General features: G+C 41.8%; 5 protein-coding genes, 2 long non-coding RNA genes, 1 other non-coding gene and 5 pseudogenes across 13 annotated transcripts; 5 read left to right on the top strand and 8 right to left on the bottom strand.

Moving 5' to 3' along the window:
• Positions 1-38176: 38176 nt before the first annotated feature.
• On the bottom strand, positions 38177-46762 carry LOC124508720 (uncharacterized). Its single transcript, XR_006961305.1, has 3 exons — positions 46739-46762; positions 41020-41083; positions 38177-38298 (listed from the first exon to the last, which is right to left on the bottom strand). It is a non-coding gene; the product is annotated as an uncharacterized LOC124508720 (long non-coding RNA).
• Positions 46763-55498: 8736 nt separating this feature from the next.
• LOC124508719 (uncharacterized) lies at positions 55499-57867 on the bottom strand. 2 transcript variants are annotated; one of them, XR_006961304.1, is made up of 2 exons: positions 57406-57867; positions 55499-56082 (listed from the first exon to the last, which is right to left on the bottom strand). It is a non-coding gene; the product is annotated as an uncharacterized LOC124508719 (long non-coding RNA). The 2 variants fall into 2 exon arrangements; XR_006961303.1 differs by lacking the exon at positions 57406-57867 and adding an exon at positions 56666-56849.
• THBS1 (thrombospondin 1) lies at positions 57118-72873 on the top strand. Its single transcript, XM_047075337.1, has 22 exons — positions 57118-57306; positions 57900-57995; positions 58251-58810; positions 59736-59811; positions 60109-60308; positions 60421-60543; positions 61456-61549; positions 62974-63147; positions 63434-63610; positions 63908-64081; positions 64336-64463; positions 64575-64727; positions 65098-65316; positions 65771-65878; positions 66399-66558; positions 66672-66790; positions 68049-68283; positions 68465-68692; positions 68863-69134; positions 69568-69665; positions 69770-69909; positions 70748-72873. The coding sequence occupies exons 2-22, from the start codon at positions 57929-57931 to the stop codon at positions 70753-70755; spliced, it is 3513 nt and encodes a 1170-aa protein (XP_046931293.1). The 5' UTR covers positions 57118-57306; positions 57900-57928; the 3' UTR covers positions 70756-72873.
• Positions 72874-76973: 4100 nt separating this feature from the next.
• FSIP1 (fibrous sheath interacting protein 1) lies at positions 76974-270016 on the bottom strand. Its single transcript, XM_047074517.1, has 12 exons — positions 269772-270016; positions 264114-264246; positions 257149-257332; positions 252593-252747; positions 251147-251240; positions 228493-228591; positions 226046-226170; positions 222963-223073; positions 216261-216419; positions 199999-200139; positions 86179-86689; positions 76974-77020 (listed from the first exon to the last, which is right to left on the bottom strand). The coding sequence occupies exons 1-12, from the start codon at positions 270014-270016 to the stop codon at positions 76974-76976; spliced, it is 2004 nt and encodes a 667-aa protein (XP_046930473.1).
• Positions 78275-78724, top strand: LOC124508945 (60S ribosomal protein L28-like; annotated as a pseudogene).
• On the bottom strand, positions 152438-152570 carry LOC124509047 (uncharacterized; annotated as a pseudogene).
• LOC124508102 (cytochrome c-like) lies at positions 224314-224631 on the bottom strand (annotated as a pseudogene).
• A 12301-nt stretch (positions 270017-282317) lies between the features above and the next one.
• Positions 282318-410049, bottom strand: GPR176 (G protein-coupled receptor 176). Of its 2 annotated transcripts, XM_047074516.1 has the most exons (4): positions 409836-410049; positions 291808-291865; positions 291225-291416; positions 282318-285526 (listed from the first exon to the last, which is right to left on the bottom strand). In XM_047074516.1, exons 1-4 carry the CDS (start codon positions 410005-410007, stop codon positions 284404-284406), a joined length of 1545 nt encoding a protein of 514 aa, XP_046930472.1. In that variant the 5' UTR covers positions 410008-410049; the 3' UTR covers positions 282318-284403. The 2 variants fall into 2 exon arrangements, with proteins under 2 accessions (XP_046930472.1, XP_046930471.1); XM_047074515.1 differs by lacking the exon at positions 291808-291865 and having other exon boundaries at positions 291225-291477.
• Positions 383270-396308, top strand: LOC124508944 (40S ribosomal protein S25-like; annotated as a pseudogene).
• A 16462-nt stretch (positions 410050-426511) lies between the features above and the next one.
• Positions 426512-426618, top strand: LOC124508982 (U6 spliceosomal RNA). The gene has a single exon (XR_006961349.1). It is a non-coding gene; the product is annotated as a U6 spliceosomal RNA (small nuclear RNA).
• Positions 426619-433684: 7066 nt separating this feature from the next.
• EIF2AK4 (eukaryotic translation initiation factor 2 alpha kinase 4) lies at positions 433685-531284 on the top strand. 4 transcript variants are annotated; one of them, XM_047075334.1, is made up of 39 exons: positions 433685-433870; positions 444309-444421; positions 448642-448744; positions 454990-455142; positions 457819-457896; positions 459061-459209; positions 462083-462198; positions 465438-465595; positions 467328-467863; positions 473269-473375; positions 473957-474114; positions 477577-478028; positions 478786-478849; positions 480335-480418; positions 482328-482450; positions 484678-484782; positions 487189-487243; positions 488295-488374; positions 491538-491639; positions 493033-493086; positions 495823-496059; positions 498017-498092; positions 498591-498712; positions 501824-501873; positions 502822-502990; positions 504482-504598; positions 506017-506082; positions 508557-508727; positions 509074-509208; positions 513103-513210; positions 513816-513944; positions 515443-515529; positions 522127-522239; positions 524688-524746; positions 525639-525736; positions 526944-527012; positions 527540-527584; positions 530401-530519; positions 531012-531282. In XM_047075334.1, exons 1-39 carry the CDS (start codon positions 433727-433729, stop codon positions 531067-531069), a joined length of 4962 nt encoding a protein of 1653 aa, XP_046931290.1. In that variant the 5' UTR covers positions 433685-433726; the 3' UTR covers positions 531070-531282. The 4 variants fall into 4 exon arrangements, 3 of the variants coding, with proteins under 3 accessions (XP_046931290.1, XP_046931291.1, XP_046931292.1); XM_047075335.1 differs by lacking the exons at positions 522127-522239; positions 524688-524746; positions 525639-525736 and having other exon boundaries at positions 531012-531284; XR_006961302.1 differs by lacking the exons at positions 522127-522239; positions 524688-524746; positions 527540-527584; positions 530401-530519; positions 531012-531282.
• A 5700-nt stretch (positions 531285-536984) lies between these two features.
• SRP14 (signal recognition particle 14) lies at positions 536985-539994 on the bottom strand. Its single transcript, XM_047075333.1, has 5 exons — positions 539905-539994; positions 539692-539764; positions 539061-539173; positions 537901-537933; positions 536985-537372 (listed from the first exon to the last, which is right to left on the bottom strand). Exons 1-5 carry the CDS (start codon positions 539926-539928, stop codon positions 537283-537285), a joined length of 333 nt encoding a protein of 110 aa, XP_046931289.1. The 5' UTR covers positions 539929-539994; the 3' UTR covers positions 536985-537282.
• On the bottom strand, positions 537307-537502 carry LOC124509064 (uncharacterized; annotated as a pseudogene).
• Positions 539995-564224: the final 24230 nt, after the last annotated feature.

Genomic DNA, 564224 nt, shown 5'->3' with positions numbered 1-564224 from the left:
TAAACGTTAAAAAAAATTTTTTTTAACTTAAGCAGGTCATTTGGATCCTCTAATATGCTCACTATAGTTCAAATGTCCAAAAGGAAATAATTTTCAGCATTTGTTAAATGTACTTGTGTAGATTTGTGTTTTGGTTTGTTTAATGCTCACCAACTGTTCTGCACACTGAGATTGCATGGATATCCAACTGGGAGACATGATGCTCCAGAATATCAGATCTTTGACTTAGTCACTACTTGTAAGAAAATAATTTTAAAAACAAAAACAAAAGCAGAAACACTTTAACCTTAACCCAGTCCTAGTATTCAAGAGCTTTTGACCTTTTCTAAGAACCACTCACTAGATCTATGTAGACCATTGGACACAAAAGAGAATTCAGCATTGGCCTGGCGTGAGTCACACCCCAGAGGCTCAGGGAGGAGATGTGGGTATGTCTCAAGGTCGCATGGGTTCTCTATCAACCCACTTGTCATGTGCGATATGGTTTTTTTCCCTACCTCCCCAACCAGAGTGACATTTTGGTCATGAAGCCCACACGCACTGGCTCTCAACTGGGCCTCTCTGGGGCCCGCCTTGGGGTGGGAGCTGCTCCTCATGCTCCAGCAGCTGCAGGAAGCACTGAGTGACATCACCTCCCCCCTAAGCCAAGAAGCCTCCACAAGGTCAAGCCTGGAGCAGCCATCTTTAGACAGAAAACACACAAATAATCTACCTCTTTCCGCCCTGCGGAATGAGCTCACAACTCCAGGGATCCCAGCTCTATGTGTGTGCCAGGTGAGGTCAGAATTAGTGTCCTGGCACTTCTGACACTCTGCAGGTGTTTCATTCATGGGACACCACTCAGCCTGTACCAGATGGCGGCGTGGGAGATGGACGTCCAGCTCTAGACCTTCCCTCACTTCAAGTTATAAAAGGCCTTTGGGGGACAGACTCGCCCATTTTCTTGGACTGGGTTGTATGGATGTTGCGCCAATCAGAATGGAATAGATACTGGAATAGGGTGGGGATGGAGAAGAGCTCCTCTAGAGAGTTCCCTACCAATAAAAATTCCTGGCAATTGCCTCTCTCTTCTATCATCAACTGCTATTCTCTGGATCATGGAAAATCCTGCGCTGTCGGTCATATATGAGGACACAGTTGAAGAGCTCAAGGAAAGCTCATTGGCTCACTGTAACGTAAGCAGAATTCTGTTGAACAGGACAAAAGGCCCCGCAATGAGTTTGACCAGCTGGGCTCCCCGCTCCCTACCCTGCTTTTTTCCAAAGCCAAGAGACAAAGAGGGTTCAAAATCAGTGTGTATTTGAGTTCCAGTGTGTATATTGAGCTCCTTCAGGAGCTTTTCTGCTAGCATTGCTGTTCAATTGCTGATATAGTTGGACTGACTGTACCCCGCTTGCTCATCACAGATAGAAAGTGGGTGTGAATGAAACCCATGTGTCTCTTTGGACTCCTCAGAAGGTTCTAGTTCGATGCCCATGTTTCAATTCCCCAGACTTTCCTCATTTGAATCTTTTTAGGGTTGAGCTTTTTCTATGTCAAGAGCCGTGTGTTTATCTGCCTGATTCGGTGACTTCTCAGGGACACTCACGTGGGTACGATACGAAGATGTAAATGAAGGAATCCCATTACACACTGAATAGCAGCACCTCATCTGATGACTGAAGCTGAGGTGGCTTGTTCAGGAAAGGAAGAGATAGAGAAAGAAAGCCAAGTGGAAGAAAGGGAAGGAAGGAGGAAAGGAAAGGAGAAAGCCCAGGCTAGTCAGGAGTCCCTTGGATTTTACTAGTAAGTCTAAAGATATGAAACCTGGTTCCTCTGAAAATGAAAGAGAATGAAAAAAGCCTCCCTGCTTCCCCCGATTTGTGTCCTGATCCCGCCAGCCTCAAGACTGAGGAGAACCAGGCAGCCACCTGGTTCTCAGCCTACAGGCCTGAATGTCTGTGAGGCAGGAGCCTCACTCCCCGTGTGGCTGCTCAGAGGGGCCCTTGGAGGATCTGCTGTGGGCGTTCAGTCCATTCCTGCCTCTGGTCGGGACTGGCCCTCAGGAAGCTGGTTCACTCCAAGGTCATTCTCTTCCGAATTTGATGAGCAATCCTCAGAAAAATGGAGGGGGATCCAAAGTTTGAGTCCTGACTTCAAAAACATGCCAACAATTTATTTTCCTCTTGGGACTTAATATGTCCTTCAGGAAACTGCAAAGGAACATGAACTCGTGAAGATTCCTGCACATGTGAGACCCCGTCCCTTCATGGCACACAAAAGCCTATACCGGGGCAGAGGGAAATGCCTGGACCTGAACAAAAAACCTATCTCTAGCTGCTGTCAACAACAGTCGGCTCATGGCAAACTGGGAAGGGCCAGAGTGAGAGTCTGAATGCCTCACCCCCAGCCTACTTGGGGCCAGCATTGTCACATCTGTTCAGCACCCATCATATCCGGCCCTCCACCGGCCCATCCATGACGCAGATGTCCCTAAGCAAGTTCATGAAGCCTCCAGACTTCTCCTGAATTTTTCTCATCCCCAAACAGAACTAAACATGCCCATTCCCAGGAATTCACCTAGCTGCTAACTTGAGAGGGCACTTGAGCAACCGTTGTTGCAATGAAGCAAGTAGGGCATGGGCTTTGGAATCAGATGGCCAAGGTTCAAATCCTGGCTCTGCATTTAGTTGCTGGTAACCTTGGCAAAGTAACTTAATCTATCTGAGACTCAGCTTACCCGTGTTTGAAGTAGTGATAACAATAACAACATTGTTATGAGAATTAAATTGTGTTATCTCTTTGAGAGCAGAATCCGCTTCATCTGAGTACTCAGCCTGTAGTAAGCACTAAATAAATATTTACTGGAGGCATGCAAAATGCTTTGCCGGCGTTGAGCACATAGAAGGCTGCAGTAAGTGGAGAGCAGTATCTTCCTTATTATTTTCTGCCTCTCCTCACTCGGAGGAACTTAGTTTGGCCATTGAATCAATCAGGGTCCTGACAGGAAACAGATGGTGCATTCCAGTTGAGGAGAGCTTAATGAAGCAACCATTTGGAGGGGTAGGGGCAGGATTAAGGGACCCAGCCGGGAATGATCCAACATTTCAGAACTAGCAGCAACAGAAAGAATGCCACCTCCCCTAAACCTGAAGGGGAAATGCTACCAGAACCCTGAGAGAGAGCCATAGTTGAGGGGGCAGCTCCAGAGAAATTAAATGCTTCAGTGGAGGAATGGAGCCTAAAGGGAGATGGGAGAATGAAAACCCCACCCTCTGCTCTCCCGCTGATGCCTCCCAATGGCCAAACCCAGTGCTCCCTGATGACGTCCACACAGGTCACAGAGCTGAGTGGAGAAGGCAGGACTGCATCCAGTGGTGTAAAAGGAGAACATCCAGGACACCCATGAAATCTCCAATGGGTTTCGTTCACATCCATCTTTCCTAATCTACATAGGTTCTTGCGCAGATTTGTACTACAAAAGACAAGATCTTTTCCCCAAAAACAGGGGCCAACAGGAGAGTTTACAATTTCACCTTGTATCCCTTCCTGTTGGGGGAGTCTAGACATCTGGGGCCCACCTGTTCCGTGAAGTCGGCTCCACAGCTGTACCGTGCCTTTGCTGCCCTTCCTCATACTATAAATGTCTGCATGTAAAATCTAGCAATGGGCTCACTGTGCTTCAAAAAAAATGAGAGGTGAATCCAGGCATAAATAACCCACAGGTGAATTTATTTGTTAATGTTTGCAACACTTGGGTGATTCTTTAATAAAAATTACCTCCGCTAATATATGCAACGTTTTTAATCTACCCACATTTGCATGCCATCTGTTGTATTTGTAACCTTAAATACAGCGTCACTTTTGAGACGCTGATATATCTATGGAAGGGGATATACCATGTGAGCTATGTGAGCCACCAGAAGGTCTCTGCAGAGACCACCGGGTCTTTGAAGATTAGCCGCATCTACTCTCCCAAAACTGCAGAGTGAGGGGGGTGGAGGACATCTTGCTAACTGGCATCCAGCCCGTCCACCCAACATTGGCCAGGGGACCAAGGCCTTCCGACTGGACATGGAACACATTACTGGTATCCGGAAGACATGCTAGCCCACTTCAGGCTCACTTCATCTGTTAAGTATACGCAGAGATGCATCCAGTGAGGTGATAACCATGTTAAAATGAAAGCACACCCACGGTGAGATTGGGTTGGTTCTTCATGGGCCCTGCTTCAATCTGCTTACCTGGTCCTAAGAACGAGCAGAGTTTAGACACGAATGGTGGCAACGAAGGTAAGGATGGGGATAACCAAGAATTATGTGGCACTTATTGTGTTCTAGAGACTACAAGAAGTGCCTCACATTATCTCAAACCACCAAACAAGCATGTGTTGTAGATTTTATTTTATAGATGTGGGAAACAAAGCCAAGCGATATTAAGTTACTTGCCCAAGATAACAGAGCTAGTGAGTAGAGAAGTCGGGATTGGAATTTGAGTAATCTGACTCCAGATTGTATTTTGAACCACTGAGCAATTCTGCCTGATTCCGTCCCTTAAATATTCACAGAAGGGGGAAAAAGCTGGAAGAATATGCGCTTTTCAAGTTAAGAGTGGCTTTCCTCAGAGATTGAAATAATGAGTGGATTTTTCCCTCTACTTTCTACGTGTATGCTCTTTTCCTGATTTTATTTGGGAATCAATACTTTAATTTCATGCTGGTAAATAAAAACTTTTTGTCAAAAAGCCATTTTAAGGGTCTGGTACCCTTATGAAAGGCTGTCCCATAGAAGCCATTTTCCCCTCACTACTGCAAACCCTGTGCAGAAGAGAGGCCAAGAAAAAGCCCACATATACATGGTCAACGGGTTTTCAACACAAGTGCAAGTCGGTGAAGGAAGAGCAGCCTTTCCAACAAATGGTCCTGCCTCCAGCGGATAGCCGTGGAGGAAAAAGTGAAGACTGGCCCTTGGCTTTCACCGTATACCAATAGTACCTTGGGATGAGTCACAGGCTTTCATGTAAGACCAAAAATTATAAACCTTCCAAGAGATGATAAAGGAGAAAAACTTTGTGACCTTAGGGTAGGCAAAGTTTTCCTAGATGGACAACAAAAAGAATGGACCCTTCTTTAGAAATGTTTTTGGATCAATGCTACTTCATCACCGTTAAAAATTGGTATTCTTTTTTTAATGTTTATTTATTTATTTTGAAGGAGAGAGAGAGAGTGTGCAGGGCAGGGGCAGAGAGAGGGAGAGAGAATCCAAAGTAGGCTCCATGCTGCCAGCACAGAGCCCGACGTGGGGCTTGAACCCACAAACTGTGAGATCATGACCTCAGCCAAAATCACCTGGCTTAACCAGGTGAGCCACCCAGGCACCCCAAAATGGGTATTCTTAAGGCACCCGGATGGCTCAGTTAAACATGCGACTCTTGATTTCGGCTCAGGTCATGATCTCACGGCTGTGAGATCAAGCCCCAGGTGGAGCCCCGAGTTCTAGTCCACAATGGGTGTGGAGCCTGCTTAAGATTTTCTCTCCCTCTCTGTCTCAAAAAATTAAAATTAAAATTAAAAAAAAGGTTGTAAAAAAAAAAAAAAAACTTCTATTCTTTGAAAAACACCACTAAGAAACCATACTGGCAAGCCATGAGGCCAGAGAAAATTCTCAAAGCACTTGTACCCAGAATATATAAAGGACACTCAGAGCTCAATGAAAAGAAGACAATCTATTTTCTTTCATAGGGGAAAAAAAAATTGAACAGACACTTCAAAAAAGAGGAAACATGAAGGGCCGAAAACACTTAAAAATAATGCTTAGCATCTTTGATCAGCGGAGAATTCTGAATTAAAACCACAATGAGGGGTGCCTGGGTGATTCAGTTGGTTGAACATCCGACTTCGACTCAGGTCATGATGTCCTAGTTTGTGGGTTCGAGCCCCCCGTCAGGCTCTGTGCTGACAGCTCACAGTCTGGAGCCTGCTTCGGATTCTGTGTCTCCCTTTCTCTCTGCCCTGCCCTGGCTTGTGCTTCTGTCTCTCTCTCACAAATAAACAAACATTAAATAAATAAACAAAATAAAAGCTAATAAATAAATAAATAAATAAATACAACAAACCACAATGAGATGTCAGTACATATCCACTGGGATGGCTTACATGAAAAAGATCAACCATACCAAGTATTGGTGAGGATGCAGACTAACTGGAACTCAAACTACAGGTGGAAATATAAAATGACACAACGCTTTTCCGAAAACAATCGGGCTGTTTCTTCAAGGATTGAACGTGAAGCTACGACACAACCCAGCCTTTCCTCACCTAGGTATTTACCAAGGTAAATGAAAACACACGTCCACATGAAGACTTCTATGTGAATGTTCATAGCCGCTTTATGTGGAATGACCAAAACTGGAAATGTCCATCACCATGTGGCCTCTCTCTCCAATGAGATACTACTCGGCAATAAAACGGAGCAAAATACGTATACGCGCAAAACACGGACAAATCTCAAAATCGTTATGCGACATAAAAGATGACAAACCCCCCTCAAAGAAGAATACGTACCCTATTGTTCCATTTATATGAATTCTAGAAAACCCAAAAGCACATGCAGTGACACAAAGCAGAGCAGCGGTTGCTTGCGAACGAGGAAGGAGGGAGGGATGGCAGAGGGGCCTGAGAGAACTTTTGGGGCTGACGGAAATGTTGGTTGTCTTGTCTGTAGTGATGGTTTCATGAGCATATGCATTTGTCAGTTATTACCAAATTGTACACTAAACACATCTGCAAAGTTGCTTAAAAAAAAACCAAAAAACACCATTTTGCTGAGCTCCTGGTCTTGGGACCCATTCAGCAACGGCAGCCCCCGCAGCAGCCTGCTTTGCCCTTCCTCCACAGCGGCCCCCGACTTCACACAGCCGCCCTGGCCCACCCTGCCACACAGCCCCTTTTATCTTGCTCTTTGCCTTACAACAGGCCTTTCATCCCTAGAGCCCTTTGATTTTTCCAGAGGTTTTACTACAGTGAAGGCTACATGCGTGCGTTTAACCTATAAGAATTCCGCTCTAGACCTGAGGTAATAAAGAAAAGCAATTATAGGCTCAAGGGATGGGGGATGGGCCAAATGGGTGGTGGGCATTAAGGAGGGCACTGGGATGAGCACTGGGTGTTTTATGTTAGTGACGAATCACTGGTTTCTACTCCTGAAACCAATACTACTCTGTATGTTGACTAACTTTAACTTAAACAAGTTACAAAAAAGTAAAATAAAATAAAATAAAATTCCAAGAGAAAGAAAAAAATATGAAAAGCAATTACAGTTTTTACAAGTAGAGAAACGGTGCACACAGCGAGTGATTCCCTGCACCTTTCCAGCCCACGAGAGTCTGAGGGGGGTGAAGGGGCTGTACTCTTCCTCCAGATTGTCCACCTGTCTCTCATTCTAGGGGAGTCTCATCATTTGAAGCGGAATTCTCGGGTTTAAACCACATGTTTCCGTACGACACAGCCTCTAAGTGCAAACCAACCATTCTGGCTTACACTCAGATGAGGCAACATTGGCCTGTCCCAGAACTAGAATCAGAGAGAGTTCTATTTTTTTTATCTTTTTTTAAAAAAAAATTTAATGTTTATTTACTGAGAGAGAGAGAGAGAGAAAGCGCACAAGCAGGGGAGGGGCAGAGGGAGAGGGAGACACAGAATCCAAAGCAGGCTCCAGGCTCAGAGCTGTCAGCACAGAGCCCAACACGGGGCTGGAACTCACCAACTGCGAGATCTCGACCAAAGCCGAAGTCGGATGCTCAACCGACTGAGCCACCCAGGTGCCCCAAATCAGAGAGAATTGCAATTGAGCTGGAATCTCCCCAGTCACAAGGTTAATTGTGCTAGACTTGATTTGCATCACAGGTGCCAGCTTTTGAACCACACATAAGATGAAGCTTTTCTTTATCTTTTCCAATTTTCAGAACTACCCCAAGAAGTGCCTGGGGCGAGTGTTATTACCCACACATGACAGATGAGGAAGCAGAGCCTGAGTAAGATTATGACTCGCTACCTATACAGCTAATAAGGAACAGCCTCATTCCAAGAACCCACATCTTTAGACAGCAAGTAGAGGGCTCCTAACCCCTCCACAGGTTGCCATTTTTCTTATTAGGCAAGATCATCACTTAGGGCCTGGATTTGTCCTGAGTGTCAAGGAGAATCCTCCCAGTGACACTAAAGTTATTTTCACAAAGCAAACAGAAGCTCCTACTAGTAACAACTTCCACCTGTGAGTAGTGTCTTCTCTTTTAATTAAAAAGGAAATTCTGTGAATCCAAACATGGTAGCCTTTTGACTCTTAAACCTACCAGTCACGGTCAAAATTTAATTCACAACCAAGCTGTCAGTTATCCAATCTTTGGGAGGAAGTTCACAAACCCAGAGGAGCCATCATCCTGGGGGAGTCCCAAGTGTGCCCAGAGATCAAGAGATGGGTCTGAGCCCACTTACCACATGCCAGGCACTCCCAAATCTCCACTGACGGGGACCTGGCTCCAAACAAATCATATTTAATTCCCAGGTGTGACCCAGATGAGAAACTAAAAGAATGGTTCCCTGCTACAGGATGCATACGCTGGAGGGGAGAGACATATGCCGTGATAGTGCTACCTACATCAGGGACATGTTTCCTGCCGTAAATGAGTTTCCGTCCCATATGAAAACGCACGAGCTTAGTTAGCATGGCCAATTCACACACGTAGCTTCGCAGATTTGGTAGCAATCTCAATTATCCTGGTCTGAGGCTGGAGAGTTTCCATGAACTCCGATGTTTGGGCTGCATGGCTTATGCTCTTACCTTCTCTCACTAAACTCAGCCGTAGCATAGAGAGAGGCTCCAAGAATCAGGGGAAATCAGGGTGCCTGAGCTCTCCCAGCTCGTCGGGCAGAACCAGGAGGATATGTGATGGTTAAAAGAGATGCCAAGCACAGAACGCTAATTTCCCTTGTCTGCTGGTCCATGCCTCTCAGAGGGAGAGAGGAGCTCAGGAACCTTGGGGTGCAAGCAGTTTGGGTCCTCATTTACAGAGTCCTGCCCAATAGACACCGGGCCTGTGGCTTCGGCTGTGGATTCGGTTTGGCCACATTATTGTCTTTTTAGGTCAAGGCATCTTTCTGCCTATACCTCCAATTTCCTCCCTTCTGGCCCAGTAGCAAACCAGGACCATAACAAACAGGCCACTAATGCTCTGCAGATGAAGGAATGTCAGGAAAGTAAACAAATTTGCTTTCCCCTATTGCGTTCCTTCCCTTAAGGGAAGAAAGTAAGAGAGGCAGACTTAGAACTAAACTCAGAAATTTCCCAACAACACGTATCTCACCAGCTCCTGCCAAGGATCACCGGCTTTAAAAACGCTTTGCGGGCCGGAGTTCGGACAGCTGTACGCAACTCGGTCCGGAGCTGCCGTTGAATTTTTTCAGCTGTTTTCCAGCTGCCGGAGAGGGGCATGGAATAAAATACAGAGCCCTCACTCCTTGGCCAGGTGGGAGAAGCAGAGAAAAGGGCAGGAAAAGCACTGTGGTTTCTTTCTCAAATGTACTTAAAAAAACAAACAAACAAGGCTTTCCCTAGGACACACACTGCTGGATTTCTCACTGAGCCTTGGACACAGAAACTTCAGGGATGGTTCTCTGAATAGGGGGAATCAGCACCAGATATGAACTACTGAAGGCCCTGCATCACGAAGAACTCCAGCCACCGGTAGAGGCAGCTCAAGGTCAACTTCATTTTAACAAAGGCACTGCATTCTCCAAAGCCTAAAGTACTCAGTGCATGGAAGGAGAAAGTGAAGCACCTAACAGAGGTCGGTGGCTGCCCAGGGTGTTCCTTCTGGTGCACTCCTAGAACCAAGAACGAGACTCCATGCCTTTCGGACAGCCCAGCCAGGCCAACTCCTGGGCATCCTGCCCCAGAATCAGACTGACAGGGAAAATATTCTATATGGGACTTCTCAGTATTTGAGAGGTAAACTATTCACGATCCAGCTCCATGATCCATTTTTAGTCCTTCGTCATTTGCTAAGGCACACAGTCCCAGCCTGCTTGCTGCCTGGGGACACATCAAAACGGGCTCTAGGTAGACAGAGACGATCCCACCAACGGCAGCCCTACCTCAGCATTGCTTCATTAATCTCCATCCACCCTCACCTGGTAGATCGCCTTGGAGTCAAATGCTCTACCACTGAGCTATACTCCCTGTAGATCGCCTTGGAAATGAGGCTCATGAATGTTGAAGAGCTGCCGGGTCAAATACAGTCATTAGGTTTCATTACACGCTAGTTGGGAGTTCACATCTTCCTCAGGTCTGGGTCTGGACTAGACCACTTTGCCACTTAGAAGGTAGGAGAGCCCTCAGGTGTCTCTCTGTAGCACTTCCTACCAGCCCACAGGAGCGGTCGGAATTCCAATCCCGGCGTCTATCTATCACTAGTGGCAAGGGTGACGAGCAGGAGTGCCTCGTCCATGGTGGCATCGTTCTCTGTCTTTCGTCTGTCTGCAGTCTCATGATACTCATTTGAAATAAGGGATGCTGGGGCGCCTGGGTGGCTCAGTCGGTTGAGCGTCCGAATTCAGCTCAGGTCATGATCTCGCAGTTCGTGAATTCGAGACCCACATCGGGTTTGCTGCTGTCAGCGCTGAGCCTGCTTCACATCCTGTCTTTCTCTGCCTCTCCCCTACTCATGAGCACATGCTCGCTCACTCTCTCTCTTTTGATCTCTCTCTCAAAAATAAATTAAACAAATAATTTTTTTAAAAAATAGGGGGTAGCTGGGCGACATTACCGTGTGTGCATGCATGTGTGTGTTCAGTTTAATTTAGATCTCTAACATCTTGAGAAAAAAGATAAGATTTTGGTAATAGTAATCCATAATTTATAAAGTGTAAAGTTGCACTTGGATTGTGAAAGGGCTATGTATAGAAATTCATGCCATTAGTACATTTATATCTGAGTTCCTGAGCCCCAAATACCTGAAAAACTTGGCCTCCCTTGGCAAATTCACCACAGCACCAGGCTAAGTGCCTGGAGTTTGTCTCATAAGAAAATTCCTTGATATGATGAGATTATTTAAATGTGGCTATGGTACAAGCCCGGATGGCATCAGACTTTTAAATGTGACTATGGTCACCTTGGTAAAAACAAACAAACAAACAAACAAACAAACAAAACCACTTACAAATTCTCTTTGTGAAACAGACAAGTCTCCTGCCTTTGAAGGAATATCATTTCTTGCTGGATTAAAATACAGCTTTTTGGCAAAAGAGCCGCTGTTCCAAATTCTGTTAGACGGGCGCAATATTTGCCTGTATGTTTCCAATGCCTACATGAAAAGACATTTTGGTTCATGAGCCAGTGAACGTGATAACTTGAATGCTAAGTCAGGAAGGAAAAAAATGGTATTATTAGAGAGGTGGGGTTTCTGACATTTTCATGTCTTTAATTAATGCTTACACATGTTTGGAAGCAATAAATGGGCTCGCAGTCAGATTCCAGAGCCCACGCACAGTAGCCATTCCCCCTCGCACATTCTTGTCCCACATCAGGTTGCTCTCCAAAAGTTAGTGTTCATTCCTGTTTACTTGTTCTCATCAAAGGAGACTATTATTTCAGAACCTTTATCAACAATGATAAATAATGATTGTGTTTACAGGACCTGCGCTAGATTCTGGGATGCAGAGGGAAAAATACAGGCATGAGGGCATTATAGTCTTTAGAACAGCTGTCCAAATAGACAACATGCAGAAGTGCAAGGCAGCCTAAGCCCAGGGCACATGCGTGGTTCAGGCAGCGTTCCTCAAAAGAGGGCTGAGGCTTCTGGAAAGCTTGCTGGAGGAAGCCTGTGCCCTTAAAGCAGAGAGAGGTACCGCCAATGACAGCACAGCAGAAGAGACTTATGGCTGGGGTTGGTAGTTTGACGATTCACATAAAGCTGGTGGTTGGAAAGTGCACAATGGATGGCAGAACTAAAGCAGCCCCTCACATGTAGGAGGAAAGAATTTACAAAGGACAGACCTAGGAGGTGAAGGCAAGAGGGTAAGTGAAGTCCCAGACCACAGAAGTCTCGTAAGCCAGGCTTGTGTGCCTCAAGTATAAATCAGATGCCACTTTATGAAGCTTCCAGCAACCATCTATGAGAATTAATCCAGGAAATCTTAGTAGACTGTTTCACTTCTTTGTTTTTTGTTTTTTGGTTTTTTGTTTTTGTTTTTGTTTTTTTTTGCCTTGTTTTGTTTTTGGTGCTTTTTACTTCCCATAAACTTTACCTTCAGGTCCCTACAGTTTGAGTTTGATAGGGTTGTCAGAAAGGAAACATAGAAGAGATTACAGGTTGTGTAGTTGCTACTAAAGATTAGAATAGGAATTCCAAAGCCTTACTCACATGATAGAGCAACACCACCACTCCCAGAAACAAGCAAATTAAGGGGCAAAAATTGAATACTTTTCTTGACCACATGAGGCACCGATCCAACTCTGGTTCTATCTTTGGTCAGTGTTTTTCCTGAAAATCTGCTTTGTAATTGGTCCCTTTATTCTCATCCTGAGAGAAATATCTAGTGGATGAGGCAGCTTCATCTTTGATGTGAAAAGAGTGTACATATATTTCCAAAGAAGCTATAGTTCACAAAATGCTCAGGTGTATCCCGTTTGATCTGCACCACAGTCTCCGAGGGCAGTAAGGACAGGCATTATTATCATTCCCATTTTACAGGCGAAGCAACTGAGCTTCAGACAGAGCACTATGACTTGCCTTAGGTCACGTAGCTGGGGACAGGCTTGCGTCTCAGCCCCCTGGATCTACGGGGACTGTGCAGAAGTCTCGATCAAAATCCCACCCTCTTCTCTATGTAGCCTCTTGCTTAATATTTTGATATTAATTTCTTTTAACGTTGAGAACTCTGTGGTCTTCTCCAGACCACTTTTTAGACCATACCTATGCAAAAAGAAGAAAATTTTATGCCCGAGTCTGCAGCTACCATGGTCAGAACTCCTGTTTACTACTCTAAACGCTGTGTTTTTAATCTTCCACAACACCCGTAGAATATAGGGACGGGTATCCAGATTTGGCAGATGCGAAATCAGCTTGAACAAATGTTCAATGACCAAGCTCAAATGAGCTAGTAACTGGCAAGGTGGGAATTCCCAAGACGTCAATTACACAAGCAAAAAATACCCCAGTAGAGGTGGGGGATTATGAGGTAGTGATTGTTAAGGTGTGATTTCTGGCTCCCCTGCATCAGAATCACACAGGATTCCTATTAAAACTTCATATTCCTGATCCAGAATGTCTGAAGGCTGAGACGCAGGCCAGGGAATCTACGTCTTCACAGGCTTTCTGGAAAATCTTGGCTAATGCTCAAAGCTGGGAAATACCAGCAGGAGGCATGGTCGGAGCTGTGTCCCATGACTCAAAGAACCTGGGAGAATGGAATACATGGAGGAGGTGGAGGGGACTCTGAAAGAGGCAGGAAGGAGAGAAGGAGCCTCGAGGTTTTCACCTATCAGGAAAAAAGACTAGTTTGGGTACAGGAAAAAGATCGCAAAATTGAGAGGCTACTGAGCTTTCGATCAACAATCCCCATGCTTCATCTCATTTCTTCTGTCGAGGAAGGAGCCTCAGCTGGGGACGCAGATCTGCCTCTAACCCACTGTGTGGCTCTGGGCTATTCATTTGACACCTCATTTTGGCATCAGTAGAATTGAATGGTGGGGCCACATGATTGCTAATACATCGTCTACTGCCAAATTTGTTTTTCTAGAGTTCCATCCTCTCCCTCTTTCAAGTCTCAATCCGTGGTTTGGTTTTAGCATTACCTTCTTTCTCCTCCAGCAAGATTCGGCAGGAATATTTTGCAAGGCTCAAGGGCCACAGAAGTCCTGTGAAGGAAACTAGCTTAAGGCCAGGTCTTAGTAGAAGGAGCTGTGCTCCAGCAGAATAAGCACTACCATGGATGGAGAGATGCTGCCACACAGCTGTCACATCTGAGGGCACCCACTGTCCCGCAGCCACTCCTGGGAGAGTATTTCCAAAGTCCACATTTCAGTGATCCCCTGACTTTGATAAAGCCTGAACACTCATTATGATAGGGAGGCTGATGTGTATCACATTGTCACTTAGTACCCCTTTGGCCAGCTGCAGAAAGTTGGAGAAACACTGCTTCAGCCATGCAGGCAAGCTGAGACAGGGGGCCCGTGGTCCTGCCATCCTGGGAGAGGCCTGATCTGATCAAGCAGAACCTGGATTAAGTGTAATGCATTCTAAGCCAAAACAATGATAAATAGTTTTCATTTTCATGGAGGGGCCTGGAACCATACATCCTCCTTGAAATGGAAAGGGAAATTTCCTTCCTAATCCCTTTTAAATTACTTTGTTCAACACATATGAAAGACATCAATCCCAACCAGCAAAGTTTCCAAGGAGTTTTGTGATTCAGCATCCTCAGCACCCAGTACTGACAGGAGAGCTGACTACTAGAATTTGAAGAACGATTTTACTCACTCGGGGTTAAAAGAAGAAAAAGGGGCACCTGAGTGTCTCAGTCAGTTAAGCAGCTGACTCTTGATTTTGATTCAGGTCATGATCCCACAGTTCATAGGTTTGAGTCCCGCATCAGGCTCTGCACTGATAGTGCAGAGCCTGCTTGGGATTCTCTCTCTCTCCCTCTCTCTGTGTCCCTCCCCTGCTTGCTCTCTCTCTCTCTCTCTCTCTCTCTCTCTCTTAAAAAAAATAAACTAAAAAAAAACTTTTTTGAGGAAAAAGAAAAAAAGTCAATTCCCCTGTCTGAGTTCCCCAAGGCCATCATAACAAAGCACCACAAACTGGGTGGGTTGGACAACAGAAATGGATTTTCCCCAGTCTGGAAGCTTGGAGTCTGAGAACAAGATGTCAGTAGGTTGGCTCCTTCTGAGGGAGGGGCCATGAGGGAAATATCTGTCCCAGGCCCGTCTCCTTGACTTCCAGATGGCTGCCATGCCCTTTTAACTTCACACCATCTCCCCTCTAGATGTATCTCTGTTCAAATTTCCCACTTTTTTCCCCCTTTTCATCAGGACACCAGTCATGGACCATTAGGGTCCATCCGAATGACCTCATTTTAACTTGATTACCTCTAAGACCCAATCTCCAAATAAGGTCACATTCTGAGGTACTGGGGATTAGGACCCCAACATATCTTTTTTGGAGGTAGATACAACTAAACCCATAACACCTCTCTCCTCATAAAAGACAGCTCCATGGTTCCAAAGGAAGGAGAAGAGCAGCAGGATTGATGTGTTTTCATGGACACGGCACCCTGAGTTTGGGGTGCTGAAAGAAGGGAATAAGTCAGAGAGAATAGGATAAGCTCCAGAAAAAAATCCGGTCAGAGAAGAAAGTCCTATATAACCTACTGATGGAATAGAAGTTCTGGGTTCCAACAGAGCATGATTTAGGTTAGCAAATTGCCAGAGCAATGGACTTCATCAATGGGTGGCCCTAAAATTCTGGAAGAGTCAGCTGTGGTGCAGGCTGTGCACAAGGACCGGGGGGACCACACCCATCTACCACCTGGCTGCAGATGGCAGAGAGGACCCAGGGCTCAATGCAAGCCCACATGCAGCTGAGGCCTTCTCCTGACCCCTGGGAGGCCCCACAACCACCTTCCTGGAGAGGAGAAAAGATAGGAGTCGAAATCTGAAAGACTGAGTATTTACCCAAAAGCAATGTTTCCCTAAAGGTGACTATTTTAAACTAAGAGACACTTTTAAACCAGAAGAGTCTTAGATGCTTTAATTGGCAAGTTGAACTACCAAGAAAGTTTTTCTTTCCTACCCAGCTGGGTGAAGGTGCTGGATCAAGATTAGATCCATTACCAAAAAATTACAAACTATGTTTTCTTTGAACATCCAATTCATAATATGCAATTGCCAACTCCCATTGTTCCTCCAGAGGGGAAAGCAGTTACAGACTAAGCAAGGAAACTTTTTTTTAATATGACATGTATTGTCAAATTGGTTTCCATATGACACCCAGTGCTCACCCCAACAGGTGCCCTCCTCAATACCCATCACCTCCCCTCCCCTCCCTCCCTCCCACCCCCCATCAACCCTCAGTTTGTTCTCAGTTTTTAAGAGTCTCTTATGTTTTGGCTCCCTCCCTCGCTAACCTTTTTTTTTTTTCCTTCCCCTCCCCCATGGTCTTCTGTTAAGTTTCTCAGGATCCACATAAGAGTGAAAACATATGGTATCTGTCTTTCTCTGTATGACTTATTTCACTTAGCATAACACTCTCCAGTTCCATCTGAGGAAACTTTTGAGGTGCAGTTGAAAATCTAGTCCCTGAGCAGAGGCAAAGATGAAATCAAGAGTGAGAGGAGCACCCATGATAGGTGGGTGAGTGTTTAGAGCCTGGGAGCATCTGTGCAGATGTTACAAGACATTGTTTCAGTGCACATGAGACCACATCTTCACCCTGACCAGTTTCCTACATACTGTCTCAACTACTTGGCTGTGACAATACCAGCCAATTTCCCCCATCCCACCTCTCCTGTGAAATCCCAAGTCCACTGTGGTCTTCTTCCTGAACCTCTCCTCCTGCCTCCCAACCTGTCTCTGGATTTTTGTCATTCCCCATTAATCTGCATTCACTCTTTTAAGAGTTCAATCCTCATTCACTTAAAACAACTGCATATTGAAAGCTTTCTCCAAATGACTTCTTTGAACCAGTCCATTGCTCTGGAAGGGAGCTTTCTTTCAGCACAAAAGCTAAGCAGGCAATAGCTTTGGGGGAAACGATGATATCAGGATTTGATGATGGAGATCATGCCAAATTTCAGCAGAGAGCCCCAGGGGGCTGAAGCGACTATGTGTTTGCTTTGGCACTGGTGTCCTCAAGCCACAGAGCACCATTTATGGAAAAGCAAATGGAAGCCAGTGGGCGAGTGAGCAGGAGAACAAGGAGGCAGTTGTGGGTATCTGAGCTCAGTTCTGAAGACGGTGCCCAGGGGCACCCACCTCCATGGGCACTCACCTCCGTGAGCACTCACCTCCAAGGCAATGGAGCACAAATAAGCTCCAACTTTCTACCTTGTTCATGCCTGATGTTTTTTCCTCCCATTCTAACAGAGGACTTAAAATAACACTTAACTAATTCTGTGTCTGTGTTGGTTATACCTTGCATGTTTGGGCCTTCCCTACTTACAGATGTGGAACCTGTGGACTGGGAGGAGTATAGCCCCTGCCTGTCACTCCCACCTCTTCCAGAGCACATGAGCCTTCCCCCTTCAGACAGGGTTCCTCCTGCTGGGCCCCTTGTGGCAATGGCTGTGACAGCCTGCAGCTGCGGAGTCTTCTCTCCCTGCCAAAGCCCCAGTGGTCTCTCTGGTAAACAGCACTGGGGACTGAGGGGCAGGAGGACACTTCTGTGGAATCCACATATATCTGGCCCTGAGAGTCAATGTCTAATGCTTACCACCTCCCACTAGGCCTGAACACAGGGAACGAAAGGGGAGGAAACAAGAGCGACAGAGAGCCAGAGGACTAGAGGAGAGGAAACCAAGAAGGGGCCCCTTGACATTTGGCAGACTTCACTCTTGTGCCCACAGACAGCCTAGCCTCCAATGTTGTATCTCCATTTAAATGCTGTTGTATTCATCCATCTCCTCTCTAGCACAGAGGAGCAACTCAAAGGTGGAGAGGGGGATTTGTTCATCTCTGATCTCAGAGGCCTAGCATTGTGTGGTTCGCAGGTGTTCCTCACTGGCCTAGGCAGCTGACACATCACATAGCCTTCTATATGACAAATGTGCTCTGGGATCCAAACAGCCAGCTCAGATGCCTCTGCTACTATGTGACCCCTCTCTACCTCCCCTCCCCCACCACTACCACCTGTCATACATTTCACCTTGATTGGTGGGCTCTGTGGCAGAGACCACATAGTCTGAGGGACCCCAGTGTTCTCATCTGCAATGAAAGGATGGGGTTGAACCAGATCATCATCCCAGGGCCTTCCAACACCAAAGTCCTGAGGGTATAGTACTGCAGAAACAGATTTGTCCTCATCAATCAGCTTTCTTCAGGGTTTCTACTGAGTAAGCCAGACTGGTTACTGAGTAACCCAGACCTGAGCAGCAGCAGAGAAACTTCCTCTCTCCCTCTCTCTCTAGGGTTTGCCTTTCCTTCAGGGCTCAGCAGAGGGACTGAGTCCTTCCAGAAGCTATTATAGCTCTTTCCACCTCTGCTTCTCCTTTGTCACTTAGCAGTAAGCACCTCAGCTTATTGTTCAAGCCTTAGCACCTTGCTACTCAAGTTGTGGACCAGCAGCCTCAGTAAAACCTGGGAGTTTGTTAGAAATACGGGCTGTACCTCAGAACTGCTGAATCAGAATCTACATTTCAATAAGATCCCCACGCGATTGTTCCATACAGGAAAGTTTGAGAAGGACTAATTTATCAGATGATTGTCAAAGCAGGTGTGATTGGAATCACTGAGGGAGTTTTAACCAAAAATATGACCCCAGGTCCCACTTCTCAAAATTCTGACTTAATTGTTATGGGTGTGAGGTGGGCACTGAGGGTCTCAAAAGCTCCCCCAGATGACTCTAATAGAAAGCACAGCTTGAGAACCACTGCTTTAGCGTCTCTCCAATTGGGTCTTCTATTCCTTCATCCAATATCCAGCTATTGAACAAAACAATAATCCCCGTTTATAATTAAGTTATAAGTAGATTTTAAATCAATGTTTGGCACCGCTAATTCTAATGAGTCCCAAGTTTATATCTTACGTCTTCCCTGGGCATGGAGGGCTAGGGAAGGGGGCTCAGACACAAGTTCAGCCTGGTAACTGACAGCTTTCCAACCACAACCTGAAATTCTCTCAGAAGGCAGAGTAAGGACTTGTCCTTTCATATTTAGACAGAAACAGAATCCAGGGACGAATCAGGCAGATGACTAGCCTAATGGGCTCATTGTTGTTCCTGGTTAAGAATCTATAACTCTTGAAAGGAGGATCTGAGCTCTTTCCCTCCCTTTGGATCTAGGCCCAGTAGGTAATGCACTTTGGATGAACACCCTTACCACCAGGAAGCTCTAATCACATGAGCATAGTCCAACCTGGGGTCCTCGCCAAGAATGACAACACCAACTGGCAGGAGACAGAGATAGCCAGCCACCATCTATGAAGGAATAAGCCTGGGGAAGCTGGCCAAATGAACTCTGCTTACATCACAGAAAAGTGCAAGGAAGAAGACAGTAAGACCCAGCTCAAGGTTTTCTGATTCCGAGTCCATACTGGGCCAGAGGATTCCTCTCCTTTCTCAGGGAATGGGCTGCCTGACTAGGGCCTTCCCAGATTTTTGAAGCTTGGTAGGCTTAATCCTTTATATGGAAAACTGGCTTACATTGCAATCAGAGTAGTTCATTTATAAAAAGAATTTTATAGTCCTGAAATGGGTATCCAGAGGAAATGGTAGAAAGAAGAGATCTGTCCCCAGTAATCTTTTTTAAAAGTAGAGACATTCATTTGCCAGGTACAGTTGGGTGGAAGAAGAGAGGCAACTGTGTGACCCAGAGCAGCTGTGTGACCTTAGATAAGTCACCTCCCTGATTGGGGCCTCAATTTCCCCATATGTAAAAATAGGGCTCAATTTGGATGATCTCTAACTTCCTATGTAAATATTTTATGTCCTTCTAAAGGCTGAAGCTTTCATTCCAAAGCCTTGTATTAACTGCTACAATCTCAAAATTTGATGACATGGTTCCTGATGGCTGGAGCTTGGTCCGTATTCCCATCAACTAGGAATGTGTAGAAAATTCCCGATAAGATGTAAAAGGAGATAATATAGGCAGCATGAGTTACTATCTGCCCTGACCACATGTTTGTGAAGTTCTTGACTTATTCCATTTTATTAAGCAGCAAAGACGAATGAACTCTTTGAGCCCACTCCAATCAGGCTGTCACCTCTACCTCTCCACCAAAAATGCCCTTTCAGAGGTCACCAATAACTTCACATTGTAGACTGAGTGGTGGCACAGCTTATCTTTTTCTACACCTCCCAGTGGTATTCCTTGAAGTTGACCACTCCCTTATCCTTGAAATATATTCTTCCTGTGACTTCCAGGACAACCCCCAACACACATGCCTCATTTTACTCCTGCCTCTCTGGCTGCTCCTACTTGGTCTTCTCCACTTGTTCTCCCTGTCTCCCAACCACTTAATGTTACAGTGCCCCTGGTCTTTCAATCTCTTCTCTTTTCTTCTACATCCACTCCTCTGCTGATCTCACCAGTCTTGTGACTTTAATACTACTAATGATTCCCAACATTACGTCTCCAGCCCTGACCTCTCCCTGCTACAGGATGCCAAGTAAGCCTGAATGGCCAGAAATGCTCTAGATGCAGGGATTTGTTTTCCTAGTATAAGAGGGATAGAAACCATCTTGAGGCTAGCTGGGTTTTTTTAAGGCTTTCTTTGTAGAGAAAGATGGATATTTGCTACTTACTAAATAAGCAACATGTTTTTCAAAATTCATAGAAACTTATGAGGAACAAGACAATACTCTAGAGAAAACTGGTTTTTGTCTCAGGCACATTAACTCATTCATTCACTTGGTGCACAGGAAAAACATGCTCATGAACCTGAGGGAAACATCCTTTTGGGGAGAGGCCAGGAGACCTTGTCCTTGGGGTACCTCTGACTCAGCAATACAAGGAGGAAAGAGTAGGATGCCTACCAACAAATATTTCATGTTTGACAAATGAGTGAATGAATGAAACAAAGAGGGCATAGTTCTGTGCTGGCAAATGAACCAAAAAGCCCATTAAAAGGCAGATATTCAGTGATTATACTTTGAGCACCAAACAAATGTAAGAACCATGGTAGATTTGCAGGAGATGTAAGCTAAGGTCACATCCTTCCTCAGGCTGTGTCACAGAGGCCCTAAAATCCTTGCCCAACAGTCTAAGTTTCTAGGATCAATGAGCCAGGCTATCACACCCTGAGAGGCCAGATCCAGCCCTCGTTTTGTGCTACCTTCCCACCCTTTGAGCTCCTTCACCATCAGTAGCCATCCAACGTCACAGGCCTATTTGTCCCTTCTTGCCTGAATGTATATGATCTTTTTTTCTTTTTAATTTGCAGCCTTTGAAAAATGAGTACATGAGTGAGCACAGAGCAAAGATTCTGGGAACTCTTTCTCAGAAGCCCCTTTTGAGGAAAGACTTCTAGTTCTTCTCTGCTTTCACAAGACTGGATAAAGATAGGCAAAGAGTTATGAAGGAGGGACCACATTCTCAACAAGGTTAACCTTAGATTTGATGACACTCCAATAGATCCACAAAGCTCCACCTTTGGGTGGGTTTCTGAAACATGGAATTCTACCAGGATTTCAATCCTGGCCTTGGCTTGCCTGCCAAGCCACACTGTACACAAAGGTGAAGAACACCTTGTGCATTGAGCCATGTGTTCCCTCCAGTCAGTGCATGAACAATGTCTGCCCACACAGATTGCCTTATTACCAACAGGAACTCACAGAGGGATATGTTCTCCCTTCTCCAAGTAGACAGCACAGGGGAGCTTCCCACCTCTGACCTGGAGGCTGAGCCAGGTCTTCCTCACCTTCTGTTTCCTGTGCTGAGATCCCATCAGAATAAAACACTGTAAAGCCTCTTTTATAATGGGACTGGCAAGGCTTGCCTTTATTTTTTTATAATCACTATATTTTATGGTCCTTTTAAAATCACAAAACTGAGCAGGAAAAAGTTAGGAGATTTCTTGTTTAACTACTCTATTCAACAACTGGGCTGCTGCATCTCTAGTTTTCCCCACTCTTTATTAGGAAGTGGACACTAGACATTTTTCCCACTGTGACCAAAGCTGCAGAAAGCTCAACCTGTTTTCAATTACCCTGTTGAATGCTACATGGTTACCTCCCTTTTTGCATGGAAGGAAACAATAGCTAATGCTTTCCAATTCTAGTGTGGCTCTTAGTCCCTCTGAAAGCAGCTGACATACATTCCAGCATAGGGTGGGTCCCCCCAAAGGGTGATTGAGGATAGAGTGTGGGAGCAAACTAAATAGGCACCCACAGTGTTAGGATCCCTTCTTACAGGTGGGGATCAGGGGTGTCTGGCATATTATGATGAGGGCATTCCAACGCTGGGTCCTTAGTAGCTAAAGAACAAGATAAGCCTGTGGAGCAAAGACTTTGAGTCATACCAAAATGGCAGGGCTGAACAGGTGGTAATTCAAACTTTTAGTATCTACAAAAACCTACCTGGAGGCTATTAAAATCCATATTCCTGGACTCAACCCCTGTACTGCCTGCCTGGAAAAGGAAGTTAGTAGTTGACTATAATCCAGAGTACAAAGGGATCCAGTGAGGCCAAGAAGAAGCTCATAGAGCAGGCAGAGCATCAGGACTAAGTGATTTAATTACCTTTCCTGTTTGACTGCTACTTCCAGCAGGCCTGACCCTGTTTATGCAGTTGAACCTGTATGAAAATAGACCTCAGCTCCCTATTTTCCTTATCACATTAGCTATTGCACATTTTGGGACCCACACTTGGCTTCTTGCCCCGTTCCAACTCTTCTTAACATCTAACAATCCATCCTCCTTGTTAAGGTCTTGCCATGCTCTTGAATCTGACATTAGATACCACGCCAGTTTTGACTTTTGCTTCCCTTTCTTCCCATTCTCAATACAGTGATGAGTTGCAAATTCCCTCCAGCCACCCTGCCTTTTGCCAACCTGTACAGGTAAACATGCCTACCCTGGTCCAAGTCAGCTCCAGATCTTTGCATTCTTGTACCTTGGCATAAGCTACATGTGCAGAAGTCCCGTGGGATTTTTCCAGCTCCAGAGGAGAATCCACATACTTACAAAGGTAAAGAGTAAGTGGGGTGTGTTTAGAAGGAGAAAGGATAGATGGCAGATAAGGAGTAGTAGCCAGAGAGAAAAGTCCACATTTCAAGATCAGTGATAACATCCTCCTTCCAATCAGAACATTTCCAAATCCCAAATACTGTTGGGAAATGAGAGACTGATTTTTTCTGGGATCAAATAAAAGCTTTGGCATTAAGCAATAGCCAAGCATACTCTCTAACATCTTGATGGAACTACATGGGAAGGTGGAGTCTGCAGCATAACTGAAATGTAAAAGAAAGTCTTACAAAGTTGACCATTAGTGGAAGAACTTCATTTCCTTGGAGTGGGCCAGAAATGGGCTGTGGAGGTCGTACTATTGCTTAGCTTCACCTGTAGTTCGAAAGCTTTGGCATTTAGAACCAGTAGGAATTCTGAAGTCTATTCTCCACTAGGCTCCACATGATCCCCCAACTGGCTTTGTGATCAAAGAACAAATTATGTCCCATGCAAAAACCCATATACTAAATACCCCACTGCAATATGACTGATAGAAAACAAATTTGATACTCTAGGGAATTTATTTACTCTCATTCTCTCTCTCTCTCTCTCTCTCTCTCTCTCTCTCTCTCTCTCTCTCACAAACACACACACACACACACACACACACACACGCATGCACACACAACTTTGAAATGCCTAATATCAAGAACTGTTCCTTATTCAACATACTCTATGTTCCATAATTCCTGGGGAATACTTTGTACATAGTAGGCCTTTAAAAACCATGCTAATAAGCAGGATTCACTATATTAAAATAAGCAGTAATCTTGATAATCTGACCATGGGAGGATCCATGAAGGATGCAAACTACAATTATCTCCAGGGTCCCTCTCATAAGAATGTCATCCCACAGATGCCCATCTGTCCTCATAGGCCCAAATCAATCAAGCAAAAGGACTAAAAGAGACTTTTCAGGCCTTGTATCTCCTTAACCTCTTGCCAAGTTTACATGGTAGTGAGCATCTATGGCCAACCAGTAGTCCCTGTCCATAGTCCAACTGTTGAAGATTTAGGGATTTGTAGCCTAGACCTATAACTTGCTTGGAGAGAGTGGCAGTAATTAGGCAAGTAAGGATAGACAAGAATTATCAGTTTTACTCATTTTATCAAACTGTAGAAAAGCCATTATTTATCTCCCCCAAGAACGCCTTGCTGGTAAAGATTTGCAAGTGTAGGTTTGGGGTCCCTGCTGTTTTCTTCACTTTTCATAATGAGTCAACCATAGCAGGTTCCCCCTTCTTGGATATCAGCAAAGACTTTGGGAGAAGACTCATAGGTTTATGGGTCTGCCTCCTTTACATAAGGATGAGAGATCCCTGGAGACATTTTTCATCAGGGCTTGTCCAGGGTTTGGGCCAATCCCACTGCATTCCAGATTCCTAAGGTTTAGCTGAAAACCTTATGGGAACAGAAAGCCCTCTAAGTAGGAGAGAACCAACATCCTCACCCTAAAATATTATTGTCTTTCCTGGTAAATTTTTCTCTGATAGTTTGTCTTTTGTGAATACAGAAATAGATGACTTCCCCCAGAAAAACATTTATTCAAAATGTGTTGGGGTAAAAAAAAAAAAAAAAAAAAGGTTATAAAGCCAGTCTTCTGATTCCCTAGTTTTTTGTGTCCCATAAACAATTTGAGGAAACCAAATATCACATTTTCTCAAGGAGAAAAGCACCTGCCATTTTGGCAAATCAGGTGTGATACTATCTCAGAGAGCAGAGAAAGTTGCCTTGTCTTGGGTTAAAGGCCATAAGGTCAAACATAAAAGAAACAAAGATTCTGCATTGTTGAGCTGAATGGCCACCCAAAAATCCCCAAGAATGAACTTTTAACTTTCTCAATGGAAAGACAACCACAAGAAGTTTGGCAGCTCATGGAGAAAGTTCCTTCATGAATGTGTGACCTTTACAGCATTTTTATACTTCATCCTTATACAGAATTGACCCAGGGCCTGAAAGATGTGTGTCTTTTCCTGTTTTGTTTTAATTGCAGACTCAGAACACAGGGTACAGTTTTGCTTCTGTCTTTAGAGCTGTCCTTGCCTTGCCCTCCAAAGCCTGAAGCCAGCTGAGCATTTTTGGCCAGACAGAAACATTCTCCAATCCCAAGAATGCCCAGGAACCAACAGACCTAGGTGGTTCCTAAGCTTATTTCCTGTGTTCAGATTCTGGAGTGGAATCCCAGTTTGGCCTTGCTACAGAGGCTGGAAGGTAGGAAAGGTGAGAAATTCTCTAAAATGTTTCCAAGTTTTCTATTTACTGGATAGACAACAAACCAATAACTTAGGAGGAGCTAGACTGCTGGCAGCTATTTTCCAAGAATTTCCAAATAACTATGCATGGCCTAAGGGAGGGAGGTAGTAGAAATAGAGCAAGAAGGGAGGCAAAGTAAAATAAAATGATTTATTGGTGCCCTTGGCAATTTAAGGTCAGAGTGGACAGCACAGCTAAAATATATCTTGCTACTGCACTAGGGAAATGAGCTGAGGGAGGTATCAATGAGAGCTGCGAAGGATAGGAATTTCGCTAGAAAAGCCAACTCTAGGTAACAGTGGTGCTGAGAAACTACTCCAGCAACTTGCCAGGTTATATGCTGTTTGTTTTAACTAGGACTATGTGAGAGAGAGAGAGAGAGAATGAGAGAGAGAGAAAGAGAGAGAGAATGCATGTGTGTGTGTGACAGAGAGAGAGAGACATATGGAGATAGGCTATATGATTGGAGGAGAAGTTAAAGGATTGAGAAAGTCCTCCGTTCTCTATAATTTAATTAGAGGAGGAAGAATCACTATCTGCAGTGGATAAAATAATACATCAGGAACATGAGAAGTCAAACTTTTGAGAAATCAAGAGGGATTCAAAACCAGAGACAGGACAATGATCAATGAAAGAAACTGGCATAGAAGTGAAGTTCTTTCTTAGAGATACACAACAGACATGAGCCTCATTCCTGCTAAAGCTAATGTTCCTCCCTTACTTCAAGACAATGCAGGAGTCTCTGCCTGGCAAGATAACATGGTCTCTCTCAGGGTCTAGCTCATTTCTCCCGCTGGCCACCAGAGAGTCAAGTTACAACCTAACCTGGCCAGGAAAGTGCTAAATCTGCAATGAGAGGAAAGCCACCATACCCTAAAGGAGCTGCAGGTCCCAGACAACATGTACCAGCAGGAGTCACTAAACTTTAACTGGGACTGGATCCTGAGATAGTAACATCAAAGAGAGTGGAATGCAAATTTGAATAAGGGAGAGATCATTACTATGAAAGCACACCCTTTGACGTAGGATTTATCAACCCTGGTAAGCACCCAAGCTGGTGGTGTTAACATTTACTAGAATGGCACTTGCAAACTAGGTAAAAGCAATGGCTCACAGTAAGTAAAACAGAAAAGTCAGACTACCATGATACATTATGGAAGAAGAGATCTCAGATTCAAAGAAGTGGGCATGAGGTGGGGTATACAATGGAAGCTGGAAAACCTAGGAGGAGATTATGTTCTGCAGGTGGCCAGGAGGACACTGCCTTTACCAGAGTGATGAGAAATGTACTGTGGAGAGCAGAAGCAGTGGTGAGAAGCTTCGCAGTGACTGTCCTCTGTAGGTTGGGCTGACCAGAGCAGATGCAGATGCTGTTACAGAACTGGGCTCCCTGAAAGCAATGGAGACGAAAGGAAACAATAAACACAATACAAGCCAAATAACAGCACTTAACTGTCAGGAACAAGAAGAACTCGGTAATTGTCTTGAGCAGCAAAATTGGAGTGACAGCCAGGATGCCCAACACAGAGGGAGCTATGGAATAGTTAATAGAACGTGGAATCCCTAAGGGCAAGAAAGAGGAGTTGTCAATGCAAATATTTCTCAACCTGTATTGTCGAAAGAAACCAAGACTGGATGATCAGGAGGCTAAGGGCAAAAAGCTGTGATCTCTTGTCCAGTTTCCGGAGCTAAACCAGTTTTCAGATCTATTTTTTGACTGTAGGAGAGGCCAGGTACCCTAACAGAATGATCCTGCAATGCCACAGCAAGTGTGTGAGGTGCTGATTACCTCAGTCTTCTCTAAAGGGTCTTATGGCCATTTACTCAAGTAACCATAACCTGAGGAAAAGGGAATCTCCTAACACTTTGAAGACTGATTGATGCAGAGACATTCACCACTGTTACTATGGCGGCATGGGGGTCCTGGATGTATAGCTGATGGAGGAGAAAAAAAAAAAAACAAGCTTTGTTCACAGATGGGTCAGCCTTATGACAAATGCAAGCCAGAAATGGACTTTAGTGTTCTCAGCCCACCCGAGATTGACCCTGACAGATAGTAGTGAGAGGACATCCTCCCAATGGACTTCTGGAGATGCACTTGGTCACTCACTTTGTGAAACACATATAAACATACAAGCAATGGTAAGCAACTTGGCTGGTTGGTTAGTGACCTGAGAGGAGGAAAATTAAAAGATGAGGAACAAGTCAATCTGGGGAAGAGGAATATGGAACCAGGCATGAAGTGCAGAGATTTCTGTATCCCATGTTAATGCCCACCAAAAAGCACTCACCATGAGTGAGGCACTTTACAGTCAAGTAGACAGAATGACTTGGCTAGTTGATGTCAGACAGCCTCCTTCATTAGCCACCCCAGAGCTGATAAAACAGACATGTGAACAAGGTAGTTCATGGTGGCAAGGATACAGGCTATGCATAAATCCAGCTTACAATAAAAGCTGACATATCTACTGTTGCTGCTGAATGTCCAGACTATAGCAACAGAGATCATTGCCAAGTCCCTGGTATACAGAACCATTTTTCAAAGACACCAACCAGCTGCTCTGGGGTGCACTAATTACATTGAACCCTTTCCTACATGAGAGGGTCAGCAATCTAATTTGAATGAAATCAGAACATATTCAGGGTATAGGTTTGCCTTCCCTGCCCAAAGACCCTCATCCAGTATCACTATCTGAGGGCTTACCTCATGTTTAGTTCACTAACACAAGATCCCACACAATATCCCATCACACCAAGGAACTCACTTAAAACAAAGGAAGAATAGTAGTGAGCACACGATCATGGGGTCCACTGGTCTTGTCACATACACAGTAGCTTTTGATTTTACAGGATGAAGAAACAGTCTTCTTAGGGTGTTACTGAAGCATATTACACTTCATGCTTCAGGATGGGGCATCATCCTTTAGGATGCAGTGAGCCCTTTTAATCCATGAGTATTACATGGGACCATGTCTTCTCTATATAGAGTACATGGTTCCAGATAAAAGTATGGTAGTTCCACCTACCATACCACCCAATGATCTACCCAGGGAATTCCCTCCATAAATTCCTGGCTCTGAGGATATAGAAATTCTGGCTCCAAGAACATAAATACTTCCACCAGGGGCACTGCAAGAATCCCATTAAACTTAAAACTTGGGTTGCTACCCAGGCACTTTGGACTTCTTGTGCCAAGAAATCAACAGGCAAGGAAAGACATTATCAGCCTTGCAGAGGCAACTGACCATGGTCATCAGAAGGAAGTTGGACTGTTTTTGCACAATGAGAGTAGAGAAGACTATGTTTGGCAATGAGAAGGACCTCTGGGGCCTCTCTTGGTAATCCCCTAACCAACTTCAATGATAAATGGATAAAAGCAGGAGTCACGGCTTGAGAAGAGCTTGATGACCAGAGCTTGATGATCATCTCTTTCAAGGATGAAGGTTTGGGTCACCCACCAGGTAACCCTCTGGATCAGCCAAAGTTCTAGCTAAGGGGGGAGTAAATCTACAATGGGTTGTAGAGGAAGGATTTGATGAGTGTCAGGTACGCCTGAGAACAGATGCATCAATGAGCACTATAATTTCTTCCATTAAATTTCCTTTTGCACATCTCCCTAGGAAAAGAGATTGACCATAATTCTAGAGGATCTGTTCCCAGACAGAATGGATTTTTTATAAGAAACCAGCGACTTCAAGAGATGCAAGGGTTATCCACTTCAGTGGATGCTGTGATACATTACCTGATTCTCCTCTTCAGTTCTGAGCAATTATTCCCCCAGTTGCCAGGACCATTAGCTGCTGAATGTTAGTAGTTGAGTCCTTCTCTAGGAATTGCCCTTGGCTAAAAGGAGATACCTCATCTAAGGTTGTACCTGCTCCCTCTTTACAAGAGGCACCTGCAACCAATGAGTGGTCAGGCCTCAAAGGCTCACCCCTTTTGCCTCAGCTTGGGACAATTCTAAAGGGACCTCTAAACTCCAGATCTCCCCAGGATCAGCTGAAGTCATTATTATAATACACCATAGTTCAACTTCTTCCTCTACCCAACTTCTCCCCCTCACTGTCTCACAGATGTTGAAGGCACTCCCTAGTAAATTTCCTACACACAAATCTCTAGCTCAGAGTCTATTTATTTGGAGCATGATCCGAAACACAATACACACACAAATCCTTAAAAGCATTCACACAAGTTGACCCCATAGTCTCACATTCAAGATAGTTTAAGTAAATAATGAGAGGTGAAATCAGAGTTCTGAGTTTGCTATTGTGACATTATAAAAACTATAAAACACCTAAACGTTCAATAAGAGGGGATAACTAAAATAATGATAGAGAATCCTTTGTAGCCATTACAATTCATATTTTTGAAACACATGTAGTGATGTGGGAAAATGTTCACAATATAATTTAAGTGAAAACAGTGGAATGTAGAACTATAAAATTATAAATGGTTCATAAACATATCCCTTAAAGAACTATAAAGTGTAAGAGAAATTAGATGACCCCATGGTGCATGTATGAGGAAAATCCAAGAACACAGTCAAATTTTGTTTGGGTAAAATTCTATCTCACAGCCAGACTGACTTTTAGATAAAATAAAATACAGTGAGATCTCCAGCACTGGATATTTCAAGAATGGCATAAATGACTGCTTGGCAAGCTTGATGTAGAGTGGAATTTAGTATTAATTTAAAATTTGAAGGTACCTTGCAGCCATCTGGAATGCCATTCCACGGTGGGGAAGTATCTTGGAGATGGGTGGTTTTAGTGTGCTTTCCTTTGCTTTCCTTTGGTTTGCTTTGATTTGCTTGGTTTTTCTTAGTTAACAACTTAACTCTTGAAGATGTCTGGTTTCTTTGGCTTACTTCGACAATTCAGGGAGAAGGAATTTGCTTGATCATTCCCACCTCAAAACCTTATAATCCTCAGGCCTTTATCACAAGCATTAGAGGAAAAGAATTCCAGTAAAAGAAATTCACTTAGATGACAGCACCAAGAATTTCTAGGCAATAGGAAGGAGTGACCCAGCCCTAATACTAAGGGGGGAGGGAATGCTTTTTAAAAATACGATTTTAGGGGCGCCTGGGTGGCGCAGTCGGTTAAGCGTCCGACTTCAGCCAGGTCACGATCTCGCAGTCCGTGAGTTCGAGCCCCGCGTCGGGCTCTGGGCTGATGGCTCGGAGCCTGGAGCCTGTTTCCGATTCTGTGTCTCCCTCTCTCTCTGCCCCTCCCCCGTTCATGCTCTGTCTCTCTCTATCCCAAAAATAAATAAACGTTGAAAAAAAATTAAAAAAAATAAAAATAAAAATACGATTTTATATTTGGATCAACTAACAGTGATGGGAAGTTATGTTTCATGTTCAAATCATCCGCTGGGCATAGTGTCTCACTTTGTAGAGCCCATCCACAACAGGGCCGTTCAGAGAATCTGACCCCATTCCACTGCCAATCCCCTGACATTTTCTAGGTCTGAATAAAAATCAAACATTCTCATTTTCCCAGTTCTTTACCCCCACCCTCAAGATAGTTCAATTGAATGCACCTGAATGAATAATTTGCAAATTATTGCATTGCACCTGAATGCATAATTTGAAGGTTTTAAGGAGTGAGATTTAAGACCGACACATCATCCCTAACCACTACTCCAAACTCCCATGAAGACAGCCTATTCTGAGGAAGGAGGAGACTCCATTCGTGCTCCAAGGAGAGAAGAGCCCTTTGTGCGTCTTCTTTGTGCCCTCCCTTTGGTGAGAAGCATCAGGCCCTGTTGCTGCCCTCCTTGTCCTTTCTAACCAAGGAGGTCCTGGCCTGGCCGTGGATGAGGGGTCCCTCAAAGCAAACGGAGCCCACGATTTGGTATTCTCAGTAAGTGGCCAAGGTCGTGCTGACAGTCTTTCCTTCCCTCTTCACCAGGTTGTTCTCTGTAGTGTGATTAAAAGGCAGGACTATGCCCAGGGGAACTGGTTAGAGAACTAAAAGGGATGAAGGGATCCGAAAGTAACTGCATGACGAAACAAGCAAACCAACTGAAAAATAAGGGTAGTACAGAGGACTTCATTCCTCTCTATTCATAGACCTGGGGAAATCTCTTTGCTGCAGGGCCATCAATTAAAGAAAATTCCACGTGGAACAGGAGCACCTATGTTTATTCAACACCTATTTCTAAAGCTCTCACTCTAGGTCAGGCACTCTGCTAGGTGCTAAGGATATGGAGACCCAGACTCTGCCCTCACGGAAACTATATTCTAGCAGCTCAGAGATTTGTTAGGAGATTGCCCTCCAAACCTGGCATACAGAACGCCACCGCCAGACACAGCAGTCCTGTGGGCTCATCCATCCCTTAGATGTTCCCAGGAATCCCAAGAAAGGGAAATACCAGCCAAAAACATCCTGAGAAAAAGGATCATCTGAAACAACTCAAGAGTATCTTCAGAGCTGCACCTGTTTCCCTCTCCTGCTCCACAAGCAGGGAGACAAGACGGAACTGGCGAGAGCAGATGTTCCAGGTGCCAAAGGAAAGCTGAAAACTCAGCTTGAGTGGCAGCCCTGGGCAAACCTGCACAAGAAGCAAAGTTGTAACCATCCCAGCTTAACCTCATTATCAATTCCCCCAGACGCTACATCCACCTTAAGCTGCCTCAAATATGCCCCAAAGCCTCCAATGAGCCCCGACGTGCCGTAAGACACGAGTGTCTGATTAAAAATACAGATGAGGTTTAACCTCACCGGGGATGCCTCAACAGCCCCCGGCCAATCCTCCACCCAGACAGGCACAAGTGGTAGAATGGAAAAAGGAGAGGTGTGGGGCCAGAGAGACCTGGTTCTCCACCCTCGTTCCACCACTCACTATCCTGTGACTGTAGGCAAGCTGCTTAACCTCTTTTAAACTCGATGTTCTTGGCCATAAACTGTGGATAATAATGCTTGTCCGTATGCATTGGGGAAAAATTAAAATACAAACCTGCTCTTCGTTCCTTATCATATCCCTCCTCCTCTTGTAAGGGAAATCTATAAATCTCAGCAAAAATAAAATAAAATAGGCATTGGCAGCAACCCCACCCCGATAGGGAGGCCCACCTGTGTTTGCTGTTGTTGGTCACCTTGGCCAAGAGGTGGGAGAGGGGACCTGGGGCAGAGGTCCAGGGCATCACCCTAGCAGGAGCCAGGCCTCTGGACAAAATGTGTGGAGGAAGCTGTCAGTATTATAGCCCCCCCCCACAAGAAATAGCATACAAAGCAAAATGCATTCTCAGTTGCTTCAAAAAGTCCTGTGTTCTAATAGACTGTCTTGGCCATCATGAAGAGAAGAAAATAGGACTCGGCTTTATGTACACAGGTGATGTCACTGGGATTCAATGCCTGTTGCCTGGCAACGCCTCAGGGCTGGCCTACCCCCACTGCTCCCTGGTACTCTCTACCAGGCAGCCTGTGCTCCGTCCCAAGTCAGCCGGCTCTTCCCCCACCACTGCCGAGCTTCTGTTTCCCTGTCTCTGTGCCCATCATGCTGCTCTTCTCTCCACCTGGACAGCCCTCCTTTCTCGTTTGCCCCTCACTTTCCCCACATATACATGTTCCAGCTCAGACCGACCCTCCTCCAGTCAGAGTAAGGTAATAGAAGCCAGGGCCCAGGGTGAGTGTCTGTGGCCCAGAGCCCAGGGTTTAGCTGGAGCCAGCCAGAGTGCCGCTGTGCACACCGCCGACCTGGGACTTACTCTGGTATGTGGCTCTACACCAGGGTGCCCTTAGAACCAACTCAGGAGCTTTAAAAAACATAAAGACAGACAAAGCCCACCCCAAACCTACTAAATCAGAATACCTTGGGGGGAGGGGATGCCTGGGCATCTGTATTTTTAAATGATTCCCCCTTGGATTCTAATGTGCAGCGCTAGCTAAAAATCACTGCTCTCAGATAAAGACTGTTCTACATAAAAGAAATTGGATGCCATGGTATGACTTCAAAGACTCTACAAACAGAGCTGATGGAAAATAACACAAAAAGCAGGTGTTGGACACCCTGAACATTTACAAATCGAAGGAGCCAGGTAACAAATAGTTTGGGATGTCCAAAGACCCGGGTAAGAAATCCATGAAAGGTTTCATTATTTCTCAGGGTTTATTGGCTAGCAGAGGGGTGGAAAGAAGTGGAAACTGAAAATGCCTGGACATTTGTCCTGAAATTAACCAGCACCTGTAGGTCTGTACTTAGCAACAGTCATAAGTAAAGATATAATTTGTAAATATATCTAGGACAGCAGAAATCTCAGGCAAGAAGCAAAAAGGCTTGCTTAAGGACAAAGCATACAAGGACGTGAGAGCTTATTTTTTGTTTTTAGGGAGGGTAAGTATGATAGGAGGAAAGAAACACAGCAGACACTGCATTTTTGGACTTGAGTTGCGGCATTTTGCACAGCAACTCACGAAACTTCAATTGCTAATGTGGTTCAAATGGCCAGAGAGAGCAAGTCACATGGGTTGAATATTAACCAAAGATTATGAAGGAAAGGTGAGACTCTGGCAAGCCTCCTGCTAGAAGAGGTGCTCAGCAGGGTGTCCTGGGGTCAGTGCTTGCTCACTTTAGATTTAATTTTACGTTCTAGCTAACAACATGGAAAAGAGAACAAAAGACCCCTGAAAGAAATCTGAAGAAGACTTGTAAATGAAGATGTTGGCAAACCCCAGGGAGAGGAACAAATTCAGATGGATGAGGCTACAAGGTTTAAGCTACGGACAAAACAGCATAAAGCTGAGATTATTTATAAAAAGGCAAACTAGCTTGTTGGAGGGACATTAATCAGAACCCCTTATCCTGCGGAAACAAAAGTACCCAAACCACAAAAGTCTCTAAACCGACAGAGGTAAGAGTGGCCAGCACCCTGGTGAGGGAGGGTCAGGCTGTGCAGGAGTCAGCAAGCTGACCCCACCCCACCCCTCTGACCCATCCTTCAGATCAGCATCAGCCACATTATGGACAAAGGGAAAGCATGCTGACTGTATTGATTACCAGCCATAGGTGGCTTCTTGCTAGAAAAATAAAATGTTACAAGATATGTCTAATGACCAAAAATAACCCACCCCAAGATCTTTTTCCCAACCATTGCCATACTTGGAACAGCATGTGCAAATAGCCAAACTCTAGAAAGTTTCCATCCTTCTACAGCAGCCTGATCTAAGAAGGAAAAAGGGAGGCTGAGTTGGCTGGTCAAGGGGAGAAAGGGCTCTCAAAAACTGCCATGGACTGACAGCCTGCTGTGGCCATAGCCCGTATTAGACATGTAATTCACATCGCTCCATTTAATACAACAGCAGAGCTGTGAGGCAGCTGTTTATACTGCTGAAGAGGTTAAGCGGCTTGCGTGCGAATACACATACACGCTGATCTTGGGGTCTGTGCTCTTTCCCTCTGCTGCCCAGTCACCCACTGTTCTCTTTAAAAGGGCTCCTCCCCCGTTTTAGTCCTGACCTCAATTCCACCTCTCTGCCTCTGTCTCTAGAGCCTTTGGATTGTTGTTGGACACTAGCACACCAACCCTTTCACTGATGCTCAGCCAATGAGTAAGCTTTTCCTTTATGTATATATTGATGGTTCCCACCAATCTCATGGCCCCTGTGGCTCACTACCATGCCAGGGAGGAGGACAAAGATCCCCTTCTTCTGGGGGTGCCTCTACTCCTTGGAAATATTTCATGGAGAATTCTAGTGAGTCACCTTCTGGCCCAGTGGGTCAAGAATCAGGCAGAAGGAGGGGCGCCTGGGTAGCTCAGTCAGTTAAGTGTTCGACTCTTGATTTGGCTCAGGTCATGATCTTACGGTTCATGAGATTAAGCATCATGTAGAGCTCTGCGCTGATAGTGCAGAGCCTGCTTGGGATTCTGTCTCAAAATAAATAAATACACATGCAACAAAAAAGAATCAGGCAGAAGGTATTAAAAAGGAGCTATATGGTAGTTAGGCATTTAAAAGGACATGAAGGGAAATGCAGAATCCCTTAAGAAGGGTAGCTAGAGCTGTTTAGAGGGTAGACACTGGAGCTAGAGTGTCTGGGTGTATTTCCTGGCTCCAACATTTTCTATATGAGTTTGAGCAATTCTCCCTGCCTCACTTTCTCATCAGTAAAATGGGTTGTAGGGAACATTCATAGTGAAGTACTCAGAAATGCTCCTAGATGCTAGGAAAACAAAAATGGAGCAGAGGCAAAGATTCCAGAAGTCTCAAAATACATTCTAAACATCCCTCAATGAAGAATTTTCACATACCTACTTGCCTTGTTTACTTCTCCAGGGACTATTCCATGTTTCTCCTGTTTTGTGTAGACCAATATACCTCTCAAGTTGTTCTTATAACTATTTATCCCAAGTGAAATGGGAAATAACCAGCAAACAAAGGGTGCACTGAAGCTGGGTGGCTGTCGGCATTGGGTCCTTTTGGGCAAAAAGAAGAAAGGAGAAATGATCAGGAAGCGGGATCCCCAAATGCCCAATCAACATCTCCAGCAATAACAGATGCTTCTTGCTGACTTTATATAAGGCTTTTATATTTGGGACCACCTGAACAAACTGAGAAGCTGCTGAGATATTTAAATTTTCAATCTGAACACAGGGTGCCTGAACCCAAGCAGAAAGAAAGAAAGAAAGAAAGAAAGAAAGAAAGAAAGAAAGAAAGAAAACGGATGAAGAAGTCCAAACAAGCCTGCTGGTGCCTCTTCTTACTACACCATTCAAAAACCATCTGCTGTGACAGCTGGTCCTGTTTCTGCCACCAAGGTGAGAAGACTGGACGAGGCCCCCTGCTTACTCAGGGGCGTGGGTCTCCCATGAAAGAGTTTCCTAGCACACAGCCTCCAACATGAGCAATAGAAAACACAGGGAACAAGAAAATGATATTGTACACGGTTTTACTTCAGCAACTGGCCCCAAAGGCAGCTTTGGATGCCATCTTTGGATTTCTTGAGATTTTCCAATGTCTAGAACATAGAAGGTTCTAAAAACATATCTGCAGCATGAAAAAACTCAAAGAACGCCTGCAAGGGTGGCCAGGTCACTGTAATCCACTCCCAGAAATAGGGAAAAAAGCATTTTGCTAAACAGAGCACGCAATGATTAAGAGGCATCCCAGCATGGGACAGAGAGAACCAGACTTGGCATCCAGCCTCAAGAGTAGTGTGTGAAAGGATTTCCCAAGGCTCTTGTTAAAAAGGCAAATCCCAGAGGCGCCTGATTGGCTCAGTCCATTAAGCATCAAACTTCAGTTCAGGTCATGATCTCACGGTTTGTGGGCTTGAGTCCTGCATCTGCCTCTGTGCTGACAGCTCAGAGCCTGGAACCTGCTTCGGATTCTGTGTCTCCCTCTCTCCCTGCCCCTCCCCCACTTATGATCTGTCTCTCTCTCTCTCTCTCCTCCTCTCTCTCTCTCTCAAAAATAAATATTTAAAAAAAAATTTTTTTTAAGACAAATCCTAGAGTTCCACTCCCCAGGAACAGAGATTCTGGGACGAGACTCAGGAATTTGCCTTTTTTTAAAACAAGTTCCACAGGTGATGTCAAACCAGGTGGTCTGTGATTCATACTCTAAGGAACAACTGCTCTAGGTCCCCCTTTACTGGTAGCCTTACCTTGAGCTTCAAAGATGATCTGAATGCTAGCCACCTTTTCCCCATAGGAACTCCTTAGCATCTCAACAATGTGTGGATATCACAGCCTCCAAAACCTAAATGCAGATAGAAATGTTCCCGAGGAGGGGCGCCTGGGTGGCGCAGTCGGTTAAGCGTCCGACTTCAGCCAGGTCACGATCTCGCGGTCCGTGAGTTCGAGCCCCACGTCAGGCTCTGGGCTGATGGCTCAGAGCCTGGAGCCTGTTTCCCATTCTGTGTCTCCCTCTCTCTCTGGCCCTCCCCCGTTCATGCTCTGTCTCTCTCTCTGTCCCAAAAATAAATAAACGTTGAAAAAAAAAAAATTTAAAAAAAAAGAAATGTTCCCGAGGAGATGGCATGGAAGTCCATTCATCAGCAAACAAGTCTCAGGTTAGCCAGATGAGGAGTTTCTGGTGGGGAAGAGCAGTAAGAAAAGGGGAGTAACATTGTCCAAACCACAGCCCCTGCCCCACTAACATTCCTGTCACGTGAAGTAAGAGCCTTCTGCATGAAAGCATGTGTCCCCAGGAAAGAAAATTCCTGGAAAACATAGAGGTTTTTATTGCTTAGTTTTAGAAAGGGGACAGGGTCAATCCCTCCATTATGATAAAATGTGGGTAAATTGAGAGCTCAGTATCCTGCAAAACATTATAAAAGTTTAATTTTATGTTATTACTGGCTTAATTCTTAATGGCAGATTTTTAAGAGGAACAAAGTAATAATGAGCATTCCCCTGAGACCTCCGACAGAGACAGAGTGGGACTTCAGGGCTGAGGGATGTTCCACGGGAAAGCCAACTGGTCTTGGAGGGTGTTTGCTTGCAGCCTTGGGTCTCAGACACACAAAATTCAAGAGTTGAGGAAACAGCCCCTCCCGGGACCAGGAGTTCAATGCCTCACCAGGTGTGTGTGAGGGAGAGAAACCAAACAGGACTGAGAAAGAACTAGCAAGCTAAACTCCTAACCTTAATCCACCGAAATGAAATGCAATCTGCCCACTGATCCAGGCGAAGGGACCAGAAAGACAATGCCAGGCCCTCACCTGGAAACTGCTGGAATGCAGTCTGTCAGCATAGGGCTCTCCTCTCTGCAGCAACCTGATGCCCTACGTTCTTCTAGACCAAGAATCTTTTCTATTCTGTTCAACTGGCATTTGTTGAGTGCCTAATGGATACTCTGGGAAGTGGAGGAAACCGATCCCTTCAGCCCAGTGCACGTGAGTATACCTGGGCAGTGGCCAGCATCCTACTCGAGATAAGAAGACACCCGTAAAGTCCCCTGTGGAATTTTAAAGAACAGTGTATGATCAGAAATTCAAATAACAAGATCTGAAAGCACTAGCTACTTAAAAGGAATTGTATACCAAAGTTTTTGTTGTTGTCATTTTTTGTTTTTTAATTCATCGCTTACAGGTCCAACACATTCGTCCAAAGGGACAGTGTTACCAATCCTCAGCAGGTGTATAGGGTCCAAACCTAATGAAGTCAGAGTGCAGGCAAAATTATACCTGTGCAGTGAAAACAAGGAAAACATTTCTGCTACATGATTATCATTAACTTTATAATTAAAAATTATACTATAACTTTATAAAATAATTTTTAAAAACATTTAAAAGTTATCTTTAATGATGACAGCCTCAGGAAATAACATTTCATCAGAATTTGCTGAAAAAGAGGAGATTTTTATAAAAAGGAAGAAGAAACCTGGACTCAGAAGGACTTTAGATTCTTATCTCACATGCTTTTAAAAAAAATGACACTTCCTCTTGATAAAAAATCATGCATGTTGTGGAAATGTTGAAAATTTTGAAAAACACATTAAAAATCAAAAGTAAAAAATATAGATTATACACGGCCAGCAGGATGCAACTGCTGTTAACATTCCATGGTATTTCTGTCGAAGTTTTTTATTCTAAAAATATATGCATGTGGTTTTTAATTGGAAGACATAAGCATTTTTATTATCCGCTTTTTCATTTTTTACTATAAAGTTGCCCATTTTATCACCATGTCATCAACACTGTTTATTAGCTTTCTTCTTAATCCTCGCCAAGTTGATAAGCCAAAAGTCGTCTCGTCTTAATTTTTATTTGTCTGATCACTAGTGAGGTTGGCCTTTGCTTTCCTTTGATTTAATGACCACTCGTATTTTTTTATATATATAAATTATGTTTTGTGTCTCCTGCCTACTTTTCTGCTGGAGTATTCGTAGTTTTCTTGGCATTGAAAAGATTAGGGATATATATGAATATCTCCTTGGCCATATATATGTTACAAATATCTTCACTGTCATTTGATTTTGACTTGGTTCATGGTGCCATCTAACTCTCAGAATCTTTAGTTTGTGTATAGTCAAATCTACCCATATTTTCCTTTTCAGTTTCTTCCTGTTTTTAAGTATAGAAACAACTTCCCCACATGATCCACCATCCAGGTTCATTTTCTTCAAGTTTTTATGATTCGATTTTTATATTTTTAAAAAAATAATGCATTTGGGGCGCCTGGGTGGCTCAGTCGGTTAAGTGTCTGACTTCGGCTCAGGTCATGATCTCACGGTCCGTCAGTTCGAGCCCCACGTCGGGCTCTGTGCTGACAGCTCAGAGCCTGGAGCCTGTTCCGGATTCTGTGTCTCCCTCTCTCTGACCCTCCCCCGTTCATGCTCTGTCTCTCTCTGTCTCAAAAATAAATAAACTTTAAAAAATTTTAAAAAAAATAATGCATTTACATGATTACAAGGCCAAATTTATAGCTTTATATATACACTCAGAGGTCTTGACTCTACCCTTGCCTCCCTCAGCCCCTCACTCCCATTCTCTGGAGGTTATCATTTTTATTATTGCCTTGTTTACCCTTCCAGTGCCCCCTTTTTGCAAACTTTAAAACAATTATCTATTTGATCCTCTGGAATTAATAGACAGCATTGCATATTGAAAAGGATTGTGTTTTTCCACTAAATTTTCTAATTGGTTATGATTAATATCAGAATGTTGATTTCTGAACATTTATTTTTAATACATTCATCTTGTTGAATTTTGAATAAATTGTCAGTTTGTTGTCTTAGGTTTTTAGATAGACGATCATATCACTTTTTAAATTTATATTGATAATGTCATCTACCTCCACATAGTATATTCTTACTCTAACTCTTATTTTGTTATATTGAAATAAACCACCATGTTTCTTTGTGTAAGTTTATAAATATAACTTATAATACTACTTATGATTTTTAATCGTAAGAATCTTTTACAGCTCTCAAAGATAATGGCCAATGCCATTGGAGGTGCTGTTATCATTTATATTGGTTAGGATGGGCTAAGTTATGTTGCTTTAGTAAACAACCATGAAATCTTAAAAGCTTAGAACAATGAAGGTTTTTCTCTCACTTAGAGAAATCATGACCATGCATTGTGGGAAGCTCAGTTCTGTGTGAGCCAGACTCCAGGCCCCATTCCATTTCCAATCACATTTTATTGGCCAAATCATGCCATATAACCATGGCTGCTTGAAAAGAACATAGAAATTCTATCCTACAATTTGCCTAAAGGAAAACAACTTGGAAATATGAGTGGACAGCACTAACAAACTACTATGTCAGTCTAAAGCACACACATCTATATACACACCCACAAATGTACGTGAATAGATTCTTCACTGTTGATGATAGTTTTTAACATGTCTTGGGGTTTGGGTGGTGACAGAAGTAATCCATGTTAATTGTACTAACTAGATGATTTTCATATAGACTCTCTAATCTAATGATGCTCGCCTTCCAATTCAAAGATTGAATTTTTTAAATTGATGAACTGTTTGTTGGGGCTTTTACTTATTTCTTCCCTTTTCCTTAGAGAGTCTAAATTAATTAAATTTTACTATAATTTACTGGTGGCTGATTTCCAAATTTAGGTTCATAATCATGTACAGCATAGCTAGTAATTTAATTATAAATGCAAGTAATCCCTAAGAGGCTATAGTTTGCTTCCAAATATTACTCATTTCAGAAAATTTGAGTAACCCATGCTCTAGAAAGTTCATTGCTTTACAACACTGATCAACAGATGATCACGTATTCATAAACGTCCAGTAATTACTAAATAATTCAGCCTGATAAATCATTTCTAATTGTGCCTAAGTCAAAGATATTATTTAATCTTTCTTCATTTGAGGTTAATTGCATTTATTATATCAAGCAACTCTTTGCCATGAAGAAAGTGGAATCATTCAATCCTCACCATCCCAAACAGAACAGGATCTTCCACTTCCATGGCCTCCATCATGCCCACGGGGTTGGCATACCTAAGACATGAAATCACATAGACATTCTCTTAGGAATCCCCCAAAACACGTCTGTGAATCAAGAGCTGGCAAATATACAATTATAGTTTCAAATCACTGGTTAGTAACACAGAAAACCTGCGTATTTTTATAGCATGCACTCCTTAAGAGATTTATCTATTGACGTTAAAATCCCCAGTAAAAGTTCTTGGTATGGAGGGTACCAGCTGTGGTAATAACATTTGGTAAGAACTTACCATAGCCCATACATCATGCTACATACTGGCCCCACCTTCTCATTAAAGCTCTCATCTACCCTAAGCAGTAGGAACTACTTACTACTTTTATTTTACCAGAAGTGCACTGAGTCTAGAGAGAGCAAGGGTTTTAACCAAAGTCAGACAGCAGGAAGACCAGTTAGGAGGAATTGCAATGTCGTAAACTGTCAGGAGCTTGCAGGAGGTCACCAGAGTAGAACTAGAGAGGAGGTAATTTGAGATACACTTTACAGCAACAGCGTTGCTGATAGACTGAGTGTAACGGATAAAGAAGCAGCAGCAAACAGGAATGACTACCAGGAGTCTGGCTTCGGTACTATGATGATGGCACTTGTTTATATGAGGAAGATTGGAAGAGAAATAAGTTGGTATGTGCTCCACCCAAAAAAAAAAAAAAACCCTTTATAATCGTAATACATGTAATGCATATAATACACACATATGCATATATACATTCTTTAAACATGATCCTGGAGGAGAATGTTCTTTCACTTGCTGTTTTTCATATTGTCCTAGTACAGGAGACCCTCAATCATGAGGATTTTGTTTGTTTGTGGTTTAGTTAACGATTTGGTCTGTTAAAGTAAGGCACACAATGCTGAGGAGAAATCTAGCACCAAACCACCCTTGAATGGACCCACCCCTCGTCTGGTTTCTATTAGCCTTAGCACTCAGCTAAGTTAGCATTGTTTTAAAAAGGCTATTCTTTGTCTGTTCTCCCTTGGAGTACATGTCTCACTTGTAACCCAACTATTTTTTGCCAGCCCAGAATTTTATTAATGCTGAGGCAAGTGCCCCGTTTTGGAGGACAATTCTGAATGCATGTTCCTAACTGTCATAGGGTGTCTTCTATTGTTTTTACCTTCACTGTTTTCCTTCACTGGTGTTTTTGACCTGTGTCTGGAAATGTCTGGTTTGTACCATTTTAATTTTATAACTTTTTGTGTCATTTTATTTAAATTTTAGGAAATAATGGATATTTCAAAGAATAAGCATTTGAACTCAAACAATTAAAGGGTAGAATTAAACAGAGCATGGGATGACCATTTGAGTCATGACCAAAAGGGCCCAGAAAAGCCTTTCCAGTATGCTCTGCAGGGATGTCTGTCCAGGCTCCAAAACATCAAACATTTTGATACTCCCAAACAAGTTCTCGGCCACTCAAAATAAACCACCAAATCTGAGGAGATGATATACAATTAATTCTCAGTTTTTTGGTTCACTGTAGATGTAAAACCATGTCCGGCCTTAATTTGCCTGCATATGTGAATAGCCAAAGAGCTCTCTCTGTCATGTGAAGAAAAAGGGAGCAAATCTAATCATAGGTATAAATATCCTTCTAGAACCGCACTTTAGATAGCATGGTCCATGGAACAACAGTTCCTTGGGATACTAACAAGCGTCCTGAAAGAGAAAAAAGATCTGTGGTCATGTAGCTATGCTAAGTTAAATAAGTTTAAACTATGTTCTTTATATAGACTTCACTATATCTTTAACATGATGTTAATATGCATTCTGAATCTCCAATGCAATATTAAATATGCACTTAGCTGTTTCCCAAATGTATGTAATCACAGAACCCTATTTTTTGAGAAATCTTTTGTGACACATATTTTGGGACTCTCTAAGGGAAAGAAAAACATAAATCAGTGTTTAGTTGAAAAGACAACCTCATTTAAAATGAGCAGATGAGGGGAAGGCCACCATTTGGATCACGGGAAACTAACTCCTCATACCTAATATGGAGCCCATTTCTCCATTTGGTCGCTAATATTAAGATTTGTCCTTGTAAGGGATTCTCAGCACCTGTGAGTAAACACCTGTAGTAAATTGACCCTTAAGCATTATCATACTACCAACTGTAATGAAACCAAGTCTTGGACCAAATTCTGTTTCATACGCAGGCATTTATTAGATAAAAATTTATTAACAGCTCTTACAGCATGTTAGGTAATGCCAGAGAAGTCCTAATTTTCTGTCTTTTTAGATGCTGTCACTAGCACCTTGAGTGAAGTATTTCTTCAAGGCGCACCTGACAACATTCCAGAGGAAGGATTCCAAAAACCTCAGAGTCCATATCAGACATCCTTCAACTAGAAATCCTTCAACTAAGTGGCTGGAGGGGCACCTGGGTGGCTCAGTGGGTTAAGCGTCTGACTTCAGCTCAGGTCATGATCTCACCCCTCGTGAGTTCGAGCGCCGCATCTGGCTCTGTGCTGACAGCTCACAGCCTGGAGCTTGCTTCGGATTCTGTGTCTCCCTCTCTCTCTGCCCCTCCCCAACTCGGGCTCTATCTCTCTCTCTCTCTCAAAAGTAAATAAACATAAAAAAAAATTTAAAACAAAGTGGCTGGATACAGGACAATTGAGGAGTCAAGTCTCAGGCACTGTCCCTAAGGGAAAGACTACAGGCTTTGCTGGATTCTTATGTTCTCTTTATTACAGCTCATAGAATGGCTCTAATATTTTAGTCAATCTATGCAACTATATTAATTTTCTAGGGCTTCCATAAGAAAAAGTACTACAAACTGGCAGACTTAAATAGGAGAAACTTCTTTTCTCACAGTTCTGGAGGCTAGGAGTCCAAAATCAAGATGTCAGCAGGTTTGGTTTCTCCTGAATCCTCAGAAGGCCACCCTGCTTGCTGCGTCCTCACACGTTCTATCCTCTGTTCATGCACATCCCTGGTGTCCCACCGTGTGTCCAAATTCCCTCTTCTTATAAGGACACCAGTCATATTGGATCGGAGCCCACTCTAAAGGGCCTCAGTTTAACTTACTCATTTCTTTTTTTTTTTTTAATTTTTTTTAACGTTTTATTTATTTTTGAGACAGAGAAAGACAGAGCATGAACAGGGGAGGGGCAGAGAGAGTGGGAGACACAGAATCGGAAGCAGGCTCCAGGCTCTGAGCCATCAGCCCAGAGCCCGACGTGGGGCTCCAACTCACGGACCACGAGATCGTGACCTGAGCTGAAGTCGGCCGCTTAACCGACCGAGCCACCCAGGCGCCCCTAACTTACTCATTTCTTTAAGGGCCCTGTGCCCAAAGACAGCCACATTCTGAGACACTAAAGGTTAGAGATTCAACCCATGAATTTTGGGGAAACATGATTCAGTCCATAATAACATCCTAATTGCTGATTGCATCAAAGTGGCATCTCTAACGTCCATCTTGTTAATTCGTAAGTCACTAATTTTCACAGGAAGGACCCATTACTGATTTTTACGATGCTAATCAGTAGTTTTGCCACTTCTTTACACCACTGGCTTTGCCATCAGTCAGGTACGAGGGCACCAACTGACAGAAGCTACTAGCAAGGGAGGCTGGTGAAATAAGTTTCTGGCTTTTCCACTGGGAGGTGGGGACTTATATAACTGGGCTCTTTCTTTGCAGTATCTGTATTGCTCCCCATATTTCAGCATACGCAGTACGATATCACGGGTGTGCCAGCTTCAACTCTAGGGGCAGCCAATTACATCGGTAGAGAAGCCACACTCAGGGCTGGTTCTACAGCAACGTTCAGGGTGCAACACCAAACAAATGCTCCAGCTATTCCTAAACTCAGCAGCGTTCCTAAACTCAGCAGGTTTGGCTGTATTTTATTATTTTATTTTTTAAATTTACTTAATGTGTATTTATTTTTGAGAGAGAGAGAGAGAGAGAGAGAGAGAGACAGAGCATGAGCGGGGGAGGGGCAGAGAGAGAGGGAGACACAGAACCCGAAGCAGGCTCCAGACTCTGAGCTGTCAGCACAGAGCCTGATGCAGGGCTCGAACCCACGAACCGTGAGATCATGACCTGAACCGAAGTCGGATGCTTAACCGACGGAGCCACCCATGAGCCCATATATTTTATTATTTTAGGTGGTCGTCTGCCTCCCAGAGATTTGGTGCATTACCTCACAGATAATTCTTGAAATAATTCCCGTCTATGCTTAAAGTGGTCAGAATTGGTTGCTTTACAGTCAAGTCATCTACCAATTCTCGGATGTCCAGAAAGCACATACAGCGGAGTCGTCTCCTTTCTTACATAATCAATCACAGGTTGACCAGCTGGCCAGCCTACATTTAGGCATCTTGGACCCAAAGCAAGGAAGAGAGGAATTTGAGATTTATATTATATCATAACTGGAATGTACTGTAGCAATCATCTAATACAGATGAAGAAACAGAGTTCTAGAGAAAAAAGATTTCTCAAGATCACACTCATGTTCATCCTCACCACCAAATGGATGTTGTAAAGTAACCCCTGGGGCGCCTGCGTGGCTCAGTTGCTTAAGCATCTGACTTCAGCTCAGGTCATGATCTCGCCATTCCCAGGTTTGAGCCCCACGTTGGGCTCTGTGCTGACAGCTCAGAGCCTAGAGCCTGTTTCAGATTCTGTGTGTGTGTGTGTGTGTGTGTGTGTGTGTGTGTGTGTGTGTGTCTCTCTGACCCTCCCCCACTCACACTCTGTCTCTTTCTTTCAAAAATAAACATTAAAAAAATTTTTAAGTAACTCCTATAATTCATTCCATAATTTTCAGCGTAAGAATTCTTTTTCTTTAGATTGAATCTCTAAACCTATTAATGTCACACTGGAAGATGAATACAATACGTATTCCTAGTTGTTGGGGCTTTAAGTTAGGAGACAACAATTTTCTGTTTCACTCTAGACTCATAATCCATGGTGGTGGAGAGAGGTATCAAGAAAAGAAAACACAGCTGGGCCTTTACTAGAGACATGCCTGGGCCAAGTTGTGCTACCTGTGCAACCTTTCACCTTGGCAGGGATCCCCCAGCCTTGGCAGTGATTCATCAGAGGGTCATCTGGGCATGTCTTGCTCTGTCCATCTCCGTTTCACACAACAACTCAGCTAGGCTATTAAGATCAGCATCCTAATACAAGGCAGTGGAAACTTCCCTGGTTGGGGGACCAAGAGGGGAACAAGACGCTTGTGCCTGAACCTGGCCCACATGTCCTCCCCAACCAGGCCCAGCTAGCCAGGAGAGGCACTGTTGTTTTTTTATGGATGTCATCCGGGGTAATTCATTCCTCTGTGTTTGCCATTTAGCCATAACTGTGGTCGGAGAGTTTTTTTTTTTTCTTTGAGTTTTGTGTGTGTGTGTGTTTTAAACCTAAACTGTTCAAAGAAAATATGTGTTGTTCTTGGGCCTCTGCAAAGCATGTTTTCTGAATTAGATGCATTTTCACAGAGAATTAGTCTTAAAACCCCTGTGAGCTTAAAAATAGACCAAGAACTAACTGAATCCTCTCTCTTTGGAATTTAAAGTGTTTTTGTGAGTGGGTATTGATTTTTCTTTTGGGGGTGGGTGCAGAGGGAGTAGCATAATGAAGCAGATCAAGAAAAGAACAAAAATTTAACTATTTCCATACCGCCCATACTTTGAGACTTACTTATGTTGATAATAAAGCTTATCCTGGATATTCATTCATTTCTTCATCCACACCTTCATTCACGAAAGTTGACTGTGTACCTATCAAGTTCAAGACACTGTGCTAAGAGAAATGGAGCATTTAAGAGCAGGATATTGATGTACAAACAAATTGAAGGTACCCTGATTTGAGCTTCTGCGATTTTTGACTAATTAAAGCTCAGGAAAAGTGGTATCTATGTTGCCAGCAAAACTGCCAACAAAGGAGTTATCAGACAGAACAATCCACAGTAAGTTTCAGCAGCCAAGAAAGCTCATTTCATTATACCCGTCCAAGGAGAAAGTTAATTACTGGCTTTGGTTAATTGCTCACCTGGCTCTGTGGTATTATCTTAACACAGAAGGCAAGAGAAGGCAAGAAAGAGTTGAAAGAACAATCCTTCCGAAACACACTGGGGAGAATCAAAACTACCGATGTTCCTCTCTGGGACCCTTATGACTGGTCAGATTCGCTTGCCCAGATCCTAAAAGGGCTTAGTGGAAGCAAAAAGGCTAGGTGTGAATGTTAATATATTAGTTAGTCTTTCTTCTGTATGGAAATGTCCAAGCCTTTCTGAACAGAGTCCTTCAAGACTCAGCTTATACATCTCTGTGACCTCCGCACCCCCAAGCCTCCCCACACAACCAAGCCAGCCCAGACCCCTACTCAGCACTCCCACATATTCATGCTTACCCTTGCAGTAAGCATTGGGTATTTGTGGGTCCCTCTCCTTCACAGGCCTGGTGGATACATGGTGGGTCTTTGGCACATAGCAGGCACTCAAAAAATGATACATACTACATAGGTAATGAAATACATTTTCAGAGCATGTATGTACAGGAAAACATAAACAAACACTCTCTGTGCACACTGAAATAATAAACACTACGTTAAATGTGGTTTACATCCATAAATAGAAAAGATTTGGCAAACGGCAACAACAACAACAACAACAATGTATCTCACAGGGTGCACGTAACCTGCCACATCTTCCAAATTACCGAAAGAGAGGTAATTAGCCTAAAGGTAACTCTCAACTCTGATCACTAAGAGTATAGAGCCCATTTGTTTTTAATAGCAGGGAGCATTTAAGAACAGGATGTTGAGACACGTACACACATGCACATTGGAGGCACCATGATTTGAGATACTGAAATCTTGGATCAGCTAAAGCTCGTGTTGATGGAGCTCACTCCTCAAACTTTGCAAGACTATCACATGTAGAAAACCTGTGACGTTATAATGAAAACTTAGACAAGTTCATCTGCAACATTAGTTGGGTTACGTAATTATTATTCTGCTCTACAGTAATGAGGTATCGGCAGTAAGCAATTCATGTAGATTATTAGAATAACTAGCAAAGCCAGGTCATACTTTCCTTTCCCCCTTCTGGCTTCATTTTTTTTCTCCAATGTCTGTAGAAGTGTCAGTGTCTATGGTATTCCTGACATCGTGCACTTAGCAATGCCTACCACACATACACATAAGCACAGGCACCAAAAGACGGAGATCCTATGCCCACTGTCCTGATGATCTTTCACATGATTGCCTCTGTTATCCTGGGGAATGCTCCCCACTCTCCCTCCCTCCTCATTCCCTCTCAGATGCATCTCCTCCAGGGGAAGAGTCAAGTTAGGTGGGCCTAAAACGTATATAGTTTGGGAATTCCTACGTAGGAAAAGTATTACAAACTTATGAGTTCAAAATCAGGGGAAAATGGATGTTTGTTTGCAATGAGAAAAGTCACAGCAAACTAAAAAATACTTCACAAATACCACAAACATCATGAAATCCGGGAAAAATAATAGAGTATTTGTATTATACACTTCCGTAGTGCTTTTCCACAGACTACCTTGTGGCTCCATACATTTAAACCTTTGTTTCTGCCCCATTACACACATGTATCCCACGTCAGACACTATAGGACACACGCCACGAGGTCGCCTCTAACCCTGAACCTTCATTCTAGGACACCAGGTAGGCAATAGCAACGTTCATGGAAGCTCCTTCAATGCAAGGAGGGCTAGCAATTACTTCACTACACAAATATATCTCTCTACCACATCCCTTTCACCAGATCCAAAACCTGCCTGTGGCCACTGTAACTCTCCAACATGAGAAGTATGACAGAGGCAAGTTACGGTGAAAACGTCGGCGGCGCTGTGGTTAAAATCTTACTTCTGTTTTTTTGTTTTTTCTCAAATGTTTATTTATTTATTTTGAGAGAGAGCGCGCAGGGGAGGTGCAGAGAGAGGGGGAGAGAGAGAGAAACCCAAGCAGGCTCTGCAGTGACAGATGAGGGACTTGATCCCACCAACTGTGAGATCATGGCCTGAGCTGAAACCAAGAGCCAGACGCTTAACCAACTGAGCCACTCAAGCACCCCTAAAATCTTACTTTTGTGCATGTTAGTGAACGTACAACCGTGAGTCATTGCTAGAGCCTCTCCAGGGCCTTGGAAGGAGCCCAGGCACAGGAGGAGCCCTGAAACTAAAGTTCCATCAGCTTGTTGATAAATCCACCACCATCCCCCACCCACACCTCCTACCATGAATCCAACCCTTACCTCCCAGGTTTGACAAGACCATGAGGCTCAAGGTGCCAAGCCCCATGCCTTAAGGAAGGACGGACAGACTGACAAGGGAAACAGGAAGGGGAAGCCAGAAGGTGCCCTCTGCCTTGGGACACCTTGGGACAAAGAGGGATGGGGGCAGCGGGTTGAATTCTGATGGAAGTCAGGACTTCAAACTCAAGCAAGGGGACTCAAGGTCATTGGGTAATGAGCATCTAACTCATTAAGATGAGAAGGAGAAGAGGGGCACCTGGGTGGCTCAGTCGGTTAAGCGTCCGACTTCAGCTCAGGTCACGATCTCGCGGTGCGTGAGTTGGAGCCCCGCGTCGGGCTCTGGGCTGATGGCTCAGAGCCTGGAGCCTGCTTCCGATTCTGTGTCTCCCTCTCTCTCTGACCCTCCCCCATTCATGCCCTGTTTCTCTCTTGTCTCAAAAATAAATAAACTTTAAAAAAAATAGTTTAAAAAAAAGATGAGAAGGAGAAGAGAGGGGGAGGAGGCAGGGGAAAGAAGAAGAGAAAATGAAAGAGAAGAAGGGAAAGGGAAGGAAATAAAGAAGAAAGGGAGGAAGAGAAGAGAAAAAAGAAGACATTTCTTCCGTGTACACCTCTTCCCTGGGAAGCAGCAGTGTTTATCTGTGTGTCATAATAACATTTACAAGCTTTCTTCAGACTATACACTCATCCTCTTAAATTAGAAAGAGTGAGAGTTCTCTTGGCTCGGCTCTGCAAAATGCCAGTTGTCATGATCTCACCAATAAAAAAGGGGGAAAAGGGGGAAAAAACCACCTCCCAAGAGACTGATATCACTTAAAACAAATGCCCGGTGGCCCTGCCATTTGGTCAGTGTCCACATTCCCCAGTGGCATGTGAGTTTTTCATCCAGAGTGAAATTGGACACCAATCTCCATGTCATATGCAATCTTCAAATTTCTTCACACAATAGTTGGAGTTTTCTTTATGTTTGCTTGTCTTACTCTTTTAAGTGACTCTCATAATTTTCTTCCAGGAAAAAAAAAAATAACAGAAAACTTGGAAAGATCACTTAATCTGGACTGCACATGTGAAGACTGTTCAGAAAATTTGAAAAGTTATAATTTATAAATGGGTGGCTTGAAGTAGCATGTTGAACCTCAGAAAAGTTAAATTCTTTGGGAGGAATGTGTTTAATCAGCATCAGGAACAAACTCCCTCACGGAAGTCCTGGAAACTATCGTTTCATAGCTTTGCAGTGTCATAGACTTCCTTAGTGACAGGGACCCCTGGAAGCCACCTACTTCCAGATCAACTACCATCCATGCCATTGGTAAAGACATCCAGAAAACATTTCACAACCCATCCCAGGAACATTCCAAAGTGTCATAATCCTCACTTTTAGGAAATCGTTATTTCCAAAGATACTGCCATTACTCCACACACGTTGTAAAAATAAATAGACCAACACCTTTACACCCTCAATAAGGAAAAAAGGTACAGAATTAAAGCACATTCTATTCCACTGCAAGCTGACTTGTCTGTTCTTTTTCCAGGCTTTGAACCACCTGTGAGGCTCTCAGACATGACCCAGGTCCTCCCTGGGTCCTTCAGTTGTGAGCAGAACAACTAAACATCTCACTCTACAAAAGATTTGGTTGGTGATGGGCTGAAGGATTCTTTCATAGTTCCTGGAGAGCCTGCAGGTCAGAGTTCCTCTAGTTCCATAAGAATCAAAGTGATTCTTAGGGGCGCCCGGGTGGCTCAGTCGGTTAAGCATCCGACTTCAGCTCAGGTCATGATCTCATGGTCCATGAGTTTGAGCCCTGCGTCGGGCTCTGTGCTGACTGCTCAGAGCCTGGAGCCTGTTTCAGATTCTGTGTCTCCCTCTCTCTCTGCCCCTCCCCTGTTCATGCTCTGTCTGTCTCTGTCTCAAAAATAAATAAACATTAAAAAAAAAAATTTTTTTTTAAAAAACAAAGTGATTCTCCATCGTGTCCAAGGCTGGGTAAACCTGAAGTGATGGTGCATTTCTAAAGCACTTGGCAATCCCAGCATCGAACCAAAATGTAGCACCTCTCCCAGAAGCAGAAGTAAGTATTACAGAAAAGTCAAGGGAGAGAGTTAGGAAACCACAAGAGTCAGGGACTCTGAGGAAAACAGAAAGAAAAACAGAGGCAGTTTTGGTCAACAAGCTGTGTTCAGCATCTTCTGCTCTGCCCTTCCCTCCTCCCTCTTCCCTTCACCGCCTGGTCTCCCACCTCTCATACCCTGTTCGTAAAAGGCAAATTGGAAAGCTCTTCTGCTGATTTTAATACTGAAACATCTTTGAAACCATATGAAATGAATCTCGAACAGCAGAGTGCTATCAAGGGAAAGACTGAGCTGGAGGTCAGGGCCCCAGAGCTGTTTTCTGGATTTCCACCACCGACAGGCTCTGTGACCTTTCTCAAGTCACTTCACCTCTCTGAACCAACTTCCTCATCTATTAACTGAGTGGCTGGACTAGATGGCTCTTTTTTCTGACTTAAAAAGTTCCAGGATTTTATTTTATTATTTTTTTTTAATTTTTTTTTCAACGTTTATTCATTTTTGGGACAGAGAGAGACAGAGCATGAACGGGGGAGGGGCAGAGAGAGAGGGAGATACAGAATCGGAAACAGGCTCCAGGCTCTGAGCCATCAGCCTAGAGCCCGACGCGGGGCTCGAACTCACGGACCGCGAGATCGTGACCTGGCTGAAGTCAGACGCTTAACCGACTGCGCCACCCAGGCGCCCCAGGATTTTATTTTTGGAGGAATTTCAAGCGCTGGGAAAGAAAGAAGAGACTGGGAGGGAGGAGGTGTTCTTCAGATGCATTACACTTACATCGACCGGTGATTTCCCTTCCCCTTATCTGTAAGGCTGCCTTTGGAAGTGCACCCTTCTTGTGAGGTGGCAAACACAGAAAAGAAAAAGTTCCCACACTGAAACCCAAACCAGCCCATACTCATGAATGCTCCGAAAGGACACTGAGATGATAAAGCATAAAAGTTGCACAGGGTATAAGGTCTGAGGATCTGATGCATGACATGGTGACAACAGTTGATGCTACGATATTATATAATTGGCATTTGCTAGGAGAATAGAACGTAAGTATTCTCACACGCACCAGAAAGGTAACCATGGGGCGTGATGGATGTGTTCATTAACTCGATGGAGGGAACCCTTTTGCAATATGCACATATTTCAAGTCAGCACGTTGCACGTGTATTGCCAATATCTGACCATTTTACTTGTCAGTTTTACTTCAAGAAAGCGGAAAATAAAAGTTGGACAGAGAGAAGAGTGTGAAAGGGGAGCTGAAGAGGCTGCTACGAAACACAAGGCTTTTCACCGTCCACCCAAGTTAGCCCTGCACCCCCGCCCAGAGGACCGACGGGTCTTTTGTCAAAGATGGCATTGGAGGCCTGTCATTATTTCTGCTAAGAGGAGTTCCCTCACATCCCTTTCTTGCTAACCCTCCCCACTTCCATCTCTGGGCCCAGAGGCAGAGATCTCACCACCTCGTCTTTCCATCTTCTCACCTCATGTCCTCGATTTCCTAGCAGGTCCATTTGCTAACTCCTTCCCTCGGGGTGAGCTACTCCCCAATAGCCTTTCCTTTGTGTGTATCTCAGCAGTGCCGGGTATCTGCAATTAGTGGGCTGCTGGCAAAGGCACAGGAAAAGAGAGAATGGCACAACTTCTCCAGAAAGCATTTGAATAATGTCTGTGCAGAGTCCTTAAAATATTTTATCCTATGACCTATTCTCATTTCTCTTATCCTAAAGAAGCCAGAAGAGGTGCAAGCAAAGTATGAGTGAAAAGGCAATTCAGACAGATGGAAAAGAGCTGCACGCGTTGGGACGTTTGTGGCTCTCAGTAACAGGAACAAAGTGGCTTAAATAAGCAGCACATATCCAGAGAAATCTGGAGATATGACAGCCTTCAGGACTGGTAGCCTTAGAAGCTCAAAAATGTATTCTAACATACTACATTCTTTTTATGTCTCTGCTCTTTCTTCTCCAGCGTTGGTCTCTTGCTAAGTTTGGCTCCCCTAGTGGCCAACAGCGCTTATCGCATTCTTGTTCACGTCCAAATGGAACCAGAGAAAGCCTGATTTCACAGAGCTCTTTCTCAAAAATAAGAAAGCACTTTTCCCAGAAGCCTTCAACAAACTTTTCATTGGCCAGAATTGGATAACATGCAAATTCCAAAATCAATCACTGTCTGGGAAGGGGACGATGGTCGTGGAGAAGGCAGTTATCCTTATTGCTTCTCGGCCTTTTGGCTAAGATCAAGTGAAGGCAGTTATCCTGAAGCCAATAGTTCTACTCGTTCTTACTGAGATCAGTTCCCAGAGAGTACAGCCTCAGTCCTGTGGGGAGGGGTGCAATGTATGGGAGTTCCCTCATGCACCCCAAGAGCTACGGCATATCTACGTGAAATGGCACAAGTGGTTAGGGAGGTGGTGGGTAGTCCAGTCCTTTTGTGCCATAAATTCACGTGCGCACAAAGGGATTTGGCAATTCAACTATTACAGCCCTTCCCAAGCCCAAACCTTTGGGTACTTACAATAGAGTCCTTATATATAAGAAAATAAAAGTTATTCGGAAAAACTGAACACCAAAGAACGTAAGCAGATGAGTTACATGGCAGGCATAATGCATGTTTCAAAGTTTCACAGAAAGAAGAAACAGTGGAACATAAAGCCACTGGAGAACATCTCATGAAGGAGGGGGATGGGTGTTTGACTGAAGAATAAGAAAAATCCGCTGGAAACTTCCCTCTGGCCCTGACCATCAAGGCAGCTGAACTGAAACAACTTTGAGCTATGAGCTAGGGAAAATATTCAGAGGCGATGAATTTGTGATGTCTTCATTTTAGAGATGCTATGATTTTGGTCTATTCTAGAATTCCACGATTTTTGGGTGCTGCTCACTTCGAAGAAATGTATTTCTCGAATTGCTCACTTCCTGCAATGTATTTTTTTGAATCCCTGCACAAAATCACAGCCCACCTTGCTGTTCTTTGCTAGATAAGCAAAATTTTTTCTCAAGTATCTTGCTGTCCTTAATCGTATGTCATTTTTAAACTAGGTATTACTGACAGTCCTTTCCTCCTATTTACTGGCAGTGTTTTTAGGTCAATCCCACATCCAATTAGGGGAACTTGGAAAAAGGAAATCCTACAGCAAAATGCCATATGCCTTACAATTTAATTTTAAATACATAATCCTCAAGGATGGCAACTTGGCAAAGAGAGAACTGGACCGTCTCCCTGGAACACCCATCACTCAGGTCCATGTCAGATTATTGGCCTGAAATCCCAGCATTTGTAAATGTGGATATACACACACAAGAGGGACAATATCCCCCCAATTAAAGGTGTAGGCTTTCTTACTCTTTTTTTCATTCCTGCTTCTCTCAAAGCTTCCCAGAGGTTATTTAGGTTTCTAGGGAATATGTGCAGCACACACGGAGCAGCCGGAGTGTGTGTGAGTTTCTAACAGCTGCCCAAACACCCCTTCCACCGTGATGGGTCCCTTCCAACAGAAGGACCTTTGTGACCTGAGGAAGGCCTTTGTGTTTGAGATAAATAACCCCTACACCTCTGTCAGCTTTCTTTGACAAGACAGCTCTTCCCTGCCACCATACAGGTCACCTTCCTAGCTGTAAAGCATGTTGGAGGATGAAATTCTTCTCCTTGTTTTGTTGAAAGAAGTCAAGTTCCAAGAAAAATCCAGAGGGATTCCTAAGGTCCCTTAGTCACGGAAGCAGCTAGCCCTGAGGGGGCATTCCAGGGAGCTTTTACTCTATCCTTGTGGCTAAGCCCAGGGGAGATGATTGTTTTATAAAAGAAAAGATGTATCCTGCTTCTGTGGGTTTCTTGTAGACTTGAAGCCCCCAGCTGATCTGTATAAAAATAGCAAGTGGGCGAAAGGAATGGGGGAGGGGGGCATTAGCATGCCATCCCTCCAAACACTGTTCCTAAGTAGCTGATATTATGAAGAATTATTGGCAATTGTAAAGAAAAAAAAATGCCTCTCCAGGAGCAAACAGGATGCTAGCTAGCTAGGGAAGGAAAGGGACATATATGGCTGCTGCCTCTGGAATCTTCAGATCTATTTGCATGAGTCATTACCTATGACTTCCACAATAGGAATCTGATTCAACGAATCATCCGATAGAAACTTTTATTTCTGTCTCTCAACATGTGAAATCTATCTGTCAGGTTTAGTTATTATTTGAGCAACCAACAAACATGTGTCTTAGGAACATACTTGTCATCTTCCAGAAGCACTTGATGTATACTGAGTAACTAGAAAACACGGATGCCGCAATCCGCGCACACGTGCACGTTGTCACACAACACTCCCACACAAGAAAAGCGACAGGGCCCTTGTGATGAAGGCAAAGTCGTGGGCGGTTCCAGCAGTTAGGAGTCCTGCCAGGTGTGAGGACTGAGAAGGAAGGTGAACCAAAGGGCTTTCCCCAGCCTGTGGCACAGCTCCTTATTTGGTGAGGCTACTACCTGCGTCCTGTGTCTCAGGGCCAGCCTGACAGTGCAGGGCCACAGCAGGGGAAGTGTGGCTGCTGACATCCCGGCCCTTAGAGATGAATGGAATTCCAGGCAGCTGGAGTCATGCTGGCTTGAGACGGTGGTTTGGAGACCAGACTTCCAATGACAGAAGCATTAAGCAGCCGCGCTCATGGCAATTGGTGCACCCGCAGAAATGTAACCCACACCTCGGTTTCGGGAGCTGAAAAATGAAAAGAACGTTGAGGGAGGAAAAGGGGAAATAAAATGATAGGCAGAGGGTAACGTATTACTTTCTGGGTCTGTTCTGTAAATAGTTTAAGACCCCAGAGCCAGATGGTTCCGCAAATCCTCCAACCGGGAGTCACGTTAAGAAGCACGAGTGGGCATAAAAACTGTTTTTCAAGACACAATTTCAGTTTTGGCTTGGGGGAAGAGGACAGGAGTAAGTTTCCTTAACATTCCTGACTAGAAAGAAGCCGTCCTCGCGGGTGCCCTTCATCAGAATACGCATGCCGCCCCCAAGCGGCCAGCCGTGGAAACGCCGTAGCCGGGGCGAGAAGCGACCTTCTGCGCGCCAGGCAGCTGCAGAAAGTGTGCCCCGACGGGCAGCAGGAACGCGAGCTCCGCTCACCGCCCGGCTGGCCGACGCGTCCCGCACCCAGCGCCCGTAGGGGGGCGGGCGAAGGGCGGGCGAGGCCGAGCGCGTGGTCGCACACCCCGCCCCCCCGGTGGATGGAAGAGGGCCCCCAAATACCCCCAGAGGGAACTTCTTTAACGACTGGTTCTCTCTTGGCCGCATTTACCCCGTCGGACTCATCTGGCTTTGCAAAGACTCTAGGTGCACAAGTGTCAAACGTCGCCCAGGTATTCAAGGAGACGCGTTTGCCTGAAATCCCGCCCGACGACCCTCCCCCGCCCCCACCACCACTATGGGCCCAGGGGCGGCCAAAGCCCGGTCGCCGCTCGGGGCGCTCACACCGGACTCCTGAATCCAAAGTGCCGAGCGCGAGTGCGCCAAGGCTGCGTGGGCGGGCACCTATTTTTCTGAGAAGTTCCACCGCTTCTCCGCCCCGACCCCCGCCTCCCCCCTCCCTTCACTCTCTAGCTGGAAAGTTATGCGCCAGGCAGCGGGGGGCGGAGAGAGGAACCCAGACTGGCCCCCCTCCCGCTTCCTGCCCCGCCGCCTCCCATTGGCCAGAGGAATCCCCAGGAATGTGAGCGCGCCTTTAAAACCGCGCCGCTCCGCCGCCTCGCCAGCCACTGCCTTCGAGCCGGCCGCAGAGTCCCGGCTCCCGCGAGCCCTTCCGGCGCTGCCTCCGACTCCGGCGGCCGCCTCCTCCTCGGGCGCCCCGCTCGCCCCGCTCGCCCCGCGCCTCTCCGGGACTCGCCGCCTGTCGTTGCTCCCTAGCCGCCGCTCCGGGTCGCTGCACCCGTGTGCACACAGGTAAGGAGTCCCCAGGTGGCCGCCGAGGACCGGGTGCTGCCCTGGCCAGACACCTCGAGCTCCGAGGCTTCAGCCCCTCGCAGACCCTGGATCTCATACCTCTTCGCCTTTCCCCGCTGTCTCTCCCAGCTGATGGGAGACTTTTCTCGTGGAAGGGCTCCAGAGCTATTCTTTCCCGCTTGGGGTTCACAAACCAACTCGTCAGGACGCCCCTTCCACAAGATTTTCTTTGATTCTTCCATTGCTCCCTACACCTTTTTTGTCACTCGTCTAGACCTCTAGTTCCCTGTGCCTCCCTGCACCCCCGAAACTGCGGCTCCTTGTCCTACTGTTTACCCTCGACTTGCCAAGGGAAAGTCCCCAAGTTGTTGGTCTTTGCCCCAGTGCCACCCCCAAACTTTAAAACCGTTGTCTCCTCCCCTTGATTCTTTTTCTTTCTGATGTCCTGTCCAAAGTAAATACTGTTGTCCCTCATTCCAGCAAATGTGGGGCCAAGGGGGGATCCCCCAGGGCCCTGGCCCCAAGCCCAGCGCCCAGTTTTTGCCCACCCTCCCTGCTTGGCTGCCTCTGAGGATCTGTATTTCCTGTTACAGGCTCCCTGCTGGGCACAAACAGCTCCACTATGGGGCTGGCCTGGGGACTCAGTGTCCTCTTCCTGTTGCATGTATGTGGCTCCAACCGTATTCCAGGTGAGTCTGTATGATAGCTTTTGAGGGGGGGGGAAGATGAGAAGGTGCTGGTTACCCCACGTGTGCCTCCCTGTCATGCTCTCCACTGCTAGCTGTTTCTCCCCAGAGCCCTGATTGAACATCAGAACGCAGTTTTCCTCTGACCATGGCGTTTATTTAGTGCTTTCAGTGGTTGCCCAGAGTGTTCGCCCTGTCCCTTTGTCCCCATCCCTGGCCACAGCCTAGAAGGCTCATTGTATGTCCTCTGTTGAACAGAATCCGGGGGAGACAACAGCGTGTTCGACATCTTTGAACTCACGGGCGCTGCCCGGAAGGGCTCTGGGCGCCGGCTCGTGAAGGGTCCTGACTCTTCCAGCCCAGCTTTCCGCATCGAGGACGCCAACCTGATCCCCCCTGTGCCTGATGACAAGTTCCAAGACCTGGTGGATGCCGTGCGGGCAGAGAAAGGCTTCCTTCTCTTGGCCTCCCTGAGGCAGATGAAGAAGACCCGAGGCACGCTGCTGGCCATAGAACGGAAAGACCACTCTGGCCAGGTTTTCAGTGTGGTCTCCAATGGCAAGGCAGGCACCCTGGACCTGAGCCTAACCGTGCAGGGGATGCAGCATGTGGTGTCGGTGGAAGAAGCGCTCCTGGCGACCGGCCAATGGAAGAGCATCACCCTGTTTGTGCAGGAGGACAGGGCCCAGCTGTACATCGACTGTGAGAAGATGGAGAACGCCGAGCTGGATGTCCCCATCCAAAGCATCTTCACCAGGGACCTGGCCAATGTTGCCAGACTCCGCATCGCAAAAGGAGGTGTCAATGACAATTTCCAGGTGAGGCCTCTTCTCCAGTTCCTGGTCCTTGGGTTCGACTGCTAGGCAGCTGACTTGTCAGGAGCGCTATAGCAGGAGAGGCAGGGTTTCCAGTATAGAAAATACTGCCTGGGGACCAAGGCAATGGTTCCCAAACTTCAGGGCGCATCAGAAACACCTGGAGCGCTTGTTAAAACACATACTGCGGCACCCAGCACCCTACTCGCAGAGATTCAGATTCAGTGTGTCCGCGATGGGGCCTGATCATTTGCATTTCTAACAAGTTCAAAGTGAAGCTAATGTTGGCGTTCTGGGGACCACACTTCGTAAACCACTGACAGAAGCAAGCAATGGTTTTCCTAGAACTGCCCGTTCAAGCCTTAGATCCTTCATATGCTATTCGCAAGGAAAGGGCTTACTTTACATGCATTCTACCAACCGTAATGTAGCTCGTAATGGGTAGTGTGAGCATGGTATTTACCACTTGGCCATTTGATTCCTCATGGGAATGTAGCCAGTCCCAGGAGCCGCTCTCAAAAAGGTTAAAATAGTGCTTATTTGCTGCCACGGCTTCTTCCTTGCTTAAACGTCTCGATCTTTGCAACCCGGGCTTTGAAACTCCCACATCTAACTCTTTGACACTGGAGAGTGTCGTTATATCCTCTGTCCCTGGTGTCCGATTCCATTTCCTGTGTATCCAAGTGGGCTGAAAACTGATTTCCTTGTAAAATACTGAAGACTTGGCAGAAGGCCCAATTAAGATGGTGAAGTTGTTTGGCAGTTTATGTTGGCGTGTTATTTTGACATGGTGATCTTTAAAGCGCGCTCTTTCAAACTGTTAGAACCTCCTTTGTGTGCTTTTCCTGGCATAAACCCTCTCTCCCACCCATTTCCCCCGCCCCCACTCAACACTACTCGACAAGTAATGTGTGTCCTCTGCCCCCAGGGGGTGCTGCAGAATGTGAGGTTCGTCTTCGGAACCACACCAGAAGCCATCCTCAGGAACAAAGGCTGTTCGAGCTGTGAGTACCATTCTGTTTTGGGGGGGCATATGAAGAAATTGGGGGAGCGCCACCCAAACCAAGCTGAGAAACTTAAGTAATGGTGGTCATGCTTAAATTACCCCAGGTGACCTGGTTAAAAGATACGTGTAGATCACTCTTGAAGGTCCCTTTTATACATGTGCCTCCCCTCCACCTGTGTCCTTCGCCCCAGGTGTCCTGTCTTTACAAGTAGGAACTCCAGGGGCTGGCTGGTGAGAGCAGCCGTGTGAAGACCTTCCATTACTTTCCTCATTGTATTGCTTTCTTCCTTGGCAGCTACCAACGTCCTTCTCACCCTCGACAACAACGTGGTAAACGGCTCCAGCCCTGCCATCCGGACTAACTACATTGGCCACAAGACAAAGGATCTGCAAGCCATCTGTGGCATTTCCTGCGATGAGCTGTCCAGCATGGTCCTGGAGTTAAGGGGCCTGCGCACCATCGTGACCACGCTCCAGGACAGCATCCGCAAAGTGGTCAGTGCCCCTCCCCCCAGCCCTTTAGCATGAGCAGCTGAAGGTGTATCGCAGGTGACCCCAAGTGACTGAAAATGAAGTTGGGCACTAATGGCCTGTCTCTCCCTTCTAGACTGAAGAGAACAAGGAGTTGGCCAATGAGCTGAGGAGGCCTCCCCTCTGCTACCACAATGGAGTTCAGTACAGGAATAACGAGGAATGGACTGTTGATAGCTGCACGGAGTGTCGCTGTCAGGTGGGGATCGTTACAGACTGAAATACGGATTGATGGCATGTGTTTGGGGCCAGTCTCTAGGGAAATACCCAGATGGCCTGATACCAAAGTGGATTGTTCTCCAGACGCAGTTGTGACCTCTATAAAATCTTGAAACTCTCAGAATGTTTTTCAAAGTCTTAATTATACCCCAGGCCAAGTATCTGAAAGATAAGTCTGCTAAGACATCTGATCTAATTTGCCTGGTTCAGTTCAAAGGCTAAGTGTTGAATGTTAGGTAAATAAGACCTGGTTGGAACATTCCTTTTATTTTCCCAGCCCCTGACCTGTATTCAGCAATGACCCCAAGATTCCCATAGTACAGTACTGGTTGTTCAAATCACTTAGCCCGACACCGTTAGGACGTAACTGTCTACTTACCTCAGATAGCACTGTTGGCGGTGTCTGTCACTAGCTGTCCCGAGTGCCACCGGAAGCCGCTTGGAGGGTTTGCCTGACTCACCGAGCAAAGCCAAGCTTAAATACAAATCCAGATCTGTATGTGAAGCGGGAAAAATGCTCACTGATCTCTTCTCTGTAAAGAGAACATTTTAAAATTTAAAAGCCCTGGCTGAGTTTTGAGTTCATTTTCAGACACAGATGGAAAGACTTGACTCCTGGTGTTCAGTGGTTCCCTTCAGACGAATTCTTTGTGCTGTCACTTCTACCACTATGTAGCCATCAAGAAAGACCTCTCTAGGGCATGGAGTGACAAGTAGCTAGCACTAGAATGGTCTCCACAATATGGTGGCTACAAATAGGACAGACAGATGTACTAAAGTCCTTCCAGTAGAGCATTTATACCCAGGACCATGTTTCATCTTGAAATGTTACGGTATATAAACTTCTGCCTGCCACACACTTAGTAACCCATTTCTCCCTCTTGTCTTCCAGAACTCTGTTACCATCTGCAAAAAAGTGTCCTGCCCCATCATGCCCTGCTCCAATGCCACAGTTCCCGATGGAGAATGCTGCCCACGGTGCTGGCGTAAGTTCTTAAAACCTCATAACCATTCCTTAGTGTCTAGCTCAGTTCTCCATAAACCCTGGACCACTGAACAGGACACTAGAGCCCCACCCCCATTTCCATTGTGTGTTTTAATTCAGTTTCTTGCTGCAGCATCTGGTTAACTGATGGCTTGGCTGCCATAGAGGCGATAATGATCTTGGTATAGCTTATTAATTTTGACTTGATGCTCTGAAGAAAGGAGAGATGAATTTGTAGCAGCACTAGCTCTGAATTGGCTGCCTTTTAGAATTCAACACGATGGCCTAGAGTTAAGAAAAATCTCAGCAGAGAAATAGACGGTCTGTAGTGCAAGCTTTGGACTTAATTGGGTCTGAAAGTTGCATCTATCTTACCTGCAGGAATAGGAGAGAGGCCTACGAATGACAGCAGGTTCGGGGCCCTGGGAGCTTCTCCCAGATACCATACTGTTCCACGGCAGACACCCTATCCCCTGGTTTTTGTGGGCAGTATAAGTTAATCACTTTGCTGAGTCAATATTGAATGTAGTATGTACAGGTCATAAAAATGACCTCATCACAACTAAGAAATAAAGCAGGAAAGTAGCACTCCCCGTATACACACACACACACACCTATACCTACACACTCCACACTGGCCACAGCTCAGGACAAGCAGTCTCATCGAGGCTGTGTTAACGATACTGACACTGGGATGATGGCTTGGGTAACTGCTTCTGCTCAGCATACACTTCAGGTGTGGGCTCAAGGGAACAAAGCCAGCTGGAGACTAGTGGAGTCCTGGACTTCAGTCTGGGATTGCTAGGAAGACTTCCAGCTGATGGCAAGAGAAACAAATTCTCGGTCCTGTGTATGATATAGCTACATGCGATCCTAGTCCTGGTGCCTGGGGGGCTGGTAAACACACCCCTTGTCTTGTGAAAACCTGCGCAGAGCAGGCCCCACATGCTAGGGTAAGAGGAGCCTCGCACTGATTAACCTCATGACCGAGTTGGAGGCAGAGCCAAGAGCAGCTATGCTGCTTCCAGCTCACCTGCCAGACACATGGTCTGTGGCTCCCCCGATGTCCAAAGTGACTCGTATAAGCTGCCTGCAGATCTCCTGGTCTTGGAAGCCTGGGACTAGAAATGCCTACCAAGCTCTCTTCAGTTAGGAAAGGGAAAGCCACTGGAAATGCTGAGAAAGGAGACCCCATGAATAGGTGAACATATGCTACTGGGAGAAGGCTTCGCGGTGCTGACCCAGGCTGAGCCTTCATTGACCCCGGTGCTGTAACGCAATGGCAGGGTGTAAACCTTTTGGCTCTTGGCCTGAGAAACCCCTTGCCTTTCACCCTCTGGCAAAGGAAGGAGGTCCTGAGGAGCACAGTCTAAACAACAGCATATCTTGGTGATCGCACACTAAATGACCCCGCTTCCTCTGCAGCCAGCGACTCTGCGGATGATGGCTGGTCCCCGTGGTCTGAGTGGACCTCCTGCTCTGTGACCTGCGGCAACGGAATCCAGCAGCGCGGTCGCTCCTGCGACAGCCTCAACAACCGCTGCGAGGGCTCCTCCGTCCAGACGCGGACCTGCCACATTCAGGAGTGTGACAAGAGATGTGAGCATCGTGGCCCCTTAGGAGTGTGGAGAGCTGACTTGTCCTTGTCTGCTTCCAGAGCATAGAGGTTAAGGGGACAGTTTCTAGATGGTCTGAATCTGAACCCCAACTGTGCACCCCTGAACACAGCTTCCCCTCCCTGCGGCTCTTTCCTCAACTGCACATTGGGGATAATAGCTCTCGATAGGGTTATTTTAAGGATTTCACCTAGGTGATGCATTTCAAACGGTTAGCATAGAGCTTGACCCCTTGTAAACACCCTGTAACCATCAGCTTTGCATTTTAGTTAAACAGGATGGCGGCTGGAGCCACTGGTCCCCGTGGTCGTCTTGTTCTGTGACATGCGGTGACGGTGTGATCACAAGGATCCGACTCTGCAATTCCCCTAGCCCCCAGATGAACGGGAAGCCGTGTGAAGGCGAAGCTCGAGAGACCAAGGCCTGCAGGAGAGACGCGTGCCCCAGTGAGTGAGAGCGTGCCGCACCCCTGCAGACCGGGCACCCATGGCCTCCTGTTTGCCAGGCCATGAAGGGGGGAAAGGTTACTTCCTGGGGAACAAGTAGAAGCCAAGTCCTGCATGCTCAGCAGCTTCTTTTAAGAAAAAAACAGAAAACCATTTCAAACTGGCCCTCTTCACAAACGTGGTCCTCCTATGTCCGAGTAGGAGAGGTTTCTCGGACAAAGTGAGGAGAGTCTTCTAGGAGAGGTGAGGTGTCAGAAAATGGACCTTCACTTTGGCATGTGGTTCACTTTCTTGCAGTCAATGGAGGCTGGGGTCCCTGGTCACTGTGGGACATCTGTTCTGTCACCTGCGGAGGAGGGGTGCAGACACGTAGCCGGCTCTGCAACAACCCCACACCCCAGTTTGGAGGCAAGGACTGCGTTGGTGATGCGACAGAAAACCAGATCTGCAACAAGCAGGACTGTCCAATTGGTGAGTCATGCGGCCCTGGATAAAACCACCCTGGGTTTTTTGTGTAACTGAAACCCATGGTCAGCATTCAGGGGATGCTCCCGCTGTGAATGGCCCTGAGTGTTTTGACTACACTGTCCACCTGGCGTTTCGGACTCCCCTCAACAAGTGAACAGTTACATGTTCCCCACAGTGTTTCACACCGTATTGTTTTGTGAGGAGCGTGGCAGTAACACCCGCTTATACCCACCATCTGCCTGTCTCTCTCATCCCAGATGGATGCCTGTCCAATCCCTGCTTTGCTGGGGTCAAGTGTACCAGTTACCCTGACGGCAGCTGGAAATGTGGTGCTTGTCCCCCCGGCTACAGTGGAAATGGCATCCAGTGCAAAGACATCGATGAGGTGAGGAAGCGATGGCCGAGTGCCTAGATCTAAGAAAAACGGCTGAATTCGCAGTCTTCCCCTCGGGCGGCGTTCTCTGAACAGTAGGCAAACTGTCATTTTCTCCCATAGTGCAAAGAAGTACCTGACGCCTGCTTCAACCACAACGGGGAGCACAGGTGTGAGAACACGGACCCGGGCTACAACTGTCTGCCCTGCCCCCCACGCTTCACTGGCCCGCAGCCCTTCGGCCGGGGTGTGGAATATGCCACCGCCAACAAACAGGTAGACGAGACCACACGACCAGTGTGTGTGTGTGTGGGGGGGGGGGGGGGGTGTCCTTCACTGAAACCGCCAGGAAAGGTGGGCATGGCATTTCACAGCCTCCACAAAGAAATAGGGAAAAGGCTCAGTGTCCAGTCGAGGTTTTAGAAACAGGACAGGACAACCCCATTGTAAAGCCAGCAGGGGAAAAATCGTCCGTCGTGTTTGAAAATGCTGCTCTGGAACAAGTTGTGAGCTGATGGGCTAGGACACCCGCAGGGGCCAGGGAAGAGGGAGGGACAGAGTACCCCACACTCCTCCTCACTGAGGAGAGGGATCTGGGGACTCTCGAAGGCTCTGCATATGCACATCAGGATGTTGTTGCCCCCAGGTATGCAAGCCCCGCAACCCCTGCACAGATGGGACACACGACTGCAACAAGAACGCCAAGTGCAGCTACTTGGGCCATTACAGTGACCCCATGTACCGCTGTGAGTGCAAGCCCGGCTACGCAGGCAATGGCATCATCTGCGGTGAGGACACGGACCTGGACGGCTGGCCCAACGAGGACCTGGTGTGCGTGGCCAATGCCACCTACCACTGCAAAAAGGTACAGCCTGCCTCCTGAAAGAATCCACATTCCCCTGATCCACAGAAGAGGCCACGCAATTTTAAATGCCTGAAGTTTGCAAATGAAACCAACAGATGAAATTACACAAAGGCAGAACGGCACGAATCCTTAACATGAAGTCACTTAGTGCCAAGTACGTGCACAGGGCAGACCCTTTTGGCTGGTGTGCTCCAGAGTTGGTCATGTTTCTCCCAGATGCCAGTGGAGTGGGACTTGTGTTCCCAGCACGCATAAAGCGCACAGCATTTCTACAAATGATCTATGCCCCCAGGAAAATGCTTAATTTCTTGTCTTCCTGTTAAAAAATACACCCCATCAGGGAGCGCAGCATTCGACTCGCTCTCGGTGTGCTGTGTCTGGGGGCCCTGCCCCACGCGTGAGCCGAGAGCTGGGCACACGGTCGGTAGCTGTCATGTGGGTCCTCTCTTTCCAGGATAATTGCCCCAACCTTCCCAACTCCGGGCAGGAAGACTATGACAAGGATGGAATTGGTGACGCCTGTGATGACGACGATGACAATGATAAAATCCCAGATGACAGGGTAAGGATGCTTTCCAGTCGTCCTTCTCTTCTTCTACTTAGGATTCAATGGAACTACAGTACGTGTACTAGGAAAAACCAACCAAATGTGTATATAGAAGCTAATAGTCATTCACTGGTAGTTGTAATGCCTAGATGTTGCCAAGAGAATATTTACATGAGGGTTTTGGTTTTTCATCTCGACCTTCCATCCCCACCCCCACCAATTTGAACAAGAAATGACAATATATAAACAAGGACCCTCTGCTCCCCAGGTATGTTTCACATTCTTACCTGAGTTGCAGGACAATTTATTTCAGCCTACAAAGAACGGGGATGGTGTCCTTATATTTCCATTTCACTGACGCACAACAAACGAGAACCTGTTTTTCATTCATTATGCTCCGGTTTTTAACTTCTACAGTGATCATGAAGTAGAAAATGTTAGATTTTTGCAGTTGTATATAACACATACGGTTTGAGGCTGGAGCTGGCTGCATGGACAGTGTTGTAAAATACTCCCTTTTTTTTTTTTTTTTCAGGACAACTGTCCATTCCACTATAACCCAGCCCAGTATGACTATGACCGGGATGACGTGGGAGACCGCTGTGACAACTGCCCCTACAACCACAACCCAGATCAGGCTGACACAGACAACAACGGGGAAGGAGATGCCTGCGCCGCTGACATCGACGGGGATGGTAAGGCGCCAGGGGCCATCTTACTTCTCTGCAGCCCCGGATGTGGGGGGATGGCTTATCAAAACCTCAGAGGCTAGAGATTCCAGCCCTTACTGGTCACCTGTTCCCTGCAGGTATCCTCAATGAACGAGACAACTGCCAGTACGTCTACAACGTGGACCAGAGGGACACGGATATGGATGGGGTCGGCGATCAGTGTGACAACTGCCCCCTGGAACACAATCCAGATCAGGTAGGTGGACCCCTGGCACAGCCTCCCAGGAGAGTACTGGAATAGCTCCTGTTAGGCTTCTAAGAAAACAGCACTTAAAGAGTTCAAACTGTTTTGTGCCATGGCTCTTTGAGGTCTCCTAGCCCAGTTGCGGTATTTTCATATACACAGTTTGCCTGATGAGAGCTCCTTGCAGAGTCCCAGAGGTCTTCCCTGTGACCATCTTGTAACTTCACTCTGGTCTTCTGTAAGGTTCACGTGACTTACTTTGTGTGATCTACCAGGGTCAACATAAATTACACAAAGCAGAAACCTGACTACTCTGGTAATGTTAATCGTTTCTAAGACTGAGATGGAAGACAAGATTCTTAAAAAATTAATGACCATTTTCATGGCTAAGGATAGAATCTGGCTGTTAAAAAACCTCCAACTAAAAATACTTGCAAAAGCTCAAATTCCTGTTTGCAATGCCAGATAATTTTGAAGACTGACAAACAGATCGTTCTGTTCTCTACCTAATGTGAGAGAGTGCTACAAATATACATGAGCCAGAACAGATTCCATGTCTGAAAATATTTATTTTCATGTGTAATTGGCCATAATTTTCTAGCAATGTAAGTTAAGGCATTTCTTTTCTCAAATGCTATGTTGTAGAAACTTAGAAACCAGATTTTTTTTTTTAAGTTTATTTTGAGAGAGTGAGAGAGAGAGAAAGAGAGAGCACGAGCAGGGGAGGGACAGAGTGTGGGAGAGAGAGAATCCCAAGCAAGCTTTGTGCTGTCAGTGTAGAGTCCAACGTGGGGCCCTGTCCCAATGAACCATGAGATCATGACCTGAGCCAAAATGAAGAGCCAGGCACTCAGTGAACTGAGCCACCCATGCACCCCAGAATCCAGCTTTTTAAAAATGAAAATTGTGTAAGATTATAGAAATGATAGATTGAGCTTTTTCTTCATAGCACTTATTCTTATGAGGTCCTGGAAAACAAAAAGCAATAGGATAAATAGCTTTGGGGCCAGAACAATAAAGTTCTAGATCTTTGGGATAACGTTGCAGAGCAAATGGCACGGAGGGTCCACTGTTTGTGGAGTTTGGGTCTTACCATAAATTTTATTTCTTTAATATCATTTAATCTCCTGGAAGGGTTGGCTCTCTTCTGGCAGAAACTTACAGACCTGAAACCCCACTGGCCATATTAAACATGGGAGAATCTTCTGTAAGTCATCTTTAACAGTCATGACTTATACCTCAGTTTACCGTTGGCTTCTGTCTCTTTCAGCTCGACTCTGACTCAGACCGCATCGGAGACACCTGTGACAACAATCAGGATATTGATGAAGATGGCCACCAGAACAACCTGGACAATTGTCCCTATGTGCCCAATGCCAACCAGGCTGACCATGACAAGGATGGCAAGGGAGACGCCTGTGACCATGATGATGACAACGATGGCATTCCTGATGATAGGGACAACTGCAGACTCGTGCCCAATCCTGACCAGAAGGATTCTGACGGTGAGTTAGGGGAGCCACTTTAAGAGACTGACACCATGGCTCTCTCAGAGACCATAAAAGCAAAACCAAATGGATAATTGCAAGGATGAAAACACCATATGCCAACTTAGACAAGAGAGTGAATTTCTGACACCAGCAAGATTTCAAAATTCCACTGAACTCTTGCCTTTTTTGACCTTAGGTGACGGTCGAGGTGATGCTTGCAAAGATGATTTTGACCATGACAGTGTGCCAGACATCGATGACATCTGTCCCGAAAACATTGATATCAGTGAGACCGATTTCCGCCGATTCCAGATGATTCCTCTAGATCCCAAAGGGACATCCCAAAATGACCCTAACTGGGTGGTGCGCCATCAGGGTAAAGAACTCGTCCAGACTGTCAACTGCGATCCAGGACTTGCTGTAGGTAAGGAGTTCTCCAAACAAAAGACAAGTGCATACACGGGAAAGAAGCAAATGTAAAACGTGGCACTTAGGTGTCTCCCTGAAGTATTATGGATGTCTGGGAATGTAACCCAGGAGCTTCTGAAGGGCTGCAGCTGTTAACCCACATCTGGCCTCATTTTCATTTTCTAGGTTACGATGAGTTTAATGCAGTGGACTTCAGTGGCACCTTCTTCATCAACACTGAGAGGGATGATGACTATGCTGGATTTGTGTTTGGCTACCAGTCTAGCAGCCGCTTTTATGTGGTGATGTGGAAGCAAGTCACCCAGTCCTACTGGGACACCAACCCCACAAGGGCTCAGGGATACTCAGGCCTTTCTGTGAAAGTGGTGAACTCCACAACAGGGCCAGGCGAGCACCTACGGAACGCCCTGTGGCACACGGGAAACACCCCTGGCCAGGTGAGAACAAGGCCCCCGAGGAAGGTGCTGGACAAGCACTAGGGACCCTGTGCTTTGGCCAAGACTAGCCCCAGGCAGTCTTAGATATCAAGTTCCCGGCCCCAGCAACCCCAGCATTAAGTTTTGCTTTGTAAAAACCAAATGGCGGCCTCTGAGAGGGGAGCTCCCTGTAACCAAGAGTTCCCTTCAGATCCAAAGACCGTTTCAGCCTCTTCAAACAAAACTTTCCTTCCTCTTTCTGCTTCCTGTGTTTCAAGGAAACACATCATGATTCCTTGATTCAAGGCCACACATCAAGTGAAAGGTCTTGGAAAAAATCCAACATTGCAGCCCTCTAATTTAGGCCCATTTGGTACCCTTCAAGTACTCCTTCCTATAGAATGAAATAGAAATCTTGATTCAGCCATGTTTCAACCTTTTCCTTTTCCTTCAGGTGCGCACTCTGTGGCATGACCCTCGTCACATAGGCTGGAAAGATTTCACTGCCTACAGATGGCGTCTCAGCCACCGACCAAAGACGGGTTTCATTAGGTAAGATGGTGTTGATTACATTTCACTTAGTCACACACTGATGGTGAAGGAGGAGGCAGCCAAAAATTAGGAGTGTCACTAACGAGATTTTCTCTTCCCTGCAGAGTGGTGATGTACGAAGGGAAGAAAATCATGGCTGACTCAGGACCCATCTACGACAAAACCTATGCTGGAGGTAGACTGGGGTTGTTTGTCTTCTCTCAAGAAATGGTGTTCTTCTCCGACCTGAAATACGAATGCAGAGGTAGGAGCAACGATACAGTGAACCCACGTTTGACATCTCTAATTAAGACTAGTATTGAGAGTGCCCATTATGGGAGCATCTGTTTAAAAGACGGTTTCAGAGACCGGGTTATTTCTATTTTGCTGTTGAAGACCACGATAAAAACAAGGCCTATAGGCTGTGGCTTATGAAAGCTGGACTCCTTGTTAAGAACCTCAGTTTGCGTAGCAGTCTCTGTGCTCTCATTCCCAGTAGAAAGATAAACTGTGGACAAACTGGTGTACAGTTTGGACCCCATGAATACTACTTTCAAGTTTGACCTGTTTCTGTGCCTTACACACTACTTAGTCTTATTCCCAACATTCGAGCATAAGAGGGCCTGCCCAGCCTTTCCTTGTGTCTAAGGGTAGAAAGGGTATACTACCGTCTGGCTGATGGGCTCAATTAATTCTCACTAGAACCTCAGTTTATTTTTAGTCTTTTTCTCTCTGTGCTTACTTGAGCCTCAAGTCCAGCGCTGGGCCTACCACACAATGTCTAATGTTTACTGGGCCAAGACCTGATGCCTACCAGGATCAGTCAGTAAAAAGACGGATTTTACTCCAGATTTAAATTATGACGTAATCTTTGAGTCTGAACGTGGAATACTCCCTAAACACTGAAGGCTTTAGAAAGCATAGTGTACATATACCCTGGAAGGTCCTGCTCCGTCAAGCTCATTAACATTTAATAAGTTGACAGTCTTAAGCTTTTGTCAGTATAAAAGTAGAGCTATGCTAAGGTTCATTTGTTAACTGTTAACGCTACTGCCTTCATGAATGAATTGGCTTATCTATTTATGTGTTTGTTTATTGAACAGATTCCTAATCATCCGACTGTTGATCAAAAGACTGATCCTAACCAATGCTGGTGTTGCACCTTCTGGAACCACGGGCTTAAGAAAACCCCTAGGATCACTCCTCCCTGCCTTTTCTCTGCTTGCGTATCATTGTGGACTCCTAGGATATGGGACTTGCCTCAAGAAAATGCCGTTTTCCAAATCAGACTCAGCATACAGCCTCTGAATGCAAAGACAATCTTCCAAGAACAGAAATAATTACGTTGGTTTGCTTTCCAAAAAGCAAAAGCATCCCCTGCGTCAGTGGGCAGGTGGCTGCCCCACTCTGTTTTTGTCAGGGTAGGGTGCTAGCGTGAGGCCATCTCTGAGCAGTGGACTCCAAAGCGTTTTCAGGCGTGTGGGAGAAGGGAGGACTCACTAGAATTGGCAAACCACCATGCTTGACGCTTAGAAAGAGGAGGAGCAGGGGCCAAAGCCCTACGGGGAGGGCGTGGCCCCAACAGATGATTGTATGAAGAAAAGGTGGAGCTGTTACATGTTCGGTACTCAATCATTTTCAGGGGATTGAAAGACTTGCTGGATTTCATGATGCTGACCAGTGTTAGCTGATTAACCGCGTACATAGGCACTTAAATAGAAGCAGGGAGGGGAGGGAAAGACTGGCTTTGGGACTCCCTCCCAGAACCCCATCCCTTAGACATCACCTGCAGTGACCAAACTAGGGAATGAGAATTAAACCATTGTAAGGCTGTGCTGGCTGCCACTGCCTGGTTACCATGAAATTGTCGGTTTTATTCCAGATGTAGCTTGTGCAGATGTAGCAGGAAAATAACAAAACCTACCATCTCAGCACCAGGCTGCCTCCAAAGAGACAGGCAGCCGGGCTTGTATTTTTATGGTTAGAAAGGCACAAAATTCTCAACTAAAACATTCCTTTTCTCTTTTTTTCTTGAGTGTCATGGAGTTTTCCAACTATCTTAGACTGTAGTTTTTGGTTTTTTGTTTTTGTTTTTTGGGGTTTTTTTTTTTTTTGTTTTTTTTGTTTTTTGTTTTTTTGGTTTTTTTTTGTTTTACAAACACTTTACAATATAAAATATTTATTTTTTACTTTGGAGGATCTGTCTGAAAGACTATTCATGGAACAGGAAGAAGCGTAAGGACTATCTGGATCATCTTCGTTAGGAGTCTTCATGACTGTAAGATTGTAAATACAGATTATTTATTAACTCTGTTCTACCTGGAATCTAGGTTTCACGTGGAAAGTGTTTGACAGCAGGTAGTGGAGATTTATCAGCAAATCTCTCACAAGAACGGCACAAGGAAAATCAGCAGAGCAGGCTGCTCTTTGCTTTGTGCTCAGAGTGAATGATTTGGGATTTTTTTTGTCTTTTCAAGTGGAATCAGTTGCCCATTTGCTAGTGTTTGTAACTTTGAAAAAGAAAGCCAAGAGTCCTTTAATACTGTCGTACCCTATCCCTTGTGCCTATTTCCAGGGAGAAGAAAAGCATCTACACTTTGTCATTTTTCCAAAAGAGGAAAGAAAAAAAAAAAAGGTGAAACTTATATACAAATATTACCTCATTTGTTGTGTGACTGAGTAAAGAATTTTTGGATCAAGCAGAAAGAGTTTAAGTGTCTTACAAACTTAAAGCTACTGTAGTACCTTAAAAAAAAAAAAAAAGTCAATGTTGTACATAGTATAAAAACTCTTTGCAGAAAAGTATTCCCAATAAGGAAATAGCATTGAAATGTTAAATACATTTTCTGAAAGTTATGTTTTTTCTATCTTATATACCATTGCTTTATTTTTATAAATTATTTTCTCATTGCCTTTGGAATAGATCTCAGATTGTGTAGATACGCTATTTAAATAATTTATCAGGAAATACTGCCTGTAGAGTTAGTATTTCTATTTTTATAAAATGTTTGCACACTGAATTGAAGAATTGTTGGGGTTCTTGTTTTGTTTTTGATTTGTTTTTCGCTTGTTACCCCCCAGTTTTTACTATTTACCAATACCTTTTTCTAGGAATGTGCTTTTTTTGTACACATTTTTATCCATTTTACATTCTAAAAGCAGTGTAAGTTTGTATATTACTGTTACGTACAAGGAACGACAATAAATCATATGGAAATTTATATTTATACTTACTGTATCCATGTTTATTTATTCTCTACTGGCTTTATTATGAGGTGTGGGTAAACTCCATTCCTAAACCAATACAACATACACAAGACATTACAGTAAATATTAGTAACATTGACAGTTTCTATCCAATTGAAGGTGACTGATTTGCTTGGAAAACACATTTGCTGCATTTGTGGAATCAGAACAAAACATTAGCCTGCCCTATTAAAAACAAAGCAAGGACTCAAAAGGTGGACCCCAATAGGATACAATTTTATGTTTTAGAAAGGTAATTAAACGTTGAGTCCATTTCAGAGTACAGTTCTGTTTCTAAAAAGAACAATGAAAACAAAGGGAAAAAATATAAGCGAGGTGCACACAATGCTCACGGCTACATTTTCTGACCCATGCATGACGGCACTGGATAGGTAGCACACAATTACATGTCGTCGAGAAGCGTTAGAAGTGCGAATGAGGGAGGAACTGTCATTACCAAATTGGACCAAACTTTATAGACATCCCCTGTCAGAAGATGAATTTACCTTTGGTCAAAAACAGGACTAAAAGGATTTGGAAGAAATCCAAAAAATACACATCAAGTATCAAGTTTTTAAAGAGAAGACCAAAGCATTACAATAAGCAGAACTTGAGTATGGGTGAGCTAACAATGAAAGCAAAATATTGACTAATTTCCAGTTTTAATAACAACAAGTACAATCAGAAATCTTGTGAGTAGGTTAAAGGTCTGGCTTTGGGGTTCCATGAAACACCACACATGACTGGCCGAGATAGATTCTTGTTGATTTTCCCTCTCATTCTAAAAACACTTCCCCTGGGGCACCTGGGTGGCTCAGTCAGTTGAGCGTCTGACTTCGGCTCAGGTCATGATCTCGTGGTCTGTGAGTTCAAGCCCCTGGTCAAGCTCTCTGCTGACAGCTCAGAGCCTGGAGCCTGCTTCGGATTCTGTGTCTCCCTCTCTCTCTGCCCCTAACCCACTCGCATTCTGTCTCTGTCTCTCTCAAAAATAAGTAAACATTAAAAGAAAAAAAAAAACACTTCTCCCATCTAAGGCAGCATAATCATACAGAAGTATAAATTACCAAATCATTTCATAGTGCCTAGGTAAAGAATAAAGAACTATAAGATATCAAAAAGGGCTACAGAGTTTGGAAAACTGATCTGAAAGATAATTCTTTGAAAGAGGACATCATCCCTTCTCAGAGGAGCACAAACATGGCAAGTCTTAGGAGAGAATTCTAATTCACTTTTTTTTTTTTTTAAAGTAGACTCCAGGTCCAACGTGGAGCCCAATGCGGGGCTTGAACTCATGACCCTGAGATCAAGACTGAGCTGAGATCGAGAATCTGACGCTTAACTGAGCCCCTCAGGCAGTCCTAATTCACTTTTTAAGGAGCAAACCTACAGGAACTGTAAAGATCCTGATAGGACACAAAAAGTGTCCAGGAATGGGAGCTATTTTCCCAGGTATCCTTCATGTTTACTTTGAGACTGACCTTCAAATCGGTAGATTGTACGGAAATAAAAGGCTTGTTAAGAACTAAGATTATGCCATCAAGGTGCTAAGAGAGTTTTCCTGCTAAGAGAGTTTACGATCATGTGTTTTAGAGACAATTGGATTAAAGGGCAATAAACTTTTAGTCCTGTGGGGATTTACAATAAAGGTGGTGCGGGTAGTTTTCCTGAGAAGTCATAGCAAAAAACTTCAATTTTAAGATCCTAAATTTGTTTCTAATAGGAGCCAGCTCTTGCTCTTTCATAGTTTTTCTTCTCGATCTTGTTCTGGGGGAAAGACTCAGGTCTAGAGGGAACCTTAAAATAATAACACTGATTTTTAATAAGAACACTTTCCCTATCAGGGCAACATTTTTTAAAAAAATTCTGGAGCCTTTGTGTTGAATTATATTGTATCCCTTGAATGCACCTGGTCTCATCTGAATTGTATTCTAAATTTAGCTTACCAATCCTTGTTAGAAGTACCTTCAGCTGACATGCTAAGGAATGAACTGTGTCACCTCTTTTCATGAAAAAAATCCATTACTTGAGATCATTCTGTATTCCTTCCCTTCTCTTAAACTCCTATAACAGAAAAGCTCAGTATGCCTCAAATACCGTTTGCAGAAACACATTAGAAAGCCATAAGCTCTCACCACCCCCAACAAAACTACCCCCCCAACCAGCCCCACTGCACACACTCAAATACCAGAAGCACAGAGATTTAGAAACCTGAGCTCTTCATAAAGTTTGATGGGCAAAAATGGCTCCTCTCTGTCACCACTGCAAATTCCCACCCATAACACCCCTCCCCTGACCCAAACTTTAAAATGCATGTGTCATTTTTAGGAGCGTCCAACAGCACGACTTTAACATCTGCTGGTACCCTCCCCCAACAAAACTCAGCGTCAAGATAAATCGCACTGTCACACATTGACATCAATATGAACCATTGTTAGTTTAATGTAAACTGAAAAAGGAGGCTCAAAAAAGAAATCGCTTATCCATTCCTCTAAATGTAATAGCTATAGAGTTTATTTTCCAAAGTCAAGGAAATGTGATATAAGCAATCATTAACATCCTCAACTATCAGCAGATAAAAATGTGTGTGAGCAAAAAAGAATCAAGCTACATACCTATTACCCCAACCTTCATTCAAGGTAGCACAATAGCTAACTCATTTTTTTTCATCAGAAATAAATTGGACTTCGTGCCAATTCATTGTATAAAGTGTTGACATAAAATTTTCTCATGAATCCAAGTTACTGACTTGTAACTAGACAAAACTTCTCTCTCTTTCAATAGTACCCCAGAACATTTCTTAAGTAGCTCATCTTTATTTGCTGCATTCTACTTTTTTTTTTTTTAATGCACTCTGGAGAAAAAAGTGTGTCTTCCCTTTGCCCTCTCTATGTGGTGCTTATGGTGCTTTGATTAAGAATATCATCCATCCCTGCTGCATAAGTATGACCTTAGAAGGTCCTAGAAGAGGTCATAGGAGACCTCTTCATATGGTCCTTTCATAATAGTTGTGTATTAAGTGAACACCTAGAAAGTGGTGGTCTCTTTCTATGACATCTGTAAGTCCAATGGAGAGGAGCAAGAACAAATTATTTAATATTTTACTAATTAATTAGTATCTATCCCCTCTGGTCTCCAAGCTACTTAAATTTAGAGGGTTTACCATAGTATTCTCATTGAAACAAAGTAGAAAGTTAGTAATTGCAGTGGATCTATGTTCATTTCCTCCTCAACACTCATGGTTACTGCTGACTCTTTACGATTGCCCCTAGTTTCTAGAGGTTATCCCAGGGAGATTAACCAAACTTCCATCTAGGACAGTAAGCATGAATCCTGGACTATAGCAATCATTAGAGTCCATCCCGCAGCCACAGAATTTGCTTCAGAGAGAATGTGATTAAGGCAGTTCAATTAAAGTGAAGCACAGAACCTCTGCTCAAAATCCTGACATATAAACTCCTTCCAATCTGGATGATTTATTTGCTGCATTCTAAAAGGCAAATTCTGCAAGATGATAAATGGTAATAAAAATCAAGTAACTCAAGTAAATCAAACTCTTGCTTGAGCAAAATACCACTGCTAGTAAGGAAGCAAAGTCCTTGCTAACATTGCTTTGTTGAGAAAATTCATTTCTTTCTATGGCAAGTTGTACTTAACAGGCACCAGACGGGAAGAAAGCTGGAAAATCAGGGCCCAAATAAGAAGCCATAGTGATTCCATCTGTCTAAATCACAATGAAGTTGTAACATATAAAATCAAATACAAAGTCATCATAGTACTTCAACTAGTTTTAACAAAGCACACACATACATAAAATGTTGGTTTTATAACATATCCCTGATGTTGCAAGATTAGCAATAAAACACAATTTCACCAGGCATTTCAGTGAAGAAAAAAATCACTGACCAAATGCACCCCATGTCTCAAAAATATCAAAGAAGCAAAACCTAGGAAGAGAGAATCCAAATATTAAAAATCAGTATTTGAGGAATGGTCTCTATAGATGCAGTCAATGAATGTAAGAATTCAGAAAACAGTTTAATTTACCAACTTCCTTCAAAGCAAGCATGCCCAGAAAGTCATCGCTCAAGATTCTTTCCAATCTTCTGTCACATCTTCAGTCTCCTCTTCATCTGCACATTGAAAACAATAACCACAGTTTTTAGGTGATATAACCAAAACTATAACTATTTTTCAGATGAGAGCATCCTGGATTATCCAGATGTGTCCTGTTTTCAATAACATCCTTAGAAGAGAAAAGTAGAGGTATGGGGATGCCTGTGTCATTCAGTTGGTTAAGCATCCAATTCTTCATTTCAGCTCAGGTCATGATCTCACGGTTCATGGGTTCAAGCCCCAAGTCCACTCCTTGCTGACAGCTTGAGATTCTCTCTCTCTCTCTCTCTCTCTCTCTCTCTCTTCCCCACTCATACATGCACACATACGAGCTCTCTCTCTCTCTCAAAAAATAAACTTTAATAAGAGAGAAAAGCAGAGGGAGATTGGAGAGACACACACAGAGAAAAAAAGGTAATGTGAAAACAGAGACAGAGATTGGCATGATGTGACCACAAAGCAAGGAAACCAAAGAAGCAATAGCCTCTCAATAGCCTGAGACAATGGAAGAAGCAGGGACGCATTTTTCCCTGGAGTCTCCAGGCAGAGCATGGCCTTGCTGACTCTTTAGTTTCAGACTTCAGGCCTCCAGAACTTCAAGATAATTAATTTCTGTTGTAATAATTTGTTGTGGCAACCACAGGAAATGAATACAGGTATATAAATTATATGTCAGTAATGTTTTTTTTCATCTTTTAATTAATGACAAATGATCTGGAGTTTCAGAGAGTGAAGTGAGAAATGCAGTGATATTGTGAACACACGGAGAAGAAATATTAAGCAGGGAGGAAGGTGGGATAGATGAGAAACAGACCTCAATATCCCACCCCTGAGATGAGGATAAGACCGTGACCCAGGCCTCCGCAAGTACTATTTCTTCTATCTGGAGTGTTCCACTTCTCGCCCACCCAGTAAAAGATCATCATCCTTGGGGGCTCAACTTAAATGCCACTTCCCCATCTCCCCACGTTCATCATCCTGTCTGTGGTATTGCTGTGCACCTGTCCAGAAGCTCTTACTACACTTGTCTCGCCCCTGCTGTGGTTCTCTGCTTAAGTGCCTGCATTCCTCAATGGACTATGAAATAATGCAGAGCAGTGATTAGGTCTTATTCCTTATATCCTACAGCAATGTCCTTAATGAATGAATACAGTGAGCACAGTGGAACCCTGGCACAGTGATTTCAAAGCAATGGCTACACAACTGAATCACCCAACACACCTGAGTCCTCCAACACGGACTTTCAAAAAGACTGGTATCCAGTCTTCCCACCTCTGGCTGCCATAGTGAAAGGAGCTGCCGCCATGTCTGCCCGCCTACAATGGGTGGTCGTGCAGAACTGCTCCAGCTTCCTGATCAAGAGGAAGAAGCAGGTGTACATCACAGAGTCCAATAAGCTGAAGGCTCACAACTCCCTCTGCTACAAGGGGCTGATGCACCGCCAGACTGTGGGCGTGAAGCCGGCAGCCAAGGGCAAAAGGGTAGTAGTGGTGGTCATGAAGCGGAGATCTGGCCAGTGAAAACCTGCCACATCCTACGTGTGGACCACCGTCAACAAGAATGCCTGGGCCTCCCTCAGCAGCATCAGGCACATGATCCGCAAGAACAAGTACCGCTCAGATCTGCACATGGCTGCCATTGGCAGAGTCAGCGCCAACCCCTGCAGCCACGAGCCCATGATAGTAAAGAGAAAGCAGGCCCACCCCACGAAGAGCTTCTGAGCACCTGCCTCTCACTGCCAAAGCAATGAAGATGTCAACCACCGTAAAAAAAAAAAAAAAATACTGATGTCCAGAGCCAACCCCTAGAAATAGATTTCATTCATCTGGGATGGAACCCAGGCACATTAGTCTGTTTTCAATCTCAGCTAGTCATTCTAATATGTTACCAAAGGTAAGAAGCATTGCCTAAGGGATGGACTCAGTATAGCTTAAAATGCCAGACAGCCCTGAGGCAGATGCCAAGTAGAGAGATTTGAAAACCAAAAGTATACAAAGCATAGATGATCCCATACTGGCCATTTCTGTCTCCAAATAAAGCCATGCAAGAGGAGAGAACCCAAGCTAGGATATGCTTGCTCTGGGTGTCAAAGGGGAAGGTTACCCAAAAGCAGTACAGGAGAGATGTTTAGAGAGGTAAAACAATCTGGAGAAGGTAGTATCTTCATTAAAATGAAATTTAAGAAGAAAAAGTAGGGATTGAGCACATTATCAAATAATTGACATTATTTTCACCATTAGTTTTTTGTTTTTTTTTTTTCCACAACCCTGAAGTAGAGTGACTAGTAGACCAGAGCTTCTCACACATTAACAAGCATATATCACCTACTGGATCATCTTTTTAAAATGCAGAGTCTAATACAGTAGGTCTGGAGTAGGGCCTGGGACTCTGCATTTCTAAAAGCTCCTAGTGATGCCAGTATTTCTGGTCCATAGAGGTAGTCTGCAGTGACGATCTTAATCTTTTCATTTTACCCAATATGAATGAAGCAATGGAATCACAAGTTCTCATTAACTGATAAAATGGTAATACATTATAATATCAAAACACTCCAACATGCCATTGTTTACATTACTAAACAAAATGATCAAGTGGTATTTTATCAGTAGATAGAGTAAATAATCACTGGCACATATTTATATGAAAAGTCCACCTCAAATCAAGAACCGGCTGAAAGAAAATTAGGTGAAAGTAACTTGAAAAGATAAGCTTAACAAATATAAACTTACTATATCCTCAAGTTTTACATCAAAATGTGATTACCACTGGACACTTGCAATAGAGCAGCTCTGGTATTTTGATCAAATAAATTTGGGAGGTTAAGTTACTAAGAGTGTGAAAAGCAGTGAGTAGCCTTGCAAAAGTAATTTAGCAAACAATAACTAGGAAGCCCGAAGGCACTCACAGTTTGAGAGAAACAGAACTTCATCAAGGCAAGGATGAGTCAAGTATTTCCCTAAGAGCAAGCCAAACTATTTTTTAATGGAAAAAAAAAAAAAGGTTAGCTAATAGTGTTACTATTCTAGAATCTCAGGGCTCCACTACAAACTGGGAAGCCTGTGTGACAACAAAGAAAACTTTCTCAAAACAATCCAGTGTCTTGGGAACTGTTCAGGTGGTCTGAGTAAGGACGTATACTAACACACACCCCCTTCAAATCACCCCAACATCCTTCACAAAAGCCGATCCACCTACAACCACCTCAAGATACAATCAAGTTACAATCGATGGTGAATCACTGTATCTTACACCTGAAACTAATTCAACACCATACGTTAACTATACTGGAATTAAAATAAAATTTAAATGTACCTAAGTAAAAATTACAATCAAATAAACTTGAAGCATATTCAGATGGTACATTACCACTGTTGGTAGAACTTGTTCTGAGGGCCCCAACAGAGAACATAAATGAGCTTTGTTACAACTAAACCGAAACACCTATTTCTCAAATACGCAAGGCAAAATCTTGTAGCTTGCATTAATTCGGCAGACTGAATGCTCCATACCGGGCACTCTAATTTAAGTAAGTCAGATTAGGGCCCTGGACACAGGTATAAAACAGACCAGCAAAAAACTTCCAGATGATCCTGATGCTCAGAGCGGTTAGGAGTAATGCTCCATGGTTTGTAACAGTGCTTCTCAAACTTCACAGTGAGTATCGTTGGGCAATCTTGTTAGTAAATTATGATTTAGTAGGTTTTCTAACAAGCCCCCAGTAACTGAACCACACTCTGAGCAGCAAGGGTTTATAACCTGGGATGGAAATCCTAGGGCTCCAAATGCCCAGGCACATGAAGTAGAGTGGGGCAGACAGGGGGCCATGTCCCCCTGAGTGTATGTGCTCCTTCTAAAGGGAACATCCACTCAGCTCTCCTTACTGGTTTAAGGACCTGCTGATTTATCAGGAAAGTCAGAAGCCCAGGCTTTTATGGGAAATCTCCTGATTAAATGTTCAATACATTAGTCCCTCTTGTCCACAAGGAATATGTTCCAAGACCCTCAGCGCATACCTGAGATCATAGATAATACAAAACCCTACATACACTAGGATTTTTCCTATACATCCGTGCCTCTGGTAAGGTTTAATTTATAAATTAGGCACATAAAAGATTGAAATAACCAATAAAATAGAACAATGGTAACATACTGCAATCAAAGTTTTGTGCACATGGTCGCTCTCAAAATGTCTTGTCCTGTCCTCACCCTTCTTGTGATGATGTGAAGTGATAAGATGCTTACACGAGGAGATGAAGGTGAATGGCACAGACATTGACGTAGTGTTGGCCTACCGTTAACCTTCTGACCTACTGTCAGAAGAATCACCTGCTTCTGGAATGCTGCGGACCACAGGTAACTGAAACCACAGATAAGGAGGGACCAGTATAAGCCAACTCAGTCTAGTCACTGACCTAATTATGTGGACTCTCTCATTCGATCCTTATTGTAAGTATTAAAGCCATCTTATCTTAGATAAAGAAACCAAGGTGTAGAGAAGAGAGATTAAGTAACTTGCCTAAGATCACTGCTAATAGAGCAAGCATTCAAACCCAGATCTGTCTCACTCAGAGTCCACACTCCCAACCACTAGGTGACATCATGCAGGTGGGTGGGCATAGCAGCCCTCCCTCTGCTCCTCTATGTTCTAGTCTGGGATCCTACTACTCACCCACACTACTACAAGCTTTAACTCATTAATTTGCTCTCTGGTTTCTTGTTCTCACTTTCAGTTTACAGTGACCAATCATCCAGTTTGCCAGAGACTAAAGGTTTCCAAGGACAAGAACCATTCGGTGGTAAAACCAGGACACTTCCTGAGCAAACCGAAACAGTGGCCCTAGTCTTCATTTAGGGTTATTATTTTTAAAACAACCTTATCTGACTCATTTGTTACAGAAATTTTTAAAAGCACTATTCATCATATGGGTCCTATGGGAAGGAAATTGAATTTTCTTTTCCTTGAAGAGTTAGTATAGTTCTGACCCTTTTTTTTTTTTTGCTACGTGATAGGCTTCATGTCCCTTTTTGCCCTGTTCTATTATTTTTGTTTTTGTTATTCATATTTTCCTCTTTACTATATGAACTTCTGTTGACAAGGAGCTCAAACACTTAGTGGGGAAAAGAATGCTGTCCATGCACGGATGCCTTTTGGTTTGGATTATCTGGAAAGCAAGTCAACATAAGAACTTCAGTAGGGGTACCAGGGTGGCTCAGTCGGCTGAGCGTCCAACTCTCAGTTGAGGCTCTGGTCATGATCTCATGGTTCATGGGTTCCAGCCCCACATAGGGCTCAGGGCAGAGCCTCCTTGGGATTCTCTCTCTCCTTCTCTCTCTGACCGCCCCCCCCCCAACTCCCTCTCAAAAATAAACAGTTTTAAAAAAAGATAATTTGATCAAATACTAGACTAACCATAGACCTGAAGGACTTTTTCTCTGAAGTGCCAGCACACTCCGTGGTGCCTCTGAGGTTAGGTGGTACCAAAGAACAATTACTCCCTGCTCTCCTCACACTTGGATGTGGAAAAACTTACGGTGGGGAAACATCCAGCCTTGTTCCAGCCTCCTCCACTCTCCACAAGGGAAAAGAGCCAGTTCTCTGACCAGTGAGTTTGGGGGAAGAAACAGCTCAGCTCAGCCCCTTCCTCCACAGGAGTTAGCACGCCACCCCTCCCCCGCCAAGGGTGCTTCTTGACTCCTCCAGACTATTGGTTCCACATGGACAGGTTTCCACAGGTGAGGCTTGAGTCTTTTCACCTCTGCCAGTGACTGGGTGTGTGAGTTCACTTGGAGGACGTAGCATTCGGACGACCATTTGGCTGCCTACACAGGTCATGACAACGCCCTACATTTCATCAGCAATGAAGCCAACCTCCTTATTCTGCATCCGTCACAGTCCATCTATCTCTAAGTTGGTTCCGACCTGGGTGGGGAAGAGAAAACTCTATTTATCAGTCCCCTCAAGCCCCCACAGTGAGTGAGCGCAACACTGAATTCACTGGACCTTGTATCCAGAAATTCAAATTTTATCAGTAGTTACCGCTAAGCTGAAAGCACAAGAAAAATGGAACTTTTAATACAGCTCTGAGGCAAATCCTTATTTTTCAATACCACGATTTAAACTGGACCTCAATGGCATTCAGTTTGGTTCTCTTTTCGAAGTTGTATCTGACTCTGCCTTCTAGAAGAATTTTAATACTTGTGACAGACCTCAGTTCATCAAGAAAAAGACTACTATATACAATAGTACTTGCTACTGAAAGAGAAAATGATAAATGGTTTTTCTCATTCACTCCTGCCTGTTTCTAGAAATCTGCTCTGAATCACATTCACGTGTGTCTATTTCCTAAGAAAGACCTGAATATAATGTTGCAGCTGAAAACACTGCTATTCCTCATTAAAGTTATGTCTGTAAAGGGCTTTTTGCCAAGAAAACTGGTTTGGCATTCAGTTTTGGTGTTCACTTTGGTAGAAAGCATAAAATTTCCATTTAGTATTTTAGAATAAAATTGATTAGCAAAGTATTTCGATCTTGAACACTGAGGTTAGTAAAGTGAAAAACTCCAACCTCCGATACGCTGACAGGCACTCAAAATGATCGTGCAGAACCTATGCCTTAAAGTATGTAATAAACAGAAACGTAACAAACAAAAATGTAATAAACAGAAAATAAAATGTGGCTCACATATTCACATGTAGGCCATCTCAAGCCTCCAAACTCACAAGAGTTGTGCTAATCGTACATTAGGGTTATCTGGTGCCTTCAGAGGCATGTTCCATGAAGTTGTAGGTAAACCCTCACAGCTTCTTCCCAGCAAGCCATGTTAAGTTCTAGTTCATTCCATCTTGTTATGTTCTGCTCAGAAGCAGATATACATCAGTGTGACTCAAGTTCCCATAGAAGCAAAGTCATAGTTTAGCAAAGTGCTGTTCTAAACCCCCTTACCAAGGGAATGAGATCCCAAATACAATAAATCACCACAAAGTTAGCAGGTTTGCCTACAGTAGACAAAGAGGAGATACTTTCTCTGATGACAACCCTTTATCCAAAAAGAAAGAAAATATACTGCAATTTGAGAATAGAACAAAGTTTTCATAGTTCATTTGTTAAATGAAGATCCTTAGTGGGGATATGCATAATGCAGCCATCTAATCGAATTGTGTATTGTAAAAATGAACTCTGCTGTTGGGTAAAAACTTCATAGCTTGTAAAATTTCATTTAAAAAGGGGGAAAGTTCCAAATATTTATAGACAATGTGAGGCTTGCATAGTTCCTATTTATTTATTTATTTATTTATTTTGTGAAAGAGAGAGTACAGTGGGGGGGAGGAGCAGAGAGAGAGAGAGAATCCCCAGCAGGCTCTGGGCTGTCCGCATGGGTCTCGATCCCACCACTGTGAGATCATCACCTGAGCCAAAATCAAGAGTTGGATGCTTAACCCACTGAGCCACCCAGGTGCCCCAAGGCTTACATAGCTCTTAAACAATACCACCTGCTTTCATTCACACTGTGAAGAATAAGCGTGAACTATATTTTCAGCATATTATTCTAAAACTGGATAATTTAAGTTGTTTCATTTATTAAGTAAGCACTTGGTTTAGGACAGCACTTTGGACATCACAGAAGTAACAATAAATCAAAAGATAGGATCTTTGTCCTCAAAAATACTTCACAATTCTAAGGAAGAGAAAGTGTGTGTGTGTGCATAACAACTTCAAGACAGTATGTGTGAAATGATCTGATAGGGGACCAATGTTCTTGGACATTCAGAGGAGAAATCAAACGTTTAAAAGAGAGAAACAAGGAAGGTTACATTCAGAAAGGATGGGGTTGGAATTCATCTGCCATTGAAGGGGTACCTGAACATTCTTCAGAAGAAAAGAGTAGGGGCTAATACAGGGGCAGAGGAAAGCACTGGAAATCCTGAGACCAGATTAGCCATAACCTGAATAACATTTAGAGAACTAGGTAGAGAGTGATTACAAAGAGATTGAAGTCAGACTGTAGAGGCCTTGAACATCAAGGGAAAGAATTCGGGTTTCATTCAGCGGGCAGTGGAGAGCTCAAGAAGTTTTCTGAGCTGGGAGGTGTGGCTATCAAAGCTGTACTTTGGAGGGGTTTGTTTAGTGGGGGTCAGCAGGGGCTGGAGGAGGTGAGAGATCAGAGGCGGGGAGGATGGACCAGATCAGATCAGAGGGCTTTTACTCTGGTCCAGCTGAGGCAGCAGGAAGAACAAAGAAGGGATGAGCATGGGAAACACTGCAAAAGTAGAGCAAACAATACTGAAGGTTGAAGGTGGGGAGCAAAAGAGACAGGAGATTCAATGATGACTCAAACAGAACCTGGGTGAGTGAGGAAACAGAAAGAAGAGGAAAATCTGAGTTGAAAAGGAAAGATGAGGAAATCAGTTTGAGGCCATAACCTCATGGAGCCGGCTAGCAGGCAGTTAGAAATATGGGACTGGGGAGTTAGTTCAGAATTAATAGATTACAGATTTCATTGGTAATATATAGATAATTACAGAAAGATATAGATTTAATAGAAAATACATCATCAATAGCATTATCTACATTAGAGGAAAAGTTGAGGCTATTTAAATAGACTTACCACATACAACACAGATTATGTTAGACTTCTAACTTAGATAAATAATTGAATATTTGTTTATTTCAAAAAAAAATATCCGTAGTGTTTATAACCTGTACCATTGTACCACTGTAAAATGCAACACCAGATCAAGACAAAATGCCTGAGTGCATACAAGTAGCTGGGATGGGAACTTGTGTAGAAACTAATAAAACCACTAATAAAATGCATTTCACATTTTACAAATTCATCCCTTGGAATAAATTCTCATCACTGAAATTTGGAAGTTAAAAGACTTAGCAAACTATCCAAATTATTTGTATCTGTCCAAACTAAATTCTCTTTCATTCTGAAATCATCACTGTTTCCTGTATAGCCACCCAGAATATGTATTAATCACCATTAGGAATAATATATCTCATAAGAGCACTAATTCCAACCTTGATCTCATACAAACGTTGATAAATTTGTTATGTTGCATGCTATTGACACCATCTATGACTTCCTATCCTGTTCTACCTTAAACTATAACACCTTTATATTGAGATAATTAGTATTATTCACCAAAATACACATCTTCTACGCCTTACCCATTTTTGGTTTCTCTGGAGAGCTGACTTCCAGACGATGGTCTTCAGATGAAAGGCTCACACTGATGTCATACAGTGGATCATCCAAGAAAGAGGGCCTTTTCAGTCTCCCAATGCCAATAGTCTTCGACATAAAATAGTCCTTTGTGTCACTAATAACCTTGTCCTTGGGAAATTGGAGGCATCTCAAATTCTCTGCTTCGATGACAAGTGCTTGAGACATGCAATGCCCAGTCAAGGCTTTGGTGAGATAGTAACCTGTACATGTTTCACATTCTGCATTCTCAGACATATTTGCATCTTGTACCTCTGTGCTTGTGACTTTTGTTTCTGACCCATTTAGTAGCTCAGAGAGGACAGATCTGGAAAGATGGGGGGACTGGGCTGTTGAATCCTCTATGTCTTCCTTTCCTCTTTCTGAAGAAAGTCTAATCATGGATTTTTGTCTGAGTGTGCATTCATTCAGAAGACACTTTAACCGTTCCTCAGAGAGAGGTGATGTTGAATCTAACTGATGAAACAAACCAAATGTTTTCATAGTTAGGTGATTGAGTAAACACATTTATTTTTGATAGTTTCCAGTAATACAGTATAAGTGTAAGTGCCAAGAAATCCCTTATACAAAACACTCAAATAGCAAAATCATTCATTTTAAAGTATCCACAATTTCAGGAGAAACGTACAGCATCCCCAGAGAACAGCTTTAGAATCCATCATGCCTACTAAAATCCTGGGAAAATCCCTGAAAACTGATGGAAATAAGTTACCACACCAAATTAACCACTAACACTCTCTCTACATGTGGAAGTAAGTTGAAATGGAGATATTAGAAAAGCACTTTCAATTTTATAAGTCTTAGGACATCAAGTAGGGAAGTAAGCAACCAGCCCATCGATAACCAGCTAGGAATCCTGCCATAATCTCCATTAGGTGTTTCTCTGCTTTCTACTACTCCTCAGTGTGAACCCCATCACCACCCCATTTCTTAAAAATCTGGGGGGAAAATCTCGGGCAAACAGGTCAAACTACACCTGCCCCTAGGGATTTACCACTCCTATGTCTGTCCACAACTTTGAGTGGACAATATGACTGAAGACAGAAAAGGAAGGGTGAAGGGGTGATGCATCCTGAGATGTGTAGTTGTTTCAAAACTAGATCTAGACAGAGGCCAGGGGCATTCCAATAGCAGTGCATTCTGGGAGGAGGATTTGATCACAGACATTGCATCTCTGCCTGTACAGGCTATCAGGGCTGAGCATTTCAACTAAGATCTTAAGGATTCAGAAACACTGTTTTCTTCCAGTGATGTTCTTAGGAAATTAAAAAAAAAAAAAACAAAGGAAAGTATAGAGCTTTGTTTCACAAGAATTCAACTGAATAGCATGCCCCTTGAATCGCATCAATCTCAAAAGGAATAGGATTAAAATATACTGAAAAACACTGAAAATAAGTTCTCCTTCTCTAAAGAGTCAGCACCATTCCTGATTTATATAGTGGATTATTTAGGAAAACATGTATCCTCCTTTACAGGAGAATGCATTATCTGAGAATAAGAAGTCCGCATAAGAAGACCTAATCATGAATCGCAATGGCCTTAATTTCTACTTCAGTAAACTAAAACAATGCTATTGCCCTACTTAGGATCCAGGAGAATTAACCAAATATTCTACATGTATAAAATATCAAGGAGGGAAAGTATTATTGGATAGTTAATTCCCTATTATCGTGTAATGCTCCTAAGGCAGCTAACAAAAAACAGTATGTAAAACAAGCTTTTAAAACATATTTTGTGTCTTAAAATTACATTTAACTTCATATATTAAAAACTAGTTTTCATGGTGACAAGTACACAAGAAATTATCTGAGAATATATTCTTAATAATTATCTGGGATTCAAAATTTAGATAACTCACCCTAAGATTAATATACATGTCAGAAAATAGGAGTTGGATTATATATTAGCAAATGCTTCTTTTAATTACCAGACACTTTAGGCATCCAGATGTGGTACTTTATCCATTATTAGGAGAATTTCCTTCACCCCACTATGAAAATCTAGTCAACCAGAAAATAAAGGCAGTCCTTGAATGGTAGGAGATATTTAAAATACACTTTAAAAATCTGCTTATTTAAAATTGTTACTTGCTTACTTTTAAACTTTTTTTAAGGTTTATTCATTTTTGAGAGAGAGACAGAGCACGAGCAGCAGAGGGGCAGAGAGAGAGGGAGACACAGAATCAAGCAGGCTCCAGGCTCTAAGCTGTTAGCACAGAGCCCAACATGGGGCTCAAACTCATGAACCACGAGATCAAGACCTGAGCCAAAGTTGGACCCTTAACTGACTAAGCCATCCAGGTGCCCTACATAAAATTGCTTATAATGGGTAGACAATTCCCTGAGATTTAGAAAGGGCCCATTGTCACCTTCACAAATCATCCTCACCAAAGGCTTATCATATGAAATTTCCAGACAGTAGGGGAAGAAAAAAAAAAACACTCCATACTAGAGGAGGATGAAGGATTATGCAAGAAGGTCTGGGGTCAGGGATGGGGGGTGGAGGGGAGAAAGAGGAGGTAGAAGACAGATAAATTATCTGATATATTTGACCACTTCCACAAATAATATTGATAAAATAGATGCTTGGTAGTTCTGATGATGTATTTGGCAAGATACACAGAAAATTAAGTAAAAGGAACAACAAAGCAATTATGGACAGACTCTGGGGAAAACAAAAAGCTCTATGAAAAGAAAGGAGAGTTAGTCTCAGATAGCTAAAATAGAAAATTAAGCAAAAGAAAATAAGATAATTTAGGACAAATAAAAAGTTGAACAAGAAAGGATACCATAGGATTCTACTTGCTTTTGCTGTAAATAATATTTGCATGGCCATCATAATATAAATAGTGATGATAGAGGTAACCAAAAATTGTGATGTGACTATTTGTGGGAAATAAGAGGAGAGAGAAGGAATTTTAAGAGTTAAAGTTAAATCCTTAGCTACCATTACAGGAAGTCAACATACAACTGATATAGTAATACATAATACAATACTATTGTATTATTGATATAAAATTTTATATTATTGTAAATTGACATAAAAGTGATCAACTAAGATAGCAAGTTAGTAAAAAACAACATAGAGGTAAGCAGTAGGGGAAAATATCTAAAAGAATTAAGAGTGCTTGACTCTGGAGAACAAAAGGGGTAGGGAAGGCTGGGGCAGGGAGCTACCATTTTTGCTTACAAATTTTAACACAACTTGTTATTTTCTTACTATAACAAAAACTAAAATTAAAATGAAACAAAAATAGAAATAATTTAAATCTATTCAATTTTTTTTAATAAAAATTAATTCAAAAATCAAAATCTGAAATATTACAATGAAATCTCCAACTGATTACATCTTTGGGCATCAGAAGCAAATCACGTTTCACAGAGCCTGAAATTTATAATCTTGCAGCAGGGAAGGGGTACTTCTTTAAGAAAAGGAATACAAAACTGCAAATAGAAAATAGGTACTAGAGGAGTTTCTGTTTCTTAGAATGTGAGAAAGGTCACAACAAATGACTGGAGCCTTGGAAAGCCAAGTCCATCTCTTACATTACCTCTTTAGGTCATTTGCCAGAAACGTTTATACAGAAATGTTTCCTGATTGCAACCTAGCTTCCTCTCCCCACTCAAGGCTCATACAAGTGAGGGGCCCTGAAGCTTAAGCTTCATTGGCTTCATAATAAGTCTGCTCCAAGATAAATCATAACACATCTGAGTCTGTGTGTACACAGAAATAAGCTCAACTACAATCACACTGATCCTCTGGGGGAAGCAGCCTGATGGGAAAGAAAACACCAGAGACTAGAACTTGGGCGTTGGTCCAAGCTTTGCCACCTTGTAAAAGTCACCCAAGGGGCCCACCTCCTTCAGTGGCGAAAGGAGGAATTGAAGAAGATGGTCTCTAAATTAACACAGAGCTCTAAAATTGATATTTATGAGTAACTACTCTAATAATAAAAATAAATATAAGAATAAGTTTTCTGTTGACATTAGCGTATCACCTTGATAGAATTCATGAAAGCAAAACAGTAACAAAAAGAGAACTTTTATTTCCTTAATTTCTTCACAATACCAATCCTGAACTCAAAAAGTAAGCAAAAATTCCCTGGTCTCAAGACCTTACAAGTAAGTAAAAGTGAACCAACTACACGAAACCTTCAAATTAAGTTAATTTAATTACAGTGTTTTCTGGGTGGCAACACAGATCAGAACCTTCAACAGGAGTCATCTTTCTCACCTTTTGATTCCCTGCAGAGACTTGCCCACAGTGTAAGCTCAGGAGCTCACTGTTGTGGGAATCAAGTGAATTAAGGTTGCTGAGTGTTTTGAAGCAGCTACATACTACATTAATGTAAGTTATTACAAATGCTGGACTGGACCCTATCACAAACATCCCTAATGACCCTTGATAGTTAAAGGACCATAACCCACCCCCATCATTAGGATTACTTTGAAACTCCCGAGCTTAACGAGCTCCATAACTGAGCGACTCCCAGCAAGCACAGTCAAGTAACCATCTGTTTAAGTATTCACCTCAAAGTATTCGTCTTTCACGCCAGTTCTAATTTTCCAGTATTTCATAAACAAGTTATTATTCATTCTATTCCCGTCTCTCACAAAATTCATCCTAGTGCATCTCAGTCTTCATTTTTCCAGACCAGAACCCAATCTATTTATCCTCCTTATGTGAAAGCCCCTCTGTTCCCATCTTCGTTTTAGTAGCCCTTTCGTGTACCTTCTTTCTTGTTTTAGCCAAAAGACACACATTCCACAGTCAAAGAGGAAATACACTGGATTTTCTCAACAGAACAAGAATATAGAATACTTGTGGTGCTAGTTCTCGTGCATCTTGCTGATCTTGTTGACATACCTGGTGATGTCTTACAGAACAGTAATCACTAGCATTTATTAAACACCTACTCTGGGCCAGACACTGCTCTATGCGTATGATGTGCATCAATTCCTTTAATCTTCACAACAACCCGATGAGGTGGGTACTACTGTTATTTCTGTTTTATAGATGAAGAAAGTGAGGCACCAAGAAATTAAGTAATCTGTGCCTGGTCATACAGCTGCTAAGTGGTAGACCCAGGCCGTATATCGATGTAGTCTGGGTCCATAGCTCACGTGCCTAACTACTAGGCTCCATAGCCTCTCACTGTAAGTGAGTTTTCCCTCTATCATTCCCTAAGTATCTTTTTCCCAACTGGCAGTCATTTTTCTGTCCATTCCCTCAGGTATGAAATCTCTTCCTGTAGAGGATTTTACCGAACTTTGAATTGTATCACCCAGACTACCTTAGTGTCTTATGCAAACTTAAGAGTGCCCTCTCTTTCAGCTCATCTCAGGAGGAAAAAAAAAAGGGGGATAACCCCAACTCTACTCCCAGGGTGCCCACTATTTACACTTCTTCATCCAGATAAATACCAATTTGGTGTAGGAGCTAAGTCTGATGAGGAGCACAACTTGTAATTGCTGGAGATAGATCACGGCCTCAATTACCCCACCCTCATCCCTGCCTCTTCCCTTATGCTATATATCTGGAGTTTCCCCAGCCATAAAAATCCCTAGTTATTTGGCCACTGAATTTGTTGACAAGGCAATCAAGAATTTGTCTCTGGTGCAGATAATCAGAAATCCCACTACTGTAAATGAGCAGAGGCTATCTCGTCCTTTGATGTAAGCTTATGTGTAATGTTGGGCTTTCTGTGGGTTTTTTTTTCCACAAATGGTGAGTTCCTAAGGACACACCCTATAAAGTCAATGTGGTTATCACAAGTGAGAAAACAGTTAAAAGCCAGAATGTCCTAAATGATTAACAACAAGAATATGGATGTAAAAAATAGCTTCCAATGACATCAAGCTCTACTTCAAAATAAGCAAGTAGAAAACATTCCACCCTTTCCTTAATTGTCAAAAGTTTACAACTTTCCCTTGCAGCCACTGGCTGGCAACACATAAGTAGTAGTTTATTTTAGTAAGGTTTTTTAGCCAGAAGGAACATCAATCCTTATCTAAAAAAAGAAAAGAAAAGAGAAGACAAGGGAAGGGAAGGGAAGGGAAGGGAAGGGAAGGGAAGGGAAGGGAAGGGAAGGGAAGGGAAGGGAAGGGAGAAGAAAAAATCAAGCAATGATCTAATCCTTCAACTTTCTCTTGTCTGGAAAACTCTCTGAGGCAGTAGAGATCATTTGGTCTTGGATCTAAGAAATCATCTCATGGATACCAACAAGTAGGAAATGAAGGACAGAGAGACCTTTTGGGGTCGGGAGCTGGGAAGCCACAGGAACCTAGGTCATGTGCTTCATCTTTCTCTCACTGAGTCCCTGTCTCGGGGAGTCCCTTAACTCCCTGCTTGTCTGATGCATCCTCCTCTCTGCAAACAAGCTTTCTCTGCTTATTAATGCTTTCTGCTGTCTCACAACCTCAGCTTGCCTATGTAGCATGAATTGACTCTGGTTCTATTCAACATAACCTTAAGAGTCTAGCACCCACCAATGACTGACAATGATCTTTATGCCCATTGGCTCAAATTTTCAAGCAAGATGGCCTGGCTGGTCATTGACTCAATGGAGAACTGATGATATCAGCTTCAAGGGTCCATCACTAGTCCATTCACCTGTGGTGAGGGTCCCATGGTATGAACATGGTCACCCAAGTCCATGTTTTTGGCAGTGCTGTGGGTAAGGGGGATTTCTCAGAGAAGAAGATGTGAACAGAGCAGGAATCCCCAAAATAAATCTACCATATGTAGAGCATCAGAAAGAAACTTGACACTCAATGAAGTTGTATGGCCAACTTCATTGATTAGAAATCATGGTGTTTTCAAACTTCACCAGTCTCATTCAATCTGAGTACGCACTGGATAGTTCATTGAGAAATAAAAGTAGAATTACTCATTGGGAAATATTCACTTGTGGATAGAATGGTAAGTTGGACTTCCAGTTAGAATACAGAGCAACCCTACTATCAAGCGCTACCCATATGCTCCCAATCAGCCCATACAGACTCAAAAAGTTCATATCACTTGCTGTGCCTCTTTGAGATGGAGCAAATCTAAAAGTCATGGGCGTAAAATGATTGGTGTTCCTTTTAATGTCTGCATCAATAGTGCTACATTTTCACAGAAGGAAGGCACTTATTCGTCCTTGTCTTCCTAGCTCCTTCCCTCCCTATTCCATTCTTCCACCTTCCCCTCTTTCACTGAGGCTACCCCAATCACGCAAAGGCCAGTCTGGTAGACACAGCACTCTTAGGAGGCCACACCAGGGACCAAGGGTGGTGGGAGCCAGGTAAGCTCTGGCATACTTCTACCCAGAATAGTCACAGGTTGTCTGGCCAGAGGAGAATCTGAACTCTAGTCAAAAGGGAAGCAAAGGTCATTGCCAAAGAAACTATGTAAAACATTAGGAATGAGGGTTGAGGCAAGGCTGTAAACAGGAAAGTGAGTCAGCCCCCAGGTCAGAAGCCGGGAGGATCCATGGCTAGAATAACACAGAGTGTGAAATAGGTCAAGGCAAGCAGCTCTGAGATGAGTTTGTGAATGATGTGGTGGTATTGGAAGGCTGCTTGTATGTGGGGCCTGGCATATCAAAGTAACCATGCAGAACAGGACACCGCCCTTGCTCAGGCCACTGATCTTCCCTGAACAGCTGGGCCAGGCAGGGCCTGGAAGGTTTTGCCCGAGGGGTTTGCCTCGTGAAAGGCTGCCATGCCCCCTGAACATTCTGTAATGGTTCTTCAACAGCCCAGCAGCCAGAGCAGGTCTCCCTGGCATCAGGAATGCAGACTTCCTGTTGTGTCACTTCGAAGATGGGAGGGGTGGGATGGCAGCGTGGTCCCAGCGTGTGAGGTCACGGTGAGCATGGATGGGAAGAGCTAGAAGCTGGAAGCGGAATCCTCAGTTCCGGCAACTTGAAAAGGGGCCAGGAACTCCGCATTAGTGGGTGACATAGTCAGAAGGGTGCAGTTGTGTTCAAAGGAAAGTTAGACCAATTTCACTACTTTGGTTTCTAAAAGGATGACCTGAAAAGGGGCTCTAAGTCTTCTATTTGGTGGGAATTTTTCATTCGAGGGTTGCCAGAAGCGGCTGTTTTCTAGCAGTAGAGACAGCAAGTCTGCTCAGATCAGATTCCCCTTATTCAGAGCAAGTTGTTGGAATGCCCCTTTTGTCACATATCTACAACTTCCTGTTCAGAAACAAGGCTCGGGTTCCAGCGTTGCAGCTAGAGGCAAGGAGCCTGGCACCCCTGCTCCTCATACTCCCAGCAAAACGAAGCTTGGCTGGCGGGTTGCTGAAAATGAAGAGACCAAGTTTGTAGACAGAGCACTTTTTTTCTGGTGAGCTGGACCACCTACCCACCCCCCATTCTCCAAGGAAATATATCCAGTACGTCACTTTTAGAGCAACTAATTCCCCCTACTATGCAAGATTGCTGGTTTATTGGATAATAACGATTATGAAAATCATTTTCATGGGGCATCTGGGTGGCTCAGTCTGCTGAGCATCAGACTTGACTTCGGCTCGGGTCGTGATCTTACCACCGTGAGATTGAGCACCACCTTGGGCTCTGCACTGACAGAATGGAACCTGCATGGGTATTTCTCTCCACTCTCTCTGCCCTTCCCCCCCCCCACTCACACACACATGTTCTCTCTCTCTCTCTCTCTCTCTCTCTCTCAAAATAAATAAACTTAAAAAAAAAAAAAGAAAATCATTTGGATTTGCATGGTCTTCCCTATTTTCAGTTTGAAAGCCTATTTTTACTATGTTAGAGAGACAGACTGGGTCAAGGGAGGCCATGATGGGGTCAGAAGTCAAAGAGGCCATTAGCTAGTTAAATGCTTTAACCTGGGCCAGAGTCCAGATCAAGGCTCACCCATTGTAGGAGGCCACGTGAAAGATGAGTCAAATTAGATTAATTCAGTATAATGAAAACCTAAAGAACCTCTGTATGCCCACAGGGCTCCCCCTCTAGAAATACAAGCACTTCTCTTGACATCAACTTCCCAAATGAAGAAAGGGTAACCCTAGAACTCTATCTCTGGTATCTTCAACATGCATTTTCTGGGTGAGCTGTGGTCACTACAGGAGCTCACTTAAGGCCAGGTCAAGGGAGTACATCCAACAGGTGTCAGGAAAAATAAATGATCACCCAGTCCAGAAGGGCGTGGAGGAGGACATCTACAAGAGCTGAAACAAGGTGGCGATATGGCATGGCCTACCGGCCTTACACAGCTTTATCGATGGATTGAGTAAGATCTCCGGACTCTGACCATAAGTACTTCTTTCCAGAGACATGGGCCCTCAGTATGTGATCAGTGCCACATTCATCAGCTGCTCCAGGGACAGCTCTTCCTCTTGCTGTGAGAAGTATCTCACTAATGTAGCATTATCTGGGCCCTCCCTCCAATCAGAGAGAACCCTCATCTGGACCCCACCCCCATAAGAGATACCCCTTGGAGACATGCGCAGCCCTAGGAACTGGAAAGGGAGACTGAATATTTCCTTGGATGGACAAGAAGCTTCCTAGCAGCACAAGCAAGCCCAGAAACCAACCTGCACTGACATCAAAGTGCTCCGTGTGACCGGATTCAGTTTAACCATCATCCAGAGCTACATGCTTTCCTGACGCCGAACGGACCTAACACAGCTTGTGCTCCCCCAAGAGCTGCAGATCCGGGTATCACTACTGATGTCAACGCCACGGCTCCTCGCGTCACCGGTGAGCACGTCACATCCCTCTGGCCTGCCATCCACGACTTCTCTATTGCTGCTGAGGTGTGAGTTGCTAGCAAGGTGTGGTACGGTCAGCTGGCCACTCCTGAGCTTATGCAAATTGGATGTCCAGGTCGGCCCTTGGGGCAGACTTTGACCAAGAGGAGAGAGGATCCACTGACTAAAACCCTGTCCCCTCCTCCCTGGGGAAGGATGACCATGAAATGTAGTCACTATCATGGATTCTCTCTGAAGATAAGATCAGAGAGCATAAGATCAGACAAGCAGCTACACTTGCCAGGAAACAGCGGCCTGACCAATACTACATCTTGTACATTCCATCCTCCCTCCTTCTTTGTCTCGCTCCTTTTCCCCACTTCTTCTCTAGGGTTGCTTTCGCAAGTTATGTGGGAGCATATCAGCTTTTGCCTCTGACTGTGCTGTTCCAGACTGAGACAGCCACAATATGCAAGAGCTCCCAAGTCCCGGCAGGTCTCTGGACATGACGGGTTGAGCTGTACAGGGTGAGCCCGGGAGCACAGGGCCAAGAGCTCCACCTCAGTCTCTGCAAATTGGTCAAAGCCTCGCAGGGCAGTGCTAGCCTGGTGCAGGGACCGCAGAGCTAGGGCCAGCACTGCCAAGGCCATAGGAAGAAAAGTGATGCCTCCTCGAGGCTCATGGCTTCACAGCTGGTTCCTACTGGCACTGCTGGACGAGAGCAGGAGGCCAAGAGGCCGCGTCAAAGGAGAAAAATCCTTTGGAGTCCTGGGAGGACTTCTGCCCAGGGCAGTCGGAGGTAGCATGGCTGGAGGGAGACTCTGACGTGGAGCTAAGGAGAGAAGGCCAAGGTCAATACCTTAGGTTTGAGCATCAAGATAAACAGAAGAGAAATGACAAACACCAGGTATAAAAGACGTGATGGTATGGTGTTCGGTAATAAGGCACATTTGCTACAAAAACAAGGCGGGCCTGCCTTCATTCCATGTGGGCAGAGTCCAAGACTAGGCCTGGGGTCTGAGGGAGTTAGGCAGGAGCAGACCCTACCATGTCAGTGTCCAGTGAAGGGCTAGGGCAGTGTGCAAATAGGTGACGTTCCCCTATAGCTTAGATGTGCCTCAGCGCCCTTTCTCCACGTTGCTTTCCCGTGGCCATTTGTGTTCCAGTTGACAAGTTATGTGTCCCTTAGGCTGCATGCCATCTTTTTGAAAAGATAGAAACCCCCAGATGGAGAGGAGGTACCCTGAACAACAGCGTGGAGCAGGAGACGGAGGGTGACGTTTCCAGGTTAAAATCCCAGGAGTCTCACTCCTCAGCTGTTCTGCACTGGACACATTACCTGGCCTCTCAAAGCCTCATATATATAATACATAATATATTATTTATATACTACATATTTATTTTATATATTATGTATATTATATTATGTTTAATATAATTATATATTATAATATATATATTATTTATTTTTGAGAGCAAGAGAGACAGAGCACGAGCAGGGGAGAGGCAGAGAGACAGGGAGACACAGAATCCAAAACAGGCTCCAGGCTCTGAGCTGTCAGCACAGCCTGACACGGGGCTCGAACTCACAGACCGTGAGATCATGACCTGAGCGAGCCAAAGTTGGAGGCTTAACCGACTGAGCCACCCCAGTGTCCCTCAAAACCTCAAATTTCTAAATGGTAAAATATAAACTCTAACGACTAGCTGACTCCCGACTAGCGGTGAGGAATCCTCACAACTAACGGTTTGCAACGAGCATGAGATACTGTGTGTGAAGCCAGCACCCTGCCTGATGCAGAGTAAACAGAGTTCCAGGGAAAGCCACCACATAGATAGTAGCTCTAGGCTTCAATTTGAGGAGCCAACTGCAGTAAGTGGCTAAGTGAGACCTCTAGGAAGTCAGAGACTGAAGTCTGCACGTTGCACTTGCGAATTCCAAGTTCCGTTGGCCCCTACCTTTGACGGTGTCTCTGGGAAATCAGGAATGGGGCTTCGCAAATCATCTAACAACAGTTTGCAGTGCGTCAATTGTCATGCGTACTCCGGGGATTAGTGTGGGGACTACAGCGGCCATTAGATGCTGAGAGAGGGCACCCAAGAAGGAAAGATCGGAGTATGAATCTCAGTCATCCCGGCAGGAAGTTTTACACTGCAGGGCAGACCCTATTAAGTCTCAGTACCAGAGAGTAATATAGTGACCATAAAGGACCCAGAAAGGGGCTGGTTTCCAGGTACTTTTATCTTTGCTTGAAATAATCAATGTCAGGGCTCATGATGAGTCGTGAAGAACAGGGATATAGGGAAAGCGGGTTTGTCCCTTGCTTCCTGTGCAACACACACACAGAGGCACACACAGGACAACCCCCTCCCTTTCACCAACCCCCTCTTTTTCCTGCCCCCTTCCCTAAGTTACCCTAAGATCTCATGCTGCCCCCTCAGCCCTCTCCACCTGGGCACATCCCCCTCAAAAAGCATCCTCGATTCCAAACCTTTTCAAATGTCCTATTGCCCTCACATCAAAACCTACCTATCCCGTGATGCGTTCCCTCATTACTCTCCCTAAGACTGAGCAATCCAGGTCATTGTGTGACCTTCCTAAGGGACAAGCTCGAATTTTACAGGAGCCTCTTCAAATCAGAATGACTTCATCAAAGGAGTGATACTAAGAATGGGAACGTGGGTCTGTAGGAGGCTGGTAGAAAGTTACGTGGGAGACACCATTTTTAGCACCCTCGAATCAGGTCACAAAGTTAGGCCTGGGTGAGTTCTATAAATGATTGGTCCTGTCAAATCTCATCAGATCTGCTTTTCCTCTTGGGTATGAACCTAGCGCCGGAGAGTTAACTCCACGTTTAACTTGCTAATCAAGGAGAGCTTTTTCTGGTCACCAACAGGCGACCTGTAGCTTTTCCCAGGATTGAGCAAGTGCTCTTGAAGCTTTACCCTGTCTAGACATGTATCCGAAACATCTAATTACAGCTGTACATTCTGTAGAGCACACAAAGCCCCACGTTATTACATAAACATGAAGCGCTCTCTTAATATTGCCGCTCAGTGAACTGTCCTTTTACATTTGCCAATCTGGAAGTGAAGCCATGCTACCACTGAGAATAAGGATAATTTACTGTGAACAATAACTTCCAAGTTTTGCTGTGACCCAAACTGTGGGAGTTAAATTCTCTACAAATCAAACAAAAAAGCCATTCGGCAAGCCATTTGGATCCGAATTCAGAAAGATCTAAATAGCTTGATGTATATTCTCTCTTAAATGGTGCACTTAATTTTCCCTTCCACAGAGCCAGAGGCTCGACGGCAGAGATGACGCTTTCCACCTGGTCCGCTGGTTGTCGGCCCCCGTGTTAGGCAGGGGTCCGGACCGGCTTGGTCATTAGTCAGCTGCACTGGGCTTGGGCCATGGAGTGGACAGGGTTTACAGTCCTGGACGATCCACCATATGCCAGGAATGCTGATACACATTATCCCATTTCATTTTCCCAGTTCCCCAACGGGAGGAACTGGGAAAGCATTCTCTACATCAAACAGACAAGGAAGATAAGGCTCAGAGAAATTCAATGTCTTGGTCCAAGGCCCACCAGAACTAATAAAAAAATGAAGCCAGATTATAAAGCTAAGACTTTTCCTACTCCTGTCTTCACACAGATGCTCAGAAGAGCTTCCATTTTCTGGGGGGGGGGGGGGGAAGGGGAGCACTCTGGCAGAAGCATGGGTCCATGACATGCCCTTTCACTCTATTTCACCTCTGAAAATGTGATACAGCAGAGCAGCCTAATAGCCAGAATTGCCTCCGCAAAAGTAATTCATAAACGCAAGGCCGAAGTGTGAACAAGAGGCCCTCTCCAGTGAGTCACAGCTGCCCTCTGCACTCCCAAACCTGGACTGCCAGGATACATCAGCACAGCACCCTCTGTGTCTGCCTTCCCTGATGGATGCAAATTTCTCAAGGCTGGAATCAGGTCCTCCTCATCTCTGTGTCCCCCGGCCTGTCATGTAAGATGGACACACAAGGCAAAGGTTTGTTGGCTACATGAAAACTTCCCGGGGTGTCCCGCCACCTTCTGCAGGGGCGACATGCTCCTATAAACCAAACTCCGTGGCCTTCCTCTGTGCCCCTAATAGCCAGCGGTCCTAGAATGTGGGCCAGTCCCTCTTCTCTCCCATGAATCCTGCTCCTGCCGGGCCCCGCTCTCCCCACACAGCCTTAGAAGGAGATGGTTTAACCAACTGATGAGCCTCCACTTATGATTTGGGCAGACCAGATAATGATACTTTAATTCCTGAAGAGTTTCTTAACATTTCAGATCCCAACAAGGAGAGACAGACAAATTGGTCAAAGGGAGGAGATACTTCTGGTACCCTCCATCTCTCCCTCCACAGGCAACAACTCACCAGACTTGTGTGCAAAGATGATGCTAACAAGGATTCTCCCCACCCCCAACACCCCCACCAACCTTGTGCCCCTGACCAAGGAAAAATGCTTCAGATTCATAAAAATTCCAAGTGCAATCAAAAGCCTGTATTGGGGGACTTTTGCTGTGATAGTCACTAGAAGTCTGACATAGAGGTTTTATTTGGTCTGCCGTGGAAGTAGAACAAATACTTATCGGTCTTTTTGGTTAGGTTTAATTATGGAAAACTACTCACGCGCTTATAGAAGAGGGCTTCACAAGGATGCAGAAAACCATTTCTTTCCATAAGTGTCCATACGGAAAGAGCCTTCTCAAAAGGTTCTTCATCAGTAAATAAATACTTCAAATAAACAAGCCAAAGTAGGGCCCTACCTTTTATGGGACATAAATCATAATCATGTCACATTAACAGTCTCTCTTTCGATTTCCAGGGATGAGCTAGGAAGGGCTCTGGTCTCTGCACCAGGTGAGGTGCTGAGTCACTCATTTTGAATGGAATGTGGATCGTATCAAGACTGACAAGTACGATCAATGTTCAGAGCAGTGGTGTTGTTGGAAGCATTGCCTAATTAAATATGCTAAAATATTTTGGCTCAAGAAATAGAAAAGAAAGCAATAAGAACTTTAAACCTTTGTGCTTTCTGATTTCATAATATAGAAAATACTGTCTCTGGAAGTGAGACAAAATAACGACCAGTCTGTATTTTCTTCTAATCAAATTTCAAATTAATGTTTTAACTTCAGGTATGCAGGGTACAAACACAATTTCCCCTAAATCACTTACCACTTAATAGCAATTAATTTAAGTATGACAGGCTGAAAAATACAAAATGCATAAAAACAAAAACACAGAGAGAAATGGATTCAGAGAAGTGCTTCACTGGCTGGATGTAAATTCCCAAACTATAATTACTATTTTAAAAATTTTTTTAATGTTTATTTATTTTTGAGACAGAGAGAGACAGAGCTTGAGCAGGGGAGGGACAGAGAGACAGAGAGGGAGACACAGGATCTGAAGCAGGCTCCAGGCTCCGAGCTGTCAGCACAGAGCCTGACGCGGGGCTCGAACTCGTGAACCACGAAATCATGACCTGAGTTGAAGTCGGCCGCTTAACTGACTGAGCCACCCAGGTGCCCCTAATCACTATTGTTTAATGTCCAAAATCTTCCCCACATAGACTATCCTTGTAAAATGCCTAAACAATTGATTAAACTTAATCAATCTAGGTTTTTATTATTAGTAAAATGTATTGTTTAGATGAATTCACTAGTTAACTAAGCCAGTTAACTTTTTCATAACTTGTTAAAATTAATTGTGCACTTATAAATTACCCTGAATCTATCATTCCATAGCATAATTACTGTGTTATAACTAACTTACCATATTAAAACTAACAACATGTGACAGGGATGCCAGTGGAGATGAAAATCTAAATGTTTTTAATAACTCTAATAAATATATGAAATGGAAGATTCATTGGAGGTTTTAATATTGTTTCAAAACTGAAACCATAGCATGTTTTCGATCTAATTTATTTCAACATACATTTCATATTTAAGTGCTAGATATTAAAATGTCACATCAGCTGAAACTCTCAAGTTTGTTACTACCTACGCCCTCTCCAGCCACCACTCCATTTCTACCATTTTCTTTCCAATAAAACTTCTTAAAATGGTCTTACCGTCATCAGATCCCTCTCTCTCTATCTTCTGTTAAGCCCACTCCAAACAGGACCTAGTCACTAAGCCACACTGAAACTGCTCTTGTCCAGGGAACCAATGTCCTCCCCAGGTCTGAAACAGCAGTCAGTTCCCAGTCCCCATCTCTCAAGACCCCAAGCAGCATATGACATAGCTGATGACTCTCTCCTGATTTTCTTCCTTCTTCACTAGCTGCTCCTCCTCAATCTCATCAGCCAATTTTTTCTCATTTTCCCAACCTTGTGGATGGATGCCCCAAAGTTCAGTCCTTGGATGGGTTCTCTTTTCTACTTATTCACACTACTGTGGCGATCTCATGCATCTATACAGGGCTGACTCCCAAATCTATAGCTCTCGCTTGGACCGCTCCACTAACTTTAAACCGATCAATACCCCACTTCCTATTTAACATGTCCACTTAGATATGAAATACACATCTGAAATTTAACATGTCCAAAACCAAATCCCCGATCTTACCCTTAACCTTGCTCCTCCCAAAGTCTTCATTACAGTTAATAGCAGCTCCAGCTTTCCGGTTGCTTGGGTGAGAAACGTGGAGCCATCCCTGGCTCCTTTCTTTCTCTCTCATGCCATACCTATATATCTGTATACTATATCTGCACATCTTTTTTGTTCTACCTCCAAATATATCCAGAATCTAATTCATTCCCACTTCTTCCGTGCTACCACCCTTACTCATTATCATTTTTCACCAGATGGCTACATAGCCTCCAAGCTACTCTTTCTGCTTCCCTTTGTTGCCCTACTGAGTTTTCTCAACCCAGGATGATCATATTAAAAATGTAAGTTAAGGGGCGCCTGGGTGGCTCAGTCGGTTAAGCGTCCGACTTCGGCTCAGGTCATGATCCCGCGGTCCGTGGGTTCGAGCCCCGCGTCGGGCTCTGTGCTGACAGCTCAGAGCCTGAAGCCTGTTTCAGATTCTGTGTCTCCCTCTTTCTCTGACCCTCCTCTGTTCATGCTCTTTCTCTGTCTCAAAAATAAATAAATGTTAAAAAAAAAATTTTTTTAAATGTAAGTTAAATCACTGGCTGCTTTCCTGTTGAGAATCTTCCAATGGTCCCCAGCTCTTTCAAAGTAAAAGTCAAACTTCTTGGGGGTTTGGCTCCCCTAACCATCTCTCAGTCCTTATTGCCTGCGTCCCTCACCATTCACTCCCTCCCACCAAGCTCACTGCCTTGAGGTCCCTTGAATCTGATGGGCATGCTCCTGTCTTAGGCCCTTTGCCCTTGCTTTTCATCCTCCTGAAACGCTTTTACTCAGACATCTTTATGACTCGTTCCCTCATCTCTTTCAAGCATTGGTTCAAACGTCATCTCACCGAGCCCTTCCCTGACCTCCCTACGTAAAAGTACAACAGTGTCCACCTGTTCTTGCACCTCATATAAGGCTTCCTTGCTTTATTTCTCTCCATACGTAGCACTTGCCCCTTTCCACACACTCCCCAATTCACTGGTTTGTTGCCTAACTCCTCCCACTAGAAGGCAAGCCCCATGGGGCAGAGATTTTGACTAATCATGTCACTACTCTCTCCCCAGAGCCCAGGAAAGCATTTGACCTAGTAGGAACTTAACAAAGACTTGGTTAATGGATGAAATCATTTTTCTTGGAGGGTTACGTGCTGCATGTGTATGTGCATCTTTTTTTTTATTCTCTGGTAAAATTTTATCTCTCACCTGATGAGTAAGATTTGTACTATTTAGAATCCTTGCTCAAATAATTTCTTAAATCATTTTTTCTTGCCTTTAGTATCATATAGTAGTGTCACAAACCAATATGCTTCTTTTGACAGTTTAGTGTTTTAAAATTCTTCTTTAATGCCTTTACGAGGAATATGTATATTTCTCTAATCACCCAGAACAAGCTTTCTCTCTATGGTCTTACCCTCATCCATTTCATACCTTTTATATACCCTTCCTGGTCCCTGAAGGAATTTCACTTGGCAACACCTGCATAAAACATATTATAGATTTCATAAACAGCCCCACGTCCAAATGCAGCCTTCTACTTTTTTTTAATGTTTGTTTATTTTTCAGATAGAGAGTGCCAGTGGGGGAGAGGCAGAGAGAGGAGGACAGAGGACCCAAAGCAGCTCTGCACTGACAGCAGCAGGCCCAATGCAGGGCTCGAACTCATGAACCACAAGATCATGACCTCAGCTGAAGTCGGACGCTCAACCAACAGCTACCCAGGTACCGCCCCCCAACGCCCCGCAGCCTTCTACTTGAATTTATCCAGCAATTCCATTTTTTGCCCAAGACGCATAACTTTCTTACTACGTTTCCCTTTATTCATTTTCATCACCACATTAGCATCTGACCCTTCAGGACTATTTCTTACAACAAAATAAAACATCTACAATATGGTGAGCATCACTGTGTCAGGACGAAGGACCGAGAATGGAGCTTCACTGTTGCATGGATGCTGAGAGACCATCTAGATTGTTTGTTTCCTTCCTGCTAGCACACAGGTATCTTATACCAGGACATCAGTAGTATCTGCTCTATCCTACTCTCCAGGTCCTATTAGCATGTCACAATATATTGGACTAGAACAGTGCCCTGGGTGATGGCCAACAAACTTGTAGACAAAATGGTGACATTGAGCCACTGCCTAAGGCAAAGCTGTGAATATATTCTGCTGCTCCTACCAGATAAAAACAAACTGTTTTCTCTGCTTATTAGCCTGGAGGAAAAAAGCATGTGTCAGATTTAAAAAATTATAGCAAATATTGAGTCATATCTTGAGTTGCTCCAGTAAAGAGATCGTATCCTGAACAGAGCAAGCGTCTACTAATCTCTGTAAGGTCTTACTATTTCTTTTTCCCCAGTTACTCTAATAAATCTGCTCAGGTCTGTTTTGCAGGACTCTGTCTGGCAAGTTCTTGACCCTGCTTACATTTTTTTTTTTAATGTTTATTTATTTTTGAGAGAGAGAGAGAGACAGAGCATGAACAGGGGAGGGGCAGAGAGAGAGGGAGACACAGAATCGGAAACAGGCTCCAGGCTCTGAGCTGTCAGCACAGAGCCCGACGTGGGGCTCGAACTCACGGACCGTGAGATCATGACCTGAGCCGAAGTTGGACGCTTAACTGACCAAGCCACCCAGGCACCCCTGACCCTGCTTACATTTAAAGGATGTTGGACTTGGGGCACCTGGGCGACTCAGTTGGTTAAGTGTCGGACTCTTTTTTTAATGAAATTTTTAATGTTTATTTATTTTTGAGAAAGAGAGAGACAGATTGTGAGCAGGGGAGGGGCAGAGAGAAGTAGAAACACAGAATCTGAAGCAGGCTCCAGGCTCTGAGCTGTCAGCACAGAGCCCGGCACAGGGCTCAAATTCACAAGCCATGAGATCATGCCCTGAGCAGAAGTCAGAAGTGTCTAACTCTTGATTTCAGCTCAGGTTATGATCTCATGGTTTGTGGGTTCAAGCCTTGCATCAGGTTCTGTGCTGACAACATGGAGCCTACTTAGGGTTCTCTCTCTCTTCCTCTCTCTCTGCCCACCCCCTGCTCATGTGTGCACACGCTCTCTTTCTCTCTCTCTCTCTCTCTTTCTCTCTCTCTCTCTCTCTCAAAATAAATAAATAAACTTAAAAAAATTTCTTTGGGGTGCCTGGGTGGCTCAGTCAGTTGAGCATCTGACTTCAGCTCAGGTCATGATCTTGCCGTTACTGAGGTCAAGCCCTGCATCGGGCTCTGTGCAGACAGCTCCAAGCCTGGAGCCTGCTTCAGATTCTGGGTCTCCCTCTCTCTCGCTGCCCCTCCTCTCTCTCTCTCTCTCTCTCTCTCTCTCTCTCTCTCTCTCTCTCTCTCAAAAATAAATAAGCATTAAAAAAATTTTTTTTTAATTTTTTTTAACGTTTATTTATTTTTGAGACAGAGAGAGACAGAGCATGAACGGGGGAGGAGCAGAGAGAGAGGGAGACACAGAATGGGAACCAGGCTCCAGCCTCTGGGCCATCAGCCCAGAGCCCGACGCGGGGCTCAAACTCACAGACCGTGAGATCGTGACCTGAGCTGAAGTCGGACGCTTAACCGACTGAGCCACCCAGGCGCCCCCCAAAATTTTTTTAATTAAAGAAAAAAATAAAGGATGTTGGGCTTATGAATTAATCTCTTTCTGGGAATTAGGTGAGGGGCTATGATTTCCTGTTATAATAGCTAAACTCAAGCCTGTTTGCCAGAAGATCCAGAGTTTGGGGTTGTAAAGATCAAGTCGCATAACTAAGTGCCTATCTATTTCAATCACAGGGATCTCATTATCAATGGCCATTTCTAAAGACCCCCTGCTGGTCATTCCAATGAAAACGCCTGTCCTTCTGCCTGTCATGGTGGCCAAGCTGCCTACCTTGTCTTGTGATGGTGAGGTGCTCCTACTGAGGGTCCGTCATCCCAGGACCCTAATATCCCTAGTACCATCAGAGACTCCCACTCCAACTTGAGCATCTTCCATTAGCAACCCTGGCCTACAGAGACGGCCACTCACTTTTCCCAAGGATGTCCCTAGGCCCCTCATCACTGTATCTCTCAAGTCCTTACTGAAGAGAGTTTCATTAAGATCCTCTCAAGGGATATAGTTAAAATATGGGGTTCAATACCCATGATACATCCCCTCCAACAATCTCATCTCCCTGAGTATTTGAATTCCTTGCTTCTGCAGTCTGTAAAGGAATTTCTAGCATCTCAGTGGGATTCAAGTCCAAGTTGTGGTCAACCAATCGAGGAAACAAGCAGAATCAGTGCCACCCATTCATGCCAGTACACTAAATCCACGACCTCTGGCTGAGTGCTCCCAAAGCAGTAAATTCAGCCCATCTAAAATTCTATTCTTTCTCGGACATAGAATCTTCAAAATCCATTCTCAGATATGTTTCCCAGATTTTTTCAATATTAAGCCTCTTCCTAGCTCTGACTTTGTCATTGGCATTTTGAGGTAGGCTGGGATCCAAGTTCATGGGGCGTAAGGGGCATAAGGAAAACTGACTTTGTCATGCAACTCCTTGCCGTGACAGAAAATTCAATCAAGGCAGGAATACCCTCATCGGAGAGGGCAGAGATGCTGCATCAGCTGGCAAGGGTAGGCTTCACGACCCTGGGGATCCAGGGTGCCCTAAGTTTACCCTACCATGCCCCTGTTCTAGTTCTCAGGGTCCTACTTTTTCTCTCTAAATGCCCAAACTTCAACATAAAGGATCTGGCTGTGAATTCAACTGACACTCCAATTTGGGCAAGCCACATTTGGCTTTTGACCTTTTCAACCCTGAATGACAAAAGATATGAGATACTTTTTAGTGCAGTCACAGCAAAGTCCCTAGTTTGTAATCCATGCTTAGAGAAAACAATTTACGAATCTGAGGTCATATTCTTTCTTTAAGCTGCTCAACACCGTTAGATGCAGCTACCACATCAGCCCAGCCCTTCAAATCCTCAGCCCTCCACAATGTATGGAAGCTCCCACCTGGTTCCCAAAAGCCTCTTGTCTTCAATGAGTACTTCTTTCTAGAGGTTCACAGCAAATATGCTGATTTGCCACTTTATGTTATGGCGTGCAAGAGTCTCATCCCTTGTGTGGCTGCACTTCTCACTACCTTCAGCTCCAACTAAGCCAAACAAACAGTCCCAGCCCCACTCCCCTCATTCCTCTGTGGTTCCATTTCCTGCAGCCATTCCGGTGTCAAATTTCATACCAATCAGCTTTCTTGGTTGCAAATAATAGAAATAACAAAACTGAGACCGGCTGCTTCAAGCAGAAATCAAATTAACTGAAACAATGTTAGCTATTCTCACATAATCACTGAGAAGGCTAGAGAAGGGCTCTGGAAAACAATCAGGAACAATAGGAGGCTACCAACCACAACCAAATTCACCAGGCATGGTTCCAGGCTGTGACCTCCTCCAGACCACTCAGCTAGCTGAGTTAACTAACGGACCAACATCACACCACCAGAGACAGGATGTCACTTCTGGAATTGCTGCCACCACTGCCTCAGGAAACGGACATTTCTATCACCACTGCTGACACTGAGTGGATTCTCCATGCTCCCTGGCCCATCCCTTAGTTCAGAGTGGGTATGCATGATAGGCTGGGTGTAGCCTACGTCCTGTGGCAAAGGCTGCTGGGAAACTGAATCGTGGGGCTTCCCAGATTCTATGATGAGAGGCAAGACCTGAATCCTGCTCAGATTCGCAAAGTGGGGAATTTCCCAAACAAGGAGAAAGGAATCATATGCCAGCCAAACAGATTTTTTAAAAAACACATATAAGTATCCCCTACAAGTATCTTCTTTGTATTATGAGCAAACATCACTACAACAAAAGAAGGTAGATTTTTATGTGACCCAAAGTTGGAAATTTTCCATGCTAAGGGGAAAACAGTGTTGCAAAAGTTTCATTTACCTGTGGGTGTTTGGCATCTATGAAAAAGAAAAATGTCTCATGGTGAAGAAAAAGAAAGCTGGTAGAAAAAAAAAAAATCAAAGTTCCCTTGAGCTTAACTATGCAAATTAGAAGATCTGGAAATAATGCTCTTGACCCCTCATTCTTTTGTCAGGTCTCACTAAGGCTGATTCATGAAAAGTATTTAAAAAATCTACTAATATTTTCTCAAGGATGTTTTAAAATTTCACAAGGAGCTACAGGAAAATATTTGCTATCAATTTGTTATGGATATGAACATCAAGGAAGAGAAAATTCTGATAATAATTTGGTTCTCCACTTCCCTTTAAACGTGTTTAAAGCACACTATAGCAGAGCACATTAAAGCAATTTGCCCTCCAAGAAGTACAATTAAGAGTAGAAATAACACAGCAAAAACGGACAACCAGAAATCTTACTGGAGAAGCAGAGGAGGAAATAGGTGACTGAGCAAATGAATTGCTGAGCACTTGGGTGATTATACATTGGCATTGGAGCAGGGCATTTTTTTCTCCATATTAAGAAAACAAAAGATATGGAAGGTACAGAAATACACAGGGAGCTCTCATCTTGAGCAGGAATGTATTTCCCCCCTCCTGTTATAATCGCCTGAGCACTACATAAGTACTTTAATTTATCTGCTTGGTAGCATTTAAATAATTACATTCATTTCACTATGTGTGTTTTGGTTATAGACATCCGGAAGACAAAACATTTGATAAAAATGTGGTTAGATGGACCACAAGGAGAAGTGAAAGAAAAGAGGAAAAAGGAGGTAGCAAGAAGGAGACAAAGAGGGAAGTGAAATCACCATACTCTTTTAGTATTTCCTCTGTGGATGTACGTTTGTGTGTGTGTGCGTGTGCATAAGCGTGTGTGTGGTTTTGACTAACAAATTTACTCCATTTCAATTGAAACCTTAAACTTCATAACTCTGTTATTTTTTTCTTATTTCTAAGTATAAAAGCCAATACCAGTTATTCACAACAGCCAGGACAGGGAAATAACCTAAATGTCTATAGATAAAGGAAAGGATAAAGAAAATGTGGTATCCAATGGGCTATTATTCGGCTACAAAAAGAAGGAAATCGTGCCATTTGCAACAACATGGATGGACCTTGAGGCATTATGCTAAGTGAAATAAGCCAGACAGAAAAGACAAATACTGGATGACCTCACTTATATATGAAGTCTAAAAATGCCAAACTCATTGCTGGAGGAGGTAATCAAAAGGACGTGGCCACCAGCTGACCCTGGAGCTGGACCCAGGCAATCAGTGTCTCCTCACCCCCTTCCCACCATCTTTATTCTCAGAATATACACTTTTCCCACTATTCCCACAGTGGGAGCTGTTTCGAGGACATAGCCTTGAGAGACGAAGGTGTTGTTGAGACCATCTGGACAGTAACATGTGACTGAACCTAGTTAAGGCTTCTGTACAAACTTTAAGATTCTGTGAGATGGGCACAGACATCTTGTGGGTGACCAGAACAAGCTTTATAGACAAGCTCTCTTGCTTATTAAAACTGGCACCTACTGGGGCGCCTGGGTGGCTCAGTTAGTTAAGCATCCAACTTTGGCTCAGGTCATGATCTCACAGTTCGTGAGTTCGAGCCCCACATCAGGCTCTGTGCTGACAGCTCGGAGCCTGGACCCTGCTTCAGATTCTGTGTCTCCCTCTCTCTCTGCCCCTCTCCCACTCATGCTCTCTCTCTCTCTCTGTCTCTCAAAAATAAATAAGCATTAAAAAAATTTTTTAACTGGCACCTACCAAACTACAGTGGACTGCCTCTTTCTTTGGTTTCTCCTTGCTGTCTTTGTATGGGGGCTGGTTTCAGAGTATACCCAGGAAGCTCCCAAGGTTGCAAACCAACATTCACATAAACGGTATGATGGTGGTTGTCATGGACTGGGGGGTTCAGACGGGGGTGAGGAGATGTTGTTCAAGGGATACAAACTTCCAGTTATAAGATACATAAGTGCTAGGGATCCAATGTACAGCCTTGTGACTATAGTTAACAGCACTGTATTATATACTTGAAAGTTGCCGAGACAAGATCCAATTACGTGAGGTGATGGAGATGTCAACTACTTACTGTGACAATCGTTGCACAATGTACACATATATCGAGTTGTTACACTGTACAACCTTAAGCATACACAATATTGAATGCCAATCGTATCTCAATAAAGCTGAGGGGGAAGAGCGAATGCCAGGTTAAGACCCAAAGCTATATATTCAGAAATGTGTAGGGGTGCACCTTTAGGTTTTAAATGTAGTCTATGAAGTCAGAGGGATATTGTGACACAATACTGGAGAGGAAAAAAAAAGAAAGGAAAGGGGGGAAGAAAAGGGCAAATGCCTTCAAAATATGAGGTTAAAAATTTACCAAATCCTCTTGGTTCCCAAGTGACACCAAAACCCAAAGTGTACCACTTTACTTTCTTCTGAAGTCAAAACTCTAGTGGTTGTTGCCAAAGCTCCAAGGCCTGCGGGGGTCCAGAGGGGTTCAAGAGGAATGATTCTCAGCACTGGAGGCAATGAAGCGGAGAAAGTGTTTACCTCATGCCTCGGACAACAATTTTTTTTTTTTTATGTGTTTCAACATAGCTGTCCTAAGTCTGCCAGTGAGTGACAAGAAACCTAGGAAACTAACAAGCTTGGTCCATAATGAAACAAACAGTTTCATTTAAAGGCAGTAAAAGCAGTAGCAATAAAAATGAATTCAAAGTTGCTATACAAAACTCTACAATTATAAATGCGTTCAAAAAGGCTGGAGTTGGGAACGAGACAAAAAGGATTTTCATATCAGAACTTTGCAATGCAGTGAATAATATGCTAGGGTTTCTCATGGGGTCCTATGATTTTCTGATGTGTTTTTCTTCCTACCAATTCCACTGGCTCTCAAAGTAGCCAGCAGAGGGCGAGCACCTTTCCTGTTTTGAAAACACAAATGCAAACAGGGACACATTGTAAAGGGCGGTATATGCAATAGCATACTCTAGATATTGGCGACTATATCACAGGGACACAGAGGTATGATTTTTTAATGTAAATCCCCAATAATTTATGAAGGGGAAAAAAAAGTCAAGAGCAACTTAATTTAGTCATAAAATGGTAGTTCCAAACCCTTCTCAAAATTAAAACAATGAAGTGTATTTTATTCTCACTGCAGCCATTTGGGCAATGGTCAAGTGAGTCTTTTCAAGCTTCATAATCCCAGCACCTAGTAGGGTGCCAGCACAGAGGAGATGCTCAAAAAATACATGTTGGTTAAATAAATGAATATTCAACACGTAGAACAATAATTCAATGAATATTTAAGTGTTGACCTCATGTACATACATTACTTATACTAAAATATACTAAGTCCCCACACAATGTCGATTAAGAAATAAGCAGAGGTGGGAAAGGTGAGAAAATAAAACACAGAGGCAAAAAGAGAGAGAGACAGGGAGAGAGAGAAACATCATTTGCCTTTGGAAAATCCTAATAATTATGCCTCATAACATAACATAAAGGCTCATCTGGCTATGCAATTATTTTCAGGACCTGTGGTAATGATGTAGAAAGAGAGAAACCTTAGAGCTGGAAGGAGACATAGGAGCCATCTAGTTCAACCTCATTGATTCACAGACGGGGAATTTCCCAGAGGGTTTGAGCACCTTGCCCTAGTGTCCTGGCAGCAGAGTTTAAACTGGAACCTGTGTTCGGCACAGTCCCAAAGCCTTGCACAGTCTTGTTAGCTTGCATCAACCACCCTTTTAACCATTCATAAGGAACTCAAGACTTTTCAAACCACTTCTTGGTTTGGACCGCCTCTAATTCCATTCTAACAGCAATGTGACACATTCATTCTCTACAAAACTCATGGTTTGACCGAGCCCCACGGTGATATCAGAACTCACACAGGATAGACAGAAATAGCTCGATAACAAATATTTAGATTTCCAGTCTCTCATTTCCCACTCATGAGTTAGACCATTTTTTCCCTCTCTGGCATACTTTTTACCCTACAGTCAGGTAAAATTTAATAGGTAAACTCGTTAAACTGTCTAAATGATAATACCAGGCCCCCTTAAATCCAGCTGGTTAGTGGCAGGAACCAAATGCTTGGAAGAAGGGCAGGTGATCAATTTCCACAACGGATGCTCACAGGAGTCTTTAAAAAGTGGTAGAAAGGAAAGCTACATGAGAGGAAATAAAGTTGGCAGAGCTCATTCATAAAACATCCTCCTCCAAAATTCCTCTTTCCAGTTGGCATTATAGAGAACTATTTGGACGTCATCCACTGGGGTACTGCAAGAACACTGAAGTGCACATCACCTTATTTGAGTCTCTTCACCCCCAAAGGGCTCACGGACACAAATGATTCGTTACTACAAATGAAGATCTATTACACACGTGGAAATCTTTGGAGACAAAGATGCCTCAAATAGCCACAGAGGGGTATGAGTAAAGAAGATAACACAAATGCATACACAAAATTTTTCTAATTCAAACTGAAAATGTTGTAAATGTTTTTTTAATTCCCATTATCCTCCAGAAGGAGGAAAGCAGGAGTTTCTCTCTACAGGACACATCTCAGCAGCCTAAGATGTGGTATCAGCCTATTCCCACCATCAGAGCACAGAAGCAAGGTTCAGGCCCTGGTTATAGAATCAACATGGGTAGATGACGACTGCCAAATGCACCAATGAGTAAACGCTGTCACCTGCCTGTCATCGCGTCATCTATAGTAACCAGTTCTATACTAGGCAAAAAAAAAAAAAAAAATCCTCAAAACTGTTTACTGACTCCAATTAACAGGGTTTATGGTATTTGAAATTGAATAAGCACTATGACTAATACTGTAAAATATGACATATAAAAATGATATAAAACCATCGTGGTGTTCTATTTGACTTTCCAATGGAAGAACTATGAGTCATGGCTCCCAGTCTGTTTGCCACTTTGCCATTTACATGATTTAGGACCCAAGTCTGCTCTCCTTCCTGGGCAATGACAAAATTTCACAGGGTTGGGGCGCCTGGGTGGCGCAGTCGGTTAAGCGTCCGACTTCAGCCAGGTCACGATCTCGCGGTCCGGGAGTTCGAGCCCCGCGTCGGGCTCTGGGCTGATGGCTCAGAGCCTGGAGCCTGTTTCCGACTCTGTGTCTCCCTCTCTCTCTGCCCCTCCCCCGTTCATGCTCTGTCTCTCTCTGTCTCAAAAATAAATAAACGTTGAAAAAAAAAATTAAAAAAAAAAAAAATTTCACAGGGTTAAAACACGAGCCTCGCCAACGGTGTTCCAGGGCATTTGCAGCAGCCAGCAAACGTAAAATAGGAAAAATCCAGAACTCCGAACAGATCACCCAGCTGCTAGTGCAAATTTGTGGCAACCTGTAAGCCTTAATAATATTCACCAAATGATTGATCCGTTCTTGATTACAGGGTGCTAAAAAAAATGCAAATGGCGGTCACAAGATGTGGGTTGAGACCTTTGAAATCAACCCTCATTTCTTCAACCTCACATTTGATGTTTGGCTTTAAAGCCTCCAGTTTTAATGTTACACTCGTCAGAGTCAGTGAAACTGAAATGACTCATAGATACTATAACTCCATTAATATATCACCATTATACCATTCTGCAAGTACTCATGGTGCAAAAGCAGAATGCCACAGGACCAAGTAATTCAGCTGCTGATCCCTTCATGATAATGAATAAAGCAATAAGCATGCTTCCTAATTTTAATGAGACAGAAGTATCTTAATGCAAGCTCCCCTCCCCTTGCCTCTATTTTTTATTTATTTTATTGTCTTTAACCTGCTTGTGGGCCAAGAAACCAATTCCTAGCCCGGAGTAAGAGGCATTTACTAATGACCTTTCCAGCAGGGCTCACACGTATGAGTGGCTTTCTCCAGCTCACTCACAGACTTACAGACTTGGGGCGGCTTTCAACAGCCCATTTCTACCTGAGGGCCTTTACTTCACTGAATTCTTTAGTGACAGTGATCTATGGAATAAAGAATGCTGCTTGGGGTAGGAATGCACACACGTTTTCAGCTATTTTATATTCAGGCCTGCTGTGACTCAGCTTGCATTTTTCATTTCTTGGGGGAAAATGTCTCATTAAAAGTAAGAAAACTCAAGAAAATCCAAAACTCCCTTTTTTTAAGGGAGATGGAGAATAAACTATCAAAATGATGTAGATTTCTCTAAGTAGTGCTAAGAATCCTTAAACAACACCCATTAAGACTAAGTACATCTAAAATAAATAACATATGAGTTTATTCCTTTGGTAAAATGCATAAATTGGTTGTTTGTTTTCATTGCACTTGTTGACCTTCACTGAGCATATCTGTAAAATAACTTTTTATACTATAATTTTTTTCCCAGGAGTATGGGATAGAAAATAAAAGTCCTCTAATGGAGGGGTGCCTGGATGGCTCAGTTGGTTAAGTGTCTGACTTCAGCTCAGGTCATGATCTCACGGTTCATGGGTTCGAGCCCTGCATCAGACTCTGTGCTGACAGTTCAGAGCCTGGAGTCCGCTTCGGATTCTGTGTCTCCCTCTCTCTCTGCCCCTCTCTGTCTCTTAAAATGAATAAACGTTAAAAAAAATTTTTTTAAACAATTCCTCTAATGGAGACAATTTCTTTACATAATTGGCTTAGTCCTTAAAGTAGTTCATTCTTAGGTGGTTGTCATAATATTAAATCAATACATTCATATTCAGACTTTGCCTTTGGAGAAAGTCCTGGCAGTATAATTAATCCTTTGCACCTGAGGTCAGAAATGTGGCAAAATGAGGCATCACGTCAGGCTGGCAGAGCAAAGTTCAATTATCAAGTGGGAAAGAGAACAGAAAAAAAAGGGTCCAATACATGAAGTGACTGCTATTTTATTAGAACAGGGATTATATGTATAAGAAAATACCTAAAAAGCAAGTTGACAATGAAATAGCAAGAATTTTGTGTTCTTATGGGTTTCAACACATCAGAAGTCATTAGAATAAATTAAAACGGGCTTTTTTGGTTATTTTGAGTACAGTCACAATGTTACATTAGTTTCAGATATACAATTTAGTGATTTGACAAGTTTATACACTTTGCTATATTCACAAGTATAGCTACCATCTGTCCTATTACATTGCTATTATAATATCATTGACTATATTCCTTATGCTCTGCTTTTATTCCAGTGACTTATTCATTTCATAACTGGAGGCCTTAAAACTGAGTTTTTAAGTGTTGAGGGTACTTCTGGAAAATATCTGGCCACACAAACCCTAACCTTATTTCAGATGATGTTCCTATGTGGAGAGGCCCAACTAGATTAATTTGTGCATTACTAAATAGTGAGGTATCCAAAAGGAGTGGCTTGAAAAAAATTGATAACAAAAAAAAAAAATGGAGAGGGGTGGAGCGCCTGGGTTGGTCAGTCAGTCAAGCACCCGACTTTGGCTCAGGTCATTATCTCACAGTTCGTGAGTTTGAGCCCCGCATCGGGCTCTGTGCAGACAGCTCGGAGCCTGGAGCCTGCTTCAAATTCTATGTCTCTCTCTTTCTCTGCCCCTCCCCTGCTTGTGAGCGCACTCTCTCTCTCTGTCTCTCTCTCTTAAAAATGAATAAACATAAAAAAAAAAAAGGGATGAAGAACCAGATAAACAGAAAAACAGTATAGCCTGCTTTCTGATCAGAAACAAGCCTGCCCACTACCCATGAGAAAGTAGGTAATGCTTATCAGTCTCAAAAATGCCTGAAATTATTCTGGGACTTCTGGATTATATCTTGAAAAAGCTGGACAAAATTGCTTCTTACCTTTTGTAAGACACAGTAGACGTTACCTACAAGTGGGAACACCATGTCTGGCCCTTATTTCTGGATTTGCCTGCAACTTACTCCATACTTTACCAAAGTGCTTTTGCAAGTTACGCTTCAACATAAATATTCTTTCATAGGCAAGTTATTTAAATTGGATCTAAGCTTCAAAAATCAATGTCACATTTTTCAACCTTCCGGTTTAGTGTGGTATGCTTGGAAAACTCTGCAAAGCTAAGCAAGTGTGCCAACCATAAATGAAAATAAAGTCTGAAGGGGCAGAATGTAACTACACGGTTTACAAGCCTACAAAGGATCTAGTGTCATGAAGTTTATGAGTAACAAACCTTGGTGACAGTAATTTTCCTCGCCTAAAACTCTGTCACCTAAAATAATCTGCAAGATACCCTATTATTACATCTGTATGTAGACCTCCCGTCAGGTTTTAGTACCTTAAACACTCAATTTCTGAAATCTCCCTATACACGTGAGCCCTACAAGTGCACCTCCTCCTGGATTGCATGCTTATTTCATGCTGCATGCGCGTGCGTATAAGTGCCCCTCCTGGATTTCATGCTCATTTCATGCTCAATGCACGCGCGTATCCGCAACACTTCCCCTCACTACAGGAAAGTGCATTAACCTCCAGCCGCCAGGCCTACTGTGCCATGTCCCTTCCATGTCCCTACCAGTTAGGCTTGAGGGTCTCAAACAGCTGTTCCAGAGGTGATTAATGACTGGAAATGCGCAGCCCTTTCGTTTCCCTGGGGACAGGTCACCCCAGACCCTCTGTTAATACCACCAGTCAAGCTGTCCTGCTGAAGCAGCATATCATCCCCTTTCTAATGACTGATCATTTATCAGTCAAATCTGCCAAAATGATTCTTTTCGGGCGTGCATCTGAGACACAAGAAGAGGGACCTTTGTTTTAATTGCCCATGACTTGCTCTATCAGCTCCGAGAACTCCAGAGACGTTTTGCCAAGTAGTTTCAAATTCAGAAGCTGAGAAGAGTATTTCTATTAGAGGTGAAAAGCAGCCTCTAGATACAGAATGTTCAAATCCACCCTGAAAGGCACCGTGATTTACAAGCACAGACTGAAAAGTGAGCTTAGCTGAGACGATGTTTTGAATATGTAACTAAAGGTAAAACTATCTTATAGTTACCCTCTCTTTGTTCAGGAAACTCCTTTTCGAGGTTGGCTGCCCTCAACAGTTGAGAAAATAAAATTACTTAATTCACGTTTTCAAATTGCTCATGTAAAATGATATAATTCCATTTCTCGTCCAGGCATCAGTGAGCTGCATAATTATCAGGCAGTCCTTGCAGAAGAAGCTTTTCAAAACAAAGCTGCTGTTCAGAGGTATGGGAATAGCTCTCTGGAGGCATAATTTAGGATTTATTCCATATTGAACACGTGGCTTTGTCTTCTGGTTAAGTGAGGCTCAGATGTCCATCCCTGGACTCATTACACCTTTACCCTTTCCACACCTTTTCACAGAACCCATGACTCAACTCGTGTGTTACTCTGGTTTGGGTGGTGTTTTTGAACAGCCTCAGGCCATGGGACAGTAATTTATAGCTAAAATTTCAAAACAGTGGTTCAAAAAAAATTATCACTTAAAGGCTGAAAACATACACACCAAGAATGAAGGGAGACATGTTTTTTAAAAGACTCCTTTTTTAATTTCAATTTAAAAATGCATATTTAAATGTTCTAACACTATCTGCTACGTAGAACATACAGATACTGAACGAGTATATTGTTCATAAAATGATGATAATACTGAATGGCATCTAAAGTCCGGAATCCAAAAGTGAATTTATCATCACTATGTTTTACCCTTGAGTTAACTAAAAGAAGTTAGTCACTAAATGCACCATTAAATGCACATAGTAATCTATATAAAATTGTTATCCAAAACAAAAGAAGAGAGAAACTTGGCATTGCACTGGCAGCTTAAAATTTCCTAGACAATTTTTAATTCTTTAATGTAAGACATTTGCCATATGTTCACAGGGTTCACGGCTTTGTAACACTCACTACAATATAGTGTTTTCATGATTTAGGTTTGATATACATCAGTGGTTCTACAAATTTAATAATCTTAGAGGATGAGATTTATACGTCAGAATCTTTTTTTTTTTAATTTTTTAAATGTTTATTTATTTTTGAGAGAGAAAGAGACAGAGCACAAGCGGGGCAGGGACAGAGAGAGAGGGAGACACAGAATCTGAAGCAGGCTCCAGGCTGTGAGCTGTCAGCACACAGCCCAATGCAGGGCTTGAACTCACCAACCACGAGATCATGACCTGAGTCAAATGAGTCACCCAGGTGCCCCTATAAATCAGAATCTTTTAAGGCTCTCCAGATGATTCTCATCTTCAGTGGCTGAGAACCACTGATGCAGACCAGTGACCTCCAAGACCTTACCTTCTTAGGGAAAAACATATGCAGTGACTAAGAACCCAGGAAGAGCAGTTAACAAATACAAAATACTAATTGGGTAAAATACAAAATCTGCACTCACAAGTAAAAGTAGACTGAAAAGCATGGAATGTGTGGTGTGGTAGGTGGTTTGAGGGTGTATCAGGGAGACTTCTAGGAAAGATACATTATACATTTAATTAGAAAGGTCAATGGTCAATGAATCACAGAATAAAGGGGCAGGCATTTCAAGACAAACCCTTAAAATAATCTGAGCATTCAAGCCACAGAGTAATAATGGATAGAATGTATCTCATTTTCACATAGTTGTTTAAAAAGGAATGCTATTTAAGACTGGGACTTTTTATGGGAAGTTTTTTATTTATTTTGGTGGATTTTTATAATCGTTTATAATTGGAAAATATTTCACCCCGAAGAGAATTGACCTCTTTGGCCTAAGAGTGAATGAAAGAGAACTAAGCAGAAAATAACCAATAACTCAACTACAAAATGAAGACAAGTACATAAGCATCTGACTGAATACTATTCTAGTCTTTTTTTTTTTTTAAGTTTTATTCATTTTTCAGAGACAGGGAGTGAGTGGGGGAGTAGCAAAGAGAGAGGGAGACACAGAATCTGAAACAGGCTCCAGGCTCTGAGCTGTCTGCACAGAGCCAGACGCGGGGCCCAAAATCACGGATGGCGAGATCATGACCTGAGCCGAAGACGAATGCTTAACCGACTGAATCATCCAGGCAACCCTTAGTCCTCTTTTTTTAAGAAAGGGAATTATGTCAACAGTCCTAAGAGTTTTAAGCAGCAAAAATATGTATATAGAGAAGTCACATGCTTACACACATAAACAGATTTCCAAAAGGAAGATGTTTTATTGGAAAGCCAGTGTCTAACCCCTCCAGCGACTCTAGCTGGTAACGTTTCCTGACAGAATAATTCATACTGAATTTCACAACCTGCAGGCATAATAAAGGACAAATACATCTTGGTGATAAAGACATAGGTTTCTGGGTAAAACATACTTCCAGTTTCTGGTCTCCAAGTACATTTTTTCCTACTTATTATGATAATACTTCCCTATGCCTTTGTCCTTCAAGATATCAAAGATGGCTATAATGAATACTCTAGCTCATTACTTACATTTAAAAAGGGTTTCCTGTTTTTGTTTTTACTTACACATGCTTAAAAACCAGAATGTGACCTACTTTCTACCCACAGATGTTAGTGTTGCTTTCTGTGGCTCCTTGACTCTCACCATACACTTGGTCTCTTCCATCCCTACCTGGCTCCACACCACTCTCAGGTTATTCTTCCCAAACCACTATTCTACGGAGTCATCCTCTACCCAGGCACCAACATGAGCTCCCTGTTGAATGGAGTCCTGAATATTCAGTGTGACCCTCCATGATCTGATGATTTTGTCTTGCGAGGGCCAAGGGCAAGTTGCCCCAAGATGTGCCACTTCGGCAGGCAGATTATTTTGAGCTGAAAACAATCAAGGCCCAAAAGACCCGGTCAGAAACTTTGACCTTCCCCCTAACGGCCTAAAAGAATTTAGATAGAGAACCTGCTCCAGAAGAGAGCTATTACCAGAGATAACTACATTATAATATGAACTAGGTGTAGACAGGAAAGAATTTAGCAAAGTCTGTTTGCTAAAATTCCTCTCCATGTCCTATTACTCCTGTATGGCCTAGCAAATATTTGTTTACCAAACATTTTTCCTCTTCTTGTGAATTGCTTTCCTTCCCTTTGAAATTCCCTTCCTGCCTGTCTTCAGAATCTCATGCATGTATGTATTCCCCATATGTATGTAATTAAATCAGATTTTCTCCTGTTAATCTGTCCGATGTCAATTTAATTTTAGACCAGCTAGGAGAACTTCAAAGTGTACAGGAAAGGCTTTCTTCCCCAACAACCGCTTCAATTTTGTGTCCATCTTTCCCAAATCTTTCATTCTAATTAAGCCAAAATCCTAACTGCCTTCCATGGAAATCGTGTTTTCACTCACCCATTCATTCGGTGAACCTCTGCTGAGCCTCAAATGAGTGCCAGGTATGGTGCTCATCCTTGGCTTCACACTTTCGTGTATCCCTATTTCTATCTATACATTCGTACCTCAGCCGCTTTTAAAAGGCTGGCTCTGGGGCGCCTGGGTGGCGCAGTCGGTTAAGCGTCCGACTTCAGCCAGGTCAAGATCTCGCGGTCCGTGAGTTTGAGCCCCGCGTCGGGCTCTGGGCTGATGGCTCAGAGCCTGGAGTCTGTTTCCGATTCTGTGTCTCCCTCTCTCTCTGCCCCTCCCCCGTTCATGCTCTGTCTCTCTCTGTCCCAAAACTAAATAAACGTTGAAAAAAAAATTAAAAAAAAAAAAAAATAAAAGGCTGGCTCAAGTGCCCCCTCCTGCACAAAGCTCTTCTCAGCTGTGCTAACCCACCACTCAGCTTCTGTACCCTCAGGAGTCCTAAATCATCATCTCTCAATCTGAGTTCACACAGCATGGTCCTAGGACACTTTCAGAGATTCCATTCTTCAACTCAAATTGATAACTCTGGGGCAGGGGTGGGGGGGTGTTGTTTGCTTGCCTGTAAGTTTATTTATTTTGAGAGCACATGTATGAGTAGGGGAGGGGCAGAGATAGGAAGAAAGAGAGAAGTGCAAGCAGGAGCCCCACCACCAGCACGGAGCCCGAGGCAGGGATCCATCCCATGAACCTGCGAGATAATGACCTGAGCCGAAATCAAGAGTCAGACACTGGACGCTTAACCGACCGACCTACCCAGGCATCCCTATTAACCCTGGTTTAAACAAAGTTAAATTTGTTTCTCTGCTGTAGGAATTATCAGAGCCTTTAAAAAGCTAACATTAGTTGTGAATTCCTAAGAGGGGTATATAGTAGTCAGATTTCACAAGCTTACTCGGGCATAGAGCTTATATTTTTTTACAGCTTAACTACTGATACCCCAGGGAAATCTTGTTTGGGAAATGTTCATTGTTATCTAAAATTGGGACCACATTATTTACCACATGATTTGTTGGCTCTACAGCAGTATCTTGTTATTTCTGTCCTTTCTATACATATTAATCCTTTTCAAATATCCAAAATTCTAAGTTATTCTCCCTCATTTACTAACAGCAAAGAGGTAAAGCATAAAATGCTATCTGTCTCAACCTTTGGTAAAATTTCTCCAAGATGCATTAATTTGTCTCCCTGCCTTGGTAAGCAACTAAACGAATGAGTGAATCTTTGATGACTGAGGCAAGATGAAATAATAAAAATGACAATAGCACCATTCTTAAAAATGACTTCAAGCAGACCACCCCCTTGGGCCTCAGTGTCCTCATCTAAATAATAAGGGGAATGTCCTAGTTCTAATGATCTATCTTCTAGCATCTCTGTTATGATTCCTTAAATGAGTATTCACTGTACAACCCTATATAGATAAGAGCAAAACAATCAGATATTAGACTGAATTCATCATTCCCAGAACATTCTTAAGACGTCTTTGTGCTGCACTTTGCTTTCTTACTATCTAACATTAGTTTTCTTATTTGCCTCCTTTGAAGAAAAACAATTCCTGTTAATTTAGATTTCTTATGATTTGAATTTGAGTTCACAAAAGTTTCACCAGACGAGGAATGGAATGCCCCACAGCTATAATAGTAAGAACACTCTTGTGCTCTTTAATATACAATATACATCTCTGGTAATTGGTCCCACGGAGTCATAGAGGGCACTGGCCACAGAGAGAGGAACTCATTTAAGGGGGAAGGTGGGCATGTACCCAGGAAAAACACTATAGTAAGTCTCCTTGTCTACTTATAGTTCAGGTTCTAGTGGCTCAACAACTAACTAGTTCATCGGAGAACTTAGGGATTTCTAAATCAACAAATGTTAAAGTTCTTATGTTTCAAGAGCGCTTAAAAAAAATTCTTAACATAAATCCATGATTCCAGAAATGATAGTTGATGAAACAATCTCTATTCCATTATTCTAATGAATTTTGCAATACTAGTATGGTTTTCTCACATTTAAGGCAAAATGACATACAACTCAAAACTGCCTATTTTTCTTTCAACTATCATTAAACGGGGATAAACATTACATTCAGTTCAAGCTCCAATGAATGAAAACAGCATTATTTCCTTCAAGAAGCTTTAACGTGTCTGACTTTGGGCAAGCTAACTTCTCTGTACCTCAGTTTTCTCATCTGTAAGTTAGAGTTAGAATAATACCTAACTCACAGGGTTGTCGTCAATATTCAAGAAAAGGATGCATTCCAAACACTTGACACATCATTGTCGCTATTGTTGTTTTTAGTATGGTTGCTGTTACCCTTGTTTTTTATGGAAGTACAATTGGCACACACTGTTACATTAGTTTCAGGTGTACAACATAGTAATTTGACAATTCCACTTGTTATGCTATGCTCACTACATTTTTGTTTGATTGGTGTTATTATTATTATTATTATTATTATTATTATTATTATTATAAAAAAGACAGAAAGGATTCTATTAAGCCTCTGGAGGAGATTACATTACTTTGATTTGAAATACAAAATCTTTCTGCACTGTTTGAAATCAACTCACAAAAATAGTTAGATCCAAGTTGGAAAAGCCCAGAAAATCTTTTTTGCCTTTCACAGTTTCCACCGCTCGACCAATCTGTCTGCCCCAGGCCATGCCATCCAAGAAGCTTAATACAATTAAATGGGGAAAGAAGTAGAATGAAGTTGAATGAAACTGGATTGAAACAGTCAGCTCAATTCTTGATACCCAGGTTGGAGGATGAATTAAGGGGTGAAAGGTCTGTCCTCTCCAGACAGGAGGCATGGATTGTATTCCCATAATGTCAATAACCAGCTGTGTGACTGGAAGCGGGTCAAGAAACCACTAGACTAGATGATCTCCATGGTTTCTTTTCTAAATCGGAGTCAGCCTCAAAGGCCACACTGTTGCTTTCTGTAAAGTCAAGCCTAAAGGGGAGGATCAGTGTAAATACTATCTTTTTAAAAAGAAGCCCAGTGCTATTCGAGAAGGAAGCATAACTCCAGCCTGAGGCCTACAATCTCACTTTGTGTGCTCAGAGACATGCTTCATGGGCAGATTAAAATGACACAAAGGGATACATTGGTTAAAAGCTAATTCTACACATTAGCTACATTGGGAGTTACTAACAAAGTGTTATTTCTAGATTTTGAGCTTGCATCTGTGTTTACAGAAGCAAATTCTACTTAGAGAGGACCAGGGAATGTTGAAATAAAAATTTGTCATAGATTGTGCACATGCAGGCTAGCAATCAAAAGATTTCATCTACTTAAACCTTTCTTCCCATTTTTTTAAAAATCTTGGATCCTACTTATCTAAGCAGTCTCCCTTTCCACTGGATTTCATTTAAATAACTTCAGAAACCAAAGGAAAAATAAGCTTTTCTACGAAATGGGTCACATGCCTTTTTTTCTACGTATTCAGCACATTTCATGTGTTATAATATCTAATAATTATTAACTAATAGGAGTTCCTCAAGCAGACACTATCCTCTTTTGGATTAGCTCACACACAACTAACTGATTAACAACAAGAATTTATTAAGCATTAACTGTGTGTTGTGCTAGATTTTCTGGGGGATCAAGGCTCCTTAGACTCCCCACCCTCCACGATCTATAACAATTTGAGTAACGTGGATGATGCAGACTAGAAACACAATGGAGCTCAGAATATTCCATTCTTTTTCACTTGATATGAAAAACAGCATCCCGGAGATTACTAAAAATGGTACAGAATTGAAAGTGTAGTTTTCTGGAAAAAAAAAAGAAAAAGGAAGAAAGAAAGTATAGCTTCTGGTCTCCAGAAGCTCACCTAGTGAGGGTTATAAATTTCAGATTCTGAATCTGAGAACTGGTACTTTTTCAATAGTGTATTTTTATTTTTCCATGTATGGTGTAGAGCTATTTCCATTTTTCCAATTTTCCTACTCTCATTTCAAATTGAATATAGGTATATAAATTAAGAAGATCACATATGTAAAACACTTCAAGATTCTTTAAAGGCATTTTAGAAGTCCAAGAATGTATATGTGGGAATGTCAAGAATGAATGTGCTTGGCGACCAGTATATAATTTCAGGTATGTGTTTCCTATTGCTTTTTCCTCTCATTCATATTTATAAGAGGTTAAGTCGTACTAATGCCAAAGGTTTCTACCACTCGTAGAGAGATTATATAAACCACTAAATTAGTTAGTGCAACCGATAACAAAGTCATCTGCTCTACCTCGGTGGTTTAAGCCCAACTTCGTGGGTTGCCTAAGAAAGAAGAAGCTGTCCTCTCACGTGCCCATGGGCCCAGGAAATGGTCTGAAAGTCACACAAATTGTCTGGAAGACATGGTTCTTAAGGTTAAACCAGAAGGGCAGCTCTTGTCATTCATCAGATTGGAAAATTATGACTTTCTCTTGTATTTGCTGCCCACAAAGGTAGAAAATTTCAAAAGAACACTAAATGAGAATACCGAAGGCCTAAAATACTACAACTGAAGGGAAACTTTAAACACATCAGCCACAGAGCAAAACTGCTAGAGCCCCTTGACATAAAATAAATCCAGTTCAGTCCGCCCAATCAGACCCAAGACAGCCCCTGCAGAAGCTGTTAAGAGAGGAGACCAGAGCATATGTTCTCTCGGGCATACAAGTGTATGAATTTTTCACCAGTCTCAGGCATGACAGCCTCATTGGGGCTAGTCCAAAAGGACCCCACACCCATCGGGAAGACCTGTGACCAACTGCTCTCGTGACTAATGGCCTAAACAGGGAACAAAATTCCATGGCCCCCAAGTATGGTAAATGATGAATGACAAGGAAAAAACTTGCCTATTCTGACCATGCAAATTCCTTTCCTTTAAAGGGAGGCTGTTTGCCCAAAGGCTTAAAGGTGAATCACAAAACCACTCATGTTCTAGAAAAAGACACGCTAGCTGATAAAAAGATGGTTTCTCCAATAATAAGTGAAAAACATCAAGACATTTATGATCACATGCTATTACTTTAAGTGGACACTCCCTATCCTTCATCAGTGTCATCAATCAAAGTATATCAGGGTATGGGAGTTTTTGTAAAACTTAAAATACAGAAAAATCCCAAGGAAATTCCACTTCATTTATGTTCTTCAAGCTACAGTTTTCTGAGCACCTGTTTTCTCCTTGTTAGCAATGTGAGAAGGAAAAGTGTATAAAAAGAAATTTAGGACATATGAGTGACTATGTTATATGAGAACTTGTCCTTCTGGAAAAGAAATTTAAACTTATGGGGAGTCTTTTTTTAAAGGTCTTCATGGATATATGCCATCCCCTTGCCCCAGCAGCAGTTGGCTTTTAGACTCCAAAATATTGATCTAGAGACCTATTATATATCAAAAGGGCATTTCTATTCTAGACATTTTTCCAGAAAAAAAAAATGCCTTAAAATGTAACTCTTCTGGGGCGCCTGGGTGGCTCAGTCGGTTAAGCGGCCCACTTCGGCTCAGGTCATTCACGGTCAGTGAGTTCAAGCCCCGCATCGGGCTCTGTGCTGACAGCTCAGAGACTGGAGCCTGTTTCGGATTCTGTGTCTCCCTCTCTCTGACCCTCCCCCGTTCATGCTCTGTCTCTCTCTGTCTCAAAAATAAATAAACGTTAAAAAAAATTTTTTTAAAAATGTAACTCTTCTGTTCAGATGCAATCACCCAACTATTTCTTCTGCTGATCTAACATCCCCACAAGACTGACCATGCATTCATTCATGCAATAAACCTTTAGTGAATGCCTATCCAAAGCTCATGTAGGAATCATTTTATGGGGCCTAAAAATCCTGGATTTGAAACGTAAAACGTGTGCAACCTCAAATAAATTTCTTAAACCCCCAAGCTTCAGTGTCTCTGTCTCTAAAATACTGGTTGGTGGTGGGGCACCTGGCTGGCTTCATCGGTTAAGTGTCCGACTTCACCTCAGGTCATGATCTCATGGTTTGTGAGTTCAAGCCCCACATTGGGCTCTCTGCTGTCAGCTCGGAAACTGCCTCAGATCCTCTGTCTCCCTCTCTCTCTGCCCCTCCCCCACTCATGCTTTTTTTTTCTCTCTCTCTATCTCAAAAATAAACATTAAAAAAAATTTTTTTTTAATTCTGGTTGGTGGTATGCAATTACCCTTTAAAAGCCAAGCCAGAGAAGCACCATCCTCCTTACTCAGATGGGAGTGGGCTACGTGGACCAACCTAGAGGAAGACCATGATATATTTCGGAATGCTTTTAGGATTCAACTTACAATCTCACATAGATTGTTCAATTTACCCTTCCACTGGTCCAAGAATAGGATCAGTCATTGAAACAATAAAAGCAACCATTTCTATTGCATATGGAGGAGCCATAGGCCTAGACAGTGGCTGAGATGCAGAGGCCTCTGAAAGCATCAATCACCGTCAGTGTCCAGGCGAACATGACTCTATTGCTGGAAGTTGCTCACGAAGACAGTAAGAAGCAGAAATTGAATATAATACGACAGAAGTGCCTAAAAATCCCAGAGGCCTCTGAATACCATAGCTGGTTGCAGGAGTGAAAGGAAGGTGGGGTTCTGTCACTCTCAGCCTGTTGCTACTGACAGACCCCCAAGTGGAAGAGTCACGTGGCAGGAATTTAACTTCTGTGTCTTTAAACACAGAATTGTCTTCATTAGCTTGGAAGAGACGTTTGGTCCCAAACTGTCCTGCTTAAGTACTGAAGTATGTCAGGTCATTTCGAACCTTTGTTGGGGCTGCTATAGTTACATTTCACCTGAAAAGTATTGATTTTTCAAGATTAATTTCCTGAATGAAGACTTCCTTGCCTACAACCTTTTATAGTATGTAATTTTTAAAGGTCCAGTAGCATTGTTAGACTGTGAGCTAAAGAAAGACCTGGGTTATTTGCCTTTGTGACTCCAGAACCTAGTCCATGCGTAGCATATCGGAGGTGTTTGATTTCTCTACAATGCTCAAGCAGTCCTGCTGAAGAATCCCCAGTGTGAAATCAGGGAAAGGAGAGCAAGCAGTGCTTGAGCTTTGTTTGGAGGTAGTCCCTGAGATTTTTCCTGTAGAAGAAACAGACTATGAACCAACAAGGCTCAATGTCACAACAAGGCTCACTTTTTATCTGGGCTGCTCAGGATCTCTGGGGAAGCAGCACCCAGAACTTCCACTGTTAAATAGTTCATATTGCCCAGGCAGCTAGACAGCTAGATGTCTTCTTTAGAGACCTAACACATATCCTATCCTATAATGATAGGATAATAGGGAGCAAAAATGGGAGGGACGTGGAAGAATGAATGTGGGATGGATATTTTCTTTTTTTATTATTTACTTTTTTATTTTTTTTAAATATATGAAATGTATTGTCAAATTGGTTTCCATATAACACACAGTGCTCATCCCAAAAGATGCCCTTTTCAATACCCATCACCCACCCTCCCCTCCCTCCCACACCCCATCAGCCCTCAGTTTGTTCTCATTTTTTAAGAGTCTCTTATTCTTTGGCTCTCTCCCACTCTCACCTCTCTTTTTTTTTGTTTTCTTCCCCTCCCCCATGGGTTCCTGTTAAGGGATGGATATTTTCCATTTGCCCTTAGAGATCCACTCCACACACTTCCCTGCATTCTATGCACCCTGGGAGGCTGACTTGTATGAGTCTCCTTGACCTCTAGCTTCCTGTCAGATTCAGTCGGTTAAGCATCTGACTCTTTGATTTTGGCTCAGGTCATGATCTCACGGTTTGTGAGTTCAAACCCCGCATTGGGCTCCCCACCGACAGTATGGAGTCTGCTTGGGATCTCTCTCTCCCTCTCTTTCTCTGCCCCTCCCTGCTCGCTCTATCTCTCGAAATAAATAAACTTCAAAAAAAGAAAAGGTATTTGCCATGGAAATAAGTAAAGGGGCTCAAGAATATTTCAAGAGCACAATTTATAACTTCTTTACTAAAACTTCAAGAATTTCTTTCATTAAGGTAAACAGATGTGACTGTGGAAAGCCAAGGTTGAACTGCCGTACTCCAGACATAGGTAGCTTTCCTGAAACTACAACACACCTTTACCCATTTGTCACATTAAATATGGAAGACTCATTTACCAGACATCACAGCAACCAGGTTACAAGATCATTAGTTATCATACATGATTTGGCACACTCTGAATAGTGTAGCTTTGTAATGCCTTGCTAAAGCTGTCACTTTCCCCATCTTGAGTTGATATTAAATTGAAAATTTTGAACAAAGCTAGAATACCCACAAAATCTCAGAAACCTATGCTTCCTTTTTCTAAATTTTTTTTTCAACGTTTATTTATTTTTGGGACAGAGAGAGACAGAGCATGAACAGGGGAGGGGCAGAGAGAGAGGGAGACACAGAATCAGAAACAGGCTCCAGGCTCTGAGCCATCAGCCCAGAGCCTGACGCGGGGCTCGAACTCACGGACCGTGAGATCGTGACCTGGCTGAAGTCGGACGCTCAACCGACTGCGCCACCCAGGCGCCCCGAAACCTATGCTTCCTAATGATAGGAGGAAGGTGGAAAGTAGCTGGTACCTTCATGATTGCTCCCAATGTCCCCAACATAACATCTGAGCCTTCCAGATAATGCCCCAATCAGCTGTACCCCCAAAAGGAAGAGGACTGGAGAAAAGGTCAGAAACAAGACAGAAAGGTAAGAGAATATGAAATCAGCTATGTATATTTGAAATGTAAGTCATAATTCTACTTATTGCATAAGAATATTTTTTAATGGGCATGATCTCACAGAAAGACTTCATACTGTGCTATCCATACATCTCTGTCCATTCTTCCCCTACCTCCACTGCTGCCCTCCACCCACTCTGGCCATGCACCCCATGCTCAGATGGATCTGAGCATGCCCAGAACAGAGTCTTGACCATAGTCAACACTTATTTGGCAAATAAGTGACTATACTGCCTTCTACTACCCATTTAACAAATTCTTCTTTAAGCCTTACTATGTGCAAAGCAATACCTGTGCTAGGTACTACTGGACAAAGGAAATAAATAATCATGACCATCTTTTAGGGGTTTGGCCAGCCTAGGAGGGAGACAAAGGCACACATAAACAATGCTAATGTCAGCCGGACTATGTTAAGTGTCACAAGACAAACACAAACTAAGTGCTTAAAAACAAGAGGGGACAATTCAACAACAACAACAACGATGACAACAACAACAACAACAACAAAAATCCAATCTAAAAACGGGCAAAAGACTTGAACAGACGTTTCTCCAAAGAAGATAACCAAATGGCCAAAAAGCACACGAAAAGATGCACAGCATCACTAACCATTAGAGAAATACAAATGAAAACCACCATGAAATACCATTTCATGCCCATTAGGACGGCTGTTCTTTTCAAAAGGAAAAGGAAAGAACAAGTGTCGGCAAGGATGACGAGAACGGGGAACACTTGGGTATTGCTGATAGGAATGTAAAATGATGCAGCCACTGCAGAAATAGCAAGTCCTCAAAACGTTAAACACAGAATTACCATATAACCTAGCAGTTCTACTTGTGGGTGAACACCCAAAAGAACTCAAAGCAGGGACTCCAACAGATACTTACAGATGCATGTTAATGGCAGTATTATTCAGAAAAGCCTAAAGATGGAAGTAACCCAAGTATCCATCATATATATATAAATACGTATACATATATATGTATATGTATCATATACATATGATATGTATATGTATCATATATATGTATATGTATCATATATATATACCACACATATGTATATGTATATATATGATATATACATACCATACATATATATGTATACACACACATATACATATACAATGGGATATTAACCAGCCTTAAAAAAGAAGGAAATTCTGACACCTGCTATAACATGGATGAACTTTGGGCACATTATGCTAAATGAAATAAGCCAGACACAAAAGAACAAATCTTGTATGTTTCCACTTACATGAGGTACCAAGAGTAGTCAAATTCAGAGAGACAGAAAATAGAATGGTGGCTGCCAGGGTCTGGAAGGAGGGGGAACTGGGGAATTATTATTGTAATGTACTCAGTTTCAGTTTGGGAACATGACAAAGTTCTGGAGATGGATGGTGGTGATCATACGACAATGTGAATGTGCTTAATACCACTGAAATGCACACTTCAAAAGGGCTAAAATGTAAGATATTTAAAGTGCACATCAGGCTGACTTGATATATGTGTACATTGTGAACAGAGTCCCAACATCTGGCTAATTAACACACCCATCACCTCACATACCTTACCATTTTACTCATCAATTAGACCTCAATAAAGCTGAAAAAAAATGGTTAAAATGCTAAATATCATGTTATGTGTATTTTGTCACCATAAAAAAGAAAAACAATGGGGGAGAGAAATTGTTTCTCTGTGAAGTCTTACAGGAAGGCTTGACAGAGAAGAAGGATGTTGACAGCCGGAGGGCACTGGACAAACAGAAGTAGGAAATGGGGAAGAGAGAAAGTGCCAGTAAAGGCACTTGGGTAATTAACTGGTGGCTGTCTGGGGCGGGGGAGCGGTTCAGGACAAAGTTACATGACTACAATAAGAAGTACAGATTAGAGAGGCTGAAAGAGCACCTGGGCATATTCCCAAGGCTGTAAATGCCCGACCAGAACATCTGTACCCAGAGGAAGGGAGAGCATGAATAGGTTTTGAGCCCTATAAAGATGCTTTATTAGCACCAAGTAGACTGGCTTGGGGCATGGAATGCATGGAGGCTAGGAAGCCAGTGAAGAGTTTGTTACAACAGTTCCGATGAAAGCATAAGGAAGAAGGGGCACCTGGGTGGCTCAGTGGGTTGAACATCCAACTCTTGACTTCAGCTCATGTCATGATCTCATAGTTCATGAGTTCGAGCCCCCATTGGGCTCTATGCTGATAGCATGGAGCCTGCTTGATATTCTCTCTCTCTCTCTCTCTCTCTCTCTCTCTCTCTCTCTCTCTTTCTCCCCGCTTCTTCTCTGTCCATCTGTCCACCTCTCTCTCTCCCTCTCTCTCCTTCTCTGTCCACCTCTCTCTCCCTCCGTCTCTCAAAAATAAGTAAATTTTTTAAAAAGGAGCACAAGGAAGGAAGGGGCTTTTACAGCATAATGCTTTATTTACCACAATGTTTCTCAGCCTTAACTCTATTGCACAGGCTGCTAGGAAATAATTTTTTAAGTTAAATTATTATGAGTGTAATGTTACTTAAATGTGTACGACACAGGCGCACCTGAGTGACTCAGTCGGTGAAACGTCCAACTTCGGCTCAGGTCATGATCTTGCAGTTTGTGAGTTCGAGCCCCCCATCGGGCTCTGTGCTGACAACTCAGACCCTGGAGCTTGCTTTGGATTCTGTGTGTCTCTCTCTCTCTGCCCCTCCCGCCCCTCAGAAATACACATTTAAAAAAATGAAAAAAAAAGAATTAGATATAAATTCCTTATACCTATAACTCCTATGAAACTAAAAACCAAAAGTTCTAAACCTAGACAGTCTTGTTCTAAAGCTTGGCCTCTGTCTACCAGTGGACACTTCCTGAGGATCTCAAATGTCCTCCCTGTGAAGCGACCAACTGTGTGGGGGTGTGGCACATGAAGCAGAGGACTTGGGTTCAAACTTGGACTCTGCCATTTACTTAGCTGGAGACTTGGGTAAATTGCTTAATCCACGTGAACCTCAATTTCTTCATCTATCAAGTAAGCGAAGTAACCGACCTCAGATAGTTTTTGTGAGAATCAAAAGAGAGTTGTGGAAAGTGCTCCGTTACCAAAGTATCCTCTAAGAAGTTCTTACTGTCACTATCTTGTGGACTTATTTTAATAGGCAAAAAAAACCCTAAAAAACAAAAAACCCACAAAATTTGCTGAATTAAGTGACATTTTTGTAAGTGTTCTGAGCTATTAGGAGATCATAATCAAAACTGACATTTTTCTGGGAAAGAGACAATCACTTATTTTTAACTACTTATATTCAGGGGACCATGTGCCCTCATTTACAGAGAAGAAAGCGGGCAGGTCGTGGGCCCACTTGTATTGGTAACAAAGGCAACCTGAGCCCAGGCCTCCTGGGTCGCAGTCTTCACCAATTTGAAGACAGACAGCTCCTGAATAACGCTGATTAAAAGCAAAGCAGCACCTTATTGTGGAAGGCATCATCAAGACCCTTCCGCATCCTCCACCATGGGCTAAAGTGGGTCTCAGCGCAGATTCAGCAGTTTCCGGGGAAAGTGAAGAGTCACTGTGCCTCAGGACCCTCTCTAGTGCTCTGGGTCAGAGCTCATTCTTCACCCCAGAACACAACACAAAACACAATGCAAAACAGTACCCTCTCTAGGCCTCCATGTCAACTCGCGTCTGTCACATTCTGATCGTTAGGGAGCATGATGCTATGCTTGTCCCCAAATTCCTATAACTCTCTTTTCCAGAACAATGTCTCAGGCCAAGTTTATCACATTTATATCTCTGTAAACATTGGCTTTCTCTCCCACTCTTTTTCAAAGAGAAGTCCTTTGAAAGCAGAGTGATTAGCACCAATGAAATTGTATACTTTCCAAAATCCTGGGGCGCCTGGGTGGCTCAGTCAGTTAAGCGTCTGACTTCAGCTCAGGTCACGATCTCACGTTCCGTGAGTTCGAGCCCCACGTCGGGCTCTGGGCTGATGGCTCAGAGCCTGGAGCCTGCTTCCGATTCTGTGTCTCCCTCTCTCTCTGCCCCTCCCCCATTCATGCTCTGTCTCTCTCTGTCTCAAAAATAAATAAACATTAAAAAAATTTAAAAAAAATCCTATGAACTATTAGATTGTGTACACACACACATAGGCACACACACACACACACACACACACACACACACACATATATTATTTTTTGTAAGTTTTGTACCTAAAAGCCAACTTTGAAAGACTGTGAAAAAAGTTTAAATAAAAATGCTGCTTTTTAATTTTTATCTATTTATTTACTTCATGCAGCCATCTCTAAGAGGAGTCCCCGGCACAGAATCAGCGGCCTAAGGTTTGGGCTTTGCGCTTGGCTGGCCCCTGCCACAGACCTCACCCAGATGCAGGACCAAGTGGACCTGGCAATCTCTGTGAAAAGCCCCTGGCACAGGTACTCAGAATAGGGGCCGTGCACTAGGAGTGCCTGAAAACACACGGCAGTGCTCACATCTGGATCTCGGTACTTCCCGCGGGGATGGCCGACTGTTAACATAGTAACAATGAGTCAGTCACCCGCTCCCTGTCCACCACTGACTCCACGCTTCTTCTTCAAGCACTGTGGCTGTGACAGTGATTCCTTAGCTATCAGCTCTTCTCAGTGGAGGATCACGTAACAGACTCTAGAGCAGGGGGAGACGTGGCAATAATTGGCACGGGTGCTAAATCTAAGAATGGGTTCTCCGCAATCTAGTCCAGTGAAGAGCCCAGGGCATCCACTAAGGGAAAGACGGAGAAGCAGTTGCCGTGACCACTGAGACGAAATCAGCAGGAAATTGGAGGAGCCTAACACAAAATGCATTTCTTTTTTTTTAATGCTTATTTATATTTAAGAGAGAGAGAACAAGTGGGGGGTGGAGCAGAGAGAGAGGGAGAGAGAGGATCGAAGCCGGCTGTGCACTGACAGACAGCAGAGCCCAATGCCGGGCTCAAACTCACGAACTATGAGATGATGACCTGAGCCGAAGTCAGACACTCAACCAACTGAGCCACCCAGGCACCCCCAAAATACATTTCTTGAGTGTCTCAGCCACAAGGAAAAAAGACCTAAGTGCAAAAACAAAACTATAATCATAGCTTCTCCTATGATGAAAAGTAATAAAAGAGAGTTTGAGTAATAAAATCATCAAGAAGTAAAAAATTTGGGTTTTCAAACCCAGAGTAAGTCTGAAAGTTCACAAAATGTTTACCACGTGAGAAATCTCATCTAAGTGAAGAAACAGGGAGCAGTAGTAACCTGAATCAGGATCAACAAAGATGATCAACCAAGAAGTCTTCTTTGTAGGGGCACCTGGGTGGCTCAGTCGGTTAAGCGACTGAGGTCAGGTCAAGATCTCTAGGTTCATGGGTTCAAGCCCCAAATTGGGCTCTGTGCTGAGAGCTCTGAGCCTGGAGCCTGCTTCAGATTCTGTGTCTCCCTCTCTCTCTCTGCCCTTCCCCTGCTCTCTCTCTCTCTCTCAAAAAGTAAACATCAAAAAAAATTTTTTTAAATAAAGAAGTCTTCCATGTAGGTCAGTTTTATACGAAGGGTCTCACGACTTCAACTCAGAGAAGAGTTCAAATGAAAAAGCAGATAGAGGTTGCACAATTTACAAAAGTGGTTTTACACACACCACAGTTAATCCACATCGTCATCATGTTAAGTTGATAAGACAAAAGAGTATTAACAAACAAAAATAACTCATTTTTATTAACCTTAAGCAAAAAAAAAAAAAAAAAAAAAGAATCTTACTCCTTTCTGTTCTGGAAGAAAACCTTGCACACCTTTAATTCAGTAGTAAACTTCCTGTGTTTGGGGAGGCTTAAATAATGTTTATAAAAATAGCAAACAGGGGTGTCTGGGTGGCTCAGTTGGATAAGCGTCCAACTTAGGCTCCGGTCGTGATCTCACAGTTCGTGAGTTCGAGCCCTGCATCGGGCTCTGTGCTGACAGTTTGGAGCCTGGACCCTGCTTCGGATTCTGTGTCTCCCTCTCACTCTGCCCCTCCCCTGCTGGTGCTCTGTCTCTCTCTCTCAAAAATAAAATAAACATTAAAATTTTTACTCCACCATTCCTCCCTCTTAAAGCTAAAATGATACAGTACCAAATTCTATCAATTCTTTCCTTTACACATAAAACAAACACTGGGAGCACCCACAGCTTGTCAGTCCTATGTTAATCCTAGGGGACATAGAAGTGAAGACAACCAAAGTCTGTGCCCTCTGATCAGAAAATTAATATTAATACAAAATCACAGCCAGCAGATACTGGCTGAAGTGCTTTCATGTGACAGCACAAGAAAGTGCCAAAAATAAAGAATTATGGGTAAAAAAAAAAAAGTTATCACAGAAATACATGACTACACAAATTCATAAGAAAGACTTTACCAACAAAAAAATTCTGAAAACCCTATCAGGGTTTTGGCCACTCATCCAAGAATAGTGTATCTATTTAGTAGAACCAGTGAGAGCACAAACACGCTGGGACATAGGTTAACTTAGTTTGATATTTAGCCAAAGAGTATGGACTATGTATTTTGCAATTAAATAAAATAAAATATGTGGATGCATTTCTACTCTTTAATCATTTAGGCTGTGTTCTTTTACTTCCATTCTTCAAAACAATGAGGCATCTACTAACATTGGTTATCAGAATACCATTTTAGGTAATGAAATATTAAGGATCAATGTAAATTAACCAATACTCTACTAGGAAATTTGATTCTTCTTTCAGCCTCAGCAGACATGGCATCTATTCCTTTAATCAATATAATTTATACAAACAAACAAATCTCCCCAAATTATCTGTAATTGCAAAATAGGTATATTGCATTAAAATAAGCTTTTAGGGGCACCTCAGTGGCTCAATCAGTTAAGCATCCACCTTTGGCTGAGGTTATGATCTCGCAGTCTATGAGTTCGAGCCCCATGTTAGTCTCTGTGCTGACAGCTCAGAGCTTGGAGCCTACTCCAGGTTCTGTGTTTCCCTCTTTCTCTGCCCCCCCCCCCCCATTCATGCTCCGGCTCTGTCTCTCTCTCAAAAATAAATAAACATTGGAGCACCTGGGTGGCTCAGCCAGTTAAGCATCTGACTTCAGCTCAGGTCAGCTCAGGTCATGATCTCGCAGTCTATGAGTTCCAGCCCTGCGTCAGCTGTTCCAGTGAGCTGTCAGCACACAGCCCGGAGCCTGCTTCAGATTCTGGGTCTCCCTCTCCCTCTGCCCCTCCCCGACTTGCGCACGCATTCTCTCTCTCTTAAAAAATGAATAAACATTAAAAAAACAAACATGGCTTTCTTAAAAAATAAACAAACATTCAAAACATTTTTTTAAATAATCAGCTTTTAAGTTAGATATAGCAATACCTAGCTCACCCCAAATAATCTAATTCCAAAATCTTGTTTATATTCAACCACTTCTTATTCAAAAGTTATATTAAAAGTCAATGGATTCCTCAAAAAGCTAAACGTAGAGTTGTCATACGACCCCAGAAATTACTCTCTGTGTATATACCCAAAAGAACTGGTAAGTCCAGGGGCGCCTGGGTGGCTCAGTCGGTTGAGCGTCTGACTTCGGCTCTGGTCATGATCTCACTGTCTGTGAGTTCGAGCCCCGCGTTGGGCTCTGTGCTGACAGCTCAGAGCCTGGAGCCTGTTTCGGATTCTGTGTCTCCCTCTCTCTCTGACCCTCCCCCATTCATGCTCTGTCTCTGTCTCAAAAATAAATAAACATTAAAAAAAAATTAAAAAAAAAAAAGAACTGGTAAGTCCAAACAAACACTTGAATACTGATGTTCATTACTCAGAAATAGCCTTACTCAGCATTACTCAGAATAGCCAGTTTATTTCCTCGTATGTAATGAACAAAAATCATTACGTGAATAAATGTGAATGCTTTGTCAGTATATGTACCATTGTAACTTTCTGATTCTGAAGTTTTTACTGCACAATTACTTCCAAAATTGGAATCCCATAAGGCAGAAAATTCAGTGTCCCCGGGTCCTCTTACAATAGCAAAAATGTAATCGTAATTCTGAACTGTGTTCTGAATACGCAGTATCTCTAAGAACAAAGATTATTTCAAAACATGAGATACACACAGGTTAATGTAGGACCCCCTGACCCCATCTCCCGTCACCACCCCCATAGAACCTCTACCCATCTATGGGAAAGGGAAAATTCACCAACCCCCAACCGACCTCGAGGGCAAGACTGACCAGGCAGCCCCAGGATCAAGAGAGGAAAGAGAGAAGGAGGGGCCTACATTTCTGCCTTGACAGCCCAGCACCAAGTAAAAACCAGCACACTGTTGTCCTCAGCTTTGGCCAGTCTGACTGCAGCCCCAGCCTCCTCAGGGAAAACTGGAGAGAGACTGAGGAGCCAGGCAAAACGTCCTTAAGTTTTGCCGAGCTCGGGAGAGATAAAGAACATCTGCTCCCCGACCCAAGAAAGCATGCAGTAAATAGCAGAAATTTTTCGATTTTCTTCGCCCCATCCATCGTGCAAATAGAGTTCACTGTGACCCTTTTAATGACTCCTAAGAAATTAGTTGAACTCATTGAAAAAAATTAAACTCAAAAAAAAAAAAAAGAAAAAAGAAGTGGGGGAGAGCGAGAGCGAGAGGAAAGGAACCATTGGGTAATTTATGATGTTATAATAGTTTTGATTGACTCTAAGCCGATTCCTTGATTGTAAGTCTTGTAATCAGATTTCTTCTAGCAAACAGTAACTTTTGGGATATTTTAGTAAAAGTAATACACGATCTCGTCTAAATGAAAGATGGCTGATAAAAGTCTTTAAAAGATACACTACATCAGTGACAACCAACTGGCTTAAAACAAAAGAGTATTTAACTTAGAATAAAATTTGATTTATTTGACCTAAGAAAAGTCTTCTATAAATTTTTAACAGCTGCATCCTAAGTCTCAGTGAGTTCTCCTGTGAGAAGTGGATACTTTAATCCAAAAGCAATAATTAAGAAAATGAAGCATCTGGGGTGTCTGGGTGGCTCAGTCTGTCAAGCATCCGACTTCAGCGCAGGGCATGACCTCGCAGTCTGTGAGTTCAAACCCCTCTCCAGGCTCTGTGCTGACAGCTCAGAGCCTGGAGCCTGCTTCAGATTCTGTGTCTCCCTCTCTCTGTGCTCCTCCCCCGCTCTGCTCTGTCTCTCTGCCTCAATAATAAATAAACATTAAAAAAAATTTTTTTTTTAAATGAAGCATCTGGAGACCTATTGGCCTCTCTAGTGAAAACCATACTAGATTGTTGGTATGTAGGTTAGGGACTTTCAAAACACTAAGGAGCTAAACATTCCCCTTGGGATTTTTTTCCTCCCAGTTTTCTTTACAAACTCTCTTTCAATATATAGTACAGGGGTAAAGCCCTAGTGATGCTATATCCAAGTGATGAGATGGCCTTTTTTAGACAATAAGTGACTGGGAACTTAAGACTCTGCTACAAATTTTGATTCTTCTGAGGTGACTTTAGTTAATGTAAAAAATTTCCCACTTAAATCAATCACATATTCTTTTACACAATCTTATTACTTGGATATCTTTCACACTAGGATCTCATTACATGATTACTCTGAGAAAAATTTGAATGATACGAAGATCAGACTCTAACTCCACAAGCACTGTGTTCATGCACCTTAAGCTTCGAAGCAGACTTTTTTTTGGGGGGGGGGGGGCGGGGAGGCAATATTGGCAAAATTCATTTTTCCCAAACTGCTAAAATGAGACAAGGTAGACTCAAAGCACTACAGGTTTGGTTACAGATGCCAGAACTAATTAACTTACTACCTTGGTCTTTCCCTCAAGTCACATGCCAGAGAAAATTTGACTCTGTAAGAGATACAGCTTCCTAACCACCAACATTAATTTTTAGGTCGTATCTAATAGAGTTCTGCCAGCTGGAAATCAATCATTTTTTCCAGTGAGATGCCTGCTTTTAACAGTACTTCAGGATATAAAAATATTATTTAATCAGCCATTCAGGAGCCTGCTCTCCCACATTCCATTAACAGCTTCTAATACAGCATAAGCATTGTAAAGATTATGCTCTTGGACAGGCCAGGATGTCTTGGAAATTATTAGATCACCCCCTTAAAGCTACTGCAACCCAAATGAATGAGTCATAGGGCTACCTGGGAGAAAATTAGTATCCCATCTTCAGAAATAAGGTTAACTACAACACTAAAAGACTGTTTCTTTAATGTTCAACTGCTTACCTCTCTTTCTGGCTGGAGAGGGGATGGAAGAAAGGGTGTGAGGAGGGAGTGAAGATCATCATTCAAATGTACTCAAGCAAAAAATGTAGGCAAGTTGTATAGGTTTTAAATTTTAATAAAGTTATACGGGTTAGCAGGAGTTCAGATGTGTCAAATGCCTAGAATAAAGCAAATCAAGCCCAAAAAATACGAGCTATAAATACAAAATTTAGAAAAGTTGAAAACCCAGGATCTAAAAGGTTCTTTAGGAGATGGATTGTCATGAGTATCTACCCGAAAAGGAGGATATCTTAGCAGGTAAGATATTCTGCAATAACAGATGTTTCAGAAATTAAGGATATGTGGTCACGTGTCCTACAACTCTCTTCCCAATTAATTTGCACAATACTACTCACAGCTGAATAATGAGTTGGAAGCAGTGAGGTGTTCTCCAGCTTTCTACACTGACCAGTACTGGAAAATTAAACCAATCTCCCCAGCGAGACGGGGATGATTAGCTTAACATCCAGCATAGGCTATATAAGGTTAAGAAAAATCCATTAAGTGGTAGGAAAAATATAGTACAATTAATGCTTTGTATTAATTGACTTTCTTAAAAAGGTCCATTAACTGACAATAAAATGCAAGTACTATTAAACAGCACTTAGAAAAGCAAAACAATTCCTTGCTAGTCGCAAATGTAAACAAATCTGCTTAATGGCACAGAATAAGATACTATGACTCAAAATACGGCCAAAAGATTACTGTCTCACGTACCCTGTCCATTTTCTCACTGACAAAAAAAAACTTGTCCAGCAAAAAAAAACAAATGACATATTTAAAATATAACCTTAGAAAACATCCTTGCTGAACTCAAGCAAGCTCTCGTGTTAAAAATATGTTTTGATAAAATTAATTCTGCCCCAGACTTGAAAGATTCATGATGTGTAAAATAAAGATTCCTTATAGGCCTACTCTGTGGTTTTCAAATCCCCTAAACACCATGTAATAGTGACTAAACTGAATCCAAGCCTTTCCCACTTGAAAATAAGTAGATCACAGCACAACACCCACTAACACTTGTACATATTTCTTCAACAAAACCCAAAGGTCCACTAACACGTTGAATTTCTAAGTACACTACAAACAATTGATATCGCAACAGAAGAAACTGATTCCCCAGAGAATAGAATATAATATATAAATTTAATTGGTAATAGCTACAAACAATCTCTATATCTGTCAGTTTGTCTATTTGTGTTCCTACCTAGGACAAATATATCCCATTCAATACTCAGTGCAAATTAAGTTCTGATATAGAGGAAAGGGAAGGTAATGAAAATTCACACTTAGGTCTCTATGGTAGCAGCAGTTATATTCAAATCAAAACAATAGGAACTGGACTTGGCACACTCATAATACATCCTTATAATATCAGGTTAGGAATGAAAATGGACTAAACCATTTTCATTGAAGGTAACTTGAGCAGAAGTAACAATGTGCAACGTATTGGAAAAATAAGGTATGAAACAAAAGGGGTTGCAGAATTAATTTCCAGGATAAGACATTGTCCAAGGGGAGATAAAAAGGAAATAGGCAAAAGTCTTAACGGGATAACTAGGCTTTAAGAATGTTTCTTCAGGCATTATCCGGTGATCCTATGTGCTATTTAAACTGTACTTCACTGGCAAGAAAAGAATTTTATGGAGATAGATATTGTGCAATGGAATGTAACAAAGTATTGTTCAAAGGTAACGTCTATTAATTTCTGTCGCTGATTTTGGATCCATTCCTAAGGGTAACTAAAAGCTTTGGGAATTGAAAATGTTAAAGGACTATTAAAAGAAACAAATGCAGAGGAGTGCAACCATGAAATAACACGCAAGAGTTGGGGGAGAGGGTCTTCACATTGAGACAGCCCTGGCATTAAGCAGATTTTTTGTATTACTAAAATTGTATTATTCTTCAAAATCTAAAAATCATTCAGCAGTAATGGTCTTACCTGATGTAATTTATTTCATTTAAAAGCAGGCTAATGAATTGACATGTCATTGGAAAAGGGTGAGGTATTCTTTTGATGTCAACTTGCAAAAGTCTTGATGCTTAAAAAGAATTAGAATTAAGAAATCTGTTATAATTTTGGCTAAATGGGCACATCTTAAAGGATTTTTTTAAATATTTGGTATTCATAAGACCTACATAAAATGGGTCAATAATCCATTCATTCATCAAATTGACTCGTAGTCCATCAAAACTTCAGTCCTGAATGAACCCAAACATCAACCTACAGCCAAGGCGCCAAATAGTAGTAGCCTATTCATACAGAAAAATCAAAGTAAGCAGAATTACTTTATTTTAGATTCGTGATCGTTCACCCCAACACGGCCCAGAAATCTGGCTCTGTCTCAACCAACTCCTTCACACCTGCTCTTCTCTCCTTCCACCACTCCAACACACACGTGAACCTCACCTTGGCTGATGACCTCACTCGATTTTGCTGGGCAAACAAAAGCGTTTAGGTAAGAGCTCTTTTTTCTTTTTTCTTTTTTTTTTATTTGAGTACAGTTGGCACATGTGTTACCTTAGTCTGGGGTGTGCAACACAGTGATTCCACAGGTTTGTTCGTTATGCTCTGCTCACCACAAGCATGGCTACCGTCTATCACCATGCTCTGCTATTTTAGAGTACCATTGACTATGTTGCCTATGCTGTGCCTTTGACTCTCAAGACTTATTCGTTCTAAAACTGGAAGCCTGTATCTCCCACTCCCCTTCACCCATTGTGCCCGTCCTCCCCTCCCGCCCCTCTGGCAACCATCAGTTTGTTTTCTGTATCTACAGACCTGATTCTGCTTTTTGTTTGTGTATTCATTTGGTGTCTTGTGTTCTTGTTTTTTTAGATTCCAGAGAAGAGCTTTGGAAAGTCCCACTCTCACAAACCATAAGAGACTCTTAAATACAAAGAACAAACTGAGGGTTGCTGGAGGGGAGGTGGGTGGAGGGATGGGTTAAATGGGTGATGGGCATTAAGGAGGGCACTTTTTGGGATGAGCACTGGGTGTCATATGTAAGAGATGAATCAGTGGGTCCTACTCCTGAAACCAAGACTACGCTGTATGTTTAACTAACTTGAATTTAAATTTTAGAAATTAAAATTAAAATTAAAAAAAAAAAAGAACGTCCCACCATCAGATTACTAACCCTTCCATCAATTCCCATTTTCCCTTTCTCTCTGCTATTGCCAGGGAGAGGTGTTCCTCCTCCAATCAAAGCTAAGCCCCTCACCTCTGCATGTACTCTTGACCCTCCAGAAGGCATCACTGACTTGTCCAAGGGGAGAAAGCACAGAGACATCCAGAAATAACTTCCCTCCACTCTACCTTAAAAAATACTACTATTTCCTTTCCCTAAAATATAAGTTCCATGAGAGCAGAGATATTGCCTTGTTCACACTGGCTCTCCAACACACAGAGTGCTGTCATGCAGTAAGTGTGCCATAAAAATTCCTTGAATATTTGTTGAAAATTACATCCTCTTCTCCTGCCACTCCTATCGCTAGCACTAGCCAAGTAGCATGATCCCCACTACATCCAGGGAAAATTAATCACTGTATAACATTTGTATCCCTCCCACAACACAGGAGGAACTTTAAAAATATATACTCTCCCTTATTTTGACTGTCATTCCAAAACTACAAAACAAGATATTAAGAGGAGAGATTGTGCCTTATTATTTACCACTTGTTGAATTCCAAATCCATGCCTGAATGAGTTCATAAGTTTCTTTAACTATATTGGGGGTAAAGTCCAAAACTCCTTTATGAGTTAAGTTCCAACTCATCTCCTGTTTTTTCACAAGAAATGTGTACACTAAAATATCTGTTTAATGAATAACAACAAAAAAAGACTCTTCTTTATTTGCAACAAAAGTCATTCAGACATAAAGTTGACAAGTAAAGGACCACTTAATTTACCGGGAAGATCATCTGAGTCTGTAATGAAAACACTGAAAACTGAAAATGTTTTTCCCCCAATGCCATAGACTAAGACCATGGTGAAGTCAATTAACTAGTCTTTATCTCACCAAGACCTAGAAGACCTTTCATTGTCCACCAATCCACACCCTTAGATTTCAAGTTTTTTGCTATTGTGAAGGTGGATGATAACTTTAGTCTGTTAACAAAAGCAGAATAAAGTTTTAACTAATTAATTATACTAAAAATGTAAGGGGGGAGCGATTAATAAGAACAAACAAGATTTTCCCCCCCCTGGGTCATACCACATAGGGCTAAACAAAAGCCACTCCTAAAAAAAAAAAAAAAAAAAAAAAAAAAAAAAAAAAACCCTCACAATACAATAGCTACTTTTCCATGTGGATTCCTACAAGATCATGATTATGCAAGAAAAACACTGAATTCCCTTTTTTTCTTAAATTCTTGTGTTTCCCAAGACAGGTTCCACTCTGTGAAATGTGAAATGTGAAAACGGATGCTCTTAGATGAATCTCACATATTTATTAACCAGTAGATTTAAAAATTAAAGCAAGTATCAGCAATTTGGAGCTTCTGGTTAATCATGAAAAGAATAAACAGTGAAGGAAGAAACTCTACCTTAATCAACTTTGATAATCAACTCTATCGATCTATCATAGGCTGTACTGAAAATAAAATAAAATAAAATAAAATAAAATAAAATAAAATAAAATAAAATAAAATAAAGCAATGTCTGTGTGACTAAAAACTCAGCCAGTCTCGTTTCTGGTACTATTGACATATATGACAGAATAACATGGCCAAGACTCAGACTAACATTATCTGCAAACCGGTAAGCCTGCAATTTGCAAGAAGTAGTTTTAATATTGATAAAAAAAGATATGAAAGCTTCCAAATAAAGTTACTCTTATTATGATTTCAATATTGTTATTTGCATGAAGAATCACAACTATTTTTCAGTTCAGGAGTCCTGCCATTCATATACAGGAACCACTGAAATGTCAAAGACACAACACTTAAGTTAAATTACCCATTGTGTTAATTTATTCAAAGTGAAAATAAATATCCACCTGGGAAGCTTTGTAAAGCAAATGGTTTCAAAATAAAACGCAAAGACAAAATGGCCAGTTGAACAGACTACCTACCAAAGTGAACGAAACACAAATTTTCAAATTTTTCAAATCAAATGTATAGTCCTTCTCATTTTCAGTTGAAGAAGCAATACTGAACTTCAGTCAATCATGTCTGATTTTCAGGATGCCTTTAGAATTGAAGTCTAAGACCACAACTAACAAAAAGCAAGTACTTGGCTGCTTCGCAGCAGGATGCACGGATTCCTTTTTCTAAGAAGAATTCCAGACATTCCATGTGTTTGCTATAAAAATAGAAGATGTCCATTTTAAAGTAGCCCAGCCTGAACTCATACCAGCATAAAATGGCCAAGAAATGCACTTATTACGAGAACGTTTACATGTGCTGTTTGTTGTAAGCAAACCACCTATTTCCACTCTCCCCTCGAGCTCTTACTTATAAAACACCGGGCACTGTAAAAAGAGCTTTTGGTCCGAGGAAAAACATTAGATTAGCAAAGCTTGTAGGATGTGGATGAAGGGCTTGATTCTCCCTCTCTCACAAATCAAGTCCTTAAACATTTTTTTTTGAAGAATAATATTTGAAGATCTCATTTCTCATCATTCAATGGCTCGAGTAAGGAAAATAATTTTTTAAATAAATCAAAGTACCATGATTTTTTAACCTGACACAGTGACATGCACTAAAATATACATAAAAATAATAAAATGAAACAAAACATACTAGGTTTAAGAAACAGTAAGGATTTTTTTTTTTTTTTAATTGGAGACATCAGAGCAAAGGCTTCATTCTTAGTCTTTTCGGTAGCAAATGTGGAGCTTAATGTAGGGGGATTTACACTGACCTACGTCTAAACTTAGAGAGCCCAAACAGTGAGGTAGGAAGCACAGGCTGAACAAGAGAGACTTATGTGAGCCTTCTAAATCCTTCACTCAAAAAGGTTCAATGACTCCCTCCCTGCCAGGACTGAGCTTGGCGGAGCCAAAACAGAACTAGTACGGAGCCCATGTGGAGCTAAATCTGATAGGAGAGAAGACTGTCACACGCACACAGCAAGTAATTACCTCCTGTGATCAATCCTAAGAGGGAGTATTAGAGGAAAGTAAGAGGGTGACCCAGTCTAGTCCAGGGATTAGCAAAAGCCTTCCCGAAGGAAGAAAAATATACACCAAGTGGCAGTTAACCAGAAGAAAAGAGAAAGAGCACTACCAGATTAGGAATCAGTATGGGCAAAGGCCCAAAGCAAAAGGGCCAAAGCCTATTGGGAGACCTAGTGAGGCAGAAAGAGGGGGAAGATTTGGGTTTGGAAATGTAAATGGTGAGAGATGAGGTTGGCGGGCTCCCGGCAACCATCAGTGTCAAGTATTTTGACCTTTATGAAAGTAATTGGAAGTAGGAAATAATAGGCTTGAACTTCCATAAAGAATGGGCTGAAGCTTGGCCTAACATATAACATAGACAGGTGGGAAATAGTTACCAGCCGACGGCAGTAAACCTAGAAAAATAACCGAGACTAAACCCAAAGGCTAGTAGAAGTGGAAAAGGGAGAAGCGGCAGTTTTTAATGAGCTCAGATCTGGTACTTCCATTCACCTTCTATATTGAGCTGTACCATTAAAATTCAAAAAAAGCTCTGCATAATAAGCATTCCATGAATATTTGTTGATTTAATCTGTCTTTTTCACTCCGTGCTTCTTCCTCTCTTTTTTTTTTTTTTTCAAATTTTTTAATGTTTATTTTTGAGAGAGAGAAAGAGAGAGACAGAGCATGAGCAGGGGAGGGGCAAGAGAGAGGGAGACCAGAATCCGGAGCAGGTTCCAGGCTCCAAGCTGTCAGCACAGAGCCCGACATGGGGCTCGAACCCACAAACAGTGAGGTCATGAGCTGAGCCGAAGCCAGATGCTCAACTGACTGAGCCACCCAGGTGCCCCCTTCCTCTCCTTTTTTTTAATAATAGCCCTTCCCAAGTCTGTCTGGAATGGCCTCACACCACAGAAGCAAGTTCTTCTGAAAAGTCTGTCAATTCATTTCCTAATATATTAACACTACAGGTATGGGGGAAATATGAAAGAAAAATATGAGGGAGAAAAGTTCTCCCTGTCTTCAAGTTCGAATCTTCATTTCTCTACTGACATTTTACAGGTTGCCTTGGTTTTGACATTTAAGAAAATTAGCAAGTACGGTGTTTCCTGCTATGAACACCAGAGTATTATGTGCTTTCATCTACCCTGTTCTGTCAACAAATCAACTTCATTCCTTTTATTGACTGACTGACCAGAACACTGAAGGTCAGAATGAATGAGAGACTTGCCTGTCACAGAGCCAGGCAGAACACAGACCGGAAGGCCAAGCCAGCTGGAATCTAAAACCTGTGCCCCTTCTTGTTGGCCATACCAGTTCTTGAGTCCTACCATACCTGCAGCTCACTTTTTCTTCACATACACTGACACCCATTTAAGAATAATACAGCCATGGGGCGCCTGGGTGGCTCAGTCGGTTGGGCATCCGACTTCGGCTCAGGTCATGATCTCATGGTTCGTGGGTTCAAGCCCCGTGTTGGGCTCTGTGCTGTCAGCTCAGAGCCTGGAGCCTGCTTCAGATTCTGTGTCTCCCTCTCTCTCTGACCCTCCCCTGTTCACGCTCTGTCTCTGTCTCAAAACTAAATAAACATTTAAAAAAATTATTTATGAAAGAATAATACAGCCATCACAGCATGATGTCAGTTTACCAAAGGCTAAGAGAATAGGACATATAAGTTAGTCTTCCTAGCTCTGCTCTGAATTAACCACAAGATCTTAAGCAAATTGTTTGGCCTCCATTTTTCACTGATCAGATGAAGACAACATTATGACTATATAAAATCTATGTACTGTTGTTAATAATAGTTATAAGAGTCCCATATGGTGGAGCTCAGTCCCTCACGTCAAGAAAGACTTTCTGCCCAGCTGTGGTGAGTGTGGTCGGCAGACAGTCTCCAGCAGGCGGCTCTTCCATGGGCCTCAGCAGCCGAGAGCCTCTTGCTGGAGATCACAGGTTCTCCAGGTTGGCCTGCCTTTGGTGACCGGGCAAGGCCAGTCACCTGAGCCAACATCAGCCGACATCAGCCTCCCTCTACCTAAACCTTCCCTGCCCCCCCTTCCCTTTTATAGGTGGCAATTCCTAGTAACCATCTTGCACCCCAAATTCCATCTCCACACCCGATTCTAGAGAATCCAAGTTGCCTCACTCCATTGACTTTGGGAACATTAACTGGGTCAACATAAAACTTAACTGCATATTTGAAATGCCAAGAACTCAGGTTACTGTGGAGTAACTGGATTTGAAGTTGTTCTCTTAATTAACAGAGGTATATTTTTATTTCACGTTTTAAGCAAATCAAGTCCTGGCGGATGCTTTTGAAAAATCTCAAGTGAACGTAAATGTCATGCTTGAACATTTGACTCTTTATTCCAGATAGCTTTGTGAGGAAGTTATGAAGCTAAAAATAAAAGGATAAAATTAAAGCGGCATTTCTAGTAAAATGACAGTGTCGTGCGATGGCACTGCCGTGTCACCACACTGTATGGCAGAGAGCGACTGTGTTAAAAATAGATGATATTCCTGCTGTAACCAAAACAGAAGGGAACTTACGGCCTCTCTGCAAACCCAACTCTTATACTTAGGAGTTTACAGGGAACATTTCCCTTCATATCACATATCATATCAAATCAAAAACGTATACATCAAAAAAAAAGCAATAAAGCACATATTCTCATGATAATAGATTATTTCAGGTTGTTATTCAAAGGACTTATCGTTCTCTACTTACAGAGTACAAACTTTCAACTGTCTCTTGCGAAATCAATTCCAAAATAGAAAACGGGAATTCATACCATCAATAGGGTTACTGTTATATGTGCACATGCAATTAAAAGAATACAAAAACAAATACAATAACCAGGAAATGTGATATTCTTCAGTCTGGTTTTCAATGCACGACACAAAGCTGGTTCTATAGCTGTTTGACATCAGTGAATAAACAATCAGCATTTTTGCCAGCAAAGCACAATACATAAAATCGATAAGAAAAAGAAGATGCACTTATGCGTGACTGCCAAGGTGTTATGTAGTTAGAGCCATTTAATTTCAGTGCTCCTGTCAGAGTACAGTCATGCTCATTCTAAGAAAGTCTTTTCCTCCAACCTTCCTGGAAACTGGAAATTAATATACTTCCCTGCTTGCTTATAGCCAATGCTACAATTTTACCTTTATCTAAATCTGGAGGTAATGTTTAAATGCTGGAATTTTAAACTATCCAGGTAAAGGAAATTCTTAAAACATTACATAGATAGCAGTGATATGAAAGGAAATCAAATCTCTAAATATATGACCACTTAATCAGATATGCAGAGAGGCCAAAAGTCCCCATATTCACTGCCCGGCATTTCTTCATTCAAACACTGTTTACTGAGCACTTATGTGCCAGTCAATGTTTGAGTGAGTAAATCTGTTCCAGTAGTGACTACTTTGTTTGGCAAACAGAAACAAAAACGCAGGAAACAAATTTGGCCCAAAAGCCCCACACATGGACACGGAAAGAAATGTACTCCCATATATGAGGAATAAATTAAGGAACCATATAGCAGATATAAACTAAAGAGTGGTGATGGTTCCTCTCCTAAGGGTGTACAAAAGAAGACTGAAGAAAGGTCAATTGGTCAATTGGTTCAGCTGGAATGCTGAACCCAACTTCTTTTATGGGCAGAAAGAGCTGTCAGCGTTTGGTCAGCTGCTATCCTAGTAAGGCTGTTCAAATGGAAAGCCTAACAGGGCTGCCATTTTACCCTGCATGTTATTCAATGCTACCAATAAATTAAATACACTGCAAATACTGAATGCTGAGCAATGCCAGAGAAATTCTCGGGAGTCACAAGCTTCCAAATGTATTGTAAGCACTCTGCCACATCCTTACAAACAGAATCTGAGAAGTAGGATACTGTTTTTCATTTTCAAGCTCAGGCATACTCTCGACTGAATTCAAAACAAAGCCAAATACCCGCTACTTGAGCAAGAGGGAGGCTGCAAAAGCAGCACTTGGACAAACTGGCAGAAAAATGTCACCTCCCGCAGAGAAATGGAGGTGTTGAAACAAATCAGGTTGATTCTTGTTTTCATTAATGTTTAATCATTTACAGGGCAGACTTCATCTGCAATGAAAATCTGTTCATCAAGTTGAAAGATGAATGATAATTGCTTTGTGAGCATTTTAATATTAACTGGATCAAAATAGGGAACTAGCACAAGGGCAAAAACTAAAATTTAACAATTCTTCCTCAAACTTGTGTCATTTGGGGGGTGTGCTGAAGAAGGAAAGAATTTTAAACAGAAAATTTTATTCTCTCACCCTTTGGTTAATTGTGTTTAATTAAATACTTGGTAAGTAGGAGAGTAAACTAACTTTTTAAGTTGAACCTCTTTTTCAAAAACTCAACTGTCTGTGTGGGATTAGGGAATCCGGGATTCATTCTCTAAAGACTATGTTAATGTTTAAGTTGGTTGTGTTTTAAAGAACCTGAAGGCTCCTGCAGACTGTTTTCATTCTATGCCACTACCCCACTCCTGGGCACAGCTACCAAATTTTAGTGCCACCCCCATAAAAGCCAAGGGAGTAAGTTTATTTTTCCCAAGGTTCAACAGAGATCTCTTGTGCTTAGTGTGAGGGCAGTGGATTCCTGCATTAATGCATATTTTTACTAAGTTCTCACTTTATTTCAGCATACTACAGATATTTTCCAAGGCTTTTATAAATGCTCTAGTTTTCTGACTTAAAAATCCAAAATACAGTCATGAATGCCACATATCTGAATACTCCACACCCCAAGTGAATAATGCGAATATTTCTAGAAACTACCAATCGGAGCACTGAATCATCTTAGATTCAACTTTTAGTAGAAAATGGCCAAAATGGGGCACCTGGGGGGGCTCAGTGGGTTGACTGTCCAACTCTTGACTTCGCCTCAGGTCATGATCTCACGGTTTGCCAGATGGAGCCACAAGTTGGACTCTGCACAGACAGCACTGAGGCTGCTTGGGATCCTCTCTCTCTCTCTCTCTCCCACTCCCTCCCTCGCTTTCTCTCTCAAAATGGCTAAAGAGCATCCAAAGTTTCCAGAGCATCTCTCGCATGGGCAGGGAGCTGGCTTCACCAAAAGGCACAGAGAATCCAACGATTCAACCACCCAGGTCCCACTGAGTTCTGGGCTCCACATACTTCCAAGTCCGAAATCCAAAAAATTAGGGACATGTAAACACTGTCCAGGCAATCGCGTCCGCATAGGAAGTGGCTGCGAATGTAGGTTTTGGTCACAGAGACCAGGGGGTGCCTCCTGGTTTTGCCAGTTACTAATGGTGTGACACTGGGCTAGTTATTGAATCTCTCTAAGCCCCCGACTTCCTGGTGTGAAGATGAAGATCAAAGATCTGCTTTGGAAAGGTTGCCTGGGTGGCTCAGTCGGTTGAGCATCCAAGTCCAGCTCAGGTCATGATCTCACAGCTCATTAGTTTGAACCCCCATCCGGCTCTCCTCGCATCTTATATGGGGCTCCCTGCTGTCAGCTAGAAGTCTGCTTGGGATCCTCTGCCCCGCCCCTCATTCTCTCTGCCCCTCCCCCACTTGCGCTCTCTCCTTCAATAAATAAATATTTTTAAAAATCTGCTTTAGGAAATTGGACTGGAACCTAGGGAGATTCTGAGGGTCCGGCATTCAGTACGGTAGCTGCTGTGGGGGTGCTCGGTATTGGGTGATCGCTGTTAATATTGTTCTCAGCACTGAGATCAGTCCAAACACTTGTATCTGCTTAGAAAGGTCCTGGTTGTGAATGACATGACTGCCCGTCTCTCCCCTCCCCCCATTAATCGACAGAAGAGAAAAAGCACTGGTTGAAAAGGAAGGTAAGGGTATTTTGGCACTAGGCCTCTTTTCAGAACTTAGGAAATAAAACGACTGGTGCCTCTAAGCACACTCAAGGGAAAATCCAGGTCAGTAGCTTGAAACTTCATCCAGCTGCATGGAGATACAAAAATTAATTGTACACGATGCTGATATGATCATCATAGTAATAACAATCGACAACATTATAACACAACAACCTGGGAGAAAAATATCAGGCAAATTTTTTGGATTACTGATGCTCAGAGTGGTTATTCAAATTTCTGAAGACCACACAGCTGGTAAAAAGAAGAGCCAAGATTCAAATCCAAGTCTGTTTCATTCCAAATGTCCGTAACCACTAAAATACATTCCGAGTGTCCTCCCCAAAAGCTACAAACCTCATGCCCCAGCCCTACATGATAGGATGAGATGGTTAGGATGGGTGGGATAGAAATTCATGGCATGTTCATTACAGAAGTGTGTGGTCTAAGTAACCAAAAGAAAGGGTCAGGCTCTCTATACACTGCAGAGCATTCCACACAAAGTGTCAACCTAGAACAAGGGCCATTTAATCATCTTGCAATGTGGGGACTAAACAATTGAGAGCACAGGATAATCACAGAACTTTTCACTCTTAGGATGTGCAGACCCTAAAGCACATGTGAGCCATGATATTAAATCTCACAACCACAAACAGCCAAAAGGTATCTAAAGGGAGGAACTTAACCAATAGCAGTGAAAAATGCAGCACTTGAAGAAGACTTTTACCAACCCAGGAATAAATGCAATACAGTCTGATATAGACAAATAAGAATTTATTTTTTTTAAATCATACAATTGGATTAATCATAATTCTTCACTTGATCCTAGCCAAAAGGCCGAGAAGTGATGGATTAATCATAATTCTTAGTTCATAACACATAGGTTTATCTTTCCTTAATGGTCTATGCATGATCAGCTTTCGTATTTAATCATGTGTGTTTTTATGCATATATTTGTATGCTTTAGATACTATACTGTATGGTCATAAACTCACCACCTGACATGGGAACTGGAACATTAGCGACAACTGATGTCTCCCAAGTGCTTCTCCCTACCCACCTGTGTTAACTGTTATCCTGAATCATGTACTTGCCATTGACTGCTTTTTTTTTTTTTTTCAACGTTTATTTTATTTTTGGGACAGAGAGAGACAGAGCATGAAGGGGGGAGGGGCAGAGAGAGAGGGAGACACAGAATCGGAAACAGGCTCCAGGCTCTGAGCCATCAGCCCAGAGCCCGACGCGGGGCTCGAACTCACGGACCGCGAAATCGTGACCTGGCTGAAGTCGGACGCTTAACCGACTGCGCCACCCAGGCGCCCTTGTTTTGTTTTGTTTTAAGTAGATTTACATATTTGGGGGGGGGCAGAGAGAGCGGGGAAAGAGAGAACCCCAAGCAGGCTCCAGGCTGTCAGTGCAGAGCCCAACGCAGGGCTCAATCTCATGAAACCATGAGATCATGACCTGAGCCAAAACCAAGAGTTGGACGCTTAACCAACTGAGCCACGTAGACACCTCTGACTATTTGTTTTTTAATACATAGTTTACCCTGTGCATATATATCTGAAAAGAATATTTTTATAGTTTTAGTATTTTTAATTTAACATATTAGAAGTTTAAATGAGGGGGAAAAAGATATATCAGTAGATTCCGAAAAGCATTTGATAAAATTTTATGCAAATTCTTGATAAAAACAGTAGGAATAGAGAAGGGACTATCCTTAACCTGGTGTATTTTTTTTTTAATCTATAACAAACATCACACTTAATTGGAAAACATTAGAAGTATGGCCTTTGGAATCAAGAACAAGAAAACAATGGGGACACCTGGGTGGCTCAGTCAGTTAAGCATCCGCCTTTGGCTCAGGTCATGATTTCATGGCTCATGAGTTTGAGCCCCATGTCTGGCTCTGCACTGACTGCTCAGAGCCTGGAGCCTGCTTCAGATTCTGTCTCCATCTCTCTCTCTGCCCCTCCCCCACTCCTGCTCTGTCTCTCTCTCTCACTCTCAGATATAAACAAACATTTAAAAAAAAGAAGAAGAACAAGAACAAGAAAAGAACACCCATTATCATCAGTTCTATTCAACATTGTCATGAAGTTCTTAACAGTACCAGGAAAAAAAGGCAAAAATAATGGAAAAGAAGAAAATAAAAACGTCAATGATGAATATACACATAGAAAGCCCAAAAGAATCCACAAACAAGTTATTATTTTTTTAAAAAGAGGGGCACCTGGGAGCTCAGTCGGTTAAGCGTCGGACTTCGGCTCAGGTCATGATCTCATGGTCCGTGAGTTTGAGCCCCACATCAGGCTCTGTGCTGACAGCTCAGAGCATGGAACTTGCTTCGGATTCTGTCTCCCTCTCCCTCTGCCCCTGCCCAGCTCACACTCTGTCTCTCTCAAAAATAAATAAACATTTTAAAATAAAATTTAAAATAAATTTTAAATTTTAAATAAATTTTAAATTTTAAATAAATTTTAAATAAATTTTAAATTTAAAATTTAAAATAAATTTTAAATTTAAAATTTAAAATAACATTTAAAATAAAAATGTTTTAAAAAGAGAGTTTAGCAAGATAGCTGGATATAAGATCCATATACAAAAACCAATCACATTTCTATACACCAGGAATAAGCAGCTAGAATACATGATTTACAAGACATGATGTATATAATCGCATTAAAAATATCAAGCAACTAGGAATAAATATTTTTTTAAATAGATGGAAGATTCGGGGCACCCGGGTGGCTCAGTCGGTTAAGCATCTGAGTTTGGCTCAGGTCATGATCTCACAGTTCGTGGGTTCAAGTCCCCCATCAGGCTGTATGCTGACAGCACAGAGCCTGGAAGCCTGCTTCAGATTCTGAGTCTCCCTCTCTCTGCCCCTTCCCCACTCAGACCCTGTCTCTCTGTCTCTCAAAAATGAATAAACATTAAAAAAAAAAAATATGCAAGATTCAAACATGTGAATATTTACACTTTATTAAAAGACACTAAAGAATACCTAAATAAATTGAGAGATATATCAGGTTCCTAAGGAACACCTAATATCATAAAGATGACATTCTTTCCAAATTCATCTAAAAATTCAATACAATGCTAATCAAAATCCTAAGAGAATTGTTTATGGAACTTAAGAAGCTGATTTGTAAGTTCACACAGAGAAGCAAAGAAAAGGCAAGTCTTCCTGAAAAAGAAGAGCCAGGAGGGGAGCTGTGCACTATCAGTTATTAGAACCACTTACAAAGCTGACTGACTATGACTCAGGGCAGGGATAGACATACTGACACATGGAACAGAAGAAAGCTCAGAAAAAAATCCCAAGCACATATATGACATTAATACATGACAGAGGTGGTGAATTATATGATAAAAATGAAAACTGAACCTTTATTTCACATCATACAAAACCTAATTCCAGATGGATCAGAACTTAAAATACTGGAAGCAAAACTATAAAAATTTTAGTGAGGAGTATATTTTCTAATTCCTTCTGATCTTGACAGGGAAGGTTTTCTTTAAAAGAGTTCATTATAAAATATTCATGAATTGGCTCTGTTAAAAAGCAAGGACATCCAATCGTTAAAAGTCACCCTAGAAAAAGTGGAAGAAGTTGCAAACCAGGAGAGGATATCTCCTATCCATAAAGTTTCCAGAGGATTAGTATCAAGAACATATATTTTTTAAAAAATTCCTATACTAATAAGAAAAGCTGAATCAATGCGATTTTTAAAACTAGGCCAAAAACATGAACAGACCTTTTTTAAAAGAAGGAATACATATGGCAATAAGTATTGAATAAATATTTAACCTCGTTAGTGATCAGCAAAATACAAATGAAGACCCTTCTAAACCCACATAATTAGCAACATTCAGAAGTCCGATAGCATCAAGTGTTTAAAGAGAATATGGACGACAAGACTTCCAAAGTGTTTCTGGTAGGAATGTAAACTTAGGTACAACTGCTTTGGAAGACAGGATTGCATTATCTTATAAAACTGAACATTCAGACACTCTATGACCCATCAATTCTACTCCAAAGTAGAAACCAGAGGAACTCTTACACATGTAAAACACACAACACATACAAGAATGTCCACGGCAACAGCATTCACAATAACAAAAGGCTGGAAATAACCCACATGTCTATATACAAGAAAATATGTAAATAAATTTAGGTATATTCCCACTATGGAATAGTACGTTGCCTGCAAAAAGAGTGCACCATTGATGCACGCAAAAATATAGATAGACCTTGGCAACGTGATACTGACTGAAGAATTAAGCGCCAAAAGATTACCAACACTATGACACCCTTCTATCAAATATAAAATTCAAGGATGTATTGAACCAGGCATCCACAGTTTTCCACGTCCACAAACTGAAACCTCTACCTCTCTAAAAACTCATCCTAGACATACAAGTCTTCAGAATTCCCATGGCATAATATGCAAACCACTCCATTTATTTCATTTGATAAATTAAAAAATCGTACACTTCATCAAAATCAAATGAAATACAAATGGATAAAACTGAAAGTATACAGTGGCAGACATGACACCATCTCTCATCACTTATTAGGCATAGTTGGCTTGCTCATTTGAGTATGGAGATCATACTAATAACTCGAGTAAACCAGAAAAATATGGTATTTTATTGTGAAAAGGCATGTTTTGGAAAACAGCTCGTCACATAATTTATCTCGCCATACTTGGCAAGGCTGCTTGTATATACAGTGCCTATCTGTAGCCAGTTTTGAGTGAAGAGGGAAGGCCATACATTTGCCTAAAGATCACTTTTAAGTCCGGTAAGGAAATCTTTTTAGCTCCTAAATTAGAAGCCAGAGAAGCTTGGCAGCTTTCACATGTGGGAAACCTATCGAGCAGTGAATAGAATAATTATTCCCAAGGACTGAGCGTTCTGGACATAAAAATGCAGCTCAGTGCTCCATGAAAGCCACATTCGCCCTCCCACTAACTTTCAGGCAAACTAAAAATGTGGGCTTTTTTTCTCTTCTTTTCTTTTCTTTTTTTACGCACCTTAATGTCATTAGTCTGTTCTGATGACAAATAATTGCTTTTCATTGCCAGATATGTAATATATTAGCTATATGAATACAACAGATTAACCTGCTGTCCTGAAAACTGCTATTTGTGTCCTGAATATTAAACCAGTGCTTAATAGGTATTGGAGAATCTGCAAATTAAATGTAATAGCATTACCATGAGTTGTTATTACCATAGATATTTAGGTTCCACTCTTTTATGCCTTATCCACACTTATAAAGACTATACATAAAATAAGGGTCTTTCTCCTTTGAAAAGGAGAACAGAATACTGATAAGATAGTTTTAAGCACTGTGCATTTAGTATTCTTTATCAACCCTTCCATGTGTCAGAGTGGTGTTCTACTCGTCAGTGGCAGAAAGTATCAAGAGACTGGGAGAATACAGTAGGAAAGCCCCCATAAAAGTATGGAAATGAGAATACTCTACAAATGTAGATCAATGCTTTATGACAGAAATGGGGATATTGAAATGGGTTAGGTTTTCTAAATTGATAATGTCAAAAATTATTTGGGATGTGATTCATGATATGCAGTAACCAAAACACAAATACTTTTATTTCCTATAAAGTATTCTGACACCCTAATTGCATACATTGACAATGTCAGTGACATGCAAATTAACACAGCCTTTCTGGAAAGCATGAACTTGAGTTTAATCATACATATATCTCTCCCCCAACTAGACTATGAATTGAGAGCAAGGACTGTCTTCTTCCTTGCTATATCCATGGTGCTTAGGGAAACATTTTTGACTGAGTGAATGAACTTGGCATTATGTATCAAGAACCTTTAAAATTTTTTCACACTCCTTTAAACCAGTAATTCTACTCCTAGGAATTCATCCTAAGGAAATTATCAAAGACAGAAAGAGAAATATATAAGAATGTTTGTCACAACATTCTTTCTAGTAACACAAAATCTAAGTGTCCAACAACAAGGAAATTGGTAAAATGTGCTGTATCACACAATGTAATATAGTATTAGGTAGTTATTTAAAAGCATATTCACAAAGTGTAATTATTGACAAGGGGTATTTTCATAAGATAACACTATATGTACAATCTAAATAATGTGTATATACATCTATATACACCTAGATTCTAATTTATTGCAAAGGTATGCATGGGTATATTTGTATATACAGAAAAATAACTTGTAGAAAGAGAATTACACCAAAATGCTAAAAGTAGTTAACACATTTTGCTAATAAATACAACTTAGCAGTCCATATATTTAAAAACTTACAAAAGTAACTAAAGTTATACTTAGTAAGTGAAAAATAAATAATTTAGCTAATAATAAACACACTCTTTCTTGTGTGCGTTCTATCTGTAAGCTATCCAATAATCACCAAAATGAAGCATTTGGGATTTAGTCTTAAAAAGTCAGAAACAAGACATTCATAAGGAAGAGGAAAATATGTAAATACAGGTTAAACACCACAAGAGCAGCTCCACCCAAATGAGCACATGCTTTAAAAATAGTCACACACATAAAATATCTCATCGGAAAGGTAAATATCAGTGAACACTTTGTTTGAAATATAGAAGAATTCATATTTAGAGTAATGATAACAGATGCACACTTTACAAAAACGCTCGAAAATCTTTTAAAATAATAAATACATTTGTTTCCAAGCTTTGCTTTCTAAAAATATAAATTCAGCTACCAAGTCTTATCAAGGGTGTGGGATTTTCCTCTTTCAATAGTGTTTTATGTTATTGCTACCTAAAGTCAATGACAATATGCGAACTGTGGACAAATGCAGTGGAAACGCTGTAACCCCACAGGAAGGCAATCTGAAATCACATGGCTGAGTCTGCCTCCCTCTATCCTCTGTCCATACCAAGCCACAAGGCCTGCTAAAATGAAACAGTGGAGGCTAAGTTCACTGACATGCTTTTAGGTTTTTTAATTCTTCGGATATGTTCTGTTGTCGTTGTCTTTTTTTTTTTCTTTAATTTAGGAATCATCCCCACTTTTATAAAGGTTTCAGAAAAATTCAAAAGCAAGGGTATTAGGCTATCCATATGTGCAGGTCCCTTCTTAAGCTGGCGTCCTCGGCTGGTTACTCTGTCTTTGAATCTGTTTCTCTCCTTGTTAGTTAAAACAAGCTCAGTAGATTCTCATGACATTTTAGGAGGTTCTACACTCGGACAGCCAACACTGGATTTTAAGAAAGATGGAAAAGAGGGGCACCTGGGTGGTTCAGTCGGTTGGGCATCCACCTTTGGCTCAGGTCATGATCTTGCAGGTTGTGGGTTTGAGCCCCGGGTCAGGCTCTGTGCTGACAGCTCAGAGCCTGGAGCCTGCTTCAGCTTCTGTGTCTCCCTCTCTCTGCCCCTCCCCCACTCATACTCTGTCTCTGTCTCTCTCTCTCTTTCTCAAAAATAAAAAAAAAATTTTTTTTAATTTAAAAAGAAGAAAGAAAGAAAGAAAGGAAGAAAGAAAGAAAGAAAGAAAAAAGAAGGAAGGAAGGAAGGAAGGAAGGAAGGAAGGAAGGAAGGAAGGAAGGAAGGAAGATGGAGAAGAGTTCAGTATAATTATTGCAAGAGCCTGGGAGTCCAGGTAGGCTAAAAACTAAGTAACCAGGACCCCTGAATATATTCAATCAAGCTTTAGAAACCAAACAGATCAGGACAAATATCACACAGCCTTGTACATTTTTCTGAACTGTTCCCCCGCCAAACTGATATGGAAAAAAGAACCTCCAACCCAAGTAACACCCAAATTTTGGTCAGTCTCAGCTACTATTCAGTTGGGACAACCATGAAATCTAATTTCCTTTTTTTTTGTTTGTTTTGTTTTAAGTTTATTTTGAGAGAGAGAGAGTGCGCAGGGGAGGCACAGAGGGAGGGGGAGAGAGAGAATCCCAAGCAGGCTCTGCTCCTGACATGGAGCCTGATCTCACAAAACGTGAGATCATGACCTGAGACAAAACCAAGACTGAGCTATCCAGGTGCCTCCATGAAATCTAATTTTAAAATAAGAGCTCTTCTGGGGCACCTGGGTAGAGCAGTCAGTTAAGTGTCTGACTTCAGCTCAGGTCATGATCTCACAGTTTGTGGGTTTGAGCCCCGCATGGGGCTGTGTACTAACAGCTCAGAGCCTGGAGCCTGCTTCAGACTCTGTGTCTCCCCCTCTCTGCCCCTCTCACGCTCATACTCTGTCTCTGTCTCTCAATAATAAAATAAAATGTTAAAAAAAATTTTTTTTAATAAGAGCTCTTCTATATCTGAGATGACACAGAGCTTGGTACAAAGATAACCCAGTTGAACAGGCTACTTTACCACCATATACAAGAAAAGCAGAGATACCAAGAAGAATATTTATGTTAAAGCATTTTAATGATTAGCCAGTGCTAAGAAATATTAATCTATTAAAAGGATTAACCCAACAATGTCATCACACGTGTTTCCCTGGCTACATAATTTTCCATTTGTCACGGGTACAAATTTTAACATTAATATTTGTAATAGCCACAAGGTACCAAAGCTATTATTTGTCATAATAAATGTTCAGCTTTTCCAGCTCTGAATCTTTCAGCACCCACCTGAATGTTTACAATCATGTAAGTGAAGTCTATACCACAGTAATCTGAAAGAGTAAAACTCTTAAGCAAGCTCCCTAGGTACTAGACTAATTTAAATGAATGAAATGTACTTCTTCTTTTTTTTTTTTACTGTTTTTTAATATTTCCATTTATTTTTGAGAGACAGAGCAAGTGGGAGAGGGGCAGAGAGAGGGAGACACAGAATCTAAAGCAGGCTCCAGGCTGAGCTGTCAGCACAGAGTCTGATGTGGGGCTCGAACTCACGAGCTGTGAGATCATGACCTGAGCCGAAGTCAGACGCTCAATGACTGAACCACCCAGGTGCCCCTGAAGTATACTTCTTCAAACAGAGAAGTGGGGAAATTTTAAGAATGAAACCCAGAACCTTACATCATCAGGGTAGTCTTAAAGCATAAAAAAAGTAATTTTAGTATAAAAGGAAACAGTTCTTTATAGAAAAGCTAGTAAACATCTGACATCACTATCCCAAAGAATTAGCAAAAGATAAAAACATAAACAAGTTGACAAAGAATTAGCAAAAGATAAAAATATAAACCAGTTGACAAGTTGACAAGGGTGTTTCATAAATACACATACAACAGGGCAGGAGCCAGTTCTTAAAGAGGACATATGCAGGACACCTGCCTTCCCTCAGAGACAGTGCTGTAGCTGCCGTGACAGGGACCGCAAGTTGCCTCTCAAAGACTTTGACATAGTATCAGTGTTTTTAGTTGGCCATATAGCCATTCAACTAAAGACTCATTTCCCAGCCTCTCTTGCTGTTAGGAATGGCCACATAACTAAGTTTGGGCCAGTCGGTTGTGAGTATAGAAGCTATATGCAAATTTTGAGTTATGACCTTCCCCCTGGCTTGAACATGGTTGCGATGGTGACAGGAACAGCAGGCATCTTAGACCAGGGGCTGGAAACCAGGTGAGCATCAAGGTACAAAGAACCTGGGTCTCTGATAACTACGGAATGATAGTCAGCCCTGGACCTTCCATCTAGACACATGTGTGGCAGAGAAATAAACTCTATCTTGTTTGCACCATGATTCTTCAGGGTTTCTCTATAAATAGCCATCCACTAAATTCTATTCCTGAAATCATTATTACACCATATGTTAACTTGGATTTAAATAAAAAATATAACTAAATAAATAAACAGCCATCAATCAGTCAAAATAATATAACAGCTAACATTTATTTAGCATTTATTACATATCAGACACTGTGCTAAGTGCTTTACATAATCTCTCAATCACTCAAAATGGTACTTTAAAGCACTTATGGAGTACTTATGGAGGAGAGACAGCTTATGGAGGAGAGGCAGCTTGTCTGAAGTCACTCAGCTACCAGGGCTTGGACACAGGCCTATGTGACGCTGGTGCCATGGCCAGACTCTGAACTACCACCCTCTGCCCTCTAAATTCCATTTGTCTGATATCCAGAGCAACCATGGTCCTCTCCTACAAAGCATCTCAAGCACACTGAGTTCGTGCCTCAAATTTGACTGGCATATCTTCAAGACTATGCAGAAGCAAAACTCTATCATACGCTCATTGGCCCTGGCAACGATTTTTTTTTAATATGATACTTAAAAAGCACAAGCAACAGAATAAAAAAAAAAAGTTGGACTACATCAGGCTAAAAAGCTTCCACACAGCAAAAGAGATCAATCATCAACAAAATAAAAAGACAATCTGTAGAATGAGAAAAAAAAAAAACATTTGCAAGCCATATATCCGATAAGGGGCTAATATCCAAAACATACAAAGAACTCATACAACTCAATATCAGACCACCAAATAACCCCATATAAAAATGGGCATTTTGGAGAATAGACATTTCTCCAAAGAAAATATACATAAGGCCGACAGGCACATGAAAAGATGCTCAACATCACAGATCATTAGGGAAATGCAAATTCAAACCACAATGACCACAGTGGAGTTACCTCAGCCTATTAGAAGGGCTAGCATCAAAAAGACAAGAGATAATAAATGCTAGTATGGATGTGGAGGAAAGGGAACTCCTGTACCCTCTTGGTAGGATCATAAATTGGTGAAGCCATTATGGAAAACAGTATGGAGGAATCTCAAAACATTAAAAATGGCACTATCTTATGATCCAGCAATGCTACTTCTGAGAATATAGTAATGAAAACACTAACTCGAAAAGATATCTGCAATCCATGTTCATAGCAGCAATATTTACAGTAGTCAAAACATGGAAACAACCTAAGTGTCCAAGTGTCCGTCAATGGATGAATGGATAAATGTATGTTGTATACATAAGTATACAGAATAGATATGCATTGGAATATGTATATATATATATATATTATATTAATGTAATATTACTCAGTCATAAAAAATGAGGAAATCCTACCATTTGCAACAACATGGATGGACTTTGAGGGCATTATGCTAAGAGAAATAAGTCAGAGAAAGACAAATATTTTATGATCTCACACATAGAATCTAAAATAATAACAACCAACTCATAGAAAAAGAGATCAGATTTGTGGTTACCAGAGGTGGGGGTGGGGAGGGGAAACTGAAGGAAGGTGGTCAAAAGGTACAAACTTCCAGCTGTAAGATACATAATGGGATGTAATGCACAACATGATCACCGTAGCTAACACTGTTGTATGATCTATAGGAGAGTCATTAAGAAAGTAAATCCTAAAAATTCTCATCTCGAGAATTTTTTTTTGCTTTACTTTTTTCTCCTTTCTTTTCTTTTTATTGTATCTATATGAGAAGATGAACGTTAGATGAACCCAGTATGGTAATAATTTCACACTGTACGGAAATCAAACCATCATGACGCACACGGTGAACTTATACAGTAAAATGCATGTCAATAATTTCTCAACAAAACTGGAAAGACAAAACTATACACCAAATAGTTAAGAGTTTTTTGGTTTTTGGTTTGGGAGTAGTTTTTTGTTAGTTTGTTTAGAAAACAGGACATTATGGAGGACCTTCATTTTCTGCCTTATATATTTTTATAATGTTTGAACATCTTATAATGTTTTTTATAACCAGCTAGCATTACTTTTATTATCTGAAAAGGCAGTAAAGATTTTTTAAATTTTTAAATTTTATTTAAATCCTAGTTAGTTAAGTTAACACATAGTATAATAATGATATTGGCAGGGCAGTAAAGATTTTTTAAAACACATCCCAGAAATTTTCCTGTTTGGAAATTTAAAAATGTGTAATTGAAGGGGCGCCTGGGTGGCTCAATTGGTTAAGCGTCCGACTTTGGCTCGGGTCATGATATCACAGTTTGTGAGTTCGAGCCCTGCATCTGGCTCTGTGCTGACAGCTCAGAACCTGGAGCCTGCTTTGGATTCTGTGTCTCCCTCTCTCTCTGCCCCTCCCCTGCTCATGCTCTGTCTCTCTCTCTGTCTCTCAAAAATAAACATTAAAAATTTTTTTTAAATTAAAATGAAAATTAAACAAATAAAAATAAAAATCTGTAATTGTCAGTTATAAAGAAAAAGTGCCAAAGTGCTAGAGAAATGTAATGATGTGGATGAAATGTTTTAAGAAAAACTCAGATTTTTAAAAATCAATTTTCAGCCATATTATACTAACATGGATATACAGCAGCCTACAACACTAACTATAGGGTAACATGGGAAGAAAGTTAAGTGAGAAAAATTAGGCAGAAAAAATATAAAGGTAAAAGAGATCACATGAAAAGAATTACAGAGGTGAGATAAATGTACAAAATATATGGGCTAGAGATGGGCTAAAAGGTTTTTTCTGAGCTTCCTAGAAGACAGGGCAAAAAGGTGCTCAGAATGTCAATCAGATCATAGAAAGTGAGCCATTAGAAGGAAGCACAACTCATTTTGGCACCAGAACCCACTGAGATGCCTCTCTGGCAAGTCCACAGCAGGAAGGTACTTTTTCACATAATGAACTGGGTCTCCAAACACATGAAAGATTCTTGAACTTTGGGGCCCATTTTCAAATACAGAAGTTCAATAATTTTAAGGCCAAAATTTGAATAACTTAAAGCTGAAAGACATGCACATTACACAGAAGCTGAAATAAAATGGTCCCGATACAGTTACCGGACCAGTTTCCAACCACCTTCTCCTTTATATAAATGATATAGTGTAATTTACTTTCCATAATTTACTTTCCTTGCAGATGCTAATATCCTAAATATTAGTGACCCATTTTTAAATATGCAGCACTAAAATCATTATGGTCTGACATTTTTATAGGCTTATAAAACACATTTTGTTCCAACTGTTTTTATTAGGAGAAATGTGGCCTGCTGAAAACCAAAACCCACATATTTTACTTTGAAAAAAAAAAAGGCAGCTAGAAATATAAAACCCCACACATTTGCTTTTAACACTGCTTGGGAACTAAAACCTATAATGTGAACTTGACATCTATTAATGGGTTGCTCAAAGAAACTGAGACTATGTTTTAACAGAAAGCAGCACTCTGAGCTCACGCCACAACCCATGGTATTCTCACTGCTCCCCAGCAAGGGGGTGAGTGGGGTGGCCATGCCTGCTGAGGCTCCCCGGATGAGGGCCTGCTTTCACAGGCATCTCTGTACCGTTGTGTCTTCAGTCTCAAGAATACAGAAACAAATTCTTTGGAATTTAGCCTCTGGGGAGGCAAGCGAATTATGTTAACCACATGCAAACATTTATATTACTCTCTGGTTTATTTCCATTACCTTCCCCCTGAAATTGCAATTTAAAATCAGATCTTAGAAGACTACATATGACAAGACATCCATAGTTTTTCCTTTTCATGCCTCATGAAAGGACAAAATTTGTGAAACCAATTATTTAATATCATTTAAAGTTCAGCACTGTAATCACAGATGTATTGAAGTGAATATTTGTTCCTTAAAATACAATGTATCCCCAACTCTCCTGCTATAAATTCAATGTCAAGCACAAATGGAGGAAGGAGATAGTCAGAAGTAACTCTGACATTTGGAAATGAGGGGGGAAAAAACTCCTGGAACAAAGAAGTGATTTTAGCAATAACGGGATGAGTCAACGTATAAAAATTAATCCTGGTCCATGATTAGGGGATGAAAAAGAATGAAACTAAGTATAAGTAGATAGTAGATATAACTAGATAGGAGGGGGTGGAGGCAAAGTAAATCGTCAGCAGAGGCCTGGTTGGTCTGAGTGGGTTCTTGGAGAACAGGTCAGCAGAAGCTAATGGGATGGTTAACAGTCAAATGAGCCAAATGATTTCCAACACATCCCAAACATAAGTCTATATAAGCTCTCTGTAGTTGTTCCTTTAGTACATGTTTCCAGTTGGAACTTCAAAACCTTACATAAACCACAACCAAGTGGGGTTTATCAAAGGAATGCAAGACTAGTTGAATATGCAAAAATCAGTATAATCTACCAGATTAGCAGTCCAAAGGGGAAAATATGTATATGATCCTATCGACTGATGCAGAAAAGCATTTGACAAAATTCAGCATTTGTTCACGATAAAAACTCAGCAACATAGGAAACTTCTTCAACCTGATAAAACCTGCAGCTAACATCATACTTAATGGTGAAAGATTGAATGGTTCCCTCCCAAGATCAGAAACAAAGCCAAAATATCCACTCTCATTACCCCTATTTGACATTGTATGGGAAGTTCTAGCCAGTATAAGAAAAGAGGCAAGGAAAAGAAATAAAAGGCATACAAATTTGCAATAAAGAAATAAAGCTAATCCTACCCACAGACAACATGAATGGCTATGGAAAAAATCCCAAGGAATCAGGGGGGGGGGGGGGAAGCTCCTGGAACAAAGAAGTGATTTTAGCAATAACAGGACGAGTCAACATATAAAAATTAATCCTATTCCTATATACTCTAGCAATGCACAATTAAAAACCAACATCATGTCACTCACAAAACTTCCAAAAGATGAAATACTTAAGTATAAATCTAAAATATGTACAGGATCTGTATGTTAAAGACTACAAAATCCTGCTGAAAGAATCTTTTTAAAAAGACCAAAATAAACATAAAGGCAGATCAAGTTGATGGACTGGAAGATACAACATAACAAAATTCATAGAACCTTATGCGGGGGAAAAAAAAGTCATTTTTCTGTACGTTAATTAAAAATGAAACACCTTTAAAGACACATTTGAGATCATTTAAGCTTAAGAAATTACTGTTAATTTTGTTAGGTGGATAATGGCATGGTGATTATATTTCTAAAAATTCCTTATCAATTACAGATTCTCACACTAAAGTATTTATGGGTGAAATGACCTGATGTCTTAGGTATGCTTTAAAATAACTCCAAGTGGGATAGGGTCAGGAAGGGGGACATGACCTTGATAACTGCTGAAGCTAAAGATGGGTGACAGGTACCTAAGTTTTCATTACACTCTTCTGACTACATTGTTGTTTGTGTTTGAACTTTCCATCCTAAATCGTTTTTTAAAATAAACTAAATTAAAAAATAATAATAAACTAAAAAACAACTAAATAATAATCATCATCATCTAAAAAATAAACCAAACGTGATTCAGAGAGGACATTAAGGTGTATGGGCAACATTATTCAAAAGTTGGAGAACAGAAATTCTGGCTGTGATTCCTGTCTGCCTCACTCACCATTGTATCCTTCATGCCAAACACAATACCTGGCACACAGGACATAGGACACAGTCCATAAATTGTTGCTGAAAGAAAAACAAATGGTAAGCAAACAAAGGGTCAACTTCAGCCCTGTAGAAGCATATAGCACCAAGAATCACAATGAATTATTTTCCTTAAGTGAAATCCAAATAGGGGAAACTGGCTGAAAATCTTTCTTGAAATGTTCAAAATCCAGAGCCATCCCTCATTCCTTCCCTTCCAAAATATCTCAGCCCACACTAGTTTTCTGTTTTGTGAACCCTTATAGTAAACGATCTCAACAATTTTTTAGTAAATAAAATACAGTGTTGAACTGTCCTCTTATGTATGGTGTCTGAGCTCTGGCTTTCTCATCAGATGATGAGAATGAAAATACCTACCCTGGATTGAGTCCTCACCACACATCCAAACACTGTCCTAAACACTTTGCATTCAACCCTGTGAGGTCAGTTATCCTTATCTGCACTCACAGATGAAGAAACTAAGGCATAGAGAGGTCAGGTAACTTCTCCAAGGTCATACAACTAGTAAGAAATAGAGCAGAGAACTCAACATAGGCAAGTTGGCTCCATACTTGTCTCAACAGTGCCTCTTACAAGGATCTTGAGAACCCAGCCTCCACAATACATATTTTTGTATTCTTCTCAGCAACTATCACCTAGCACAGTATTGGGCATGAAAATCAACACTTTACAATCTAAATGATTAATGTGTTATGCAGGCTCTTGCAAATTCAGAGAACATCTTTAGGGAAAATTTTTAGCTAAAGTCTGCATCATTCTAAAGAGATCTCCTGTAGTTTCTTTATGTTTTATTTAATTCCACCATGAGAATTCCCTGGACAAAATATATATAATACACATTTTATATATATATATATATATATATATATATATATATATACACACACACACACACACACACACACACACACATATATATATACACACACACATACATACATATATAAAAATGTGTGTGTGTGTGTGTGTGTGTGAGAGAGAGAGAGAGAGAGAGAGATGACAAAATGTTAGTACTTAATCAGACGTTAAGATTCTTTATGAAGGGGCGCTTGGGTGGCTCAGTCAACTGACTCTTGATTTGGGCTCAAGTCATGATCTCACAGTTTTGTGGGTTCAAGCCCCACAGCAGGCTCTGCACACTGACTGCCCGTGGAACCTGCTTGGGATTCTCTTTCTCTCCCTCTCTCTCTGCCCCTTCCCCACTCATGCTCTTTCTCTCTCTCAAAACAAATAAATAAACTTAAAAAAAAAGGTTCTTTATGTAAACATTGCCCATAATGAACCCCAAAATAATACTAGTAAAAATCCTCCTAGGGAAATTTATTTTATAACCTAGTTTAAGTCCTTTACTACCAATGTTTTCCCCCACCCATGTCCCCTGAACACACACACACACACACACACACACACACACACACACACACACACAGAGGAGCCTTCAAAGATTTCTTGTCACTGAGGACATAAACCCCCCAATTCCCTCTGGGAATTTTGATCATTTTTTAATTTTTATTTTCAAGAGAGAGGAAAGAGACCACAAGCAGGGAAGGGGCAGAGAGAGAGAAAGGATGTGAAGCTGGCTCCACACTGACAGTACAGAACCCAATGTGGGGCTCAGACTCACCAACTGTGAGATCCTGGCAGCAGCTAAATTCAGTTGCTTAACCCACTGAACCACCCAGGCACTCCTTGATCCTTCTTAATATCTCTCACTAAGTTTGTTTTGGAAAACCTCAATATTTGACACAGTTCTGGATTACATGTGGTTTAAGGATTAAGAAATGATTACAGGGGCGCCTGGGTGGCTCAGTCGGTTAAGCGTCCGACTTTGGCTCAGGTCACGATCTCACGGTATGTGAGTTCGAGCCCCGCGTCGGGCTCTGTGCCGACAGCTCAGAGCCTGGAGCCTGTTTCGGATTCTGTGTCTCCCTCTCTCTGACCCTCCCCCGTTCATGCTCTGTCTCTCTCTGTCTCAAAAATAAATAAACGTTAAAAAAAAAAAAATTAAAAAAAAAAAAAAGAAATGATTACAGTCAGCTATCTATGGTTCTAATGAAGTATGTGCTTGCTGAACATAGCTCATCTGAAACAAAAATTTTTTTCCTCAGATGAGTTTTCCCATTGATCTTTTTCTTCAACACTATCCTACTAAAGAAAAACTTAGCTTAAAAGAACAAGAAAGGCTTTTAATGAAATTTCACTGCACCTGGCCATCATCCAAAATTTAGTGAGGTCCCACAATACACTCCCGATACTGTGCATGTCTTCTGTATACTTACATGTGAGCTCATTTCAATGAAATGGTAAACTACTAAGCTAGGATTTTTAAGTTCAATTCAAATCTTTGCTGACAAAATTAGCAAAAAGGATAGCAAAAAACATCCAGCTAATAAAATTAATTTCAAAGAATGAATTAGAAGTAGAACAGCTTTAGTGACCATAAAGCAGAAGTAAAAACATTGTCCTATCAAGGACAACATTATGCTAACTAAATTCTCCATCTGTATCTGAAAAGGATTCTGCCAGAAACCCCAGCACTATAGGCAATCTACCTCTGATACTCAAATCGCCATTGGCAAGAAAATACAGACGTGACAGTGTGACCACTAGGTGGCATGTCCACACCATTTCTTTCATCCTTACACCATCTTTCAGGGCTTTCCCACAAGATTCAAAACGCAAGTGTCTCACTTTAACAAAGAAAACAAATTTAGAAAACATATTTTTAATGAAACATGCTTCCTGTAACTTTCTGCATATAACGCTTTGGTATGTAATCATAAAAGACTATCTCACCAAACTAATTGTAATTTGATGTTCTGTCCCCCTCTCTCTTTGGCAGTGTATCACTCCAATATGACAATATAGAATTGGGATAAATTTAGTTTCATTCTCTTCTGTCATAAATAGCTTCTACACATGTATAACAAGAATCCTTTCTGCCCCTCCATCATGTAAGGTGGCTAACACACGTGTCTAAATGAGAAAAATAAAATACAATAAACAGTGACCTCTATTACTTTTCAAATCCCAGCAGATGATGGCAAATGCCAGGTGACCCAGCACCCAGGGTAGAATGTACATCATTTCTCCTTCCATTTTAAAAGACATTTTTAAATAGGTCTAGGCTGTGACCCTGCAGCACTCACAAAAAAATTAGTAAATTTCTCAAGACCTGGGTGGCACCTTTAGCTCAAAAGGGGAAATCTGAGTAATGGGCATTTTGTTTAGTTGAAATTTTTAAAATTCTGTTCGTTGGCATGGTGCAATTTACTTGTATTTGCAAAATATCACCTCAGTTCTGTCTATTTATTTGTTTTTATTTGCAAAATACCGCCTCAGTTTCAGATGGCTGCAAATAAGCTGGATCTCAAGTAAAGGTAAAAGTTACGTGTGGCTTCTTGTAAATCTCAGTCTCTCCTTTGCCTACCCAGCCTGTGTCCTCTACCTGTCAGCTTCTTGCTGGATAACACCTCCCGCTGTTGACACTCAGTGCCCTTTCACCTCTCAAACTAATCAGAAAGGGGTAGAATGAGCCCTTTCCATTCTAAAGTAAATACATGCTGGTCATTTGCAGAGTGGGTCCTTCCCTCCCATGTGGTCCCCTGACCCTTTGTTACCTGCCTTTATTTTAGCCCATAATACCTCACACTGTAACTCTCTACAAGAGGGTCTCCTCCACTGGGATAAAAGTTTGTCAAGAAAGAAGACTGGGTCTTAATCAGCATTCCCTAAACCTACTATATGTTTGTAAATAAGTTTTGTCAAAAATGCTTGTTTAATGGAGGTATCCTCTTGCCTTGCCCTATTTACATTTTAAGCCTCTTTTCTGCGGAAAGAAAGACTTTACCTCCATTTGATGCAAGAGTTATTAATTTTAGAGTTCAAGAACCAGCTTTTCTGTACATGTATGCAAGTCATTTTTCTAGGAAAGAGCTTCACAGCTTTCATCAGATTCTTCAAGAGGTCTCTAATTCCAAAAATTCAGAACCCAACTATGCTAAAGAACTTTAGGTGTAAGGAATCAGAAAGGAGGCATATTACTAGGTACAGGGGCCTTTCCACCACCCCCAGAACCATCTTATTAGGCAGCTACCTACTTTGCTCCTTGATGATGTCTACTGAATACAACATAGACCAACTTGTCCCTACTAAGAAAACCAGACCAGTTGGTTCCAAGGTTGTTACAACCATATGTAGTCACAAAATAAGCACTTTAAAGAAACCACAACTATAGGCAGACGATGATGATTAGACAATATATACAGCAAACCCTCTCATCAGAAAGATAAAGCCATACTGAAATCAAAGTATTATATTTATAATAATAACAAAAAGATTAGTTCCTTAAATGTCCAAACAAATGGTGTATATCACCAAAGTCCTCCAAGGGAAAAATACTGGAAGCAAATGAGACATCATATGGGTACATTATTATTTTGTTTCTACCATTCATCTTCCAATATGGGTTTTGTTAGGTCACTCATTTCTCCTGTCAGAAATAGTCTCTTCCACTCTCCCTCTAACCAACATCTAAACTATGAATCAAAACCAACCTTCTAGGTAGGAGGCCAGCACCTGTGTACTAAGCTTTCGGGGGCAGGGTTAGATTCAGATGGTTCATAGTGGAGCTTTTCTGATGAATTATAAAATCCTGCCTTGGCCCAGTCTCAGAGACCCTTGAGCAAATGTTAGCTGAGATGTGAATGAAGCCGTGAGAAAGGACTTTTTCCAAACAGCGCAAGCCAAGCTACCCTATTTTCTGTCATGTCCCAGTCCAAGCCTCAGAGGAACTCCCCACTGCATGGGAACAAAAGGGCATGCTCACCAGGAGGGGAGGAAAAGGCACCATAGAGCCAGACCACAAGAAAGAGAAGAGTTACCCAAAGCCTACTGCCACTAATTCCCGGCCACCTCTGGCCAGAGCATTGCCCCAGAGTCTACCTGCCTCTGGATGAGGAAGAGAACTGGAATAGAAAAAGAAATAGGGAGGGACCAGGCCAGGCCACTTCCCATTCCAAAGAAGTCATTCTGCCCAACTCCAGCCAGTGGAAGAAGAAAAAAAGAGAAAACGGCATATGTTCACGTGTGATAGCTTCACCCCTAGAAAATGAGGTCCGGTCAGGGCTTCAAAGTAGAACAGTATTCCTCCTCTTTGGGAATGGAGTATCTTGCCCTAGACTGTGAGATGGAGCAGGGAAGAGGTCTTGGACTCAGACTTGAGGACGAATCTACCTAGCATGATTTCCAAGGTACTTGGGAAAGTTCCACTCCTGCCACAGACTTAGTCTCCACATGTCTTCTTCATTTCACAAAGTTGATACAATCTACTATTTCTAGGCAGAGGTTAGGTATCAGGTATATTCATTCTGAACTAAATAAGACATAGTCCCTGTCCATAGCTTTATAGAAAAGCCAGACATGTGGCAGAGCAAGATTGATAAAGGACATGACACTTGGATACATCTTTTAAGGGTAAGATAGTAAAATACAGGGAGAGGAATACATATACAAAGACTTGGTTGCATGAAGAATCTTTATGTGTTTGGGGAACAGCAAGTAGTTGATGGTGGTGGGTGCACTGGGCAGACGGGGAGCTCTCTAAGAGCTGGGTTGGAAGAGAGGCTGTGACTAAGGGGTGAAGGCCCATACGTTCCCAGCCAGGGAATCTGGATATTATCCTAAAGGTTACGGGGCTATTCTAATACGGGTAAGCAGGAGAATGACATTAGAAAGACCATTCTTATAGCAGTGTGGAAATAGACTGGAGGGATGGCTATAGGAGGGCCTATTAATTTGCTGAGGCAGAAAAGGATCTGAAAGACACTGAGGAGGAAGAATCCCCTGACAGGACTCCCTTCATAACTGTGGGGTCGGAAAATATAGTCCCATCTCTTATTTTTCCAATTCGTTGTTTTTGAGACCCCACGGATCTATGATATTAGCCGCAATTCCAGTATCTCCCCCTAGAAGCTGCTTGCCCATCCCTCCCCTCAAAGTGTTCAAGAACTCTGTGGTCTGTTCTGCTTCCAAACACCAGGCTGAAAGAGAATGGAAAGTTCGATCAGGCCACAATGGGTCCACCCTTCCAGCTGCCATGGCCCCTGGTAAAGCCACAGAGTTGCCATTTTTGTCCCCTACTGCCATGAACCCTCGTGTCCCAGATTCCTGCAGAGATTACAGCAGTGCCTCATATCAGGGACCCCAGTGTACTGCTGTTTTACCTTCACTCACATATTCGGTCAAAGGACCAGTCCTGTCAGTAGGAAGGACCAGGCTCAGTCAGTAGAACCTTCCCCACGAGCCTCCAGAGGCCCTAATGTTAAGTTTGGGTCACGAATTCAACTTCCTCCTTCCACCACGGTGATCTTTCCTTTAGGCTCCTTGGAATATTTCCTTGCGAGGGACCACAGCTGGGGCAACAACAGTCCTTTAGGGAGGTTCTGGTAGACGTGAGCCAGGAAAGAGAAAGGGGTTAGAGTCTGGTTCCTTTTCCTCTCAGGAGGATCCTTGGCTCCTATACTGGCAACCAACAGTGCACAGTAAGGGATACTAGCCACAGTGACTTTGTCCATTGGCCAATCTCCAATGGCTCTTCTCCTAGAAAGAGGGTATTATATGCCTTATATTTGCAAAGCTAATAGGGTCCGTTCAAGTGCTTAGGGAAAAAGTCACTTTCCACATCCACCTGAAGAGCAATGTGCCTAGACACTTTACTCAACTTAAAAAACAGAAGAGAAGATGTGAAGTGTCTAGCCTTGGTGACCAGGCAGGTGGTGATACAACTGCCCCTGTTCAGTCAGTCCCATCAATAGCACAGCACCTACATATAGGATATGACTTTGGGCAAATTGGAAAAGGCGCCCATCTGGGTGGAAGCAACCTTGCTGAAGGGCGTGGTCAGTAGAGCCTTATAGGTAAAGAGAATGTCTCCCCTTCCTTCATGTGAACTCGGGAGCATGCCAGTGAGCAGGGCTCACCAAACGGGCACAGTAGATTTCAGCCCCTTCTTGTCCCCTAGCCAGACACCTCTGGGCGGTGCACCGTGACCCAGGAGCCCTGCCTGAGGTTGCCATAGCTGAATATTCTTCTTCAAGAAGTGAAGTTGTGGGATGAGTCTCTGACCTTGGCAAGTGAGGGTCCTTTCTCCCCAGGCTCATCCATTAAAAAGAAGTAATCTCAATAAGGTAAGACGGGGCAGCAGAAAGGACTAACGGGTGTGCAGTGTTTTCATGGGGGCTGGGGTTGATAGGTCTCCCAACGGATGTGATGCTTACCTAGCTCTGCTCTGAAAAGAGAAAGTCTCTGTAGTTCTCTCACCCACTGTGAATAGCCAGTTCTCAAGGGGGCAGTCATCAGACTACTTTTTCACAATTCTTTCAACAGGCTTAAAGCCCTATGAGATAGATAGATAGATAGATAGATAGATAGATAGATAGATAGATAGGCAAAAGGCATTTTTTTTCCAAAGATGTATTTATTTTTGAGAGAGCTCAGGTTGGGGAGGGGCAGAGAGAGAGGGAGACAGAGGATCTGAAGCAGGCTCTGGGCTCTGCACTGACAGCAGAGAGCCCGAGATGGGGCTCAAACTCAGGAACCATGAGATCATGTCCTGAGCTGAAGTCAACACTGGACAATCAACCTACTGAGCCACCAGGTTCCCGCTAGAAGGCATGTTGTTTTAAGGAACTAGAATACCAATTATTTGCCAAAAGGGGGAAAAAATCATTTTTTATTTTATGCTGCCAGTAAAACGCTAAATTTTGCAGAATGCTAGCAAGTGGTTCTCTTTAAGTGCTTCGAATTATGGTCATTTTCTATAGAATCTACCAAAAATATAAAGAATGCTGACAGGAAAAGATAATTTAATCGAGAGCTTGCTAAGTACATAAGCTTAACAGTCGAGGGAACGTCCAGTGAACAAGTGACATGAAGTGGAAGGAAAGAGTTCCCCCAAAGGAAGATGAGACTTTCATTCCAACACCAGCTGCACCACAAGCTAACTGTGTGGCCTGCAGCAACCACCTCATATTAATCTCTAAATTGCCCGGTGTTGAGGGTTATTTAAACACATAGTTTGTGTAGAAAATGATTCGCAACTATAAACCACTATTCATCTGTATTATAATTATGTCCCTACAAATTGTGGTTATTAGTTCACATCCCAAATCTACCTAAGCATTAAACACTATTTTACATATTTTAAAAGGACATTATAAAGTTTTGAATTACATTTTGGCTAGAAAAAAAATTCAGAGTTGTTTAGGGAAAAAATAATGCATCATCGACATCTTCAATTCCATGTCCTAAATAAAGGGTTTAATCCCATCATATAACACAGCAAAGCCTGTTAACCTATAAAAGGAAAGCACTAAACCCTTAATTTAAGGACTAGTTACAACTGATTAAAGTAAGGATACTTATAATTTAGTGTGTAAGAATGTATGCTGAAATATAATTAGTGCCTACGAATTAAAGCAGGATGGCTTAGGCTAATTCACAGAAAGCTATTGGAGAGACGACCCTGGGTTTTAAGAGAAAGAAAGAAAAAAAGAAAAAGAAAAGAATGATCCTTGTGTTTGCACAGCAGCTAAGCAGCTTAATGTTCCTCTAATCAATGTGAATGGAAAGAAGGGGGAGTGGGAGCCCTTTCCATCACATCAGCCCCCACCCTGCCTGCAGCTCTCCCGGCGTGGGTGCCAGCAGAAGGCGCTGGGCTCGGTGCCCTCCGCTCACTTCCCGGCTTAATTGATATGGTAATTAGAGCTCTATTGCCAGAAGGGAGAGCATCTGCCAAAAGTAAAGTCCCCACAATAACAAAACTGACATATGCTGTGATATCGCCAAAGTGCTGACTAAGGAAATTCTTTTATCTCCTTTTGAAGCCATAAAGTACTATTCGTGTTATTACTAGCCGGGAATTTTTAACAGTCTTGCACTGACAGCAATTATTTAACACATGCACAAAACAATAGTTTCACACCACTTAATAAACCTTTGAGCTCTGTGCCTTCCAATGCTCTCACTGGCTGGATTTTATGGTCTAGTAGCTCCTGAACAGCCAAGTATACACGTCGCAAAAGCAGTATAAAAATGATTTGAAACAGCCTTTCTTTGTGCCCTCACAGATCCATTAAATGAACGGGGCGAGCTCCATGATCATGGGCTAATTAAAAGATTTGTCCACTTTACTCTCCATGCTGAGCTACTGCAATAAATCTCTGGGGAGGAATCAAGCTGAGGGCACAGCTGTTGACCTACCCCTATATCTAATTTTTTCTAAACATCTGCCAGAGTGAGATTTCAGTATTTTAACCATCTATTTAAGACAGGACCGTATTATTACCTTTCTCAGGAAAAAGAATTCATTCGGGGCGCCTGGGTGGCGCAGTCGGTTAAGCGTCCGACTTCAGCCAGGTCACGATCTCGCGGTCCGTGAGTTCGAGCCCCGCGTCAGGCTCTGGGCTGATGGCTTGGAGCCTGGAGCCTGTTTCCGATTCTGAGAGATTCTCCCTCTCTCTCTGCCCCTCCCCCATTCATGCTCTGTCTCTCTCTGTCCCAAAAATAAATAAACATTGGAAAAAAAAAAAAAAAAGAATTCATTCATTCAAGTATTTGAACACCGACTCTGCTAAGCCTGAAATAGTACGGCAACATACAAGGAGGAAAATCAAAAGGACTGCCTTCTACTATTATCTAATTGAGGAGCTCTGAGCATGTAATGATGGTAGAGGCCATATATGTTTACAGAACTCTCCTAGAAGTCAGGAAATGTGGGTTATGGGCAAACCACCTAAGTCCCACATCTTGGTGTCCTAACCTGTAACAACAGAGGTAGTAATGATTCCACCACCAACTTCCAAGGTTATCATGAAGTTCAGAGAACCAAACTGTAGGGACGACCACTTTGCAAACTATCATGACAGGTTGGGATCTTTTTGTTTTGCACTCTGATTTAAGGACTTTAATATGTAGCCATCTTAGCCACTGAGGCCTTGTGACCTCACTCCATTTACTGTGAGTTATCACTGGGAGTTCCCTAACTCTGTCAAAAATACAGAAATCAGAATATCAAAGTTTTTTAAGAGTTATGAAATTTGTCTAAATGGAATATATGGTTTAAAATTGGTGGCTACAAAACAGCAAGCATTATAAAACAAAGTCAACTTTAAAAAGATCCAAATAATATACATATTAAAATTCTTAATAACTACGTAAGTTCATGTCTTAATACATATTTATGTGCAAGTACACTATGACCCGTTCTTCAAAGGCATTTTTATCCAACTAATCAAAGAGTTAAAATATACCTCATGTGAGTTAGGTACCCTAGAAAATATTGTAATAAATATCTATTTTCTTAGCCCATTTTGTAATAAAGATGGACTGTCAGCGGAGCTTACATTTTCTCAGCATACAGAATTAGAGAACCATAGGGTTTAGAACACTTTGTCTTGCTTTTCTGTGGCTTGTGCTTCCCTAACATTTGTATATGTCAACATGTTACCTGTTTTCTTGAACTGCAAACAATAGCCACGCTCACTCTAAGAAACGTCCTAGCTGCCCGCCCGGAGTTGGTCCTTGACCTCTACTATAGGATACACCATGCTGGTTATGCCTTTGGCATTCTCTGCCAGCCTGCCCTCCAAGGCCATCTATTCCCCACTCATTTCCTTATGGCATCCAGTACCCGATTGTCCCCCGCTCTGCTTGTCTCACTCCACTCTTTCTCTCTGAATACCTCAAGCTTTACCTGTCCTGTTTTCTTTCCTATCTGCCAAACTATCAAATATGTCCTTATACACTTTATCCTTCAGGATCTTTAAATTATTGTTCAGGTACTCCCATTATTTATATATGTATTTGTTTTGTGTCCCCTCTCTGACTTTAAATTCTTAGAGACATGAATTTAACATGTTACCATATTTTATAGTCAATCTTACCATGTTATTTTCATATCCAAAAGCACGACAGTGGATGAAAACATCACTTGGTGGGTAGACTTTCCACACTATGGAAAGCCCTATTTTTTATTATTTTATTTTATTTTTAATAAATATTTTAATAAATTTTAAATTATTTAATTTAAATATATGAATAATTTAAATTTTAAATTATTTAATAAATGTTTAAATAAGCATTTTATTATTTTATTTTATTTTACTTATTTTTATTTATTTATTTTAATTTTTTAGAGAGAGAGATATGTGAGCAGGGAAGACGGGCAGAGGGAGGGAGAGAGAGAAATGTAAGCAGGAGCCACACTTAGCCCAGCGCCCAATGCTGGGATCAATCCCATGACTCAGGGATCATGACCCGAGCTGAAATCAAAAGTCAGACCCTCAACTGTCTGAGCCATCCAGGTGCCCCAGAAAGCCCTATGTTTAACAGGTATTTCAAATCTTTTTTCCACCCCCAGCTTTACTGAGATAAAATTGACACATAGTATGATGTGATTTGAAGGTAGACAGCACGTTGATTTGATATGTTTATGTGTTCCAAAAACATTGACTACCACCTCTATCCCATCACATAGCTTTCATTTTTTTTCTGTGGTGAGGACACACAACATTCAAGCACATGATTCCATCTCCATATTGGGCAGCAAGTATTTGAAATGTTAATATCTGTTAAGAGTTCACTGACTGCCGGATGTTGCTTTGAGGAACCGTCTCAAAATTTTCTGAAGGATAGTCTTAGAACATTGATGTTGATTATATGTGTTTTCAGATAATGTAGGAACAGACTGAATAAAAAGAAACACTGCATTTGTTCATTCTAGGCTGTTAACATTAAATTAAAATATTAAAAGCAGACTCCCTCAAGAAAGTACCCTCTTCTATGTTTTTACTTGTCACTGCTTATCTAAATGTAGATCCAAAGACATGGGGTTAAGAAGAGATTATTAGCAGAAAACTTCAAAGCTAGCGCCTGGCACTTTAGCAACTGCATAATTAGATGGCGATTTCCTTGACATTACTTACTCAAAACATACTCTAGAGATGATGCAGGGCTTAGACCTGAAAGGATAGAAATACTTTTGATGGATCATTTCAAGAAACACAAAGCAAGTTACAACAGCCAACATGTATTTCTCATAAGTGACTCCATATGATAATAAGTTAGAGAAACAGCACCTTGCAAATTTTTTAAATACTGGAAAACAGTAAGTAGAGTGAGCATTTTGGAAACATCTAAATCTGTAACATATGTGACAAAGAGCATATGTTCTAAATATATAAAGATAGCTTTTCAGTAAAAGAAGTGAAACACCTTAATAAAAAAAAGATACAAAGAAGGAATACAAACCACTAATTAACATATAAAAACATGTCCAAATTCATTACTAACCAAACAAATGCAAGTTAAAGCAACAATATCATTTTTAAACTATCAGGTTGGCAAACATTTTTAAATGATAATAATATTGGCAGAGATGTAGCCCTCTGGATCACAGTTAGTTTAAAAGTATAAATTAAATGTCATCTTTGGAGGGTAATCTGGCAACATATAGCTAAATTCTTTACACATATGCTCTGACTTAACAATTCCACTCAAGAATTTATCCTAAGAAAGTAATTCAAAAATGCATAGACAAGGTTGCTTGCTGCATTTTGCCTTATAATTTTAAAAATATTAATTATAACTAGACATGAACAAATAGAGGACTGGCTCAAATATACACACACAGTAGCATACTATTTATAATGATGAGGTTGGTAATGCTTTCTTAACATGATAATTTGCCCATGATGCATTGTTAAATCAAAGAGCAGCTATAACATGTATGCAGAGTATGATCACAGTTTTATAAAGAGACCAAGAAACAAAAGGAGGCTGGGGGGGTGGGTATTGTAGGTGGAGGCGTGAGTATGTGGGGAGTATGTGAACAGGAAAAAATGGCAGGCAGCATAATGGCCAAGGGTTGTCTACATTTGCATGATAGGTCACCTTTGTGGGTGACATTATGGGTGATTTTTCCATTCTTCTTTATATTTTTCAGATGGCCCGAATTCTCTAAAGATCCATTTTCACTGTGAAGCTAAATTTAAATCATAACCGGGTATGCATAATTACTTCATTATTAGAGGACTCTTTCAAACAAATTCTCCTTTATCTTCAGAGGCAGTCATATATTCTTTCTAGTTGGGCACAGGAGACTCCTTTGTTTTGACAAAATATGTCTCTACTTCTTGTATGTCCACAGAGACCCTTTAAAAATGTGCTTTACTGGGTGTTATACACAGGGGATGAATCACTGAAATCTGGAAATCAGTGGATTTCACTGGAATCAGTGAAATCATTATTGCACTATAAACCAACTTGGATGTTAAATAAATAAATAAATAAATAAATAAATAAATAAATATTTTTTTTTTTACTGTGCTCTAACACTCCCAGTGATAGGTATTTCGGTGGAGGCAGGAACTGAGATGTCAGAGTGTTGCTACTCATAAATAGAGTATATGATGCTGGCTGGCCAAAAAAGAAAGTAAAGAACTAGATATCCTTTGGAATAACATTAGGGAACTGGGATTAATAATAATCACATTAGCAAATAACGCCCAAAAAAAAGATTGTTGTGATATTCTAACTTCTAGAATCAATACCAAACAGTTGATATCAAGCCCAACAGCTATAAAAATGAGGTAATAAAGTCTTCCCTGTGTTCCCCAAATTTGTCTTCACTCATCTTTCCCAAATTAAGGAAGAACAAAGGCCTGTAACAGCAGAATGGTAAAACAGGTTAAGTAAATTCCCACCATTTTTGATCGACATTAGGGATAATTCTAAAAAGACACAAATAGTGTCTTACTCCTTAAAATACCCAAGAGGTGAAATCGAGAGTATTTGTTCTGTTTCCAAGATTACACATGCGGTTTCAATAAATCTTGCATTTTGATTTTCATTTGTTGGCCATAATTTTTTTAGATCATATCTAACAGCCCAGGTCAGACTCACTTCAAAAACATAGTTGGACACTTTCCAGAAGACCTTTTTCCTCACCATTGTTAGAGTCTCCTAGAAATTTTGTAATGCCTATTTCTTCCGCAACCTGGAAAACTAGAAACTTTGATGAAAATTTTTCCTTTTTGTTTTAGAACCAATATGGCTATACAGCACATAAATTACTTTGTTCTTTTCCAGAACTGCCTTGTCCAATACAGTAGTCACCAGCCACATATACACCTAAAATGTGGCTAGTCTGCATCATAAGTATAAAACACATAAGGGGTTTCAAAATGTAATATGAAAAATGTGTGTAATGTTTCATTAATAATTTTATATGGATTACATATTGAAGCAACAATATTTGGGATATATTGGGTGAAATACAATTTCTTCTGTTTCCTTTTACCTTTTTAAAATGGCTATGGGAAGATCAAAGCTACATGAGTGGTTTATGCTGTATTTCTTTGCACAGTGCTGGTCTACAGTGTTGGTTCATCATTTCAAGATTCTTTATTTATTTTTAAAAAATTTTTTTAATGTTTATTTTTGAGAGAGAGAGAGAGAGAGAGTGTGTGTGTGTGTGTGTGTGTGTGTGTGTGTGTGAGTAGGGGAGGGGCAGAGAGAGAGGGAGACACAGAAGCTGAAGCAGGCTCCAGACCCCAAGCTGTCAGCACAGAGCCCAATGTGGGGCTTGAACCCACAAACCATGAAATCATGACCTGAGCCAAAGTCAGACGGATGCTTAACCAGCTGAGCCACCCAGGCGCCCCTCAAGATTCTTATTACCATTTCTATAACTCTGCAAACACTCTATATTTCCTTTAAATAAGGGGTCTTCACCAGGGGCAGTTTGCAGGAGGTTTGCTCCCTCCACCATATTCTGTAAAATGCCTATTGCTAATTACTCGTTTTCCTCTAAAATGACTTCTGTGTTTACTGGCACTTCCCCTGCAACATTCATCTGAGCACTCAGTGCTTCTTGCCATCAGTGTTATCCCCCTTGATGTCCTGCCCTCTGCCATGTACACTTTAGCAATGGGAGAGGTTACAGTCTGCCTCTACTGGTGCTAGGTGTTCAAACTCACATTTGAGGTTCAAACTCACGTCAAACAAGGCAGACAGATACTTTGAAGTGCCAGGGCAATTCCCCACCAAAACTCATTAATCTCTCCCATGCATTAGCATGTAATGTTAACCATTTTACACCCGACTGGAAGTAGGCTACTGTATCAGTTAAAACTGCTTTCATAAAAAATTAAAAAACACACAACCTTCCTCACATCACCAAGTTTAGTTTGCTATTCTAAATTAAGAACTAGGTCAGAAAAGATGCACAACATCACTAGTCACTGGGAAAACGCAAATCAAAACCACGAGATATCACTTTATGACAGTCAGAATGACTAGTACCCAGAAGACAAGAAATAACAAGCGTTGGTGAGGATGTGGAGAAAAGGTAACCCTTATGCCCTGTAGGTGAAAATGCAAACTGGTGCACCCACTGTGGAAAACAGTATGTGGGCTCCTCAAAAAATTTGAAATAGAATTACCATATGATCCAATAATGCCACTACTGGGTATTTACCCAAAGAAAGTGGAAACAATTCAAAAAGATACATTCACCCCTATGTTTATTGCAGTATTATTTATAATAGCCATGATATGGAAGTAATGGGTTACTTCCAGTGCTGAATGATAAGTAAATGGATAAAGAAAATGTGGTATGGATAGATAGATATAGATAGATAGATAGATAGATAGATAGATAGATATAATGGAATATTACTCAGACATAAAAAGAATGAAATCTCGCCACTTGTAAAAATATGGATGGACCTAAAGGGTATTATGCCAAGTGAAATAAGTCAAACACAGACAAATATCATATGACTTCACTTATAGGTGAAATCTAAAAAAGAAAACAAATGAACAAACAAACAGAAATAGGGACCCACAAATACAGAACAAACTGGTGGTTGCCAGGGGCAGGTGGATGAGGGGATGGGCAAAATGAATAAAGAGGAGTGAGGGGCGCCTGGGTGGCTCCGTCGGTTGAGCGTCCGACTTCGGCTCAGGTCATGATCTCGCGGTCCGTGAGTTCGAGCCCCGCGTTGGGCTCTGTGCTGACAGCTCGGAGCCTGGAGCCTGTTTCCGATTCTGTGTCTCCCTCTCTCTCTGACCCTCCCCCGTTCATGCTCTGTCTCTCTCTGTCTCAAAAATAAATAAACGTTAAAAAAAAAAAAAGAGGAGTGGAGGTACAGGATTCCAGTCTTGGAATGAGGAAGTTACGGGGATGAAAGGTACAGCATAGGAAATATTGTCAATAGTATTGTAATAATGTTGTATGGTGACAGGTGGCAGCCATACTTACTGTGGTGAGCATAACATAATATACAGCATTGTTGAATCACTATGTTGTATACCTGAAACGAATTCAACATTGTGTATCAACTATACTTCAATCAAAGTAAGAAAGAGAAAAAAAAGAAAGAATCAAACATACAAAGAGGTCAGAGGCAAGTCGACAAGGGATGAGCTGATGGCTTCAGGACATCATTACTGCCCCACCTCCCTCTACCTGTGATCTCAAGATGTCACCTGAAGTGCCAGGCAAAATTGCTTTACTCCAACCCAGAAGAAGGGAAAGGATTAAGGTCAAAAGGCATATGTCAGCATCTTTCTCTTTCTCTTTTCACGAGGACATGTCGACTTCTATCCCATTGGCCACAATTGGTTTACGTAGCTACCCGTAGATACTGAGGGAATCTGGGATGGCAAGTATTTTTAACTAGGCGCTCGCTGTCCCAGGGTTTTATCAATAAGGAAGAAGGGTAAATGGATTTGGGGTAGGTCATTGGTAATGTCTACTATAGCTATATCTTTTATAATGAATACAATTGTAATTCTTTCCGAGAGATTGAAAAAATACTAGACAGACTGAGATTACAGAAAAATCCAACACAATCCACAATCTCAATGTAGGGTACAAAAGTGCAAAAAGAGAAGCCTGGAGAATGTAATGTCTATTATATGAATCCTGTCTTTTTACTGAACTCTGATTTGTTTGAAGCATTATCTTTGTGGATAGTAAAAGTTCAACATAAAAGTTCAAACAACAAAAGTTCAGTCAACATACCAACAAAAACTTTTCTAAAAGCTCAGTTCATATCATATCAAACAACTGCTCGGAAAACCTCATGGGCCTGCAATAGCTTGCTAATAAATATGACCCCATTTCACTTGTACAATTTTATTTGCTTTGTTCCCTTTCCGTCAGACGGGATAAAAGGAGACCCTTCATAACAGAAAGAGTTCTGTCCCCAGCCGTTTGTAAAATTCCAACCTCCTGTCACAATCTGACTGAATATCAAATTCAGCATTCCACTATTACATTCATCTGAAGTACGGTTACTGTTGTCACTGGACGCCACTATCTTTGTCCTCTTTGCGAATCTTACTCGCCACCACTAGAAGAGCTTTTTTAATAATAAACATGGAAGCGGTGCCTGGGTGACTCAATCAGTTAAGAGTCCAACTTCAGTTCAGGTCAAGGTCTGGTGGTCTGTGGGTTCAAGCTCCGCTTCGGGCTCTGTGCCGACAGCTCAGAGCCTGGAGCCTGCTTCGGCTTCTGGGTCTCCCTCTCTCTGCCCCTCCCCCTGCTCATGCTGTCTCTCTCTCTCAAAAATAAATAAATATTTTTACAAATTAATAATAAACATAGAAACAGCTTTCAATACCGCATAAGCATTAAGGTCCCTGTGATGCCGGGTTGAGTTAGCTGGGCTGTGTTGGCCGTGGATGCTCAGCCAGCAGCTAGAGGCACATACTAAGTGACTCACTCCCAAACAAGAGCCCTGCAGAAAGCCTGGCTCAGATTCTCACTTCAGCAAAATTCGAGTTTCTAAAATGTCATGTATCTTTGTGTAATTAGCATAAAGTCAAAACTTTATATGATTACTCCATAAATGCTGATTTTGTTTACTGTTCCCTAAAATGGCCCTAGCTTTCCCACATCTGGCCCTTTTCCACAAAGTATCTTCTTTCCATAATGCTCCCTCCCCACTACACAGAGTGAAGCCCTCCTCATTCCCTAAGCTTCAACGTGGATTTCACATTTTCCACAAAGCCTTTCCGGATCTCTTCCTACAATCATTTTCTAATTTGAACAAATATAGTACTTTCTTTGCACTTCTTGTCACCTGTCACTGGTTTTATTCTGTTTTATATTTGTTTACTAGTTCTATGCTCTCCATGAGATTAAAAGCTGAACTCTCTATCTCACGTTTGACTTTTATACATACTAAATACACAGAAATTTGTTTCATTTAATTAAATCAGGATTTTCTTTTCTTATTGCACAGAACAATTTAATCTTGCAACATTATTGACCACCATAGTTTTTCTTTCTTTCTTTCTCTTTCTTTCTTTCTTTCTTTCTTTCTTTCTTTCTTCCTTTTCTTTTCTTTTTTTTAGGGAAAGAGCACATGCATACACATGTGAGCAGGGGAGGAAGCAGAGGGATAGAGAGAGAGAATCCCAAGCAGGCTCCAAGCTCAGAATGGAGCCCAACATGGGGTTCAATGCCATGAACCTGGGATCATGACCTGAGTCAAAATCAAGAGTCAGACGCTCAATCAACTGAGCCAACCAGGTGCCCAGACCACCATGGTTTTTAAAATGTGATCATGAATTATGATCCTCAAAAGAATAATTAGCCCATTGCTTTCCATTCGGAGGTCCAGAGAAAAGTCTTAAAATATATCTGAGTGGATAGCTTTGAGGAGGGAAGAATGACTGTCCACAAGTACCTACACCAGGCATTCACTATTGTGCTCTGCAGCCCACTGGTGCCCCCACTCAATTCAAGCAGCAGAATCCTGTAAAGCAAAGTTTCTTGAGCTTCTGCAGAAAAATGAACAGATCTCCTGAAAGAAAAATCAGGACACAGGAATTTTGTGCCAATCCCAGGTGAGTTCCCATTTAAAATGTATCTTTAAGTAGCAAGAAGTTTTAGAATAACTAGGATATTTCAGTGCTTGGTGATCAGAGCAATTGAAACCAAAGCTGTGTTTGAAAATTGAAGCTGTGTGATTATAGTATCTAGATCTTCTTTTGATTCCAATATGAGCTTAATTTCTGCCTAGAATCATCCCAAAGACATACTAATGGTTTGCTATGGATGGGTAGAAAACTACAGAGAGAAAGCTTTGGCTTCTTTTAGATTGAACTATACAAAATTGCCAATACTCTTATCATTTTTGACCTATGAAAAGTGCAGTTACATACAGCTCACACTAATATTTTTTAAACCCTGGTATTTCATGTTATTTTAAAATTATATTCTAGAAATTTTTGATTTGTAACAAAAAATACATAATAATCCTTAAAAGCGGATCAGGGGTCAAAAGAATGAAAAGACAAGCCACAGAAGAAAATACTTACAAAACACACATCTCATAACGTACTTGTATCTAAAATACACAACGAACTCTTAAAACTCAGCAATAAGAAAACAATCCAATTTCAAAATGGGCAAAAGATCTAAACAGACACCTTACTAAAGAAAATCTACGTATGGTAAATAAGCATCATGTTCAACTTCATAGGTCATTAGGCAATTGCAAATTAAAATGAGTCACCCCTACACACCTATTAGAAGGACTTGAATCGAAAACAATGACAATACCAAATGCTGACAAGGATGCAGAGGAAAAGACCTGTCATTTACTTCTGGTGGGAATGCAGTTGTAGAGTCACTTTGGAAGAAAGTTTGGCAATTTCTTACAAAGTCAAACATGGGTTATCATAGGATACAACAATCACACTCCTAGGTATTTACCCAAATAAGCTGAAAACTTATGTCCACGTAAAAACCTGCACCCAAATGTTTATAGCAGCTTTATTCATAATTGCTAAAATTTGTAGGCAGCGAAGATGCACTTTACTAGATGAATGGGGTACATCCATACAATTCATACTCTTTCTCGGAATAAAAATAAATAGCTTATTAAGCCACAAAAATACATGAATAAATCCTAAATACATACTGCAAAGTGAAAGAAGCCAATCTGAAAATTCTGCATACCATATGATTTCAATTATACGACATTCTGGAAATATGAAGACAGTAAAAATATAACATTCCGGAAAACTATGAAGATAGTAAAAAAAAAAAAATCAGCGGTTGCCAGCAATTTATGGAAAGGAAGAAAGGAATGAATAGGGTGGAACAGAGAGGATTTTTAGAGAAATAAAAATATTCTGTATGATATTGTAATGATGGGTACTTGTCCTACATTTGTCAAAAGCCATGCAATGTACAATATTAAGAGTGAACCCTAAAGTAAACTATGGACTTTATAGTTAATAATAATGTATCAATATTGGCTCATCAGTTATAACCAAGGTGCCAAGCAAAATGTTAATAATAGCGGAAGTGGAAGCAGGGAGTAATGGTGAGAGGGTATATGGAAATTCTCTGTACTTTTTGCTTCATTTTTTTCTGTAAACCTAAAACTGCTCAAAAATAGTCTATTAATTTTTTAAAGGCTACATACCATATAATTCCAAAAACCTTGCATTGTGAGTAACTTGTTCTGCGAGTGTTCTGCAAGACAAGCAAACATTTCTAATAAATTTTAACTTGATAAAAAAGCGATGTCTTGCAATACGAGTAGTCCGTGATGCCGAATGTCACATGATCACACCTGAGCCAATGGTTCTTGAAATTCACTTTGATATACGAGTGCTTTGGATTACAAGCATGTTTCCAGAACAAACTCTGCTCACAAACCAAGGTTTTAACACATTCTGGAAAAAGCAAAACCAAAGAGAAAAGATCAGTGGTTGCTAGGGGTTCAGAGGCATAGGAGGAGGAATGAATAGGTAGAACGCCGGGTTTTTAGGGACTGAAATATTCTGTAATACGTTCTGTAATAGTAGAAGCATGCCATCACATATTTGTTAAAATCTACAGAACTAAACAACACAAAAAGTGAACTTTAACATAAAATATGGGCATTACTTAATGGTATCAAGATTGGTTCATCACTTGTAGCCAATGTACCACACTAACGCAAGATGTTCATCATCGGGGTAACTAGGATGGGTTACCTGTACCTGTACTGTAGAGGAACTCTGTACTGTCTACATATTTTATTCTTCTTTAACCCTAGTACTGGTCTAGAAAAATAAAGTCTATTTGAAAAAATTAAACGTTTCAGGGAAGATACTTCTTTATTAAATCTGGGACGGATTCCAGTTAAGAAACTGTTCAATGTACACATTTCAAATAATAAGAGCTAACACTTTAAAAAGCTACAGTTAAGAGAAGCAGTAAGAAAGGCAGATTAACAGTTGGGGCGGGGGGGCAGGTCTTGTAGAAACTTGGAGAAAAATAACAGATGCAGTCTTGCAAATGTCAGTTGTATGTGATTACACTCTATCTCTCTTCTTTCTTCTGCCCTATGATTCAGAGGCAGATAAGCTGTTCTAGAAAAGCCACATAACAATTTTCCTCTAGCTGATTTGAAAATATTGATGATGTTCTCATTATAGGGCTGATGGAAAGCTTTAGAAAAGTTACAGAAAAGTGAGAGGGAAAATAAGTGTAAATGCCAGAATCCTGTATAGGAATCAGGGAAGGTCTAACTCCAAGAATTTCCACTTTTATTATATTTTCATTTCATTGGTTCCATTTCAAATCTTCCTTTGCCATACTTTCAAAAGCCCCTTTTATTTCTTTAAATATGTTAAGCAGACTTATTTTACATTCCAAAACAGTCTGTTCCAAGCTGCAGTCTATGTGGAACTGATTCTATAATGTGTTTTTTCTATTAACTCGCGCTTGTGGTGCCTTATGTCCTTATGCATGTGTGGAGAGGGGGGTTCTTTATTGTGAGTTCGGGGTCCTTAAACTTTATTTGTAGGGCCTCTCTAAGGTCTAGATTTAAACTGTGTTCTTCTAGAGAGACTTCCTTTTCCTTCGACCAGAAACCAGGAGTACTGCCAACCTAAGACCACTTTCAACTAAACATTCAACTTGAGGTTTCTCAGGCCCCATAAGTAGTGTGAACTCAAACTCAAAAATTACCTCCATGCAGGTTTACAGTTAGAGATTCTCATGGGAGACTTCTTTCCTACTTCACCCACAACCAAAGCAAAGACCGCTTACACCCATCTTCACCATCCCCTCTCCACAGCAGGTTTTTTCTTGCTCACCCACTGCGGTTTTAACAACTTGGTGAACCAACTCTGTGCAGGAGTTCTGATTTGACCTCAGCCTTGGGCCCTGTCTCCTCAGCCCCTTACACATGGTCTATTGAAATCCAGGCTTTAGGCCACTGAAGATCAACACATATCTCAGAGACAAATGTTGGCTCCAGCGGCCACTTACCCCTTATTGTCTTGTCATTTCTCTCCTCCCAGAAATTCCCTTTTCTGTCAGCTCAGCCATGCTTTAAAAAATTACCTTAAAAAAATACATCTTATACCATATTTAGGTTGACTTTACTAAGAGGAACTTCTCTAAATCCCTAGTCTGCCATATAGCTAGAAGTAGAACTCTCCTACTGTTCTAAGTATGAAACTTTATATAATTCATAACCCCAGGCAGTATTTTTCAGTTTGTTTCAGGTTGTTCTGACTTTCCCCCATGGCCATAGAAACGCCAGTTGCACACAATGAATCTGGTTCTGGTCCCTGGCCTCACATGGATCAATTTGACCTCACATCAGTCAAATTTCCAGCTTCAGGTCTGCTAAGTTTTGGGTTTCTACTGCATTTCACATGTGTTCTATTGCATTCCACAGAGATAGACATCTTTCTTTGCTATTATACTGTTTTCTCAAATTTTCTATATAGTTGGAGCCAAGGTAAGTATAAACTTAGGTTAATACATGATCTTGACAAGAAATTGACATTAAACTATGTTTTTCAAATAGAACTTTCAGGTCAAATTTTATGGGAAGTTTTTTGAGGATCATATATGTTTTTTCCTAAAACACTTAGCATCTATGGTCAGTGGCCAATGATATCATGTTAATAAGACAGAATGTTGAGAACAAGAATTTTTCTAGGTGTACAATATACTGATTCAACAATTCTATGCATTACTCAGTGCTTGTCATGATAAGTGTACCCTTCATCCCCTTCCCTATTTCACCCATCCCCCCCACCCACTTCCTGTCTGGTAACCAACATTTCTTCTCCATGTTTTTTTTGCCTGTCTCTTTTTTCTTTGTTCATTTGTCTTGTCTCTTAAATTCCACATATGAGTGAAATCATATGGTATTTGTCTTTCTCAGTCTGACTGATTTCTTTCACTTAGCATTATACCCTCTGGAGCCATCCATGTTGTCACAAATGGAAAGATCTCATTTTTTATGACTGAGTAATATTCCATTGGTATATATACCACATCTTTATCCACTCCTCTATAGATGGACACTTGGGTTGCTTCCATATCTTGGCTATCTTTGCAATAAATAATGCTGCAATAAACATAAGGGTGCATGTATCTTTTCAAATCAGTGTTTTTATTTTCTTTAAATATCCAGTAGTGGAATTACTGGATCATATGGTAACTCAATTTTTAATTTTTTGACAAACCTCCATACTGTTTTCCATGATGGCTATACCAATTTGCATTCCCACCAACAGTGCACAAGGGTTCCTTTTTCTCCACATCACCACTACTTGCTATTTTTCGTGGGTTTTTTTTTAGCCATACTGACAGATATAGGGAATAAGAATTTAATAAAAAATCTCCAGACCAGTAAACTAGAGATGGAGGTCTCCATAGTTCGCTATAATATACATGAGCCAAAGGGCTAGAAACTAAAGACCAGGGCAGAACCCAGTGATATCAAGACATAACTATCCAGTAGGAACATAGGTCTGGAAGACACAAGGTGAAGGTAAAGAGGGAAGAAGACAGCCACATCTTGGTGACTGAGACCCATGAGCTACAGTGCTCAGAACCGTGGGCTCAACATCACAGATCAGCAACGGGCCTGCACTCACTACTCCAAGTGTAGTCTGCTGACCAGTGCTAGTCCTCAAACCATTTGTAATACATCTGCCATGCAGTAAGAACCTATGTCAGAATTTAAATCAACTGTTTCACCAAGAAAACTTTTCTTGATGAAGTAAAAATACATGCACTTACGTTCTGGTAGAAGTCCCCTACCCAATAACAAATAGTTCCTTAACCATCCACATTAAAATGACTGCTTTAGACAGTCCCTGCTTTGGCTAGAGGTAGCCTTAGATGGTAACAAGAAGTGGATCCAGAAACCTGAAGGTCTGTTAAAAGAAAACCTACTGGCTGTAGCTGGTTAAGAAAAATTAAAGGATTAAAGACTACATATGAATACAAATAACATCTCTACTGGGAATTCATCATCTCCATTGGGAATAAATTCAAGAATTTATTATACTAAATGAAACTAAAAATGACCTTAAGTATGGGAAAAGAAATTAAGTAGTATTACAGCCACATGCTAACAACCAAATAATAGGTTTAATCTCAACTTCTAAAATTGTCATAAGTTTTAATTATGTATGCATTCTCATTTTATGTCCATAAATGCTATACTGGTTAAATGTGAGGGTGTGGCATATCATAATCTTTACAACACTTATTTAACTTTATATAATTATATTTAATTATATCCTTTAATAGTATATTATTTGTTTATTTCTTGAGGTATACACACACCCTTGTTCCATGTAACCACATCCATGGCACATGGCCTCAACAAATGAACTTTGAAAACTAATCCAGAAAGCAAAAGGTGAGTTATGATAAAATCTAACTAGCCTTGTAATCTATTTCTAGAGACTCTGCCCAAAAATAAAGCTTTTTAAAAAATAGTATTCTTAGGGTGCCTGGGTGGCTCAGTCGGTTAAGCATCCGACTTGACTTCGGCTCAGGTCATGATCTCACGGTCCATGAGTTCAAGCCCCGCGTCGGGCTCTGGGCTGACGGCTCGGAGCCTGGAGGCTGCTTCTGATTCTGTGTCTCCCTCTCTCTCAGCCCCTCCCCCGTTCATGCTCTGCCTCTCTCTGTCTCAAAAATAAATAAACGTTGGGGCGCCTGGGTGGCGCAGTCGGTTAAGCGTCCGACTTCAGCCAGGTCACGATCTCGCGGTCCGTGAGTTCGAGCCCCGCGTCAGGCTCTGGGCTGATGGCTCAGAGCCTGGAGCCTGTTTCCGATTCTGTGTCTCCCTCTCTCTCTGCCCCTCCCCCGTTCATGCTCTGTCTCTCTCTGTCCCAAAAATAAATAAACGTTGAAAAAAAAAATTAAAAAAAAAAATAAATAAATAAATAAACGTTAAAAAAATTTTTTTAATAAAAAAATTTAAAAAATAGTATTCTAAAACAAAGTTGCCACCAAAATTTTCATTTTTAAGATGACTTTCAAGACTTGCACATTATCATCCAGAAATAGTACAATACCTATACCTTCTATAACAATAGCAAGTCTGCATTATAATAATGCATATATTACAATTACATGTGAAGAATCATAATCCAGAAGAAAATATCCTTAAAATTTTTTAAAATATTTTATTATATAGGCATAATACAAAGTACATAACCCCTCTTGTCCCAAAATATATTATATATATTTTTAATATATATAAAATATTTATTTTTTATATATTTTAAACTGAAATCTATTAATGTATTTTACAAATGTTTTTAATATGATGGTTGAAACAAAATAAGTTGATGAAAAAAACCATCCAATTACCTTTAATATTTTATTCCCAAAGCAATAGAGCTAATTGTGCTTTCAATTTATTCTGCAACATATTTGAATACTATACATAGTTGATGACTTTAAAATGGTTACTGGCTCCATTCATTCTAGAATAATTCCTGAACACCAGCCACGTACCTATAACTGCTACATGCTGTTTCACAACCATTACATGATACTATTCGGCTGCAAAAAGTTTGACCAAGATGCATCAGATGATGTAGAAATAAATCAGTGCTTCTGAAAATTTTGTGCTCTATTTACTTGTTTCAAAATGTGTTTCTTTCTACCTATGATTTCTAGAATGGATTTTGTAAGATTTGCTCTACTGTTAATGTGCAAATCCCACTCTCACAATTTCACAATCAAATATTTTGCACCATCATTACACACACCTACCAACACCTACAGAAGGAAAAATAAAGGCTGTGAACCCTATAAAAATACCAATAATTTATGTGTCAATGTTATAACTTTATCTGCCTTCTTGAAAGCTGTTACAAATGACAAAGAAAGATTAAATAATATCTACAGTTCTGAACAATGACACCAAAGAGAGAGTATAATTACTTTTCCAACTCAGGCCTTTCTTAATGTATGAATACCAAAACATACTAGTTAGCCTTCCAGTTTAACCACAAACATGTCAGGTTTGTTTGGAGTTCCAGCGCATTTGGGTAAGACGTATAAATGGCTGGTAACAGTTTAAAGGCTTTAGAATGAAGCCCACATTTGTTGGTGGCCCCAAAACTTAGCTGAAAATTGGCTGACGTGAGTAGGTGTGACTTAAAGAGGCTGAATGTAATGAAATGCTCACAAGCTAAAATGTCAAAAGCATTGGGGATTGGCCCAAGTCTACCACTAACTAACTGTGAGTCTTGGAAAAATCATTTAGCTATTCAAGACCTTGGTTTCTAATCCATGGAACTGGCCCACGTGACCTGTAAGGACCCTTCAGCTCTCACATTCTATAATTCTGATTCTATGGCATGTTTAGTAATTGAAGGTAGGCCCTCCACCATTCACTGAGCAGAAGAAATCTCCAGCCTTCTGATTGGGGTCCATGTATTCTTATACCAGGTTAAACGGCAAGAGCATGTCGAAATAGGAATTGGAACACAAGGATTTATCATCCTTTGTGAACCACATTCTTATCCACAATGCTCAGCAACAAGGCTTAGAGTGCTAAACATTTCGATGCAATAATGACAATGCAGTTCACCAAACAAGGCCAAGCTCAGTGGTTTCCAGGAAACCAAAAAGGGGAAGAATGTGGAAAGAAATAGTAGAGACTTCAAATGATGAAAAAAAAAAAAAATGAATGAAATTCAAACTGAGAATCAAAAGAGACACAATAAAGACCTAAAAAGTGTGGTCAATGCATTTAGAATGATTAGAACCATGGAAAGCTTTTGCTAACAATACTAACAAAACATCTTTGAGAATATTTTATCATTAAAGGAGTCCATGAGATGAGATCAGCGTGATAATTCTTTCTTGGAAAATGCAAAAACTAAAATTGAATTCTTCTGATTTGTGAAAGCTAGGATTATTATGCCACTTCATTAATGGCATTTTTACCTATTTCTAGAAGCTCAAGATGTTCTTTATTTTAAAAACATCCCCTTAGTCTTATTATCAATACCTCTGAAAAATTAGACCAAACATGAATTATTACTATTTATGTAAATTACTCAAGAAGCCTATCATTACATTAAAGGGTTAAAATGTATGTAAATAAAACAATGAAATGATACAATTACCTCAATGATGAATCCCTTTCTTTAGGAATAAAGGCAATTTTAAAAAATTTTTTTCATGTTTATTTATTTATTTTGAGAGAAAGATAGCATGAGCAGGGAAGGGGCAGAGACAGAGGGGGACAGAAGATGCCAAGTGGGCTCTGTGCTGACAGCAGAGAGCCCAATGTGGGGCTCAAACTCGTGAACCAGGAGATAACAACCTGAGCTGAAGTTGGACACTTAACCAACTGAACCACCCAGGTGCCAAGGAATAAAGGCAATTTAATAGAAAGTGGAAAATAATAGAACTAAGCTATTAACATTTATATGCTATTTCCCTTCAGATTGTTGTCAGTATACACACATATATATCACATAGTTATAGTTGATACTTACCGTGTATCTAGAATTTTTATTTTTAGGTTTCAGATCACTCATTTCCAACTAAAAGTCCTTTATTGACAAAATCCTTGTATTTGTCATTTTTATTATCCTACTATAGTATTAAATGGATAAGACTGTATAAATTGCTTTGGCATTCTATTTGAGAGCATTTAAGCTGTTCCTTACTTTGTTCGGTTTAGTTTTCCTTGGCTGTTATTGCTTTGTATGTATTCCTAAAAGTGGAATTGTGCAGGTCAAAAATATAAATAATGTCATAGCCATCGTTATAAAAATTGACAAAGTGTTTTTTGTGGGAAAAAGAGCCAGTTTAAAATGTTTCCAAAAACAATATTTACCCAGAAAATAGATAACACTAGTTCAGGGGTGCCTGGTGGCTCATTCAGTTAAGTGTCCGACTTTAGCTCAGGTCATTATCTCACAGTTTGTGACTTTGAGCCCCACATCAGGCTCTGTGCTGACAGCTCAGAGCCTGGAGGCTGCTTTGGATTCTGTGTTTTCCTCTCTCTCTGCTCCTCCCCCACTTGCTCATGTGCTCCCTCTGTCTCTCAAAAATAAAATAAAAATATTTTTAAAAAAAACACTAGTTCAAAGGGATATACACCCCTATGCTTATAGCCAAATTATGGAAGAAGTCCAAGTATCCATCAATAGAAGAATGGATAAAGAAGATGTGGTGTGTGTGTATATATATATATACACAAACATATATACACATACACACACACACACACATATATATATATATACATATATATATATACACACAATGGAGCATTATTCGGCCATAAAAAAAAAGAATGAAATTTTGCCATTTTCAACAATACGGATGGAGCCAGAGAATATAATGGTAAGCAAAATAAATCAGTCCCAGAAAGCCAAGCACCATATGACTTCACTCACATGTGAACAAAACAAGTTAATACACAAAACAAATAAGCAAAACAAATAAGCAAAGGATTAAAAAGAGAGACAAACCAGGAAACAGACTCTTAACTATAGAGAACAAACTGATAGCTACCAGCGGGGAGGTAGGTAGGGAGATGGGTGAAATAGGTGATGGGGGTTAAGGAGTGCACTTGTCGTGATGAGCTCTGGGTGGCGTATGGAAGTGCTGAATCACTATATTGTACACCTGAAACTAATATAACACTGTATATTAACTGTATTGGAATTCAAAAAATTTTTTTTAATTTTTATTTATTTTTTCTTTTTTTGTAATTTTTTTTAATGTTTATTTTTGAGAGAGATAAAGTGTGAGCGGGGAGGGGCAAAGACAGAGGGAGACACAGAATCCAAAGCAGGCTCCAGGCTCTGAGCTGTCAGCACAGAGCCTGATGTGGGGCTCGAACTCACAAACTGCGAGATCGTCACCTGAGCTGAAGTTGGACACTTACCCGACTGAGCCACCCAGGCGCCCCTTGATTCTAAGGCTTACCTCCATCTTCAATTTCATCCTCTCTGCTATATCCTTCCCTTTCTTATCATAGAAACAAGCATATGTAAATGCCATCTTAATAATGTTAATAATAAAAATAACAATACTAATAATAAACATTTAGATAGCACTTAAGACGTGCCAAGCCCTGTTCGGAGCACTTTATATACATGCTAACTAATTTAATCTTCATAACAACCTATAAAGGGGATAACTATCCCATTCTACAGATCAAAGAACTAAAGCACAGAAAGGTCAAAATACCTGTCCAAGGTCACACAGCTAGTAAGTACAGAGTTGAGATTCAAACCCAAGCAGGCTGCTCCAGTGTATGGCTCTTAACCACTATGTCCCATGTATAGAAGCTTACATAACAAAACTACAATGCAGGGAGGTAATATAGAGCAGACTGGGTTGGAAAGAGTCAATGGGCAAAGAAGCCCGTATGGTACCTAAAAGAACACAGAGTGACTCTCTGAGCTAGTGGGAAAATCAGGGGACAGGTACCAGAGACCACTGTATGCAAATGACGGAGAGGTTTTCTGTGGGATCTGTCTTGTATGGCCTGTTCTATGAATATAGCTATTTTCATTTTCTCTTGATGCTACCATCTCAAATCATCTCCATACAAGGAGTCAGCTTGACAGAGGAACTCTCATCCATGGTCGAAGCCAATACTCCCAACCCCACGGGAGCCCACCAGGCGAGAAGTAAGTGGCTCAGCACAAACCCCATCCGCCATGTCATCGTGCCTACTTTCCCTTGCTCCTAACAGCTCCTAATAGCAAGATCCGGTGACACCAATACAACTACTACCACCTTCAGGCTTAGCCAAATCCCACTGCCTCGACTAAGCTTGACCGAAGCGAATGTGCATTTGCAGCCTCAGCCTACCACCTGAAACACGGAATTAAGTCATTTTTCCAGCCCTTGCTGACAGATCAAACCTAGGATTCAGGTGGTTCCAGGACTACCCCCAGGGCTCCACATTGCCCTTTTCCTCACTCTTTCCCCAGTTCATCCCTAAAACTGAATATGGCCTTTACCCATAAATCACCAATTCAATGTCCACAGATTACTGCTTTCACCCAAATCAGTGATCCTGAAACAATGTTCTCTTGTAATAGGAAGAAGAAGACAAAACTGTAAAATTAGCCATTTCCGGAAGCTATCATACAGACAACATATTCTTTGCTCTATAGGTAGCAAGCTAACTTTTTTTATACATATGAAAGACAATCTCACATTCTCCCAAAAAGTGTTACTAAACTTCCAAAAGTAACTTTCAATAGAATATTTAAACCAATTACTACTGAACAATTGGGAAGCACACACACTAAGCTTTACATGTTATAAATGACATCATTTCTCACCCAAAATATGCCAACATTCACAGGCAGAAGGTCATCTAGCCCTACTTTCTTGATTTTAAAGTAAGAAAACCAAGTCTTCAAGAGACAAAGTGACTTCTTCAAGGTGACGGAGTAGGCCCCTGACAACTCTGAAACAAGGAGTCAGGTCTCCAGATTCCCAATCCACAAAGTACCCAGAAGTCTATGAGGTGCAATGAGCTTCGCAGAGTTTTAAACAGACATAGTATGTTCCCTGAAAAGGACACACATGTGGTACACAACGTGATCCCTAGGATATTGTGAAACTCTAAACAGTCAAAACATAAAGACTCATATGCCAACACTCATATGCCTTTATCACACAAGTTTCTCAAAGTGTTGACTGTAAAACAATAAAGTTGAAAGTTAATCATTTCAATCCCGTCTCTTCCACTCAGTAGCTACATATGCTTGAGGAAGTTACTCAACCTCTCCACGTCTCTATTTCCTTGTCTGGAAAACAAGGATAGTAGTGTTTACCTCACAGAGTGGTTATAAAGACTAGGTAAGTTAATAAGTTACAAAGTACTTGGAACGGTGCCTGCCACTGTAGGCCCACAGTCGTTGTTCTTCTCTACTTACATATGATTCTTTTCCACTTAGATAACAACTAACTCTTAGTATTGATCATACTTCTGTAAATCTATCCAACCTTCATATGACACTGGAAAAATATACAAGATTTCCTAAAGGACCCAGGTTTTGAGTCAAAAATTAAATAATAATAGAGACATGGTAGAAAATAATGGATACAAGTCCAAGGCATAAGACAAATGGTGAGAAATCAGGAGAACTGAATTAGGGAGAATGACAGGCTTTGCCTGCTTTGGATTGGCAGGCATGGGGTGAGAAATGCCAACCATTTTCAAAATGAGTCAAACCACAAACATTTTACTTACCGCATCAAGTTTGCAATGCCCTATCACTACCACCACAACTATTGGCCAAGAGCCTCTTTACACTCCCTAACCATTCTTACCTCTTCCACTTCCTCCCCGTATCAACAGATTCAAGGAGAAAAAAAAAAAAAAAAACCCTCAGAATATAAAAATGAAGGTCTCCCTGAAACATAATTCCCATTTAATTTCCCATGAGAGGTAAACAAAAATGAATTCTAAAGAGAAGCACAATGCATGTATTCCCCTTAGATCTGTTGCCTGACTCTCATTAGGTAGACCTAGCTATCCTTTAGGCTGAGAGTCAGTGAAGCTGTCCATGGCTGGCAAAAGGTTAAGAGCAATTCAGCAGGACACGGTCATTAGGGGTGAAGAATCTCAGTCAGGACCGGGCCACACTCTTGGAGAGCTCTAAGGAGATCAGAATGGAATCAAAATCACTTACCTGACGCTCACTCCCATGGAACAGCATATAAAATAAAATAATAAGAGAAGAGACTGACCAGGGTTAAGCGGCTAGACAGGAGGGGACAGTGCTGACAGAAGGGTGATACAAGCAAGGACAAAAAAAAGAGAAGATTCCAAAGAGTCATAAAGAACTGCGGCAAGATATGACAGCAAATTAGACATACTGGTTAAAACTTAATGAGGCTTGAAGATCACCCAAGATAACAGGATTTAGTAGGAGACAGAAAGTAGGTACTGCTGGCAATTAGGACAAGGCCAGCCCTGGGAGAGAGGATGTAGGTGGAATCACAAGTTTAGCCTTGTCATGTTTAATTTTAGGTAAAAGCAAGTATCCAGGTGGAAGCATACTACGGGTAGCTGCAAAATCAGAATATTATGGAGCATTTCTATGGGTTCAGAATATCAACCAATTCACAATTGTGCTAATTTAAGAGCTTTCTCTCACCGCAGTGATATGTCTTTCAATGACAATCAACTAAAACATGAAATAGGCACACGAAGGATTTAGAACGAATTAAAACTGAGTAATAATATATTATGAATTACGAACAAAAAGTGGGACTACTTAAGGCATAAGTTCGATATATAGAGATGATTTTGTGGAGAATAACTACCAGATTTTTCCATTAAAAAAAAATTTATGTCACTGTCAGGCACAGAATATTAGGCATATGGATCATCATTCTGACTTCAGATAGGATTTCACAGATTTATTATATCACATAAAGTAAGTATAATATTCCTTTAAGTTCTACGAATCATATTTTTAGCTTTTATTCAAATTCTTACTGACATATTCCCATGTCAGTTTCCTCGATGGACGTAACACATAAAACCAGTCATAAACAGTCAAAGGAAACTGGAGGCTTTTTTAAATACAATCATTGGTTACAGTTAAACTTTAAATAAAGAAGACTTACCACATTTTCCTTCATCTTTCTCAGTTTGTCATCTATCTCTCTCAGCCGGTTTTGCTGATCCCGTTGCTCTTTGGTGTTCCGAAGTACCTTTTCTCCTGGAGTTATTTCCATATTTTTATCATCATCATTAAGGTCAGGTTCCTAATCAAAAAAAAAAAAAAAATTCACACACAGGCTGGAAATGTACCATTACATGCCGCCCCAAAGCAAATGAACTTTAAAGGTTTGGCTTTGCTTCTCAAACAATATTTCTTCCCTTCAAAATGATATTCAGGGGTACCTGGGTAGCTCAGCTGGTGGAGTGTCTGACTCTTGGGTCATGACTCAGGGTCATGAGTTCAAGCCCTGCACTGGGCATGGAACCTACTTTTAAAACAAATTATATTTATAATTCCCTAAACTCTTCCTCTTTGAAGGAGAAGGGTCCAACTATACATAAAACAAGTAGGAAAATAAACTCAATCATTTAGAAATCAAGAAGTCAGAGTGAAAAGAGAAGTGGCCAGGAAGCAGCAACCTGGGCTCTGGTCCCTGCTCTATACATATCAGCCCAAGATCTTGGGCAAACCACACTTGCTCTGGACTCCAAGTTCATCATATATAAATAACAAGAGAAAAAAAATCCTGCCTATCCATACTATGAGAGGCAGATGTTTACTTACTGAACTGGAATGAGCAAAGTCAGGAGTTTTGAATCCTGGCTCTACCTGGCTCCTAAGATGGCTTTAGGGAAATCAACTAACCTGTATGAACTTCAGTTTTATCATCTGCAAAATGATAATAACATTCGGCCCCAAAGTCATCACAGTAGGCAGTAGTATGCAACAAATCTTAGTGGCTAACAAATATGAGTTAAATATGTCCTCTGAAAGGAATAAAGATTAAATAATGGAAGTAGTTCACTATTATCAGCAATATTTGAATGGACAGAACCATAATCTTTCAAAATTAATGGGTATAAAAATGGGTATTTGAGAGGAAGTTTGGCTTTATATCTATAACTTCACTTCCTATCTTTTCTCCCACAGATCTCCTACTCTGTGCTGCCATGCAGGTAACTGACATAATGTCATAAATGTCGTATTTGAAGTTACTCAAACCAGAACCTCCAACACTCTCATCCCTTACAGAGCTTGTATCATGCCCATTATCTACTCCAAGTAAGAAGTACTTATAACCAGTGTCTCCTTGAAGATGCTTGCATTTCTTGTATTTGGGGTTATTTTGGTGCCTTGGGACCTCAGCTCTGTGATGAAAAACACTGATTCAGAAAGAGTATTGATTATGCAGATTACCTGCCATTTTCTATTGAAGAGATAGGAGCAGCACTCTCTCCAGTTAACCTAAGATGAAGCTGGAACATTCCTAAGACACTGAATGTCAGGGACTTTGTTAATTAGCGATTCATAAATGAAACAGAAAATTCAAATAATACAGTTTCATTTTAAGAAGAAAAGTACATTTAAAACTACACTTTACCCTCTACCTAAACTTTATATCGTGCGATTTTAGTATGTGACAGTCACTACTTTTTAGCTCTAAATAATTTGTAACTTGTTTTGTTATTTAGTTTTTTATTTTTTATTTTTATTTTTTTAGAGAGAGAGAGCACAAGCAGGGGGGAGGGGCAGAGAAAGAGAGAGAGAGAATCTTAAGCAGGCTCCATGCTCAGCACAGAGCCCAATGCAGAGCTTGATCTGACAACCCTGGGATCATGACCCAAGCCGAAATCAAAAGTCAGACATTCAACTGACTGAGTCACCCAGGTGCCCTTTGAATTACTTTGAATTAATGGTTACTTAGCATATTTTTGTGTGTGACTGCTTCTTTTTCATAGAACTTGGATCACACCGTATTGTCATTTTCAATTTGAATTTTTTCACTTAGCAATACAAATCGATTATTTTTCTATATCATTAAATGTTCCTCAAAATCAATATAATCCCATACTATTTTATTACAAATTCCGTTTTTTAAAAAAAATGATGGGAAAAGTATAATTTTGTTGGAAGCTAAAAATATTTAGCCTCTGGGATAAATGTCTCATTAACTTCAATTTTTCTTGAAGGGTCACCATCTCGCTTCCTAATACCTCTTAATTAAGGCCCTCCTCTCTTACTGCCTCATCATTCACCTAAACCGTGGTTTTCAAACTCCAGTGGCCTTCAGACTCACCCACAGAGCCTGGGAAAACTTTCAAAGGCCCAGCCTCCACACTGGAGATTCTGATTCAATAGGGGACTGACAGCCTGAATACAGCTACTTGAAAATTTGAGAACTATCTACTTAGCTTGAGCCTCTTAACTGATCTGAGGGCCACCAGTCTCCCATTCACTCCACCCTGTGCAGAGATGCCACGGAGCAAAGCCACTGAGCAAAGTCCTCGATCATTCCTGGTCTGTATCCTGACTAGCTCTTCAGCCTCGTTTCCCACTGCTTGGGTCTCAGACCCAAAACCATGGCAATACTCACTACTACTAGTTCTCCACTACTCCATGCCCCTTTCCTCCAGCTCCTCGTGAAGACTGCAACTCTTTTTGAGCACAAATATATTTCCCCTATAAAATGTTCCCTAACACACTTAGGAAGGGCAGTTATTCTCTGGGTCATGTCACATGTTCCCTCATCGCAGTTACCACACTGAGAGGGACCATGACTAATCCTACTCTGTATCCCAACACAAACTATAACCCTGAAGCTGTATAAGCACTGGCCAATAGACTGTACAGCTGACCCTTGGACAACATGAGTTTGAACCACATAGGTCCACTTTCACACAGATTATTTTTCAATAAACAGTACAGTGCTATAAATAAATGTATTTTCTATATGGAAACAAACGAAAATGACAATACAACAATCCAAACGCTTTGGGATGCAGCAAAGGCAGTCCTGAGAGGAAAATACATTGCAATCCAGGCCTACCTCAAGAAACAAGAAAAATCCCAAATACAAAATCTAACAGCACACCTAAAGGAAATAGAAGCAGAGCAGCAAAGACACCCCAAACCCAGCAGAAGAAGAGAAATAATAAAGATCAGAGCAGAAATAAACAATATAGAATCTAAAAAACTGTAGAGCAGATCAATGAAACCAAGAGTTGGTTTTTTGAAAAAATAAACAAAATTGATAAACCTCTAGCCAGGCTTCTCAAAAAGAAAAGGGAGATGACCCAAATAGATAAAATCATGAATGAAAATGGACTTATTACAACCAATCCCTCAGAAATACAAGCAATTGTCAGGGAATACTATGAAAAATTATATGCCAACAAACTGGACAACCTGGAAGAAATGGACAAATTCCTAAACACCCACACACTTCCAAAACTCAAACAGGAGGAAATAGAAAGCTTGAACAGACCCATAACCAGCGAAGAAATTGAATCAATCATCAAAAATCTCCCAACAAATAAGAGTCCAGGACCAGATGGCTTCCCTGGGGAATTCTACCAGACGTTTAAAGCAGAGATAATACCTATCCTTCACAGGCTATTCCAAAAAATAAAAAGGGAAGGAAAACTTCCAGACTCATTCTATGAAGTCAGTATTACTTTCATTCCTAAACCAGACAGAGACCCAGTGAAAAAAGAGAACTACAGGCCAATATCCCTGATGACTATGGATGCAAAAATTCTCAAGAAGATACTAGCAAATTGAATTCAACAGCATATAAAAAGAATTATTCACAACGACCAAGTGGGATTCATTCCTGGGCTGCAGGGCTGGTTCAACATTCGCAAATCAATCAACGTGCTACATCACATTAATAAAATAAAAGATAAGAACCATATGATCCTGTCAATCAATGCAGAAAAAGCATTTGACAAAATTCAGCATCCTTTCTTAATAAAAACCCTCGAGAAAGTCGGGATAGAAGGAACATACTTAAACATCATAAAAGCCATTTATGAAAAGCCCACAGCTAACATCATCCTCAATGGGGAAAAACTGAGAGCTTTCCCCCTGAGATCAGGAACACGACAGGGATGTCCACTCTCACCGCTGTTGGTTAACATAGTGTTGGAAGTGCTAGCATCAGCAATCAGACAACAAAAGGAAATCAAAGGCATCAAAATTGGCAAAGATAAAGTCAAGCTTTCACTTTTTGCAGATGACATGATATTATACATGGAAAATCCGATAGACTCCACCAAAAGTTTGCTAGAACTGATACATGAATTCAGAAAAGTTGCAAGATATAAAATCAATGTACAGAAATCAGTTGCATTCTTATACACTAATAATGAAGCAACAGAAAGACAAATAAAGAAACTGATCCCATTCACAATTGCACCAAGAAGCATAAAATACCTAGGAATAAATCTAACCAAAGATGTAAAAGATCTGTATGCTTAAAACTATAGAAAGCTTATAAAGGAAATTGAAGAAGATATAAAGAAATGGAAAAACATTCCGTGCTCATGGGTTGGAAGAATAAATATTGTTAAAATGTCAATACTACCCAAAGCTATCTACACATTCAATGCAATCCCAATCAAAATTGCACCAGCATTCTTCTCGAAGCTAGAACAAGCAATCCTAAAATTCATATGGAACCACAAAAGGCCCCGGATAGCCAAAGTAATTTTGCAGAAGAAGACCAAAGCAGGAGGCATCACAATCCCAGACTTCAGCCTCTACTACAAAGCTGTAATCATCAAGACAGCATGGTATTGGCACAAACACAGACACATAGACCAATGGAATAGAATAGAAACTCCAGAACTAGACCCACAAAAGGATGGCCAACTAATCTTTGACAAAGCAGGAAAGAATATCCAATGGAAAAAAGACAGTCTCTTTAACAAATGGTGCTGGGAGAACTGGACAGCAACATGCAGAAGAATGAAACTAGACCATTTTCTTACACCATTCACAAAAATAAGCTCAAAATGGATAAAGGACCTGAATGTGAGACAGGAAATCATCAAAACCCTAGAGGAGAAAGCAGGAAAAGACCTCTCTGACCTCAGCTGCAGCAATTTCTTACTTGACACATCCCCAAAGGCAAGGGAATTAAAAGCAAAAATGAACTATTGGGACCTCATCAAGATAAAACGCTTCTGCACAGCAAAGGAAACAATCAACAAAACTAAAAGGCAACCAACGGAATGGGAAAAGATATTTCCAAATGACATATCGGACAAAGGGCTAGTACCCAAAATCTATAAAGAGCTCACCAAACTCCACACTCAAAAAACAAATAATCCAGTGAAGAAATGGGCAGAAAACAAGATAGACATTTCTCTAAAGAAGACATCTGGATGGCCAACAGGCACATGAAAGATGCTCAACGTCGCTCCTCATCAGGGAAATACAAATCAAAACCACACTCAGATATCACCTCACACCAGTCAGAGTGGCTAACATGAACAAATCAGGAGACTATAGATGCTGGAGAGGATGTGGAGAAATGGGAACTCTCTTGCACTGTTGGTGGGAATGCAAACTGGTGCAGCCACTCTGGAAAACAAGTGTGGAGGTTCCTCAAAAAATTAAAAATACACCTACCCTATGACCCAGCAATAGCACTGCTAGGAATTTACCCAAGGGATACAGGAGTGCTGATACATAGGGGCACTTGTACCCCAATGTTTATAGCAGCACTCTCAACAATAGCCAAATTATGGAAAGAGCCTAAATGTCCATCAACCGATGAATGGATAAAGAAATTGTGGTTTATATACACAGTGGAGTACTATGTGGCAATGAGAAAGAATGAAATATGGCCTTTTGTAGCAACGTGCATGGAACTAGAGAGTATGATGCTAAGTGAAATAAACCATACAGAGAAAGACAGATACCATATGTTTTCACTCTCATGTGGATCCTGAGAAACTTAACAGGAACCCATGGGGGAGGGGAAGGAAAAAAAAAAAAAAAGAGGTTAGAGTGGGAGAGAGCCAAAGCATAAGAGACTCTTAAAAACTGAGAACAAACTGAGGGTTGATGGGGGGGTGGGAGGGAGGGAAGGGTAGGTGATGGGTATTGAAGAGGGCATCTTTTGGGATGAGCACTGGGTGTTGTATGGAAACCAATTTGACAATAAATTTCATATATTAAAAAATAAATAAATAATGTATTTTCTCTTCCTTATGATTTCCTAAATAACATTTTATTTATCTTTCTTTATTGCAAGAATTCTGTATATAATACATATAGCATACAAAATATGGGTTAATCAACTGTTGACACTATCCGTAGGGTTTCCAGTTAACAGTAGTTAAGCTTATGGAAAGTCAGAAGTAAGAACACAGATTTTACACTGCATTGGGTGTCAGCGCCCCTCATCCCTGCACTGTTCAAAAGTCAACTGTAATCTGGTTCTCAGAACTCTGTTGAACTCTGAATTGAGTATTTCAATTTCAAGAAGCGATTATTTTACATTTTGTTTTCCATAAAAGGGGACACACTTCTGGTAGCTCTCAATCTCTAGAAGCATCCAGAGGCTGAATTATTATCAGGAATATATTTAAGAACGAAACCTAATGTTAGGGAGGCATTTGAAAAAGATGGTATAAAGGTCTCTCTGCAGCTTTTTAAAAAAAATTTTTTTTAATCTTTATTTATTTTTGAGAGAGAGACAGAGTGTGATCAGGGGAAGAGCAGAGAGAGAGGGAGACACAGAATCTGAAGCAGGCTCCAGGACCCAAGCTGTCAGCACAGAGTCTGATGCACGGCTTGAACTCATGAACTGTGAGATCATGAAATGAGCCGAAGTCAGACGCTCAACCGACTAAGCCACCCAGGCACCCCTAGGTCTCTCTGAAGCTTTAAGCATCCAGCATTTCATCAACTTTTATAAAGATATATCTACCATGAAGTAGGATACACAGTGTCTTAGTCCGTCTGAGTTGCTATTATAGAAGACCACATTGAAGGTGGCTTATAAACAACACAAATGTATTTCTCCAAGATCAAGGCATTGGCAGACTTGATGTCTGATAAAGGCCTGCTTCCTGGTTCCTAGAGGACCATCTTCTTTGCTGTGTCCTCACATGGTAGAAGGGACAAGAGAGCTCTCTAAGTCTTTTTTATCAGGGCACTAATCCCCTTCATGACGGCTCCACCCTTATGACCTAATCACATCCCAAAGTCCTGACCTCCAAATACCATCACACTGGGGATCAGATTTCAACATATGAATTTTGAGAGGACACAAACATTCATTCTATAAATTATAGTGAGATGAAAAACATCCAAATTGGATTTAATTTTTAAATGGAAATCTTTTTTTTAAGAGACAGCATTTTAATAATCTACAATTATGATTTTATTTTTAGTTTTTGGGTATGCGAAGAAAAGACACAGAAAAACATTTATAATTCAGACTTCATTTATATTTTAAATTTTGCTTATTCAAAGCCACCATTAAGACAATCCACAGGCTGAGACTAAAATTTATAACACACAAACCCGTCAAAGGACTTGTATCCAAAATATGTAAGGAACTCACACAATTCAATAATAAAATAAGGAAAAATAAATACTAAAAAAGATAGTGTAGCTTTAAAGCGACTTGGATACTTCATAAAAGAAGACACGTGAATGACAAATAAGCACGTGAAAAAGTCCTATACATCATTAAGTAATCAGGGAAATGTAAATTAAAATCACAATCAGATATCACTACACAGTCACAAAAATGGCCCAGATGAAAAATTTTGTTAACCCCAAATATTGGAAAGGTAGGGACCAAGAGGAACTCTCAAGTGTTATTGATGGGAGTATACAATGGTACAACCACTTTGGAAAATTGTTTGGTAGTTTCTTAAAGAGTTCAGTGTTAATCTTTCCTATGACCCATAGTTCCACTCCTGTGACTCTATCCAAGAGAAATGAAAATGTATGACTTAAGCCTTGTACACAAATGTTCACAGCAGCTTTAGGCATATAGGCAAATGTCCATCAACACGAGAATGATAAACAAACTATGGGAGAACACCTGACTCAAGCTAGGCCAATCAGACTCTTTCTCCTTGACCGCTGTCTTGTGGGTAGGTTCAATCAATGAACTGGAGAGCAGGAGAAAAGAGAGCTTGCAGTATCTTCCCCTTTTCCTTCCTGCTCTGGCATTAAGGTTTTGGCAGCAATATATCCCTAAGGGGCCCATCAGGAGAATTATCTTAGATTCAACTGAATATTCATGTGCAAAGACAGAGGCCACGGGTGGAGCTAGTCTACTTAGATGAACATAGGACAGGAAACACGGCAGGGTAGTGTCAGGTACCCCTGGTCAATGGGAGTTTTTGCCACAGTCTGTGTCATGACAGTATAGGTACAAGGGCAAGGAAGCTACCGTGGCTCAAAAGCTATATATCTCATAAGAACACCATCTCTTGAAATGATCCCACAGGCACACCCCCACAGTGTCCCAGCCAGGGACATGCCCAGTCTCAAGAAACACTGCACTAAGTAAGACTGAAAGTAGAGCTTCTCCACCAGGCCTTTATAATTCTCCCAATCCCTGGGTCATCTTTAGCATGAGCAAAGTTGCCTCCTAACATTGTTAACCTTCCAACTTTCATCGTATTGCCAGGGAAGCAGTTAGAAAGCTAACTACAACTCAAATTCTCATGATGAAGGGGGAAGGATTGGTTAATCCTTTGCCTACACCTTCTGTGATTACAGTTTTGGATGGCAAAACTGTAAATGTTTGTTTATCATTCTCCCACAGCTCCAGCTCTCCCTAAGTTCCAATACACTTTTTCTTCCCCTACCCACTGTTGCTAGTCCCTATGTGTCCTAACGTCCCATATTGGCTCCTTTAAATCCATAAATAGTTCCTTAACTTACTTATCTTCAAAATCCAAAATCCAAGCTGGCTGTTTTCTCTTTCTTGCTCAAAATTCTAACTGGTATACCGTGCGTGTGTGTGTGTGTGTGTGTGTGTGTGTGTGTGTGTGTGTTTGCAGAGAAGTAAACTCAAAGGAAATTGAATTTGATGGTAAAAATATTGTTTCTTTCACCTTATTTTTCTTAGATGTTTTTGTAACTACTGAATTTTCTATAATAAACACATATTAACTTCATAAGCAGAAGTCATATTTTATTTTTAAGAAAACAGAAATATTATTCTAGCAAGGCTATTTCTGTTCTGCTCTGACAATGTGACTCTCTGTACCCAAAGGTACTGGCCCAAAAGCTAGGTTTTAGCCCCAGTTCTGCTGGTATAACCCGCTTTATACTTTTAAGCAAGTCACTTTCTCTGTCTCAAGTTCTTCCAAAACACTTTCTTCCAACTCTCATATCTTATGAGTTCTGTAATTCTCTACTGTTAGACCCAAGGATATGTAACAGCCTTCCTCAGTTGTAATCTGATAGCATAACCATATAGTTCAAATATTTGAAGGATAGCAAGCAGTGAAAGATAGGCCAACAGGGAGCAAAAAAAGATAATCATTGATTCTAACAACAGCAACAAAAATCCCACTGGCATTTTCAAGAAGCTCTGTTGGTACCAGAGGTTCTCTTGTCAAATCAAAGTGCCAACCAGTACTATGCATTTTCATGATCATCAGGAAATATCTTGGGGCGCCTGGTTGGCTCAGTCGGTTAAGCGTCCCACTTCGGCTCAGGTCATGATCTCACGGTTTGTGGGTTTGAGCCCCGCATTAGGCTCTGTGCTGGCAGCTTGGAGCCTGGAGCCTGCTTCAAATTCTGGGTCTCACTCTCTTTCTCCCCCTCCCCAACTCACACTCTGTGTCTCTCTCTCTCTCTTTCATAAATAAACATTAAAAAAATTTTTTTAAGGAAATATCTTGATTTCCTATGGTAGGAATGTTTTGAGCAGATTGTCTGACCAGCCATATCATTTCTGGTTTTCAGGCATACAGAAATGTTTTTATTCAATAAAAGTAAAATTCAGTTCAATAAAAGCTCTCTGTGATATGCACAGAATATCCAAGGAGCCACAAAATGAGAACTGTCCCTGAGGTCAATATTTATTGATTTGACTAATTGATTGCCAACATATTCTAGGTTCAACCTTAGAAAAATATCTGTGGAGTTGACTGAGCCAACAGGGGTCTTTGAAACTAACTAAACAGAAAAATACAAACCTGCCTAAATAAAGCCAGCTTTCCCTGTGTTATCAAACAAAAGCTATCTTTTTCCAAAAGCAATTGCTATTTTCTGTCATCAGGTGGGTCATTTGCCTAGCAGTAGTAGAGGTAGGGAAAAAAATCTTTCAGCCAAATTGTTTTTACCATTTTAGAATATTGCCATGAAATGAAAGAAACCTTGACTACACAGGAGACTTAACACAGAAAAATTTAAAAAATATAAACTTTAATCTGTAAAACACAGGTGGTAAGAAGAACTCCACAGATTCATTTGGGAAATGTTTGACAAGTTAGCAAGGACATTTGAAGTAATTTCTTGTTCATTTCCCAATCGAGAAATCCATACTCTTATGGCATGCTTCTATAGTTTTTGGAAATGACACAATGGTCAATAAGACTTCTGTGCTTGTGACTAGCATACATAAAAAATTCCTAGATTCCTGCCCTCAACCATCATATTAAGTAATTTGACATCAAGTAGACTAGATAGCCATTACCTGAACTCTGCAAACCCCTGGACTCAGCAATAAAACATGTTATAGGATTACATTTTATATTTCTTCAGCTTTAGCTAATGTTGAAACAGGAAGAGACAAAAAACTGTTAATTGTTGTTGTCAACAATAGTATGCTTTTGGTAAGAAAAAAGATGAATACAACTACAATTTTCCCCAATCAAATGTTTGTTAGTTTTTTGTTGGCCTTACCAAAATGTATACAACTGAACCAACATTTTAAGAACAAAAACAAACAAACAAACAAACAAATGTAAGGAAGACCTTTATATTCAATTAAACCAGTTGGTTTAAGAACAAAGAAATGCCTGGGAATGCAAGCTGGTGCAGCCACTCTGGAAAACAGTATAGAGGTTCCTCAAAAAACTAAAAATAGTACTACCCTACGACCCAGCAATTGCACCACTAGGCATTTATCCACAGGATATAGGTATGCTGTTTCAAAGGGACACATGCACCCCAATGTTTATAGCAACACTATCAACAATAGCCAAAGTATGGAAAGAGCCCAAATGCCCATCGATGGATGAATGGATAAAGAAGATGTGGCATATATATACAATGGAGTATTACTTGGCAATCAAAAAGAATGAAATCTTGCCATCTGCAACTACGTAGATGGAACTGGAGGGTATCAAGCTAAGTGAAATTAGTCAGAGAAAGACAAAAATCATATGACTTCACTCATATGAGGACTTTAAGAGACAAAACAGATGAACATAAGGGAAGGGAAACAAAAATCTTATAAAAATGGGGAGTGGGACAAAACAGAAGAGACTCATAAATATGGAGAACAAACAGAGGGTTACTGGAGGGGGTGTGGGGGGGGGATGGGCTAAACGGGTAAGGGGCATTAAGGAATCTACTCCTGAAATCATTGTTGCACTATATGCTAACTAATCTGGATGTAAATTTAAAAATATATAAAATTAAATAAATTTTTTTAAAAAAGAACCAAGAAATGCCTCTTAAAATGAGTACAATTTTGAAGACTTTCTCCCAACCAGAAAAAAAAAAAACCTAAGCATGAACTGGAATTCTAGATTTAGTAAGACTGATTGCATGAAACATGAATAAATTACACTTCTTTACAAGAGCCAAACTGAACAGAATTTGTTATTGAATCCAGTTGCTAAGGACTTAAGAAACTGAATACCTACAGAACTCCTATATCTTAGATATTTCTGGAGAAAGCTGGAACCTAATACAGCTACAAATAAGAAATACAGTAACTAAATTATAGAACATCGCTCAATTTTATGGTGGGATTTACAACATGAGGAAAAAACTAACTGATTTGTTGGAGGGTTAGGGGATGGATGTGGAAAGGTATGCAGAGTTAAACCACAGATTGTAAGGAAAAAATGGCTTCAATTCGTTCTCTTCTGCTAAGATGAAATGAAAATAAGAAGCAGATGTCAAAACTGCAACCACGTGATATTATTCACATTACAGCCACAGCAGTGATACGCCATTCTTCCTTCTGAAGGTGACCACGTGCTTTGTTTTACACTAAGGAAATCAGACATGTGAAAGCCAACTTCTGCTTTTAAAATATTGCCATAAAGTTAAGAGCCGGGCCAAGGTATCCTATGAGAATATCCTAATCAGCAAGCCCAAAAGGAGAAGAAGATTTCTTAACTGCTCCTTTCACAACAACTTCCTTAAGCTCTGAGTCACATTTCTGGAGTCCCTCAAATTATTCTGACTCAAGTACGTTTATCATCCTCGGCTCATGTGCCTACCGACTTCGCACCTTATTAGTTGCCAGTCAACAAGTCAGAAAGTCTGAGTGTTTCGACTTGTTTGGGAAACTGTTTTCTTGACCGAAATTTTTAAAAATCTCCAAAGGAATTTTTTAAACATCATGCCTTCAGAAAGTAACCTTTCCTTTCTCTGCTACCACAGACTTCCTGTACTTTTCATAAGATCATTTCCATATTGTGGTACTTCTTCCACCGTGCGGTCATCCGACAACTTGTTCTAGGTCTACACCTATCCTCCAGTACCCTGTAAGCTGCTTTAAGGTCAAACGTGAAGCTGCATAAATCTGAATATTCAAGGTCAACCACCACAGCATCTCCTATGAAAGCGGGCTTTCAAAGATGTTTTGATGTCCTGTACAGGGGCTGGATCAGTAACCTAAATGCGTGCAGTAGGCCTCAGGGTCCAGCAATACGATACGGAGTTGTGAAAACTGTGGCAAACTGGAGAATTTGTGCTCCACGGAAGGCAGGAGTTGCTACTCGGATGAGTTCTGCAGTTTGCCAAGCAAGGATTCAGGTCTGATGTTGCCAGATGTTCTATTTTCTCAAGAAAAACTAGATATTTAGATGACATTTAGATATCTATATGAATTCACCCAATTTTTACACATGGACTAAAAAAACTGTAAACCCTGTGTGGGCTAAAGGAAATCCACATGTGAATCAACTTTGCACTGCAGGCCACCGATTTTCAACGTTATGCTGTATCACGGCAGCCTTCTCTGGGCCTCTAACTCCTTCTGCCTTATTTACCAGTTCCTTTTCCACCTCTTGTCCCTCACTTGTGGAACTAGACTTTCCTGATATTCCTTCTGGATGTGCTCTCTCTCTCCCCTGAACCCCACTGCACTTTGCTTTTATACCTTTCTATTGTGCTTATCTATGTTGTTTTGTACCACATTTAACTATGTATATATCCTGTGCCTCCCACAAGAAAATGTGTTCCTTAGGTCACTTATTATCTTTTTTAATGTTTATTTATTTTTTTGAGATGGGGAGAGAGAGAGTGGGAGAAAGGCAGAGAGACAGGGGGAGAAAGAAAAAATCCCAAGCAGGCTCCACGCTGTCGGCCCAGAGCCCGATGCGGGGCTCGATACCATGAACCATGAGATCATGACCTGAGCCGAAATCAAGAGTCAGACACTTAACCGACTGAGCCACCCAGGCACCCCAAGTCACTTATTATTATAACAATAACATCACCGGTTGAGTTTTGTGTCTGACACGCACTAAGTAAGCACTTTACACAAATCAACTCATCCACCCTTTCAAAGAGCCCTAATATGTAAGTGAGGAATCATTAAATTCGACTCCTGAAATCAATACCACACTGTATGTTAATTAATTTGAATTTGAATAAAATGTTGGAAGGAAAAAAATTTTTTAATAAAAAATAGTAAAAGATAAAAGAGCCCTAAAGAATATTATTACTGGGGCGCCTGGGTGGCTCAGTCGATTAAGCGGCTGACTTCGGCTCAGATCATGATCTTGCTGTCCTTGAGTTCGAGCCCCGAGTTGGGCTCTGTGCTGACAGCTCAGAGCCTGGAGCCTGTTTTGGATTCTGTGTCTCCCTCTCTCTGACCCTCCCCCATTCATGCTCTGTCTCTATCTGTGTCAAAAATAAATAAACGTCAAAAAAAATTAAAAAAAAAAAGAATATTATTACTATTTTATAAATAGAGAAACTAGGGTTCAGGGTGCTTCTAATTAATGCCCAAGTCCTCAGAACCAGTAAGTGGAAGTGAACTCAAACCAGAACTCAAAGTGAGGCTTTTTGACTCCATAGTTCTACACTGGCCTGACTTGTCTTTCAGCGCCCTACAATTCCTACCCAGCAAGCACTTGATTAATATTGTTGAATCAATTGCTGAAAACCAGAATTCACATTCTACTTAAAAGACATTCTTTCATAAGGAGCATGAAGAAAAATTACTGATGAGTTAATGGTTTGCAGAAGGGTTAAAAATAAAAATAATATGAATATGTGCTATGAATATTTGTGGTTCAGCAACAGATTGGAGCCCATTCATCAACTGCACAGATACGCAAGGTTTAACCGAGATACTTTTCAGTGTATTTATCCAAAAAGAATTCCAATCCAAAAATAATATCTGCAAAATAATTTGCCATGTTAGCATTTCTGGCTTGAAAATTCAATGTGCAGTGCTGGCTTTAGTTAGAAATGAGGAAACGCCAAGAAGAAATTGAACAAAAGATTTAAAGAGTTTTTTTTTTTTTGCATAAAGAGGCATTAATTATTTCTTTTCATCAAATACGATGTTACATTTCTGTTTCTGCATCCAATGGGAATCTCAAAATGCAGTTTTCTCTTTTCTCACTAAACCTATGTTGTCTCACATAAAAATATATTATCTCAGTACATGACAACTAAGCAACATACTGGTTTTCCCTTTTAGTATTTAAAAAAAATTTTATCTGAACTATAAATGTGAATTCTGAAAGTATGATTTAAATGATGATGACAGAATCTCACCATAGTCGCTTTATTGAAATCCTAAAGGCTAAACAGATTTCTGAATTCTCAGTCTCTCTTTAAAGAATGACGTTTGATCACCATTTAAAAGGTATTTTCTGTCTTTAGAATCACTATTCAGCTTTGAGATCTCAGATACTCTTAAAATCCAACAACATAATAACAAAAAAAAAAAATCAGGTGTAACACAAAAAGAACAAAGAGTATCCCGGAACAATTTTATTTCCACCTCTTGCCTTCCTCCCTTTGGGAAATGGCACCTAGTAACTTAAATAAACTAGCAGCGCAACTAATGTCAAAGTCCTGGGGTACATTTGAGTAGGGACAGAGATTCCAATGCTCTGTTTTCCGCTTTTACCCCAATCCAGAAACGAGTGGTTTCTGCTACCACCACTCTTGCTGTGTAAAGGGCTCAGAAGCAGCTGTGCCCAGGCCTTGCCAACATGACCTAAGGAAGCCAAGATGGCTCCATAAAGGTTTTGCCAGTGACCAAGCGTGAAGATATTCTTCGCAATATCTTAACACTCCTCTTTCCCTTTGAAGCAGTTTCAACTGGCCCAAAGCCAGAACCCCAACCTTCAGTTGATGGCTTAAAGACTCAATATAAAGCAGAATTATTACCTATAGAATATTTATTTTTAAGCCTTTTTTAGGAACAAAAAAAACCACCTGCATCTAAGATTGTACAGAAAATGATTCGGTGAAATGTCTACACAACTGGTAGAGGGTTAACAGAATAACAAAAGGCTGGCCATTTTCTGTTTAGGTGAAAACTACCACCCAATCCTGAACCAGATCCCATGAAGTACTGAGATATGGGGGTGAAAAAAAAGAATTTTCTTTTTACAAAGCTGCTATTACTCTTCTATTTTTCTAAACAGAAAACTGTAAAAGAATATTTCAGAAACTCTCCAGGGAGGAAACATGTTCCTTTCAAAATCCTCACAGGAGAGAAGTCATCAGCATAGTGAGAGCTTCACTGCTTGATGTGAAATTAAAAGAGCTGGAAGAATATGGCAGCATCAGGGACAAACGGCTGCCATTGCTGATACTTTGAAACAGAGGAATTAAGAGAAATAGAGGATGAATGAGTGCTTTATTGATTTTCTTCCCTATCCTGTCTCCTCATCGTGATCAAGAATTAGCTTAAATCATAAAGATGCAATAACAGTAAAATAAATACTTCCTAAGTGACCCTTCCCAGTAAATTATCAACTGAAAGAAAAATGAAGAGAAAGGGAAGTCACCAAAGGAAAACACACACAACGCACGCGCTTACGGAAATTACTATCATTGCACTCGGAGTTACGAAAAAAACAACTGGGAAGAAACCTCTTTAGTTAACAAGCAAATTGTCAGATTATGTGAACTAGCTTTAACACACGAACCTGAATAGTCTGTGTATCCTTAAATTAAATCTACCTGATCGCTGTGGTTTCCATGTCTTGGAGAAAAGTCGGAAGTTGTTGGTGAGGCTGCAGAAAGTTCCTGGAGCTTTGTGTCGATTTCGGCAAGCTGCTGGTGCTGGGAGACTGCAAATGTGTATCCTTCTCCTGGGACCAGCCAGCCAGACTGATCGCCCTAAAAGGAAACAAGAGTCACCGGGTCATTCCCATGCTACACTTTTTCCAAAATATCCCTTTCAGACTGCTACATCAATGCTCAGGACTTCATACACACATACACAAACACACACACACAAACACACACATTACAAAAAAACCCACAAAATTAACATTGGGATAGTGAAAGAAAAAATTTAGTAGTTTATTGTTTCATTATCTGCCAAATCTGTATAAAGTATATTCTACATTGTGTGGGTTTTTTTTTTCCCCTGTGGAATATATCTCTTGGCCTTGCAGTCTGGTTCTTATAACATTCTCATTTCTCCATTTTGAAAAAGTAGTCTGTGATATGTTAAATAGGAATAAATCATGTTTACCCTATAATCGACACGTTATTTTCAAGATTTGTCCCTGAAAAGTAACATAGGGTCTATAAATGCAGTTGTTTGGGTTTCACGAGCCTATTTATCATCTAACTCCTTATTCAACTAATATTCATGTCATAATGGGTTAAAACCCACTCATAACATTCACTCAAACATCTTGTGCTCAGTGCCCACTGAACATAGACACTGCACTGGGCACTGGTGATTCAGTAGGAATCTCACAAGCTCTGCCCTTAGGGAGTTCTCAGTCTTCTGGTAGCAAAGATTTTAACAAGGTATGAAGAGTGCTGGTAAGCCAAGGCGCCATGGGGACCAGTGAGGGTCAACTAACCTTTATGGACATGAAGGAGCAGAGAGACAAAGTGGTTGGAGAAGGCTTCCTGGAGGAGATAATCAATCTTAATCACATCTTAATCAAGGAAATAACATGGCTGGCCATGCATTTTAAAACTGGAACTTGCACGGGCAAGACTGGAAACAGAAAACCCAGTTAAGAAGAAAAAGCCATAATCTGGAACAAAAGTGATAAGCTCCTAAACTAAGGAATATGTCCTGGGAATACAGAACATAGAGCAGATTCCAGAGATACTTACAAAGTAGAAATTACAGAATCTGGAGATAATTTGATGGAAGCGTGGAAGGAGGAGTAAGGATCAAAGATAAAAACCAAATTCTGGATTTTGAGAACTAGGGGTATAGTGGTCCTATTGACCAAGCTAGGGAATACAGGAGACATAATAGGTTTGAGGAAGAAAATGGTGAATTCTGTTTGAGAACTTCTGATATTCACAGATGTCCCTAGGATATCCACAGATTATGTTAGGTAGTTAAATATATCAAAATAGAGACGTAGATTGTATATAAATATTTTGGACTCACCCACCGATCTATAGTGGTTCAAACTGTTGAACCATGGGAATGGGTGAGGCCACACAGAGAAACATGTAATACAAGGGCAGAAAAATCATGAAAACACTAGGAATAAAGGGGCAAGTGGAGGGTAAGGAAGGTTAAGAATTTCATACACTTTGGTTTCATGACTCTAATACCAGGAATCAATCCCTAGGCAGTAATCAGAAGAGATACATGCAAAAACTTATGCAGAAAGAATTACATGTCTCCCCCTGACCCCAGCATCCAATGTCCCTCCCTGTTTTGGTGAAACCAAACACTGCATGAGACTTGGTAGGAGACAAAGCCTCATCAGACACCCCTTCTCCTCACCCACTGGCATCAAGAAGACAAGCAAATGACCTAGAATCAGCCGATCAGAAGCGAATGCCCTGGACTTGGACTCCCGAGGGAGAGAGAGAGACAGAGATGCAAAGATACAGGGGAAGTGAGGCAGTGATTGATGGTGACAGCAGTGACCTGGAGGACCCAGTGTTGATAGCAGTGAGGGTGGCAATGGTGATCATCTAGCAGGGGTGTCTCGTGGCTGTGAGGCAGCCCCTAACCAGCCTGTTTCCAAGGAGTTTCTGAAGCCATGTTTCTGGGTACCTTGATATCTGCCCGGGTTAGAGATGTGTTTCTCCAAACTTCCCACCAAGTCTGTGGGCTATCCAAGTTTCCCAATACATTTATTCCTTTTTTTTTTTTTTTCAACGAAGTCCATCTCTGTCCCTCGCAACCCAGAACATGGACTCAGATGTTTTTTGGCATGTCATTTACAATAAAGAACAATTGCAAAAGTCCCAAATGTCTAAAAATAGGGAAAAGTGAATACATTGTAGTCTATCCATACAAGGATATAATACAGTAATAAACATTTTAAATACACTTATAAGTTGGGATATGAAAGCTATATATAATTATAAGAAAATATATTACTTAATTAGTCACAAATAAGAAACTCCAGTTAATTTTTCCTAAATAAAAGGGATACAAATACTGTACGATCTAAGTGAGAAATAATAGGGAGTCACAAAAAAATAAAACTATGGAACCAATGACTAAACACTGGTTAATAAATTTTAAATTCTTGTTTGAATGGAATTCTTTTTTAATGACACTGGGAATAAAAAGGATGTCAAATTAAATTCAACAGAAATGTAAATGTTTCATGCACTATGCTGTTACAGAGGGAAATTATATGTAATATGTAGTAGATGGCATCATGTTTTTCCATCTAGCACTTTCTAGACACCCTTGCTAGGTGTGGAAAATTTCAAGCTTTTAGAAGTCTTACCTCCCTAAGACAGAACCCAGAAAATGCTCTTAACCAGCTTCCTTTACAGCGAGGGGTTCAGGTCCGTAACCAAGGATCTACAACCGAACTCACACATTCAATACTGATTTAGATATGAGTAATTTGAGATATGATGTAAAACCCATTTTGGCAGTAGAGACATTTGGTTTTGTGCCATTCATTGCAAGGGTAAATTCCTAATATAGAAGGAAATCTTTTAAAAATTTTAAGTATCCTAGAGAGATTCAAGAGAATATCTCACCAACACAATTAAACATGCCACTATAAAGAACCACCCAAGGGCAAGAGTTCTGGAGAATTAAAACATAATTATCACCCTAGTCATCATCTTTCAGGTGCATCGGCTTATCAGAGATGGGGGAACAAATAAAAGGACACACAGTGTCAAAGATACAGCAAATCTGAGGAAGGGCAAGAAGTTTGGTATGGTTTAAGAATATCGTAGATGGATCCCTTCCTCAAAGTGTTCCTAAATTCTTCCTGCCACACTTCCTAACTTCTTCCTCTGAATCTGCTTCAACATGTGCCACAATCTATCTGGTTTTATAAAATTGCTGTATAAAATGTCTATCCCTGACACCAGATAATAAGATGCCACCTTTCCCCTCAGATGATGCACAGAAAAAACTCTCAGCAAATATTAGTTTACAAAACCAAAAAACTGTAAAAATAACAACAATCTCAAAAGAGGCTACATAGCTAAATAGCAGAATAGACGTGGTTGAAATCCAACTTGGAAAACTATGAAATGAGCTTATATAAGCAAAATGACAAAAAAAGATGAAGGTTATGAGAAAAATATTATTGGACCTGGAGGAGAGATAGAGGAGGTTCTCTCCCCACCTATATGCTTGTACACTGACTGATCTGATCCCCTTTTCCAATTTCCTTTTTCCTTGCCTTTCTCTGCTATTAAAATAAGAAAGTAAGATACCTGAATCCCCAGTCTCACTTGCAGTGATGTATGAAATGAATGTGGCTACATGACACATCTTGGCTGATGAGCCGCAGGTGGAAGTCCCAGGGACACCATCCCTTCCCAAATGAAACGCAAAGCCTCAGAGGAGTGTCCCTTTTACCCTTCCCCCTTCCCTCTTCTTTCTGCCTGGAAAATGGACACATTATCTACAGATATAGTAGCAATCTTGCAAACCTAAAAACAAAACCATACAAAGAATACAGAACAGGAATAAAGAAAGACACTAGCTACTTACACCTGGAGCAAAATTGTTACTGAAGCAAAATACACTCCTTACTTGCTTTTTTTAAAAAAAATTTTAATGTTTATTTATTCTTGCAAGAAAGAGACAGAGTGTGAGCGGTGAAGGACACTCAGTCAGTTGAGTGTCCGACTTCGGCTCAGGTCATGATCTCATGGTTCATTGGGTTCGAGCCCCACGTCAGGCTCTGTGCTGACAGCTCAGAGTGTGGAGTCTGCTTCAGATTCTGTGTCTCCCTCTCTTTTTGCCCCTCCCCTGCTCTTGCTCTGTCTCTCTCTCTCTCTCCCTGTCAAAAGTAAATAAACATTAAAAGAATTTAAGAAGTTATTGTATGTATCAATAATTTGCTAAAAACAAAAAAAAGAAATAGGAATTTTTCAAACCATGAGAGGAAAATGGGGAGAAATTAAGAAAACAAATCTAATCAATGAAATGTCAAATAGACTGTCCAAAAAAGGCCCAAACATTATCAGTGGTCATAATAAACATATAAATTAAATGTCCTCATTAAAAGATTAAGAATAAGGAAATAATAACAAAAGATAGAGAAACAATTACGGACGCAACAGCAACAACAAAAACCCAGCTGTACGATAATTTGTAAATAATCTACCTAAAAACAGAAGTAAATGATAGAAAAAGAGTTTAAGGGGCTCCTGGGTGGCTCAGTCAGTTAAGCTTTTGACATCAGCTCAGGTCATGATCTCACGGTCACGGGTTCGAGCCCCGCATCGGGTTCTGTGCTGACATCTCAGAGCCTGAGGCCTGCTTTGGATTCTGTGTCTCCCTCTCTCTCTCGGCCCCTCCCCTGCTCCTACTCTGTCTCTCTCTCTCAAAAATAAATAAACATTAAAAAAAATTTTAATAAAGGAGGGACAAGGCATAAATCCTAACAGAAATAATATTTAAAAGGCAACATTAATAATAAAAATTTTGTTAAATCATTTCTAGGAAGAAACATGGCACGCCCCACCCCCCCCACCAGCCACAGGCATTGCTGCAATTGAGCAGTTTTTGGACCTAGAGTCAAAACTACCCTCTGCACCTACCTCTCTGAGGTTGGTCTAGATGCAGAACCTGAGCTAGGGATTCTGGTTCAGGTGACTTGTTGAGGGAGTGCTCTCAGAAGAGAGAGGGTGACTGGAGTTCTCCCAGGAGAACTCCACTTCAAGAGAAGGGATAGGGGATGATGGAAGCAGGCTAGGACAAGAGAAACAAAACCAGGCAAGGAGGTGGTGTCGGATGAAGCCCAGCTGACCCCTGGGGAAGCTCTGAGGGACAAACTGCAGCACAGAGCTAATCCCATCTTGAGTTGGGAGGGGGTGGAGATGGAGAGAGGCTGCCATCCTAGGCAGTTCAGCCCCCATCTAGCCCATGGCAATACTCTATGGGAAAAGGCAGCTATGCACCCTTGGCACAGGGCAGGGGGCCGGATGCACGGAAGGGACTAGGTAAAAGGGATCTGGGCAGGGTGCCAGCAGCACTCACTACACCTCACCTCCATAAACATAGGGAAAGAAGAACTAGATGACAGGGCTATGGGCTTCAAGGTACACAGGAGAATACATTTCTTTGTGGAAGTAAAGAATCTTGCTGTAAGTTTAGTATGCAAACAAAGTGCAAACGCTGAGCCACCGCACCCCTTAGATGACCAGCCCAAGCCCTATAAACACCCACACCTGCACCCTGGATGGCAGGCTATTCCCCTCCTTGGACTGAGTCTGTGCTCCCTCCAGACTCTTCAGGGACCTGGATGCTCAAGGTTAACTGGGCAGGAGCATGATAGTGCTCTTTAGGAGTCCTGAGGACTACACCAGTGTAGGGATAATAAATATTCAAAATAAAAAGAGACAGGGAAACATTTTTATATGTCATTAATGACTAAGCCCATTACATCACAGGTAGCGGTTATAACTGTGAGAGCTAATGTGTAGTGACTCTTATAATAATATAAAGTAATCCTCTTCAGAGTCAGTAATGAATTGACCAAGAAAAAAATCTGAAAATTTTAATGAAAATAAATTTGTAAAACAGGATTTTTTAAAAGACAGAGAACATTGTCCCATAATTTAAAAACTTATTGTAAATGTGTGCTAATGTCAGTGACATGATAAAGAAAATAAATAAAAATTAAGAAGCGTAGAGGTCCCCCATCCAAGTACTAACCAGGCCAGACCCTGTTTAGCTTCAGAGATCAGACGAAATCAGGCACGTTCTTGCAGTGGATGGAACTAGAGAGTATTATGCTAAGTGAATAAGTCAGTCAGAGAAAGACAAATACCATATGATTTCATTCATATGTGGAATTTAAGAAACAAAGCAAATGAACGTAAGGGGGGAAAGAGAAGGCAAACCATAAAACAGGCTCTTAACTATAGAGAACAAACTGAGGGTTGCTGGAAGGGAGCGGGTCAAGGGGATGGGTTATACAGGTGATGGGGATTAAGGAGGGCACTTGTGATGAGCACTGGGTGATGTAGGGAAGTGCTGAATCACTACATTCTACACCTGAAACTATATTACACTGTATGTTAACTAACTGGAATTTAAATAAAAAATTGAAACTACAAAAAAAAAAGGAAAAGAACAACAACAAGGAGAAGGAGAAGAAGGAGAAGGAGAAGAATGAGAAGGAGGAGAAAGAGAAGAAGGAGATGGAGGAGAAGGAGAAGGAGGAGAAGGAGAAGGAGGAGAAGGAGAAGGAGGAGAAGGGTAGAAGTCACTGAATATCAGAGCTTACGTACCTCAGGACTGGACAGCCCCGAATCTTTGTCATCTAAGTCCTTCAAAAGTTCAGTCAGCCTTTTCTTCTCTCTGTCAATCATAAGCACTGGCATTCCTGAATCCTTAGCCAACTACAGAATGTATTAATAAAAAAAAAAGTAAATATTCAAAGCAATTCATGTTCAGGAAAATAAAAGTGGGCCCTGAGGTTTCTATAGTACAGACACATTAAGGTAAAAGTTGTGAGATTAGGCATTTTTCATTTGTGACGTACATTCCAGCTATAAGCAGGCCCTCATGTTAGCCATTTCAACAACACTTTATTTAAAATATAAAACAATAAAACATGGGAAGTTTGCAAACCTCTTGTTATATATCAATGTAATAACTTATCTGCTGAGGTATTTGAAAGGATCTTGCCACTTCCTTTGTGGCATATATCTACTGACTGAAACTGCTTTTATTTGTTTGTTTTTATCTGTGATTTTTAATTATCTCAAGCCTTACTATATAACTTACACATGTGTGCTGATGGCATATGTCCTCTACTTTAATCCTTCTAATGAGTTGGCAAAAGCACCATTAGCAATCACACATATGTGGTATTTCTACAGTTGCGTTATTGAAGGGCTGTTTAAAAGACAATCCTGAATTATAACTTAGTCTGACTGAGTGAAGAATTCGCAAGCAAAGTTCGCTACTATAGTGTGACAGGTCACACTAAATTTTAAAAATATCTGGCCTTACAGCTCATCTATAAAATGTGAGAAGTGTTAAATATTCTTTGTTTGGTATTATACATAAGCCACATGAAAATGTGTTTAATTAAGCAAAAGGTAGCATTTTAGATGCCGTGAACTTTAATTAAATCGGCAGTTAGGACCAAAAAGATAAAGTGGACGTTGCCAGCTTCAGCCCTGGCCTTTTACAGGCTAACACAACATTAAAACCCAGCTGAGTCTTGCTATTTGTTGGGAGAGTAAAGGGATTTCCTCAGTATTTAAATAAATATAACAAGTTATATAATTCTAAGTATTAAACCCATCTCCTACAGGTTTAGAGATGGCAGTTACCGTCTCTGTGAAAAGCTGAACATTACCAATCGATTCCAACCCTATCTTTCAAAGGGGAAAACAGGGACAGCACTGGTAATTCTGGTAATTCTGAACCAGGATTACTATCCAAGTTCAAAAAGCTGATCAGATTCACTTAACCACAAGCCAATCGTACTTAAATCAGGACTGTCCAAAAGGAATAGTCTGTCAGCCATTCCTGATCCAAATTCTGGTGCCTGAGATCAATTTAAATATGGTACACATAAAAGAAGTCATGAGACATTTGGTTCTGTAATAAATAAGCAGTGGCCAACGATTACTCCTCAGTAGCTTTTTTGAGATAAACTATCAAGTCTGTCCTCTCCCTTTGTCTTCTTAAAGCCAGCGAAGATCAGTTTTCTTCCAGGGATGTACTTCTTGGGATTCTCCAACTACTCCATCATGTCTCCTCTCCCCAGGTGATGTCTTTATTCTTGTTGGCATCCGTGTAAGAAACTCCAGGGGCCTGACTTGTCTCTCACCCAAACAGACCATGGGCGCTTGTCTCATTCTTGTGCATCCCTCCCCTTTCCATGGTATGGCACTGGGCACGCTACTGAACAAAGTTCTTCTTGCCCTTCGCAACATCATCCATCGTAAAGTCACTCTTTCGTTGCACCCAAAAAGAAGTGCCCGCTTGCAAGCCGCACATCCTGCTGTTTCCTAAATGAAATTGCTTTGACGTTTCAAGAGTGTCATATAGGAAATTTGAACAAAGATTCAGTGACTGTTGTTAAAAGGGGAAAAGGGAAATCTATGCGGGGGCTGCTGTGTCAGCAAGAACCCCGGGTGTGGGGAAAATGCTATAGCTCTTGGCAAATTAAATAAATCAACATAAAATGGGCCAGCACAGAGAGATCGGGTTGGAGATTTCCTTCAGATCAGACGAACATAAAGAGAAAAACCAGAGGTCCAGAGGCCAGTCCTGGCAGTGGCACATTGACCCACAAATCTAGTCTACCTGGAAATGACGTGGCAGTTGTGGAAGAAGCATCAGGCTTGAACTGGGAGGAATTATTTAACTCTCTGCTCTTATGAATAACTTTACACTCACCAATGCAGTTTTCTAGTAACCTGACTGTCTGAGTGGTTTGCCACAAGCCTTCTGCCCACTGCACCTACATTTCTTACCGTAAATTAATTAATCAGCATTCTGGTCTAATAGGGGAACCCCTTTTCCCTTGGTTAGTTTGCCTTGAGGACACCAAGTCAGGCTGTAGGGTCTGGAAGATCAAGGTTGAAATAATCAAGGCAAGTGACAAGTGATAGGCTTCCTGGAGGCTCAGCTGGAGGGGTCAGGGGACAGACAACCGACTGGCCTCTCCAGATGTGCCAGGAGCATTTTCCATGCAAATTTCTAAATGCACCAGCTATAACATCAGTCTCATTACTTTCTTTTTTTTTTTTTTTTATTTTTTTTTATAATTTTTTTTTTTCAACGTTTATTTATTTTTGGGACAGAGAGAGACAGAGCATGAACGGGGGAGGGGCAGAGAGAGAGGGAGACACAGAATCGGAAACAGGCTCCAGGCTCTGAGCCATCAGCCCAGAGCCCGACGCGGGGCTCGAACTCACGGACCGCGAGATCGTGACCTGGCTGAAGTCGGACGCTTAACCGACTGCGCCACCCAGGCGCCCCAGTCTCATTACTTTCAAAAGCCAATTTTACTAATATGCAATTTAAAATCTGGGAAGCATTGTCTGACGCTATTACCTAAATAAATGTTTTTCAAAGTGCAGGAACTGGATTCATTTCTGGGTAGTGAAATAAACGTACTGAGTTGCAGCTAGCATTTTTAAAAGAGGTAGAATAAGATAGGATGGAATTAAAACTAGTAAAGTTAAGTACTGGTCCATAAAATTTTTCTTTCATTTATATAGACTGTTTCAATTACATACATATGTGTCATGATCAAAAAAAAAATATTTAAAGACACTGAACACAACTATTTTCATTTTCATAACTCATTTAATCCCATATTCTGGTTTCTAAATTTCTAAGTACATACCTCAATGTTTCGTTTAATAAAATCCTGGCTGTGTTTACCCCTGAGCTTAATCTTTTCTGTATTTGAGAAAGGTTTCTTTTCTGCTCTGATCAATGACTCATTTCCTTCCACATCATAGGTAAAATCTAATATTAAAAAAAGTTCAAAATTTTTCATAATTATAATTGTCCATTATGCTACAATTTTACCTTATGCATACATTTAAAATATATAACACACATAGAAAAACTTCCAAACTCCAAATCCAGAAACCTAATATACATATGGAGATTTATTCTTATGGGTAAAAAAGATATAATACATACACACACTCACACACATGAATATTACTCAGCCATAAAAAAAATAGTAAGATCTCGCCATTTACGACAACACAAATGAACCTAGAGGAATTATGCTAAGTGAAATAAGTCAGACCAAGAAAGACAAATACCATATGATTTCGCTCATATGTGGAATCTAAAAAGCAAAACAAATGGATAAACAAACAAACAAAAAGCCAAATCAGACCTATAGTATGGAGAGCAAAGTGATGGTCTCCAGAGGGGGTGGGGGGGGGAGGGGTAGGAGATGGGCAAAACGGGTGAAGGGGAGTGGCAGATACAGGTTTCCAATTATGGAATGGATGCGTCACAGGGATGAAAGGCACAGCGTAGGGAATCGAGTCAATGACATCATAATAGCGTGGCATGGTGGCCGAGGGAGCTACACTTGTGAGTGTGGATTAACATATAAACCTGTCAAATCACTATGTGATACATCTCAAACTAGCATAACATGTGTGCCACCTATACTCAGCGGAAATTAATTAATTAATATATTTTATTTTAGTCTTTATATGAAACAAAACTTCCCCAAAAGACTAGAGTCATCTATCCTGTGATTCTATTAATATGCCAGCACCCTCTCTGAACAGTAAGTGTGTGTTCACACCCGTCTTTTAAGCAAGGTCTGAGCGTAAGTGTCCTGGATGTTCCACATCCCATCCACACAAAGCCTTACAGCTCATCTCACTTTGTCAGTTTTTCCCAACCTTTGAAAAGAGGCCTGAGTCACCTTCTGACCCTGGGTGCTCAAAACAAGGGTGAGAAAAATACTTATGGACTCTTATTCCCTTTACTAAATATCTTTCTTCACTGTCGTCATGTTCAAAGCATTTAAAGCAAGATCATGTGAAAGCTTCTTTAAAGCTCTAAAAACAGGCATAGGGAAGACTTTTCTTAAGTGACAAATGGAATCTACCCTACAAATCAGGACAAATGGCCACATTAAAGTCCAAGAGGGAAAAACACCAAGCAGTAGCTCAACACAGACAAGGTCTGCTTAAAAGTTATCTGGGCCTTATAAGAGAGGGTACATCAATAAAAAGGACTAAGGGAGCTAGTAAGTTGGCATATTTATAGCTAATTATCAAAGATTCAACACAAATTTAATAATTAAAGAATATATTTTGATAACAATACCTAGAAAGAACCGGGAAGAGAGTAAGATCTCTGGATTTAAATTCTTTTCAAAGAAAAATAAATTTGAGTAAGAAAAAAGTTTCACTTAAATTTAAGTTACAAGTGTCTAGGCAAATAAATCTGGGCTTTGTTATTGGGATTTTATTTCTTTAATCAATAATGTTTCTTAATTAACTACCAATAGTTAAAGTACGAGTTACTTTTTTGGTGCATGGCCTCCTTAGATACAAAACAGAACTTTTCCCCATATTACAACTTGTATATAGTCTTTTGAGCTGAAATATAAAGTCTATTCATTCTGTCAAAATTTCATATACTCTTAAAAATACAATATTAAGATAACTCATATTAAATGCATCCACATCTACATTTATAATGATTTCTTTAAAATACACTTTCAATAAACTATAGTAAAAACTTTGGACTGTCTGGTCAGAACCGTCTCACTAGAAATGTCCTCTTCTCCCCATCCTGGTGGTGATCAACAGGAACAGAAGTTTCCATGTTTCTATAGTAACCCCAACCCTTGCTCGGTTTGATGAGTTGGTTGGACCAGTGGTAAGCATTTAACCCGAGCTGGATCAGTTGGTATCTTCTCTGCAATTCTGGCACTGAGTTTCCCTCTCAATGATTAACCACAGAATATGCTTTTGGGAATCAAAAAAGCTGTCTACCTCCAGGATTGTTTCCATAAATTTTCTTTTTTGCTTACGTTAGTTTTCCATTACTTGCAGCCAGCTTTTCTTTAACTCTTTATCATATAAAATTTTAAATATCCAAAAGTAGAATGAATGCTATGATAAACCCTCAACAAGTAACTTCAACAATGATTAACGCATGACCAATCTTGTTTCATCTTGATTCATTCAGTCACTTTCACCTGCCTCTGGATTAAATCAGATCAAATCATTTCATTTGTGAATATTTCTATATATAGCTATATTTCTTGTGACAATATGCAAAATCACACAAATTAAAACATACCTTGATTGACATTCTGTTTACGGTTTTCATATTCTTCTGGAGGGACTTGAGTGTGAAACACTGAGAAAAAGGTGTCTTCATGCTCATAGCAAGAAGGATCTGTTGATTTAAAAACTCACTTGTTCAATACACAAAATAAGTGGGAAAGTGTCTACATGAACAATTGTTTAAAAGTAAGATCTAATATTCTCTGCAATATTCCTCAATCCCCTCCACATATACATTTCTTAAAATGTCACTTCCAAGTAGAAATTATAATTATCTTTGTACACATTAGCCATTGAAATGAACAGGAGAAAATCCAGATAGTCAAAAAGCATTTCCCTAGAACTTCTGTGCAAAGAAGATGTACAAGTGTGTGCTAAAATATCGCTTTAACTCCCTGGAATTAATGTATCCAAATCCCAACATTCATAATATAGAGAATATGCATACTGAGTAACTTTGTATTTTTCTTTTTGTTTTAGGTCCTCAAAGTAAAGATTTCAGATATAGGGTTAGTCATCAAGATAAAAGCATTGTGTTGGGAATGCAAGCTGGTACAGCCACTCTGGAAAACAGTATGAAGTTTCCTCAAAAAACTAAAAAATAGAACTATGCTTCAACTCAGCAACTGCACTACTAGGCATTTATCCAAGGGATACAGGTGTGCTGTTTCGAAGGGACACATGCACCCCCATGTTGATAGCAGCACTATCAACAATAGCCAAAGTATGGAAAGAGCCCAAATGTCCATCGATGGATGAATGGATAAAGAAGATGTGGCATATATATACAATGGAGTATTACTCGGCAATCAAAAAGAATGAAATCTTGCCATCTGCAACTATGTGGATGGAACCTGAAGGTATTATGCTAAGTGAAATTGGTCAGTCAGAGAAAGACAAATATCATATGACTTCACTCATATGAGGACTTTAAGAGACAAAACAGATGAACGTAAGGGAAGGGAAACAAAAATCATATAAAAACAGGGAGGGGGACAAAACAGAGGAGACTCATAAATATGGAGAACAAACAGAGGGTTACTGGAGAGGGTGTGGGAGGGGGGATGGGCTAAATGGGTAAGGGGCACTAAGGAATCTACTCCTGAAACCATTGTTGCACTATATACTAACTAATTTGGATGTAAATTTTAAAAAATAAAAAATTAAATTAAAAAAAGAAAAAAAAAGATAAAAGCATGTGTTTGAAAGAGAAAACCAGAAGACTCTTAGCAGTTAGGTTTCTTCCTTTTAGGATTTACACTCTTGGGCTTACACCCATAAAGAAATTAGGAAATTGTGTTTTTCAACTCTTGTTTCAATGTAATTTATTTTATTTTCTCCTATTTAGCTAATTGAGACATTAGATATTTGTAAGAAACTGCTAACATAAATAAGTATCCTATTTTTTTAAGTCTCTTTCTATGTCTTAATGTGAGAAACTGCCAGGTTGTGGCAAAGAAATATTTTTGCTTCCGAAACATGATGAATCTTCAAGATATTACAGGATCCACCACCTATCTTTAAAGCAAACTTGATTCAAGCACCTCTTTGAGATGATACAGGCAAAGGAAGTACACAGAAGATACGTTCACCCCAACATACAAATATCACCAAATTCAAGACATACAACTTCTGATAGTAAAAAGAAATGTATCAATTCCAGTTCCCTAATGTGGGATTCATAATAATGTAGCATTGTTGGAATTGTCATTCCAACTTTAATCCCACACAATCTTTGAGGAGGAGTTAATCTAGCAAATCAGTGGTATAAGCCTTGAGTGGACGAGGGATAAGCTACTTTTGTGGAAAAGACAAAAAGGTTTAAAGTTCTTGTCAAGTGGTAGTATATTTATTTTTGATCCCATAATTCCTTCTTAATAGGAGTTTCACTCACTTTTACACTGAAGCATCTATAAAGATGCAAAAATATGAAATCTTGAAATACTAAAAACTATTACAGCAAAGTGATATTTGGAGATTTTCAAACTAAGGCCTTTTCCGAGGCTAAAATTATTCTTGTGACTCTGTGGCTCTTTACCCATATTCTCAGCGGTATTCTGTATATTCAGTGCCTCAGAGAGAAAGTAAGTACAGCCTAGAACAAAGGCCTGATAGCTCAGCTTTGAGTTTAAAAGACAACAGTTTTGGAAGTCTGGTATTCAATTGCAGAAGCTTAACTCCTCAAGAGAAAAAAACAAAAAGCATCTTCTGAATTTCCAAATTCCTCCTTTAGAAAGCTCTTCCTTACAGTAAGGAAACAACTGATTACTATAAAGGAAATGTCAGAACTAGAAAACAGCCATTGGGGGTGGGGGGTGGTGCCTGGGTGGCTGAGTCGGTTAAGTGTCGGACTCTTGATTTTGGTTCAGATCATGATCTCACGGTACATGGGATAGAACCCCAAGTCGTGCACTGACAGTTCAGAGCATGCTTAGGATTCCCTCTCTTCCTCTCTGTCTTCTCCTCCCCTGCTCATGCATGTGTGCACTCGCTCTCTCTCCCAAAATAAATAAATAAACTTTAAAAAGAAAAGACAAGAAAAGAGACATTGGGTAACCATCATAATAATACTAGATTCAGATAAGAATCACCAATAGATGATAAAAGCAGCGGGTGAAACTTTGAAGAATGACAGAATAGCTTCAGAGTATATCTCCACGAGAGGACTTACTCAGTAAAAAAGGAAAAATACTAACTTTACAGTGGAGAAACCTGGAAGACACCACTTCAACCAAGTGATCAAGGTTAACCTTACAGTGATGGGACAATCGACATCATGCACTTTCTGCTAGGATCCCTGGAGGACACAGTGGGATTCCTGCCCAAAATGTATAACATGAACCTAAGCTTGTGGAAATGTAAACAAACCCAGACTGGGGAACAACCTACAAAATATCAAGCCTATGGTCTTCAAAAACGCCAATGTCGTAAAACACAAAGAATGACCAAAGAACATGACAACTAAATTCTTTTGTTACAAAGGATTTTAGCGGGACACTTGGCAAAATATGAATAAAGCCTGTAGATTGAATAATAGTATTGAATCAACATTAATTACCTGATTTGTGCATGTGTGTGTGAACACATGTGTCCTCGTGTGAAGAGAGAGACAAATCTATACAGAGAGAGACAGAGACAGACAGAGACAGAGGAGGATGTGGTAAAATGTTAACACTTGGAGAATCTGGATAAAAGGCCTTGAAAACTCTTTGTACTTTTCTTGAGACTTGACGTCTGAAATTATATCAAAATTAAATTTAATAGGAAATTTAATTCCTCTCCTCACTAGAAACATTTATTCGGGGGGAGTTGGGGGAATCTCCCTTCGGAGATCAAGAGCCAGAGTGTGAGGGACTGAGCACATTTTAAATAAGAGCCTTACAAGAGAAAGATTGCAGGATGTGATTTTAAGTTGTTTCCTGCCTCCTAAGGAAGAAATCAAAGCCCATCCCACACGGTGCAGAAGGACCCAGAAGAGCATCGGAGGAAATGAGTTTAGAGTAGATGCAAGTGACACAAGTGTGAAGCTGCTTCCTGGTACACGTTCCCTTGGAGGCGGGTGAAATCCTGAAGTTGGATTGAGACACACCCCCCACACACACCCAAAGAAAATGAGGAAAGCCAGGTGCCTCACTGCACACTTGGAACTCTGAAAGAAGACTCCACACACAGTGCTCCACATTTACACGTGACAGCTGCAAAGCAGCAAAGGCAGTGTGCCACGTTTAGAGGGAGACAGGGCCTGAAATTCATTTTGTCTCTCTCTCTCTCTCTCTCTCTCTCTCTCTCTCTCTCTCTCCCTCTCTCTCCCCCCCCCCTCTCTCTCTCTCTCTTTCACACACACACACACACACACCACACACACACACACACACACACACACACACGCACTTCCTCATGGCTGGCCTATGGCATGGAGATCTAGAAATTCTCACTTACCCCTGTGAACTAGATGAAGCCCTCCCCCATTGCATATCATTATGCCAACCAAAACTGCACATACCCAAATGTCCCTTACAATTGAGAATTATTCTATTAGACTATCATTTCAATAAATTCAAAATATCAAAGCAATGACCGTAATATTATACGTCGCTATATTAGCTTTTAAAATATAGGGCTTATAAAAAATTCTAGAGAACAAGGGAAAGGCACCATCATTTTCCACTGAACTATTAGATCAATAAGGAAACAAGAACACAATAACAATAGAGAATAGTGAGAACACCATAAAGAATGCACTAGAGAGATAAAGCTATTTTCAGAAATAAATTCATAGCAATGATGCTTTTATCATATTGTTACAGACTGAATTGTATCCCTCCAAAATCCGTAGGCTGAAGCCCTAACCCTCAATGTGACTGTACTTAACAGGGCTGTTAAGGAGGTAATAAAAGCTAACTGAAGTCACTGGATGGGGCCCTAATCTAATAGAACTTATGGCCTTCCAAGAACAGGAAAAGACACCAGAGATAACCTTTACCACTTCCGCCACTTCTCTGGCGCACAGAGAGAAGGCCATGAGGACACAGTGAGAAGGTGGCCATCGGCAGGCCGGGAGGAGCGACCACACCACAAAATGAATTTTCCAGTATCTTGATCTTTGACTTCTAACCTCCAGAGCTGTGAGAAAATAAGTTTCTGCTGTTTTTAAGCCACCCAACCTGTGGTATCTTTTTATGGCAGCCCTAGCAGACTAATATGCAGATTTTAAGGAAAAATAAAATAAGCTTAACTAACTTGACTAAAGAAGCTAGAGGGGCACCTTGGTGGCGCAGTCGGTTAAGCGTCCGACTTCAGCCAGGTCACGATCTCACGGTCCGTGAGTTCGAGCCCCGCGTCGGGCTCTGGGCTCAGAGCCTGGAGCCTGTTTCCGATTCTGTGTCTCCCTCTCTCTCTGCCCCTCCCCCGTTCATGGTCTGTCTCTCTCTGTCCCAAAAATAAATGAACGTTGAAAAAAAAAAAAGAAGAAGCTAGAGAAAACAATAGCAAGGTCAAAAAAAGAAGAAAGAAATGAGCCAGAATTAGCAAAGAAATTCAAAGCTGGCTCTTGAAGGTAGAAAAATCTACAAGTGTAATTTTTAAAAAGAGAAAACACTAATTGTAATGAAGATGACATATTTTGATGAAAGAATAAACACGCAGATCACTGAAACAGAAGAGAGAGTTCAGAAATAGACCCACAAAAATATAGTCAATTAATCTTTAACAAAAGAGCAAAGGCAATTCAATGGAGAGAGGATGATCTCTTTAACATGGTGCTGTAATAACTAACTAGATGTCCATGTGAACAGGAAAGAAAAGAGAAAAGAAAAGAAAAGAAAAGAAAACAAAAGAAAAGAAAAGAAAAGAACACAACAGAAACAAAGGGAAGAGAAGGGAAGGGAAGGGAAGGGAAGGGAAGGGAAGGGAAGGGAAGAGAAGAGAAGAGAAGAGAAGAGAAGACAAGACAAGACAAGACAAGACAAGACAAGACAAGACAAGACAAGACAAGACAAGACAAAACAAGACAGAGAAGGCCACACAAGGCCAGACAAGACCAGACCAGATCTAGACATCTTACACTTTTCACAAATACTAACTCAATTGAATTACAAACCTAAATGTAAAATACACAACTACAAAACTTCTAAAAGAAAATATAGGAGAAAAAGCCATGTGATCTTGGGTTTGGGGATATGTTTTCATATATAACACCAAAAGTATGATACATGAAAGAACAAAATTGATATATTGAACTTCATTAAAATTAAAAACTTCTGCTCTACCAAAGACACTGTAAAGAGAACAAAACAACTAGCCACAGGCTTGAAGGAATTATTTACAAAACACATATCCAAAATACACAAAGCACTTAAAAAGAAGAAAACAATAATCCCATTTTTTCAACTTTTTTAACAGTTATTTATTATTGAGAGACAGAGACAGCACACAAGCAGGGGAGGTGCAGAAAGAGAGGGAAACACAGAATCTGAAGCGGGCTCCAGGCTCTGAGCTGTCAGCACAGAGCCCGACATGGGGCTCGAACTCACGAACCATGAGATCATGACCTGAGCCGAAGTCGACGCTTAATGGACTGAGTCACCCAGGAGCCCCACAATAATCCAATTTTTTAAATGGGCAAAATATCTGAACAGACAACTCAGTAAAGAAAATACACAGGGGCGCCTGGGTGGCTCAGTCGGTTAAGTGTCCGACTTCAGCTCAGGTCACGATCTCGAGCCCCCGCATCGGGCTCTGGGCTGATGGCTCAGAGCCTGGAGCCTGCTTCCGATTCTGTGTCTCCCTCTCTCTCAGCCCCTCCCCCGTTCATGCTCTGTCTCTCTCTGTCTCAAAAATAAATAAACGTTAATTAAAAAAAAAAAAAAGAAAATACACAAATAGCAAATAAGCATCTGGAAAGATACCATCATTTGTCATTAGGGAAATGCAAATTAAAACAACAATAAGATACTACTATCTACCTATTAGAATGGCTAACATACAAAAAACAATACCGATTGCTGCCAAGGATGCAAAGCAACAGGAACTCTCACTGTTTGCAGATAGGAATATAAAACTGTACAGCTAACTTGAAAGACAGGCAGTGTCTTTCAAAGTTAAACAGTGTTACTATATGTTTCAACAATCCTGCTCCTGGATATTTACCTAAATGGAAATTTTATGTCCACAAAAATACCTGCATACCATGTGCATACCAGTTTTGTTCATAATCACCAAAAACTGGAAGCAATCAAGACACCTTTCAATAGGTGAAGGTATAAACAAACTGTGGTACATCCATAAAATGAAATACTTTTCAGGGACAAAGAAAGTAAGCAGCTCTCAAGGCACAAAAAGACATCAGATGAATCTTAAATGCAGAGTGCTAAGAGAAAGAACCCAATCTGAAAAGGCTACATGCTGCATGATTCTAATTACATACCATTCTGGAAAAGGCGAACTACAGAGGCAGTGAAAAGACCAGAATGGCTAGGGGTGCAGGGGCAGGAGGGAGAGTTGAATGGGAAGTCACACCGGGGATTTTTCACAGGGGTAAAACTATTCTGCACGATAGTCTAATACTGGTTACATGACACTGCACGTTTGACAACCTATAACTTCACAGCACAAAGAGTGAATCTTAAGGCATGAAAGTTTTCAAACTATTATTAGAATGTGAATTAGAATTAGAATTCTTATTAGATGTCATAGAATCCCAGGATGGAATGTAGAATGTGGCCAAACAATCTAACTATGTTACAAATCTCTGAAGCGATGTCACTGGAGGGGGCAGAGGAAAAAGGTGTTCACCTTGAGTAACTTTGGACTGGACTCCAGCTGATTGTTTCCTATAGGGGTACAGGTGAACAGTTTTGATATCACTACACGTATAGTAGAAGTGAGCAATGGGCGAGTGAAGGGCCAATGGTGAGAGCCAGGTTTCTCCTTGTTGGGAGTGGAGATTACAGGTAACGAAGGGGAAATGGCTAGAATGATTCATGTGGTAAAATAATAAAGTCGGAGATCTCAGTATAAACTCATGTTTAGCTTAACATAGATACAGATGGTTACACATAGAAATATTTAGGGGCACCTGGGGGGCTCAGTCGCTTAAGCGTCCAACTCTCGATTTCAGCTCAGGTCTTGATCTCATAGTCATACCACACTGGGCGTGGAGCCAGACTGGGATTCTCTCTCTTCCTTCTCTCTCTGCTCCTCCCCTGCTCATTCTCCCCGCCCCCCTCAAAAAAGTAGTTTATAAAAAAAGTACTATTTAAAAATAATGCAGGGGTGCCTGGGTGGTTCAGTCGGTTGGGCGTCCGACTTCCGCTCAGGTCAGGATCTCGCAGTTTGTGAGTTCGAGCCCCGCGTCAGGCTCTGTGCTGACAGCTCGGAGCCTGGAGCTTGCTTGGGATTCTGTGTCTCCCTCTCTCTCTCTTCCCCTCCCGCACTCACACTCTGTCTCTCTCTCCTTCAAAAATAAATAAACATTAAAAAAATTATAAATAATGCCTACAACAGGTTAGTATACCCACAAATATTTCCTTTCTCAGAGGCTCAGAATCAGTGACTCCCCACTAGAAACAAGCACACCCAGAATCCAGATCTTGGTATCTAATATCTTTCTCCAGTCAGAGGAACCAGAGCTCCTTGAAGAGACAACTGATTCTAGGTCTCAGATACGAAATACACAAGCTGACTCTGGTGCATCCTGTAGTGCCAGAGAGTAAGGAAGTGTTCAACAACAACAACACAAAACCCACAGTTGTTGAAGGCACATCAAAGGGACACAGGAGTCAACTGAAAGAGCTCCCAATGACCAAAGCTGGAAAAATTTGAGCAGCAAAATAAAGTAATATTAGATTCAAATTCAGTGTATGAAATAAATATCCACAAGTCTATATTGATATAAACAAATGATTGAATAAACAGATACATGGGAAGAAAAGACAAATCTCCCATGCAGAATAATTCAAAATAATTTACGTAAATACTCTGCCTTCAAGGAGGTGAAGCATAACTGCCCACCTCTCGAGTAAGGGCTGTGCACAGTAACTTCCTTCCAGAGAAGACAGGATGGAAAGGAGGAAAATTGAAGAACTTCACAGTGGAGAACTCTAACAAACACCTCTTCAGCCAGGTGATCAAAGTTAACATCAACAGTGATGAGTCATGTTGACAGTTATGATGTGATGAAATGGAAATGGCATTTTAACTCTATAGTCTTCCAAGAACATACAACCCTAGTCAACCATAAGAAAAGCATGGATAAATTGCAATTTCTGGAAATTCCACATAGTACTTGATCAGTACTCCTCATAACTGCCAAAGTCATCAAAAACAAGGAAAGTCGGGGGTGCCTGGGTGATTCAGTCAATTAAGCATCCAAATCGATTTCAGCTCAGGTCATGATCTTGAGGTTTGTCCGTTCAAGCCTCACAACAGGCTCTGTGCTGATGGTGCAAGACTGCTTGAGATTCTCTTTCTCTCCCTCTGTTTCTACCCCACATTCACTCGCTCACTCTCTCTCTCGCTCAAAATAAATAAATAAAGCTTAAAAAAAAACAAAAAACAAAAAACAAGGGAAGTCTGAGAAAGTGCACAGCCAAGAGTAGCCCAGAGAGACAGGAGGACTAAATGCAATGTGCTATCCTGGATGGCCCCTGGAACAGAAGAAAAAGCATTGGGTAAAAACTAAAGTCTGAATAAAGTGTGGGTTTTAGTTAATAATAATGTATCAATATTGGTTCATTAATTGTAACAAACGTACCATACTCTGGTAATAATAGGGGAAACTGGCTGCACGTATATGGGAAATCGTTATACTACCATCCTAATTTCTCTGTAAATCTAAAACTGTGCTAAAATAAAGAGTTAATTTTATTTTTTTTTTAATTTTTTTTTCAACTTTTTTTTTTTATTTATTTTGGGACAGAGAGAGACAGAGCATGAACGGGGGAGGGGCAGAGAGAGAGGGAGACACAGAATCGGAAACAGGCTCCAGGCTCTGAGCCATCAGCCCAGAGCCTGAAGCGGGGCTCGAACTCACGGACCGCGAGATCGTGACCTGGCTGAAGTCGGACGCTTAACTGACTGCGCCACCCAGGCGCCCCAAAAAGTTAATTTTAAAAAAGAAAACATTTTAGATTAAAAGGAGAGAAGGAAAACACAAATGAAATTAGAAATAAGAATATGGAACGTAATAAACAAGGAGAATTAATCTTTTAAAATACTATATGAAAATTTTTTTAGTAAAATGTTATATCTTGGTGAAATGGATATTTTGGAATCTCCCAGACATGGGTGTATTGCCAGAATTGACTCAGAAGATGAGAAAACTGAAATATAATAGTAAATATGAAAGAAGCTAAGAAAAGCGTCGGTGAATTGCCTCCAAGAAATTATTTGAACCAGATGGTTTTTCCAGTGAAATCTTTCAAGTTTTTAGGGAACAGATAATCCCCATGTTATATAAACTATTTCAAAGCATAGAAATAAATGAACATCCAGCCCCAATCATTTTATGAAGTGAACATAACCTAACAAAGCATAGGCACACACCTCCTAACCCCACCTCTAACGTCAACACCATAACACACGTGCACATGGACACATACACACACACAGAAAATCTCATTATAAATCTCATAAATACAGATGCGAAAATTCTGAATAAATTCAGCCATTGAAATCTGGTACTAAATTAAAAGAATAATCCTCTCTAACCAAGAAACATTGACCCAGAAATAAAAGACTTTCCTAGCATTTAAATACATTGATTTTTAAACATTAGTATGTCAAGACAGAAAAATTTTATGATTGTTTAAATAGATAATAAAAGGCATTCATAAATTTCAACACTAAGTCTTTATGAAGTTATCAGAATAGGAATAATTATTGAAAAGGACAAAAATTCATACACTTTCCAGGTGATCATAAACTAACAAGACTCAAAGCAAACAACTAAAGATAATTAGAATTGATCAGGTAATTTCATTATCACTGAGAGCCAGAAGAGATCAATGTCCCAAGTCAAGCAGTCAGGCAGAAGAGGGCAAATCCTTCCTTCATCCATCTTTGAGTTCTATTCAGACCTTCAACAGATCAGCTGATGCCCACCCACACTGGGGAGGGTAATGTATGCAACTCAGTCTACCAGTTCAAATGCTAGTCTCTCCTGGAAACATCCTGGATGATACACCCAGAAATAATGCTTAACCCAGACATCTAGGCATCCCATGATCCAGTCAAGTTGACACATAAAATTAACCATCACAAAGACTGGATGGATGATGAAACCATTAATCCAGATAGAAGAAACATACAAAAGAAGGAACATTTCAACAATATGAAGTAAGGGAGAGGGGAGAAGAAAAAGAGGAAAGCCAGAAGGAAATAACGATACCAGTAAAAATGTTACGGGTCCATGACTGGCTACCTGTGCCAGATGCTACAGAGAGGTCACATAGGATAAAAATTGGAAATATGCCACCAGGTTTAGAATCTAAGAGGACTCCTGATGAGGTAGTTTCTGTTGTGTGAAAGGAGAAAATACAAACCACCGAGGAGTTGAGAAGTAAATGGAAATTGACCAGGTAGCCCCAGTAGGTGTGGATTATTCTTTCAAGAAGTCTGACCTTTAAGGAGAGGATGGAAAGTGAGTGGTACCTGTTTGGGAGCAGGGTGAAGAACCCAGGGAGGAGGTTCTATCTGTATCTTTGGCTGGTTTGATGGCTTTTTTCTGTTTTAGGACCAGAAGATTCAAACATAGTAAACTGAAGACAAGGAGACAGAGAAGGAGAGATAGAAGCTCTACATGAGACACAGAATGATGGACAGATCAGGAGCCAGGGGCAGAGTGAAAGGGATGGGACATCGTTGACCTTGGCCTTGGAGAACAGCACCTTGTCTCACTCTGAGGTAAGAAATATGGGGGATGGAGTATAGTCAGAGTGCACTTTAGGGACAGAAGGATAGAATGTGAAAGGGATTCCCACCGAGGTGACTGTTTTCTCTGGACAGTAAGCAGGCCAAAGTGAAGGACTTGCAGAAGACAGTAGGAGGTTAAACAACCAGAATAATTTGCAATAGCCACTTTGGAGAATGCAAAAGACATCAGTAGGCAATACTGAGACTGTAGCAGAGGTTAAAAGCCAAAACTCCTTAGCTATACTGGTTAATGCAAGTGATTTTCTCCCTCAATCCTCTGCAAATCAGAGCTGGAGAATTTTCTTAGAATATTCAGTGTTAACACCCATGAGCAGAAGTAGCATATACCTGTATTTCACAGAAAATCACAGAGGTATTTACCGGCCATTAGAAGCCTGATTGATTAAGATGCCACTGTTGTCGTGCTTACATGCACTTACAAATTTGGAGCTGGAAGCACAAGAGGTCAGGGTAACAAAGGAAGGAGGAATGACCTCCGTTAAAAACACTGATGAGGAACAATCCTATCACTGCCTCAGAGAGTACGAATTCTATCTCTATCCATCAGAGAAATTCTAAAAACTGAGGGGAAACTCCGAGTATGATAGAGTTTTGATTTTCACCCGAGTTCTCTACAAAAATGTAAAAGCGGTCCCTCAAAAATGGGGTGGAAAGACTTGTAAAAGATTTCTAAGATCTCTAACAAGTGCAATATTGTCTACTTATTGTCTACTTCAAACAGTACTTAAACTTGAAGTTATTAACTCTGGATTATAAAGTCAAAATGTGGTAAAAAAAAAAATCTAATGTGGTTTTTATCTTTCTCTTGGCATCAAGGCCCCACTTGTGTTTAGTACCTATCAATAAAACTAAATATACAACTCAACAATAAGTATCTTCTCATTTGTTTTGCTGTTGGTTCTTTGTGATGTTAGCAGGAGGCTAGGATGTATTTGGTGTTTGGGGGAGCTGGAAAACAGGTTGGAAATTGTCATTGTTCCACCTGCCCAAAGTCCCTCAAATTACTCTTAAATAAAAGGCTAAGCAAAGGACTAGGGAGACAAGGAAGAATACTCATCCTAGGGTGCCTGGGTGGCTCAGTCGGTTAAGATCTGACTTGTGATTTTAGCTCAAGTCATGATCCCATGATTGTGAGATCAAGCCCCATGTCAGGCTCTGCCCTGAGTGTGGAGCCTGCTTGAGATTCTCTCTCTCTCTCTCTCTCTCTCTCTCTTTCTCTCTCTCTCTCACTGCTCCTGCCCACCAAAAGAATAATAAAAATTTTTAAAAAGAACACTTATCCTAAGAATTTCTCCCTTTTTCCAAAGGGAAAAGAGGCAGAAAGGAGGTCTGGGTATGTTTGTAGATACGTGTTTAAAGTTCAAGTTTAAATCAGTCTGGCTCTAAAGTCCACTCTTTTAAAGTGCATATTTTAACTAGATGCTGCCACCTACTGGATAATTTACAAGGGTTTGTACTTTCCTGGTAAAAAAGAAAAACTTATGGAGGGGAACAGGGCAAAAGAATTGAATTGTTTTCATAGAAACATTTTACTTGAAAACTTACAGCTATATATAGGCTTGATCAAAATAATTATTTGTTTCAATTTTATATTTTTAATTAAGAGAGATAGCCAAAGTTCAGTGAATAACATGGGAAAGAAACTAACCTCAAAATAGAACAGATGCAAGTAGTCTTGCACCACTTTCTAATATGTGGCTGTGTTGTAATAGCAGAAATTTGAAACTGTAAAATCACTGCTATGTGGTCAAATTGGACTCTTGCATTTCTCTTCATTTCTTTCATATGTGCAGTGAAAATATTCTACTAATAATACCTTTCTTAAACTGAGGATTCCAAAAATTTCCTCTTCTAGAATGAAGTAATAACTATGTTATGTAAAATATGAAGAAAAACCATGTAATCAGGTTAATGATGCAGTCCAAAGTAAATATCTCCTATGGTTTTTAAGATAGTTAGAAATCAAATCAATATGTGACTGTTACACTTATGCCTAGGATGCAAAAAAAAAAAAAAAAACAGGAAATTTCATTAAGGAATCTGCCTTCTAAAAAAGACCAGTCACCAAAAAAGCAAAAAGAATCCACTTAAATCTCAACAGCCAGGAACACAGTAATATCATCTCTTCACTGGTGCACTAGTCCGGCATGATCTCAAGACAGTTAGTAGCAAGAGTGAAAAGAAATAGGCATTTGGTTCACTTAACAGTATCTTTTATTCCCATTTCCTTTTACATCAACCCTACTTTTGCATCTTATCTGCTCTGAGCACAATAAACACTGCCAGTACACAATAATTGACTAAGAATTCAAAATCTAAGAACTGAAACTCTAACATGATAATGTTTAAACCAGTGGTTCTCCCTGAACATAGGTTTCAGGTCCCTGGTAACTCCAGTTTTCAGCTCATAAAATCTGATTAATTTCCATGTCAGAACATTAGTACTAATCTAACATCACTGTAAATGTTTTCAGGGCCTATAGTAGTCATGTGACTCCAGAGATGTGAGCTCTATAGGTTTAAGCCAAATGTACATGGCATGAGTTTTAAAAACGAAACGTATTTGGTGGGGCACCTGGGTGGCTCAGTTGGGTAAGCGTCTCTTTGTTTCAGCTCAGGTCATGATCTCACAGCTCACAGGATCGAGCCCCACATTGGGCTCCAGGCTGACAGAGTGGAGCCTGCTTGGGATTCTCTCTCTGCCCTACCCCTGCTCACTCGGTCACGTTCTCTCTTTCAAAATAAAACAAACTTTCAAAAAAATGAAACGTATTTGATAGTTCTGCTTTAATTTTGAAGAAAAGACAACAGGAGCACCTGGGTGGCTCAGTCAGTTGAGTGTCCAACTCTTGATTTCGACCCGGGTCATGATCTCATGGTTCATGAGTTCAAGCCCCACATCAGGCTCTGCATTGACAGCACGGAGCCTGCTTGGTATTCCATCTCCCTCTCTCTCTGCCCCTCCCCTGCTTGCTCTCTATAACTCTATCAACATAAATAAAAAAATAAACTTAAAAAAATAGAAAATGAAGAAAAGACAACTGATAACAAAAGTCTTGCCCTGCAGGGCCAAAAGTTCCTTTAATAGTGAACTCTATGCCTGAAAGGTTAACGTCAAAAGCCCCCCTTACTATTTTACAGTCCCTGCTCCGGAGTCAACCACAGGAGGTACATATGCCTCTTAGAAATGCCCCATCCATTAGAGAAATCAGCATTTAGCTCCAGCTTTCTGAAATATAGATGCTGAGATACTGTAACACCCAGTTCTTTATTTGGAAATCCATGTTCTTTATTTGGAAGTCCTGCTTCTATGAAGATACGGAATTACTGACAGACGTGAAGGAAAATATAAGAAATTGTACTTTTCAAGACAGGTTATATTCACACCATAGCCTTCAGACACTGAAGGTAGTAAAACAGCATTCTATAAATAGCCATAACCTTAGAGGTGCTTTGCAGTCTTTCTTCTTAGTGTACTCACAACTGAACAACTCTCAACGAGAAAAACAGGCTTAAGAAAAACATGTTCTCACAAAAAAAACTTCCCGAAAAAGACAATATACCTGCCCTAATAAAACGTATTATAAAGCTACAGTAGTAAGAACAGTGCAATGCTAACATTAGAACAGACAGAAATATTATAATGGAAGAGAATAGAAATTTTGGAAACAAGCCCAATTCATGATAAAGTTAGCATTCCAAATAAATGAGGGAATGATGGATTATGCAGTAAAAGTACTGAGGTAACCCGTTTTAAAATCAAAAACAAATAGAGAGAAACCTTAGAAATGATCTGAGCAGACAACACCAGTTTAGTCATACAAATAAAACGTAATTTAGCTTCTTTTGCAAGAGTAACTTGACCTGGATCATCTCTTGCTTAGGCCTCTAGAAATCATAAGTAAAACTTAGTGTCTTCCAAAATTGATATGAAGTAACCATTCTGCTTTATAACAAAATACTCCTGAGCCTCAGTCCATGTTTTGGCTTCAGTGTTCCCAGTTTGCAAGCTGACTTTTTTCACGCGTGCATGATAAACTTCTACTAATTACTACCGTGGCAACTCTTTGATTTTATTTCCGTTATTTGTGATCTTTTGATGCTAGCTAACAAACTGGGGGTGTGGGGGGGGGAACCACCAAATCAACTCTCTACCTCATATATGGCAACAAAATGAGTTCGAAGTAGACTAATATTTTAATTTTCATAAAACAATAACTGTACAATACATTTTTATGTCATCTTACACTGTAAAAAGGACTTTTTAAGCGGAACAACAGTCAATGATAAAAGAAAAGAAATGACTGAGGTGCCTGGGTGGCTCAGTCGGTTAAGCTTCCAACTTTGGCTCAGGTCTTGATCTCATGGTTCATGAGTTTGAGCCCCATGCCGGGCTCTGTGCTGACAGTTCAGAGCCTGGAGCCTGCTTCAGATTCTGTGTCTCCCTCTCTCTGTGCACCTCCCCCACTCATATTCTGTCTCTCTCTCTCTCTCTCTCTCTCTCAAAAATAAATAAACATTAAAATTTTAAAAAGAAAAAAAATGACTGATTTAGCTAAATAAAAAAATATTCAGTTTGGGAGAGCAAGAAATACCACAAAACTAAAAATAAATTAGAAATAATGTTTTTTATATTTATGACTGTCAAATATTAGTATTCTTGATATGTAAAGGAGTCCTTCTAAACAATAAAAAGGAATGCTTCATTTCATAAAAGAACAATTAATTCACAAAATGGCTAAAAGAATAAATACTCAACCTCCTTGATTATCACAGAGGTATAAATTGCGACTCCATTTTAAAAAAAGCTTTAAAACAACTATTAAACCCATTGTTATCATGGGTATACAAAAACAATTCTCAGATACAATATTTGATTTGTATTTGATACAAAATTTGTCTAAATTGGTAAAACCTTTTAATAAGTCAATATGAATAAAAATCTAGGGACACCTGGGTGGCTCCGTTGGTTGAGCATCTGACTTCAGATCGGGCCATGATCTCACTGTCCGTGAGTTCAAGCCCTGCGTCGGGCTCTGGGCTGACAGCTCGGAGCCTGGAGCCTGTTGCAGATTCTGTGTCTCCCTCTCTCTTTGCCCCTTCCCCACTCATGCTCTGTCTGTGTCTCTCTCTCTCTCTCTCTGTCTGTCAAAAATAAATAAACATTAAAAAAAATAAAAAATATTTTTATATATGGATAAAATTTTTAAAAGGCCCAAGCCCTTTGACTAAGTGATTTCTCTTTGAAGTTGTATTCACTTCCTGTAGCTATTGTCGCAGTTTAACACAAACTTGGTCACTTAAAACAACAGAAATTTATTCTCTCACAATTCTAGAGGCCATTAGTCCAAAGTCAAGGTGTCGGTAGGGCCACACTCTCTCCAGGGGCCCTCAGTGAGATTTCATTCCTTGCCTCTCCCAGTATCTGGTGGCTGCCATCATCACCTTGGCTGTAGGCCACACCACTCCAATCCCAGCCTCAATCTTCATGTGGCTTCTCTTCTGAGTGCCTCTTCTCCCTCTCCCTCTCTCTTATGAGGATACCTATGATGGATACCTATGAGCTCATGTAGAGCTCTCTTCCATATTCCAGGATTATGTCCTCATCCTAAGATCCTTAACTTAATCACATCTGCAATGACCCTTTTTCCAAATAAGGTAACATTCACAGCTTCTAGGAATTTGACATGGATATCTCTTGGGAGGCATTTTTTCTTTTTCAACCTAGTTGTCAACCTAATTTTTCTTTTTTTTTTTTGCTTTTGTCCTTTTCTTTTTTTTTTTTTTTTTAAGAGAGAGTGTGAGAATACTAGCAGGGAAGGGGGCAAAGGAAGAAAGAGAGAATCTTAAGCAGGCTCTAACTCAGCAAGAAGTGAGACTGGGGCTTGATCCCACAACCCTGGGATCATGACCGGAGCTAAAATCAAGAGGTGGACACTCAACCGACTGAGCCACCCAGGTTCCCCACAACCTAGCTTCTCAATTACCACAGAAGGTAACAATGGAATAATTACTTAAGGATGTTATTGCAGCATTATGTATAACTGAAAAAAATTGAAAAAACGAAATAACCTAAATGTTTAATAGCAGAATTTTAGTTAAATAAATTATGGTACATCTATGTAGGGAATTAATATACAGTCATTAAAGATAATGCTGACACAGCATAAGGAATATAGTCAACGCCATTGTAATAGTGATGTATCAGATCAGATGGTAGCTATACTTGTGGTGAACTTAGAATAATGTAGGGAGCACCTGAGTGGCTCAGTTGGTTAAGCGTCCGACTTTTGATTTTGGCTCAGGTCATGATCTCGTGGTTGGTGAGATCAAGCCCTGTGTCAGACGCACGTCATCTGAACAAAGCAGCCTGGGATTCTCTCTCTCCCTCTCCCTCTGTCCCTCCCCTGCTCATTCTCTCTCTCTCTCAAAATAATCTTTAAAAAAAAATAATAATGTATAGACATGTTGAATCGCTATTTGTACATCTGAAATGAATGTAACATTGTATCAACTATACTCAAAATTTATTTTTTTATTTTTGTTAATGTTTATTTACTTATTTTGAGAGACAGAAAGCATGAGAAGGGGAGGGGCAGAGATAGAGGTAGAGAGAGAATCCCAATCAGGCCTCGTGCTGTCAGCACAGAGCCCAACATGGGGCTAGATCTCACTAACCATGAGATCATGACCGGAGTTGAAATCAAGAGTCAGACGCTCAACTGACTGAGCCACCCGGGCTCCCCGACTCAAATTTTTTTAAAATGCTGATGCAAATCATTCCAGTTATCTATTGTTACATGAAAAGAATCACCCAAAATTTAGTGTCATACAGTAATAATTATTGCAGGCAAGATCAACTAATGGATACTAACATTAATGGACAATAGTTTGAGGAAAGATATTTGCATAATCTCGCCCATGATATTTATTAATTATAAAAGGAAAATTAGTAACTTTACAATATAGAAACATGGCAGACACTACCTTAACCAAGTTTTCAAGGTTACTATCACCAGTAACATCAGAACTTAACCTTAGGTACCCTGAGCATGATTGATCGAGAGCCCATAACTTCTGGGGTATTCTTGCCAAAAATGCATTAACTCTATCTAATCAAGGGAAAACATCAGACAAACTGAAACTGAAGGATATTTTACAAAATAGCTGACCAGTACTCTCCAAATGCGTCAAGACCATGAGAGACAGGGAAAGATGGAGGAACTATCACAAATTCGAAGAGACAAGAAAACACGACAACCAAGTGCAAAAGGGGATCCTGGGTTGGATACTAGAAAATAAAAAGGACATTAGTGGAAAAACAGGTGAAATTTTAAGAGGGTCTGTAGTTTAATCGAATTATATGAACGTTAACTTCTTAATGTTGATCACTGTAAAGCCAACCCTTGAACAACATGGGGGTTAGGGGTGCCAAATCCCCATGTAGTTGAAAATCCATGCATAACTTTTGACTTCCCAAAGACTTTACTAATGGCCTACTGTTAACCAGAAGCCTTACCAATAATGTAAACAGTCGATTAATATACACTTTGTATGTTAAACGTATTATATCTTGTATTCTTAAATAGAGTAAGCTAGAGAAAAGAAAATGTTATTAAGAAAATCGTAAGAGAGGCGCCTGGGTGGCTCAGTCGGTTAAGCAACCAACTTCAGCTCAGGTCATGATCTCACGGTTCATGGGTTCCAGTCCCGCATTGGGCTCTGTGCTGACAGCTCAGAGCCTGAAGCCTGCTTTGAACTCTGTTTCTCCCTCTCTCTCTGCCCCTCTCCTGCTCACACCGTGTCCCACCCTCTCTCTCAAAAATAAACATTAAAAGCACTTTTTTTAAAGAAAAGAAAATTATAAGAGACAATGCATTTATAGTACTGTGCTGTAAAGAGTCCACAAAAAATGGACCCATGAAGTTCAAACCCATGTTTCTCAAAGGCCAACTGTACTATGGTTACACAAGATACTAACATCAGCGGAGGCTGGGTAAAGAGCAAACAGGAACTCTATGTACTATTTTGAAATTTTTCTGTAAGTTTAACATTATTCCACAACAAAAAGTGAAAAGACAAAGAAAAAAACAAAAACAAAAAAACTTAGTGGCACAAAACAGTGACCATTTTATTATGCTCATGATTCTGTGGGTCAGTAATATGAGGGACACACCAGGAATGATATGCCCCTGCTCCACCATGAAGGAGGCCTCAGCTGGGGGGCTGCACTGGGCTGGAGATGTCTGTGACAGCTCACCTGAGACCGTGTGTCTGGCCTTGGCTATCCTCTACATGACATTTGTTAGGAATGCAAAGGCCAAGGTGGCTCCTTCTTTCACATCTCTGGTGCCGGCACTGAGATGCTGACCAGGCAGTGTATTAGTTTCCAGGGGCCGCTGTAACAAGTAACTGTGGAATGGATGGCTGAAAACAATAGCAATTTATTCTCTCCCAGTTCTAGAAGCTAGACATCTGGAATGAAGATGTCCGCAAGGCCGTGCCCCTCTGAAGTCTCTAGGGAAGAATCCTTCCTTGCTTCTTCCCAGCTTCTGGTGGCTCCCAACGACCCCTGCCATTCCTTGGCTTGTAACTACATCATTCTAAGCTCTGCCTTTATCTTCACATCACCTTCTTCTTAACCACGTCATTGTGTCTCTGTGTCTTCTTTTCTTACAAGAACACCAAACTTCAGCTTTAGGGCCCACCTAATCCAGTAAGATCTCATCTTAACTAATCACATCTGTAAAGATTCTATTTCCTTTTGTTTGTTTGTTTATCTATTTATTTTTGAGAGACAGAGAGAGACTGAGAGAGAGCACGAGTGGGGGAGGGGCAGAGAGAGAGAGAATCCCAAGCAGGCTCCTGTCAGCGCAGAGCCTGACATGGGGCTCAATCTCAGGAACCATGAGATCATGACCTAAGCTGAAATTAAGAGTCAGATGCTTAACCAACTGAGCCACCCAGGCACCCCTGCAAAGATGCTATTTCTAAATAAGGTCACATACTGAGGCTCCAGGTAGACTTGAGTTCTGGTGGAACACTACTGAACTCACTGTAGGTCAGAACTGGCCAGCATGACGTCCTCTGGGTAGCCTTCATATGGCTTGTTTGGACTTTCTCACAGCATGGCAGCTTCAGGGTAGTCTGACTCCTTACAGGATGGCTGGCTTTCCTCTGAGTGGGCCTTCTAAAAAGAGAAGCCGAAACTGCCAGTCCTTTAACGGCAAGGGCTGGAACTGATGGTGTAGGATTACTTCTGCTGTAATCTATCAGTCAACGTAGTCCTAGCCCAGCCCAGACTGAAAATACAGGAAGAAAGAGACCCCATCCCTATACGAGGACTGGAATGAACATCATAGAGGGAAGGAACTATGGCAAACATCTCGGAAACAAACTATCACACAGTTCTTCCCTTACTGACAGCTAAGGGTGCCCGAGAGATAAAAATTAGTAGGAAACAGATTACAAAACACCATATATATATATATATAATTTGATCTCATTTTTATTTTTTTTTTCAACATTTATTTATTTTTGGGACAGAGAGAGACAGAGCATGAACGGGGGAGGGGCAGAGAGAGAGGGAGACACAGAATCGGAAACAGGCTCCAGGCTCCGAGCCATCAGCCCAGAGCCCGACGCGGGGCTCGAACTCACGGACCGCGAGATCGTGACCTGGCTGAAGTCGGACGCTTAACCGACTGCGCCACCCAGGCGCCCCTCATTTTTATTTTTAAAATATATATAGATATCTGCATGGAAAATGTCTCAAAAGATAAAGAGTAAACAAAAATATTAATAATGATTATCTCTGCAAGTTAAGAATTACGGTGATTTTTTTCTTCCAGTTTATCAATATTTTCTAATACAGATTAAGCATGTATTATTTCTATAACCAAATAGAAGAAGTAGAAAGCAAATGATCTATTATTTTAATAGGCAAATCATTTTGGGGGGTTTTTTTAATGCCTTTTATTTATTTTTGAGAGAGAGAGCATGAGTGGGGGAGGGAATGAGAGGGGAAACAGAGGATCCAAAGCAGGCTCTGTGCTGACAGCAGTGAGCCCCATGTGGGGCTCGAACTCATGAACCTTCCTGAGCCAAAGTCAGACACTCAACCAACTGAGTCACCCAGGTGCCCTTAGTTTTTGGTGTTTCAATTAGGATATATAAATGGTAAATTTCAACAAAGCCAATCTAGATATACATCTGTCTAGGAGAAACTCAGATTCATTTTTTTTTTTAAGTCCTTAGTCATAGAAACGACAACCCACATAGGGCACCCACTTCCTGGACAGAAACATTTGGTGCATTCTAAATCCAAATCCCTTGGGCCCAAGCAGCTTTTGAGCTCTCACCGCTGGGTCCAGAAAGAAACAAACCTCAAGGAATTTCATTCACATCAAAACTCATGCTAACCAGCAGCAATAGTCTGAGTCAGGTTCTTGAGGTTCTGCAATGTTAGACACTCACTTTGCAAAAGACAAATGGATCCCAGGAGTCTCAGAGAAATCAGGGGCCCCTGCTTAGAGTCAGTTTTACCCCCCAACAGTATTGGATAACCACTTACGTGATGCAGGCTAAAGGATTTCCAAAGCGTCCTGCCAAAAACCTAGCAACCACTTCCCAATCCCCCAAATTTTCACCACTGTATAAGGAAGCTAAAGGCTACATGACTCCATCACACTTCTTTGGGTGAAGAAGGAGGAAGAGAAGATAAAGGAGGAGGAGAAGGAGGAGGAGGAAAGGAAGAATGATAAATATACATACACACAGATGGCAAATTAGAAACATGCATAATGATTTGGCTGGTCTCAAAAACAAGACTGGAAGAGAACAGGAAATAGGACGGATTTTTATGAAAGGGATGGCAGAAGCCTGAGTGACACATCGTGGGAGGATTCTAGGCAGTTAGGAGACTGCATAGACTGGGTGTCTAGAGGCCTCTTAGAGGCACAGGAAGTAAAGGCAAAGACATATTGTGTCTATTTCCCAATTTTTCACTGCCCTGTCCCCCTCACTCTTGAACAGGTACAAACCCGAGAAGCCTCTGAAACTTACCGATGCTCAGGAAAGTTCCATATAATCCTACCTAATGTGATCATTTCCCATAGAGAAGAGTTAAACTCACAAAGAAAAAGAAAGAATAACTTAACTGGGATTTTTACTTTAATTCAAATATTCTATGACTCTGAGATTCAAAAAAAAAAAAAAAGATAAATTTTACTCACCGACAGTTTCTTCTGATGCAGCAGTCAAAGCTAGAAACTTTTTTGTATTTTCCATCTCCTCATTACTTTGCAAAGCTTCACTAGTTTTTGCAGACTAATAAAAGAGAAACAAGGAAAAGAAGGCAACTACACTCTTCGATATTTTGTACAGTTTCAACATGGATTACAAATTGTGTAATTTGTAATTCCACAATTGACCTGAACAAAAAGGGACAGGTCATTTTTATCCCTTTAAATAGGAAATCTGTTAATATCCCTGTTCGCACAAATTCTAGCAATGAATAGTCCCAAAGAGAGTTGTAATATATGTCTATCATTATATAATCATTACCTCACTTAAATCTTCTTCAGCTTCTGTTTAATATTTCCATAACTAACGAGTAGCCTAAAGGTCCATCATTAAATTATAGTTTCAGACATTTCAGGATTGATACTATATTTTATTATGGGTCCAATTATTATTCCTGTTTCCAAACAAGTAAAACTTTGGTTTGAGATTCAACAGGAATAAGTGATAGGCTAACTTTTTATGACAAATTTATACAAATCGTTTCTCTAGTTTAAATCACTGCATTGTGTATGGTGCTTTCTACTCCATGGTCTTCCTGGGAATCTTGTAAAAATGTATTCTTCGTCACTTCATTATTAATGCAGAGCATCATCTAGGAAATGTCCTTGAAGTCAGTCGACTGAGGAAGGAAGAATTTATCAAAAACAACTCATCTGTTATTACAGTGCTCCTTACCTAAAAGTGCTCTCCTTTACGGGACAAAGTTCAAATATGAACCAATGGCTAAACGTCAAGTCAGAGCAAATATATGGTCAACTTCCACCCCTCAATACTACAGAGAATAAAGGTCCAAGAAGGCCAAGGAAAGTTAATCGAGCACTAGAGATGTACTGAGACAGAAGCAAATAGAGCATGGTCACAGACCACAAGCACTTTACAGCCTCTAAGAGATCTTGACCAGCATGTGAAACAGTGAACACCCCACTTCTTGGTCACAAAAGTTTGCTTAAAAAATAATGGCGACCAGGGGGTTAAATTTGTGTATATTTATGTGTTTATCTCCAAACCGTAAGCTTGCTGAAGAAGCAGCAAACAGACTTGATGAAAGTAGGGACCCCATCACTTTCTTCTCCAGAAACGGAGGAACCCCAGCCTGACACTGGTAAGAGAGGTCTGCTGTGCTGCCCATGGAAAACAAACATGGCAGTGTGGTGCCTGAAATCTGGAATTCTGCAAAGTTACCTTGTCTAGTTCCAGAAAGCGATCTCCCTCACCTCCCCCCCACACACACACATACATATACACACCACCATCCTACTTCTACAAAATAAATCAATAAAGGCAGACCACATTAATACTACCACAGTCCATGCTTTTCTTACTCATCTTAGAGGAAATTATTTCTTCCACATCAGCAGTGGTGAGACAACTCTTACCTTAAGTTCTTCCCACAGCTTTATTCTCAGGTCTAGACCTTGCTTCTTAATTTCTTTTTCTCTGTATTGTTTCTTCACCAATATTTTATCAAGCCTCTTCATCTTCTGAATAGCATCTTGAAGTTGAGAATCTAATTCTTTTAATTCAGGTTCATCTATATTGTGTTGAAAGTAGGAATGAGCTTGAAGTTTGGTACAACCAGAAAGTTTCGTTTTGTTTTTACTGTTTGTTCTTTCATTCAACAAATGTTTATGGCTGGTGAGAATAACTGACATATTTTACAAGGTGCTTTCACACGTATTTTTTCATATGATTATCGAACAACCTATGAAATATAATTATCTAACAACCCGGTTCTACAGCTAAAATAACTATCTTTTTTTTCCTTTTTGAAATTTTTTTTGAGTATAGTTGACACACAATGCTACAGTTTCAGGTGTATAACACAGTGATTTAACAACTCTGTAGCAGGCTATGCTCACCACAAGTATAACTGCTGTCTGTCACCATACAATGCTGTTACAGTGTCATTGACTATACTCCATATGCTGTGCCCTTTATCCCCATGACTTAATAATTTCATAATTGGAAGCCTGTATCTCCCACTCCCCTTCACCCATTTTGCCCATTCCCTAACCCCCTGTTTCTGACAACCATCACTTTGTTCTCTGTATTTACAGGTCTCATTCTGCTTTTTTGTTTGTTTGTTTGTTTATTCATTTTTGGTTTTGGGGATTGCACATATAAGTGAAATCATATGGTATTTGTCTTTCTCAGTCTGACTTGTTTCAATTAGCATAATACCCTCTAGGTCCATCCATATTGTCACAAATGATAAGATCTCATCATTTTATGGCTGCCTTATGTTCCTGTGTGTGTGTGTGTGTGTGTGAGAGAGAGAGAGAGAGAGAGAGAGAGAGAGAGAGAGAGAGAGGGAATGTACACAACATCTTCTTTATCCATTTATCTATTGATGGACACTTGAGTTGCTTCCATATCTTGGCTATTGTAAATAACACTACAATAAATATAGGAGTGTGTATATCTTTTCAAATTAACATTTTCATTTTCTTTGGGTAAATACCCAGTACTAGAATTCCCGGATCATATGGTATTTCTATTTTTAATTTTCTAAAAAAATCCTCCATACTGTTTTCTACAGTAGCTGTACCAATTTATGTTCCCACCAACAGTACACAAGGGTTCCTTTTTCTCCACATCCCCGCCAACACTTGGAAATAACTCTGTTCTTTCAAATAGCTAATAAATTATGGTATTGAACTCATAGGTGGGTCTTATCTCATTTTCAATCCCAAAATATTTCTCCTTCATTCTGGTATACCTTCTATATTCATAAGTAAGGAATAAGGAATAAGACAAAGACCCTATCCTAAAACTGCTTCAGACTAAAAAGAGAAGGCATGTAGCTATTTGTGAAATCGATGCAGTAAAATGTAACATGTCAAGAAATGAAATGATTCCAACACAGAGAAACAAATTCAGAAAAGTACTCTATGTAACTAGACAGCTTTTATCTATGCCCCTCCCATTTGTTCTATTTTTTTTTTTTGAAGTACCTAAAAATGGATAATTGGTAGTAACTTATTTAAAGCCAAGGGCTCTTTAGAACTTTCTTCACTCAAGTTGTTTTTTTTTTTTTTTTTTTTAACGTTTATTTATTTTTGGGACAGAGAGAGACAGAGCATGAACGGGGGAGGGGCAGAGAGAGAGGGAGACACAGAATCGGAAACAGGCTCCAGGCTCTGAGCCATCAGCCCAGAGCCCAATGCGGGGCTCGAACTCACGGACCGTGAGATCGTGACCTGAGCTGAAGTCGGACGCCCAACCAACTGAGCCACCCAGGCGCCCCTCTTCACTCAAGTTTTAACTTATGATTAATGATAATGTTAATAATAGCAGCTAACATTTATAGAATTATCTGATATGCTCAGTGTTAAGGGCTTTATTTACAGGCATTCTGTCATTTAATCCTCATCATAATCCTGTCAGGTAGTATAGTTATTGTCCCATTTTACAAATTAGTAAACTGAGAATAATTTGTAACTGAGTTACATACACGTCCAAGATGATATAAGTAGTAAATGGCAGGGCCAGTTTCCACCCAGATCTGTCTGTTTTGAGAGTCAAAACTCTTCACCACCAGGTAATATGTCCTCTGTGAAGTCTGATGAAAGATGTTAATCTGGCAATGAGCATAAATGCTCAAATACTGAAGTCTCAGCCACTCCAGTTTAGGAAGTGGCATATTATGCTAAGAAAGACCAAATTTTGCAACTTTTTTAAATCCAAAGAGTCCAGTGTGTTTCCCTATAATGTACATCACTTCCTCTTCAAGGAAAAGGGGATATTTTCAGAAGGGAACTAGCTTATCCAAAAAGAATACTGATCTTATTGATAAGGAGGCTCTAGAGATCTTGTTGCTTACATATTTCAAATACAACAGCCTTTAGTTATAATTCCCAAATGCCAATCCTTGCACTCCATATACAGAGTGGTCTATACAGCAGACATCTGGAAGTAACTCATGCAGTTCCAAAACAGTATAAATAAGTTCAGTGTAAACTGGGCCAATAGCTAATCGCAACTATAATGCCTCATTTCCTGATAACTATAATCCTGAGTCACCAGGCCCAATTTTGAGAGCGAAACTCATCCCAAATATACTCTTAAGTCACCATTTCTCAAAGTTTATGACCTCAGCTTCCCTTTACAACCTTAAACATTATTGAGAACCCAAAGTAGCTTTTATGTTATATCTATTGATAATTACCACGTCGGAAATCAAAACTGAAAAATATATATTTATTTATTCACTTAAAAATAATAAACATGTTATTAGTAATTACATGCTAACATAAATATAACATTTTTATGACAAATAAGTATAGACTCCAAAAAAATTAAGAAGGGCATTGTTTTAAATTTTTAATATCTAGCTGAACAGAAAACAGTTGGATTCTTATATCTGCTTGTATAATCTATTGCAATCTCTTCTTTCAGTTAGAATGTATGAAGAAAATCAGGCCTCATACAAATATGTATTTGGAAGGGGAGGAGAAATTTAATAATCTTCTCAGATAATTGTGGATATTCTTCTTCGATACTACATCAAAACTCGACAAGGGGTGGTTTCTTAAAGAGTGGTTGTAATGTGAAATACGTAACTCTATCAGTGAGCTTTTTGTATTTGTTCCATTAAAATCCATGCATCTATCATTTGTGCTGAATGGATCTTTTACCCTTCATTGGTCATTTGGAAAATAGTTCACTGACTTACGCAGACCTTCAAAATGTTAACACGTTTCAGGATACAGTATTTTTAAAAAATCACATTTGTTCATATTGCCATCAAATTTTATCGGAAAAGTCTAAGTCTTGGAAAGCTGTCAATCTCACAGTGGCAATCTACACAAGTTTTCCAAAATTCTAATTTTCACTTGAAAGTCCAAATTTTATCACTGACGAAAGATACTGTCGATTATTTTCCTTGAAACGACACGCTCATTTCATCTTAAAAAAAAAAAAATGACTTCCAACTACCCAAGTCTGAATGATACTAGTTGGTCCGTCAGTCATTCTTTCACGTAAGAATGATGCTCCGTTAAAAAGCGGCCAGCTCGGTTCTCGACTTAAACTATCATATGAGTACTGTTCCTCAACACAAACTTCCCATTTCGGTGTAGAGCAGAGTTGCTATATACATACTTCCCATTTTACCTCACAGGCAATTAAACAGATGTGTATTTCAAGTCCAGGTTTCATGAGATTAACGATTTCTACTGCTCCACCAAAGATGTTCTTGAGTGACACAGGCTATTTCTTTTCCCTCCCAGTGGCTGGTCACGAAGAACACAATGACCGACTAGTACAATGTGATACGCTGCCTGGATTCGTGCTAACACAGGAGCAATTTTACTCACCGTCGCTTTTGTGCCATCACCGCAAATGTCCATGTAGTGGGCGGAAAGGCAGGTATCATTATTTCAGTATTACGATGAATTATATTACTGATATATCAATATTATGACGAAAGAAGTTTTTACTTTGCAAAATTCCTAAAAGGGGCTCAGCAATCCCCCAGGGCTCTGCACACCACATTTGGAGACACGCTCTCCACTCTGACCAGTATTAATTTAATAACCAGGGTGGGAAAAAAGGAGTATTTTAAAATCCAAAAGTTACTAAGATCAAATGGGATTATCCTGAAAAAGCCATTTAGAAATTACGGGATACATTTTATTGTATCATTGAGACATCAAAAATATCAATAAATCCTGTCATAAGTGGCAGAAATACTTCCTACTTGATTAACGTGAAATGACCCACAGTAACGATTTCATTAAATGAAAATTTTATTATTTTTCTACGTGTTTTTAAGAACTCAGTACTATTCTAAACAAAAGCTGGTGCTCACAAAGGTATACCTCTTTCTTTCACTAGGATTTCTTTAGCTGATAAAAAACAGATGTAACTCTAATATTTTAACTATAATATCTATAACTATCATTAGCCTATCACCTGGTGAGTATCCTACCTGCACATCCAGGGATTATCTGATGTTGAACCAAGTTCAGATCTTCATCTGACCCTTCTTCAGCCAATTTTGGTTTCTCAGAATCATTTTCCCCTTTATCATCATTATTGTTTCCATTTTCCTCTGCATTACTCCTCTCAGAGTGGCCCTTTATACCAGAGTTCAACTTGATTGCAGCATCAACCTAAACATTATTTCCAAAGAAATAATTTTCATAAATAGGTAAGGTTTTAAAACCTTAACATTTGTAGACTATTTTAACACTAAAGTAAATACATGTGGGGACATACACACATACATACGCTAGTGTTAAACTACTCTAGAAACAGAACTTTTAATTAACTGTAAGTTAATTACGTAAATATAATACCATTTGCACCAAAAAGACATGCCCCATTCTCTGGCAAGTTCCAGCAATAATGGAGAAGGGTCAGGAATCCGTCCCAGAACCCCTCTCTGCCAGCTCTGGACATGAGGCATGATGGTCCCTGCTTCTGGAGCTTACACTCAGATGGAAAGTCAAAGGTCTAGAGCTGCGCTCCCATACAATGACCACCAGCCACATGTGGCTATTGAAGAGTTGGAAAGCAAAGAGTCTGAATCGAGATGTGTTTCTAATGATATTCTTCAAGTCAGAACCATGTGCTTTGGTAATTATTTTTATGCTATTCACAATTTTTCTGTCATTTTGGTTTCTCTTTCCATTTCAGCAATGCTCATTTTGAAAACACCAGTTTGGCACAGCTGTGTTTTCCTGAGAGAGAGCAAGAAAAGACATCCACGGCTGCATCAGGAAAAAGCAGGGATCGTAGTGCCCTGACAGCCATGAGTGGCAGTGAGAGTTACATCAGAAGTGAACATAGTCCAAGAGACAGGCAAAACCTCAGAGAGATTCAGCCCGTCTGGAAGGAATGCATTTCCCCTCCCAATGGAGGAAACCTCTGCTCCAGGCCATCAGGGCTCGGCCCTTGGAGGGTGGTCAACTCTCGGCCACTGGAATCTGTGTCCCCTTCTGAATCTTCAGGGCAGAAGGTGGATCGTGTGGAGAATTAAACTGCCAGGGATACAAGACTGCACACGAGCATCTCTGTTTACCTAGACTAGGACATAAGTCCCAGCAGAACTGAGCTGAGTCAGTGGTATAATGATCAGAGCCAACATTTACTGAGGAATTCCTACTGGCCAGGGCCTGTGCTAAGTACTTTATACACACGGCCTCATTCACTCCTCAACGACACTATGGTATAGGCATTACTAGATCCAGCATAGAATGAAACTAGCTGAGGCCCAATTTATAAACAAGCAAAACAATGCCTCCTCTATGTGATCTGGGAGGTGTTAAAGAGGGTTCCCTGTTCAAAAACATACTCTGTGAAAGGCCAGGTTAAAGCCTTAAATTCCGTAATAACCAGTAAATCCTTAAGGCTATAGAGTTCTGTGAAAATCTTGAAATTGCTAGAAGAGATCACATGAGCCCTGATGCTTATTTATATCTTGGCATAAATGAACTCGGCTGACTTTTCCCTGAGAACGGTTCTTATATAGGGAAATATACAATATATAACACATAACTAGATATTAGCAATATACTTGGATAGCACACTTCAGGACACAACAAGACTCTCACATATACCATCCCACATGATTCTAACTCTTAGAATGAGCAGGAAGCAATGAAGTAAAAAGACAAAACTGGAGAACAAATGGCAATCTTGGCCCATTTTACAATTTTACCCAAATTTCCCCACTTCATTAGCACCAACCGTCTTTAGTTTATTTGAAAATAAACTAAAAAGAGCTTCTGGAAATTAAAAAGATATCATTAAATTTAAGAATTCAGTGGATCAAAGAGTAGATGTGACACAGCATAAGAAAGGATTCAAAAAATTTTAAATATATGTTAAAAATTCCCCCAGGATGAAGCACAGCAAAATAAATGAATAGAAAATATTTTTTAAAAAAATGAGAGACATAAAGATAGAAGGGAAAGTTTCAAAAGACACTTAATGTGACTTTCAGGATGATGAAACAGAAAAAACAGTGGGCAATACTAGAAACTTTTGAAAAAAACAATGGTTGAATATTTTTCAAAATAAACAGAACACACAAATCCTCAGAGTGAAGAAGTACTAGTCTCCAGAAGTATAAAATAAACAAATCCAAACACCGGTGAGTAATAGTAGATACTGAACACAAAGAGAAAAAAAATTAAAGGAACCAGAGAAAATTATCTAAATGAGACAGCCCACAGTGTAATGAATATCGGATTTCCAAAAGCCTTCTCACTGACAACAAGAGAGGCCAAAATCACCTAAACGTAAAGCATAAAACTATAACACTTTCAGAAGAAAACACAGGAAAAAATCTCTGGAACCGTGGGTTGGACAAAGAGTTCTTGGATACAACCAAAAAACAAAACCAAAAACAAACAAAAACAAAAAACAAGTCTCAAAACAATGTTGACAAATTGCACTTAACAAAATTTAAAATGTTTGCTTTTCAAAACACATGGTTAAAAGAACGAAAAGTCAAGCTACAGACGAGGAAAAAATATTTGCAAATCACGTATCTAAGAAAAGACTCTATCTCAAATACATAAAGAACTCTCAGAAGTTAACAATAAGAAGACAAAGACAAGTTTGAAAGTTAGGCAAAAAAAGAAAAAATACAATACCTTTTCCAAAAAAGATACGTGGGTTACAAATAAGCACCTGAAAGCTCATTTATCATTATTAGTCACCAGGAAAATGGGAGTTAAAACCACAATGAGATACTGCCATATGCCTATTAGAATAGCTTTTTAAAAAAACTAACAATATCAACTTCTGTGAGGATCCAGAGCAGCTGGAACGCTCCTATATTTCTCATGGGAATAGAAAACAATTTTGCAATTTCTTATAGTTAAACATATACCTACCACACAACCCAGAAATCCAACTCCCAGGTATTTACCCAAGAGAAATAAAAACCTACTCTCCCATAGGAAAAAAAAAAAAAAAATTCAGATGCACCTGGATGGCTCAGTTGGTTAAACGTCCGACTTCAGCACAGGTCATGATCTCATGGTTCCTGAGTTTGAGCCCGGTGTGGGGCTCTGTGCTGACAACTCAGAGCCTGGAGCCTGCTTCGAATTCTGTGTCTCCCTCTCTCGCTGCCCCTCCCCCATTCTCTCTCTCTCTCTCTCTCTCTCTCTCTCTCTCTCTCTCTCAAAAACAAATAAACATTTAAAAAGTTTTTAAATAAAAAAAATTCAGTATACAAATATTAATAGCAGCTTTATTCATAATCACCAGAACCTGCAAACAACCCAAATGTTGCTCAACATGTGAATGTGTAAACCAACTGTGGTATATCCACACAATGGAACACTAATCGTCAATAAAAAAGGAGTGAACAATTGATATATATAACAACAGAGGAGTCTCAAATGCATTGTGCCAATAAACAAAAGCCAGACTCAAAAGCTGCATACTTTTTAATTCCATTCATATGATTTTCTGGAAAAGGAAAAACAATAGGTACAAAGAACAGATCAGGGGTTTCCAGGATTAAGAGTAAGGGAGATTGAGTAGAGGCAAAGAGGTAGGTAGCATGAAGGAATTTTTGAGGGGTGATGGAACTGTCCTATATCTTGATTGTGATGGTCTCACTCTACACATTTGCCAAACTCAGAACTATACACTGAAAAAGAATAAATTTTACAGTGTATAAAAATTTTAAATTAGAAACAAAAATCAATGAGATACAATGTTAATAGTTAAGATTTAATATCGCAAAGTCACAAACTGTCTCCAAATTCATCTATAAATTCAAAGTAATTTCAGTCAAAAGTCCAAGAGTAATGTTTGCAAGGCCTGAAAAACCAATCTAAAATACAAAAAGAACAAAAAGGCCAAGAATAGCTAAGACAGTTCTAGAAAAGAGTAAGATGGAGAGACCCATCCTACCAGATATCAAGAAATATTACACAACTAACAAGCATTAACCCACAGTAACGATGCAGGATTAGATGAAACAAAACAGAGAGCTCAGCTAGAAATGGTATTTTAACAAGCCACCTGTGGTTCTGGATGCATGTTAGAATCATCCAGTTTGAGATATGTGCACAAGATTTAGACTGCAGACGTGAGGGAGAAGCCATCTTCCCAAGCTCCTGATAGGAAGGTGGCAAGAAATCTCAAAGGCTGTCATCTCTGTATGTCCAGTCACCAGTTTTGTGGTTCTGAGGGACTTGTGGCAGCATCAGAGGCAGAAGCTTTCTGATCTCTGGATTTCAGCCATGGAGGTGTGACCTAGGAACTAAAAATCCAAGAGAAGTTTCCTCCCATGATTCCCTTTCCCGCTGGCCCTCCACTGATGCTGGCCTTCCACTGATTTTGAGAAACTGAATTTCTATTATTTAATCCCTGTCTGCTGGAAATGCCTAGAGTGGTCTCTAGTTCCTGCACTAAATCATAACAAATGCTTTAAGAGTTTCATAAGGTAGAGTCTGGTCCATAAATCAAAAGAATAAATGAGTGTGGATTCATGAGCCTGCAAAGATTTTTTTTACCGTAAGGTTTCAAATTTTTGTTTACCACAAGCTTAAAACTAGTACCACATTGCAGATGAAAAAACTGATTCTTAAAAAAAAAACATCAAGTTTAGATATTTTAAGAAAAGAAAAATAGACCACTAAAGAAAAGAAAAGGAAATCATGGCCAGGTAAGGTACCGACTAAATATACATTACATGGTCTTTAACCCGAACTATACTTCTTAAATCACTGAAACTTTTTGGTTAGTATCCAAAATCTATAAAGAACTTATCAAACTCAATACCTAAAAACCAATAATCTAGTTAAGAAATGGGCAGAAGACATGAATAGATACTTTTCCAAAGAAGACATCCAGATGGCTAACAGATACATGAAAAGATGCTCAACATCACTCATCATCAGAGAAACACAAATCAAAACCACAATGAGATACCACCTCACACCTGTCAGAATAGCTAAACTTAACGACACAAGAAATAATAGGTGTTGTCGAGGAGGTGGAGAAAGAGGAACCCTCTCGCACTGTTGGTGGGAATGCAAACTAGTTCAGCCGCTCTGACGAACAATGGGAAGGTTCCTTAAAAAGTTAAAAATAGAATTACCCTATGATCCAGCAATTGTACTACTAAATATTTATCCAAAGGATACAAAAATACAGATTCAAAGTGGTACATGCACCCCAATGTTATTAGCAGCACTATCAACAATAGTCAAACTATGGAGAGAACCCAAATGTCCATCAACTGATGAAGGGATAAAGAAGATGTGGTATATATATACAATGGAATATTACACAGCCATCAACAAGAATGGCAAATCTTGCCATTTGCAACGACATGAGTGGAGCTAGAGTGTATTTTGCTAAGTGAAATAAGTCACTCAAAGACAAATACCATATAATTTCACTCATACGTGGAATTTAAGAAACAAAACAGATGAAGATATGAAGGCGGGGGAGAGGGAAACAAACCATAAGAGACCCTTAAAGATAGAGAACAAACTGAGGGTTCATGGAGGGAGGTAGGTGGGGGTTGGGCTAGATGGGTGATGGGTATTAAGGAGGGCACTTACGATGAATGCCTGGATGTTATACGTAAGTGATGAATCATTGAATTCTACTCCTGAAACCAATATTGCACAGTACGTTAACTAGAATTTTTTAAATTTTTTTAATGTTTATTTATTTTTGAGAGAGACAGAGACAGAGCATGAGTGGGGGAGGGGCAGAGAGAGAAGGAGACATAGAATCCCAAGCAGGCTCCAGGTTCTGAGCTGTCAGAATGAGCCACCCACGCACCCCTAACTAACTAGAAATTAAATAAAAATTTGAAAAGAAAAAAAAAAAAAGGATAGGACCTGAATCCAATAAGACTGGTGTCCTTATAAGTAAAAGAAAAAACACCAGGAGTATGGGAGCATGGACAAAAAGGCCCTGTGAGGATAAGAGAGAAGCTGACCAACTGCAAGTCAAGGAGAGAGGCCCCAGGAGAAACCTAACCTCTTGGCACCTGGATCTTGGACTCCTAGAACCATGAAAAAATATGTTTTTGTTGTGTAAAAAAAATTAAAATTAAAAAATAAAATTACTGAACCATCTTCATATTAAGAGTCAATGTTGGCACAGTAGATATTGGAATACAAAGATTTCTTCTTTTTAATTTTTTTTTTACATTTATTTATTTTTGAGAGACAGAGAGACAGAGCACAAGTGGGGGAGGGGCTGAGAGCGAGGGAGACACAGAATCCAAAGCAGGCTCCAGGTTCTGAGCTGTCAGCACAGAGCCCAATGCAGGGCTCAAACTCACAAACCGTGAGATCATGACCAGAGCCGAAGTCGGACACTTAACCGACTGAACCTCCCAGGCACTCCTGGAATACAAAGATTTCTTATGAAAAAAAAAAGGAAAAAAGCTTACAGATGAGCATTAACAAAGCATAACTGTGAATAAATAAGCCACACTCCAAAGAAAAATAAAAGAAGGAGGGGGAGCAGGAGGTAAAGAAAGACACAGACTTTTCACATTAAATGGTCTAAAGTAAAATCCAAGAAGAAATCTGTGAGCGTTCCCAGAACACACCCTCTAAAGAGGATCCTTTAGGGGCGCCTGGGTGGCTCAGTTGGTTAAATGACCAACTTCGGCTCAAGTCATGATCTCACAGTTCGTGGGTTCAAGACCCGAGTCAGGCTCTGTGCTGACAGCTTGGAGCCTGGACCCTGCTTCAGATTCTGTGTCTCCCTCTCTCTCTACCCCCTCCCCAGATCATGCTCTGTCTGTCTGTCTGTCTGTCTCTCTCAAAAATAAACACTAAATAATAATAATAATAATTTAAAGAAGATCCTTTAGATGGGATGTTAACTACAGCCTTGGTTTATCAATTGCTAGAGTTTAGGAGAAGGACTTAACATCATTTCTAAATAGCAAACTACCATGAAGGATGCTGGTTCTGGTGAGAGCACCTCCAAAGAAGCATTTGAACCTCTACTCCCAGGACGCGTTCTTGAACTTGAGGCTGGTTTTGAAATTCCATCTAAGCTTCCCTTTATAATATCCATTGATATCCTGAAACAAACAAAAAATTAAAGCAAGTTATATCTTATATGTATAAATGTTTCACGAGTGCTAATGCGCAATTAACTCAGAACCTTTGTTAATAAGGATTACGTTGCTACCAAAGTCACACTACCCTAATTTCATCAAAAGATGTCTGTGGCCACAGGTTTTATGTTAATATAGGTGAAAAACATTCTACCCAGGATGTTGGACAAAAGAATACAGACTGCTATCTCAATGGCTTCCTGTGTCTCAGAAAGAAACATTTACTTTGTCCTTGGCCTGAGGAGATACTCAGGGAGCACCATGCCTCTCAACCTAGATTCACGCTTCATCGTAATGATTTGATAAAACCTCAACTTTTTTCTGGTTTTGCCTACCTTATTTTACTAGCGCTTCCTGTTCTAGCTCACCTTTCAGCCTAGGTTTTCCTCTCAGCTCTGATCTCTCCTCTCCCCTTTGGTGCCACATTTTATGGAGTACCTATCTCCAGGTCACTGCTCTTTTCCTATCAATCCTCCACTTTTAAAACCCATGATTCTACCTCACCCTCAGAAACGAGAAAAAAAACCTACTTTCTCTGACAGAGGACAGACACTTATTACCTGGCCACACACATTGCCAATTTCTATTTTTCGTGTGACACCATCCACAGGCTTGTCATCACTGTGGCTCCCTATTCCCAGTGCTGTTTTCTGAAGCAGGAATTATTAGGCAGGATGGCTTAAACTAGTAGGAGAACAAGGGCATTGCAGGCACACTGATCCTTCCAAACTGTGCATTTGATCAGGACCGTTTCAGATTTGCTCAGTAATGGTGGGGTATCATGCATGCTGAGAAAATGGAAGAAATAGAGAGAATTCCAGATTCTGGCTTGTCATACTTTACACGTAAACAGATCTTCCAACAATCCTTCCGTAAATTGCATAATTTCACTAACCTTCTAATTATGAATTAAACCATTTCTCTCATAACAGAAAGAGGAAAGGCAATTGGGCCTCTGGCCCAAGCAAGTGTAACAATGTCCTTTTTGTACCCTACAAAATGATTCATCTCTCTTTCTTTCTTTGAACAGCAGAGGAAGAGTCCAGGGAAGTTTTGGACACAGGAGGAAGCACAAAGAGAAACAACCTGATGTTCCTCCAAAGCACACAGAGGGATAATATGATTTGGCCTCCAGCCATTCAGTGTGCCAAAGCTGACGCTTAAGGGATCAGCAGGTCAACTCTTTCCATCTTAGCAAATGAAAAAGGCATTGATCTCCACATTATTCAAACTCTGCAAAAGGATTTGGGCTCACTCAGGAAGGCGCTGACATTATTATTGTGGGATGACGGATCACCCTGGCCCATCACATCACAATCAAAAAGCATAAGTCACCAAAAGGCCAAATGTCTTGTAAATGCCATAAGCAGCCTGTCAAGGGAGACTTATTGTAGCTTACAGAGGGAGCAATGAGATGGAAGCATTTGCAGAGCCAGGATAATACCTGTCAGGAAGGGGAATAGAAGCACAGGGAACCGTCAATGACATGGATCAGCGACAAGGCTCCAGAAACCTTGCAGTTTGATTTAGTAAGAGGTTTGTTCTGTTTGCTCCGGAAAATAATAAATTAAACAAAATACAGTTCCCAGGATGGGTGGGTATATAACTGAACAATCTTAGGACTTCGCCCATGTAGAAAAACGTAGTGGAGGAGGGGCGTTGAATTAGGATCTTAAAGATGTGCTTGAGTGTTAAAGAAGAAAGCACAGTAGCCCCATAGAAACTCCACAAGAAAAATAAAGCGTTGTCAGAGAAAGTAATCAAATGATAAATACTTATTACAGAAGCACTAAATGTTGATTTAACCAAATACTGTGCCTTACCTATATTGAGTGTATGTAGGGAGGAATATGCAAAAGGAGAGGAAGTATAAAATATCTAATCTGTCATGATAGGAAATCAAAGAGAACGTCCAAAAACTGACAAAGCCAAGCAATCATCAAATAAACATAATATTTACAAGTTCATAATGGTTGCTTCTGGAGAGTAAGACTAGGAATTGCTTCTCTTTTCTTCCTTTGTAAATGTCATAGCAGAGTTTGCCATTTTTTACTATACCACTTTAATAAAAGTAAAAATTGATTTTTTAAATAAAAAATAAATGTAAAATAAGAAATCCCCAAGGGAGTAGAAGGAAACATAAAGATAATTCATGTAATAATAGGTTAATGACTTATTAAACATAAGAATGTAAATCAAAAAGGAAGAGACTAATAGTTTTGATTGCATAACATTTAATGCTCTTGAATGGAAAACAAACAAACTAAAAAGAACTCTAAAGTAAATTAAAAAGCACCAGAGAAACTGGGGAAATTATATGCAACACAGATAATACACAAAAGGTTAATGAATTTACATACTTAAAGAACTCTTACCAATCAGTAAGAAAAAGAAATATTTCAATAGAAAACTAGTTAAGGACATAAACAAGGAATTAAGAAAGAAAGAAAGAAAGAAAGAAAGAAAGAAAGAAAGAAAGAAAGAGAAAGAAAGAAAGAAAGAAAGAAAGAAAGAAAGAAAGAAAGAAAGAGAAAGGGAGGAAGAAAGAAAGAAAGAAGAAGGAAGGAAGAAAGAGGGAGGAAGGAAGGAAAGAGAGGAGAGAAATGTCCGATTCTCTAATTAAAGGAATATACAGAAAAGGACCTGATAGATGATCACAAGTCAAGGACTGAACAGAGGTGGGTTCTTATGGATTAGCGGATTCATGGATATTCTTGGTCTTTTATTTTACCTTTGGCTTATCTGTATTTTCAGATTCTCTACTAAGTAGATCTTGAATTCATAATTATTGTAGAAAAATTTCTAGAACTCGGGGCGCCTGGGTGGCGCAGTCGGTTAAGCGTCCGACTTCAGCCAGGTCACGATCTCGCGGTCCGTGAGTTCGAGCCCCGCGTCAGGCTCTGGGCTGATGGCTCGGAGCCTGGAGCCTGTTTCCGATTCTGTGTCTCCCTCTCTCTCTGCCCCTCCCCCGTTCATGCTCTGTCTCTCTCTGTCCCCAAAATAAAAAAAAAAAAAAAAAACATTGAAAAATTTCTAGAACATATTAAAGTGTATTCAAAAATAAATAAAAATCACCCAATATTCACCACTCTGAGTTAACATCGTTAGCATATTTCTTTTCCAATTTTCCTCTATATGTTTCCACCAAAATTGGACTCATATGTTTCTCACTTAACATCATAAGATGAGCATTTTCTTACTGCATTAAAGATATTTCAAAAATAAAATATGATTCACTTCCGGGCGTCTGGGTGGCTCGGTCAGTTAAGCGTCCGACTTCAGCTCAGGTCATGATCTCGCGGTCAGTGAGTTTGAGCCCCACGTCGGGCTCTGTGCTGACAGCTCAGAGCCTGGAGCCTGCTTCAGATTCTGTGTCTCCCTCTCTCTCTGCCCCTCCCCTGTTCATGCTCTGTCTCTCTCTGTCTCAAAAATAAATAAACGTTAAAAAAAATTAAAAAATACATATATATATGATTCACTTCATGATATTCCTTTAAAGGGCTGATATAGGACCAGATTCTAAATTGTAACAAGTCACTACTGCCACACACCAACTTTTTATAACATTCATTTCAAACAAGATTAATTTAAACCTTTTCATACAGGCTTGTGAGAAATGCAACCACCAAGGATCATTTAAAACCAAAATGGGGACACATGGCTGCCATGATTTGCTACTTTTGGATGAAAGGAAGAATTGAAAGAAAATGAATCCTCCTCTGTTTAGAAATAACAAATAGCCAGGCTTTTTTTAAGTGGAATTATACTTATTTTCATGATTTTAATGTCTAAAAATTATTTTGTTAGGTTTTTTTTGTTACTTTATACAATTATGATGTAAGAAAGACTTGCCCATGCGAAGGAAAAAGTCAAATAATATAGAAGAATATAAAACTTATTTTTAAGTTTTTTTTTTTTTATTTCTTTTGAAAGAGATAAAGAGCAGGTAGGGGAGGGACAGAAAGAGAGGGAAACTGAATCCCAAGCAGGCTCTGTGCTGTTAGCTCAGAGCCAGATGCAGGGCTGAACCCACAAACCACGGGATCATGACCTGAGCCAAAGACAAGTCTTGCACACAACCGACTGAGCCACCCAAACGCCCCAGAATACAAAACTTTTTAAAGTCAAAAATTTCCTGGGCACCTGCCTGGCTCAGTCAGTTAAACCACCCACTCCTGATTTGAGTTCAGGTCATGATCTCAACAGTGTGTGAGATGGAGCCCCTCATCGAACTCCACACTGACAGCGGGGAGCCTGCTTGGGATTGTCTCTCTCCCTCTCTCCCTGCCCCTCCCCTGCTCGTGAATGCGCGCACTTTCTCTCTCTCTCTCAAATAAAGAAACATGAAAAAAGAAAAAATGAAGTCAAAATGTTCCTCACCCCAAGAACCACTTGGAATAGATCGGGGGAGGGGGGGGTCTCACTTTTTTTTTTAGGCATATGCAAACCTATCCTTTTTACCTACCTACTCCTCCCCAACACACACACACACACACACACACACACACACACACAAATGGCACACACACAATTTTAAGTTAACCCCTTTGTACGAATCTTTCTTTAGTTACATTTACATACCCAGAAGATAAACTATGCTGAGTCAAAGAATTCTTGTGTTTCAAATTTTGGTAGGTTGCCACACTGTCCACCAAAATGGCTGTACCAAATTACACTACTACCAACAGGGTATGATGAAAGTTCCTCTTTCCCCATTCTGGCCTGGGGTCAATCTAAGTGTCAAAGGTATCTGAGTTTGATTTACATTTCTTTAATTACCAGACAAGGCTTCAGTCAAGTGTTTACTGGTCACCTTTTCTTCTCCTGTAGCATGCCTATATATATCCTTTGCTATTTGAGGTCTATTTTAAATGACTGGTGATTGGTTTTAATTATAACGTTTAATTTTTTTTAATGTTTATTTATTTCTTAGACAGAGCATGAGCAGGGGGAGGGGCAGAGAGAGACAGAGACATAGCATCTGAAGCAGGCTCCAGGCTCTGAGCTGTCAGCATAGAGCCCAATGTGGTGCTCGAACTTCCGATCCTGAGATCAAGACGTGAGTCAAAGTTGGACGTTAAACAGACTGAGCCACCCAGGTGCCCCATAACTTTTAGCTCTTAAGGAACAGAAGGCACAGGACAGGGGGAGTCCTTGATACGAGGTCCTAAGGTCAGGACAAGTTTGCAGCAGGCTCCAGGAAATCCTGGAGACAGTCCTCGTGGAGTCAAATGCTTGGATCGCCGTGGGGTGGCCCCCGTAGGCCCCGCCCAGCCCGGCTGAGCCCGCCTCCCTGCTGGCCCTGCCCCCTCGCGCTAACAGCCAGTCTCCGGGCCCAGCAGCCGGACACGACTCCGCCCCGCCCTCTCATTGGCCCTGCCCCTCTCCCTGACAGCCCAGGGGCTGTCCCTGACACGACACCGCCTCGCTCACTCTTCCGCCAGTCGCGCGGCGTTAAAGGTGGTGTCCTAACTGGTGCGGTGCCTTACCTTCGCGGCGGAAACTCTGGGAGCCAGTCACCAGACAGCAAAGCATTGACGGGCGCAGAGGCGCACCGGCTGACAGCGTCACCCCCTGTCCCCCAAAGGGGAGGGTTCTTTCCCGTCACCACAGCTTTTCTGGAAGGGGAAGGAGCTGTGCGTCCAAAGCCCTCCTGCCTCCAGGGACGCTGTTCCCCTGGCAACCAGAAGCACGAAGCTTCCGGTATCGCGATAAGAGAAACGGGCTGTACCATGCGGGAATGAGATGTGGGGGGGCCAAGGGCGGCGAGGAAAGCTGAGGGGAGTCTCGGGAGCTGGGGCAGTCTTGCTGTTTCCTCCGCCTATCCGAGGACAGTGTGGCTGGGGAGTGTGTCGTTCGTATTCGCTTTGAACTCGGAAGGAGGATGTCTGGATGCTTATGTGGCTGTCTACCATTAGTATGATGCTCTGTAGGTCTGGCATCCTCCCTGAGCTCAGTTTCCTCCTCTGTAAAATGGGAATGACAGTAATTCCTCACAAGATTGTTGTGCAACCCAAAAGATTACGTGAAGTTCTTGCTAAATTTTGGATTTCATTTAAATAAAAAATACTAGTTTTGCAAAGTTGGGCTACAGTCCAAACTAGTAATGATTTTTATTTGTACTTTCTTTGGGGGGGGGGGGGATTCTCTCATCTTCGGCACGTAAAGACTATTTCCATGGGTTCCCAAACTGATTTTCTTCATCCCCAGCACCATCAAATTTCTGCTTTCTAGTATGGACAGCACTTTACAGTTTACAAGGCATTTCCCCATACACAGCCTTGTTAACTTTAGGTAGGTAGCATGTGTATTCTTTGAGTGTTTTTCAGTGAAGCAAATAGACAAAGGTAAAGTGAGTTGGTCAGGGAACCACAGCTACAATCTAGGGCAGTGCTGGGTTTAAAACCTGGCGGTAAATGCCATCTATATAGTACTAAATCCTGCGTTTCTATCTCCAACCCGGACTTCTCCCCTGAACTCCGCACATTTATCTAACTGACTATATGACATCTCCACTTAGATGTAAGAAGCATCTCAAACGTAACATGTCAAAAAACAAACCTCTCCACGATCACACCCACTACCACTCCACTCTCTTATCTATCTCAGTAAATGGTAACTCCTTCCTGCCAGGCTCAGACCAAAACACCTTGAAGTCATCCTCAGTTTCTATTCCTCCATCCACTGATTGATGCTACAATCGATTTGTTATAAACCCTACCACCTTTACATCTAAAATATATCCAGAGTCTAACTACTGCTCACCACCTTCTGTGCTTCCATACTGGCCCATACTGCCATCACCTCTCACCTAGATTTTTGCAACAACCTTCTTCCTAACTTTCCTTGCCTCTACTACTTTCAAACCACAGCCTGAATGATGCTTTCAAATCCAAAGGCAGACCATGTTACTCCTCCGCTCAGGACACTCTGTGGTTCCTCTGCTTCATGCAGTCTTTACAATGCCCACAGGTCCTAAATGACCAGGCTCTATGTTTTCTCTCAAACTTCCAGTCCTACCATCCTCTCCCTGGTAAGCTTAGCTCTAGTGTCACTGTCCTTGTTAGTGTTTCTGCGCAGGAATTTCTTCCCAGCTTTTTTCAGCAAATGTGTATGTTTTTCCAAATTAAAAAAAAAAAAGTCGAGAAATTAGAAGAAGTATATTCTAATTCTCCTATGAAAATTAAAGTTTATCAATCAACATAGAAATGTTGCTGAAGAAATCCCCTGATGTCAAGGTGAAACCAAAAGCAGGAAATGCGAGCACTGTGTCAGAAGTTAAGGTCAACATTCTCGGAACCTGGATTGGAGCATGTCACAATCTGATTTGTCAGTCTTGCGTGGAACTGGTGCCATTTTCCACATGTGTGTTCCCGGCCCTGTCTGCTGCTGAGTCATTCTTGCAAATAAAATAAATATTAATTAGTTGATATTCATGGTATATTTTATACAAATTCTATGAATTGTGTTCCAAGAAATAGCAAGTTTTGACTCAAAAGTGAGTCCTTCAATTGGCAATTCCCACCCTATGATTCTGCAAAGTGCTGTTAACCTCACTTGAAGACTTGTATGTTAGGTTATTCAAATGGTACCCAATCATGTTCTCTGTGTTCTCCAGTGTTTGAATATTTGCTATAGGCTACAGTTCTTGTAGCCACTTATAAACACTTCTATAAAAATGATTCAGATAGCATGATAACAAGAATATGAAGAAGGTTGAAAACATTTTAAGAATAACTTAAGGCTTTGAGAATCGCTGGAAATTTTGATTTCTTGTTTCTGCATCCCAAAGATCAATATGTTGAGAATTTGGAACACTATTTTTTGTTGTTGTTCCTCCAAGATGGAATAAGCTCCCACCACTCCCCCAACCCCCACCACGTGCGTGCGCACACACACACTCAAACACACTCCAGCCCTCTGCTTCCTCTGCCAGGAATACAGTTGCCCAGCTATCCACATGGCTCACTTCCTCTATTCCCTCAGGAATAGAGCCTGCTTCCTCAGGCAGTTCATTCCTGACCACCCTATATAAAATAATAATCCCCAGCTACACATTCCCTATCCTCTGTTCCCTTCACTCTGTTTAGTTTTGTTCGTTTGTTGTTTTTTTATATCAAGAGGAGAGATGACATCATTTGTATTCTGATACTAAATAGCTGGGTTATCTTGGGTTAATCTGTTAACCTTTCGTGGGCCATAATTTCCTCATTTGAGAAATGTGGACTAGTTTTTCTGTTGCTTTAAATTTTTTGTATGCTTTTTTTTTTTTTTTTTTGAGAGAGAGAGAAAGAGAGAGACTGAGTGCCAGTGGGGGAGGGGCAGAGAGAGAGGGAGATACAGAATCTGAACCAAACTCCAGACTGTGAGCTGTCAGCACAGAGCCGGACTCAGGGCTTGAACTCACGCACCTCGAGATCATGACCTGAGCCAGCTGGATGCTTAACCGACTGAGCCACCCAGGTGCCCCAAATGGGGACTAGTTTTACCGTTCTTAACTCTACTGCATTCGAATCACCTGAGGAGATTTCATAAAATACTGATTGTGGGGCTGTATCTGAGAGCAAATGAACCTAAAATTCTAGGGCTTCTCAAACTTTAACGTGCAGATAAATCAACTGAGGCTCTTGTTAAATGCTGATTCGATGTGTCAGGTGGGACCCAAGATTCTAACAGGCTCCCATGTGATGCCAATGCTTCCTATCCACCGGCTAATCTTAGAGTAGCTGGACACTAAACAAACTCCAAGTGTCTGCACAATTGTAATATTCTGTGAATAAAGGCCATTCTTTCCATTTGTATTTTTGGTGACTAATGGTGCTCTTTAAGAGAATAACATATTTCAGATTTCTTGGGGATGTGGGGAGAGAAAATCAACTTAAGAAAAATCAAGGCTATGACCCATCTGCCTTTTTTTTTTAAACTTTTGCTTTTAAAATAGATAAAACAGGAGATACCTAAGAAGCAAGTGAAAAGAAAACTCAGGCTCAATAGAAACAGTGTTTCTTCACTGTAACTTTACCATTACAAGTAAGTCCCCACTGACTTCATTTCGCAGGAAACTCATCTCATTTTCTGTCATTGTCACTTTCTTTATTTACCTCCTGCTATTACCTGTGAACTGCAGAGAGGCTATATGCGCCTTGAGGGCAAATTTTAACAAATTGTATATGTCGTGTCTGTGTCTTTGTTGTTAATTTCCTGACTTCTGTCAGCTATTGCAGGTGACGCCCTCAAAACGGTTCATATTCAGATACGTCAGAGAGCACCCTGTGCTGTTTTCTGAAGTGTTGTGTTCAAAAAGCAGACAGGGGCGCCTGGGTGGCTCAGTCGGCTGAGCGTCCGACTTCAGCTCCAGGTCATGATCTCTCAGTTCATGAGTTCGAGCCCCACATCGGGCTCTGTGCTGACAGCTTAGAGCCTGGCGCCTGCTTCGGATTCTGTGTCTCCCTCTCTCTCTGCCCCTCCCCCACTCATGCTCTGTCTCAGAAATAAATAAACATTAAATTTTTTTTAATTTAAAAAAAATTTCTAAAAAAACAAACAAAAAGCACAGACACATTCTAGAAAGTATTGAAAGCCTTTCAATAATTCATGAAGATTTCTCCTAGAGTCAATATATTTTAAATTTTTTTTTTTTTTTTCAACGTTTATTTATTTTTGCGACAGAGAGAGACAGAGCATGAACGGGGGAGGGGCAGAGAGAGAGGGAGACACAGAATCGGAAACAGGCTCCAGGCTCTGAGCCATCAGCCCAGAGCCCGACGCGGGGCTCGAACTCCCGGACCGCGAGATCGTGACCTGGCTGAAGTCGGACGCTTAACCGACTGCGCCACCCAGGCGCCCCATAGAGTCAATATATTTTAAGTTAAAATGTCCCTGTCTCATTACAGGTTGGTGACCTAGGGCGGTGTTGGTTTCAAAGTTGGTTTTCGTTTTCAATCTCTCCCTACCCTTGACCTTCTCCTGCTAAGTGGAGTCAGATTTGAATGAATGAGAGAGAGCCCACATTGTATTCCATCTGGGACCCAGCTGCCATTCCAGCTTTGTTGCCCCAATTTCCCTTTTCTTACCATAAGCTTCAGCAAAATGTGACGGCACACTTGGGAGTGGAACCTCATTAAGCCTCCTATCATACATTCTATAAACTAGACTCAATAGCCATTTCTTTTGGAAGGCAGTTAAAAGCGTGTGCCGCTGAACAGCTCCCATATCCTGTGAGTTTATGGCTCAGTGTTATTTAAAAATAACATTTACTGAGCATTTAGGACATACCTTAGATGTATCATCTCACTTCATAACATCCTATGAGGTGGCACTATTATTATGCAGATTTATAGTTGAGAAGCAGAGCACAGACAGGTTAAGTAATTTTTCTGAGGTCACTCAGAAACTAAGACTGGTACTGAGGTTCCAAGCCAGTTCCAAAAGCCTGCTCTCTTCACCTCCTCACTGGATTAAATTCAAGAAAAGAGGCTATTTGTATCCACTAGATGGTGCTGACTGTCTGTTAAAAACAAAACTCTCAGAAATTCGCTTTTCTTGGATTTTTAGGTGTGATTCAAGAAGCCGCTGCACCCAAATATCCTGTATGTTTGAACTGTGTTCGGATCCATCTTTAAATAGACATCCAAACTGGAAAAGTAAAAATTAAATCTCAAAAGAACAGAATGGGGTTTTTTTTAATAACTTAGTGTATATTATTACTATCTAATATCGAATAACCATTAGTGACTTTGAAAGACTGAAGTTATCATACCTTTGTATTTATATAAAATCTGCAGACTTAAAAAGAAGTCCATATTTTATTTCATTTGCCCCTTTTTATATGGACTGCACTCCCTCCCACACCTCCCAATCCTGCTCGGCCACGGTGCCATCCACATAACCAAGAGACGTGAACAGGGAAGTAAATAAAGCCTTAAAGAACGAACAGTAAGTTCTGAAGCAGGTGACCCTATTTTTACTCAAAGTAAAATGCACTTTAAGTTTAGTACATGTTTAGTATATTTCTAGTACTTCAAAGTTATGAAATAAATTTGCTAAAAATGGATTCTCAGATTTTATTGTGTATAGGGATTATTTTATGTTTTATTTAAAATGTTCATTATAGGGGCACCTGGGTGGTTCAGTCAGTGGAGCACCCAACTTGGGCTCAGGTCGTGGTCTCAAGGTTCATGAGTTCAAGCCCAGCATCAGGCACTACACTGGCAGCTCAGAGCCCGCTTTGGATTCTCTTTCTCTCTCTCTCTCTCATAAATAAATAAACATTTTTAAAAAATAAAATAAAATGTTCAGTTTAGTCCCTATTCCCTGACTTAGTAGGTCTGGGGTCAAGCGCAGGAATCTGCATTTTAACAAACCCCTTGGTGATCCTGGTGCAGTTGAACCATGAATATGCTTTGAAAACCACTAACTTAAAAACCTTGTTTCAAAGAGTATATGGTGATGAGGCCACTTCTCTGCGAGGCACCATGGACCCCCCTAGAGCTGCCCAACCCAGAGACATTCAGTACCTCCTTGGTAAATATTAATCAAGAAAACTGGAGAATGTTCTCCCTTCCCATTTCCTTGATTCACAACCCTTTCCTCCCTCTTCCCGTCTATCGTGGAGTGCTTCGCAGCCTGAAGTGCTAGTTAGAGAATGTCCCCCTTTTAAAAATCGAGGGGGAAGTAAGTTTGCCATTTGTCAGTATCTTGTTAGCCTAAATACATAATGATATCCCTTGAAATTTTTAAGCGAAAGGAGTTAACCCAGGTGTTGTCATATGACCTTGTTTAACTTGTTCAAATGATATGAGTTTCGGCATGGGGGAGGGGGTGCGGAGAAAACTAAACTATGCCAGGAGATCGTGGAGATGCATAAAAATCAACACACAGGGGCTCCTGGGTGGCTCAGTCAGTTGAAAGACCGACTTCAGCTCAGGTCATGATCTCACGGTTTGTGAGTTCGGGCCCCACGCGGGGCTCCGTGCTGACAGCTCAGAGCCTGGAGCCTGCTTGAGATTCTGCGTCTCCCTCTCCCTCTGCCCCTCCCCTACTCATGCTCTGTCTCAGAAATAAACATTAAAAAAAAATTTTTTTTGGGGGGCGCCTGGGTGGCGCAGTCGGTTAAGCGTCCGACTTCAGCCAGGTCACGATCTCGCGGTCCGTGAGTTCGAGCCCCGCGTCAGGCTCTGGGCTGACAGCTCAGAGCCTGGAGCCTGTTTCGGATTCTGTGTCTCCCTCTCTCTCTGCCCCTCCCCCGTTCATGCTCTGTCTCTCTCTGTCCCAAAAATAAATAAACGTTGAAAAAAAAAAATTAAAAAAAAAAATTTTTTTTTAAACCAACACACACACTCACAAACAGTGCGGCTTTACGTTCATGACCCAGAAAGCTAATAGAGGCTTTTTCTTTTTAAGATAGTAAGACAAATAAATCATGAAGACATCTTCTAAAATCCAGAATGTTTTTGATTTTTTTTTTTTTTAATCTCAGTTCTGCCCTCCAGAGATCATCTCTGCCAAGTGAGTCATTCACCAGTAAGGGAGAAATCTGTTTCTCTTCTCAGAGAATTCCCTCGCAGTAACAGGCTGCTTCATTCTCCAGTTATATTGCTGGCTCCAAAGTTTGGTCACCTGCAGCAAGTCTGGATCTGTAAAGAATTCAAGAGTTGCCAGAACGTTCCCGAGGCTAGCCGCAGTTTCCATTGCTGGATGCCAGGTGAGATTGCAGTGTTCTACTCCTGGCATGTCGCCTCCGCCAGCGGGATGGGTGAGACACTGCTTGTGCCTAGTAGCTGAAGAGAAGTTTAGCAATTTCTCTGTGGCAATCAATGCTGGGTGCTGAACCCTACTGCTTCTGACCATTATCCATGCATTGAGTGTCATGCTTCATTCCTATCTTTGATTCCAAACCGTAACTTCTATATTGAGCTAGGTCTCTGATCCTATAGGGTTTGGGTTTGGGGGTTTTTGTTTGTTTTATTCTTTTTTAATGTTTATTTATTTTTGAGAGAGAGACAGACAGACAGACTGAGCATGAGCAGGGGAGGGGCAGAGAGAGAGGGAGACACAGAATCCGAAGCAGGCTCCAGGCTCCGAGCGGTCAGCTCAGAGCCTAACATGGGGCTCAGACTCAACGCACGAACCGAGAGATCATGACCTGAGCTGAAGTCGGTCGCTCGACTGACTGAGCCACCCAGGGGCTCCTGTCTTTTATTTTGTTTTGTTTTAAATCGGGTCTCCCGCTCTATGTATTAAAATGCATTTTTAGTATATAAATTATGTAAATCTTTATTATTATGTAAATCTTTATTTTAGCACAAAAGAAAGTTAAAAGGGATTCACATACCTTTCTAGAAATGTATTCAAACCAAACTTTAAGGGTCTTAAGCGGCAATGTGGAAAAATTAGTTTTCTCAGGGTTAAGGTCTCAGAGATAAAGAAGAAATCAGTAACTAAGCACAGGGTGTTGTTCTTAGCAGCCAGGCTGACATCCTGGATTTCTTAGCATCTCACTTACTTCTAACACAATCCCTTTTCTTAGCTCATATCCAAAGGGACATTTCCATCTGAACATGCAAGGTGTTTATTACACTAGGAACTACTCAACATTTTGGTGACTATTGGATTTCTCGTTTAAACTTCTTTCTTCTGTGAGCATCCAAACTCCTTATTTAACAGAAGCTGATCTATTTTCCCTTCAGTTTGTCGTAACAAACTGGAATGTTCTAATTTGGCTGAAAATGTGTTTTGTGACTCGTACACTGACATAAAATCATTTTAGATCATGCATCCCTCCCTGGTTTCTCATCAGGTCTCTGCAGAGTTGACCGGGGCCTGGCCTTTTGACCTCCCTCCACCTGTGTCTTCACCTAGTAAAATAAGGGCTAGATAAAGGCTTCTAAGCATACTTTGAGCTCTGAGGCTCTGTGATCACCCAATTGGAGCAGACTTGGCTCCGGCTGGAAATGACCTGCTCAGGTGTCCCAGCTTCAACTGCAATGATATGCTTACCGACATAAGAGACACCCGCTCAACAGGCTCGACAGCAATAGCTGCTTGTTTAGCAACATCTGGGCAATAGTAACAGCCATCTGTCTTGTCCTCTGCAACCTAGAAGCAAAGAATTAAACAAAGCAAAACAATAGCTATGCCCTATTTTTATAGCATGATGCAATAGAATGAACTGAAAATTGGTTTAGGTTTTAATGAGATTTGGACTTGCATCCCCCTCTACTGTTGCCTTCAGAAAGACAAGTCTCTGGAGGCACCTGGGGCACTCAGTCAGTTGAGTGTCGACTTCGGCTTTGGTCATGATCTCACAGTTCAGGAGTTGGAGCACTGCATGGGGCTCTGTGCTGTCAGCTCAGAGCCTGGAGCCTGCTTCAGATTCTGTTTCTCCCTCTCTCTCTGCCCCTCCCCCACTCGTGTGTGTGTGTGTGTGTGTGTGTGTGTGTGTGTGTGTGCGCGCGCGCGCTCTGTCTCTCACCATCTCTCTCTCTCTCAAAAATAAACATAAAAGGCTCCTGGGTGGCTCAGTCGGTTGAGCCTCCAACTTCGGCTCAGGTCATGATCTCACAGTTTGTGAGTTCGAGCCCCATGTGGGGAGCCTGGAGCCTGCTTCGAATTCTGTGTCTCCCTCTCTCTCTGCCCCTCCCTGGCTCATGCTCATTCTCTCTTCTCTCTCCCTCTCTCTCTCCCTCAAAAATAAATAAACCTAAAAAAATAAGAAAGACAAGCCTCTTCACTTCCCCAGGCTTCAATTTACCAGGCTGTCTATTTACTAATGGGAAGGTAACTCCTGAACACTTTCCCTTACTTTATAGAAATAGAGAAATTAAAATGTTCTTGAGATTCTATATCGAATGTTTCACTGCAATTGTTAATAAAATGAGTATTCTTATTTCAAATAAAAGCCGCCTTCCGATCTATATTGGAGAATGTCATTTGTCTCCCATGTTTTACTATGGATGACTTGCTGTTTTTGTGAAAATTGCCAACTATTTTCTTGATATGAATCTAGAGATCGTTACCTTGGCCCCAATTGGGGGGCCATCTTGTATCCAGGTGGCACACTGGCATTCATATTCCTTTGTCTGCCTTTTACTGGTCACATACTCAGAGTCAAATCCTCCAGCAAACTAATTCTGGGCGAGTGAGTTTTTTAGCCTTTCTCTAATCGTGTCTCACGATCTCGACAGGGGCAGGACTAGGTGGTCACATGAGTCCCTTCCAACTCCTCCCATCCACTCCCTTGACACAGAATGTCTGCAGTAAGGGGGATTTCCCAGTGCTGGGCAGCAGTTGCCCATCTGGAGTAAGTAGCAGATAAGAAAACGGAAAGCCTTAGTCAGGAAAGTATTTCTTCATCATCTCAACAGGCCGCCTACTGAATTATTTATATTTCAGCCTGAAAATGACGCTTAAAGGCACTGGTTTCCACTCCCCACATCTTGCTTATGGGTTAGGCATTTTTTAAAATCATGAGTCCTGGTCCAAGGTCTTAAAAAAATATATCAATCTCCTGGGCCCCGATTTTTTCGTTTTAAATTATAACAAGGCTAAGATCCTCCATATTCTAAGTGCTAGGATCGTGTGAGGTAAATGGGCATTTCATGGAGAAAGAAACTTCCTGAATTTAGAGAAAAACCTTGCATAGAACCATCCACAGAACAAAATCACTAATGAAAATGCACGTTCTCAGAGAAACGTACTTTTCACTTTCCTTCAGCCCCTCTTCTTAGCACTTGCGCATTTACTGCCGTCTGTCTCTTGTGGGGGATTTTTCTCTCCCCTAAGCTGTCTAGAGGGCAGAAACCGTATCTTAAATACTTTATACTCCGCTATAATAACATTGCTAAATGCAGTAATATTTACTGTCATGAACGAATGAATCTTGTTAACATTTCATGTACTCGCAGAAGACAGTATCAAGTGTCCCTGCGGGAGCGTGGGCAACGGGTGAGAATGATTTGATGGCGGTGACTCTTAAATGAAACTAAGGGTAACCTCGGTGCAGAAATAACCAGGAGGACATGAGGCAGAAGACGATGTCTGTGATTACTCTCAGCCGAGTGATCTGAATCTTGGCATTCCATTAAGGGTTTCTTCACATGTACTCTGAGCTGAATTACTCTACCATGAAACAGGGAAAAATCACGAAGCAGAAGGAAATTTGAGAACTAACATTGAGAAAAACAGCTGTCAGGCTGTAAAGGTTTTAATCCAGTCCCCAGTACAGTTTAATAATATGTGCCAAGTGGGTATTCAAAAATAACCGTAATAATGGAGGATGATAACATGCATCAGTACTTTGGAGGGTGCAGTGGAAGAATTGGGCCTTAATGCCTTCAGTCCTGCTTTTAGCTCTGTCTCGAACTTGCTTTGTCTCTGAGGGCTAATGACGTGGCCATTTGTACCTCTAGTTTCCCCATCTGCAAAATAAAGATCATATCATTTCCTACCGAAAGTCTGTGGGCTGTGCTTTAATATCCTCCAGGGAAACATCATATATAAATACAAAGTAGGCATCGAGAAGCCAAATGCTACCAAAGGAATAAACTTTAAGGCAGAGGGTATTGTAAGTTAAAACTAATTGGGATTTTCTAAATAATATTCTAATGACTTAGTTAATGCAAAGGTACTTACATTATGTTCACCTTAGATATTATTTTTTTCAATGTTTATTTATTTTTGAGAGAGAAAGAGCATGAGCAGGGGGAGGGGCAGAGAGAGAGGGAGACACAGAATCCAAAGCAGGCTCCAGGCTCGGAGCTGTCAGCACCAGAGCCCGACACAGGGCTCGAACTCATGAACCGTGAGATCATGACCAGAGCCAAGGTCGGCCGCTTAACCGACTGAGCCACCCAGGCTCAGTGCTGACACCTTAGCCCCACTTTAGCTATTTTCTTAAGTAGATGTAGACAGGGGCGCCTGGGTGGCTCGGTCGGTTAAGCGTCCGACTTCAGCTCAGGTCATGATCTCACGGTCCGTGGGTTCGAGCCCCGCGTCGGGCTCTGTGCTGACAGCTCAGAGCCTGGAGCCTGTTTCAGATTCTGTGTCTCCCTCTCTCTGTGACCCTCCCCCGTTCATGCTCTGTCTCTCTCTGTCTCAAAAATAAATAAACGTTAAAAAAAAAATTAAAAAAAAAAGTAGATGTAGACATCAATTATAAATAAGTAAACAAACTCCGGAATAGTTTAATTCATTAAACTTGATATTTTTGTATAAATCTAAAATATTAAGTGGGCTCTAAATTTCTGAAGCAAACTAGCATTACTTAAACTTGCTCTTAAAAAATAGCAATAATTCTTAAATGCACTGTAATAAATACACCCCCAAAAAAGAAAGAAGAAATAGTTCTCCTAGTTACTGAGGAAATATGAGCGCGGGGGGGAAACAGAATTGAGAACACCCTATAATTGCCTAGTGCCTAGAGCCGAACCAAAGGAATTCTCTGAGCATTATTTGAGCATACCAGCCGAGAGCCATTGGTTACTCTGACTCTGAAAACCTAAATGGCCTATTTTTCTCAAATCCCTTTAATGATGCAAATGGTTTCTTCTCTTTTCTTTTGTTCAGTCTGATGGTACGCTGCAAAATCCGGAAGTTTTTAAAAGTTGATTTGTATTTTTATCTAGATATGTAGAATGTTTTAAAATATAACAAAAAGGCTTAAAACAAACAAAGCAGTCCCAGAGACCAGGACCTGCCATAATTTTAGCTGTTGGACAGTCACACATCTCCGTTATTTCTAAATATGTGTATTCTACTCTCTTCCGCACTACCCATTTTGGACATAATTTGCCTCTTGTCAGGGTAGATGAGGATTGCTGTCTCCTACAATCATCCCGTCTACTTCTCCTCTACCTTCCCACTATCACGGTAATTTTGATTAACTCAGCATTCATTGTTTACATTAATATGCCCACTTGAGAGTGAAAAGAAGAAACAAAAAAAATAGCTCATTAAACTTTTTTTGAGTTCCGAAACGACTTTTCAGTTTTTTATTAAAATGTAATTCTTCAAAGACTATAGAAATATACCTGGCAATGACCTGCTAGAAGTCAACCATCTGCTTCAAACATACATAAGAAAGAACTACCCAATTGTGCCTCACCCGAATGCATTAGTTGTACATATATATTATCAGAACAACACCAAAGTGGCTACGTTTGACAATTCTTCCAAAGTAGACACAATTTTCTGACAGATTACGTTTCTCCTTGGTGGAAATTGTAACGATTGGGAAGGTTTTGAATGATAAGCTTGAAGGGCCACCATTAACTACCAGGGCACGAAGCTATAGATAGCATGCACAAAGGGCTGGGGGCAGGGGGCACAAGGAGAGGATGTGGCAGTCCCCTGTTTGTGCTAAGAGCGCACGACACTGCAAGGAGACAAAACACAAAGAGGGAGGATTTCCCTCTTCCGAGGAAGGGACTTTGGGTTCATACTCTGGAATCACAAGACACCACACCACACCAGACATCACAAGAAACTCCCCACACATAGTCTGAGCTTCCACCAAGGGCCAGGAGGCCCGTGTGGTTAAAGGAGGGGTTCCGTGAGGACCACTGCCCTTGGAATCAGAAGGAAGGTTGCCAGTGAGAATGTCTACTTTCACTCAAGCTTGCTCAAGGCACTGGATGGTCCTCCCCACATACTATTAACAAGAACAAAATGTCCTAGAGAGAACAGTGGAGCTGGCACTTGATTTGCCCTCATTAAAAGTAGAGTGTCACCTGTGGTTGGAATTCAGCCTGGTGCATCTACCCCAAAATGGACTTGAATTGCTTATAAGAGCCCCCAGGAGGCTAACCTGTTGAGGACACTGTCCTCCTCCTCCTCTATGCCCTTGGACTCCTGCTAAAACTTTGCCGGAAAAGAGGAAGTGAAGAGCTCACCTGGGCTAGGTGCTGCCTTGGCATTTAAAATGATTAAATCTTTCTCCCTGTCCCGTTCCTCTTTTGTGTCCACAACGCAGGGAGAACCATAGTTGTGCAAAGAGACTGAAAACGAGACTGGCCACACCTGGGTTCTGGAGTCCTTATCAGAAGGAAGCCATCTTTGTCAGACTTCTCTCCCTCTTTTGGGCAGAATCCCCTTTTCCTAATCAAGTATTTTTAGCTTGATGTTTCCAGAGGATCCAGTTTACACTAACTCTGCATTTTTAAATTACCTCTGAATCCCGAGAGTTTGCACAAGATCATCTTTTTCAATGCACTTCACTTCTACTGATTGCGACATAGCCCCTTTCACACGAGATCAACATCGGAAGAGAGAAGACTACAGGGTACGGACATTTCTGTCTTTCTTCTCTACCTCTTAGCTTCTCTCCCCTTGGTTGAAAAATGCAATTTAATGGGGCAAGACCTGGTAAAGTGCTTGTAATGTTTTCCAACCAACACTGCAGACATAATTTTCTGAGGCTTCAGTGATGTTAGAAGAATGTCAAGATAATCAAGAGAGTATCTCCTCGCTCACCCCCTGGCACAGCAGTTGCCATGTCTGTCGGATGGGGGTGGGATAGCCATTCCTTGTCTACAGCCCAGTGAAAGAGACGAAGGGCTTCAGGAGAAACTGAGTCATAAGATCAGGCCTTCTAGAGAAAAGGTGTCAGGTGTCAAATGCCAAGTCCCTATCTCCCCTGAAGATACAGATCAATATTAAACATATTTAATACTTGTCATAGTTGAGTGAATCAAATGGGCATTTTCTTTGTGGCCACATCCCTCCATAATTATCTTGGGCTTCCCACAGAGGGCCCCTACTCCCTTTGAGCTCACGGATGTTCTTCTCTCCCTATATTTCTGCTGGGTCCTCAGAAAATGCACATGGAGGGCCCATTCCAAGCAAGGCCCTTTCCACACCGTCCAGCTTTTGTCTCCACAGAGAGGAACGCCAACTTTATACCAAGGACACACATCACTGAGATAAGTATATATACTCCCTCAATAAAGAGGACAATTGATTTTGTATAGGTTTCCCTCTCATTCCAAAAGCATTTGGCCCACACAGGAGGAGTCAACCCGTAGTTGGCTGCAATGAGATCACACAAATCGCAGGGCCGGCCAGAGTGAAGGGAGGGCAGGGGTGCGGGAGCTCCCTGCTGCTTCCAGGGATTTACAATCCTTACTAGGAATCCACCTTCGGGAAAATGCTCACTTTATTGTTTCTGCTCATCTTCCGCTCCACCCTGCCTACCTTGGGCATCTTTGTCTGAATAAGCTCCTCTGGGGTGTTACCCAAGGGGGGAAGCAGCCGCTTCTTGCTGTGTCGGGTCTCCGAGAGCCACTGGGGAGGCAACTCGAAAGGCCCAAAGCCAAATTGCAGAGAATACTTGTCGGGCAATGTTTCAGGTTCTGCGGGGGCCGCTGGCGCCACCTGGGATAGAGAGTCCGCCGCGCCCAGGAGCGGCCTAGGAGGCACAAACTGGGGCTCCCCCTCTCCCTCCAGGCAGGTGCTAAGTATCTCCTTGGCCTGGAGGTCGGCTGAGCCAGTGTACTTGGCTTCACTCTCTTCCTCGTCCTCCGTGGGCTTAAAGATCTGCTGCTGCCCAATGTGGAACATCTCCAGGAGCTGGCTGCCCGAACGCAGGCTGGGCTCCAGGCTGGCGTCGGCCACCCCACCCGCTGCGCCCACCACATTACGGCGACTGTACCGGTGATGCAGCTGTATCAACGTGCCTACCAAGCACTTGCGGACGGATTTGTTCACAGTAAGAAAGAGCACAGGGTTCGCCAGCAGAGAGACTTTGGGCAGCCAAATGGCAGTGAGCAGCAAGAAGACAGACGTGTCGGGGACGTTGAGCACAGTCTGGTAGACAACCAGGGTGGCGTAGGGCACACTGCATAAGATGAAGACCATCACCATGGAGAGCAGGGTGGCATGCAGCTCTGCCTCCCGCTGGGAGGCATAGGGGATAGAGATGGTGTTCTGCGGGGTCCGGAGAGCTGCTATGATGACCTTCTTCTTCTGGCTAGCGCTCAGGGCCCGTCGGATCAGTATCAAGAAGAGGAAGACCACAGCCACAGGCACGATGACGGTAGTGATGTTATAGATCAGCACGTAGACCAGGTGGCCCAACGAGTTGCTCCAGACTTCGGTGCAGGTGGACATGGCATAGATGTCGGCCACATTGGTCACTGCGAACACAGGAATGCTGGCCACCACGGCATGGGCCCAGATGTACATCACCAGTTCACGGGACTTGGCGTCAGATATCTTTCTCTCCAGCGGATAAAGAACTGAGTAGTACCTGCAAAATGTGCAAGCAAAATTCATTTCACAGGAGAAGATACTGTTTACATTTGGGGAATCTACATCACCAAAAGTAGGCGAGAGGGGGAAAAATGAGTCAAGTTCTTTTATCCTGCCTAAGATACACGGGACCACTGGAGGAATTAGGAAGTCAGACCTTGGGGCACCTGGGTGACTCAGTTGGTTAACCCTCCTGCTTCGGCTCGGGTCACGATCTCACGGTTCGTGAGTTCAAGTAACGCATCGGGCTCCCTGCTCTCAGCCTGGAGCCTGCATTGGATCCTCTGTCCCCCTCTCTCTCTGCCCCTCCCCTGCTCACACTCTCTCTCAAAAATAAATTTAGAAACATTTTTTTTTTTAAGTTAAAAAAAAAAAAAGGTTGGGGTGCCTGGGTGGCTCAGTCGGTTGAGCGTCCGACTTCAGCTCAGGTCATGATCTTGGGGTTCGTGGGTTCTAGCCCCAGGTCAGGTTCTGTGCCGACAGCTCAGAGCCTGGAGCCTGCTTTGGATTCTGTGTCCTCTCTCTCTCTGTTTCTGCTTTGCTCACATTCTCTCTCTCTCTCCCAAAAATAAATAAAGATTAAAAAAACATTAAAAAAAAAAGGAAGTTAGACCTTAAGTTTTGAGGACTTTCCCACATAATAGAAGTACACTAGGCCAAAAAAAGTACCTTTTCAAAAAATGAGCAGAGAAGAGCCCTGTCATATAGGACTCTCAAGACTATAAGGAAAACAAGTAAATCATTTCATTTCATAGCTAGTTATAAATATTGCCACTAGCATTAGGTCCCAAAGAGTGCCTTCAATATAAAGGATGTCTCCCCTCTACGTAAAGACATCTACTTTTTCAATTTAACGGTAAAGGGTAACTTGTAAAAAAATTTTACAAGGGCTAGAAGAGCGTAAGTGCAATTTTCAAAGCCACTAAGAGAAAGAAATTTGTGTACAGACATACCCAAAGCAGCCTTGGGCCACAGTGCACGCATGGATATCATTAGCATTTACAAGCCGCCCAGGGCAGATGAGCCCCATGTGAAGGACGGACTCTGACAAGGTCCTTGCACAAAATCAATTCAACTGACAAAAATTATTCCTGCTCAATAGCCATTGTTCCCATGATAATCACTCAGTGACCCTAAGAACAATTACGTCTAAAATGCCTGCACGATTAGATTTTTGTTAAAATCAGATCAGCCCTTTCTTCCTTCAAGCTTTAACGTGATCAGAACTGCAAAAGCACTATGTTTCTTTTTTTTTTTTTTAATTTTTTTTTTCAACGTTTATTTATTTTTTTTGGGGACAGAGAGAGACAGAGCATGAACGGGGGAGGGGCAGAGAGAGAGGGAGACACAGAATCGGAAACAGGCTCCAGGCTCTGAGCCATCAGCCCAGAGCCTGACACGGGGCTCGAACTCATGGACCGCGAGATCGTGACCTGGCTGAAGTCGGACGCTTAACCGACTGCGCCACCCAGGCGCCCCAAAAAGCACTATGTTTCAATATCACCAACGATTTAGGGAAACTGAGTAATTCTTCAGACCCTAAGAACCATATCTGTCATGAAAGGGCTGCCACCAGCCATCAGACCTATGGTGAGCATAGGTCTCTGTGGTCAGCTAAAGCTGGAGTCGACCTTCCACCTCTATTAACATTCATCACTTATGGGGTCAGATAAGCATGCGTGCCTCTCTGCCACAAGGATCTCTGAGCACCACCTATATGCCAGGTACTGCACCAGGCACTGGGTTACAAAGATGAAAAGACACACAGGAACATCCCTAAACTCCATGCGGAAAAAAGGCATGCAGATGAGCAATTATGACAGGAGATGATGGCTCTTCTAGAGGTGTGCACAAAGGAGGTACCGGAAAAAGAGCACCTGGGAAAATGTCAACAGAAGGTGGCACTGTGGTGGAGTCTGGCAGGGGACAGGCTGGGGGGAGAATGTTCCAGGCTGAGGGAGATACGATGTAAGCATATGACCATGGATGATCAGGCACAGATGGAATGTGGTGAAATGTGTTCTAGATCTCTTTCTGGGAGGGAAAGAAAGAGAAAGAATTACATAACAAAGAGTTATGCATGCCCTCAAAGTCTTTCTCTGAGTATGCATACATTTCTAATCACAACTCATCAGTCCACTGTAAAGGTGTTGTGCCCACACATGAACACATTCCCATTTAGCAACTGACAGGTAACAAGACCAGGCTCCCACTGTGTATTAGAAAAGCACACGGGCTCGCTATAAATCATTTTGTTAATGTTTACATCACTAGAAGATGATGTAGGAAGTGGCCTCCCAACTAACTTGCTGACTCAGGGCTATGACACAAATATCTGAGAAAGAAGTGAGAGAAAGGATTGTCTTCCCTTCATCTTCATGCACGCCCTACTTACACTTGACAGTAATCTGTTTCTCTGTATAATAAAATAGGATTTTTTTTACCAGTCTTTTTTTTCCTACTAAAACGACTTATGTACTTTTGTTTTTTAAAATCATAGCAAAAATACAATAGATTTTTGGCTGAAAAGAGAATAAGGATTTCTTATTGTTTACATATTTTCTTGTCTAACACTGAGGGCCCAGAACCAACCCTCGGGGATTACTGCATAGCTTCCAGGCACGATGGCAACATGTTCAGAATCCTGTGTTCACACTCTTACTGCATCCTATTGTAAAAATCTTCCAGGGCTCATAGCAGCCTGATGCACAACAGCCAGAAAGTGGAAACAACCCAGATGCCTGTCAACTAGTAAATGGGTGAACAAAACATGGCATATCCACGCAAGGGAATATTTATTCAACAATTAAAAAAAAAAAAAAAAGAATGGAGTAAAATTTTAAGAGTAGATTCTGAGAGTTCTCCTCGCAAGGAAAAACACCACATTTTTTTCTTTTCTTTTTTGGGGGGTCGGGGAGTTTCTGTACAAGACAATGGATGTTAACTAAACTTACTCTGGCAATCATTTCACAATATACGTAAACCCAGTCATTCTGCTGTATACCTTGAACTTCTACATTGCTACACATCAATTATATCTCAACAGAACTGGGGATAAAAGGGATGAAGCCGTAAAGCTACTGCATGGATGAACCCTGAAAACATTAAGCTGAGTGAAGGAAGCTCGACACAAAACAACAAGTCGAATGACTCCACAATAAGATATGTCCGCAAAAGCAACAAAGAGAGATGGAAGGTAGGTCAGTGGTTGCCTTGGTCCATAGGTGGGAAAGGGAAGTGACTGTAAGCGAGCAGGAGGTTTCTTTTTAGGGTAATGGAAATGTTCTAAATGTCAGTTGCGGTGATGGCTGCACCTCTCTGTAAAAATACAAAGATTCATTAACTTGTACACTTAAAACGGGTGAATTTTATGACATGTAAATAGTATCTCCACAAAACGGTTGAAGACCACTTTCAAGAAAGAAAAGCCCGGGGCGCCTGGGTGGCTCAGTCGGTTGGGCGGCCGACTTCGGCTCAGGTCATGATCTCGCTGTCCGTGAGTTCGAGCCCCGCGTCGGGCTCTGTGCTGACCGCGCAGAGCCTGGAGCCTGTTTCGGATTCTGTGTCTCCCTCTCTCTCTGACCCTCCCCTGTTCATGCTCTGTCTCTCTCTGTCTCAAAAATAAATAAACGTTAAAAAAAAAATTAAAAAAAAAAAAAAAAGAAAGAAAGAAAAGCCCATCTTGCAGACGGAAGACGGAAGACCTCACCGAGCAGGTGGCAGAAGGAGCATGGGAAGGACCCCTGCTGTGAACATGGAATAGTTAAAACACAAAATGCATTAGGGCATCCACCCGGCTGTAAGTGGACTTTTCACTCCAACCTTACCCTGTTCGATTCCAGGGCTGTGCGATGGCACTTTCCAGATATTCAGAGACATCTTGCTGAGCATGGAAGAGACACGCACGGCAAAATGGCATGACATGGGGCACGTTCAGCTTGCTGAAGGGATTGAGTGACGCACATAATCTTTTTTGAATGAAAATTAGTTGCCAACATTTAAAAATAGCAAAACTCAGGGCACCTGGCAGATTCAGTTGGTAAAGCATGCCACTCTTGACCTCAGGGTCATGAGTTGAGGCCCTACGTTGGGTGTAGAGGTCATTTAAAAAATAAAATCTTAAAAAAAATAAAAAATGGTAAAACTCCAGATTTCTGATTTCTCTTCTAAGAAAATAGAAAGTCCTGCCTACGGAGTCTAGATACCCACAAAGTAACAATTAGCTGCATCTGCTGGGTTACTGACCCCTATGAACAGGAATGCAGACACAAAACACCCTGGCCTGCGACATTTGGCTTTGTCACCTGCTTCTGCTGACCCTGTAGATGGTGAAATTCTAGTGATAAACTCCCAAAGAGCTAGAGTGGTTCCTAGCAAGATCTGACGGTAAAATAATTGCAGACAATATATCTAAGGAAAGCTGTGCCAATCAAAAGAGAAACCTCATGATAAACAAATATTGGTGCAGCCTTTCCAAGCACAGGCCATAAATAATTCACTTAACTTTTCTTACTACTGAGGAACCTTAGGCTCAGAAAGGTTAAGCCACTTTGCCCAAAGCAACCCAGCAAAAAAGCAGTGTGCGTAGGACTTAAAGCTAACTTAAGGCTCCAGAGCCCACTCTCTTACCCGCAAAGTCAATGACTCCTCTTAGTACACTGGGGACTTTGTGTGACTCTGTGTCTTTCCATGCAGATGACCCTGGGCAGTTGATTCAATCAGAATTCCAGGTCTGAGGCTGAAGTGACTCCACAGATTGGTTCTGTAATCCATGCCCTCATAGATCATTAAGGAATTAAGTGTGTTTTGAACGGACAACGAGTTTAAGAATTCCAAATTCATCCAAAATGTAGTTAAATTTATCAATGAGGATAAAGCCAGAGAGCCAACACTTCCCCTCAGGAACTTTTCCTCTCTGTAAATCTTGAAATCGAAAGTACTCATGGATGCAAAATGCTTTCCAGCTTTTGTCTGCTTGTTTAGTTCTATTCTCTAAAATGTATTATTATCTGAAATGGTCTTCACTAAGTGCTATCAACAAAAAGAGAAGACAGGAAGCTGTTGATTACTGAAATCTTCACACTTGACCCTGATGAATTTGATCAAATTATGTATGATGGCAGTAACTAAAATATGATTCATTTCCAAATGAACACCCTTACAAAGAGGATGGGAAGAGAAAACAACCACCACCACAGTATAAAGGCTTGGAAATAAGTCCTCCGGAGGAATTCTGCCGTTGTCTTGCCAACTCCAACTGGTTATATAGTCATTTGTTAAATAACCACTGGACTGTTCCCTTTTTCTTCCAGAAACATTTTCATCCTACATCAAAAAGCACTAATTGCAGAGTTATCAATCAGGTGCGCAATCTACTACAAATTGCAACGCCAATGCCACCAATTCCAACCAAGCTGAAGCAACATCATGATCCAGTCTGCCCCAGCAACTTCATGATGTATCCCCCACAAATGCCACATCTTCTCTAAAGGTCTTATTTTCTGTAGCTGCCGTGAAATCAACATGACTTTTGTGAGTCATCTGTTTCAAACGTTCGTTCTCTTTCACTTGACCCCAAGCAGACTACAAAGCAAAGTGTGGAACAACGACTATTTGCCATTTTGCTTTGTGATGCTAATATTTCCATGCACTTGGAAAAAAAAAAAAAATGTGAACCCCTGGCTACCTGATCTTACCTGTCCAAGGCAATGGCAGGGAAGCTGAGGATAGTCACGGAGCAGAAGACTTTGTGCAAAAATTTGACGACCTTGCAGAAGAGCATGGTGTAGATCCACCAGCAACAGTGAGGACTAGTGCTAAGGATGATGTCAAAAGGCACACACACCAGGCTGGCACAAATCCCAGAGCAGGCCAGGTTTTTAATGAACCTGTTGGTGACAGATTTGAACACGGTTGTGCGGCAAGTTGACCATAACACCATGAAGTTTCCTGGCCAGATATGCAAAAAAAAAAAAAAAAAAAAAAGTTTTTTAAATTAAAAATAATAAATTAAATAAAAAGAAAGAAAGAAGACAAAAAAGGAAAAAAGAAACCGGTTAAAAAAAAGATTGAAAAGCCATTTGAGAGTTTATTTCAAAGAATCATTTAAATACTTACATATTACATTGTCAATGTGCGTAAAATTATTAAATCACTTATGTACGCACCAAAAAGTCTAGGAGAAATTTTAGTGGTAAGTTTTGTTATTTAACTTTAGACTTAACAGTATAAGGTAATGATTCGGTCTCATCTGAGTATAAAGAATTTGCTACATATTACTTAATCTCACGCAGCCTACTTTTACCAAGTTTGCGAACAACCTCCATGTTGCCAAACTCTGCAAGACAAATAGGACGCAAGCCATACGTGCCATTAAAAACTTCTAGTGGCCATATTTTTCAAAAATAAAAAGAAGTAGGTGACATTTTAAGATCATACTTTATTTAACCCAGTATATCCCAAACATTATCATTTCAACATGTAATCATTACTTTTCAAAAGTACTGGTGAAATACTTTTCATTCTTGTTTTTGTACCTGTTTCTGAAATTTGGTATGCGCTTTTCCAGTGTTTGTTTGTTTATTTTTTGAGAGAGAGAGCGAGCAAACTGGGGAGACACAGAGGGAGAGAAAGAATCCCAAGTAAGCTTTGCACTGTTAAAGAGGAATCCAATATGGGGCACCGACGGTAAGATCATGACCTGAGCTGAAAACAAGGGCTGGATACTTAACCGACTGAGTAAGCCAGGCATGCCGGGTGTGCATTTTTTAAACTGAAACATAATTGCCATATAATATCATATTCATTTTAGGTGCCCATGGTGTACATTTTATTTTACGCTTACAACACATTTCAATTTGCACTAGTCGCATCTCAAGTCCTCAATAGCAACTTGAGGCTACCATACAGGTTTGTACTGTTCTAGACCTCCAGCAGCAATGACACATCTTTGAGCACTTCCCTATTGCGGCTTCCACAGGCCTATACTCTCCTGGTTTTCTCCTACCCTCCCACCTCTCTCATTTTCTCAGCTACCTCTCTCCTCACTTAAAAACTGAATTATTTGGTTCTAAGAACTTGAATCGGACCACAATATTGGGAAAGGAGCACCCACACTCAATGCCTAATTGACCACACATAAGAAAATGCGTGTACATATACACTCTCTCACATTCTCACTCACACTTACAAGCACATGAGCATACACATACACATGCAGACACACAAATAAACACACAACCAAGTAAGATAATTATATATTTGGTCATTTCATCCTATTAGCACTTTAGATTCTTTTTAGCTTCATAAGGCACGCTAAGGACAAGTATACGTTTTACGTAACACACTATTCAACCTTGAGATACTTTTTATTTTAGAGATCATGTTCTAAATCACCTAATCCAGGGCGCCTGGCTGGCTCAGTCAGTTGAACAACCGACTCTGGCTCAGGTTGTGATCTCACGGTTCATGGGCTCGAGCCCCATGTCGGGCTCTGTGCTGACAGCTCAGTCTGGAGCCTGCTTCGCATTCTGTGTCTTCTTCTCTCTCTGCCCATCCCCAGCTCATACTCTCTCTCTCAAAAATAAATAAACATTAAACAAAAATTTTTTAATAAATAAATCACCTAATCCCCCTTGGAAATAATTCAAGTTCTGTACCCATTACTTCTCCTGATATATTCTCATTATATATTCTAATACTAGATTCCATGACAATATTCAAAGCCCAGGCTATGGGCACAGCAACAAGGTACACACTCACAACCCTCAAAACCATTTGGACAAACCTACTTTCCCTGGGAGTACTGTTGCTCTATCATTCCTCCCAATCTAAACTATAAATAAAGATTTCTCTTTACCTGGTAGACTTCCTACTTAAAAATAATTGATGTTGAAGACGCAGACAGGTCAATTAACTACTACTCACAGACAGTACTTGACAGACCTTGAGGAACTAACCAGGAAATATTTTGCAAACTAAATTTTGCCTCTAAAATTTTTTGACAATGGCTGTCCTTTTTAACTGGTTCACAGGCTTGGCGTCTTTGAAACTAATAATCCTTGTGTGTTAAAGAGACTAATTACCAAAATAAAGTATTCCAAAAGTGACTTGGAAAATAATGTGCCTTTGGGAATCTTCCTGAGAAAACAAAGTGCTCTTTAAAAACACTCAGCTTCCCCAGACTCACAGCAGCAAGAAAATTCATGGTCATGCTTTTATAAAAAAATAACATACCACACAGAATATTCTAAAAACTGAAACTTGAAAAAAGCAAATGAAAAGCGGAGGCAAATGTTAAATTATAAGAAAAATTCTGAGAAGACAAACAGCCAAGAGAGAGGCCAAAGTGAATCAGCAAGGATTAGAAAGACTACAGAGGAATGTTTATACTCAGCAAACACCATGTAATATAAGAGCAAATCTAAGCAAGTGAAGTAATACTATTCCATAATAGAAGAAACGAAATAGACAACTACTTTGTGTAGAAAGGAATTTTAAATTTCTTCTTAGCTTCAGTTTGCAGCCAAAAAATAACCAAGAACAGAGTCTCTTAGGTTAAAAGAATTATGTAAAATGAATTATTAGTAAATGTTTTTAATTAACATGCCAGATAATAACAGGAATGACTTTTAGCCTGTATTTTTATTTAAAGTGGCTTTCCTATAGGTAGCCAATAGTTGACTCTTACTTCTTTAACTGATCTGGCTCTTTTAATTGATGTGCTTAGATCATTTGTATTTAATGTAAATATTAATATGGTTGGAGTAAAACCCGCCATCTTGTTACTTGTTTACTATTTGTTCTATCCATTCTTTGTTCCTTTTTTTCCTCTTTACCTTCCTGATGTTGGATTGAATACTTTTCAGATTCCATTCTAATACTATTGCCTTTTTACATACTTTAAAAAATTTTTTGTAATGGTTTCCCTATGTTTACTATTTACATGTTTAATTACAGTTAACTTTCAAATTCTATTATACTGCTTCACATGTAGTGTAACAATCTTCTAACAGTATATTCCTAACCCCTTCCTACTAACCTTTGCACTTCCAGTGTCATACAGTATTTTTATATAAATTACAGACCCAAAATATATCGCTGAAATTTTTATTTTCAACAATTTTGAGAGTAATTTAAAATGAGACATAAAAGTTTTTATTTATCTTCACTTAAACCACTTTGTGAGATCTTCATTTCCTTGTGTATTTCCAAGTTTCTGCCTGCTATCCTATTCCTCATGCCTGAAAAACTTCCCTTAACATTTTTTGTAGAGCAGGTCTGCTAATAATTCTCTCAGTCTGTCTGAATGTCTCCCTTTTTCCTTCATTTATTTTTTTTTAATTTTTTTTAATGTTTATTTATTTTTGAGAGAGACAGAGACAGAATGCGAGTGGGTTAGGGGTAGAGAGAGAGGGAGGCACAGAATCCAAAGCAGGCTCCAGGCTCTGAGCTGTCAGCACAGAGACCAACGCGGGGCTCGAACTCACGAGCTGTGAGATCATGACCTGAGCTGAAGTCGGACACTCAACCAACTGAGCCACCCAGGTGCCCCTTTCCTTCATTTTTAAAAATGTTTTCATGTTTACTTATTTATTTTTGAGAGAGAGAGAGAGCATGCATGCAAGAGCATGCATGCATGAGTGGGGAAGGGGCAGAGAGAAGAGGGAGAGAGAATCCCAAGCATGCTCCACACTATCAGCACAGAGCCAGATGTGGGACTCAGTCTCATGAACCATGAGATCATGACTTGAGCTCAAATCAATAATTGGTCACTTAACCAACTGAGCTACCTAGGCACCCTTCCTTCATTTTTGAAAGACATTTTTGCTGGGTATAATTTTGAGTTGAATGAAGTTTTCCTCTAGTACTTGACAGATGTCAATTTATTATCTTCTGGATTTCATATTTTCTGATAATATGTCTGCCATAAATCTTACCTCTGTTCTTCTGTGTGTATTCTGTCCATTTTCTCCAACTGCCTTCAAGGTTTTCTCTTTCTCTGGGGCGCCTACATGGCTCAGTCAGTTGAACTTCTGACCAGCTCAGGTCATGATCTCACGGTCTGTGAGTTCGAGCCCCATGTTGGGCTCTGTGCTGACAGCTCAGAGCCTGGAGCCTGCTTCAGATTCCGTGTCTCCCTCTCTCTCTGACCCTCCCCTGTTCATGATCTGTCTCTCTCTGTCTCAAAGATAAATAAACATTAAAAAAAAATTTTTTTAAAGATTTTGTCTTTCTTTTTGGTTTTTACCAGTTTGAATATGATGTGCCTAGAAGTATGAGTGTGTGTGTGTGTGTGTGTGTGTGTGTGTGTGTGTGTGTGTGTGCGTCTTTGTGTGTTTGTATACACCTGGTTCAGGCACTCCAATCTTCTTGGATCTATGATTTGATACCTTTTATTATTTTTGGAAAATTTCTGGCCAGTCAATATTTCTTCAATATTTCTTCTGCCCCATTCTCTCTCACTTCTCTTTCTGGGATTCTAATTACATGTGGTATGTGTGGTAAGCACAATAATGCCCCATCACCAAAGATGTCTATATCCTAATCCCTGCAACTTATGAATATGTTAGGTTACATGACCAAGAGGAATTAAAGCTCCTGCTCAGTTGACCTTAAGATAGAGAGATTATCCTGGATTATCATAGTTTTTAATTATTCTCTATGTGATCATTTCAATATCTGGATCATACCTGAGTTAAGATTGTGATTCTGTGTCTCTTGACAGTGAGTTTTTGTTTTGTTTTGCTTTTTATGTCTCCTAATTTTAGGGTGAAAGCCAGATATCATCTTTAGGATAATAGATACTGGTAAACAGTATCTACAGGACATTTCGACAGATATGCACACACACACACAATTATGCCAAAGAAGTATTTAGGTTAGATTCCAGACCCCAAGCTATGTGTCAACAAGGGTCAACAGCCTCTTTTAAATTTCTTTTTTTTTTCAACGTTTATTTATTTTTGGGACAGAGAGAGACGGAGCATGAACGGGGGAGGGGCAGAGAGAGAGGGAGACACAGAATCGGAAACAGGCTCCAGGCTCCGAGCCATCAGCCCAGAGCCTGATGCGGGGCTCGAACTCACGGACCGCGAGATCGTGACCTGGCTGAAGTCGGACGCTTAACCGACTGCGCCACCCAGGCGCCCCTCAACAGCCTCTTTTAGTAGTCCCATAAATATAGACAGGATTTACATAGGTGAAAACCAAGAAATAACATGTTCCATAATTTTTTAAAGTGAGAGAATAGGAAAAGAAGGGGGAAAAAAGGAGAGCCAGGCACCAAGAAATATAAATATTCTATGTGAAGTAGACACCTCCTACTATGCCATAGACCTATGGTTCCTAAATCTTCATAATCATTGGGATCACCTGGGAAGCTTTTAAAATGCAGATTCCTGTGTCTCAGCCCAACTGAATAAGAACCCTGAAGGGCCTGGGAATCCTTTATTGTATGTGTATTAAATTCTGATGACAGCTAAGGAGCACTACCACCGTCACTCACTGTCAGCCTTCACCATACTGAGCACCCCAAAGTACCCATTGTTTTTTGGGTTTTTTTTTCAAAGAGAGCTTTTCCCCAGTACTGGAAGCAAAAACATGCCAAATCACATTGAGCTCTAGTTATAACCTCTATAGAGCCCCAAGGAAATCCTTCTCTGGTCAATGATCAGTACTAGACTGCCGCTCAGCTTCTCAACATGGCCTGTGGACACAGGCTGAGCTACAGCTGTAGAAATAGCTTTTCCTACCAGAGCAGAAATACAAGACAGGATGACATCTTTCACCAATTTTTTTATTATCCATGCTCGTTGACTCGTGGCATCTTTCCCAGCTGCTCACCATCGTTGACAAAACAGAAAGGATAGACAGATTTTAATTAACTTTAATCCATTCATTTCCAGTTTTTAAAATGAGCTCATTCATGTAGTCACCATAGAGTTTATATTTAGCCATTGAAAGCATATATTTTGTTTTATAAAGAAGAGGAAAAAGTGAAAAATATGGTTCCTTATTGGAAGCTGCACAGGGAAGGAGAAGGCAGGATGAAACAAAAGAGAATGAAACTCAAGAGCCTTGCTTTCTGGGCTACAGTTCTGATATTGTGTAATATAGATTATACCTTGGCCATCAGGACTGCTCTAATTACTTGGGAGATCTAAAACTTCAGGGCACCATTTTTGTTTGGGGTTGTTTTTTTGTGTTTCCCAAGTGAAACACCTTATCGTGTCTTATAGTTATTAAGGGAAGACATAGTTAATTTTTTTAATTCAGACAATAAATAAGATAGTAAAATTAAATAATAAAAAAGTAAAAATTACCCACCCATTGACAACCATCTGTAAGCTTAAAGTATTTATCCTTCCAAACTTCTTCTTATATATACACAATTTCATTGATGCCAGTGGGACCAACCTATTCACACTGGTTTTTAACTAGGTCTTGTCACCATACCAACCGTCTTTCTATGACAATAAATAAAAATAGATTTATATCGTTTTAACAGCTGCGTAAAAGCAACAGTGCTTTTACAGTTATGCCCAAATTTACTTCATGTATGTGTATGTATATCCATATATATATATATATATGGATATACATACACATACACATGTGTACACATACACACACATATATATGGATATACATACACATGTATATATGTGTATATATATATATATATATATGTACATATATATCTTTGGAAACTAAACTGATTATTTACTGAGGACACATTCCTAGAGGCAGAATTTCTGAGTCAAAGACTTCCACATTTTTATATATATTGCTAAATGACCCTCCACAAAAGGCATATGAGAGAGCTGACTTCCCCATATGCTTGCTAAAAGTTCTGCAGTTTCACTAAAATCTTTGGAATTTGGCATGTTTCCTCAATCCTAGGATTTATGTTTTCCTTACTTCTAGAAAATGTTCATCCACTGCCTGTCTGAATTTGGCCCTACCCTCTTTCTCTTTCTTCTGGTCTTCTGAAAACTTGTATTGAACTTATATTAGGCCTCATTCTAATGGTTGTATCTCTTGACATTTCCTTCATATTTTCCATCAATGCATCCTCTACAGACAACTGGATGATATTTCTCAGCTCTACCTTCCATTTTACCAATTCTTAATTCATCTGAAAATAACAAAATCATATTTTTATAGCTTTTTGAGTATCAAGCTTTTTGAAATTTGAATCTGAGTCCACTTTGGACTGCCTACTCTGTGTTCCCAGGGTCCAGTTATTTTACCATGGCACCAGAGTGAACTCAAAACCACAAAGGGTCAAGAAAGTCAAAAAAGGAATTAATGATCTTGGCATGGTTTCATCAAGAAAAATAAAAAAAAATCTCAAAAATAATGGTGACTGCCATTTAATGCTTTAAATCCAATGATCTATAAGCTTGAAATCAGCAAGAGATTAATCAGGGCACAGGCTTTGGAGTCAGAAGATCTTTACCAACATGTCATCATTGCCACGTGATCCAACTTTGCTAAACCTCAGTTTCCTCATTTAGGTAAACGGGTAGAAACAGTAATAATGGTTGTTGTGAAGGCAAAATCCATACGTGATTTTAAGACGATGCTGGTAATCACTCAACTATTAGCCGACATTTTATTATGAACTGGGAGCTATATGAAACTGCAAGGTACTGAAGAACAAAAATGGAATCTAAAAATTGAGAATGAATTTCATTTATAGATAATCCACAAAAGAAACAAATGTGAATTTGTGCAGTCATTTATAGCATGAATAAAAATAAAGAAAATCCTAAAGGCCCCACCCAAAAAACTACCAGAAATAATAAACGAATTCAGAAAAGCAGCAAGATACAAAATTAATACTCAAAATCGGTAGCGTTTCTATACACTATAACAAAAGAGCAGAGAAATTTTAAAAACACCTATTTACAATTGCACCAAAAAGAATAAGATCCCCAGGAATAAACTGTTTTTAGTTTACTTATGTATTTTGAGAGAGAGAGAGAAAGAGAGCGGGTGGGGGAGGGGCAGAGAGAGGGAGAGACAGAATCCCAAGCAGGCTCTGTGCTATCAGTGTTTGAGCCCCATGTCAGGCTCTCTGCTGACAGCTCAGAGCCTGAAGCCTGCTTTGGATTCTGTGTCTCCCTCTCTCTCTATCCCATCCCCACTCATGCTCTGTCTGTCTGTCTGTCTGTCTCTCTCTCTCTCAAGAATAAACATTAAATTAAAAAATAAAGTTAAAAAAGTGGGCAAGGACCTGAATAGACATTTTTTTCAAAGAAGACATACAAATGGCCAAGAGGCACATGAAAAAATGCTCACTATCACTAATCATTAGGGAAATACAAATCAAAACCACAATGAGATAACACCTTGCACCAATTAGAATGGCTAAAATAAAAAACACAAGAAATAACAAGTGTTGGCAAGGATGTGGAGAAAAAGAACTCTTGCACACTGTTGGTGGGAATGTAATTTGGTATAGCCACCATGGAAAACAGTATGGAGGTTCCTCAAGAACTTAAAAATAAAAATATCATATGACCCAATAATTTCACTATTGCATATTTACCCAAAGAAAATGAAAACACTAATTTGAAAAGAAAAGATATATGCACTCCTATGTATACTGCAGCATTATTTACAATAACCAAGATATGGAAGCAACCTAAGTGTCCCTCAAAGGAAAAATGGATAAGGATAATGTGGTATACACACACACACACACACACACACACACACACACACACAGGAATACTACACAGCCATAAAAAGATGAAACTATGTCATTTGGGAAAACATGGATGGACCAAGAGGGTAATATGCTAAGTGAAATAATTCAGACTGAGAAAGATTCCACATGATTCCACTCGTAAGTAGAATCTAAAAAATAATAATAATAAACAAAAAGCAGAATGAGACCTATAAATACAGAGAACAAACTAATGGTTGCCAGAGGGGAGGAGGGTGAAGGGTTGAGCAAAATGGGTAAAAGGGAGAGGGAGATACAGGCTTCCAGTTATAGAATGAACAAGTCATGGGAATACAAGACACAGCATAAGGAACAGAGTCAATGATATTGTACTAGCGATGTATGAAGACAGATGGGAGCTACACTTGTTTGAGCATAGCATAATGCAGAAACTTGTCAAAAATCACTAAGTTGTACCTAAAGCTAATTAACATTGTCAACTATACTCAAATAAAAAATAAAATAAAATAAAATAAAATAAAATAAAATAAAATAAAATATACACAGTCTTTGACCCAGTTATTTCACTTGTGTAAATTCATCCTAAGAAATTCAGTGAATAGAGGGAAAGTTATATTCAAAAAGAGGCTAACTATAATGTTTTTATAATGGCAAAGAGCTGGAAACCTAAAGGGTTCACTATGAAAACAGCTATGTAAATTCATGTAAACTTAACAAAATATTATAGACATTGCAATAATGATTACTATGGGGCACCTGGGTGGCTCAGTCAATTAAGCATCCAACTTCGGCTCAGGTCATGATCTCACGGTTTGTGAGTTCGAGCCCCATGTCGGGGCTCTGTGCTGACAGCTCAGAGCCTGGAGCCTGCTTTGGATTCTGTGTCTCCCTCTCTCTCTGCCCCTCTCCTGCTTTCTCTCTCTCTCTCTCTCTCTCTCTCTCTCTCTCTCAAAAATAAAGATGAAAAAAAAATTTTTTAGAATGATTACTAAAAAGGCATGTATATGCATAGAAATTCCTCATATTAAGTACATCAGATGACAATGAATGATACATATTTGTATGTATAATATTAGAACAAGTAAAAATACACATGTAGGGAACTAGAACCAACTGAAAATTGTGTTAGGTTTTCAGCAGATTCTTTCTTTGATGTAATTACTTTCTTCTTTGTCTTCCTCGTGCACAAAGAAAGTCAGTGTCTTAGTCTGACTAAAAGATTATTTATATCATTATGAAAAAAAAATTTAATGCTCTCTGGCCAAGGATATGTTACAAATAACAAAACGATGATTATAATTATGCTTCATTATTTGCTTTTCAGAAAAATAGTTTAAAAGCATTACTTATACTCTTAAATACAGAAAACAAACTGAGGGTTGATGGGAGGTGGGAGAGATAGGAAAGTGGGTGATGGGCATGGAGGAGGGCACTTGTTGGCATGAGCAGTGGGTGTTGTAGGTAAACCAATTGGACTATAAATTATATTTTTAAAATAATAATAATAAAATAAAAATAAATAAAAACATTACTCATTACCCATTATCCACCATCTTCCCAGTAGATGGCCACTAAGCAGCCTTTTGTGCATAGAGGCTCATAGATGAGCAATTAAGAATTTTAGTTAAAGTGGAAAAAAACTATTTGATTTCTTACCACTATCACTAGAAAGTAAAAGTGACCCTGGGGGCGCCTGGGTGGCTCAGTTGGTTAAGTGTACGACTTTGGCTCAGGTCATGACCTTACCGTCCGTGAGTTCAAGCCCCATGTGGGGCTCTGTGCTGACAGCTCACAGCCTGGAGCCTGCTTCAAATTCCATGTCTCCCTCTCTCTCTGCCCCTCTCATACTTGTTCTCTCTCTCTACCTCTCAAAAATAAATAAATGTTAAAAAAAAATTTTTTTTAAAGAAAGAAAGAGAGTAAAAGTTACTCTGAATAATTTGAGGGCATTGCTCCATTTTATTTAGGTATGATTTGTATGTAGTTTCATTATCCTGATTTTGCAAAGAGTTGTTTAAAAAAAAAAAAATGCCAGGGGCACCTGAGTGGCTCAGTCGGTTAAACATCCAACTCTTGATTTCAGCTCAGGTCACAATCTGACGGTTCATGAGTCCAAGCCCCCTGATGAGCTCTGTGCTGACAGTGCAGAGCCTGCTTGGGATTCTCTCTCCTCTCCCTCTCTCTCTCTATGCCTCCCCTGCTCGTGTTCTCTCTCTCTCTTCCTTGCCTTCTCGAAATAAATAAACTTAAAAAAAAATTCCAGAGAACAAGTTAGTGTGATATTGACGCGTTAAGTCCATTTAAAATTTTTTTTAAAACGTTTATTTATTATTGAGAGACAGAGAGAGACAGGGAATGAGCATGGGAGGGGCAGAGAGAGGAGCACACACAGAATCAGAAGCAGGCGCCAGGCTCTGAGCTGTCAGCACACAGCCCAACGCGGGGCTCAAACTCACAAACCGCAAGACCATGACCTGAGCCGAAGTCGGACGTTGAACCAACTGGGCCACCCAGGTGCCCCATCATTAAGTCCATTTTAAAGAACAGCCAAGGTACAAAAGCAACTTGATTCATTTTACCAAAAGCTTTCAACAGTGCCCTACTGACATTAAGAAAAAAACAAATCGAAACTTCCCCACATCATATACTACCCTTTAAGATACGACCTCTGGCTGCTGACACTTACTACCCAAAGTTATGGCATCATGATGGAATGGAATGAGCCTGGAAATTTAAGGGTCAAATCCATGTTTTTCTCTGAATCCTTAAATCTGCTGCCCCAACAAAACCCTTCAAGGGATTTCCCTTTCCTAAGAAAGATTGAGAGAGAGGGCAAGGGAGAGGGGGAGGGAAGGAAAGCCCAGAGGGAAATAAAAAAACTCCTCAGTGTACAGAAGGCAAATGGTACCTGGAAGGTTCAAAAAAAGACACTGTTAAGCACTGTGGACCTGGGGGTCAGGGACACCAATGTTAAAAGCTGAGTGTCAAAGTTCACACTTCCAAAGAAAAGTTTAAATAGTTCTAAAAAGGATTCTATTTTATTCTGATTTAAAAGAAAAAAAAAAACTTCCTCTCTCTAATCTACATGAGTAAACTTCCCGCTACCCAGACAATCAGCACTGGCTGGTGATAAATGGCTTTTTTGCCACTGGTATCAGAATTATGGCCAAAAAGAATGTCATGGAAAAACCAGCTTGCACTAGAGAGCTGTGTCTGGTGATTTTCAATACAATTTGTTCTTCCTCCCAGTCTAAAAATGTGAGTCTCTTCCTCACTAATGAAGAGTCAATTTGCTATAACTTGTGATTAAACCATTTAATATGTGCCCAACTCTGTTTAAGCTGATCTCTATTAGCATGAAAAATTTATGTTACTTTAGTTACAATTAATTTGATTCCAGGGGTTTTTCTGAAATGATATGGGAGGTTCAAATTAAGCAGGAATTGAATTAGCAGGAAGAAGCTATGCAGTAAGTTTATTAAAATTCATGGTGAATTTTAAATAGTTACTTTGAATGAAAAGCATCTTATGAAATATATATCCCCAATCTAACCTTGGATGATTTCTACCTAGAAGTTGTCCACAATGAATAATTCAGATAAAGTATTACAAGATTCACTTCTGTAATACATAGGAACAGAGAAAAAGACTCCAACAATAGCCTCATCCAGTCAGCGCCTAAGAAGCCACACAAAGGATTTTAGGTGAGTCTACAACAAACGCATGTAGGTTTTAGCAACAATGGCATCCCAAGAGGTAAGTCCAAACTGTGGCACACAACCAAGACAAAATGATCCTAGGGGCTCTCTTGTGATTGTGGAAGTCACAAAGCCCCTGAAATTAGCTCAGTCCCTCACGTCTCTTAACACAAAGCAAGACACACACAGATGCACAGTATAAGAAAAAGACACACAGTCAGAGTCTAAAGTTGGAAACTCTCCTTTATTTGACAACTCAAGTTTTTTCCATGTAAATCAGGTAGAAAATGTTAACCTCCCTGAAAGGTATATTATTCCCTAAAAAGCCATGCCAAGAGTCTCTCTATCATTGGTCCCACAGAACTGTGAGGGTGTCAAAACGCTTTAATAAGCACAGGGTCCTCCTCCATAAGTATATGGAGAAAGTTTCCAGAGAAAAGGAGGAAACAAATTATCTAGTATCATTAAGCATGCTCCCCCTGGATCTTCATCCAAACAAGCCATTCTTGATTGGGTGCAGATGAAGTAGTTCACTGCCCTAAATATCTACTACACAGGCTATCTCACTAAGAAGTCATTGCCTGTATTAAGTTGTTCGTGTAGGGGCACCTGGGTGGCTGAGCTGGTTAAGCGTCCGACTTCGGCTCAGGTCATGATCTCACGGTTCGTGGGTTCGAGCCCCGCATCTGGCTCTGTGCTGACAGCTCAGAGCCTGGAGCCTGCTTCAGATTCTGTGTCTCCCTCTCTCTCTCTGCCCCTCCCCTGCTCACGCTCTCTCTCTGTCTCTCAAAAATAAATAATAAATGTAAGTTGTTCATGTAATCTATAAAGGCAGGGTCCACATCTTCTGAACCACTCATATTGCATTTAGCCTTGAGGGGTCATTTCTCCCCTAAAATACTGTAAGATTATGAAGCCTGAAAAGAACCTTATCTGAAAATTCCGTTGACCCTCAGGAGCACCAATCACATTTTCATACCTAGGAGTTGCTTCATAAATACCTAAATAAATGAACAAATAGAAGCTTGAAGTTTGTTATTGCTTTATCAGAGTCACCAGAATCTTTTTTTCTGTGTACTGAATTTTGAAGGTACACCTATGATGGCAACTTGCCTCTGGTCAACAAGCTGAATGTTTACTATCTCCCCACTGCCAACACACAGTATCAGAGCAGCTTGGGAGAGATGCATTTGACAATGATACATCATGCTATACTATAATTAGTCTACTGAACGTACACAGAATACTCATGTACTCTATTCTCCTACTTCCTCTGTTCCAGTAACTATAATTATGCAGTCTGAAAGAGAAAATGATGCTGGAAATATTTCCAGGGAACACAAGGGCAAGATAATTAGAGGACTAAGAAAGGAAAGTGAGCTCTGATTCTGCTTCAGTTTATGAGGATCCAGCATGGCTGATGTGAGAGGGAGGAATAAGGTGTCAGAAACGGAAGTCTCTTACTCCTTATGATCTGGTGCAGTCTGACAAAGACATCGATTAAAAATTGAAAATTCCGTTCCTTTTTCTGTAGCTGAGCTTTTAGGAGAGACAAGAGAAATGGGAGGGACTGCAGGATGAAGAGCAAGGAATGGATTTGAATTCTAACAGATTTGGGGCCACTCTACCATTACCGGAGAGGTTAAATTTGCTCTACAGTAGACTTGTCATGTTCCCTTCACCACTCTCTCCCATCTCTGAAAAGGAGAAGGTGAGCAACACAGGGGTGTCTGTAGAGTGAGGAGCTGGGACTAGGAGAGCCAGGGCAGCAGACGGGACAAAAACTGGAGGCTGCCAGATCCAGGACAAGGTCAAAAACAGACAGCCAAGGCAAGGAAGGCTCTATGAGGAAGCGATGGATCTTAAAGTCACAGCAACATTGAGAACAGAAGACAAGAGTCATTGAAAAGATGAGTTACTACACACAGCCTATCAAGCCAAGTGACAACATAAAAAAATGGAATAAATGTTCAGACAAAATACTAGGAGCCAAGAGCTTCATAGTAAGGAGGGAAGGGGTAAAGTAAGAAAAAATTAGACTACCACATGGGTAACAAGAAAGGAGCTTGATAACTGAGACAACCTCAGATTAGACCCTGAACTTTGATATGGTTCCTTGTGAGGCAATGCACAAGCCAACAGGCTGTATTTAAGAGCCTTGCAGGTATAACATGATTTTGAAGTACTTGTAATGAAGTGCATATGGGTGGGCAAAACAATGCCTTTCAAAAAGCAAATCCTAACACCTCCTTTTCTCCTTTCCTCTTCCATCTCTCTCTGGTAAGCAAGAATGGAGAAAGAGGAGAAGAGAGCAATATCGAGAATAAAAGAACAAGGAGAATGATTTCAATTCCATTTATCTCTCACGCCAAGCCCTATTTTGTATGTGTGTTTCCCAGGGACTATTTAAGGCAACCCAAGTCTTCTGTGCCTGGGTCTTCATTAGTCACATTGTTGAAAACTGGACAAAAGATTTCTTTGCTTTGTATCATGTTCCAAGAATCCAAGAGTCATAATGATGGTGACCACACTGACACAAATAAACAGGGAAGGAGAATTCTCCTAACATTTGAACATTTTATAAATAATCAGCTTTGAATTCATGCATTTTCCTTCTAATACTAGTTGATATGAATAACACTGAGTTATTTATTATGTAATTTTCTGGCTGGTTCAAAGTAAAATAGCATGAAACACTATTAGCTTGTTTAAAGCACTAAGATCAATGAGGAGATGTGACCTCTTATTTTTCCATTATAAAACAAAAGGCAGGGGAAAGATTTTTCTATCCTGTGATATAATGATTTTCCACTTTGTGGGTTTGTACATTACTGGCTTTCACAGTGCAATCAGTGTCACTGATTCAATGTGGATGAATAAATAAGATAAAATATAAAATCTGTTCACTTTCATTAAGTCCCAGTTTCCATTAGTCTTGCCCCTGACATTACTCTGATAAAGGTGTAAGCATTGAAATACCATGGATAAAGGCAAACATTGGCTAGTAAATATTGGCCAACAAATTTTAATAATGCCCCAAGTAAGGAAACAAAGGTGAGCATACATGCAATGATCAAGGAAACAGTGACATACTACAACATTTAGAATAGTCATTTTCTTCCTCCTAATACATAGAGGCAAACACAGAGAGTTAAACAAAATGAGGAGACAGAAAAATATGTACCAAATGAACAAATAATAAAAAAATTGCTGCAAAAAGGCTAAATAAAATGGAGATAAGCAATACACTTGATAAAGAATTCAAAGTAATGGTCATAAAGATACTCATTGGACTTGAGAAAAGAGTGGAGGATCTCAGTGAGACTTTCAACAAAGATATAGAAAATATAAAAAAAGAACAAGTCAGAGATGAAGAACTCAATAACTAAAATCAAAAATAAACTAGAGGGATTCGATACCAATTTAGAGTATGCAGAAGAATGGATCAGTGTCCTAGAAGATGGGATAATGGAAGGCAACCAAGCTGAGCATCAAAAAGAAAACAGAATAGGGCAGGCTGTGTGGCTCAGTCATTGAGCATCCAACTTCAGCTCAGGTTATGATCTCACGGCTCATGTGTTCGAGCCCCACATTGAGCTGGCTGCTGTCAGCACAGAGCATGCCTCAGATTTTCTGTTCCCCTCTCTCTGCCCTTCTCCCACTTGTGCTCTCTCTCTCTCAAAAATAAATAAATCTTAAAAAAAAAAAGAATAATAGAAACTCAGTTAAGGAAACTCAGTGACATCATCAAATGTAATAACATTCACATTATAGGGATCCCAGAAAGAGAAAAGAGAAAGAAGGGGACAGAAAATTTAGTGAAGAAATAACTGAAAAATTACCTAATCTGAAGAAAGAAACAGATATCCGGATCCAGAAGGCACAGAGAGCCTCCAACAAAATTAACCCAAAAAGGTCCAAGACATGTAATTAAAAGGGCAAGAAGGGGTGATAAAGAGAGAATTTTAAAAATATCAGGGGTGCCTGAATGGCTCAGTTGATTAAGCGTCCGACTTCAGCTCAGAGCATGATCTCATGGTTTTTGAGTTCAAACCTCACGTCGGGCTCTGTGCTGACAGCTCAGAGCCCGCAGCCTGCTTTGGATTCTGTTTCTCCCTCTCTCTCTGCCCCTCCCCTGCTTGGTCTCTCTCTCTCTCTCTCTCTCTCTCTAATATAAATAAAAACATTTAAAAAACATCAGAAGAAAACAGTTACATAAAAGAGAAATCCCGTAAAACTATCAGCTGAGTTTTCAGCAGAAACTTTATAGGCCAGAAGTATGTGACATGATATATTCAAAGTGCTGAAAAGAAAAAACCTGCAACCAAGAATACTCTACCCAGAAAGGCTATTATTTAGAATAAAAAAAGAGATAAAGAGTTTCCCAGACAAAAGTTAAAAGAGTTCATCGCCACTAAAACAGCCTTACAAGAAATGTTAAATGGAATTCTTTGAGTGGAAAGAAAAGGCCATAACTAGAAGTAAGAAAATTATAAAAGGAAAAAAATTCACAGGTAAATGTAAATGTATAATAAAGGTAGTAGTTTAAGCACTTACAAAACTAGTATGGAAGTTAAAGTGCAAAAGCAGTGAAATAATTATACCTATAACAATCAGTCAAGGGATTCACAAAATAAAAAGTTGTAAAATATGATACCCACAAATGTTATGGTCAACTCATCTTTGACAAAGCAGGAAAGAATATCCAATGGAATAAAGATAGTCCCTTCAGCAAGTGGTGCTGGGAAAACTGGACAACAATACGCAGAAGAATGAACCTGGACCACTTTCTTACACCATACACAAAAATAAACGCAAAATGGATGAAAGACCTAAATGTAAGACAGGAAGCCATCAAAATCCTTGAGGAGAAAGCAGGCAAAAACCTCTATGATCTTGGTCGCAGCAACTTCTTACTCAACATGTCTCCAGAGGCAAGGGAAACAAAAGCAAAAATGAACTATTGGGACCTCATTATGATAAAAACTTCTGCACAGTGAAGGAAATAATCAGCAAAACTAAAAGGCAACCAACGGAATGAGAGAAGATATTTGCAAATGACATATCAGATAAAGGGTTAGTATCCAAAATATATAAAGAACTTATCAACTCAACACCCAAAAAACAAATAACCCAGTGAAGAAATGGGCAAAAGACATGAATAGACACTTTTCCAAAGACATCCAGATAGCCAACCGATACATGAAAAAATGCTCAATATCACTCATCATCAGGGAAATACAAATCAAAACAACAAGGAGATACCACCACCTTTTGCACTGCTGGTGGGAATGCAAACTGGTGTAGCCACTCTGGAAAACAGTATGGAGGTTCCTCAAAAAGTTAAAAATAGAACTACCCTATGACCCAGCAATTGCACTACTAGGTATTTATCCAAGGGATACAGGTATGCTGTTTCGAAGGGGCACATGCACCTCAATGTTTATAGCAGCACTATCAACAATAACCAAAGTATGGAAAGAGCCCAAATGTCCATCGGTGGATGAATGGATAAAGAACATGTGGTATATATATACAGTGGAGTATTATTCGGCAATCAAAAAGAATGAAATCTTGCTATTTGCAACTATGTGGATGGAACCTGAAGGTATTATGCTAAGTGAAATAAGTCAGTCAGAGAAAGACAAATATCATATGACTTCATTCATATGAGGACTTTAAGATAGAACAGATGAACACAAGGGAAGAGAAGAAAAAATAATATAAAAACAGGGAGGGGGACAAAACATAAGAGACTCTTAAATATGGAGAACAAACATAGGGTTACTGGAGGGGTTCTGGGAGGGGGAAATGGGCTAAATGGGTAAGGGGCATTAAGGAATATACTCCTGAAATCATTGCTGCACTATATGTTAACTAACTTGGATGTAAATTTTAAAAAATAAATTAATTAAATAAAATAAATTTTAAAAAAGATGTAAAATATGATATATACATAAAACATGGCAGGAAGACTAAAAATTTAGTGCTTTTAGAATGTGTCCAAACTTAAGTGACCATATATAATATAGACTGCTATATACTTAAAATGTTATCTATGAACCTAAAGGCAATCACAAATCAAAAACTATAACACGTACATTCTCAAAGAAAGGAATCTAAGGGGATTCTTGGGTGGCTCAGTCAGTTATGCATCTGTCTAGGGTTTAGGGTCAGGTCATGATATCACAGTTTAGTGGGTTCGAGCCCCACGTTGGGCTCTACACTGCCAGAACAGAGCCTGCTTGGGATTCTCTCTCTCCTGCTCTCTCTGCCCCTCGCCCACTCATCTGTCTCTGTCTCTCTCAAAATAAATAAATAAACTTAAAAAGAAAGAAAAAGAAAGGAATCAGAATCTAGGGCACCTGGGCGGCCCAGTTGGTTAAGCATCCAAATACTGACCTCAGCTCAGGTCTTGATCTCAGCATCATGAGTTCAAGCCCCACATTAGACTCCATGCTGGGTGTGGAGCTTACTTACAAGAAGAAGGACAAGGGGGAGGGGGAGGAGGAGGAGGAGGAGGGGGAGGGGGAGGAGGAGAAGAAGGAGGAGGAGGAGGAGGAGGAGGAGGGGGAGAAGGAGGAGGAGGAGGAGGAAGAGGGGGAGGAGGAGGGGGAGGAGGAGGAGGAGGAGGAGGAGGAGGAGGAGGGGGAGGAGGAGGGGGAGGAGGAGGGGGAGGAGAAGGAGGAGGAGGAGAAGGAGAAGGAGAAGAAGGAGAAAGAAAGAAAGAAAGAAAGAAAGAAAGAAAGAAAGAAAGAAAGAAAGAAAGAAATCCAATTATAATGAAAAGACAATCATTCAACCATAAGGGAAGAGAGCAAGAGGGGAAAAAAGGTACAGAAAAGAACTATAGAAACAATGATGAAGTAAGTAACAAAACAGCAATAAGTATATACCTATTAATAATTACTTTAAATGTAAATGAACTTAATATTCCAATCAGAAGAAACAGGGTGTGGCACAAAAACAGACACACAGACCAATGGAATAGAATAGAAACCCCAGAACTAGACCCACAAGTGTATGGCCAACTAATCTTTGACAAAGCAGGAAAGAACATCCAATGGAAAAAAGACAGCCTCTTTAACAAATGGTGCTGGGAGAACTGGACAGCAACATGCAGAGGGTTGAAACTAGACCACTTTCTCACACCATTCACAAAAATAAACTCAAAATGGATAAAGGACCTGAATGTGAGACAGGAAACCATCAAAACCTTAGAGGAGAAAGCAGGAAAAGACCTCTCTGACTTCAGCCATAGCAATCTCTTACTCGACACATCCCCAAAGGCAAGGGAATTAAAAGCAAAGTGAATTACTGGGACCTTATGAAGTTAAAAAGCTTCTGCACAGCAAAGGAAACAACCAACAAAACTAAAAGGCAACCAACGGAATGGGAAAAGATATTTGCAAATGACATATCGGACAAAGGGCTAGTATCCAAAATCTATAAAGAGCTCACCAAACTCCACACCCGAAAGACAAATAACCCGGTGAAGAAATGGGCAGATAACATGAATAGACACTTCTCTAAAGAAGACATCCAGATGGCCAACAGGTACATGAAAAGATGCTCAACGTCGCTCCTCATCAGGGAAATACAAATCAAAACCACACTCAGATATCACTTCACGCCAGTCAGAGTGGCCAAAATGAACAAATCAGGAGACTATAGATGCTGGAGAGGATGTGGAGAAACGGGAACCCTCTTGCACTGTTGGTGGGAATGCAAATTGGTGCAGCCACTCTGGAAAACAGTGTGGAGGTTCCTCAAAAAATTAAAAATAGATCTACCCTGTGACCCAACAATAGCACTTCTAGGAATTTACCCAAGGGATACAGGAGTGCTGATGCATAGGGGCACTTGTACCCCAATGTTTATAGCAGCACTCTCAACAATAGCCAAATTACGGAAAGGGCCTAAATGTCCATCAACTGATGAATGGATAAAGAAGATGTGGTTTATATATACAATGGAATACTACTTGGCAATGAGAAAGAATGAAATCTGGCCATTTGTAGCAACGTGGATGGAACTGGAGAGTGTGATGCTAAGCGAAATAAGCCATACAGAGAAAGACAGATACCATATGTTTTCACTCTTATGTGGATCCTGAGAATCTTAACAGAAACCCATGGGGGAGGGGAAGGAAAAAAAAAAAAAGAGGTTAGAGTGGGAGAGAGCCAAAGCATAAGAGACTCTTAAAAACTGAGAACAAACTGAGGGTTGATGGGGGGTGGGAGGGAGGGGAGGGTGGGTGATGGGTATTGAGGAGGGCACCTTTTGGGATGAGCACTGGCTGTTGTATGGAAACCAATTTGACAATAAATTTTATATATTGAAAAAAAAAAAAGACACAGGGTGACTAAATGGAAAAAAAAGCAAGACCCATATATATGCTCCCTACACAAAACTCACTTCAGACCTAAAGACACACACAGATTGAAAGTGAATAGATGGAAAAACATCTATCATACAAATGAAAGTAAAGAGAAAGTTGGGGGTAGCAATACTTATGTCACACAAAATATACTTTAAAACAAAGACCCTATCAAGAGACAAAAAAGATACTACATAATGATGAAGGAAACAATTCAACAAGAGAATATAACAACTGTAAATGTCTATGCACCCAACATGGAAGCCCATAAAGCAAACATTAGTAGACATTAAGAAATCGACAGTAATAGAAAAATAGTAAGGGACTTTAACATCTTACTTACATCAATGTATAGATCATCTAGAAAGAAAATCAACAAGGAATAGTGGTTTTAAATAACACACTAGATCAGATGGATTTAACAGATATATACAGAACATTCCATCCCAGAACAATCGAATATACATTCTTTTCAACTTCAGATGGAATATTCTCCAGGATAAATCACATGTTAGGCCACAAAAAAAGTCTCCACAAATTCAAGAAAACTAAAATCATATCATGCACTTTTTTTTTGCCACAATGATATGAAAGTAGAAATCAATCAAAGGAAAAAATTTGATGAACACAAATACATGGCGGCTAAATAACATGCTATTAAACAATGAAGGAGCCAACCAATAAATCAAAAAGGAAATGTAAAAATACATGGAGACAAATGCAAATGAAAGCACAATGGTCCAAAATCTTTTGGATGCAGCGAAAGCAGTTCTAAGAGGCAAATTTATAGCAATTCAGGTCTACCTCAAGAAAAAAGAAAAATCTCAAATAAACAATGGAAGCTTACACCTAAAGGAGCTTGAAAAAGAAGAACAAGGCCAGCAGAAGGAAGTGAATAATAAAATTTTGAGCAGAAATAAACGAAATAGAGACTTTAAAAAAGAAGAAGAGGGGCACCTGGGTGGCGCAGTCGGTTAAGCGTCCGACTTCAGCCAGGTCATGATCTCGCGGTCCGGGAGTTCGAGCCCCGCGTCAGGCTCTGGGCTGATGGCTCGGAGCCTGGAGCCTGTTTCCGATTCTGTGTCTCCCTCTCTCTCTGCCCCTCCCCCGTTCATGCTCTGTCTCTCTCTGTCCCAAAAATAAATAAAAACGTTGAAAAAAAAAATTAAAAAAAAAAAAAAAAAAAAAAAAAAAAAAGAAGAAGAAAAGTTCAATAAAAGCAGGAGCTAATTCTTTGAAAAGATTAACAAAATTGATGAATGTTTAGTCAGACTCAAGAAATTAAGAGAAAGGACTCAAATAAATAAAATCAGAAATGAAGGGGTATAAATAACAACTGACAACACAGAAATACAAAGGATTATAAAAGAATACTATGAAAAAATATATGCCAACAAAGTGAATAACCTAGAAGAAATGGATACATTCCTAGAAACATATACCCTTCCAAAACTGAATAAGGAAGAAATATAAAATCTGAACTGATTATAGCAACAAAATTGAATCAGTAATAAAAACAAAATCCAAAAAAACATTAAGTCCAGGACCAGACAGCTTCATAGGTAAATTCTACCAAACATTTAAAGAAGAGTTAAACCTATGCCTCTCAAACTATTCCAAAAATAGACGAGGAAGGAAAGCTTCCAAATTCATTCTACAAGGTGAGCATTGCCCTGACACCAAAACCAGATAAAAACACTATGAAAAATAATTGTATCTCTGCCAATGTCTCTGCCAAAACTATATGCTCAAATCATTATCTCTAATGAACATGGATGCAAAAATGCTCCACAAAATATTAGCAAGCCAAATTCAACAATGTATTATATTTTTCCCCCAAACTTTTAATATTTATTTATTTATTTATTTATTTATTTATTTATTTATTATATATAATTTATTGTCAAATTGGTTGCCGTAAACACCCAGTGCTCATCCCAACAGGTGCCCTCCTCAATACCCATTACCCACTTTCCCCTCTCCCCCACCCCCCATCAACCCTCAGTTTGTTCTCAGTATTTAAGAGTCTCTTATAGTTTGCCTCCACCTCTCTGTAAGTTTTCCCCCCTTCTCCTCCCCCCTGGTCTTCTGTTAAGTTTCTCAGGACCCACATATGAGTGAAAACATATGGTATCTGTCTTTCTCTGCCTGACTTATTTCACTTAGCATAACACTCTCCAGTTCCATCCACGTTGCTACAAATGGCCAGATTTCATTCTTTCTCATTGCCAAGTAGTATTCCATTGTATATATAAACCACATCTTCTTTATCCATTCATCAGTTGATGGACATTTAGGCCCTTTCCGTAATTTGGCTATTGTTGAGAGTGCTGCTATAAACATTGGGGTACAAGTGCCCCTATGCATCAGCACTCCTGTATCCCTTGGGTAAATTCCTAGAAGTGCTATTGTTGGGTCATAGGGTAGATCTATTTTTAATTTTTTGAGGAACCTCCACCCTGTTTTCCAGAGTGGCTGCACCAGTTTGCATTCCCACTAACAATGCAAGAGGGTTCCCGTTTCTCCACATCCTCTCCAGCATCTATAGTCCAGCATCTTTAGCCACTCTGACCATTGTGAGGTGGTATCTTGGTGTGGTTTTGATTTATATTTCCCTGATGAGGAGCGACGTTGAACATCTTTTCATGTGCCTGTTGGCCATCTGGATGTCTTCTTTAGAGAAGTGTCTATTCATGTTTTCTGCCCATTTCTTCACTGGATTATTTGTTTTTTGGGTGTGGAGTTCAGTGAGCTCTTTATAGATTTTGGATACTAACCCTTTATCTGATATGTTTTGATGGTTGTTTCCTTTGCAGTGCACAAGCTTTTTATCTCAATGAGGTCCCAATAGTTCATTTTCGCTTTCAATTCCCTTGCCTTTGGAGATGGTCAATTAAGAAATTGCTGCAGCTGAGGTCAGAGAGGTTCAACAATGCATTATAAAAATCACTCACCATAATCAAGTGAGACTTATTCCAGGGATGCAAGCTTATTTTAGTATTCACAAATCAATCAATATGATATATCACATTAACAAGAGAAAGGATAAAAACCTTATGATCACTTCAACAGATGCAAAAAAAGCATTTAAAAAAGTATAACATTCATTCATGACAAAAACTCTCATCACAGTGGGTTTAGAATAACCATACCTCACATAATAAAGGCCATATATGAAAAACCCACAGCTAACATCATACTCAATGGTGCAAAACTGAGAGCTTTTTCCTCTAAGATCAGGAAAAAGACAAGGATGTTCAGTCTCACCATTTTTATTCAACATGGTACTGGAAGTCCAAGCCACAGCAATCTGATAAGAAATATAAATAAAAGGCATCCAAACTGGTGAAGAAGAAATAAAATTGTCACCATTTGCACATGACATGATACTATGTATTGAAAACCCTAAAGACGTCACCAAAAAACTACTAGATCTGATAAATGGATTCAGTAAAGTCACAGGATAAAAAATTAATACACAGAAATCTGTTGCATCTCTATACACTAATAATGAAGTAGCAAAAGAGAAGCTAAGAAAACAATCCCACATACAATTGCACCAAAAAGATTAAGATACCTAGAATAAAACTACCCAAGGAAATAAAGGACCTGTACTCCAAAAACTACAAAACCTTGATGAAAAGAAATTGAAGATGACACAAAATAGAAAGATATTCCATGTTCATGGATTGGGAGAACCAATATTGTTAAAATGCCCATACAACCCAAAGCAATCTACATATTCAATGCAATCCCTATCAAAGTACCAACAACGTTTTTCACAAAACTAGGACAAGTAATACAAAAATGTGTATGGAACCAAAAACGACCCCAAATAACCAAAGCAATCCTGAGAAAGAACAAAGCTGAAAGTATCACAAGCCCAGATTTCAAGATATACTACAAAGCTGTGATAATCAAAACAGTATAGTACTGGCACAAACACAGACACATAGATCAATAGAACAAAATAGCCCAGAAATAAACCCATGCTTATATGGTCAATTAATCTATGACAAAGGAGGCAAGAATGTACAATGGGGAAAACACAGTCTCTTCAATATATGGTGCTGGGATAGCTGGACAGCTACATGCAAAAGAATGCAAGTGGACCCCTTACTAACACCATACACAAAAATAAATGCAAAATGGATTAAAGATCTAAATGTGAGACCTGAAACCATAAAGTCCTAGAAGATAATATAGGCACTAATTTCTCTGATAGTGGCCATAGAACATTTTTCTAGATATGTCTCCCCTGGCAAGAAAAACAAAAGCACAAGTGAACTATTGGGACTACATCAAAATAAAAAGCTTTTGCACAGCAAAGGAAACCATCAAGAAAACAAGGCAACATGCTGTATGGGAGAAGATATTTACAGATAATATATCCAATAAGGGGTTAACATGCAAAATACATAAAGAACTTATACAACTCAACACCAAAAAACCCACAAATAACCCAACTAAAAAATACAACACACAAATGGCCAACAGACATATGAAAAGACGCTCGACATCACTAATCATCAGAGAAATGCAAATCAAAACCACAATGAGATATCACCTCACATTTGTCAGAATGGCTAAAGTCAAAAGAAAAAAAAAAACAAGAAATGACAAACATTGGCAAGGGTGTGGAGGAAAAGGAATCCTTGCACAGTATTGGTGGGAATGCAAATTGGTGCAGCCACTGTAGAAAACAGAATAGAAGTTCTTCAAATAACTAAAAATAGAAATACCATATGACCCAGTAATTCCACTACTGGACATTTACCCAAAGAAAATGAAAACACTACTAATTCAAGAAGATATATGCACCTCTATGTTTATTGCAGCATTCACAATAGCCAAGATAGGGAAGCAACTCAAGTATCCATCATATGAATAGATAAAGAAGATATGGCTTGTGTGTGTGCATATATTATGTATAATAGATATAATATATATATTATATATAATAGATATACGTATAGTATACATACAGTTTATTTCTGGGCTATATATATAATATATATGTATAATATATATATAATATATAATATTACTCAGCCATAAAAAAAGAGTGAGATATTTCCATCTACAACAACATGGACAGACCTAGAGGATATAATGCTAAGTGAAGTAAGTCAAACAGAGAAAGACAAATATATGATTTCAATCCTATGGAGAATTTAAGAAACTAAAGAAAGGAACAAAGAAAAGAAGAGACAAACAAAAACAGACTCTTACATATAGAGAACAAAGTGGTGGTTGTCAGGGGGGATATGGGTAGAGGGATGGGTGAAATAGATAGAGATGATTAGGAGGTACAAACTTCTTGTTACAAAATAAATGAGTCATAGAGATGAAAAGTACAGCATATGGAATATGGTCTATAAGATGGTAATAATGTTGTTTGGTGACAGATGGTGACTACAGTGAATGGTGATGAGCACTGAGTAATGTCAGAATTGTTGAATCATTATATTGTACACCTGAAACTAATACAGCAGAATATGTTAATTATACTTCAATTAAATAAATAGGATAAATAACATAAAATTGTCATTTTTCTAATGAAGAACTCTGAAAATCTTTAATAGGAGTAAGAAGGTAATCTATAGCACCAAATAAACCTTATATACTCATATGGATGGAAGGAACCTGGAAGAGTCATCAACACTTTCCTTGTTTCCAGGTAAGAAGATGTAAGTTTTGTACAAAGAAAAGGTATTTTTGCTAATTGTTAGGTCTTCTGGGAAAAGCAGTATCCTAAGGCCCCCTATGGTAAGCAGCTTGCTTCCAAGATAACCAATGATCCTTGCCTCCTAATATTTACATCTGTGTAGACTTCTCCCACAATGAATAGGGCCAACTAGTGTAAACAAAAAGACAATAGCAGAAAGGACATTGAGACTCCCAAGGCTAGTTCTTAAAGGACATGGCCACTTCTGTCTTATTCTCTTTGGAATCACTCATTCTGGGAAAAGCCAGCTAACACATCTTAAGGAATCTGAAGCAGTCTTATGGAAAGATCCACATGGTGAAGAACTGAGAACTCCTGCCAAAAGCCCCGTGAGTAAGCAACCCTGGAATCCTGGACATCCTCTACTACCACTCAAGCCTTCAGGTCACTACAGTATATGCAGGTCACCTTATGAGAGACCCACAGCCAGAGACACCCAGCTAAGCTATTCCCAAATTCCTGATCTACAGAAACTGTGAGATTACACATTTTTGTTTTAAGCTATGTGTTCAGGTCCACCATTTAGATACATTGCATAGACTCTGTACTGTTTCTTTCATCTACAGAATGGGAATGATAAAATGAAATAATGTCTGAAAAAGTGCCAACACTGACTCATCCGTAGTGTTAAATAACTTTCATGCTTTGTGAATATCAGTATTTTTAAACTTTCTTTTACTGATCATCATGGAACTATAAATTTGTGAGACATTTCAGGAAGTCACAAAAGGCATCACAGTACTCACTGAGCAACCACAAAATGATGTTTCTTCAGAGTGTTGTGTTCTACTTACTTTTCCTTTAAGAAATTAAAAGAAAAAAAAAATCAAAATCTTTTAGATTTTCCCCCTAGATGCAGTTCTGTTAACTTCTGAGAACTCTTCCTTTGACTTTCCTGGAAAAAAAAAAAATAACAAACACCAAAACCCAACAATTAGTAGTCCTTAAAATAAGTGTATCACCTTGCCTTCTTTCCAGTGGTAAAGTAAGGAAATCAGGAAATGTAGCTAGCTACTCAGCCGGCAAAATGTGATTTGCCCTGATAAGTGGTTCTCTAAAAGAACATAAAGAAGTAGTCAAGGCACACTGGTCACTAACCCTGGAAACTAGAGGTGCGGGATGGCAGTGTGCAGCATCCAACTTTACCTTAGGGGATGACCAGCCCGATCAAAGGCCTTGGACATTAGGAACTGTCAGTAACATGTGTCCGGAATACACTCCCCTGGATTTCCTTCTACAACTCGGGCCACTTCCCAGTATCTGTTGCTGGCTTCTCCTCCTACATCAGGGTTCAGTGTCAACCCTCTGTGTGTCATCTTCCCCCTAGACTTTGAGACCCCAGACCTTCTTTCCTAAATTGTAATGGTTCTCCTATTTATTGCACCACCTCACCTCTTATCTGAGCCCCAGACCCAGATATCCATATGTCCACCCAACATCCCTACTTAGGACTCTCACAAGTATCTCAAACGAAACTTCTGGCTTGCTTTCCCAAATTTCCCACTCCTCCAGTTTTACCCATCTCACAAAAATAGTCATTTTTTTTTTCATTTTCAATTTTTAAAATTTTTAAAAAATAACTTACTGTCAAATTGGCTTACATACAACACCTAGTGCTCATCCCAGCAAGTGCCCTCCTCAGTGCCCATCACCCACTTTCCCCTCTCCCCCACCCCCGACCCCCATCCGCCTGTTCTCTGTATTTAAGTCTCTTGTGGTTTGCTTCCCTCCCTCTAAGCAATCAGGGGCTGCCCGAGTGGCTCAGCCAGTGAGGCGTCCAACTCTTGATTCCAGCTCAGGTCATGATCTCACAGTTCCTGAGTTCCAGCCCCACTTCGGGCTGTGCACTGACAGCACAGAGCCTGCTTGGGATTCTCTTTCTCTCCTTCTCTCTCTGCCCCTCCCCTACTCATGCTCACGCTCTCTTTCTCTCTCTCTCTCTCTCAAAAAAATAAACACTAAATAATAATAATAATAAAGAAAAACCTCACGAAAGGGAGACACGCAGGAAGATGGGCTTGGTTTTAGCAGAAAAGTGTGAGAAAGGCTTGGAAGCTGCTGGCTCTGGGGAGTCCTTAACACTCCAAAAGCTCCTCTCTCTAAATCCAACATGCTAGCCACAGGGAGGTCCTCCCCTCTTGCAAAGACTCCTGTATGTTCAGAGCAGGGCAGCACGCCCACAGGGTGACCAATGCAGAGCTGGGGTGAAGCCAAACACCCACAGCATCTGTTCACACACATTATCTATTCTTTCCCCCTCATTCCTGTAACCTTTCCAATGGCATTTACATGAATGCAGCATCTTTTTGGTAGTTTTAGATTCACACGGCACACGTCAGCTTCCGTGATTAAAATCCATTGTGATCACTGAAGGTGCTTCTTCAGCTCCTGCCTGGAGAAAACTGAAGCCAGTAGGGCTTCAAAGGCCTGAAGCAGGCCTAAAGGTGCCATCGGGGTGAGCTTCCAAGAAAGAATCCTGACCACTGACCCAGTGTATCCTAAGGGCATGGCAAAAATGCAAATTAAAATAAAAAGGAGAAAACCTTTTCCACCATTGTTTGGCAAAAATAAAATAAAACTTACAATGCCCAGTATTAAAGGGTATAGAGATGTAAACATCTTGACATGGTTTGGGTGGGCAGGCAAATTGCTATAGGTACCTAGAAAGTAACCTGTGCTATCATTAAATGCATGTACCCTGAACAGTCCTACTTTTGTGAAACTGTCCTGCAAATAAGAGTCAATACACAAGCCTGTATGCTCAGGTGTGTTTGTTGAAGGATTATGGACAGTGACCCCAAAATTGAAAACATCAACTGAATGTCCATCATTAGGATAAAGTGTGACACATCTCTATAGGAACACAGAAGAATATGTGGAAAGGTCCATCCCAGGCTGTCAACATTCACTTTCCCCAAGTAAAGTGGAGTTGGGGGAATCATGTAATACATGTGTGCAACTTAATTTGTTTTTAAACTAAAGAAGTAAGGGGCGTCTGGGTGGCTGAATCAGTTGAGCGTCTGACTCATGATTTCGGCTCAGGTCATGATCTCAGAGTCATGGGATCGAGCCCTACATTGGTTTCCACACTGAGCATGGAGCCTGCTTAAGATTCTCTCTCTCTTTCCCTCAGCCCCTCCCTCACTGGCTCACTCTCTCATGCTCTCTCTCAAAAAAAAAAAAAAAAAAAAACACTAAAGAAGTGAAAGGGAAATATTTGTGCGCTCTCTCTCTCACACACACACACACACACACACACACACACACACACACACACCTCTCTACTTCTAGCCAGGCCAGTATGATGCTGAAAATGTCACCTTTAGGGGTTAGCTTTTCTATTTCCAAAATTCTGTTGTTAAAAACAAATATTTCTGAAGTTGTTTTTTGGCCTTTAACACCTAGGGTGGGGGCAGGAGAATGTTGTGATTGCTTTCCAGCAGTGACAGCAGGCGGAGAGGAACATCCTTAACTAGCACAGGTAGGTGTCTATGCGGAGAAGATAGGACAAAAGCCCTTGGCTCCTGTCCTGCCTGACATGCACCTTGCTGACACAGACACCTTGTCTTGGAAGGAGAACCAAACAAGAGGAAAAACCACTGAACAGAAGGGTTGATGGGGCACAGGCACTTCCTGGCTTTGCCTGAGGCCAGTGCCACTTAGGGTGACTCGCTCCTTCTCTGGGGGGTGAGCACAAGCCTGGAGATGGCCCCCTGACAGCCAGAAGGGCAGCCAACAGGGATCCTGAAGGGTCACAGACTTAGCATCAGCTGAGAGAGCTGGAGAGATCGAAGGTGCCAGACATGGTTTCTTCCAATTAATTCAGGGAACAGGACAAGTAATCACACAAGTGTGATTTTCCTCTGCTCCAATAAAATGAAAAGGCCTCCCTTTGTTATAAAGAACCAGGAGAATCAATAACGAGCTTAAAAAAATATCGGCATGCCCCACAGGCAAAAAAATCTGCTGCCACCATGATGCAAACCTAAGGGCAGAGGCTCTTCGGCCCAGATGGGTCTACGGCAAAACTGCCTCCCCCCCACCGCCAATTGTATGTGGGAGTGTTTGTCCAGGCTGGAATAACCAGAATGTATGCAGATAGCAGACATCCTGTGCTAACACTGGAAAGAATCCTCACCAGCATGTAGTGATACCTACTAGCTGTCTGGGCTTTACATGTATCACCTGAGCCTTACAAGACCTCCAAGAGATAGGTTCTCTCTCTCTCGTTTTTTTTTTTAACGTGTATTCATTTTTTGAGAGACAGAGACAGAACAAGAGTGGGGGAGGGACAGAGAGCGGGGGAGACACAGAATCCGAAGCAAGCTGCAGGCTCTGAACTGACAGCACAGAGCCTGATGCGGGGCTCGAACTCACAAACCATGAGATCACGACCTGAGCCGAAGTCAGACGTTTAACCAACTGAGCCACCGAGGCACCCCAAAAGATAGGTTCTCTTTAATCCCATTTTACAGATGAGGAAACTGAGGCACTGAGGGGTTAAGTGATTTGCCCAAGTTTATAGAACTATGAAGTGGCAGAACCGGAAGTTAGCCCCAGGCTAAACAGGAGATTGCAAAGCCTAGGATGCCATCACTGCACCTCACCATCTGCTAAGGAAGAGACAACACATGGCAAAGAACAAAGAACAAAGACGTGGGGCACCTGGGTGGCTCAGTCAGTCAAGCTTCCGACTTCAGCTCAGGTCGTGATCTCGCGGTTCTGAGTTTGAGCCCCGCATTGGGCTCAGTGCTGACAGCTTGGAGCCTGAAGCCTGCTTTGGATTCTGTGTCTCCCTCTCTCTCCACCCCTCCCCCGCTCGCACTCTGTGTGTCTCTCTCTGAAAAATAAATAAACATTAAAAAAAAATTTTTTAGGGGCGCCTGGGTGGCTCAGTCGGTTAAGCGGCCGACTTCAGCTCAGGTCATGATCTCGCGGTCCGTGAGTTCGAGCCCCGCGTCGGGCTCTGTGCTGACAGCTCAGAGCCTGGAGCCTGTTTCAGATTCTGTGTCTCCCTCTCTCTCTGCCCCTCCCCTGTTCATGCTCTCTCTCTGTCTCAAAAATAAATAAACGTTTAAAAAAAAAAATTTTTTTTTAAAGACCAAAAATATGTCCTTGGAAACTATCTCATCTCCAGTGGGATGGATCCATGAAAAAAACTTGGCATGAGTGAAGAAGTTATGAGATCAGAAAGAAGGCCAAAGTTCTAGGTGAGCTGTGCATGCAGGAAGTAAGGAGTTTACAAACATACCCAATGCTCTGGGGTAGAATCTGGGAAAGTTTTGTGGAGTGAGGTTACAGGCTACAGGGAAAAGTGACTCACCCTTGGGTGGATGGGTGGGTTAGGCCACACCCAGAAAGGACTTAATAGTGTATGTTGCTTGGGGCACCTGGGTGGTTCAGTCGGTTGAGCACCCGACTTCGGCTCAGGTCATGGTCTCATGGTTCGAGGGTTCCAGCCCTGTGTCGGGCTCTGTGCTGACAGCTCAGAGCCAGGATCCTGCTTCAGATTCTGTGTCTCCCTCGCTCTCTCTGCCCCTCCCCAACTCATGCTCGCTCTCTCTTCCTCTCTCTCAAAAATAAACATTTAAAAAAAAAAAAGAGCATATGTTGCTTGATAGACTCTGATCAAAAATGAAAATGAGAACAGCTCCTTAAGCCAAATCTCTATGATGGAATTCATTTTGACTACTTTTCCTGTTATAAAACACTTCGTTAGCACTGTCCCCAACCACTGCTGAAAACTTGGCAACCTGCCTCTACAGCTCCAGCATAAAGACTCGAAATACCCTCCAGAAGGAAAGAAACTGACCCATTCCTCTGCCCCGTCTCTTCTTTCTAAGCAGGGGAACATTCTGCCATCTACCACATCCAGCAATTCCACTGCAGGGATGTACCCAAGAGGAAGGAAAACATAGGTCCACACAAGAACTTGTACACAAATGTCCACAGCAGGGCTACTCATCACAGCCAAAAAGCAGAAACAACCCAAGTTCATCCACTGATGAACAAAGAAAATGTGCTATCCATACAACGCAATATTATTCGACCACAAAGGAAATGAAGTTGTGGTCCGTGCCACCACATGCACAAACCTCAAAAACATGCTGAGAGAAGCAGCCGGTCTCCAAAGAGCACATACTGGATGATTCCATTTGTATGATATTTATGTGACGTTTCATTGATATGTCCAGAAGAGGCAAGTTCTTAGAGACAGAAAGTAGCTTAGGGGTTGTCTAGGGTTGAAGGGAAAGGGAGCTGCAGGGAAATAGGGATCAGTGAGTACAGGGGTTCTTTCTGGAGTGATAAAAATGTTCTAGGGCGCCTGGGTGGCTCAGTCGGTTAAGAGTTCGACTTCAGCTCAGGTCAAGATCTCAGGGTTCCTGAGTTCAAGCCCCGCATCGGGCTCTGCACTGACAGCATGGAGCCTGCTTCAGATCCCCTGTCCCCCTTTCTCTCTGCCCCTTCCCTGCTCATGCATGCTCTGTCCCAGAAATAAATATATTTCTTAAATGTTCTAAAATTGATTGTGGTGATGGGTGTACAACTCTGTGAATATGCTTAAAACCATCGAACCGTATACTCTAAACAGGTGAGTTGTACAGTAAGTGCAACTTACTTAGATCTCAATAAAGCTGTTATTTAGGGGGAGAAAGGTGAGTCAGTTAGTGCGCATCTGAAGGTGTGGGGCACAGAGACGAAGGAAGTCTCAATATGAACATAATTACATTTCCTTTAAAGGGTGCTTTTAGTGACTTTTGCAGGGGATGCACTCTCTTGAATGAGTCAGAGTATAAAGACAGCTGGCACAGAAATGTGTCTGGCATCTCAGACACGGGCCCCAATTTCACGCACCAGAGGAATCTGCCGCTCCCTGGGAAGCCGTACACAGGGCAGCAATTAAACTCAGGAAGTGTTCTGCTTTGAAGATATTCCTTCTCTTCTTTCTCTCACTCACTTGCACACACAGGGAAAGTCCTTTCCTACTGACTCTCCCCCAGAGAAGTACATTCTCTCTGTGCCCTCTCCCTTCACAGTTCGGGAAATAGCTTATTCATTTCACTAACAGCAAGCTTGCTGTAATCCACTAATAACAAATCCCAGGCATAATTAGAACCCCAAGCCTAGTACAGCTGATTCTCTTACAAATAAAAGAATTTATTATGAACATTTTTCATAAAGCAAAATGATAATTACTTCGAGTTCCAAATTCACTGATTGACAAAAAGCTATAAAATCAAGGAAAAACAAAAATCTTATGATACAAAGAGGTATTGTAAGGACTCGACCAACTGTTCTCCATTTTGGGGGACCTGAACGGGAGAAAACAGGAATAGACTGCATCACAGACACTCTTTTAAAAGCAAAAAGGAATGTTTTGTCCTTCAGGATGATTAAGCCCTATAGTAAGTTTCCAGGAACTAGGTTATGAAATTTCCCTTCCTAAAGGGTAGCATCACTGTATCACGTAAGATCAGATTTGGCCAGATATGAAACAATAGCTTAACCACAACAAAGATGTCTTTCCGTCTCATATGAAAATCCAAGGCAGGTTACAGGGGCTCTGCCTCAGAAAATTCTCAACGTCTTCCTAGTTCACTATCTCAACATCCCAAACACAGGGCCCCCATCCTCGTAGCCCAAGGGGGCAACTAAAGCTCCACCAAAGACATCTGTATTTAAGACAGCAGGGCAGAAGGAGAGATGAAGAAGCTGAGAAAAGGCGGCAACCATTATCTTCTTTCCTATGTGATTTGGACACATTTCCCTCATTTAATTCTCCCACCAGCGTGGGTCAACTAACTTTAAGTAAAATTCCAGGAAGCTATCATGTGACACTTGGCATTGGTCACATGACCACACAGGTTGCCATGGAGCCTATCTGGACTCTGGCCAGCCAAGTGCCCATCTGAAAGTCAGGGTTTCTATTGTTGTGGAAAGAGCAGGAAAGGCTGCTGGAGAACATCCCACTATCTCTGTCACTGTTACCAACATTCATCACTCTGGGTGGACCCCTCACAAGCCACTTGTTTGGTTTTTTAAGTTTATTTATTTGTTTTGAGAGAGAGAGAGAGAGAGAGAGAGAGAGAGAGCTGGGAGGGGCAGAGAGAGGGAGAGAGAGAGAGAGAGAATCCCAAGCCCCCAGTGTGGGACTCAAACTCACAAGCACAATATCATGACCAGAGCCAAAATCAAGAATCCGACACTTAACAAGCTAAGCTACCAAGGTGCCCCTGTCATTTTTTTTTAAATGTTTATTTATTTTTTGAGAGAGAGACAGACAGAGACAGAGCATGAGCAGGGGAGGGGCAGAGAGAGAGGGAGACACAGAATCCGAAGCAGACACAGAATCCGAAGCTGTCAGCACAGAGCCCGACTCCGGGATCGAACTCACAAACTGCAAGATCACGACTTGAGCTGAAGTTGAACACTTAACCGACTGAGGAACTAGGCGCCCCATGTCGTTTTTTTTTTTTTAAGTAAGCTTCAGGGCACCTGAAGTAGCTCAGTCGGTTAAGCGTCCGACTTTGGCTCAGGTCATGATCTTGTGGCTTGTAGGCTCCAGCCCCATGTCGGGCTCTGTGCTGACAGCTTGGGGCCTGGAGCCTGCTTCAGATTCTGTCTCCCTCTCTCTGCCCCTCCCCCACTTGTGCTCTGTCTCTTTCTCTCCCTCTCTCTCTCTCAAAAAAAGGGGAGGAGAGTCAAGATGGCAGAGAAGTAGGGGAACCAGAATTTCCCTTGTCCCTTAAACACAGCAGTATTGAGGTCAGAACACTTGGCATTCCGGGAATCCAAGCTACAGAGTGACAGAAACATCTCCACGGGTGTATGGAGACAGCTTGGCGGGAGGGACAGTGGTGAGTGTTCATGAATTGGGAGAGATAAAATGGCCAGGATAGGCACAGAGAGGGGGGAACGCCTTCGAGGGAAAGAGAAAGGAGGCTGTGGAAGTGCGGGATTGTATTTGGGCAAGAGAAAAACTCTGGACCATGGACTGGGGAATGAAAAACACAGAAAGAGCCAGTTCCTACCTGCAAACAGCCTTAGGAGTCAAGACCGGAGTTTTCAACATTGCGTGACTTTCTCTAGACTGGAGCCACATGCGCAGTCCTGGTGGGGAAGGGAGTCAGCCCTGAGGTGGGGGGCGCACTGGGAAAGCAGTCCTCTTCCTCGAGTGCTGTAGAAAGAGGGTATATTGCCTCCCCAAGGGCAAAAGACCCTGCAGGCACCAGCCAGAGGCCCTTTGCCGACTGGGCGGAGTGGTGCTACCCCAGAATCAGGTCTGCAGGGAGCGGGATCCTTTAAGACGCTGGGTTTTTAATCCCAGCCAAGCGCCTGGGAGGCATGGGAGACTATGGAGCAGGACAAGCCAGCCTGCTCGAGCTACTCTGTGAGGGCTGCCTGAACAATGTGGTTCGGGACACCCGGTCCAGGGAGGAGAGACTAGGGTGTCACCATTTTTCTCCCCGTCACCAACACGGTGGGGCTTCCGGAACAGGACAGCGGCCCCCAGTGGAGGCGGGATCTGCCTGCACCAAACCACGACCCTCCGTGCCTGGCAATTGCTTATCTGAGTGAAACGGACACTGATCAGACCAGATGGCTTCCCCTCCAGACCAGCACAGCCACTGGTTCCAACTCACAACTGTCCTGCGGTTTTGCATTTTCTGATTTGACTTTTGGTCAATTCTTATTATATATATTTTCTTCCTTCTTCCTTCTTCCTTCTTCCTCCTCCTCCTCCTCTTCTTCTTCTTCCAATTCTTATTATATATATTTTCTTCCTCTTCTTCTTATTATTATATATTTTCTTCCTCTTCCTCTTCTTCTCCTCCTCCTCTTCCTCCTCCTCTTTCTTTCTTTCTTTCTTTCTTTCTTTCTTTCTTTCTTCCTTTCTTTCTGTTATGGTTGTTCATTTCATCAGGCATTTTTACTCTATTCTTTTTATACCTTTTCTGTATCTCCCTCGTCTTTATTTTCCTCTCTCTCTCTCTCTCTCTCTCTCTCTCTTTGGATTAAGCCTTATAGTCTATTTGATTCTCTGCCCGGTCTTTTTTTCCCGCCCCTATCATTTCTCTCTTTGTACGGGATAAGGCTTCTTCCACCCTCCCCCTTTTCCGTTTTTTCCAGGGTTACTTCAATGAACACATCAAACCATACCTGGTGGAAAGCCCAAACCACCACTACAAGTAAGGAGATAAAACAACCAGAGATGCAACAAGAGAGTGCATGCAACACACTCCAAAAACACTTTATGAAGTGTCAGACCCTGGACAGTGTATGACCCCTTTTTAACATAGTAGTACTCACAGATGCAGGATGCATAATAAGCTATTAAAACATGTAAAAGACAGAAAACTAGCCAGAATGATGGAACAGAAGAATTCTCCTGAAAACACATTCCGGGAAGAAATGAGAGCCAGAGAATTGTTCAAAAACAGATATAAACAATATATCTGAACATGAATCTAGAATAATAGTCATAAGAATAATAGCTGGGTTTGAAAAAAGCATAGAAGACAGCAGAGAATCTATTGCTGCAGATATCAAGGACCTAAGAAATAGTCATGACGAATTAAGAAATGCTGTAAATGAGATGCAAAATAAACTAGATACAGTGACAGCAAAGACAGAAGAAGCAGAGGAGAAAATAGGTGAAATAGAAGATGAAATTATGGGGGCGCCTGGGTGGCTCAGTCGGCTGAGCGTCCGACTTCGGCTCAAGTCATGATCTTGTGGTTTGTGAGTTCGAGCCCCGCGTTGGGCTCTGTGGTGACAGCTGAGAGCCTGGAGCCTGCTTCGGATTCTGTGTCTCCCTCTCTCTCTGCCCCTCCCCTGCTCATGCTCTGAATCTCTCTCTGGCAAAAATAAATAAACATTAAAAAAATTAAAAAAAAAAAAAGAAGATAAAATTATGGGGAAAGATGAAGCTGAGAAAAAAAGGGACAGGAAATTATTAGACCACAGGGGAGAATTAGAGACCTAAGTGACTCAATGAAACATAATAATATCCATATCCAGAAGTTCCAGAAGAAGAAGAGAGAGAAAGGGGCAGGTTTATTTGAACAAATTACAGATGAAAATTTCCCTAATCTGGGGAAGGAAGCAGACATCCAAGTCTAGGAGGCACAGAAAACTCCCTTCAAAATCAACAAAAACAGGTCAACAGTATGACACATCATAGTGAAACTGGCAAAATACGAAGATAAAGAGAGAATTCTGAAAGCAGTTAGGGACAAATGGGCCCTCACCTACAAGGGTAGACACGTAAGGGTAGTAGCAGACCTGTCCACTGAAACTTGGCAGGCCAGAAGGGAGTGGCAGGAAATATTCAATATGCTAAATAGGAAAAATATGCAGCCAAGAATCCTTTATCCAGCAAGGTTGTCATTCAGAATAGAAGGAGAGATAAAGGCTTTCCCAGACAAACAAAAACTAAAGGAGTTCATGACCAGAGGGAGGCCCATACAATGAATGTAGCAACCTCACTGATCATAGTGATCACAGAGGAAAATATTTTGCAATCTCAACAAGCAAGAAAGATCCCAAATACAGAATCTAACCTCATGCCTAAAGGAACTATAAACAGAGCAGCAAAGAAATCCCAAAGCCAGCAGAAAAAGAGAAATAATAAAGATTAGAGGAGAAATAAACAATATAGAAAAAAAAACCACAGTAGAACAGATCAATGAATCTAAGAACTGGTTTTTTGAAAGAATAAACAAAATGGATAAACCCCTAGCCAGACTTCTCAAAAAGAAAAGAGAGAGAGGACCCAAGTAGATAAAATCATGAATGAAAGAGGAGATCACAACCAACACCACAGAAATACAAACAATTATTAGAGAACACTATGAAAAATTATATGCCAACAAACTGGACAATCTGAAGAAATGGACAAATTCCTAGACACCCACACACTACCAGAACTCAAAAGGGAAGAAATAGGAAATTTGAACAGACCCATAACCAGAGAAGAAATTGAATCGGTTATCAAAAATCTCCCAACTATTTGTTGGGCCAGACAGCTTCCCAGGGGACTTCTACCAGACACTTAAAGCAGACGTAATACCTATTCTTTATAAGCTGTTCCAAAAAACAGAAACAGAAGGAAAGCTTCTGGACTCATTCGATGAAGCCAGCATTACCTTGATTCCCAAACCAGACAAAGGCCCCACTAAAAAGGAAAACTGTAGGTCAATATCTCTGAGGAACAAGGATGCAAAAATTCTCAACAAGATACTAGTAAATAGAAATCAATAGCATATTAAAAGAATTATTCACCATGATCAAGTGGGCTTCAACCCGAGGTTGTAGGGCGGGTTCAATATTCTCAAATCAATCAATGTGATACATCACATTAATAGAAGAAAGGATAAGAACCATATGATTCTATCAATAGATGCAGAAAAAGCATTTGACAAAATACAGCATCCTATCTTAATAAAAACCCTCAAGGGGCGCCTGGGTGGCGCAGTCGGTTAAACGTCCGACTTCAGCCAGGTCACGATCTCGCGGTCCGTGAGTTCGAGCCCCGCGTCGGGCTCTGGGCTGATGGCTCAGAGGCTGGAGCCTGTTTCCGATTCTGTGTCTCCCTCTCTCTCTGCCCCTCCCCCGTTCATGCTCTGTCTCTCTCTGTCCCAAAAATAAATAAACGTTGAAAGAAAAAAAAAAAAAAATTAAAAAAAAAAAAAAACCCTCAAGAAAGTTGGGATAAAAGGAACATACCTTAACATCATAAAAACCATATACGAAAGTCCCACAGCTAATATCATCCTCAATAAAGAAAAACTGAGAGCTTTCTACCTGAGATGAGGAACACAACAGGGATGTCCACTCTCACCACTGTTGTTTAACATAGTGTTACAAGTCCTAGCCTCAGCAATCAGACAACAAAATGAAATAAAAGACATCCAAATTGGCAAAGAAGAAGTCAAACTTTCACTTTTCACAGATGACATGATACTCTACGTGAAAAACCCAAAAGACTCCACTAAACAACTGCTAGAACTGATACATGAATTTAGCAAACTCACAGGATATAAAATTAATGTACAGAAATAGGTTGCATTTCTATACACCAATAATGAAGCAACAGAAAGAGATATCAGGGAATTGATCCAATGGAATAGAATAGAGAACCTAGAAATGGACCCACAAATGTATGGCCAACTACTCTTCGACAAAGCAGAAAAGAGTATCCAATGGAAAAAAGACAGTCTCTTTAACAAATGGTGCTGGGAGAACTGGACAGTAACATGCAGAAGAATGAAACTGGACCACTTTCTTACACCATATACAAAAATAAATTCAAAATGAATGAAAGACCTAAGGGTGAGACAGGAAACCATCAAAATTCTAGAGGAGAAAACAGGCAACAACCTCTTTGACCTCAGCCACAGCAACTTCTTACTTGACATGTCTCCAAAGGAAAGGGAAATAAAAGCAAAAATGAATTATTGGGACCTCATTAAGATAAAAAGTTTCTGCACAGCAAAGGAAACAATCAACAAAACTAAACAGCAACCAATGGAATGGGAGATCTTTGCAAAAGATACATCAGATAAAGGGTTAGTCTCCAAAATCTATAAAGAACTTACCAAACTCAAAACCCAAAACAAACAATCCAGTGAAGAAATGGGCAGAAGACATGAATAGACACTTTTCCAAAGAAGACATCCAGATAGCTAACAGACACATGAAAAGATGCTCAACATCATTCATCATCAGGGAAATACAAATCAAAACCACAATGAGATACCACCTCACACCGGTCCGAGTGGCTAAATTAACAACTCAGGAAACCTGTTGTTAGCATGGATGTTAGCATAGATGTAGAGAAAGGGGAACCCTCTTGTACCCAGAAATAGCACTACTAGGAATGTATCCAAAGGATACAGAAATGCTGATTCATAGAGGCACATGTACCCCAGTGTTTATAGCAGTACTATTAACAATAGCCAAATTATGGAAAGAGCCCAAATGTCTACCAACTGATGAATAGATTAAAAAGCTGTGGTATACACACACACACACACGCACACACACGCATGCGCGTGCGCACACACACACACACACACACACAATGGAATACTACTTGACAGCGAAAAAGAATGAAATCTTGCCATTTGTAACAATGTGTATGGAATGGGAGGGTATAATACTAAGTGAAATAGCCCAGACAGAAAAAGACATTAATATGTTTTCACTCATATGTGGAATTTGAGAAACGTAACAGAAGACCATAGGAGAAGGGAAGGAAAAATGTTACAGAATGGGAGACCAACCATAAGACACTCTTAAATACAGAGAATAAACTGAGAGTTGATGGGGGTGGGAGTTTCGGGGGGGGGGGTGGTAGGGAAAATGGGTGATGGGCATTGAGGAGGGCATTTGTTGAGATTAGCATTGGGTGTTATACGTAAGTGATGAATCACAGGAATCTACTCCCAAAACCAAGACTACACTGTATGTTAGCTAATGTGACAATAAATTATTTTAATAAATAATAATAAATAATAATGTACAATAGCCAAATTATGAAAAGAGCCTAAATGTCCATCAACTGATGAATGGATAAAGAAATTGTGGTTTATATACACAATGGAATACTATGTGGCAATGACAAAGAATGAAACACGGCCTTTTGTAGCAACGTGGATGGAACTGGAGAGTGTTATGCTAAGTGAAATAAGTCATACAGAGAAAGACAGATACCATATGTTTTCACTCCTGTGTGGATCCTGAGAAACTTAACAGAAGACCATGGGGGAGCGGAAGGGGGAAAAAAAAAGTTAGAGAGGGAGGGAGCCAAACCATAAAAGACTCTTAAAAACTGAGAACAGGGGCGCCTGGGTGGCGCAGTCGGTTAAGCGTCCGACTTCAGCCAGGTCACGATCTCGCGGTCCGTGAGTTCGAGCCCCGCGTCGGGCTCTGGGCTGATGGCTCAGAGCCTGGAGCCTGTTTCCGATTCTGTGTCTCCCTCTCTCTCTGCCCCTCCCCCGTTCATGCTCTGTCTCTCTCTGTCCCAAAAATAAATAAACGTTGAAAAAAAAAAAAAATTTAAAAAAAAAAAAAAAAACTGAGAACAATCTGAGGGTTGATGAGGGGTGGGAAGGGGTGGGGGGCAGTGATGGACATTGAGGAGGGTACCTGTTGGGATGAGCACTGGGTGCTGTATGGAAACCAATTTGACTACAAATTTCATATTAAATAATAATAATTAATACTAATGTATCAAGTGTCTTCTTTATATAATAAACTATTATAAATCAATAATAAAGATACATAATTTTATTTTTATTTTATTTGATAATTATATATTAAATATTAAAATATATGACATCTATATTAAATAATAAAACATATTAATTAAAATATATAACAAATACTTGATACCACAGATAAATTTATTTTTTTAATTTTAATTCAATGTAGTTAACATACAATGTTAGTAGTTAACATACAATATTATATTGTATATTATACAATATAATGATTCAACAATTCTATATATTACTCAGTGCTCATCATGATAAGTGTACTTTTAATCCCCTTCACCTCTTTCAGCCATCCCCCCACCCACCTCCCATCTGATAACTATCTGTTTGTTCTCTATAGTTAAGGGTCTGGTTTTCTTATTTGTCTGTTTTCCCCCCTTTGTTTTGTTTCTTAAATTCCACATATGAGTGACATATGGTATTTGTCTTTCTCCAACTGAGAAAGACCTCTCCATCCATGTTGTTGCAAATGGGACACTACTTTAAACAACAATATATCATGATACCTAGACAGCCATTGTGGAATTATTTTATATGAGAAGATTATCATTTAGTTTCTTACCAAAGTTAATTGAAGCAAGTATCTGTGAAATCATCCTAACTGCACAGGCTAATTATGACAATGCATGTGTATCTACCATGCCCTGCCGAAAGGATGACCATTAGAACCGTCAGCTCCCCACCAGATCATGATACCCCCAGAACACATACCTATGTTGTCATTTCCATTGCTATGTGTAAGGATACACTCATATCACTTGACTGAGAATGCTGTTTCTGACTCACCATATAATGTAGGACCTTGGACCACCCTATATTAGGAGCACTCCAGTCTCATAGCTGCTGCCCAAGCCACTTTGTCCAAAGAAAAAAAATTCAGGCACTTGATGAGAAATTTTAGCCAGTGCCTTGAACACAGGGAGACAAAGAGGCAAATTACTGAGAATCTGGGAGAAGAAGGAGGTCATCTCAGCCTAGAAGAAAGAATAGAGGAAATCCAATTTAAATGAAGAAGGCACCAGCAGATGTGGAATCAGAGCCTAAGGGTTGAAACGGAAGAGGAAATAAATGTGACTGTCACAGAGGCATCTAGACTTTGAGAACGTGTGTGAAATGCCCCATTTGAATCTTAGAAAAACATGGGTGGGAGAAGAATTTGAAAAGGGCTGGTGCCCTGCAAGCAGGGGACAAAAGCCAGCACAAAATGGTCTCATGCGTATGTATTTATAAGGTGATTTATAATTGGGGCACCTGGCTGGCTCAGTCAGTTAAGCTTCCACTCTTGGTTTCAGCTCAGGTCATGATCTCATGGCTTGCAAGTTCGAGCCTTGTGTCAAGCTCTGTGCTGACGATGCAGAGCCTCCTTGGGACTCTCTCGTCCTCCCTCTCTTTGCCTCCCCCCATGTGTGCTCTCTATCTCTCTGTCAAAATAAATAAATAAACTTAAAAAAATAAGGTAACATAATCAAGAAAAAAATTTATACTTCTAAATCATTATTTTTACTTATCCTTGGTTTAGACCATTGTTAGACCAATCTACAGATTCAATTTAATCCTGAATATTAACAAGCCTGTATCCAGCCACTCCCACCCCATACACCACTGCCACCATGAAAGTTCTCAACAAAAACAGAGCCTTCAAAAGAGTCCCGGGTCAGCCCCAGTTACAGTGAATCAAAAAGCCACCCCCAGAATCACATTTTCCAAGTGAGTTCACATCTGGAGTTTGAACATACCGGTTGGTTGATTGACAGACTGACAGCACTCTCTGCTACTGCAAAAGACTATTACATAAATGTGGCTCTGCCTGAGGTAAGAAAGTCAAATTCCCAGCTAAGATGTCATCTGGATTTAGACTGGCAATAAATCTCTAGCGTAGATATTCTTTCTAAAATACTAGACATCTGATGGTAGCAGGTGCAGTTAACAGGGGAAAACAAAATGCTGACTTCAACCAAAAAATAGCTTAAAGATCTCCTGGGAATCGAGCCCAGCTTCAGAACACAGGGCAGCAATTGCTGCCTTCTTTTCTATGTGATTTGGACTCATTTCCCTCATTTAATATTCCCATCAATCCTGAGGGGGGCCCAAAGAGCTGAGAGCAAAAGTGGTTAAACTGCTATAAAGAGATTATTCTACCATTTTCCGCCGAAGTTCTCTCTCTTTCCACTGTGAAAGGTCGAAAGAATAGCACCGGTAAAGTTTTGGGAGGATTGTTACTATTGCTCTTCAAAGTTTTACCCAAACCTTAAGGCCACACAACTAGCAGAATAAAAATATATAATGAAGCCCCTCAAAGCCCCACATTTTTTTTTCATGCCCCTTCCAACAAGAAGTAAAATCAGGAGCAGATTGCCCCTGATATCCTATGGACACCGCCTAAATAGCATATAGCAACAAACAGAAGAGTGGCCCTCGAATGTCAGGATCCACGAATATTATATCAGGTGCTTCTAAAAATGTAGTTTCCTGGTTCCCTCCCTCAGCCTGCTGATTCATAATCTGTGGAGCTGAGCCTAACAATCTGTATGTAATTAGCCCCCAGGTAATCTTGGAAAAGGTAGTTTCAGAAGACATTTTGGGAAACACTGCTAAAAAACAAGTGTTTAACTTCAACCTACTTTATATATCTGGCAGTTTAGCTATTCATCTACCCCAGCATCCAAACCACAATAGACACTGCTCCACGGTTCTCACCATAGACAGGATCAGCCAGGGGGCCAACAAATAGAGCTCATAGAATCTTCTTTCAAACTGCTCCTGGTAAACCAATGGGAGCCCCTCTACCCTACCTACCCCCCCGCTGAAAAAAAAAAAAAATACATAGAATGAGAATTTGGAGGAAGAGCCAATAGGATACATAGACCCTGGCCTAGGAAGTGCCAGATTTTTTTCCTTGGTTTGTTGCCTTAGGGAGAATATACCCTAGCAAGCCCTCAGCAGCACAAAGCTTTGAAAAATTGAAATCAAACATCCCAGTGATGGTCTCAAACCACATCAATGCCCTCTCAACCTCTTCCCTCCCAAGATGTAGCCAGGAAAGGTGCTGAGATGGCTCTCAGATTCTTCTAAGGTAACCAACCATTCCAGTTGTCCCAAAACGGAGGGAGTTTACAGGCCGCAGGACTTTCATGGTTCAGAGTAGGAAAATCCTAGCCCAACTGAGATGAGTTGGTTCCCCCGCTCTCCCTTAATTCTAACTGCACCCTAAGAATGAGCTCCTCAGAGCATATACATTCCCAGACCAGGAAGGGGACATCAGACAGAGAAAGTCAGGCTTGGCCAAGCAAAATGTTTTCAGAGGAGAAGAAATTCTGGTCAGGACACTACTTGCTGAGAGGCCACTTCTACACCAGGACTAGGCTCACAAGTTCATAACTCTGAAGTCTAATTCATAAATTAGAAAATTCGTAACTCTGAAGTCTAACCAGAGAGCTCAGAGAGGTCACATCACAAGTCCTTGCTCTCATGTAAGTTTCAGTCTCCAGAATCCAAAGCAGAAACCCCAATTACTGTAGGTAAGAAACTGAGTTTCCCACTCAGGGACTTGAAACTTACTAGATAAGATCTAGAAGTTTGAGAAAGACTCACAATATATAAAGAAGATCGTTTTCCTACAGTGATAAGCTGTGATAGAGTGAAGGAGGGAGGTCCTACTAAATAATCTTAAGTGGGAGGCACCTGGGTGGCTCAGTAGGTTGAGCTTCTGACTCTTGATTTCCGTTCAGGTCATGATCTCGTTGGGGTCCAGGCTGAGCTCCACATTGGTGTGAGGCCTGCTTAAGATTCTCTCTCTCTCTCTCTCTCTCTCTCTCTCTCTCTCTGATCCTCCCCTTGTCTCTAAAATTATCATCCTCATCATCATCATCATCTTAAGTGGCTTCAACCTTGGCTACACACAGGAGTCGCCTTGAAAACTGTACAAACACTGATGCTGGGCCACACTCAGAGGCATGGGTTTGATTAGTCTGGGATGAAACCTGGGCTTTGAGATTTTTTTAACACTCCCCTGGTGATTCCAACACGCAGCCAAGGCAGAAGACCCCTGCTTCAGATAGAAAGTGAAGGTCTCTCTGAGAAGGAAACATTTGAGCTGAGACCTTGGTGAACAGGAGGGAGCGGGAGAAAGAGATTCCAGAAAGGTTCAAGTCTCTGAAGCAGGAACGAGCTTGGGGTTCCTGGGGCTCCAAGAGGCAGGGACTCTGTGCCTGGAACACTATGCCTAGAACACTATGCCTAGATAAATGCCTGGAATATAATACAGGCTCGACATAGATTTGTTGAGAAAATTAATTTTAAAAAGCCAATATGCCTGAAACAGTGTGAGCAAAAGGGGAAAAGGTCTATGGCAAAGGATGGAGAAGTAGGCATGGCAGGATCATATCCTGTAGACCATGGATGAGCCTCTGTTTTGGGTACGATGGAAGCCCTTGGAGAGTTGTAAACAGGAAAGTGACATGATTTAATTCATTTTTCAAAAAGATCACTCTGGACTTCTATTTCTGAGAAAATGGAGTAGATGCACTTTTCCCCATTCCTCCTTCTAAGTATAATTAAAAACCCCGCACATTATATATAAAACAAACATGATGGGGCACCTGGGTGGCTCAGTCGGTTAAGCGTCTGACTTCAGCTCAGGTCATGAACTCACGATCTGTGAGTCTGAGCCCCACGTCGGGCTCTGCGCTGACAGCTCAGAGCCTGGAGCCTGCTTCAGATTCTGTGTTTCCCTCTCTCTCTGCTCCTCCCCTGCTCATGCTCTGTCTCTCTCTGTCTCAAAAATAAATAAAAACATTAAAAAAAATTTTTTTAATATAAAAAAAGAAACCAAAGGTGAGAAGACTGCAAGTAGAGAGAAGGCAGACTGGCTAGAGACCTTAGGCCGCGGTGAGCAATACGGTGGTGAATTCTCTGGGTTTTCATTTTGCTTCATGTATCCAGACTTGGAGTGGAAAAAGCTAACAACCTGGGAATGTCAAGGGTACAAATTTAAAAATACAAACCAGTTAAAAAAAATGTACTAGTCGGAGCACAAGACTAGTAAAGGGGCACCCTAAGAAAACAGAAAACTTTTAGACAATTACTCCAGCCAAATAGCACAGCAATCACTGTGACTCCGCCCACACCCATGCTGAGAGAGGCCAAATGGAGAACCCAGACTTCTAGCCTCACCAGGCTGTAGGGGGCACCCCAGCTCACCACCAGAATGGTGTCAGAGAAGGCACAGTAGAGTCAGGACTTTCACCACTGCTCAGTGGCAACAAGGCCCACACCTCCCATGGGGTCTGCAGAGGTCATACAGGGAGTGTTGACACAGCACTTCTACTCCTCATCCACACCAGAGAGGTATCGGCCTATCAGTCGAAGCCTGGTAGAGAACCAGAGCTACCGCCCTACCCAGCTCCCTGAGTGGGGAACATGGACATCTAGCATCACTTGACAGTAATGAAGCAGTGCCCCCAGTTTCCCTGCCACAGTAATATGAGACAGCACCAACAAAACTAGAAGAGATGAAAAGATCCAGAGTCTCGTAACGTATTTCCCAAAATGTCCAAAAGTCCAGGCTTCAACTGAAAATTATTCATCATCCCAAGAACGATGAAACTCTCAAACTGAATGAGAAAAGGCAATCAATAGGTGTCAACACCACGATGACAGATGTTAGAATTATTTGGCAAGTAAAATAAATAAATAAATAAATAAATAAATAAATAAATAAATAAATAAAAATAAATTAAAAAAAAAAAGAATTATTTGGCAAGCACTGTAAAGCAGCCATCATAAAAATGCTCCAATAAGCAATTACGGACATTCTCGAAACAAATAATATAGACGGTTTCAGCAAAGAAACAGAAGATGTAAAGAAGAACCAGGTGGAAATTTTAATTTTTTTTTAATGTTTATTCATTTTTGAGTAAGCAGGCTCCAGGCTCCGAGCTGTCAGCACAGAGCTCAACGCGGGGCTCAAACTCACAGACTGCGAGATCATGACCCGAGCGGTAATCAGACACCCAAACAACTGAGCCACCCAGGCGCCCCCCAAGAGGAAATTTTAGAACCAAAAAATACAATAACCAAAATTTAAAATTCAGTGAATGGGCTCAATACCATAATGGAGAGGGACAGAAGGAAAAAAATAGTGACTGGAAAATGGAACAACAGAAATTACCCAATCTGAAAATAAGACTGCAAACAGTGAACCAAAGCTCAGAGATCTATAAAGCTACAACAAAAGATGTAACATTCATGCCACTGAAATTCTGGAAGCAAAGAAAAAGATGGCAAGGCCAAAAAGTACTTGAATAAAGAGTAATTGAAAATTTCCCAGGTTTTGCAAAAGATAGAAACATACTGATTCAAGAAGCTGGGTAAACCCAAAAGAGGATAATCTCAAAGAAGTCCACACAAAGACACATCATAGTCAACCTTCTGAAAAGTAAAGACAAGGACAAAAATCTTGAAAACAGCAGGCAAAAGAGAAATGACATCAACTTATAACAGGAAAACAATTATGATAATGGATTTTTCACCAGAAATCATGCTAAGAAGAAAGTAGGAGTACATTTTTCACATGCTGAAAGTAAAGTACTGTCAAACCAGAATTGTAAATCTAGTGAAAATATCCTTCAGAAATGAAGGGCAAGCAGACATACCCTAAAAGAACGTCTAAAAAAAAAAAAAAAAAAGGAAAAAAGAAAACCTAAAGAAATTTCTCTTAAACAAACAAAAAAAATGATAAAGGGAGGGATTTTAGAATATCAGGAAGAAAGAAAAAAAACAAAGGAAGAAGTTAAGGTATAGGAAAATAAGTTTTTCTTCACTTAAGATTTCTAAGTCATGTTTGACAGTTGAAATAAAAATTATGATACTGTCTGATATGGTTCTAAATGTATACAGATGAAACATTTATAAGGATTATAATATAAATGGGGAAGGTTAAAGGGAGATAAAGTTTCTATATCATGAACTGGTAAAATGATGGCACCAGTAGACTGTGATAAATTATATGTATATTGTGTAATGCCTAGAGCAACCATTAAATGGAATATTACTCAGCCATCAACAAGAATGAAATCTTGCCATTTGCAATGACATGCATGGAGCTACAGTGTATTATGCTAAGCGAAATAAGTCAGTCAGAGAAAGACAAATACTATGTGATTTTACGCATAGGTGGAATTTAAGAAACAAAGCAGATGAACATATGGGAAGGGGAAAAAAGAGAGCGAAATAAGTCAGTCAGAGAAAGACAAATACTATGTGATTTTACACATAGGTGGAATTTAAGAAACAAAGCAGATGAACATATGGGAAGGGGAAAAAAGAGAGAGTGAAACAAACTCTCTAAGAGTTTGACTCTTAGAGAACAAACTGAGAGTTGATGGAGGGAGGTGGGTGGGGGATGGGCTAGATGGGTGAGGGGTATGAGGAGGGTACTTGTGATGAGCACCGGGCGTTGTATGTAAGTGATGAATCACTGAATTCTACTCCTGAAACCAATATTGCACTGTATGTTAACTAACTAGAATTCAAATAAAATTTCAGAAATAAAATAATCTAAGCTCCCAACTCAGGAATCTAAAAAAGAAGGGCAAAATAAACCCAAAGCAAAAGGAAAAGAAATAATAAAGGTAAGAGTAGAAACTGACAAAGTTAGGGCGCCTGGGTGGCGCAGTCGGTTAAGCGTCCGACTTCAACCAGGTCACGATCTCGCGGTCCGTGAGTTCGAGCCCTGCATCAGGCTCTGGGCTGATGGCTCGGAGCCTGGAGCCTGTTTCCGATTCTGTGTCTCCCTCTCTCTCTGCCCCTCCCCCGTTCATGCTCCGTCTCTCTCTGTCCCAAAAATAAATAAACGTTGAAAAAAAAATTAAAAAAAAAAAACTGACAAAGTTAAAACAGAAAAACAATATAAAAATCAATAAAATTAAGAGCTGTTCTTTGGAGTTTTGGGGTTTTTTTTTCCTTTCCCCTATGTTCCTCTGTTGAAAAGAGAGAAAGAGAGAGAGAGGCAGAGACAGAGAGACAGAGACAGAGGCAGAGACAGAGAAGGAGGCAAACCATAAAAGAATCTTAACTATATAGAACAAACTGAAGGTTGCTGGAGGGGAGGTGGGCAGAGTCATGAGTACCAGGTATGATATGTGAATGATGAATCACTAAATTCTACTCCTGAAACTAATACTACACTATATGTTAACTAACTAGAATTTAAATAAAAACTCAAAACATTAAAAAAAAAAAGAGCTGGTTCTTTGAAAGGATCAATAAAATTGACAAACCTCTAGCCAAGACTGACAACATAAAAAGAGAGAAGGCAGAAGTTACTAATATCAACAATGAAGTAGGAGATATAAACACAGACCCTATAGACATCAAAAGCATAATAAGGAAATAACTTTGTACACATTAATTTGACAACTTAAATGAAATGGACCAAGTCCTCAAAAAACACAGACTACAGCAGCTTATATAATATGAAACAGATCATTTGAACAGTCCTATAACTATTAAGGAAATTTAGCTTGTACTTTAGAACTTCCCCACAAAGAAATCTCCAAGCCCAGGCAGTGTCACTGGAGAATTCTACCAAATATTTAAAGAAGTAACACGAGTTCTACACAATCTCTTCCAGAAAATAGAAGAGAAAGGAAGACTTTTTAATTAACTTTATGAAGCTATATTATCCTGTTATCAAAACCAAAGAAAGTACAAGAAACAAAAAAGAAAGAAAACAACAGAGCAATATCCCTAATGAATATATACATATATATACAAAAGTCTTTGACAAATATTAGCAAATAGAATTCACCAATATATAAAAATAATTATGCACTATTCCCAAAGCTGGTTCGACTTGTGAAAATCAATGTAATCTATATATTAACACGCTACAGAAGAAAGGTCATAATTCTATCAATCAATGCAGAAAAGGCATGTGACAAATTTCAACACCCATTCATTATAAAAACTCTCAGAATAATAAAAATAGAAACTTCCTGAGCTTGATGAAGAACATTTACCACAAATCTACTGCTAACATTATATTTAATGGCAAAGGCTGAATGTTCTTTCTCTAAGATAGGGAACGATTCAAGGATGTTCCCACTGTCATCGCTCCATCAAAATAATGCTAGAAGTACTAGACTTATATACTGTATGATTCTACCTACATGACATCCTCGAAAAGACAAAATTATGGAAATGGATAACAGATTAGTGATTGTTTAGAGGTTAAATGAGGATAGTGGTGGGAGGGAAGGAGGTGTGATTATAAGAGATCTTTATAGTGATGAAAATGTTCCATTTCTTGATGTATTGATGTCAGTATCCTAGTTGTGATATTGTACTATAATCATGCAAGATATTACCATTGAGGGAAACTGGCTACATAGTTTCTCTGTATTCTTTCTTACAACTGCACGCCAACCTATAGTTATCTCAAAATAAATAAATACATACATATATGTGTGTGTGTCTGTGTCTGTGTGTGTGTGTGTGTGTGTGTATCCTGTTGGCTATGGAGAGGATGAATAGTAAAAAGTAGGAGAGTGAGAGACCAGTTAGGAAAACATAAAGTCATCAGAGATGACAGGCTAAAACTAACAAGGTGAGAGGTGAACCAGGGAGAAGTGGCTACGTTTGGGATACACTGTGGAGTCACAATCAACATTATTTGCTCATGGATTCTCAATAAAGAGTGAAAGAAACAAAAAAGTCAAAAATTCCTAGATTTCTTACTCCAACAACTGCATAGATAATGGTGTCATTTCCTGAGATGAGGAAGACTCTGTTCTAAGAAACATTTGATATTTGAGACTATTGTCCAGTTAGTTTATCCTCTTCTTGAAAAAAGTCAGAATCTGGACATAAAGAGTTGCCCCTACAGATGCAGAGCTTTCGAGGTTCAACACAGACAATGTTGCTTTGAATAATCAACGCAAAAGCAACAAAGAAAACTAAGTCTGAAAAGACCAGGAACAAGAAAGCACCGCTGAGTCAGAAACTGTTTTTTCCATCATTTCCTCAAGAATATGAATACCAGGATAAGACAGGGTCCCTTCCCCTGAAGCTGTAAGCAAACTATTTCAGGCTGTCACCTTAAAACGTTACTTTCCACTGTGTTCTTGTGTAGGTGTTTTCTTCCTGACGTCAGACATGGATGCTTCACCTGGGTAAAGATAAATGAAAGACCTAAACCAAAAGGTAGATGATCACATGGTATGAGAAAACTTATTTCCTCTGAGGCATGAGATGAGGGGCTGGCACGTAAATGAACACATCCCTGGCTGTCTTCTTCTCCAAGGCGCCACTGGGTTCTCATCCATACACATCAACTCTTACTCTCCTTAGGAGCGGGAGTCAGTGGGCTGCAGCCCCTGGTTGCCATAGCAACTGCAATCTCACACACCAACATGGTTTTCTCAACACAGAGACTTAGAGTAGCACTCTTTTTTCTTTTTTGAGCATACGTTTTAGCCCATCAAGTATTTGGTGCCATTTCCAGGGCTCTCTTTTGTCTCAGATATGTTTTGTTTCTAAAATGTAACAATGACTGAAGACCAAGACCAAAAAAAGGATTTCTAGCTTTGACCCTTCATTACACCTCGTATTGTAATTGCACCCTTGGCTGCTATCCGCCCTTGACCAGTCTCCTTTTGGGATTGTGGTATCACAAGCGGTATCACAGGGCCACGTAATCAGATTCAGCTCACCAGGCAACGATAATCTACAGATATATCCTGAAGGGAAGGACCTACATATTCCTTTATTTCATGCTGTTATTCTTCTGGTCTAGCGTCTCCTGATGGCCCAGAAAACGAAAAGAATGATGCTGCTGCTTGACTGTAATATTATAAAAAGTAGGGAAAAGAAGCAGGAAGGCAATGATTTCTTGCTTGTCAACAGTTTCCAAATAGCCCTACAGTGAATATATAGAACATATACTATCACCTCCCCCTGTCTCACCCATGGCAAATACTGCTTCCCCTCGGAGCTCAGTACAAGACCTCAGAATCCTTCTCAACACTGCACTCTAGGCAGCTGCTACCAATCAACTAGAGCTGGTGAGAGCACTGACATATGTTCGCCATCTCACACTAGAATCTTAGCCAATGTCTGACAAGGTCAAGTCCGGCACTCTGGCTGTAGCAGCCAAAAAGTAATTTTAAGATTTTGCAAAACACGCTGGAAAACACTCCATTATTTCCGGGGTAACTCACTTGCAAAGTCAACTCACCAGTTATCAATTCAGGCCGTTAAAAAACACCACACCTATCCTTTGATTTACCTTGAGACACATCTTTGACCCACCGATTATTCAGAAATGCATTTGCTAATGCGAACAAAATCATGAGGGAATCCTAAGATGGGCCTGTAAGTTTTTTCTCTTGTCCAAACAAATTGTATTCTTAACCCTAAACAGCTAACCCTAACAAATATATACTGTATCAGATTTCTTTTTAAATATCAGATAAAAAAAGTATGCATGCAGGGGCGCCTGGATGACTCAGTCAGTTGAGCATCCGACTTCCACCTAGGTCACGAGCTCACGGTTTGTGTGTTCAAGCCCTGCATAGTGTCTGTGCTGACAGCTCAGAGCCCGAAGCCTGTTTCAGATTCTGTGTCTCCCTCTCTCTCTCTCCCTCTCTCTCTCTGCACCTCCCCAGCTCACACTCTCTCTCATTCTCTCAAAAATAAATATGAACATTTTTTTTAAAAAAAGTATGCATGTGTATTTAGCTCAAAACTATTACTGATGCAAAAGCAACATGGATACATATTTAAATAAGTTCATTAGGGGTTATCATCAAAAGACCCGAGATAACAAGTGTTGCCTAGAGTGTGAAGAAAAGGGAACACTTGTGCACTGTTGGTGGGAATGCAAATTGGCTTAGCCACTACAGAAAACAGTATGCAGGCTCCTCAAAAAATTAAAAATAGAACTACCATATGATCCAGCAATCTCATTTCTGGGTATATATCCAAAGGAATTGAAATCAAGATCTTCTAGAGATATCTGCACTCCCATGTTCATCACAACATTACTCACAGTAACCAAAATATGGAAACAACTTAAGTGACTGTCAACAGATGAATAGATAAAGAAAGTGTGGTACATGTATATATAATGAATTATTATTCAGCCATGAGAAAGAAAGAAATCCTGCCATTTGTGGCAACGTGAATGAAACTTAAGGGCATTAAGCTAAGTGAAATAAGTCAAACAGAGAAACACAAATACTGTATAGTCTCACTTAAATGTGGAATCTCAAAAAGTCAAACTAAGAAACAGAAGGAGAATAGTGAGGACTGGGGTGGAGTGGGTGACTGGGGTGGGGGAAATGATGACATGCTGGTCAGAGCGTACAAACTTCCAGTTAAAAGATTAACTTCCAGTTATAAGATCTAATGTACAGCATGGTGATTATAGCTAAAATGTTATATCATATACTTGAATGTTGCTAAGTGAGTAGACCTTACATTTTCTTACCAAAAAGGAAATGGTACCTGTGTAATGTGATAGAGGGGTTAGCTGATACTACGGTGGTAATCGTTTTACAACATATAAATGTATCAAATCAACACACTGTACACCTTAAACTTACACAATGTTATGTGTTGGTTATATCTCAATAAAACTGGGGAAAATAGACAGATCACTAAGCAAGACAGCCAGCCAGCCAGCCCGTCAGGGACAGGGCTTCTCTGTCTTACTTAACATTATATCCACAATGCCTACAGAGACACTTGACATATCATAGGCCCTCAAAAAATATGTCACCATCACACCTATTAGTATAATTATGATCAAAACAAACAAACAAACACAAGTGTTGGCAAGGATATGAGAAAACTGGAACACTTATGCACTACTGGTGGAAATGTAAAATGCTACAGCCACCATGGAAATTAGTATAGAGTTTCCTATAAAAAATCAAAACTAGAGGGGCGCATGGGTGGCTTGGTCGGCTGGGCGTCTGACTTCGGCTCAGGTCATGATCTCGTGGTCCGTGAGTTCGAGCCCCGCGTGGGGCTCTGTGCTGACAGCTCGGAGCCTGGAGCCTGTTTCAGATTCTGTGTCTCCCTCTCTCTCTGCCCCTCCCCTGTTCATGCTCTGTCTCTGTCTCAAAAATAACTAAACGTTAAAAAAAAAAAAAATTAAAACTAGAATCACCATATGATCCACCAATTCCACTTGTGGGTATATGTCCCAGTGATTCAAAGCAGGGGCTCAAACAGATATCTGCACCGTCATATTCAGGGCACGATTCACAACAGGCAGTAGAAGCAACCCAGCGAGCCAGTAATGGATAAACAAAATACAATATATACATGTAACTGAATATTATTCTGCCTTAAAAGGGGGGGGAGGGGTGCCTGGATGACTCAGTCAGTTAAGCGTCAGACTCTTAATTTCGGCTTAGGTCATGATCTCATGGTTCCTAAAATCCAGCCCCATGTCAGGCTCTGCGCTGATGGTGAGGAGCCTGCTTGGGATTCTCTCTCTCCCTTTCTCTCTGCGCCTTCCCCTGCTCACACTCAATCTCTCTCTCTCTCTCTCTCTCTCTCTCAATAAATAAACTTTAAAAAAAGGTAGGAGGAAGGAAACCTGTCATATGCTCAGCATAGATGAACCTGGAGAGCATTAAGCTAAGTAAAATAAGCTAGACACACAAAGGCAAATGCAACGATTCCGCTAATAGGAAATATCTAAAGTAGTCAAATTCTTAGAAATTAGTACAGTGCTGGTTATCACGATTGGAGGGAATGTGAAAAGGCCTGTTGTTCAATGGGTATAGAGTTTCAATTTTGCAAGACAAAAAAGTTCTAGAGATCTGTTGCCCAACTATGTACACAGAGCTAACATACCATACTGTATGCTTAAAATCAATGGAGGTAAATTTTACATTATGTGGTTTTTAATCACAAAAAAAAATTAAAAAAAAAAAAACCTTTACATGGATGGACCCAAAAGACAAAATGCTAAGTTAGATAAGTCAGTGGGTGGGGGGATGGGTGAAACAGATAAAGGGGATTAAGGGTACATTTATCCTGATGAGTTCTGATTCATCTGTAGAATTGCTGAATAACACTGGATGTTAATTATACTTGAATTTAAAATAATAAATACATAAAATTTTAAAATTTAAATTAAATTAAAAAGTAGCTCTTCCACCTCCACTCCTTCCCCCCAAAAAAAGCCTTAAATTCAAACAGAATGCTATTGCTATTTCTGATAGTTACATAAATAATTAAAACTGGCCACACAGGCCACTTTTTTCAGTTCCTTAGACTTCAAGGTGAGTGATACCCCACTAAAATCAACACTGGAGTTTAACAAAATACACTACATTTGCAACTATGTGGATGGAACTGGAGGGTATTATGCTAAGTGAAATTAGTCAGAGAAAGACAAAAATCATGACTTCATTCATATGAGGACTTTAAGAGACAAAACAGATGAACCTAAGGGAAGGGAAACAAAAATCATATAAAAACAGGAGGGAGAGGCACCTGGTGGCTCAGTCGGTTAAGCATCCGACTTCGGCTCAGGGCATGATCTCACAGTCCATGAGTTCGAGCCCCGTGTAGGGCTCTGTGCTGATAGCTCAAAGCCTGGAGCCTGCTTCAGATTCTGTGTCTCCCTCTCTCTCTCTGCCTCTCCCCTGCTCACGCTCTGTCTCTCTCTGTCTCAAAAATAAATAAAAACATTAAAAACAAAACAAAACAGGGAGGGGGACAAAACAGAAGAGACTCATAAATATGGAGAACAAACTGAGGGTTACGGGAGGGGTTACAGGAGGGGGATGGGCTAAATGGGTAAGGGGCACTATGGAATCTAGTCCTGAAATCAGTGTTGCACTATATGCTAACTAATTTGGATGTAAATTTAAAAAAATAAAATTTTAAAAAATACACTAAATGAGGGGCTCCTGGGTGGCGCAGTCGGTTAAGCGTCCGACTTCAGCCAGGTCACGATCTCGCGGTCCGTGGGTTCGGGCCCCGCGTCAGGCTCTGGGCTGATGGCTCAGAGCCTGGAGCCTGTTTCCGATTCTGTGTCTCTCTCTCTCTCTGCCCCTCCCCCGTTCATGCTCTGTCTCTCTCTGTCCCAAAAATAAATAAAAAAAAAAACGTTGAAAAAAAATTTTTAAAAAAAATACACTAAATGATAAGTATGGATGAACAAACAATGGTGTGGACACATGCTTTTCACAATGGCTGAGAGGACAGGCATTGCAAAGGATGTGGACAGAAGACTTTAAAAGCTTCCAGTCCTGGGAAAGCTGAGAGTCAGGCTTCTGAGCCAAGAAACAGGTTCTCCAACATTGCCAAGACTGGGGAAAACAAGGCAATTTCCTCCCCTTCCCAGGGCACTTTATGCATTCTCCACACAGAAGCAAGAGGGGCTGCTCCAGTCTCTAAGGGAGAAATTGAGACCCAGGGGAGTTAGATGGGATTTAAATATTACCAACCTGGTGTTTTTGCCTCCAGATTCCACCCTTCTGTAATCTATAATTTTGGAATGTCTGCTAGGAAGGGATTTAATTTGTCATCATTTTCCAGTCACTGACTGCAGCATAGCTGGCTAAATCTGGGCAATAAAGAAGAAAGAGACCTGAGGGCTCAGAACACAAGCTGGCCCCAACAGGGACAGGAGCGGCTGACCCAGACCTGCTTGTGAAGGAGATTCTAGGATGATGCCCCTCTATGTCCCGAGGAGCCTTGCTTACTCTGCTCTTCTGTGAAGTATTTACATTCTGTTTTTGTACAATTTTCCCAATGCTAAAGCTGCACCTGCAAATAAAATGTAAATTCCATTTTTAATTATTACGGTGCCGGGCACTTTCAAATATCCAGAAACAGGCTCCATTTACAAAGCAGGAACCAGGTGGATCCACTAAAGGGCTTGGCACAATTACCCGGAAGAAGAGGAATTTTCCTAAGGGAGGTGCTGAGCATGTCCTCGTTGGGAGCAATCTGTTCATCATGGCCCCGGTAAATTTTTGAAATGTCCTAGGAATTCCAATGTTTCAGCAGACTATGATAACTAAATGAATCAATAAACTCTAGATGGAAATCCTCCAGACACTCTCCTTATCTAAGAAAAAGAAAATCCCACACAATCATGACAACTAGCAAAGTCTGTCAACAGTGATTTAATGTAGCCGGAGTAGTAAATATTTTTAAGCACTACATAGTATAGTAACTTTATGTACACTATGCAGAGTGTTCGAATAATTTAATTATAAAACTAAATTTTGGTGTCAACGTGACTAAGAAACTGTACCTTTAACAAAGATTTGCAAAAGAAATCTCATTTTTCAAGACTGTGACAATCCCCATTTAACGTTCTTTCGGCACCCTTTCTGAGTGAGATAAAAAGTGTGCTCAGCAGGAAATCTAACATCGATTCACATCAAAGAGATATCAGTTAGCTGTCAGCTGGAGAACTTCTAGCATTTCAACTCAGAAATTGCTCATAAAAATGTTAAAGACAGGGGTGCCTGGGTGGCTCAGTCAGTTAAGCGTCCGACTTCGGCTCAGGTCATGATCTCACAGTTCATGGGTTCGAGCCCCACATTGGGCTCTGTGCTGACAGCTCAGAGCCTGGAGCCTGCTTCAGATTGTGTGACTCTCTCTCTGACCCTCCCCTGCTCTCGCTCAGTCTCTCTCTCTTTCGAAAATAAAACATTTAAAAAAATGTTAAAAACATGTTTCACAAACGGAGTGGTAACCACCTATCTAACCTTAGGATGATGGCTCCAGACTTTTATATTCATTGTTACACTATCACCCCAAACCTCGTACCTTTTAACAAGATGACTACTCAAGCGCCCATAGATGGGGCGCTAGGGCATTCTCCATCAGTTCTAAGTAATTGTTTAGGACCCTTTTCTACCTTGGAGAGCCTTTAGGAACTTGCCAATTCCAGTGGCCGTGCTATAGACTGAATGTTTGTGTCTCCCAAAATGCATAGGTTGAAACCTAAACTGTAATGTGATGGTACTGGAGGCGGGGGTTGGGGGGGGCGCTTTAGGATGTAAGTAGGTCATGAGGGTGGAGCCCTCATGAATGGGATTTGTACCCTGATAAAAGAGACTTGTGTAAGGTCACAATGAAAAGACAGCTGTTTATAAACCAGGAAACAAGCCTTTATCAGACACCAAATCTGCTGCTGTCTTGATGTCGGACTTCCCCACCTCTAGAACCATGACAAATAAATTTCTGTGGTTTATAAGCCACTCAGTGTATGGTATTCTGATATAGTGGCCTGAGTGGACTAAGACGGGCAGACTGACAGCTGACCTTCTTGGCTTACTCCCCATTTCTGGCCCTGCCTCTCCCTCAGCAGGGAGAATTCCCTTCTCCTGAATTGACTCTCGGTGTTTGAATTCTTTGTCCTCTATGTTCAACGCTTACTGTTCCTAGCTCTTTGGATAACCCCATCCCTGCTCTCAGAAACAGAGCTGCTAACCTCCTTCAAGCACACACACACACAGACAATCTGAAACTAAGCTATTTCCATATTTCCATAGTTTTTGTTTGGCTGGAAGTTTGTTTTTTTTTTTTCCCACACTGTTGGAAAATAATTTTTCACTACCACAAATCAAAACCAAAGCTTAAAAAAAAAGAAAACCCAAAATTTGCCAAAATTTCATGTTTTATCAGTCATTTTGCTAGACTATAAAAAGCTTTTCATGGAGATCAAAGGTAAGAACTTTTAAATACTTATCTTACCTGATGAAATAAGTGATGATGTTCTCCCTGTTAGGAAAACCAGGCTCATGGATGAGTTTGCAGGCATGTCGGCTGATTCATATAAATAAAAACCAGAGGTAAAAATCATACAGTCTAAGAATCCTTCCAAAAGTCAATGGATCACACAATTAGCTGCCAAGTCACACCTCTGCAACAGGTTTATAAAACCCATTCATAAAAAAAACCCATCTGCTCCTCAAGTAGTTGAAGCAGCTGTTGTGGTCAAATCATTCAAATGTGTTTGTGCTTATTCAGTACAAATGAAGGCACTGAAACCATTTTGTGATCATCAAATGAGAATTGGTAAGTTTTGCCAATTTGAATAATATTCCTGATAGCTATGTCTGCTCTTGATAGGATATGAATAGTCCTATCATAGGATAGTTCATAGGATATGAACTGCCAAAATTTATTTTTAATAATTAAAAATGCTTCCATTTAGGGGTGCCTGGGTGGCTCAGTCAGTTGAGCGTCCGACTTCAGCTCAGGTCATGATCTCACAGTTCATGGGTTCGAGCTCCGGGTAGGGCTCTGTGCTGACAGCTCGGAGCTTGGAGCCTGCTTCGGATTCTGTCTCCCTCTCTCTCTGCCCCTCCCCCACTCATGCTCTCGCTCTCCCTCTCTTTCTCAAAAATAAATAAACATAAAAAAAATTTTAAATGCTGCCATTGATGTTTCAATTTTCAAAGATCCCACTATAAAAACAACCCAGGAAGCTTCTTTGATTAAAGCAGTGGTACCAAGCATGAACAAATGAAAAAAGAAAAAAAAAGAAAAAAAAAAAAAAAAAAACACGGAACAGTAGAGAAAGTAAAAAATAGAGACCAAGTACATTTGGAAATTTTATACAATTATGGCATCCCAACTCATTGGCAAAAAAGAGAGTTTTTAATAACGGCTGGGTCAACTACATAACATGTGGAAAAGATAAATTTATTCCACAGTTCACACCGTATACTAGAATAATTCAAAGCAGATCAGATTTCAATGCAAACAATGAAAACATGCAAGTACTAGAAGATAGTTCTTTTATAACCCAGGAGTGAGAAACACTCAAAATCCAGAAATAAATCAGACTACTTAAAAAAAAAAAATTTTTTTTTAACATTTATTTATTTTTTGAGAGACAGGGTATGAGCAGTAGAGAGGCAGGGAGAGAGGGAATCACGGATTTGGAAGCAAGGTCCAGGCTCTGAGCTGTCAGCACAGAGCCTGACGCGGGGCTCAAACTCTCGGGCTGAGTGATCATGACCTGAGCCAAAAGTCGGACGCTTAACTGACTGAGTCACCCAGGCGCCCCTTAAAAATTTTTCTAAAAGAAACAAAAACTATAAATGAAGAGACAAATCACAAATTGGGAGAAAATATGTTGCAATTTATAGAAAAGACTAATGTCCCTAATGTATAAAGAGTTCTTAAAAACTGAGAAGGAAAAAGATCAAAACCCAGTAGAAACAAATGTGCCCTCCTCTCCCCCAAAAAATAAAGGCAGACGGTTCAAAGGAAACGAGAGGCAAACAGCTCTTAAAACTACGGAGAGAACGCTTAATCTCACAGTAAGAAATTAAAACTGCATTCAGATACCACTCATCTATCACACTGACGATACATTTTGTTAGCAAGGCTGTAGAGAAATAGGCAATTTTGTACATTGCTGGTGGGAACGCAAAATTCTTAACAACCTATGGAAAGAACACCTAACAAATTTACATATGCATTGGCAGCATCTAACCAATTTATATAAGCTTTACCCTCTGACTCAGCAGTGTTATTTGTAATAGTAAAAGATTGGAAACAAATGTCCATCAGTAAGGGACCGATTGAATAAACCATGTCCACACGGTGATGTACTGTGAATCATAAAAAGGATGAGAAAAATCTCTTTGATATGGAAGGTTTTTTTCCAAGACATTTTGTTAAGTGAAGAAGCAGAATGTAGAAAAGTATATAGCATGTGCTACCTTCTATATAAGAAAGGATGGGAAATACGAATGTATACACATATTTGCTTATTTTTGCAAAAGAAATGCCAGAAGAATAACCCTCAAGCTTATGAAAATGAATACCTACAACGGATGGAGGGTGATGATGCAGAAAGGACAGAGCTGGCTTTTCAGGTTAGCCCTCTTTATATGGTTCCCAGTTTTGAACAAAGCAAATGTTTTACATATTTACCAAACAATCTTAAACAGGGAAAACAAACTATAATTGCACAAAACAGAAACAACTAAACGTAACTGCATTTCAAATTAATAGCATAACCATACAGACAAAATAATTTCAGGTAACTGTGGAATACACTATCCTGTACATCCGTGGCAGTATATAGTCTGAGGCAAAAAAAAAAAAAAAAAATCTGAAACTTCATTGTCGTGTTTATTGTCTGTGCCAATTTGAAACTAATTTAAGTATAGTAGAATGGGGAAAATAAGTAAATATATACTTTTTAATGTTTATTTATTTTGAGAGAGAGAGCACGGGGGGGTGTGGAGATGGGCAGAGGGAGGGAGAGAGAGGGAGAGAGAGAATCCCAAGCAGGTGCCAAGCTGTCAGCACAGAGCCCTGATTCAGGGCTCAAACTCACAAACTGTGAGATCATGACCTCAGCCGAAATCAAGAGTCTGACGTTCACCCGACTGAGCCACCCAGGCTCCCCAAAATAAGTAAATATATTAATGTCATTAGGAACCAAGGTATCTCAGTAAGAGAAAGAGATAAAAATATAAAGTCAAATAAAAACACAAAATCAGAACTTTAATTCTCACGGTTATTTTGAAAAACATGTTTCCTTTTCCTAAAATATACTATTTTCAATGTGCCATAAATGTGGCAGGAAGCAAAACACTGAAATATTTGAGGAAGGCAGTAAGTCTGGCAATGGGAGCTGTAGGGAGAACAGCAGGAGCTGGGGTGCCCGTGTTCTAAAGCTGGGGGGACAAGGAGGAGCAGCAGGATCAGGCGAAGGAGACAAGACATGCTTTAGAACTAAAAGAATGAAAATCTAAGCAAGCAGGAGAGAACGGTGAAAGGACAAATACGAGCATAAGTAATACATGAAACTGGGTCATGAAGACTCCAGAATCCCGGTAAAAGATTAGCTGTAGAGAGACGGTTCTCACTTTGAAGAATGGAGAGGAAGGGGGCAGGTGAAGACAGGAAGTACAGAACATATTTGAAGGTGCTCATCCAGCGGACCCCAGTCAGTCCTATAAGCTATGGGGCTAGATATCCAGAGGGAGCCAAAGACAAGGGGACCCACCACCACCAGTACACTGTATGTGGTTTCAGGGCTCTGCTAGAAAGGACAATGGGACCACGGAAAAGGGGCATCAGACTCAAGCCAGAGGTTCATGTTCCGAATTCTGAGGATGAGAAGGAGGCAGAGGACGAGGAGATGTGACAGCATGTGTCCAGACACGGAGGTCTAGAAAGGCAGGACTTATCAGGAGACAGCAGGTCAGAGGGGAGACAAGCAGGTGATCAGATGTGAAAGGCCTGAGGGATTCCAACTCTACCCTGGGGGCTGTGAAAGGCTGCTGAAGATTTTAAGCAGCTGAGTGAAATAATCATTTGTGGATTTTAGAACAGTTGGAGAACAGCAAAATGGGAGGCACAGAACCACAGCTAGCATCCCTTCAGCGGGATGACTAAGGCAGCCAAGAGAGAAGGGAATCTAGAGGAGTGTTCATGGAGTTGAACTGATGGGGAGGGGAGGGAGATTCAGAGTGAGGGTGGAAAGCAGGGCTCAGGCAGGGGGAAGAGCCTGGACGGTCCAGATCACCACTGACAACCAGTGATGAGAACTGGGCATCTGTGCCCAAGTAATTCTCGAATAGGAGACAATTTGGGTGCCTGGGGGCAAGACTTTGTACGAGCTTTGAAGTCTCTTCCTACCTAAATATTAACTGGACTCCCAGCTATTAGCTCAGACTGACCCAATAAAACTTAGGTCATGATGCCACTCTGTGAGTGGATAAATGACATGTCTCTAGAGAAGTGGGTCAGGCTATGAGGGCTACAGGCTGCTAAGCAGAAAGGGGACTGGAAACCAATGAGTTGAGGTTTAGACTAGCCCAGGAGAAAGCTGGACAGGGAAGATACCAGGAACTACGTCTACCATAATGAGTCTACCCATCAATTGGTTTTTTCAGGCTCTCAGAGTCTAACTTTTCTGACAAATCTGGCTGTTAGTTAGGAGTAAGTGATCAGCGAGCGATAGGAACACAGGCTGTAGAGGGTTTTGTCTCAGCAAAAAAAAAAAAAAAAAAAAAAATCTGTAAACCAGCACCAGCCTAGGAACAAACAGACCCCAAAGCTGACTGTGGGTGTAGAGAAGCTTCTAAATGGAGGAAAAATAGTGAAGGGGACAGAGGATTGCAATAGAACATACAAATACCTAATAGGGATTAACTACTGAACACTTCACCAGAACTGGCAAATTGTTGAGTGCTATGGACTGAATGTTTCCCCCCCAAATCCACATGTTGAAGCCCTCACCCCCAACATGATAGTATTAGGAGGTGGGGCCTTTGAAACATAATTAGGTCTACATCAGATCATAAGGGTAAGACCTTCATGATGGCATCAGTGCCCTTATAGGAAGAGGAAGAGAGAGAGAACTCTCTCTCTCAGCCTGTCTGCACTGAGGAATAGCCAAGGGAGCACACAGCAAGAAGGTGGCTGTCTACAAGCTACAAGAAGACCCTCACCAGGAATCAAGCCTGCCAGCACTTTGATCCTGAATTCCTCAGCCTCCAGAACCATGAGAAATAAATATTTGTTACATAAGCCACCCAGTCTGTGGTTATTTTTGCAACAGAAAAATCAGAGCTAAGTAAGCATCTGATTATGCCGGGCAGCCAAGGAGGTCACTCCAAGCAGAGTTAACACTTCATGTACACCGTTTTAAAAACTACTTTCCCAAAAGGCTTGCTGTGGTTTTTTTCTTATCGGATTTTTGTGGGTTCTCAAGACAGAGGCTTTATTTAGGGCACATATCCTTCATTAGTGCTAATATAAGCCCATTAATCCAGTGGTTACAATTAAATATGAGACTAGACCAAAATTTCAGTAACCCATCAGCTTGACAGCCAGTCCTCTCTGCAGCCCATTAAATGCTGGGGCTGCCTGGGCAGTGTGCATATCGGAGGAGTAAGAGGGCCCAGGCCAGAGTCACGCCCTCTTCAGACACTTGACCTTCACGTGACTGACCTGTCTTCAGCCAGAGAGCAGGTTCGGCTTCATAAGAGGGTCTGACTACATAGGAAACGGGGAATGAGATTGCAGCTGAAGCTGTGTTCCTCAAACAGCACCTTAGCCCTGCAAAACATCTTATGAGACATACAAGGTTCCAAAAATACTGTATACACATTCCCCTCTTTATTTCATAAAGTGGCAGACTGTTTATGTTGCAAGTTAAAAAAAAAAAAAGGTAAAGGACCTTTGGTGAACTTTTTTTTTTTTTTTTTTTTGCAGCTTTAGGGCCCATAATTTTACTTTATTTTTTTTTATTTTAATTTTTTTTTTTCTGAGAGAGAGAAAGTGAGAGCACAAGCAGGGAAAAGGGGCAGAGGGGGAGAGAGAGAGAGAGAGAGAGAGAGAAAGAGAGAGAGAGACAGAACCTCAAGCAGGCTCCATGCTGACTGAGCATGGAGCCTGACGCAGGGCTCAATCCCATGACCCTGGGATCATGACCTGAGCTGAAATCAAGAGTCAGATGCCTAATTGACTGATGCCCCTATAGTTTTACTTTAAATAGCTCTGTCATGGGTATTTTGAAAAATATATAGTTTGTGAAACTAAAAATACTCAACACCTTTCCTCCATAAAACTGTTTACAGGGGAAAATGTTGATCCTTCGATCTGGAGTCTCAGACACTCCGCAGCTGAAGCCATGCGAGCTGAGGCATGAGAGCAGCAAGTCGCTCATGTGATATCTGTGCTGTGGAACAAGGAACAGCTCTGTCATGATGTCAACTTCTGGCAGTCTCTTGGCTCTCAGAGGTCCGGCCTTGAGCCATCAATCCTCCCAAACAGAAGCCATGTGTCACATGCTATTTTGCAGAGCAAGCCTGCACGGCCAAACTGTACTCCTCGGTCCTTTCTCCTCTCTCTTCCCTCATCTCCACTGCCCCCATCTCTTTTTCCTTTTTTTTTTTTTTTAAATGTTTTTCTTCAAGCTTTTAATTTTTTTTATTTTTAACGTTTTATTTATTTTTGAGACAGGGAGAGACACAGCATGAACAGGGGAGGGTCAGAGAGAGAGAGACACAGAATCTGAGACAGGCTCCAGGCTCTGAGCTGTCAGCACAGAGCCCGACGCGGGGCTCGAACTCACGGACCACGAGATCATGACCTGAGCCGAAGTCGGCCGCTTAACCGACTGAGCCACCCAGGTGCCCCTCTTTTTCCTTTTTGATCCCTTCCTTCTTCTATTATTTCTTTGGATTATCAAAATCAATTCTTGTCCAAAGTCCCACTGCCTCCCGGTAATGGCACGTTAATAATCCTTCACCCCAATTACATTCGATTCTCAGAGACATTCCCCATCACAGCTTCCAACGTCGGCTCCAAACAGTCTGAATGCATTGAAGAAACAAAAACAAAAAAAAGTAGACATTGTACATGTGTGATTAACAAATGAGTAGGGTAATGATGTTCCCCTAGTGCACCTAGAATTTTGTGAGGCACATCAGTCACTCTGGACTACTGTTAACAAAGTAACAAATTACCACACACTTGGTGGCTTAAAACGACACAAATTTATTCTCTCACAGTTCTAGAACCCAGAAGTCCAAAATCAGTTTTACTGGGCTACAGTTAAAGTGTCAGCAGGGCTCATTCCTTCAGAAGCCCCAGGGAAGAATGGTTCCCCACCTTTCTAGAATCTGGAGGTTGCCTGTATTCTTTTTTTTTTTTTTTTTTTTTATGGTTACATTTATTTTGAGAGAGAAAGCAGGCATATAAGGAGGGAGGGGCAGAGAGAGAGACGGAGAGAGAATCCCAAGCAGGCTATGCACTGTCGGTGCGGAGCCCAAAGCAGGGCTCAAACTCAAGATCCATGAGATCATGATCTGAGCTGAAATCAAGAGTCGGACACTTAACCCAATTGAGCCACCCAGGTGTCCCGACTGACATCTTGATTTTAGCTTGATGAGACCCTGAGCAGAGGACCCAGCTGACCCGTGCCCAGGCAGGATCCTGACTCACAAAAACTGGGAGGTAGAAAAATGTGCTGTTTTAAGCCACTATGTTCTTGGCAATTTGTTAAGCAGTAATAGATAACTAAGACAGTTGGCAAATATGGAATTTGAACAGGCAGTTACACGGATAGACGTTGGGACGGTCAACAAACTATCTGAAATCCTATGAAAATTTTAGAGTGCTCATGCACATGTGTATTTAGCTAAGGAATGGGCCCATAACTTGCATCAGATCCTCAATGGGCCAATGACCCATGCAAATGGAGAACACTAAATCAGGGGTCCAATGAAGCAGTTAACAAATAATTTTTTGAGATGTTTCTTTTGAGATCCACACCTGGCATGATATCAAAGAGTAAGGAGATTCTACAAAGAAAAAGAAGGGGCTAATAAACGGTTCTTTGTTAATATTCTTCCAACTCTTACCACGGAGAGTAAGGTGGAGAGTGGAGATGTAGCCGCATATTTCATTACAAAGTATTTCTGTAGGGAAAAATAAGGTACAATGTCTTTCCCCCAATGTAGGTCTCACCGCCTCTATCAGTACCAGTACATAACGGGCAGTGCCCACCACATGCTAAAGTTATCTTCCTCAGGGCGCTTGGGGGGCTCAGTTGGTTAAGTGTCCAACTTGATTTCAGCTCAGGTCATGATCTCACGGTTGGTGAGTTCAAGCCCCATATCCAGCTCTGCACTGACAGTGTAGAGCCTGCTTGGGAGTCTCTCTCGCCCTCGCCTGTTATCTCTCTCTCTCTCTTTCTGTCTCAAAAATAAATAAAAACATTAAAAATTTTTTAAAACAAAATAAAGTTACCTTCCTCAACTGTCATCTCGACCTCATGCCCCCTTCCCTAACACTCTACCGTGGTTCTTTGCTGCTCTACAGATAAATGCCTCAAAACCCTTATGCTAGCTTCCCCGAATGAATTCAAAGTCCTCTCCCTTCACCTCAAGAGTATCTGCACAACTCCTTTCCACCCATTCACGTGCCTGCTGAAGTGACACATTTACATTACATGATTTACTAGCAATGAAAAAAGTCAGCCTGCCCGGCAACCTAACCTACAGTGCTTTGAATTCAAAGCACCTACATTCATCTTATGTCAACACCATGCTATGTACTAATCCCTACTGAGTGATCCAAAATCTAAAACGGAAAGACACTCCGAAACCCTGGATTAGCACTGCAAATGACACTGCTATTAAATGGACAAGGGCTAATGAAGCTGCAATTATTTTACTCAATTCAATACTTACTTCCTGAGCACTTGCAAATATGCAATCCACTGAGTTAGGCTCTATGGAGAATATAAAGAAAGATTCTTAAAGCAAGTTTGTTATGGGGGCGCCTGGGTGGCGCAGTCGGTTAAGCGTCCGACTTCAGCCAGGTCACGATCTCGCGGTCTGTGAGTTCGAGCCCCGCGTCGGGCTCTGGGCCGATGGCTCAGAGCCTGGAGCCTGCTTCCGATTCTGTGTCTCCCTCTCTCTCTGCCCCTCCCCCGCTCATGCTCTGTCTCTCTCTGTCTCAAAAATAAATAAACGTAAAAAAAAAAAAAAAAAAAAGCAAGTTTGTTACATTCCCAAGGTTAGAATATGACAGTGGGGGCACCTGGGTGGCTCAGGCAGTTGAGCATCCGACTCTTGATTCCGGCTCAGGTCATGATCTTACAGTTCATGAGATCAAGCCCTGCATTAGGCTCCATGCTGACAGGGCAGAACCTGCTTGGGATTTTCTCTTCCCTCTCCCTCTCTCTTTGCCCCTCCCCCACTCGTGCACGCCTCTCTCTCTCTCTCTCTCAAAATAAATAAACTTAAAAAAAATAAAAGAATGTGATAGTGGCAGAGGCATGAAAACAACTCCATGAACTGTCTTAAGGCAGGGAGCAATTCATTGTATAATAGAGATACAGACAACACTATGGGAGAAAGGAAAGGGTATGAAGTGTGACTTGGTGGGCCTTGATGAATGAGTAGATGAGGACAGGTGGAATTTTCCCTCCAAACTGAAGGTGGATGCAAAGGCAGAGGGAAAGCTGAAAGTGCATGGTATATGCAGAGAGGGTGAGGCCTACGAGAAGGGGGAGCATCAGCTGACAACTGGGCAAAACAGGCCATGAAGTTGGCAAGGCAGGAGAAAACGCAACTGTAAGAGGTCATAACAAACTTCACGTAGGTAATGAAATGCCAGGAAAGGGCTTTTATTGTGTTATTGCTGTTGCTGTTGCTATTGTACGTGTGTGTTTAATCCGTGTGAGTTACAGAACCCAAAAGGGGCTTTCAGAAGGTAACTCTGACAACAGTAGGGAAAATGGTTTGTGGAAGCAAACGATCAGAGAACTGAAACCAGTTAGGAATCCAGGCCAGGGGTGCAGGTTCTGATAGCTAAGAATGATTTCATACTAAGCGCTATACTTGTAATATCTCATTTAATCTCAAGACAGTCTCACAAGATAGACACTAGTACTAACCTCTCACTTTCTGATTAAGATAAGGCTTTGAAAAGTTAAGTAATTTGCCCAAGGTCATAAAGCCAATGGATGGCAATACCAGGCTCCTAAATCAAGCCAGACTCCTGAGCCTAAGTTCTTCCTCCATTTCTATCTCAGATGAAAAGGTCTGGACTATGGCAGTGGCAGATGAGACAGGAAATATTTGGGGAGTACAATCAACTGGACTTGGCACCAGATTGGGTTTTAGAACAGGTAAGAGAGAGAAATCAAATACTGAAAGATTTCTAGTCTAGGTGTCTACAGGTGACAGTGTCACTACCAAGAAGATGACAGAACAGGACAGACAACTCCAACATTGGCTGTAGCAAAAGTAGAGCCACTAAATCTGTGAATCCAACACGTGGCCTTGGCGATCCATTAGCACTTCACTCTATAAGAAATTGACCAGCCATGCACTAAAGTTTTTCTCATTCATGGACATTCAGTAGAAGGTCTACCTCTAAGTGGACCTACTGAGTGGGTTGCAATGATACTTCTACTGACGCTCTGTGCCTGTACTGCCAGCACCTGCCGGCCAACCCCCACCACTGCTCTTCAATTCACTTACTTTTCACCTTATTAACTTCTTGGTCCTCCTTTTGGCTAATCTGACCATTAACTCTATCTTTATCATCAGGCACAAATTGCAAGACCAGATGGTAAAATTCAAACTGATATAATTGCCCCCTGGTAATGGTTGTGGTTAAAGATTTTCCAGGCCAGATGGTAAAAATTGCTGGGTAAAATGAAATCAATTAGCCATGCTTTTCCCCAAACCTAACAACATGAAGAACTCAAAATTACTCTATACAAGTTAGATACCATGAGGCTTTCTTAAGTCCCAAGAGACCTCTACATGTGTGTCCACCAAGTAGGTGGTTAATACTTCAATGCTTTAACACCAGTCATCTTTCTATTCTTTTCATTATCTTCCTTAGAACTGTTATCTTTTTCTAAAACACTTATCGAGAGTAGAAATTATCAACCTCCCCCCATAATGACTCCCCAAGAGTTTACAACCCCTCTGGAGTTAGTTACATCAGGCACTCACCAATGACTCCTCACAAAAATGATTTGTTGATGAGACCAGTCCTAAAGTTTGTGAAACCATCCATTCTCACCAGACCAAGCCTTCTCTTCACCCTCCCCTAAACTAATATAAGGCTAATTGGCATCTTTTTTTAATATAGACTGACTCCTTCTCAAGTAACAAACTCTTAAGATTTTTCCATTTCTTCAATCACTTTTCTTTCATTCTTGCTGCATACTGTTAACTGCATATGGACAGTGGCTGGCATGTGTTACATGATTTGCAGTTTGTCCTGCAGAAAAATCCAGGTGTCAAATAAGTCATCTCTTGCATATGTGCAGAATTCATGAGGGTCTCTTCACCTTTTGTCATCTTTACTTTCTTAAGAACTAACAAGAATTAAAATAATAGAATGCTCCTTCTTATCACTTTCATAGACACTACATGAAGTTAATAACACTCATAAAACCTCTCAAAATTAGGTACAAGCCCAGCAAACATAAATCTACCATAGACTAAAATTAGTCTACCACAGGCTTTAATTGAAAATGGAAGCCAGTACACAACCAATACCGCCATCTGTTGGTAGCAGGCAGAACTGGCTCACTTTTGTTAGAAATCCTTGCCTTGTTTCTACCTGCCCCAAGGTTTTTAAATTATTTTTTTTAATGTTTATTTATTTATTTTTGAGAGAGAAAGAGCACAAGTGGGGGAGGAGCGGAGAGAGAGGGGGAGACACAGAACCGGAAGTGGGCTCTGGGCTCTGAGCTATCAGCGCAGAGACTGATGTGGGGCTTGAGCTCCAGAACTGTGAGATCATGACCTGAAGTCCAACACTTAACCGACTGAACCACCCAGGTGCCCCAGGGGGTTTTAAATTCTTAAGTATAGGAGGTGATGTCTCACTTTTTGAACCTTGCAAAAGTAAAAGCACCCATTTCTGAAAACACCTTAGATTACCATGACAGTAAGAATTTCAATGTCTATTGTTTCTTTAACTACAAAGGTATCAAAATTGGGTAAGATTTGTTTTCAAAGAAATACATGTTTTTGCAGAATTCACACTCAACAAATACTCTCATATCATTCTTAGAACTGACATTCTGAAGATAGTTCTGGAGAAATGCACATGTTCTTCCACACAAGCAAATTTGGCTCGCTCATAAATACTGAGTTTTTCAAGACTATATATTTGCAGATAGTATAGAGTATTAAGAAGACTACTAGAAGACTACTAGATCAAGCAAGAGTCAGCAACCAGATTCTTACCCAGTCATGCCACTCTAAGAGTTTAGCCAGATCTAGGAGTTTGGTTCAATGAGCTTGGTCAATCCTGACTTTCAACTTTCTCACGTATAAAATGGGATTATAATGCCAATCCTCTATCCAATTGGTCTGTTGAAAAAAATGAAATAAAGTAACATATGCGAAACTTTTTAAAACTATTAAGTATGATAAACACTTAAAGTGTTCTCTTGGGACGCCTGGGGGGACTCAATCTGTTAAGCGTCCAACTCTCGGTTTCAGCTAAGGTCAGAATCTCACAGTTCATGAGTTCAAGCCCCAAGTTGGGCTCTTGCTGACCGCGTGGATCCTGCTTGGGATTCTCTCTCTCTTTTCTTCCCCTACTCACTTTCTCTTTCTCTCTCTCTCTCTCTCTCTCCCAAAATAAATAAATAAACTAAAAAAAAGAACCTTAAAATAGTCTCATTATCTTGCTAAACTCAAAGAAGTTTCTCACACATGCACATATGCTAATCATCAACTCTCATCAACTAGTTTATCCAGTATATATTTTTTTGGCAGATATTTGAATCCATTCTGTATTCCTCCCAAAGTTTAATTTTTTAAAAAAGAGCATGCATTTCTTTTTAAAAAGAAGAGTATTAAGCAGGAAAAAAATCATGCTGCACCTGTTATACACCTATCACCCCTCTCATGGTCCCACCAGCATGCATTTAAAATTGATATAAAACACATAAAATAAGTAACAGATGCCACACTGCACTAAGGGGAAATTACAGGAATCTCTTTTTCTCTTTGAGCTTAGAAAATCTCATTGCTAGTATCCTCTTGTACACAGGGAATTCGGGACCAATGAAATTGGATTTCACACACCGTCTTTCTTACCTTCTTGAGTACTAGATCGGTGTGGGCTGCAGTTCTCAAAAATAGTGTGCTAATAATGGTTTCAGGGCTAGAGGTATAATGTTAACAATGTTAGGTTAATGTTAGTGATGTTTATACTTTAATTTCTATAGCTATTACTATGGAAGGGGCTGGCCGGTATCTCGAGAAAAATGGCATTTTTTAGCTTGTATTCTAGTGGAAAATCTTTGCAGTGGCCAAGTAGATGGTCTAAGAATAAGTGGTCTACAATATCTTTTATCCCCTTAAGGGGGTCTCAGAATCGGGGGTGGGGGGGAGGGGAGGGGCGAGGTGAACGGTCACTTCTTCAAATCACAAACAGAGTTATCTTTTCCAGTTCCAGAGCTTGGCTGCCATACCTGCTTGATTTCATTTTATCCTATTTTTCCTAATAAAGCAATCAGAAGTCTCACAAGAAAACCCAATTGCTGAGTCTAGCAGCTCTGAGAACCCCTAACGGAAATCCATGTCAGTCCCCAGTCTATTTATATTCTCTCTTCTTTTATTCCTCAGCTTGTTGTCTCATTAGGCTTAGAAACGTCTCTTTTATCAAAGTTACTGTTGCCAGGAAACAGAAGAACAAGATGGAGAACAAAAGCTAAGAACAGAATAGGTTGATCTTCTCCCTTCTCTTCATCCACACAGATATGCTCAAATAAACATCCCTGAACACATACTCATTTACAAGCATGTTCACCCAGGCCCAGCCCCAAATCCAAACGTAGGCTGTAAACACAACAGGTGCCCCATCAAATGTGAGCAAATACTTTTCTAAATATCATCGCTGGTTATCCAATTAGCACCCACCTATGAACTAGGTCACAGATGCGCTAAACTCAGGCCTACTGGTTCCTAAGTCTTCACTCCTTCCACTACACATGGCACATATCTGGAAAGGAGTGTTAAAAAAGAGAGAGAGAGAGAGCGACAGGTGCATTTTCCTTCATCACATACACTACTTGCTTTTAGTTATGAAACCACTTTAAAGCTCTTTGGATTATAGAACTCATCATTATACCAACGGATAGAATGAGATAAAAAGTAAATGACCAGAATGACAGTCAGGGAAGGTGGGCTGGCTGAAGGGCCACTTTTTGAAGTCAGGTGAGCAGTACATTCGAGAAACCTCTGTGTTTAGGCTCTGAGGACATGCTCCTTCACGAATACTATAGGTGGAATAAAATGAGAGTAGGCAGTGTTTACCATACATGTATGTGGCTCTCTCTGAAAAGTGGTCCATCTTGTTGGAGACTACAGGGAGGGGTTAGTGAGTCCTATGGTGGTACCACAGAGGTACCAAAAGCACCCCCTCTAGTGGAAGAAAACCAGAGAACAAATGGGATCAACCTACCATTTCAAAGACTGTTTGGCTTAACTCTCCACTTAAAAATGGAAGAAAAGTGGGTCTTAAAAGGTTAAAGGACTTGCCCAAGATGACAAAGTAGGTGAGAAGCAGAGCTAGGACTGAAACCCAGTCTTTAACTCTATTGAGTACTGAAGCTTCAAACAATTATGGGTTCTTTTAATTATTTTTTTTAATGTTTATTTAATTTTGAGAGACAGAGAGAGACAGAGCATGAGCAGGGAAGGGGCAGAGAGAGAGGGAGACACAGAATCCGAAGCAGCCTCCAGGCTCTGAGCTATCAGCACAGAGCCCGATGCAGGGCTCGAACTCACAAACCATGAGACCCTGAACTGAGCCGAAGTCGGCTCTTAACCAACAGAGCCACCCAGGCGCCCCGAACAATTACGGTTTTGCTTCAGGGAAAAGCCCACCTCACCTCATTCTGTGATGGTGGGAGAACATGGTCACAGGAGTCACACATCCCTGGCTAGAACAGGTCATCAGTTGATTTTTAGATGCCTGTGAAACACGTAAAACAACTTTATCCCAAAGATCTATTGAAATCATGAGGCCAGTTAATTCTACCACACTTCACATCCTTGTCATACACCCAAAATTGTACTCTTTTACACTCTCATCCCTACGTTGCTTAGGGTTTCTTCTCCCTGACCTTGTTCTCCTCCTTTCTCTTCCTCCTTTTAACTCACACTGTACCCTCTGACTTCTATTCCATGATTAAGACCAACACTTGACAGTGTCCTGGCTACTTCACAGACTCTTCTTATAGCCTTGGGCCTTAACCGAAACCCAAAGGAAGCCCTGCTTCCCTTTTTGGGTACTCTTCATTCTCCTATGCATTCCACCTCAGGATTGGAAATTGGGTCACCAGATTCCTCACTCCCTGTTCCCAAATCTAGAACACTGCCCTTCTAAATTCATGTAAACCTTGGCTCCTTTAAAGCTCATGTCATCTGGCTATATCTCCTTCTATTACTTTTTAGTTCTGTAATTTGCAAGCCTCTGGGTAACTCCTTATCTGCTGAAGATCTTAGCAACTGACTCATAGCTTCTGTTCTCCCCAGGCCTTACCATTATCTAGGATAATTGCCAAGTCTCATGTGGGTGACCAGACCCACAATTCCTATACTTGTCGACTCCAATGAACTAAACCTTCTCTTTGCTTCACTCACTCACAGTGAGAGGGAGTATACCTTGTTCATCATTATATCTTCAGCATCTAGCAAATTGGTTGGCACATAGTTAGTTAATGTTGAAGAATGAGTGGACATACTTGGAAACTCCCTATTGACAGGCGTCATGCCTGTCAATAGGGAGTCATACAGATGAGAGCTACACTCATCGTGAGCATGGCATAACGTATAACCTCATCAGATCACCATGTTGTACACCTGAAACAAATGTAACATTGCGTGTCAACCATATTTCAAGTAAATAAATAAATGAATACATAAATAAAAGGCACGACATAACATATATGTCTTTTTTTTTTTTACCAGCAAAAACTTTGTTTATTTGGAAATAGCAGAAAATTGTAACCCAGGACAGGCATGCAACAGCACAACCATGAGCAAGTGCACAGAACAAAGGAGAGGAGGTTCTTTTATAGAGGAAAGGAGGGAGTTGGGAAGGCTGTTGTAAACTAAAAGTCCATTGGAGTGAACTGAAAGTTTTAAGTATACAGGCTTCTCATTGGCTAAGCTGTGTCAGTCTCTGATTGGCTGCCTTGTGACAGTCTCTCATATATAAAACAGTATAGGTCAGTATAAATAATCAGTTAAATGGTCCAGTGGTAATTTGGCAGTTTGGAAGAAATAGTTTTATTCCCGCATACCTTACAAACTTGAAATTCAAAATTGATGAAGATTTTTCACAGCAATCCTGTTATGTTCTTAATAGTGTTGTGCTTCACACTCACCACACTCTTTAAGGTAGTACTTGGTGCCGCTAATCCCTGCTAACATATTTTAACACCTTTGCGTGTTGCTGTTTGTTAATAAAATTTACATTTTTCACTCTTTCTCACACGTTGTGTTTTACCCCCGGTGGACACAAATGAATGGATGGTTCAGAAGTGCTCATTAAAACCTAAATTTGTAATTAAAATAGCAACAAAAATACTAGAACTCACAATAATATTTTAAATATAAACAGTAAGTTTCATTCCAGCACAAGCAAAGAATGTGTGTATGTAACAGGGATGATTTCACATGAATGAAAGAGGTCCACTCAACTTCCAAGGAGTATCTAAGAATTAGATTACATTAGACAAAGTCATTCCATTTCTAAGCATGTTTCTGTCAAAAACACACACCAAACACTAACTTGACGCAGTCAAAACTTTCACATCATTTTTGAACAAAATTTCAAAAACTACACAGCAACATCCCTATTAAACTTCCTAAGTTTTTCCAAAACAAGTACAAAATGATGCTCTTGAGTATGAAATTGGCTCATTTGGTCCCTAAGGGCAGAAAACAGACCAAAGCTACAGAAGCATTACTCCAAGTTGCATTCCTCATACAAAACAAATAAAGATTACTCTATTTCCAAGAAATTCAGAGAGCCAGCCACCAGGTAAATGACAAATAAAATTCTCAAAGGCAAATCAGACTACACAAGCATTGACAAAATTATTAATGGCTCTACTGGGACTCACACATCAACGGCACGCAACGTGGAAGAACAATTACGATCACATGTTCACTAGTACGTATTGTGTCTCAGAGTTAAGTGAAATCAATGATGCCCAGAGCAGGCATATCAATTACCATATGAGCAGAACACATATGAGCCAGAAGTACTTAAAAAATCTTGGTTCTGTACATCACCAAAACCCCAGTCTATAGAAGACGTGCTTCATTTAATGTTTTTCTGGTAAACTATTACAAAAATTGGATCAGTACTGATGTAATAATCAGCTATGTTTACAACGAGGAAGGAAGGTGCTAAACAAATAAAAGAAATTTTACCTTGATGCCAAACACCCACTGCTTTATTCGCTAAAACAGATGACACACAACAATATGCCTCCTAAGCTCAACCCAGTGTTGTAAAAAATAGTTTTAACGGTGAATATAATCAAGTCACAGTCACTGTTCCCCCCAGAAGTACTCTGGCTGTTAAGGGTACTCATGTAAACTTTTGAAATGAGGAATGAAACTCAAGTATTTCTGTTCTGCACAGTTAACATCAGAGAGGAACGACTCCTTGATTTCAAGAGGCAAATGTCAGCAACATAGTCAGTTGTCCTGATATCCTTGACTCTCTCATTTAGGACCCAAAACACATTTATTTTGAATATTGAGAATAAGCTATATAGATTCTTTGAGATGACTGAGTGGCAAATTTGAGGGAGATGTCCTTATAGACTGAGTCCCTGATGAAACACTGACTCTGTTCTTCAAGTGAAAAAGCTTGCCATCATTTCTGGACACACGATCAATCTGAATTATCCAAGTTCCCAAAATGACAGTCATCACACATTTGCTGCCACTCCTAACAGACTCTAACTATGAAGTATTTTCTGTCTTTGTAAAATAAGGAGAAAGAAGAAAGAACAAAAAACAAAAAACGAAAAACTGGATATGGAACTCATCATCTAGCTAAATAATTTGCTATTCTATTTAGAAATTGCAGGTCATATTTTTCACTGATAAGAAAAACATTTACTATTAATTTTTCAAGCATAGTTGTCTTTTCAGCTTAACAGACATTACTTATCTGTTGGGAAACATGGGTTTTGTTAATAAAACTTTTGACCTTTTTAAAAAATTTGCCTCAAATTATGGTACATCCATGCACAAAGTACTCTCTACATGATCTGTAGTTGCTAAATGTTTGAGAAACATCATGATGGCATATAAACAAATACTATTCTAATGTTCTATGTGATCCATGGGCAATTCTCTTCATAGGCCTAAATGTCTTGAAACATTCACCGTGTAACTATTTTTCCTTTCTTGTCATAAACAACTGGAATTAGCAATCTGTAATTCTTATCCATTTTTCTTATGTAAGTAACATTAAGATCCAAAAGACATGCACGTAGTGACAAGAAAAGAGAACATGTAATAGTTGCAAATTTCCTATGATAAATCTTTTCTCAGAAATATGGCTATTTGCTGTTTAATGGATCTATTCGAGAGAACTTGCTCATTGGAACTGCCTCAAATGAGGTAACGGATTTATGCTTAGACATCATCCTGGACTACCATCTCTGGCCCAGAGAAGGAAATAAAAGAGGTCCAAAGACCTGCCTCCCTTACAAACAGTCACCAGGTCAGGTTCACAGAGCTGAAATGAGTCACAGGCAAATCCCTCATGGATTTTTTTTTTAGAGTCACACTAAATGTTGATTCCTGATTGCTCTTGCTTTTGACATAACCCTCCTTCAGCAAAGAGCTGCAAACAGTGTGGATAATACCTGCTTGCCACAAGCACCACCAGAGGCAGAAGAGCATTTGGCGAGTGTCTGTATCTTGGTGTCCTGTAACTTCCAGAAAAGTAAGCCTAGCAGAGATGACGATCTCGCCATATGTAAAATTACAACTCTATATAATAAGTTGAACTATTGGTTTAGACTATAATCACCAATACCATGTATAAGGACCACTTAACCAGCAATTTCTCAAAGTTGTATTTGACTTTCTGTAACAGAGGTCCAACTACAACAGCTTCAACTAAGAAAGGTTGTTTGTCTCATGTAACCCGAAGTCCAGAAGAAGATTGGGCAGCTTCTCCAAAAAGTCATCAAGGAGAAGACCCAAATTTCTAGCTAGGCAGAAAGGGGAAAGGACCAAGGCCAAGGCCAAGGGCAAAGGCATGCCCCAGTCTAGTGTGTCCTTTTTCAGGAAAAAAAAAAAAAAATGGCATTCCTGAGTTCTACTCAGTAAACTTTCACTCACTACTTACTGGTCAGACCCAGGTGACATTGGCACCCCTAGCCGACCTGCAAGGAAGTCTAGAAGGTATTTTTATCTGGGCATGGTGTTGCACTAAACAAAAACAGGGTCCTTTAAGTAAGGAATAATAGGACAGATACCGAGCAGGGAATAAGCAGCGGCTGTGAAAAGTCAAGGATATTTTAGGTGTTTGCTCACGTTTCAAAAGTCAAAAGCCATGGACTCAAATGTGAAACTGTCTACTAAGTTCGGGGTTTTTCCTCCAAGAAATCGTTCTAAGTTCCTGAAACCTTACTGTCAAACGTACTCATCCTGACTGACTTATGTTACCCTGCTCTCCTAAAAGGATTTACCACACCTTAAAAAACACAATCACAAAGAGCCTTTGAAAAAAAGACAAAGAGTCACTGACTCATCATCGTCCTCTGAAGGAATCAAGCAAACACTCTAGCATTGTTGTTTGTTGATGTTTTTCCTGCTGATTCCACAAGAAATGTGTTTGTGCTCTTTTTAAAAACCAGGACAGTCTCCAAAACAAATCAGGTAAGAAGGAGGAATATAAAAACAAAGCCATCCTTGCTTGTAGACAGCTGCTTCAGCCCATTAGCACCTAGAGGTTCCCAAAGTAAATTAGAGACAAGTCTTCCAATTAATTAACTGTGGCATAATTATCACACAACTTGATAATTATAACACACTGGCCTCACAGGCACAGAGGGCAGTCCCCTGACCTAGGTTATTTAAGCCAAGCACTGTCCCTCTCCTCTAGAAGGTGAATACCCAGTGACATAGGACAAGACAGAGAAAGGAAGACACAACTTCTCCAAATCTCAGACTGAAGAAACAATTCACTGCAATTTCCCTGATTTCACAGGGGAATGCTAAACAACATGTCTTTAGAAATGGGAATATTGGATTTTTGTCTGCTAAGATCTGTGAAAGTCAGCAGAGGAACACTTCCCTCCTGCTGGGAGGCAGCCTGTGAGAAGAAAAAAACACTCACCTAGAAGTGGCAAGACCTGGGGGCTAACTGCAGCCCAAGATGCCCGAAGAAGTCACTTCATCCCCCCATCTTGATGTTTACATCTATAAAAAGACAGCATTGTACTGGATTAAAGATACCCATGTTATATTTCCCTCAGCAGTGGGCCAAACAGTCAGAAACATCTAAGCATAGGGGCTGACTGATTTTTTAAATGTGACTGAGTTGACCGGAAAGGAATATTGCAGCGGAGTAGGAGGACCTTAGGCTCACCTCATCCCATGCATACAACTAGATAAGTCTCAAATCATCCTAAATACCCTCAAAAGTAAAAAAAAATAAATACTCCAAAAATCAACCTAAAGGCTGACAGAACAAACTCCACAACTAAAGGGAGAGAAGAGGCCACATCAAAGAAGGTGGAAGGTACAGAGATGTAGTTTAGGGGAGAAATGGATGGCGGGATGCTGTGGAGGGAAGGGAGCCAAGGTTACGGAGAAGGGCAAGAGAGAGAAAGGAGCACACAGAGGAACGCACAAGGAGAATACTTCCTAAAGCCATTGGCTTAAAAAACAAGAGGGGCTGAATTTTCTGAGTTCTTGCAACCAGTTCTTGCAACCCTGGGGCTTAAGGCCTGGAATTTTAAAAGTCAGCAGGCTTGGCTGGAATAGAGTCCAAAGGGCACTGTGCTGCTCCTGGAGAGAAGGCAAGAGAACAACCCAGGGACAGACAGCACAGAAACAGCAATCTGAAAACCACCTGGGGCACACAGTGGGGAGATTATTAACTCTTCTTGGAGTGTGTCCGTGAGAGACAGTGTTCATGAAGACATCTCTCTGAGAACAAAGGAGGTGGCCAGGGCCATTTCCCCCCCTTGCCCCTCAGCATAAACACAGGGCCACCTGTGGGAAGCAGCACTGACACTAGCTGCCCATCTTGCACACATCACGCCCCACCGCCTTGCACTTTGATGAGACTGCCCTTCTCAGTTGTGTTTGCCTCAGTCCCAGCGTGATGGGCCCCTCCCCAGGAGACCGACACAAACCCCTGCCCACACCACATCTCCTGACCAGAGTTCTGCGGGGCCTCAGTTCTGAGAGAGGTGGTGTCAGATCTCATTTCACAAGCAGGCCAGAGCACACCTAGTTAAAACTCGTCACTTTCAGGTGAAGGACCAAACACTACCCTCTGCAGGCAAGGAGAGCCTCTACAGATGACTGGCCTAAAGTACAGAGCAGCCAAGTACAACAGCAGAGTGCATGCAGAACACAACAGAGACACTCCCTGAAGCACCAGGCCCTGGGCACTACCTGTCATCTTCTTCCTAAGACCATTACTTTCAGGGGCAGGAGACGTAACTAGATTTTCTAACAGAGAAGAAGGCAGAGACTTAGACAAAATGCAAACATGGAGGAATTTATCCTAAATAAAAGAAAAAGATAAGGCCACAGCCAGAGATCTAAGTGAAACAGATATAAATAACATGGTTGACGGAGAATTTAAAGCAACAATCATAAGGACATCACTGGACTTGAGAAACAATAGAAGACATCAGCAAGACCACAGAGGTAAAAGTGTTAAAATATCAGAGATGACGAGTTCACTAAATGAGATTCGAAACAGGCTTGATGCAATGAACAGCAGGTTGGGAAGAAATAGAGAATGAATTAGTGACCTAGAAGACAAAGTAACGGAAAGTAATGAAGTTGAACAAAAGAGAGAAAGAAGAGTCCTACAACACAAGAATAGACTTAGAGAACTCAGTGGCTCCATCAAACACAATAACGTTCGTATTATAGGAGTCCAGGAAGAAGAAGAGAGAGAAAAGGGGGCAGAAAATTTATTTCAAGAAATAATAGCAAAAAAATTCGCTAATCTGGAGAAGGAAACAGACATCTGGATCAGGAAGGCACAGAGAACTCCCATTAAAATCAACAACACAGGTCAACACCAAAGCACACTGTAATTAAATCTGTAAAATACAGTGATAAGGAAAAAAATCTTAAAAGCAGCAAGACAAAAGAAGTCTTTAACTTACAATGGAAAACCTATAAGGCTAGCTGGAGATTTCTCAACAGAAACTTAGCAAGCCAGAAGGGAGTGGCATGATATATTCAACTTGCTGAATGGTAAGAATCTGATGCCAAGAATACTCTATCCAGCAAGGCTATCATTCAGAATAGAAGGAGCGATAAAGAGTTTCCCAGAGAAACAAAAACTAAAAGAGTTCATGATCACTAAGCCAGCCCTGCAAGAAACATAAAAGAGGATTCGCTGAGTGGAAAGGAGAGACCAAAAGTGACAAAGACAAGAAAGGATCAGAGAAAATCTCCAGAAACAACAAGAAAATAAGTAATAAAATGGCAATAAATACATATCTATCAATAATTACTTTGAATGTGGGGCACCTGAGTGGCTCAGTTGGTTAAGCGGCCAACTTCAGATCAGGTCATGATCTCACAGTTGATGAGTTCAAGCCCTGCACTGGGCTCTGTGCTGATGGCTCAGAGCCTGGAGCCTGTTTCAGATTCTGTGTCTCCCTCTCTCTGCCCCTCCCCTGCTCACACTCTCTGTCTCGAAAAAATAAATAAATAAAACATTAAAAAAATTTTTTAAATAATAATTACTTTGAATGTAAAGTGAACTAAATGCTCCAATCAAAAGACATAGGGTGAGAGAATGGATAAAAAAACAAGACCCATCTATATGCTTCCTATAGAAGACTCATTTTAGACCTAAAGACACCTACAGATTGAAAGTGAAAGGATGGAGAAACATTTATCATACAAATGGATGTCAAAGTAGCTGGGGATGGGGGTGGGGGGGGGGGGCAGGGAGCACCTGGGTGGCTCAGTGAGTTAAGGGTCTGACTCTTGCTTTTGGTTCAGGTCATGATCTCACAATTTGTGGGTTCAAGCCCCACATTGGGCTCTGTGCTGACAGCAAGGAGCCTGTTTGGGATTCTCTATTTCCCTCTCTCTCTGTCACTCCCCTGCTGCCTCTCTCTCTCTCTCTCTCAAAAATAAATAAATATTTTTTTTAAAAAAGGAAGCTGGAGTAGCAATATTTATATCCTACAAACTAGACTTTAAAACAAAGATTGTAACAAGAAATGAAAAAGGGCACTATATAATCACAAAATAAACAGTCCAACAAGATATAAATAACAATTGTAAATATTTATTCACCCAACAAGAGAGCACCCAAATATATAAAAAAAATTAATAACAAACATAAAGAAATTCATTGAAAATAATACAACAATAATAGGGGACTTTAATACCCCACTTAAATTAATAGACAGTCACCTAAACAGAAAATCAACAAGGAAACAATGGCTTTGAATGACACATGGGACCAGATGGACATAACACATATATTCAGAACATTCCATCCTAAAATACCAGAATACACATTCTGTTCAAGTGCACATAGGACATTTTCCAGAATAGATCATATATTAGGTCATGAAACAGGCCTCAACAAATACAAAAAGACTTAAGTCATACCATGCACCTTTTCTGACCACAACACTATGAAACTAGAAGTCAACCACAAGAAAAAATGTGGAAACACCACAAATACACAGAGATTAAACAACATGCTACTAAACAACAAATGGGTCAACCAGGAAATCAAAGAAGAAATTTTTAAAAATACATGGAAACAAATGAAAATGAAAACACAATGGTCCAAAACCTTTGGGATGCAGCAAAAGCAGTCCTACAAAGGAAGTTTACAGCAATACAGGTCTACCTCAAGAAGCAAGAAAAATCTCAAATAAACAACCTAACCTTACATCTAAAAGAGCTAGAAAAAGAACAACAAACAAAGCCTAAAGCCAGCAGAAGGAAGGAAATAATAAAGATTAGAGCAGAAATTGGGGCACCTGCGTGGCTCAGTCAGTTAAGTGTCCAACTTCGGTTCAGGTCATGATCTCACAGTTCATGGGTTTGAGCCCCACATGAGGCTCTGTGCTGACAGCTCAGAGCCTGGAGCCTGCTTCGATTCTGTGTCTCCGCCTCTCTCTCTCTGCCCCTCGCCTGCTCACACTCTGTTTCTCTCTCTCTCAAAAATAAATAAACATAAAAAATTTTTTAAAAAAGATTAGAGCAGATATAAATGATATAGAAATGAAAAAAAATAAATAAATAAAGAACAGATCAATGAAGCCGGAAGCTGATTCTTTGAAATTAACTTCTAGCCAGACTTATCAAAAAGAAAAGAGAAAGGACTTTAATAAATAAAATCACAAATGAGAGAGGAGAAATAACAACCAACACCACAGAAATACAAACAATTATAACAGATTATGAAATATTATGCCAATAAATTGGACAACCTAGAAGAAATGGATACATTCCTACAAACATATAAACTACCAAAACTGAAACAGGAAGAAATTGCAAACTTGAACAAATCTATAACCTGCAAAGAAAGTGGCTCAATAATCAAAAAAATCCCAACAAACAAAAGTCCAGGACCAGATGGCTTCATAGGCAAATTCTATCAAACATTTAAAGAAGAGTTAATACCTATTCTTCTCAAACTATTCCAAAAAACAAACAGGAAAGAAAGGACAACTTCCAAATTCATTCTATGAGGCCAGACCTACTCTCATACCGAAATGAGATAAAGACACCACTAGGCGCACCTGGGTGGCTCAGTCAGTTAAGCATCTAACTTTGGCTCAGGTCTGATCTTGCAATTCATGAGTTCGAGCACCGCATCGGTTTCTCTGCTGTGGGCACAGAGCCTGCTTCAGATCTCTCTCTCTCTCTCTCTCTCTCTCTCTCTCTCTCTCTCTCCCTCCCTCCCTCCCTCCCTCCTTCCCTCCCTCCCTCTGCCTTTCCCATGTTCTCTCTCTCTCTTTCTCAAAAAAAAAAATTAAAAAAAAAAGACACCACTAAAAAAGAGAGCTACAGCTAAATACCCCTGACGAACACAGATGCATAACTTCTCAATCAAATATTAGCAAACCAAATCCAACAATACATTAAAAAAAATCATTCACCACTATCAGGTGGGATTTATACCTGGGTTGCCAGGGTAGTTCAGTATTTGCAAATCAATCAACATGGTAACCCACATTAATTTTTTAAAAAAAGGATAAGAACCATATCATCATTTCAATAGATGGAAAAAAAGCACTGGACAAAGTACAACATCCATTCACGATAAAAACCCTCAAAACAGTTGGTGTAGAGGGAACATACCTCAACATAATAAAGGCAACATATGGAAAACTCACAGCTAACCTTATCCTAAATGGGGAAAAACTGAGAGCATTTCTTCTATGGTCAGGAATAAGACAGGGATGTCGACTCTCACCACTGTTATTTAAATAACAATACCGGAAGTCCTAGCAACAGCAATCAGACAACAAAAAGAAATAAAAGGCAGCCAAATCAGCAAGGAGTAAGTAAAACATTCACTATTTGCAGACGACACCATACTTTGTAGAGACCTAAAGATGCCACCAAAAAACTGCTAGAACTGATAAACGAATTCAGTAGAGCTGCAGGATACAAAATCAACATACAGAAATCTGTTGCATTTCTATATACCAATAATTAGCATCAGAAAGAGCAATTATGGAACCAATCCCATTTACAACTGCACCAAACACAATAAGATACCTAGGAATAAACCTAATCAAGGAAGTAAAAGACCTGTACTCTACTCTCAAAACTATAAAATACTAATGAAAGAAACTGAAGATGGGGCGCCCGAGTGGCTCAGTTGGTTGAACTTCTGACTCTTGATTTCAGCTCAGGTCATGATCTTATGGTTTGTGAGATGGCGCCCCGCATCGGGCTCTGCAGTGACAGCTCCTCCCCTGCTTAGGATTCTCTCTCTCCTCTCTCTGCTCCTCCCCTGCTCGCTCGCTCTCTCTCTCTCCCTCTCTCTCTCAAAGTAAATAAACATTTTAAAAAAGAAAACAAAATCGGGGCACCCGGGTGGCTCAGTCAGTTGAGCGTCCAACTTTGGCTCAAGTCATGATCTCGCGGTTTGTGGGTTCAAGCCGCACATCACGCTCTCTGCTGAACACTTGCTCAGAGCCTCGAGCCTGCTTCAGATTCTGTGTCTCCTTCTCTCTCTGCCCCTCCCCCACTCACACTCTGTCTCACTGTCTGTCAAAAATAAATAAATTTTTTTTAAAACTTAAAAAAAGAAAAGAAATTGAAAATGACAAAAAGAAATGGAAACACACTCTCTGCTCATGGACTGGAAGAACAAATATTGTTAAAATGTCTACAGTGTCCAAAGCTGTCTATACATTCAATGCAATCCTTATCAAACTACCCATAGCATTTTTCACAGAGCTAGAATGAACAATCCAAAAATTTGTATGGAACCACAAAAGGCCCCAAATAGCCAAAGCAACCTTGAAAAACCAGAGCAAAGCCGGAGGCATAACAATTCCAGACTTCGAGTTATACTGTAAAGCTACAGTGACCAAGACAAAATGGTACTGGCACAAAAACACAGATCAATGGCACAGAATAGAAAACACAAAATTGAACCCACAATTATATGGTCAGTTAATTTTTGACAAAGCAAGAAAGAATATCCAGTGGGAAAAAGACAATGTCTTCAATACATAGTACTGGGAGAACCGGACAGTTACACGCAAAAGAATGAAACTGGACCACTTTCTTACACCATACACAAAAATAAATTCAAAATGGATTAAAGACCTAAATGTGATACCTGAAGTCATAAAAATCCTAGAAGAAAACACAGGTAGTGATTTCTTTAACATCAGCTATAGCAACTTCCTTCTAGATATGTCTCCTGAGGCAAGAGAAACAAAAGCAAAATAAACTATTGGGATACATCAAAATAAAACCTTCCGCACAGCAAAGGAAACAATCAACAAAACTTAATAAAAGGCAACCTATGGAATGGGAGAAGATATTTGAAAATGACATATCAGATAAAAGGTCAGTATCCAAAATCTATAAAAACCAATCTCAACACCCAAAAAATAAATAATCCAATTAAAAAATGGGCAGAAAACATGAACAGACATTTTTCTAAAGAACACATACAGATGGCCAACAGACACATGAAAACATGCTCAACATCAGTTATCATCAGAGAAATGCAAATCAAAACTACAAGGAGATATCACCTCACACCTATCAGAATGGTTAAAATCAACACAAGAAACAACAGGGTTTGGCGAGGATGTGGGAACTGTTGGTGGGAACACAAATTCTTGCACTGTTAGTGGGAAGACAAACTGGTCCAGCCACTCTGGAAAACAGTAGGGAGGTTTCTCAAAAAGTTAAAAACAGAACTACCCTAGGGGCGCCTAGATGGCTCAGTCGGTTGAGCGGCCGACTTCGGCTCAGGTCATGAAATCACGGTCCATGAGTTCGAGCCCCGCGTCGGGCTCTGTGCTGACAGCTCGGAGCCTGGAGCCTGTTTCGGATTCTGTGTCTCCCTCTCTCCTACCCTCCCCCATTCATGCTCTGTCTCTCTCTCTGTCTCAAAAAAAAAAAAAAAAATAGAACTACCCTATAATCCAGCAATTGAACTACTAAGTAATTACCCAAAGAATACAAAAATACTAATTCAAATGGATACATGCACCCTTATGTTTATAGTAGCATTATCTACAATAGCCAAGATATGGAGACAGTGTCCATGAAGAATGGATTTTTAAAAATGTGGTTATATAGGGGCGCCTGGGTGGCTCAGTCGGTTAAGCGTCTGACTTCGGCTCAGGTCATGATCTTGCGGTCCGTGGGTTCAAGCCCCGCGTCGGGCTCTGTGCTGACAGCTCAGAGCCTGGAACCTGTCTCAGATTCTGTGTCTCCCTCTCACTCTGCCCCTCCCCCACTTGCACTCTGTCTCTCTCTGTCTCAAAAATAAATAAACATAAAAAAATTTTTTTTTTTTTAATGTGGTTATATATAGGGCGCCTGGGTGGTTCAGTTGGTTGGGCGGCTGACTTTGGCCCAGAGCATGATCTCATGGTTTGTGAGTTCAAGCCCCATGTCAGGCTCTGTGCTGACAGCTCAGAACCTGGAGCCTGCTTCAGACTCTGTGTCTTCCTTTCTCTGCCCCTCCCCCACTCACATTTTCTCTCTCTCTCTCTCTCAAAAATAAGTAAACATTAAAAAAATTTTAATAAAATAAAAAAAGAAAATATGGTTTTATACACACACACACACACACACACACACACACACACACACACACACTGGAATATTACTCAGCCATGAAAAATGAAATCTTACCCTTAGCAATGGCATGGACAGAACTACAGAGTATGATGCTAAGTGAAATAAGTCAGTCAGAGCAAGACAAATATCATATGATTTCACTCATATGTGGAATTTAAGAAACAAAACAAATTAACAAAGGGGAAAAAAGAGAGAGAGAAAGAGGCAAATCAAAAACAGACTCTTGGGGTGCCTGGGTGACTCAGTCAGTTACGCGTCCAACTTCAGCTCAGGTCATGATCTCATGGTTCGTGAGTTCAAGCCCCACGTCAGGCTCTGTGCCGACAGCTCAGAGCCTGGAGCCTGCTTCAGATTCTGTGTCTCCCTCTCTCTCTGTCCCTCCCCTGCTTGTGTGCTCTGTCTCTCTCTCAAAAATAAATAAACGTTAAAAAAAATTTTTTTTTAAACAGACTCTTAACTGTAGAGAACAAACTGATGTTTACCAGACGGGAGGGGCTGGAGGCATGGGTTAAATAGGTGATGGGGTTTAAAGTGGGCACGTGTGATGAGCACCAGGTGTTGTATGGAACTGCTGAATCACTGTATTGTACACTTGAAACTAATATTACACCAAAAAAAAAAAAAAGAAAAAGAAAAGAAACTAATATTACACTGTATGTTAACTAACTGAAATTTAAGTAAAAACTTTAAAAAACAACGTGACCAGTTGAGAGAACCCACATATGGCATGTAAATACTAGACTGACAAAGCAGGAGTCAAGGGCATAAAAAGTGTTTATTCATACTGACCTCCTTCTTTGTCAACTACCATGCAAATGTCTGGGTTTCATAACATAATCATAATCATAGAATTAAACTTCAGCTGCTGAAAACAAAATAATCCATTACATTTAACTTCAGCTGTAATAAGCTAATTGACCTGTGTCTGATAGCAGCATGTCACATAACAGTGACTCTTGGGAAGAGGCTTTGTCCTCACTGGCTTACCAGATTGTGTGGGTATCCTAACTTAAAAGGAAAAAGAAGGCTCTAGACCTTTCCCAGGCTGACCTGCAGGGTCAAGCAGGCTGCATTTGTTCCAATGGGACACAGGTTGGCTCCCAGGGGAACTCAGAAATTATTTCCTAACAGTCTATGAGCCTAAATCAGGGGTTCTCAAACTTTAGTGCGCCTATAAATCAGCTGAGAAACTTGTCAAAATGCAAAATCCTATATCTCACTCCAGAGACTTTAGTTCAATAGGTTGGTGCACATTACAGGAATGAGTATTTTAAAAACCACCAGAGGGGCGCCTGGGTGGCGTAGTCGGTTAAGCGTCCGACTTCAGCCAGGTCACGATCTCGCGGTCCGTGAGTTCGAGCCCCGCGTCGGGCTCTGTGCTGATGGCTCAGAGCCTGGAGCCTGTTTCCGATTCTGTGTCTCCCTCTCTCTCTGCCCCTCCCCCGTTCATGCTCTGTCTCTCTGTCCCAAAAATAAACGTTGAAAAAAAAAAAAAAAACCACCAGAAGGTGATATAGGTAATCCAAAACCCACACTTGGAAACACCCTGGTTATTCCAAAGCAGCTGGGAGGGGTCCTCGTACTAGAAAGGAGCCTGGGTTTTCTTCATGTGACTAAAACTTGCACGGTCAAGAATTAAATTCCAAACCAGGATGAGAAATGGGTAGGCATTTGCTTCCAAGGAAGATCGAGGTGACTCGGCATGAATGGAGCAATGCATATTCCAGACAAACATAGAGAAGTAAACGGTCCACAATCTCCCTCTCCCAGAATGGTGATACTGGGTAAGGCAGCAGCAGCATTAGATGCTGTGTGAGAATAAACCATTCACTCAATGGGTGAAAAACAGCACAGGCAGAGGTTCTAGAGAGCCCTGCAACCCTGAGCAGGAATTACGCAGCACCAAACAATCATTTTCAAGAATAAATTGTCTCCTTTCTTCCTACCTTTGCTTGTCTAAAGGTTTTGAGTTTCTTGAGGACCTACCTTCCTAATGGAAAGTCTCACCCTCTCAAATCACACCACCTGGCTCAGTGATTCTCGATAGCAAAGATTTGAGGTTCTTCACCAAGAATCCTAAATCCTTCAAAAAAGCATGTCTGCCAGCCGTGTCTCTGAGCTCTGCCATCGGTAGCTTCTCCAACCCCTTTCCTACCCTTCTTGAGGATGTAGACCTTTGCAATGCTTTGACATGCTTTCGGTTGCCAGAATCTTGTCCACTCAGTAAGCTTCCAGATCATTAACTATTAATGAGGCAACTAATGGCTTATAATCAATAGTCACCTATTGATGACTAATCCTCTGGATTAGTTAGGGAACTGGAACTCCAAGTAAGACCCTTACCTTCTCTGCTCTTTAATGTCTACCCCTCATGGCACACTGCCAACATTCCTGGCATTGCAAGGTTTAGGGCCTCTGCACCTCCAAGATGGAGACAATCCAGAGAGCAATTCTGCCTCCTCCACAATCCCTGCTTCACACCCAGGAAAGCTACAATGAGCCCACGCTATTTTCCTCATTGTCCCCAAATGGGGGAATGCTAGGGTCCCAAGAGGTTGAAATTGGAAACTTCTGAATAGCTTTCAGTGGTATGTAAGCTCCCTGAGGGCAGAGACTTCATATGATTCACTCCTACATCCCCAATACCTAAAGCAGTGCCTGTCCATGGCAATGGACATAGTAAACAAATGTCCATAGTAAACAAATGATACTAGAAAGAGCTACTCTCAGCATCTGCATAAACCTTCCATGGGCTAGGCCTAAGGCACATCCCCTCAATCCTCCATTTACAGTGGCATGCAGGAACCTGACCCCAGCTTGGGAGAGCCAAATGTAAACATCCCTTCCCAACTATCCACGTCATTGGTAGCTTGGCCACGGTGGGAGTATCTATGCCATGAAAACTGGCAAACACAACAAATCAGGGCTTTCTCCAGACAAAGCCAGTTGTTAAATACTTACCAGCCCACCACGGCCCTTAAGACTTACAAAGTCTCTTTTCTGTGGACATAAAGGCAAAAAAGAATTAAGCTGAGTTTTTGAAGGCTCCAAGCTAGAAAATAAAGCAGTATTTGTCAACTTATTTTGTAAAAGTACCAATTCACACCAGTCTGTGATCCAGGCTCTTGCCGGTCTATATGGGAGAAATCACATGAAAACTGAAGGGGTTCCCCTCTGATGACAGTCCCCATTTGCAGAAAGTTACAGTTAATGAGAGTTGACTGAACAAAGACAAAAATCTGACAACAGGGGTGAATGGAAGGCTGAGGAGATGAGCCTTAGGCCCAACCCACTGGCAGTCTGTAGAAATGCTAAGCATAGAATTCTTGGAGAGGAGCAGTATAGAAACATATACCCTGATTTTGACTGCAATTTATACTTTTTATCTTATTTTCAAAGGTATTTATAGCATTTACTATGTGCCAGCCACTAGTCAATTTGCTTAGCAAACATTTACTCATTATTCTAGCTACGAATACCACACATGCACAAGTATTCAATATAACCCAGACAAAAGAAACTCTACTGGCCCTGACCCTTTTGTTAATGAAAAACCAGAAACTTAAATCTGCTCACCACCCACTTAATGGCTCTGGGTTTGTTAATGGTAAGAACTGGCACTAAGGTCCACGGAACCACGGATGGCCTTGACTAGATCTCCTTCAGGGCCCCAGACTAAATGTGGCATACATGTCCCTTCAGATATACAACTGTGGAGTTTACTGGAATAAGACAGAACCCAAGGGACAGGAAGCAGTCAGTGTTGCTACAGTCCTTCTCCTTTTTGAAGAGGTAGAAAACTGGATTAGAAAACCTTTAAGTTTTTTGTATGACACCTTAGCGAGGCTGCAGGGATGGCCACTGCTCTCCAAGCTCCGCCATGCCGCCGAAGGAAAACAACAAGAAGAAAGACGCCGGAAAGTCAACCAAAAAAGACAAAGACCCAGTGAATCTGGAGGCAGGTCCAAAAAGAAGAGGTGGTCCAAGGGCAAAGTTTGGGACAAGCTCAATAACCTGGTCTTGTTTGACAAAGCGACATATAACAAACTCTGTAAGAAAGTTCCCAACTATAAGCTTATAACTCCAGCTGCTGCCTCTGAGAGACCGAAGATTCGAGGTTCCCTGGCTGAGACAGCCCTTCAGGAGCTCCTTATTAAGCTGGTTTCAAAGCATAGAGCTCAAGTAATTTACACCAGGAACACCAAGGGTGGAGATGCCCCAGCTGCTGGTGGAGATGCGTGGACAGATCCCACCAACTGTTTATTTTGGAAAAGAAAACTTCATTAAATGAAAGAAAAAAGAAAGAAAGAAAGAAAGAAAGAAAGAAAGAAAGAAAGAAAGAAAGAAAGAAAGAAGGAAGGAAGGAGAGGAGAGGGGAGGAGAGGAAAGGAGGAAGGAAGGAAGGAAGGAAGGAAGAGAGAAAACCTTTTCTTCCAGCTTTGTAACCATGATGATAATAATTAGAAAACAAAACTACAAAGCCGGTTTTATTTATGTGTTCAGAAATTACACCACTAAGGGGCGCCTGGGTGGCTCAGTCAGTTGAGCGCCTGACTTTGGCTCAGGTCACGATCTCACAGTTCATGGCTTCGAGCCCCACGTCGGGCTCTGTAGTGACAGCTCAGAGCCTGGAGCCTGTTTCGGATTCTGTGTCTCCCTCTCTCTCTGCCCCTCCCCGACTCACGCGCTCTCTCTCTCTCTCTCTCTCTCTCTCTCTCTCTCAAAAATAAATAAACATTAAAAAGAAATTATACCACTGATAAGAAATTATCTTCCAAACCCTGAACTTAGTATTGACAATAAATAACAAAATTTTCTCATAGAGTAACTGATATGTCAGGATCGTCTCCTTATGCTATTTTTGAGCCAAAATAGGTTATAGCACCAGAATGAGACTAAAATACAATATTGGGTGGAAGTTTTCAATCAAAGAGAAAAACAATAGTCTACCTAAACCATTTAAGCTATCAAGAGAGACCGATTCTCAAGCAGCTTGAATTTTGGAATTCAGGCACATAAAACCATTATTTAATTTTCTTGCCAATCTATGGTCTATATCCTTCTACTTTATCAGAAAGTTAATCAGACTGTCTCTTGAGCCCATACTATGTGCTACCACTGGACTAGATGCTACAGGAAAAAAGAAAGTATAAAGCACAATCCGCACCCTTAGAAATGAGATTTACTTAGATAAAGAGAGAGAGAAGGCCTTCCACGCAGGAGGAACAGCACAAAGAAAGGAGAAATAGGCTATGAGAGAAGGTTAAGGAGACCAATTTCTTACAGCAAGAAACCATCTTGGGTAGATAGGGTAGAGTCAAGCAGAAAAGTTGAAGCGAATAGAAAACGCAAGGGAGAAACAGGTAAGTAACACAACTTGATAAAGCTGTGGTTAGAGAAGCCGGCAGGGTATGGGGAGGAAGGAGAGATGGTGAGTTTCTATTGGAACTTGTGTATTTGCCATTGCAATGGGTTAAACCCTGTCCCCCTAAAAAGATATGTCCAAGTCCTAACCCCAGCTCTTCCCGGCTATGAATGTGACCTTATTTAGAAACACGATCTTTGCAGATATGGTCAAGATAAGATGAGGCCATACTGGATTAGAGTGGGCCTCAAATCCAATGACTAGCGTCCTTTTTAGGAGAGGACACACACACAGAACAGACACAGGGAGGAAGGCCATAGGAAGACAGAAGCAGAATCTGGAGCAGCGTGGCTACAAACCAGGAAATACCAGTGATGTGGGAGCCATCACGAGGCAGGACAGAGGCACGGACGAGGTGCCTCCAGGGCCTCCAGAAGGAACCGACCGGTGGACACCTCAATTTGAGACTTCTGGTTTCCTGAACTGTGAGAGAAGAAACTTCTGTTATTTTAAACCACTCAGTTTGGGCTAATCTGTTACAGCAGCCCTAAGAAACTCATGCAGGGCATCTGGGTGGCTGTCGGTTAAGCATCCAACTTAGGCTCAGGTCATGATCTCCTGGTTTGTGAGTTCGAGCCCCGCGTCAGGCTCTGTGCTGACAGCTCAGAGCCTGGAGCCTGCTTCAGATTCTGTGTCTCCCTCTCTCTCTGCCCCTCTCCCGCTCATACTCACTCTCTCTCTCTCTCTCTCTCTCTCTCTCAAAAATAAATAAACATTAAAAAAATTAAAAAAAAAAAAAAGAAACTAACGCAGCCATGTTCTATACAGGAACTGTGTGAAAACGGAAAAAATCAGACGTGACATTTCATTATTCCCTGATTCATTTATTAAAAGTACCATTTTATGCCTTCTTTTGAGGTGGCTCACAGGCCTCAAATTATATTCATTACACTGACAATTTGGAGTATCAAGAATATTGATCCCTCTCTGTCTCTCTTACTTCTCTCATCAGCCCATTCTCATATAACTGAAACACACATTAAATTCACAGAGCTGTGAATTACAAGCTTTGATACTAGATGAAAACCAATACAGATATAATGACCAGTTAGGCCAAGCTTTCCACCGCCTGCAGTAATTTCCTATTAGTTTGTTCTTTAATTCAAAGAATTGCTTTTAAAAAACACAACACTGTTTTCCACTCTACCTTTCACTTTCATACATACATTTTTAAGGCAGTTTTCAAAAACAAGAGCATTAGGCTAGATGTTCACACATACAAATTCTGTCTCACAATAAACACACACCACTCAATAAAAGTTTATTTTCCTTTTTTTTTTTTTTTAAACAGATAATGGAGGTGGTTGAGCACTTAATTATATGGTATGGACAATGGATATGTTAAAGCAAAGACCAAAACCATTAACAATATTTGCCAGTCATTGTGCTATGTTCTTTGCATATATTAACCCATATCCTCCTACCCTTAGGATATAGATAAATAAGAAAACTGAAGCTCAATTACATTATTTATCCTTCACTCTATTTTGGTTATCAAACACTTCAAAAACCACTATTAAAAATGTACAAATAAAATTCTGTAACACCCTTCCCAAGAAACTATCCCATGAAAATAGCAAGTTGGACAAAGATTTTTTTTTTTTAATTAAAAGATCTTTATCACAGCACTACTTACCATGGTTTTAACCAAGAAACACCACAAATGTCCAAAAATATAAGAACAATTAAATGATTGGGGTGCCTGGGTGGCTCAGTGGGGTAAGCATCCAACTCTTGATTTCACCTCTCGTCATGATGTTACGGTTCAGAAGTTCAAGCCCCACTTTGGGCTTTGGGCTGACAGCACAGAGTCTGCTTAGGATTCTCTCTCTCTCTCTCTCTCTCTCTCTCTCCCTCTCCCTCTCCCTCTCTCTCTGCCCCTCCCCTGAGAGAGCATGTGCATGCTCTCTCTCAATAAATAAGTAAACTTAAAAAAAAAGTTGATGGGGCGCCTGGGGGGCGCAGTCGGTTAAGCGTCCGACTTCAGCCAGGTCACGATCTCGCGGTCCGTGAGTTCGAGCCCCGCGTCAGGCTCTGGGCTGATGGCTCGGAGCCTGGAGCCTGCTTCCGATTCTGTGTCTCCCTCTCTCTCTGCCCCTCCCCCGTTCATGCTCTGTCTCTCTCTGTCCCAAAAATAAATAAACGTTGAAAAAAAAAAAATTAAAAAAAAAAAAAAGTTGAGAAAATGATTAAATAATTAAATAATTTCATGAACATAAATATGAAATGGGGCTTTCAAAGAATGTCTACTGATAAGAAAGTGCTCATATGTTATATGAACATTCATTCTTCATAACTTTCTAGGCTTTCAAAATTCTTAACTATTTTACAATGAGAAAAAAATTATTTTAAAAATAATAAAAGCTAGCCCAAAGACAAAATGCTAGCAAGTGGCTGAATGAGGGCTTACACTCAGAAATATGTGATTCTAGGGGCGCCTGGGTAGCTCAGATGGTTGGGCATCTGACTTCGGCTCAGGTCATGAACTCACATAGGGCCCCACCACTGGCAGCATGGAGCCTGCTTGGGATTCTCTCTCCCTCTCTCTCTCCCCCTTCTGTGCTCTCTCTCTCTCTCTCAAAATAAATAAATAAACTTAAAAAATTAAACATAAATAAAATAAAAGGAACTATCTGATTCTTAAGCCCTGGGGCCCACTAACCGATACTAATCTTATCTAAAATCCTATTTTTATCCCAGGAACATTATTTTCAAAAGAGAAATAATTTGGCACGGGCAAGTACTATTTCACAAAATAGACTATTATGACTATAGCTGTGGGTTCTTGGTTTTGTGGCACAACCTACCAGACACACAGTTCAGTTCAAATAAATGTATTATGCTGAAAGGCAACATACACCGAAAGAGTCATTACCCAGAGACAGACTGACCGGGAAATCAGGGAAGAGAATGGAGACCAGAGCTCCAACTCAGGTATTTCGGCTAGAAAGTAATTCATCCACAGTTCCACCTCCCTGGAGAAAAGGAAATGATATGAGTACATGCTATATCCTTAATGAAGCTGACAATTCTTATTCTCTTTTGCATGCCTTTCTCTATAGTCACAGGAACACAGGACACAATGTGACCCAGCAGGCACAAAACTGCACCATAAAAAACAATTCCTTAAGAAAAGCAAAGGTTATTTCCCACATTGAATTTTAAATATTTCACGTATTTTATATTTCCTCCACACACATTTATAGAATACCTATTATGTTCAAAGGATTAAGACTTATCTCTGAAACACACACATTAAGATCATTTGGCAAATAAGGTTTCAAAACTATTGCCCTTCAATCTCCACCTTTCACCATCCCTTCGTATATCTGCAAGTGTCATAGCAACGACACATCTGGTGGCAAATTGCATTTGTTGCCTGAGAGATCATAACCACAGCTATGGGACATATTTTTAAATTTTATTAAAAATTTTTATCTGATGTGAGTCTAGTTTCTTTTGGACTTCACTTATTTCAAGTCCTGAGCCTCTCTAGTTTGAATAATCAGCTAATAATCCATCAAGTCCTCAGTGTTTGCATCTTTTCAGGCAGCTCTCCATCTGTATTCCCTGCTACTATCAAGGAACCCCAATTAGTTTAGTGATTTACAAGAGGCTCCTCTCTAAGCCAGCAAGTGACCTTGTCTGTTACTCTGCACCCACGGGCAGGCAATGCAAGACGCCGTCAAGGTTCTGAAGTATCATCTGAAAACCTCACTGTTCACACTGTCTCTGTGGACCACATTAGTGAAAATATTCTCATCTGATAAAACTTGCCATTTTTATTTTATTGCTTCGTTCCCATGAAGCTATGTCAATGAACATTGTACAGGTCAGCTGGAATAATTCACACATGATAAACTAATTAAAAATATTTTACCTCAGGGCGCCTGGGTGGCTCAGTTCGTTAAGCCTCCGACTCTTGATTTTGGCTGAGGTCATGATCTCACGGTTCGTGAAATCAAGCCCCGCATGGGTCTCTGCGCTGATAGCATGGAGCCTACTTGGGATTCTCTCTTTTCCTCTCTCTCTGCCTCTCCCCCATGCACATGCTCCCTCTCTCTCTCTCTCTCTCTCTCTCTCTCTCTCTCTCTCTCAAAATTAAATAAACTTAAACAAAATAAAAGTATCTTCCCTCTTCATTTAGAGAGTGATGAGTATTAAGTATGCCCTTTTTAAAAAATAAGACTTGGGGCGCCTGGGTGGCGCAGTCGGTTAAGCGTCCGACTTCAGCCAGGTCACGATCTCGCGCTCCGTGAGTTCGAGCCCCGCGTCGGGCTCTGGGCTGATGGCTCAGAGCCTGGAGCCTGTTTCCAATTCTGTGTCTCCCTCTCTCTCTGCCCCTCCCCCGTTCATGCTCTGTCTCTCTCTGTCCCAAAAATAAATAAACGTTGAAAAAAAAAAATTTTTTTAAAAAAAATAAGACTTATGGGGGCGCCTGGGTGGCTGAGTCGGTTAAGCATCCAACTTTGGCTCAGGTCATGATCTTGCAGTTTGTGGGTTTGAGCCCTGTGTCAGGTTCTGTGCTGACAGCTCAGAGCCTGGAGCCTGCTTCGGATTCTGTGTCTCCCTGTCTCTATGCCCCTCACCTGCTCATATTCTGTCTCTCTCTCTCTCTCTCTCTCTTTCTCAAAAACAAATAAATGTAAAAAAAATATTTAATAAGATTTATGGTGACTTTGCCAAGTGACTTTGTATCCTTAAAATCCTTCAATACAACCGACCACCATCATGTCAGGTAAATACCTCCTTCCAATAATTCTACAGTTATAGCTGCAGCCTAAAGGGGGAAAAGCACCAATACACCTCATTTCAATCATTCTTGAATTATACAAATAACAAATATAAATAGAGATATGAACTTAAGTTTCTTTTTTTTTTAATTTCTTTAATGTTTATTTATTCTTGAGAGAGATTGAGACACAGCATGAGTGGGGAAGGAGCAGAGAGAGAGAGGGAGACATAGAATCTTTAGCAGGCTCCAGGCTCTCAGTTGTCAGCACAGAGCTCGACACGGGGCTCAAACTCACGAACCTCAAAACCATGACCTGAGCCGAAGTCGGACGCTTAACCGACTGAGCCACCCAGGCACCCCTTAAGTTTCTAAGGAGAGAGAGACAGAGCGAGAGCGAGAGAGAGAAAGGAATATCTGAAGAATGAGGGAAATTAGCCAGGTACTAAGGCAGGGGAGAGCTTTTATGGACAAATAAACAACAAAAGCAAAGGCAAGGAGACTGGAAACAAAATAATGTGCCCTGGAACAACAAGTAGACTGGAATTCCTGGAGTGTAAGATGATTGGGCTGGTGAAGGAAATAGGAGCCAGGTTGTGGAATGTCACTATAAGGAGCCAGAAGGATTGGGAAGCCATGGAAGGGTTTCTAAGAGGAGAGTGACATGATCAGAGTCGCTGGTTGAGGAATAATCAGGAGCGACTAAAATGGAAGAATGAAATATAAGGCTATTCTCCCAAGAAGTCTGTGAACAGAAGAAGAAAGGCACTATAAGGTGAAAGATACAAGAAGGATGGGGCAAAGGAGCCAGTGGGAGTAAGAGACACTGAAAATAACGGAACGAGGGAGATAACTGTTGGAGTATACAGATGCTGATGAGTTTATAAGTGTTGAAATAAGAGACCTCCACCAGAGATCTCCTTCCTGCTCTAGCAGAGCACTCAAATCTAGACCTGTTACCGAGAACACCAAGTCTTCTAGTTCCTACCTACACAGCGTGAATAGTTTGAGGACCGACAGCACCTAGTAGTTTGTTAGAAAGGCAGAATCTCAGGCCCTATCCCAGACCTCCTGAATCAGAACCTGCAATGTAACAAGACCCCTAGCAGATTCACTCACACATTAAAGTCTGAGAAGCTCTATTCCAGACCAACTCTGGAGAACTTTAAGGAATTATGGAGAAGAGGAAAGGAACCAGAAGACTGGAGACATGGAAAAGAGGAAGAAGAAAAATATAGCAAAACTCATCTTGGCCAACCTGACATAGAATTATTGACGGGAAGGCCAGAAGTAATCACTGGGAGCCAGCCCAGATGTACTAAGAATCAATCATACCAGAATCTCCTTATTTTCTTCTATCAGTAAGCCTAGGAGATATAGTAGACATGATATACCTGGCTTTCAGTAAAATATCTGAGAGGGTGTCTCCAAATGTTTTTGTAAACAAGATGAAGAAATATAACCTGAGAGTTCTAGTTAATAACTTGTTAACAATTATTCCAAAAGGGTTTTTGAATAGTAAATTCAAACTAACCTCAATGACCAGATCACTAGTCACAAGATCTCCAACCTTTTCTCCCTATACCATTCAATAATTTGTTTGAGAATTTAGATGAATGATGAATTTAAAAAGATGATAAAACCGAAGTACTCAGCTGAGCTCCTAAACTGAATCAAAACAAGAATGATGAAAAAGAAGCATAACAGCAGTACATGAAATAAAAGCTTGGGAGTTTCAGTAGATGTTCAATTCAATATGAGTCGACATACTGACGTTAACATGAAGTTAACAGCGTACGTGAGTTCAATTCAACCTATATGCCAAACTCCCCAACAGCGCAAGACTCATGGTAAGATTATAAAGAGGCAGGGGCACCTGTGTGGCTCGGCTGGTTAAGTGTCCGACTTTAGCTCAGAGCATGATCTCACCGTTTGTGAGTTCGAGCCCCGCAGTGGGCTCTGTGCTGACAGCTCAGAGCCTGGAGCCTGCTTCCCAGTCTGTGTCTCACTCTCTCTCTTGCTCTCTCTCTCTCTCAAAAATAAAGATTAAAAAAAAAAAAAAAAGGTTACAAAGGGGCAGCTAAACTAGACTTTTGCATTCTATATCTTGAGACAGTACACAAAGATCCCACAGTCAAAATTAAAGATACCTAATATTAACAATAAAAAGGCCTAAGAAGCACACCAAATTGCAGTGGAGTAGACTTTTAAAGCTGCCCAACTGCTCCCTTGTTGTTCGTATTCTAACAAGAGATTTGCACACCACAATACTCTCCAAAGCCAAATGGCCCTGAATTGGTCCTTCTGGTCACTCACTTGCCCCCTCTGTTCTCCTTGGTGCCAGGCTAAAAATGACCCGTAACTATATTATGTGAACTCCTATATCTAAACTGCCTGTGGTTCTTTTGATAAAGACTTAGTTTCCCAGTTTGGGACTCTTGCTGCACATATACTGGATATTTGGAGGATACACTTAGGCTTAAAACATTTCAGGGACACTGGAAAGTCCACAGTGGTGGCACGTGGGTGGAATTTCAAGACCTCAATTATAGAGGCATCAAGAAGTCCCAGAAGGGGGAGCCTGGGTGGCTCAGTTGGTGAAGCATCCAACTTTGGCTCAGGTCATAATCTCCAGGTCCATGGGTTCTACCCCATGGTTGGGCTCTCTGCTGACCCCTCGGAGCCTGGTACCTGCTTTGGATTCTGTCTCTACCCCTTCCCCGCTCACACTCTGTCCCTCTCTCATAAATAAATAAAGATTTAAAAATTAAAAAAAAAAAAAAGTCCCAGAAGAAAGTAGAGCACAGCACGACCAAAATGGCTGATGGCAAAGCAGCCAAAGACACTAGGGGTGAGTATATGACGAATCCCCATGAGATGGTGCAAATTGTCTACATTTTTGGTTTCAATCTCAGTGGAAATTCTGAAAAAGTGTCTTGAGTCTGCATAGAATAATTAGGATGACTTTGTGTTTGCCAATTTACGTGGCTTCGGACAGTTCTCTCATGTTTCTTTTCTTTTTTTTTAATTTTTTTTTCAACGTTTTTTATTTATTTTTGGGACAGAGAGAGACAGAGCATGAACGGGGGAGGGGCAGAGAGAGAGGGAGACACAGAATCGGAAACAGGCTCCAGGCTCTGAGCCGTCAGCCCAGAGCCTGACGCGGGGCTCGAACTCACGGATCGCGAGATCGTGACCTGGCTGAAGTCGGACGCTTAACCGACTGCGCCACCCAGGCGCCCCTCATGTTTCTTTTCGACAGTCAAGTATTCCAGCTGAACCTCATAATGAAACATTAGGTGGAGAGGCAGAGAACACACACGTACAAGGGAGGAGTCACATAACCCTCCACGGCTTTTATAAAAGGGTCTGTCTCAAAAGGCAACTGTCAGAAACCCCCCCTCTTGCCTTTTTAAATAAATAATTCTGTTATTACCTATAGGATATATATTGAGATGGAGACGGTCAGCAAGGGAGGAATTAGGAAATCAGATTACCTCATTCATAAAACTTTAAGGTAAGTTCCTTTTTCTAAGTCCGATTTGAGAAGAGGCTCGGCCTATTCATAATTAGGGTATGTATTCTCTCCACGGTACCTTCAGACCTTAAACAACACTTGCCATTAAAAGATGGGTGGGTAGAACTGGTACCAAGAACACCAAAATTAAATTCCTACTCCCCCCCCAACAACTTTCTTTGCAAGAGTAAGTCTGAAGGCAACGTTATTACTCCCCTAGAAGTTGGGGAGGGGTGGGGGGAATGTCTTCTAATGGTTCAAGCACTTACCTTAAATAACTAGTCGTCTCCCTTCTATAACCTGGGAGTGTGCATGATGCCCACCTGTCATGTCCACAGACTAAGAAGTCAGCCAGGCATCCCTTAGATCAATGTGTAAGTGTGAAACACCAGCATCAAAATCACAGAAAGTGTTCATTAAAAATATAGACACTCAGGACTTTAAGATACAAAACAGATGAACCTAGGGGAAGGGAAGCAAAAATAATACAGAAACACGGAGGGGGACAAAACATAAGAGACTCTTAAATATGGAGAACAAACAGAGGGTTACCAGAGGGGATGTGGGAGGGGGTATGGGCTAAATGGGTCAGGGGCACTAAGGAATCTACTCCTGAAATCATTGTTGCACTATATGCTAACTAACTTGGATGTAAATTTAAAAAATAAATTAAATAGGGGAGCTTGGGTGGCTCAGTTGGCTGAGCATCCAACTTTGGCTCATGTCATGATCTCACAGTTAGTGAGTTCAAGCCCTGCATCGGGCTCCGTGCTGGCAGTTCAGAGCCTGGAGCCTGATTCAGATTCTGTGTCTCCCTCTCTCTCTCTGCCTCTCCCCCACTTGTGCTTGCTCTTTCTCTTTCTCTCTCTCTCTCTCTCTCAAAAATAAATAAGTAAACTTTTTAAAAAATTAAATAAAAAATTAATTAAAATTTAAAACAAACAAACAAACAAATAAATAAATAAATGAAAATATAGACACCAAGACTCCATGTCTAACCCACCAAACGAAACTTCTGATGGTGGAACTCAGGAATCTGCATTTCTTAAATTTATTTTTTAAAGGTTTATTCATTTTTTTCAGAGACAGAGAGAGACAGAGTGTGGGAGGGAGAAGGAGCAGAGAAAGAAGGAGACACAATCTGAAGCCGGCTGCTGTCTCCGATCTATCAGCACAGAGCCCGACGTGGGACTCGAACTCACAGGCTGTGAGATCATGACCTGAGCTGAAGTCAGCCGCTCAACCAACTGAGTCACCCAGTAGCCCCAGGAATCTGCATTTTTAACAAGTGATCTTTATGCACCGGAGGTTTAAGAATCTCTGCCTCACAATTACAACCACAAAGAGAGGCAGTAAACCCATCACTGAACAGCAGGGCCAGGTTAGAAGCTACCCTTCCTAAACACCTGATGTGATCCTCACTAGCTAGAGCCCACTGACTTGCTACTAACCAGAAAAATGATTTGGTGCTCTTCAGAGAAAAGTCCCATGTACTCTTAAGAATAACAGCATCCCACAGAGAAACAGGCAGTTAACTCTCTAGCCCCTAATCCTGACCTTCACATGGGCTTCATTTTAGGGCTTCTGATAATTTGTACAATCATTGCTGCTAAAGATTTGCAGCCTTGGGAGAAGGCCACGGAAACAACGGGACAAATACAATAGGTGCTATTCTCATCAGTGAGAAGGTCTGAAAACCAAAATTTGATTATTTTGTCTCTGCTTGAGTCTCGCTTGAACTCTATGTTCCTGGAAATTAAATTCACACTTAGGTGGACTTCAGAGAGTTATTCTTTCCTTTCCATTTAGCAGCCGTGGGAAGTGTTTCTTGCCCTAAGAAACTGCCCAGGAAGCCCCAACAAAATGTAGCTGTAATTAAAGGTGCAAATGAGCACACAGGGATACCCAGGGAATCAAGGAGTAAATATCTCAGACCCTCTAACACAAAGCAGAGATGTCCTCAAACATTCTCGCTCAGAAAATACAAAATCACTATTAATACAAGGCATTCGCTCAATTACTTTACTTGGAACAAGTAATAAGTTACTTGATTCAGAATTTTGTTTGGCAAAGGCACAATGACCTGAAATTACCTCAGTCAATGTTACTTTGGACTTCCTATAAGAGTCATCTGATGGAATAATTGAGAAAGAAGGCAACAGTATCATTCACCATTCCTGCCCTTAAGAAACCAGTTACTGGCGGGGCGCCTGGGTGGCGCAGTCGGTTAAGCGTCCGACTTCAGCCAGGTCACGATCTTGCGGTCCGTGAGTTCGAGCCCCGCGTCGGGCTCTGGGCTGATGGCTCAGAGCCTGGAGCCTGTTTCCGATTCTGTGTCTCCCTCTCTCTCTGCCCCTCCCCCGTTCATGCTCTGTCTCTCTCTGTCCCAAAAATAAATAAATGTTGAAAAAAAAAAAATTTTTAAAAAAAGAAACCAGTTACTGGCCTTGCGGCTTAGGGTGAAATTTCAGGGGCCATGTCATGCAGGAGTTGGGGGGTTAGGGGGGAAGCACAGTGTCTCATACACAGAGCTTAGAAGTCATGGTGATGGGCCCTGAAAAACTGGATGAGAAGATTCCAAAATGTTTCCCCAACAAAAACAGTTGCAGATGTCAAAGAGGTATGAGCAAAACTGCTTCATAATTTTTAAGTAGAAAAGAAGTATTTCTAAATTAACATACTATTTAGTCACTGGAATTGGGAAAATTTTACCAAGGCATCAAGATACCATAAATACCAGAGTAAGGTATCAGAATAAGATGCGAATTTTTCAAAGTTATGGTTCAATGGGTACAACACTTGAACTATCACCTGTCTGGAGTGTATACAAAAATAGACAGAGAGCTATGGGTGGGCACCGAGTCCTACCCACCAAGAAGAGAAGGGAGGGCATTGCCCATCTTTCCTCAAGCCTAGTGAGTAAGGGGGGGTTCAGCAAGCCCATGCAGACAGCTTTGATGTGTGTCCTCTGCAATCGGGGCTTATAGTGAATTATGACTAGTTCCTCTCTGAGAAACTTAAAGGGCCAGAGATGGGCTGATGAGTACTCAAAGAAGCTACAGGGGGCAGCCTGCACTCTCAGAATTCATCCTATGTGTTCCCTTGTACCAGGTGAGGGCCAAGGAGTGAAAGCAATGGCCTGGGGTCACGACAGTTGTCCAAGAGGGCCACCTGCAGGGACAAACAGCCCTCAACAGAGAGAAGCTGGAGGTCCAGCAGCATTCAAAGGACCAAGGACAGAGTAAGCTACCAACTATGAATATGGGAAGGCATCACCACTATCAAGGGACAAGTGACAGTCCAGAGAGTATGAACCCACTTACACCAGGATACATCTTTATGGCTTTTTTCTGGCCCTCCTACATCTCCGTATTCCACCCCTGCATCAACCAAGCCCCACCTCAGCACCAATCCTGGAGGGCCAAGAAACCTTGGCCAGAAGCTCAAGATGGAAAAGGAAGCCAACCAGACTCTCTTGTCCAACTTCAAGCTTCTCCCAGGCAATAGGCCTGGACTGGGGATTGTGAGGAGGGGACAAGTTTTCATTTTCTATGAAGTTTGGAGCTTTGCCTCTTTCATCGGACTGCACATCTTATGTACTAAATCAAAAGTGTTTTGTGACTTAAGAACAGAAAAGATGTGGAGTTGCCCATATGCTTTGATTCCAGAGGGTCATGTAAAGAGAATTGAAATAAAAAGGAACAATAAACCATAGATACAGACAACAATTTGGATGAATCTCCAGGGAAGTAATACTGGATAAAAACGCCAATCCCCAAAGTGTTATTATTTTTATATATCCCCAAAGTGTTATATTATTATTCCATTTATGTAAAGCTCTTGAAATGACAAATTTATAGAAATGGAGATCATATAACTCTTGGTTGCCAAGAGTTAAGAAAAGGGTAGGAGCCAGAGGAAAGTGGATATGGTTATGACAAGGTAACAAAAAGAACCCTTGCAGTGATGTATCTGGATTACGTCAATATCCTGGTTGTGATACTGTACCCAGCATACACACATACCACATGTGTACTACTGCGGGAAACCAGGTAGAGGATACACGGCACGCCTGTATTATCTTCTAAAACCGCACATGAATCTACGATTAGCTTAAAATAAAAAATTAAAGTTTTGAAAAGGTGCTGAAAGCTGTGTATGCACAAGTGGACAGAACAAGTGATGACCAGCCTGCATTGCATCGATTCACATTCTATCAGCTGAAGATGCTCTTTTGTAAAACCCACTGCATTCAATGTTGTGCAACAATCGGGGTTTTCAACCTACTATCTGTCCACTGCTTTGGTGTAGTAGTTTACTGGGGCTGCCAAAACAAAGGACCAGAAACAAGATGGCTTAAAGCCACAGAAATGTCTTATCTTGCAGTTAGATAAGATAGAAGTCTGAAATCCAGGTGTTGGCAGGGCCGTGCTCCCTCTGACACCTGTAGGGGATCCGCCTTGCCTCTTCCCCACTTCTAGCGGCTCTTTAGTGTTCCCTGGCTTCACAGCCATGAAACTCCAAACTCTGCCTTCATCACATAGTGTTCTCCAGCACATAGTGTGTCTCTGCCTTTTTGTGGTCTTTATAAGGACACTAGTTGTGTTGGATTAAGGATCCACCCTACTCCATTATGACCTCATCTTAAGCAGTGACATCTACAACAGCCCTATTTCCAAATAAATATGGTCACCTTCTGAGGTACCAGAGGTTAGGACTTTTACATATCTTTCTCTCTCTCTCTCTTTTTGGTGGGGAGGGCACATAATTCAACCCATAATTGGCTGAGTGAAAATATCCTATTTGTTGTCTTCAGACTTCTTGAACACTCCCATCCATCCACTGAGCTTCCCGGATAGACAGGAGGAAGGAGTATTTCCAGAATAGTTGGTAGAAACTCACGGGCACCACTCTGATCTCACACAGCTAGGAGCCATCTGTCTCAGTATAAACAGTCAAACGCCACCTGTAGCTCCCTGATGACAACACTATCTCTCAGCCACTCTCCCATAGGCTGGGTCATGCCCAAGCTGCTTCAAGCAATAATTTTGACTTTGTCTCGGATCCAAAAGCTTTTAAAGCTAGAGTGACATCCCCACACACATTATGCTGCCTGGTTCAAAATGCTGCCTGTCTGATTTCATAGACTCACTCTTAAATCAGGCTATAACTCCTGTCCTTGTGAATTTCCTATCAAGAGACCTGCTGTCCCTCCAAATATCTGGCTTCTGTGAGCACTCTCCAGGCCACTGGATATGATTATGTGTGGCTGAGTCCTGGCTTTGGGCAAAATTCATGTTCTTTTCCAGAAAGCTCCTAAGCTGCATGCAAATCAAGACAGTGGCTATTTAATTCTTGGTTCTGGTTAATGGTCCCTAAGCATTTCACTCAATTAACTAATCAGTACTTACTAAGCACCAACTACATGCCAGGTACCATTCTAGATGCTAGTGAATGAAACAAAATCTCTGTCCTCATGGAGGACATCCTGCATCCTAATGGAGAGGATGATGTCATAAAAGTGAAGGGGGGACTAGTTTAGGTAAGCTATCTTGGAGAGGGTGACGTCTGAGCTGCAGTTTAAAGGAGGAACACACGCCAGCCACAGAACACGCCTAGGGAAGAATATTCCAGGGCAGAGAGAACAGCAAAGACAATACCACAGCCTTTAGTAGTATTTAAATTGACATGTTAGGGGCTCCTGGGTGGCTCAGTCAGTTAAGCATCCTACTTTGGCTGAGATCAAGATCTCACAGCTCGTGGGTTTAAGCCCCATGTCAGGCTCTGCACTGACAGCCTGGAGCCTGCTTCAGAATCTGTGTCTGCCTCTCTCTCTCTCTCTCTTAAAAATAAATAAACTTGAAAAAATTTTAATTGACATGTTAAAGAAACTGAAAGATGGTTTGGAAGCTGTGGAGGAGAAGTATCTCTGCTTTGCTCCTCTCCACCTTCTGCCACTTGTTCTGTGCCTTCTGCCTTTATATTATCTGTTTAATGTGACAATGCCCACAAGAGTCTGGCCCAGGTTCTTCCTTGCACTTGGAGGCCTGGACCTCGTACTAACAAAGCCCCTGTTCTCCCCTCCATGTCCTGGGCTTGGATCAGCTGAGGATACACATTTCACCCCCACAGAAGGATTCTGCTTCAACAGTCCTGAGAGCCAGACATTGGCCATGGTGAATTTGAAGGAGAAAATGTAGAGCAGCCCACTCCCTCAACCATGGACCAAGCAAATGTCCAGGACTTCATCCACACCCTCCAAGTGACTGGTGACGGTTGTTCCCAGGACTCACCCATAGCCTTGCCCCATGACCTCCCAAACTCTCTTAGAAACAACTCAAGAAAGCAGAAGCCAGTTTATAACCCAGAGACTTGAGCTCAGGGCTCATCTAACAGTGGCAACTTTTCCCTCTTCTAACACAGCCAGGTTTTTTCTTGCTACTAGGTTTTTGTATCAGTTAACTACCAATAACGATGTGTAAGTAACCGTTGGTTTTTTCCATAAAGATGTTTAACAGAGAGAGAAAAAGAATGAGGCTAAATGCTGATTAGGAACAATTCCCACAGTATTTCCTGGCCCAGTAAAATTTCTGGCCTTCTGCCTCTGCACACACATGGGCTTTAACACCCCATGGCTTTCAGTCGCCTTTATTTTCCTGGACCTGGATACAGCCTTCCACTGCTGACCTCTTGACCTACCAGACTTACATCCTGCTCCTGCTGAATTCTCAGAGCTCTGGGTTTCAGTAACTCTTCCTTCCTGGGCATCAGACTTCCAGGGCACCAGGCCCTGCCCGGCTGTGAGTATGCTAATCAGCAAGTCACTATCCCTCTGAATCTGTTTACCCAAATGATGGATATGCATGGAAAGAAAAATACTACATAAATATATAGGTAGATAGTAGATAGATAGATAGATAGATAGATACATACATACATACATACATACATACATACATAGGTAGATAGATAGACAGTATAGATATACTTAGTATAGATATAGATACCAGGATAGTTTTATTGTGTGTGACAGGAACCTACGTCATCCAAGTTTAAGCAAAAAAAAACCCTGAGACTTTGGGTTTTTCCGTTCATGTAATTGGGAAATACAAGCTCTTCCAGGGACTCCCACAATATCATGATGGTTTCTCTCTCATCCTCTCTCCCTCCTCCTCCCCCTCTCTTCTCTCACCCTCATGTCTGCTTGTCTCTCTGCCCTCATTCCCTCCGAAGCAGACAGCTCCTGGCTTCCTTCATCCCTGCTTAACAGCCCCTTTGGAAAAAGGCTTTTCTACCAGCATCTCTAATGTCAAGTACTCTGACCAAGCTTGGATCACATGACCACCCCCGAACTAATCAGTGGGGAAAGGGAAATAGGATCCTGGGACCAGCAAGGCCTGGATCATGTGCCCACCCTTGTCTCCCAGGGTGGGAGGCTCTACTGAGCACTGGGAAGGATAGTCACATAAGGAACCACATGAAGTACAAAGCGGCAGATATTAGTTTGATTCGCTAAATATTCATTCCATAATCTTTCAACCAGCTGCTACCCTCTGCTATAAAGGCTGGAAAGCTAAAAATACTACTTTTCAGAGCCTTGCAGTTATGGTACAGGCTTATGATCTATATTCTGTCCAGAAGATGTTCCCAAGCAGACATGATTTATGTGAGGTGGTGGCTGGGTGCAGTGATCAGGTTCTTGTAAATACAAAAAAAAAAAAAAAAAAAGACGCTTTGGTTGTAGATCTGGGCCAGCTGTGCCCTAGGGTTCTAGAATCGAAACCCTTGTCATTGGTAGTATATGACAATAGCTTCATAAATTCTGCTAGAACCAGTGGTATGACTGTGCATATTTGAGTGTCCCTGGTTCCCAGACTCTCCCATAAATTCTGAAAGTAACCTAATATCCTGTAATAAATTTCTTTCTTCATAAACTGGCTAGTTTGATGTAGAAGTAAGTACAACACCTTGGGGCGCCTGGGTGGCGCAGACGGTTAAGCGTCCGACTTCAGCCAGGTCACGATCTCGCGGTCCGTGAGTTCGAGCCCCGCGTCGGGCTCTGGGCTGATGGCTCAGAACCTGGAGCCTGTTTCCGATTCCGTGTCTCCCTCTCTCTCTGCCCCTCCCCCGTTCATGCTCTGTCTCTCTCTGTCCCAAAAAAAATAAACATTGAAAAAAAAATTAAAAAAAAAAAAAAGAAGTACAACACCTTGCCCTGCTGCATTATGCAAAAATGTGCACATTATGTCCCACCACGAGAAAGTAAATACTTGCTCCCTGAGCCCCGTTCCCTCCCCCAAAATAAAAACATTAAAAGACTCAGGGTCCACTGTCTAGTTCTGGTCCACAAAACAAATGAAATCTTGAGACTTTCCTATAAGTCACTGACTCCTAATAAAAACAACTTTATTCACAACCTTATTGACTCCTGCGATGCTGATGTGACACACTCTTAGGGGTTGTAACACTCGTGTAAGGTAACTACTTTTTTCCCCACAGCAAACACAGTAATTATAAACATGGTAGTCTTGTGGCTGCTTTTAAATACCTGTTGTACATTTCAATTGGCAATAGTCCCTCTAAAATCTGAACGCCCTTTACAAGTCAGCTTTGCAGGTAAAATGTTTCTCTTTACTGAATGCTTTTGTAGCTGTGTCTTCTTTTGACAATAGGCTCTGTTGTTTGCAACTAAAATCCCTGATGAATACTGGAAGGGAGGCTCACTGATAGACGTGCACACGTTATAGAGGGAGGGCAGTGTTATGTGGGGAAGAAAATGTGTTGAGAAAACAAAAACAGAAAATGTCGCTATACTATTTCATAAGGTTATCGTGACTGAATGGAACAATGTGGTTTATGCTATACACTGCAAAACCCAATGTAAATGTAAGGCAAAAGGAATATTCTTGACTGGTAGTTACCACACTGGCTGGTAAGTCACGGGTACCTGCACTGCACAGGAGACACCCATATCCTACTAGCAAAACCTTCCTAGTCTTTCCTCATTAAAGACCCTCTTTCCTAAACTGCCCACATGTAATCTTCCTAAACGAGACCATTATTTGTTTTTTTTTTTTAATTTTTTTTTAATGTTTATTTATTTTTGACAGAGACAAAAACAGACTGCAAGTGGGTTAGGGGCAGAGAGAGAGGGAGACACAGAAGCAGAAGCAGGCTCCAGGCTCTGAGCTGTCAGCACAGAGCCCAACGCGGGGCTCGAACTCACGAGCTGTGAGATCATGACCTGAGCCGAAATCGGACGCTCAACCGACTGAGCCACCCAGGCACCAATGAGACCATTATTTGTAAATCAACACTGCATACAGAGTCATGTGTCCATGCAATAGGCATTGACTAAGCATCACTGGCAAAAAACTTCACGATCACAGGTCAGCGACAGGAGCACCAAAAGGACAGACAGGAAGGGAGTTTAAACTGGATACCCAATTCAGTGTAGCCATCAGCTCTTGAAGACATGGGAGAGAATGGCATGAGGAGAGGCATCAGAGGAGATTCAAATGTATGTGAACATTTTTTTTTTAATTTTATTTAACCTGAGAGAGAACGCAGGAACCGGGCAGGGAGGTAGAAAGAGACGAGAGAATTCCAAGCAGGCTCTGTGCTGACAGTGCGAGCCCACGCGGGACTTAAACTCACTAACAGAGAGATGACTAAGCCGAAACCAAAAGTCAGATGCTTAACCGACTGAGCACCAAGGCGCCCCAGAAATAATATTTTTTAATCAAAGTCCAAAACTTTTAATAAACCATTGTTAGAAATGTATTCAAAGTGCTAAGTTGCCTTGATATTTGTGGATTAATCTGGAAGTTTTTCAGAGTGGCTCAGATTTGATGAAGCAAGATTTCACTGCAGGCCAGAAAAAACTATTTTCTGGGGCACCTGGGTGGTGCAGTATGTTGAGCCTGAGTGGGTCCAACTCTTGATCTGGGCTCAGGTCATGATCTCACAGTTCAGGAGTTCAAGTGCCACATCCGGCTGTGTGCTGATGGTACAGAGCCTGCTTGGGATTCTGTCTCTCCTTCGTTCTGCCCCTCTCCAGCTTGTGCTCTCTCTTATTCTCTCTAAATACATACATACATACACATACATACAAACTTAAAAAGAAAACTGTTTCCCAGGATTCCTCTGAATCAAGTGTGGACACCAATCAAAACATCGCTTGAGTCCAAGATGCCTGGCTGCTTGGTCAGTAGAGCATGTGACTCTTGATCTCAGGGTTGTGGGTTCAGCCCCACACAGGGTATGCAGATTACTTAAAAATAAAATCTTCAAAAAATATACATATTGCTTAAGTCCATTTGAAGGCATTTTCCCTGAAAATTGCTTGCAAATGCAAAAGCAGCATATCAGAAACAGGTACTCAGATCCATATGGGTCTCAGTACTCTTCTTTCCAAACATCCATTTCACCTTCGACTGCTTTACTCCCTCCCGGTACCCTCAGAAGACAGGGGCCTCCTGGGGTGCCTGGGTGGCTCATTCGGTTAAGCGTCCAACTCTTGGTTTCAGCTCAGGTCATGATCTCACAGTCTCGTGTGTCCCAGCCCCACAGGGCTGTGCCCTGACAGTGTGGAGCCTGCTTGGGATTCTCTCTCTCCCCTATTTGTGCTCTCTCTCTCAAAATAAATAAATAAACTTTAAAAAACAAAGCCGGGGGCGGGGGGGGGGGGGGGGGGGGGGGAGCAGGGAGGGAACCTGGGTGGATCAGTCAGTTAAGTATCTGACTTCGGCTCAGGTCATGATCTCATGGTTCATGAGTAAAAGCCCCACGGTGGGCTTGCTGTTGTTAGCTCAGAGCCTGGAGCCTGCTTCAGATTCTGTGTCTCTTTCTCCGTCTGCCCCTCCCCTGCTTGCACTCTGTCTCTCTCCTTCTCAAAAAAAAATAAATAAACATTTTAAAAAATAAATAAACAAAAGACAGGGGGGCTCCTTTCTCCATACCCAATTCAAATCTGTGTATCAATAGTCCATTAGTCCATTTTGGACCAATAGTCCATTTTGTCTTCCCTAAATAATTGTTTTAAAATATGCTACTATTAACCCTAACTTATTTCAACACGTTTGCTTAAAAAAAAAAAAAACAGACTATTAGTTTGAACCATATGAAACTGCAGTAAAATATGGTCAAAGGTCAAAATGATATTGGAAACATATAAACAGATATACACATTCTTAATGTTTTTCAGCCTAAACTTTCTTGAGTTCCCCTTCCCTCATTCCACTTACCAACTTATTTTCCTTAATCTTCTAAGGCATTCCTCCTCTGACCAGATGTCACCACCTCACTTTACCATGACCTAACTTTTGGTTACATATCTCCTAGAATCCTGTCTAGCAATCACTCCACCTTCAGCTTTTATTGGATTCTGCTTATTCTACAACTCCAGATTCTGGCAACATGGCAGAACTTGGAAGACTGCTATGAAGACCTAGAAATGCTGGATAAAACAGAAGACAAGCACGGAGACTTCTTGGGATTCTCTCTCTCTCCTTCTGACCCTCTCCCTGGCTCACTCTTTCTCTCTCTCTAAAATAAAATAATTAAGAAAAAAAAATTTAGATAAATTGGACTTCATCAACATATAAAACCTTTTATTTAAAGCACACCAAAAGTAAAATGAAAAGACAATCCACAGGAGAAAACTTTGGCAAACCATGTATCAACAAGAATCTAGTGTCCAGAATATATAAAGAACGATTACAACTCAAGACAAAAAGACAAAAAACCCAACTTAGAAACGGGCAAAAGAGGGGTACCTGGCTGGCTCTGTCAAAAGAGGGTGTGCCTCTTAAGCTCAGGATTGTAAGTTCAAGCCCCAGTTGGGTGTGGAGATTACTTAAATAAATAAAACTTTTAAAAAATGAACAAAAGATCCTAATAGACAAATCTCCAAAGAAGATACGCAAGTGGCCAAAAAGAGCATGAAAAGATGTGCAACATCACCAGTTATTACAAAATGCAAATCAAAACCACAGTGAGATACCATTTAATGCCCACTAGCATGGCTATCATCAAAAAGACAGTAACAAATGTTGGCAAAGATATGGACAAATTAGAACCTTCATATACTGCCAGTGGGAATGTAAAATGATGCAGTCACTTTGGAAAGCAGTCTGGCAATTCCTAAAAGAATAAACTTAGAGTTACCATATGACTCAGAAAGTTCACCCTTGCTATATACCCAGGAGAATTAAAAACATTAAGTCCACACAAAAACTACACAAATGTTCAGAGTAGCATTATTCATAATGGTCAGGAAGTGAAAACAACCCAAATGTCCATCAATGGATGAATGGATAAAGAAAAGGTGATATATCCGTAAAATGGAACATTATTCAGCAACAGAAAAGGAATAAAGTATATACTACAACACCAATGAACCTTGAAAACATTATGCCAAGTGAAAGACGAAGCCAATTACAAAGAACATACAATAGTATGACTCCATACATATGAAATGTCCAGAACAAATTCACTGACACAGAACATAGATTAGTGGTTGCCTAGGTCTCAGGGTATTGAGGGAAAATGGGAAGCAACTACTAATGGGTACATGATTTCTTTGGGGGGTGATAAAAAAAAAAAAGTTCTAGAATTAACAGTGATGATGGCTGCTTAACTTTGTGAATAAATTTAAAATCACTGAATTATATACTATAATTGCATGAATTGTGTAGTATAGAAATTTTACGTCAATAAATCTACTATTCTAAGTTTTCACAGAATTCAATTTCCAGGAAGAATTAAAAAGTGGAAGGATATACATTGAAGACCTAGTAAGGAGAAGCATAGCGTTACCAAAAGTGTTTCATGCAGATGGAGGTCAGATGGATTTTCTGCACCTAATATCCTACATTAGAAAAGAATAGGTGGGAATGCATACATCACATAGAAATCAAAGACAACGTGAGAGAATTTGAATCAATACATTATGAGTTCACCTACTATCACTGGCTGATAACAACTGACTTCACCAATTCAAACTTCTTAGGTCAATCCAAGACATCTTACTCTTGATTTCGTCTACTAGGTTTCCAGGCATACCAAATACCAAAACAGCAGGTAGAATAAGGCTGCTGATATCACATTATTATTGGCTATACCTATAGTTAAGTAAAAAATCATCCTGTATAATCATGACTCCTAAGCACACACTAGTATTAGCACTGTTTCTAACAAACTTTTAACGAAGGAACTGCAAGAATTATCCAGCTGTTATCTGGTTCATTTCGACCAGTATCAAAAACAAAAGTATATTTCTGTCAAACAAGTTCCATAAACATTGTTGGTGCCCCATATGGTTTTGTTGAAAGACTTGTCAAGTACAAAGACTTGGTTTTGTTGAAAGACTGTTCATGAACAATCATGAGCAAAAATGGTGTCTATCCAGGTCATCTGTCAAACCAGTAAGACAGTTCCCTACATTTCCTTTGAAATCAATACTTCAATAAGCACCCTCAAGGTATCAGGCCATCGACAAGATGGACCTCCACTTAGGGTCATCAATTTCATACTATAGACCATTGGTAAGGAAGGAGATAGCTTGTTGGCTATTTTCCACAATGCTCATTCTCTTTAAGTAAGAGCAAATTCATTTATAAAAATCTCCTGCCTCCAATCATGACAAGCAGATGCCTCCAATTTGTACAGGGGGCGGCTAGAGGTAATAGGCTAGTTAACAGCCACTGACCTTTGTCAGGTGAAAGCACCAGAGAGTAGCTGAGCTTTCCATGCACTTGGACTGTGAATCCCAAGAGTGGGAAAAAGGGAAAGAAAGATCAACTATGAGGAGTTAGATCCAAAACACTTATTGGAAATGGTGATTTCATATCCTTCTGAGTCTTTGATTTCATCCTGTTCAATACTAAAAGTGTTGTGTGCCTATATTTACTAAAGGGGAATCTAAATTACTTCACTCTTTCAAGAACTACAGCGTATCTGAAGATATCCCAAGATGTTGCATAAAGAAGGCCGAGAAACACTAGTTTACACAAGCCCTCAAAAGGCATTATTTGAAAGAATATCATTTACAATTCTTGAGTTCATTTTCAAAAGGCAATTAATGTTCCCTAAGGCTGGAATATTACAGTTATCACAAATTGGGTTTTTTCCTCATACAGGGCAAATAAAGTTTCCAAAAAAGAGTGCAAGACATCAGCAGTACAAAGGAATTATTTTCCCCTAACAGCGGGCCTCTGAAAATTCTAATGAAAAAAAAAATCTATTGAGGCAATCTAGGAAGTAAGTCTGAATTTGATTAAAGGGAAAAAAATAAAAGTAAAACTCATTTGTCTGTTTGAGGACAAGAGAACAGATTAAATAAGCATCTCATGCTATTCCAGATGCTGTTCCATCCTCCACTTACTTTTCAGTCTTACAGACTCTTCCATGATAAATTCTTTTATTTTATTCCTAATCTATGATTTTGCTCTATTTTTTTTTGAGAGGGAGTACTTTATGAAACTTGCTTCCCAAGTTTACTTGCCCTGAAACTAAATGTACATGGCTTTGCAACTTAAACTCTGGCATTACTTAGGAGGATTCAACTACATAGATATGTTTATACAGGTCAAATCCTCAGACAACAATTAAGAATAGTAGTAAATAAGAAGTACACAGGCAATGTTATGATTCAGCTAAACTTTTAAGGGAACCTGAAATGCTTTCACTTTTGAACAAGTTCTCTAACTTGTGACTTGAATAAATTTAACCATATTTATAGTTTTTCTGAAAATAAAAAGGAACAAATGGAATTTTCTCTCTCCTTGGAAGGCCAAGTAACATGGAAGGGAAAAAATATGTCCTCCTTGGCCAAGTGAGGCATAACTAAAGATCAAGGGGGAAATCCGTCTCCTCTAGGGAAAAACCCACAAATATTGTTCTTGCATGTCAATTAAAGTGCTGTAGGGGCAGGGCGCATCTGGGGGGCTCAGCAGGTTAAGCAACCAATTCTTGATTTCTGCCCGGGTCATGATCTCCGGGGTTGTCTGGCTGTATGCTGGGCACAAAGCTGGCTTAAGAGTCTCTTTCCCTCTCCCTCTGACCCTCCCTCTCTCTCTCAAAAAAACAAAACCAAAAACAAAAAAACAAAAACAAAACAAAAGATGCTGTGGGAGAAAAGAGTTGATGTAAGGGCAGATTTACCTAGGATTTCTGAATCCAATGTAATTTACAAAAACAGAAGGTAACTGGAAGCGGAACTAACATTTATTAAGTGTGCACTCTTGTGCCCTTCACATACATGCTGTTTTCTATTTCAATAGTACTCAAAATTTCGGAGTCAAACTATGGGAAAATTTCTCCCAACACCATCTTTCTTCATGGTTAAAGTTACCAATGGGGAAAACAAAGCAAAATAAAAACACAGATATAGATATAAATGTTTTAGATATATAGATATGTTTAGATAGATATAGATATATCCCTGCAGAAATAAAAATGCAGCCACTTCTACTGCCTCCCCAATAATCTACACTTTAAGCAAATGTGACAACACTAAAATTTAATTCCCAATAATCTACAATTCATTGTGCATGGTACCTATTAGGTGTTCAGTATTTGTTTGTTAATACTGAAAATAACTGGTAGACACAAGCCTTTTGTTAATGTGCATGTATCATTTTCATAAAAATACATCTCTCTCTCTCTCTCTCACACACACACACACACAGACATAGCCACACTGATGTCTAATCCTGAAAATGCCCTTATGAGAAAATGTGGAAGATAAATATTATGATAGAGTAAGACAGGATGATGACAATTAGAGAAATAATGAAGGGAAATTCCAAGCACTTAAAATCCTTCCAGTCTTTTTGATGTCACGTATCTTGGTTGCCATGGAAACTCACAGGTGTCTGCAAAAAAGTAATCTATTCCTACTTTGAAACTTTAAGGCTGCTCTTGGCCATAATATCACACATAATCACATCTTTTTACATCTTTTAAATGCCACATCAGAAAATTTACATTTGAAGGGAAGCCACATATGTACAAGTAATATGCAACATGTTCAACTAACCTCAAAAGAAATGAATATTGTCATCATTTATCATTTAAAGAGTAACTACCAGAAGTGCAGGTAATTCTCATGATAGTGGACAAACGTTTTTTACTAACCACTCATTTCAGTTAGTTGAACAAGTATATTTAAATCTGTCAGTGGTGTTTTGAGGTTTTTATCCTGTCTTTATTTTGCACTTCAAAACAAAACACAGGTAGAGAAATAGACTGGGATTTGTTGTTTGGGGTTTCTAAAAATATCAGAAGGCAACAGAGATGAACTCCATTTATCAGCAAGTAGGTCGGTGATCTGAAGCCAGCCATAAAACACGCACAAAATAAGACTTTCACAATAATTCTGTATATAGGAATAGATGGTAGTGCAAAACTCATCAGTCGTCAGTAACAAAACAGAATCTTTGTTGCTATTTGTAAACAAGAGCTCGGGCCACCGCGCCCACCTGGTATGATGGGCAAAGGGTTGTGTTCTGCAAGAGTCGCCCTGGGAGGCGGACCTCCGCCTGCACCAAGCTCGGTCCTCAGGCCGGCCGAGATAAAGCCCTACCAGAACTCTTCTGCTTCCAGCTTAACTTCCCTGCAGTTACCCGGGCATTCTTAAACCCCACTATCTCCACTTTGCCAGGCACTCCGAAACCTACGGCGGCTCCGGCGACCCCCGATCCCGTGCCCTCTCCGAGCCTGTGCGCTCAGGGAAGCCCACCCGGGAGGCGCCCCCGCGGGTGGCTTACCGAGCAGCGAGCCTATGAAGATGACGACCTGCACGGTGGTGGTGAACTGGCGGTACAGCTGCACCTCGCCCAACTCCCCGAGCGCGCTGCGGTTGGCGCCCCCAGCCTCGGCGCCGGACGCGTTGCGCGGCTCGCTGGCGTTCCTGGAGATCCAGCTGCCGTTGTGCCCCATAGCGAGGCTGGGGTTCCGGCTCTGATCGTCGCCCGCCCGTCCGCCCACCACGGAGCCCCGCCCGGGTCTCTCTCGCCCCGGGTGCGGAGCAACGCGCGGGCGCCTGGTGGAGTCCTGGAGAACCCGGGGCAGCCGCGGGTCCCCTCACGTCTCCACATCGCCAGCCCCGCCGCCTGGGAGGCGGGGAGGGGGGAGATCGAGGCCGCGCCCCAAGCCGGTTCCCTCCTGGGTCCCAGTCAGCAACCACATGGAGGCGGCGTGGTCTGAGACCGCTGAGCTGCGTCCGTCCCTCCTCCCGGGTAGTCAGCGCCGCCAAGCTCACTCAGCAGAGATGGAAACACGGGAGGCATTTGAGAGTCAAGGAGGGCGCTCCCCGCTCCCGCCGCCCCCTTCAACTTCTCCTTCCACGCCCCGAGGGCCGGGCCATCCCTCTCGAGTCCCAGCCGGCTGACCCGCTCGGTCTCTCTCAGAAGGAAGACAACATTTGGCTGAAGCCGTTTTTGAATCCTGCTGGCTTCGAGGGGCTGGATGGCGATGGGAAAGCTGCGAAATACCCAAGCCAAATGACCGGAGCTCCGAGGGGACCCCCGAGTCCCCGACGGCACCGACGGTCTGGGCGGAATGCCCTGAATTTACGCGCAACAGCCTCGCCCTCCGCGGCCGGCCGTCCCCCAGGACGCCCGCGAAGTCTCCTCTGGCCCAGCCCCTCGTCCGGGAATCCGACCTCCCGCCTCGGTGCCAGCGGCAGGGACCCCCTCTTACAGCCCCTTTGCCTCTGCACGACCCAGAGCCCCCCTTCGTGGCCCTGCTCCCGCCTTTGCTACCGGGAGAGACGCTCGCGGATGCTCGAGAACAAGGGAGAACGCGCCTAGAAAGTCAAGGAGCCGTCTGCGCGACAGCCCGACTGCCAGCGCACGCCGGGGGCAGAGGAGGGCGCGCGGCCCGCGGGGGTGGGGCGATCACGTGACGCGCGACTCCGCCCCCCACGCCGGAGGGGCCGCGGGGATGGCGCCATTTTGGCCATTTGGCTGGAGCGTGGGCAGCGCGGAGGATCGTCCTTTGGCTGCGGTGGACGCGTTCAAGGCGCTAACCGGGCTTCGCTTTATTTACTCCTGTGGTTACGGCTCCCTGTAGCGTCAGCAGGGGGGCTGCGTGAGAGGCCCATGATTACACACTACGCTGCCACCTGGGCAAGAAGCCCAGCCTCCCGCCCTTCAGTGAGTCTTGGCTGCAGCTGAAGGTGAAAGATGGAATTTAGGAGCCGGTGCACGGTTTCCTGGGCCTCTTTACTGCGTCTCATCTCTAAAAGGTTTGCAGTACAGCTCAAGTCTGGTGGGTTCCGGGGGATGAACTCGGGCAGGGAGCAACTTCCTGCGAGCTAATGCAAAAAGTTGGGAAGCTGCAATAACCACGTGCAGAAGAAACGGTACAGAGAAACTGAGTAGTAAAAGGAACGTGTACCGCATCCAGAGAAAGGATCTGGAGAAAAGGAGAAATGAGACCGGGGAAGGCAGCTAACGATTTGCTTGTTTTGAGCTTATGGAAAGTGGTTTCTTTTTTAATTAATGAAGGACTTGGTAGAGGGCTTTAACATATTGACCGATAGCATTAGGTCCCAGAATACTAACTCTTCAAAACTGAGTAAAATTACAGAATTTGGGGGGGAGTCCCTGGCTGGCCCCATAGAACATGCAACTCTTGATCTGCGGGTTGTGTGTTCCAGCGCTATGTTGGGCGTAGAGAGATTACTTTAAAATTTTTACTGAGGGGTGCCTGGGTGGCTCAGTGGGTTAAGCGCCGACTTCGGCTCAGGTCGTGATCTCCCGGTCCGTGAGTTCGAGCCCCACGTCGGGCTCTGTGCTGACAGGTCAGAGCCTGGAGCCTGCTTCTGTTTCTGTGTCTCCCTCTCTCTGCCCCTCCCCCGTTCGCGCTCTGTCTCTCTCTGCCTTTCAAAAATAAATAAATGTTAAAAAAAATTTTTTTTTTAAATAAAAATTTTACCGAATCCATGGGGCACCTGGGTGGCTCAGTCGTTAAGCGTCTGACGTTGGCTCAGGTCATGATCTCAGTTTGTGAGTTCGAGCCCCATGTTGGGCTCTGTGCTGACAGCTCAGAGTCTGGAGCCTGCTTGGGATTCCGTGACTCCCTACCTCTGCTCCTCCCCTGCTCACACTCTGTCTCTCAAAATAAAGATAAAAAAAATTTTACCGAATTTCTTGTCTCAAGGCTGATGCTGGCTCAAGACTACTCGACTTTTACTCTACGAGCAATGAAGTCTTAAAAAGCAAATGCGTTGTATCTTTGGGTTCCCACAATACCTACACATAATAATCCTCTATGTAAGCAGTTATTTTAAACATTTCAGAGGCTATAAAAAAAGAAGAGGCAAACTTACTGACTAGTTGAATTTTTTAAGGCATTTCCAGTAGTTAAGATTGGTTCTCAGAGACCAAAGTTTTAAGATGAAACCCCTTGCCCTGGAATCATTACAGAAGTAACAAAATGTAGTAGTTGTTTGGCAACATCCAGAACATTCTGTCAAGAAGGGTTGCAGAAGAATGTGTGTAAATGAGTTTAGTAGCAGTTATAAAAATACCTCTTTACCTGCCACTCTGATGGAAGTGTTGGGATGACGGAGGGCTTCGTGTGGTCCAGAGCCAACAACCAAGAAAGAATTCTTGAAGATGGTGATTGTATTAAAGCACAGGGGCAGGGCCTGTAGGCAGAAAGAGCTGCATTACAAGGGGGGAGGGGGCAGCAGTGACCTTTGTATGGAGTCTGGGGAAATAAAGTCCAGAGGGAGTTTCCAAAGAGTCTTTCACATGCTGAAGACTTACTGGAGTCCTAGCTATTGTCAAGCTAAGGTTTTTCCCTCTAGCAAAGCATTAATATTAAGACGGTAGGGAGGGGCACCTGGGCTTCACCTCAGGTCATGATCTCACGGGTTGGTGGTTCGAGCCCCCTAGTCGGGCTCTGTGCTGACAGCTCAGAGCCTGGAGCCTGCTTTGGAGTCTGTGTCTCCCTCTCTCTCTGCCCCTCCTCTGCTCACGCTCTGTCTCTCTCTCTCTCTTAAAAATAAATAAACATTTAAAAAAAAAAAGTTGGGAGTTTCTGGATTTTAGGACATTGACATTGATGGGATTGCCTTTTTCTGGTAAACTGGTGACGACTCTTATCAGTTTAACTCTTTGTGGTTTTTTTTGTCCTTTCTGGTTTTTGAGTAGCTGTGAGTGTCCAAGGAATATCACACATATACCACCTGGTGGGGGGAAGGAGGGGTGCTATTAGCCTGCACTTTGCCCACAGCTTAACCCCAGTCTCCCTCATCAACTCCCTGTTCAAAACTGTTAGGAAAAGTTGGGATAAAGAAGTAGGAAAGAGTCAGTTTTGTAGATGCAAAAAGTAGTAAAGTAAGAAACTTCTCATTTTTTTATTCTGAAAAGATACCAGTAAATCCTCTACAGGCCCTAAATTGGTATTGTAACCAAACTTACCTGAGTTAGGTTCTTGGTGAGTCACAAATAGAAACTAAACCAGGTGAGTTGTCACACAAAAGAAACTTTATTTGCAGCGAATAAATAGATCAAGGGGGAATAACTTCCAAAGCCTGACTTAGGAGCAAGGAAGAATGGGTTCCTTTTATCTAGGGTTAGGATGAATATTTAGATAGGGGAGTCTTGTTATTGTATAGAGGCAGGTATAAGGTCTCACGTTTGCCTTAAGAAAACATGTCTATACCATTGTGTGGTATATAAATAAGGTTCGTGCTCCTCCTTGGGTGGAGATTTTAGTATTATAATGAGGTAAAGATAACTGTTGATCACCCCATGGGTCACTCCATGGTCCATTTGCACAGGGGTTAAGCTCAAACTGGCCAGGTGGTCTAGGCCACCTCTTGTCAAGGCTGTCATTATTGCTTGATGGGTAGTTTCTGTGTGTCCCGTGCCCCCCACCCCCGCACAGGACGCTATGCCTGTAGGGTGTTTTGCCTGAGTTGAGAGATAACTTGGGAGGAAGAGCTTAAGAAAACTGTAGGACAAAGACTGGTGGGTACAAGCAGGTGAGCAACAAAGGTCAGGTCTTGGGATCTAGCTGATGACAGTGTTAGGGTATAAGGTTAGTTGAATTGTTGGGAAAATGAATAAGGTTTTACACCAGGACTAAAACAAGCTCTGGTCTCTAGCTTAGAGACCCCTCTTCCAGGTTCTTCTTGCCCTGTTTGCCGCATGCGTGAACCCCCCCCCCACCACCACACACACACACAAACATGGAGGCTGACAACTATAAATGACCCTTCCCACTTGCATTCGGCACTCAGATCTTTGGAGAAACAGTCTCCTCTGAGCCTACCAGTGTTAAATAAATCTCTGATCCACTAAGATCTCCGAGTGCCGCTTGGTTTTTCCACCAGCATTCCAGCCTGGTTCAGTAACATATTTGGTTCTCTGACCAGGAAACCCAACAAATCTGGCCCATTGTTGCCACCGGTTTGGGAGAAGGGTGAGGCGGTGACGGAGCCAGGGATTGCAAGGGAGAAGGCACGCCCTGCCTGAATTTCAGCAGTCTCCTGTTCCTTGTCTCCGGCCGGCCCCCTACTCCACCATTCCCGCTGGTCTCAAGGAGACTTGGCAGGTGAGGACGTGGACCTGACGTCGGAACCAGTAAGGCTGGGGCCCAATCTAGTCATGTTGCATCCACACGACTCCTGAAACAGGATGCTACACTCCTGAAACAGAATGCTACTGGCACACCAGTGACAGTCACAGCAGTTTATTGCAACAAGAGGTACGGCCGACCAATCGGGACCGACGCTCTTGACCAGAGTGCGGCCTCCAACAGCCGAACAGCTGGGGTACAGAATTTTTATAGCCAACCACATCATCTTATCATCACCTGGGAACAGAACAAAGAAATAGTTTCCAGATGGGGGTGGAAACAGTTCACACCTCCTGCCCTTAAGCTGCAACCAGTTGACCTCCTTGACCCTGCCTCTGGCACCACTTTTTCAAACTTCTCAACGCGCCCTTGTCCCAATCCAATCAATCACCGATCCAGTTGATTTTCCTTGAACTTTTGTTCCCTTGATTGATAGGACAAGGCTGTTATCTCTTAACCTACAATGTCAAAACAAAGCTGTTATTTCGTCAGACCCACTAGCAAGAGTGGAAGGGGGACCTGATCACTCCTAGGAGACCTCAGAGGTCTCACAGGTAGGAATTCTGTGGGAGGGAATGTAATAACCTCCGGTGTGTATGTGAGTGTGAATGTGTGACGGTCTAGCTTGCCTGCCGAGTTCGATTCTGTGGCTCCACGGGCGGGCACCCTTAAGGTCCCCAAAAGCCCACGGAGTCTGAGTGGGCCTGTCTGTGATTCTGTGGGGAATGGCACACACTCTATGGCGGCATCAGAATAGTTTCCTATCGTAAGTCACAGCTGAAACCGCTAGAGCTAAGCGTCACCTAAGTTCCTTCGGGACATGGCCAGACAGACGGGCATCTGACTGGTCTCTACATTAGAGGGGTCACTCCTATCCCTCTGTCTGTCTTTGTGACTCTGCCTCACGGGAACATTATGGGGTCAGGACAGAGCAAAGAAGGGGTGGGGAGACTATGGAATTAAGATAACCCCTGGCATGTTAAGGGCCCTATGTGAGTTAGAATGGCCCACTTTTGGGGCGCCTGGGTGGCTTGGTCAGTTAAGCGGCCGACTTCGGCTCAGGTCATGATCTCGCGGTCCGTGAGTTCGAGCCCCGCGTCGGGCTCTGTGCTGACAGCTCAGAGCCTGGAGCCTGTTTCAGATTCTGTGTCTCCCTCTCTCTGACCCTCCCCCATTCGTGCTCTGTCTCTCTCTGTCTCAAAAATAAATAAACGTTAAAAAAAATTTTTTTTAAATAAAAAAAGAATGGCCCACTTTTGGTGTAGGAGGGCCCTCTGAGGGAACCTTGGATGTCCCAAAGGTCTGTTGCATCTGGAATGTTGTCTCCAGAGACCCAGGTCACCCTGATCAATTTCCGTACATGACTCCTGGCTTGAAATTGCCCAAAATCCTCTGCCTTAGGTGTGATTCATCCATAGCAAACAGAGCCAGGCAAAGGTTTTAGCTGCTTTATCCGGAGACTCACCCAGGGAGCCAAAGGAGCAACCCACTGCTCCCCTAGTGTTTGCAAGAAACCCGGAGGAGGATCCTTTCTTTCCACCACCTTGTGACTCACCGGGCTACCTCCCCCCTGCCCCTGAGCTTGAAACTCCTCCCCAGTCTGTCTCTCCTCCACCACCCCCTACACTGCCCAGCTGCCCATCTCTCCTCCCCTCCCAGACCCAGAGAACTCTCCCCCCACAAGGACCAGACGCCAGATTGTGCCCTTGGCCAGGCGCAGGCACTCTCCAGATGTCAGTCCACATCTGCCAGTACCAAGAGGCTCTCCTCTGGGGATCAGAGCAGGGGCTGAGAAGCCCATGAATATGCCCAGCAGCAAAGGGATTCCCCCAGGGATTATTATGAGAGACAATGCAAGGCTTACACCCTGTTTGCTCCAGAGGCACAAGAGAGCCACGACAAAAGGATGGGGAAGGTCTAGCCGCCAAAAGGGGGGAGGCCCAGAACCTCCTTAGCAAGGGGTCATGAGCGTACTGCAAGGAGAAAGGACATTAAAAGAATATCCCAACCAGCGAAAGTCCCAGAAACCCAGTCGATATCAGGAGGAACCCCAAGAAGGGGACCTTATTGGTCTGGCTAAGATAGAATCAGACTGAAGGGGCCACTGACTCTCTTACCCTGTTCCTTTGCCTAATAGATGTGAGGGATTCTCTCTCATTTCCCAGGTTAACAGCTATAAGTGGAGCCAACTGTGGTTAGTGTACCTCAGGATGGAGATTTTAAGGAATGTTCCCAAGCAGTTGCTGAAACTCCATTTGTTTCCGGGAAATTCCCCATCTTCTCCGGCATGATGGGGACTCCATATTTCCACTTTGATGGAAAAAACATGGTGTCTGCTCCTCTGAGTTAAGGTTTTGAATTAGGTTTTCCTTCTCTGCCTTCTACTGGCATTTTGCCTCTTCTGCCTTCCCGTCCCCCTGCTGTTTCTGCACCAACTTGGGTGTGGTCTGCATAACTGGTTCCTATACCCTCCTCAGTGCCTCAGGTGCCTTGGGTTCCTCCTCCCATCCTCAAGGTCAAGGAGTAAAGTGCACCCCCTTGGACATCTAGGTCTTTTCCAAATAGAATAAATTGCTAAAGCTTTTATTATTAAACATAGGTTTGTGTTTTTAACTTCTTATTGCAGAGAAATTAAGGCTTTTTGGACCTATTGGAAAACATGCTTTGTACTTCATTGGTTCATGAATTTACCACCCAAGAAAATTCTGGTGAAAATACCTCTCAGTTGGTTACTAAGTCCTCAATTGGAGATTAAGGTTTCCTAAGAGTTAAAATTCTGCTAAGTGTACTTAAGACTGATGGAAATAAGAAAAGCAACCCTGTGTGTAGGAAAGTAGGAGGTATGTAAGAAAGATATAAGGAATGGAAATACATTTTTTTTTTATTTTTTTAAAAAAAATTTTTTTTTTCAACGTTTATTTATTTTTGGGACAGAGAGAGACAGAGCATGAACGGGCGAGGGGCAGAGAGAGAGGGAGACACAGAATCGGAAACGGGCTCCAGGCTCTGAGCCATCAGCCCAGAGCCCGACGCGGGGCTCGAACTCACGGACCGTGAGATCGTGACCTGGCTGAAGTCGGACGCTTAACCGACTGCGCCACCCAGGCGCCCCTGGAAATACATTTTTGTTGAGGGTAGAAGAAAGTAATTTTGTCCTAAGTGAGACTGTTTCTTTGGAGAGAGATAGCTGTGGGACAAAGTTTGAAGTCAAAGGAAAGTTGTGGAAGGTTCGTGAAGGAAAATCTTTGGAATGGAACTTTATGTGTGCTCAGGATGGACTAAGGTTGAGATGAATGGAATTTTAAAAGTACACTGGTATAAGGTTGAAATTCTGCTTTTCTCTCTGCTCAGATGACAAAGTTTTCTTGGACTGTTGATCTGCTCTTGAGAAGACAATGCAAACAAAGTTTTGTCTTCCGGGAAAACCAAAGTTTTAGGTTTCATCCTTATCAGGTCTTTGATTACTTAGTTAAAACTTCTCAATGTGAAAGGAGCTAGGTTTTGGTAACTACTATATAATGCTATACATTCACCTTTAGGATCTTTTATTGCCACCGTGGTTGAATAAAGTTTTAAGATTTGCAATGATCTGTAGTCCTATTTAGGATGTACTTATAACTTCCTAAGGTTTTAACAAACTTCCCAGGATTTAAATGGTAAATGAAGTCTTTTTGACCAATTAGGCCCTTTTATTTGGGATGCTAAGTTACTTGGAAAGGCACTGTCGTACAATGATAAAACTTACCTTGTTTTGCACAGGTAAATACTGTAACTGCCAAATATATATGCAGTTCCTAAAGTTTTAATGTTTTGGTATAAGGTAATCACTTAGTATTCTGATTACTTAAAGTGTTATGTGTCACAGGAATAACTGAATTTCTTTGTCAATTGCATCATAATGAACTCTCATCAGATATTTAACAATGTCTATTTCTGAGATTTTGTCATTTATAATTGTTCTTATTCTCTCACAAAATGTGTTTCTTCTTCAAGGAGATTTATGAAAAGGACTTTGGGGACACATACAGGTATTCGACATCTTTAAGATTAATACTAAAATGGGTAAGAATTTCCAGAACTAAAAAGCTGCATTCAAATTGAACAAGCATTAGGAACATGGGATTAAATGAACTGAGGAAGATTATAGTTTTGTGATTCTTGTTGAAAATATTGCTGGTTTGAGGCGCCTGGGTGGCTCAGTCGGTTAAGCGTCGGATTTCGGCTCAGGTCATGATCTCACGGTTCGCGAGCTCGAGCCCCGCGTCGGGCTCTGTGCTGACAGCTCAGAGCCTGGAGCCTGTTTCAGATTCTGTGTCTCCCTCTCTCTCTCTGACCCTCCCCCATTCATGCTCTGTCTCTCTCTGTCTCAAAAGTAAATAAACGTTAAAAAAAAAAAAAAACTTAAAAAAAAAATATTGCTGGTTCTCTAATGTTTGCTTTTCCAGATTAAGGAAACTTTCTCTTAAGATATCTATGATATACAGAAGTGTCATAAAGTATTCATTTGTAAACTGAAGCATTTATCTTTTCTCTTTACATAACTCCCCTGAAATTCAAAAACTCTCAATGAGTATTCTTTCTTTCATTGCAATTACAATTGTTTGCATAAGTTCAATAAGAATCTGTTCATCTTGTAACAGGTCACCATTGGAAATACTGGTTATTTTACCAAGGCTTTGACTGGAATGTCATATGTGAGAGTGACATTCATAGACTCAAATATGACCAGAAAGCTTTAAGGAACTAAGGGTGACTTTATGAAACATGGAGCCTTAAAGCCCCTTGGAAATGTTGGCCTGGTGCCTTGCTTACAGAGTTCCCAGCAGCCTCACCAGATGAGTAAAGAAGGTCACTTCCTGGCAGGTGCAGGAACCTCAGGATATCTTGAGGACCTCATGAAGAGGAATTCACCCAATTCTGCAGGTATCGCAGGCCTGTCCGATGGCAAGTATTTGGCTTGGCTTTTGGCCTGGAGAGGCTACTAAAAGTTCAACCCAGAGATTCTTTATAAAAGGTTCTAACAAAGCAAACTTTAAGAGATCCTCATGATCAATCGCTATTCTTGCTGAGCTTATGTAAATAATTAGGCCAGGTTTGTTAAGACTGGACTTGTTCTACAAATGCATTGGTCTCAATTTGGCTATCTCTGGAAAGGGGGGTTTTTTAGGGAGAAAAAACTATGTTCCAACAATGCACCGTTATGGATGTTAAAGTCTAGTTATGATTGTCTTTAAATGTTTGTTGTTTACCTAAACTGGACAACTTGAGGTAAACTTGAGAAAAATTGTCACACTGTTTCATGTAAAGACAATCTTCTGTGCTTGTTATTCTGTGGGGATAATAATAAGACCCCGTGAGCATATTATTATTTAAACAACTGAAAAACAGGATGGATCTCTAAGTATGCAAACCATATCTTCCCTAAATCTGATCTGACAGTTACCAGAAACCTGCCCCTTTCAAAGACTTGGAGGTGGACTTTACAGACATACAACCAAATAGAGGATTCAGTTTCAGGTATCACCCCATGGGTCCATCGCTCCAGAGCTAAGAAGGCCAACTCAGCGGAACCCTCAACCTGGCAAAGTGATCCAGATCCAGTCAACCTGCTTAAAGTGACCCTCATAAAGACACTGGCCCCTGAGATCTCCAGCCCTGCCCCAGCCACACCCCAGAAGCTGGCTGGCCTGTGCACGGCAGAAGTTTGAGGAATCAACCTGTGCACCGAGCCGAACGGTTCGGATACAACTCTGCCAGCCCTTGCTATGACTGGTGTCATAGCCCTGATCTTGCTTCTTGCTATTGAGCTAATAGAGACTGCACCAACAAGCTGGACATGGGACAGATGGCAGAATCCCTGGTAACCTTACAAACCAAAAAAACTCCCTGGTAGCAGTGTCCCTGCAAAATAGGCGAGCCCTCGACCTCCTCACTTCAGAAGAAGGAGGGACTTGTATCTCTCTGGGGGAGGGATGTTGCTATTTTGTAAGCCAATCAGGAATAGCCAGGACTAAGGTTAAGGAACTCAAGGAAAGAATTCAACATAGACAATAGGAAAGTATCAGTCAATGGAAAGGATGGGATCTCACAGACTGGGCATCCTGGCTCCCTGCTTTCCAAAATTTTACTTGTGACCAGAAGCCCTTGTATACTAAATACCCTGGTACGTTTTATTGAAGACACTGTTGCTTGCCAAACTGGAGCACGTATCTTAGCCTTCCAAGGGTACAACCCTTAGAGCTAAAAAGTGATGCCTAATAAAAGATTTTTAAAAAGGCATCAAGGGGGGGAATGTTGGGAAAATGAATAAATTTTTACACCATAAGATGGTCCACGGGACTAAAACAAGCTCTGGTCTCTAGCTTAGAGACCCCTCTTCTGAGTTCTTCTTGCCCTGTTTGCTGCGCGTGCGAGGCCCCCCCCCACGTGCGCGCGCACGCACACACACACACACACACACACACACACACACAAATATGGAGGCTGACAACTATAAATAACCCTTCCCGCTTGCATTCAGCACTCAAATCTTTGGAAAAACTGTCTCCTCTGAGCCTGCCGGTGTTAAATAAATCTCCGATCCACCAAGATCTCCGAGTGCCGCTTGGTTTTTCCACCAGCGTTCCAGCCTAGTTCCATAACAGAATCAAGAATTAACTTGGGGCACCTGGCTGGCTCAGTCAGTAGAGCATGTGACTCTTGATCTTGGGGTCACAAGTTTGAGCCCCATGTTGGGTGTAGAGATTACTTAAAAACAAAATTTTTAAAAAAAGGAACCTGATCAGCTGAGGTGACCATGATCCCCAGACTTGGGAATGGATTGCATTGTGAAAATATAAGATCACGGACAGGAATAGAGTAGCAATGGCTGTGTGTACACAATGGCTGTGTGCTTTGTGAACTTTTCACTAAGTACAGGAGAATTCAAGATTGATAGAAGAGTTTGGATATGATTTAAATAGAAGTTGTGTCTATAGTAGTGTTACTTATACTTGTCTGGTCATTGCAAACTTAGTAGCCTAAACAGCACCTATTCCTTATTTTGCTCACAGATATGCAATTTGGGCAAGGCTCAGTGGAACAGCTCGTCTGCACCACATGACATCGGCTGGCGCAGCTCAAAATCAAGGCCAGGGTCTGGAATCTGAAGGCTTGATCATTCATGCATCTGGCAGTTGATGCTAGCTGTTGTTGGGACTTCAGCTAGAACTGTGAGCTGGAATGCCTATATGTGGCCCCTCCATCTGGTTGCTTGACTTCCTCCCTGCCTGGCAACTATGTTCCAAAAGTGAGCACTCCAAGAGAAAGTCCCAAGAGGACAAGGTATAGCTGGGGCACAGGGGTACAAGAGCACGTAGCTCTGGGTGTCTCAAACAGACCAGGTTGGGCCACTCACCGCTCACCAAATCAAAAGCAGAGAGATGAGTAGTGGTGAGACAAGAAAGGAATTTATTTCAGTGAGACCAACGCTGGGAGGACAGCCGACTAGCATTTCGGACTGTCCCCAAAGGGCTGAAAATGCATCCAGGTTTATATAAGGAAATTGTAGGGCAAAGGTCAGTTGGTATGTGCAGGTGGACAGTGAAGGTCAGGTCGATCATTGTCTTGACGTCTATCGTGGGCAGGGTGTTGCTGGGTCATGGGCAGGGTGTTGCTGGGTCAGGGCAGTCCTTGTTGCTTGAGGGAGTACCTTCAGTTTCTCTCAGGGGATGCTTTGCCCATAGGGTCTTTTGCCTGAGTTAAGAAATAAGCTAGGAAGAACTTAATTAAAATGTTTGGAGGTAGCTGGAAGTCCTCTTTCAAATGCAGAAGATGCATTGAATTCCATGGCCTAATCTCAGAAGTCAAATAACATCATTTTCACTATATTCTATTTGTTGAAGCAATGGAAAACAAACAAACACATTTAAGGGGAGAGAACGTGACTATACTTCTTAATGGGAGAAGTAACAGTTATATTGTAAGAAGAGCATGTGGAAAGAGAAATATTGTGGCCATTTAAGGAAAATTTTGTCCAAAAAAATCATTCAAAAGGTCTCTTTTTCGATATATTTTTTTTTCAGAATTAAACCTGAAGAGGTAAAAAACAAACAAAAAACAAGCTAATTGGAGTCTGCTCCAATTACTTACCATGTCCAGGTGTTATGTAGATATGAGCTGGTCAATATTAATACCAAACAACAGTCAAGTACACAGCCATGGCTAAAAGCAGGTGGAAGGACTACAAGCCTACATTTATGTGCTACCTAATTTTTATCCAAAAATTTCTGAAACTACAGTAAAATTTCTGGAACTACAGTAAAGTCAGATAATGGTGACGCAGGCTAGCTGAGTCTGAGGATGCAGAGGGGGTTCTGCAGGACCAGCCAGGAGGATCCTTGGCCTTGCACAGGATGGAAATCAAACACTAGCCAAGAGGAAGTGAGAGTGATGTTTATCAAAGACATGTACAGAGAGAGAAGATACAGATAGAATGTCTGAGAGACTCACCAAGGAAAGAAAAGAGTCTTGTCATTGCTTGGGGTCTGTTTTTTTGTTTTTTTGTTTTTAATTTTTTTAACGTTTATTTATTCTTGAGACCGAGAGAGACAGAGCATGAACGGGGGAGGGGCAGAGAGAGAGGGAGACACAGAATCTGAAGCAGGCTCCAGGCTCTGAGCCATCAGCCCAGAGCCCGACGCGGGGCTCAAACTCACAGACCGCGAGATCGTGACCTGAGTTGAAGTCGGACGCAGAACCGACTGAGCCACCCAGGCGCCCCTGTTTTTTTTTTAATTGGTGATGGTGGTCTGCCATATGTGTCCTCTCAGGCATCCAGGCATTGGTCAAAACAAGTTGTGCTCAAGTGTCCTCCATAAGTCACTTACGCCCTGGAGCTAGGGGTGTTGGTATCAAGGTGTGAGGAGTCAGTGGTCTTGGAAAACATTCATGATGACCTTGACCAGTCACTCCTATCTGTTGCCTATTGTGCTGGAAGCCTCCAAAGTAACCATTCATTAACTCCTTCACCTTTACAAAGAGGACATACAGTGGGGTGCCTGGGTGGTTCGGTTGGTTAAGCGTCTTTGGCTCAGGTCATGATCTCAAGGTTGGTGAGTTTGAGCCCCGTATTGGGCTCTGTGCTGTCAGCTTGGAGCTTGGAGCCTGCATTGGATTCTGTGTCTCCCTCTCTCTCTGCCCCTCCCCCAATCATACTGTCTCTCTCTGTCTGTCTCTCTCAAAAATGAATAAACATTTTAAAAATTTAAATATATTTAAAAAATTAAAAAACAAAGAGGACATACAATAAGCCATGTGTAAGGCAGGGTGCAGGTCCTAGCAGGAATAGTAACAACAACAGTAAAAAAGCCATCATTTATGGGGTCTTTCAGTTTCCCTGTCTTAATGGGAAATGGAGGAGAAAATAAGAAACCGCTGGCTCTTAGATAATACTGTTACAAGTAACATTCCTTTCTCATAATGAATAATATTACTAAGGCATTTTCCCAACTTAAAACAGCTGTGTTCCCAAAGTTCTTAAATAAGTTCTTTAGCACTCAGGGTCCATTTTCTTACTGAAATAATAAACATAATGATAGGGCTCTCGGGAAGAGTGGGGACAAAAAGGAGTGAGAGGCTCTAGAGATTAAGGACTCCCAGGGAGGTCCTACTTAGTCTTTAGGTCTACTTTCTTTGGTCTCCATGGCATTTAAAAGAGCCAGTAATTCTTCTTATGCCAGTAATACACTCATTTAACAAAAGTTTATGCCTTTTTGCTGGGAAGGCAGGAATACAGTAGTGTGGAATAGAACAGTTTCTCATAGCTTTCTCCAATCACCTTTCTTAATCATACACCTACTGGAATTTGCTTAGGGATTTTCGTTCTTGGAACCATGTGAGATAGATATGATGGTTAATTTTATGTGTCAACTTGACTAGACCACTTGACTTGCTCAGGTATTTGGCCAAACACTATTCAGGGATGCCTGCGTGGCTCAGGCAGTTAAGTGTCCAACTTCAGCTCAGGTCATGATCTCACAGTTCCTGGGTTCAAGCCCTGCATCAGGCTCTGCTGACAGCTCAGAGCCTGGAGCCTGCTTTGGATTCTGTCTCCTTCTCTCTGCCACTCTCTCAAAAATAAACAAACATTACCAAAAAATTAAAAAAAAAATTGAATCTGCAGACTGAGTAAAGATTCCTGTCCTTACTGTGGGTGGGTCTCATCCAATTAGTTAAAGTCTGACTAGAACAAATAAGGTAATAGATAATTTTAAAAAGCCTACTCTGTCTCTCTTTTCTTTTTTCCTTATATTACTATGGTGTAGTGGTAGGCAAAATTTGCATGTGGGTGGTAATAACATGTCTTTCCCTAATTATAAACTATGATAGGATTCATCTATGTATCATATGATTTCACTCATGGAATTTGAGAAACACAACAGAGGAATAGAGGGGAAGGGAAGGAAAAATAATATAAAAACAGAGAAGGAGGCAAACCATAGAGACTCTTAGATACAGAGAACAAACTGAGGGTTGCTGTAGGGGTGGAAGGTAGAGGGATGGGTTAAATGGGTGATGGGCGTTAAGAAGGGCACTTCTGGGGATGAGCCCTGGGTGTCATATGTAGGAGATACATCGCTGGGTTCTATTCCTGAAGCTAAGACTGTACTGTATGTTAACTAACTTGAACTTAAATTAAAAAAAAAATAGGATTCATCTATGTTCAAGAGAATTCCCAGATTCCAACTTTCTTGGGCATTTATTAAACAGCGGGAGGGGGTTAGGTAGCAGGAAGAAGAGATGGAATAGGATTTAGGATAATTACAAAGCCCAAGATGTGGGGGTAAGTGAGGAGGAGCCTGGGGCTTTATTTTTTCCTCCCTTCTCTCCTTTCTTCACTGAGGGTCTTCTCCTCCTCCTTCTGGTCCCTGACACCACATCCTCACCTGCCCCTGTGTGGCCTCTCACTAAAGGTGAAAAGAAGAGAAAAGCTGGAGAAATGGGAGTGTTTGGAGTTGGTAAGCCCAAGCAGCAGCCTGCAGAGAGAAGAGGGGTCCTTATGGCCCCTGGTTACCCATCTGGAACAAGGGGTTCTATTTCCACATGGCTATTTCTATGCCTGTATGAGACATGGCTAATGCATGTTATTATGTAGCTATTATTAGGTTTCAACATTATCTTATTCTCTTCTTCCAGATACACAGAAGACTACTTTTCTCAGCTGCCCTTGCAAGTGAGCAGGGTCATGTGACTATTATGACTAACAATACGTGGGCAAAAGTGACAAATCATTTCTGGGCTGTGGCAGTGCAAAGCTGTTTGTGATTCTCAAGTCTCTCTGCTGCCTTGTTATTGCAGTAGTGGAAGGGATCTTGGGTGGAACTGGAAGAGATAAAACATGGGCTCAGAAGTAGTCTATCTTTCAAAAAAAATTCTTTTTATGTTTTTTTTTATTTTTGAGAGAGAGACAGAGCATGAGCTGGGAAGGGCCAGAGAGGCGGGGGAGACAGAGAATCTGAAGCAAGCTCCAGGCTCTGAGCGGTCAGCACAGAGCCTGACATGGGGCTCGAACCCATGGACTGCAAGATCATGACCTGAGCTGAAGTCAGATGCTTAACCAACTGAGCCACCCAGGCACCCCAGAGGTAGCCTATATTTTTGAGCCACCACTGTGGATTGGGATAAGGGGAGGGTAGCCCTGATGAGCCACCCAGACCCACAACAAGTTTTGTAGGAGCGAGAAATAAATCTTGATTATGCTAAACAACCAAGATTTTCAGAGCTGCTCAATATCATAGCATAACCCAGACTATCCTGCCAGATATAATTATGAAAACTGGGGCCTGCATATTTAAGAAAACACAAACTTGTGCTCGCTTTGGCAGCACATATACTAAAATTAGAATGATACAGAGAAGATTAGTGTGGCCCCTGCACAAGCGTGACACACAAATTTATAAAGTGTTCCATATTAAAAAAAAAAAAGCACAGACTTTTATTTCTGGGAATGGAAGGTATTGATTTATTTCTGGGGAATGGAGTCAGTTAGACCTGGGTTTGAATGCCTGCTCTACCGTTTCCATTTGTGACACTGGGCAGTTAACATGACCTCTCTAAGTTTAGTTTCCTCATCTACCAAATAAGGATAAAAATGCCTATTTGGGGGACATCTGGCTGGCTCAGTACAGCCTGTGACTATTGATCTCAGGGTCGTAAGTTTGAGCCCCTCATTGGGTGTAGGGATTACTTTTTTAAAATGTCTATTTTGTAAGGTTATTTTGTGGACTATAAAATATTGAAATAATGAAAACCTCTAACGGTAGCTGGCACATTATAAGAAATCAATAAAAGGTAACTTTATAAGATCTATTTCTGTTTTTTACACTTAACAAATATCAAAGGAGAAAAATAATTCTCTTTGTATATTTAAATCAAACACTGCCTAACAAGCCTTGTATTGCAAAAAATGTGAGAACTACTTAATTTGCATTTAGCAAAGGACAGTGTGGCTTTGGAAAATTTCACTTGAAGATTTAGAAGTCCAGAAATTTGGGGCGCCTGGGTGGCTCAGTCGGTTAAGCGTCCGACTTCAGCTCAGGTCAGGATCTCGTGGTCCGTGAGTTCGAGCCCCGCGTCCGGCTCTGGGCTGATGGCTCAGAGCCTGGAGCCTGCTTCCGATTCTGTGTCTCCCTCTCTCTCTCTGCCCCTACCCCGTTCATGCTCTGTCTCTCTCTGTCTCAAAAATAAATAAACGTTAAAAAAAAAAAAAGAAGTCCAGAAATTTGTCTTTACATTATTGGGATAAATATATTTACTTTGTGGTTCTTAGTTTTTAATATGCTAAGTTGCATCAAAGCAGTAATCTGCTTAAAAGACAGTCTTCCCATGTACTGTAAATTATCTCAATATGTGGACTGGGAAATGGTTTTCTAATGATATAAATCATGAATATGTCTCTCAATTTGTAATAGTCATTACACCTATAAATTGCTATTAAATTCATCACAAATATCTGGGAGGTGGAAGCTTTAATACTCGTCTCCCCCAGGTAGCCTCAGTAGTCTCACACATACATGCACATGAACAAACCTGACTATTTTTTAATAGCAAATAGGCCAATATTAAAATACACATGAGTATTATCACCTTTAAAGGAATCACTCTGGGAAGCTGGTTAGCTGTTGAAGAATATCAGGACTTCTCAACCTCTTTTTGTGACTCCAACATCATCTTGTGACTTCAGAAGCCGGCACATTCTTTCCTATATCCCTGATCACAACAAATATATCCTTTAAGAATAAATTTGATTTTTTTTTGGAAGGAGTCAAAAGTTACCTCGGACCTATTATGATTAATTAAATGATCAAGATAGTAATATCTTCTTTGCTAAAAGTTGAGATATGACTATACAATCCTATGACTCATAGTCTGACTTAGAATTAATAGCACAGGTTTGGAATGAAAGTATATTATTAACTTATATTAACTTATTCCAGAATTTGAAGGACAAGATTCATTAGGGCATATAATGTGTAAATGTACACAAATACCCACAAAGTAATACAAAAGTCACTAAGTAATTTTTATTTCATACTTTCTTGAACAGCAGAAGCTATATTACCTCTCCTGCTTCTGGCTGCCAGGCCACCAACCTTCAAGAACAAATAAGTGCCTTTACCTCTGAGATGGAGAGGAAAAAGAAGGCAGGACACAGGAAAAGTATTCAAAGCAGTAATGGCTGAAGATTTTCCATATTTGGCAAAAATCTAGAGATTCGAGAAGCTTGGTGTGGCAAAAATCCACACCGAGACACATCATGGTCAAACTCCAAAAAGAAGAAGAAGAAGAAGAAGAAGAAGAAGAAGAAGAAGAAGAAGAAAAATATCTTGAAAGTAGCCAAAGAGAAATACCATGTTACCTGTAGGGTGAAAAGCAATGTGAATGACAGCAGAGTTTTCATTGAAACCTATGGGCCAGAAAGAAGTTGCAAAACAGTTTTCAAGTGCTGAAAGAAAAAAACTATCAACCCAGAATTCCCTATCCAGTTAAAATAACCTTAAAAAATGAAGGGAAAAGGGATTGTGGTTTTTAAGATTTGGGGTACAGCAGCCAATCTGGGATCTATTCCTTGGGAAGGTAAGGGTAAACAGTAAGATCAGGAGAGGTACTTTGGGGAAGCAAGGAGTAAATGGGAGAGTAGAGACTGTTCCTTAAGGAATTGATCTAAGGGTTTAGAGAAGGCCTGGAGAACAAGAAAATCTTGGGGTATTCTGAAAAGTTCTTTGTAAACCCTACTTATGCAGTGATACTCTTCTCAGGCTGGATGCTCCAAGGACTCAGAAGTTATCTCCAAGGATCCACTTAAGGGCCAGTCTTTCCTTTGGAAGGTACAGAGTTTGTACATCCCAAGCCTGCTGAGCTAACCAAATGACAAAGAGCAACCAAATGCAATGTGTGGACTTTATCTGGATCTTGATTTGGGAAACAAAACAAAACACAACACTGTAAAACAAAGCAAAACAATGACCTTTTTCTTTTAACAGTTTATTAAGGTATAACTGACATACGATAAATTGCATATACTCAAATGTACTGATAGATAGTGATACATGCATACATCTGTGAAAACATCACCACCATTCCAATTTTAGTATATGTGCTGCTGAAGAGAGCATAACCATTGCCACGATCAAAATAATATCCATATTCTTGAGCCCCAAGAGCTTCTTCTTGTCCCTCTGGAATCCCTCCCTCTGGCTTATCCCTATCCTCCCTATCCCAGCCAGTCACTTATCTTCTATTACTAAGTTTGTATTTAGAATTTTATATAAATGGAACATAGTGTATGTATGTCTGGCATTATTCACTCAGCACAATTACTTTGGGATTCTTTTATTTTATTACTACATGGATAGTGTATTCCTTTTTATTGCTGGATAGTATCCCATTATATTGATAGATCTCAATTTATTTTTACCTCAATTTTTCCATCACCTGTATCTTGATAAGCATTTTGGATTGTTTCCAGTTTGGGAATGAAGGTATCATGGACATTCACATACATGTGCTTTCGCTTCTCTGGGTTAAAAACCTTAGAGTGGAATAGCTGTGTCATATGGTAGGTATATATTTAAGTTTTTAACTAAAACTGCATGCTGGGACCTAAATGTAAAACCTAACACTATAGAACTTTTGGAAGAAAATATAGGGAAAAATCTTTGTGATCTTGAGTTAGGCAAAAATTTCTTGGATATCACAATAAAACATGATTCATAGAAGAAAAAAACTGATAAATTTGCACTTCCTCAAAAGTAAGGACTACATGGGGGAGGGAGGTGGAAGGCAAAAAAATAAATAAAAGAACTAAATTTGGGGTGCCTGGGTGGCTCAGTCGGTTAAGCGTCCGACTTCAGCTCAGGTCACGATCTCATGGTCCGTGAGTTCGAGCCCCGTGTCGGGCTCTGGGCTGATGGCTCAGAGCCTGGAGTCTGCTTCTGATTCTGTGTCTCCCTCTCTCCCTGCCCCTCCCCATTCATGCTCTGTCTCCCTCTGTCTCAAAAATAAATAAAAACGTTAAAAAAAAAGAACTAAATTTTTTGTAAAACACTGTTAAGAGAATGAAAAGAGAAACCATAGATTGGGAGAAAAGCTTTGTAAATCATACATCTGAGAAAGGACTTACTTTGAGAATATATAAGGGATTCTCAAAACAAAATGATAAGAAAACAAGTAACTCAAGTTTTAAAATGAGCAGAAGAGGAACACCTGGCTGACTCAGTCAAGTTAAGCATGTAACTCTTGATCTCAGCTCGGGTCTTGATCTCAAAGTCTTGAGCTCAAGCCCCATATTGGGTTCCCTGCTGGGCATGGAGTCTACTTAAAATAAGTAAATTTAAGCAGACAAACAAACAAACAAACAAACAAACAAACAAATAAATAAATAAATAAATAAATAAATAAAATGGGCAGAAGATTTGAACGGACCAAAAATATAAATGCTAAATGAGCACAAGAACAAATGCTCAACATCATTAGTCATTAGGAAAATGTAAATTAAGACCCAGTGAATTATTACTACACACCTATTACAAGGTTTAAAATATAAAAGACTGATAATACCGATTACTAGCAAGGATGTAAAATACCTAGAACTCTCCTAAACTGGTGGGAATTTAAAATGGTACAACCACTTTGGAAAACAGTTTGTCAGTTTCTTTTATTGTGAAATTTCAACTTTGAAATATCTTCAAACTTGCATAAAAGTTACAAGAATCTTCCAAAGAACTTTCATATATCCTTTTACTAAATTCCCCAATAGTCCATATTCTGCATGTGACTTATCATCATCTCTCCCTCTATTTTCTGAATCGTTTGAGAGCTAACTGCATATTCCTATTACCCATTAAGGCTGCAGTGGAAATTTCCTAGTAACAAGGGCGTTTTTCTAAGTGACCAGAGTACAACTAATGTCAGGAAATGAACACTAACATACTCCTGCCATCTAATCTACACACACCATCCCCGCTCAAATTTTGCTGATTGCTTTGATTATGTCATTTATAGGTCCATCATCCAGTACAGATTCCAATTTTAGACAAATAGAGAATTTTGAACATAGATGGGTATTAAATGATGTTAAACAATTGTTACATTTTTAATCTGTAAGGATGACATTATGTTTGTAAAAAGTCTTTGCATATTAGAGATACATACCTAAGTATTTATTTAAAAAAATGATGTTTGAGATTTTCTTTGAGATTCAATCCTCAGGGAGGTGGAATGGAAGGTGACAAATGAAATAAGACTGGCAAGACATCTATCGTTGAAGCTGGGTGATGAGTACAGGAGGGTTTATTATAATATTTCTTCTACTTTGATATATGTTTCAAATTTTCCATAATTTGAGAGTTTTTAAATGAAACACCAATGGAGAAATTGAAGGATTATAAAGATTGTAGTGGTATCATATTTGTGATTTAGAAACATTACTCTGGATACAATAGGAAAAAAATGTCAAGTGGGGCAAGAATGAAAAACAGTGACTGTTTTTTGAGCTGTTGAAGTCATCCAAGGAAGAGGTGATAGTGGCTTGAACTAAGTTAGTGGTAATGGGAATGAAGTGGACAGACTGCAGAAATGGACTACCTGGATGTGAAAGTTGAAAGAAAAGGAATGCAGAATCCCTCTATGTTGGCTTGGCCCAAGGTGGGCAGGGTGGCACCATTTACCTAGACAACACTGGGTGGGGGGGCGGGGGGGGGGGGAGATGAATCCCAAGGGAAGTAAGGAAAAGATGGTTTGAAGAAGCCTTGGGTTGAAGGATTACATTTGTGTTATCACATTATCTGAGCCAGATAAGGGTGTTATCTGGGCCAGAATTGAGTGATAAATGACAGCAAGATACTTAAGCAATCATTATTTAGCAAACAGTACAGGGGTAGGAAAGGTAGATAAAGAAGTGTCACTGAGACCTGAAATCTAACTTGAGGTAATATGATTATTTTTTTTAATGTTTATTCATTTTTGAGAGAGAGAAAGAGAGAGAGAGAGAGAGAGAGAGAGAGAGAGAGAGAGAGAAAAGATACAGAATCCCAAGCAGGCTCTGGGCTCTAAGCTATCAGCCCAGAGCCTGATAAGGGCTTGAATCCAGGAACCATGAGATCCTGACCTTAGCCAAAGTCCAGCACTTAACCAGCTGAGCTACCCAGGTGCCCCAGTAATATGATTATTGTTTTTCATTTTTAATTTTTTAAAAGATGTGTATTTATTTTTGAGAGAGACAAAGCACGAGTGGGGGAGGGGCCGAAAGGGCGGGGGTGGGGGAAGAGACACAGAATCCAAAGCAGGCTCCAGGCCTCCCAAGGGGGGGCAAGGAGCCCAAAGGGGGGTCTGGAACCTAGGAACCGTGAGACCATGACCTGAGTTGAAGTTGGAAACGCAATCAACTGAGCCACTCAGGTGTCCCTAATATGATTATTCTTAATTGACGCGCTGCATTAGTAGGTAACTGAAAATGAAGTGCCATGACAACGTCTAGGTAGGTAGTTTATTTTATAAACTTGAAAAAATATGATTAGAGGCAGGATATAACAGAAAGACCTCCTAGGTTCACATTAAGTAAACTGGCCATCGGACATAATTCTCTTCAGGGGACCGTAGCTCATGAAGATGCCTGAGGGAAAGGAATTTTTCAATTGAAATTGGAAGGCGGTACCGGAGATTCTTAAAGATGGGAATGTAGGGACAGGACATGCACGGGATGTTGAATCCATCGTTAAGGGGTTGACTCTGGGGGCACGAAGCTGGGGAGACGGGAAGTAGAGGTCACGATCTTTACTCCTAGTAGTCTCCTGGGAAGGTTCAAGGTTAGACCCTAAGTGTCTTGAAAATTCATCAAAGTCTGCCCTTTTGAGTTTCTTGTCACTACCTGTGCTAATGTAAAGAAGCCCGAGGCATTTCTGTTAAAGAGACTTATTTCGTGAAAATATTTGCCCTTATCATTTCATTCTCACTGATTTAACTTCTCACGTTCCTGCAGATTTCTTTGCTCTAGTTCTCCCGCAAAATACCGGTGCAGGGGGCGCCTGGGTGGCGCAGTCGGTTAAGCGTCCGACTTCAGCCAGGTCACGATCTCGCGGTCCGTGAGTTCGAGCCCCGCGTCGGGCTCTGGGCTGATGGCTCAGAGCCTGGAGCCTGTTTCCCATTCTGTGTCTCCCTCTCTCTCTGCCCCTCCCCCGTTCATGCTCTGTCTCTCTCTGTCCCAAAAATAAATAAACGTTGAAAAAAAAAAATTTAAAAAAAAAAATAAAAAAAAATACCGGTGCAAAGCCGTATCCCGCCCATTGTTTCCTGGCTCCCTTGTTGGAGCTCCTCCCGCCGCTGGAGGCAATTTGGGGAGCTTCGCTCCGCCCCAGGGCCTGTCCCCGGCGGGGCCCCGCCCCCGGCGCCTAACCCCTCCCACTGCCCCGCCCCCGGCGCCGAACCCCGCCCACGGCCAGTCTGGAGAGCCCAGCCCAGCTCCGGAGCCCGCCCCGGGCCCACCACCGCCACCGCACGGCTGCCCGGCCTGGGCCTCCGCGTCGCCATGGCTGGGGGCCGTGGGGGCCCCGGGCGCGGCCCGGACGAACCGCCGGAGAGCTACCGGCAGCGGCAGGAGCACGAGCTGCAGGCTCTGGAGGCCATCTACGGCGCCGACTTCCAGGACCTGCGGCCGGACGCGTGCAGATCGGTAGGAACGTGGCTGGCCCGGGCGGTGCTGGCGTGTTGCGGCCCAGCCTTTTCTCTGTGACTTCCCCTGGCTAGGCCAGGCCCGGCCTTGCCGAGGCCGAGCCACAGGCCCTTTTTGGGATTCTTCAGTCGTTCAGTCTCTCCCGATTCCACCCACGCTTACTTTTGGTCCTTGCACCCGCAGCCGTTTGGCTGGTCTCCGGAACCCCCACCTGGGCCGAATTCTTTCACAGTCCTGTCTCCAGGTGGACTCCTCTCCCCTACCTGACACTGCTTCTCATTTCCACTGACACCCCCGTAACATCTCTGCCTCCTTCCAGCCTTGTCCTTTTTTCCCCCCGCTGAAAGCCCTTGAATTTGATACAACAGCGTATCATAGAGATGATTGCAACTTTGTTCTGAGAACGCTTTGGGCGACTTTCACAGACCTTACGGATCCCCCCAGTCAGAATTCTCTTTAAGTCTAACCCTCCCTTGTGTTCAAAACTGTAAGTCGTGTTATACCCCACTGTACTCCCCAGGTGTCCTCTCTGTTTTCGGAGGTGGAGGAACTTCCTTGAAGGAACTTACCAGAGAATATATAGAATATATTCATCTTGGCGGTAAGGAGAGTGCAAAGGAGTGCGCTTAGTTAGACCTTTTAAATGACATTTGGTTTAAAATATTATTTCCCTTTCTGTCATGGAGTAAAGGCTTATTATACGCTGTTGACCCTGATGGTTTTTCCCCCAATTTTGGAGAATTATCTCTGAGTATTGTCATTTGACAAGCAGGACCTTCCTTCATCTGCCTGTAATTCCTGCATTTCACATCTGTCTTATGGACACATCCAGGATTTCCTCAACAAACAGGATCTTCTTTGCAGCTTTCAGAGCCAAACCTTCTCCCTCTCTCTCCAAGGGCTTCTTCCTTCATTAAATATTTATTATTCCAGCCATCAGGGAAACAGCCCAGGGCAAAACAGATCAAACCTCTGGTCCTCAGAGAGCGGACTTTTCTTTTTTTCTTTTTTAAATGTTTGTTTATTTTTGGGAGAGAAAGAGAGAGTGCCTGGAGCACAGGTGTGAATGGGAGAGGGGCAGAGAGGGGGGGACCGAGGATCCCAAGCAGGCTCTGCTGACATCTGCAAGCCTGGTGTAGGCTCAGACTCATGAACCCTGAGATCATGACCTGAGCCAAAATCAGATGCTTAATCAACTGAGCCACCCAGGCACCCCAGGGACCTTACTTTTCTAGTGCTTAAATTTCAAGAGGTTTTTTTTAACCTGAAGTAGTAAAAAAGGTAAATATCCCCCTTATACTAAAATAAAAACATAACTTTCTGGCGATCTGGTAACTTCTCTTTCTAAACACTGAGAATCAGGACATAGGCCCACTAAACAGCCGAAATGGGAGTTACAAAGTGTACCCGCTGTACTCCGGGCAAAGCCTGTAAGACTTCCCTTCCAAGCTACTTTATTTACTTATACATGCTTAATTATCAAGTTCTAAGGCTGCAGAAAAACGAAAGGAAAAGGTGCTGCTGTACGTGGGGATATCAGTAATCCCAGAATTTACAGTTCGTGGTCTTTGTAACAAGAAAGAAGATTAACAAAAGCAAACAAAAGCAATAAAAGGCTGGCAGAAGAATTCAGATAGCTGTCTGTGGCTCCTGGCCCAGGGTGAATAGCTTCTATACTTTCATAGGCCTTGCAGGCAAATAACTGATGGCCATTAACAAGAAGCAGAAGTGTAGTCATTCAACAAGTACTTATTATCACCTGCTGTTTGCCAGTCTTCAGGGAGAGGTTACGCAGGTCCACAACCCTTTCTCGAAAACGCTAGCGATCTGTTAGTTTTAAAAATTCAGAAGTGTTTGTGTTCACGTCCCTGTGTGCACATTCCATACCTTGATGTGGGGGCTGGTGGGGGGGCAGCATCCAGAATTAAACACAATGAAATGTGAATGTTCAGCTATTCACACTGACTGGGATCAATAAAGGCTTTTAATAGCCTCATCATGTCAGGCTGCCAATTTGCTGCCGATTTTGCTGTCAATAAATTCAGATCAGAATTTATTGACCTGAATAAGTTTCAGGTTTCTTTAACTTTTTGGGGGGATGTGTTATTATGTAGATTTCAGTTCACGAGCATATGTATATCATTTATAAACATTTTGGGAGTGAATGCTAAAAATTTTATATACTAAAGATCAGATACTACTAGATTAAAATTTAATTTACTCTAGAGTTACATGTTTATTATTAATTATTTTGGTTTATTTTCCATGTCAACAAAGGTCTGTTTATTTATAATCTGATGTCTGTCCATTGCAAAGTTTCCTCCCAAAAGCTTGCTTCTGTCCTTGGGCCTCCCAATAGTATACGAGAGTCCTTGTTTTCCTACTTTTTGCCAATATTGTGAACGTCAGGCTTTTTCATCTTTGCCAGTAGGCAGATGAAACATTTTTTTTTCCTGCTGTATTGTCTATTTTATTTTATTTTATTTTAATTTTTTTAGTAGTCTCTGTGCCCGGTGTGAGGCTCGAACTCAGAACCCTGAGATCAAGAGTCACACGCTCACCTGACTGAGCCAGCCAAGCACTTCATGTATTTTTTTTTTCTTATTCATTTGTCAGCTATTTTATGTTTAAAACATTTTTGAGGGAGGAAGCAGAGTGAAGGAAACAGGATAAGAAGTGGGCTCCAAGCTGACAGCAGAGAGCCTGATGGGGGGCTTGAACTCACTAACCGCTAGATCATGACCTGAGCTGAAATCGGACACTTAACTAATTGAGCCATCCAGGGACTCCTTCTTTTAATTCTTTCATGACTTTGTTTTTATTTATTTGTTTGTTTGTTTGTTTGTTTTATTTATTTATTTTTGAGAGGAGGGAGGCCAGAGAGAGGGAGAGAATCCCAAGCAGGCTGCCTTATCAGGCTTCTTTATCCATTCATCAGTCTATGGACATTTGGGCTCTTTCCATTATCTGGCTATTGTCAGTAGTGCTGCTATAAACATTGGGTGCATGTGTCCCTTCAAATCAACCTATTTGTATCCTTTGGATATATACCTAGTGGTGCAATTGCTGGGTCATAGGGTGGTTCTATTTTTAATTTTTTGAGGAACCTCCACACTGTTTTCCAGAGCGGATGCACCAGTTTGCATTCCCACCAGCAATGCAAGAGGGTTCCCCTTTCTCCAAATCCTTGCCAACATTTGTGGTTTCCTGAGCTGTTAATGTTAGCCATTCTGACAGGTGGGAGGTGGTATCTCATTGTGGTTTTGATTTGTATTTCCCTGACTGATGTTGAGCATCTTTTCATGTGTCTGTTAGCCATCTGGATGTCTTCCTTGGAAAAATGTCTGTTCATGTGTTTTGCTCATCTCTTCACTGGATTATGTGTTCTTTGGGTGTTGAGTTTGGTAAGTTCCTTGTTTAGATACCAGCCTTTTATCTGGTACGTCATTTGCAAACATCTTCTCCCATGCCCTCCGTTGCCTTTTAGTTTTGTTGATTGTTGTTTTCTTCACTGTGCAGAAGTTTTTTTTTTTTTTTTATCTTAATGAGGAGAAAAGAGACACATTCTTAAACCAGTTTATTTTGTTGGCCCTGAGTGTTAGGAAGTGCCCAGAGAAAAGCACATCAGACTCAGCAGCAGGGGATGTGTGGGGGCATTGGCTGTGGGCTCCTCTGTAACAGTGGAGGAGAGCATCTCGCTTCACAATCCCAAGGAGAAGCACATACAACTTCTATTTTATAGTTGCTTCCATTGCTACTTTTTATGCTGCTTTCATTTCACTTGCATTTTAATCTTTGAAACGAATTGGTTTTTTTCTCCTGTATATTTTATAGTTAATATATTTTGTATCTGATACGTTCTGCATTGTGTTTTCCTCTTCCTTAGTGTTCTCAAAATTTTTTGGTTATCCCTTATTTTATTTGCCCGCAAATATTCCAGGAATTTGTTATTTCCTTGTGTAGGTTAAGTCAGAGAACTTTACCAACACTGTTCTAATAACCATTTATCTTTCAAATGCACAAAGGGTCCCCTCCCTACCCCCTCCCCAGCACATCCTGATTGTTACATCATTTTTAATGGAGCCCTGTTCAGCTCCAGGACTCCTTGAATGCTTTAATGTGAGCTAATGCTTGATATCCTAAACATAGCTTGTCTAAAAGCCTCTTCTCATGTTGAGAAGCCTCCCAGTTTACTCAAGGAAAGCCTGGCAAATAGTCTGTTCTTATGTCTAAAGTCACTTTTCCTGGACTGTTCTCCCCCCCCCCCCAATGTGCCTGTATTGGGTAGGATTCACTTTGGCTACATGTTAAAGAAAACTTAACAAAATTCACTTTGCTGCAAGCAGAAGTCTGGGGTCTAGGGCTTTTTCTAAATTGCTGTTCATGGTCCAAAATAGCTGCCTGAGCTCCAACCATCATATCTGCATTCCAGTCAGCAGGAAGGAGATAGGGATGAAGAAGTTGCCTGTGTTAGTTCTTTCATCTTATTAGCCAGAGATTAACCCAGTGGCCACACTTAGCTGCAAAAGATTGCATCCAACTAAAAAATCAGGGGCTCTGTTGCCAAGAAATAGGGAGAGAATGGATATTGGGGGAACAATTAATAGTCTGCTGGGAAATACCCTGAAGTTTTATGTCCTATGGAGAAGAATATCATTCTGATCCAGTTAAATTGTGAGCCAAAGATAAAGGCCTTGAAAGTAGCAGACACCTGGGGGTGCCTGGGTGGCTCAGTCACTTGGGGAACCGGACTCTTGATCTTGGCTCAAGTCCTGTCTCACGGTTCGTGAGTTCAAGCCCCATGTCAGGCTCTGCACTGACAGTGCAGAACCTACTTGGGATTCTCCCTTGTCTCTCTATCTGCCCTTTCCCCACTTGTGCTCTGTCTCTCTCAAAAAAAAAAAAAAAAAAAAAAGGTAGCAGACACCTGATAGTTCAGTGCCCCGCTCTTGGAGCTAGTTTTACTGGGTACTCAGACCCAGACAAGCTGGTAGATTTTGTCCAGTATGTCATTCCTCAGTGGCCTCGGTCTGTTCCTTCATCCAAGCCACCGTCACTGGGCTCGTGCGCCTGGTAAAGCTCTGCAACCTCTACACACCCAGGAGTCTCTTTGTTACAAAACTCCTTCCTCTTCCTCAAAGTTTGTTTTGGCATTACCTGGCTCACCGCCATTGTCACTGCTGTGCTTGGTGTCCTGTTGTGGAAATAACGGGAACACTAGACCTGCATGGTGTACGGCTGGTCCAGCCCACGAGGGTCTGCAGGGTGCTTACAACTTCTTTAGGCCCCAGTGTTCTGTATATGCTGTTCCCCCTTGTGCTTCAGGTACTGCCCCAGAGGCCTCCTCCCCTGAGGCTTGCCAGCAATCTGTAACTGGATTCACTGTGCTTTATGAAGCATTCCCTTTAGTAAAGAATATCTTCAACCTGTGTAATCCCCCAATCGGCCTCGTTTTTCTGAAGCTGGCTTCCTGTTCCCGTGACTCTGGGCGCACAGTGAAGGGCTCTCTGTACCGTTTCCTGTAAGGCCTGGTTACACTGACATAGACTTTTCACTTCCCTGATGAAGACAAAAGGGAATGTTAAACCAGATCTGCTATCTTACCTGTCCGGGGATACCTCACTTCATGGGGTACGTGTCTGTTTGTTGGAAGTTCATTTCCACCCTGGGCCCAGGAAAGACCTATCCTTTGGTTTACGTTTGTAGTTTCTACTTACGCAGCTTGCTGATAATTTTAGTTCTGCTTATGTTGACCTAATTCTTGCTCCTTGAAGCTATAGAGGGCTACTCTCGTTTTGTTGCTTCAAAAACAGAAGATCGGCTGTTAACTCCTGGGTGGTGTGCTTGCATTATAACATCTTGACTTGCCCATTGTACATTGGGCTTGTCAGGTGCTGAGTATTTTACTTTAAGAAAACCGTTTGTGTGGCATTTCTCCTCATTTTCTTACCTATTTCTTTGGCCTCTTGTAAGCTATTAGTCATACAGAGTTAGAGCAATATTCTCACTGGTTTGTTCTGAAATAAAATTTTCACTGGTCAACAGCCAAGCTAGAAAATGAAAGGCAGAATAATGTGTAAGTGAAGATTTATTTTTTTATTTTTATTCTTAAAAAAAAATTTTTTTTTGATGTATGTTTATTTTTGAGTGAGAGAGAGACAGAGCACGAGCAGGGGAGAGGCAGAGAGGGAGACACAGAATCTGAAGCAGGTTCCAGCCTCTGCACTGACAGCAGAGAGCCTGACATGGGGCTCAAACTTAGGAACTGTGAGATCATGACCTGAGCCAAAGTTGGATGCTTAATCGACTGAGCCACCCAGGGGCCCCATATTCTTTTTTTTTTAAGTGAAGATTTATTAGTATAAGATAAATTGACCCCCCTCCTACTTTTGATACTAAAGCATTCTCTGTTTTCTGAAATGAATATATAATAGGGAGCAAAAATGTACTTTCTTTCTTTCCTTCTTTTCTTTTCTTTTCTTTTCTTTTCTTTTCTTTTCTTTTCTTTTCTTTTCTTTTCTTTTCTTTTCTTTTCTTTCTAGTAAGCTCTCTATGCCCAACATGGGGCTTGAACTCCCAATCCTGACATCAAGAGTCTCATGCTTCACTGACTGAGCCAGCCAGGCGGTCCCAAAAGAGTATTCTCTTGGCAAAATGATAAGTTGGTGATCATAATGTCTTTCCAAACTTTGTGGCCTGTAAGATGAGAAAGGCTGAAGAGGTTTGATCTGGTGGAGAAAGCACTGGTAAAATTTTGTTTGAGTCTAGCCTTTCTCTCAATTTTTACATCCCTACCATGCTGGATTCTTGTTAGAAAATGAATAACAGTAACAGCAAAGACTGGTTGGAAAGATTTACTTCAAAATAATCTCAGGTGGTGTTTGCGGGTAGGGGTAACATATAGATACACAAGGTTGGCCATCAGTAGGTAATTGTTGAAACTGTATGGTAGGCACATGGAGTTCATTGTATCGTTACCAGCTCTTGTTTGAAATTTTCCATAATAAGTTTCTCCAAAAGTGAGTCTGTTGAAGAAGAATGGCTGGTCATGGCAATAATCTTTCCTTTTCTTCCTAGCAACTAAGTATCTTAGCGGCTCTTAGCAGCTAAATGCTTCCTGTGCAAAGTTCTGTCTAATGTATAGAGCAGGGAACGGCTGTCTGCCATGGTTAGAGGGGAACTAGGAGGCCTGGAGCCCTGTTAGTTCAGTCTCACACTCAAACCTTTGAGGCGGCTCCGCGGAAACCCACCAGCTTCTCCCTGCTTGTTCTCATGTTCCTCTGTCATTCTAAAGAAGGGCCCCTCCTCCTGTCTGTCTCTCTTGTGCCCAGGATCCATGGCTGTCTGCCCTCTGATAGGTCCTAATTGTGTCTCTTTCCAGTTCTTCTGTAGTATTCCTTCCCATCAGCATCCTCACACGCTCTAGTATCTCTCATCTTTAAAGACGGAGCAAGAGATACCTCCCTTGCTTTCACATCCTCCTCTGTCTGTGGCCCCATTCTCTGTGCACTTAATGCCCAAACCCAAACCTCCCTGAAGGGCTTGTCTAGACTCACTGAGTCTCACGGTCACTCCTCATCACACCAGGGTCTGCGTTTGATGCCTGTGGAGCCTGCTCTTGGCAAGGTCACCTACAGGCCCGTGTTACCCCAGCAGGGGATGGTCTCTGTCCTCATCCCGTTCCACCTCAGGAGCATCTGGGACAAGGCCTGCTCCTTCCGTTTCCCTTCCTGGAGGCCCAGTCATTTTGTCCACCTTATCTCACATACACCTTCTTTCTCCTCTGCTACCAACACAGGCTGAATTGTTACAGTAGCTTTTGACTCTTGCTCTTAATCTACCTTGTTCACTCTTTACTCAGCCACCAAAGTGATCTTTCAAAATATATGTTAGATCATATCATTCCCATCTTAAAACCCTGCCCGATATTTCACCTGGCTGACAAGGCCCTTTGTGCCCCGGCCGATCTTCATCACACCTGCTTACCTGGTTTCCGCATCCCTCCTCTGTTCCAGGCATGCTGGCCTCCCTTTGGTTTTTGGAATACACCAACCTCTTGCTCACTTTGAACCTCTTCACATGCCTTTCCCTTGTCTGGAATGCTCCGTCTCTGGCTTGTCTCAGCTTAGGTGTGATGTCCTCAGATGGGTCTTCCTGATGACCACGTCCAAGTATGTTCCCTCACATCCACTGCCAGTCGTTCTCGAATTAGAGTGTAGGGAGACAAGATTTTGCTTTTGTCTTCTTAGGGGTCTCTGGCTAGACATGAGAATTTAATTGATATGAGATGAGGCAGATCGACAGGAGAATAGCATACAGATTTTTTACACGTAGATAGGAAACCCCATAGGAAAATGAAGACCCAAAGAAGTGGCCAGACCTCAGTGTTTAGATGGTGGGTTGAACAAAGAGAGGGAATTGTGGAAAAGTAACTAACAAATCTGGGGAGGCTGAAGAAAGACAAGAGTCCTTTTACCAAGTTCTGTTTGTACAGAATTCTCTCGGCCTCGATATTCTGTCTCTGGTAGTGAGAAGATTTCCTTCTTAATATAGGAGGGCATCTTTCACATGAGAGTTTTATCGCCTGCTTTCAGGAAGAAAAGAGAAGGTTGGAGGGCCTTTCTTGCACCTTCTGTTTTTAAGAACCCTTAGCTCGAAATAATGCTTATGCCAAAGTGGCGTATTTTGGGGTGCCCTATTCCATCACCGTTCAAGAGCATCACACCTTGTCTTCAACAGCACTTTCCGAACTTGAACCTGTGTATTTATTATTTGTGTTCCCAAGTTCCGTGACAGCTGGAACCACGTCTGTTTTCTCTCTTTGGTGTGCTACCAGTGCCTGACAGAGCGATGCCCAATAAGTGTGGGTGATGAGGCGTGATGGCTGAATGAGTAGATAAAAGACCTCCTGGCTCACAGGGTGTTTAACCCTTCCAGGACCACGCAGAGCCTTACCGCAACTTTTAGCAAGGATTAGGATAAAGCCTCATGAAAACTGACCTTATGTATTTTATACGCATGGTTGATGAGAATTTTGTTTATTATGTAATTCGGGGTACCGTGTGTTGTAAACATCTGTTAGAATTTAGTGTTGCTAAGTGCTTTCTTGCCCCTGAAAGATTTTTATGCCTTTCCTTTTCTGGGAAGTGTGAAAGAATGTCACATTTCCCTTTTTGCCCTGGCTACTTGTGTGTTTCAAGACAAAGTCAAGGCTCAGCCCCAGCAACTCGGATCGGCACTAGCAAGGGAGCAGCTAATGAGAAAGACACAGGTTTGGAGTCAAGGTTGGATCTGAAATCTGGCCTTGTCGCCGTGTACCTGTGGGCAAGAAATGGAAACTTTCTGAGCCCGAGCTGCTTGCTCTGTAGAACAGAGATGGGGCCTACCTGGCAGAGTTGGTGAAGTGCCTGGACCAGGAGAGTACACGTTTCTTCCCTCAGCGTCCCTTCTCTCAGGGATGAAATTATAGATAATTATAGATATTATAGATAATATAGATATTATACATAATATCAGCTGCCTCAGACCTTTTTTGGAAAAAACACATTTAATAAGTTAAAGAACAATAAATAGAATATTTAGTTATTTGGCGAAAAGCAGTTGGATGAAAGCATGTCCAAGTTAGAAGAGCCATCAGATTTCCATGATAAGGTTTTCACTTGTTATTATCTCATTACTCAGATTCCAATTGAAACTCTTCCTGCTCAAGAGGTCCTTCCTTGGCACACCTTTCTGACTCTATCATTTTGCCTTCTTTTCTTTCTTTCTTTCTTTCTTTCTTTCTTTCTTTCTTTCTTTCTTTCTTGTTAATGTTGATTTATTTTTGAGAGAGAGAGAGCAGGAGAGGGACAGAGTGAGCGGGGGTGCGGGGGGGGGGGCGGTAGGGGTGGGGGACAGAAGATCTGAAGCAGGCTCTGTGCTGACAGCAGAGAGCCCAATGCGAGGCTGAAACTCAGGAACGGTGAGATCCTGACCTGAGCCAAAGCTGGATGCTTGACGGTCTGAGCCACCCAGGTGCCCCTGCGTTGTTTTCTTTACAGCACTCATCACTACTGAGAATACTCATTTGCCTTCTTATCTGTATTGGCCAGTTAGGCTCATGTCTGTCTGAATTTACCCCTGTACTCCTAGCCTGTAGATCAGTACCCATGCATAATCATGTGATCAGCGCTCAGTAACATCTATTGAATGAATGGAAGCTTACGTGGAATGTTTGGCTCACTCCTTAGATAACTTTGAAAGGGAAAATGCAGTCTCTCTGGCACGGGTTTTGTTTTTAAACCACACTTTAGGAAAAGATGACCGAACACCTATATAAAAGTACAGCGACATGTACTATTTGAAAAGTTGAACATTAGAGCTAGATGGTCATTATCTTAATTGCTCATGGTTGGCTCTCTGGGGCAGGAAAAAAAAAAAATTTCTTTTTCTCTTTTAGGTCAATGAGCCTCCTGAAATCAATTTAGTTCTGTACCCTCAGGGCCTAACTGGTGAAGAAGTATACGTGAAAGTGGATTTGAGGGTCAAATGCCCACCAACCTATCCAGATGTGTGAGTACATTTATGAATACCTTTTGATGTGATATCACTTCTCTGTTTTGACATCATGGAAACAGATTGACATTAATGGTATTTTCATCTTCCTGCCTCCATTCCACTTAAAATTTCATTCCCTGTCACCTGTATTTCATCAAAACTACATCAGCAGTAAACATTTTTATGAAACCTATCTCATGTTAAGTCTGCTTACAGTGGTAGAACAGTCACTCCAGATACTAATATTTGCTCCGTGACCAATTGTTTGCGTTTTCTGATGTGTTAATTTTCTTCTTTCTTTTTTTCTTCTTTTCTGATGTGTTAATTTTTGTTTAATTCTTCCTAAATTGGAAAGAGGAACAATCTAGAAGAAAGGGATGGGGCACCCGGGTGGCTCAGTTGGTTAGGCGTCCAACTCTTGATTTTGGCTCAGGTTGTGATCTCAGAGTTGTGAGATCGAGCCCCGTGTTGGGCTCCACGCTGAGCACAGAGCCTGCTTGGGATTCTCTCTCTCCATCTCCCTCTGCCCTTCCCCTGCTTGCATGTGTGTGTGCATGCGTGCACACACTCTCTCTCTCCCAAAAAATAAAAATGAATTAAAAAAAGAAAAAGATAAACGTATGAGAACCAGTAGACCCTTGTATACTTAGTTTTAAAATATGGTTGGTGTTAAAACTTAGAGTAGCAATAGCTTTCTGGACCTAATGGAAGTTTTTTTTTTTTTTTTTAATTTTTTTTTTTCAACGTTTATTTATTTTTGGGACAGAGAGAGACAGAGCATGAACGGGGGAGGGGCAGAGAGAGAGGGAGACACAGAATGGGAAACAGGCTCCAGGCTCTGAGCCATCAGCCCAGAGCCTGACGCGGGGCTCGAACTCACGGACCGCGAGATCGTGACCTGGCTGAAGTCGGACGCTTAACCGACTGCGCCACCCAGGCGCCCCTGGAAGTTTTATTCCCTAGAGGAAAAAGGACTTTTGAGTCCCTCTGTTACTAGGGGCACTGCTGATGAGTCTCCACCATGCAGGGCTTGCTGTATCCCTGGCCCTACCCAGTGATGCTAGAAGTGCTCTTCAATCTGTGAGACAACCGCAAGACCCCACCATTTTCAAACTCCCCCTGAAAGCATACTGCCTCCGGGTGAGAACCACTGGTAGAGCAAGAGCGTTGGCAATCAGTAGTCAAGTATTGCATGTGAGCAACTGGGGTAGGGGCCGAGGGAGGGAGAGAGAATCCCAAGCCGCCTCCATGCTACCAGCACAGAGCCCAATGCAGGACTCGATCCCACGACCCTCGGATTGTGACCTGAGCGGAAATCAAGAGTCGGACGCTCAACTGGCTGAGCCACCCAGGCACCCCACGTATTGTCTTTTTGAAGTATATGTATATTTCGTGTAATCTTTCCTGAGACATTACACACGGAGAGGCAGATTGGCTTGGATGATATTTGTGGTTTGAGCTTCTTGTGCAGGAGTGACAAATAAAAGGATGCAATGCCTCACGGAGTGGGTGGTAAATTTATGGAAATTTGTTATCCAGAAAATTCAGAGAGGTCAAGATGAGCTGCTTGAATTTAGTAATTTTAGTAATTTTGCCTCTAACACTGCGCCTAGAGTAGGTATAGTAGGTATTTAGAAAGTTGATTAATGAATTAGTAAAAGGGTAATTACATTTATGAAAGAAAAACAAGGCAGTGTCTCTCTAGGTTTTATTTTGCCTGACACCAAATAGGTGGTGTCTTTTCTGACAGCTGGGTTCAGTTTTGATATGAACTAGCCATGTTTTGTTGTTGTCGTTGTTTGAGACAGAGACAGAGGGTGCAAGTGAGTGGGGGGTGGGGGAGCAGAGAGAGGGAGAGAAAGAGAGAGAATCCCACAAGGGGCAGAGAGAAAGAAGCAGGGCTCACCCGATGTGGGGCTTGCGCTCACCAGAAGTGGAGCTTGAGCTCTCCTGAACTGGGGGGCACGAAGTTACCCAAAGCTGGGCTCCTGGTCCGTGAGATCATCACCTGAGCTGAAGTCACATGCTTAACCAGCTGAGCCACCCGGGTGCCCCACAGACTAGCTGTGGTTATTGCAGATCTCACGAGTTAAGGGCTCAGTTCCACAAAACTTCAAACCCCGGTTGCACGTACCGCATTTCCAGTCAACCAGCCGTAAATATGGCCTTCAACCCTGTCCTTAGGTTTGGAAATTTGTTAGAACAGCTTGTAGAACTCAGGAAGGCTTTGCTTTCAACTAATTACCAGCTGACTGTAAAGGATATAACACAGGATGAGCCGAATGAGATAGGTATGTAGGCAAGGAATGTAGAGTTTGTCTGCCTTTGGACATTGACAGGTATTCCCTGGGGACACAGTCACCCCTGATTGAGAACCACTGCACTAGAGGACCATTCTGGCAAATCTTGATGTGTCTAATTGATAAAAATATTTTGGGATGATTTATTGATTTTATTTTGAGAGAGAGAGTGTGTGTGTTCCTGTGTGCCAGCAAGGGAAGGGTACAGGGAGGGAATCTCAAGTAGGTTCCATGCCCAGCATGGAGTCCGACTGGGGGGGGGGGGCTTGATCTCATGACTGTGAGATTATGACCTGAGCCAAAATCAATAGTCAGACACTCAGGGTGCCTGGGTGGCTCCAGTCAGTTGAGTGTCTGACTTTGGCTCAGGTCATGAACTCACGGTTTGTGAGTTTGAGCCCTGTGTAGGGCTCACTGTGCTGTCAGCGCAGTGCCTGCTTTAGATCCTCTGTCCCCCTTTCTCTCTGCTCTACCCCCTCCCCCACCCCTGTCTCTGCCCCTTCCCTGCTTGTGCTCTCTCTCTCTCTCAAAACATTGAAAAAAAAAATTTAAAAAAAACAAAAAAAAACCATTGGAGTCACCCAGGTGCCCTGGGATGATTTCTAAAAAAGAAAAAAAAAAAACACGGAAATGATTATAAAAGAGCCATAAAGTAGACATTATAATCTCAGCTATATAAAATTATAAATTATGTGCCAAGGACATAGAAAGCTGGAAAAAAATTGGGGCGGATTTTTAAAGTTTAATTATTGTAGATGGGTTTTTTCATCATTCTATTAACAATGATTGCTATATAATGACTGCTGAATTAAAAAAGTTATGTAAGGCTTGACTTCGGGGAGCATTCTTATTGTTGGAGATAATATGGTACAGGAAAACTTTGTTTTTCTGCAAGATAGTCTTGGATGCAGATAGTCTTTGATGTGAGAGAGTTGTGGGTTAGATGGACCATACTCAGGACTGTATGTATGGCCTTTCCTTTCTTGTTCTCATATGTATGAACTCCTTTCTCTCAGGTTTCCATCTATCCAAGGAGATAATGATGTAGCAACCTAGCACACCAGGGCAGTGAGAGAACGCAGAGGTAGTAAAATAGTAAAGGCTTTGCTAAACTAAAATCGCATCAGTTACTCAGAAATAATTGGTCGGAAGTAGAGTCAGCTTCTCTTCAGCGAAATCAAATAAAGTCGGTTTGATGTCAGTGAACTGTTATTAGATATCTATTGATGGGGAATCAAGGGGAAGCTGAGGAGTGGCAGCTGCGTACCTTGCACAGGAAAGTGTTGAGTCTTGCTTGTGCTCTGCAGGGAGACGAGCGTGCTGGGCATCCTTGCAGAGCACACACAGGTAGATTCAGATGTGAGTGGGTGAGTGAGCATTTCCACCTTGTTGGCAATCACAAGGAGTGACACAACATGCATGTAGTGGGGATGCTGGATGGATCGCTGAGTCCTCATCTGCTTTTTGGGTTTTTTTTAAAGATTTTATTTTTACGTAATCTCTGCACCCAACGTGGGGCTCGAACTCACAACCTCGAGGTCAAGAGTCACGTGCTCCACTGACTGAGCCAGCCAGGTGCCCCAACCAAGGCTTCATCTTGCCTGGTTGTGCTTGGCCTGTTTTATGCTGGAGCACAGGAATGAGCCCAGAGCACTTGGACTCTTGCGGGTGAACTGTGAGAGCTGGGTAATTGTTGGGGGCAAGTCAGAATTGTTGGGGGCTTCTCCCCCAGGGGGCACAGGTGACCCCATGTCAAGCACTGTGTCAGCAGAGTTGCTGGGATGCTGTTGAAATCCTTTGAGATGAAGGGAAATGCTGCTGGCAGTATAGAGGCCTGTAGGAAATCCCTGGGCCTCAAGGTTGCACTTAGCAAATATTAACGCAAAGAGGCCATACTTTTTTGGCGTAACTCCTTTTTGTCTTTTTCTTTTCCAGAGTCCCCGAAATAGAGTTAAAGAATGCCAAAGGTCTGTCAAATGAGAGTGTTCATTTATTAAAATCCCACCTAGAGAAAGTGGCCAAAAAACATTGTGGAGAGGTAAGATGTGTTTAATTGGAGTTGTAAGAGGACAGTAGAAATCTCATCCCATTCACTAGTGTTCACCTTCCTGCCTTTTTTTTGGCTTAGAGGCTGTTGCATTGCACCCCAAACCCAATTTTGATAAGAATGTTTTGTTTCTTGTTGATAGGTACAAAGAGGAACATTGTTATGTGTATTTTTTTTAATTTATGGTTTTGATTAATGATAATTCATAGAGTGTGTATCAATGGTATATTGATGCTTCAGAATTCTGAAAAGAGTCCATGTGACCCTGGCCCTACTGTGTGCACGCTTTGGACCTGGCATCATAACTTGATACTGACTTGAACCTTTACATTGGAAAATGTTTGCAGACAATTTCTTTTTTTTTCTTTCTTCTTTTGTATATATTTTGGGGAGAGTGCAAGCCGGGTAGGGGCAGAGAGAGGGGGACAGAGAATTCGGAGCAGGCTCTGCACTGACAGGCTGATAGTAGCCAGCCGATGCAGGGCTCTGACTCACAAATCATGAGATCGTGACCTGAGCTGCAGTCGGACACTCAACCGATTGAGCCACTCAGATGCCCCCAGACAAGTAATTTCTGACCAAACCTTGCCACCTGCCCGTGTTTCATATCAGAAGAGCTCATTGTTTTCCTTCTCGGTGATTAGCGACATACTCTACTCCTTCAACGTCCCTTTTGTATCTTAGCATTTCCATTTAGTTACTAATTCTCTTTTAATCCTCCGCACATGAAGATATGCATGAGCTTCCCCTTGGGTGGTAGATCTCTCTGGAGGGCTAGACTAGGTGACTTACTCTGGGTTTCTTAGCCCAGACCAGTTCCCTTCAAGTATCATGTCTTTTCCTCGCTTTTGTGTAAAATCACTCATATTCACATGAGCCTAGGCAGCTCATGCTGAAGTATCCCATCCTGTAAAAACTGAGAAGAGTTAAGGAAGGACTTACCCCAGGCCTCTGTGTCTCTTTTGGACTTGTGGTAAAGTGACTGGACTGTTTTCCAGTTATGTTCTATAACACAGCAAGTCACAGCATGACCCGCTCACCCCTCTCCCCCCACCTGGTACTGTTTCCAAGATGTTCAGTGATTGTTGAGCTACAGAGGTGATTGTAGAACAGCCTGGATAAAAAGCTAGTCCCTAGGAATTATTCCAAAGTTTTCTCTAAATAGTCTGATGTCTAACTGAAAAATAACGCGGAATTATATTGAAAATTCGACTATAGAATCCTCCGGCTTCTTGGATCCGTAATGTATGATATTTTTTTGAAAATATCTTTGTTTTTTACAAGACAGTAGTATTAATTGTATTCACCGAGCTGTACACTGGATCCCCAGAACTTATTCAATGTATAACCAGAAGTTTGTACCCTTTGACCAACATCGCTTCCCTTTTCCTACCCCCAGTCTCTGTTTTTAGGAGTTGGGCTTTTTTGGATTCCACATGTAAGTGAGATCATCCAGTATTTGTCTTTTTCAGTCTGACTTATTTTACTTAGCATAATGCCCTCAAGGTCCATCTCTGTTGTTGCCAACAGCAGGATGTCCTTTCTCGTGGCCACAAAGTGTTCCTGTGTGTGTATATGTGTACCACATCCTTATTCATCCGTTGACAGACACGGAGGTTGTTCTCATGACTCGGCTTTTGTGAATAATGCAGCAATAACATGAGAGTGCAGATATCTCTTCAAGATCCTATTTTCATTTCCTTTGGTACCCAGAAGTGGGGTTGCTGGATCATATGGTAGTCTGTTTTTTTTTTTTTTAATTTTTAATTTTTAATTTTTTAATTTTTTTTTACGTTTATTTATTGTTGAGACAGAGAGAGACAGAGCATGAACGGGGGAGGGGCAGAGAGAGAGGGAGACACAGAATTGGAAGCAGGCTCCAGGCTCCGAGCCATCAGCCCAGAGCCCAACGCGGGGCTCGAACTCACGGACTGCGAGATCTTGACCTGAGCCGAAGTCGGACGCTCAACCGAGTGAGCCACCCAGGCGCCCCTGTTTTTATTTTTTGAGAAAACAATCTCACTGTTTTCCACAGCGGCTGAACCAGTCTCATTCCCATCAACAGTGCACAAGGATTCCCTTTGCTCCACATCACTTGTTATCTCTGATCTTTTTGATGACAGCCATTCTAACAGGTGTGAGGCGATAGCTCATTGTCCTTTTGACTTGCATTTCCCTGATGATGAGTGATGTTGAGCACCTTTTCATGTACCTGTTGGCCTTCTGGATGTCTTCTTTGGAAAAATGTCTCTTCAGATCCTCTGCCCATTTTCTAACTGGATTATTTGGGATTTTGTTGCTGTTGTATGAGTTGCTTATATATTTTGACTATTAGCTCTATCAGATAGGTGATGTACAAATATTTCCTCTCATTCCATAAGTTGCCTTTTCATTTTGTTGATGGTTTCCTTTGCTGTGCAAAAGTTTTAGAATTTGATATAGTCCCACTTGTTTATTTTTGCTTCTGATGCCCTTTCTTGGGCTTTCTCTTAAATTACAGTTTTTACTTTGAGAAAATTATAGATTCACATGGAGTTTTAAGAAATAATACTAAGATCTCATGTACCCTTTAGTCAGTTTCAGGGATGTTATGTAAGTGGAATCATACAGTATGTATTCTTCGATACTGACTTTCCTTTTTTTTTTTTTTTTTAAAGTTTATTTATTTTTGAGAGAGAGACTGGGAGTTGGGAGGAGCAGAGAGAGAGGCAATCCCAAGCAGTCTCCCATGATGTCAGCGCAGAGCCCGAACCGGGCCTCAGTCCCATGAACCATAAGATCGTGACCTGAGCTGAAACCAAGAGTGGTTGCTTAATCCACTGAGCCACCCAGGTGCCCCTTGGCTTTCTTTTCCCTGAGCATAATTCTCTAGCATATCCAGATTGTTGCATGTATCAGTAGTTATTATTTCTTATTACTAAGTAGTATTCCATGGTATAGATATACCACTGTTGATTTAGCCATCCACCAGGTGAAAGACATTTGAGTTGTTTCTAGTTTTTGGCTATTAAAAAATGAAGCTGTTGAGTGATTCATATATAGGATTTTTTTTTTAATGTTTATTTTTGAGAGAGAGAGAGCATGTGCACAAGCAGGGGAGGGGTGGAGAGAGGGAGACACAGAATCCGAAGCAAGCTCCAGACTTCCAGCTATCAGCACAGCACGGAGCTTGAACCCACAAACTGTGAGATCATGACCTGAGCCAAAGTCAGATGCTTAACCGACTGAGCCACCCAGATGCCCCTATAGGGCTTTTTTTTTTTTTATGTTTATTTATTTATTTTATTTTTTTATTAAAAAATTTTTTTTTATTACGTTTCTTTATTTTTGAGAGGCAGAGAGAGAGAGAGAGAGAGACAGCATGAGTGGGGGAGGGGCAGAGAGAGAAGGAGACACAGCATCCAAAGCAGGCTCTAGGGTTCGAGCTGTCAGCCCAGAGCCCCACGTAGGGCTCGAACCCACAAACCGTGAGATCATGACCTGAGCCGAAGTCGGACGCTCAACCGACTGAGCCACCCAGGCACCCCTTATGTTTATTTATTTTTGGGAGATAGCACACATGAGCTGGAGAGGCACAGAGAGAGGGGGACAGAGGATCCGAAGTGGGCTCTGTGTTGACAGCAGACAGCCCAGTGGCGGGGGGGGGGGGGGGGGGGCTGAACTCACAAACCGTGAGATCGTGACCTGAGCCGAAGTTGGATGCTTACCCGACTGAGGTACCCAGATGCCCCTCATTAAAAAATTTATGTTTTTATGTAAATATAAATTTTCATTTCTCTAGAATAAATGCCCAGGAGTGCATTTGTGGGTGTATGTTAGTGGCATGTTCAATTTTGTAAGCACCTGCCAAACTTTTCCAGATTGGCTCTACCACTTTACATCCCACCACCAATGTGTGAGTGATCCCGTTTCTCCACATCCTTGCCAGCATTTGATGTGGTCGTTTAAAAAAAAAAAAAAAAGTTTATGTGTTTATTTTAAGAGAGAGAATGTTCTAATGCACACAAGCAGGGGAGAGGGAGAGAGAATTCCAAACAGGAATGAGCACAGAGCCCGACACAGGGCTCGTTCTCAGGAGCCATGAGATCATGAAGTGAGCTGAAATCAAGAGTCGATGCTTAACTGACTGAGCCACTCAGGTGCTCCAGTGTTGTCATATTTTTTATTTCAGTTGTGTTGTAATAGATGTTATCATTAATTTGGTCAACTTGGCTAGACTATGGTACCCAGATATTTGGACAAACGTTGTTCTAGGTGTTTCTTTGAAGGTATGTTTTTAGATGAGGTTAACATTTAAATTAGTAGAGTTTGAGTTAAGCAGATCACCCTCCGTAATGTGTGGGCCTCATCCAGTCCCTTGAGGGCTTTGACAGAAAAAGACTGGCCTCCCTGGAAGCGGAGGGAGTTGCCAGAGGGCTGTCAGACCACAACTGCCACAGCAGCTCTTTGCTGGGTCTCCAGCCTGCTGGTCTACCCCACATATTTTCAGCTTTCCAGCCTCTGTAATTGTATGAGTCAATTCCTTAAAATCAGTCCCTCTCTCTGTACATGCACACACACATACACCCCTACCTTATCCTATTGGTTCTATTTCTCTGGAGCACCCTGGCTAATACAGATAGGTGTTGTGAGGTGATGGTGGGGTGGCTGGTATAAATAAGGAGAGGCTTCTGATGACGTCACATTTGAGCAGAGTGCTGAGAGAAGCAAGACAATCAGCCATATAGGTACAGAGGGAGAGAGGGACAGGAGCCACTGTGGAAAGCAGTTATTTTCATCTAGTCCTATATATCGTATCTGATGTGTTTGCACAGAAAATGCTACTAAATTAAATCGATTGGCAAAGGAAAACCCCTACACCGCTTGACTCTTCCCTCCTTTCTGGTGTGGAATTGGTTTCTCATTGGCATCACAGAAACTGCCTACTTTCCCCAACTTTTCTTAAAAGAGCTTGTCTTTGAATAATTTGCATCCTACTTAGGCTCTAGACTTAACTATAAAGTGAAGCATATCCAGTGAATGCCACAGCTTCTGCTATAATCAGAAAATACATTGGGGTGCCTGGGTGGCTCAGTCGGTAAAGTGTCTGACTTCAGCTCAGGTCATGATCTCACAGTCTGTGGGTTCGAGCCCCTCCTCAGGCTCTGTGCTGACAGCTGAGAGCATGGGGACTGCTTCAGATTTTGTGTCTCCCTCTCTCACTGCCCCTCCCCCACTTGTACTCTATCTCTTTCTCTCAAAAACAAATAAATACTAAAAAAAATTAAAAAAAAAAAAAAAAAAGAAAATACATTAACTTCCTCCAACCAGAGCTGTGGTGTCTTTGTATTTGCTCCTCAAGAGGAAGGTAAGTGACCACCAAATGAACTGACTGTATTCTTGTGTACAGTGACTTTTATTACTAATTACCACCCTCTCAAGTCCCTTTAGAAATAAGAATTTTTAAACTGCCTTATTGTAATTGAGGAAAAAGAAAATTCTCAGTGGCGGTCCTCATCTGCAGAAGGAGCTTGGCATTCTTGACCTCGTTGGGGTGGGGGTTGGAGTGGTCACTTTGGGGTCCCAGAGACCCTTGTGCTATGAGCTTACCAACCTTAGATGTGATTTATGACTCCTAGAGGTGCGGGAAAGTGGCTCCTATGCTCACATAAAGAATGTCTGAGAGGGGGGCATTTTTCCTTCTGGTCCTATCCACGAGTGCTGCCCTAAGTGGGAATGAAATTCTTTCTTAGTATGGATCAGCCTCCTACTGACCTGTTACTAGCAGGGAGAGAGTGAGGCCTCAAAGTGTTTGCCTCTGTACCCCAAAGAATGTTTTCAGTACACTGTATGGACAGATGAAGGCTTTTAAGCTGGCGATGATTTTTCAGCTATCGTTATCTAGATAGGTTTTTTAGTTGGGAAGGGTACTTTATTTTTGTGCAGTGTTAACAAATACTTTTATCAGATTTGTTTGTACAGAAAAATATTTTTGTCAGATTTATTATACAGAAAATGCCAATAAAGTAAAAAAGGACTGTGAAAGAAAAGTGAAGTTTTTTGTCTGGTGAGCCCCAAAAAAGCTCTCTCCTGCCATGATTGCATCGTATATACCTAATTCAGAACGTGGCATGGCAAAGTGAGTGTCACCATTGTAAGCGGGCCTCTGATAGCCTGCCTGACTTTCTGTAGTCTCCTTTGGGCCCTGTCTTCCGGTCATTTTACCATCTGTGGTTGATTTTCATCTGCATGTTTAGGTGATGATATTTGAACTGGCCGACCATGTGCAGTCCTTTCTCAGCGAACATAACAAGCCCCCTCCCAAGTCTTTCCATGAAGAAATGCTGGAAAGACGGGCTCAGGAGGAGCAGCGGAGGCTGTTGGAGGCCAAGCAGAAAGTGGAGCAGGAGGTGAGACCCTTGTCCCTACCGTTCTGGGCGGCCGAGCCCAGAACACCGCGAGCTCCTCTGAGTTCTTTCTCTGTCTCTGCCTACACACTTATCTTTATTTAAGTTTTGCTCAGCATTTGATTCAAGAACTTTAGATTCGAATGAGAAGAGGCCCAAAGTGTAACTGAGAAATATTATGAATGGTTTTCTCCATATATATATATATATATGTATGCATTTCCTCCCAATATATTCATGCTGCTCCTAGAACCCTCAGTCTAGTCCGAGAAGAGAAGGTTTGTTTAACCAAACTTCTTTTATTTATGGTCTTTCTGAACTTGTTAACCTGCGCACAAATTCACTGAGGGTTTTTTTTTTTTTTTTTAAGTTATTTATTTATTTTGAGAGAGAGAGAATCCCAAGCAGGTGTTGCACCACCAGTGTGGAGCCCATTGGAGGGGCTCGAACTCACAAACCTGGAGATCATGACCTGAGCTGAAGTTGATGCTTAACCGATTGAGCCACCCAGGCGCCCTAGGAATTTACTGAGTTTTACTGAATTTTCTTCTTCCTTCTGTGGAACAAGTATCCCCTACCCAAATGAGTACCAAAGCCAGAGATTGAATTTTTTTTTTATGTTCACTAACCATTTGTATTTTTTTCTTTTAATCTGTTTGCACAAGTGTGTACACTCCTGTGTTATTTTTAAAATCCTTTCACCGGGGCGCCTGGGTGGCTCAGTCAGTTGATCGGCCGACTTCGGCTCAGGTCATGATCTCGTGGTCTGTGAGTTCGAGCCCCGCGTCGGGCTCTGTGCTGACAGCTCGGAGCCTGGAGCCTATTTCAGATTCTGTGTCTCCCTCTCTCTGACCCTCCCCCGTTCATGCTCTGTCTCTCTCTGTCTCAAAGATAAATAAATGTTAAAAATAAAATAAAAAAAAAAATCCTTTCACCAAAGAAAATAATATGTATCTAAGTTTCCTCCTTGATTTTTAACTTAGTGTTTTTTGGTTTTTTTTCTATTTAGTCTTTTAATCAACTTACCTGGAACCCATTTTGGTGTGGGTTATAAAAATGAGCGTCCTAAGTTTTTTTTAGTTGATTTGTATTATTTCCTTTAAAGTGTACTTTAACTCTTTCTGTATACTAAGTTCTATTTGTGAGTTATCTGTTTTGTTCAGTTTTTTTTCCTGGACTCCTTACCAGACTCTGAATTACTGTATCTTTTATAATAATTTAATATCTGAAAAGGCACATCCCCCCTCTTCATTTTCCATTATTTATGCTTTTCTTTCTTCCTCAGCCATTCTTACCCACTTATCCTTACAGGTGAACTGCAGGATTGTTCTCTCAAAATCAAAACAAACTCTGCACTAGACTTATATATTCATTTAGGAAGAATTGACGTCTTGACAATATTCAGACTTCCTATCCAGGAATGTTCTTCTCCATTTATTTTTATCTCTTGGTGAGGCTTTCTAGTTTTCTTCCTGTAGATGTTACTATGTAACTATCTCTTTTTTTTTTAATGTTTGTTTATTTTGGGGAGAGAGAGAGGCGGAGTGCGAGTGGGGGAGGGGCAGAGAGAGAGGGAGACACAGAATCCAAAGCAAGCTCCGGGCTCTGAGCTGTCAGCACAGAGCCTGACGAGGGGCTCGAACCCATGAACTGCGAGATCATGACGTGAGCTGAAGTCAGATGCTTAACTGACTGAGCCACCCAGGCACCCCTAGTATTACTATTTGTTGCAGTTATTTCTAGGGTTTTGTTATTCCGCTTTTCTTAGGTTCTTACTGCTGGTTTTGGGGTTTTTTTCCCCCCTTCATTTTGTTCATCCTGTGCTTATAAGTTAACACCTGTGTCTTTGTGGGCCCTATTCGTTTACTTCTATTTTTTTTTATTTTAGAAAGAGGGAGCGCATGAGTAGGGGAGATAGGCAGAGGGAGAGAGAATCTTTTTAATGTTTGTTTATTTCTGAGAAGAGAGCACAAGCAGGGAAGGGGCAGAAAGGAAGACAGAGGATCTGAAGAGAGCTCTATGCTGACAGCAGCAATCCCCACGTGGGGCTTGAACTCACTACACCTGGAATTTAGGGGACTCAAAAACGCACTATTTTTCTCAACCTTAATTCAGATCCACTTGAACAACAAATACAGGAGTTAAATGGATGGAGATCCAAATACTGCTTTGAATACTGAGCAAACTAGAGAATGCAGCTTAAGGTCTATAGCATGTGGGGGTGGTGCCCGGGTCATTGCCATTCCTGGTCAAGGCCCTGAAGACAGCTCAGTCCACCTCCACCACGTTGGCCCTACGCCCCTGTGGCTGAGGGCAGACAGACACAAATGTGTGTTCACATAGGCAGACTTCAAAGAGGAGGGAATAGGTCAAGGTGGGGGAGAAGTGCGAGGCCAAGGGTGATGCTATAGTGAAAGTCTTTCTACATGGAAACATGAAGAGTGGGGAGTCACTGCCCCTCCCCCTAGTCTTGAAACCTTACTAAATGGGAACAACCACTGCAGAGGACCTGCTGCAACTGGTCTAACTATATTTTGCTGTCAGGTTCTGTATATTCAGGCCCTTTAGGAAAGGAGGGCTTGAATTACAGAAATGTAAAAGGTTTTTTTGTGGTTGTACTATTTATATATTGTCTGGGTTTCAGAGATTGGCATTTGATGGCAGTATGTTTTATTTCAGCAACGTGAAATCCTTCATGAGATTCAGAGGAGGGAAGAAGAGAGAAAAGAGAGAAAAAGGAAAGAAATGGCTAAGCAGGTACTGTATCAGTTGTACCATACTAAAATATTTTGCATTTTGCTAAACATAAAATGTTATTTCCCTTGATGATGTTTTCCTCTCCAATGTTAGTAATAGTAGTAAAGCTGAAAATGAAGCACTAAAAAAAAATCCCCCAAGTGGTATTCATTGCGTATTTTAGATTCCCCGAAAGAGGAAGCAAAACTTAGAGTTGTGTGTTATCTGTAGATTACACAGTCTGATGGAATCACGGTACTTTATCAGATGAGTCCAGAGAGAGCAGAGATCGAAGCTTTGATATTAGCCCAGACTGGAATTCTGTTTCTTTTTTTTAAATTGTTAGTAAGTACTTGGAAAATACAACGAATGGAAGTCATATCGTTCTGCTGGAGATTTCATTCAGTGATGGAAAAGAAGGATCCCCCAGGGCAGGTTTAAAAAGCAGTGGTGGAAGAGGAAAAAGCCTTTTTTCCTATATTTTTCCTGACTGCAACTTGGTCAAAAAACCAGTTACACACATTTGGAGAAATCCAGAGAAAGTTTTACTTGTTCCACTTTGTAGAATTATGGCATTTAACTTAAGGGCAACTATGGGGGGTGTTGCGAGGAGGCACTGATGTACGAGTAAGGAGCACCTGGCTTAAAGCTTTGGCGTTTTTACTGCTGGCCCTGTGACCTTGACAGGTGACACTAAATGTGACTCATTTTCCTCATCACTTAAAATGGGACTGATGATGCCTCCCTTCCTTCTCATGTAGTTATTCCCACAGATAAGTGTCGTCTGTGAAAATACAGAGCTGTACATGAATGTAAGATGATGGGACTGTTTCCTCCAGCTCTCTCTTGCTCTGATCCACCTGCCCACCAGCATTCTCTTTGACTGTCTTCTTCTCTTTACCTCCTCTTGCTTTTCTCCCTAAATTTTCATGCATCTTCTGAGATGTTAAGCATTTTCATTTATAAAATTCACATTCTCTTGAAACTGTTAACCCTGGCCTTCAGTTCTTGAATCAGTATATATCTGGATGTTAAATTTTTAAAAGTTAAGTTCAATTTTATTCCACTGGAAAGCATTCAGCTTAAATAAAATTTTCACTCTCTGCTGAATTAATGATTGTGTACCGTGATTGTCTCTTATTTATGACTTGTATCTAAAGTAGGTTTTACTTTTCTGTTTTCTAGGAGCGTTTAGAAATTGCTAACTTATCAAACCAAGATCAAAATTCTAGGAAAGACCTAGGAGGACATGGAACAGCCGCCAGTCTACATGGAGGCCTTCCCGACTTCGTAGGAAATGGCAAACATCGGACCAACTCCTCTGGAAGGTCTAAGTAAGTCCTTATGATTTCTGATCTGGAAGGAGAAAGTTGTAGAAGAAATAAGATAACTTGGAGTGCCATGTGATGGAATTTTCAGATCACAGTTTCAGTAACTCTTTCAAAGCCTATAAATATATATATATATTTTTTTTAGGGTTTTTTTTTCAATTTATTTTGAGAGAGAGAGAGTAAGTGGGACACGGACAGAGAGAATCCCAAGCAGGCTCCGTGCTATCGGTGCAGAGCCCAATGTGGGGCTCACACTCAGGGAACGTGAGCTCAAGACCTGAGCTGAAACCAAGAGTCGGATGCTTACCGACTGAGCCATCCAGGCACCCCTTTGCTACTTGGCTCTTTTTTTTTTTTTTTTTAAATCCTCTTTCCTTCTTTTTTCAGGTGTCAAGGTCCAGACACCTAATTTAGTCTTCTAAAATTGATTTATCTCTAACTCTTTTATAAGACGTAGTTAATAACATTTGGCAGTTTTGTTTAAAATACCTGTTATTTTTACGTACTGCCACAGCTACTTGGAAAAATTGGTAACATGGGTGAAGTTCCTAATGATACTGCAACCCCTGTGAACATTCCATAATCTAGAATAGATCCTCCTCTATGAGACCAGTGTTACTGCTCCTAAATTTCATTTGTTTGCATTGGGATGGCTATTTCTGATGGAGTTCAGAAGCTGCTTTACTTATGAATGAATTCAGTTCCTAAAGGTTGTTCTAAAACTCAATTCTGGACGAGTCCAACATAGACAATACGAGCACTCAATATATATACATCTTTTGGGTGAAAACAGGAAATATCAATGACACTGGATTTTGCCTTTTTATCCCTTCGAACTTTGTGTGATTTTTATCTTTCAGAATTGTTATTGCTGTTATACAGCCTATTCTGTTTGTACCACATTTATTGTTTTCTTGATACTTTTCACTTTTAAAATTCTATTTTTCTTTCAATCCTCATAATACATCTTGTCTTACTAACACTCTTAACATTCTCGTTGTATTTGTACTTAACAGTCATGGTGTAAAACACCTTTAAACCAACCATTTACACACTGTAAGCAACTTAAAAGATGACATGGTGTAAAATGTCTGTTAGCACCATCTGTTGGAGGGAGCTGAGCAAATGTAGAGGTGCTTCTAGATAATTCATGTTAATAAGCCTACCATATCATTTTAAACCTTTGCTTTTACATTTTTCTCCATAAATTTCAGTGTGCCCTTGGTTGCACAAAGAACTTTAGAAGTAGAAATTTAAACAGAACTCCAGTGTATCAGCAGTTCCCTAGCGTTTGGAATATGTAGACACATGTGTGATGTGAGAGACTCAAATCTTAATGGGTCTTGTCAACAATGTGGGAGGGGCTCGGGGTAGGGGAAGACAGGTAGGTTGGAGGTGGAGAGACTAGTTAATAAAGGAGTATATCATGTATCCAGGAGAACGTTGGTGGTGACCTGAACAGGGCAGGAGAATTGGAGACGAGAGGGTGGTACTCGGGGATCAACTACACATGAAAGATCTAGGGGCTCAGGGAGGCTCAACATGTTTCTGACTAGAGACAGAATGGATGACTGTGCCACCAACCAAAATAAAATAGCAAAGGGGAAAAACCAGATTGAGAGTGGGTAGGAGAGTGATGGCCGTTTTATTGACATTGCAGTAGCCTGAGGAGTAAAGAGAAGACACAGACAGCCAAGTGTAGAAGTTTGAAAGGGAAGAATAAGAGGAGGTGGGAGCAAGGTTGAGGAAGGGGAATGTGGACCTTGGAGAGAGCTATAGTCTGAGGGGAAGGAGCCTAGATGGAGGGGCAGATTGAACATATAGGAGAGAGGGACAAGCTGCTGGACCAAGATCTCAGAGAGACTCTAGGGAATGGAACTGAGGAACAGGGTCCTTAAAGTCTGGGAAAAAGAACAGTGCAGATGCCAAGAAACATTATCGGTGGAATGGTAGAGTGGGCTTCACTGCCCATTGCTTCATATTCTCGGTGAAAGTTTAAGTCAAGATCATGCTCATTGCTTTGAATGAGAGGGTTGCTTTCTAGAGATCTGTCTGTCCTTGTGCCCCATCAAAGCATTTCATACAGGGGTCCAATCCTGACCGTCTCTCCGTGGTCTCTTTACTACATCATCTACCAGTTTATTCATTTTTGTTTATATTTCCCGATTACTATTTTTGCATTATAATCTAGCATCCCAGCTATTGCTCCTTGCTCAGAAAAAAAACAGGGAAAGGGAAAGAAGGGAGGAGGTGGTGGGTTTTGAACGTTTTGGAGAAGTCATAAAGGGGATTGGCTGAGCGTATCTATCAAAGACAAGTGAGACAATGAATGAGAGCATGCAATGGTTGGGGACCCATCTGGAACTAGGAATTTGTAATGCTCCAAACCCCCCATTTGCAGCTTCTTCCAGTTGTGCAGGTGCATGGGAATGCAGAGATGTGAGATCAATGTGGGACTGAGCTAAATCACTGCTGTAGAACTTCTGTAATGATGGAAATGTACCCTGTCAGTGCTGTCCAATATGGTAGCCACTAGTCACTTGTGGCTATTGAGTACTAAAATTTGGCTATTGCAGTTGAAGAACTGAATTTTTAATTTCATTTTAATTAAATCTAAATAGCCACTTGTGGCTAGTGGCTACCATATGGGACAGCACAGATCCAGAGTTAGGGGTTTGTAGAGTTCATATGGAGAAGACCTCAATGGAGTGGGGGTGCGAGTTGAACAACATTCCCATTAGCACTTCACCTCAATTCCTAGTAGAGATAGATGCTAGACATTGAATGGGCTAGCAAACAGGAGAAAACGGAAGCGCAAGGATTTCCTGTGTTAATCTTAAATTGAAAGAAATCATTGTCCACATTTATTTTTTAAGGCGAGAACGTCAGTATTCTATATGTAGTAGTGAAGATTCTCCTGGCTCTTGCGAAGTCCTGTATTTCTCTATGGGTAGTCCTGATCAGCTCATGGTTTACAAAGGGAAATGCACTGGTGAGTAAACTTGCTAACTTCATTTCAGTTATTCTAACTACAAAAGTTAACCATGAAAGAACAGAGTGGATTGGAGTCTGTGGTCTAAACCAGTGTGGTCCAGGGAAATCTATTAAGACCATAAGTCATTCTCGTTCCCATTACCTAATGACCAAAATGAGAAAGCACTCAGGTTTCCTCCTCTGTAACATGGAAACAAAAAACTTAAGCTCTTAGAAATATTGTTAGATTAGAGATAATTTAAAATTTGTCATTTTTATAATCAGTCAAGCTTTTTGAAACCAAAACGGGTGAAATATGAATCAGTAGAATTTTGTATCTTGCACATCTATTGCTGATAAAATATGTGTAACAAAATGAGTTCTAATACCTATAATCTTTCATAACCCAAGTCTGATTTTTTAGTTGATATCCATCTAAATAGCACTTTTCTCTTGGCATGTTGTATCTGACCAGGAAAAACACTTCATTTTCTATATGTTTTATTTAGCAGTTTTGCCTACTGATGGGTATTTGGGGTGAAGCTGGTTCAGCAATTCATGATTTGAATTGTTTATATTAAAATCACACTTTCATTATCTACTTTTTTGCCCTAAATATAAATCTTTTATCAGCCATACAGATACAGCCACTACTTGGTGTAGGGATCACTTGCATATAGTGAATCTGACAATTTAATTTTTAGTCTCATAAATATTCTTTGCCAAAGCTAACAGCCAAATTTTCTAAATGGAGTTTACTTTCTTTTGGTGTCTTTTTCCCTTTAAGGAGATGCAGATAAGCGTGGTAGTTGCCAGGGAGCAGGCAGCAGATAGAGGGAGAAGACACTAGATACCTGAATAGTCTATGAACTGGACACTTAACCTTGGCTGACGGAATGCAGCCTGAACCGCACAGGACTGTGTGGACGCTGACTGTGCCATATGCACACTAAGCAACCATTTGGTGAGGTTGACGACCTTGGACCTGAGACGTCCTTGACTCAGAGGCATTTCAGATTCTGGCAACATAAAACACTACTGGCAACATAAAACATTACTTTCAATAATCTGGGGAAATCAGGAAGGCAAATTAACCCAGTTGCTTATTATTACCTTAGCTCAGTCTCGCTGGTACTCATTATACCAATTTACCTTAGTTAATACCCTCATTAGGAGACACGTTTGCAATTGAAACATTTTTTTGTAAAACCATTGCATAAATTATTTTGCTTTCCACAACAGGTCTAATTTTTAAGATATGTCCTGATTTTCTACGAAACGTTTTTATAAAAGATGAATTCATTGGCATTTGTTTTTCAACTTAAAGCTGTTAGAGTCAGACAGCTGACGGATAAAGCGCTTTAGACACCGTCTGTAAAAATGACCATTAACACATAATAGAGGCTCAGTCGGAATTCTGCTGGTAACCTATTTACCTTCAGCCTCATGGCAGTGTGTTCTTTTGTCTCTTATTACCCCCATGACAAAAAAGTGACAAGAGGAGGGTGGTGATGACAAAATTATAATCCAAAAAACCACGAACTCTAAGCAGGAATTACGAGATACTGACCTGGTTCCAGTTTAGGAGACAAATATTGCAAGACATTGTACCGTGTAATGCACACATCTAATTAGGCTTTGTGTAAATAACATCACATTCCATCCCATAAACATTTTAATGTGCGTTTTCCAACGTGTGCTGCTTAGGCCCCACATTCCACAGGTTGCTTCCTTTGGTTGACAAATTCTCAAACATCAAGGGTTTTTTTTCTCCTCAGGCTAAGAATGTCGGGAATTATTTATAACTAGCATGACCAATCATTTTAATTAAAATTTCTTAAATTGCCAGCATTTCTACGACATAAAAACTGCCTCTCAGGTAAAAAGTCTAGGTGAGCTAGTTCACTTTTGCTAAGACCACTTTGTCTTGTACATCCAGGTTACTTTTCATTTTTTAAGTGGAAAAAATAATTACCATTATTTCTTTGAAACACTTTTTTTCATTAGAAGACAGTGTAGCATCATGGAAAGATATTTAGATACTATGAGAAAAAGACAAAATAGTGTATATCCTTAGTTCTCAACTGAGGGCAGTTTTGTCCCCAGGGGGACATTTGGTGCTGTTTGGACATATTTTTAAAAAATTTTTTTTTTCAACGTTTATTTATTTTTGGGACAGAGAGAGACAGAGCATGAACGGGGGAGGGGCAGAGAGAGAGGGAGACACAGAACCGGAAACAGGCTCCAGGCTCTGAGCCATCAGCCCAGAGCCCGACGCGGGGCTCGAACTCCCGGACCGCGAGATCGTGACCTGGCTGAAGTCGGACGCTTAACCGACTGCGCCACCCAGGCGCCCCTGTTTGGACATATTTTTGATGGTTAAGACTAGGGTAGGGATGCTATTGGCATCTAGTGGGTAGAGGCCAGGGGTACTGCTTAACATCTTACAGTGCACAAGACAGCCTTTGGCGACAAAAGATCTTAGTACAAAATGTCCATAGTGTCAAGGGTGAGAAACCCTGTTACGTATGCTATGATTTGGTAAATTAGAAAAAGAATAGAGGGAACAGGAAGAGAATAGAGGGAACAGGAAGAGAAATAAAATGGTGATATTATAGGTGATGATTTTCTCCATTTCCATTTTTTTCTGGTAATTTTCCAGGCACAAGTGGAAACCATATGCAGATCACTAAATAAGTGTGTCTGTCTTTCTAACTTCAAATTTAAACCGTCATTTCTTGTTCCTTCCCTCAAAACCATTGGCCAGTTTGTATTTGCTGACCATATTCAAATTTTGTAGTAAGAAGATCATTGATGTCTTAAAATTTCCAAATTATTAAAACTTATTTTTACTGTGCACACTAATCTACATCAACGGAGTTATCTTGATAGAGTGTTCCTATTTCCAGATTCCTTCCATCATATTAGTAGCTATCGCCTTAGTAGGCATAGTCATCAGAAGTGAAACGGTTATAAAAGTAACATGCTGAATAACGGCTAGTAGAGGAAAACACTGATCTGCTACTAAATCTCATTTATTTTCCTTTTCTAAAAATTAATATTTAAGGGTTCAGAGTCTGTTGTTACATATTACAAATGTGGTTACAGAAGAGCATGTATTCCATGAAATCATATTTTTTATAGTTAGCACATGGTATATCCACTGTTGAATGAATAAATGAAGATATATCCCCTCTTTCTTTACCCCCACAGAAATTATACCTGTGAGATTTCATTATATTTTCTTTCAATGTGCAGGCAGTGATGAGCAGCTTGGAAAATTAGTTTACAATGCTTTGGAAACGGCCACTGGCAACTTTGTCTTGTTGTATGAATGGGTCCTTCAGTGGCAGAAAAAAATGGGTCCGTTCCTTACCAGTCAAGAGAAGGAGAAGATTGATAAGTGCAAAAAGCAGGTGGGCATCTGAGGTGGCCCTTGAGCAGAGGCCTCACCCTGAAATGAGGAGATGACAGAACAAAAGAGCGGTGTGTTTGATTGGCTAGCAAAGATGACAGAATGGCATGAGATCTGTTTAACCAGAGGGGATGGTGTGGGACCCGCCCCCCCTTCCAGAGTTTCCTCAGCCCCTTGTTGACTCTGGCACAACTCTCACAGTGTGGTCACGACTTCGAGGCTGTTTTCTGCACCTCCGTTGTCAGCCTCTTTTATGGTATTAATAGCCATCTCCAAGAAAAACAAACCCGTATTTATGATAGAAAAACTGGAAGGAAATACACTGAAATCATAATGGTTGTCTTTGGGTGGTGACCATCTAGATAATTTGTGGGTATCTCTCTTTTGTGTTAGTACTTATTAAAGTGTTGACACTGAATCCTTATAATCAAGAGAGGTGGGTGGTTTTTTTTGTTTTGTCTCTTTTTTTAACGTTTATTTATTTTGAGAGACAGGGAGAGACAGAGAGAATCCCAAGCAGGCTCTACCCTGTCAGCGCAGAGCCCCATGCATGGTTTAATCTCACGAACCATGAAATCGTGACCTGAGCTGACATCAGGAGTTGGATGCTTAACTGACAAAGCTACCCAGGCACCCCATTTTTTTTTATTTTTTGTTTTTTATGTTTTTTTTAAAATGTTTATTGGTTTTGAGAGAGGGAGAGAGAGAACCCCAAGCAGGCTCCATGCTTAGCGTTGAGCCTGTCGTGGGGCTCAGTCTCACGGCCATGAGATCATGACAGGTGCCAAAATCAAGAGTCAGACATTCATCCTACTGAGCCACACAGGCGTCCCTGCCCCCATTATTTTTTTTTTTTTTTTTTAAGATTTTTAAAATTCTTTTTAAGCAATCTTTATACCCAACATGGGACTCCATTGACCGAGCTTGCCAGGCACCACAATCAGGAAAGGTTTTTTTTTTTAATTTTTTTTTTTTAATGTTTACTTATTTTTGAGACAGAGAGAGACAGAGCATGAACAGGGGAGGGTCAGAGAGAGGGAGACACAGAATCTGAAACAGGCTCCAGGCTCTGAGCTGTCAGCACAGAGCCCGACGCGGGGCTCGAACTCACAGACCGTGAGATCATGACCTGAGCCGAAATCGGACGCTTAACCGACTGAGCCACCCAGGCGCCCCAGGAAAGGTTTTTAAAAATAATTAGTGTTTCTTTTTTTTTCTGCTGGCCTTATGGCAAAATAAATTGCTTTTAAGAGCTGTTCACCAATGTTAGGGGCGCCTGGGTGGCTCAGTTGGTTAAGCATCTGACTCAGGTCATGATCTTACGGTTTGTTAGTTTGAGCCCTGCATCGGGCTCTTTGCTGACAGCTCCGAGCCTGGAGCCTGCTTCGGATTCTGTGTCTCCCTCTCTCTCTGCCCCTCTCCTGCTGGCACTCTGTGTGCATCTGTCTCAAAAATAAATAAACGTTAAAAAAAAAAAAATAGGGAAAAAAAGCTGTTCACCAGTTTTATAGTAATTTGCGCATTAGATTTTAAGATCACGGAAGTTGATAATTAAATTGCTTTCATCTTCATGAACCGTTAGGTTGGCCGTATAATTTAGGGGAGGATACAGTGCAGAACGTATTTGTTCTCCTTTGAAAGTACATTTTCTGTTAAATAGTTTACCTTTGAAGTGAAATACCAGTTAATGCTGGCCAATACGATATTATCTTAGTGGTGTTTTTCCTTATCAGATTCAAGGGGCAGAAACGGAATTCAACTCGCTGGTAAAATTGAGCCATCCAAATGTAGTACACTACTTTGCGATGAATCTCAAAGAGCAAGATGACTCCATTGTGGTGGACATTTTATTGGAGCATATTAATGGGGTCTCTCTCGCCGCACACCTGAGCCACTCAGGCCCCATCCCCGTTCATCAGCTCCGCAAGTACGCAGCTCAGCTCTTGTCGGGCCTCAGTTATTTGCACAGCAACGACGTGGTACACAAGGTTCTGAGCGCATCCAGTGTCTTGGTGGATGCAGAGGGCAATGTCAAGATTACAGACTACAGCATTTCTAAGCGCCTAGCAGACATTTGCAAGGAGGACGTATTTGAGCAAAGCCGAGTTAGTTTCAGTGACAACGCCCTGCCTTATAAAACTGGAAAGAAAGGAGACGTTTGGTGTCTTGGCCTTCTGCTGATCTCCCTCAGCCAAGGACAAGAATGTGGAGAGTACCCTGTGACCATCCCTAGCGACTTACCAGCTGACTTCCAAGATTTTCTAAAGAAGTGAGTATCACTGGAGCGCCTGGGTGGCGCAGTCGGTTAAGCGTCCGACTTTAGCCAGGTCACGATCTCGCGGTCCGGGAGTTCGAGCCCCGCGTCAGGCTCTGGGCTGATGGCTCAGAGCCTGGAGCCTGTTTCCGATTCTGTGTCTCCCTCTCTCTCTGCCCCTCCCCCATTCATGCTCTGTCTCTCTCTGTCCGAAAAATAAATAAACGTTGAAAAAAAAATTTTTTTTAAAAATAAAAAAAAAAAAGAAGTGAGTATCACTGAGATTCTCTCTAATTGCTCTTTACTCCTGAGCTTTGGACTGCGCTTGAATGTGCTCACCATCTAAGGGATGTGTTGAAGCTGAAAAGTGAGGAGCAGGATTGGAGTTTATTCTTTGTCCTCCCAATCTTTTCCCAGCCACATAGGTTCTGTTTTCTTGCTTACATTTTCATTCCCTTAGTTCGCCCATTCTCCTAAATTCACTTGGGCTTAGTAATAGATTTCCAAGCTGCTTTGGGGGAGAGCCTGGTATATCTAGGAAGTTAACTGGGAGAAATGCCCCAAGTATTCCAAATGGAAGACCCTCTTTGTCTCCCTTTGCTGCTGGTTCCTCAAGGATCAAAGACAAGGCCTCCGCTGTCTAGGAGTGTGATTCTGCCCCTTGTTCTTCGTAACCATTCTTCACTGTCATTGTGTCATTCAGCCAAGTCCTAGACGGCAGTGACTGTCTCACACCAGCCATAGGATTTTTCGATACTTGTAAATTCCAGGTGCGCATTTCATTGTAGAGCCAAGTCTAACTGCATCGAGAGAATCCTTACTGAGGGGCTCACCTGAGGCCTACAGTTTTTGTCTGGGTCCTTCCCTTTAGGACTTTGCAGCTTAGCCCTGCCTCTGTGCTGTGTCCAAGCCAGACTTAGGTGCTCTGGGTTTCTCTGTGAAAAGGGAACTAAGATCTCTTCAGTCTGGGCTTTTCTAGATACTCCCCTGGTCCTGCCCTCCTGCAGAAGTTGACCCGGACTGGTTTCTTCCCTTTCCTGCACTCTGTCTTGTTTCTCACTATTTCTTTTTTCCAACCATTCACTTTTATCCACTCCCTCCATTTCTTTTTTAATCTTTTTATTTATCTATTTATTATTATTTTTTGATGTTTATTTTTGAGAGACACAGTGTGAGTGGGGAGGGGCAGAGAGATGGAGACACAGCAGGCTCCAGGCTCTGACTGTCAGCACGGAGCCTGACATGGGGCTCCAACTCACGGACCACGACATCGTGACCTGAGCAAAGTTGGATGCTTAACCAACTGAGCCACCCAGGCGCCCCAATTTAATTGATTTTTTTTAATGTTTATTGATTTATTTTGAGAGAGAGCGCGAGCAGGGGGAGAGGCGCGCGAGGGAGAGAGAGAGAGAGAGAGAGAGGGACAATCCCAGGTGGGCGCCACACCAACAGTGGAGAGCCCCATGTGGGACTCGATCTCACAGAACAGTAAGGTCATGACCTGAGCCGAAATCAGGAGTCAGACCCTTAACTGACTGAGCCACCCCAGCGCCCCTCTTTCTTAGTCTTTTTTTTATTTATTTATTTATTTATTTATTTATTTATTTATTATTATTATTTATTTATTTTTCATTTATTTTTTAATTTATTTTTATTTTTTTTTAAACATTTATTTATTTTTGAGACAGAGAGCATGAACAGGGGAGGGTCAGAGAGAGAGGGAGACACAGAATCCAAAACAGGCTCCAGGCTCCGAGCTGTCAGCACAGAGTCCGACACGGGGTTCGAACTCACGGACCGCGAGATCATGACCTGAGCCGAAGTCGGACGCTTAACCGACTGAGCCACCCAGATGCCCCTCTTACTCTTTAACATGGTTGTCCTTGAGACTTTTTGTATATTCCTCCCCCATCCTAGACTGGTTTGATGGACCGCTCGGTGAAGAAGTTGCCACACAGTGTTGTACTTCCTTTGCTGTCCAGCCGCAGTTAAAAAAAAAAGAAAGAAATCGTTCACAAATGGCACCAGCATGGCTACATTTCATTTGTAGTTGTTTGTTTTACTTACTGGTGAATCCCCTGGACAAAGATTCTGTTCAGCTCAGTCTGCATGATAAGAAAGAGCCCAGACTGGAGCCGGACCGCTGGATTCAGATTCCACCTTTCCCCCTTAGAATTAGCTGAGTTCTTAAGTTCTCCACCCAGAGTTGTATCCTTGTAAAACGGATCGTTTTAATTTACTAATTTACTTTTAATTTAGTCCTTTAATAATAATAGCACTGCCTCCCTCAGGAGGTGGTTGGAGGGATTGAGTGAGCTCAACACCTATCCAGTGGCCTGTGCTGTGCTGTGGGTAGGGTTAGTTAGCACCGTCCTCTGGAGAGAGTACAGTAAGCTTCCAGGCTTTTCATCCCTTTTCAGAGCTGGACCTAACATTTGCCTCCACTACTTATGGCTGCCATGGTGCCAAAATTGGTGGCTCAGAAAATTTCATCTTTTTTTTTTTTTTTTTTTTTTAATGTCTGTTTATTTTTGAGAGACAGAGACAGAACATGAGCAGGGATGGGACGGAGAGAGAGAGGGAGACGTAGAATTCAAAGCAGGCTCCTGGCTCAGAGCTGTCAGCCCAGAGCCCCACGCGGGGCTCGAACCCACGGACCACGAGATCATGACCTGAGCCAAGGTCGGACGCTTAACTGAGCCAACCAGTCACCCCAGAAAATTTCATCTTTTTAACTGAGCTCCTGGAGGCTATGAAATCTCTTTATTTTTTTTGAATTTACATCCAAATTAGTTAGCATATAGTGCAACAATGATTTGAGGAGTAGATTCCTTAATGCCCCTTACCCATTTAACCCATCCCCCCCTCCCGGCTGTAAGATCTCTTAAAGATACGGTTTGTTCTAGGAAGGCTTTACGGGTTTTCTTGATTACTGTCACAGTTGAGTTAGAGTTGACAATGTGTTTCAGAAACCTGACAGGATGTGTATAGGGATGTTCATTGCAGCATTTTTTTTATGCACGTGAAAAATTAGAAATTATCTAAATGGCCAACAGTAGGAGGAGAAGGTGTACGTAATGTAAATAAATTCTGGTAAGTTCAGAAAGATCTTGGAAAGATCTCTAAGACACGTGGTGTAGCCTTGTAATATATAATAAGAAATATTTATTTGGTCTTCATCCCTGTTTGAAACACAGAGCTCTCAAAAACATTGGAATTTCTGAAGTGATGAGAGTGGTAAGGGTGCCCCTTGTTATGTTGATGAGGTAAATTTTGGACCACACCAGAGGATGGGGCTGGTTGCCCAGAGAACTGACCTAAGAATCCACCCCTCTCACCAATCACCAGTGGCCAATGATTTAATTAATCATGCCTATATAATGCAGCCTCCATAAAAACCCAAAAGGTTGGGGTTTGGAGAACTTCCAGCTTGGTGAGCACATGGAGATTTTTGGGAGGCAGGTGAGCCTGGAGGCGGGGCACGGAAGCCCTGTGATGTCTCCGCACACCTCACCCTATGCATTTCTTAATTTTTACAAAAATTTTTAAGGTTTTATTTATTTTTGAGTGAGAGAGAGTATGAGCAGGGGAGGGGCAGAGAGAGAGGGAGACAAAGAATCCGAAGCAACCTTCAGGCTTGGAGCTGTCGGCACAGATCCCAACGCAGGGCTCAAACTCGTGAACTGCAAGATCGTGACCTGAAGTCAGACGCTTAAATAACTGAGCCACCCAGGCACCCCTTGCTCTGTGCATTTCTTCTAACTGTTCCTGAGTTATATCCTTCCATAAGAAACTGGTAATCTAGTAAATGTTTCTCTGAGTTCTGGAAGCCCTCTAGCAGACTAATGGAACTCAGGGAGGGGGTTGTTGGAACCTCTGATCTGTAGCTGGTTGATTGAAAGCATGGGTTGTGACTGGCATCTTCAAGGGATTGGGGGGCAGTCTTATGGGATCGAGCCCTCGACCTGTGGGATCTGATGTGGTCCCCAGGTAGGTGGTGTCAGAATTGAGTTGAATTGTAGGACACCCAGCTGGTGTTAGAGAATTGCTTGGTCCCCCTCCCTGCTAGTCCCCCAACAGTGGAATTGAGTACAGAACCTTTTACACGATCAAATGAAAAAAGCAAGTTGAGGATTATACAGGGTGAAGTCGTTAGAAGAAAAAAAAAGTGTCTCTTTTGTATGATTGTGTTAAATGCATAGAAAAATAAAGTCTAGAATGACAGACACTAAAGGGGAAGGGAGGAATTGGAGAGAGTTGGCGGTTTGGTCGAAGACTTTATCATAATCAATAAGGTTTTAACTTTTGCAAGGAGAAGGCATTCTTGTTTTACTTCAAGGTAGTTAAAATTAACCTTAAATTTAGGGGGAAAAGCCATATCTTACACAAATGCTTTTATTGTGATTTTTTTTTCCTGTCCTTTTCAAGGTATGAAATTAGGAGTACTTGGCATTTTAGTGCTGACATAAAAAAATAAAATGTTCCCCTTTAAGGTAGTTGCTGCCACCACTTGATAGCTACAGATTTTAAGTATAGAATTCAGAGTGCTGGTTGGTTCTATTAGAAACATTGTTGATAATTAGGGTCAGGTGCTACCCAGTGGTGCTGGCTTGAGTCATTGTCAATACAGCCAGACAGCTGAGATCTTTTAGAACAGTGGTTCTCAGATTTTATGTTGAATTGAAACCACCCGGACAGCTTGGTGAAGCACAGATTACTGCCCAGACCACCAGAGTTGCTGATTTACCAGGACAGTGTTGGAATAGAATTTGTAACAAATCCCCAATACTGATAGTGAATGCTACTGGTCAGAGACCCCACCTCGAGAACCACTGGGTTAAAGGCATGGCTTCTCTGCCTTCATTAAAACACAAAAATTATTAGAACACCAAACCAGGTTCAAGGAATGAGAATGAAAAGAAAGTATGTGACAAAATGTGGGATTTTAAAAAAAGTAGTCCATAATTGTTACCAGGTTACATCATACTATGATGAACAGGCTTTGTCCAAAGTTTGTCATATTGGGCCCCGATCTTGCATCAGCTTTCAGATTTGCTTGTCCTTTGGAAAGCTTTGTTTTCCACTGGTCCTGGAGAGTCTTGGTTTAGTACGTCAAGTCATTGAACTATTAATGGGAGTGGAAATTCATAACTTGTGCTATCTTAAACTTGTTAAACAAAAAAATAGTGTTCCATGAGATAGATCTTCCTGCCTCTAAAGACTATACATTTTTTGACTCCCCAGTCACGCCCAGCCTGGTGTTCAATATGTATTCACTTACGAGTGCATTTGGTCCCTAAGCAATATGAATTCTCTAATGTGTATTTATTTTAAAATCAGTAAAAAAAAAAAAAACTTGCATTAACAAGTTTAGTGCTTGTTTTCTGTGTCACTGAGACCCTTTCTTCTCTCTCACTGAGGTGTGTTTGCTTGGATGATAAGGAAAGATGGAGTCCCCAGCAGTTGTTGAAACACAGCTTTATCAATCCTCAGCCGAAAATGTCTTTACTGGAACAAAGTCCTGAAGGTGAGTCTGTTACCACTCTTTTTTGAAAACCTGCCTGACATTAATTATTTTGAAAGTAAACCTAAAACTGGAACGGGCTGCTTGGATCATAGATTTTTATCTGGTTTATGCCGCGCTGTACGTAAATCCTTTCATTGAATGTGTACCATGCGCATGGAACTGTTGTGCCCTCCTGGTTTTTTCCAGCCTCGACTTATTAAAGTGTCCATTGGCTAACCCTTCTGGTCACATCACTTTACTGCTGTGCAACCGGATTTCCCTGTCACTACTCAAGTAGCAGATGAGGGATCATCAGCAGAGCTGGGGATGAGGCAGGAGACCTGGGTATGGGTTCTGACCCTATCGCATCGTCATTTCCTTGTTAGCAGTCTCAGCCCCACCTCTGACCTGGGCTCATGTGTATTCCACCTCCCCCTACAAGGTGAGAGGAGAAGTGTTCACGGGTCTGTGCCAGGGAAGAGGTACTTTTTCAAACTACCGGTTGGGGCCCCTTCTTCCAGCACTTGGTTCCTTACTGGGTTTTGCATCCCTTGCTCTTTTTCTAATGCTTCGTTTGCCTCTCACGTTTTGTTTTATCTCAGACTCGGGAGGACAAGATTATGTTGAGACCGTTATTCCTAGGAAGCAGCTACCCAGCGCGGCATTCTTCAGTGAGACACAGAGACAGTTTTCCCGGTACTTCATCGAGTTTGAAGAATTACAGCTTCTCGGCAAAGGAGCTTTTGGGGCTGTCATCAAGGTGTGGTACAGCGTTGTGCCTGGCGCTTTCAGAGCTCCTCCTCTGTTCATTTCTGCACACAGGGAGTTCTTTTTTTATTTTTATTTTTTAAAGGGAGTTCTTTTTTGAGAGCGGGGAGAGAAGTGAGCACGGCCATTTGAAACTCTGACCGTCATGACCTTTGCAAAGTCAAAGGCTTGAAAGTTCCCCTGGACACGTTAAGAACGTATCATGCCTCCTCCGTTGCCTGATGCAGTCCCTTAATGTGAAAACTGCATGATTACATGCGGAGCCAGGACCTCTCCATGAAGACCATTTTTCTGAGCTTTGGTTCAGAAAGAAAAGTGTCCTTTTTGTCCCATTTGCTTTTCAGAGGTGCTGTGGATAAAAGGGCTGCAAGGTTAGCGCTGAGGTGGGGTTCACTGGGAAATGGCCCCAGACGGTCTCCATGCCTTGTATTTTCCAGCTGCTCCGGAGAGAGAAAACTAGTGGCGTGTTACGAGGGTGTGCCGTTGTTAGGTCTCGCCTTCCGCGTTCTTGTCTATTTGGGTGACTCATGATTACTTGCCCCTTGAGAAAGAGATTTCAGCTGCTCTTAAGTAATTTTTGGCAGTTTGCCTCCTAGGAGACCCAGGCTGATACTGTGCTATTAAATCCATATAAGACCTGTCATCTTTCACAGAATAAAATGGTCCTCCATCAAGAAGGCATATGCCCATTTAGGATTCTGAGAATGTTATTAGGAAAGGTTACTAGGATTACTGTGGAAGGCCTTTTACACTCCCCTAAATAAATAAATAAATAAATAAATAGGTGTTTCTGTGGTAATCAGGGACAGAAAGACAATCTTGAAAATGTTCAACTTTCTTCGTGAAAGTATAGACACTCTAGTTAGACGGTTAAATAGACCTACTATGGGCAGATACCTTGATTGGATAATCACAGTGATCTTCAGGGGAGTGGATGATGTTGGGTATGTTATTCATTTAACTCCCACTATAATTTTGATCAAGCCCTTTAATGTGTTTGTATTTTAGATTTTTGAACACAAACATTACCAAACTCCATTTTGGGTAGGCTCATATAATAAAAATGATGGGTAGGCTCATATAATAAAAACGTCTAGTAATTTAAGCCCCTAAGTTTTCTTGTGGTTTTTCGTTCCGAGAGGCCATAGCCCTCACACTCCATCTCTGTTTCTGGGTTAGGGTAGGGCATTCTGTTCGGTGATCTGGCATTTCAATAGCAGTTGGCCTGAGTATGATTCATGAACCTTTCCATTTTTATTTATTTATTTTTACTCTTTAAAAAAAAATATTTATTTTTGAGAGAGACGGAGAGACAAAGTATCAGCTGGGGAGGTGCAGAGAGAGAGAGGGAGACACACAATGCAAAGCAGGCTCCAGGCTCTGAGCTGTCAGCACAGAGCCTGGTGCAGGGCTGGAACTAATGAGCTGTGAGATCATGACTTGAGCCGAAGTCGGGTGCTCAACCAACTGAGCCACCCAGGCGCCCCAGCACCTTTCCATTTTAATAAGTGAGTTCCTAGAAGTCTGCAGTGTAGCAAGCTCCACATCCCGATCAGTGACTCCCAAGTGTTCATGATGTGTTCTGAGACTCAAGGTTGAAGACCATGCCAAGACTTTGCATGGTCTTCTACTCTATTAACATGGCAGTAAACAACACAGGGCTACATAGAGCTTTTTGGAGCACATTCCATATTTCAGGTAATGTGGCAGGTGGCTCACAAACCTTATCTTTCAATTTGGTGACATGTTATGAAATAAATATTAACCCCCTATTTCAGATGAGGGAACTGACTTTCAGAGAAGTTATGTAATTAGCGTGAGGTTGGATACATGCACTAACAGATGAAAACCAGCCTTCAGACCTAGATCTGTTTTACTCAAAAGCATGTTTCTTGCCACTGTTTCCACACAAAGGTAATCTGAAACAATTTTATAGTACTCCTTTCTCTATCCTGGAAGTTATTTACTATACTAATCTAAACCTATGAGAATGATGCTTTATTTTGTATTTTGTCATTAACTAGTTCCTCCCTCCGCCCATGGCCAGGTTGTTGCTTTTTATCACCTCATTTGTCCTGCACATTGGGTCTGGAATGTTCTGGTGAACAAAAATTTTTCAAAGCTACTTCAGTCAACCCAATGGCATGGTGCAACTGCCAAAGATAAGATGCCTCTGTGCAGGATGTAGAGACCTGCCTTGGAAACTTTCTCTTGTATTTTTCTTGTTTTTATTTGATTGTGTTCTTAATCACATTTTTTTAGTCTTAATACATGTCATCAGTTATAAATCTTTTTTTTTTTTAATGTTTATTTATTTTGAGAGAGAGAGAGAGAGCGAGAGCAAGCAGGGAAGGGGCAGAGAGGAGAAGAGAGGATCCTTAGCAGGCTCCAAGCTGTCAGTGCAGAGCCCAACATGGGGCCACGAACTGAAAAATAAGACCTGAACTGAAACCAAGAGTCACGGCGCTTAACCAACTGAGCCACCCAGGTGCCCCTCCATCATAAGTCTTCATAACAAAATCAGTGGGCAATAATTGTGTTAATACCAATTTTTTTTTTTTTTTTTTTTTTTTTACTGAGCATCTTTCTCAGTGAGGCCTTGATTGTAAGTGCTTTGCTCACCTCATTCACTTAATGCTTGCAGATAGTGACCTTTGAGGAAGGGAAGTGGTATATGTACCATTTTATAGATGAGAAAATTGAGTTTTGAGGAAATTAAGTCCTTTGCCCAATTTTACACAGCTTTGTAAGTTGAGAATTAGAATCTGCATTCAACTTAACATTTTTGGAGTTGAGTTGGTGTTTAGTGACTTTGTTAAAAAAAAAAACAAAACACAAAACTTGGAGAGAAGCTAAAATTCTGAAACCTTATACTGATTTCAGAAAATAATTCATATATATATATTTTTAAGTTTATTTATTTTGAGAAAGATCATGAGTGCAAGCAGAGAGAGGGAGAGACAGAATCCCAAGGAGGCTCCATGCTGTCAGCGTAGAGCCAGACCCCGGCTCTAACTCCCAAACTGTGAGATTATGACCTGAGCCAAAATCAAGAGTCAGATGCTTAATCGACTGAGCCACCCAGGCATCTGGAACATAGTTCATAATTCAACAATTTCTTAGAAATTGAGATAGCAGATGTGATACTGGGAAAGCAGGAATGTGATTGTTGGTAAAATTAATGATTCAAATGGAGATCATATTTTCTCCAGGTCTCTTATTATTAAGCTAAATACACCTGTCACTTGAGGTGAGATGTTTTCTGTTTTTTGGCAGTCCAGACTTTGTTCAGCTCAAGAGGTTGAAATGCGTGGCTCTCCACTGTAGCTTTTGGTCCTCATTCAGAACCAAGGGCTCGCCTTGGGAGGGGATTGGTGAGGCCATACAGATGTCACCTCTGCATGGCTCTGAGCTGCTGACCTGCACTGGCTTCCTCCCCCTCTTCTCGTGGCAGGTGCAGAACAAGCTGGACGGCTGCTGCTACGCGGTGAAGCGCATCCCCATCAACCCGGCCAGCAGGCATTTCCGCAGGATCAAGGGCGAGGTGACCCTGCTGTCACGCCTGCACCATGAGAACATCGTGCGCTACTACAACGCCTGGATCGAGAGATACGAGCGGCCGGTGGGCCTGGGGATCCTGCCCTCGGACTCGGAGTCCAGCCCAGGGATGCCCCAGGTTCGGGACGGGCGAGGTTTGTCCCGGCCTACCGCACAGGACAGCGGCCGGGACGGCCCTGGCAGCGTGGAGGCCACCGCGCCACCACCCATCCTCAGCTCAGTGGAGTGGAGCACGTCGGGGGAGCGCTCGGCCAGCGCCCGCTTCCCCACCGCTGGCCCGGGCTCCAGCAGCGACGAGGAAGAGGACGACGAGGAGGAAAACGACGGTGTCTTCTCGCAGCCCTTCCTGTAAGATCATCCGCGGGGGCGCCAGGCCCACCCCTGGGGGAAGAGGATTTAGTGAGAGACCCGGGCTATCCCCATGTTTCCATACACAAACGTGTGCATGTTGAAAAAGTAACCAGATTCGGTCCAAAGGTGTTTTTCCCCCACTGTTGTCACAAGATCTCCAAAATCCAAGCCCTGAAGGAAGGAAAAATAGGAATTCCTTCCAATACCTCACTTTAGTACATTTGATAGAAAGTTTATAGAGAGCATTCTTTTTTTTTTTTTTTTTAATTTTTTTTTTAAAGTTTATTTATTTTTGAGACAGAGACAGAGCATGAACGGGGGAGGGTCAGAGAGAGAGGGAGACACAGAATCTGAAACAGGCTCCAGGCTCTGAGCCGTCAGCACAGAGCCTGATGCGGAGCTTGAACTCACGAACCTCGAGATCATGACCCGAGAGGAAGTCGGACGCTTAACCGACTGAGCCACCCAGGCGCCCCTAGAGAGCATTCTTTGGATAAGGGTTTCCAACTCTGGGACGTTGAAAAACTAACCTGGAGTCTTGACATGGGGCCAACTGCAGTTCTAAAAAAGGGTTTACCAAACCAATAATTACGATCCTGAAGTTTATGCTTCTCAGAAGCCACTCTGGTCATCTTTTACTTTCCTGGTTGGATTACATTCTATCCAGTTGGATACAGTTGATCATAATTCTTAGCTGTTGAATTTATAACCGGGAATTTGATTTCTTCAGTATTTCTCTATTTTTCTTTTTAAGACCTGCTTCAGATTCTGACAGTGATATCATCTTTGAAGATGAGAACAGTAAGAGTCAGAATCAGGTAAATATGTAAATAGAAATTACACCATTTTATCATGGGTGGGCTTGTAAGAAAACTAACGTTTGACATTATAAACCTCTGATAGAATAATAAAGCCTTGCTCTGATTTGCAAATATAGAAACTTTCAATGTTAAAAATGTGGTTGTTTAATTTATTTGCCACTCCTATGTTTATTTATAGGCCTTAATTTATCTGCATAATCAAACATGCTCGCTTGTAGAAGAGAGGAGTAAATGGACATGCTGGTTTTATTTCATTTTGTCTTGTTTTTGAGAGACAAAGATCGTGCCTGCGCACAAGGGAGGGGCGGGCAGAGGGAGAGGGTGAGAGAGAGAATCCCAAGCAGGCTTCGTGCTCTCAGTGCAGATCCTGATAAGGGGCTCAGTCTCACAAAACCAGGAGATCAGAACCTGAAACAAAAATCAAAGGTCAAACACTTTTAACCGACTGAGCCACCCAGGTGCCCCTTGTTTTGTTTTGGTTTTTAAGTGCAAACCATTTCCTAGAAGATTTGGGGAAACTTTATGTGGTTGCGGATGCCAGTTGAATTAAGTAATTAAATAGCGTAATTGTGAAGTTATGTTGGTCTCTATGACCAGTTAATCTTGATCATTTTATTCTCCCTACACCGTCCTCAAGAACAGTGTTTTAACAGAGTCGTGATCCTGTAATGGGTTATGAAATCAATTTTGAGGGGCCACAACCAGCTTTACTTAATTTTTAATGCCATCGAGAAGAGTAGAAAACACCGAAGTGCGTCACACTAGTAAAGATAAGCTGTATACCGTGGCTCTTGTGAGTGTGCGAACTGGGTGTGATACATCTGTTTCTTCATGTGGATCGTGGTCTGAAAAACCAGTTTGAAAAAAGGGTCGAGTGTCATGGCTTTATTCTCTACGAATAGAAACAGAATTATAAGGGTGCGTTCAGTATAGATAAAGAAGTCTACATGTAGGCCCTGTTAGATAAGCAGTTACATTGAGGTGAAGGAGGGTCGACTGCATGAGCCAACATTTCTTAGGTACTTCCTTTTTTTAATTAAAATCACCTTAGACTCCTCTTGGTTTAAAGTTACAAATTGTAAATTTAACTGGGAATAATAGTATAAGTAACCTAATCTACTGCTTTGGTTTCAGCATTAGTCATGCATTGAAGTATTATGGGAGCACCAAGTTTATAGTCCTGGTTTTACTTGGTTGAGGGCAACATGCCAGGGGACATTCTACTTGATGAGTAAAAGCCTCCAAGAGATTAACAGTCTTCTGCAGATAATCCTCAGGGTATTTAAATGATTCAAGAGTAGAACCTGATGGTTTGCACAACAGAGAGGTCGGGGTTTTTTTTTTTCTTCGATAAAAAGGAAAAATGTTGAAAAATGCTCCCACAAACAAACTATAAATCAGTGCCACCGACTTGATGGCAGTGATGCTCGTGTTCCATTTCAGCTTCCGTTCTTGAGTTCTCATGTGTTCGTCTTGGATTAGGATGAAGACTGCAATGGGAAGGACAGTTACCATGAAAGTGAGCCATCGGCGACCACTGAGGCTGTGCACTACCTATATATCCAGGTAGGGCCTGGCACGTGTGCGTCTTGGTGACACGGCAACTCCCAGTGGTTGCTGGCGGGTATGTTTCAGGAGGCTGGAGCAAGACAGTGGGCAGAAGAGGGCTCACCCGCACTGCCAAAGATTAATTGGCCGGAGAGGATTGTAACATGGCGCCCCTCCCCCTAGCCTTGAACTCATGCTTTCTGTACCATAGCGGCACACGGCACAGGGCAGGGCTCTGGACTCAGGCTGCATAAGTTCTCCTCCTGCATCCCCCAGTCACAGCTGTGTGAGCTCAGGCGAGTTGCTTCCGCCTTCTGTGCCTCTGGTTCCCCGTCTCGCTGTCTCAAGGACTTGTGAGAGATAGAAGAGGTAAAGACTTGTGAAAAATAGAAGAAGTAACGTCTCTAGGGTAATTAGAACCATCTGAATTCCGTAAATGCCAGACCGTGCATGGACAGAAGTTTCACTCTAACAAGTTGAATCTGGACAGGTAAGGCGTGATGCATACACATCCTTGCATGTGCGGAAGAAACACCAACGTGGCTTTAGGCAGAGTGTCCTGGAACCTCTGGCAGACAGGCGCCGTAGGCAAACCAGTTCCAGTGAGGCTTTACTGAAAGGAAAGCCTGCTCACGTGTCTGAGGGACAGAGTCCTGGCCAGTGGTGAGCTCTGGCAGCAGAGGGACAGCCACGTATCAACGAGGAAAACTTGTCTCTCCCCAAGTGAATAGGGCCATGTGTCATTATTAGTATTTTCAGTCATGTCTATAAGGAGGGAGATCTTTAAGTGTGAGACGCGGTACTGTGTGCCAGAAGTAGTGTTTCCAAAGAGACTAATGAGGTGGTTGCTTTCCTATAGTTGGAGCTGGTTTTAAGTATTCCCTAACATAAACGTCTTTCAGGTACCATACAACACACATAATAAAGCATCTGTCCCCCGAACCACTAACTGAAGTATGTACTATGTGCCATTAGGCTCTAGACAGGAGTCAGAAGTATATAAGGGAGGTGCGTCCAAGGTGCGGTAGGATCATGGTCTGGGAGTCTCAGGCCCTCGTGAGGACTAGAGGAGGAATCAGAATCTGTAGATGGTTAACCTGAGCATGAGAGTGTATTCCTGTCCTCTAAAATGGCACGTTCCTCTCTTTAAAAACAGTAAAATCCTTCTTCATGAGAAATCTCAACTCTGGCACTGGTTTGAAACCAATAGGCTCGTTTTACTAGTTTCATAAATCAAATGCTACGTGTTGATCTAAGATATTTAAATGATACTTCCTTGTTTTCTGATACATTAATATATAAGGAAGGGTGAGAAAGAGCCCTATCTTGAATGTTTTGATATTTGTAATGTTTTGCTCGAGACTTGAAGGTCATTGTCATGAATTCAAAGTAAAAATTATAGGGGCACCCAGCTGGCTCAATTGGAAGAGCATGTTACTCCAGATCTTGGGGTTGTGAGTTCGAGCCCCACGCTGGGTTAGAGATTACTGAAAAATAAAATATTTAAAAAAAAAAAAGTACAAACGAGAAAGGCTAACGACATCATTAGATTTTTAATTAGCCTTTCTTGGAAATTGGGGTTTGGAAACAGTCTTGTAAAACAAAATTTTGTGTAGTTCTCAGTTTTTTCATTATTTGAAAAATAATGAAATTATTTATCACAAGATTTTAAACAAGTCTTATGTGTTTTAAGTGAACGAAAATATGAAAACTAAAATGGGTATGCTGGGGTGCTATGATTATGCCTCTTTCCCCCCAATTTTTTAATACTGTTGGTTTCTGTTTTCAGTGTAAAAACAAGCCTTTCCTTTAACTACTTAAAATCCACAGCACAAGTTTTAAAATGGAAGATTACATTAATCGTCATTGTCCTCCTTAATTGAAACCCTGTACAATCAAATGCTGCCTGGTCTGTTCTTGCCCCCAGATGGAGTACTGTGAGAAGAGCACTTTGCGAGACACCATTGACCAGGGACTATATCAGGATACCATCAGACTCTGGAGGCTTTTTCGAGAGATTCTGGATGGATTGGCTTATATCCATGAGAAAGTAAACTTTATAACATTTCATACCTGAAAACTTTATGTAAAACTTATGACAAAAAAATACTGTGAGATTGGAGAAACACAGAAACAGAGGGTATAAAGTGTGAAAGTTCAAAGAAAACACTGAAGGTTAGGACAGGGGCCAGCAAACTGTGGCTATGGGGTCAAATTCCACTTCTACCTGCATTTATACGGCCTGTGCGCTAAGAATGGCTTTTACATTTTTAAAGGGTTGTAAAAAAAAACAAAAGAGAGGGGTGTCTGGGTAGCTCAGTTGGTTGAGCCTCTGGCTCTTGATTTCGGGTTAGGTGATGTTTCCTGGGTTGTGGGATCAAACCCATGTCAGGCTCTGCGCTGAGAGTGGAGCCTGCTAGGGATCCTCTCTCTTTTTCTGTCTGCTCCTCTCCCCTGCTCGCTCGCTCCCTCTGTCTAAATTTTTTTTTTTAATTGTTTTTTAAATCGAAAGAGGAAGAGTATTTCATGACAAGAAAATTCTGTGAAATTCAGACGTCGGTGTCTACAAATAAAGTTTTATTGGGACACGGCCATGCTTGTTTGTTTACACATTGCCTGTAGCTATCTTTGTGCTAAAACTGTGGGTGGGATTGAGTAGCTGTGACAGAGACTGCATGGCCCTAAAGCCTAAAATATTTATCTGTTTTACAAAGATTTCTGCAGCCTCTGGGTTAAGTGGAAATATTTGAACACATACCAAAAGCAAAGATGATTCCTTGAGTTGTTTAAAATAAAGGAAGAGTGTGGGGCGCCTGGGTGGCTCAGTCGGTTAAGTGGCCGACTTCGGCTCACGTGATGATCTCGCGGTCCATGAGTTCGAGCCCCACGTAGGGCTCTGTGCTGACAGCTCAGAGCCTGGAGCCTGTTTCAGATTCTGTGTCTCCCTCTCTCTGACCCTCCCCTGTTGATGCTCTGTCTCTCCCTGTCTCAAAAATAAATAAACGTTAAAAAAAAATTTTTTTTTAAATAAAGGAAGAGTGTGATTAACACAGGCCCAGTAATTTGATTCTAATGGCTTAGTGCTGTCCTTCCTAGGAACATGGAGAGACCAGAAAGCCACCTAGCAAGAGTAGAAATGAGACTGAGAAACACAGCTCGCCACATGGTATAAGATGTCATTTTAGAGAGTTAGAGAATGTCACATCAGTGCACATGGTAACGGATCTAGCTTCAGGATGAAACACTGCTTACATTTTAAAAATGGGATTATCTAATGCATCAGTCAGTATAGGTACTTTTTCCCCCCTTTGCTTCAATTTTCTTTAACTTAAAATGTTCATACTATAGTATATTGATACTAAAAAGCTAGGCCCGTAATTCATCTAGTTTATAAATGATTTTGTGGGGCACGATTTGCAAGGTTGGCAGCCGTTAGAACTCTGTGGCCGTGAGATCACCTGGGTTCCTAGAAGTGTGCCCCGAGCCCTCTCCTCCTCTCCATCTAATCTGTTCAGCATCTGTTAATCATCTGCTGGGTGTCTAATACTGTGCCACACCTCGAAATGCAGACAGGCACGAGGATATGACAAACCCTATGCTTGAAAGGGACTTGCTGTGGTCTGAAGGAGCCACACTTTACCTTCACATGACAGTGAAGCAATCATACAATAAGGTGTTTTGATTACATTCTAATTATTTCCTGTATTAGCATACCTAAAACAATAAGCATCATGAGGATGCCGTCAGGAAGGGGAGAAAGCCGAGTTCACGTAACAGATAATCATTGGGCACTTACGTGTGTGCTAGGGATGCAAGTTGAATTAGAATCACTGTGGAAGCCTTCATGGGTGGGCTGGCGCTTGGAACTGCTGGCACAATTCAAATGAGTGGAGAAAACAAGAATTTCTTAGGAAAAATAGTGAAGAAAATAAGAGACGGGATGAAAACGGTGTGTGTCTCCCCAACCAGAGCAAGGGTTTTAGGGTGCCAAAAGGAGAAAGACTGGGAACCTAGTGGAGGGGGCCCTTGAATGCCCCGTGGAACCATTTGGATTTGATCTGATCCAGGACCATCAGGAGGTAAACTGGGAGAGGGTGGCAAGGTCATTGGCAGGACGGTCGAGAGACCGTGCAGAGGCCATATGGCCTGGACCAGTGTGGTCTGCAGGGGAACACCTCATCTGCTTCTCATTACTTGCTTGGTTGGCCTTTGAAATTAGGAAACAGGTATAACTATAAACTGTATTTGGGAAACCGTTCTTTGCTCTCTTCCATCAGGGAATGATTCACCGGGATTTGAAGCCTGTCAACATTTTTTTGGATTCCGATGACCATGTAAAAATAGGTGATTTTGGTTTGGCAACAGACCATCTAGCCTTCACGGTGAGTATTTTTCAGATTAGACTATGCCTGAAAAATGGCCCCGTATGCCTTCGTTATCCTCATAACTTTCATGGTTACGAGGTTCACTGAACTGTGCCATGTAATCTTCAGGAAATTTTGCAAGTCGGAAGGGGTGAACTACCACTGATCTTTTAGGCTTTGCAAGGGTGAATACATCTTGGTGAGGACGTTCCACTTGCGAGGTATAAAATTACTGGTTTGTGGATGAGAGTTAGGTCAAAGGCATATAATACTTGATGAAATAGTTTGCTAGTTTGGTCTCCCATGCCAGGCACTAGGCTAGATGCTTTACACTTGAGGAGCTTTTAGTTAATTTAGGGAAACAAAGCTAAAAACAAACAACAAACATGAGAAGAGCCAGTCCAAGACAACATGTAACTCAGAAGGTATTTATTTTATTCTTCACAACATTACAGAGTAGTTCTTTAACATGCAAAGCTAAAATAATGTGTAGTAAGAGAAATCGAGATATAAGACCAAAGGCATGAGAAAATTTTGATATAGTTATAAAGACCCAGAAGGGGGGTATAAAGAAACGAACATTTCAGATGGGCCTTAAAGGATGGGTGGGAGTCCAGCAGGCTGAGATTGAGGGCAGACCAGGTAGGGGATCCCAGAGAGAGAGAACAGCGTAAGCAAAGGCCCTCGGGTGAACAGACATGATTGGAGGCCAGCAGGCTGTCTGGTTGGTTAAAGCTATGAGTCAAACGGGAGCAGTGATGATGCTGGACAGCTGGGATTCTTCTAGTTGGCAGGCCTTAAGTGCCAGAGGAAGAGTCTTTACTTATAGTAAGACAAATTTGCTAGGCATAAAATCTCTAGCACATGCAGTTAATTTTCAGGGTGGTCAGAGAAAGAAAACAGGATCAATGGTGCCATAGGAGCAAAATTTCCAACTATAGGAGCAAAACCAGAAGGTGAGATTAGGAGAGAAGAGGGAGGAAACAGAAGGGGACAGTGAGGGTGTGGGCCTGAGTAGAACAGCGGGGCTTTTTAAATTTAAAAAAAATTTTTTATGTTTATTTACTTTTGAAAGAGAGAAAGACAGAGTACGAGTGAGGCAGAGGCAGAGGCAGAGAGAGAAGGAGACACAGAATCCTTAGCAGGCTCCAGGCTCTGAGCTGTCAGCACAGAGACCAACGTGGGGCTCGAATTCATGGACTGCGAGATACTGACCTGAACCGAAGTCAGACACTCAACCCACTGAGCCACCCAGGTGCCCCAACAGCAGGGCATTTTGAAGTGCTAAGACCAAGGAAGGCCCAGATGATGGCATCTTGATCCCCAAGCAAAATAATTTAACTTGATATCTGGAGGCTATAGTATAGTGAGTAGATAAGGGCACAGGTTCTGGGGGCCCTGACCTAGGCTAGAATCCTATCCCTGCCGGTCCCTTGTGGCATGACCTTGGGCAGGTTAGCTAGTTAACCTCTCAATACCTCCTATATAAAATGTACCTAATGGGGCGCCTCGGTGGCTCAGTCGGTTGAGCGTCCGACTTCGGCTCAGGTCATGATCTCGCGGTCCGTGAGTTCGAGCCCCGCGTCAGGCCCTGTGCTGACAGCTCAGAGCCTGGAGCCTGTTTCGGATTCGGTGTCTCCCTCTCTCTCTGACCCTCCCCCGTTCATGCTCTGTCTCTCCCTGTCTCAAAAATAAATAAAACGTTAAAAAAAAATTAAAAAATAAAATGTACCTAATGCTAATACCGACTTCAGTGTTGCTGGCGGGATAAAATGAGAATACAGGTAAAGCACCTGGAACAGTGCCTGGCATTTCCCTCTTGGGGAAGGCTTAATGGCATTAATGTCAGAGATGCTATTATGGATGGTGGTTCTTGTGACAGGAACCTGTGGAGTGACCCCAGAAGACAGTGATTTAGGGTAACTTGTGAGACAGTGCTGTCACAGGCACAGTTGAGAAAGGTGAGGCTACCTGATTGTTGCTAGCACTGACAGTGGAACAGATTTGGTGACCAGCCTCTAAGAAAGAAGAATACAAATTCACCCAGATAAGGAAACAGCAGTGGGAAAGTTAGAAAGTGAGTTTGTTGTTGTTAACATACTCTTAATTTTCCTAGTAAATAGACTCTGTTTTGCCATTTGCAATGTGAAAATACATTGGTTTCTGTAAGCTGTTGGAGCTTCCTGCCACGAAGAAAGAATTCTACAACAAAGTGCCCTTCTCCTTGATCTCATTGGGTTTCCACTGAGTCCTGCATTAGTAGGGTAACTAAACAAAACATACTTAAAGCTCAGAAAAAGCATTGTTCTAGTTAGTCTGTGTTCTGTGTATAATTTTTCAGTCTTCATTTAGAAATGGAGAAGATATTCCTGTGGAATAATAAAGCATTTTAAGAGTGATATTTGACTGGCTTATATTTTTTAGGCTGATGGCAAGCAAGATGATACAGCAGATCACTTGATTAAGCCAGACCCTTCAGGTAAATCCAGAAGCCTGTATATGTAGTGTATTAAAAAGCAGACCACAAAGGTTTTTTATCCCTTATTTTCTCTCTCTCTTTTTTAAATACAAAACACTGCAAATATAATGTATATAACCTGAGGAGTTTGGTTATACATTTATACCCATGAAACCATCATCTCAGTCTATGTCATGAATATATTCATAGCCTCCAAGTTTCCTCCTGCCCTATTATGTTTTTTAATTTTTATTTTTTTTATGTTTATTTACTAGAGAGAGACAGAGCGTGAGCAGGGGAGGGGCAGAGAGAGAGGGAGACACAGAATCCAAAGCAGGCTCCCGCCTCTGAGCTGTCAGCACAGAGCCCGATGCAGGGCTCGAACCCACAAACTGTGAGATCATGACCTGAGATGAAGTCAGCTACTTAACTAACTGAGCTACCCAGGCTCCCCCTCCTTTCCTTCTATTTATTATAATAATAATCATAATAATAATGGTTATGATTATTAATTTTCTAAGAACACTCAACATAAGATCTACTCTTTGGAAAATTTTACGTATACTGTACAGTATAAAATTTCTTAATCTGAAACCTGTTTTTCATCTGTAAAGATTTTATTCTAAAGCAAATTACAGTTACTCATTAAATTAACAAAATCATGAAAATGCTTTAATTTTATCCCCTTTTTACTATGTTATTTGTTCTTCAGAACTCTGAGAAATTAGAACTTTGGTTAGAGTAATTGGCTCCCACAGGTAGATAGTTACGCTTTGTCTGACCCCACATGGCAATGTGAGGTTACCTCATGACCTGGACGTCTGGGGTGTTCATTCTGGCACCGCCCATGTGCAACAGTAAAGACCTCCTGTGTGGAACACAATGTGTGGCCATACATGACTTAGACGTAATGCCTTAGTGAATTGCATGCTGTTTCTTCCTCCGAGTACAGTGAATAGTTAACAGATCATGCTTCACTTTTAAAAAACTTCTTTTTTTTTTTTTTTTTTTAAATAAAAATTTGCCTTACTCCTGTCGTTAGAAAGCCTTCCCTCTGCCTTCTTCCACGTAGGTCATTTGACGGGGATGGTTGGCACTGCTTTGTACGTAAGCCCAGAGGTCCAAGGAAGCACCAGACCCACGTATAACCAGGTAAAGGGGAAGCCTTCTGGGGAAAAAGAAAGGTCTCAAGAGTAAGATAACAGTAAGAGCATCAAAAAAAAAATTTTTTTTTAACATTTATTCATTTTTTGAGAGACAGAGACAGTGTGAGAGGGGTGAGGGGGAGCAGAGAGAGAGAGGAAGGCACAGAATCCAAAGCAGGCTCCAGGCTCTGAGCTGTCAGCACAGACCGCGACGTGGGGCTTGAATTCATGAACTGTGAGATCATAACCTGAGCCAAGGTCGGACGCTACCACTGAGCCACCCAGACACCCCATTAGTAAGAACATCAAGATCACAGTATTTGGGGTTTAGTTACCAGCTGAGATGTTCAGGAACATTCATTTCCTTGCTATGTGTCCACATGCCAATTGAGGTGACTATTCCACATAGCGCACGTGGTGCCCCCGAACAGTAACTGAAACTGGCTTTTGCTGCCAAGGACCTTACAGTCCATCTATCCAAAGAGGATTTGCACTAACCTGGTCCTAGGCTAGGCTCCAGGAACGCAGGGAACAGTACAGTTGACTAATAAGACGGGTGTCTTATTCCAGCCCTTGGGGAGCTTATCCTTTGGGGATGAAATAGACAATAAACAAGTAAAAAATAAAGGAAAGAATCACAAATTGTAAAGAAAAGAAATGAACTCCAGTGACCAGAGTACAATAGGGAGCATCATCTTTAGATAAACTGACCATAGAAGGCTTCCCCAAGGGGATGGCTTTTAGGATAAGGGACAACCCACAAGAAGCTGGGAGCTGAGAGAAAGGGTAAGCAGAAGAAATAGCATGCATAAGGAGAGAACTGAGTGAGAGCTTGCTTGGCACGTTTGGGACAATCACAAAGATTGTCCGTGCGGCTGTAGCCTGGTGAGCTATGGGGGAGAGAGGCATGAAGTGAAGCTGGAAAGGAAGATGAGGGTCACATGATCTAGGGCCAGCTTAGCCATGATAGGAGTGTGCACCGGGAGCCAGTGAGGGGTCTGGAGCAAGAGAGTTCACTCCACCTGTTGCTGGAAGCTTTGCAGGAGTCAGGCGGGGTGGCTGCTAGCTGGAACTAGAGCGGGAGCAGTAAAGATGGGAAGCGTGCTTCCTGTAAGACACTGCGGAGGGGAGTTGACAGGCTTCCTGACAGAGTGAATGTTGGGTCAGGAAAAGGAGGGTATGAGATGGTGCTCAGGTTTCTGCTGCAGCAGCTGGGGGAAAGCTAGCTGACTGAGGTGGGGAAAGACAAAGGGGGAGACAGCAGGAAAATTCCATTTGGGGGGCAGTGTTGAGTTGGAAATGCCTGATGAGAGATCCAGTTAGAGATTTCCAGTAGGTTGTTGAAGACTCAGGACTTGAGTTCAGAAGAAAGGTCAGACTCAGAAGTATACATATGAGAGTCATCAGCCCAAGAGGGATTGAAAGCCATGGGACTGGATGGGGTCACTTAGGGCAAGAGTGTAGAGCTAAATCTCAAAAAATAGACTAGGCCATTCACATCAGAGCATATTTTCAGGCTTGCAGTAAAACCCAAGTTTGGGTTTCCATTCTGACAGAGATCGCTGGGTAGTGGCATAGAGTTAGGCCTCCAAATACCCAGCAGGGCCAGGGTGTGGGAGGTGCGTGCGCATGCGACATGGGCATGTGAGGGCACCTTTAGCCTCACCTCTCTGAGTTCAGTTTGCAAGGTGTAATGAAATCCTTAAAGGGGCTCTATCCACCCTTTGGCCCAGCAGCTCCCCCTTTTGAAAGCTATCCAGAGGAAACAATGACATGCAAAAAGATGGGTGTAAAAGGGGTTCATCACAGCATTATTTAGAACAGTGAAAAATAATGGTGTTTAAAAATAAATGGTTAAAGGGGCGCCTGGGTGGCTCAGTCGGTTAAGCGTCTGACTTCAGCTCAGGTCATGGTCTCACGGTCCGTGAGTTCAAGCTCCACGTCGGGCTCTGTGCTGACAGCTCAGAGCCTGGAGCCTGCTTCAGATTCTGTGTCTCCCTCTCTCTCTGCCCCTCCCCTGCTCATGCTCTGTCTCTCTCTGTCTCAAAAATAAATAAAAACATTAAAAAAAAAATAAAAAGAAATGGTTAAATAAATTCTAGGACTTCCATGTAATTGAATACTGTATGTCATTAATATCATGTTTTAAAAGCCTGTTCTAGAAAAATGCTATAACGTTGAAAAATATTCTTGCTATCTTAAGGGGATAAAAGTTACAAACCATAGTATGGTTGTAGTTTTATAGGGGGTGTGTGTATGTGTGTGGATGCGTTTAAAAACCAGCAGGCCTGTCTTAGACCAGTAGTAAATATCCTTGAGCAGTGGCATTAGGGGTGATTGCTGTTTTTCTTGGTGCTTTTCTGCATGTTCACCTTTTTCTACATTTCTACATTTCATACATTTTATACAGTGTATAGGAAATGCCACAGCCAGTGTTTGTTTCTAAGACTTGGGACATCACTGGTAATAATTGGATTCTCCCCTACTAATCCTTGAGTACAAATTCATGCAAGAGTTGCCCTTGAAAGTGGCTTCTGTGCCTGTGTGCAGTTTGCCACGTACAGTCTCCCTCTCGGCAGGGTGCCCCTGCCGGCTGCCTCAGGCACATTGCCTTCCACACTCCATCCTCCTCTTGCCAGCTCCCTACCTGAGACTCTGTGCACTGATTTGCCCTTTTGCTTTTTTACTTGCACTTCCATAGTCTGTTAGAATTAGTCGCATGATCTTTCTGTTCCGCCATTTTTCTGTCCTCATTGGTATGGCTTTGCAATCAGTAGTTGACCTTTGCCATCAACTGCAGATTTTGGTATGCGTTTCACTTTTGAGATGATGGGTAAGGAAGCAAAGCAAAGCAAATTCCTTGGACAGATTTCATTTGTCCTTGCTCTTTAGGGATCACTCTCAGTGGTCAGCCAGTGATTTTCTATGTCTGTGTATATCGCTAAACCAATTTCAGTGAATTTTCAAGGAAAGCATTGAGAAATCACAGCAAGTATTTTGTCTGCACTTTATACCTATAATTTTTTTAGAAAAAAAACAAGTTTTTTCTAGTGTGGCTTGTTTTTCCCTTAGTAAACCTTTTTCCAGTTAACAGTGCTCATCGTATAATTCGCTGGTAAATGACACGTTCATATCAAGGCTGTCTAAATACAGTTCTTTTTACTCCTTAGAAAGTGGATCTCTTCAGCCTGGGAATTATCTTCTTTGAGATGTCCTACCACCCCATGGTCACGGCCTCAGAAAGGATCTTTGTTCTCAACCAACTCAGAGATGTATGTATCAGATGTTTTAATGCCTCAACTTCCAGTAACCCAAATCTTAGCGTGGACATCAGAATTTAATGCAGGGTACCCTTCTGGTACTTATAACATGGAAGAGGCACTTTCACTATAATCTATATTTCTAGTAAAAGGAAATCTACCTCTGCTTATACACTTCCAGTCATGAGAAACTTTCCCCAGTTTTGTTTGTTTTTGGAAATCCTACTTGGAGAGATTGCTAGGTCATAGTTACTTTTAAAAAATTATTCTTAGAGATTTACTCTTGGTTTTAAAACAAAAGAAGAATCCAAAAATTTTGCATGATATTGATGTAGTTGCAATGGTGGGAAATGAGTTATAAGGATAATGGAGATTTAGTTCTAGAAATGAAAGGTTCTAACCAAAAGGACATGGTAGTAATGCCTCAGGAATACCCCTATGGCCAGAAATTTAAAAGGGTCTGGGGAAGATAGCAGCCGCTTGAATTTTTTCCCCAGGGAAATTTCCCTTAGTGATTTTGGGATTAATCCTTGCCTCACCTCTTGCCCAAACTAAAAGGGACCAATGTTAACAGCGTGTGAGGCCCAGGATGCCCATTACAAACAGCTTTAGGACAAAGTGGAGAGCATCAAGGTTTGGGTGAATGGGGGTGGCTTAGATTTGCATGTTCATGAGCAAAGCAAAGAGCCGCCTATTTTCCTGAGCTGAAATCCTATCCACTGTGACTGAGAATATTCCTCTAGGTATTTTTGAAAACTAGAATTCTTTTATTGCCAGTACAGCATGGACCACGATGTTCACAAAGTATGGAAGTAAATAAAGTGATTACCATGTCCTTGCCTTGACTTGGAATGCTCTTCTAGGATTATTTCCTTGATGAAGTGCCTTTCTTTAGTCTAAAGTTCATGTTTGTTCCCTCATTTGAAGAATATCTAAGCTGTCAAGTTGATGCTATGATTGAAATCTTATTTACCAGAAAGGTGGGAGCTTTTCAGGAGATACGGGTTTTAAGTATTAATTTTTGGTTTTTGTTGTTGTTGTTATTGTGTGTTGGTGCTTTGGTGTTTTTTTTGTTTGTTTGTTTGTTTTGGGTTTTTGTTTTGTTTTTTGGGGTTTCTTTTTCCTCTTTTCAAGCTACTTTGTCTTCCTCTGAAACCATTAGATTTTAAAATACTTTGTCCTCAGATGAGGTGCTTTCTATCATCTGGCTGTCATTTGGGTAAAATTTGTGTTAAAATAATATTTATGTGCTTGGAACTGTGGGCCTTGGGCTTCAAGAAGGTATCACTTCAGTCTTTCCTTGTTTTCATTTTTATACTTGATTTTCTTACGTCTGGTGAATAAATGCTTTTTCACTGTGGCAGTTTGCCAAACACTTACTGGTTTGAATATAATATTCTTTTAGCCCACGTCGCCTAAGTTTCCAGAAGACTTCGATGATGGAGAGCATACAAAGCAGGTAATTCTCTGACACTTCTATTACTGTGTCTTCACCCTAGGATTTTAATTACTGTTTTTCTTCTTTTTCAATTAGTACTGTTCTGCCACTCATTCTCTCGTGCCCTGGGAACACCGTGGCGAAAAACATCAAAAGATGAAATGCTTTAAATGTTATTAGACTCGAAATACACCATAAAAATGCCAAGGACTGGCACAGAAAATTAACCAGCTACAGGGTTCTTTTGTGTGGTTCATTGTGCTTTTGAAGTGCTGTTTGGAACCTTGGCTTAGCTGTTGGAAAAAAAGAGAAAGCTTGTAGATTTCATTATGTTAGAGAAAGCTTGGAACTTTTTAAGAAAAGAATACAGTTTAAAACTATAATTTCATTCAGTTTTGTAGTTAAAGTAGCTCAGATTGTAAAGGAGAAGACTCGACAGTCTGATGATGATAGTATTTTAAAGTAAAATAATTTATCCTCCATACTATAAACACCTGAGTATGTGTATATGTAACTCATGTCATGGCTTATTTGGCATCCAGCTAATGTGAATGAGTAATTATTGGTGAACCTGTGTATTGTGCTTCTGGTGTGCATTTCTTCTTAGTGTTTGGTGGTTTATCTTGGCGAAGCCTTCCTTGGTTGATAATCCTGGCATATGGAAGTTTATCCTGACTTTTTTTTATTATCAAGGCAAAATCGCTTATTTAAATTATTAGTGTTGAGAACAGAAGCTTCGCTAGAACATGGCATTAGTTTGCGATTTCTTGCTTATTGGCTATGTATCTGATTGGACGAGTCACTTATCTAGATTTTGATTTTCCTCACCTGTCAAATAAAAGGATTAAGTGCCTTTATTTATATTAACACTAACGTTCTGTAATTTGGTAGTATTAAACAGGACATTTATTTATGGCTGGAGGAACCCGTTCTGCCTCGTCTGTTCCATTAGCGAAGGACCATTAGAAAATACACTGCATAGTGTTTCTGCTGCTTTTGTTAGCTATTATCATTGATTTGAACAGAGTCGTTTCCTGTGTTTCTGGATGTCATAAATAAATGTTCATTTCATAGCCTTTCCCTGTAACAAGGTCTTCTTACTCAGTATTTCCACATGTTGGCAGCTGTGGGGTCTGTCTTATTAAACTACAAACACAAGAGCAACTGTACCAACCATTTCTCTCAACGGTGATTGCTCACCTCCCAGAGGTACGTACTGGGCACCCGAAAGTATTTGTGTTTGGGCCAGATAAACATGGTCCCCGAACCGCAGCCCGTGCTGCCCCCCACATCATAGCTGTTGCTTTTTATCTGAAAGGAAACAGCATAGAAAATGCATATGTACTGAATATGATACAATTGTTGCCACACAACAGAAATCGAGCATTGTAATCGGGTCTGTATTGCTGAATATGGAATTGTTTTTACCAGTTTAAATTAAAAAACTTTCTTAACGTTTATTTTTGAGAGAGAGAGAGCATGCGTGTGTATGTGCACACGAGTTGGGGAGGGACAGAGAGAGAGAGGGAGACAGACTCCGAAGCAGCTTCCAGGCTCTGAGCTGTCAGCACAGAGCCCGACATGGGGCTCAAACTCACAAGCCGTGAGATCATGACCTGAGCCGAAGTCGGACGCTCAACTGACTGACCCACCCCAGGCACCCCTTTACCAGTTTAACTTTTCATAAAAGTGGTGTCTTGTTCATTCCTTTCTTTTCATTTCTTTTCTTTTTTTTTTTTTTTTCTTTTTTTTTTTTTCAACGTTTATTTATTTTTGGGACAGAGAGAGACAGAGCATGAACGGGGGAGGGGCAGAGAGAGAGGGAGACACAGAATTGGAAACAGGCTCCAGGCTCTGAGCCATCAGCCCAGAGCCTGACGCGGGGCTCGAACTCACGGACCGCGAGATCGTGACCTGGCTGAAGTCGGATGCTTAACCGACTGCGCCACCCAGGCGCCCCTTTTCTTTTTTTTTTTTAATTCATCCTTTCTTTACATGTGTTTTTCTTTCAGCCTAAGACAGCAGTAGGAGTTAGGAGGGCCACAGAGAGAGAATATATTAAGAATCTGTAATTAAAAAATGCTTAATAAGATTCATCTAAAAATTGACATTTTTCTGATCTCACATATTCCTCTCTTTACAAGTCCTTAGTGTAAACAGGAGAATTAAGGACTCATGAAGGAACCTTTCAAGGTTCAGGGTGTTCTCACATAGTTCCCTGCTTAATGACGTAGTGGCATTGAGGTCATAATAAATGAGTAACATAAATCAAGAGAATTCCAGGGAATGACCTTAATACAGATAACATAAATGGAGAGGAAAAAATTAGAACAAAATGTAAGGATTCCAGCAGCTGCTCTGCATTGTAATTTTTACTAAAATTAGGCATTTAGGGATAATTATTTTCTCTTCCTACACCTGTTTTGATAAAGTATTTTGTGTGTTTGTAAGGCCTAAGTTCTGCTTCTGTGTTGTTGAGTTGAGGATCTTCTGGTTGTTCATAACAATAAAATGTAAAAAGAGCCTCTGCCTTTTAAGAAACACTTCTATTATACTATCTCACAACTCTGTGGCCAGAATGAAGTGCAGGGCGAGAAATGACAGCTTGAGTGATTTCAGAGCTACCAATTACAATGCACCAACTCAGTGCGAGAAGTGTGGTGTCCTTTCTTTGACCTGAATCAACCACCAGCTTGTCAGAATTCCAGAGCATCTTCTGTTGCATCCGGTCACCAGCGTGCCTGACTTTCGTTACAGAAATCTGTCATCTCCTGGCTGTTGAACCATGATCCCGCCAAGCGGCCCACGGCCACAGAACTGCTCAAGAGTGAGCTGCTGCCCCCACCCCAGATGGAGGAGTCGGAGCTGCACGAAGTTCTGCACCACACCCTGGCCAACGTGGATGGCAAGGCCTACCGCACCATGATGGCCCAGATTTTCTCCCAGCGCATCTCCCCCGCCATCGATTACACCTACGACAGCAACATGCTGAAGGTGGGCTTGAGCTCAGCTTCCAAAAGAGAGCTCAGCTTGGTTCACAGAAGGGGCAAGTCAGTTCCTTAGTTTTCATGGATTCCTTTAATGCCTCCAGCGTATGTTCTTATTCTGAGGTCCGTATGTGCAAAATAGGCACATATGTATCATTCTGGGAAGAGCCATGCTTTTTTTTTTTTTTTTTTTCTCTTTTTAAATGTTTATTTTTTGAGAGAGACAGAGACACAGTATGAGCAGGGGAGGGGCAGAGAGACAGAGACAGAGCCTGAAGCAGGCTCCAGGCTCTGAGCGGTCAGCACAAGCCCGACGCAGGGCTCGAACTCATGAACCGTGAGATCATGACTTGGGCCAAAGTGGGACGCTTAACCACCTGAGCCACCCAGGCGCCCCTGGGAAGAGCCATACTTTTTTTTTTTTTTTTTTAATTTTTTTTCAACGTTTTTATTTATTTTTGGGACAGAGAGAGACAGAGCATGAACGGGGGAGGGGCAGAGAGAGAGGGAGACACAGAATCGGAAACAGGCTCCAGGCTCTGAGCCATCAGCCCAGAGCCTGACGCGGGGCTCGAACTCACGGACCGCGAGATCGTGACCTGGCTGAAGTCGGACGCTTAACCGACTGCGCCACCCAGGCGCCCCGAGCCATACTTTTAATTGCTTAACTCTAAGGAGTTCCTGACCCATGCCCTTCTCCATCCACCTAAGAGATTAAGCAGCAGTGCTTTTAGAGACTGAGCCCTGGCCCAGCTGCCCAGAGCTGAAAGCATCTAACCCGTTCACATCCATATCATGGGGTCATTTGCTCCCAATGCTGGCTGCACCTGATGGTATATCTGAGGGGCCCTTGGGCACTTCTGACGCTTGGGCCCTATATCCGATCTAGTGACTTGGAATTTCTAGGTGTGAGGCACTCCAAGTGTCTCCTCTTAAAATCACCCCAGGTGGTTTCTGAAACATTGCCAGGTTTGGCAACCTTCAACTTTTTCACTTTTCCCTCTCCTCCCCTCCCCGCCCATTCCATTTTAAACGAAAACAGTCTGGAACAATATAGCAAAATGTTAAAATTTGAAAAAGTTGCATGGATGAATAACATATTTGTTATTTTCTTTGTATGTTTCTGTATGCTTGAAAGAATGATGTAATTTTAGAAGAGTAGTAAAGTAGTGGTAAGGTTTGTGGAAGATTAGTGTACTTATCAAGGGCCAAACCAGTTTTTGCTGGCTGGCAATATGAGAAAGATACTTATGGGATTATAGGTGAGTTGTTTATTTTTGTCATTTTTCTTGTTGGTTCTTTCTAAATTTTCTCTAGCAAAATGGTGTTACTTGTATACTAAGAAACAAATGAAAAAGCTCTTTATAAAATAGATAAATGCCGTGTAGCTTTCAAGGGGCCCACCATGGATTACCTTGGTACGTGGGAGGGGGCCTGATGCTATCAGATGTCTGATTGCTCTGTGACAGTTGCATCCCCGAGAATCCTTGGGGAGAACGTGTTGTGTGATCAGCTCTATCTGAAAGGCATATTTCAACATGGTTACGAATCTGGACAGGGCGCCTGGGTGGCTGAGTCGGTTAAGCGGCCGACTTCGGCTCAGGTCATGACCTCGCGGTCCGTGAGTTCGAGCCCCACGTCGGGCTCTGTGCTGACGGCTCAGAGCCTGGAGCCTGTTTCAGATTCTGTGTCTCCCTCTCTCTGGCCCTCCCCCATTCATGCTCTGTCTCTCTCTGTCTCAAAAATAAATAAATGTTAAAAAAAAAAAGAATCTGGCCTTTGAGCTGTTGGTGGCCTTCTTCAAGATGGCCCCCCTGAGCATGCTCAAAAAGGGACTCATTGTTGACATCCCTTTTGTGGTCCTAGGGATAAGCAATGTGGTATTTACTGCAAGCTACACATAACCATTTTAAGAGAACTTTTTAATTTGGCTTTTGATGATGTGTCAATTGGTCATATTTTAGGGCACCTTCTCAATCCGTACAGCCAAGATACAGCAACATGTGTGTGACACCATCATCCGCATCTTTAAAAGACATGGTATGTCCTTTTTAAAAAAAATCCTAGGCCTTCTCAAAAGGTGTTCTGTTGCATCATTAGAAAGTACTGTTAATTAAAAAAAAAAAAAAAAGTACCGTTCATAGATTTGGGTGCAGCCATATTTTACCTTTAAATTTGGTTACAGGCACTTGACATCATGTGCCGTTTAGGCTTATTTTTAACACTCAACTTATTGAGAGGAGAACATCTGAATATTTACGATTTGAATATTTAGGCTTGCTACTAAAATACAGTTGGTTCGTGGAGTCAGAAATAAGATGATGTAAAAAAAAAAAAAAAAAGGGAAAGAAGGAAGACTACGTTAAACTTAATAATTGACGAGCTGTCCGTTAGTGCAGTTAGAGAACCAGAGAGAGCCTGGTGATGGTTTCAGCAGCCAGTAGCAGATACTTACCTGTCAGGTTGGTGTTCGTTTTTAGTTGCCCCCCAGGAAGAATGAGAACATGATGATCAGTTATTTTTTCTGACTTGGTGTAGGAGCTGTCCAGCTGTGTACCCCACTCCTGCTTCCCCAAAATAGGCAAATATATGAGCACAACGAAGCCGCCTTATTCATGGACCACAGCGGGATGCTGGTGATGCTTCCTTTCGACCTGCGGGTGAGGCTGGGAACGCCCTGGGACAGGCCAGCTATCATGTCTGGTCGCGGGTGGCATCTGTGTGACAGGTTGACCCTTGCCCGTCATGTTTTCCCCTAGGCTTCCATTCTAAATATCCCCTTTAAGAAACACATTCTTGAGGGAGTTATTGCAGTGAGAGTAATTGCAAGTGCGTCTGATAATGAGGTGTGCTGAATTTCGCTCATGCTTGCTTTCTCCCGATCCCTCGGGGTTCCCTTTGACAGCAGTGACTGGTTATGCACTCCTCTCGTGCTGGTTGCTGACAAGCCATCTGCAGCACTGAACATGCCTAAGGCAGACAAGGGTGTGATTCCCCTCATGCACAGAAATCACAAGTAGGGAGATGAGCAAAAGTTGTAACCAGTCAGTTCTCAGAAGAGAAATTGCGCTGGGCTGATAAACTTCGGAAAAGATGGTCAGCCTCTTTTAAAGTTTATTTTATTGGGGCGCCTGGGTGACTCAGTCGGTTAGGCTCCGACTTGGGCTCAGGTCATGATCTCATTCATGGCTCGTGAGTTTGAGCCCTGTGTCGGGCTTTGTGCTGACAGCTTGGGGTCTGCTTTGGATTCTGTGTCTCTGTCACTCTCTGTACCCTGTGCACCCACCCCCTCCCCAGCTTGTGCTCTGTCTCTCTCAAAAATAAACACTAAAAATTTTTTTAAAATAATAAAGTTTATTTTATTTATTTTGAGAGAGAGAGCTGGGGAGGGGCAGAGAAAGGGAGAGAAAGAACCTCAAGCAAGCTCTGCACTGTTAGCATGGAGCCCTATGTGGGGCTTGAACTCAGGAACAGTGAGATCATAACCTGAGGCAAAATCAAGAGTTGGATGCTTCACCCACTGAGCCACCCAGCACCCCTACAGTGCAGATTTTTAAACCTGAGCTCCCTTTCTGTAAGCTAATACTCAGTCCTCCCAAATAAAAAGTGAGTACCTTTGAGAATTTGATCCATAGTTAATGGTACTGGGTCAGATCTCTTGGGACAGTCAGACAATGATTTTATAAGTTGTGGTTATTATTAGCGGGTGGTTAAGAACTTCTAGAAGATCATGGAAAAATCAGGGAATTTATCATAAGAGATTAGACCCATTTTGACTGCATTATCATACATGATACTTTAAAAAACATTCAGTTAGACACGCCTGGGTGGCTTAATCAGTTGAGAGTCCAACTCTTGATTTTAGCTCAAGTCATGATCCCAGGGTCATGGGATCCAGCTGTGTATGGGGCTCCCCACTGAACATAGAACCTGCTTAAGATTCTCTCTCTCCCTGTCTTTCCCCCTCCCTCCCTCCCTCCCTCTGTCTCCCCCCCCCCTCAGCTCCTCTGCCCCTCTTGTCCTTTCGCTTTCTCTATCTCAAATAAATAAATTAATTTAAAAAAACATTCAGTTATTTGTATAATTAATATTATTTATAGTAGCCAAGATATGGAAACAGCCCAAGTGTCCACTGATAGTTCAATGGATAAAGAAGATATGGTATATACATAGAGTGGAATATTGCTCAGCCATAAAAAGAATGAAATCTTGCCATTTGCAACATGGATGGAACCAGAGGGTATTATGCCAAGTAAAATACATCAGAGAATGACAAGTACCATATAATTTCACTTTTATGTGAATCTAAAAACAAAACAAAACAAAAAACAGACTCTTAAATACAGAGAACAAACTGGTGACTGCCAAAGGCAGGAAGTCAGGGGTGAGGGCAGGGGGAGGGGAATGGGCAAAATAGATATAAAAAAAAAATTCACGGGTAACCAAATACAGTAAAACCTTGGATTGTGAGTAACTTGTTCAGTGAGTGTTCCACAAGACAAGCAAACATTTCTTCTTCTTCTTCTTTTTTTTTTTTTTTAAGTATTTTTATTTATTTTTGAGAGAGAGAGACCAAGAGCATGAGCAGGAGAGGGGCAGAGAGAGAGGGAGACACAGAGTCCAAAGCAGGCTCCAGGCTCTGAGCTGTCAGCACAGAGCCTGACACGGGGCTTAAACCTGAGAACCGTGAGATCATGACCTGAGCTGAATTTAGATGCTCAACTGACTGAGCCACCCAGGTGCCCCATGAGCAAACATTTCTAATAAATTTTAACTTGATAAATGAGTGATGTCGTGCATCATGAGGAGTACATGATGCCGAATGTCACATGGTCACAACTGAGACGGTGGTTCTTGAAATTCGCTTTGATACACAAGTGCTTTGGATTACAAACATGTTTCCAGAACTAATTATGCTCACAAACCAAGGTTTTACTGTAACTTGTGCTGATCTTGCTGATCGCAATTTGGCATAATAAAATTGGACAGAGTGTGTTTAATTAAAAGTGAGTTTTTCTCGGGGCATCTGGGTGGCTCAGTCAGTTGAACTTCTGATTCTTGGTTTTGACTTAGGTCATGATCTCAAGGTTTGTGGGATCGAGCCCAACATCAGGCTCTGTGCTGAAATTGCTGGAGCCTGCTTGGGATTCTCCCCCTCTCTCTCTGCCCAGCCCCTCAAATAAATAAACTTGAAAAGTTTTTCTCAAATTTAAAAACCTAAGAAGTGCCACAGTGAGTAAGGTTGGTAGCATGCCCCACAGTAGATCTACTGCTGACTGACCGAGTCAGGAACATTTCAAGGAATGTGAATGATGAGCAGTGCCCAACTCTGAATAGACTAAAAACCACTGAGTCATACACTTTGTTATTTTTTTAAATTTATTTACTTTTTAATTTACATCCAAGTTAGCATATAGTGCAACACTGATTTCGGGAGTAGATTCCTTAATGCCCATTACCCATCTAGCCCATACCCCTCCCACAAGTCCTCCAGCAACCCTCTGTTTGTTCTCTATATTTAAGAGTCTCTTATGTTTTATCCCCCTCCCTGTTTTTATATGATTTTTGCTTCCCTTCCCTTAAGTTCATCTGTTTTGTATCTTAAAGTCCTCATGTAAGTGAAGTCATAACGATATTTGTCTTTCTCTGACTGACTGAATTGTACACTTTAAAAGGGTGGACTTTATATCTCAACAAAGCTGTTCTTAAAAAACCAAAAGGAGTGGGTTTGGGCACATTTTAACATCGACCTTTGAAACTTTGCTTTTCAGGTTCCTTTTGCAAGATACGTTGCGAGAAACAATATATTGAATTTGAAACGGTACGAAACAATGGGGGTTTCAGTTTCATTTGGTGGATGTGGGAAAGAAGCCAAAGGAGGATGTTTTGTCATCTATGCTCCAGACACAGCAAAGAATTTGGGGTTTGAATTTGGGGTTTAAAGTCATGAGCTTGGAGTATGATTAAAATACCCAACCACAGTACCCCTTTTAATAAAAGAGGGACACAGACTGTCGGCCTTCTCTTTAGAACAAATGTAGCAGTTGGGCAGGCACCCCGAAGCTCCTGCAGTCTATTCTGCACCTTCTAACGTCCCCAAGCAACACAACTAATTATTTTCACAAATGGTTGCTTGACAAAAACATCTGGCGGCTCTGGATCACAGATGGCTCCTTGTAAACCTTAATTGGAGGGACAAACGGCCAGTGGTCTCTGTGTGAAAACTGCCGACGCAGGTAACTGAACAAAAGCTGCTTGTAGAGAAGTGGAGTAAACCCAGCAGGAATGCTGGATGCTGAGGACCTCCAGGCACTTGGCAGTGGAAAAGGTTTTTCTGTACATTCAGCTGCCACAGGGGTCAAACAGCGTGATCTCCATAAATTGGAGCGGTATTGTTGCCAACGAGGCACCCTGCTTTAAAGCGTCGTTCTTCAAAGGAAGTCAGAGCCCTTTACAAATGGTTTTACTCTCAGCTGCAAGTGAACAATGAACAGGCAGAGGCCTGAGGTGTGTCACTGGGTAGAAAGCAAGCACTAAAGGTAAAATTATTTCTTGCATGCAACTTCATCTCTGTTTCAAACGTTAAAGAACAAATCAAGCCCTGTACTTAGTGGCAGCCCTAGGAATTGGCACTTAAATCTCTCTTTAAAGCCTCTTGATCCTACCACTGATTCATTTTCTCAGATTTCTTTTCTCTTGTTCCATAACCTCTTAAGCATATTTGATTCCAGGAAGCAGCAACCTTGTAAATCTGGGTGTCTCTCTCCAGATACTGCATAGAACGTGTGTTCAGACCTCGAAAGTTAGACCGATTTCATCCCAAAGAGCTTCTGGAGTGTGCATTTGATATTGTCACATCTACCACCAACAGCTCTCTGCCCACTGCCGAAATCATCTATACGATCTGTGAAATCATCCAGGAGTTCCCAGCGCTTCAGGTGACTTTCCAGAGTCTAACATGCCAAGGTCATCCCGCTAGATTCCTTGACCCTGTTTCCCCCGCCCCCCTCCCCCCACCCCAGGCTTTACCAGTAGGGGGTCACATTTTACTAAAATGACTAAGAGTTTGATGAAGTTACTTCTGGGTTTATCTCAGGCTCCTCCCTCTACCTTGAGAGGAATGGGTCTTGTTTTTATCTGCTTTGAGGGAAGGGCATTGTTTCTCTGCCCATTCTTCCAAAATGCAAGAAATCAGCTAAGATTCCTAGGATGCTTTTAAAAAATGTATTTATCTGTTTATTTTATTTTAATTCTTGGGAGAGAAAGAGAGCATGAGCAGGGGAGGGGCAGAGAAAAAGGGAGACACAGAATCTGAAGCAGGCTCCAGGCTCCGAGCCATCAGCACAGAGCCCGATGCGGGGCTCGAACTCACGAACCGTGAGATCATGACCTGAGCCAAAGTTGGACTCTTAACTGAGCCACCCAGGTGCCCCCTAGGATGCTTTTAGAACATTCACCCTGTTAAGAACGCTCTGTGACCCCCCCCCCATACCCCACGCTGTCTCTCAGCTCCCCAACTTTACTTTCTTTCCATTGAGCTTGCATCCTGCCTCGCCAGTAGAGACTGCTCTGGCATAACTGTTTGCTTTCCTCAAGCCTTCCCTCCGCATCCCACATAAGAGCCCACTCACCCCCACCACCGTGCCGGTCACGTTGTCCCTTGTCTAGAAAGACCTCTTTTTCCAGCTGCCATTTGCACCCCTTCTGTCCCGAAAGCCTGCTTGCTCCCTCATCAGCTGGCCAGCCACCTTTCCTTCTCAACCCAACAGCCCCTGAGGTGAGGCGCCACCCGCTGGTTGAGGGCAGAGCTGTTGTGTCCACTTTGCTGTATACCCTGCCGCGTGTAGCTCACTGCTCTGTGAATGCTGGCTAATCACCTCAGGTGGACAGAAGTCATGACAGCTGTTCCACCAGCCCGTCCTTAAACGTCAGTTACTGTTGAACCAGATCCTCTCCCTCTTTGAAATCTGTGTAAACTCACTCAGGCTTTTCACCATAGCTGAAAACCAAAGTATTTTGGATCTCTATATTAAAGTGTTTGATTATGGGGCGTCCGACTTGGGCTCAGGTCATGATCTCACGGTTCGTAAGTTCCAGCCCCACGTCGGGCCCTGTGCTGATAGCTCAGAGCCTGGAACTTGCTTCGGATTCTGTGTCTCCCTTTCTCTCTGCTCCTCCCCTCTTTGCACTCTGTCTCTCAGAAATAAATAAACATTTTTTTTTTAAAGGCGTTTGATTATATTATACTCTGGTTTTAACAATGTAAAAGCAATGTTAATGAAAAAAAATAAATTAGAAGGCAATATGCTAAGATTCAGTCCTCCCACAATGCCCTGCAGGGATGGCAAGTTGGTGGGAAGATTCTGGATTTGGTCATGTACTTATACTACTTTTATAATGAAACCAACATTTTTTCTCTTGTATCCTAGGAAAGAAATTACAGTATTTACCTGAACCATACCATGTTATTGAAAGCAATCCTCTTACACTGTGGGATCCCAGAAGATAAACTCAGTCAAGTCTATGTTATTCTGTATGATGCCGTGGTAAGCATTTAATTACTTGGACTTGAGATTGAAAGATACCGATAGTTGATAAATATTTTCTTTGTGATGTAACCATAAGACTGAGTTTGGAGTTTTATCTCCTTCCCTCATTGCTCTAAGGTAAAAAAAAAAAAAAAACCAATTGGAGGGAGTGTCTATATTGAGAATAAAAGGCTATGCCCTGCCCTTAGTTCTTCCAACAACACCTGTACTTATCAGTAAACTAATGTATAGATTTGGACCAGCTGGACTGGGGGAGAGTGGTCTCAACTTCGGTGGGGCCTCGTTTAGCACCTCCTTCCTGTGGGGCTGGGGCAGCGCTATGTCTAGTTACTCTTGCTAATTTAGCTGCATCGTAGGGTTCATTACTCTCTAGTATGTGTGTAGATACTCTACGGTATGCGTGCAGAGCCTGGAGGGGAACCACCGAAAATCTTAAATAGTGTTACAGTGCTGAATTGAAGGTGAATGCTTTTCTGATTTCTTTTCATGTTAAATACGGTTTTTATAATAAATAAGGCATCCAGGAGATTGAGTAATCTAAAGTGCCAAAAGCTGTGTGATTGAGTCAGAACAGATAGTGGAAGCCTCTGCTGGCTTACTGTGCTGGTTTTCTGTACATCAAAAAAGGCTAACTATTTTCATTTTTTAAAGTTCCTTTATTTATTTTGAGAAAGGGAGCATGAGCAAGGGAGGGGCTGAGAGAGGGAGAGAGAGAGAATCCCAAGGAGGCTCCGTGCTGTCAGCGCAGAGCCTGACGTGGGGCTTGAACTCACGAAACGTGAGATCGTGACCTGAGCCGAGATCAAGAGTTGGATGCTTAACTGACTAAGCCACCCAGGTCCCCACCTCGTGCCCCCCCAAAACCTAACTAGCTTTTCTCTTATCTGACTGGTATGCATCCAGGGCCCTAATTTCACTGTGTGCTTCTCAGTGGTGCTTTAGCCCCAAATATTGTTGCTGTTGGTCTGTAACAGACCTACTACGTCAGTAGGACACTGGCAGGAACACCAGGGATTGTGCAGGGGGGCTCCACGTCCTTCTTGTTCCTGTCCCACAGCCACAGCCTCTTTGCCGGCATGGGACGCAATGCTCAGAGCCTGTCCGCATGTGGCTTTTGTTTGGGGAACACGGATCAGTTACTCCCGTGCCATCCAAACGGAAGCACTCTGGTTCGGCCAGTCCAGCTCAGGGTTGCCTCACCATTCAGCAAGTGCACCTTCCCCCTTTTAAGTCTTTTATGTGAACTGAAAAAAAAAATTTTTTTTTCCTAATCACAGAATTAATCCATCCTCCATGATTAGAAAGCAGTTTGTCTGGAGTAGAAGATATGCTTGTCAGAATTAGCCTGAATAATATTATATCTTGTTCGGGGCCAAATTTGGTGACTCTCGCTGTTACCTTTCTCTCCACATTAGACAGAAAAGCTGACGAGGACAGAAGTGGAAGCCAAGTTTTGTAATCTGTCTTTGTCGTCTAATAGTGTAAGTACCTTGTCACGGCGCTACTACGTCTACATGTCTCTGTAACTTTGTGATACCAGAGAATGTCCCCTGTCGCCTCCCAGACCGGTTGCCCTCTAGTGTTAATCGGTACCATGGCAACCTCCGGGATCAGGGGAAGAGAGCCCAGCGCTGTGATCCAAGCCTGCGTCTCCATGCTGCTGCTTAACGTGCAGTCATCATCCCCTTCTTTCTTGATCACCAGATGCTTTGCTCTTACACCGTGTAAGGGCTGTGCTTGCCACGGCCTCCTGCTGAGTGGGTCTAGCACGAGCTGTCCTCTTCTGAAATAGATCCTCTGGGACTGGGTTGAGGCACAGAGCTCTGCAGATCATCTGGGTTTCCCCCACCACTGTATCCCCTCCCTCCCAATCTCCTAACACCTCAGAGTTGAGTTAAAGCTCCTGCCTTCTGGTACATTTCTTCCTGAAATCTTATATTTGATCGCAGTGGCAGTATATCTCGTGGGGTAAACAGGTTTGTCATGTTCTCTCGAGAGGCTTCAGATTGGTCTCTGATCTTTGACACAGTAACCCACGCTTCATGGAGTCATGACATTTTCCTTAGTACTTATACAAGAAGAGATACTTCTTTAAACTTGCCCCGAACCCCTCCGGCCCTGGTCGGGCACTCAGTTCCATGAGTTTGTGATGATCAGCAAATTCATGTATGAAATAGATGAAAATATGATCGTGCACAGACTGGGCAGAGGTGTTCATTCTTGAGGACCCCTACAGTGTGGGCTGTAGGCACAGCGCTAGGGATATTAAAGGAGTCAGTTGAAGAGTCCATAGACTGCTATCAACTCCATTCATATTGGCCTGTAAAAAGCCATGGGGGTATCCGTGCAGCACAGGTCTACCCGCGGCTCTCTAACACAACTTGCACACACACGGCACACCCAGATCTCAGCTCGAAGCAATCAGCACACAGTCTGTAGGCGTAGGGAGAGTAAACCAGATTGCATAGTACTAGGAGTTCGAGAAATTAAGCCAGCTTAAATTTTAGATATTAAGTATTGTAAGAGATATTAATGAAACACAAAGTGACCAGAGCCGTAATATTTTAACATGAAGCACAGTACCTACATAATACTGTAGGCATTACACAGCATATAGCGATGAGCAGATAGAATCCCAGACATAAATAGCACAAGGAATCTACTCAGGAAACTGCCCAATCCAGCGATTCCTTACCTGAAGGTTCAGACCCAAAAGGTTCTTGGAACTAATACCACTTTGCAAAAATATTTCACATTTGCACATGATAGATAGCTGCATCCGTTGTCAAAATGTCAGCCTCTTTTTGTTACATCTCTGGGTGCTTGATGATAAGCACTAATTTGAAGTTTGATTGGCTTAAAAATGGAAGAATTAGCACTTGATAAAAGACATTGAATGCTCTCATTATGTACAAATGGAACTCTAAGGATCTTAGAAAAGAAGGTAGAAGTGTTGTAAGCCAGTGTCGGGCCCAGTCTTCTGTTTAACGACGAAGGATCTTCGGCGCAGAGAGATTTTGTAACTTGTTCGAAGTTACGTAGAGTTTGTTGGTGACGGGGTGAAGGACCCAGATCTGGGGATATTGTCTCTACTGTTTTTGCACCTCATTCATGGGGGTAATTTAATGTTAAAACTTGAGAAGAAATACAAGTAATTTATGGTTATTAAACTGTATTAAGCTGAGTCTTCATTCAGTTCTTGGTTTCCATGTGCCAGTTTATTGTTGAGCCAGGTTATACTTACATAGTCTTAAAATAGCTAGAATTTTGTTTAACTCCCAGAAGCTAAAGTGCGAATTTTCTTTCTGGTGTATGACCATAGTTCCTTCCTCCTTCACCTGCTGTGTGCCAGGAACTGGGCCGGGCCCGCAGAAAATCTCTAGCCACTGCCCTCCTGTGGAGGACAGTGGGTGCAGCAGCTGAGAGCTGGGGTGGAGGTGTAAATCAGAGGGAAGGAAGGATCTAGAGGCTGCCTGCAGGAGGTAACACCCGAGCTGTGCCCCAAGGCTCCAAACAGGAATTACTCCAGCAAAGGGAGGAGAGGGAATTTCTGGCTAATTCAGAATAGAATGAGAACCAGTCAGACCTGACCTTTCCACCCCTGATTTCTGTGCCTGAAGTAACAGGGGTAGATGAGAATGAGGAAGGTAACGAGGAACAGTACTGGCTTGGAAATCTGTAATGGTGGCTCTACTGGGGACTAGGCTCTGCTCTGCAGGGGTCAGCATTGACTGGGAGCAGGTGCCAGAAGCACTTATGTGAGGTGCTTCCAAGTTGTGGGAAAAGGGTAATCTTAGTCAGGATCCCAGTAAAGGCTAAAATTGCCTCCGACCACAAAAACCCTCCTCGTGGAGGTGCACAAGCTTTGCCATGACCCCCGTGTGTCCAAAACACCATGTAAAGTGCATCTTCCCGACCGTGGATGGGAAGCTAAATGTGCCTCTTTGCTTTCCAGCTGTATCGACTCTACAAATTTATTGAGCAGAAGGGAGATTTGCAAGATCTCACGCCAGCAATAAATTCGTTAATAAAACAGAAAACAGGTGTGGCCCAGTTGGTGAAGTACGGCTTAAAAGATCTAGAGGAGATTGTTGGACTTCTGAAGAAATTTGGCATAAAGTTACAGGTTTGGCAACTGTTGGATTCTATTATGGATTTGTAGCATTAGCACAAGGGGGAAATGGGTTTTTTAAGTTAATGCGAGTAAGCGTTTTATTTTTCCAGAATTCTACTTTCTATATTTTGGAACTGTTGGTATCTAGTAATAATTTTGGCTTAAATCAGAATTTCCTTGCAAGCATCATGATTCCTATTGAACAGCAATTCTGCTTCAGCAAAGTGGGGATTCTTGAAGAGAGCAGAGTTTCTCTTACTTGGCAGGCTATACTGTGTACCACATTCATACTGGTGCTGTGATGTGATTCATGGACAACAGTGCCCTTGACATGTTTGCATGGGATTGCACTTCACAGGTCTTGATCAACTTGGGCTTGGTTTACAAGGTGCAGCAGCACAATGGAGTCATCTTCCAGTTTGTGGCGGTCATCAGACGGAGGCAAAGGGCTATATCTGAAATCCTTGCGGCTGGTGGCCGATATGACCTGCTGGTGAGAGCCTGCCCTGGATTAATTGACTTACTCTAGCATTGTTTCATTTTTTTCATAACTTGGTATTTTGAAATATTTCACACCTTCAGAAACACTGAACCAGTGGTATCATTGAGTCACCCACATGCCTTTTATCGAGGAATAGAAATGTATTGTGAACCTCATTTGTAGTGTTTTTAACTTTTATTATTTTCTTTAAATGTTTATTTTGAGAGAGGGAGTGTGTGAGTACGCATGAGCACACGCAAGCAGGGTTTGGGTGAGAGAGAGAGGAGAGAGAATCCCAAGCAATCACAGAGCCCAGTGGTGGGGCTCGATCCCACAAACTGTGAGGTCATGACCTGAGCCAAAATCAAGAGTTGAACATTTAACCAGCTAACCCCCCCAGGCACCTCTAACTTTTATTTTAAAACAATTAGAGGTTTACGGAAAATTGCAAAGATAGCACAAAGAGAACTCCGTTTCCTTGAATGGTTAAATCTGGCATAACTATAATAAAATATCAAAACCAGGACACGGACATTGGTACACAGTATGTGTGTAATTCTGTGCCATTTTATCACATGTGTAGAGTCCCGTAACTACCGCCACAATTGAGATACAGAGCTGTTCTGTCACATATAGATCTTTGGTGCTGACATTTACTAGTTCAAATGAAGTATAAAACCATTATCTCCCTTTAAGTCCCTATACCCCTCCCCCCACTTATAATATAATTGTCTTAAATACTTCCTCTCCATACATTGAGATCCACATCAGACAGTGTTACGCTTTTTACTTCAGCTGCCGAACTCTAAGACACCCAGGAGGAGAAGAATTGCTGGTTTCTGACGAGAAGTGTGCTGTTATTTGAATTTTCCCCTAGAAGAAAGTTGGGTTTCACTCCATGCTTTTTAAGATTTTTTTTTCTTTGTCTTTAGTTTGCAATTTGATCACGACAGGTCTTGGTGTGACTTTCGTTGGATTCATACTCTTTGGGATTATCTCAGTTTCTTGAATCTAGAGGTTTATGTCCTTTTCCAATGTGCCCCCCACCAAGCCCCAGCAGGGTGGCATCAGAGAACACTAAGTGGGAGCCGCGACTTTCATATCTGCCTGGGCAGTGCTCCCCGAACAGGGTCATCGGAGGCCAGGAACTAAAGGATTTCGGACCCCTGCCTCCAGCCAAGCAGTAACATGGCCACCTTCCCTGTGGGGGTGGTGGTGCTGGAGAAAGCTGAGTGGGAGGCTGAACTTGCCCTGCAATCCAGCAGTAACAGGGTCTCCTGCCACTTCCCACCTGCCCACCCGTCACCACTGCACCTGGGGAGAATGTTTCAAGCATATTATTCTAAGATCTCTTCAGTTGCACTCTCTTTTTCCTCTCCTTCTAGGTCTCTGATGACAAATGTTTGAGTTTTTGTTCTATCCCTGAGGTTCTGGGGCATTGTGCTTTATGGTCTGTTCTGTCTTCATACTGAGTTATTTCTCTTGTGTCATCTTCAATTTCATTGGCTATATCCCGTCTTATCCCCATTCTGCTGTTGAGCCCATCCAGAGCTTTGTTTTTGTTTTTTTTACCTTCTTATTTGCTGAGACCTTTTTTTTGTTTGTTTGTTTCAAGCCTGTTCACAATGCTTGTTGAAGCATTCTTATGATGGTTGCTTTAAAATCCTTGTCAGATAATTCTGACATCTTTGTCATCTTGGTGTTGGTGTCTGTTGTCTTTTTTTTTTTTTTTAATGTTTATTTTCAGAGAGAGCAAGCCAGTGAGCATGAGTGGGGAAGGGGGAGAGAGAGAGGAAGAGAGAGAATCCCAAGCAGGCTCCTTGCTGTCAGCGCAGAGCCAGACGTCCAGCTTGATCCCATGAACTGTGAGATCATGACCTGGGCCAAAATCAAGAGTCGGACACTTGACTGATTGAGCCACCCAGGCACTCCTGTGGATTGTCTTTTTTTTTTTTTTTTTTAATGTTTACTTTTGAGAAAGAGAGAACATGTACACGCAAGAGCAAGGGAGGGGGTAGTGTACAGAGGATCCGAAGCGAGCTCTGTACTGACAGCACAGAGCCCAGTGTGGGGCTTGAACTCAAGAACCATGGGATCCTGACCTGGGCCAAAGTTGGACGCTTAACCAATTGAGTCACCCAGGCGCCCTGTTGTCTTTCTTACACATTTTGAGATCTTCGTGGTTCTTGCCCTGATGCATGATTCTCACTTGTACCCTGGATATTTTAAGTATTATGTTAGGAGAGTCTGGAGCTTAGCCAGATCTTCTGGTTTGGCAGGTCTCCTCTGATAGCACACTGGAGGGGCAGGGGGTTCTTGGTACTATTGGCTAAGGGTAAAGATTCAGGTTCCTTCCTCAGCTTTCTTCAGCATCCCTAGGGTGGGAGGGGTTCCTTGGTTCTGTTTCCCCCATGCCTCTACAGGTACTGTTGTGAGGGGTGGGGGAAGTGGTGGGCAACCTCGTTGCTGCTGGATAGCTGAGAAAGTTCCAGTCCCCGACTCAGCCTCCTCCACTCTCCCAAGGAGTGTGGGTTTCTTACTGCTTGGATGGAGGTGGGGGTCTGATATCCTTTGGTTCCTGGCTTCCAGTGACACTGGGGGGTGGGGGGAGGATACTATCTCAGGCAGATAAGAGAGTCCTGGCTCCCACTGAGTCTTCTCTGATGCCACCCCGCTCAGACTTGGTAGGAGAAGGAGGCTCCTTACATCTGGGTGAATGTGTGGGCCCCTGCTCAGCCTTTGCTGGTGGGAGGGGGCTTATGCTTTTTCCTGTGGTGTTTGGCTGGAGCAGGGCAGGTGTTTTCTAAACATTTTCTGCCCTGCCATGTTGCCCCTTTCTTGGTCTAGACAAAGCAGGTTTTCCTGGGGGCTTTTTTTTTGTTGGTTCTCCTTGGCATTTCTGGGTTGTCAGCTTCTCCAGCACCCAATCCAAGAAACATGAAGCAAAGACCGAGTCCAGGGAACTCCCCATGTGTTATTCCCCAGATCCTGTGGTCCCTAGCCAGTCTGCTCCCCTCTCTCCACTTCACAGGCTTCTTACGTTTGTTTTAGAAGTAACGTCCAGGAATTTTAGCTGTACTTGGCAGGAAAAATAGAAGTGTTGCTACCCATCTTGGCCCAGAATCAGAACCTACATATGTAATTTTAAATAATCTAATGACATAAAGTAAGTAAAAAGAAACACATGGGGGGATGCCTGGGTGGCTCAGTCGGTTAAGTGTCCGACTCTTGGTCTCAGCTCATGTCTTGATCTTAGGGTTGTGAACTCAAGCCCTCCACTGGGCTCCACATTGGGCATGGAGCCTGCTTAAAAGAAAAAAAAAAAAGGAAACAGGTGGAATTTATTTTAATATTATCTCTTATGGAACATAGAATCAAAATTTTTAAGCTATTTTACTTTTTTTTCCTAAGCCTTTGCATTCAGTGTATGTTTAACCCAGTATACCCAAAATATTATTTCAACATGTAATCAGACATCTAAATACTATTGAGCTAATCTACATGCTTTTTTTTATTCATTCGGAGTCTTTGCAACCTGTGTGTATTTTACATACACAGCACATGTCAATTTAGATTAGCTACATTTCAAAGGTCCAAGCCACATGTGGCTAAGTGGCTACCATATTGAACAGGGCAGCTCCAGATGCAACATTGGTTAACATTTTCCTAAAATGGCATGTGTGCTTGCTCCCATGTCTGTCTGTCTCTGTCTCTGTCTCTGTCTCTGTCTCTGTCTCTCTCTCTCTCACACACACACACACACACACACACACACACACACACACACACACTTTTCTGTCGTTGAACCCTTTGATGTTAAGTTGCTGACAAGTGTGTGCCCTTCAGTCATTGCTCATGATCGGTTTCTTCTCTATTTCCTAACCAGAGCTGTGTCTTCCTTCACAGATTCCCCAGTTTAGAGGACCACAGGCTCTGGGGCCAATCCCCACTGCTGTTGGGGTCAGCATAGCTATAGACAAGATATCTGCTGCTATCCTCAACATGGAAGAACCTGTAAGTTCGGTTTTGCTTTCCAGTGGGCTTTGAGTGGTCTTTTCATCTCGTAGTCACTTATATGCAGCCCTGGGTGTGGCAGCAATAGCCCGAGGCCTTGGGAAGCTATCTTTGCCATGATAGACCAGCCTAAGACTTGGCATCCATCCTTGTGTATGTGTCCTTAGCTGTAGCTGAGGGACCTCAGCTCCTCTGTCTTCTCCTGGCAGGCCTCACTCTCGACTGTGACACGCTACGTAAATGTGACATGTTCTAGCTGTTAGCAGACTCCTGTCAAAGCCCCTTTTTCAGAAACCCTGCTCTACTCTACACAGCTATAAACGTTTTTTTTTCTTCCTTTGTGTTTCAGACAAGATTAGTTTTCCCAGAGGAAAAGAAGATCTTCTCGACAGCTTAGGATAGTTGAAATAATTTCTTTCTAAAAAAAACTAATATAAAAGTTTTTTGACTGTCATTTTTTTTTTTAAGCTAAGTCATTTTGAAGCCAAGCCATGTGCACATCTCTTACTATATAAGATCTCAGGGTGCTCTCTTCACTCGAGCGGTGCCTCCTTCCTAGTGCTGGTCTCGCTTCTCTAAATGTAAGCACTCTGTTTCTCATCCAGGTTACAATCAGCTCTTGTGACCTCCTGGTCGTAAGTGTTGGCCAGATGTCCATGTCCAGGGCCATCAACCTCACCCAGAAACTCTGGACGGTGGGAATCACGGCACAAATCATGTATGACTGGTCGCAGGTAATGAGACAAAAAAAATGCCCGTGGGTTGAGTGCATGTAGTCACGGCTGCAATGGCAAATCGTCCCCTCCAGCCTTAGACTAGAGTTCCCTCAGACTCTACTTCTCTCTGGTTAGAGTTACTTCCCGTGTTAGCTTCTTATTGCTACAGTGGCAAATCACCGCAGACTTAGTGGTTTAAAACAATACAAGCTTATTACCTCACGTTTCTGGCGTTCAGAAGTCTGATACCAGTTTCACTGGGCTCAAATCAAGGTTCTCCGCTAGGGCTGGGTCCTTCTGAAGGTTTTAGGGGGAAAATCCTTTCCCTTGACTTTTCCAGCTCCTGGAGGCCTCCTGCACCCCTCACCTGTTAGTCCCTTCCTCCACTTTCAAGCTCAGCAGTGTCGAATTTTCTTTCCTCTCCACCTCTGTTTCTGTCCTTAGATCTCTAACTCTGACCCTCCCATCTCCCTCTCACAAGGCCCACTGTTTCTGCCCAGATCATCCAGAATAATCTCCCTATCTCAAGATCCATAACTCAAAGTTCCTTTTTACCATATAAGGCAACATATATTTGCCTAATCAGTTGGCAGGGATTAGGCTGGGACATCTTCACGGGGCCATCACAACCCACCACACTTCCAAAAGGCACTTCGTGTTTAGCGTGCGTACATATCCTCAGACCTCCCACAGCAGCCTGCCCTGGGGATGGAAGTGAGGGAGGTGGCACCCCCAAACCTGCTGGCCCCTCAGGAAGGGGGGGGCCTTCAGAGAACATCTGCACTGCCACCAGCTGATCACAAAAGGGCCTGCGCTCCCAGGTAATCAAGTTGCACGCACGCTCACCCACACTCAGGTGCCCCGGAGCGTGAAGAGATGCCCAGGGAAACAGCCTCCACCCTTCCTCCTGCTCCTTGCACATCGCCTACCAAGAGGTTTCCAAGGCTGCTGCCGTCCATTTTTGTGCACGTTATAAAAAGCCTCTTGTTTAGAAGTATGTTGAGCGATAATTTTGAATCGTTGGAGCATCCTCTTGGCGTTTGTTTCCTTGTTTCATAAACTGTTAGAGAAGAGCTCTTACAGAAACAGGGACTTCCGTCCTGCACAGTGACATACGCTGCAGGCATCTCTGCTCGGATGCTCACTTTATGCTTCAGTCCTGCTTCTCACCTTCCACTCTTTTTGCTGCCTTTGCTTCCCTCAGAGGCCTTTTCATTGTGTGTATGCGTATTGTATAATTTTTGGCACCTTCCATCAAGATTTGGAGCTTTTGAAAACCTGACCACATTGATTGGTCGTGGCCCCTTAGGACAATAGCGAATGTAAGAAAAGCAAGGTTTTATTCTCCTTTGAATTCTTACTCTTCTGGCTTAATATTTATATCTCCTGAAGTCAGCATGTTTAGTGATTCACTTTGAAAATCTAGCTGAACACAGTGTTTGCAGTCTCCTTAATCACTTGAAGCCACTATAGGTGTTCTGTGTTTATTTCACACACTGTGGTTTGTTTGTTTCAGTCCCAAGAAGAACTCCAGGAATACTGCAGACATCACGAAATCACCTACGTGGCCCTTGTCTCAGATAAAGGACGAAGCTATGTCAAGGTACAGACCCAAGGAAATCTTTCACAATTCAACAGATTTTCCAAACTGGGTATTAACTGTGGAGCACCTGACTTCCCACTAAGGCCCTGGCCTTGGGTGTGGGTGGAAATCCATTATTTTGTTGGCTGGACCTATTCTTGGAGAAAGACTATAGAGGAAGAGAGAATCTGCATCTGAATCCTTCCCTTCAAGCTTAAAAAATGCAAACACAGTGGCAGTAGCTTTTTCCTACTTTCCTCCTTTGCTCCTCTTTTCCATCTAAGAAAACAAGAATAATCACTACACTGAAATGCTGGTTGGCATAGCCTATGGCTGTTTCCTAATCAGTTTTACTCTGTTGCGTTTAACTTACGAAGCTCATAAATATACCACCTCCTAACCGTTATTTCTGTTTTTGAAGAAAAAAATCAACCTATTTCTCCCCTTTTAAATCTTTGTCAGGTTTTGATATCTGTGTAATGTTGGCTTCATAAATGAATTAGACAGTGTTCTCTCCTCTTCCACTTTGTGGAAGATTTTGTGTAGCATTGGTATTATTTCATCCTCAAATATCTGGTCAGATTCCCCAGCAGAGTCACGTGGGCCTTGATAGAGAGCTATTCTGGTTGCCTGTTTCTGAATAAGTGACTTTTGGTAGTGTAGATCTTTCCCAGAATGTTTCCATTTCATCTAAATTTTCCTATATTTCCTGTCGCTGTCTGTGGGATATGCAGTAATAATCCCCTTTCATTCTTGATATTGGTAATTTATGTCTTACCCCCCAACCCGCCCACACTTTTTCTTTTTTTAACCACTGGTGAGGTAAAAAAACCCTAGCCTGACTAGAGGTTTATCAATCTTATTTGTATTTTCAGAAAACCAGTGTTTTTTTGTTTTTTTTTTATTTTTTTTTTTCCACGTTTATTTATTTTTGGGACAGAGAGAGACAGAGTATGAACGGGGGAGGGGCAGAGAGAGGGAGACACAGAATCGGAAACAGGCTCCAGGCTCTGAGCCATCAGCCCAGAGCCCGATGCGGGGCTCGAACTCACGGACCGTGAGATCGTGACCTGGCTGAAGTCGGAGGCTTAACCGACTGCGCCACCCAGGCGCCCCAGAAAACCAGTGTTTTTATGTTAATTGATTTTTCCCTATTTTATGTTCATTTGTTTTCTATTCTATTGATTTCCACTCTTCATTCTGCAAATTTTGGATTTAGTTTATTCCATTTCTAGTTTCTTCAGATAGAACTTTAGATTAGGGGTAAACTACAGCCCATAGGCCACATCTGGCACACAGCCTATTTTGTATGGCCTGTGAGCTACACATTTTTTTTACACTCTTTGTTTAAAAAGAAAAAGAAATAGTATGTGGCAGAGACATTGTTTGGCCTGCAAAGCCTAAAATCCTATCTGAGTCTTTGCATTTAAAAAAAAACAAAAAAGGCAGCTGGCTTGGACCACTGATTTTAGATTTTACTTTTCTAAGTAGAACTATTTAATGCTATAAATTTCACTCTAAGTACTGTATTAGTTGCATCCCACACATTTTTATATGTAGTGCTTTTATTTTCATTTAGTTCAGAAATTTTTTTTTTTTTTTTTTTTAAGTAGGCTTCACATCCAGCATGGAGCCCAGTGCCTGGCTTGAGCTCACAATCCTGAGATCGAGATCTGAGCGGAGATCAAGAGTCGGATGCTTAACCGACTGAGCCGCCCAGGCACCCCTTTTATTTTTATTTTTTTAATAGTTCAGAATACTTTCTAATTTCTTTGGTTATTTCTTCTTTGATCCACGGGTTACTTCCAGATATTTGGGTATTTTCCAGCTATCTTTCTTTAAGGATTTCTAATGATTTAATTCCTTTGCGATCAAAGAACATACATATTCTATATGATTTCAGTCCTTTTAATTTTACTGAGTCATGGTTTAAAGTAAAACAATGGTCTGTTACTGTGATGTTTCATGTACACTTGAAAAGAATGTGTATTCTGCATTGTTAGGAGGAGTGTTTGATAAATATCAGGCCACATTACATGATGATGTTGCCCAAGAGTTCTGTATCTTTACTAATCATTTTGTCTACATGTTCAATCAGTTACTGAGAGAGGAGTATTGAAATCTCCAGCTATCATTGTAGATTCATCCATTTCTCCAAAAGTTTTATCAGTTTTGCATTTTGAAGCTCTGTTATTTGGTGAATGCACATTTAGAATTTTATATGTTTGATGAATTGACCTCTTTATCATTATGAAATATTCTTCTTTATCCCTGATAACACTTCTTGTTCTGAGGTCTTTTGGTTAGTGTTTGCATGACATGTCTGTTTCCATCCTGTGTCTTGAAGTGCGTTTCTTAGAGACAGTCAGCAGTTGAGTTGTGCCTTTATCCACTCTGACAATTCCTGCCTTTTAATTGGAATTGTTAGACATTAATTTGTAATGCAGTTAGCGAAATGGTTGGGTTTAAATCTGCCATTTTACTATTTGTTTTCTGATTATTCCATCTGTTCTTTTTTCCATTTTTGTCTTTTCAGGCCTTCTTTTTAGATTGGTATCTACTATTTTATTGACCATTACTCGTTTTTGGTGAGACTGTTTTTGTGACCTCTCTAGGGTTTGCAATATACACCTTTAACTTAACACATTCTCCCTTCAAAAAATGTTATATGCCTTTCTCTTATCGTGTAAGAACCTTATAAGAATACTTCCATTTCCCTTCTCTCATTCTTTGTGCTGTTGTTGCCAAATATTTTTCTTACATATATTGTAAAGTCCACAATACATTGTTATTATTTTGGCTTTAATTAGTTATTTTTTAAAGAGGTTTTTGTTTTGGTTTTTTTTAGAGAGATTTTTAAAATAAGGGGGGAAATGTCTTTTATATTTACCCACATAGTTACCATCTCTTGTACTACTGATTCCTTTGTTGAGGAAGACATCATTCTGATTTCATTTGCCTTCTGCCTGAAGAATTTCCTTTAATATTTCTGGTCCATGCAGGTGTGCTGGTCATGAGTTGTCTCAGTTGCTATTGGTCTGAGAAAGTCTTCACCCTCATTTTTGAAAGATGTTTTTGTTAGATATAAAATTCAACATTTACATTTTTTTCATTTTGCACTTTGAAGAGGTGTTTTACTGTCTTCTGAGCTGATCACCGTTTCTGTTAAAGTCTGCTTTGATCCTCTGAATCCTTTTATTTTCTGGCAGGTTATAAGATTTTCATTTGTCACTGGTTTTCTGCATTTTGAATACGGTTTACCTCAGTGTGGTATTCTCTATATTCTAATACTTGGTATTCGTAGATAGGACTTCTTTGAACTGTAGATTTGTAGTTCTCATGAAATTTAGAAAATTTTCAGACATTATTTCCTCAAATACTTTTCTGTCCCTTTTCCTCTTTTACTTCTAGGACTCCAATTGTAGTATGTTAATTATCTGATATTGCCCCACACCTCACTGAGTCTCTCTTTGTTTTGTTTTCCCCCCCTCTCTCTATGCTTTATTCTGGATCATTCACTGATCTTTTTGCAATATCTTACATGCTATTAATTCTACATGCTATTAATTCCACATTAATTCCACACATGCTATTAATTTCTTATTTCAGATATTGTATTTTTCCATATTTTTAAGTTGTATTTGGATCTTTAGGTCTTCCATTTCTCTCTTACGGTTTTTCTTTCCTTTATATTTTTTATAAGATTTAAAACAGTCATTCCAAGGTATCTGTCTACTAATTCCATAATTTCTGAGACATTTCTCTGTTTCTGTCGTTTCTCCTTGCTGTGAGTCCTATTTTCTTGCCGCCTTGCATGCCTAGTAATTTTGGATTGGTTGTGGACATTATGAATTTTACATTTTTGGAAATACTGCTGGGCTTTGTTCTGGGGTATAGTTAAAATACTTGAATTGTTTGATCCTTTCCAGGCTTGGTGTTAAGCTTTGTTAGGGCAGACCAGGGCCGCCTTTAGCTCTGAGTTGACCCATTACTAATAAGGCAGTATCGCCTGGGTGGCTCAGTTGGTTGAGCATCTGACTTCGGCTCAGTTCATGATCTCATCATTCCTGAGTTCAAGCCTCACATCAGACTCTGTGCTGACAGCTTAGCGCCTGGAGCCTGCTTTGGATTCTGTGTCTCCCTCTCTCTGCCCCTCTCCCACTTGTGCTCTGTCTCTGTCTCTCAAAAATGAACAATAAAAAAAAAGTTAAAAAAAATTTTTTTTTAGGTTTATTTTTGAGAAAGAGTTGTTGCTTGTTGTCTAATGTCTGAAAAATCTTATGTGTTTTGTCGGGTTTTCTAACTGTTGAAGGCAGGAAGGCAGTTCTTGGAGTAGTTTATCCTTTTAGGGAAGATTTGCAAGTCCCCACTACTAGTCTGCTGGTTAGTCACAAAATTAGAAATGCCCTTAAGAACTACTGATCAGGCCTCTTCCAGAATAGTGATTGCTCCTGCAGTAGTACCGAGAGATGACCATCAAGCCTTTGCTGGATAACTCGTGTCATAAGACAGTGCTATAATGCTGAGCAAATTTTAAAAACCTGAATTAGTCTCCTTCCCAAAATCTAATGCTCAATGGTCTTAGTTCTGTCTTCTTGAGTAGTCGCAATAGCCAGTCTAATTCTTCCTCCTTCTCTCAACTACCTTCAAATAAATTCTAGGAGACCAGAGACTGCCATGCCACTCTATCCTCATTGCTGGTGTAAAAAAAATTTTTTTAACGTTTATTTATCTTTGAGAAAGAAAGAGGGAGACAGAGTACGAGTCGGGGAGGGGCAGAGAGAGGAAAACACAGAATCCAAAGCAGGCTCCGGGCTCTGAGCTGTCAGCACAGAGTCTGATGTGGGGCTCGAACCCACGAACTGTGAGATCATGAACTGAGCCAGGATTGGATGCTTAACCAACTGAGCCATCCAGGCTCTCCCTGTTTTCTGGATTAAACATTCTGGTTACTTAAGCCATTTCTCTTAACATGATTTCCCAGATCCTTGACCCTCCTAGTTAAGCTCCCCTAGACATGCTTGGTTAATGTCCGTCTTTAAATGTGATCCTAGAATTCTACACAGTACTCTAAGCATATTTTGACTAAATGAGAATGCTCTCTGACCTCCCTCAATCCAGATACCATATTTCTCCTAATGGAGCTTACTAGTGAACTCTTAGCAACCATGTGGCTCTTGGGCTTATACTGAACTTATCAGCTAAAATTCATTGGCCTTTTAACAGTTATCACCATGTCTGGTTGGCCACCTACAACGAAGGCTTCAATTACAGGACGTCATATTTATCTCCATTAAATGTGATCTTGTTCATTCTAGAACATTGTTTCAGCCTGTCCAGCTCTTTCCAATCTTGTATCACCTTCATATTTGAAGGGCAAGACATCGCGCTTCATTCACCTAGTCAACAAATGCATTTTAAGTATTAACAGTGTAGAAGGGAGGGAATTTAAGATCCTAAAGATACAGTGACATTTAAGCCTCAGGCCCTCCTGTGAGGTATCCTATAATCTGGTAGGGAACATAACACATTTGTGCACAATTATGAGTTAGAAAATGCTAAATGCCATTAGAGTCCTATAGAGAACGTTCTATGAGGGTTCATCACCACTCGGGAGAGGACTTCAGAAGTAGCAGAGAAGTCTTCAGGGTAGAGGTGGGGTTTATGCTGGACCCTCATGGATGGGTAGCATATAGGTACGTGCTGAAAGGACCTTTTAAGCATAAGGAATAGCAAAGGTAATGGTAAGTCTTTGACCCGCCTGTTCCAAAGTCAGAGGGAGGCCAGCAAAGAACTATTCTGGTATTATCCTGAATAAGTCTACTTTGGATGAAGCAGAAGCATTGCAAAGAAGGGGTACCTCAGGAGAGACTGGTTTTAGCTAGATCATGGGGAGCAAAATGCCCACCGAGGAATTTAGATTTTATGTAGCAGCTCGAGACCTGTCTCAGGGGCCTCCAGAGCATCTATTTTCTACAGAAGGGGACATCAGAGTTGTATGTGAAAAAAATTAATCTGCAGGTACGTGTAGCATGGAATGGAGTGAGGGGAAACTGAAGACAGGGATAGCAGTGCGAACAATATAAAGCTATTCTAAGCCAAGGCCACTCCATGGCCAGTGAAGATGAAAGGTATCATAAAAAAATGGGATGACAGGACTTAGGTTCAGAATGGGGGTTGGGGAGGGGGTGGAAACTTGGTGACTGACCAGGGGATATTTAAGGGGAAGAAAATGTGAAAGAAATGAAATAGGAGCTGGTTAGTCTTGCCCCCCCCCCCCCACCTTTTTTTAAACTCTGTCACCACAGATAAGCTTTTCTAGTCTATACCAGAGTTTCTCAAAGCCACAGTGACGTTTGGGGCCGGATAATTATGGGGGCTGCTGTTCTGGGCACTGTAGGATGTCGAACAGCATCCCAGGCCTCTCTCCGCAAGATGTTGGTAGCACCCTCTATAGATGTCACAACCAAAACTTGTCTCCAAACATCGCCAGCTGTCCTGTGGTGAGCAAAATTGCCTCTGGTTGAGAACCACCAACCTGAACTGTTGACTTCGTTTTGTACTCGGGTTCAGCCTATTGGCTTCAGAAATTGATGGATCTATTTCATTCTTTTTAAGGTTAAGTCTTTTGAGAAGGAAAGGCAAACAGAGAAATGCGTGCTGGAGTCTGATCTTATAGACTATGTTGTGCAGAAACTCAGGACTAAAGTCAGTGATGAAAGGACTATCAGGTAACAAAGGCCCAGAAAACCAGCTGTGATACCTGTAGAACTTCCGTGCCTTTTTTAGAAAAATCAATTTGATCCTTTTGGGAAATAAAGATTCATCAGGATAACTTTTAATGGACCATTCTGTTGCTTCTGAAGAACTCAAGAGTTGAAGTATACGATCCCCTGTATAAGACTAATCCTACTTTCAGTGTTCCTTTCTCATAACATGTCAGAGATTGCTTTATCAGTTTGAAAGTCCTCAGGAGCCAGAATTATCTTACTTGGTCTGTTATGCAGCAAATTTTGGTAGTATTTTGTCAATATATTTGAAAGATCTAATATATTCTGGGAAAAGATCTCATATTAAATGTACACTGGCTCAACTCTCTGGATAGGAATTTAACAAAGTTAAAAACCTTAAAAATTAAAAAGAAAGACCCATTAATATTACTTTCAGGAATTTATAGCAAAAATTATCCCATGGGGGTATGTGAAAGATGTCTATCAAGGCATTATTTATAACAGCAGTTCCAAACTTTTTGGCCTTAGAAGCCCTTTATATCCTTAAAAATTATTTGAGGGCATCAAAGAATGTTGTTTATGTGGGTTGCATCTATCAGTAATTTGGTAGAATTAAAATGAATATTTTAAAAATATTTTTTTAAATAAACCAATTACATGCTAATCTAAATGACATATTTTAATGAAAAATAACTATTTTCCAAAACCAAAGAAATTTAAGAGGAGCAACACTTTCATTTTTTACAGATAAACAGACAAAAATGGAAAAAAAATGCATTAACACTTTGATAGAAAAAACTAGATTGTCATCTGCTTCTGCATTCAATCTGTTGTGCTATCACCCATCATATAGTCTCTGGAAAACTCCAGGACACACTTGTGAGAGGATGAGCATAAAAAAAAGAGAGAAGTAACATTTTAGGATTGTGGTGAAAATTGTCTTGACCTTACAGACCTCTGAAAAGGGTCTCAGGGGCCTCCAGAGGTCCCTGGACCACACGCTGAGAAATCTCTCACTTATAGTATCACAAAATCCATTCTAGAAGATTGTTTGGATTATAGTAATATAGTGAAATGTTATGCAGCCTTCAAAAATGATGATTCTAGGAGCCAGGCCTGACTGGCTCAGTCAAAAGAACATGTGACTCTTGATCTCAGGATTATGACTTTGAGCCCCATATTGGACACAGAGTTTACTTAAAAACAAAATTTTTTTTTAAATGTTGATTCTAGTAAAGCTGAATTTATTGACATGGAAGGATGTCCATAGACAACATATACGATCCTATTTTTCTCAATCAAAATACACAGTCCATATATAGGCTGGAATGACGTACCAAATTTTTAATTGTAGTTATTTCTGGTTAGTGGGATTACAAGGGATCCTAATTTTCTTAAGGCTTTTTTTTTTTTTTTAATAAATGTGTAACTTTTACATATATGCTCATAATCAGAAATACTTTTTTTGGCTTCTATCAGTGATTCTCAAGTAGGGGACACTTGGCACTGTTTGCAGACATTTCTGGTTGTTAGAACTGGGGGTGCCGCTAGTATCTAGGAGAGATCAGGGGTGCTGCTGCTTCTACAGTACATGGGACTGACCGCCCAGACCGCCAACCAAGAGTTATCTGGCCCCAAATGTCAATAGTGCCAACAGTGAAAAATCCTGGCTTCTATGAAATAAACATTCTTACTCTCTTCTCCTTCCCTCACCCTGCTTGAGTAAATTCCCATCTGCACCTAGCTTGAATAAGTTCACCAGCGCGCTTTCTCTGAAGGCATATAATGTTCTGGAAGTCACCAGATATTAGGATTATGGATTTTAAAAAATAGAGGTTTAGAAAGCATAAAATACTCAACTAATTAATAGTACAGGTGAACATTAAGACACTTAAAAGGCCAGATGGGATTCAGTTTTAGCAGGGAAAGGTTTAAAATCTTTCCTCCATGTGCATGATTACTTCCATGTTTTCCCCGAGAGAACTATTATGTCTCTCAAAGGCTATAAACTAATTCAGTCTTTAAAAGAATGTCCATTCACAGCTTTTGAAAGAATCTCCTTGTTTACTAAATGTTCTCCTGTGGGAGATCACCAAGGTTGCTGCCATAATAAAGGTGGGGCATGCCATTGCTAATGTTTCCTTGTATTGTGAGGGGGGCGGAAAGAACACCCATTAGATTTCATTGAAATTAGCTTCTTATGTTGAGCCAGGATTTCAGACATAGCTGAATACATCAAAAGGTTGTCTTTAGGCATTTGTTAATCTGAAATGACATCCTTTATAATTTTTACTTGCTGTTGACCAAACGCAAAATTAAGTTCAAGTTTTGTTATTTTTCTTCCACTAATAACCACCATTTAGTTTTTACATTTAATAGAAAAAATGGCTCACTTTATCTGTGTTTTGCTTTATTGACTGTTTTGTAATTGTTTTTGTTTGTTTTTAGAGAAGCTTCCGATAATCTTGCAGTGCAAAATCTGAAGGGGTCATTTTCTAATGCTTCAGGTATTTACTAATTATGATCTGAACATAATCGTGCTGTGTGTGTGCGTGCACGTTTGCGGTAAGCACTAATGACTGTGCTGCCTCCTTGCTGCATCAGAAATACATCTTGAAAGTAACACATACTGTTAAATGTACCAGCTGGAATTTTTCTCTGTGCTTTGAAACCCACATCCTAGAAAAAGATGGGAAGTTTGGTGATTCCTCTGATCCTAATACATCCCTGTCTTACTGTCTTATTTTCACAACTGGTTTAATCTTCCTTTGGCTCGGTTTATTGTACAGATTAAATGTGGATAATTTTCCTGGAAATCTTCCCCACACAGAAGATTGAAGAATAATATGTTGAAATCCCTTGAGAAAGACACTGTGTATGCATTTTGTTTTCTTGAAAGCCAAGAGGAACAGTGGTGATAGTTACATCTTTAGTTTCACCACATCTACCAACCTTACTGAAAAAGCAATGTCCCAAGCATTGTCCACAAGACAACTTATTTGGCTTTTAACAGAACTGGGTCTTTTTGGTTTGTTTCTGCTAGCATTGACTTTCTGCCACTGTCGGTTTTCAAATACTTTCAGGAATTTAGAATTTGAGGGATAGTTAAGTGTGATTTTTTTTCCCCCTTAAGGTCACCAGGTTTTGGTGACACATATAGCCTCCCTGTGCCTTAGTCACCTTCCACCCCACCTCCCACTTGAGGAGAGAAGCCTGGTAATTTTGACAGAAGCATCAGGGTTCTGGGCTCCTCCAGGTCAAAAACCAAGCGCAGACAGAATCTAGCCCATAGAACAACACCAGAGCGGCTTCTATGAATATCCCTGCCATCTCTGTGGTGTGTTACAGAAAGTGGGTGGGATCAGTTAAGACCATACATTCTGAAACTTTCTGTTTCAGGTTTGTTTGAAATCCATGGAGCTGCTGTTGTTCCCATTGTGAGTGTGATCGCCCCAGAGAAGCTGTCAGCCAGCACTAGGAGGCGGTATGAAACTCAGGTACACAGTTCCCTCAGCTTTCTCGTGTAAGCTACAAAGGAGGAAGAAAATAGGAAAGGAAGTTAAGAAACAGAGTTTCCTGGAAATATTTTCCTCCTCACTTCTGTAACTTGGTGGCTTCTGAAAATTCATCAACTCAGCTATCTCTGGTGTTAGGATTCTGCCCCATTTGCCCTCCAAAGAGGCATCCGTGTATGTTGTGGGCACCTAGAAGCACCTTCTGTCAGAGTTATTAGATCTAAACAAAGACTTCCTGGTGTATGTCTAATGGCAGAAAGGGTTGGGTTTTGTTCTGAATAACAAAGCACATTGAGATCTGTTCCAAGACTTGGGGCAGGTTTCTGTCTGCATACATGTTTTTGCTATCTGCTGTATGCCGGATTTGGTGTGAAATACCATGTAAAATTTAAAAGACATATGGCATGGCCCAATCCTCAGAGTTTATAAAACCTAGAAGCATATGCAGGATACAGTTGGGAGAACAACAGAGAAGTAACAGAATGCTGCATTAGGCACACTGAATAGGAGTGTTAGGAGTGTGCTACATACAGACACAGGGGCGGGGTGGAGAGCAGTGTCTGCACGGATGATAGACGAAGGCCTCCTGGAGGGAATCCCTGATGGATTTAAATAGGTAGGGGAAAGAAATAAGGGCAGTCCTCACACTCATGAGCCCCGTCAGGACACTGGCCTAACTTGGGAAGTGAGTGAGTGTTACAGAACAGTCATTATGTAGAAATGCGTTTAGACAAATATAAAAGATGACCTCATTTTGCTATGCTCTCCTGGCTGTTTCTCAGGATGTTGGATGGTGACGCATTTTCACATCTTTCTGTTGCTTTCAGCCCCCTTGAGTTCCGTGTCCTCACTGCTGTCACCTTCTTCTTTTTCCAAATGTAGCTTAATAATAAAATCCTTCTGCTCCCACGTACAGTTTTAGTGCCCTGAGCTTAATGCTAAACAACTAAGTAGGTGGAGCATTAAGTTATCAAAACAGACCATAAAATCTCATTTCCCCTGAGATCAGGATAGACTAAGCACTCATCTTTCCAGGGTGGGTTGAGAACAAGTCCTTAGATAATCTTTGGGGGCCCTTCTAGGCCTTAGTTTGTCACTCGTGATGGATGGTTTCCTACAATAAATAAAATGGCAAGAAAGATGGTTTGGGTTGGCAGCTTCTGAATTCTGACAGGTTTTCTTGTTTTAGGTACAAACCCGACTTCAGACCTCCCTTGCCAACTTACATCAGAAAAGCAGTGAAATTGAAATTCTGGCTGTAAGTCTCTTTCTTTAACATTTTGAGAATTGTCCTGTTGTTAAAGTTGTTTCCTCAGAGGTCAGGCCATTTATGCTCAGTGTGCACAGTATTGGGATCCAGGCCTTTTATCACTGATATGAACCACATGCAATCTAAATCTGTAAAAACTGGGGAGAAAACTGAAGGTTCTGTGTTTGTTTCTCCTGTTTTCTTCCTCTGAAAGATGGGGGGGGGGGGCAGGGGGAATAAAAAATCACCATTTTCCTAAAATGTTTCAGACCTTTGCCTCATTAAAAATATACTGAGTGCAGAAAGTAGCAGCAAGCTTCTGGGGTGTAACATGTGAGGACCAGAGATATTAGTTCTCCAGTGCTAACCTCTTACTGTTGCATGGTTCATCTAAGTGTGCTTTATTTTATAGCACATTCGTGTCCCAGACTCTGCCAACCCTATTCATGTTGCTCCCTCCAAACAACACCATTGTCAGGCAGTATGTGCTGCCTTGGGTTCCTTGACAGATAACCTACATTTTTGTGTATCGACAGGTGGATCTACCCAAAGAAACAATCCTACAGTTTTTATCATTAGAGGTAAGCAAGATGAACTCTTGTGCATTATGGCCTTTAAAATTCCAAAGTTTGGGTGTTAATTTGCCAAAACAAAATTAAAATGGCATTATTTTCTTAGTGATACTGAGTATTTTTTGACAGTTCCAGGAATTCAATAACATTGTTCTTTTATGTGACATATATTACTGAATCAGATTTTGAGAGAATCATACTTTTCTAGTGACTTTCTTTTAAATTTCACAGAATATTTCAACATCCTGTATTTTTACTGCACACCTCATATTTTTACTGTGTATCAGGCTCTACCAGGCCTTGCTCTAAGCATTTTTTTAAATTTTTTAAAAATTTACATCCAAATTAGCCTATAGTGAAACAATGATTTCAGGAGTAGATTCCTTAATGCCCCTCTCCCATTTAGCCCATCCCCCCGCCCCACAACCCCTCCAGTAACCCTCAGTTTGTTCTCCATATTTATGAGTCTCTTCTGTTTTGCCCCCCTCCCTATTTCCCTTCCCTTATGTTCATTGGTTTTGTCTCTTAAAGTCCTCATATGCGTGAAGTCATATGATTTTTGTCTTTCTCTAATTTCACTTAGCATAATACCCTCCAGTTCCATCCACATAGTTGCAAATGGCAAGATTTCATTCTTTTTTATTGCTGAGTAATACTCCATTGTGTGTGTGTGTATGCACATACCACGTCTTCTTTATCCATTCATCCATCGGTGGACATTTGGGCTCTTTCCATACTTGGGCTACTGTCAGTAGTGCTGCTATAAACATGGGGGTGCATGTGTCCCTTTGAAACAGCACACCTGTATCCCATGGGTAAATGCCTAGTAGTGCAATTGCTGAGTCATAGGATAGTTCTATTTTTAGTTTTTTGAGGAACCTCCATACTGTTTTCTAGAGTGGCTGCACTAGTTTGCATTCCCAAGCATTTTTCAAATATTAACTCCTTTAATCATAACAAACTCGAAATAGGTACTGTTAACCCATTATATAAATAAAAAGCAGCATTTTACATTTTATGGAGAATGGAAGAAGAGATATTAAGTATCTTAAAAAAAATGTTTTTTTTGAGAGAGAGCACACAAGCAGGGGGGAGGGGCAGAGGGAGAGAGAATCTTAAGCAGGTTTCCACACTTAGCATGGAGCCCAACCTGGGGATCGATCCCACGATTCTGGGCTCATGACCTGAGCCAAAATCAAGAGTCAGACCCTCAACCAACTGAACCACCCAGGTGCCCAGAAATATAAAATACCTTACTCGAGGTCAACCTACTAGTAATTAGCAGAGACAGGATTTGAACCTAGACAGACTAGTAAAATCTATACTTTTAACCTCCATACAATGCTGTCTCAGACTTTCATTACAACTAGGGAAGCTTATTTGTAGAACTAGAGCTATGTATTTTTCTAAAAATAAGTCAAGAATTAAGTGTGTGTGTAAGTTTTTATAGGTAGCACTAAAAACAAGCAATCTGATTTAAAAATGGACATAGGACCCACATAGACATTTTTCCAAAGACATACACATGGAAAGATGCTCAACATCACCCATCATCAGGGAGATGCAAATCAAAACTACAATAAGATAGCTAAATGGAATAAACCAGAGAAAGACAAATTTCATGATTTCATTTATATGTTGAATTTAAGAGACAAAGCAAATGAAAAAAAAAAAAAAAGACTAAGGAACACTCTATAGTTAAGAGAACTGATGGTTACCAGACAAGGGGTGGATAGGTACAATCGGTGAAGGGGATAGAGTACACTTACCATGATGAGCATGGAATATGTATAGAAATGTTAAATCACTATATTATACACCTGAAACTAATACTGTATGTTAACCATACTGGAATTAAAAAAATAAAAAACACTTTTATTTATTTTTGAGAGAGAGAGCACGATCAGGGACAGGGCAGGGAGAGAATCCTAAGCAGGTTGTGCACTGCCAACTCAAAGCCTGATGCGGGCTTGATTTCACAGTGAGATCATGACCTGAGCCAAAATCAAGAGTCAGATGCTCAATGGACTGAGCCACCCAGGTACCCCCAAAAAAGTTTTTTTTTATAAGTAGCCTTTAATATCAAATAGCCTAAAACTTCTAAAAAGTTGAATAAGCATTTCTTCAAATGTATATTACTTTGAGAGAGCATGAGTGGGGGAGAGGCAGAAAGAGGGAGTCACAGAACCTGAAGCAGGCTTCAGGCGCTGAGCTGTCAGCACAGACCCCGACGTGGGGCTCAAACCCATGTACAGTGAGATCATGACCTGAGGTGAAGCTGGAGGCTTAACTGACTAAGCCACCCAGGTGCCCCTGAATAAGCATTCTTAAGGTAACAAACTTCAATCATAGCTGCAGGTGATTTTTTTTAACATCCTATCAAAGAATACTTTTTTGTCTACTCTGTGTTTAGTCACAGATTAAATTAGATGAAAAAAATGAACTTTGCCCCCAAACTAACATTTGATACATTTTTCTCTCGTCATCTTGTAAATAAGCATATACCACTGTGCTGGCAGTTACTGCTTTATACTCCACTCAAATGGATGCACACAGAGGTGTTATTTGCATTTTACACAAGATAAATCAGTAATAACTGGTCTAAAGTCACGTAGCACACTACGGCATTGCTCAGCAGGATCTAAAAAGGAGTCTTGTACAGAAAAATCAGTGCTTCAAAGGAAAAACCCCAACAATCTCCCACCAGTTTTATCTGTGATTTTTTGCAGTACACTTAAATGGCATTGGCATTTCATTAGTGACCCAGAAAAAGCCAGTGAATAAACACTAGTAGATGTCATTAAGTCTTATCTATTTTTTCCTAGTGGGATGCTGATGAACAGGCATTTAATACAACTGTGAAGCAGCTGCTGTCCCGCCTGCCAAAGCAAAGATACCTCAAATTAGTCTGTGATGAAATTTATAACATCAAAGTAGAAAAAAAGTAAGTTACCACTTAGGTATCGCAGGTTTCAGTGTGGGTTAAAACTCAAGGAGGGATTTCGAAATGGCATATTTTATTGTCTTGTCGAGTTCTGATGGCTGATAAGCGATTATGTTGGAATGGCACCGGATAACCAGTAAGGCTTGCCCAGGACTGTGAATCAGTCATGATTTGTCAATAACAGAACCCAGCAGTCCCAGGGGTAGCAATCCCACTTCGAATCTTCATCACCCATGTAACTCCTATGAATGTCTAAATGAAAGGGAAATGCTGTGACTGCTGTGTCGCAGATGTCCTCATGTCAGAATGCCAGTCATTCGTTACCAGCTGCTTACCTCATGTAGGATCCTATACTACAGACCCTTGGCCCATCACCACTTCTGTAAAACTTACATCGTTTTTTCAATGACTAGCCTTACATTAAGCGTTCTAAATTTGTTATTAACTTTGTTCTTCACCCATTATATTGATCCTACCTTTTCTCTTTTGCAGGGTATCTGTGTTATTCCTGTATAGCTACAGAGATGACTACTACAGAATTTTATTTTAATCCTAAAGAATGGTCATTATCTTGTTGAAAGACAGGAGCTTATACTATGAAATGTTGTACATTCACTGTAATTTAAACTTTACATTCTAAGAAGGTGTCCCACAAAGTTGAGCTTTGTAAGTTTTTCATGTGTAATATATAAATTTATCTTTTTGAATATAATAAATGCTTTCATATATCTGCTGCTTTTAAATTGCAAATCTATTAACACTAAAGGTTTTGTGGAGCTAGAACACAACAGCCACGTTTTTTCTTAATCCTAATGACTAAGCACATGACTATGCCCAAACCACCCCAAAAAGGTCCACACCAAGAAACATAGTAATTAAAACAGCCAAAAAGTAATGTACAAGAGAAAACAGTTACATACAAGGGAAACCCTGTAAGGCTACTGGCTAATTTTTCACCAAAAATTTGGCAGGCCAGAGGGAGGGACATGATATATTCAAAGTGCTGAAAGAAAACCTGCAACCACAAATACTTTATCCAGCAAGGCTATCCTTCAGAATAGAAGGAGAGAGAGAGTTTCTCAAACAAAAGCTAAAGGAATTCATGACCACTAAACCAGCCCTACAAGATGTGTTAAAGGGGACTCAGTGGAAAGGAAAGACCATATAGACAGAAGAAAAGTAGAAAGCACAAAAGCATAAAATTAAGTTTATCTCTAAAAATTAGTAAAGGGATTCACAAAATAAAAGGATGTAAAGTATATCCCAAATACCTAGAATGTGGGGAGAGGAGTAAACAATGGGTTCAAACTTCAATGAACAACAACTTAATATAGATTGCTATATGCACAAGAGCTGAGATACTAACTACTAACCTAATGGTAACCACAAATCAAAAACCAGTAATAGGCAAAAAGTAGAAAAAAGAATATGTCTAAGGAAAGCCAGCAAACCGTGAGAGGAGATTAAGAAAGAAACTACAAAATCAACCATAAAACAAGTGACAAAATGGCAGTAAGTACATACCTATCAATAATTACTTTGTAAATGGACTACATGCTCCAATCAAAAGACACAGGGTGTTGGGGCACCTGGGTGGCTCATTCAATTAAGTGTCCAACTCTTGATCTTGGCTCAGGTCACGATCTCATGGGTTGTGAGATGGAGCTCTTCCACTGGGCTCTGTACCGAGCAAGAAGCCTGCTTGGGATTCTCTCCCCCTCTCTCTGTCACTCCCCTACACCTCAAGTGTGCACACACTCTCTCTCAAATAAACTTAAAAAGAAAAGTTAAGGGGCCCCTGGGTGGCTTAGTCAGTTAAGTGTCTGACTTCAGCTTAGGTCATGATCTCGTGGTTCCTGAATTCGAGCAGTACATCAGGCTGTCAGTTCAGGGCCTGCTTCAGATCCTCTGTCCCTCCCCTGCTTGTGCATGTGCTCTCTCAAAACTAAACATTAAAAAAAAAGATTTAAGTTAAAAAAGACATGGGGTGACAGAATGGATAAAAAGGCAAGGCCCATCTATATGCTGCCTACAAGACAGTTCTGTCTTAAAGTCACCTCCAGATAAAAGTGAAGGGATGGAAAAGCACTTAATGCAAATGGAAACAGAAAGCTGGGGTCGCAATCCTTATGTTGGACAAAACAGACTTTAAAACAAAGACTGTAATGAGACAAAGAAAAACACCACATAATAATAAAGGGGACAATCCAACAAGATGTCACCATTGTAAATATTTATGCACCCAACATGATAGCACCCAAATACATAAAAAGCAGGTAATACCAAAGGAAGTAATCGATAGTAATACAATAATAATAGGGTACTTTAACGCCCCACTTACATCAACAGGTAGATAAGACAAAATCAGCAAGGAAACTGGTTTTGAATGATACACTGGGTAAGATGGATCTAACAGATATATTCATAACATTCCATCCTAGAGCAGCAAAATAAACGTTCTGTTCAAGTACACATGGAACACTCTCCAGAACAGATCACATAGTAGGCCACAAACAAGCCTCAAGAAACAAATTATACCATGTATCTTTCTCCAACCACAGTGCTAAGAAACTAGAACTCAATCAACCATAAGAAAAAGTCTGGAAAGAGCATAAAATAACAGGGAAGTTAAATAACATGCTACTAAACAATGAATGGCTCAACCAAGAAATCAAAAATACACAGAGACAAATCAAAGTGAAAATACAATGGTCCAAAATCTTTGGTATGGGCAAAAGCTGTTCTAAGAGGTAAGTTTATACCAAAACAGGTCTACATCAAGAAAAATCTCAACCTAACCTTACACCTAAAGAAACTAGGGGAAAAAGGAAAACCCAAAACCAGTAGAAGGAAGGAGATAATAAAGATTAGAGCAAACATAAACCAAATAGAAACTAACACAATAGAAAAGATCAATGAAACTAGGAGCTGGTTCTTTGAAAAGATAACAAAATTGATATCATTTAGCCAGACTCATCAAAGAAAGACTCCAATAAAAAAAAAAGGAGAAATAACAGCTGACACCACAGAAATAAAAAAGGATTATAATATGAAAACTACATGCCAACAAATTAAGACAACCTAAAAGAAATGGGTACATTTCTAGAAACACATAACCTCCCAAAACTGAATCAGGAATAAAGAATTTGAACAGACCAATTACCAGCAATGAAATTGAATCAGTAATCAAAAAACTCTCAAGAGGATTTCACAGGCAAATTCTCCCAAACATTTAAAGAAGGGTTAATACCAATTCTTCTCAGACTATTGCAAAAAATAAATGAGGGAGGTAAGCTTTCAAATTCATTCTATGAGGCCAACATTACTCTGATACCAAAACCAAATAAAGACATTACAAAAAGAACTACAGGCCAGTATCTCTGTAAAATCTGTGAAAACACAAGATGTAAAAATCCTCAACAAGATACTAGCAAACTGAATCTAACAATACATTTAAAACCATCATTCACCACAATTAAGTGGGATTTGTTCCTGGGATGCAGTAGTGGCTTGGCATTCACAAATTAATCAATGATCAAATGATACATCAAGAGAATGGATAAAAACCATATGATCATTTCAATAGATGCAGAAAATGTATTTGACAAAGTACAACATCCACTCATGATAAAAATCCTCAACAGACTAGGCTTAGAGGGAACATATGTCGACATAATAAGGATCATACCTGAAAAACCCACAGCAAACATCATTCTCGATAGTGAAAAAGTGAGATCTCCTCTGAGATCAGGAAAAAGAAAAGCTCTCACCACTTTTAGTCAACTTTGTACTGGAAGTCCTAGTCACAGCAACCAGGTAAAAAAAGAAATAAAAAGCATCCAAACTGGTAAGAAGTACAACTTTATTCACTACTTGCAGATGTCATTAACTACTACATATAGAAAACCCTAAAGGCCCCACCAAAAAACTACTAGAACTGATTAATGAGTTCAGTACGGTCACAAGATACAAAATCAATATACATTGCATTTTCTATACACTAACATTTCCACTGCATTTCTATACACTAACAATGAAGTAGCAGAAAAGAGAAGCTAAGAAAACAATCCCATTTACAACTCCATCAACAACAAAATACCTATGAATACACTTAACCAAGGAGATGAAAGAACTATACTCTGAAAACTATAAACATATATATACTCTGAAAACTATACAACACTGATGAAAGCAATTGAAGACGACACAAATGAAAAGACATTCCATGCCTATGGATTGGAAGAACAAAGATGTCCACACTACCCAAAGCAATCTACAGATTCAATGCCATCTCTATCAAAATACCAACAGCATTTTTCACAGAACTGGAACAATCCTAAAATTGTACAGAACCACAAAAGACCCCATAATAGCCAAAGCAACTGTGAAAAATAAAAAAGTGGACCTATCACAATCCCAGATCTCAAAGTACACTTACAAAGGTGTAGTGATCATAACAGTATAGTGCAGATACAGAAATAGAGATCAATGGAATAAAATAGTCCAGAAAGAAAACCATGCTTAATGCTTACATAGTCAATTTTTGACAAAGGAGGCAAGAATATGCAATGGGAAAAAGTGTCTTCAACAAATGGTGTTGAGAAAAGTGGACCACTTTCTTACATCCTACACAAAAATAAATTCAAAATGTATTAAAGACCTTAATTATGAGACCTCAAACCACAAAAGTCCTACATGAGACCACAACTAGTCATTTCTCTGGCATCGGCTGTAGCAACATTTTTCTAGATATGTCCCCCGAGGCAAGGGAAACAAAAGCAAAAATAAACTATTGAGACTACATCAAAATAAAAAGCTTCTGCATAGGTAAAAAAAAAAAAAAAAAAAACACAAAACTAGAGGCGCCTGGGTGGTTCAGTCAGTTAAGCATCCAACTTCGGTTCAGGTCATGATCTTGTGGTTTGTGAGTTCCAGCCCTGCATGGGGCTCTGTGCTGACAGCTCGGAGCCTGGAGCCTTCTTTGGATTCTGTGTCTCCGTCTCTCTCTTCCCCCCGCCCCCACTCGCACTCTGTCTCTCCCTCCCTCAAAATAAATAAACATTAAAAAAAAATTTTTTTTTAATTAACAAAACTAAAAGACAATCTACCGAACGGGATATTTGTAAATGACATATCCAATAAAGGGTTAGTATCCAAAATACATAAGGAACTTATATAACTCAACACCAAAACAAGAGCCTAATTAAAAATGGGCGTAAGACACGAACAGACATTTCTCCAAAGACATACAGATGGTCAACAGACGCCTAAAAAATGCTCACCATCACTCATCATCAAAGAAATGCAAATGAAAATCACAATGAGATATATCACTTCCCACCTGTCAGAATGGCTAAAATCAAAAACACAAGAAACAAGTGTTGGCAAGGATGTGGAGTAAAAGGAACCCTCCTGCACTGTTGGTGGGAAGGCAAACTGGTACAGCCACTGTGGAAACCAGTATGGAGGTTACTCAAAAAATTAAAAAATAGAACTACCATATGATTCAGTAATTCCACTTCTGAGTATTTACCCAAAGAACACAAAACACCAATTCAAAAAGATACATGCACCCCCAGGTTTACTGAAGCATTACTTAAAATAGCCAAATTATGGAAGTAGCCCAAGTGTCGATGGATAGATGAATGGATAAAGCAGTGGTACATACATACACAATGGAGTATTAGTTACAAAAAAGAGTGAAATCTTGCCATTTGCAACAACATGGTTGGATCTAGAGAGTATAATGCTAAGTGAAATAAATCAGAGAAAGACCTATACCGTATGATTTCAGGTGTAGAATTTAAGAAACACCACAAGCAACAAAAAAGGGACAAACCAAAAAACAGACTCTTAACTACACAGAACAAACTGATAGGGGCAAGTTGGGGTCGGGGGAGGGGTGAAACAGGTGAAGGGGATTAAGACTTCACTTATCCTGATGAGCACTAAGTCATGTACAGAATTGCTGAATCACTATACTGTACATCTGAAACAACTGTAACACTGTCAACTATTCTGGAATTTTCACACAATTTTTCCTTTGGATGTAGGTAAACATTAAGAAATCTGATAAAGAGAGGTTGTCCAATAACCCATCATGCAACTCGCTCTCTTGAAAAAATTAAATATTCTTTTTCCCCTCCCCAGAAAATGTCCAAACCAAAGGGCTTCAAGAAATCCGATACCATTTTTAACTTGGAATCGTTATTTCTGCTATTCTGTAATATGTTTATCTTTAAGGCAATTAAGCAAAGTCTCATTTGGCTAGGAGAACCCATTCAAATTTGCCAAAGGAACCATGATGTTAAATTATACGGCCCGTTGGGAAGACTACCCATGAGATAGCACAACTTTTTATAAAACTGTCAGGTTTTAATTCCAATAACCTAGAAAATAGGTTAGTAATCATTGCCACAGACTATTAATAGGGGGTGGGAAAAGTAATAAATAAGATATGGTCAGTGCGGATAAACACAAGTTTAATGATCCATTGTTCTTCACACAGAGAGCTACAGAGACTTTATGATCCGGGGACATACAACCATGCAACACGGACCAATTAGCCAATGCTAAAATACACTTGGCTTCTTACAACTACCCTGTAAACACTGCAGCCCTTCTTCCACCCAAAATGACCCTAATCTCCCAGGAAAAGTTACTACAGGGGAACCAGAAACCTAGCTCTGCGGCCCAAAGTAAAAACCAAAGGAAAACTAGTAGTTCAGCGGTTAGTTGGTGAAAGCAGGAAACCTGGTGCCCTTCACTGTGCTGCTTTGCTCTTCTTACTCTTGCTCTTTTTGTCCCTCTTCTTCAGCCCATCCATGTTAGCTCTCAGTAGGTTGGAGTAAGCCTAAAAGACACACAGCGCCCACTTAGTGGGAAGAGTTGCAAATGGGTGGAGCAGCTGCCTCATTTCTAATTAGCAATAATCACGGCTCGGATAAACCTCATTGGCTACGATACTGCCACTGCGCAAAGCTCATTTCCATAATGAATTCAGGGTAGTCAGTATCAGAAAGCCTACCTACTTGATAAAGCACCGAAGACCATGGGACACGTGTATACTACGGAAAAATGGTGTGAGAGGAAAACACACTCTCACGTGACAGCAGCTTCTGACATTTTTTAAGCCAAAAGGGAAAACTGCAGGCAACTTCTTGTTTAACTATACTACAGAGAACAAATCTGAAGCGGAAAGCAACATCTACCTTAAAAAACTAAAATGGAAGACAACATCGGTGTTGAAAGTAAAATTCAGAGCCTGGCGGTTTCACTCAAACTACTGAGAAAATGTAAGAAATATCATTCTTAACCCACTGTTCAATTTGTGCTCACCCTTGCCCTGAGAAAGGGCATATAGGGTACACCAGAAACTCACCATCTGGAACTTGTTCACTTCTTTGGAGCTCACCTGGAAAGGGGAAGGAAAAAAAAAAAGGTCCACCCTTATTACTCATGTAAGAATCCTCTGTCTCACCCCAGGCAACAACTCTTGAAAACAACATAACATCTTAAAACAAAACCTCTTGAAAACAACCTAACAGCGTAATCTTGAAAAAATCTCCTTCCAATTTTAGGGGTCATAATACACCAACGGCTGTTTTCCTACTCTACTTTGCCAGAGGAAGAAGCAAAGCAGCTCTGTACTTTTTTCCACCTGAGAATTGTACCAAGACGAGAAAGAGGTAGAAGGGGGCTCCTAAAGAAGCTATGCTCCTCCCTCTGAAGTTTCTTACACACGTGGCACCGACTTTCTCCCTGGATTCTAGAGATGTCAGAGAACTTTGTTTTAATATTTTGTGCAAATTACATTTAAACTACTTCCTCCCCGCCTTATGTTAAACCTACTTCCATTAATTCAGGCCTATTTAAACAAAATGCAAGCCAACACAAGAGAAATTCTACTTCTGAAGATTCCTAAAGTTTTCGCGTTTCATGATACCCGAGTTTATTTTTTAAATCCACAAGTTTGCATTACTATAAAAGTCCTCTCAAGATAACTGACAAAGGGAAATTTATCAACCAATTATGGTCTACATTCTCGTAAGGACCCTATACTGATGTAATTAAAGGGCAGTGCGGTTCTGCCCCAGCAAAGGAAAGAAGTAATTCATTCAGAATCCAGGAAGTCTTGTTGCTACATATTTGCTGTCAACCACAAACACAAGGGAATAATCAACTTACAAGTAAAATCATCTGGTACCAAGAAACTGTTCATTGACGGCCCAACACGGTAAGGGAATTAGGCATCAAATATTTATGCCAATTCCTCCTTACAATGCCACTATGAGTAAGGACCGATCTGCTAATTTTATTTCCACAAAAACTTCAATAGAATAAATGTTTGACTTTTTCAATTTAATTTTGCTCTTGACTTTCCTACTACTAAGGTATTAAAAGAAGGCCCCCATCCCAAAACAGCGGGAGAGCTAAACCCTTACAAACCTTAAAAACAAAAACCTGCTTCAGCTATGCCCCATCCTCAGTGAGGTTCAAGTCTTCTAACTCCAAAACTGTAGTATCACGAATCCAACTCACCACGGTGCTGATCTTCTTTTTCCCATCAGTAGCTCTTAACAGACACTTGTTGTCGGAGGGCTCAAAGCCCTCCACAGAACCTTTCCTTGGAATGGGTTTCGTTCGACCGTCATCTGCATGAAAAATACATCCTGATGAACACAGCCACAGAAGTTAACAGGCAGACAAAAAGTGAGCATGGAAGGCATAGAAAGACGATACGTAATTCACCTCCACTGCTCTAGTTCTGATAACTACATCATCCGCTATCACCAATAGCTTGGCCAAACCTTGGGTAACTACTTGCTACTCCCACGACGGGAACATAGTAACAGAAAAGCAGCTTAAATCTCACTAACGGCGGGGTTTGGAATCCTTGACCAAAAAAAAAAGCTCTATTTGGGGCACACTGTAACCAGAACCAGTTTGGGTGGCTAAGTGCCGGGGGTCGCACGCACCACAATCCCTAACGCTCCCGTCCCCCAGCCCTGAAAGTGCACACTACAGGAAAAGGAAGGTAGGGAACGGAGGGGATGCGCGGCAGACGGATTCCGCCCTCGGCTCCGGAAACTGGGAACACCTGGCACCCCGGCCGGGGCATCACTCGGCTTCCCAGCTTCTTTCTGGCCCTGCCGCGTGGACAGCTGCTTACACTTCTTCAAGGTGATGAACACGCTGCCCGACAACCGGCACTTCTGGAAGAGTCTGGTCAGCTCCGTCAGGAACTGGAACATAAGCCAGGCCCCGTTAAGCAGTCCCAAATCCTCTCCCCGTCAAGTCCTAGTCCCTCCCGCAGCAGGAGACAGAGGCCCCGAGCTAAGCCCCAAACTACATCCATCCCTCGGCCAGACAGCGCTGGCTTTACCTGCTCGCTCTCCAGCAGCACCATCCCAGCGCCGCTAGCTCCCCTGCGTCAGCATAAGACCCAAGCAATTGGAGACGGAAGTTTCACCCAGGCTGGGCGGGACTTCCGCTATTAGGTTTCAACTCTCTTCCACCAATCCCTGCCTCTGTCCTCGCCCCTCCCTCCGCCCGCGCCTGCGCTCTGGGACGCCCCCTCCTTCCCAGGAGAGGAACCACCCACAGGGCCCTGGAGCAGTCGGGGTTTTCAGAGACGCGGTGTTCTCGGTCCGGTCGTGGTGCCGATGTGAGGGAGCGTGGAAGAGGGATTTGATGGAAACGTGTAGTTTTGTATATTCAGTGTATGTTGAGCAAATTACATGACAGTTCAGTGCTTCAGTTCCCTCAGCCTGTAATAATGGTATCCAATTCACAGCATGGTTGTGAAGAGTAAATGAGTTTATTGGAATTTACCTGAGATAGTGCCTGACACCCAGAAAGTGCCCGATAAGCATTAGCTGTTTTGTTATTGTTGTTTCCATTATCATTGTCATCATTATTATAAATTCCCACGGTGGTCCTCTGAACTCTCCCTCTACTCTGACCACGCTGGGTGGCCCTAAAGGCTGACCCCAACTCTAGCATGAGGGACTGGAGCCCAGTCTTGGTTTTACCTCTGGATTCAGTCAGAAGACCTGCATATCAGGCCCCAGTTCTCCCAGGAGCCAATTTGAACCCTAGGCCCTCTGTGAAGTCAAGCATTTAATCATGCAAGGGGGTTTTACTGAGGGCCTCCTGCCTGTGCCAAACACTGTTGTAGGGGATGGGGATTCAGCAAGATAAACTACGTTCCTGGTTTCCTGGAACTTGGGTTCAAAGAATAGGCAGGAAATAAGTAAGAATAGCTTCAGATGCTGAGTGCTGTGAAGACAACTCACTAGGGTGATACAAATGAGAGTGAGGTTGGGGTCAGGGAAATCTCTTAGAGTAGAACTTTGACCTAAAAGCTAAAGGGAGCAGCCATTCAAAGAGCTGGGGACAGAGTGTTTCAGACACAGGGACTGGCTAGAACAGAAGCCCCAACAGGGGAGCAAATTGCTCTATATGCACAAGGAGGAGTGAACAAATATGGAGAGGTTGGAGAGATTGCAGGTGACCAGCTCACATAGGGCCTATGGCCGTGTAATTTTGGATTTTGTTGCAAGCACAAAGAGAAGCTTCTTGGTTTTTTTTTTTTTTAAATGTTAATGTTTATTCATTTTTGAGAGAGAGAGAGACACACACACAGTACGAGTGGGACAGAGGCAGAGAGAGAGGGAGACACAGAACCCAAAGCAGGCTTCAGGCTCCCCAGGCACCGCTTTAAAAACTTTTTTTTTTTAAGTTTATATATTTTGAGAGAGAGAGCAGGGGAGGAACAGAGGGAGAGAGAGAGGATCCCAAGCAGACTCTGTACTGGCAGCGTAGAGCCTGACATGGGGCTTGAACTCATGAACTGTGAGATCATGATCTGAGATGAAATCAAGAGTCAGATGCTTAACTGAGCCACCCAGGAGCCCCAAGAGAAGCTTCTTGTTAAGGAAGTTTTAAAAAGGACAGTGACAACTTAATTTACATTTTAAAAGATTCCCACCCCACCCCCTATCTGTGGTGTGGAGAATGCACTGTAGAAGGACAAGGCAGGAAATGGGGAGACCAATTAGAGGGTTGTATTAGCTTCCTATTGCTGCTGTAACAAATCACCACAAACTTAAACACCTAAAACAACACGATTTTGCTCTTTTATAGGTCTAGAGGTCAGGAATCTAAAATCAATGAGTCTGCAAGGTTACGTTGCATCTGGTAGCTTCAGGGTAAAATCTGTTTCATTGTCCTACCAGAAGCCACCTTCATTTCTTGGCTTGTGGCCCCTTCCTTGCTTCATTACAACCTCTTACTTCCAGTACATCTCCTGCTACTTACTCTGATCCTACTGCCTCTCCCTCTTATAGGGACCTTGTGATTACATTGGGCCTTTCTAATAATCTCCCCATCTCAAGATCCTTAATTTAATCACACCCACAAAGTCCTTTAAACATGTAAGGTGACATATTCACAGGTTCCCAGTATTGGGCCATAGACATCTTTGATGAGTAGAAGGGGCTACCACAGAGGTTACTGCAAAAGTGCAGGTATTAGTACGTTTGCAATCAGATGAGGATATACTTTGAAGGTAGAGTCAACAGGATTCAGGCTCAATTAGATGTGAACATTGCAAGGAAAAAGAAATCAGGAATGAATCAAAAGTTTTTGACTGGAGCAACTGGATGGATGGTGGTGTCATTTACTAAGTAAGGTAGGAAAGACCAGGGAAGTAAAAAGTTTTGTAAGAAGATTAAGAGTTTTGTCTTGGTCATGTAATAACTGAGATTACATGTTCTTTTAAGCTTCCCAGACCCAATTCCAGTGCCAGCGGGGCAGTGGGGGGTTCCCTCACACACAACACCAAGCAATTCTGACACTATCTACCCAAAGATAGGATCAGAATCCACAGGTTAAGGGTTCAGTCCTGTAAGACTGTACCTTGACCTCCCACTTCAAATGCTAGTCGCTAGCCCAAAGGATTCCAACGACCTCCACCTTAGATTCGATAAATTTGCTACAGCAGCTCACAAAACTGAAGGAAACACTTAAATTTCTCAGTGTATTAAAGGATATGATAAATGTTAATAACAAGACACCCATTTCACCTTTATGACTCTGAGGTGTTTTCAGGAACCGTGGATGAAGACCAAATATATCTGAGAAATATATTCTGAATATTTGGTCATCTGAATGACCAAATATATATTTCTTACAAATCATTACATCATGCATGTCCAAGTGGAACTATCAAAAAAGCAGCTGAATATACATATTTAGAGCCCAGCAAAGAGGTAAAAGTTATACATAAAAATTAGGGAGTCATCTTCATACCTCATGGGACTAGAACAGATGAGAATAGTCTGGTGAATATCCCTCCTATTGGGCTGCCAGCACAGGACCACTCTGTGATGACCACCACTATGAATAGCCTTTAAAAAGCCCTGGGTCTTGGTATCACTAGTTCAGAAGTCAGAGTCCTAGTTGGGATCCCCAGTTTGGCCAACCGTAGGTCTAAGCTTGAGCCTAAGTCCTGGGGACAGGTGAGAGAGTGACCCTTTTATTTTACTTGCTTTTCACCAAGACCCACATAATGAGAGATTACAAATAGATTCAGATCCTAGCGAACCAAAAGTCAGCTTCGGTCTGCTACACAGAATCAATAGCCTAGGGTGAGAAGTGGGCAAAGGGTGCTGGACATTTGAAAGAAAGTTCATCAGAGAGTGAACATATTTGAGATGTGTTGTCAGATTGCCAGGGAATGTAAGGGCCCACTTGATATTTGTGTCATCAGTTTACATGGAACCAGGTACAGTGCTGTGTTGATCTATGGGTTGGCCTAAATGGTGACCAATGTACTCTGAAATTCTATCGTTCATTGAACATTGAGCAATGTTCTTTCAAGCCATGAGGTTGGTCCTGGGGGCACCTAGGTGAAGGAAATGGCCCTGCCCTTAAGGAGCACTGAAGGCCATTATTCATCTGGGGCCTCATCTTCCCATGGGCTCAGTCACACCTCAGTTCCAGTAAAGAGTCAACAGTCCTGCCAGCCATCCAGCATGACATCTCAAGCCTGTCCCATGACAGAACAAACCACTCCAGTAAGAGAAATACCCAAGTCTTCCAGTTTTAGCATCACACTTGGCCCAGTACAATTCAGCTACTGAAAGGGTGTCCTTTGGACTCTATTTTTCTGTGGGAAGTGACTAAGAGCACATGTTCTGAAGTCCAGTGGATCTGGGTTCAGATCCTACCTCTGCTACCTATTAAATATGTGACCTCAGGCAACTTCTCAAGGTTCCAAATCTCTTCATCAACAAAATGACAATAATACTCATAGATGTTATAAAGATTTTATAAAATACTAAATTTAAGAGCCTTAGACTTGCTCTAATAGGGCAAATATGGATACTTAAATTTAACTGAAATAAAATTAAATAAAAGAAAAATTCAGTTCTTTAATCTCACTAACCATATTTCAAGGATTCAATAGCCACATGTGGCTTGGGTAGTGCAGATACAGAGCATTTCTATTATGATAGATTCTATTGGATAGCACTACAGAATATGTCAATAACATTGATGCTAGCAGTAATGAATGCTCAATAATGGCAGTAAACAACAGTGTTACTGTTTTTACAGCCACATTCCATCATTTGGATACCACCATCTTGATTCCCACCATTATCCTAATATCACCACTATTGTTGGCTAATGTTTTTCTTTAAGTTGACTCATTTTATGAACAAGTGTATGTAATACCATATTCATAGGTGGGAAACCAGTATCATTAAATAATGAAAGGCAGCACAAAAATAACTCCTATGAAACAAAATAACATCTGTTATTAAAATATAAATAAAAAAAACAAAACAAAATAACAATACATAAAAATAAAAATAATAAAAGCAATAATAAAGTGAATTGCTTTGTAAAAATATATATCTGAAAACAAATTCTCAATGAGAAACAAATGGAACTGTTTATGGTCAGTCAGGAATGTAGTCAGCCCAGTGAACAATGAAATTAAGAGACTATGTCAACAAGACATGGTTAAATTTTAATGTTTTCAAGCACCCCAAATCCTACCTTGCCATTAAGTCGGTGGCTTTTGGCCCTTGGAAGCTGGGTCACCGTCTCCGAGTCACGCAGCCAGACACCTTCCTGCTCCTTCTCCCTCACCCCAGGAGAACTGGGAAATAAAAATGGCTCCCAAATCCCCTCCCACATCCTGAAGCCTTCAGCAAAGGTCCAAGCAGCACTAGAACACCAGCATCTACTTGACCAGCCTTAGCTGCTACGGAAAACCTGGGAGAGAAAAATCCCCCATGCTTCTCAGCAGTATAGGGGCCCAAGGGTGAGGAGGAGTGGGTGTCCTGCTTGTGCCGCCTGAGATCATCCCTACCGAATGCTCTGGTCACACGTGTCCTTTCCTCAGACAGATTACAATTTTATTAGGTGTTATTTAGGACTGGGTTTGACTTAACGGTCAAGGGCCTTATTTAGGTTAAGGTTGATTAATTTACAGGTGCAGTTACTTAATGCAATTAAGCTTTGCGATGCCTGGAATATAGAGTGATGATGATAAACACAGATACCACGTTCTGGTGGCCTGAGTTTGAATCCCAGCTCTACCTCTGCTTGTCCACATGACTGGAGGCAAATAACATGACCCTTGTGAAAAGATAATTTTATAAGTAGGTTTTTTTTTTAACTTTTACTGTTTATTTTTGAGAGAGAGACAGAGTGTGAGCAGGAGCTGAGAGGGGACACAGAATCTGAAGCGGCCTCCAGGCTCTTGAGCTGTCAGCACAGAGCCCAACAAGGGGCTCGAACCCATGAACCACAGATCATGACCTGAGCATAAGTCAGATGCTTAACAACTGAGCCACCCAGGTGCCCCAAAGATAACTTAAAAAAAAAAAAAAAAAGAGGTGAAGTCATGACTCTCATATTCAAGTTCTACGTCTCTTATTATTATTACTGAGAGAACCAGGTAGATATTGCAACCCATTCAAAGGAGAATCCAAAGAACAGACATATTTATAGAACAGAAATATTGAAATGAATTTGTAATGGAAGAAAATTTGAATTTTCCACAAGACAGGACGGTTGAACAGAATTCATTTGCATATCCAGAGACAAGAATCTTTGCCATCAGTTCTCTATAACCTACAGAGTCGCAAACTGCCTGAAAGGCAATGGAAGTCTATAATCGAATGGCACAGAATGGTGTGCCTCTAAACAGCACGTAGTTTTCCATTGGAAACACCCCATTAATTTTTTTTTTTTTTTGCTTATTCCAAATTTACTTAAATTCTTCTGTGCCTCAATTTCCTCACCAGTAAAATAGGGATGTGATTCAAGGGCCTGTCTCACTGTGCCATGGGAAGCAGAAAATGAGCTAAGGTATGCATTAGTACACCCCAGTCACTTAGATGGGAATTGGGGCTGTTCTCCCTTCCTATTTGTCAAGTGGATTCATTCCACGGGAGTAGATCACAACGCAGCACGCATGGATTTGTGCCCACCTTGCCAGATGTTGTGTTAGTTTGACTGCTTTCCAATTTCACTCTGAGGGAGGGCCACAGGTTCTGAACTGTCTCATGTAGGCACAGTGCGCTGACTTTGAGGTCAGCTCAGGATGAGGGAAGGAAAGAGGGAATCAGGAAAATGCAGCAGAGAATGGAATTGGGTGGGTTTGGGTTCAGGGTGACAGGAGTGTGTCTGGAGACCCCCTGAGTCTGTTGGAGGTGGTTAGCTCTGGTGGAGGCATCCTAGAGATGACCAGAGGGAGGTGAGGGTATGTCCTGGGAGTCTATGTAGTGCCCAGTGTGAGCAAATAGCCTCTCTATAGCCATGGCAACCACACTCCCTGGACCGAATCCAACCAGATACTTGGACCTACCATTCCTTTATTCTTTCCTTCAGTCAGTCCATCGACAAGTGTTCACAGTGTATCTTCTTGAGAGACTTTGGGCTCTGGGGACTTCTGCTCTTCCTGTGCCACTCCGGTGAAGTCCTGGATTTAGTGTCCTGGAGAAAGAGCATGAGAGCCCTGGACTGGGGGTCAGGGGACCTGGGTCAGCCGCTGGTCCCTTACTTTGTGTGGGACCTTGTTCCAGTTACTTATCTTCTGTTTGCTCTGAATAGTACCTATCCCGAAGGGTTGCTTTCGGGTTTCAGTAAGATAATCCTTGCAAGAGACTGACTCAGTAAGCACTGAAAAGATACATTAAAAAAATTTTTTTCACCATTAGGTTAAGGACTTAGACTTGATTGCTATGGTCACTCCCACTTCCAAAATTATGAGAGCTACTTCTTCTCTCCTAAGGGCCCTCCCTCCAGGTGGGCATCTCAGGGGCGAGAGAGCCCCACGGCATGCAGCGGCAATTTGGGGCCAGCAGGGGACGCCCTGACCTCGCCAGACAAGTGCAGCTGCAGGGAGTCCCAGACTTCCCAGTCCTTGTCCCATCACCAGGGACGTAAGGACATCCAAAGTTTTCAAAATCACTTCTACCGAGGCTAGAGGTGTCTGCGTCACGGACACGAACGTTTGTCGATCATTGAGCAAGGACTAAATCAGCACCCTCTCATGCCAGGCACTACTCTAGGTTCTGGGGTCACAGGAAGCCGACCCCGTTCTGCATTAGAGGAGGCATTGCTTTTTTTCTTAGGTAACAGCTCACTTACACTTATTGAGAATTTACTAAGTGCCAGGTTCACTTTAGGTGCCTTAAATAGATTCTCTCTTGAGCCCTCATAATGATCCTGTGAGGTGAGCGTTGTTTTATGCTCATCTTCCGGCTGAGGCGAAATGAAGTGCCCTGGTCACACACCAGTAAGAGGTGGAATGAAGATTTGAATCAGGGCGCATTGCCTTCAGGGCCACCCACCTTGATGCTCGGTCTCCGTGCAGGAGAGGCAAATGAGCACAGCCTGAAACTTTCAGATGTCCCAAAGAGGTGCTGGGAAGGGAGCAGGAGATGGTGAGAAGGGAGGGAAGAGTTGGCCAACTCTGGGCAGAGTAGAAAAACCCAGGACTCCACTCTCCACCTATCACCATCCCCTCCCTCCTCGTTGGTATGTATCCCCATCCCAAGCCCTACCCCACCACCACATGCACTGGCAGAATCCTGCCTTCTGGTCCTTAATCCTCGGATTCGAGGCCCAACTCAGCATTGGCTGAGACAATTGGCTCAGCATGGCTGTCTCTCAAGGAAAGTCACTTCTCTGATCCCTATGGCCTCCATTTCCTCAACAGTAAAATGGGAATATCTTCCTCCACTGCTACGTGGGAGTTAAATGAGATAATGTATATAAAAGTACTTGATAAGTGAGAAAGCCTGGTAGGAAGGCTGTGTTTCATCATTATTTCCCCCTCCTACTCAGGCAGTGCCCCGAGTACAAATTTCAGTCCTCCAAACACCCTCCCCTCCACCCCCACCAAAACCCTAGTCTCTCACTGACCTCAGCTAACCACACAGAGGCAACCCATCTGGCAGCTAAATCATGCTAACAGGTTCATGACAAATGATTACATACGTCACACTCCATCTTTGGAAGAAACTTGGGCAACATTAAACAAAGGCTCTAATGGTGGGATTTCAGGTGCTGGGACTGTGGGGACATGCAAAGGAAATCCCAGCGCCCCTGGGCCACGTGCCTGGAAGGTCTGCTGTGTACAGAATCGGGTGGTGGCACTCATGAAACAGTGACCTTTAACAGGTTCCCCCCTTCTCATCAATAATTTCCTTCCTTGCTGAACCTCAGGAAGGAGAGGGCCACCACTCCCCATACTGTACGGGGGAAACCAGGACCAAGAAAAGCATGCATGGCTATTGCTCAATCAGTCCCAGCCAGGCTTCCTCCTCCCCCATGGGTCTAGTGAGTGGGAGGAGGAGCCCCTTTATTCACAATGATTACGGGTCCCAACATTTTTAATTTCCTGCCTGGAAGTCAAGGACAGATAATTACATAGCAAGAGTTTCTGCACAAATTACCCAGGTGTCTTAACTCCCAAAAGTAACAGATGCTGTTCATCTCTTGGCCTCTGTCATCATTCATCCTCGATTGTCCGGGGGAGCCCATTCCACCGCTCCGAGAGACCAGCAGACGCAGATTTATATAGGGAAACCTAGACAGACACAATGAACAGACTCCCTGTCAGATCCGAGCCAAGTCCTGGTAATAACATCAATGAATCACTGACTTTAGTGAGTCACCATATCAAACTGCAAGAGGTTCCAAGATCTTTCTAGTCCAACCCATTACCATCGAGTTATTCACAAGTAAGAAAACTGACTGAGGCCCAGAGAGGGAAAGTGGCTTGCCCATGGTCACAAAGTTTTGTAATGGTAGAGAAGAGGCTGGAAGCCCTGAGTCCCAGGCCCATGCACTTTGCACTGCCCTTTATACCCCTGTGAATGCCCCCACGGGGCTGGAACAGAGGGTAGGATGGAAGGCATGGGCCTCATAATTAGCCAAAGGGCCGTTCAGGTTGTCTCCTGGCAGGTGGGCTCAGTGTCAGCCTCAGCCCTCCCTTGGGGAGGGAAGAGCCTGGGGCCCATCCTCACACCCCCGGCGCCAGGCCTCGGATTAGAGGCTATAGGAGGCGGCTTCCTGCTTGGCCCTCATCCAAGGCCATTTCACAATGGGGGGAAGAACGCTGGGCTGAGAGTCCCGGGTGACTGCTCACTCCACCCCTACCTCAGCCCCTCTTAGACCCCCTGGGGAGAATAAGCCAGGCCCCTCATGAGATTTGGGGTGAGGAAGGGAGACGGAGACTGGAGAGTCCCCATTGGTAGTGTTCTAGGGGCAGTGCCCTGGAGTCGGGCGTGGGGGCCACCTGTGGCAGCTGCCCACCCTTCTTTCTTCTCCCATGCACCAGCAAGCAGTCGCGCTGGGGAAATTCTTTGTAGGGCAGGAGGTCCTCCATTCAGACCAGCTCATAACACTCTTTTTAGTAGTCAGAGGGGAACCTGTAAACAAGCTGGGAGAGGGACAAGGCCTTGATCAGCTTCCTGTAATGAGGCATCATGACTACCAGGCGAAAATTCCAGGAAGGGGAACCCAAGTCATCCTCCTTCTCTTCCCAACATGCCTTAGTCTGGGGTGACTGCGATTCAGGCAGGAATCAAGACAGAGACATTGGGACCTTCCATGGGGATTTATTGTGCCCTTACAGCAGGATCAGCTCTGAGCTCAGCTCCATAGGAGATCTTGTTTAAAGAAGGAGGTAGTGGTTAGGGACCCAAATTCTCCTGTCTTTAAGTCTTAAAGAGGAGACAAGACAAACCCACGTAAAATGTCAAACCACAAAACAAGGTAGTGTGAGGTTGGGGCCCCCATTCTCGTGCTGGACAGTCCAGTATGGCCAGTGGGGAGGCAGGGGTAGTCCCTGCGGACAAGGCCGAGGGGGCCCACAGGTTGGGGGAGAATGGCTCTGCAGAGATGGTGGGAGAGGTCTCCAAGACAGGGAAGGGGAGACAAGGCAGGAATGCACATGTACATTCAAGGGGCAGGACCACATTTGCACAGTAACAAGACTGGAAACGTGCCTGGCCATGAGCTACTTCCTTCCTATGTGCTCTCATTCCTTGAACACAGTCCTTCTCTGTGTCCATGGGACGCGGCTGGCCTACCAAGGCAGGTGACCACGTGGAGAGCTTGGCCAGGGTGTGGGGGGGCCCAGGAGTTCAGCCCCTCCGTGGAGAAGCCCTCTGACAACAGGAAGCAGCTGCGGTAGGCTCCAGGGCTGTGCCGGTGTCTGTCACTCTCTTTCCACCCTGGTTCAGCCCCTGCAGAACAAACTGTTCTTTGAGAAGCTCTGGGGACAGAGGGCCCACACCTGCTCCCCAGGTCGGTTTGGACAAGCCCCCATCAGCCCAGGCTGGGAGCCCAGCAGAGCTGTGACACGGCTCAGCAGCCCCCCTCACTCCCGCCTCCTCCCCTGGAGCCCTGCTGCAGATCACTGAGGCAACAAAACCCAAAACAAGACCTTTGTGGGGAAACAGGACTGACTCTTAATAAGGACCTCATCCTGGGACTTCCAGAGATGTCTCTAAAATTAGGACCTAAAAAAAATAATAATAATAATAATAATTAGGAGCTAAACTCCAGGTCCCCAAGTCTAAATTGAGTGCAGAAAGAATGGCAGCTGAAAGTCAAAACTTGAAGTTCTAATCTTAATCCTCCCGCTTAGCAGCTGTGTGACCATAGACACGACAGGGACCTTGGCTGGACTTCAGTCTCCTCCCTGTAACGTGGGAAGTTGAAATTCGTGAGCTCTGAGGTCCTTCCAGTTCTAAAATATGAGAATCTGGTACTCCGAGATAGCTGTGGGCTTGCTATAGTGACTGTCTGGGGCTGGCAGGTGCTGGGAGAGATGCTAGGATGGGAATCCAGTTGAGGCCTACATAAAATGGAATCGGATTCAATTTAGGACCTGAGATGGATGGTTTCAGTTCCCCAGATCCCCATGACAAAGAGATGTGGGTCTGCTGGACTGAGAATACCTCAAGAAGAGCTAATTTTATACAGGATTCCCCCATGCTTGGTGAAGAGCTAGAATCCTTCCAGAGAGTTTGAGGTCATCCTCAGTCAGAGCCCCTCACGCCCAATTTGGAAGGAAGGAACTGGGAGAAGGGGCAGCTTGAGAGCAGAGGATGGGGTGTGGAGATAACGGAAAGGAAAGATCCCAGCCCTCCCAATGCTCTTCCCCACATAATTTGCTCCTTACAATTCCTTCAACTGGGGACCAATCCTTTCATGCCACAGTTACAGCTAAACCTTGCCAGGGAGCACTTAAATTCTCATGATGGTGCAATTGACAAGAGTCTACCTTTCTCGGCCCCAGGGTATGCCGGGAGAGGCTTTACCAGGCTGTGAGGAGTGGGAGAGGAAGAAAGGGGAGGTCCAGATATCACAGAAGTCATGCTTTTTTCTGAAGCCAGATCTAGGCCCGTTGGCTCAGACCAATTCCCCGTGGGCAGTGATGTGGGAGACGCCTTGGGCTTCCTAAATGTGTCTGGTTTGCTTTCTGACCCTCCACAATGTACTTTCCGGGCCCCGGCAGCCCCTGAGAAGAAGAGCCCACTTGAGCTCCCATAGATCTGCTACCTGGTCGGCTTCCAGAGCAGGGTGGGGGAGAGGCTGGTAACACTCCTCTCTGGCCTCCCCATCAGATCACCCGTGTGGCTTAGGTGCAACAGACTCTGCCTGAAGCTGTTTAAAAAGGAACCACAACCCTAGGCTCTTGAAGGCAGCTTCAGCACAGGGTGGAGTGTGTGGAGTGGAAGGGAGGGGGCGAGGGTGTGGGAGGAGGGGACACGTCACTCTCTACTGGCCTTTAGTCTGCAGGGCTGCACGCTGCCAAGACCGATGCTGGCAAAAAGCAAAGGGAGAGAGGAGGAAGGCCAAACCGAGACTATGTGTCGTGCTTCTCCACCGTAGCCCAGGGCAATGTAGACATGGGCTCGGCATGCTCCCACCTGTGTGTGCCCCGGACGCATGTGCACCATGTGGGCACATAGGCATACGTGCACAACGAGAGGGGGGGTGTTTGTTAACGTGGGCGTGCACTGGCCATCACAAAAAAGAAGATGCCGAAACTCTGCATTTATCATCAAGGCCAATGGTGCTGGGAGCTCTAGAGCAGAGCCTCCCACCGCCAGGCGCCTGCCCATCCCCCCATCCCCCCAAATCTGCTTCTCATAGAAACAGAGGAGGAAGAGAGGTGGAGAGGCCTGCAGCAGAGGCTTCGTCTTCTAGGACTACTGGCCAGGCCAGCAGCCTTCCTCACGTCAGTACAGCCCCCTCCTACTCACCAAGGAGCATTGACTGAGCCACTCCTTTGCCTGAGGCACTCACCAAGTACCACCTCAAAATATTTGCTGTCTAGTAGGAAGGGAAGACTTTGGGCAAACACGGATGGGCCTAGGGGCAGCTTCTCCAGTGCCAAGCCGTGAAGGAGGTGGACTCGGAAGGAAGAAAGGGTTTGAGAAGGCAAAGAGTCCTGGACTAGTACAGTGGGAAGTGAAAGCGATATTTCAGGCGAGAGGAGGGATTGGGAGTGCACGTGATTTATAGGGAAGGTTAGAAGGAGGCCCCTTTCCTTGTTCTGACACATCTTTGACACCAACTGAATCCCTTAGATTCAGTGTCAGCCGTGACACTGACCGCCCAGAGTTAGCGTCATAGCCCACAGGTTAAAGGGTAGAGTTGGGGCGCCTGGGTGACTCAGTCAGCGGAGCGTCCGACTTCCGACTTCGGCTCAGGTCATGATCTCGCAGTTTGTGAGTTCAAGCCTCGCATCGGGCTCTGTGCTGACAGCTCAGAGCCTGGAGCTGCTTCAGATTCTGGGTCTCCGTCCCTCTCTCTGCCCCTCCCCCACTTGCACTCTGTCTCTCTCTGTCTCAAAAGTGAATAAACGTTAAAAAAATAAAAACAATTTTTAAAAAAGGGCAGAGTCCCCAAAGACTGCTCTTAACTCAGATGCCAGAGGTAAATGGGGATCCCAGGCTACCCACACTTTTATAGGACTCAGCTAAAAGTTCAGGGTTCCCACTACCCCATTTCATGTTCGCTAATTTGCTAGAATGATTCACAGAACTCACTAACAGTGCTATACTTAAACTTAGAGTTTTATTATAAAATACAACTTGAGTGTGCCAGCCAAGGGAAAGAGATCTAGGGAAGCTGGGGGTGGGGGGAGCAGGGCTCCATGCCCTCTCCTCATGGAATCGGGTGTGTCACCTACCAGCACATCAATGTGTTCACCAACCAGGAAGCTCTCTGAGTTTCAGTGTCCAGAGAGTTTTGTTTTTTTTTTCTTTTTTTTTTGAAGTTTATTAATTTATTTTGAGAGAGAGAGCAAGCAAGCAAGGTAGGGGCAGAGAGAGAAGAGAGAGGACCCCAAGCAGGCTCTGCAGTACTACTCGGGGATCCATCCCACCAATCATGAGATTGTGACCTGAGTCGAAATCAATCAAGCATTGGATGCTTAACCGAATGAGCCACCCAGCTGCCCCTCAGTGTCCAGAGTTTTTATACGGGGCTTCATTCCATAGGCATGATGAATTAAATCATTAACCACACGAGTGCATTCCATCTCTAGCCCCTTCCTCTCCCCTGAGGTCGGGAGTGGGACGAGGGTGAAATCCCCAACCCTCTAGTCACACCTTTCTGGTCTTCCCACTGTCATTTCTGGCAGGGCCAGCCCCTCCCTGAAAACTATCGAAGAGCCCACCCTAAGTCATCTTATTAGCACAAACAGGGATGGTGGAAAGGGCTCCTTAAGAGAAAAAAAGACACTCCTATTACTCAGGATGTAATAAGGGTTTTTGAAGCTCTGTGCCAGGAAAGGGGGTCAAAGACCAAATATATGTATTTTATTATACCACGGTTATAATAGACTATTCCTGTGGGGCAAATAAGGTGGAGCTGAGGATGGAAAGGTAGGAAGGGGCAATTTTATAAGGTCAGAAACGGAACGGTAAGAGAGGGGGGAAGCACCAACTTCCAGCCTAAGAAAGTGGAGGCAGAGCAAAAGGAAGAGAGACAACTCCCCGAATTTAGTATCTCAACAATCTTTCATCTTATGTAAATAATATGTTTAGTTTACCCCAAGGTGTTTCATCCAGAAGGAAGAGGCATCTCTCAGTCTCTGCACTGGCACCAAGGCCCGAAGGACGTAGGTCTGCCTTCTCTCAACCCTACCTATCGTCATTCCCCCAGTTCAAATACCACCTTAGCCGAAGTCAGTTGGTTAAGCATCCGACTTGGGCTCAGGTCCCGATCTCCCAGTTCGGCTCAGTAATCAGTATGAAAATTCTTGAGATATTTTATATCTTTTGTACCAAAACTTTGCAATTTGACATGCGTTCTGTACTCACAACCCATTGGCACTGAGACTAGCCACGTTGTGAGTGTTCACGGCCATAGGGGCCTCGTGGCTACCAGTTCATGAGTTAGAGCCCCGTATCGGGCTGTGTGCTGACAGCTCAGATCCTGGAGCCTGTTTCAGATTCTGTGTCTCCCTCTCATTTTCTCTGCTTCTCCCTGGCTCCCACTGTCTCTCTCTCAAAAATAAATAAACATTGAGAAAAAAAAAACTAAAAAAAAAAAAAAAATACCACCTCCTTGTTGAAGCCTTCCCTGATTCCCCAGTGGGAAGTTACCCTGCTCTGAATTCCAAATGCCCTCTGAGTCAGTCAGTCCCCTACTGCCCTATGTCATGACATAATTATAATCTCCCCAGTTGGATTCTAAGCACCTTGCCTTACGCCTTTCTGCTTCAGCCAGCGCTGTGTGTCCTGTATAACATTTGTGAGCTCTCTATAGACATTCGCTATCGTCACTGACCCCTCTTCCCTGAAGAACTCGGTGCCTTCCCTTGAAGAGCCCGGTCTCTCTGAAGAGAGTGTGAAAGTCTATCTCTCCGAATGGAGTATGACAGAGTATGAATGTCTGTTCCACCAAACTGTGAGCTCTTCCGGGGCAAGGACATGTCTCTACATTTCAGGCCTTAGCACACCTTACAAGTAGTGGGTGCTCAGACATGTGTGTAGAATGAATTCACTTCCTCCTAGAAAATGTCACCTTTCTCAGATTTAGGGAAGATTAAGACAGTAGGGGGATGAGTTATACCAGGAAGAAAGGGGTGGGGGGTGCTTAAAACAGAGGTAAGGCTGGCCTTTCCCACGGGATCCTGCACCTCCCGGGCCTCTTGCCAGAAGACTGCTCTTGCTGGGTACTCTGTCAGCAGCCAGGGAGACTGGCAGGATGAGAAGAACTCGGGCAAGCGGGCAGGCAGATGGACACCATGGAGCACCACAGTAACCTCTGGGGGGCAGGCGTAGCTGTAAGGAACCCTTCTGGGAACCATGTGAAAGCTTTCCCCTTGAATGGCTTCCAGCCCCTTTGACAACCCTAGAGCAGTGTCCAAACCATGGTTTACTCAACACTAATGGTTACCACTGGGAGGCCCCGGGCTGAGAGAGAGCAGGCCAGCTCAGCCACCGGCCCCTCCTCTGAGGCTGAGCCTAATGCTCCCTGCGACAGGCCCAGAGGCTGGAGGGTGTTGTGTGCCATGCTCTGAGGATGAGGGTCCCCTTCCTCTCCCCCCCGGCAGGGTCCCGTGACATAGGAAGCCTGACATGAAAAGGGACATGATACCCAAGGTTTCTCAGTGGCCTCCAAGGTGGGCCAGAGTCAGTGATGGCACATTGGCCTCTCTCTGCAGGCTTCAGGGGCTCTCTGGCCGGGGGGGGGGGGGGGGGGGGGAGGTTCTCTCACACCCCTGGATCACAAGTTCTTTGAGCTTTTTGTGATCATGTACCCACCTCACGCTCCCGAGCATGGTACCTGGCATCTTGGGGAAGCCACAGCCTGGGAATGGGAGGAATGGAGAAGGCCTGCTCCCAAGAAATAGTTAATCCTCTCCCCTTCCCCCAGGCCCCTTGCACCTGCAGGCTGCGGTGTGTGGTTTCCCACAGCTGCAGCTGGCTCTGCAGCAGCCCCCTCCCTTGGAGGGAACCTGAGAGGCCCCTGGCCTAAGGCGCCTGGGAGGGGCTTCTCACCCAGGGTCAGGCTGCTGGGGGTGGCCTGGGAGGGTCTTGTAGCCCTCTGACCTGGACCCAACATAGGGAGTGCTCCGGTTGAGTGACCAAAGCTGGGAGGGGTCTGCTGGGCTTCCTGCTAAAGCCAAAGGCACGGACTCCAGTTGGGGAGGTGGCCAAGACCCTCTCCACCGGGACTTTCAGCCTCTCCCTTGCTTCAATGCCACTGACTTCTGGAAGAAGCTGATGATCTCTTTAGTGTGGGCTTGGCATTCTCCCTGGGGGCGGGGAAGAACAGAGCTCCTCTAAAGGCAGGACAGGGTGAGTTGAGTGTGAGAGGTGAGAGGGAAGGACAGGAAGGAAGAGGAGGAAGTGAGATTTGGCAGAGCCAGGCCTCTGCTGGTCAAGACAGCCTTGAACCCACCATACTAGGATTCTGACGGTCTCTGTTCTCTATGTAGCCTAAAGAAGGGCAGGTTGCCACAGAGGCTGGGACGATACCCAGCTGACCTCTAGGCCAGACAAATGTGTTCAAGGGATGCCTCTGAACTCTATTCGCAAGGCAACAAAGCAATAAGTGTGGGAGCTTTCCTGCTAGGACATTTCCCTCAGGACAAGTTAAGAAGGTCCTGAGGCTCAGCCCAGAGCTAACAGCCTGCCCAACTGCCCAATGCCCCGCCCTTGGCCTCTGGGCATGTACCCAGATCTCAGGGGGACATCTGGCTGATGCCATAAGGAGCGCTCCACCCCGGGTAACAGCTGAGGGTTGTTCACTTGGGTCCAGAGCCAAGGCTGGGGAGATGGAAGAATGGGAAGGTAGGAATCTGATAGGCACAGGCCAGGACTGGGCCCAGGGCTCTGGCTTATCTCACGTCCAGCTCCAGGCAAATTGCTTCAATTCAACACTTTTTCTGTGAGGCCCTGTGGCCTCTGGTTCAGGGCTTCAGTGGCCTCCAGTCTGCAGAAAAAGCCCAGCTTCCCCTAGGAGACAACTCCTCCACCCAGGATGGAAAGAGGGAGGGCTGTTTGGCAAAGGAGGCTTGAAAGGAAACAGAGCTACCCATCTGCAGAAACCCCTGAGTCAGACGTGGGGAGGAGGGAGAGAGAGGGCCCAGCAGAAGCCCGAATTTGGTCCTCAGTCCCCTGCCTCAGGAAGACGCCTACTGCAAGGTGGCAGCCAGGCCTGTGGGAGGTGAGGGTACGTGCCGGGCAGGCTTTGCTCTTGGCTCTCTTGTAACCTGACACTCCTAAGGGTATAACCGATGCCAACCACCCATGCGAGTGCCAGGAGTCCATCGTGTACTCCAGACTTGTGCTTGGCCAGTTTGCTGCAGCGCCACGTGGCCAAGAGCGGGGAGTTCTGGCCGGGTGTCAGATGCCCACTATGTTTTACCCTCAGGCATACAGAGGCAAGGCCCTGTGAGAGAACTCTGAGCTGAGAAGAGGGAGCCAGCCAGTGTAGAAGGCCCATGAGGAGGTGATCCTGCCTACGCTAGGTCGTCTATTTAGTGATTGATGCTTTCATTGCTGTTATTACACTGTTCAGCGTTTACTCATGTTGGCATCCAGACCCCAGGCGTCAGGAACGTCCCAGGAATTCTATCGTTGGGAGAGCTACGGCACACATCCGGAGTGCCACCTGCTGACTTCTGACTTAACAGCATTGCTTTTCACTTTGCTCCAATTCATCCATTTGGACCCTTCTCCAAGACCAAAACGCTCCGTTACTGAGTTAGGGATCTTTCTCTTCATGCATTTATTTTGTATTTCTCTCAACAAATCTTTAGTGAGTGCCTACTGTGTGCCAGCCGTTGTGCTGCTGTTGGGAACACACTGATGAATAAATGAGACCCCTCCTTGGTGAGCTCACGTCACAGCCAACATGGACTGGCCCAGCTATGGGCACCCAACATGGCCCAACTATGGACACCCAAACATGACTACTGAGCACTTTCAATTTCTGGAAAAAAAGATCGTAAAGTCCTTAGAAAATGAGAACTTCCCCCTGCAAATAGGACTGTGATTTTTTCAATATATTTTTATGTATTTTATTTTAAAATATGTAATACAGGGGCGCCTGGGTGGCTCAGTAGGTTAAGCATCTGACTTTGGCTCAGGTGGTGATCTCGAGGTTCATGGGTTCCAGCCCTGCATCGGGCTCACTGCTGTCAGTGTGGAGCCCACTTTGGACCCTCCATTCCTCTTTCTCTCTCTGCCCCTCACCTGTTCATGCTATTTCTCTCTCTCTCTCAGAAATAAATAAACATTTTTAAAATTTAAAATATGTGATATGGTCCTATGGTTCCAACATAAAAATGATATAAAAAAATCTCAGTGAGAAGTCTTCCTTCTAATTTTCCCCTAACAGTTCCCATTTCTCATATAAAAACTTGCAGATCCTTCCAGTATTTCTTTATGTAAATATATTTTCTTAGTCTGTCTCTTTATTATTCAATAGGTAGCTTACTACTAAGTAATCATGGTTTTTCTTGATAATATGTTCTGGGGATTGCATTATATCCATGCATAGAGGGTTTTCCATCTTTTTCTTATAGCTGTGAAGTATTCTTTATTCTATTTTTAACGTTTATTTATTTATTGTGAGGGAGAGAGAAAGAGCAAATGTGTGGGCAAGGAAGGGGCAGAGAGAGAAGGAGAGAGAGAATCCCAAGCAGGTTCCGCACCATCAGCACGGAGCCTGACATGGGGTGGGGCTTGATCTCAACAGCCGTGAGATCAGGACTTGAGCTGAAATCAAAAGTTGGACACTTGACCGACTGAGCCACCCAGGTGCCCCAATTGTTTCTTGTTCTAAACCACTCCTCTATTAACGCACTAGGTGACCAGTCTCTAATCTTTTGCTGTCAATCGGTGCCAGATGTGTCCCTTCCAATATGCACAGGTACCAGGGTCCAAGGGTTCACGCATTTGTAATTTAGAGAAATATTGCAACTGTCTTCCATAGAGGTTGTGCCATGTTCATTCCCACCGGCAATGTGGGAAAAGGCCTATTTTCCCACCAGGCTGAGATTTTTTTAAAGTCAAGGAAGGAGTCAATATCAACACCAAAGCAGTGAGGCAAGCAGAAGGCCAGGTCCAGAGCAGCAGCCCGGAGCACTAAGCTTGGCCGACGATGGTGCACAGATAGCCGAGGACTGGGTGTCCTAGGCCATGGTGTCTTATTTGTGTTCGAGTAGTAACCCCCACAGCCAATAAAAAGGGTACCCTTCCCTAGGGAAATGAGGGACTCCAGGAAAAGATTCTATGAGGAGAGTGAGTTTACTTGGTGCATGTGCATGCCGAGGGGGGTATACATGAGTAAGGACCATAAGATCCAGCAGAAAGAGAATAAATGTGAACTACAGCATGCTGGGTTTTCATGAGACCTAGGGAACAACTTGTAACTTTGAAGGTATCTCATGCAGTCTTAGTGAGTGTAAGGAACTGTGGGAACCTCTCGGTGGGATTCCCAGAAGCATTATCCAATCATTTGTGCAGAAAAAGCCAAATACCAACTGCGTGCCCAGCGCTGTTCTAGGTGCTGAGTATACAAGCGTGAACAGGACAAAATCCCTGCACTATGGAGGTCTAGAGGAGGAGAAAGCCGGTAAACAAGTAAGGAAAACAAATAAATAAACATTTCAGACAGTAAGGAGAAAGGGTAGAAATGGAAGAGCCGGCGGGGGGCGGGGAGGCTATTGGAAAAAAGGGAAGTGACATTTGGGCAGACAACTGGATGGTGAGCAGCCCGTTCATGGATCTGAGAAAGATATTTCAGGGCAAAGGCAAGGCAAGGGTCAAGGTTCCCCAGGGTGAAGGAGTGGGGCCTATTCACAGCTCAATCAGCAAGGATGGAGGAGGTGGACCAGGAGAGGCAGACAGCAAACTGGGGAGCCTCAGGTGGGTACCAGACCACAGCAACGAGTTTGGGTCTTAACCTAAGAATAACCAGAAAAAGAAACTGGTCACAAAGGCACATGTTGCATGATTCTATTTATGTGAAATGTCCAAAATAGGCAAATCTGTAGAGATAGAAAGTAGATTAGGGGTGCCTGGGTGGCTCAGTCAGTTAAGCATCCGACTTCGGCTCAGGTCATGGTCTCACAGCTCTTGAGTTCAAGTCCCGTGTCAGGCTCTGTGCCGACAGCTCAGAGCCTGGAGCCTGCTTCAGACTCTGTGTCTTCCTCTCTCTCTGTCCCTCCCCTGCTTGCACTCTGTCTCTCTCTCCAAAATAAATAAACACTAAAACATTTTTTTTAAAAGAAAGAAAGAAAGAAACTGGATTCGTCTCTAAAGTAGATTAGCCCAGGGCCGGGAAGGTCAAGAGGAAACGAACAGTCAATACTAATGGATACAGGGTTTTTTGGAGAGGGGGAGGGGTGATGTTGATGAAAATGTTCTAAAATTGATTATGGTAATGGTCACAAAATCCTGTAAATATACTAAAAAAACCCCACTGAATTGTATACTTCAAATGGGTGAATTATATGGTATGTGAATTATATCTCAATAAAGCTGTTATTTAAAAGCGATAATGGGAGGACTGCTTTAATCAGGGGAGTAGCATTATCATTCAGTCTGCTGTGGGAGAATAAACTGTAAGGGAGCAAGAACAGAGGCGGGAGATGGTTGGGAGGCCAGCCAAAGGGGATGGTGACTTGGCCTGGGCTGGTGACTTTGTGAGCAAAGTTAATGAGGAGGTCAGACTGGGGTATATTTTAAAGCTATGGTTTGATAATAAATTGGATGTGAGAGGTGAGGGAGAGAGACGAAACCAGGCCAGTTAAACTTCAGTTGAAGGGGCGCCTGAGTTGGTTAAGCATCTGATTTCGGCTCAGGTCCTGATCTCATGGTTCGTGAGTCTGAACCCCGTATCGGGCTCTGCCCTGAAAGTGCAGAGTCTGCTTGGCATTCTCTCTCTCTCTCTCTCTCTCTCTCTCTCTCTGCCCCTCCCCCATTTGTGCTTTCTCTTTCAAAAATAAATAAAAATAATAAACAAGCAAACAAACTTCAGTGGAGAAGACTGGAAGAAAATTTGGATTGGGGAATGGACAGAGAATCAGAGCTCTCTTTTGGAAAAGATAGGCCTCTGAGATGTCTACTAGGCAGGGGCAACGTGAGGGTCAGAGTCACCACCACAGAGACAGCCAAATGCTAAGGGCCAGGAATCCTATGAGGAGGGCTCTGTCATTGTTCCCACATGTCTTGGGTACAACTTCAGATCCCCTACTGCCTCACTTCTGTTTCCAGTCACTGTTGCCATTACCAGTTTTGCACAGGCCTTGACTAGTGTCGTGCAAATGCAGCTTTACAGTGTCCCTGACATGTCTCTTACCTCCTGACTCCATGGTGCGGGGGACGTCCATGGAACCCACTTGACATTGACACATAAGCCACCCGGAAGTTAATGTCCATGGAGTAACTTGACAGGAGCCTATGGGTAAGTGCCCCTCCTTCTTCCCACAGGTTCTGAGACATTTCACAAAGCTTCTCAGAAGGTCCTGCGGGTTTGAGCCACAGTCACCCAATAGAGAGGGCCACCTTGTCCCCACATCTTTGATCAGCAGCCTTCTATCCATGTTTCACTCTTCCTCTTCCTCACTTCCATTCCCTGGGCCTGTCCCCCCAAATTAACTACTCGCACTTAAGCCTTTGTGTCAGGCTCCACTTTTGGGAGGGCCTGTGTAAGCCTCCATCTTACTGAGGCACCGGGGATAATTTAACAACTTTGTCACACAGCACATCAGTGCAGGGCAGGGATTCGCAGCCAGGCAAGAGCTCCAGAACTGGAGCTGCTGTTTCATTCTCTACTCTGTTCCCCATTGCCTCTTAAAGATTCCAACAGGGGCGCCTGGGTGGCGCAGTCGGTTAAGCGTCCGACTTCAGCCAGGTCACGATCTCGCGGTCCGTGAGTTCGAGCCCCGCGTCAGGCTCTGGGCTGATGGCTCAGAGCCTGGAGCCTGTTTCCGATTCTGTGTCTCCCTCTCTCTCTGCCCCTCCCCCGTTCATGCTCTGTCTCTCTCTGTCTTAAAAATAAATAAACGTTGGAAAAAAAAAATTTAAAAAAAAAAAAAAGATTCCAACAGCTTGATGGCATTTAAAGACACAGACCTTGGGGCACCTGGGTGGCTTAGTTGGTTAAGTGTCTACCTTCAGCTCAGGTGATGATCTCACAGTTCGTGAGTTCAAGCCCACATTGGGCCCACTGCTGTCAGCGACCCCGCTTCAGATGCCCTGTCCCCTTCTCTCTCTGCTCCTCCCCCACTCACACTCTCTCTCTCTCAAAAAAACAAACAAAAAAAAAACTTAAAGACGTGGACCTAGATGGCATCTAACAAGGGAGAGACGCTAAGTAGGGAAGAAGTCCTCGCACCGTGCTAATTGAGATAATGAGAAGAGGAAGAACCAGTGAAGGGGCTTGAGAAAGAGGTGTTATCGAGGTAGGAGGAGGCCAGACCAGTGTGGAGGGCTGGACACCAAGGTTCATAGGAGGAGCGATTTCTCTAGGGTGCAGAGGTTGCTGAGGGACTGAATAAGATGATCTGATCCTCGGATGTACTGACAAGGAGGCCACTGGTGAGTTGGCCAAGTGCACTTTCAATGGAGTGACAGAGACAAAAGCTTAGCTGGGGTGGGCTAAGTGGGCATGGGGGTGAGGATGTGCAGAGGAAGGAAATGGGGCAGTAGCTAAAGAGGGTCAGAGGAGAGTTTGTTTTTTTAGGTGTGAGATGACAGCACGCTGATACCCTGAGGGGAAAGATCTGATAGAAAGGGGCAGCTGGGGAGCACAGGTGGGAGAAGGGTGATTTGGGGCAAAGTTCTGGAGGAATGAAGGGATTAGAATCTGGTGCACAGTGGAGGGGCTGGCGCGGAAATGGAGAGGAGGCCACCCATTGTAAGAAAGGAAGGCAGGTGCAGCGATGGTGACAAGACAGGTACTTTTCATACCATCGCATCTATTTCCTCAGTGAAATAAGAAGTGAGGTGGTTAGTAACAGCGGGGAACAAAGAGGAGGTGTTGAGGGTTGGAGAAGAGAGAAGAAGATGTGAAACACTCATCTGGAAAGTGGGGCAGTGAATTTTGTAGAGAAACACAATAGGATCACTGGGCAAGCTGAGTGCCCACTTGAGGTTTGTGGTCAGAAATGTAAAGTGCGGCTAGTCAGCTCGGCTGAGAATTTTCCCCAGTGATGTTCAGCTACTCAGTGCAGGTGCAGAGTAGGTAAGGCTTTGGGGTTAAGCAAGGTCGAGGTGTGTCAGCAGAGTCCAACTGAAGGGAAAGGGTCAAAGAGGGAAGGGCTTGTGCAAAGGGGTGATTATTGTCACGGGCCACAGAATCAGCTGGAGAGGAAGTTCATGAGGAGATAAAGGGACTGAGGGACAGCGAAAGAGGGCGAGTTCAGTGGAATGGAGGTCCCAACGGGGACAAAGAGTAGAGTAGAGACAATTGAGGAAATGAACTGAAACACACGAGGGGGTGATCAGAGAGTGGGATTCAGTGGTGCCCAGTTCTAGGCTATGGCCACAGGAGTGGAATCTGGTGGAGAGAGGTGGTCACAGACCACACAGGAGTGGTGGGCGCTGGGTGGGTCATCTGTGTAGATGAACTTCGTGTCCACTATCTCTAAGATAGCTCCTTCACCTGCCTTTTCTCCTTTTGCAGCGTCTCTACCTCACATTACATTATGCACTACTGACTTATTTGTTAATTATCCTTGCTCTTGGGGTAATGGAGGACCTTGAGGGCTGTGACATTTTCTCTCTGATTTACTCCTGTACCTTCAATTCTAAGAACAGTGCCTGTTGTACAATATGTGCTCAACAATATTTGTTGAATGGAGGAATGGATGTTAAGATCTTGAAAAATAATGAAGGAGTGGTGGTGGAGAGGAAGATTGTGAGCCAGGCACTAGAATATTCTGTGAATGAGTGGGAATGGCCTAGATTATGATAAATGCGTACAACTGGAAGGGATGGTGGCTGGTTTGATCTAATGGCGTGGTCTTCAAAGAAGATGGAGTTTGATTTTGTTCTTTAAATTTTTTAAACGTTTATTTATTTTTTTATTTTAATTTTTTTATTAAAATTTTTTTAATGTTTATTTATTTTTGAGATAGAGAGAGACAGACCATGAACGAGGGAGGGTCAGAGAGAGAGGGAGACA

This window comes from Lynx rufus, unplaced genomic scaffold (assembly GCF_022079265.1).
Source record: "Lynx rufus isolate CCGP_SWC_20201006 ecotype Redwood Valley unplaced genomic scaffold, mLynRuf1.p SCAF_13, whole genome shotgun sequence".
Taxonomy (NCBI): Eukaryota; Metazoa; Chordata; class Mammalia; order Carnivora; family Felidae; genus Lynx; species Lynx rufus.
The sequence above is the reverse complement of the archived record's forward strand: the minus strand, read 5'-3'. Positions and strand labels throughout refer to the sequence as shown.

Excerpts from the sequence above, each read along its gene's own strand:
- THBS1 (XM_047075337.1), top strand. The coding sequence starts at position 57,929 with ATGGGGCTGGCCTGGGGACTCAGTGTCCTCTTCCTGTTGCATGTATGT. Across the intron at positions 57,996-58,250 it reads TGGCTCCAACCGTATTCCAG|AATCCGGGGGAGACAACAGC; the intron begins GTGAGTCTGTAT and ends TCTGTTGAACAG. Across the intron at positions 58,811-59,735 it reads GTGTCAATGACAATTTCCAG|GGGGTGCTGCAGAATGTGAG; the intron begins GTGAGGCCTCTT and ends CTCTGCCCCCAG.
- FSIP1 (XM_047074517.1), bottom strand. The coding sequence starts at position 270,016 with ATGGTACAGCCCGTTTCTCTTATCGCGATACCGGAAGCTTCGTGCTTC. Across the intron at positions 223,074-226,045 it reads TTATTAAACGAAACATTGAG|TTGGCTAAGGATTCAGGAAT; the intron begins GTATGTACTTAG and ends TACATTCTGTAG. Across the intron at positions 77,021-86,178 it reads TCCAGAGAAACCAAAAATGG|ATGAAGAGGAGACTGAAGAT; the intron begins GTAAGGCGTAGA and ends TTCAATGTGCAG.
- GPR176 (XM_047074515.1), bottom strand. The coding sequence starts at position 410,007 with ATGGGGCACAACGGCAGCTGGATCTCCAGGAACGCCAGCGAGCCGCGC. Across the intron at positions 291,478-409,835 it reads CTTCATAGGCTCGCTGCTCG|GAAACTTCATGGTGTTATGG; the intron begins GTAAGCCACCCG and ends ATATCTGGCCAG. Across the intron at positions 285,527-291,224 it reads CCTGCCATTGCCTTGGACAG|GTACTACTCAGTTCTTTATC; the intron begins GTAAGATCAGGT and ends CACATTTTGCAG.
- EIF2AK4 (XM_047075334.1), top strand. The coding sequence starts at position 433,727 with ATGGCTGGGGGCCGTGGGGGCCCCGGGCGCGGCCCGGACGAACCGCCG. Across the intron at positions 484,783-487,188 it reads CAGACCATCTAGCCTTCACG|GCTGATGGCAAGCAAGATGA; the intron begins GTGAGTATTTTT and ends TATATTTTTTAG. Across the intron at positions 498,093-498,590 it reads CCGCATCTTTAAAAGACATG|GAGCTGTCCAGCTGTGTACC; the intron begins GTATGTCCTTTT and ends GACTTGGTGTAG.
- SRP14 (XM_047075333.1), bottom strand. The coding sequence starts at position 539,928 with ATGGTGCTGCTGGAGAGCGAGCAG. Across the intron at positions 537,934-539,060 it reads AAAAGAAGATCAGCACCGTG|GTGAGCTCCAAAGAAGTGAA; the intron begins GTGAGTTGGATT and ends TCCCCTTTCCAG. Across the intron at positions 537,373-537,900 it reads AAGTGAACAAGTTCCAGATG|GCTTACTCCAACCTACTGAG; the intron begins GTGAGTTTCTGG and ends TGTGTCTTTTAG.